At 41.7% G+C, this 570308-nt stretch overlaps 1 protein-coding gene and 3 long non-coding RNA genes across 5 annotated transcripts; 3 read left to right on the top strand and 1 right to left on the bottom strand.

The window, feature by feature from the left end:
• The first annotated feature begins 192094 nt into the window (after positions 1-192094).
• On the top strand, positions 192095-476585 carry GLI2 (GLI family zinc finger 2). Of its 2 annotated transcripts, XM_072985243.2 has the most exons (14): positions 192095-192796; positions 258829-259006; positions 385337-385442; positions 424658-424860; positions 429477-429668; positions 442191-442392; positions 443462-443675; positions 444586-444699; positions 450411-450542; positions 455054-455203; positions 458104-458268; positions 462120-462401; positions 467757-468093; positions 470286-476585. In XM_072985243.2, exons 2-14 carry the CDS (start codon positions 258859-258861, stop codon positions 472634-472636), a joined length of 4596 nt encoding a protein of 1531 aa, XP_072841344.2. In that variant the 5' UTR covers positions 192095-192796; positions 258829-258858; the 3' UTR covers positions 472637-476585. The 2 variants fall into 2 exon arrangements, with proteins under 2 accessions (XP_072841344.2, XP_078233934.1); XM_078377808.1 differs by lacking the exon at positions 192095-192796 and having other exon boundaries at positions 255948-259006.
• LOC144583635 (uncharacterized) lies at positions 221861-233152 on the bottom strand. Its single transcript, XR_013537547.1, has 2 exons — positions 228773-233152; positions 221861-223555 (listed from the first exon to the last, which is right to left on the bottom strand). It is a non-coding gene; the product is annotated as an uncharacterized LOC144583635 (long non-coding RNA).
• On the top strand, positions 317245-358265 carry LOC144583649 (uncharacterized). Its single transcript, XR_013537559.1, has 2 exons — positions 317245-317536; positions 357838-358265. It is a non-coding gene; the product is annotated as an uncharacterized LOC144583649 (long non-coding RNA).
• On the top strand, positions 393391-419772 carry LOC144583630 (uncharacterized). Its single transcript, XR_013537539.1, has 2 exons — positions 393391-399297; positions 404599-419772. It is a non-coding gene; the product is annotated as an uncharacterized LOC144583630 (long non-coding RNA).
• Positions 476586-570308: the final 93723 nt, after the last annotated feature.

Below are 570308 nucleotides of genomic sequence, written 5' to 3'. Positions count from 1 at the left end.
CTCCCTCTCTCCTCTCCTCTCTCATAACATCCTTTTTCAAGGTTGAACTTGACTCCTTCAGTCCTCCACTGAGAAATATCCCTTCCTGGTCAGAGTCATGGGTTTCTGAAGCAGGTTTCCCAACTGCACAAATGCCCTTTAAACCCTTTCCAAAAAGCCAAACACAAAAGTTCAGGCTGTACTGGTAGCAATATGGCTCAGAGAGTTTGATTTAGATATAGAACCCAAACACTTCCTAACCCTTTTATAAATTCTGTCATATGACACTGCCTCTTGTTTAGCTTCTTAAACTGATATGCAGAATCTGTCCATTTTTTCATCTATTTCTCCAACTTCACATCTATCAGTTTCCAGCTGTACATTTTTTTCTAACTACACATTTTTTGTCCAACTGCTTGTTTAAAAAAACCATCCTAAAAAGAATAGAATTTCAGGATTAAAGTAAAACAGCATTAAAATGGCCAAATAATCCCAGCCTAGATTGAATAAGACCATGCTAAACAGGGTTGCTTTGAGACATATCATTTGGAATGCTCTTTCCCTCCTGGAATGAAAATAAGGTCCCATAAATGGTTTGGGAGCAGGAAACCATACCACACTTCAAGTGACCCTTTTTGGCTCCCCCTCCTTTATGGGAAAAGAACAGAAAAAATAACTAAATAATCCTCCACTTTATCTCTCCTCTCTCCTCCTCCATGGAAGGTAGAGCAGGAGGAAGCTTTCCATTTTTAAAATTCTTCTTTTCTGAATGACATAATGCATGAGCACTGCCTTACAAGGACTTTACAAACGACAACAATCTTTGCTTTGTACCTATGTCCCTCCACAGAGGAGTGGGAGGAAGCTTTCAATTTCTCAAGATTGTGAAGTGGCCCAAGCAAGTGATCACACATGCTGGAACTGAACCAAAATAGTGAAATCCTACATGTGCCCAAAACAAATGAAGCAAAAACAGTAGCCCCTGACAGGGACCCAAAAACAGGTACAGATAGGAATGGATTAGAGATGGGCTGGTTCATGCGGTTGCTGGAAAAAAAAGGTGAACCAGCCTGTCACTAAATTGGACCAAACGATGAGACAAATCCCTGTCTGATCACACCCTAATTAAGGCAAGATATTGTTTATCATTCCATTTATTGGAATCCATTGTTTAAGTTTAGTTGTGTGTGTTATCATCTCTTGGCTCCACATCTAAAGATATGATCACCTGGGCATATAGCTCACATTTTGGAATTCTTGGGGTGTAATCTGGTGCAAATTATTTCCAAGCAATTACATTACATACTGGGAATAATGCTCCAGCTTGACCCCAATTTTTGCCTAAGCAGGGTTACTACTTTTTGGGGCCAGACTAAAGCTATTCCCCTGTGAACAGAAGGGTCACTTTAAGGAAGATTGATCCTGGCAAAGTGACCTGTTCTGGTGCAATCAGATGCGTACTTTTCTTACTGTATCATTACACCCTAACTCTGGTTGCATCTGCTGCATTTATCTCTTTCAGGATATTTTGACTTATTATGAGAGTTCAACAGACTGAAAGTAGGCTGAAAATGTAGGTTTCTTTCCATCCACTGTACTTGCATCTCCTAGTCCCAATTACCAGTCCATTTCCATTCAGATGCTGCTACTTTTGCTGGAAAACATGACCACTCAACTGCTTATCACATGGTTGTCATCCTTCATAAAAACAGCACTTGGAAGTAGGTCAAAAAACATATAGCCTGCTGGTCTCCATTTGATTTGACAAAAAGGGACAAACCACAGAACTCTGTCAATTGACTTCTGTAAGTGAAATTTCCTTGTTCAGAGAAAACTAAATAAATCACAACATCTTGTGCAGTATAATTATGGAGAAAATAGGCTTGGCCTCTTTCACCACTTGTAAAAAATAAGTGTTTTTTTTAAAAAAAAAATATGGAAAGGCATCTCTGCTGCCTGGGGATACTGGGGAAATGCAACAATGAGATGCCAGGGAGCAGTTTGCCTTGAACGTCTAATTAATCTTGCTGTTCTTGGGTATGTCCCTTAAACTGTGCTAAGTTATGATGATCAGTCAGGCTAATTTCTTGTATGGAATTTTTCACCTCAGGCAGCAAGATGTCTTGAGCCAACTCTGACATGTAACACTCTGTCTTGCTTAAACATCCCATGTAAGCCAAAATAATTCATTGCTCACTTGAATAAAAAGTGAACTGGTGAAGTCTGAAAATTCCTCAAAAATCACAACTCCTGCATATATTTGCAGACCTGTGCATGCATGCTGGTTTAATAGTTCATTTAACTCTGCAGATAAATGGAGGATGTTTCTGAAATGGAGGATGTAACTGAAATTCATACTATTTGGTTTTGTTTTGTCATATCTTTATATGGGCACATAAGGATTCAAATTCAAATAATGTCGAATTCACTTCAAATAATGTCGAATTCACTTGTGTATAAAGTAAAGGTAAAGGTTCCCCTTGACAATTGTCCAGTTGTGTCTGACTCTAGGGGGGAAGTACTCATCCCCGTTTCCAAACCGTAGAGCCAGTGTTTGTCTGTAGACAGTTTCCGTGGTCATGTGGCCAGTGCGACTATACATGGAATGCCATTACTTTCCCACTGTGGTGGTACCTATTTATCTACTTGCATTTACATGCTTTTGAACCGCTAGGTTGACAAGAGCTGGGACAAGCAATGGGAGCTGACTCTGTCATGTGGATTCGAACTGCTGCTCTTTCGATCTTCCAGCCCAGAGGCTTTGTGGTTTAAACCACAGCGCCACCACGCCTGTCCAAGGCTGCAGAATGATACTTTCAGTCACGAATGTGACATTTCTGAAGGACACAGTGTGGGCTTGTGTTAAGACTCATTGGCTAGGAATGAATTCAAGACACATGCAGGCATATTGTATCTTGCATGAAGTTTGCATGGCCTCTTGTCCTGGGTAGACCTTTAACAGCAAGCCTGATGGCCTCAGTGCTAGTGGACATGTTCAGTCTGCAGAAGAAGATGAGAGGAGTAGTCGGGACAATCATGGCCATATAAAGTTGCTATTTTATTTTTCTTAAATTAAATGTTACTATTGGAAAAAAATGCAGTCTTGCATGCTTCTCCTTTAACACTGTGTGTCCATGGGGTGCTGGAGGAGGCTCTTGAGAATCCCCTGTACTGCAAGGAGAACAAACCTATCAGTTCTAAAGGAAATCAACCCTGAGTGCTCACTGGAAGGGCAGATCCTGAAGCTGAGGCTCCAGTACTTTGGCCATCTCATGAGAAGAAAAGACTCCTTGGAAAATACCTTGATGTTAGGAAAGTGTGACGGCAAGAGGAGAAGGGGACAACCGAGGATGAGATGGCTGGACAGTGTCTGCGAAGCAACCAACATGAATTTGACCCAACTCCGGGAGGCAGTGGAAGATAGGAGGGCCTGGCGTGCTCTGGTCCATGGGGTCACGAAGAGTCGGACACAACTAAACGACTAAATGACGACGTCCATGGGGAGCATGCTTGGTTTCTGTCCCTAAACATAGAGGGTCCCCCCCCCATGCCTCAGAGTCTTTAAGTCTGCCTCTTCCTTCAAAGTGGCTTCTTTCATTAGCCGCCTTCCTCCCCCCTTCCATTTTTCTGCTCCCTGAGATGCCGCTATATACACACAAGAATAAAGTCATGAACTGTAAGCATGTAAAAACTGTTTGTTTTTACCAGCAAGCATCCAGACGGATCATTTTCCATTTTCTAAGAGAAGAGGTGAGCCTGAGCTGATCTCTCTGTGCTTTCTTCTGCACTTAAAAAGGAGAAAACAAAGTTCTCTATATTTTCCAGGAGATAATCATTAAAAAAAAAACCCCATACCTGCTCATATTGAGAAAGGGCCTCATTCCAGAAGGCTGCCTCTGTGGGGCAAGAAAGAGTATGCCAAAGACTGGAGTGAATGCATCAAATTGGACCATAGACACTTGTACTGATACCTTCTCCCTTGCCTCCTTTTCTGCTTGATGTCCAGGTTCCCCTCAGCACTGCTTTCTCCATGGCTGTTTAATTAACCAATTTCTTTAACTGTTGTATGATACCTATGATACCTTTAATTCCTTGATGTCAGATTATATGAAGAGAGGTGGGGAGATCTGTGAGGAAGAGAGGCTAGAGAGAGAGAGAGAGAGAGAGAGAGATGAGGGATCTATTCAGTTCCTGAGTTGTTCTGAAACCAAGAAATCCAATAAAATGTTAATAGAGAAAGCAGCAGGCCACAAAAAGCAACTCCACAGTTCCTACACATTACATACATCAGTCATCTAGCCTTTAAATCTTTTGACTGTTTGCTAAACTGGAGTACCTCCAAAGGAGCAGGATTATAAAAACTGTCTGTAGTTTTCTTTACAATGATGTTGGTCTAATTATGGCATAATTGAAGTTTACTTCTCTCTCTCTCTCTCTCTTTTGTGGCAGCTTATAATTAAGCTTTATATGGCATTGTGAGGAAAGATGATTTTGTAGCACTGTCTGGATGAAAGTTTATCACCAAAACAGCCAAGATAATTCACTTCGTGTCAGGATGTTTGGTCTTGGCTTGACTTCTTCTTTAAACTTACGAATCATTGTACTTGTTTTGTTTCTAAAAATACGATGGAAAAGATCTTGAATTATTTATTCAAGATTACATTTTGGATTTGCAGCTAAAACACAGAGGAGTATAGAAGTTCAAAGGTGGCACGTTTTCACGTCTCTCCTGGTTGAAGTAGGAAGTATTTTACAAGTTAGATTATTCATTTTTGATCACTCTTGTCTTGTATTCTTGACGGTTTGATTTTCAATTTGCATTTGAAATGGGAAGGGCAGAAATTATGGGATTTAAAAAAAAAAAACAAACTTTTTTTTCCCAGTCACAGAGTAGGTAGCAATGATTACCGCTGTTTAAAAGGAATATTGTTTCTTTTCAAAAGGATTTTTTTTTACCTTCAGCAAAGTTGTCTCAGAGGAGGATGAACTTAGTACTTAGTGCTGGGTCAGAGCCTGGTCAAGTTGTAACGCTTCATGATTCTCGACACAGCTCTGATATAAGAACTTAAGCTCTGGAGACTCCTAGAGAAGAGACAAGTGAGTTCTATTATTTATATTGCAGAGCAAAAAGTATATCTATTCTTTTTTTCATTTATTGGTCTGAACAGTAAAGCACCACTCAGTTTTCAGCACATTTTTGATTATGTGCATGAACCATGTATTTAAAGTTATACACTAGGTATGCATCCTTGTAACATAATTGTTAATAAGCCTGAAAAAGAGGAAGGGTTCTGTTTAGGTGTCTCTCCAGAGAATGAGAAATCCCGACGTTTGAGTTGGAATCAGAAAAGGAAGAGCCAGAAGATAGTATATTACAAATATACATTGGGTTATTATAGAGTGTAATCATCATGATTGTCGTCATCATTATCTAACATCAGAAAAAAAATAGCTTGGGTTTTTCAGTTTGTTGTAAGACTGTGTGGATGATGAAAAGCTATGGCTCCTTCTTCTAAAGGAAATGGGTATGTCATAACATTTTATTGTTCTGATGTGTAACCAGTAATTCAGACAAGAGGCTAATATTAGGGAACAATAGGGAGAAACAGAATGGTTTCCCATGGGCAAAGGTGTCAGGCAATGTGCATTTTGTGTCCCATTTGTTCACTTTATATGCAGAATAGTGTTGTATGGAAGCCTACTGAATTGTTATGCACTCAACAAAAGACGTACAGATGGGCCCAACACACCTGTACTCTGCAGGGTACATTGCATTCTGCTACATCCCCACATCTGTGACATTATCCGGATCTCCATCTAAAAAACAACAACAGTTAATGAGCCTGGGGAGATGGAAGATGGGGGAGAAATGCACTAATTGTCTGACCTATCAAAGCCTACGTGACAATCTTCTTTCCACATTCACACATACATTCAATCTTATCAGCACAATAATATTTCAGTAGTGTTGCTTCATTCCAGGGTGTCTCCTTGTTTTGCTCTGTACTTACTCCAGAATCACACAGATATCCTTGATTAGGCCCATTTCCCCTCTATACCTTAATTCCATCAATGAGTGGATCCTTGTTTAGCTCCTTAATCATTTAGACAGAGATGGCATAGAACAGTGGTTCTTAACCTTGGGTTATTCAAGTGTTTTTGAACTGCAATTCCCAGAAACCCCAGCCAGCACAGCTGGTGGTGAAGGCTTCTGGGAGTTGCAGTCCAAAGACACCTGAGTAACCCAAGGTTAAGAACCACTGGTATAGAAGACATAGTTGCATACCATGCCAAGCTTGTGAAACTTACCTTTTTTTGGACTATAACTCCCAGAAACATGAAGCCACCATGTTCGCTGGTCTTACTACCTGGATCATTTCTAGGATTTACAGTCCAAGAAAGTAACTTTTCGAAGCTCTAATGTTATAATAAAATGAACAGATAATCACAGCCATTCTGAAGTTTTTTCCTCATAGAAGTTTGCTGCCAGACCTGCAAACCCAGACATTTCAGTTTCCTCCATTTTCTTCATAGTTCCACCCTTCTGGCCAAGTTATTTCCAAACCTGTGGCGGTTATTCATGAGACTTCTCTTGAAATATATCTGAGATTTCTATCTGTCTCTGCTTCTGAGTCAGGCCTAAGCAGGTCACATCACTTTTGGGTCCTCAGTGCATCCTAGCTTGGCTTGCAAACAGGGGAAAAAGTCACTTCCTGGCAGCTGGAGAGAGCAGGGGAGGGGAAAGTACATGCTTAAGAAAGGGAGGAGTTTCCTAGCAGTTACTAACATATGCTAAAGGGGCTTTCCTTTGCTCCTACTCTCTGGGCTCATCACCACTTTCTCAGTGCTGTCCTTTTTCTTGTTTATCAAGCCCAATTGACTTAATGGTTCTGGGCAGAAATTGTGTTAGATAAGGTTACAATCAAAATGACAGCAGGTGCTTATTATAATTAAAGACCATCATCCTAGCAAAAGCATGACTTGAACTTCTTTTATTAAAATAATAAAATACCCCACCTTTCTCCTCTAAAAGGAACCAAGGCAGCTTACATCACTGAAACACAACATTTAAAAGCTGAAAACAAAAAGTGTACAATTTTTTTTAAAGAATCAAACAAATGCCACATGAAAAACGGTAAGCAAAACCAACACCAAAACCAAATTCCAACAACAAGGCACAACACTCCATTTTAAAACCCCTCTCAGACAGCCAATCACTACAGAGAAAGCCTGTCAAGAGAAAGGTCTTCACACAGCTTGACTCTGTAATCATGTTTAACTCAACACCCTTAAAGACTCCCCCATGAGCAGGAACCCTGATGTATCCTCTGTTCACAGGAACTCTGAAGTGTGTTCAGTTTAGGGATGGGATTTTCTTTTTTTCCCCTCCAACTACAACACCAACAGGTCTGCTGGAATTGCCACAGCTAGAATTATGGGGGGTGAGGGTGGGTTTGCCTTCTGAGGTCCATAAATAAGCAAAAAATAAAAAATAAAAAATAAAAATAATAAAATCCTCCATTTGTGAGTTCCAAGGCAGAGGAGCTGGGCTGGGCAGGCATAAGGTCTTTGACACTGCAAAGCATTAGGGGCACTGTAGTCTCCCTCCCCATTATGTTCCCTGTAGGGTGTCTTCCAGGAAATTACAATGCCCCTAAATGCTTCAGAGTCCTCTACATACTGTTACACTGCACCCAGAAAGGTCTCTAAAGCTGACAGGGATGCAGAGCATTTGAGGATGGGGCTTATGTGTTCTCACAGGTTCCTAACCTGAATTCAGCCTGAAAGTGAAGAAAATGAGAGAGAGAGAGAGAGAGAGAGAGAGAGAGAGAGAGAGAGAGAGAGAGAGAGAGAGGCTGTATGAGCAGCGGGGGTGAAGGCAGGGAAAGAGTGGTGAAAAGGAATTATCTGGTGGGGAGAGCAAGAGGAATAGCAGAATGGAAAAGAAAGAGAACTGGGATGTGAAGAAAGGGATTCAAGTACTGCTCTTCCTCACAATACTGGGTGCTTCTATGAATAAGGTGAGGAGAGCTGTGCTCCATCAGAGCAGGATCCTGTCCAACCAGCGGCCCATGAGAAGCCTGTCAGCAGGACCTAAATGCCACAGCTCTACTTCCTAGCCTTTCATCTCTTTCTGTGTCCAGCAATTCTTCTGGCAGGCTCATGATGACCTTTCTCAAAGGGGTGGTGTTCAGAAATAGGTTGACTTTGGATTCTATCTGCCAACATACAGTTAACATGGATGACTGAGATTTTCATAATAAATGTGATGACAATGTGGATTACGGGAAAGCTTTTGATATGGAATGTGTGGGGGTCATTGTTTAGTTGGGGAAGATCTACTTTGTGTCTGCAAGTCCCCAATTTCAAGTCTCAGAATCCCCACTTACAGTATCTCAGGTCACAGGAAATGGTAAGACCTGAGCCTGAGAAGGTATTAGAAATCTTTGGTCTATCAGAGCAAACAAATACTGAAACAACCTAAGGCAGCCTGTTTTATGAAGTTGGTCCTAATATCTGGCTCATCGTCATCGTCTAGTTGTTCAGTCGTGTCCGACTCTTCGTGAACCCATGGACCAGAGCACGCCAGGCCCTCCTATCTTCCACTGCCTCCCGGAGTTGGGTCAAATTCATGTTGGTTGCTGTGATGACACTGTCCAACCACCTCATCCTCTGTTGTCCCCTTCTCTTCTTGCCTTCACACTTTCCCAGCATCAAGGTCTTTTCCAGGGAGTCTTCTCTTCTCATGAGGTGGCCAAAGTATTGGAGCCTCAGCTTCAGGATCTGTCCTTCCAGTGAGCACTCAGGGTTGATTTCCTTTAGAATTGATAGGTTTGTTCTCCTTGCAGTCCACGGGACTCTCAAGAGCCTCCTCCAGCACCACAATTCAAAGGCATCAATTCTTCGGTGGTCAGCTCTCACTTCCATACATCAGTACGGGAAAAACCATAGCTTTGACTATTCGGACTTTTGCTGGCAAGGTGATGTCTCTGCTTTTTAAGATGCTGTCAAGGTTTGTCTGCGCTTTCCTCCCAAGAAGCAGGCATCTTTTAATTTCGTGGCTGCTGTCCCCATCTGCAGTGATCATGGAGCCCAAGGCTCATAAGGTGGTATTAATTAAACTATTGAGGAGACTAGCTCTCTTCTCCTTGTCTTCACATACATTAGAACTATCCCCATCACCTGCTGCTAATCCTGGTGTTGAACAATACAGTGAATGGATTCACATCACAAAGGAACATGGTGGCTGGTGCTGTAAGTTGAGCAATAGAGTTGTCTGGACAGCTTCAACCCATTCCTGGAAATTTCAGGACCAAGGCCAAAACCTGAGGCCAGGGGTTGGAGCCTTGTTATACTATTGGGTGTGATAGGGATGGTCCTGCAGTTCCTAATGGCATCATCTGCCCCATTTCCCTATCTTCTGCACTGGCCCCAGAAATACTGCTGGCAGGAGATGCAGGTGGGGAAGAGGAACACCTGGGTGGGAGACAGGCTCAGGATCATGTGGAGCAAAGGGAGTGCACAAGTGGGAAGAAATAGTGGAGCTGGTAACGAGAGAGGGAGAAGCAGTGGTGATAAGTGGAATCATGGGTGGAGGCTTAGGAAGGGCTGCCACCAGTGTTCTGCACATTGACAGAGGGATGCTGAAAAGACCTAGGGGACCTGTGGAACTGATGAGTGGGTGAGCCTGGTCTGCAGATGTGGGGGTGATGCACCCCTCTTTGCCTCTCTGGAACCACTCACCACTCAAAGACCCAAGGGGACTTGTCCACCTGGCCCCACTCCCTCCCAGTGAAGACACTGGTGATGCTGACACAAGAGACTGTGCATCTTGCATCTTGCTCAGACACTAGAGGAAGCCTCCTCTGCAGAAACATCAGGGATTACAAGCCCTCCCTGCTGGGCCAGAAAGAGGAACTCAGCCCTTGAGGAGACTGATGGGCAGACTGGGGCTAGTGAAAGGAATTCAGCACCTGCAAAGGGGAATGGTTGAGGACAGGTATAGGGATCTACTAACTGGGATGGGTAATGGTGCCAGGGCTGGGACAACACTGAGCTCTCAGTCTATTGACTCTGAATGACAGACTGAATTAATAGAAACTATTCAAGTCCCTCCTTGATCTGGTGTGTCTATGGGACTGATGCCTTCTACACTCCCTCATCCCCTTAGAAGTGGAGGCAGGTTGTACACCAGCACACGCCATTATGCAGCGGAAGGGCAGACAAGCATAGCAGGGTGATGTTTTCTCCAAGCTTTATGGCACTACTGCCAGGACTTGGGCCATAAGACAGTTGTTAAATCACAGTAGTGATGCTCTACTTTGTATTGCTCCAAGTGGCACAATGGATCCAATGATGACATGCAAAGATCCCCCCCCCAAAAAAAAAGAGTGGGGGAGGCAGAAGTGCAGGAGAGAACTAGGGAGAGATTCAGTGGGTCCTTATACTGTGCTGTTTGGAACAACAAACATTCAAACAAATTCACCCTGTGCCTGAGAACTTGGACAGCAGTTGGTGGAGTTGAATGTCTAGACTTTAAAGACAACTCATATACAAAAAAACAACCTATCTCTTCCTCCAGTGCGGCTCATCATGAAATCTGCCCCCCGTGCATGGATAACTGGAGAAGCACAGCCATTCCCAGCCAGTGCCCTGAGCACCAGAAATTGCAACTGAGCACAGCAGAACAATATATGGGAGGCATGACAAAGGAAGAGGCTTGATGAGCCAAGCAAAGGGAAGAAGTCTCACCTCCCTCCCTAAGACAAGACATGAGCTTGGAGATATACTGTCTTGGCATAAAGGCAGACAACAATTTCATGTTTAATTGCACAAGAATGCCTGGAAAAATATTTGTTTTGTTTTCATGTTTAAAATAAATACTGCCTGCCCCTCAAGCATTCCTTGTTTGCAGTTAAATCATATTGGCACTCGCAGTAGAATTGCACAAGAGAAATAAAGACAGCATTCTGTATGTTGGTCGGTTACACTTAAGGGAAAATATGCATGCCAAGCAATTAAGGAACTGCAGTTTATATACCACATTACCTCAACCTCTAGCACTTTTGCTGATGGCATCATCGACAAAATGCTGTCTGTGTAGATTAAGATGAACTTCTTGTGCCCTTCGTTTACAAGCCTCTGTAACTGTAGGTCCTGAGACAATGTTTCTTCATCATAGCAAGATGTACCCAATGACTGAAAGCCTGTTGCTTAGCATAGTAAGTTGTACTAGAGTAGGCTTACCGGAGGGATTTGGTAAATCAACTCTTCCATACATTCCATTGAGTCAAATGGATTCAAACAGTTGTGCCTTTCTTTAGCATAGTAAGTCATGACTAGAGTTGGGCCATTTGAATCAATGGAAATTACCGAAGAAGTTGACCCACCAAACCCCTACTGATTAATGGACCTGCTCTAGTGCAACTTGCTACACCAAGCAACAGGATTTCAGTCATTACCTAGAAGATAGCCTCTGTTGTTTTGATAGGCTTTGGGATGATACTGGACCTAGTGCTAGATCATATAGAGTGGGCAGTGTACCTAGAGTGACATGTGACACACAGCTCATTTGACAAGAGGACAAGACCTTTGAAAATCTCAAGAAATGGGAGAAGTTACTTTGTTTTTTAAAATCCCAAAATACCCAGCCAACATTGCCAGTGGCCACCCTGCTAGTATTGTAGGAACTAAAATAAATTAGTCTGTTTCTGAATCAAATAACCTGTGTAAATTCTCTTGAGTCATGAAGTTTACTCTTTGCAGTTTACTGATCTATTGTGCTTGTTTTGTTAACATAAGAACATCACCAGATACTGTATTTAACTACAGTGGGGAGGGGAGAACAATTCAGTAAATACCCCTTCTCCTTTTGGGAGGGAGCTTGGGAGGTGGGGGAAGGACACAGGAAAAAAAATCTTCTCTCTAGTCAACCTTGTTTTCCCCCATTTTTCCTCAAGGCTTCACACTGCCAGGTGTCACAGATTTATGATGTTTCACACATTGACACTAAGGAAAATGCCACTGAGGCTCAAGCTCAGTTCATAAGTTCTATTTAGTCATTCTTTGTACTTGTGGGTGGAAACTGAGATGATCCCACACCCTTAACCAATGCAACACAACATATGGCAAGTGGTTGGAAGATCTCTTAAATATCACATTTCCAGCAACTTGAAACATAACAGAAGCAGGAAGTCCAGCAATTTAGAGTCTCAAAACCAGCTCCCATTTGGTGTTACTCATGTGTACTGTTAAGACTCAAGAGAAACAACAGCAAGGCAAAGAAAACAACAAAATTTAGAAGCCCAAATATATATAATATGTGAAAAAAAATATTTAAAAAACTTTTGTTTCTCAAAATCGACTAAATAGTTGCTTTTGTTGAATTGAAAATCTCAGCAAAATGTCATACTCTGTTATCCTAAGGTGGAAAAGTCTTTATTTTAAAAATTATATCTTCATTAGATACGAGTATTAATCCCTAACAACTACTGATATGAGCTATTTGTTTTCAATTAGTCCCTTCGAGGCTGTGCACAGAAGGAATTCAGTACTATATTCTCATCCATTTATTGTCACAATAGAGAAATGACATGGAAACCCTCTCTGTTTACAGAACATATGGCTCTTGTCCCAAAGTAAATGTTATATTTGACCCCTGCACATTTTTCTGGTGACTTCCCCTTAAGATTCCTTCCTTCCTGCCTGCCTGGATTCACTAGCTGTGAATAATAGTGATGGAAGCTCAAGGCTGTTCACAACTTGAACTGGCCAGGGTATCTGCACAGATAAATCTTTCTGTGCTTTTTTGTATAAGAAATAGTGTTTTTTTTTTTTACCAGTGTGATGTTTAGGAAAACAAAGTATCTTTCATTGGCTAGATTTCATTTCACTTTCCTGCTGAGGGATGAGTTCTTTTAATCCTGAAACTTTACATGCATCTATCTCATTTTTCTTGAATGACATCAGTCTGATGCGCTGCCCATTGTCATCTCCTTATCGTGAGCTCCTAGAAATAATATGACATACCCGGGTTTAGGCTATTTATTTAGATTTCCTTCTTTCTTTCAGAGAGAATTGTCTTGGGAGGGTATATGAAGAATGTGGATTTTAGGGTGAGGATGGTGATTCTGAGGTCTGTACGTCTAATGCAAGGCAGAAAGGCACAGAGAGAATGGGGCTGTAACTGGAGTAGGAATCCTATATGTTGGGACATATATGCTATTATTCCAGGAATATTAGAGAACATCTGCATTAGATTCCTCACCTGACAGCCAAATGTATCTTATTTTATACTGGTTAGCATATTCTTCTTGTTGTGTGCTGTCAAATCGAAACTGACTTATAGCAGCCCTGACAGGGCTTTCACTCCAGTTCCACTCCTCCAGTGAGTTTCCATGGCCAAGCAGGGAATCGAACCCCCTGATCTCCAGAGTCCTAGTCTATCCACTCTATCCACTACTACACCATGAGGGATATGTCAGCATGGACACAATCATCTTTCTGCTCATATTTCCACAATAAGTCCTTGCTCTGTAGCAAACTGTCTGCCTCTCATTCCCTCACTACCTGTGTTGTTGTTCAGTCATTTAGTCGTGTCCAACTCTTCGTGACCCCATGGACCAGAGCACGCCGGGCCCTCCTGTCTTCCACTGCCTCCCGGAGTTGGGTCAAATTCATGCTGGTCGCTTCGGTGACACTGTCCGACCATCTCATCCTCTGTCGTCCCCTTCTCCTCCTGCCTTCACACTTTCCCAACATCAGCGTCTTTTCCAAGGAGTCTTCTCTTCTCATGAGAAGAGTCTTCTCTTCTCACTACCTGTGTATTTGTGTATATATGACTGTAGCCTGGGTTTTTACAAGTCCATCAGTACTGATTTATGCCTGTAGGGATTTGACTCAATTAAGGACTGCAAGCTGCTTTGGGGAGTCTATGGCTTTAAGTGAGGCAGTGTGCTGTTTCCCTTCAGAAAGGACTTGGAGTGCTCATTAGCATGTCAATACCCACAATGCTCTTCCAGCTCATTTCTGCTTCATTGTGCCACTGGTGTCAGTTCTCTGGAACAGCTGAAAACAACCCGATTTGCACGTGCATGTGTGTGTGTGTGTGTGTGTGTGTGTGTGGTTTAATTTTGGTTTTTGTTCTTTTTTGTTCTCTTCCCTCTTTTTTTTGGGGGGGGGAATGCCTGTGTAGTTCTTGTCCTCTACCTCCAACTGAAAAAGGTTTTCAGTGTTTTTCTTAGAAAGAAGGATTTGGGGCAAGTTACCCCCTATCTCCTTTAAATCACATGGCATAGAAAGGGTGGGGGAGAGAGATAGGCCTATGGCCACCCAAACAACTTGTGAAAAATGTTTCAAGGAACTGCACAGTTCCTGGAAAGTGGTTCCCTGCTTTCTCCCAAACAAAGGAGAAAGCCGTGTGAAATTCTGAACCTTCACCATTAGTCTATTTTCATATCAGAAACCACATGTCTACATGATAATGTGTCCAAGCTGTGGCGTGATGCTTGTTTGAAGCAAGAACTTGCAATGTCTGTAATTATTTTTAAGAGGCGTGTGTGTGTGTGTGTGTGTGTGTGTGTGTTTGTATTTGTATAGTGAATAGCTAGTTTAAATAGGTAATTACTTATATGGCCTTCTGTAAATTGAAAACATTAGTGTATGAAATACAAGAGAATGGATCCAGACAGAGTGTATATTTGCCATCTTGACAATATTCAATATAGTTCCTTCCCAATGCATATAATTGGAAGCATTTTTTAAGGAATTTGTGACTTTTAATTTTTTAAGTATAAAAAAATGTATACTTATTTCTTCTAAGACTGGCAAACCATGAGAGAGCTCAGAGTATAGTCTAGATCAGTGGTTCTTAACCTTTGTTACTCGGATGTTTTTGAACTACAACTCCCAGAAACCCTAGCCAGCACAGTTGGTGGTGAAGGCTTCTGGGAGTTGCAGTCCAAAACTCCTGAGTAACCCAAGGTTAAGAACCAGTGGTCTAGATCATTGGTTCTTAACCTTTCTTACTCAGATGCTTTTGGACTGCAACTCCCAGAAGCCTTCACCATCCGCTCTGCTGGCTGGGGTTTCTGGGAGCTGCAGTTCAAAAACATCTGAGCAACAAAGGTTAAGAACCACTGGTCTAGATCATGGATGGGCTGCTCTGTCTCTCTCTATCAGTGGTTCTCAACTTTGGGTGCCGAAATGTTCTTGGACTGCAGCTCCTAGAAGCCCTTGCCAGTAGAGCTAGTGATGAACGCTTCCTGGAGTTTCAGTCCAAGAACACCTGGGGACTCAAGGTTGGGAACAACTGCTCTAGAAGTTGCTGAACTGGCAGGTCTCATAATCCATCTTTATTGTCTATGCTGCAAAGACCTGATGGGTAGCTGTGGACCAAAACATCTGAAGAAACACAGTGGTTCACCCCTAGTCTAGACTCAAGACATGCACAGTGCAAAAACCTTGTTGAAGCCGGGCAGTTTTGCATGTAGTCAGCGGGTAAATAGGAGATCACCTGCATGGGGACTCCATAGATATCTGCCTAAAGAAAAATGAGATATAAATGTAATGAATCAAATGTTTTCCTACCTTTTCTTTAATTCCCTCCCACACCAGAGCTATTCATATTCTATAATGTGAAAGAAGACTGTAGAATGTTGCTGTATATTTCCCAAGGCACATTGTGAATGTTCGTATGAATATGTTTGTCGCGTCCACCCGGTGTCCTTTGTTTATTTTCCCTAAACACAAGTCCACCCTCTGGATGCGTTTCCTCACTTTATGCTGCCACCAAGTATTGTTCCCTCAATACCAAATAGATATATCTTAGACACGTGCTGCCAATACAACAGATTTATTGATATTATAGTTGTCATGCCAATCACAGATGTAAATAGCATTTGATTCCATGTTGGTTTGTATGTGTTTTTATTCACTTTAGCAATACTCTTTGACTATCTATTTATTCTCTATACTTTTTAAACCTTTCCTATTCTCTCAAGCAATCCAACTTTCCAATCTGTCTTAACTTTCTCAATTCAATCTCCTAACCCTCTCTCTTCAATCTTTATTTCAAACCTCTTTTCTCCAACTCTCTTTCTAACTGTCTCACTAACTCTCTAACTAACTATCTCTCTAACTGTCCAACTGTTCTTTTGGTTCTGCCCCTCCTGTCCTATCATAGGCTCCTGCCCTTGAGCTCCCCATGATGGACAGGCGTGATGTGGGCATTCCGCCACAACGTTAAAGATGGAATAATAATCTTCAGTATCTATGATTCAACACTACATATTTGAATTCAAGTGTAGTAAAAGTGTGGTCTTCCAGGTATTGTTAGACTACAATATCTGTCACTTTGACAATTGGCCATAGGCCTGATAGGAGCACAACAACATATTGAGCCCCTCCTTTAATGACCTCACAAAGGGGTTCCAGGGCAGTTGCGCACAGAGTTAATAGAAAATAAACATTGTAGGTCTAAGTCCAAGTAAGTGCAATATGGCTTACTCCAAAGTAAGCAGGTCAAGGGTTGTTGTTCTTGTTGTTCAGTCATTAAATCGTGTCCGACTCTTCATGACCCCATGGACCAGAGCAAGCCAGGCCCTCTTCTCTTCCACTGCCTTCCGGAGTTTGGTCAAATTCATGTTGGTTGCTTCGATGACACAAGGGTTCTTCTGAGTAATTGACTAAAGCTACAAGAGTTGTAGCTTTAGTCAAATACTCAGAAAAAATGTTGACTCAATTACCATAATTAATGAAGGCTATAATCCCCTGCCAATTTACCAAGGAGTAAACCACATTTACACCCTGGGCTTCCTTCTTTCAGTTTAGTCCAGGTACTTACCCTGGCTACTCCGTATACTTTTAAAATGATTAACCCATGTAAATAAATCTTGCCAGTTTTTTTGTCCCTCCTACTCTTCCTTTCTTAAATATTGCTCCCCATTTTCCACTGTTCTTGATCTGTACATTATGGCACTGCTGATGCTATGTAGCCACTCTCCACACAATAATGTTAGCCTCCCTCCCTCAAGATATATTAACCACTTTACTATTCTTGTCCGATTGTGCCTCAGGGAAAAGGCTGATGGATCCCACACAGTGTGAATCTATTATAAAGATACTGTGATACTATTTTGGTTGCTCACAGAGGTCCCCCCACCTCCGCCTTCCTTGCAAACACATCACTCCCACTAGTATTAAACATGCAAAGAGGCAGGGGAGGGCTTGCATCCCCAAGGTTTGGAAATGTGTTGCTATCCTTCTCAGTTGATTAAATCCTGGTAAGTATCGCTGTTTAGAAATCAAGCTGGCATTTAATTAAAATACAATAGGCCCTTTTCCTGAGATGCCAGTTGTGAATCTGGAGTCCTGGTCATACAGATGCTAATTGAATGAATATTCATATATCATGAATATTCAGCAAGTGTCACAGCAATGTTCTTTTGTGCCCTGCTGATTCACCAGGTCCTACTGGCACGGCAGATGGCAAATGCTGAAGGAGGGCAGCTCCTGAAAAAAGGGCATGGGGTGGAATCCTTGCTCTCAGACAGGCTGCATTTGTCTGGAAGACCCTTCAAACAGGCAAAAGAGAGGAGATTAACTGGCAAAAGGCCTTGGGGTATGGGGTATGTGTTTGTGTGTGTGTGCGTGCGAGAGAGAGAGAGAGAGAGAGAGAGAGAGAGAGAGAGAACCCTAGACCTACTGATGCCACAAGTAGGTTTCTTTTCTAAAAGCTCTTTTTTTAATTGTAAGTGATGCCACCCTCATTTATCTACAAGCTAAAAACCATGTTCTGTTGCACCACTGTCAGAATTTATGGCCATGTCAACATGGTTGACCTTTTGTTTTGATCTATCTGCTGTGATCTTTGACACAAAGTCCCAAATGAAACAAGAATTTTAACCTCACTGGTCACTGCAGTGAAAGGTACAATTCTGTGCACACCCTCATTATCGAGCTGTTCCCTATAGTTCCCAGCAAAGAGAATTCTAAGGAGGTAGGACATGTTTGCACCTGCATGAAACAAAAGAGTCTTTCCTGCCTTCCTTCAAGCTTCCTACCTACACCAGCAGGTAGATGGTGGAAAGATTTCTTATTTTCCGCTTGACCTCTGGGCACAGAAGACCCATGTGTGCCATTGCTAGATGAGCAAAGTATCCAGATTGCACTGTAGAAAATCCAGGGCTTTTTTTGTTTGTTTCTCAGGGTTTCCTGAATAACTGTAGATAAAATGCCCTGGAAGACAGTTTACTATGTACTATTGTGGACCCAGACACTTTGCATTCCTTACTCTCTACCATGTAGGTCATCATAGAGCCTGAAGTATATTTCATGGTCTTAATTTGCATGGGACATTGATGAAGTCCATTGTCCTCCTGAGGACCTCATGAATTAAATGCAAGCCTAGAACACCTGCCTCCTCAAAAGTCTTTGGAGTGTGCTGGGTTTCTGCGTTGGATGTGCAGATGCTTCCTCCCAAGACAATATATATGGATGAGTTCTCAGCAAACTTGGGAGCCTACGCCATCTAGGACAAAATAAAACTCAAGAGAAAACATGGACCATGTGTGCTGCCTACTTTTGTATTTAAGCCTTTGATACCAATGTTTGCATGTGCAGTCATCCATGTTCCATTGTTCACCAGATTTTAGCATGTGACATATTTGTGTTCTTTTGGACAAAGGGGAATATATCTGGGGATAAGATGTGAACTTCTGATAAGTACATAGTACAATTCAGCTGATGATGATAAACATTGATCCAGAAAGTTTCACAGCTAATAGTTTAGCCTTCCTTTGGTCGCTTTGCAAAGATTTGTTTGTGTTCACGCCATTATCATCACCATCTTAGAACTGGAGAGCTGGGAGGGACGCTATGGATCATCATGTCCAGCCCCTGTCAAGGAGACATAGTGGGGAATTATATTTCCAACCTTTGGCTTCACAGCCAGAGACCTAAACCATTGAGCTACCCACCATCATGCAATTAATCTGACACTTGGTTTGACTTCACCTTCAACCAAGGCTTGAGGCCATTTCAAACTAGCATTCTTATCACATCTTCCTTGAATCAGACACAAAATGCAGTAGTTGTAAAGCTGAAGTGTCCTAGAACAGTGGTCCCCAACCTTGGGCCTCCAGATGTTCTTGGACTTCTACTCCCAGAAATCCTGGCCAGCAAGGTGGTGGTGAAGGCTTCTGGGAGTTGTAGTCCAAGAACATCTGGAGGCCCAAGGTCGGAGACCACTGTTCTAGAAGACATAATTTCTAGCATTTACCGCAGCACCTTTAATTTTTTAAAAAATGCAGTGGAACTATGTCTAAAGTCATGAACACCCTTGCACTATTAATAGTGACATTTTTGAAAATTAAACACATTATGTCTAGAAAAAGCATTTTCCCATTCCTGCTCTATTATTGTTTCTGTAGGATATTTGACTATATAAAATACATCTTTCATTGGCCACCAGACAGTAATTGATGTTAGCTATCTTATAGCTGATCTGACAATTAATGGATCAAGTTTTTTTCCCCATCCTCTTGCTTTTTCTGTTTCTCATTTTTACCTGTTGCCTTATCCAGAACAAGGTGAAGAGAAAATCAAGGAGAACATGTGATTCCCCCCCTCTTGCTGGAGACAACACAGGAAGTCCATAGTGATGAACACACAACCACTAATTTGTCCAGTGTTGCTTTCTTATATCATGGTGGTGTGGGAACATCCTTTGGACATGCTACGAGTACTGTAAGAAGGGCAGAATGTGGGGGTAGAAGGTAGAAAAATGGGGGCTATTTTTTTGCTTCATCAGATATCTGATTTTGTCAGAAATCAGGGTCAGAAATCCAAATGCAACTTTTCAGTGGTATGCACAGAGGGATATTTAGCACATTTTAATGACCATTTCAAAGAAACAAAAGAGGTCACTAAAAAAAGGAGAAGAAAAATATCTGTTCCATGATGTTCTAGAAATCACGGGGGAATTTAAACCAAGATGAGAATGCTGAAAGATCAGCAGGGGAATGCATTATCTGATCAAGATAAAATAAAATGAAGATGCAAATAGTAGCCTAAGAATTATGCAGAAGAAATGCAAGAATGACACATACCTCCAGAGGAGAATATTGTGATGAAAAATCTGCAGTTTTAGGAATAAAAGTGAAAGCTGCTCGCAAAGCACTGGAGGAACTAAATTATCAGTAGTAGAGGGAACACCAATAGATCTATTTCAAGCTAGTGAATGTGAATCTATCAAGATTGTAACAAGAATAAGCCCACAAATGTGGAAAACAAAATTTATGATTTTTGATAATTCAATGGTCAATGTACATTCCAGTCCCAAAGAAAGGAGACACCAAAGAGTAGAATGACTGCTGGCATACTGCAGTCATTTCCCATGCAAACAAAATGATACTCCAGGTTTCACAACAAACACTTCTGTCAAATGTATATGGGATGAGGAATGCCAGATGTTCATGCTTGGCCCAGAAAAGAAATAGGTATTAGAGACCATCTTGCAGGTACAAGTTGAATAAAGTGCAAAATTAGTGTTAAAGGTGAATTAAAAAGATAAAACCAGAAGAGTGACATAACTTTAGTGTGGACAATGAAGACATACATTTTTTTAAAGCTTGGTCCAAAGAGAGATTCCAACCAAGAAATTGGGTCCTTTTAAGGAGAAAGGCAGGCGAAAAAATTTTAAATAAATAAAATAATAAATAAATTAAAAGTCTGAGACTTGGAACCACATTGGAAGCTATAAAGGAACAAGAAAAAAAAATCTTTCAGCATAAGGATGTGTTGCTGAAGACCAAGGTCAAGATAATGCATATAGTGATATTCCCAGTTATTATGTGTATTATTATTATCAAGTTACAACAGAGTCATAGTGACCTTAATAAAGCTTTTGGAGAAAGTGATACATTTAAGGAATATTTTTACGAGTTGCACACTTCAGTGAATTTCCATGGCTGAGCACGGATTTGAACCCATGTCCCCTCAGTCCATTACTCTATCCACTATACCACAATGAGAACAGGAGAAACTGGATATTAAAGAAACCTGGCAGAAAAAATTGAGACATTCAAATTGTGGTGGTAGATAAGTGTTTTATAGATAACATAGGCTGCCAGAAAAAAGCAATCAAGTGGGTGCTAGATCAAATCATTCTTGAGTTCTTTCTAGAAGCCATGATTAATTTCCACAGAAACCAAGACTCACTGGAAAAGACACTATTGCTAGGAAAAGTTGAAAATCTAATGTAAGATACATTCACTCAATAAAGAAAACCAAAATCTTTCAACTGCAAGGCCTGAGAAAATCTGTTAATTATAGGATTTGTTGGAAGGTCATTAATTCACAAGGTCACCTTAGGTCAGAAGGAACTTGAAAGCAGGTAACTGTTGTCTAAGGACTTTTAAGGGAACTCATTAAAGTCTTAGCATCTTCTGTCCTTTTGTTTTCTTGTGCTGTGCTGCCATTCTGATTTTTTTTTGGGGGGGTGCAAATGCTTATCCAGTTTGGTGACCCCCATGGTTATGTTTTGCTCATACACAACGTGACCAATTAGTTCTGGCTCTGCGTCCTTGGGGCAACTTCTGAATATACAAATGAATACACGAGCTGGAAGATATCTAATTGAAAATAATGGGGATTTTGGCTGTTAAGTGTTAGTGTGCCTTCCTCACACAAGCTATGCGGAAAGAGGAATGTGGAATGAACCATTCCCTGCATAGTTAATAAGCAACAGAATGCTGGCAACTGAGCTGGATCCAGACTCAGTCACACTTCACTTCTATTGCAATCAGCAGGACTTAATTTATTGTGTGTAACACTTCACATTGATTTCAATGGAGCACAGGTGTGTGATTGACTTTCTTTCAGTCAGCAATTCTCATTAGTTAAGTCTCAGAGATGAAGTAAAATGCAGATCTATGAAAAAGCAAATTAAGAAATGGCAACCCTGTCTGCTTATGTGATTTCACTGAACATGAGCAGTGGAATTTTTAAAAAAAACTGACGTAAGACTCTTTTATGAAGGATGCCATCATCTATTCCCTATTACTCTTTTCAGTAAACACCCATATTTCTTCATGCCTTTTCCATCTCGTAGGTTTATCTGGTTTCCTGACATTCAATGACAGCTAAGCTACTTTTCTAATGGCAAAGTTTTATTGTAATATAAGCAAACTATTCTTTTAAAAATCATGTCACTACATTTTGACAGGTAACATGATGCACAATAGCATAGGGACTGATACACTGTGCTCGCCTAAGGGCTGCTCAGGTCTACTTCCGCCATTTAATAATGTAGAAGGTGCTTCTAGCGATCCCTGGTAAGAGTTTTTATCTGCAGGGCCCAGGGGATTTGCGGTCACATCTGGAGGAAAAGGTCAGGAGCAAAGGTAGGGTCTTAGAATGTTCTTTCTTTGTCTCTTCACAGCTTTCCTCAGAGAATCTGAGTATGCCCTTTCTGGAAGCTTTTATGGTGATAAGATGAACGTCTATAAACAGAGAAGTATTCAAACACACAATCCTAAAAAGTCATATGTGTAGGTATTAGGCATGGATGAAGAAAGGGAAGGCCACAGATTTTGACACATGTGATTCTGTTGCTGAGAACAAGAATGAGAGGAATGAAGTCAACTTTGGGGCAGTCATAAAGCTTTCACCTCTAGTACCCTGAAAAAGTGTTAGACTATAACTCCTAGAGTACTCAACCAGTTTGATTATGCTGCGTGATATACTGACAAATTTTGAAGCAAGACAAGCCCATAGCGATATCCCCTGGAAACATCCAAAAATAAAGTTCATTGGTTTGAGTCATAGCAGCAAACCTGTTAAAACCAGTTCTCCCTTCCCAAAGGGGTCGGGCTTTTTGTAAAGCTGTTGTTCTTACATGCCATCAAAATGCCTCTGACTTATGGTGACCCTATGAATGAGTGACCTGCAAAATGTCCAGTCCTCAACAGCTCTGTTCAGCTCTTGAACACTCAAGGGTGTGGTTTAGGGAGAATCCATCACATATTTGGTTTTCCTCTTTTCCTGCTGCCTTCAACTTTTCCTAGCATTATTATCTTTTTCAGAGAATCTTACCTTCTCATGATGTGCCCAAGGTATAACAGCCTCAGGTTTATCATTTTTGCCTCAGACTTGATTTGTTGCTGTTTTGACTTACGGTATATACCCTTCCCCATAGTGCTTGGAGCATTCTCTGGGTGGTTTACAACATAATTATGTGAACAACAACTTGCAGCCCATTGAACTGAGTACTCATTTTACTGACCTCAGAAGGATGGAAGGCTGAGTCATCCTTGAGCCAGCTACCTGAACCTGTTGAGATGGAACTCAGGTCATGAGCTTGAGTACAAATAAAGATCTACTTCTTTATCTTTCTGGCAGCCCAGGATATCTGCAAAGCTCTCCTCCAGCACTATCTTTCAAATTAATAATTTTTTTCCCTGTCAGTTTTCTTCACTGTCCAGCTTTCACAGCCATACATAGCAAATAAAAATACAAGAGTGGATGATCTTCGTCTTGGTCTCCAGTGACATATCCTTACACTTGATTATCTTTTCTAATTCCTTTATAGAGTGGCCTTTATAGAGTTGGCATCCAGATGTGTGATATAAAAGTCAAACAAACAAACAAACAAACAAACAAATAAACTCATTCATTCATTCATTGTTGCAAAGCTGTGGCTGATTCCTTGGCTGCAGTCTCCATTTGGATTGATGTTATAATGACCTAAATCCTCCTGCCTAATTATGCTGACATAAAACGGTGTTAACTTATGCCTTGTTAAGAAATTACCATATACTGTATATAATCTTTATGTGCAACTAATAAGGTTTGCGGTAATTTCTTAACTTGGGGCAATTTGACTCTAAAAAGTTACATATTTGTGTAGCTATGCAAGAGGATTTAGGCCATTGTCTCAGAGAAAAAGCATTACAATTCTTTCATCCAATGTGTAATCTCAATAGAATTTAATGGAGCTAATCTCCAGTAGATGTTACAGGTGTGAGAAGCTAATCAGGGCTGAATTAAATATTTTGCTGCCTGAAGTGGATCAGCATATGGTGCTCCATGCTATCCAACCAAGTCAAGGTGCACCAGACCCAAAGGCTGTTGATACAGAAGCAGAAAACACCACAAGCACCTCTCCCTATCACTAATAGTAAAAATTATCTAAATACCTAACAATTTTCTGCCCTTTTATGACACCTAAAATCTGTTGCCTGAGGTACTGCTCATATATGGCTTTGTGGGCTTAAAGCACTCTCTGGGCATTTCACAATTTAATTATGCAGGCTATACGTACATAGATCCCTGCAGTGAGCTGGGTAACTCAGTTTCCAACCTGAGAAGGATGGAGGGTCGAGTCAGTCTTGAACCAGCTACCTGAATCTGTTGGGATCAAACTCAGGTTCTGAACAGAGTCTCGACTGCAGTACTGCAGTTTAACTACTGTATCAAAAAGTTCCTACACATTCTGACTAATCACTGAGGCAAATGTAAGAAAAAAAAATAGTCTCTTTCTTTCTCTCACTTATGAGGTGGTTGGCCACTTTGGGGGAGATTATGTAGCAGTGCAAACCCAGAGAGAAGTGGGACATTTTGGGGGCACGGAGTTGAGATTAGAGATTAACATTATTAAGGCAGCACCACAAAGTGAAGGGAAGTGCACTGGCCCCTGCCCTTCTACACATGAAGAGCCATGGGTTCTGAAGAGGAGAGCCTCTACTGCCTGCGTGAAGTAGGACCCTGGAAAATCAGCCTCCTGGCTCACATGATAGTCCCGATGGATAGTGGAAGTGCTCCTCTAAAGACTCGTCACTCTCCATGTTATAAGAGGGGGTGCAGCCAGCACGCCACCCTTTACCTATGGTAAGTAAACACAATTTCCGAACTATTGAATACAGTTATTGTTTAAGAGTCAGTTCACTTCACTTCAACCCTATGCCCTGTTTTACAAGGAAGTAATAAAAAAAAAGAGAAAGGCACTCGTGGTGGTTCCTTCATTTTTAGCCATCAGATTTTTAATTTCCAACATTCAGATGTTCTGTTTGTTTTATCTGCTGTTGGCTCTTTCTCTCTCTCTCTTTCCCTCTGTGTGCGTGTGTGTGTGCCGCTTAAAGGTAAAACACAAAGAGGCAGAGCTCAAAGGAATTCCTTTTAATAATTTCTACACAGCAAGGACACAAAAGCATGTGCATGCATAGAGCATTCTTCATTATTACATGCTAAATATAGCTGCACTTGCTTGAGTCAATATTTAAAATAAGAAGAGCCTCCGTAAAGAAACCTCCATATGCATTCACCGCATCTGTAGGATGTTGTTTTTAATGGAATCTTTTCCTTGCATAAAAGAACACCTGATAAAAGAATTAACCTCTCTCTTGAACAAAGTTCAATGCATCTGCTTACGTAAAAACAGCAATGCCACCAGTTGACAAGAGGCATTATTATAGGAAATGCCAGGCGGTTTTGCACGTTAGCAGTGATCACTAGAGCTGGTCAAACCTCCACCCGATCTCACAGAATGGTCTTTTCTTTTTTTTTCTTTTGATGTGAGTACTACAAATGAACAAGGCTAATTTCTGAGGCAAAGCATAGTGAATGTGGCAACCATTTTTGCGGTTAGTTCATTCTTGCATCATATTTATTACAGGCAAAAGATATAACAGCAGCTTTCGTAGTATTCAGTAATAGGTGCATTCCCAAAAGAAAAGTTGTTAAACAGACATTGTTGACACTCCTAGGATTTAGGGTTAATTCCATAGTCCTTCCAAAGAAAGAGAACCTTGATTTTTGAGCGTTAAAAGTTTTCCTCCCCTGTTCTACAGCTCCTAAAGGCTTCCCCAGAATGAAACGGATCCCTAGGGGTTTCCAGAGTCTAGTGGAGGAGACAGAAAGCTTTTAATTATCCAAATTAGAGGAGAATTAATTCTCCCTAATACAGCTAGTTCAGTGAATAGGGTACTTAGCTCCATACCCAGAGTTTGAAAGTATGACTCCCCACTGTGCCTCCATGGAGGTGAGCGCATCGGTGCAGACAAGCTACAGAGTCCCAGAGTGTGCCCAGAAGAAAAGGATGAACCACTTCTGAGTAATTACACCTAGGAAACCCTGGATAAGTCCCAGTATAAAGTGTAGTCAACTTGATGGCACATGATTACATGAAGACAAACTGGCTGAAATCCTGTTAGTTTAAAGTATACATTTTGGAACTGAATTGCTTTAAGTTAAGAAATCCTCACAACCATTATCTATTGCATACCAAGTTGCCACAGGCAATGCCTTTGGAGATTTCTTATCATGAGGCAATTTAGCACCAAAATGTGTGTCTGTTGCATAACTAATGAACAGGATTTTCTCCAATATGTTAACTTTTACTTGACTGCACTAAGGATAGTTTAGTTTAATAGCATAGGGAGATGGAGTACTCCTTGATGATGGCTGCATTCATGGTCTGCTGAGAACCTCAACCAATAAGAGTTCCCCTTGAAAGGGATTTCTCTCACCACTCCCACCTTCTCCCAGATTAACAGCTTCATCAGGCACTGTTGATATTGACACTCAGTTGCTAGGTTACATGTTTACCACTAAATGAATAGCAAGGAGAGGGAGGGAGAGAACGAATATTCAGCAGATTGGCAAATAGCAAAAACGTGCTGGGACTTGATTTGTTAATTATAGTCAGTATAAATGGCTCTATTGATGACTATGATTTTACACAGCATTAGCCCTCCAAAAAACAATAATTAAGAATGTTATGTCAACATATATCTGCTTCTTACGAGAAAGAAAAGGAGGCCCGAAAGCATTGGAACCAACGCTTGAAGGATCTTAGCCAAATCTTTTAAAATGCCTACATTAGCTAAAGTGTGGATATGTGCACATTCTTGTGCCTCTCTCTCTCTCTCTCTCTCTCTCTCTCTCACTCACACACACACACACACACACACACACACACACACACACACACACACACACACACACACACACACACACACACACACAAAGGATTTCACTGAAATCGTGTATGTAAACCTCAGGCCTTCAGTTCTGAAAAACCTTTCTGTTTCACTCAAGAACAGGGAGTGTAAAGGTAAGGTTTTTCCTCAAGAAGGTCCCAGTACTTGTTGTTTATTTGCTTGTTTCAAATATTTGTCTCCCAACTGCCAATCAAAGGATTGCCAAGCAGGCTGTAACAATACAACACCCTCTCCTATCTCCCACACAGCAGTCCCTGAAGTCCTCAGCTAATGGCAGTGGCCAGAGCCTATGTATCTCTCTCTAGCTCTGCAGCTCCAGGAAAACTAACAGTTGAAGCTCAGTGTCCTTTATGGCTGAGGATGGTGGGGTTGGGGAGGCAAGCTTCCCGGCCAGTTTCTCCTTCGTGAGTTGAAGGAAGGAACCAGAAGGATTTTTCCCTTTGCCTTATTATAACAGAAGTCAACTTAAACCCAACTGCACTAAAACTCAGATATATGCCTTTCATCAGAGAAACAGCATCTCATGAACTGCAGTTATCTAAAAGGGAATCCACCTAGATAATTGTTTTGCTCCCAGATACCTACATGTTACTTTGGACTGCACATTGACACTCAGGAATCAGTTGAGGCACACAACCACAACACTAGGATCTACAGCTTTGGCCTTGTGTTACTCTGCAAGTGACTATGCCAGCCCAGTATGGTGCCCATGCAAAACAGGTACACGTACTTCTCAATTAAAATTATAGCAGTCAGCTCCTGTTGAAAATACCAATTGTCTAACAGGCATTGCACCCAGTGACATACGGTTAATGCAAGACTCAAATCATTTACATCAAATGCACTTCCACTCTTTGCCTACCATCCTGCCACTCCCAGATTAAAAGCAAGTTTAAAATCTTGAAGGAACAGAAGAGAATACCAGGAGAACAATGTGGAAAGAAAGCACAATCAAAATAAAACAAAACAAACAACAACAACAACAAAACCAACAAAACAAAACAAAAGGGACCCTATGAGTATCCCCTGGTCACAAAGAGAACTAGGCTACTTGAAAGGCTCTTACTAGAGAAACTGGAGCTGGCAGAACCAAAATGAATCTATGAAAACAAGAGGTTTGTACCGACACAGCCCTTTGTGAGTGTGGACGACTTCACACCTATATTAGTACACTCTGTGATTCTCAACATGTGCCAAAGCAGATGTTAGCTGCCCCAAATGCTCCTGATGTTGTGCATTATTGGGTGGAGGGGGAATATCTGATGAAATTTATTAATTATGCTGTGGTGTATCTAACACAAACACAGAAAAATTAAATAGTTCCTGGGAGACAAGGCACAAATCACATGACCGTGGGCCAAGCACCCGCAGAAAGTGAGTTCTCCAAAGGAAGCAGCCTTTCCTGGATATGGCCCTCCGCTCTAGGTCCCACCCTCCATCTGTTAAATCAGAGAGAGATACAACTGCTCGCCAAACTCCGAGGAAAAGACTTCTGACTCTTCTATTGAGTGGAAAAGCTCCGAGAAGTGTTTCAGAACATAATTTCACTCCTCAAACAGCCAGGAAAAAGGACCAACCCAATGTCGACAAAGTCCAGGGACATGTTTTGCCCCTTACCACAACCTCCTGTAGATTACACTCTGTCTAGAAAAGTTCTTGGGTGAGGACTACAGTCTGAAAGGAGTTCTGGATCTGAAAAAGTGTTCTTGGGGGACGTGTGAAGGTGAAATGGGAGAATGAATTGATCCCTCAGAGGGTGGCACTTCTCAAGGTCAGGTTGAAAAACCTGCCAGTTACTGTAGCCACTGTTTGAAACAATAGGATTGCTAGCCATGGTCCTGAATGCAAGCTAAGAATCTCTGGAGCCCTACTTATACCACGGTCCAGGAGCCAGAACCTACACTATTTCTGATCTGTACCACTCTGCTACCTGACCTGACCTTTGCAAGGATCTTACTGGTAGTGATATAAGGGAATTGTCAGTAGATCAGAACAGCAGACTCCCTCCTGCTCATGGTCCTCTGCTTGGTGGCAAAGTCTGCTTGGTGGCAAAGTCTGCAGCATTGCAGTTCAAGGGAGCTAAGTGTCACTGGAACTAAGGATTCTTTCTGCCACTTGTGGTGGGGATGGGGGTGGGGGTAAGGCAAGCTCCCAGCAGCTGTTCTTCAGTCCATGGAGGAGCTGGGCTCTTCTCCCCTTTGCCTTATCGATCTCCTTGGGAAACAAGGAGGTGCAGGCTCTGAGTAGATCATAGTCTCCTAGCTGATAGTTTTCCGGTCCAAGGGCAAGCTCCCTTCTGAATCACCACACAATAAGCAATGCATCCTTTGAGATCACAGATGGGAAAAGTTACTTTTTAAGACAACATTTCTCAGAATACCTCAGTCAGCTTGGCCAGGGATGAATTAGAATCTTGAATATGTTCAACGTTCTATATATAAAACAAAAAGAACCGAATATATACATTCACAATTTTCTTGATAAAAAAAAAGAACCGAATATATAGAAATAGGGAGAATATATATATATTTGATTCTTTTTGTTTATGAAGAAAATTGTGAATGTATATATTCAGTTCTTTTTGTTATATATATAAATAGAACGTTGAACATATTCAAGATTCTAATTCATCCCTGGCCAAGCTGACTGAGGTATTCTGGGAAATGTTGTCTTAAAAAGTAACTTTTCTCATCTGTGATCTCAAAGGATCACAGGTTCCTTTGTTTATGAAGAAAATGGTGAATGTTAGTGAAACCAACAATACTTCCCCCACACACACTGGCCAGATCCTATAGTTACTCAAACTGCAATGGCTCCAAACCCTGCTATAGGAATGCATCAGAATAAGTTTGATTAAAACATTTCAAGCGTTATTGTATTTTTTTAATAAAAAAAAATCTAAATTCTTTCATTGCATTTATGAAGAACTATCATGAATTTTGGTAACGTCTTCTCAAAAAGAAACTGAACAAAGCACCCTTCCTAGTTCCTCCCCCACTGAGGATGGTATTGAAAGCCTGCAGAAGTTGGAGGTTATACACCTGCCTGTTGGAGCAGTGCTGCTATCATATCTAGTGGGGCAGATGGACAGGAATGACGGCAACAGCACACAAAGTGCACTCATTCAATAGACTTTCTTTCTTGAAGGTTGTTCACTGGCAAGACCTGGGGTTTGCCCCTACCTTCCTGATGATATTATCTAGAACACAATGGAATCCAAAGTAGAGTCAAAGTAATCAAAGTATTTTATGACTTTGGAGAGAGAAACTAGCTCTGTATAAGGTACCTAGTTCAAAGGCCTTTTGCACAGGGCAAGGTTCCCACTGGGTTAGGGAGGGGGCTTGGGGAAACCTGGAGAGATCAGAGGGAACCCACAATACTGTTCTCTCTCTCTTTCTCTCTCTCTCTCTTTTCCACTCGTTATCCAAGTTTTATCCGTATAAAACTGCATAGGGGCATTCTGAATGATTTAGACCAGAAGAGTATCTTTCCCAAGCTTTGGCCAAGACAGAGAAGACTAAGAGATAATATAATACCAGAATCCTACAGATTTATGTTATTACAGAATCTTATGGATTCTGGCATAATGTAAAGTTATCCTAGTGGAAGCATGCTTGGCATTATGCTGAGGCAACCAGTGGAGCACAATTAGATTTCACAGTCATGGCTCCCATTTCACCATTGTATGGCTTGCAAGTCCTTTGCCCATAACAATTACTCTGTGCCACACTTTCCCCTAATGGTGCTGTAGCTTTGTATTATGGACACGGAATTGCACAACAGGATTTCAGCCACTGGGTATCACGAGCACTAGAGTGTCTTCATTTGTCTGCCTCTCCATCTTTCTCTTTAAGTGTCTACTTTCACTGACTTCTGTATGTGATGTCAGTGAATGTATGTTCCACTGTATGTTAGTCCAGGCAAATTTGCATTGCAGATTTGTTAGAAGATTGTGCCTTTTTCATAATGCCTTGCAGTCATTTGGGAAACCATACATTTTAAGCTGAATTCCCCTTTCAGTTCAGTTGACTGTGGATTCAAAATAAACTTAAAGGGGGAAAAACCCTTCTTAGTCATTCTTTTTTTCTAGCTTTTCGAGAATCATGCAACGAATGCATCATGATGTTTGTGGTCTTTTAAAAATATAGTTTTTCATTTCCTGTATCACATATTTCACAATAGCCTGATCCAGTATTTGTATCTAAAAACTGTTAAAAAGGAGATTTGGCTCTGAGTAAATCTTTAACCTCAAAACCATGTGAATACCCAGGTAAGTAGAGACCCTACGAGTGTTTGTACATGACAGTGACACTAAAACATAGTTGAAGGAGGCTTTTATTTTTTGAGACAGGATTCGATCAGAGCAGAACTTTCATTGAATTGGAATGGAGAAACTGTAACCTTGTTGACCAGTCTAGTTGGTTTCACACAGTTCCTGATTTGTTTAAATCTCGCTCCTATAGTTCAGGTCACTCATCTTGTACCTTTGCCAGAGCTGGTCTGACTATGAGATAAAGTGAAGCAGTTACCCCAGTCAGCTGATGCTGGATAAAGCAGAAACCCTGGGGCAGAACCCACAGCAATACAAGCTGATAACTTCATTGATATGAGAGGCCTATTTTATATGCATGGTGAGAGATGGCAACAGTTTCAAGCTTATTCTGGAGGATGCAACAGCTGTTATAGAATCTGAAGTGTGGCCAGGAACTGAAACCAGATGTTTTGATGGAATATATCACCTCCAGTTTGGGAAAAACCCATCCAGAGAGGAACTAAATAGTTTTACTCCTATTTCTACATTGACTGAGTATTACTACTGTACTGGAATATATTATAGGGAATATAAAGTTTATCTTCTTCTGTGCTATCTGTGGGTGGCATATGTTGTCATCATGTGGAGACAAAAATATTTAGCACGTTCCTACAGTAAATGAGCAGCAGTGACTTATACTGAAACTTTGCAAAGAAATGTGGTTGGGGAGAATTTTCCATAATTCAGTGAACTGCTGTTTCAGGTCCAGTTCCTGTATTTATCCTGAGGTAGAAAAGTCCTCCTCTCACTTTCACGCAGGGAACTACTTCTAGCCAACCAGAAGCCAAACTGTCTCCAGTTATAACATCAGAGAAAAAGGTCTGTGCAAATCAGTGTGGTTTTCATGCTGGACCTAGTTCAGACAAATCACTTTCTGCATGAAAATCCAGTGACAAGCCACCGTGGGTGGACTTCACCATCTCAAAGACAAAGTGTTAATTGGCCCTCAATAGGGACTGCTTGACTGCAGCTATAAAGAGAGCTAGTGCAATAGCTGAGGGATGGAAACCCTAAAGGAAGCATGCTATTGAGGCGTTTGAACAGTTCCCACCTCAGCTTCTATTCAGCCGGTGGAGTTAACTGAGGATAACAAGAACAAAGTGTACATGCGCTGGAGAGAAAGAGCTTGCCTTGGCATAAGTGTAGCACAATATATTATGCCACTTTCCACTCAGCCTTTTCTCTTGCTGTTGTCGACCAAATCTGTTCAACAATTGCCATTTCAGTGGCACGTAGATGAAACCTCCATTTTCCTTCCAAGAAAATCAGCTTGTCGAATGAGTGTCAGAGCTTTCTAGGAAACCGCTTGGAATTTCACTCTCCTTTTTGTTTTGTTTTCAAAAGAGGGAGTTATTAAAGTCATAAAAAAGAGGGAAAATAAAAAATCCCTAAGATTTAACAAAGCTTGCAAGATGCAACAACGACCAGAAAAGTGTGTGCAAAGCATAATAGGACAGTCAATGCATACGTGTTGTTCTCATGGAGTGTTTGGCTCAACCCAGGCAACGTGAAAGCATGCATAGCTAACACTCTTGACTGTGTGAAACCCTTTGTACATTCCACAGCCTCTGTAAGAGACTTTGATTGCTGTGTTTGGCATGATACCCAATACATTTTTGGAAGGGTTTCATGTCCATCGTCAGCACATAATGACAAATTTATACGCTATCCAAAGCGGAAAAATTAATTTCAAACACCTCAGACACTGGGTCAATGATGCCTACTGGCAATGCCTATTCTTTGGCCTTTCTATTAAAAAAAGAGAAAGGCGGGAGAAGAGGGGCAAGGCAAAGGACCAGAGAGAAACACATTCCCCTTCTTCTTGGTGATGCCACCACAAGCAGTGGAACTGCTAAGATAGAGGCTTTGTAAATAAATGCATATAGCTAAACCAATGCAACTCTGTCTTACATTGCGGATTATTTGCTAGAAAGTACAGCATAGGGTAGGTGCCTAATAAATATGTGAAAATACATCAGCTTTATTGAACTGGGCCATCTACGCAACCTGTAGATGGTTGCAGACTCATTGTTTTGTTCTTAAATGCTGTAAGCCACCTTGGGTCCTTTTCTAAGAAGAAAGGCAGGGTAAAATATTTTAAATAAATAATATTCTTGGCAGGGATGGGATTTTAAATGGTAACATGTGGCTGCTTTGGATCTGCACGCTGAAATTCGGAAAGTCCAGGATCTAGTAATCCTGTCTATTATATCATAGGATTATATTTAACCTATAACTGATAATGCAGAACATGAGGTAACAGGAAAATCTGGTAGATGGTTCAAGAGACTGCATATTCCCTCCAATTATCTTGTTTTTCCTACAATGGGACTTCCTCAGCAATCTGACTTCCAAAGTTAGCCAATCTTTGTTTTCCAGTAACCAATCACAAAACAAAGTACAGCTAAATGTGAGGAAAAACATATGCTACAACAAACAGATGGGTTTCACTTTTTTAGGAAGCATCACTTCTAAATACGTGCTAAGCACATCCTTTAGTTTGATCTGCGGACTGGTCACATTGTTCTGGAAGATATAGTTTAGATTATATCTAAATTCACCAAATTCTTCAAAGATCCTTAGATGCCATACAGTTTTTCAACACAGATACAGCTTATTCTGCTGAGAAAAAGATGAAAATACTGTGGTGCATTTGACTAACCAGTTTATTGCAGCATAAATATTTGTAGATAAGTATCTGATGAAGGCAGCTTCCGCCTTCAAAGACAGAAGCCATCATAAATTACTAGAATGATATAATGTCAAATAGATCCTTTAAAAAATGAAAGACAACCAAGGGGCAAATACATCTTTGGTAGGAGAGGGCTTGGTGCCATTATTTTTAATGGACTCAAGCCAGGATTGAAACTGGTCCAAAGTCTCTGTTACAAATTGTCTCCTTGGCATAGACAAAAGAAATTTTATTATATTTTCAGGAGCAAACCTGCTTATACACTGTAAAGCTGCTGGCATTATTGGAATCTCCTGAGGGAACTTTATAGGGAGCTGCCAAAGGAGTGAGCTGAAGAAATAGAAGAAAATAAGAAGCAGCCTATATTTCTGTCACTGAAAAGAAAACCGGAACTCTGGCTTGTTATAATTACATAACAGATGATGTATTGTACAGCCTGTACCCTCTCTCTTAGAGAGGGAGAAGTGGACAAGCCAAAGAAGGCTTCAGCCTGGCTCGAGATGAGTGACTAACTCTGGCCTAACTCCACGACCATGAATAAAGACAAATTAAAGATGAGCCAAATTAGTTAGAATATACAGGCATAACCATGCCACTGCTTCATTGTGTACGCGGGGGAGGGGGGTCCCTTAAAATCATAGTCTAGCTGGCTGCATTTGCACTTGCTTAAGTATGGTGGTGGAACACTGGAGAAAGCTCGCAAGGCAAAGAGAGTGGGAATCTGTTCCGTTTTATTGTACTTTGTCCAGTCCTCTACTTTCCTGAAGAAACTTCATGGGCAACACACAGCAATGCATGCATAGCATTGCTTCATTTTCCATACAGGCGACCTTAGGTTGTGTCCACATGGATGTGCCTCCATTATGATCCTAAGGGCCTTGTCTAATATTGTTTGCGTGGTATGAGAAGCAAAACAATGTATGCAAAGGGAATGTTGGAAGCAACGTGCACTAGTCTACACGGCAGTTCTTTCCCATGGCAGAAAAGGAGAAGGAGCTACTGATGGGAATTTGTTCCATATGAGCGATGACTGGTTTCTGCATTACAGTGGCTCCTGCACATGCATTAAAATGTTTGACAGTGGATGAAAGAAATGGGGAAACCCATGCTACAATGCATTCTGGAATCCAAGGCAGCTCAATTTTCGAGAACTAAAAGTGGCATGAAACACTGGCTTTGCTGAGACAGGAAGTCCATGGCAGTGGCAGCCGTTCATAGCTGTAGACTTTGTGGCTCACAGCTTATCTCTTCAGATGTGAAGCTAAGTCAGCTCTCCTAAATCTGACACACTTGTTTGTGTTAGCCTGTTCTCTATGAGGAAAAAAATATCTTTCATTGTGAAGCCTTCTGTGCTGCAGAGAAGTTTAACAAAATGTATTTGTTAAGGAATAGTGTTGTGTACCAAAGCGAGTTGCTAATAAATACATGTCATTGGGATCCCAGACTCCAAAGTAATAAATGTTTCCCGAGCAGGCCAAATGCCACTGAGTCCAGAGACACACTGAGAGAGACTGGAGTGCTTAAACCTTATATAGACTTTATTACTGTTATAAGATATTTATTAACTGACATAGATTCAGGTCAATGGAAATTGCGGCTAGGGCTAACATTGCTTTGGGATTTGTCAGGAACTGATATGTGAAATGCTTGTGAAATTCTTGAGTTCAATGCAGCTTTGCTCCTACTTGGAGATCCAGCAGATGTCCCAAAATTTATTTAAGGATCCCAATCCCATCTTCTTACACAAGTGCCATTGTAAAGGTTTAGCCAAGATCTGGCACACTTCTGCTTTCACATTTTATGGTGGGGAATCTGGCCACCGTCAATCCTTGCACGTTCATTCTTATGGAGCAATACACTGCACATAGAAAAAGATACTCAAAGGCGATTTCTATGATTTCAGTGACCCTTCAGCAAGAACCAAAGCAGATACTGACTCCATGATTCCACAGCACGATGGAAACTCAAGTTAGGTTAACTCTTTGGGTGGCCCTAACTGCTCTTCATAGTTCTCCTTCTGACCCTCATTTTAAGGACGGTGGAGAATTTTGTTTTGCCTGAATTTTTGCACAAACCCAAACAATTTACATCTTCCAAACCTGTAGATGAACTCAAATACCTTTGTGTGCCAAAACCAGCACTTTTCAGAAATTTGTGATGCAATTCACAACTCCAAAAATTCACACACATACATTTAGAAAAATGGGCACACACAAAATGCATTCTGTTGGAGGGGTTGGAATCACTTATTAAAAAGGTGCATATACCAGGAAAAGTGTATATAAATGCACATATGATGAAAGGCACATGAAAATATGTATGAATTGTCTTGCAGACTCTTTTTCTGGCTGGATTTGTAAACTAATATGGAAATGGCTGAAATCCACATTTAGTGAGGAAACTGAAAAACAGAGGGAATCTGAAATGGATGTTTTTCATCATCACTTTTTATACCCAATCTATTCAAACTCCCAAGTACATCCTAGTTTGTGCCACATTTGGCTACCACAAAGAAAGGAAGCCAATATAGGTGCCAATAGTAAATTTGGGCAAGTATCTCTTCCCTCTGCCAGATTCTGCAATTGAAAAACAGATGTGGGGAGCAGGAGAACAGATGAAGACAGCCAACACTGGCAAGATGTGTGTCCCAGCTGGATTTTTAGGATCCCCCTGCCAAGAGAGGAATCTAGAGAAGAGGACAGCAAACTCCAGGAGGTGGTCAGCCTTTGCTGGATTTTGCTTCCTCTGGATTAGCAGATGGCAGAGAGGAAAGGTAGCAATATCCAGCAAGATGTCTCCCCCTGCAGGATTTTGTTATTTGCTAGTCTAGAACAGAGATAAAATTACAGGAAGATGTCTGTCTCTTCTAGATTTCGTTACCCATAGAATACTGGAGGAGCAGCACATTAGAGCTAATTGCATCCTGATCATCCAATTACACAACCCCTAGATCTTCAAAGTCAGGGACATGGTGGCGCTGTGGGCTAAACTGCAGAAGCCTGTGTTGCAGGGTCAGAAGACCAAGCAGTCGTAAGATCGAATCCACGCGACGGAGTGAGCGCCCGTTGCTTGTCCCAGCTCCCGCCAACCTAGCGGTTCGAAAGCATGCAAATGCGAGTAGATAAATAGGTACCATCTCGGTGGGAAGGTAAACAGCGTTCCGTGTCTAAATCACACTGGCCATGTGACCACGGAAAGATTGTCTTCGGACAAACGCTGGCTCTATGGCTTGAAGAGCGGGATGAGCGCCACCCCCTAGAGTCGGACATGACTGGACAAAAATTGTCAAGGGGAACCTTTACCTTTAGATCTTCAAGAAAGACCAGGATAAGTAGGCAAGGAAACAAAAGTTGTCTCATTGGCTGAGCTTTGACTTGAGCTTCCAACCTCAATATCCAGCTCCCCTTTCACTGCTGCTTTGTGGAGTTTTCAAGGATCAAGGTTTGGATGGTAAAATTTACTAAGTTCTATTCTTTACATGTTGCTTAAGTCAACTGACCCCATCCCTCATGAATATGTCTTAATTGACTGGCAGGATTAGCTTACCTTGGGATGCTAGAGTTACTAACCAATCATTTTCACAGTATGTTGATCTTTCATTTTGGTTCTATTATTTTGATGGTCAGGCTGGTTCTCAACATACTGTATGTGAGGCTACTTTGGAAGCTTCGATTATTCCAAAGTACTATGGGGTTACTAAATGGGATTGAGTGGCTGAATTGTGTTTCGGAGCACTGTTCTAAATGACTTTGGACCAGCTATCTCCTGCATGAAGTAGCTGAGAATCAAAATTAAAGGTGCACCATCACCACCATCTTCTTGAGAACCCTTGTTCCCTGCACAAGTGTAGTGGAAAAGTTCTGCTGCTTTGGGGTAGAGAGGGTGTTCTTAATTTCAGTGAAAGTTTCAGGGTGAAGAATGACTTGCCCTGGTTTATATGCATGAGGTGGCTGAATGTGGGTTCTTTAAGCTATTAATTTCTTGCTTCTATTTATTTCATTTTATTTGCACCAATTAATAAATGTATTGTACAGCGTCTTGTAAAATGAAGACAGCCAACAATGTCAAGATGTATGTCCCAGCTGAATTTTTTTTTTTACTAAACTAGGCAGATTTTTGCTTAAGGGGGGGGAAATTTCTACTTTTACAGTATAATAGTTTTATTCAGAAGTGTCCCACTAGATTCCATGAGGTTCATTCGGGTTAGATATCAGAGTGAATTATATTGTTACACATCCTAAATTCCTATACTATGGCAGAACACAGAATAACCCCACCCCATCCCCACAAGAAGAAGGAGGAGGAAGAGAAGGAAAAAAAGGAGAAGAAAATGTGGTTTTAGCTAATATATATATATCAGCTAAAACCACATTTTCTTCTCCTTCTTCTCCTCCTTCTTCTCCTTCTTTTCTTCTCCTTCTTCTCCTTCTTTTCTATATATGAATCTGGGGCAGTTTGAGAGGCACAGTATCCCCCTCCAACCTCCTCTCCCTAATTTACCTGTAGTTTCAAACCTTCTGTACTTGTTCCCGCCCATAATAATTATTGTTCTTTCCAGCACCGTGTTCTCCTGCCAGAAGACAGGAAAACAGCTGCCTGTACAATACAGAGAAACCTTATGTGTCTTTCTGCATTATGACCTACACTAATTCTTCTCAGTTGTTGGTATCTCTTGTCCCACCATCCCTCTGTCAGAACATTTGAGTCCCACCATGACAGGAAGAAAAGCCAACTTTGATAAATTTACAGGTATCCTATCCTATTCTATTTTCTATTTACAATAAATAAATAGGGTAAGTTAAGTAGGGAATTGGGAGGACCTGAGTGTCCCAAGACACTCCTGGCGTGCCAAAAAGTCACAGATGTTTGGTTGGATTGACGGAAGGCAGTACATCACATTTTCAGGACAACATGGAGACTGAGGCAGAGTAAATTCTTAGTAATTATTGTGAAATCCCACCTAGATTAGTGTCCCACTAGTGGTATGGGACAACTGGCTGAGAGTCACTGTCCTGTATTGGAAACAACATATGCAGATTCCTTGTGTGATCACCAAAAATGTGGCAGCAAAGAGGTTTTTCAGAGAGTTGCAAAATTTGCTTCCTTTCTGATGTTGGGCCAAAATGGGGAATGTCATGAAGTGAGATGTTTAGTTGGGACTTAGCTACATTTTGGAGTACGCTCTTTGTAAAGTGCCTTGGGTCGCAGTTCTGGGAGAAAGGTGGCATATACATGAATAAATAATATAGTTTTTGAGGAATCCAGAAGCTCTCTATTTGCTTCAGTGCTGTTGAAGGGAGTTGCTTTTTCTTTTTTTCCCCCTTTTCCTTGCCTTCATTGTTTAAAGCTGTCTTTTCCCTAGCAGTGAATGGGCAAGTCTGCTCATGCAGAAGGCCTTAAATTGCAGGAGGAGTATGATGATAGCTTTTCAGCCAGCCAATCTTCTTAGCTATTTCTGTCTAATATCGTTATCTAATACTGAAATTGCAGGAAGTGCTGTGACATTCCAGTGACAAGCTGCTGCCAGCAATGTTGGATGTGGTACAAGACCATGCATACCGTGACTTGAAAAACCATCTACATACTAGGAAATTAGGCAGAACAGGGTGGGTGGGGAGACAGCAAAATGGCTGCCTGCCTTCAGTCTCGAAATGCTCAATTGTGCAACAGGGCTCAGGAAGTTGCTTTTCTAAAAGTGATCAGTTTATTATTCCAAGGCTCAGAAAGTAGTAAGTTACCATAATAGTAATATTTTAAAACATCAGTTCTTTCTTATATCTTGAAAGTAACTCAATAGTTAATCCCAAATTGTGGAACTCCTTTCCCAGGGATCTAAGAAAGCCCCTTCCTTTGTGTTCTTCTACTAGTTTTCTCTCTCCCCCCCCCCCCCGCCCCCAACCTCCAGACTGGCATTTTGTGACTGAACAGGCTGTTGAGGAATTGATGTTTGATGAAGGAGAGAGCACTCTACTTTTTAAAAACTGTCATGCCTTTAACAATGCTTTAAACCTGTCTGTTTTAATCTGACAAACTGTTTTAGCAATATGGCTCATTGCTTGGCCACTAACTTTTACAATAATGATAGATGACCTTTGTCTTATAAAGCTTGCCTTAACCCTCAATTCTGATATAGTACTAACTTCAGCAGATGTACCTGATGTATGCGAACTCCAAGTATCCTCTCATTACCTTGGTGATCTATAAACTTGTTTGGTGGAAACAACAGCATCAGAAGATAATGAGCCACCATTTCATACTTCTCACCCTGTACATTTTTAAAGTGAGCAGAATTTTTCAAAAACCTATGTGCCTCCAGAATTAACAGTTGAACCACTGTGCTACATGGAATTCAGAATCCCTGAATCCTTCAAAATTCTGCTTCTGTCTGTTCCAGAGAACTAGGAAAACGCATAAAGTCAAACCGTTTCAGTGTAGCTGTGTTTTTCTCCTGGATTCTTTTTTTTCTCTTGGATGTCTTTATTCCTTTAAAAAAACATAAAACTTTCAGAGATGAACAATACATTCTGAGCCATAATTTGAACTGTTTCTTCAGATTATACCTTCAGACAACACATGTAAATAGTCTCTCAAATCCATTCAAAATGGAGTATCGTAATAGATAATTTGAATGACACACATAAAGCTTGCTTGCTTGCTTGCTTGCTTGCTTATTTATTTATTTATTTATTTATTTATTTATTTATTTATTTATTTATTTATTTATTTATTTATTTGGCTAGCTAGCTAGCTGGTTGATTGGTTGGTTGATTGGTTGGTTGGTTGGTTTTTATACCACCCAACTGGCTACCAAGGCCACTCTAGGTGGTGTACAAATAAAATAAAACAATGTCATGACAATGTACTCAACAACAACCAAACAAAATATAAAAGGTGCTAAATAAATTATGCTAAACCAGTGGTTCTTAACCTTTTTGAAAGAAACGCCTCCTTGGGCCATTGAGGAAGTTATGATTGCCCCCCTCCCCACGGTGATATTTATTTATTTATTCATTCATTCAAAAAAGACACTTAAATCCAATGACTCCTGAAAATATAATTCAATTGCAAGAAAATGAAAAGCCCGAAAAAAACAGTAACATTTAATGATTTAATTACAAGTGAATTTTAAGACGCAAAAAGAAATATAAAAAGGGCATAAAAACAAACCACAATGCAAGAAATAAAATTTCAAGATGAAAACTCTGAAATTAAATTAAGCTTTGGGGAAAATATGTATTCATGCACACTATAAAGAGGGTTAAAAAGACACAAAGAAATTTTTACAGAAAAATCAGAGTGACAAAATCTATATATCTAAACAAAAAGTTTACACAAAGAGCACAAAAAAAATTTGAAACCATAAAACCGAGAAACCAAAATATAATATCGAACTGGAGAGCACGTTAAAAAAGTACAATACTAAGAGACACACAAAATGTTTTACAGAGCACAAGAAGAATTCAAAACGAAGCAAAGATTGTCACACTGTATAAGAACAAAGGAGACAAGGGTGACTGCAATAACTACTGTGGCATCTCTCTGCTTAGCGTTGTAGAGAAGCTGCTTGCCCGTGAAGAGGCTCCAGGTCCTGGCAGACAGAGTCTGTCCAGAATCACAGTGTGGATTTTGAGCTAATAGATCCACCACTGACATGGTATTCTCCCTCAGACAGTTGCAGGAGAAATGTAGGGAACAACGACAGTCACTCTTTGTGGCCTCCATAGATCTCACAAAGGCCTTTGATTTGATTAGCAGAGATGGCCTTTTTAAAATACTTCCCAAGACTGGATGTCCACCTCAACTCCTTAACATCATCAGGTCCTTTCATGACAGAATGAAGGGCATCATAGTTTTTGATGGCTCAACATCAGATCCCTTTGATATCGGATTCCAAAAGATCTCCTGTATGGAGAATTACTGCAGCGAAATCGCCCCAGCTGCGATACAAGGATATCTGCAAGCGGGATCTGAAGGCCTTAGGAATGGACCTCAATAGATGGGAAACTCTGACCTCTGAGCATTCAGCCTGGAGGCAGGCAGTGCAGCACGGCCTCTCCCAATTTGAAGAGGCCCTTGTCCAGCAGGCCGAGGCAAAGAGGCAATCCTGAAACAAGCAAAACCAGGGAGCTGGACAGGGGACAGATTATATTTATCTGCAGTGTGGAAGGGATGGTCACTCTCGAATTGGCCTTCTCAGCCACACTAGATTCTGTTCCAAGTCCTCCATACAGAGCACGTTACCATAGTCTCTTGAGACTGAAGGATGCCTAATCAATGAATGACAAAACACAAAACAAGACATGAAAATGAAAAAAGGGTGCTGAGGTTTTTATCCAGTGGAAGTCACTCCACTGATAGAAGGCACTGTCCCTTTCAGAAGAGGGAAGGAGACAGTTTTCAGTGACGCTCCTCCCTCTTGCAGACCACTTCAGATCTGCTGTTAAGTGTGAGTTGGGTAACTGAGCTTGGTGTGGTGGCAATGGAGAATGAGGACAGCACAGGAGAAAGAAAATTGGGGTAGGGAAGCAGCCTAATTTCTCCTTCCACCAGCAAGATGATCCTTACTGGACACAAGCCTGTGTATTCCAAAGCTTGAAAAATGCAGCTTGATAAAACCTTCACTTTATCTTCCACAAACTACCTCTGACACTTAAATCTGCCTAAAGGGTGGCAATTAAAAACAATATGTCTCCATGGCTTCTGGCCACATCCTGATGAAAACATAGCCAGGACTATATATTAATGGCCCATTCTAGTTTCACCAAAAGTCTTAGTCTTCATTGTTGTTGTTTAGTTGTTTAGTCATGTCCGACTCTTTGTGACCCCATAGACCAGAGCATGCCAGGGCCTCCTGTATTCCATTGCCTCCTGGAGTTGTGTCAAATTCATGTTGGTAGCTTCAGTGACACTGTCTAACCATCTCATCCTCTGTCATCCCCTTCTCCTCTTGCCTTCACACTTTCCCAACATCAGGTCTTTTCCAGGGAGTCTTCTCTTCTCATGAGATGGCCAAATTATTGGAGCCTCAGCTTCAGGATCTGTCCTTCCAGTGAGCACTCTGAGCTGATTTCCTTCAAATGGATAGGTTTGTTCTCCTTGCAGTCCAGGGGACTCTCAAGAGCCTCCTCCAGCACCACAATTCAAAAGCATCAATTCTTCGACGGTCAGCTTTCTTTATGGTCCAGCTCTCGCTTCCATACATCACTACTGGTAAAACCATAGCTTTGACTATGCTTTGTCGGCAAGGTGATGTCTCTGCTTTTTAAGATGCTGCCTAGGTTTGTCATCGCTTTCCTCCCATGAAGCAGGCGTCTTTTAATTTTGTGGCTGCTGTCACCATCTGCAGTGATCATGGAGCCCAGGAAAGTAAAAGATGGCACTGCCTCCATTTATTTATTATTTATTATTTATTATATTTATTTTATTTATATCCCGCCTATCTGGTTGGTTACGACCACTCCATATCTTCCCCTTCTATTTTCCAGGAGGTGATGGGACCAGTGGCCATGATCTTAGTTTTTGTGATGTTAAGCTTCAGACCATTTTTTGCGCTCTCCTCTCACCCTCATTAAGAGGTTTTTTAATCCCTCCTCACTTTCTGCCATCAGAGTGGTATCATCTGCTTATCTGAGGTTGTTGATATTTCTTCCCGCAATCATGATTCCGGCTTGGGATTCCTCCAGTCCAGCCTTTCGCATGATGTATTCTGCATTTAAGTTCAATAAGCTTTATCTCTTGACTCCCTGCTTTAGCATTCCAGTCTCCTAGAATGAGAAGAACATCTTTCTTTGGTGTCAGGTCTAGAAGGTGTTGTAAGTCTTCACAGAATCGGTCAATTTCATCCTCTTCAGCATTGGTGGTTGGTGCATAAATTTGGATTACTGTGATGTTGAAAGGTCTGCCTTGGATTCATATAGAAATCATTCTATCATTCTTGAGATTATATCCCATTACAGCTTTTCTCACTCTTTTGCTGACTATGAGGGCGACACCATTCCTTCTACGGGATTCTTGCCCACAATAGTAGATATGGTAATCGTCTGAACTGCATTCGGCCATTCCCATCCACTTATTTCACTGACGCCGAGGATGTCAATGTTTATTCTTGCCATCTCCTGTTTGACCACATCCAGCTTACCAAGGTTCATAGATCATACATTCCAGGTTCCTATGCAGCATTTTTCTTTGCAGCATCGGACTTTCCTTTCACTTCCAGGCACATCCACAGCTGAGTGTCCTTTCGGCTTTGGCCCAATCACTTCATTAGCTCTGGAGCTACTTGTACTTGTCCTCCACTCTTCCTCAGTAACATGTTGGATGCCTTCCGACCTGAGGGGCCCATCTTCCAGCGTCATATCTTTTAGCCTTTTGTTTCTGTTCATGGGGTTTTCTTGACAAAGATACTGGAGTGGCTTGCCAATGCCTGCCCCAGGTGGATAGCATTTAGTCAGAACTCTCCACTATGTCCTGTCTGTCTTGGGTGTCCCTGCATGGCATAGCCCATAGCTTCTCTGAATTACTCAAGCCCCTTCGCCACAACAAAGCAGCACATTTTCACATTATCTTTTCATAAGATTTTGAGAAGAATTTTTAAGTTTTATGCCAATCACTTCACAGTCCTAATGGTTTTACAATAGTCAGAAAGTAATGATAACTAACACTCTTTGCAACATTTACTCACACAAATTACTTCGGGGGAGGAGGGTTACAACAACATCCATAACAAATTACCTTAAAAACAACTTTCCAAGTGTGCCACCCCAAACCAACCCGTTTCTTTCCACGCTTCCATTGCAATGGGTGGGAAGGTGGGTCAAGGGCAGGGTATTGTGGGAGTTGTACTCTAAACCTTGTGGAGCAGCCCCCGCCACCCCCTTATTGAAGCAAATTGTTATACTCAAGCCACTGACTAACTTGCTTCACTGAATGGATCCTCAGGGTTCAGGGAGAAAGAGGACCAGCTGACTTTCCGCAGTGTGTTTGCTTAAGTCTCTCTATGACAGCCCCGTGGATTTTGCCCTCAGCGCTCTCAGTTCAGTTTGAGAGCTTTCTCTCCCAGAGGATTTACACATAGAGGCACATCACACCCGTGTACACGGAAGACAGGGGAAGATCTCAAGTCGGATGTCCCTCAAAGCCATTTAAAGTCAGCCAGGTGAACCTTCTTCCACCCTGACAGCCAGCCAGCCACAACAGGACAACAGAAAAAGCCAAAAAAGCTGCTGAATTCCCACCCACCTAGGATGGACCTGAGCCAGCCCCGTCCCTAGAAATCCTGTCGCGCCACCCCAAACCCACCCATTTCTCTCCACGCTTCCCTTGCAACGGGTGGGAAGGTGGGCAGGAAGGCAGGACGGAGAAATGGGGCTCGTCTCTCCCTCCCCACCTGGGTGCGAGGCAGCACTTCACCAGGCGAGGATGGGGACCTGAGAGACCCTTTCCTTCCACCCAATCCACACTTGGTGCTCCCCTAAGGGAGAAAGATGAGATGTGGCAGGCAGAAAGAGCTGGATCTTCTGGCGGTGACAGCACCAGATCCACTGCCAGCACCACGGCTGCAGCCGCCTTCATAGGTTTGGCTTGCTCCAGCGCCCCCTACCGCTCCCTTTCTGTTCCGCCGCCCCCACACCACCCTTTTTCGTTCTACCGCCCCCCTGAAAAATGAAATCACCCCCTGGGGGGCATTATTGCCCACGTTAAGAACCACTGTGCTAAACGAACATGTAATAAGACATAGGAAAATAAAATGAAAGCAAAATAAAAGGAAAACATGACAGTGGGTTGGATGTTAATTATTAAAGGCACGATTGCATTAGGATGTATTCAAATTTGGGAAGGCCTGTCTGAAAAGCCATGTTTTTAGTTGTTTCTTTAAAGGTTCCCAGTGAAGGGGGCAGTGAATTTCGGGTGGGAGACTTTTCCACAATTGCGGGGCAAGCGCCGAGAAGGCCCAATTTCTGGTTGTCATTTTTTGGGCCTCTCTCAGTGTCAGGAGACACTGGCCTGTGAGGATTTTGCAGGATGGGAAGATCTGATAGGAAGGAGGCCTTCTATCAGATATTGAGGTCCTAAACGGTTTATGGCTTTGTAGGTTAACACCATCACCTTGGAGCTGGCATGGAAATGAACAGGTAACCAATGCAAGGTGTTCAGAGTGGGGAAAATATGTTGGTAATTCCTAACCCCTCTAAACAATCTGGCCACCTAGTTCTGGATTGTTGAAGTCTCAGTAATAGCCCCAAAGGTAGGCCCACATAAAGAGCATTGCAGCAGTCTAATCTTGAGACTATCAGTACATGAGCCAGCATGGTGAGGGACCCAGTGTTAAGGTAGGGGTGCAGGTGAGCAATCCATCTTAGATGGAAATAGGCAGAGTGGACCACGGATGCTATCTGGAATTCCACTGGCAACGCCGGGACCAGCAGTACGCCCAAGCTGCACACCTCATCTTTTATGGAAAGAGTACCCCCCCGAAAATGAGAGGGGGGCACCCAGACTGCAAACACTAGAGGCCCCCGCCCACAGGATTTACATTTTGTCCAGGTTCAGCCTCAGTCTAATATCCTTCATCCATCCCAGCACAGCGTTCAGTCAGCGCTCAAGGGATGGAATGGTATGCACTCCAGAGGGATGGAAGGAGAGCGAGCAAGCTGGGTGTCATCTGCGTATTGGTGACATGGATTTCAAGTACTCCTGATGACATCTCCCAGCAGCCTCATATTTATTTATTTATTTTATTTATTTATTTAATTTATATGCTGCCCACTTTACCCAAAAGTCTCTGGGCGGCTTACAACAATTAAAATTCAATACAATAAAATATAAAATGGTTAAAATACAATTAAAATACAATTAAAATTGCCACCATAAAGACCCACAGTTAATGTTATAGATGTTAAATAGCTTTGGGGAGATGATAGCTCCTGTGGGACTTCACAATTGAGAGTCTACTGAGCGGACATCATCTCCCCAAGCTGTACTCTCTGAGGGCAGTCCTCCAGGAAGGCCTGGAGCCAGGCCAAGACCTGACCTCTGATGCCCAACACAGAGAGCCTCCCCAGGAGGATACCATGGTCAACAGTATCAAAGGCCACTGATAGATCAAGGAGGACCAACAAGGATGTTTCACCCTTATCAGCATCCCTCAAAAGGTCATCTTGCAGGGTGACCAATGCCGTCTCCATGCCATCACACGGCCTGAACCCGGACTGGAATGGATCGAGAATGCTGTTTTCCTCCAGACGTGCCTGAAGCTGGTCAGCCATCACGCTCTCCACTAACTTGCTAATGAAAGAAACATTGATGATGGGTTGGTAGTTGTTGATGTTGGCTGCAACCAAATTGGGCTTTTTATGGATCATCTTAATGAGCATCTCCTTGAGGGCAAGAGGAACCCTGCCCTCAAGTAGAGACCCATTAATAATAGCTGCAGCCCATTCTGTTGTTAATGTCTGTCCGCTTTCAAGAGCCAGGCTGGGCAAGGGCACCAAGCCAGTATCCCCTGCATTGTATCTTGGAAATCAGCCGGAACCAATAGCCTGTGGGAGTGGACCATCTGAGAGGTTGCACTTTATCAGGTGATAATCTGACCATGAGAAGGGGACCAATGCCAGATGAGTCACCTTTGGACCACTCTCTCCCTGACCCATTGAGAACACCAGTGTGTGAACACTAACGTATGAACATTAATTACTGTAGAACACTAATGTGTGCCCCGTTACATGGGTGGGGCTGTTAACAAAGTAGGACATGTCCAAGGAAGCCATGGTTTCCAAGAACTCAGGAGCTGGACCTGTGGTCCCAACTTCAGCGTGGACATTGAAGTTGCCCAGGACAATAAGTCAGGGGGACCTCAGTGCTGCCACCAAGATGAAGTCCTCCAGCTCCAGAAAGGAGAGTGCTGGATTGTGGGGAGCACAATCAACCAGCATCATCCCAAATCCATCTCTGGTCCCCAACCAAAATGTGGAGGGCCTCAAGGCCCAGAATACTCAAGGCAGAGCCTGGCAACCTCTATGGTGTTTTTATAAATAATGGCAACTCCCCCACCCTGACCCTCCAGTCTACCTTGATGTTGAATAGAATATCCGGGTGGGCAAATTAGTGCGAAGGCTATGCCACCCTCTGCAACCCCCCCCCCCAGGTCTTGGTAATGCAAGCCAGATCTGCTGTATCATCCAAGATCAACTCTTGGATTAGTTGGACTTTATTTAAGGCAGATATAACATTTAACATCAAAGATAGAGCGGATAGTTGGCTGAGTAAGTTACCTTGATTCTGACCATTGGCAACACAGCTAGAACAAGGAACAGCCTTCAAACATCTGGCCCCCATTCTTTTAGATTTAATTGCTACTGTGCCAATGCCATACCTTCCTCTGCCCGTTATAACTTGTATGTTGTTCATTTCCCCTTCACTGGATGACAGGACTTAAATCTCCAATAATAATTAATATGTGAACAAAGGGCACAGTGGGAGTAAACAATAATGACAGATAGAGTGAAGTAAGAATACAGTATGTTAAGCAAAGTGACTTGTCCATCAGTAAGCTTGATTATAATTAATTACAGTACAATAATACGATTAATGAGTTAATAAAATTGTAAACTGATAAGGATGATTTCATAAATAAAAGTTAATCAATGTTGGGTTTAAGTGAATCAATACTAATTATTAAATTGGTTTCAAAAGCCAAATTCAGAACCCCCCCACACCCTCATATGTAATAGCTAAAGCAGAAAAGTAAACTGACAGAATTATACTAGGATGTCTGTAGGGATTAAATTTCATTAAGATGTTAATTCATTAGTTAAAGTAATTGTACAATTCATTAATGAGAGGCTAACTTATAGATTCTCAATTTGTAGCTTAATTTTCCATTTTGGTCATCTTACAGGCAGTTTTGGCCCCTCTTCAAATCATTACGCTCATCTTCCAGCACTTTCCATAACCTTATTTAACAAAACCTTCTCATGTTCCTGTATGAACATTAGTTGTTTTCAGTCATTAATAGTAGTTCCACCAGATATTATGCTTTTAAGATGGAGTTATTTCATGCAAGATTGAGAATTCAAGCACAAGATGAGGTACATCCTCTCTTCGGTGAATATATGGATCATTTCCACAAAGACTTAGAGTTAGGAAGGGAGGAACCAGGAAGCCCAAGGAAGATATGCCAGCAAACCCTCAAAGACCAGCCTTCAATGTACCAGAGTGGTGTATGTGTGTACAGTTGCTCTATTATGCACATATCTGGGACCCAATCTTGCTCTTATCCACAAAATTGCAACACTTTAGGCGCTATTAAGTTGTTTAGACCAAGGCACATGTATAAATATAACAGATTTGCCAGATTGCTTAAATGTCTCAACTGGGCAACCAAACCAAAAGAAAATAAATCAGTATCCCTTCAATACTTAGAATCCTATTAAGGCACAGAAACAAGGCTGGTAAGAAAAAAAGAAGAAGTTGGGAAAGCAGTGACACACAATATTGTCTTAAATGTTCCTGGTTTTTGAGCCTTTTCAAGAAGACCACTTTACTTTCTGATGACTTGACAGAGACTGGTGATTGAAGCCTTTATGAAAGCTGACCCTGTGAAAATGACTCAGTACAAAATTAGTTGGTGCACCACCACCACCACCCCGTTTCTGCTGTCTTCTCAAGAGCTGCCTCACTGTTTTTAATGAGTGAATTTTATAAGGTGGGATGTGTCAATTGCTGATAAAACAGGCCGTGGACCCATTGCGGTTTGGAATAACATCTTAGGGGAGGATGATTCTTCTGCTGCAAAACCAGTCTGCCTAAACTATACAGTGGCATCCTGGATTCCCCATTAATTGGAATATATTCTATCCAATATTTCAAACAATTAGCATAGACTAGAGGATTGCCTTTATCAATTTAGTGACTAATTAGGTAATAGTCATTGGCACTGCAATTACCTATTAGGAGCAGGCAATTTGTGGAAGAGGTTTTTGATGCGTCAAGCTGCAGGTGCAGATGGTGTACCAGCAGGGCTTCTGCAACATGTACCACAAAGTATTTTAATTAGCCATGTGACCTTGATCATGGTTAAAATGATGCATTCATCGTCTCACCAGTTGCTCTCTTCTCATCGTGCAGAGCGAATACTGGATTCCCCTACTCCATTTTTATAGTTAAGCAATAATCAAACTCTAACCCTCATTTTATCTCACTTCAGATATTTGTGTGAGCTGCCTAATTACATAATATTGTTGACTGGAGAACATTAAACAAGGCTGTGGCACGTTTTCACTTTGCAATTCAGGAAGAAGGGCATTTTCATACATCACACACAATAAAAGATATAAACCCAGGAGAGCTGGTAAAGAAGAGGAAGCTAAGGCTTCGTTCATGCTATTTTAAATGAACATATATACACCATATTTTCCCTCCAAGTGGTGCCTCTTTGGAATGTAAAAATAATGATATGAATTTCTAAGATCCAAATGACAGTTGTGCTAATGGTTGTGAAAGAAGTTCTTGATGCTGGCAGTGTTTTAAAAATAAAAGCCATGGAGGGGAAATTAGAATTGGACAAGTGATACATAGGGGAAAGGATTAATCTTTCCATAACTGCTTGTGGCCTGCCAAATCCTGCAAGGCCCAAAGCTGTGGAAGAAAAGTGGCCACAGCACGTCTCCTAGAAAGGTAAGTAGCACTTGGAGTGTGTGTGTGTGTGTGTGTGTGTGTGTGTGTGTGTGTGTGTGTGTGTGTGTGATATTTCACAGTTGTGATCATGGCATGAACTGGGCTGGCCTCACCAACAGACAGAAGGAGGCAACCACATAACAGATTATAGGTGTCATCAAAAGGGAGCAAGTCGTTAACATTCTTTCTATTATTTTAGAAAAGGTGGGAGAAAAGGTTCATGGGGCTTTCTGTCTCATGCGCCAGTTTCGTTTTGAAAACTCTCCATCTTGACTGGGGTGGATGGAGACAGCACCATTTGCTGCTTCATTCAGGCAGCCACATGTCATGGTCTCTCAGACTGGTAACAAAATGTACATTCATTTGGGAGAAGGTATGCAGATATTCATTTTCCTTCATGGGGGTGGGGGTAGTGAATGGCAACATTCCTTTTTCCATCAACAAAGGATAGTGAGAAGTGTGCGGGCACTCTTCATAGAGTTCTCCAGTTGACAAGAACAATATTTTGTATAAAGCTGTCAACTCTTTGTGAAAAATCCTAACTGCACAAATTGTCTTAAATTAGGGTGGCGGCTGCTTTGTTTAAGAACATGAAGCCTTGGATGGGTTCTTTGCATCCTTCTCAATCATTCAGTCCCTGAGCCTCCTTTGTATGTGTGTTGGTCTGCATGTACTTTGCTTCTTCAAAGAGGCAATAGAACATTTTCTGCAAATTGCAGAGATCTTGAAGTGGGGCGAAGAACTATTTGTCTTGCTTTTTCGTTGGAGACAAGGTATCCTATGGGGCTTTATATTTCCATGCTGAGGTGCCTCATTCTGTTGAGAGAGCCTCTACATGCATGAAAATGAGAAATTGGACAAATCCTCTCTCCGTCCTCATTCAGAAGTAACTCCGTCAAAATGACTGGCTTTGGGTACTCCCTATTTTGGGTTTGAGTGGGTTCATGGATAGATCAATGGGGATGCCATTGGCTGCACTGCCTCATGCAGGGCAAAATCTTTTGGTCTGACAATTACAATTTTTTCCTTGTTCTTTATCGCTTCCACAATTTAGAAAAAAGCCCTACATACTTTAAATGTGATCCCCTATTGGAGCTGATGTGCATTTGACTCCAGTTGGCCCACATAAGGATTTCCCTTCCCCAAACTATTTGTAGTGTTGCTGTTAACAACAATTTTAATTCAGCCACATTCTCTATGCAGAAAAAATAAATAAGCACAAAAAGATAAAAATAAAACAAAAGCATAAGATCTCAACAGCTAATATTGTTGCTTGTCCCAAATGTGAAAACAATTAGCAGCTTCATTATTAGCAGGAACTCAGCAAGTGTGGCTTTTCTTATCGTGGCATTCCCCATTCAAAGAGAAATTGTACCTGTTGAATTACTGCTTGACTTATAGTGTTAAAAATTGAAACTGTAGTTGTAATTTTTATGATTTTATATATTTTTATACTGTTTTGTTTTATTTTGTAAGCCGCCCCGAGTAGACATGGTCTAGAGGGGCGGGGTAAAAATCAAATAAATAAATAAATAAATAAAATAAATAAATATCGGGGGTGGGATTGTGGAAGTGTCACTCTTGAATGTTGCACTTGGGGGAGGTAAGTGGGAAGTGTTTTCCACACCAATCTCAATTTAAATAACTGTGGTCAAAATGATAATTTTCAATACCAGCTGATGTGCAATGAAATATGAGTCATCAAGACCCCTGCTTTGTTTGCATTTGCCAAAATATTACAGCACCATGCTATATTTTCTAGACCACCTGCTGAGGCAAATATGAGGTAACTTTTCTGCATCCAAAATACCAGTGCCCATAAAGTCAACCTGGACAGCCTCTAACTAGAAATAAACCAAAACTACAAACGCTGATTGCAGCCAGCCTTCAACAGCACACAGAATTGAGCCCCACTGAAATGAACAGTGGCAGCCCTTTGTGGGTTGTAAATTTAACCATTAGGAGATAATCCTCAATTGACATGACATCCATCTGTGTGGAAAAAATAACTAAATAAAACCTACTGCACATGCAGCATACATCATATCTTGCAAAGTGATTTGTGGTTTTAATTGCCTATCACAATCAGTGGATTTGTGCATTAATAACATTATATGAGGGGGTTATGTCTTCCTAAGCAGCTTTGTACTGAAAAGCAGCTACTTAAATGTTTCAATCCAGATTTTATCGGCGGGACACCCTTCTTGGCAGTATCGCCACATTACACAATGTTCTTCTCTTTACTTCCTTCCCATGTAATTAAGATATAGAAAGGAAGGATCAAGCCCCCAAGTGCAACTCTTCCCAAAACTGCACAAACAAGATTTTACCAGAAATGTGGGTCTACAGCATAGAGTGCAAGAGCCAGCCTTAAGTACCAGATAAAATAGTTCCTTTCCCAGAATATTTTCTCCTGAACTATTCACAGATTGAAGCCCTGGAAATACCCATCACAGGAAATACACTGATAGAATATACTTATAAAATGTGCATTAGTCATCCCATTTCCATGATCATTATCTTTTGGATAACCTACTACTGTAAATGCTCATTCCTTCAGGCTAAAAATCTACCATTTCAAACATTTGTCTTCTGATTATCTATTAGCACTAATGATGATCTTCCTTCCTGCCTTCCTTCCTTCCTTCTGAAGGTGTCCACAAAACAGGTTATCTAAGTTTTGCAGCAATATTTTAAAATGAAACAATAATGCAATGAAATGCAAACAAAAGTTTAAAAACAAAAGATGAACAAAATGTAAAGCCAACTTGATTAAAATATAATGCAAAGCCACCTTAAAGATCAATTTAAAAAAGTGCTAAAAGCAGCAAAGAAATACAACCAGAATTAAAACCCTAACTTTTAATAAGGATTAAAATAACATTTAAAAGTACGAGAGAACCAGAAAAGCTTAAATTGGGGGGAAAGGAGACTATGCTGGTGTCAGGTAAATCTCCTTAGTGACAGTATCCCCAAACCAAGGGGCCACCACTAGAAAGGTTTGCTTCCCGTCACTTAATTGCCAAGCTTTAGATGAGGGAATATGTAGGAGAAAGTTTCATAGATGACCTTGTGACGTGAGTAAGAAAATGGATGCCAAAGTTTTAGAGTCCATGCTACTGACCCCAGGCTTGCATATTGTTTGACCTGCCAAGTCAGTTTTTACTGGACTGTGCAAATGCTGTCTAATCCGATTTGTATCCAAATATTTGCTGCACAAATTGATACTATCCCATCCCAAGCTGATTTGGAGGTGACCTGCATCTATATCGTAAGCTGCCTAGAGTGGACGAGTCGCCCAGATAGGCAGGGTATCAATCAATCAATCAATCAATCAATCAATCAATCAATCAATCAATCAATCAATCAATCAATCAATCAATCAATCAATCAATCAAATAGTTGTTCTTGGGTTTCTGCAAATATTTTGGTCGTATATTTACGTTTCGAGTTCAAGAGGACAAGCTGAAAATATGGAAAAGAAAGTACTATGAACTGGGACAGCCCTATCATTACTGGGAACATGGTGAGCTTCCAGTTTGTAGGGAAAGCTAGCTTCCTTCCTTCCTTCCTTCCTTCCTTCCTTCCTTCCTTCCTTCCTTCCTTCCTTCCTTCCTTCCTTCCTTCTACCTGAGTCAACCTCAGGGAAAATGCATGTTGAGGGTATGGAAGAGGTCCCCTGGCTCACTCAATTGTGTCTACTTACTGCCTAGCCCAAACTGCAGTTCTGTACATTTGGTATTCACACTCCCTGGAACTTACACAGAGACACATAGGAAGGAAAAAAGTGTAGGAGAGACTAATGCTTTGTATTGGGGTGGGGGATGACAAGAACAGGCAGAGAAATACAAGCAGAATTTTTGCTATAGAGCTGTTTCCCACCATAAAAGGAAAGGGGGAAAAAAAGGAAACCCAAATCCAGCAAATAGAATCCCCTCAACGATCCCAAAGAATGGGGTAAAAAAACACATTTAATTTACAAATGAGGTTAAGAAGGGAACGAACCTTTGCTCTCAGCAGTTGAAATGGGAAGCTCAATGACAAGCTATCTCCTCCAACAGAAAATCCTCAGATTCCAAGGACAGCTGATTTCTAAAGCAAATGTATTTCATTTTTGTGGTAAACAGTGTGAGGCAGCCAAGAAGTTCCAAAACATTTCTCTCAGAACGGATTTGGGAGAATGGATAACTCAAAGAGAGAATAAGAAGTTAGCAGATTGACATCCTTATACACTTTCACACAGGCATGTAATGCTAAATGCAGTGAAGACCTCATGTGACCACCTTAAAACAAGAGCAAAATAAATTCCAGAACACAGTTTAATGAGTTGTAGTACCTTCCCTTGTCATGCTTGGGCACATAATGGCTGCTTAGTTGGGTGGAAGAGGTAGATCTGAGCTCTCCTCAAGGCTCAGCCACTGAAATTTCCAGGAGATTTTGGCTTTTATTGAGGATTCAAATGTCAATCTCCTTCTGCTTTGCATGTCCTCTTTTTGTTACAGAAACTGGCACTAAGGCTTTTTGTTCAAATATCAACAAACCCCTGAAACATAAGAAGAAGCTTCAGTGATTTGTAGGGATATGCTATACAATGAAAGGGTGATTGTGGACTTCTCAAATTGCACTGTATTTACTCTGGTAACATACAAATATCTCTGCCTCACCTTGTTTGGACACTTTTTTTCTGACAATGATCCTCATCCCTAATTCTCCAATTAATTGTTGCCCATTAGCTATGTGGGGCTGCCATTTTGAGAACTTCCTGTCTGGGTCAACAAAAATGGTTGTGTGGGCATGTGCGTTATGCACAGAGCACCTGGGAATGATGTGTTCTGGGATCTTTTTTTTTTTAACCTAAGCATTTTGCAGGCTTGCCACACCCTAAACACATACCTGCTTTTCTAAGTCTTCAGATTGGCTGGGTAAGAGACTAGCTAGTGCCCCTTTGCCATGGAAAACAGCAGCCAAGAGAATGTTTTCCCTTCGCCAGCTGCTCAGAAGGGTCTCCAAAACTCCGGAACAGATTTAAGAACAGGCATAGGGGCTTCAGGAAAGAGTAAAAATTGCCTTCCTCCCTGTTCCATTGACAGGTGGTGCATAATGGCAGTAGAACACCAGTAAGATAGGAACACATTAAGGTGGGTAAATTAAAACTTTGCTCTCTGGCCCAGGACACTGCATGCTATATCCTCCATTCTGCCAATGGGGGTGTGGACTATTGCCATCATGCCTTCCCTTATGGGCCTACTCTAAGCTGGTGGTGAGCTACTATGGAGAACAGGATGCTGGACATAGATTTGTTTTATGCATTGGAGCTTGGAGTATTCCCAGAAATGCCCTAGCCAGCACAACCACTAAACATGCTGGCTGTGAGGGTCCTAGGAGCAACAGGCCAGAGTTTTCCCAAGTTCTGACCCTGTGTCTTCATTGGATCAGGTACAGTGGCATTGTTTCTCCTCTGCTCATGTGCTGTTGTGGGGCAAGGAGAAGAAAGATTATTCAGGTTAGGCTCTAATTTGGAACTATTATATTGTCCCTCTAAGGAAAACTAATTCTGCTTTTATGTGGTATATCAAAGCATATATACATATATACACTTTGATTGTTATGAATCAAGATGTCATAAGGAAATACTGCAATTATTATGAAGATGTAAAATTTACTATCCATTTCCATTTAAGTGGAATTCCTTAGGGATTACTGTAAACTCTAAATATTAGCAGCAGTTCCGTGGGTTAAATCAGATAAAACGGGCTCTTATCAGATTATTAGTCACATTAGGCAATTACATTCTTATCTCTTACTCATAATTCTCGCAGGCTTGGTGCTTATTTTTCCTCATTAGCAGGAGCTAATTCCCTATTAAGATCTTTTGCCTTCCGTACAATAAACCTTGTATTGGATTTGCCATATAAATTGGAAAATACCTAGCACTGGGGACTCGCCAGCTGTAATCCAACATGGAAAATGTGACTTCCTTGGCAATATATTAAACGATTACCAACACTACCTTCTTGTGAATGAGAATATGTACTATAGAGCTATAGTCTGTGTGGGTATTAAAATAAACACAGTGATGCAAAATAAATAGCCATGAAAAATAAGATCAAGATGGAGGATAACTTATACATTAGTTCTGTTGAGCTGAACAAGATAAGTGCATAATAGGATGGCAGTCTTGGTGTATTCATAGTCCTGCAGAATATAGTACTGCATCTGATTGTATACTCTGCATGGCTTCTTATACTGTTTTCAGTATAATTTTTCAGATTGATTACTCAAAAATATATAGCTTTGATGCATGCATCGGGTTTTTCTGCATGTGATTTGCATAGGGTTGGAGATCATCATCATCAATGGGTGCCATCTCTGTGACTGGCTGAATATCTGAAAGGTCTATACCATGTATCTTCTCATACCAATGAAACAACACTTTCCAGCAGGGGTGGGTTCATCATATTCAGCAAATGGGTATGCCAGCAATGCTGCTTTGCTTGGAACACCAAATTAGGCCAGAGAGTTACTATGGACATTAAAAAGAGATGCCTGTTCATAAGGGCAGAGAAAAGTCTCATAGCAGAAAACAGCCAAGTTCATGCTAATCTCACCTATACAATTTTGCAGATTATAAATGGATGTACATACATGTATTAAATAGATTTCTGCTAGTAACAGCAAAATGTGTAGGACAGACCTTGTTGAAAAGCATGGTACCAGTCATCTCAAGGGGTGAGATCACTTAAGTATTGGCAAAAAAGAGGTAATTCACAGCCAGAAAGAAAATAAACACAGGCATAAATCTGTGTACCATTCACACATGCTAATATTTACATTGAGATGCAACTTGGAAGTAGTGATCTGGATTTTAATAGAAATACAATAATTATACTCTACACTACAGGACCTGTGTGCCCACTCTATTGCCCAAATGCTAACTGTTGAATGGCAACTCAAGCTATCATCGCTGCTGCTCTCCATTCTTTGGAGGCAGTGTCTTTAAACCAGATTTGAGCTAGACAGGTCTTCAAAGCACTGCTGTTAAAAGAGAGATCCAGTCTTCTAACATCTTTTGAAACAGAGGATTGTCCTGTGCAAAGCAGGTCAGTGAGCCATTCTATGTAACCACTGAGTGACAGACAAAGGTGGATTATGGAAGAACCTAGATCTAATCGGCCTAGTCTCCACGACAAGCTCATGGAGCCAAAGTTCTATCAAACCATAATAAACAACAGTTGCTTTATATAGGCAATACAGCTACAGTGGACCCTTGACTTACAGACGGCTTGACTTACAGACTTTTTGAGTTACAGACTTCTCTGGCCACAAAATTTAGGTTTGACTTGCAGCCTGAGAATTGACTTACAGACCAGAAAAAAACCAAAATGGAACAAAAACTGCCTGTTACGGGATTAATCGGTTTCCAATGCACTGTAGGTCAATGGAGACTTGATCTACAGACTTTTTGACTTGAGAACCGCCTTCCAATACGGATTAAGTTCTCAAGTCAAGACCCCACTGTACTACCAACACAAACCAACTAGGAAGCAAAATGATGTCCCTTCAAAATGCATTTAATAAAAACATGCCAACAAAAATGTATCAAAAGAATTATAGGGCATTCAATTTTGAAACCAAGGAATGCTGCATGTGTCTGCTTGGAACACGGTCCCACTACAACGATACCTACATTAATGTGTTTAGGGTTGCAGCCAGAGGGTTTCACCCATAGACATCTCTGCTCTTTTTTTTACAGAGATGTTATCCTGGCCACCAAAGATGTAAATCTTAATTTATTTCCCTCTCACAGGTGAGTACAAAACATTTCTTCTGAGTATGACATTATGAAAACTTCTATGCATGTTTCACTTTTCAGTATCCCTCCCTGCCAAAAACAACAACAAAACACATAAAAGTGTTTTTTATGCAAACAAGATGGCTTTTATTTTGCATAGAATACTAGGGGTTTTCCTGCGTAAAGCAATTTTTTTGTGCCTCCTTTACCCTCTTTTTGTGGATGCTGCTGCTAAGGGGGGACCCCCTTTTCTTTTAGTCTTGTGTAGGAGCAGAAAATTTTACAGAGATTGTCATTCATTTTAGTTGGGTGTCTCAGTGTGCTGAAGCACCCTTTTCAGTGAGGCTGAGATAATTCAGAGTGTTCGTAACAGCTTGACCTGCTACTACGAAGATCAGGACAGATGCAACCGCATGTCTGTCATTTATAAACTGGAAACAACAGACAGGCTGAACATGCACAATCCTGAGGAGCTTCATATTAAAGGACATATGTTCCTTCATGTTAATGGATATGTGCTAAGTCATGCTCACAAGCCCTTTAGTGGTGGCAAGATAGGGCCGGCCAGGCTAATTGGAAAGTACTGCTAAAGAACATCAGAATTCTTGGAAGCAAGAAAGGTGACATAAAGGACCACAGGACTAAATTTTCATAGTCTGTAAATATTTCTGAGTTCCAATGGGGCTCAAATGCTGTCAGTGATGCCATTCAAGTGATTTAGTCCCCTTCCTCCCCCACCATCACAAGTGTTTAGAAGGAAGTTCCTTTTATGGACTACAGCTCCCAGAATCCCCCAATGTACATGTCTAGTGGCTATAGCGGCATTGGGGTAACCTACTCTTTCAGAGCTAAATGTGTTGAATTCAATTTTATGTGCCAGTTTTTTCCAGCCAACAAACTAAGTAAAATTATATTCTGTCATTCCTGTCTGCTCAGGGACTGAACTACATGCTAAGAGGTGCGCTTGTACATTTTAGGTTTTTACAGAAGTTTTACAGAAGTGACTTTTTCCCTATAGTGGCAGTACTAGCTTCATTTGAGGTCATCTGCTCCTCTTCCTCGGTCCCCGCTTATATCTTCCATGCAAATCACCAAGTCCAAAGTCCAGTCTTGATAACCCTAGTTTACCTTCAAGATATAAGGGGCAACAGGATGGCAACAGTCCTCATACCCGAGGTTGCGTAAAGTTAATTATATGGCCCACTGGATTTCCACATACAGAAGGGAATAATTCATGTGTCAGTTTGGATGGCTTTAAACCTCTGTTGTGCCACCAAAGTGCTTGAAGGCAGTCTGCATGGAGCCAAGTTCCTGGTGTTTGTATTTATGGTCTTCTTTCTTCATAGCAGAAGCATACCTGTGCCAGTGCTCAGCAGAGCTGGCTTGAAACCATCAAACAGATACTCATCCCATAAACTGGATCTGTGTTTACACTGAAACACTCATTTTTGGCAAAGCTCCATTTTATGATGAAAGTCTGGCAGGACAAGGGGGAAAAGAAATCCCCAACAATATAATAAAGCAAGTAAACATGTCTCTGGTGAGGCATTGCACTCGGCTCAATTCTTGGCTCCTGGTCAAATGAAAGAAAAGGGATGGCATGCTGGACGGCTAAGCTTGTCTGGGCTCTTCCGCTATCAAGGTCCTCTACTCTTGCAAAAGAGACGCGGTTCTTTCCAAAGCGAAGGATTTTAGTTCACAACTTCTGCCATCATAGGATGCGCTGCTCGTGGCAGAAGGAGCATCACTTGTACCTCATTGATCTCAACAGGAAGAGGCACTTTGGAAAAGGAGAGAGGGAGCCCTAACGGTGCTTTGGAGATGCATTTCATTCAGGCCCTGAGAATTGCAAATAATTCATTAATTGTCAGTAAAGCTATTTTCAAGAATGACATCACATGTAGAATATTTGTTACCTTTAGCTGATTACCTATGTATGTATGTATGTATGTATGTATGTATGTATGTATGTATGTATGTATGTATGTATGTATGTATGTATGTATGTATGTATGTATGTATGTATGTATGTATGTATGTATGTATGTATGTATGCGTGCATGCGTGCATGCGTGCATGCGTGCATGCGTGCATGTACTGGATCACCCCAGTACATACATACAGTATGTACTGGGGAGACCAAGGTTCAAATCTGCACTCAACCACAAAGCTCACCGGCTATCCTAGCAACAGAGTAGTGATGACAAAAATGGTGGAAGGGACTTATGTACAGGTATACCACCTGATGAAAGAAGAGAATATCAATTAATTGATTGATTGTTTTCAGTCACTGCACTGTCAAATAATTCTGATAGGCACTTTTATATTTATGCTAATTCAAAGGGCAACCTCAGAGGCTATATCCCTCATCTTCCTATCTTGTCTCGTCTACATTTCTCTTTTCCTGATTTAGGTCTCCTGCTATCCCTTTTTCTTCTTTCAACTTATGTTCTATTTCTTTACCTTCACCCTGATTCATATTCTTCTTTTTAAGAATTCTGTGTTTATAGCACACAAGGACTTTGCCTGCCAGGGCAGGCTGGGGCTGAAATCCCCATTCAGCCAATGAATGAGCTTGCGCCCATCACACTTTCAACCTATCACAGGGGGGCTGCAAGGATAGAACAAGGGGAGACAAAAGCCATCTATATTGTCCCTTTGGTTAACAAAGGACTTAGAATACTTGGATTGAAACCCCCATTCAGCCTTTAAAGTTTACTGGCTGAACTTGGCTTAGCACAAGATAGTTGCCAAAAAAATAAAATAAAAATAAAAACCAGGAAAAAAGTGCCATGTGTACTGCCCTTTATTCACTACAGAAAGAGTGGGTTGTAAATGTAATCAGCCCAGTCATGAATCTCTGTTTCCATATAAGTATAGAAACTTTAATATGCACAATAAAGATATTCCATGTGGATTGTGTTGGTGCAGTTACTAAATGCAGTTGTTAGTTCATACTAGAGTAGACCCACTGAATAAATAAGATTTACATTAATACAGATTTAACAAGTTCCATTAGTTCAATTGCATGCTGTCAAGGCAATTTCAGCTTAACAGTATGGCAACCTTTTCCAGGGTTTTCTCGGCGTAGACTCTGGTTGGAACTAACAATCACATTTAGTTCATAAGTTCTCAATTTTCACACAACACACATCTCATCTTCTCCCCCCTGCCGAGAACCTCCCTGTGAGCATTCTGATCCTTTCCCCCCCAAACTGATTTTTCCTTTTTGTGGCAATGAAAATGTCCACAATTAATCTTATCTTTGTAAGAGAAAAACTAAAACCAAAACAAATCCGCTATTTTGACTGGAACAGGATCAAAATGTGCTAATTTCACCAGCGATAAAGGTAGTTCCACAAACATAAATGTGACGTAGCCTCCAGGGTCATCACCATTATTATGTCCTACTTATCTCAGTTTGGGGGGGGAGGGGAAGGGGAGTTATTTTATACAGATTCCCACAGTGTACGGCAAGCTCTTCCTACCTTCATCTCGCTGAGTGACCCCATGTTTTGAATCTCACCTGGAACTCACTCTTGGGTTTCTAGTTCATTCCTTCACCTGTTAAACTTGACAGCTATTATTTCAAGAATACAGCCATGGCCCCTCCAATTTCAATGACTTATTAAAAGATGAGATAGGATGGAATAAAGAATCAAAAGGTTTTGAGTCCATTACAGTTCTTGCGCTATTACCAGATGCAGTCTGAAAAGGAGTAAAACACTGTTGGACACCCCAGTGAAATTTACTCCAATTTGATTCTTCTAGTGAAGGAACATAAAGGTTTCAGCTTGGGATTCACCAAGGGCTGCTGTATTTCATCACAGTCAGGTAACAGAAAGAAATAAAGGAGTACCACTCCTTCCAGAAGCCAAAAATAAATATTTCTCCATCTCTGGCAGACCTATAAAATTGTACCTCCATGCTTCAAAATTTATTGACAAATAACATTTTCCCAGAATAACTAATACTGTTTCAGAAGAATGCATTTTGCAGTAGTCTCAGATTTTCTCTTTAGAAATATTTTTAGAGTGCTTCTCTACAGAATGAGTGCTGGAGGCAACATCTAAATGGAGACATTAAAATAAATAAACCGCAAGAGGCTGAGCAGCTATTTCTACATGAGTAAATGGCAATGATAATTAATAGTGATGATTGAGACAATAAAGCCTTTTTGTTTTCGCAAGCGTATACAAGGTGTGGTAGCTAAAATCAACAGAATCCAAAAGATAAAATGAAATAAAGATTTTTTAAAACTTCTCTATAACGAAATGAAGTTAAAATAACCAATTAAAAAAGAGCTGCAGACCCTGAAAAATCTTGTCCGGTGCTTATTGTTCAGGGACCATACTACAGCCCTCTAGCAGAGAGCTCCAGGTACCTCATCAAACTACAAATCCCAGATTCTGTAAAATGGAGGAGCTGCCAGTTATAATGGTATCAAAGGGTAAGTGTGTCGAAACACTCTGAATAACACTGGTTTCACTCATTGACAGCATGGGGGCCACAGCAACTCCTCTTAAAGGCCACGCCAGAAGATATTATGAATGCCACACACGGGGTGGGGAAGGGGAATGGATGGACAGACCCTCTTCTGGGGACCCACATCTTGTTTCAGCAAACCTCTGGGACGTCCTAATGCCAAACCACTTAATGATTTGATTCTTCCAGGAAACCTTTGGTTTTCCAGAAGTTTTCAATTACAGCTCCCTAAAGTCTTTGCCATTGGCCTTATCATCTGGTATTCCTTGGAGTCAATGTCTAAAATATATGGAGGTTGAGCTGTTCTCCATGACTACTTTAAAAGTTTTGGCCAACACCCTGAAATGAATTCAAAGTGGCAACTGGAAAAAGCAATCAAGCTGAGAGGGAGAATAGCAGGCGTTCAGCTCCAAAGCTTGTTTTGACTTCCCACAATCACTACCATTCACATTATACATACACAAAGTAAGGAGGAGAAGGAGAGAGAAAATGAGCAAAATTTTACTGAACATGTCTTATGGACACGGGGTTTTGGGTCATTTCCAGTTTGCCAGTTGGACAGCCTGCAGCAAGTTGTCCATGTTTACAATCGTGAATCCGTATAAAATGGTGTGTTGTCCCTGACATTGTGAAAGACTGAGTTGCTGGTGGGGACATGGGGCTCGATGTGAGCCCTGTCCCCACACCCTGGAAGTATAGCCGAACTTCTGCTTGCTCAGTGTGAGGGTCTATAGAGAAACTTGTAAGCATGCTCAGTTGAACTCATCTGGAGAGCTTCTATGATTGGGCGGTGTTTGCGCTGATCAGCCAACTGAACATACAAAGGTTCTGCAGTCTTCCGTGTGGGATGAGGAAGTGAGGGGCAGTGGATATGTGGTTGCATTTTTCTCCCACCACAATTAGAATCCTTCCTGATCTCTTTGAGGCCTGAAAAGGTGAAGGCTGAATACCTAACCCAAGTCTATCTACACCACCCGCAAATCCACCCTTCACAGTACCTTCATTTTCTCTAGATTATGTTTCAGGGTTTATCTAACCACATCCAGTAGACAATGATTTGTAATGTCCAGTGTCTCTCTAGGAGCAGAACCTGGAAATAAGAGACAGAGCATGTTGTAACTACAGATCTGTTCAAGTGTTATTGTTGTTTTGTTTTGGTTTTTTGGCCCAGACAGTGAGAAATTCTGGTTTCTGGTTCTGGTTTTTTTGGCCCAGTAATTTCAGTGAGAAATTAAAGTACATGTTTAACACTTTCTCTTTTTAATTAAAGAGAACTTGCGGTTGACATCCTATACCCATGTTTCCCTGGAAGCCAAGCCCTGAGCAGGGCAAGAGTCTCATCCCATAGTGGTTGGATAAGGCCTCCCTCTTCTCAGACAAGAGGCCACCAAAGCTGAGAGGAAGTCAAGGCATTTATACTTCTGCATAAATTGTGCAAAGTTGTTCTGTAAAGTACTTCACCCATGCCACTTTGTTGTGGACATAAAAGAACTGCTTATCATGACAGCCACAAAGACGTTAAAACTGGGAAGTACGGACAGGGCACAGAGAAATAAATGGAAAGCTGCAGCACAGGAACTGCTGGAATCCTGGAATGAACTTCTAGCCCACTTTGCTGTTTGCCTCCCTTCTCTTCTTCTGAGGTTGTGTTTTAGTGCCACCTTAACCTTTAGGCTTTGTATTGTTAACTGTACAACAGGTCCACTTCGCCAGTAAAGGGCTCTGCTCTGGTTGAATGCATAACCCCTGATTTATGGGAGTGATAACCCAGGAGAGCATTGTAAAGGTATGTGGACGTCAAACTTTGCAGCCTGAGCGATCTAAGGCTAATTGTTTTTATAGCCAATGTAACAAACACAAAGCTTAAGTAGCTTGAACTTTTTGTTTGCTTCAGTCCAACAAAGGCTTTGGTTATGGTCGTTGCTGTTTATTTTACAAGGCAGTTAATGGGCATTCTCTCTGACTCCACCACCACCCGGGCAGTACAGTTAGATACGTAACCATCCTTGTTTCCCAAAAAAGGAGGAGAACAGCTCACGTTTCTATTGCAAATTAAGAACTATTGTGTTCAAGAGAGAGAGAGAGAGAGAGAGAGAGTTACTCCTTGTTGGATTGTTCTTTCCATGGTACACTGGTATGTTTTGTTCCCATTCAGCACAGCCAAAGGGTTTCATGTTGATTCATGTTTTTAATGATAATGTTGAATGCCATTTTAAAAATTTCTGTACCATTTTCTATGCAAAGAGATTTCCTCTAGCATCCATTCATAGCACTGCTTAGGAGTCCCATCATGGGATTTAGGGTTGATCTTTCGTTGCTGTTGTTACTACTACTGCTGCTGCTGCTGCTATTGCTGCTACTGCTGTTGCTGGGTGGAACTGGGAAGGAAAGCAGAGAACATTTAGACCCATTGATGTTTGGTCCCAGTGTAAAACAGCAAGAACAAGAAGGAAAACACTAAACATGAAGCTGCTGCAATGTGTTTAATTCATCTTGTAAGTATTTTGATTCAGCATCCACTGTTCCAAGTGATTGTTCAAATATCATTTTCCTGGATGCAAAGTTGTAGTCTAGAAATTTCGAGTGCAGCTACACAGTAGAGAAATTGAGAGTTGATTTGCTGTGAAATTGTACCTGGGTAGTTGGGTTAACTTGAGAGAATTTGCTTTAACTGACCACTCAGTAGTCAGCAGACAGAGAAGAGGAAACCGGCAATCAACCCTTGTTTGCAGCTGGTAAAGGCAGCTTCTGCTATAGCCATCCATATTTGCAGGAGGCATGGCTACAGCAGTGCTTTTTTAAACTGCCAACAATGGCTGATCCCCAATTCTCTCTCTCTCTCTCTCACTCACTCACTCATTCTCTCACTCTCTCCCCTCCCTCCCTCCCTCTCTCTGTCTCCTAGCTGTTCTAATGCACCAGTACAGCACCAAGCCTTTCTTTAAAAAAAAGGCTTGGAAACAAGAGATGCTTGTTTGAGGGAAATTGACAGCATTGCAAGTGCTCCTTTGCTTCTTCTCTCCCCACCTTGAGCAAGGAAGCTGGGAGAGCTAGGTTCTACTTGCCCATTCAGCTGTGAAGCTCCATCAACTCAAGCGATCACAGTACCTGAACCAGTGTAAATACATTTTGTTGCAAAAAAGAGGCAGAAGAAACAAAAGATGCAGAAGCGGGGGGGGGGGAAAGGGGGGGAAACCTTTGGGCTGGTTTGCATTGACTTGTACGTCATGCAGTTAATGGAAAATAATACAGATCTGACTGTCCCAATCCTGGCTCAATTTTCATATTATTTGTTAGTACAGTATAGTTGCCCACTATTAAGCGTGCAATGAAATCTGTGATGCAAGAAGAAAAAAGTATGTGCAACGAAGAAGAAAAAAGAGCAACTTCTTGTAAAAGTTTCCATTTGCACAATGACCAGTTCACTGAGGAGAGAGTTTCACAACTGAAGAAGCAGAATTACAGTTGGTCTCTGCTGAGACACTGAAGTGGCTATGCTGTCTCCTCTGTACTGTATATTGTTATTATCATCCTTATAATCATTTTCATTAACTTGATTTTTATCGTTCACTTCTTCATAAGGGCAACTAACAGTCTAAGAGGTCTACAAAGAAATTCTAGAAATAGCCCATGGTTGGAAGAAGAAAATCCTTAACTAATGAAAACAAGTGTCACCTCAAAAGCTTCCCTCACTTTCAACAATAGACAGGTTAGCTCTCTTTGCAAGGGATTCCTCTGAAGTTTGATTTCAAAACTCTGGAAGAACTTCCTCCATCACCTCTCTGCAACATTAACTGGCCTTCAGCTCTAGTTACAGGCTATCTCTGATATCTCCTTCTGGCCTGCATCACACAAGGCATGGATCTAAAACCACAATCCAACAGGCTAAAATGAGAAGTTGCAAATGGTTGATAAACACAGCAAAAATAGAATAAATAACAAAAACAAACTGTAAATTATTTCATTATGTCTCCCACGTAATCCACTGTCACAGCCATGCTACAATTTGCCAGAGTGCAGCGACTCAAGACCATCTAGTCTTACCATTACAGTGTCAGGTGATGTAGTTTCTTCCCATCCTGTCAAACTATCTTCACACAAGGTCAGAACATTCTACATCAGAGGTCTCAAACATGTGGCCCGGGGGCCATTTACGGCCCGCCGGATGATAGTTTGTGGCCCCTGCCTTGCCGCCCCCCACAACACCCACACGTCCTCTGCGGTCAAGAGTTTAAAAAAGCCTTGCGTTGCTCACTGGGTCTCTCCCAAGACAGCGCCTCTTGCACCCTCCATCCAGAGCTGCAGCCTGTCTTGGGGAAGGGCCAGTGAGCGAGGCGCACTGCTGGCCCTTTTCCCCGAGCCCCTGAGCCACCACCGAGCGATGCCTTGAAAAGCACCTCCAAATCCCCAACAGCAGCTGCCGCCGCCACCTCTTCCAGGGAAGCAGCTCTCTGGCTTTCTTTCTCTCTCTGCACCCCCAGCACCAGCCCAGCCAGCGGCCGTCTCAGCACCCAGCGATGCTTCCTCCTCCTCCTCCTCTTTGTCCTGCTTCAGCTGCCTCGGCTCTGGAGGTTGCCTGGGCTCACCTTGCAAAGTTTGCTCCCCTGTCGTGGTGGGGGTAGCTGCTGCTACTGAGTGTGCCTTTGGGGGCGGGGCTCAGAGGAAGGTTGCCGGACCTCTGTGTGTGCGTGTGTGTGTGCATGTGTGCGCGCACGCGCATGCGTACACCTATGGGGGCCACCCCGTTCTGTTTAGTTTCGCAGGTACCAATGGGGGCTTTTCTCATTTGGCAAGGCGATTCTGTGAGGGTTTTTTTAAAAATCTGATGCGGCCCAGCCTCACCCAGACTCTGCCTCCAGCGGCCCCCAGGTAAATTGAGTTTGAGACCCCTGTTCTACATGAAGTGGTGAAGGAACTGATATGGGCTATACACCCCAGTATAACAGTATGTTATAGCAGGGATGGGCAACTTCTCCGGGCCTGGGGGCTATTTATGCCAAGGATTGGAGCTATTGTTGACAATAACCTTCCCTTTGGTCCCCACAATGGACGTTTTGGCCCCAAAGATGCCTCAGGGGAATGCAGTTTTAGATGCTTATTTGAGGAATCAAATTGCAGCTCTGGTTGGCAGAGTTCAGTGGGTTGGGGCTAGGAATTTAAAACCCCTTTGTGCCTCCCAGGGCAGATGTGGTCATGTCCCCTGTCACTTGCACGGCCTTCGGCAAGCTGCACAGTTCCAGAGCCTCCAAGAGGAGGGGCTGGTCCACCACCTCTCTCTGTGTGTTATATTTAGGAAACCTTTAGAGGTCCCTCTAACTTGTCACATAATGTCAACTTGTCACATAATGTCACATAATGATTAAACTACCAGGCCTAGGAAGTTTTAGGCCAGAAAGAGCCTCTTTAAGAAACAAGTTGTGTGACCAACCAGAAATGAGGCTTCTTCTGGGGGCACCATTTGCCATTTTGGAGGGAAATTATTTGTCAGAGATTGGGACACAATGGGCTGATGAGAGGTGACCAGGAGTTGGTTTTCAAACTTCAGGACACCAGCAGAAATCTTGGGAATAGCTGTGCTTCTCTGGATTTCAAGGATGGCTAAAAGAAGGAGAAAGTCTGTGGAATTTTTAATGTGTGATGTGTCTTTAAAGCTTTTTCACCCATTCCCACCTTGCATCAGGATTCACTGACTCAATTTGTGTCAGTGTTGGCCTTGAATCCTCCCCGACCTGTCCCCATCCATCTGCAACCCATGACATCACAAGATCTTCCCTTCTGACTCCTGAGTCCCTTTGACTCATGGTCTGACTCCAAAACATCAAGTAAGGAGATGCTGCTGACAGTCCTAAACAGGAGACCTAGGACCAATTTCCTCTTAGGGTGGCCAGATGAAAAAGAAGATAGAGTTCCCGTACCTTTAATTTTTGCATGGAAGAAATTTCAGCAGGTGTGGCTTGTATTAAAAGCTGCAGCTGATGACATTTCCTCTTCTAAACAACTATTAAAGGTGCAGGAAGTCTGCCCACCTTTTCATTGGGTCACCAGCCTGAACAGATAGATCATTCTAACCTCAGTACCCAAAACAGAGCACAAGGGAGCAGCACAAGGCACAGTGTGAGTGAATGCTTGAGCCATATGATATTCCATCTCCACCATTCAGTGAGTCCACACACCCTGTAATAGTAACTAAAAGTTACAGTTCCTGCATAGAAGCTGTGAAGCTATCGCTGGTGAAATTATAATAATTTGTTACAAGAAAAAGGAATTAATCACAAATTTGTACTTCCAAACTCTGCAGGATCTATACAAATTTGGTACAGAGCAGAGGTAGGTTCATCTGTCCATTTCTGTGTACAGTATCATCTTCCCAAGCTACTTGTTTACTCACAAGCAAATGCCACACAGGCAAGAACTCCGTTGTTCTCCCCTGCCACATCCCATATGTCAGCTGCCCCTAGCTTACAGCTTTCTTTTCCTGCCATGGATGGGCACGCTTCAAAGCAAAATACTCAGTTGCAGCCAGCCAGTCACTATTTATGTTTACTGTGAAGGTGAGTGTGTGTGTGTGTGTGTATGGGGGGGCTAGATCCAGGAGAAAAATGAAGATGGTACAGTGCTAAAAAGGCTTGTGTGTATTTCACATGGCAACATGCCAACCTCCTGCCTCAAAACAAACACCGTTGAGAGGGGTACCCCAGATGTAGGATCCCCCCAGTTTCCTTGAGCTGGTGATTCCAAAGCAGCCAACCTCCCTCTCCTGTTTCCCTTCCCAGGGTGTGAGGCCTCAAGGAGGGACCTCAGCCCAAAACTGAGAAGCTAAATGGGAAGCCCTGATGGGCTACATCTGGCATATGCGCTGGGGTTTTTCCTCTGCTGACGGTGCTACTGACTCGCATAAAATGAGCATGTCACATGGTGGGAGTGGCAGGTTTATGTGAGCAGAAATTTTTGTGGGAGCAGAAAGGATGAAGACATAGAAAAGTGACATGAAATTGTAAGAGTATTGATATCTATGCAGTCTTACTTAAATTTGGAAATGGTACAGACAATGCAGCTGCAATCTACATAATATGTCTCAGCATGCAGATGTCTTTGGTATCTATCCTCTTGGCAGTTATGCAAACATTTCCATTACTAAGTAACCCCCTCTAACCTCTGGCTTCCTGCAATAAAGGAATGGGTGTGTGTGTGTTATTTTCCCCTTCTCCCAAGGAACATAGAATGGTAGTTTAGCAAGCTATGCTGACAGCTAGTAACACCAAACCACCTCATCAGCTTTTCAGCAGAACAGAGCCTAGGTTTCCCACAGCCAAGCCCAGTACGATAGCCACCATGTCACTCTGGCTTCAACTGAGTGTCTGGAAGAAAGGCAATCACTTGCCCCACTGTATATGCCCAGCCCATGAGAATTCGTTTGTGAAACATGGTTTCACACATACATCAAAAGCCACTGAGGCGGACCTTCTGTTTTGATCCTGGGCTGATGTGACTGCTCCATAAGTTCAGCCTTTGAATTTACATGGATCTGTATTAGTTCAGGTACCAGAAGTTTCATTTTGCTGATCCCTTCAAGCGAACTCCCAGTAGCAGCAAAGAAAGAGCTGCCACATTCGATTTGATACCCTCCAGCTGCCCCTTACACCGTCGTTTTCTCTCCCTTTGCCATCCTACAAAACAGCCCTTTGCCAGTTTTTCCACTGGATTTAATTTCTTTTGTTGGAGTGGTTCAGATTGGAATTTTAAATACATCCAGAAAACAACCATTAGGCAGATGGCAAAGGAAAAAGAAAGTGCTGTTTTGTAAGGCAGCTTGCTTCCAAAACTGCCCACTCAAAAGCGAGGCGAGCAAACACAGATGAAATCCTAGGGACATGAATTGTCCCGATTTAGAACAAAAGCGGATAGGCATAATATGGGCATGATCTGAGTTTCTAAAGCTTGCGCCCATTTAAATCAGGGATAAACCACTTCTTTTTCTGTCCAGGAAAATTACACAGTCATTCACAATAGGGGACTTGCTTACCACTCTCCCCTACCCACATCATTGATGGGTGTGGGGTGGGAGCCAACCTCATTTGCCTGATTGACCAGCTGGATGGGCTCGGATACAAAATGTCGAGCATTCGTTTGCACCACGTTTGTTTGCATACTTCCAAATGCGGTGATAAAACAAGCAACGGTGACTCCTGGCCAGAATGAGGAGAAGCTAGATTTGGGGACTACAGTCCTAAGATTCTCACAGCCATGACTGGGGATACTGGAAGTTGGAGTCCATAAGATAACATTGGCCAACTCTATTCCTGGCTGTGTTTGAAAATTCCATTGGTTCGAAAAAAAAAGAAGATATTCTGTTTCTTTTCCCTAGCCCCATTCATCATTTTTCAAGCACATGGCGAGAAGACATGAGGAGGAGGAGGAGGAGGAGTGCTCCAGCTCCATTCCCTCTTCCTTGCAATCATCACAGCAATGGACTGCTTGAAGAAGCAGGGACTGCTGAGTCCGTGTCAGTTCTCCATGTTCTCCATGTTGGGGAAAAGCAGAGTTCTCACTGAAGCAGGGGACTTTCATGGGGGCAGCAGTCTATCCCTCTTCTAGCTGCTGCTTCTCCGAGGGAAATGATGCCAGAGAAGGTGGGGCTAAGCACAAGCCTCCTCATTGCATATATCCTCCACATGAATGATGGACAATTGAACAAGAGGTATGACTGTTCCAGATAGAGCAATGCTGAAGAAAGAGGTGTCCTCCCTCAACCTGACTCTTAGCACATATGTAAGGCCATGTTTTCTTGATGGGTGGCCACATTTCTCTTTATATATCTGAAGAAGTGGGTTGGAGTCCATGAAAGCTTATGCTAAGCAGCTTAGACCACAAGTCTCTTTCTTCTTTTACTGTTTCCAAAAAGCCTGTTCTGGTGGCTAAACAGCCCACAGACACATCATCAGTGATTCGCTCCAGTATTCCATCAACATACCACTGGGAATTCCCACTGCAAAGCATTCTGTGGAAAAGCAAGAATGCCAGTGATCTGAATCATGTCTTCACTTCTAAGATAAATACACGAGAGGGAAAAAAAAAAAAGAATTTCTGTGTCAACCAACAAGCAACCCTTGAAACTTGGGAATGTAAAACAAATGATTTTGTTAAAGGTGTCAATGAGTTCACAACTGCAAAAAATCTTCAATTTAACCTGACAAAGTTCTCTCTCTCTCTCTCTCTCTCTCTCTCTCTCTGTGTGTGTGTGTGTGTGCATGTGCGCATTAGTATAGGTATGTGTGCATGGATGTATACATGTGTTTCTCTCTCTGTGTGTGCATGCACATATAACTATCCACATACACCTCCCACATATTTCAGTGTCTTCACTACCTCGGTCCTCTATAGCCCTCTGGCCTGTCAATTAACAGGGGTACAAATTAATTCTTTCAGACATATGAAGCTTTGGTTTATACAAAGAACTCCCGCAAGGAGTTGACAAAGGATTTTTAGACCAAGGCCATCATTTTTTAATTCTTCAAAAGACAGAGAGGTAAAATGTATTCATTGCATAAGAGATTCATAATTTAACAGCTGCTGTGCAGCAGCCTCTGTGTTCTCATGCATTCTACTCCTATCAATGATTTTAAATATTTATGCTGTCATCCCGCAGTCATGGAAAAAATATTTAAATTAAACATGGTTAAGGAACAGCTGCCTCTCTGCTCTGACAAGAAACCCCAGCCCTTAAACTTCTGCTAGTGAAATATTACTTCATTTGACCCCGTCAGTGTTAGGAGTTGTGACAAGCAAGACAAAGCTGGCAAAGTTTGCCCTGCTTGTGACTTCTACAGAGATGCAGTACTTTGTTTCATAGAGAGGGAAGGGCAAGATGGGTGCAGCTTAGGAATGCTCAACTTTAAAAAAAAAAACTAAAATGAAGGCAGCTTTATAACCTAGTGAAGAGACACCATCATTAATCTTTGTTCTTATTATTTTTCCCATTGGTGTGAAGTTGCATTTCAGTTATCTGAAATTCTGATGCAACAGGAACACAGATGCCATATAGTGGTTGCAATCCAGTAGTAAGTTGCAACTAGAGCAGGTGGGGTATTGACTCAACCAAATCCCTACCGATTTAGGGGGTCTACTCTAGTTGTGACTCACTACACCAAACAACAGGATTTCAGCCACTCCATCTAAGGAGAAATTCATACCACTTCTGTGTGATTCCAAAGTCCATGTTTTTTTTTTTCATATTAGTACCACCAATGCCCAACAAGTGGATAACATGAGTCTGGTAGACCCCCACATGCCCACAAGGCTACAAGCAGTAGCAAGTTATATCATTGTCTGATATCTCTGTCTCTGAACTGACTGCATGGACTCTCGTGTAGTCTGCTTTCAGATCCGAAAGCAACACCACAGCCAGCTTTTCTCATGAGAGGAGATGGCTCCATGGAACAAATAGGGAGCCAGTGATTTTATTGCACTGTCAATAAACTAATAAGCTCAAGTGCCTCTGCCTTTTAGTGCCTTCTAGCCTCCCGCAAGTTGGTGTTCTTCCATCAAGCCCACTTAGCATGGTCAATGGTCATCACTGCTAGCCATTGCCATCTAAAACATATGGAAGGCACAGGGTTAGGAAACCTTTGTGGGTTCTGTGAATCATTCATGTCACAGCAAATAGATTAAGTATATCTTCATGACAGGGTTATAGCCATTTGATATTACTTTTTACTACCATGGCACCACCCTACAGAATGCTGGTAGTGTAGAGGGGTACTTTGTAATTTAGAGAGGTACGTGGACTTCTATGCTAGTGAGCATCAGTGCACTGGCCTGGCCCAAAGCAGAGGATCTCAAGTGCCTCGCCAAACTACAGCTCCCAATATTCATACATATGATGAACTGGATCTAACATAACAGAAGAAAACTCTTGTGAAATCTTATAGAGTCTTCTTTAGCCATGTTTAGTCATAGTATCTGAAGGGGTATTTCTGTACACAGTCACTAGTACAATAACGGGCAAGGATGATTTGCAGAATTCTAGCCCAAGCCACCAAACAAACAAACAAACAAACAAACAAACAAACAAACAAACAAACAAACAAACAAACAAACAAACAAACAAACAAACAAACAAACAAACAAACAAACAAACAAAACCCTTGGCTAGTGAAATTGTTCAAGATGATCAAGGTGGGGAATCCAGAGACCTCTACTTTTTAAGGTGAGACAGTTGCCATTTATTTTCTAATCCAGACATTTTGCTCTTCTAAAAGTAAGTTCTTTTTCCACATTCTGATAAAACAGAAAACCCCTATTCCTCCCCCCAGTGGGACAAATCAGTATTTTAGGTGAGATGGTCCTCCTTGCAACCTCAGTCTGGCTATAGACTCATTCAAAATGTCCTTGTAAGGCAAGGGTTCCCAACCTTGGGTCCTCAGATGTTCTTGGACTAAAACTCCCAGAAGCCTTCACCACTAGGTGTGCTGGCCAGGATTTCTGGGAGTTGTAGTCCAAGACCATCTCAGGACCCAAGATTGAGAGCCATGGCTATAAGGCAAAACCAACACCTCTAGATAAGCAAACTGTTGTGTGGTCCAAAAAGAAATCGAGTGGTGCTGGTCATCAAAGATGAGTACCAACATTTTGTAAAAATTGCTTCCCACGTCGAAGTGAGTTGGAACTGAATAACTAGAACCTCCCAGTCACATTGTTGTGCTTACTTGAGTATTCTGAGAATTGTTATTCAAATAAATAAGCCTTATCTCTCCCTTCAGAAGGACTGATGCAGTGTGCTTGATCAGTGCTGGCATACTATGTATGTTGGGTAAGGTGACACTAGTCTAGGCTGTGGAGATTAAATGGACTGTTCTTCTCTCTTCCCCTCCAGGGTTTCCTCAAAATAAGCTCAGTGGAGGATGTTCTGAATGACAAGCTCGATGCAGTTGGGATGTATCTTTCAAACCATGTAGTTCTGAACATACAAAACCTAGTTTCCCCAGTACAGACGAGACCTGTGAAAAAATAAGAGTGTTGAAGTTGGGTCACTTGACTTAAAAGGTCAGGCCAGCCTAGAGGGGACATAACCAGAGGTGATAGCCAGGATTTGGGCTGTGAGCAACTGGCATCACAGGGCAAATCTTATCCCGCCAACGAGCAGCATTTTCTTTAGGCAATTTGGCCATTAAGTGCTATTTTTGCTTCCATCCCAATATTCATGCTTTTTCTATACATCCTAAATAAAGCTTTTCTATTCCATCCTCTCTTGAGCTGTGCTATAGTTAGTTCTTTCTTTCAGCCAGCCTGTGATGAATGGATGTCGCTCTCCTCTCTCCAGCCCTCAATACGATCAACAGTTGACCACCGCTTTATTCAGTGATGTGGGCATGTTGAGCAAAAAAACAACTTGCCACAGGACTTTAAAAAAAAAAAAAGAACGCTTCCTACAGGTTGATCTGTTAGATGATACTGGAGATTTTCCAAAATAAAGATAACCGTGGTGGTGGTTTAGCAGCTGCAAAGGGATTGGCAACGGGTGCAAGTCCAGCTGGCCACGGCAGGTTAGCTGGATCTGTACTCACACATTAAGCAGCTTTGTTCGTGCCACTAATTCCACTTTATCAGCAGACTCTCAGGATCAGACGGGCCAGCTGTCAAGCTCTTTGGGGAGATTATTATTACAGGATTTTCATTTTATTGTTTCAGATTGGGATTATAATTTTAATTAGCGATTTTATCTATTTTGTGATTTGGTTCAAATTAGCAAAAGCTGAATGGTGGAGTGGGGGGATCACCATTCGCTACCCTAATCCCTCCCATTTCATGCAAGAGAGATAATGAATTCCTCTTTGTTGGGATGGTGGACTGGTGACATAATACTCTATGATCTGGCTCATATTTCACAGTAAGGTTTATGCAAAATCCCTTAATTATTTTAATGTCAGAGATTTTCAGAACAGCATGTTCGTAATGGTGAGTGGCACAGAGGAGGACCAAAAGGGATTTTATTTCAGATTTGCATACTCCATACATGATTTTTCCCTTCAGAATCAATATCCAAATGCATTTCTTTTTAAAACAAATTTGAAAATCTTTCTCTTAAACGTGCCTTTTATTTTAATTTGTATTACATAATTAAACAAAGCCTTAGGCATAATTTTGGAGCACAATGTTCTTGTTGTGTTAGACAAGCATCCATGTTCATTCAGTGCAGTGTGGGGCTGTGTCACTCAGGAGCTGCAGACTGGGGACTCTTCACCAAGGGAAGCTAGGCTGGCTCCCTCCCCTTCTTGTCCTTCCCTCAGTAAGTAAAGAGCTTCATACCCTGGAGGCTTCTTCCTCTGCCGAAGCTTTGTTTTCCTTATTTTTTTTTTTAAATATTTTTCATTGATGAATTCACAGTTGTATTTTTAATTCAGGTGTGTTTTAACATGCTAACATGTTTTATTTCTATCTGTTTTTATTGTTCTTCTGCTATACTACGAGCTGCCTGAAATCCCCTTTTGGGGCGAAAGGCAGGCAGAAATCACAAATAACCCCCCCCCTCTCTCTCTCACACACACACACACAGATGTTGAAAACTCATAAGTCCCACACTCACCCCAATGCCACCTTCTCTCCTTCCCCCAAATTCTTTCACATTGGGTCTCCCTCTGTCTCCACCCTGTACTCGTTCAGCTTGAATCAGAGTTAGAAACCCAGTCCCATCCCATGCTTTCATTCTCTCTCTCTTCCATTTCAATGTTTCTTTTTCATGCTTGCCTCTTCCTTCCTTCCTTCCTTCCTTCCTTCCTTCCTTCCTTCCTTCCTTCCTTCCTTCCTTCCTTCCTTCCTTCCTTCCTTCCTTCCTTCCTTCCTTCCTTCCTTCCTTTCACTCCACTATTCAACCCAGAGTCCGCAGGATGGAACTGTAACTTCTTTGGACTTTGTTCATACCTGCCATCAGTCTGTTTCTGACCTATGGCAAACCTATGAATTAGTGGCTGTATGATGCCTTGTCATTAACAGCTCTACTCAGGTTTTCCAGAGTAAGGCGCGTGGCTTCCCTTTTAAACTCAACCCATCTTTTTATCAGATTAGCTTTTTTTTCTAGCTGCCTTCCATGTTTCCTTCCATTAATGCCTTTTTCAGTGAGTCTTGTCTTCTCATGATACGGCCATAGTATGATTGCTTCAATTTAGTCATTTTAGCTCATAGTGAGAATTCTGGGTAGATTTGATTAGAACACTGTCTTTCTGGTGGTCCATGATATCTGTAAAACTGTCCTTCAACACAATGTTTTGACTTGGTTTTTCCCCTGTCACTTTTTTTCACTGTCCAACTTTTACATTTTGACACAGTCGTTGGTCTTCAGTGGCCCATCATGGAATTGAAGGATATCCTTCTAGTTCCTTCACAGTTGCTTTTACAAGTTGCAGATGTCTTCTAATTTCTTAGCTTCATTCTTTGTTTCAATAAAAAATTGAATTTAGACAAAAATTTTAATAATTTCGGCTCCTTCATGATGAATATTAAAGTTATGTAGTCTTCTGTGCTCATGATTGTTGTCTTCTTGATGTTCATCTGTAATCCTGCTTTTGCACTTTCTTTTTTAACTTTTCTCAGTAGTTATGTCAAATAATTGCTTCTTTCTACCAGTCATCATCATAGCCATCCTTCAGTCTCGAAAGACTATGGTATCGTGCTCTGTATGGAGGACTTGGAACAGCGTCTAGTGTGGTTGAGAAGGCCAATTCGAGAGTGACAATCCCTTCCACACTAAAGACAAGTACAATCTGTACCCCGTCTAGCTCCCTGATTTTGCTGCTTTCATGACTGCCTCTTTGCCTCAGCCTGCTGGGCGAGGGTCTCTTCAAATTGGGAGAGGCCGTGATGCACCGCATGCCTCCAGGCTGAACTCTCAGATGTCAGGGTTTCCCATCTGTTGAGATCCATTTCCAAGGCCTTCAAATCCCGCTTGCAGATATCCTTGTATCGCAGGTGTGGTCTCCCTCTGGGGCGATTTCCCTGCACTAGTTCTCCATACAGGAGATCCTTTGGAATCCAACCATCAGCCATTCTCACAACATGCCCGAGCCAACATAGGCGTCGCTGTTTCAGTAGTGTATACATGCTAAAAATTCCAGGTCGATCTAGGACTACTCTATTTGGAACTTTGTCCTGCCAGGTGATACCAAAGATACGTTGGAGGCAGCGCATATGGAATGTGTTCAGCGTTCTCTCCTGCCATGCATGAAGGGTCCAGGACTCACTGCAGTACAGGAGTGTGCTCAGGACACAGGCTCTATAGACCTGGATCTTGGTGTATGCTGTCAGCTTCTTATTGAGCCATGCTCTTTTTGTGAGTCTTGAGAACATGGTAGCTGGTTTGCCAATGCGTCTATCCAGCTCGACGTCTAGGGAAAGGGTGTCAGAGATGGTTGAGCCAAGGTACACAAATTCATGGACAACCTCCAATTCTTGCATGGAGATGGTAATAGAGGGAGGTGAGTCCACGCCCTGGCCCATGACTTGTGTTTTCTTCAGGCTGATAGTTAGTCCAAAGTCTTGGCAGGTCTTGCTGAAACAATTCAGGAGTTGTTGGAGGTCTTCGGCAGAGTGGGCAACAATGGCTGCATCATCGGCGAAGAGGAAGTCCCGCATGCATTTCAGCTGAACTTTGGTCTTTGCTCTCAGTCTAGAGAGATTAAAGAGCTTTCCATCTGATCTAGTCCGGAGATAGACACCTTCTGTTGCAGTTCCAAAGGCCTGCTTCAGCATGGCAGCAAAGAAGATCCCAAACAGGGTTGGCGTGAGGACACAGCCCTGTTTCACTCCACTTCGGATGTCAAAGGGATCTGATGTTGAGCCATCAAAAACTACAGTGCCCTTCATTCCCTCATGAAAGGACCTGATGATGCTAAGGAGTCGAGGACATCCAATCTTAGGAAGTATTTTAAAAAGGCCATCCCTGCTAACCAAGTCAAATGCTTTTGTAAGGTCTATGAAGGCCACTAAGAGTGGCTGTTGTTGTTCCCTGCATTTCTCCTGCAACTGTCTGAGGGAGAATACCATGTCAGTGGTGGATCTATTTGCTCGGAATCCGCACTGTGATTCTGGATAGACTCTGTCTGCAAGCACCTGGAGCCTCTTCAGCACAACACGGGCGAGCAGCTTTCCTACAGTGCTAAGAAGAGAGATGCCACGGTAGTTATTGCAGTCGCCCCTGTCTCCTTTGTTCTTATACAATGTGACAATGTTTGCATCCTTCATGTCCTGTGGTACTCTACCTTCGCTCCAGCAAAGATGAAAGATTTCATACAGTTCGGTGGTGATGGTCTCTTTGCAGCACTTATACCAGTGCTATAACGGCATTTGCACATGTTAAATTATGAATGTTTCTTCCACCAATTTTCACTCCTCCTTCATCTGAATCTAGTCCAGTTTTTCATGCGTTATGTTCTGAATATAGATATATGTGTTTGATACTTCTGTCAATCAGAAACCATCTGTCTCTCCATATTCTGTCCCGGCAGTAGCTTCTGTGTAGGTTATGCATCAAGGTGATTATGTGTTATAGCACACCCATTTCTTTTTAAATGACCCACATCTTTTTATGATCCATATAGTCAATGGCTTTATTGTACTCTATAAAGCACAAACTGATTTTATTTTGAAATCCTTGTGTACTCTCCAGTAGCCAGAATATATTTGCAATATGCTCTCTAGTGCTTCTTCTTTTTCCAAACCCAGCTTGAACATCTCAATTTCTCATTCCCTATATGGTAAAAATCTTTGTTGTAAAATCCTGAGCATCCTTTTGCTTCCATTGGAAATTAATGTGGTGGTCCCACAGTATTTCACTTGTCTTTTCTTTGGGATTGAAATGTATATTTAACATTTCCATTTATGGGCTCTTGTTGTTTTTTTAAAAATATGTGCTTCTGTAGCTTGAACTATGCCTATTGCTATCCCTTCTATTCTTATTGATTTATATAGTATCTTCTAATAGTTTTTAGAAAATCTTGCCCCTTATTAAAATTGTTGAGTCTACATCAAAAAAATTGTTCACTGAAAGAATCTGTCATCCTTGCTTCCTTACTTTATAGTTCATCAATATATTGTTTCAGTTTTTTTCCTTATTTCATACTGATCAGATGATTTTGTTGATCTTTCAGCATCCTTCTTCTTGGTTTAAACTTCCCTGTGATTTCTTGAGTCTTTCAGAAGAGCTTTCATGTTTTCCCTTTTATTCTGTTTTTTCGCAATGGTGATTATAACAGGTCTTTTATCTTTTGCTTCTGATCGTGTATTTGAGTTCTGTATTGGCCATTTGTTCATATTCTTGTTTAAGCCCACCTGTTAGGCTACATGAAGCTTGTATTTTTAAAATGCCAAATTCTCTGACTAACTTTGGTTCTTCTTCATTTGCTATTTTTGCATTCCATTCACCCATAATTATCAGTGCATCCTGTTATGGTGTGTGATCAATTTCCTCTCTGACAGTTGCTTAAAAACGTTGAATTTCTCTTCAGCATCTAAAGTTGAAACACAGAATCCTCCCTGCAGTATAGCCAGTCAATGTATAACCTGTCCAGTTTGGGGATCCAGCCTTATCTGTACAAAAGTTGTATTCCTAGCTCTGACCACTTTGCTTAAAGGGCTACAAATTCCAGCATCCGATACCCAACATGGGCAGTTCACCCATTTATTTAAGTTATGACCTGTTTAAAATTTTATATTTGTAACTCTTACAATCCTTGAGATCTCATCATTTCAATTAAAGGATTGAAGTTCCCAGAATCCTTTAGCCAGCCTGTTCAGGTATAACACACATGTTTCGGGCTTCTATCTTTTCTGAGATCTGTCTCTTCTCTCAACCTCTCAAATCCTTTCTTTCACATTGGTTTCTCATCCTCACCCCACCCTGCTACTCATTCAACTTGCACCAGGGCTAGAAAACCATTAGTCCCAGCTCCTACTCCAGCATCTTTGCTTTCTTATTCATCCAACCCAAATTTTCTTCATTTCCCCCAGCGCAATACTCATGGGACAGAGAGATATGAAATGGGCAGAGTTTGAAAAGTTATGGGGGTTGACTACAATTCCCAGAATTCCCCAGTCAGCATGGCCTATTGTGATAGAACCTATCCACTTACTTAAGCTGGAATATCCATAAGGTGGTGTCTGAACACCATGATGTGCTTCTAGGTTTCCATTACAATACTGTATAAACAATTTATCTGCTTACTCAAGTTGGGACATCATAATATCTTTGGGGGGGGGGAAATCCTGTTTCTAGGCTTTAGTGTTTCTTTGAGAGGAACATAACACCTAGAACCCTCAAGCTGCTTGCTCAGTGAAGAGATAACCTCTCCAGTTATTTCAAGTGGGACATCAGTAGCATCCATTCCAAATTTCACATCTTTAGTTCTTACTAGCTTGGAGATCTTTTGTGATAAAAAAAACCCAAACAACTACAGACGTGTACAATCCCCACAGATAAGTTCCTAGGGCTACAACATCTGGCATTTCCCAGATAGCATGTTCAGTCAAGATATATTTCCTATCCAGTTTGTTCAGGTAGAAAATCTGTAGTATCTGTGCTAATATTGTGTTTCTAGCTCTTGCTATTTGGGTTAGAACACTATATCTCCCACAATCCTTCAGTAGAAATGGGCATGAACTGAAAAAGGATGAATCAGGCTGGTTCATGGTACATGGCTAGCCACGAATGACCACGAACCCCCAGAAAAATGAACCAGGTCACATTTCATTTTTCCAGTTTATGCCCTTTTTGTGGGGGCGGGGAATCTACCTGCTCCTGCCTCTGCCTGCTCTCCACCTCCTCTGCCACCTGCCACCTGCCACCTGCCCCTTTCCCTCTGCCCCGTCACCTCCTTATCTGCCCCTTTGTTGCCACTGCTGCCACTATCAGCTGGGTGGGGTGTGCATGCAGAGAAGGGGGCTTTGAGAAGGGAGGAATGGTCTTTTGCCTCTGAGGAGTAGGGGGCAGTGGGAAGGGGGAAACGAAATGAAATGCTGAGGGGAAAAAAGGTTGGTGCTTCATTTCCTTTCGCCCAAACAGATCCCTGAATGGATTCACGAAACTAATCACAAACCAGCCTGATTTGTTGGTTTTTCTGGTTCATGGTTTGGTTCATACCCATCTCTCTTCCTCAGCCGACATGGCATGGTGGATATTTTTGTGCTCCATGTATCTATGGCCCACATTTAACAACTAGACTCACAGAATCACTCAGAGTTATACAGATTTTGCTTTACCAGTTCGAAATTGATTCAGTGGATATCTCTAGCTGAGATTAACAACACAATTTAGGGCCAACACATCATGTCCTTCCCACAGTGCTCTTGGTGTAATGGGTGCTCCAGCCTCATTTTCTTTCTTTCTTTTCTTTGTTGTTAACAAAGATCAAGAATGAAAAGTAAGTCCTATAAAATTTGTCTTGCCCAGTTATCCCACTGATCTGTCTGCTGTGACAAGTGAGTCAATGCTGCCTGCTTGCCAAATTCTGGCATGCCGCCCTTGGACCATATATCCTGGCTTTATTTTCCACCCTTCTGTCATCTCCCTGTGAGCTTCTACTAATGAAAGAGAAACTAATTTTTTATGGCACCGAGGCTGCATTGCATCATCACAAATGGATTAAAGTGCTGCTTTATAAATAGTTTGAGGCAATTTCCTGATGTGTCCTCTGTGAAATTTCTTTAAATATGGTCGGCCAAAAGGCTCGTATGGGAATACATTGCCACCACACATGAATCATTCCTCCCCTGAAATGACATCCTCTCTAGGAGAATGATGATTGTGATTCATGTGGTGCAATCCCACTGTGGTCAGATGCCACTTACGTGTATGTTTAAGCACTAAAACCTAAATCCCAAACAGAGTAGGCCCACTAAATCAACGGCTGAATCGTGAGTAGAAACATGAACCAAATGGGTCTATTCTTGTTGGAAATAACAAATGGATTCAGGTCATATTCTTTAATTTAGATTGATGTGCTTCTCAAGTGGACCACCAAAAGGAAGGGTTCAATTGGGCAGAACAATCCAGAGCAGTGCCAAAAGCCAGTCAAGGAGTTGTTAGAGATGCGGTGGGAGTTATCTGCTCTTAGAAGGGAGCTCCAGTGATGGAAGAACATGCCTTTTAGGAAGCACCCAAGAGCTCCATATGCCCACAATATTGAAGGGTCACTGGGAGTAGAGCTGAAACAATGGTGGGCTGAAGTAGCACCTCCTCTGACTGTCTGATTTATTTAGTCTGACCTTCCCCTTGGCATGACGTTCTCTATTTTATATTTCCCATATAATGTTCTCTATTTTTAGTAGCCGCCTTTTAGTTCTTGATTGGTTATTCTGTAAACATGACAAGAAAACACAAAAAATAGTGGCAATATTCTGCATTGAAAAATGTTTTGAAATGACTGCATGCATGTCACCCTTTTTCTAGAAGAATCACTGTACTTCAGTGTAGGCATCCTTCAGTCTCAAGAGACTATGGTATCATGCTCTGAATAGAGGTCTTGGAACAGTGTCTAGTGTGGCTGAGGAGGCCAATTCGAGAGTGACAATCCCTTCTACACTGAAGACAAATACAATCTGTCCCCTGTCCAGCTTCCTGATTTTTCTGGTTTTGGGACTGCCTCTTTGCCTCAGCTTGCTGAACAAGTATCTCTTCAAATTGGGAGAGGCCATGCTGTACCACCTGCCTCCAGGCTGAGCACTCAGATGTCAAGATTTCCCATCTGTTGAGGTCCATTCCTAAGGCCTTCAGATCCTGCTTGCAGATATCCTTGTATCGCAGGTGTGGTCTCCCTCTGGAGCGCTTTCCCTGCACTAATTCTCCATACAGGAGATCTCGTGGAATCTGACCATCAGCCATTCTCATGACATGCCCAAACCAATGTAGATGTTGGTGTTTCAGTAATGTATACATGCTATAAATTCCAGCTTGTTCAAGGACTAGTCTATTTGGAACTTTGTCCTGCTAGGTGATACCAAAAATGCATCGGAGACAATGCATATGGAAGGTGTTCAGCTTCCTCTCCTGACGTGCACAAAGGGTCCAGGACTCACTGCAGTACAGGAGTGTACTCAGGACACAGACTCTATAGACCTGGATCTTGGTATATGCTGTCAGCTTCATATTAAGCCATACTCTCTTTGTGAGTCTAGAGAACATGGTAGTTACTTTGCCAATGCGTTTATCCAGCTCATCATCTAGAGAGACAGTGTCAGAGATTGTTGAGCCAAGGTACACAAATTCATGAAGAGCCTCCAATTCTTGTGTGGAGATGGTAATAGAGGGAGGTGAGTCCACGCCCTGGCCCATGACTTTTGTTTTCTTCAGGCTGATTGTTAATCCAAAATCTTGGCAGGCCTTGCTAAAATGATTCATAAGTTGTTGGAGGTCTTCAGCAGAGTGGGCAACAACAGCTGCATCATCTGCGAAGAGGAAGTCCCGCATGCATTTCAGCTGGACTATGGTCTTCGCTTTCAATCTACAGAGATTGAAAGAGCTTTCCATCTGATCTAGTCCAGGGATAGACACCTCCTGTTGCAGTTCCAAATGTGTGCTTCAGCATGACAGCAAAAAAGTTCCCAAAGAGGGTCAGCGTGACGACACAGCCCTGTTTCACTCCACTTTGGATGTCAAAGGGACGTGATGTTGAGCCATCAAAAACTACATTGCCCTTCATTTCCTGAAAGGACCTGATGATGTTAAGGAGTCGAGGCGGACCTCTAATTTTGGGAAGTATTTAAAAAAGGCCATCCCTGCTAACCAAATCAAAGGCCTTTGTAACATCTATGAAGGCCACAAAGAGTGGCTGTCGTTGTTCCCTACATTTCTCCTGCAACTGTCTGAGGGAAAATATAATGTCACTGGTGGATCTATTAGCTCAAAATCCACACTGTGATTCTGGATAGACTCTGTCTGCAAGCACCTGGAGTCTCTTCAGCACAACATGGGCAAGCAACTTCCCTACAATGCTGAGAAGAGAGATGCCATGGTAGTTATTGCTGTTGCTCCTGTTGCCTTTGTTCTTATACAATGTGACAATGTTTGCATCCTTCATGTCCTGTAGTACTCTACCTTCCCTCCAGCAAAGACAGAAGATTTCAAACAGCTCAAAGGTGATGATCTCTTTACAGTACTTCAGCACTTGAACAGGTATGTTATCCTTCCCAGGTGCCTTGCCAGAGGCAAGGTAATCCAAGGCTGCTTTTATTTCTGATGTTGGTTCGCTGTCCAACTCTTCCAAGACAGGCAGGCACTCGATGTTATTTAATGCCTCTTTGATTAGTACATTCTCTCTAGCTCAGAGTAGTGCTACACCCTGCATTCCATCTGCTGTGCTCAGTCCAGGATGATCACGCCTGTAGCAGACTTCAAAGGAGCAGATTTCTTCTGTATTGGATGAGACTAAGGTTTTAATTAATTAAGAAACTAGTTTTAATTAATGGTTGTATAATTAGGTTAACAAGATATCTTAACAAGATATTTTAATTGATGGTTGTGCAATTAGGTTAACGAGGTATTAGGGTGGACAGCTACCAATGAAAGCAAGGGTGCTAAGGCTCAGGCAGTCACAGACATGGTGGTTTCTCTTTACAGCTCCCAGTTCCAGCATTAGTTCCTGCTCTTCCTTGTGATCACCTATTGATGCTGAAATGATAATGAGGTTGGTAGAACAAGCCTGTGATTCAGAGAATACAAATGTTGTGTTTAATGTAGTTAAGGTTTACTGCTAAGGATGCAACTACACTGGAACACTGAATCAAAAGGACTCAGATTTGCTTCCATTTGCTTTAAAGCTTGTGTCATGTTCAAAATCATAATCAGAGTTTGCACATGGGCTGCAAAATATTTCAGGAGTCCAGTGTTCGCACTGGACACTACGATTGGTACTCCAACCCACAGCCCCCTCTTCTTTCCTTCCTTTTTCATCAAAGGACCATCAGCAAGAAGAGAAAGGGTGGGCACGTTTCTGGATCATGCCTGCTTTTGTGTGTGTGTGTGTGTGTGTGTGTGTGTGTGTGTGTGTGTGTGTGTGTGTGTGTGTGTGTGTGTGTGTGTGTGTGTGTGTGTGTGCGTGCATGCGTGCGTGCGTGCGTGCGTGCGTGCAGAAGTGATCCAGCAACCCCCTCATTATGTCTTCTCACTGATTTCATCTGATTTTTAAATTTTACTTCTTTTGAGTTTCACACTCCCCTTCTTCCTCTTCCTCCTGCCAATCCACTCCTATGCTTAATGAACCCTGCTCCTCTCTCTTTCACACACACTCCATCAGACAGAAACACAAGTGTGCACGTTATCCACATATACACATGTGCATGCAGGCAAGCAAGAGGTCAGTTAGGTGCCTTCCTGCACCCCCCCAGGCAATAAAGGTGGCTTTTTTTCTTCCTGTACCCCAGTTTTACCCTCTTTTCCCTCTCTTTCTCAGATACAGCTCACTCCCTGTTCTCTTCCATTGGCTTCCCACTTCCACATTACCTTTTTCCCCCCACAGCTGGTGCTTCTCCTTCCACTCTTTACCCCTTCTACCTCCTCTACAGACATCCCCTGTCTTTACACATATCAGCCCAGAGAAAAGACCTTTTGGATCCTTCTGGCAATTAAAAAAAAGTAGAAGCCCCAAGGCAGAAGGGGGCAAAGCCACTTTGCGAGCAAAGAGCCCCTGATGGATTTGATTCTGCATCTGTGTCAGGCAGGCAGCAAAAAATAAAAATAAAAATAAAAAAAAAATCCAATCCACCCATTTTATAAGCAATCTTGATGCATTTAATGGTGAAGTTGGGCTCTCCATTCTGTCTGAAAAATGGATAACTGAATAGCTTCTCTCTCTCTCTCTCTCTCTCTCCTCATTCTCTCTCTTTGTGTGTTAATATATCAGTAATGGTAATTAACTACATTTTGGGATCCTTGAAACTGAAACTGAAACAAAACAATTTTTGCAAGTACATGTACACTACTTTTACAAGCTTTTGCAGTCTTATGTATCTCCTAAAAAGAGGAAGCATCCTGCTCAAAAAGGAAAAAAGGACAGCTATTTGAATATGCTAATCTCATCATATCAGAAAAAACTGTGAGCAGGTGACTTGGTGGCCATGTGCTTTTGTAAGTCAACTTTCAAGTCCCCAGAGCTCCCCTCTTGTGCTTCTCTAACATTCATCTTTGATCTGAATTTGATCTAGCCTGAACGTCCAATAGAGAACTGTGCTCTGTAAAGTAGGATGGATGGCCACCTTATGTCTATGTAAACATTATAATTAGAACCTGTTGCATTTGTGTCAACAGCTTCAAGCATTTAATAGCAATTTTAAAAATTATTTTTAAAATATTTTTATAACAAAATAAACAAGCCATACAAAAAAACATCTAATAGAAATGGGGATGCTCCTGGACCCGAGTCTAATTCTGGAAATCCAGGTGGACTCAGTGGCCAGGAGTGCCTTCCTTCAGCTGCGAAAATTATACCAGCTTTGGCCCTACCTGGACGAGCGGAGTCTCATGACAGTCACACAGGCACTCGTAGCATCCTGTATAGATTACTGCAATGTGCTCTACGTGGGGCTGCCTTTGAAGAGGGTCTAGTGACTGAAACTGGTTCAGAATCCAGCTGCACGGCACCACTAGGGAGCACATCAGGCCAATTCTGTTAAAATTGCATTGGCTATCAGTTGCTGTCCGGGCCCAATTCAAAGTGCTTGTTTTGACATATAAAGCCCTAAACTGCTTGGGCCCTGGATACCTGAAGGACCGCCTCCTTCCATTTGAACCTACCCGACAGTTAAGATCTAGCCAGGGGGCCCTTTTGAAAGAGCCGTCCCTCAAGGAGGCAGCTGCCTCCAGACTATGGAACACCATCCCGAGTGAGATTCGTCTGGCACTGCTGTTGATCATGTTTAGGCACCAGGTCAAAACCTTTCTGTTCCAGAAAGTTTTTAACTGAAATAATATCAACTGTGGGTCCTGATGGCAATTTTTAGAGCATTGTATTTTTAATTGTATTTTAATTGTTTTTATCTTTTTTATTGAATTCAAATTGTTGTAAGCCGCTCAGAGACCTTTGGGTAGTGTGGGCAGCATATAAGATTAATTAATTAATTAATTAATTAATTAATTAATTAATTAATTAATGTTAATATGGACATCTCAGGTTCGCATCTTCACACACTGATACAACACAGTGGGAAATATTTGGAACTTGCCCATTGCTTTTCTGTAAAACAATATTTACGGAAGAGACTGTAGCCAGGAAATCTTTAAAGGTATTATAATATGTATTGAGAATTATGTGCTCTGATTATTTAGGACTGGATAGAATAAACATCTAAAGAATTGAGTTTACTATATCTACATGCCACAATTCTCCCAAAGAGTTTAAGGTGGCATATGTGGTTCCAGATCTTAGAAAGAACTAGTTACAAATAATGGCATCATATGCAACATATATGTTACACAACTTGCATAGCAAAAAATGTAACTAGTTGTTATGATGTTAATTTTTAAGTATACTTTAAGTAATATCAAAATTAAAGGTAAAGATTCCCCTTGACATTTAATCCAGTCGTGTCCAACTCTAAGGGGCGGTGCTTATCCCCATCTCCAAGCCATAGAGCCAGAGTTTGTCCGAAGACAGTTTCCGTGGTCATGTGGCCAGTGTGACTAGACACAGAATACTGTTATCTTCCCACCATGGTGGTACCTATTTATCTATTTGCATTTTTACATGCTTTCAAACTGCTAGGTTGGCAGGAGCTGGGACGAGCGACGGGAGCTCACTCTGTTGCATGGATTCAATCTTACGACTGCTGGTCTTCTGACCTTGCAGCAGAGAGGCTTCTGCAGTTTAACCCGCAGCACCACCACGTCCCTGTAATATTTAAATTACAAGTGTAAAAAGTAACTTTCTTCTTATATACTGTCAAATCACCTCTGGCTTATTGTCATCCTATGAATGAATGACCTCCAATACATGCTGTCATTAACAGTTGTGCTCAGCTCTTGCAAACTCCAGGCTGTGGCTTCCTTCATTGAGTTAAGCCATGTTTTATTTAGTCTTCCTCTTTTCCTGTTGCCTCCAACTTTTCCTAGCATCACAGTCTTTTCCATCATGAATCTAGTCTTCTCATTATGTGTCTAAAGCAGTGGTCTCCAACCTTGGGCCTCCAGATGTTCTTGAACTACAACTCCCAGAAGCCTTCACCATCACCTCTGCTGGCCAGGATTTCTGGGAGTTGAAGTCCAAGAACATCTGGAGACCCAAGGTTGGGGACCACTGGTCTAAAGTACACAGCCTCAATTTCATCAAGTAACTTAAGTAACTTCTAATTACTTTCAAAAACATTTAGCTGCAATTTGATAAGACTTTTTTTTTAGTCTTGTCAGTCCTAACTAGCAATGGAAGTATTCTTTTATATTTGACAGGTATTTCCAAGTTAATGTTTCCCTGTAGTATTTTGACCTGTTGGTTATGGTAACACAAGATATTAATAACATGCCTTGTAACGAATTACTTTGGAAATTGAAACAACAATATGATATTGTCAACCTAGTTGCCAAGAAGTAATGAATAATACAGTAAATTCCTTCTAAAAGATAGCATTTTAAGCTTTACTTAGTTCTGCCCTTCTTCATATCATACTCATGACAATCCTTAGGTAGAACTGAGAGTGAATGAGTGGCCTAAAGTTATCTAGTAAGACTCATGACTGAATAGGAATTTTATTTGTGTACTAGTCTAACTGCCACACCACATTGGTTCTATGTATAAGCAGTTATTGAGTGTCAGATTGGAGACTCACAAAACATATGTTACATACAATGCTATTCCTCTGCCTTCCTGTTCACAATATTCATTTCAGATATCCTTCAGTTGCTACATGTCAGTTATGAGTCTCATCCTACCAGCTTTCTTAACGCCTGTGACATCATATTTCCTTCCCTGTGTTAAGAGTTCAAGCTCATCTTGCTTCCATGCTCTGGGCATTGATACAGAGATGTTTGAAAATGTGGTCCATTCTCTTCATCTATTTCCTTACTATATTTTCCTATGCCCTGACGGGTTCCTTTTCCACCATCCCAGTTCTTGGTGCATCACCTACACACTTGTTCCCAGTAATTGGTATGTCTCTGTCTTCTGAAATACCATTTCCTTTCCTGGAGGATTCAGTTTAAGGCCCTCTTGACTAGATTTCCAAGGCTCATAGAAAACACATTCTCCCCAAAATCTTTAGAGTTTAACCCATCACTTGCCATAACTCCTTCAATAAGGACTCATTAGTCCATGGCACAAGAAGCCAAATCTTTTCCAGTGACACCACCTATGTAACCAGTTGTTCATTTCCGGTATTCTTGTCTCTCTTCCTAAGCCATGATCTTCAACAGGAAGGATAGAAAAAAACAAGCACTTGTACCCAAGGGCCTTCACTATCTTACCTCAAGGAAATTCATAATCATTTGCAATACTCTGAAGGCCAAGTGTGGCAGCATCATTTGTACCCACATGGATCAGAAGGAATGGATGATGATCCCTTAAATTGATGAATCTTGGCAAGGTCCCTGGCACATTTTGGACCTTCCCACCAGGAAGACTGCATACTTCTAGTCTACAAACTGCTGCTTCTCTACTCAGGAGGAAGGCATATAACTGCACCACACATCATCCTGTCTTCTGAGAAGTGGCAGGAATCTTTCCTTCACAGCCATTTCCATGCTCTCTGTCGTCCATATTCCAACAGGTTAGAATCAGTTTCCATAGTCATGTTATTTAATGACACGTTCCTTCAAGAGTTGTCCTCTTGCACTTAGCCCCCCCTCCCCTGACATTCTTCCTCTGTGGCTCTTCCACAACCCTATGCATAATTTCTTCATTTTCTTTGATGAGCCAAACTGTGGATAACTAGGTATTGTGCTGCCATACCTTTTCTCCTAGGAGAGCATCAATTTGCACCTGCTGTAGAGGTATGTTTATTGTTTATTATTGTTTATTGTTTTGACTTATATGCCATCCCATAGCACTAAAGCAATCTTTGGGTGGTATATAACATAATTATGCAAGGAACACTTTGCTGTTGCTGCATAATTATGCAGACAGCAAACAGACCACAGCATCCATATTTCTTTTCCTATGCATGCACTGAAACAAAACTCCTGGTCTTCTCTTCAAACACACCCCCCCCCAGCTAAATCCTCATGCAAAATATCCCTGTTCATGAGCTGCTGCTCACAAGCTAAAGCTTATGCCCACAAGGAGCTTGAGTGCAGCTAAACAGTGGGCATCTACTGACTCGTCCCCAATGAAGTCAATGAGTCAATTCTCTCACCCTTCTCCTAGCACCATGTGCTTGTTCCAGAACATACAGCTGCAGTTCAACAAATAGCCACAAACACACACTTCCCTGTTTACTCCTATTGTTAATGATTCCTGCTGAAGAGTGTACAGAGATTCTGATTGGAGCTGCTCCCCCATCTCCTAATGTCACAAAATCATAGATTTCCCTGCTGTTCATTGACTGTTACCAGCAGAGGTAGATAATGCCCAGCACACTGATATCAAGATACAGGCTCCTTCTGCATTAAAAGAAAAGGGAGAACTCAGCAGGGGATGGATGCCCTTTAGGGTGGCCACTCCACATTATATATAGCAGGTGGTTCTTATAGTCTCACTGACATAATTTTCCTTGGCACTGTTTGAGAGATGATGATGTAGAATTTGGGTTGTTTCAAATCACTTGCGGCTATATGGCAGAAAGAAGTTATCAAACTGTATGGTAGTGAATGACAAGCCATCTGTGTATTGCTACTCATCCCTAGCCAGCTTGCCCACTACGCTCTTCTAATGAATATCTCCTTCAGGATTAGACACCTTCTGCAGCGCACAATGAAATACTTATCCATGCTTTTGTGATTAGCTCGTTGGATTATTGAGTAACTATCATCCGCTCACTTGGATTGCTGCTCTTCCGTACTGAGTTCACACCACACAGCAGCCAGCCTTCTTGGACAAATCTCAACTTTTAAGATCCTTATGTTGACTTAAGGCAAAGCCTGATGTATCCTTGGTTTGTTTCACAGATCTGATTTTACTTCATCCTGTTTTGATACAAAGAGCCTGGTGTTCCCTTAATGCTGTCCCTGGATTAAACTCCTTCTCTCTGGCATTTTGGTAGTGTTAAACAGGATTCTCTGTTGAAAGGACACTCACTGACTTCACAGCTCTGCTCTGATCTTCCTCCTATCAAACAGAAAATAGAACGCTGACAGAGTGTTATATCACCTGGCAGTGTGCAGCCTGCATTAGCCAATTAGGTTCGTTACTGAAAATTAAAGAGAATTTGCTTCTATTAAGGGATCACTATGTAGTCCACTCTTCCCACCTCCTTCTGTACCCAGAGAGTCACTCTCCACTATAAAATGCATGAATTCAGTGTTAACTAAGAAAGACAACATACAGAGAATTATGCGTTTCCCTTTAAATTTATGAAAGCTGACTGGAAAAAATATCAGAAGTTAAAGTATAGTCTTATATAATTGGTTTAGACAAGTCTTATCTATCAGTAGTCACTAAACTGGCTCAATGTCATCTTCCTCAGTGTGTCATCTTCCAAATATTGGATCACAACTCCTTTTGGTGTGAGTCTACATATCGAGTGATGTTGAGAGCTGAGGTCTAAAACATCTGGAGAGCTAAGGGTCATGGGGAGTCTGGATTAATGTAAAGAAGCTTAAAGGAAGATCTGTAAGACACAGGCCAGAATCCTATTGCTTTTTACCATATGTAGCAGTGAAATTATGGAAGCTGCTCCAGCTAACTGAGGTAGTGCTGGTCATGTGCCATTTGTGTGACATGACCAGGTATGTGACTAGTACATCACCAATTAGCTGCATCAAGTTCCATGATTTCCCTTTTGTGCATGGTCACAAAACCAACATCTTGCTGCACATTTATTCTAACACACATGTGCCTCAATCCACATTGGGCAAATTGGCTTGCTTTTGTTTTCCAATTGATCAGCTGGAGGATAACACATGTTTATATGAGTATCTGATGTCTCCAGAAGTTAGCAGTGAAAAATCTGCAAGCCTGAATGGATCATGTTGTAATGGGAAGAAATATAGATTTGTCTTGAGCTGTGGCCTGGCTCTCTGACGAGACTTTTCTTCCACACCAAACATACTGATGCCTCAGAGGCAGTCAGAGGCTGCTGTGCATCTTCATCTATCATTGCAGCACAGTAATAGTAGAAGGCCTATACTGTTAGCTGCTGCACCTCAAATGTCTGCAAGAAACCTGCAACTATGACTGACAAATCTATTTCTTTTCATTGAAGGCATGGAAGGTGTCTGTATGTTTGTGTTGCACTAAATTAAACAGTGGTATAACTTTCAAGAAGCTCTTGCCCCTCAGAGCTAAGTCTGCTCATATTTATGGCTGTTTGTGGTGTCTGAGATGCAGGGACAGCTCCATAGCTGAGGGCAAGCACGGTGTGTGTGTGTGGTGTGTGTGTGTGTAACAACTCACCACGAGTGCCAGGGTGTTGCTAGACATTTTGGCTCAGTCCTGTCCTACTTAGTGCCATGTAGCTGGACTCGTTCCCCCAAGAGCCAGACTCCACTCATTGCATTATTCCGTGCACGTGTCTTCAGAAATGAACCCAACCATGTTTTAATAGAACTTCTTGCCAAGTAAGCAGGTTAAGGAATGCATTCTGGGAGACTTATCTGAGCAACAAGGGAAAGCTAACTGTGCACAGTGGAGAAGCCATCACCGTTCTCTTCTACAAATTAATGAGGGAGGTGCATATTCAGCATAAAGGTGGCTCCACCTGTGTCAAACCTTGAGTCACATGATCCACCCCTCCCCTTTTAAAAAAAAAGGCAAGCCAGGCAACTGACTGCAATAAAGAGATATGGCCTAAATCTGCTCCTCCTCCACAGTAAAACTCAGGGAAGGGGACTCAAGTCCTGGGGCTCGCTGTCAAGTCAAACTTATGTCACACTGCTGTCTCGATTCAATTCGACTTGTTTTTCCCCCAATGACTTAGACTCGACTTAGGGCTTGAGACTTGGGACTTGGTACCAAAGACTTGGACTTGGAACTCAAACCCAAAGACCTGCTAACATCCCTGGTAAAACTGGCACTACCTAGGGAGGCATCTAAAGACCACCGGCTCAACATAGACCGGAGTCAAAGGACTTGTCCCTTCAGGAAGCCAATGACTGATTCCCCAACCATTGTCGAGTCCTTTGCTTTTCCATGTTGCCTGTCTAAAGTGGAACCTCAAGCTGCTATTGGTACAGTGTAAAGAGGGAGGGGGATTAGAGGAAGCTATAGAGTAGATATCTTCCCCTATGTGCTCACACCATGTAGCTACTTGCGAGTAATTTTGTCCAGGACACTGGCATGAGAGAACAATTAAATTCCTCCCTTTGTTTCTTGTGACACTTTCCTGGTCAAAGTAGTACCATAGCCCTTTTCTTTGCAAGTATGGAAAAAGCGTTTTGAGCGCCCCCCTCCCAAACTAATAGATATATTTCAGTGTGCATTTTTGTGGATTACAGTTGTTTCCTTAGACACAAGAGACTTAAACACATGTGTGTACTTATATGCATACAACACTTAAGAGCTCAGTTCATGCAGTAACATATTTGGCTTCACATCTATGGATTTTAAGGGCCTCACTGAAAGCTTACATGACTTTCCTTCTCCTCTAGCAATTTGCATGCTCTTGTGGTGCATTTGGTGGGGACGTGGGAGAGGGCCTTCTTTGTTGCTACATCCAGACTCTGGAACTATGGAACTCCCTTCCACAGGAGGCCAGGCAGGTCTCATTACAGCTGTCCTTCCACAAAAAGTCCCTTCCAGCAGGCTTTCTCTTAGCAACTGGCTGTCCGAGCAGGTTTTTTAAATAGAGCGTGGCTGCTTTAGCTGTGGTTTTGGTGTTGATTATGTATATCATTTTTGTGTCATATTTATTGGATTCTTTTAAATATTTGTATGCATGCTCTTTTTTAGCTTTTAAATATTGTCCTTTAATGATGTAAATTGCCTTAGGTCCTTTTTTAAGGAGAAAGGCAGGGATAAAAATATTTTAAATACATATAATAAATAAATAAATAAGGACAACAGCATCATGAACCTTCTCTTTTGCCTTTTTTATGGTTTCACACTTTTTAAAATGATTCTTTTGAAGCAGAATGTACCTTGTTATATCAATCAACTCACCCACACACACACTGCTTGTCATATTCCAGAAAGAAGTCATTACACTCCCCCGGGTCTGGCCAAGGTGGAAAAGTTGATATGTTCTCGGATTATCTTGGATGGACTGTTCCTACACACCATACAAAAAAGACTGCAGATCCCACCAATGTCACAAAGGCAGACAAATAATGATAGTATTTCTCCCCCTCTGCCAGCTAGACTACCTGGGATAGGATGTAGATTCATGAAGATTCTTGCTATTGGAAGGGCCAGGATACATTTTCTCAAAACAGCTTTGGTCTCTATCTAGGTGGCAAAAGAAAGGTTGTGAAAGAGAGAACATATGTTATTGCACTTCCTAGATAAACCAGAAGCTGTATGAATAATGGAGGCTGCAATCCTCTGTGTTGTTTTGGGATTATGTCCCACTGAATTTAATCAAGGGTCATTCTGGACATAAACACTGAGAGGGAGGGATCAGTGTAACTCTGCGCTATGCCAGGATGTGATCAGATGGCTGCTAAGGTGCACATCTGATTGCACCAGAAAGGGAGTAACCCTTCCATTTGCTAGGGAATCACTCCAGCCTACCCCTGAAAAGCAGGAGTCCTACAGCTGGACCATAAAAGGTCCAGCTTGGGCATGGATCAAGTCAGGCCAGAGAACATTTCCCTGTGTGTTGTGTGATTGCTGGGAAATAGATTGCACCAGACTGTTCCAAATTGCAATCTCTTTCTCCATTCGATCATACTCTCAGCCCTGAATCTGGTCCATCCATGTCTGTCTACAATTATGTAAGAGCACCAAAACATATTTTTGGTAGATAAGTTTCATCACTATGAACAACTGTGAATGCAATAACTTTTTCTAACTTACATATCTTTGGTGCAAATGTACCACCAAGGCAAGCAGGACAACATTTTGAGAAAGTGCATTTGCAAATAATAACTGTGTGCAGATCTACTGGATATTGATTTTGATTGGCTCTCTAGGTTTTTTTTTTTAATGTTCTCAGTTATTAAAGTTTTTGCTCTCATTATTTATGTCCTTGTGGGCAGGATGGGTAGTTGTATTTTTAGCTGCTGTTAGCTGCCCCAGGCACTAGATGGGTGCGGTACAAATGGAAAGAAGGAAGGAAGGACATTATTATGATCATATGACCCTGACACTGAAAGACATGCACTGGTTGCCATTTGCTTATTGTGGCCAATTCAGGGAATTGATTTTAACTTATAAAGCCCTAAATGGCTTGGAGTCTAGTTGTCGAAGAGGCATCCTATTAGGATGTTAAGATCTTCAGGACGGGACCTCTTTAAAATATTAACAGATTCAGAAGTCCATATAACATGCATGTGGGAAAGAGGCTAGGGGGCTTCCAGAGTGTGGAATGCATTCTCTTCAGAGCTGAGATCTGCTTCAAGAAGGTGAATTAAAAGACATTTTTTTAAGACAGGCATGTCATATTTAACCCACCTCGCTGTGTTGTTTCTAATCTGTGTCCTTGGCTTTAATGGTGTTAATGTATTTGCTTGATTTTAATGGTTTTATAATTGGGTTCATTTACATTATTTTATGATATTTTTAAAAATCTAAATTGGTTGTCTCTGTTTCTATTCTTTTCAGAAGTTTGTATGCTGCTTTGAGCACTATTTTGTTTTTGCTACAAATACAGGGTATAAACGCGCTAAATAAATAAAATTGTTGTTTACTTCTGGAAGTAAAGGTTACATGTGGGTTGCAGTTGATCTGCATGTGTGTTAAATAATACATATGCACTGATGTCCGTTGTGAACATGTTTGTACAAATGCACATACAGGGCAAATCGCTCAGGCTAGTACCTTATTTCCTAAATGCCGAGCAGAACAGCAAGTGAGTAAGTGTTCTTTCTGTTCCAGCAGGTTCCCCAGGAGGTTCCTGCCCTCACCATGGTTGGGAGGGTGGTCCTAGAAGGGGTTGTACCACGGGAAGCCTGCCAGCATCAGGATGGGGAGGCTTACACCCTTGCCCTTCATCTTTGTATTTAGACAATAGGATATTGTTCCCATTGTCTCCAGAAACAAGGATCAAGCAAATGAAATAAACCTGGAAGCTGGTTTAAAGTGAATGTTCATTTCCTAAGGGGATGCAGGCTGGCGAGGGTGATGAGCTAATGGATGAAAGACGGGTGGATTACAGTGCACCTTAAAAGAAGATGGTGCAATGCCACAGATTTGTGCGTACTCATTTCCTGTTTCTAATGAGTAAGAATGAACAAAATACCTTTCTGAGCTCAGGCTGCCTCATGTCAACCATCCTTTTGGAAAATCAACAATCCTTTTGATGTGAGAGGAGCAAAGAGAGGCAAAGTAGAGATATGGCTAAATGCAAAAAAAATTGCCATTCTCTTGGAAGTTAGCTGTTCATTTCTTCACACAAAACTCAATATGAACTTTGCTATGAACTTTGCTATGGTAATATTGCTTCATTGCTGGAAAATAAGGATGGGTACATAGATAGATAGATTATGTTTCTCAGTGGTTACTCATTTTTAGCTATTAAAACAACAAAAAAGTGTGGATGCAACAGACAGTGTAGCTGATATTTAAGACATGATGACAGTATTTAATTTTGAAATCATGTTAATATGACTAGGAATTTAAAAAAAAATCATGCCACATAATCTAGCTTTGGAATTTATAGCCATTGGCACTTATGGCTGTCGGAAATGCTGGAAGAATAAGCATTCAGAAGTAACTTGTACTAAGTCCTTTGAGGTTAGTTACTTATGGCATAACACAGTGGTGTCGAACTGTGGCCCTCCAGATGGTCTTGGCCTTCAACTCCCAGAAATCCTGGCCAGCAGAGGTGGTGGTGAAGGCTTCTGGGAGTTGAAGTCCAAGAACATCTGGAGGGCCACAGTTCGACACCACTGGCATAACATGTTTTGATTTTAATGTAGCAAGATACTCTTACTTCTTCTGTGGCATAACTTTAAAATGTTTTCATTTTAAAAGCTACCCACCCATGTAGCTATATATATATATAGCTACATGGGTGGGTGATCTCATTTCTTGGTAGCATCAATGATCAGCCACTAGCAGAATTTGGATTTTAAAAAAAAGTAACCAGAAAGTATTCATACTACTTACTTCAAATGTTGAGAAAATGAAAAATTCCTTTTCAAAAAGCTTTGTTGTAAATGGAACTAACTACTTCTCTGGACCTGGATTTGGAGCAATTGGAGTAATTGATTTTTTTAAAAAAATAAACTTCTAAGCTCTGGTTACCTTATGTCACACACATGGGTGACACTGCAATTATTTATTTTTCTTTATGTACTGACAGCATCTATAAGCTGCTCTGTAAGGGGATTCTCAGGAAGACCCATAACAAAGAGAAGAATAGTACTACCATCTGTTGAGCCAATAGTGGATCCTCATATTTTGCATTAGGTCAGGGTTGAATGAGTGGAAGATATTCTGTGGCCACAAGTATTCTCACCAGAGTTTGGGACTCTAACAGAAAGGGATTAACACATCCCAGAAGCTTAAGATGTTGCCACGTCAGCTATGTTAACACATTTTGACACCACATCTCTGTGCTCTGCTGGTACATTGCTCTGTTTTGGTGCAATCCTTGCTAATCTAGCAGGCAGGCAGTACTCAAGGAGAGAAGAATCCTCTGTATGCATGAATATCCACCACTGGCTTCAGTTTGAGTGATTTGGACAGTATTTTCCACCACAACTGAAGTCAGGAGGCACCTTTATGGAGTGCAAGCTAGCTGGTCACTTAGCACACAACTCTTTTGTCCCATGCCTTGCTCCTGTCTCCCAGCATCTGCTAGCTTGCCTCATTCCACCCAATGGTTGGATCAATCCTGAACTGAGATTCTTAGGCTATCTGGCTCAGAGTCTGGAAAAGTTACTTTTGTGGAGGGCAGCAATTGCCATCAACACCCAGCTAGTGAGTCATGGAGTTCTCACTTTAAAAAAAAGTAATTTCCAGATCTCTGACATGTTTTCTAATCTCTGAAGTTCCCAGCATCACCCAACTAGTGAGGCATGGAGTTATCCCCTTTTCTAAAAAGTAATTTTCCATCTCTGAAATATTCTCTGCAGTAATCAGCAATAATCAGAGCTTTAGCCTATCCCCAAATCCTCCTGGGAGCAAACCTGGAACTTTTTTGCATGCAAATCATGTACACTTTCATTGAGCAATGGCCTGTGATGCTGGTCGTGGTGGCTGTGGTGGTGGTGGTGATGATGACTAGGACAGTGATGTAGGAACAGAGGGCATGATTACACAAGGCAAATACTCCCTAGTTATGCCCCTGTTAGATCACTGTAGAAATTTCATGACACATGGCCATTATCAAATCATTTGCTGAGCCAGTGACCGGGGGGGGGGGGCTTCTGTTATTTTGTTCCAATGGTGTTTCAATATATTCCTTGGTGGTATGACGTTTGTGCACAACCCTATCAATTATTTTCCAAAGCCAAGTCAATGGGGAAGGTGCCTGTCATTACTGCCATGTGGCTGCCCTGCTATAATTTTTTTAATTATTGTTTTTACGGCCAGTATGTCGATACATAGATAAATTATGTCAATGTCCAGGTATACCAGGGCACTGGTAGGTGTTGCATCACTCCAGCAATCTGGCAAGCGACATAGCCATTGATGGGGGTGCCGGGACCATTGAGTGCAATGCAATGTTCTTCCATAGGTGCTAGTACAAAAGGGGAAATGTTACCAGAGAGGAACCCCTACCCAAAAGATCAACACATTAAAAAAATTTAAGTAAGGGGCTACTGTGGCCCAGAAAACAAGAGAGAAAATAAATTGGTACCACACTGTAGCCAGGCATAACAATTGAAACAGGAGAAAATGAATTGGTAACTTTAAAACACATTGGGGCATTCGTCTAGGTATATATACCATGTGACCATGATTCAGTAAAACAAAGGTATGGAAGTGGGCTAGAAGAGGGGAACAATTCCCTGGTGTGATCACTGCCTGACAGATGGATCATGAATCTGACAATAGGATCCAATGACTTAAGTACTCTGATACTTTGGAAAGATGGCAGTCATGATAAGTGCTTGCTGTTTAAAGAAGAAGTGTCCCCAGAGGTTTAAATTCCCATAAGGACCACATTCCAGTGAGGACCCATTATGATATGTGCCGCAAACGTGGGCAGAATGTGTTCCTGTAATTTTATGAAACTACTGATTTGTAGATTTCTATCCCTTTGTGTAAAGATCAAAGACACTTCTGTTCCACCAAAGTAACAGTAGGGTACTCCAGATTTATTGAACCAATTTGGAGAGTTAATAAGCCATGCCATAAATCTTGTCATGGTCACACAGTACGCGATTGTGCCTGTTCGCACACATGGAAATTTGGTATCTTTCCAACTTGGACATAAAGTTCAAGGGACAGGAGCCTAACCTTTCTGAATTAAGTTACAGCAAATAATTAAATGTGTTCCCCTTAAATAATGAATCTTGAAAGGTGTGTGCATTGTTGTGGAGAGATGTGGTCAAAAGGTTTAACTTATGAGGAGATCCACTAGTGTACACCAGCCATATCGAATAATGGGTTTGCAGCATTCACTCAAAATGCTCTTTTCTGTATGTGAGGATGCCTTCTCTTAAAACAGCTTGGAAACGTCAGCTGTTTCAAAATATAGCAGCTTGGCTTTTGTCCAGCATCAACTGCAGAGTGCAACTAGAACTGATTTTAGACTGTTCATTGGTGACTAGTTTGCTTCAGTGCCACATTCAGGGGGCTGGCTTAACCTTTGTAGCCCTGAACAGGACGAGGCATTATATAGAATGCTACCATCAATGTATTTCTCACTATAGGTGAGACGTTAGGTCAGATTCTTGGTAGTTAGTTACAATTATAGTTCCAATGCTCCCAAGTGGTTAGTTATTGTTCGTCTTCAGTTTTTAGGAAGAAGCTTTTTAGGAAGAAACTTTTAGGAAGAAGCTTAACTGTCCTCAAAAGTAACTGGAAATAACTGGAAGTTATTTTTTGATTGTTTTAAATAGTTTAAAAGTAATTTAACTAGAAGTTACATTCAATTACTTTAAATAATGTTAAAGTATTTTTTCAACAATGCAAGATATAGCACAATACAGCAGTTGTACCATATTCTGCTTCCATTGTTTAGTGAGGACAACTGCTGTAACTGGAAAAATAACTAAAAGTTACAGTTATACTGCAAAATAAATGGCAAAAAAGAAACTTTGGGTTGATGCTGGGAACTTCAGAGATTAGAAACTTTTTGTCTAATATTTAGAGTTCATGTTGAGATGGGGGGGGACACAATTAGCTCAGACACAACAATTTCCACAGGAAAATGACTTGTCCTGGATATAATAAATTGCAATAATTCAAAACTTCTGCCCTTTAATGCAAATTTTATAGAAAGCTTCTGACTGCAGATATCCGAAGCTGGTCCCAAGACATTTGGTCTGTCTCTAGTGACAGCTGTGGGCGTCATTTAGCCAAAGTGACGCATTTGGAGACAACATGGAATTTCTTCATAGAATGAAGCACACTTGGACACCCATCTCTGTTGGCAGCAACTAGTAGAATACCTGGGACTGTTTACTATATTGCCTCTCTGGGCGACGTATTTCTTTTTGAATATTTCTCTGGATTGCTGCCAGCATCCTTGCTAAAACTCAAATGCAGGCACACAGCCGCAGAGGTGGGACAGCGCAACTCACAAAGGAGAGTCTTAGAAGAGGTAGCCATGTTAGTCTGTGCTACCATCCCAGGCCAAAAACAAAGGAAGAAGACAACAGAAACACTATGACGCCTTAAAGATTAACTGCTATATTTTAATATACGGAACTAGACTTGTCCACAAAAGCTCCCATTAAAAAACAGCACTTCATCTTTAAGATGTCATCATAAAGTAAAGTTGCACAGGTATTTCAGTGCAAACGTTTCTTCAGGTTTAACAATGAACTTATATTTGAATCCTAGCTAAAGTAGAGGATTCTAATCAAGAGCACTATTCATATCAAACATGGTGTATAGTCTTACAGAGTTAAAAAAGTAAGACCTGGGCCTTCTGGTGAGTGCTTGCTGTGAACTGGTTCAGTATCATAACAGGTTGTGCATGTCTCAATGACTGACTGTCAGTAATGAATTTAATTACCAGTTATGAGAACGTTCTGCTAGTTTGTTCTGTCCAGTCGATGGAAAGGTAGAGGTCCTGGTAATTTTGTTGGCTGACTAAGCTCCATTCGTGTTTTTTTTCAAGAAGATGAAAGTAAATTAAAAACAACTTCTAAGTAGCAGACAAAACGTTGCAAAATAGATGTGAACAAAGGGTCAGATCCCAAAAGGATGGTGAGAAAATAAGCTGAATTGGTAAAATACCCATCATGGCAACTGCTAAAGGAACAAGAGGAACAATCCAGAACACAGACTGTAACACACAGTAGAAGAGGGGTGAACCCCTATACCCAACCGAGTCTGTGCCCAATCCACCTGGCATGACGGGGGTAGCCCCAACTCAAATTGTTGGCCTTGGATGGGACTCAAGATAAAATCAAGTTAGAGAGTCCTTGACTGTGCATTAATAGAGCTATATCCTGATGATTCACAAAAAGACGTATATCTCCAGTGTGACTTGTTTACACAAAGTATATTCAAGAAGTTGTTTGTCTAGGCTCAGGGCTGTTTTCTAAGAGCTGGTTTTATTCTAAGATGTGCAGTAACGCTCTGTGGAACCTCCTGGAGGGAATTCCAAGTTGGCATGTGTTTCCCTGGCTACAGCAAGAGAGTTGTTTAGAAAATCCTCCTGTCATTAGGAATTTGTCAAATTCCCAGGTGAACTGACACAGAGGTTTGAGTTACCTTCAGTTGTGCATGCTTATGTCCTCACAGTTGCTCTGGACAGTCTATGTATTTTGAGCCTAGCTATCCTCTACCTATATTTTAGAGTCTTTAGGCTTCACAACCAGCTTCTGTGCACGTGTGTTCACTTCATAGTTGCATTATGTCATGGATGTTGTATTCTTACATATACTGTGATCCCATCTTGGATGCACACTAACATGATGAGAGAGTCTAGACTCCTAGCACAACCACCCAAGTGGTTGGATGCTCAAACCTGAGGCACCAGACTAAAATGCATCTATCCCCATAAATTAATAGTTACATCAGCAGAAGACAATTTATAGTTCCAGTGGATTTACCTCCTTCCGAAGTTGGTAAAATGAGTACCCAGCTTGCTAGGAGGAAAAGTGTTGTTTGAATAGTTTTGTTGTAAACCACCCAGAGAGTGCTTTAGCACTATGGGGTGGTATATAAGTTGAAACAACAACAAGAATAAGAGACTGGAGGCAGAGAAATTCTAGGGCAGCCACAGTAGTTCAGGGTGACACTGGTGGAGGATGTGGCTTAAACAATGGCAGTGACACTCAAGATGCTCTTGTTAGTGTGCCGCAGAGAGAGGCAACGGTGAACTTCTGAATCCTTTATAGCTTGAAAACCCAATGGTGGGACAATTCAAAATAAAACAAAAGATCCTGCTAGAAGCGGAAATTGCCAGGTGAGAATCAGCAAACAGGCAAGTGCTAAGGATATGTATGCGTTTTCTTAATGAAGTAAATGGACAAAAACTGAAAAGATGTTTAGCTGCTAGTGCTCACAGATGCAAAAGGAAAGTCCAAAGCTACATGATGCATACAACTGGAAATTGGACTTTTAGACCTATGAATAAAGGTGAACTCAAAATTATAGTAGTTAATAAATAAATAAATAAATAAATAAATAAATAAATAAATAAATAAATAAATAAATAAATAAATAAATAAATAAATAAATAAATAAATAAATAAATAAATGTGAACTCAAAATTATAAAATGAGAAATGAAACGTTTGAGCATCAAAATACAGGGTGTGTCTGAATTACAGCCATTTTCACATGGATTGTTGTGCATTACTGCTTGGACTGGATTTTTAGTAATACTTATGTTTTCAATTTTTGTGTTTTCCATTTCTCAGAGTGGCATTTGGTGTGTTTTTTTAAATATTTGTATAGTCATTTTTCTTAGCTTTAATGATGTTAACCACCATTGTACATTCATTGTTTTCAACTTTGAATATTGTCTTTCAGTGTTGTACTCTGCCTTGGGTCCTTCTCAAGGAGAAAGGCAGGGTAAAAATATTTTCAATCATCAATCAATCAATCAATCAATCAATCAATCAATCAATCAATCAATCAATCAATCAATCAATCACGAAATAGTACTGGAGTGGGAGATATCAGATCAGTGCAAAGTATTTCACTCTGGAAATGGCCAACCTAAAAGAAATTGATGGTTCTAACAGAGAGGCATAATGTCACACAAGCAGTTACAGGCTACATTACAAAATCTGACTGATTGATAAAGGTCAGAGAAAGCCTATCAACAAAACAAATATTCAGATCTATGCTCCAGCTAGAGATGATGATGATGATGATGATGATGATGATGATGATGATGATGATGATGATGATGAAAATGCTTTTAAGTAAATGTCCAGGAGGAAATTGATCCCACATTATTTGTAATCATAGGTAACCAGGAGGCAGAACTGAGAAAAATACCAGAACCAAACTTCATTGCAGATTTGGCCTAGGAGTCCGAATAGGCCAAGAAATTCTTTTGGAATTGGAGGTCAATCCAAACACACCAAGGAGGGAAAGGTAAACGCTTTACTAAAAATGTAATAGAACACAAACCATAGACAGTAAAAGGAGCAAAATACAGAAAAGTACACTCTTCTGCTTACCAGGAGCTCCTGAACAGTGGGTGAATGGGCAACCTCTGGTATCAGTCATTGCAAAGCTTTAGGTCTATGCTGAGGCACTCTGAACCAAGGCACCCAGCCTTTCTATACCTTTTGATGGCGCAACAGTTAAGTGCACCTATGTTTAAATTTTACTAACTGGCAAAATTATGACAGAGCATCTCAGTGATGAGCAAACCAGTAACAGAACCAGGCATAAAAGTGTAAACGCATCCCAGACCTATCACGCCTAAGCACTTCTTATCAACAGATGGGCAGACCTGGACTTCTTACTCCAGAATATCTGGGGTAAAGCAATCATATTTTCTCAAATTATCTCCAGTCATACAGTCAGACAAGGCTGGCTTTTACTAGTTTCCAGCCATTGGTACTTTCCTAAGTAACTTCTAAGTAACCTCTAGTGTTTATCAGTTTCTAACAAGGCTGTATCCCTGCTTATTTAACTTATATGCAGAATACATCAGGTGAAAGGCAGGACTGGATGAATCACAAGACAGAATCAAGATTGCCGGAAGAAATATCAACAACCTCTGATATGCAGATGATACCACTCTGATGGCAGAAAGTGAGGAGGAATTACCGTATTTTTCGCACCATAAGACGCACTTTTTCCCCACAAAACAGGGGGTTGGAAAGTCTGTGCGTCTTATGGACCGAAGAAAACAGATTATATTTTCCTGTTTTCTTCTCCTAAAAAATTGGTGCGTCTTATAGAAAGGTGCGTCTTATGGAGCGAAAAAGTAAATAACCTCTTAATGAGGGTGAAAGAGGAGAGCGCAAAAAATTGTCTGAAGCTCAACATCAAAAAAACTAAGAAGAATTGATGCTTTTGAATTGTGGTGCTGGAGGAGGCTCTTGAGAGTCCCCTGGACTGCAAAGACAACAAACCTATCCATTCTAAAGGAAATCAACCCTGAGTGCTCACTGGAAGGACAGATCCTGAAGCTGAGGCTCCAATACTTGGGCCATCTCATGAGAAGAGAAATCTCCCTGGAAAAGCCCCTGATGTTGGGAAAGTGTGAAGGCAAAAGGAGAAGGGGACAACAGAGGATGAGATGGTTGGACAGTGTCATTGAAGCTACCAAAATGAATTTGACCCAACTCTGGGAGGCAGTGGAAGACAGGAGAGCCTGGTGTGCTCTGGTCCATGGGGTCACGAAGAGTCAGAAATGACTTAATGACTAAACAACAACAAACAACATTGAAAGCTGGATAATAAAGAAAGATTGTGGGGAAGGGGGAGCAGATTCACTGGAAATTTGATGCTAGTGGAGAATTTTACAGATACTGTGGAGTATTAGGCCAGTACCTGGCTCTAGATCACATGAAGCCTAAATTCTCACTATAAGCTTAAAGGCTAAACTGAGGCTATCACACTTTGGATATATCATGAGGAAATAGGAATCATTGTCTAGGAAACGTGGAAGGCAGCAGGAACTGAGGAAGACCAAACATGAAATAAATTGACTCAACAAAGAAAGCCATGGCCTTGACTTTTAAGATCTGGGCAGGACTGTTAATGACATGACCCAGTGAGGGGAAGGAATGTCATTAATTCATAGTTTGCCATAAACAATTTGACAGCAAAGAAGAACTCATAGAATATTTCCTAGATGTTATATAGTTTGCAACAGATTCTATAACAACAGGTTCTGTAGTAACACTATACCTTTTTGTGAATATCCACCACGTTAAGAAAACTTCAAATTTAGCCCTTGTTTCCATTTTCAGTTGAACTGAACAGCAAATTTAGCTGATACCTTGAGGTATTCTTACAGATTCTAGTCAATTCAAATGTTTTCCCCTGTTTTAAGGAAATGCATAAGAAAATATGCTTATCATCTAACTGAAGCCAATGGTCTCCAGCTAGTATATCTGGACTCACAAGTTTGTCATAGCCAGACACGAGGCTGCACCACTGGCACCACACATTTGCTTTTTTGAATCGAAATTATAAACAACAATTGACAAGGGCGTCTCTGTATTGCAGTCTACTGATTGCAAACCTTTGGAACCACATTGTGGCTTGGTGTGCTAAGAATCCCTGTTAGAATCCCTCTATGCTCCCACTCCTCTAATTATATCTGCCAGGTTCCTTGGGGAGAAAGAGTGACTCAGCCTGGTAAGTCCGCAACTGCATATTATAACTGCACTGAGAAGGGTTCACTCAGAAAGGGAACACATAGGTTAAAGTATTTAATCTGGATCCATGTTCCAGCATAGGGTTGAAGTAGGTTCCCAACATTGAAAAAACCTCGAGATCTTCTGCCCTTGGCCCAAACTGGATGACACAGTTAGCATATCATTAGAAAGGAGATGCTCTGAACTCCGGATGGTTCAATTCTGACCTATGGTGACCCTTTCCAGTGTTTTCTGGGTAGAGAATACACAGGAGTGGTTTACTTTCCCCTGCTTCTGTAGGTCTCTTGGTACTGTGTAGCTTGCCCAAGGCAACAGAACTTGTCTGTACTCCTAGGAGGCATAGTGGGGAATCAAACTCCCAACATCCTAAACCACTGAGCTATCCAGCCAAGGTAATAGTAAAATTTCGCTATGTGGGCACTCATCCAGCTATTCATCTGCACCTGTCCTTAACCTGGGGCCCTCCAGATGCTTTTGGGCTACAACTCCTAGCATCCGCTGCTAGAGTGACTGTGGAGGATGGGAACAGTATTTCAACATATCCAGTAGGCAGAGGAGCAAGGAGCACAGCTTCAGGCCCCTTTGCCACATTAGGCTTTCCATCTATGCTTCCTGGATGAATGGGTTTAGAGAATCAGGCCCTAGCAAAGAAAGATATTGCTTGGGGGAGCTGATATCTCTGGGCAGGAGGGGAACTGAGCTGATTCTACCCCACCTACCCCCCTGCCAGGACCATTCTGGACACCTGGCTTTTGTCTGCACTTCAGTTGCCTGCACGTCAAGGAAGTATGAGTCCATAGTTGGAAGCAGGAACGTTTGAGGAAATTGCTCAGAAGGATTCAGGGAGGAATTTGGACCTTTTTTTGATCGGAGGGAGGGGAAAAAAAAGAGCAACATGACTCAGAGGACCAGATGGAAGCGATTGTGGCCAAAAAGGCTCCATTTCCTAAAAGATTAAACTGAAGCAGATTTGCTTAGGCAACAGATTTGCACATTAGGGAAGACAAAGGACATGGCATTTTTCTCCTCCATTGAAAACAGCACATTGTGGCTTGTGCGTTATGCTCAACCCTTCCACACATTCTTTGATGGACAAAGTACATCTGATGAAGTGGGCTACAGGTCACAAAAGCTGGTACTGTAATATTTCATTCGTTAATCCTTAACGGGCCACAAGGCTCCTTTTGTACTTCCTTCAACAGGATCACATGGCTCATTCCTCTCCTTCTGGAATTTGTCTGCATGATGCGCATATCTGGCTCTCCATACACAAACACTCAGTGCATTGATGTTATCTTAGATCAGCACAATCACACTGGATGATCATTCACTCTTTATAGACCCTTTTCCTGTTGTTGAAGTGTGACAATTGTGTAGTTATTCTGAGCCAGCTGTCATGTAGGATCTACACTTCAAAAGGATAACAGAAAGACATTCTTCTATAACATTTGTAAATTCTTGATTTTACTTTTCATTGTTTATACTCCATGCATATAATCTGTTTAAGTAACACCATTGTTAAATGCATTTTCTATTATGTTGCTGACTTGTAATGCTGTATATGGATGAAGAAAGAGAAGGAAAATGGTATTCAGACTGGTTAACTTTATCACTGTGATTTTTCACCACTTTTGTAGACAATATTCTTACTCTGGTCATGAACACTGGTGAGTGGTATTTGTGCCCCCTAACACTATTACTAATGTGACTAGCAATGTAACTCATGCACTTTTGCATACTTTTAAAAAAATTGAATTGAATCCCTTTTCTCTTTTCAGAATCCGTAGGGGTCAGCAATCTCCTGCAATGTTACGTCAACAGGCATGATCCTCTAGCTTGTAAACACTATTAAAAGTGAAAAGCATACCCCTTTCCCCATGTTAATAAACTTTTTTTTACCTTACTCTGTTTTTCAAAGACTGTTTTTTGTGCTCAAACCATTGCAATAACACAAAAGAAGAAGAAGAAGAAGAAGAAGAAGAAGAAGAAGAAGAAGAAGAAGAAGAAGAAGAAGAAGAAGAAGAAGAAGAAGAAGAAGAAGAAGAAGAAGAAGAAGAAGAATTGGATTGAAAAACATGGAAACTAACGAACATGTATCACACACTACATCTAAAAAGCAATGTGGACAGATTATATTTATCACAAAAAATTGGAGGCCACGAATTACTGCAAATATAGCAGGTAGTAGAGGAGGAAAAAAGAAGCTTCAATATTTATATCAGTACCAGCAGAAAAAATGTCTTAAGGCAGTGAAAACTGAGACAATTTTGAAAATGACAGAAACAAAGGTTCAATATAAGAAACAACAATTTGAAAATAAATTAAACAGTTGGAAAAATAAACCACTACATGGACAACACCTGAGAAATAATGTGCCATCAAGTCAATTCTAATGCATGGCGAACATTCCCTGAGTTTTCTAGGTATACAGTATTCAGAAGTGGTTTACCAACCCTGGTCAGTGTCATTTCTTTGCTTTGATAGCACAAGTGAGATGGACAAGCTTTCTTTCTGGTAGCGTAAAGTTTCTTATCATGTGTCTTTTGCAAACATGAAAAACTAACAGCACACATGGTAGAAAAATGTGGATACATAAGCCTTTCTCCACTGAAGTGCAGTGAGGTTAGTTTCATGTGTGCGAGTGAGCTGGCTGTCTATCCCACATTGCCTCTATTCTTGCTACTGTGTGCTGAACCTACTGGGCACACAAAAACAGATCTCTGGTTCTATTCTGCTACTATACCTGTGCTTTATTTGTAATTAATGTGCAGCAGCGTTCTGTGGATGTGTGCCTTCTAGCCCAGGGCCAGGGTTTCTTTCGTCCTCCTGATGTTCTTGAACTCCACTTCTAATCAGTCCTAGTCAGCCTGGGCAAAGGAGAGAAGTACAGGAGTTGTAGATCACCAGCATTTGGAGTGCTGAAAGATTCTTCCTCTGACCCTGTTCTAAGCCATGAATGTGGCTTTGGAATTTGACTCCTGGCTTACAACAACATCTGTGTGGTTTTACTCCATGTTCTCTAGAGCAGAGAACTGTTTACAAGTAAGATGGCTTGTCTATGTTTTTTGTCTGATAATTTTTTAAGGAATAGCTGCTTTTAGGTGCTGAAGTACCGGCGAACTGGGTTCCTAAGAATCAATATGATGTTATTGATGGTACTAATTTGCTGCTGAGTTTGGACCTTCTGCACTTGTGTGAACACTGTTATAAGCCCAGAGGTGGGTAAATGTTACTTTATTGAACAGCAACACCTGGAACACTTCAGTCTACCTGCCCCATGATGGTGATGCTGAGGGACAAATTTCAACCATGATACTGGAATGTATAGGAGCTCACACCTTATTGCTCCAGAATAGAAGAAATCAATCCCTTTTATTTTTCTTCCCACACAGGAAGACTACTTCTAACAGACAATTTCCAGACTATCACTAGACTGTCCCTAAGTGAATAACATGTCACTAGTTTTTATCTACCTAAACATAGTTTACTCTCTTAACATCCATTGGCTGATTCCAGACAGAATATGCTCCTCCATGCAAATAACACATTCCAATCTTTTCCATGGTGGCTTGTACAACAATGCTGAAAGTGTGGGCCACACACCGCACCCCTTTCCTCTTCCTAGCCTGCAGTGCTAACACTATGTTTGCACATAGGAGCAAACAGGCCTAGCTTTTCTGTGGTGGACTCCACTGCTGCTGCGGGTCCCTTGGAGCCTCTTGAGTGTTGTGAGCTGTGTGGCTGCCCTCCATCAACAAGGCCTACCTGTATCCTGCCCTTGTGTGTTGCCCTATGCCTGATGCCTTCGCCTCCCACCAGTGTCCTGCCAGGGAGAGATAGGCAGGTTTTGCACCTCGGCTGCTCCAGATGTCACTTGTCAAAAGTATCACCTGTGCCTTGGACAATTGCTGCAGTGCCAGTTGTCTGGCACCCCAATATCAATCTGGCATTTTTATGTTTGCAGAAAGCATTTCCCTGCACCCATCCAAGCTGCAATAGGGTAGCCTGAAACTTATTCTTGAGATCTGGGTCTGGCATTTGTTCCCTCCCAGCTCTTGCTATTTGCCTGTTTACCTCCCTGCTTCCCTGGGCTCGTGGCTCAACCTCTGCTCTCTTACCTTTTACAATAAAGAAGTCACTTGCCCACCTTCTTTAAGCATTCTACTGGTGGAGAAGGTGCCCTAAGTTCTGCCCACACCTGAGCATCTTCTTGCAGTACATGCATTCGGCCATGTGAGCATCTGTTGGACACTCTTGAAAAGGCTTCCAGACGACTGACTTCTTGGAAGCGTGTTCCTAACAGGGATTGCTAACTTGTCATCACTACTAGGTCCGGCAGCTGGTGGGGCAAGTGCAGCTGGAGGGGGAGGGGTGATTTCAGTGCCCCCTGCTTCTAAAATAGTGCCCACCTGATTCCCCCCAATCTCTTCCTCCCTCATGTGAAATCTGTGTGTACTTGAAGGGGAGTTCCCACCAACCACAAGGCTGCTTTACACATGAAAGATTGGCTTGGGATGAGGGTAAAGCCTTCTTTAAATATAATGGAACGGCATGGTATGAATGTGGAAAGCAATTATCTTCATAAATCTCTTCCCAAACACTTCTGCTGCCCAAGCTGACTGCATCTGGGTTCTGATGCCATCTTTGTCCTTTTTTTTGGACCACAGAAAGGCAGCACTGGAATATATCTGAAGTTCACTCCTATTTGTCCCACCTTGAACTTCCAAGGCAGAACACACACACACACACACACACACACACACACACACACACACACACACACACACACACACACACACACACACACACACACACACACACACACACACACACACACACACACACACACACTATACTGCTGCATGCTGCTTTTTCATGGGGTCAGTGCTGAACTAGGCAACTGGGTGACAGATTTTGGGGGGGGGGGGTTGATGTGGGGCTTATAATAGCAATTGTAGGTTGTCTTTTTCTTCTCCTTCTCCCACTCCTCTCCATAGAAGTTGCTGCAGTGAGTGCAGGCAGCCTTATCCAAATGCCACTTCTGCTACAAACACAGTTCATACTTTGAATTGATCCAGTAAAGATATTAGTCAAACTCAGACATTGCCATTTTCCCCCTATTTCATCTTCTCTCTTCCCTCTCCCTTCCCTTCTTCCTCCCTCCTACTTCCTCTTGTCTACTGGGTTGCTCAGAGGAAGGACAGAGTCCTCTGGACAGAGGACTGGACTGACTGCCTGCAGAGGTCTTCTGAAAAGGAGCGGAGGGCCATAGGTTGTGCACCCTTGATCTAAAGCCCACCTCTTTGATCGAATCTGTTAAGAAACTCTGGTCTTTTTGCCTTTCGGGCACTAGTTTCTCTCTGAGATGCTCTCTCCCATTTTGCTCTTGATGTCATTTGCTGCATCTTCTTTTCCCTTAGAAAAAAGATGGGGACTGTGTGGAAGGTCCAAGGTCCTTGGACTCAAGCTCCCATCATACCTCATCACTGGTTGTGACGGTTGGGGCTGCTGACAAACTCTGCCCACTCCTTCCTTTGGAAAATGGCAAGCCTGGGGTCTTCTTAAGCCTCCCTATCCCATTTGGCTCTTGCCATCCTCAGCTCTTCTGTGTGGTGTCATAAACAAAGATTCACTTCTGGAGGCAAGAGAGAAACCTGGGCAATGGCAGGCTATGAGAGATAAACAGCCTAGAGCTTGCTCAGAAAGCCTGCTGTTTCTGGAGTCGCTGTGTTCTGGCTGCCATGGCTTCAGAGAAAGAAAGGATGGAAGAGAAGAAGAAGCATTAATTGCTGCGATCCATGTTACACGATGGCGCCTTGGCATCGCGCAAGCAGCAGGTGCGAAGGAGAGAAAGAAAGGGGGTGAGTGTGTGGGGGGGAGGGAGGGAAGACATAATGATTTCACAGAAAGGAGGGGATGGAGGGGCTTGGCAGAAAGCCAATATTTGCTAACCTGTTGAAGGGCTCGCTTGTAAAAGAGCTGCCAACACAAATACATGTGCTTACCAAAGCTGAGATGGAGCACAAAAGATTTAGCACTTGATTTCTGGGGAAAAAAAGCAAACAGTCCAATAAAATGTTGAAAGCTTTCACGTTAAGGATCACTTGACCTTACCGCTAAAGAATGTGACCTTAAAAAAAATCTATAGTCTCCCTTAAGCCTTTGAGGGGGGGGGAAGACAGCTAAGGAGAAAGCACCACAAAGTAAACACACAGGGATGTCCACAGCTCCTGTGCCCACTCAAATGGGGAAAAATGTTGCAAATGGAGAAAATGTGTTTACAGTAGTACAGTGTGTTATTACAGTCATGAAAACTGCTCCCGGAAGGCTGCTCCATATTGTGTCCAGACCACTACTCTCCCGCCCAGGCCACAAAGAGCTCATAATTAGTGATGGAAGCATGTTAAATGTTGCAGGCAGGTGATTGAGGATGTTTCTCCAGGATTTTGAAATAAGATTTCAAGGCAATCCCAGGGCTTTCTCTTGGTCCTACTACCCTCACAGGTTTGGTGGGGACACAAGAGAGGGTCTGTCACTGTTCCAGGACTCTGGAACTCCGTCCGGGAGAAGGGCAGACTGGCCCCATCTTTGCCATTCTTCTGCAAGCAGGCAAAGATCTTTCTCTTCAGTCAGGGTCTTTTGGGGTCCTTTTTAAAGGAGAAAGGCAGGGTAAAAATATTTTAGATGTCAATTAGTCAATCAATCAATCAATCAATCAATCAATCCAGGAGGCCAATCGCAAAACAAAGCAACTGAATTTATTCACTCCCTGAAATAAGAAAAAATCAAAGTAGATACTTCCATTAGTTAAGGACACTCTCTCTCTCCTTTCTCTCATATACCCATTAACTCAAATTTGCCAGGGTGGTTTACATTTTAAAAATTCACATAATTGTTTTAGGCAGGCATCTATCCACTGGAGTGGAAGGAAGAATTCATTTCTTCAGGCCCTGCTTTGTTCCGGACTTGAAGCTTGTGATCTGACAGCTGGAACCTGCTTGAATTCAGAGCATGGGAAATGGGAACGTTCTGACAATGTGAACCTATGGTGGCTACTCTGGGTATTCTAGAAGAATGCAAGAAGATCTATAAGAGCTTGAGGAAGTTATGTTTTTGAATCCTAATCCCGCATGCCAGCTGAGGGATCCAGGGTATTGAAGTAGAAAAAGGAAGTTCTCCCAATTTTGCTTTTGCCATTCAGCTAGTGGATTACGGTTCTCTACTGTAGCCTTACGCAACCTACAGTAGATATGACTCAGTGTTTTGCTCTCAAATTCCTCCTCCCCTTCCCCAAAATGGTTGTGAGGATTAGAAATTGGGGGGGACGTCATGGAGCCATGTGTGCTGCCTTGAGCTCATGAGGTGGGGAGATGGGATAAAAGTATAACTACTGTATAGTGCATAGTTTTCTGTCTCATCGATTTGGATGTGACAGAAAAGAGCTGCAATGGGCTCTTTCTTTCGTCATATCAGACCATTGCACAGTTTAAAATGATGGATGTTTATGAAACCTAGGTAAAATTTAAAACAAATTAAAATGTTAAGGTAATTAGACCATTTTTAACCCAAAGGAGGCTACTGCCATTTGCTAGATCTTTTTTTGTTTATGTGGTGGGGCATAAATTACATGCACATAAGTGCTGCATTGATTGAATTTCTCCAGAGTCACAGAAAATTATTCCCTGATCTTCTTTCCAGATGGTTCAGCCAGAGTCTTTTCCTGATGGGAGACACTCTTCAATATTCATCCACTGGGCAAGGTGTACTAGAGTGGTCCTAATCAGACCAGATAGGCGGGATATAAATAAAATAAATAAATAAATAAAATAAATACTGTTTTAGTTCTCCAAAGATTTAGCCTAGCCTTTTCTGGTTTAATATTTAGAGCTTGAGATGTGTGCAGAAATTTTTTCCTTGATTTTTACTGTCTTCTAGGAATTTGGTGTCCATGAAGGGGATGGGTTTGGTGCTATATTACCTTATTTCATTCATTTCACCAGCCCCGGTCAGACCTCTTGACATACTTCGGCATGGGCAATGCCAGCCAAATACAGTAATAGACTTTTTCAATGGAATAGGTTTCAGGCAGCTAGTAACAATCCTTCATGATTCATTAGGATTCATTGGAAGTTCGATTCCCCACTATGCCTCTTTGACAGGACCTGGACTCCACAGGGTCCCTTCCAACTCTGTAGTTCTGAAATGAACTGCATCCACTAGTTTGGCATGTGCTGATTTACACCACACAGCACTAGTATATTCTGCTGTGGAGTAGCACAGACATAAAGCTGTTGATCTGATTGTTCGTGTGCACCTCAGTCTGACCCAGCCAGACTATGCTATGGGTTGCCCTTTTCCTATCATATCCTGAAGCTCCATTACATCCTACTGATTCATAGCTGATATGTAGTGTATCAGGAATCACTTCTTAGGAATGTGTCAATAGGAGGACTCTGATGTTCTGCAAATGGGGTGTTTCTTCTCACACATCCCCACTCCCCCTTTGCCTTCTGTCTTCTCCTTTACTGTCTTAATGGCGAAAAGAGGCAGAAGGTCTTCTCTTAGTGAGAATTAGGAAATACAGATCTTGATGCCAGCCGCTCCGTAATTCTAATCCAAGAGAGGGGATCTTAATTGTATCAACTTTAACAGTAATTCAGGCAATTTTATGGCAGGCATGACACAACAATTAGAGACATTGGGTGGGGAAACAAAATCTGTTCATTAGCCTAATAAAGGCTGACTAAGCTTGCTTATTCAGCCTCTAAATCCTACTATTAGCATTATGCAGGGCCTCAAGATATTAAAATACATGTCTTATCACTATCACAGTTGGCATATGGGTCAGCTTTGGGCTTATCCAGCTGATCAGCTCAAAGCATGCCTCTACCACATTTTAATCCTTGTGACATGGTTGTGTAAGTCCTAGTTCAAAGATAATAGCAGGACATCCTTCAGAGCTTGGAGTAATTAGTTACAGATGATGAGCTAATTTTAAAGTGTAACTTTTATAACAAGTAGTTATAAAACTACAATAAAAGTTACATTGCGGCTGAAATCCTGTTGCACAGCTTCCTGTGCACAATGGTGATCACATCATCAGCAATGGTAACACACTAGTGATTAAAAGCATCTTTGGGGAATGTTGGTCTTCATGAGACTTTGTTGCTTTGTGTGCCTATCACAAGCACCCCAAAATCACCTTTAATCAGCAGTGGTTTGCTTTTAATCGGTGGCAAAGTGCTGCTGGTGATGACTTATTCACTGTTGCATGAACTGAGCTGAGCAGCAGGATTCCAGCCACCAGGTAGTTACAATCTTGCCTTTTTGGAACAACAAGGAATGTGTGCCAGTTACATTTAGAGACAATCTGTCAAGAAATTTTCAGGATCTATGCTCTTCTCTTATCAGTCCTAAGTGGCAAGCAAAGTATTCCATTTTGTCTTCTGTAATTTTGCAAATATTTCCAAGGTACCATATCGGAACTGGCCACTAGAAGGCACCAGAAAGTATTTCCATGTACAGTATTTTTTTAGTCCACTAGCAAAAACATGCAAAGCATTAGTTACTGAACAAATAGCTTGCATGGTTGAAGCAATAGTTGACAACTACAGTGTGGCTGGTCAGGAGCAAAAAGTAACACAGAATTTCCTTTTTTAAAAAATAATGTTCCAAACTCTGATAATTTCTCCTCATATATAATGAATGTGATAGCATCCTTGTTACACAGAGAAACAGGGGGTATACATGTTTCCATGACCCCTCCCCATCCTTTACATAGAAATGTTATATCTGCAAAACAGGCACTGGTGGTTTAGGCATCTGATTGCGGAGCCAGAGGTGCAGGACAGACTATTTTGTTGCACATAAAGGATGACATCACTGATACTGTCCAATAGATGCCCTTCTCACTTCCCTAATTACAGTCAGGATGGTAGTCCTCAAGAAACAAAGGAATGTTTGTGGGGGCAGGGGGAGAGGTGATGGTCTGGTAGTGTTAGGAAAGATGTGTATTTTTCAAATATCAATGAATTGCACATTAAATGCTGAGGAAACTGAACAGCCTAGAAACTGAATCTGTTGCCAGATGAAATTGGAAATATATTTTGCATTTGGGACATGGCACTCATAGAGGTTGAACATAATAATGGTGGCAGTGGTGGTGGTGATTTCCATCTTCCTCCCAAAACAGTAACTTAAGGCAGCTTACAGTTCAGTAGAATTAAATAGACCAAATAAAACAAAAGCATAGCTTCAATTTAAAATGTTTGAAACAGCCTGTATACAAGGAAATACAGTACCCCTTCAACCTCGACTGTCTGCAGAAAGTGAGGTCAGTTGCCCAAGGCTCTCATGAAGAGTAAAGTCTTTGCCTGCTGGGGAAAAGGTAAGAAAGGGAACTGGCTGAGCTTCCCTTTGTAGCGAACTCCAGCATGCTCTCTAAGAAAACAGGAGCAATGGCAGAGATATTTTTTCCCAGGGGAGTGGAGAGGGGCATAATTCATATAAAACATAACGCGTCTTTTGGTAACTAGATTTATGGTTTGTGGGGAAGCACATCCACTTTCCCACATGTGAAAGGAAGTCTTCTCATGTCCTTTGTTTCTGTCCCTGAAAAGGGGTTCAGAACCATTTGTACCAAACTAGCCCCATAGATACTGCAGAATCGATACTCTGCCATTTTTTTCAGCCCCATTTTTAAGGTGTGCAAACAGAAAAGCAAAGCAAGACAAGTTATGGGACAGCTTTAAACTAACAGGTTTCTTTCTCTGTGAGGCTTTGTGGGTTACAATCCACGTATGTCCAAACAGTTGGATTGTAATAAACGAAAACTCATCAAGACTTAAATCTATTAGCCTTAAAGGTGTCACAAAAAGTTCTTTCTTTTCTTTTCTTTTCTTTTCTTTTCTTTTCTTTTCTTTTCTGAAGCAGGCTAATGCAGCCACCCCTTAGAATTTAAAAAATCTTGTTGTTGTTATGTGCCACCAAGTCATCTCCAACTGATGGTGACTGAATGATATAAAAAAAAATTCCATCATTCACCGCCCTGTTTAGGTCTTGAGAACTCAAAGGCAGTGGCTTCCTGGGATTAGGGGAAAAAAAACCTTTTTCTAAAGGTAATGTGAGGACAAGAAAACTGGTTACTTACAATCTGAAAACAAGAGTGGGTGGTACCTTTATTAGACCACTAAAATCTCAGAAACAGGATCGCTTTGCAGTCCTGCAGGATTCTTTGTAAGGTTGGGCATTACAGAGCTGGAGGACGTGCAGCAAAAACAAAATGACTCCTCAAATCATGACCAAAATGCCTGGGTCGCAGTCTCTTGGTTAAAGCAGGTTCTCAAAGGGGGCCCACACTCTCTAGATATTTAGCCTACAGGTTATTTAGCCAGCAGAGCCATGGGTAAAGCTATTGAGACAGAGCTGAGCCTTGGTCCAGTCCAGAATTTGAACAAAAACAACCTGATCTGGGCCAGTTTGCATTCAAAGTGGAATGGAACGATTCAGTCCCCCAGCAAAGTGAAGGAAGTTTGCATCCATTTGCTGGCTTGATGATCTAAAATGCAGGCACAGGAATGGACGGCAAAGAGGCATTATGTGAGCCAGTAAGGAGGGAAAGAGAGGAGCTCTATTTGGTTCAGTGACCATTAAAAGAATCCATCTGAGGACAGCATTTCATTTCAATCACAGTGTCTACAAGGAGCAAACTTTCCAAGTGCCCAATAAACCCCTAAAGCTAGTTGTTTGAAACTTGGCCCATTTACACCTCTCTTTAAGATCTATCATATCTCCAAATTTCAAAAGGGGGAGGAGGGGGAAACATCATCAACATTTTTGTTTCCCTGTGCAAGCCAGTGGGATGACTGGTTTACTGAATTTACAAGCCATTGCAGATTCATAATCCGAATCGAATCAGGCAGGGCCCTAACTGCCAGAGAACAACTTTGGACCCCCCCCCCAAAGTGTTGCATCCAAACTAAATCAAGAAACCTGTGCACTGACCTAAAATCTGTGGAGCATTAAAATGTCCCTACCGCCGCCCTATGCTCTGTCTCTCCAGTGCTGCTGCAGACACCTGCCCCAATGTTGCTAAGGGGGCCCGAGCAAAGTTGGATTTGTCCTCTATTAACTAAAATTCAGAAAGCTAACCCTAGTTGCCAGTGATATTTACAGGTGGTCATTTGTTCCAATGAGTTGTCATCCTTCAGGCCTTAGAGAAGTGTTAAGGTGTTGCAGGGGCATGCAATTCACTTTAGAGAAGACTTCAGGCCCTAGATGTATCTGGAGGTACAGTTCTGTTGTTCTGACAAAAGGTTCTAGGAATTAGGGGTGGGAGTGGGGGTTGGAAAACATCTCCTCAGTGGCTGCCATTTCTGGTATTCAGGGACAATCCGTCCCCATTTGAGGTCAGGAAAAGAGATGGGGTTGTTTTCCTGCCAGGAAAGGACAGGGGGGAGGCCTTGCTTTAAGGAAACGACTGGACTGATAATATAGAATCATGAGAGCATTCAAACGGGTGATTAGAGGAGGAATTGGTGACATCAGAACAAAGTCACTGGCACTACTCAGTAGGCGTCTGTGTCAATATCCCATCAATATTCTCAGATCAAAGAAGGGCATGCCAAGTCAGATTTTTTTTAACTGTCTGGGGCAAAAGATAAGATTGTGCCCTTTCTCCCTCTGCCTATTGAACTGGTGGCTGAATCTTGAGCGCTGGTGATGAGTCAACATCCTCCACCACAGCAGGCTAGATAAGGAGTTCAAGGCAGCCTGTCTGGAACATAAAGCTGAGTCCTCTAAGATAAATCCACAGCACCCAGTATCTGCTGTGGGTTGCAGTGTGGCTGGGCCAGCCAGCACCAACGTAGCACATTGTAGTGAAGTTTCAGTTCTCAGGCCTCTGTGTTTCGCTGCCTGAAACTGAATAAGAACGGGACACTTGGACTGACTGGGTCAGCCCACCAAACCAGAGTGTCTGGAAAAGGCCGAAAGCAACATTAAGGGGGAGAGAGCAAGCGGGGGCTTCTCCTGCTGCTTGTGCTGTGTTCCCAACTGTTCCTTTTGATGTTTATTCCACCAAATACACGATGTGCGCACTCAGTGAGAAGAGGTCTTATCTTCTGGCATCAGTATATGGAGTATGTTTTGGTTGGTTGGTTGGCAGGGCTTGAATTTTTTGGTAGCAATTTTTACTTGGAATATGGAGTGAACCATGTTCCCTTTTCCTGTTGTCTACTTGGAATGAGAAGGACGTCAGTGATAGCTGTAGCACGAAACCGATACAGTACTGATCCAAATGATTGCTGTGTCATATCAATGCAGTACGATCTCGCTTGTTAAACATTAAACATTGCTATTAAACCTCCCAAGCAGTGCAATTGTACATTGCTACTCATTTCCCAGTGGCTATATTCAGATGCTTGTGAAATGTAGTTCTTGCACTAAGAAGTGCAACATTGATGCCAGGCCAGCCAACCTATGTGCCAGACTGAAGCTGGTACCTCAGACAACATGGTCATTTTAAACAAGAGGAGGAGGAATGCTGGTGAAAGATGCAGTTAAAAGGGTGTGGAGAGCACACTCATGGAAGTCTAAAATCTAAATTCCACATCAGTGTGACCAGGAATCAACCCCACATTCTAGTTCATTAACCATTCTTCCATCCACTGATCATCATCCAAAATAGCATGCTTATATATATAAAAAACTATATCATTCATATATTTTACACATTAATGCAAAATTGCTGATTATATCAACACTGGGATGGTTTTTTTTAGAAGTAAGAAACATCAGCCAGTTACAAACCATTTTTCCAGAAAAGTGTGTATTTTTGTATAGAATGTCCACACACTACATTTTGATATTAGAGTTTGGTTCCAAAATGCAAAAGCTAAAGTGTGTGTGTGTGTGTGTGTGTGTGTGTGTGTGAGAGAGAGAGAGAGAGAGAGGAGAGGGGGGGAGATAGAATATTGACATCAGCAACAGAATTCTTACATTTATAAAACATAGTGTTATGCAACCCATATCTCCTTTCCTTTATCTAATTGAGAGGTCTTATGTATTCATGGCTTTGATGGCTGTGGATGATTCTTTTTTACATACACAATGATCATGATGGGATCAACTGAAGTGTAAAAGTGTGCCTGATAACAGAGTAACCTTCCCAACGTAAACCCTAGATTGCACAAGAGGGTTTTTACCTCAATCCTGTTATGTTTGTGCCTGTTGTGTAACTCCCTGAATCTAGCACAGTGACCTGCATTGATATTTTAAAACTCTTGGGAGTGTTCATTCATTGTCCTGTGTAGCACATGGAAAGATCATTTGAGTCTAGACTAAAGGGTAGTTTTAATTGGATTCTGGTGGCTTTATATAATCATGGAGCTTGGTGCTTAATTCCAAGAAAACCCAGCGTGAGGAGGAGTAAAGACCACCTATTTGTATGCACCTGTTGGACAAAGCTGTTCTCCAGCTGCATAGTGAGCAACTTCTGTGTTTGATTTTTCATCCCACTACTGAGAAGGAACTCACTCTTTATTGCAGATCTCTCTTCTTGTGCTTCCCTGGGCAGGAGGAATGTTGCCTTGAATAGCTTGGCCACTTTCTAAGGAAATGGTTTCTGTTTTCAACATATATATATATATAGGCATACAGGCTTTTTCAAAGATGATTCCCCCCCACCACCAAGAACATATGGCAACAAGTTACTCCCTCTCCCCGCCCGAAACTTTCTTGGTGGATTTTGTTCTTGTGCAATCCAATCTCATGACTCTTTACTTGAAAACAAAGTCCCACTGTATCCAGGAGGGCTTGTTTTGAAAAAAGTGTATCTAGTATTTAGCCTGCCCTTTTCTGTTTCCATGCCTCAGGCAGCTAACAAATAAGAATGACTAGTTCTTATTTATTGTTGTTATTGGTGGTTGTTTAAGAACAACCAAATGACACATAAAAATGACAAGAAGAACATTTTAAAAGAGCGGAAGCGGGCCCATCTTTCTTGAGGCTTTGGGACACAATGCCCCACCCTCCAATTTCAGTGACAATATTGGGGGGGGAGGGAAGAGGAGTTCAGATACAGGGCCAGAGTAAATGTGGTTTTGCAGGGCTCCCTGATCTGGAGTGACGTTCCTCTCAACACCTACCTGCTAGCAACCTTAATTTTTGCCATCCCCCGCCTCACCCTGATCCCAAAAGTGGAGAATGACACGGGAGGAGGATGTAGCACCACTTGAACAGCTCCGCTTGAACAGCAGCTTCTGAGTATCACATTGTGTGGTAGTGATTCATCAGCCCACCTCACTTCATCACAGTGTTACTTAATTCTGGAAATAGCGGTCCCCTTTCTCATGTGATCTAAGGGCATGTGGTTCGAAGGCACACAATGCCCCCCCACACACACTTCCTGTACGTTTAGCTCTGGACAGAGCATGGATGGGAGACAGCCTTAGAGTGGACTTACTCCCTTGAGTGCCATAATGGAAGAAAGGTGAGGGATGGATAAATGAATGCATACTCTATGACAGAGTGACAAAGCTCTGTAAGTGCCACTGCTCCTTAGATATCGTCCAGGTCTCTGTCAGGGTGCAGCAACGTTTGAATACCCTCCCTAAAGGAATACAGACGGTGCCCACTCGGCAGCCTTTTTGGCAATGGAGGTCAGAAGCACCTTTTCAATTATGTGTTTCCCTTGATAGATCCTCTCATCCTGCCTTTTCTCTTTGAAGCAGCAAATAAACATTTCTGTTACAGTCTTTCCTCGGAGCTGCTGGGTGCAGTTTCGTGCGTTTCGAAATAACGTATGACTTATGTTGTACATTGCCTGGAATCTCATGTGAAGAAGGGCAGCATAAAGAGGTTTAAAATAAATACATAATAATAAGTAAAATGTTCACGCCTGAGTACCACAACCACATGGTTTGGGCTGACTGTGGGAGCTTTTCCCTTCTGCTCAGTTTCATCCATATGCTTGCGGAATTTGTCTGCGTGTACACAGAGCTAATGGGGACATCTCACAGTTTTGCTTTCTTCCACATTTGAATTTTTTTTTTAAGCCACAAATTCTTTCTATCCAGAATATGGGATTAGCAATTTTTTGGCAAATTTCTGAGAAAAATAACTGAAAGTAAATGGTCACTCCTCCGTGAAAGTCAACAGTTACAGCTATTCTGAGCCATCTTGTACTTGCCTGCCGTATGATGTGTTAAAGGCTTCAGGAAAAAGAGGTGGCAAACCCTAATTCAATTTAATACACAGTGACTCAAAACCACATTTAAGCACTCTGAATGCTGGGCCTGGACAGATGAAATCGGTCAATTTTTGTATCTCCCATGTTCAGTTTATTTTCAGGTTGTTTCTACTTTCAAATTACATCTTTCTCCAACCTATTTCTAGGGAAACCTATGCATATAGGACAGGGATCAGTAACTTTGGTGGATGCAGGGGCCAATTTTCTGCCCTTGGGATCATCCAGAGGCTGTAAACAATCCAAATTGCTCCCTATGTTAAAAAAAAAGCAAATAGATATAGCCAAAAATCCACTTCAGGTTTTGCATTTGTATCTTATGTTTCTGAACATTGTTTAGGGGTCTTTTGATCCTGTTTAAAAGCTGAAGCTGTGCTCCTAGAGAGGTGCGGGAACAGCAATTCACCTTTTTGGGGAGAGGGGACCAGGAATAAACCCTTTTTTGGGTACAGGGTTGGGGTGTCTCGTGGCTAGAGGAATAGTCTTAGGGACACATGCAATCCCAGTTTGCCATCCCTGAGACAGAAGAGCAGATCAGTCTAAAGCTATCCTGCAAAGCCTGCAGGTCAAATGAGGTCTCTGAACATGTTGTTTATTTCACAATAAATACCTGACATCACCCTAGGCTGGTGTATATAAGTTTTGTGTCCTGAGTCATCCTTATCTCAAATATTCTGCTTTCCTTGTGTTTTTAGGTTCCCCTTGACCAGGTTCTGGGGTCACCATAAATCAACAACATGTCTGGTTGGCATTTGACATCACCAAAATAGGTGAACTGAAAAAATCAGCCACGGCTTTTGGTAGAGTTGTGTAACCAATCACATGCCAGAAATATCTCACTTATGTTTCTTTAGTGGATAATCTACCCATATCCAGAACTAAGATAGTTTGCGAAGATAATGAATAGCCTAGTGAAAGAGGGGACCATGGACTGGAAATAGTTCTTCACATGTCACCTTATAGGCTTGTTTTGCAATTTACACAATCCTGTTTCAGCCTGTATGTCTTTCATATTGTGTTTATGGCCATAGCAAAAAAAGAAAAAAAAAGAAAAAAAAGGTTGAGAATCGTTCATCAAAAGCAGAGGTGGACAATGTTTGGGACTCCAGATTCACTGGACTCAACTCCCAGAAGCCACAGTCAGCATGAACAATGGTAAGAGGTTGTGTGAGTGGTTGTTGAAAACATCTGGAGGGCCAGCTGTTCCTCATTCCAGTTTTGAAGTATTGAAATAATATTAGTTAAAATATCTCGGGCATTTTTTAAAAAATATCCCCACAACATCCTTAATTAAATTTTTTTAAAAGACAAAAAGAGAAGGCATGGTGGTGGTGGATCTTCCCATATTTTGGGGTTGCTTTGATTGTATAGAATTAGTTAAAATGACATCTCACACATTTATTTTATTTTTAAAAATCTCACAATATTCTTATGTATGTATGTATGTATGTATGTATGTATGTATGTATGTATGTATGTATGTATGTATGTATGTATGTATGTATGTATTTATTTATTTATTTATTTATTTATTTATTTATTTATTTATTTATTTATTTATTAGATTTATACCCCACAACATCTGGCAACCAGGCCACTCTGGGTGGGTAGCAGCAAAATAAAGAACACAATATCAAAACACAATAAAAGTAAAATAATGCATACATTCAAACAAATATGATAACCAGTGGGATAAATTAAAACAGATGGCTATGAAGATGGTAAAAAGGATAATGAAAGGGTGGTAAAAAGGCTGGTAAAGGGGGAGGCTCAGATCTCAAAAAATTAATGCTCAGGGAAAGCCTGACAGAAGAGCCTTCAGTGCTCGTTTGAACCCATCCAGCGAGGGTGCCAGATGGATCTCCATGGGCAGGTTGTTCCACAGGTGGGGGACAACCGCCGAGAAGGCCCAGTTTCTTGTTCTTTCCCTCCGGGCCTCCTTCAGGGTCAAAGCCCTCAACCACCCTGCCTGTGAAGAATGGGTATCGCAGACAGATCTGGCTGGGAGCAAGCATTCTGATAGGTAGTGAGGTCCTAAACCATTTAGGGCTTTGAATGTTGTCATCCTAACCTTGAAGACGATGTGAAAATGAACCGGTAGCCAATGAAGGGTGGCCAGAATGGGGGAGATGTGCTGGAATTTCATCACCCCAGTTATTAATCTGGCTGCTGAATTTTGGACCAGTTGAAGTTTCCTCATTAACCTCAAGGGTAGCCCCATGTAGAGAGCACTGCAGTAGTCTATTCTTGGGATTACGAGTGTATGAATCAGTGTCGTGAGCGCCCTTGTGTCTAGATAGAGACACAATTGCATTTTTGAAGACAAAAATACCCAAGTGATAATTACTTCTTGACTGGATCTGTCTTGAAAACTAACTGAAGGAAATACCAAACGCTTTAAATTCAGCGTTATCACATAGTGGGGGTTACCAATAGATACCACTCTGTTACTACATCCAGCAAAATGAAGAACTTAGTGTCATGGGAAACAGTCAGAGAAGAGGAGCTGGACTTTGGTCATGGAGCTTTGGCCAAGCTCTAGCTTGCTATCTCAGCCAAGAATCTCACAAACACTTTTCAATCATAGTGCTCGCACAGAGGGATTGTGTTAAATATCCAGTTCTCATGGAGTTCTTCACTCTTCTATCGTCCATCATGTGTTAAAAGCAGATCACTGAAAAAGCTACGGGAGTGTTTTGGCAGTTGTTGATTATCTTTATCAGCCTGAATCTCAGCCGCTTCATTTCCAAACCTAAGCTGAATAGCCTCTGACTTGAATAAAGGGTGTACAGTTTTGGGGTGACTCACTAACTTTAGAAATAATTCCAACCTGTTCTGTTCCTGGGCCTATAACTTGATCTCTATATTTTCATATCTCTGTTTTTTTAATCCTGCAAATAAGAGAAAGGAGTATGGGGGAGAGGCTGTGCAGTGTCTTAATTGTATGAGCTACACACTCAAAGCCCACACAATGATAATCTTTTCACACCCTAACACATATGCTAAATCTTAATAATATAATGACATTTCAATAAAGTTTAGTAAATTAAGCTAACTGACTAAAAGGAAGGAGAGAAATCAGAAAGATTATTTCCAGAATGCAAAACACTTGTCAAACGAGTGACATAATTTTTTCTCTTTATCCTACAGCCACATGAAGTGGCTGATGGTGTGGCTTCACTGCAATGTATATACCACAACATGGTCTTCCTGGTGCCTCAGAGGTTGAAGCATCCTGAGGAGATACTGGGTTTATTCAGGGGGGAGAGGATTCAGCTGCCACTCACCGTCTCATTTGGCATCAGCAGCTCTGTCTACTGTATTCTTATTTTTTTTTTAATTCCCTTTCCTCAAGTCAAACCACTGCCTATCTTTTTTAACCCTACAAACACCAAATAAAATATGAAGGGCCCGTTTTAATGAGTCTTTCCCAGAAATGAATAGCAGCTTTTTGCTCTGCTGTACTTACCCAAAACTCAAACTTTGATCTGGTCCATTTAGGCACATTTCACTTGACCCATGTCAAGTGTGTTCACTCTCCTTTTAGAGAGTCTAAGTGCACATGCATGACACATAAATCAAAGACACAACCATAACACAGAAAAGCAATATGCATGGCAACAAACTTTAAACATATTTGAGCACATTTTGACTATGAAACGTGTTCATAGTCATCAATTCAGAAAGCACTGTAAGTGCCACCATTTTTCATGGACATACATGAAAAAATGAAACTGTTGTGATGGTTTTAAGGAATAACTCTCTGTAAAGTGGCTATCATGTGTCCAAAATTCATGTATATCCATGCAATGTTTAAAAAGCTATAGTCTTTTAAATTATCAAATGCAAATCAATGGGAAATTCAGACTACTGAAGTTTGATTTGGATTAAAGTCTGAATTGGATTGGATCTGAGCAAGTTTGAATTGAATTAAAGAAAATCCGAATTGCCAAATTGGATTGTGTTAGATAAATAGAGATATATACTTGTGTGGTGTGGCATCCAGTCACACCTTACTTATGGTGACCTTAACAGTTTTCAAAGTATATGGCTTTACCATTGTCACAAACACGCACAAGAGTAATGAGCGGTGAATGAAACCATCTTAAGACTTCACTGTCAGTGCAGTTAGCACGCAATTTACACTGCCAAAGACTTTAAAAAACTTGACTATCCAGCATTTTTGCAAATGAATGTGCAATGTTCCACTTTCCCAAGTCCCTTAGACTCCACCACAACTGTTCTAACTTTTCTGCTCTTAGGGAGGATAACTAGCCAAAAAACACACACCCACAAACAAAAAACAAACAAACAAACAAACAAACAAAGAACAACACAAACCCAAACATGGATCAATCTCGCCTTTTATTCCTTCAACACCCTTTCCACAAAGTACATGGTTTGGATTGGCCAGGTGAAACAAATTCCGTTTGATTAGAGCGTACACCTGTTCTTTCTCCACTGTATTGTTTTCTTTATTTAGGAGAATGGAATTGATTTTTGTTTTTTTGATAAATATTGTCCTTGGCTTGTATCCTGTTGCATCTAAACTGTGCATGGAACCGTTCATTCCACCATGTTTCCTCTGTTTCTGCTGCTTTCATGACGTGTGTGTGTGTGCACACTTGTTGCATATATGGAAAAGATGATCACTTTTGGTGGAGTGATCTGTGGCTTGCATAACTGCAAGTGAAAGATCACTGAAGCAAATACAGAGTGCTCCAGTTGTGAAATTTTATTTCTTTGTTTGTTCATCCATTTGTCTATTTCTTATTTGTTTGTTTATTTGTCGCCTTTTTCCTCATAGGGGGCCCATTCATATTTGTCGAGAAGATTCTCTTCCTGTGTCTCTCCACATCCAAACTGCAAATGAATCGTCAGTAGTGTTCAGACCTAGAATGTTCTGGACATTTCACAAATGGTCCAGATCAGCCCAATGCAATCCAGGATTCAGGATTTCTAATCTGTGAAAGGAAAGCAAGTGTTCCATTTTCAAACTGTGATACTGTCTTTCACCTTTGCCCGGTGGCATCTCAGTCCTGTAAAAAGTTCTCAGCCTCTCAACTTGTCAGATTACATTTATTTCTCTAAACAGATACATACAGTACTTGCAGGCTAAAGTTTTTCAGGTGGAAACTGCCCATAGTGTAGACCAGATGAAACAAGGTTGTACAGAAACAGGTTGTGAAGATGGTAAATTTGTTACATGTTCTGGTGGGCTCCAAAAATGCCCCACGGCTAGAATTAATGAGGTCAGAGGCATTCCATTCTCTGAGTTTAAAAACAAACCAACCAACCAGAGACCCAGAACTGGGCTCTTGTGAAGTAACAGACATTGGTCAATAGACCTTGATCTGCTTCTAGACCAATTGATTGTGGAAACAGTCATGAGGGTAAGCCAGGTAAACATGCCCAAAACCTTGATATCCCCCACCTAACCATGTAATAGACCAGGGAGAAATGCTGTTGTTATTGTGCTCCCGGATGGGAAAATATGCCTACAAACAGCAGTGGTTGCACCCATTTGCACTAGAAAGACACTTTCAGAGACATCTCTCACACACAGATAAAGGCTCGGTGTGCCTGTAGAATGCCTGTATCATCCCATTGTAAGAGAACTGGCAAACAAGCTTAGTTCTAGGTTCCTTTTTCTCATAACTTCTTGGAGCCCCTCAGGCAAGCCCTGAAGTTTTGGAATCAATCTCTCAGGGAAGCTTGCCAGGCCACCTCACTCTTCAGCTGGAACACAGGAAATATTTTTTAATTATCTTCTGCTTTTTGACTGGTTTCACATGCGTGCCATTAAGTTTGTCTTTATTTTTCTTATGTGACCTACTTAATCAACTTCAAAATAACTTGAGGCTGTTTTCTTTCTTTCTTTTAATAAATGGAAGGCAGTTCAAGTATCTTTCATTTTATTTTATTTTAAACTGTCCCTGCGGTATAATATTATAAATACAAAAAAGCATCCCTAGAAAAAGCAGCTTCCCTTTTGACTGCAGGGAAAGTAGCTGATGTGTTGACCAGTCAAGATAGTAACAGTCCCAAAACTGTCTCCAAAATCCCTGTGGCGCACAGATCCAGGAACCAGAATCTGGAAGTACGTACAGTAGCTAGTTAGAAATAACCAAGTACAGTACTTAAAATTCATTCCTTTTTTGCAACAACTGGACAACATGTATATGACATTATAACTGTAATTTTTCAAGGGACACTTTCAGTCCTCTTTTAATATAATGACAAAGTTGTAGATTTTACTTTCATAAGTAATTAATTGCAGGTGTGCCTTTTCCCTGATGGAGCAATATCATATGATTTAAGCGCTGCCACTTGCTGTTGTCATGTATTTTGTTGTGAGGGGTGGAGTGACAAGGAAGTGGATGGGAGAAGAGTAAGTTTTGTGCTACAGACAGTAGCTTCTCATATTCGTATTTTTAACAGTAACTAAACATACCCATTTAAGTTTTACTTGAGAGACTGGAAAGCAATGAGTTTTTAAAGTTGTGCCTATAATAGTAACTACAGTAATTGTAGGTACCTTAGGGTGGAATATTTCTGACTGTCAGTCTTTCTCATCTGTAAAACATAACTTTTATGTTTACGAACTTTTGCACAACTTTGTGTTTTATAAAATTGCAAATCTAAAACAATCCACAGACATCTTTCAGTCCCAGGATTACTCACACGTCAATATGGGCTGTCATTGGTCACCCTCAGAGATCTACTGGCTAGCTTGGTATCAAAATCAGGTGTATGGCTGCACAGATCATCCCAGGAGATGGTTCATTAAATACAGCCCAGGAGCCATTGTTTTGTGTCTGGATCTGACCCTTACCATTATCTGGTATTTGGCTCTGAATTTCCACATGAAAAGTGAAACAGATCCTGCAAATCTGAAATCTACTTGCCCATGCCTTCAGCCGTATGGGTTGTCTGTTATCTAGAACTCCCTGAAGCCTTCAAGAATGCTAGCTCCTCTTCAAATTTTCCATCAAGACCAACTTGTTCCACAAAGTGTTTAGCTTAATTCCTTCGTTCTTAGAAACAGTTTTATCTGAGCTGCAACTTTAGAGGCTACGGCCTGGAGCTGGCAAAACTAAGGTGAACCTAATAAAATGGGGGGTTTGCACCTACACAATCCTTTGTGAGTGTGAAGAACAGGCAATTTCACATCTACGGTATATCAAGCTACTCTGTGACCCTCAACTTGTACCATGGAAGATTTTATCCTAGCTACCCTCAAATGATCTTGATATTGGCCATTATTCAGTAAAAAAAATATTATCTGATATATTTATTAATTGTGCAGAAGTGCTTCTGACATGAACAAAGAAAGAAAGCTGTAAGGGAATTTTATAGTACTGGGTTTGATATTCTATGTCTTTTGAAATACATCTTTTTGGAAAGGGTGCACATCTTACATCCCTGTGCTTTACAAAGTGCCATGTGTTTTGGCAGTGCTGTTTGAACAATGGCAAACAATGCTACTGACATCACTGACATTTCACAAGTGGGCAACATGCCATGTTGAAGGAGGGAACTGCTGAATGCTTTCTGTTTAATCTGCACGGAATGACATATCTTTGTCCAGTGCCATCTAGTGGCTCTTAAACATGTAGAATTATGCTAGATTGCACAAGAAACTTGCCAAAGATACATCATAGTGCATTTCCATGCCTCAGCGACAGATAAATAGCTCCCTTGCAAATTACTTGATGCCACGTTTCTGACGGAAGGATTCCCGTGTGAACATTTTTTTTTAAATTGGCCCCTGGAAAACAAACAAATTATTTCCCCTGACCTGACACACACTGCAAGCTGAATAATGTCCATGAACTGTAGGAAATTCTGGATCCTGTTTCACTGCAGACATTGGAGCAAGACAGATCTTGAATATGCTGTTCTAGAAATCTTGCTGTCCAGAGATGGGAAATGAAGGTCCCTTCAGACACAGACTTCATCTCCCATCATCCCTCACTATTGGCCATGCAGCATACAGCTGACGGAAGTGGAGGTCCAACTACATCTGGAAATCATCACTTTCCCTTCCTTGGTATAGTCCTACAGAACAGAGATCTCTGTTGTGTTAGTTGAGTGATCCAATCAGTTCTGTGTTGTCCGTTCTGCCTGGTGTGACTTTCCAGGATGATGGGGAGACTTCCCCCAATGCTACCACCTCAAAAGATTTTCAGTTGAACTTAGCGTTTCTGCTTGCAAACAACAAGCTCTGCCACTGACCTGTAACCCTCCTCTCCTATCTCAAAGCAGGAACACAGGAAACTATTTCATAGACTATTGGTTTATCTGATCCAGAGTGATCAGTGGTACCCACCCTTTGGGTGCTCAGATGTTTCAGAATTATAATTCCCACCATCCCTGGTGTCACTGTCAGTTCAGGAATGATGGGGAGTTGTTGTCAAGCAACATTTGAGGGCCTCATGTTGGGAACCACCGCACTGACTGACAAGAAGTTTCACAGGAAGGTTGATGGGCATATTTAGCTGCTCTATATGGAGGTAATAAGGATTAGACCTAAGACTGTATGGATCTAAAGCAGGTATTGTGCTGCTGAGCCAAGGGTGGATCCTGGTCTTTTTGGAGTTATTTCAACCTCATATGCTCCCCCTAGTGCGTTTTGCTGAAAGGGACCTTTCTGGGCTGGGGTGACTGTCAATCAATCCAGCAATAACCAATTGTTTCTTCCTTGCCTCCAAGGTCAAAGAGAGCCATGCCTCTTTTCCCAAGTTTTTCCCCCTCTCTTTTCAGTCTGCTGGCAGTTATGCTGTTAGTGCAGTGAGAAAATAGTCTGCAGGAGTATGCTGGAAGCTGACTATGAGTCCACTGAGGCCTGTTGCTGTGAGCAGTCATTTTTTACCGTATGTTTTTTATTTGTTCATCTGCGAGTAAATGAAACCTTTTATTCTTTCTCTTACCAATGTCTCAGGGTAAGTTATTCCGACTACAAGTACCAGTTAATGAGAAGCAAAAGGTCATGTACTCTGGGAAGATCTGAAAGTAATTCTGCTCTGTAAGTCTGTTGCACGGCTAGAGTAATTTTAACTGGAAATTCAAAACTCTGCAACAGGTCCAAATTGGGGGGGAGCACTTCACCTGTAAATTTGAAGAAGAGGCCCCTTCCTCTCCCAGCCCACAGGGACTCTCTGTGTTGAACTATAGCTCCACCCCATTTACATCTGATTCTATGAGAAGAACCATTTTCTGTTATTCCATCTGCCCTGTGAAAAGAACTGCTTATTTTTAAAATGCTGTTTGCTAATCCATTTGCCCTGAGGAAAATACTTTGGGGGGAAAATATTCTAATAAATAGAAAAGTGAGCGAGGGTTTTTCATCTCACTGTAACCTGCTCAGGCCCACTTCTATGGCCATTCTTCACGAATAGGAAGGAGAACAGTGAAGAGGTTAAGCCGGTCAGCTACCTCAGGTTCCCATTGTCAATGGTGTGACAGAAAATCCCCGGTTCTGATTAGGTTACAACTCAGACCTATTTAGGCCTGTGCAGAGGCTTGGAGCTCCTTCATGTTCAGACAAAGGCAGGAATGCAGCATATTATATCTTTAATACAAAGGGGGAGTGAGACTGGTTCTGATGGTATGTGCCCTTCAGCGCTGGGCTGCTCAGGTACCACTCACAGACCTCACCATTCAGGCTGCGATGCTCACACGCAACTCGAAAGGAGAGCAATAAATGGAAAATACTCAGCAACAAAGGGGCTGCTCTGTTCTCCTCCACTCCACTTCTTTATCAGCAGGGACAATTTCCCCTTTCGTTTTGCTTGGGTTTGTGGGCCGTGATGCTGCTCCTTTTCCAAGGACTTATCCTTGTGTTATATTCTCCTCCTACACCTCTTTCCTGAGAATAACAGCTCACTGCATGAAAAAGGAATTGCTCTCTAATTGTCTGGAGGGGGATACCAGGGGAGGTATCTTTTTGTTTCTTACTTTTTTTGCAAAACTACACACTGGCTGTGTGCTCACATGGAGGCCCACCTGTTTTGAAAGCCTCCAGAAAGTCCTTTAAAACAAGGGCCTGTGTCTAATTCTTATTTCCAGTTAGAGTAAATTCAGAATCCAGTTACTTACAGCTGCTGGCATAACAACAATAGCACAACATTCAGCAGCAAATTGCCACCATTAAGCAGTTGGTGCTTGCTTCTCTTGTCACAGAGTAGTTGTGTGGCTCAGCACACAAGAAGAACAAGCAGTGACATCTTAAATGGAGGTAATTCATTATGGAAAGGTATGTCCTTGACAAGTTACATCAGTATTACTTCCAGCAATCAACCTGCAGGAGTTTGATTTTGGGGTTTGAACTGCTAGATAGCTCAGTGGTTTAGGCATATGGCTGGGGAGCCAGAGGTTGGGAGTTTGATTCCCCACTGTGCCTCCTTGGTAGGGGCTGGACTTGATGATCCAGAGGATCCTTTCCAGCTCTGCAGTCCTATGGTGATGATAAATCAATTGCTGAAGGATAATTCAGTAATTATATAAATTCCTTTTTGAGCCAGTGGGTCTATTTTAGTTGATAATGGAAGCTGAATTTGTTGCAGAGTTTTAAATTTCCATTAGAATTCTCTTTTTGCTATACAGTAGAAGTATAGAGATCCACAGAGGAGAATAAGTACAAGTTCCCCAGGATCCACTTCTTTGTTATTAACTGGCACTTAAAACTCAATAACTCACTCTGGGACATTTATAGGAGAAGAATAAAAATCATTTCATTACTTACAGTTACTTGAAATTAGAGACTTGTGTATACATATTTCTTAACTGCACACATACTAGCAACCTACCAAGCAGATCAACAGCAATCAACCAATGGAAGAGAGAGAAAGAGCACTCAGCAGAGAGCTGAGGTTCTCTTTGAATTTCAAAAGCTAGAAGGAATGATTAGTTAGTGCTGGATAGATAGACAATCACCCCAGCCCAGAAAACCCCCTCCCAGTCACTCACGCTACAGACCACATGAAATGCTGTAAATGAAACTCCAACAGAATTTAGCCCTGGGTTGGTGGGCAGGGAGAGATCTCTCTCTTTTCATATGTTCCCTCCTTCCCCTCTTTCTCTCTCTCCTGTGCATCTTTCTCTCGTTCTCACAATACAACACACACTTGTGCATACATGCACACATACACATGGACACCCTCACACACACAAAATTCACACATGCATGTCCATCATTAACTGAAGCAACCATCATGGGGTAAAACTTCACAGAGTCAGAAATTTTGCATCACCAGCAGTCACCTCAAAACCCATAATTTTCAATACAACCAATGAGAAGCTTCTGTCTCAAAGTTTTGAGTGATTAGACGTTGGTAGATACTACTTACACTAAATTCTTAACAAGATTTTTTAGAAGGCACCACAGAGAACCATTTTAAAAATCACACTTGATGATGAGGGGAGATGTATGGCATTACCAATAAGGTGAGATACTCTATGATCTCATACCAAGAGCAAGCACAGCAAAAAGTCTCAAAAAAACCTTAAATCACGGAATCAAAGAATAATGGAGTTGGAAGGGGCCTCTAAGGCCATCGAGTCCAACTGCCTGCTCAATGCAGGGATCCACATCAGTGCAGATTGTCCAATTTTCTCATGAATGTCACCAGTGTTGGAGCGTCCACCCCCTCCTGAGGTAACTGGTGTTACATACAGCACTGATGTTACCTGTCTGTCATGGGTTTGGAGGGAAAGTTCCATCCTATGGGGAGTGGAAGGCGGGACATCAGGAGGAGGGGCTGTACGGTATAAATATGTGGAGCGTGTGTGGAGAGTTTAAGGAATGCTGAGAGACACTGGGATGTGACGAAGCAGCAGCTGGGAAGAAGAAGCTGTTGTGGGAGTCTGTGTGTCAGACAGGGTACTTCTGTGTGTCAGAGTACCAACCTGATAGGTTCAGGTGTCTGTTGGTTAGCCAGAACTGATAGGTTCAGGGTCTGTGCTTTAAGTTAAGGGTTCTGTGTGAACCAAACTGTATGCTTGCATGAGTGAGAATAAGCCACGTTACTTTATCCTATTCACCTGATTGTTTTATTTTCCTGTGTGTGTATTTAAATAAACCTTATTCTTTTTATTGTTTAAAAATCCATCCCTGGTCTGTGTGACTTCTTATAGGTAATGGTTGGTGGCAGCTTAGTGTAACTGTGTGACATATCCCAGTAGGTCTGGGTTTGTCACATTGATTGGTGTCCAGCGTGTGGGATACGACTGGTCCAGTTGTCCAGTGGTCCAGCAAAGCCTTGGCAAGGGTGCCCAGAGCAAGGGGGGTCTAGTCAGGGACAGTCTGAGGCGCGTAGGTAATCTTCTAGGTGTACCTCACGGGGAGGTGCGCTAGTAGAAGAACGTGCCAACTGGGGAGACTTAGATTAAGGTGCTCTGAGGCAGCCTAGTTTTGGCGGGAAAAAGCTGAGGCAAAACTGCGTAGTAACAGCGAGCTAGCTGGCCAGCTGAGAGGCCCAGCAGAGGGGGGTAGGCTCTGACTCGATACTGTTGCAAGTTAGTGCTGAAGAACAGCAGCAATCTCTAGGGAAAGCTGGTTCTGAGGCAAGAGGAAAAAAGTGGTCGTTTTATTCTGAGGCTTGACTTTTTAAAGTAGCCTGTTCTGAGGGGGGATTATGCCCTTGACTCGAAGCCAAGTAGCAGACATGAGTGAAGTGAAAGACCCCCAGATTGACCAAGGTTCTGAGGATGAATTTGGCTCAGTGCAGGGTGACAGCACAGGAGAGCAGAACCCAGAACTCAGAAAATTGCTCATAGCCCAACAGCATGAACTGAGGATGAGGCAATTTGAAATGGAGGAAAGGGAAAGAGAAGAAAGGGAAAGAGAGAAACAGCGGCAATTTGAAATAGAGAGATTGGAAAGAGAAGAAAGATTAGAGAGAGAGAGAATGGAAATGGAGAGGGAGAGAGAGAAAATTGCTCTGGAAAAAGAAAGAATGGCCTTTGAATTAAGAAAACTGGAACTGATGAACCAGAACAATAATAACAATAGGGATTCTGAGGGAGGCCGATTGTCTAAGGCTGACCTGAAGAAATTCCCTGTGTACCACAAGGGAGATTGTCCTGAGGTGTTCTTTTCCTTAGTGGAAAGAGCGTTTGTGGACTTCTCAGTGAGGGAAACTGAGAAGATGACCATCATGCGATCTTTAATCAGTGGTAGCCTGGCTGAGGTCTATGCCGAGATGCCTGAGGAACTGATGAAAGATTTTGCAGAGTTTAAAAAACTGGTGTTTGCCAGACATGGGATAAATGCAGAGCAGCTGAGACAAAGGTTCAGGTCCCTCACCAAGAAACCAGAACAGACTTTTACCCAAGTGGGGGCCCAATTGGTGAGGCTGCTTGAGAAATGGCTATCTCAAGAGGGAACAGAGACCTATGAGCAGCTTAAAGACTTGATAGCACTGGAACAGTTCTATTCAGTCCTGCAAGGGGAATTGAAATTCCAGGTGAGGGAAAGGAAACCGAAATCTGTGGCAGCAGCCGCAGAGATCGCAGATTTTATTTCCCAAATAAGAAAGCCCTTGGGTGAGGGGAAATCTGTAGGTAAACCCAAAGAAACCTACAGCAAGTACTCTCAGGGACCAGGGAAAAGCCAGCAAGGGGGAGGGGCCCATGGTGAAGGGAAGCCCTCAGACATGAAACTAAGACCTCAGATTTTGGAGGGAAAACCAAAACAAGATGAGAGAGAATCAAAATACACCAGAAAATGCTATTTCTGTCAGGGAAAGGGTCATCTAATCTCAGAGTGTGAGAAATTAAAGCAGCTAAAAGGAATGGTGCCTCAGAATTCTAGTGGGACCAAGCCAAAAGCTGTGTTCTGTGTCCAGAAAGAGCAAGGCTCAGTGTCACTGAGGGAGCCTGTTGCCATGACTACTCAGTCTGGAACAGCTACCTCTGCTGATCAGGCTGAGGAAAATGGTCCTCTTGTGGAGGTAAAGCGCTGCTTGCTGATAAAAACAGATTCTCAGTTGTTTGAGACAGCCGGGGTGGACGTAGGAATACTTGACCGTCAGTATAGGGGGCTGCGGGACACTTGTTCCCAGGTAACCCTATGCCATCCAGATATTATTCCTAGGGAGTTTATAATCCCAAATGAGAGCATGAAGGTGGCAGGGATTGAGGGGCAGGTAATCTCTCTGCCAGTAGCAGAGGTACCTGTCAACTTTCAAGGCTGGAGGGGAGTTTGGAGGCTAGCGATTTCATCGACTCTGCCAGCAGCCGTGCTCGTGGGAAATGACCTGGCTGAACATGTGAAACGGGTGCTAGTGATTACACGCTCACAAGCCACCACAGGGACAGTTCAGGGGGGTAATGATGAGCCAGAGACGGAAGCAGAGGGGAGTTCAGAAGCTGTGGTGGAAACCTTAACCACAGACAGCAGATTTGGACAGGGGCAGAAGGCAGACGCCACTCTCAAAAAGTGTTTTGAACAGGTGACTGACGCCCAGCTAACACCTGAAACCCCAGTGAGATTTCTGGAGAAAAAGGGGATTTTATATAGAGAGACCCTGAGGGATATCTCAAAAGGGGGAGATGGGATCAGAAGTCAGCTGGTGGTACCTGAAAAGTATCGCCCCATGATCTTACAAAGGGGGCGCTCTGACATGTTTGCTGCACACTTAGGGGTGAAAGGGCCCCTTGATTTGATCAAACAAAATTGGGAGCAGATCACCCAGGTTGACCCACAAGACGTTGTGACATACGTAGACACCTTGATGAATGACCTAAGGAGAAATCTAGAGCTGGCAGCAGAAAACCTGCAAGCTCAGAAGGTCAGACAGAAAACATGGTATGACCACAAAGCTAGAGAGAGGCACTTTGACCCAGGGGAGGAAGTGCTTTGGCTTAGGCCCTGCAGAGAGAATAAACTGCAGCTCAAATGGGCAGGACCATATAGGGTCATTTCCAAGATGTCAGACCTGAACTACCTAATAGAGCAGGAGGAGAACCAAGCAAGGAGGGTGGTTCATGTGAATGCCCTAAAACCCTACTACAGAGGGGAACAGAGGGTTTTATTCGCGATAAAAGCAGCTGAGAGTGAGGAAGCTGAATTACCCTTCTGGGAGGGTAGAGGGGAAGTAAAATACAACCCAGAGGAGGTAAAGATCAGTCCTGCACTCACCCAAGACCAGCAGCAAGAACTAAAAATGCTGCTTAGCAAATATCAACAGGTGTTTTCCAACAAGCCGGGGATAGTGAAGGGAGTGATGCATCGGATCCACACAGGGGATGCACCCCCGCAGGCAGTATCCCCATACCGAGTAACGGGACCCTATAGGGACAAGGTGCGGAAGGAGCTGGACGAGATGCTGAGGGAGAACATAATCGTCCCATCTTCTAGTCCTTGGTCCTCTCCGATAGTCCTTGTGGACAAGCCTGATGGGAGCATTAGGTTTTGTGTCGATTACAGGAAATTAAACCGTGTAACCACTCCTGATGCCTACCCAATGCCCAGGCTAGACAACCTGATTGAAACCATAGGGGGTTGTCGGTTCATCTCATCATTGGACCTGGTAAAGGGATATTGGCAATTAAGAATTGATCCCAGGGATCAAGAAAAGACTGCCTTTTGCAGCCCTTTTGGTCTCTATGAGTTTCGAGTCCTGAGCTTTGGTCTCAGAAATGCACCAGCCACATTCCAAAGGCTGATGGACCAGACCTTGGCAGGGCTCAGTGACTTTACAGTGGCCTACATTGACGACATAGGGATCTTCAGTAATACCTGGGAAGATCACCTGATACACCTGGAATTAGTGCTGCAGAGGTTAAGTGCAGCAGGGCTAACAGTAAAGGCCAGCAAGTGTCAGCTGGGTAGCCCAGAAATAAAATACTTGGGTCACATGGTAGGGGGAGGAGTGATAAAACCCCTGGAGGCCAAAATAGAAGCTGTTCGTGATTGGCCTAGACCCAACACCAAGAAAAAAGTTAAATCATTTCTTGGGTTGGTGGGCTACTACAGAAAGTTCATCCCGAGGTTTAGCGAGATTGCGGCTCCGCTGACCGATCTGACGAGGAAGACGGCTGATGACCGCATCCCGTGGACCAGCGACTGTGAGGCGGCGTTCCAGAGGTTGAAGGAGGCGTTAATCAACTATCCTGTATTGCGTGCTCCAGACTTCGACCGGGAGTTCATCATCTACACCGATGCGTCTAACAGCGGGGTAGGAGCAGTTCTGTGCCAGGAGGATGAGAATGGTGACCAGCATCCAGTGTCCTACCTGAGTAGGAAACTTCAAAAAGGTGAGAGACATTTGGCAACTGTGGAGAAGGAGTGTTTGGCCATAGTCTACGCGATCCAGAAGGCCAAGCCTTACATCTGGGGAAGACATTTTATTCTGTGTACTGACCATTCACCATTGCAATGGTTAAAGACAATGAAAACCCACAATAGCAAACTTATGAGGTGGGCTTTAAACCTACAGGACTATGACTTTGAAGTGAAGGTGGTCAGAGGGTCAGTGAACTGTGTTGCTGACGCCTTATCAAGAAGACCTGAAGAATGAAGACGGCGAAAGAAACATGGACTATGTGTATATAATGATGACAAAAAGTAAAATGTACCTGTTTTTTGAATTTGGTTTGTATGAATAAAGGTAAATTGATGTAATGTTAATGGTAAATGTTTAAATGCATAATTGCTATGGTTAACTTAGAATGTAAGTATAAGTAAGTATTATATGGTATGTATAACTGTTGTTGTATGTTTTATTCAGGTTGTTTTTTTGGTGAAAAGCACCTTAGCTTTCCCCCTACAAAACAACTTATAAAGAGGGGAGGTGTTACATACAGCACTGATGTTACCTGTCTGTCATGGGTTTGGAGGGAAAGTTCCATCCTATGGGGAGTGGAAGGCGGGACATCAGGAGGAGGGGCTGTACGGTATAAATATGTGGAGCGTGTGTGGAGAGTTTAAGGAATGCTGAGAGACACTGGGATGTGACGAAGCAGCAGCTGGGAAGAAGAAGCTGTTGTGGGAGTCTGTGTGTCAGACAGGGTACTTCTGTGTGTCAGAGTACCAACCTGATAGGTTCAGGTGTCTGTTGGTTAGCCAGAACTGATAGGTTCAGGGTCTGTGCTTTAAGTTAAGGGTTCTGTGTGAACCAAACTGTATGCTTGCATGAGTGAGAATAAGCCACGTTACTTTATCCTATTCACCTGATTGTTTTATTTTCCTGTGTGTGTATTTAAATAAACCTTATTCTTTTTATTGTTTAAAAATCCATCCCTGGTCTGTGTGACTTCTTATAGGGAATGGTTGGTGGCAGCTTAGTGTAACTGTGTGACATATCCCAGTAGGTCTGGGTTTGTCACAACTGGGAGAACAAGTTTTATTTGCTTTATGCTTGGATGCAGTCTACAAACATGTATGTAAAATGAGGAGGAGGAGGAGGATTTTAAAAATTAAAAAATGAAAAAAAACTGGTTAAGGCAGCAGAAGAGCAGAAGATATTCTAGAACTGTAACTAGGTGAGGTGATTAAGATTCTGGCCAGGGCACTCCAATTTAGAGGGCCCAGAAACGGGCGCTGTTGGAAAGGCATGAAGCTGCTTGTTGGAATTTTCTTCTGGTCAAGCCCAAACATGCCCAGACCAAGCACATAGACTGCCTCCAGTCATTCTTCTCTGAATAGAAGCTGGAAGACATGGCACAGAATGAATGTGGCTATTGCATGCTCAGGCCCAGGTAGCTCCCCCACACCCAGTCCTCCATCCTATTTTTTATATCATCCTCACAAGACCCAAAAATAATGACTAGGTCAGGAAGCCCATATGTTAGAATTGCTAGTTGCGAATCTGAGATCATCCTTCCTCGGCCCTCCTCTCCCCCCCCCTGCCCCTGTAGAGGGAATATTATACAAAAGGTTCTTCCTACTGATGAAATAGAAGCTGGATCCAAACCTACTAAAATATACTGCTTTGTTCTTTGATTATTATGGCACTGCAAAAGAATAGGGGATATAACCAATCAACTTTTTTAAAAAATAAACTTTCTCTGCAAGAAACCAAATCAGTCAACTTATTTGTTGGTCCTTGGAAATTGTTAGGTTTAAAACAGAGCTTGGAAAATTAACTGATGTGGACTACAATTCCCAGAATCTTCCAGTCAGTATTGTCCAAAAAATTAACTTTCCCAAGTTTTGGGCTACAATACTAATTAAGCTCTCCAGCAGATAATTCCTTCTAAAATGTTTATGAGTACAAAATCAGACTCTCACCACAACACTTCTCCCATCCAAATTCTATATGGAATCCTTGCTCTAAATACCCTTGATGACTACCAGAGTTAAGTGAGGGAGGTTGTGGCAAAGAGAGATGAAATGATGGTAAGAATACCTTTAGACTGACAAAACACACTTATTGGACAGCAATGGTGGAAACATATATGTTTACTCAGAATTAGGTTCCATAAAAATCAATGGAATGTACTCTTGAGTTAAAACAATTAAGAGCCTTGTGATATCTTAGAAGCTAACAAATTTTATTTGGCAGAACTTTTTGTGGATTACTTTATCTGGTACATGTAGTATTTCCTCTGTTGCTCTGTTACACATACACATGGGTGCAAGATGTAATCAATGGAATAAGGGGGAACAAAAATTTCAAAGCTAACAGTGAGCAATATATTTACACTAGTCATTAACAAACCTTAGTTGAGTGGTAACATGCATACCTTTGGATTCATGAGCTTATTAGCACATGTACCTATGAAGTAAAATTCTTTAGCCAAGACCCTATTGAGCTTCACGGATTGCTGCCTTGTCATGCTGAAGGGTCTTGAGTAATTCAGAGAAGCTATGGGCTATGCCATGCAGGGACACCCAAGACGGACAGGTCATAGTGGAGAGTTCTGACTAAACGCAATCCACCTGGACTGGGTAGGTGGGGCTCGTCAGCCTTGGAAGGCAGCCCATCTAGGAGAAGGAAAACTCCAATTTCAAACCTCCACTGCCTTGTGGCCATATCCACTGATGGAAAAGGCTTCAGGAGTTAACCTCGAGGCAAAATCCGGAGCCGGAGTCCCGGAGGCAGTTCATGTCGTTCTGGCAACTCCTGCGACGTCGCCGGAACCAGTTGTATTAGCTCTTGCCTTTCCATTGGACTATTTCAGCGATGTGGAGAGGGGGTAACAGCCTACCCTCCATATTATCCTACCCAGGCTTCGTGTTTTGGAGAGGACACTCATACAGAGCGCGTCACCATGGTCTTTCAAGACTGAAGGATGCCTAAGATTGAGCTTCTACAGAATAGAAAACCCTGCTAGTGAAATAAAATGAGCTCAAATGGCTTCCATTTGTCTTGCAAGGTACTGGATATGGCTGTACAGTGAAAATGCCAAATGGTTCATAATCCTTTGCATGAGTAGGTTGGCTCAATAGGATCTTGGTCGTTGTCCCTGTTCCATCCCCACAGGAGATAAAGCTGACTATTTCTGAAGAACGTTTTCTTCTCATTCAAGGATAGGCATGTTCAAGTAAGCATCCATAGGAAGAGAACTGAAGCCATTAATTTTAGTGGGATTTAGGAAGAGCAAGGCAGCTTGAAGAAAGAGCTCTATTTTGGTTCAGTCACGGTGACCAGGCATGCTGTAACTGAACTAAAATGGCACAATCCTGCCTGCACCAAAAAACCAGTAGACCCTGACAGGGAGCCAAAAAAATGTGTGGGTAAGCATGGATCAGGGGCAGGCTGGTTTGGCCCATATATGATGTAGTTGCCAAGAAAAGCAGTGAACTACCCCATCCCCAGACTGGACTAAACCATGGGACAGATTCCTGTGTAGCTGCTTTTGGTTAAAGATGCTTACGATTGTTTAGTCAGGAATAAGAAACTGGTGAAATGTTGCTAACCCGAGACTGAAATGCAGAAAGGCCATTTTAATGCAAGAATAGATTTCTAACCAATATGGACTTCATATCCAAATCACAGATGCAGAAGATAAAAATAAATGTTATGTGTGGGTAAAAGCCTATTTAATATCATCGGGTTATTTCACAGATGAATAGTTTTCTCACGCCCAGCCTCTCTTTCCCATCTTAATAAAGCTCTGCTTCTGAATTGCCATCAAGTCCTTAAAATGTAGCAAAAAGCCAGCAGGTAACTCTTTGCTTGAGCACAATTCTCGCGTCCACATGACGATCTCTGGGAACACTAAAATAGATGCAGAGGAGTGCATTACCACAGCAAAATCACTGCTTAGGACATAATCCTGGAATTGTTCTACATAGTGGGAATTTCTTGTTTGTTTACTCTTTTCCCCCTTAATAAACACTGGATGACGAAGTTGGAATTTCTATGCTACCCTGCAAACAGCAGATATACTATGACCACCATCCCCTGAGGCCACTGCAAGATTTAAATTATCTTGTTCCCATTAACAGTCTTCTTTGGCTGCATCATCCAGATGAGGAATCTTTTATCATGCAATTACTCTGACTTACTCATTTTATGGGAGGTAAAGATCAGGGCTTGTAAAAATCAATTTTAGGACCATAGGCCTCAGTGTCCCCCAGGCAACATGGTTGCAGCTGTGATAACAGAGATTCTAACACTTGTGATCTGAAAAAGGGAACTTTTCCAAACTTTGATCCAGATGATGTCATCTTCTGCTTCCAAGCCACCTTCTCAATTTTTTTCCATTGATTCTTCCACTTTCTCTCTTCCTGGGAAGTATACATTAAGGATTGACCAAAAAGTCGCACAAAGTTTGTGCTAGAAGCCCTCTTCCATGGTTCTTCGATGGAATCCTTGGGTAACAATACTATGAACCCTTGACTTGGAAGTACTGTTGGTCTTGTGAAGTCAGGATGCAAGATCCAGAAATTGTCCAGATTCAAAGCATTGCCATTTCAGAAACAACCTTAAGGGTTTTTTTTAGGTCTCTGAAGATCTGCTGTTCTACACTCAGAAAGCTTTATCTCTCCCTTCCATTAGCTGATGATCAGGGACAAAGTTAGTATGGAGTAGAACTGAACTGTCAATGAAAAAGGAAGAAAGCTCAAGAACACCTCTGAGACAAATAGGACCTGCTCCAGAGTTTCCTATCTCTTCTTTGTGTTAACTTAGCTTTAGAGCCTGGCAGATTGCTTTGAAATAGAAGTTAATTATAGGCCCCCAATAGTTACCATTATAGTTAAAATGCATTCATCATAGGCATCCTTCAGTCTCAAGAGACTATGGTAACATGCTCTGTATCGAGAAGTATCCTCTCCAGAGCATGAAGCCTGGGTAAAGTAGTATGGAGGATAGGCTGTTACCCAAGCAGCAAATCCCCCCTCTCCACATTGCTGAAATGGTCCAATGGTAAGGCAAGAGCCAATACAACTGGTTCCAGCAACGTCACAGAAGTTGGCAGAATGACACGAACTGCCTTCGGGACTCCAGCTCCGGATTTTGCCTCTAGGTTAACTCCTGAAGCCTTTTCCATGAGTGGATATAGCCCCAAAGCAGTGGAGGTTTGAAACTGGAGTTTTCCTTCTCCTAGATGGGCTGCCTTCCAAGGCTGACAAGCTCCACCTACCCAGCCTGCTCTCTAAAAGTGCGGAAGTATGATCCGACCTTTAAAACTTTCCTGCCTCCCAGGTGTATGTAATGCTAATTGGCTTTCCCATTAACCATATTAGGGTCAGAGATAGAGTCAGAGAATTTGAGAATTTATGCATTAATGTTTTCTTAAAGTAACTAAAAAGCATACTTCTATGTTTAAAGAAAAAAAATGTAAGAATGTCACACATTGCTTTGAGTGTATAACAAATGATGACATATTCATGTAGCTAACTCCCCCACTATATAATAATTATTCTACACTTTAGTTATGCTCAGCAATTGTCTGTGGTTCAAACAAGGTGAGCAACTTATCCTCTTGCTGTGATAATGAAGTGTCATCTTGTCCAGATCACCACTGACCATTGCATCTTAGTTTTTGCTAATTATTGTGGTGGTGGTGGTTGCTGTTATGCAAAGCGACTCATTCCAGCAAGTGGTCTCTTCTATGCTTTGTTTACTCTTTCCTGTATCTGTCTATAGACTGACTTCTACCCATGCCTTCGGCCACCTGGCCGCGATCCTCTATCCTACCCTGACATTTTTAGTTTTTACTTTCATCTGTAGACAAATGCATGTCTCTTTCAGAGACATAATTTACCACTATAGCAACTTTTCACAACATACAAGCTGCAAACAGGTATATGTCTTGCCTTATGCTTTCCTAGCAGCTGACTGTCCGGACCACACAGCCCACACCAGCGACATGATGAATTTTTGCCAATGCCTTGTTTGTAATGAAACAGGTAGTTGAGGAGTCTGAAACCCCTGTAAGAAATTTTGTCCCTAGTGCCAGGTCAAAATGGGAGCTTTTCTTCTTCTTCTTTAGTTGTTTGTACAATTTGGGCAAAAGATCTCTAGCATCTTTTCCCTTTGTGAAGTTGAGCATACACATGAACAGCAAACCCAACAACACATCTGGCATTTCTACTTCAATTCTCATAGTTTTAAATTTGGGACATTTCTAGTGATGTGTAGAAATATGAAGAAATCAGTCTTGTAAATGTGCAAATTATTTCCAAGATCAGCACAGCAGCAGCAATATTTTACCATCTCCAAGTGGTAACAATTTTTGTACGCTATTGTTCAACATACAAGAATGAACCAGGTCAGAGTTTATATCTGTAGTCCATACAAATTCTGAACCTTCACTGCCACTGCTGCCACTGCCACCACCACCAATTATGATGTCTGCCGCATAAACAGGTATAGGAAGAAGCACAGGCCTACCTTTCTGTGCATTTGAAAGTCTGTGAATTCAGTGCTTTTCTGACTCCATTCCCAGATGCACACAAGTAAAATGTAACCATAACCACGGGGAGGTAAAGCTGAAAACAATATCTTTCTCAACCACTCAAACAGCTACATGAAGTCTAAATGTGCCAAATTTTGTATAGCTAAGTAGACGGGATTTTTTAACAGGTCCCCAAAGCCAGCTTAGTCTTCTCAGTGTGCTGAAAAGTCTATTTCCTTCCTTGTTGATAATGGCAGTGATGGGTTTTATACAGTCCCTTAAAGCTCTACTGAGACCCATATGCCTTATCTGCGTAGAACTTAGATAGTAATGGTAATCATAAATACTTCTTCCATTCACAGTTGGTTCCCTTTTCCAGGCCTCAGCAGCATGATTGGCCAGATGAGTTTTCTAAAGTTCCCCAAAGGGGAGAAATGACCTGCATACATGATCTTTAAAGACCATTCTGTGGAGGCCGGTGTTTAGCACACCACAAGGGGCTTTAATGGAATATGTAAGGCTGTACTTTTTCAAATAATCTAATGTGCTCTTGCACCATTTAAATACATTTTTTAAAGTTAATAGCTGTTTTAATAGAAATGTAATTGTTTTAAATTGTATTTTAAACTTGATTTCTGTTTTGCATATTTTTGAGTCTCTTTATTAGGAGGGAGGCAGAACATAATATAAATGAATGAACTGCTAGGCACATTATTTATATATTTATTTATTTATTGGACTTATATACCGCCCCATAGCGCTACAAGCACTCTCCGGGCGGTTTACAATTTTAATTATACAGGCTACACATTCCCCCCCCCCCCCAGCGAGCTGGGTACTCATTTTACCGACCTCGGAAGGATAGAAGGCTGAGTCAACCTTGAGCCGGCTACCTGGGATTTGAACCCCAGGTCGTGAGCACAGTTTTAGCTGCAGTACAGCGTTTTAACCACTGCGCCAGGAATTCTGCAGTAATTAAAAAATAATTGGGCTTCAGAGCAGAAGCAAATATTTGTAACCAAAGTTCCAAAGCTTGCCAGATTCTGTGTGCAAAATTAGTATGAAATCTCAGATGTTCCAGTGCTCAGTATAAAATACTAAAGTCCACAGCATGTCATATCTCAGATGCTCAATGGTGTTCTAGTACACTCAACACAATTTTTTCAGTCATGAAAAATTGTTAGGTATCAAATGGTGGAATTGTACCGCAAAGACAAAAAAAGACTGAGACAAAACAGCCTGCTAATCACCCATAAAAGGGATTTGCGTATCAGGAGAACGTTTCAGCCCAGCTTCTCATGGTATATGCAAGCTTTCTATGTTCAGTCCAGGAAGTTATCTTTTAGCATCTCATTCTCTTTTTAAATTTTCCTAGAAATTCTCATACCTCCTCACTTGTCCTTTGCCCCATCCCATCCCTTTTAACAACAAGAATGACAATCAACCAGTTCATAATTTAAAATTAAAAGTAAACAGAAAAAGTTAAATGAAAATCGTTGTACATAAAAACCTGCATGGATAATTTTTCTTGAGACATTCTGATACCAGATACGTACTAATATCTGTTGCAGAAACCATTGAAGCTGAGACAGCCAGAGAGAGTGAGAGATGCAACTATTTCTGCAACAGAGAATCTCAACAGTCCAGTTCTCTGACTCTTGGAACTTTTTTCATGTCCCCTACACCTACAGGGCATCCCAACTAGATCTGAAAATCATTGTTTAAATTGTTCCCAGTCATCCTTTATTCCTAGAACTCAGTGTCACATCAGCTAAGTAGCAGCGGCTCTTCAGAGTTTCAGACTAGAGATGGAGACAAATCAGAAAAGAGATGGTTAGTTTTAATTTCTGATTCATCAAGGTTGCTGAATCACAAATTCCAAATTTACGATTTTCCCCCAATGAATCAATTTGCCAATTTATTTTTACTTTAAAATCCCAAAAAAAACAGCTGCCAAGCACCTAGAGACATCAAAATCACAGAGAAGTTTCTACTGACTCTCCTCTACAATCCCTCCAAGTTTGGTGAAGATCAGGTTTCAGACATCCAAGGTATACACCAACAAAATAGGTTTGCCAGGAAAGTGCCCTTCAGCGGCTGGCTTGGGAAAACCAATCTTCAACAAACTTGGATAGATTGTAGAGAAGAATTGCTTCCCTGCAATTTTGGTGTGTCTGCGTGCCTTGGGAGTCATTTTAAAGTGAAACAAATTGGTGAATCAAAAATCACTAAAAATCATTGTTTCAAGATTTGCATGGGGAGAAATTGATTCATATGAATACAAATCAATGAACTAGCAATTCTGAACCATTTGTGCCCATCTCTATTTCAGACTGAACCCTTTCCTAGCACCGCCTGGGATTCCTAGGGATTCAGGCTGGGATCTTTTATATACAAGCATGGGTTCTATGAGTGAACAACATCCTGTCCAACCCTGCTTCTGACTTCAGGAAAAGTCTCCTTTTCTTTTAAAAAGAACAGGGCTTTTCACCCACTTTTCTGTTTGTTTGAATGGCTGGTTAAATTCTTGGTCTGCTCTGTCTTTTCTGGGATTTACAGAAATATGCAATCTGATCTGTCCTTCAAATGGCTTTAGATAAATAGATGCCCTTTTGCAATACCTGTATATTCTCTTTAAATATGTTTAGGGAATGGGACTTTGCTGCAGGTCCAAAGCATAAAGCATAAAAGCTACATACCTAGGAGTACATCCTCACAGGAGCAGAAATCTGGCTGTATACACTGGGACTTTCTTGAAGAGATCCATGCCTGAGGTTGCAGTGTGTAGTTTATTCATGGGGCCAGTTGGAAAAGTGGCACCAACAGAGATCTGTTTTTTACTTTAAAGAACATGACACCACACAGCCCAGTTTAGCCACGTGGCATTGCTTTTGTGGGAATCTAAAGCATCTATTTAGGGATCTGGCACATAAAATCAAAAGGATCTTCCTGAAGCTTTGATGCTGATGTTTGCAGGAAGGAGTTGCTTGTGGTCATGTAACAGTGCATGAATCACAGAGAATGGCTGGGTATTTGCTCTTTTCCAGACAGTGAAGAATGAATATGGGCACACACATGAGCACTCTTACATGAGCACATAAAATGGCTTAATTATAAGTTCCACTAGGAAGAGGGACAGCTTCATGGACAGCCATGAAGGACATTGAGGCAGTCGCCTCAGGTATCAAATGGTGGAAGATGGCAGCAAGGTATAAGTCCTGTGCTGCATGAGCTAGTCTGCTGCATTCAGGTACAATGAAAGATGCTCTCCTGTTGTCCATCTTAAGGATTGTTTCAATGTCCAGTCCACCCAGCTTTTATATGTAGAATGGGAGGACAATCTGTCCTGATTTCTGCATCTAGAACCAAAATGTCTTGTGCTGGCCATGCTTGGAAATATACCCCTAGAACGGTAGATACTAGAAGTGTCTAGGAGAGAATTTTCTTATTTCTTTTTCTTTCCCCCACCAAATGAAAGTTTTCAGAATTGAGCCGTCTCTTGAGGAGGTAAGAGGGACAGCTTACAGACAAAGGGCCTTTTCGGCAGCTGCCCCCAGACTATGGAATGCCCTCCCGACTGAGATTCATCTGGCGCCGACGCTGATGACATTTCGGCGCCAGGTCAAAACCTTCCTGTTCCAGAAGGCTTTTAATTGAAATAATATCAACTGCGGGTCCTGATGGCAATTTTTAGAATATCTATTTTAATTGTATTTTAATTGTTTTATCTTTTTATTGTATTTTAATTGTTGTAAGCTGCCCAGAGACCTTCGGGTAGAGTGGGCGGCATATGTTGAATAAACAAACAAACAAACAAACAAACAAACAAACAAACAAACAAACAAACAAACAAATAAATAAATAAATAAATAGTAGATATGAGAATCGTCTGAACTGAATTCGCACATTCCCATCCATTTTAGCTCACTGACGCCCAGGATGTCAATGTTTATTCTTGCCATCTCCTGTTTGACCACATCCAACTTCCCAAGGTTCATAGATTTTACATTCCAGATTCCTATGCAGTATTTTTCTTTGCAGCATTGGACTTTCCTTTCACTTCCAGGCATGTCCGCAGCTGAGCATTGGCTTTGGCCCAACCACTTCATTAGCTCTGGAGCTACTTGTACTTGTCCTCCGCTCTTCCTCAGTAGCATGTTGGACACCTTCCGACCTGAGGGGCTCATCTTCCAGCGTCATATCTTTTAGCCTTTTGTTTCTGTCCATGGAGTTTTCTTGGTAAAGATACTGGAGTGGCTTGCCAGTTCCTGCTCCAGGTGGATCGCGTTTAGTCAGAATTCTCCACTATGACCTGTCTGTCGGGTATCCCTGCACGGCATAGCCCATAGTTTTTCTGAATTACTCAAGCCCCTTCACTACAACAAGGCAGCAGTCCGTGAAGGGGGATTTTACAGCCATTTTATTGTTATTGCTTTTTAAATTGATGATTGTCTATTAGATACTTTTCCCATTTAGTTAGGCATATGTCTGTTGTATCATTGGTTTATTTGCTATGATTTCAGGCTGCAGTCCTAAGCACACTGAGACATCTGAATAGATGGGTATAATATTATATTCTTACTATTTACAGTAATCTGTTTCTAAATACTGCTTTTATCATTTTTAACTCTATTTTTTTTCAGTAGAAGGCAATTTAAACATATATAGTTTCAAATGCTCTCAGAGTACTACTTCGAATAGGGGGTGCCTAGCAACTACTTCTAGGACAGGGAAAAAAACCTCAGCTCCTTCCTGCCCCTGTGTGGTGAAACCTATCACATTCCCTCAAAGGGTAATTTAGTTTGCTGAGTAGAATATTTGCCTCTTTTGAAAGGATTTTTCACTATGTGCTTTCCAATCAGAGCTGCCTTCCTTGAGCCAAACCACACATGACGCTCAGCACATCACTTGGAATCATTTCAAGTGTTTTATTAAAATTATTTATTGAACAGAGAGCAAAAGGCTCTGGTTTCTATTGAGAATCGTGGTCCTTTCTTCCCCAGCCACTATCCTGATGAACCCACCCCCTGTTCCACTTTTTAATGTTGCAGTGAGTTTACAGTAAACAACTATAGCAGGGTGAAACCACTTTAACTGTCATGGTGCCATTATGTAGAAGAGTGGTTCCTAACCTTGGGTCCCAAGACATTCTTGGACTGCAACTCTCAGAAGTTTTTACCACTAGCTGTCCTGGCAAGGGCTTCTGGGAGTTGCAGTCCAAGAATGTCTGAGGACCCAAGGTTGGTAAGCTCTGCTGTAGAATCCTGGCATTCAGAGTCTTCAGATCCTTTCCTAAGCACTCTAGCGCTAGAACACTCCAGCAAATGATTGTCAACTGTCTCACAGTTCCTTAGAATGCAGCCAGGGCACAGGAAGCAATATCAAACTATTGCAAAGGCATGGTATAGATCAGCGGTGGGCAATTAATTTCTATAGGGGCCCACATGAAAAATCTGAACTGTGTTCGGAGGCTGAACCAACTTTACTTAAAAATAGGCTCCCATTAGGTGGGTAGTAATAGCCCCCCATTGGGTGAGGCCCTGCGGTGAACGAACTACAAGGCTGACATAGTTAACTCCTTAAACTTTCTAGGGAGTTAACTATGTGTTGTAATTCGTTCACCGTGGGGGAGGGGGGGGAGAAAACCCCCCCGACACTGAGCTAACTCACCTGTCCTCCGTTTCCCCGCGGCCTTCCTCTCCGACTGTCTTCTATCCCACGCAGACGATGTGATGCATTTGACACCTGTGAGCTCTGGCTCACTCAGTGGCAATTGGCGGGCTGGACAGGAGCAGTGACTGGTGGGCCGGACAGGAGCAGCTCGTGGGCCATATGTGGCCCACAGGCCGCACTTTGCCCAGGTCTGGTATAGATATATAATCCTACAAAGGAAAAAAGCTTCTTCTTCTACCAATGAACCCTTTCCCCTCTAAGGATAATAACAGTGTGGTGAGGTTGGCTTTCAACAATATGACAGCTGAGGATGGAAGAATTAAACCTCTGCCTGACAGTCAACATGCATGTTCTTAGTGGGGGAGTAAAACACACACCTTATGCCTGTTTTTGTTTTTCTTTTTAATATGACATGCTTTATTTATTTATTTATTTATTTATTTATTTATTTATTTATTTATTTATTTATTTATTTATTTATTTATTTATTTATTTATTTATTTATTTATTTATATGCCACCCATCTAGACATAGTCTACTGCTTTCTAATGACACCTTTTGCATCCTGTGTAGCTTGGGTCTGTACTGAAAGTCATTACCATATGCAAGCTGTTTTGCACGGGTACATGGCATGTCATATGTCAGTGCAGGATGAGCCCTTCATGTGCCGCCGCTCGAGAACAAGAGCTTTTCATCATGTTGTTTCAAGAGTAGTGATAAAATCGCCTGAACTGTGCAGCCCTCCAGTGAATCATTGTGTTGTAATTTCTAGGATAACTGGGGAAAACATAGTAAAGTGAAGGCCAGTAAAGAGGAGTTGAGAGGGGATAACTCAGAAACAGCAGAGCCTGGAAGTTATCTTTCTCCATTATAGGTCCCAAAATACCCCCAGCTGACATGGTTACTAGTCATGCTGGCTATGAAGACCCTCTGGAAGTCGTAGTCCAAAAGAGCAACTTTTCCAGCTTTTCTACTCTGACTGCTTCTTGAGAGATTTCTTTTCAATGGTTTTCAAAGCTCTGCCCTTTAAATGGGATGGTCAAGGGTTGGTTCTTGCAGACAGCAAGCTGGCGGTTTGCCAAGGCCCCCAAACCTTTCCTCAATACTTCGTGTCCAGTCTCCTAGAAGATTAAGCACTGGTTTGCTGGTTTCAGTGTCCTGCCTTTCCCAGTGAACGGGGGACGGGGGGATTCACAGAGGCTGGTGTGACCAAGAACACCAGTGCTTGAGCACCACTGGTCACAGGAATGTTTTCTCTTTCACTTGCAGAAAATCTTAATACATTGGGTTGCTTTATGAAAGTCTGCAGAAGTAAAGCCTTTTTCCCATCTTCTGATTATTCTCTCTTTAAATATTGAGCAATATTGCACCCAGTTGTGGTGTTGGACAAGTTAGGAGACCTGGACCTGAATCCTGCTTGGCCATGGAATTCATTGCAGGAGTGTGGGATTGGTAAAACCACTCCTTAACTATCTCACTTGCCTTGAAAGTCTTGCTAGGGTTGCTCTAAGTCAGATGTGACTTGACAGCACATAACACATCAATATTAATGTAAAAGCAGAGAAATTATATCTGATCATAAGTAATATGAGATTTATAGCAATGACATTTTCTGCTTCCCTTGGTTATAAACAACACATTTATTTTTCATTCACTTTTTGTCACATGTAGGCTCAGAAGGGGGGGGGGGAATCTCTTCCAAGAAATCTAAATAAATATGAGGTGTACGGACAGAGGTAGATAGGTAACAGGATGCCAGCTGTAGGCAGTGGCTGTTCAAAACACCTTAAATATGAACAAAAGATAAAAAGATGGGCTTTGACACAATGAATAATTTCCAGGAATTAGAGCTAACTGTACTTTATCTCAGAAATAAATCAGGTTTTGCAGTACAAGTGCTGACCTGAAAAGCTGTTAACTGAGAAGCAACAGCAGGATGTTTGACTAGAAGGGCACTGAATACATATTCCATTCCTATTGAGATTGCATTAACTCTGCCAACTTAATCCAGAGTTGCTCTATAGACTCTGCTGAAATTAATCCTGGGGAGAGCAGGTTGAGGATTTAAACTGATAACTAACCAAAATCAATTTGGACTCTGCATGCAATCCTACATCACATGTCCCCAACTCCCTGCCTCTAACGCCCAGTGGGACTGTCCCTCCCTCCCCTCTTTTTGCAGCTACCATCCCCCCCCCCCCAGATTTCCTCCAGAGGATCTCCTAATCCTCCAAGGCAGATTTTGGGCACACGAGGACCACATAGGTAGTGGCAAGCACACTCTCCCTATTCTGCCAGTTGAAACCCTTCCAGTGAAGAGGGGAACTCATAGGGACACCCTTCTTAAACTGATGGATTCCCCCCTCTCTCCCTCCCCCATTCCATAGATTAAATACAATAAATAAGAGAACAGCCAAAATGAGAAATCATTTTTTGTTCCAGAGAACAAGAGGTTTCAGTCGTATCTTTCAAGACTTTGTTCTTAGCTAGTGAAGCCAAAACAATCAAAACTCTTTCACAGTAAATATGGTGGGTCAAAAGTAAGCTCTGTTGTTTTTAATGAAGTCACTTCCAAGAAATAGGCTTAAGATTGGCATTGATGGGCAAAAAACCCAGGAGCGATTATGCCCCTTACTTTATTTTCCCCTTTTAAATACTCTGCAAATATGATTGATTGATTGATTGATTTAATATGATATACTTTTCATGTAAAAAGGCATCCTTTTCTTGTGTCCATAGCCAGGCTGGCTAAATCTATGGGAAATCATTGGGACCTGAACAGCTCAGTCATCTGAAGGATTGTAGTTTAATTGTTTCATTAATTGGTTTTCAGTCCATTCCTATGGGAAATTTTGCTTCAACTTAAGAACGTTTCAACTTAAGAACACCATTCCAAAACGGATTAAGTTCTTAAGTAGAGGTTCCACTGTAGTTTCTATGGACGGAAAAGAGCAGATACGGATTAAATGGTTTTCAATGCATTCCTATGGGAAATGCAGATTCAACATAAGAACTTTTCAACTTGAGGACCACCTTCCAATACGGATTAAGTTCTTAAGTAGAGACCCCACTGTAGAATAGTGAAATTGGAAGCCCCTAGAAGGCCATCAAGTCCAATCCCCTGCTCAATGCAAGAATAAAAATCAAATGATACCTGCCAGGTGGTTGTCTAAGTTTCTCTTGAATGCCTCCAGTGGTGGAGCACGCACCATCTCTCGAGGTAATTGGTTCCATTGCCATACTGCTCTAACGGTTAGGAAGTTTTTTCCTGAAATTCAACTGAAATCTGGCTTCCTGTAATTTGAGCCCATTGTTGCATGTCCTGCACTCTGGGATGAACAAATTCTGTCCCTCTTCTGTATGACAGTATTTCATGCCTGATTGTGTAAATGAGATGCATTCTACTGACTTCTCTTCAATTAGATGCAATTATCCCTGGCAGGTAAGGAAAACCTTATGCAAGCACCATTAGAATTCCAGCCAAAATCGACCACATTTGAAACTAAGGCTGCAGCACCTTAGCAATGATAGCTTCAGTGGCCATTTTATATGTCAGTGAAATTTACAACGAAATTCTCTCTCTCTCTCTCTCTCCCTCTCTCTAGTGATAGATAGATAGATAGATAGATAGATAGATAGATAGATAGATAGATAGATAGATAGATAGATAGATAGATAGATAGATAGATAGATAGATAGATAGATAGATAGATAGATAGATAGATAGATAGAGTTGTAGGTTTATTTCTTGGGTATTTTCACTATAATGATATGTGTTTAAAGCCATCATCTTCATCTAGGTTTTTAAACAATGCTTTCAGTGAAATGTAGTCATGTATAGATTTTTACAGATTTAGGCCACATTTACCTGAGAGTAAATCCCATTGACCAATGTGGGTTCTGAGTAAATAAACATGCTTAGGGTTCTGCTTTAATCAGTTGACTGATTAATGTTTAGAGGTAAAGTTGTAAATAATCAACTTCAACTATAAACAGTTGTGTGTAAATCAAATAAAACATGTTTCATATATTGACAACTGAAATCAAACTGTAGTCATGCTGTCACCTGATACACTGTTCCTTCCCAGCATCCTTTGCACTTTCATCCCATTAATATTTGTCACTCACATTTATATTCAGCACAGTATTGTTAAATAGACAACCCATGGACATACCAGAAGGTCGGTCTTTCCTACCACTGCTGTCATGCATGTTCTGTACAGAGTGAACTTTCTGTGCATCAATTTTATGGAGTTTAAAGAAAGTCCAAATACCTGAGAAGGGTACCTGTCTGGTGGAGGATTGACAGGGTTGCAAAATCTTTGTACTCAAGGAGTGGTTGAGAGTTAACTGTTTCCAGTAGGGAAATGTACATATGCTTACAAAACACTGGCTTCATTACTTAACAGGGAAATGATTCAGCGATCAGAATGTAAGAAGTAGGCTCAGAACCCATGCTCATAATTTGTTGGGTCTTTTTTTGCTCTGGGATAACAATTTTAAAAAATGCAACAAAAGATTGGACAAGGAACCAGTTTTGGAAAAATAAAAGCATGCACCAGCATGTACTGTATATTGCTAGAGAATCCTGCAAGACTGCAGCAGAGGAAGACATGAGAAGCAGAGGCACTCTGACATGGTGGCTCCTCAGCTGTCCCCTGGCAACAGCTATTCCACCAGGTTGCAACAGAGGGAGGGAAGAAGCCTTTCCATTAGCTCCACTAAGAGTTCAATGTTATGTTGCTCCTCCTTTTCCTCAATGGCTCCCCATCTGAAATTTTTAAAAATGTACATTAAAAAATAATTAAAAAATTAAACTTCAGGGTTGAAGTCAACTCTGGCTGACTTGCAGGTTAAAGGGTCTTAGAGGATCGGGAACTCTGTCTCTTTTATTGTTGGGTTTAATTGATTTTAGGGTTTTTATGTTTCAATTATAATTGATTTACTCTAAACATCATCATCAAATTTCAGAGCCAGAAGTGGATCATCAAGTCCAGCCCTTGTCAAGGAGGCACAGTGGGGAATCAAACTCCCAACCTCTGGTTCCACAGCCAGAGACCTAAACCATTGAGCTATCCAGCAGTTCTAGATTTTATTGCTGTCATCTCCCTTGAACTCCCTTTTTTAAAAAAATTGAAAAGCAGATAAATATAATCAATCAATCAATTGTGAATTTCGTTGTATGTATATATACTTACAATGACAATAAATTATTATTATTATTTATTATTATTATTATCAATCAATCAATCAATTAGAAGAGCAACAGAGGACACATGTATTGTTCTCTGATACAATGCAGGAAAATGGCTCAGTTTTAAAGTTTGTTCTTTCTTACCATAAAGACCCAGATTTTACTTCTGCATAGGCAGCTCATAGACCAAAGAAAAGGGGTCCCTGCATCCAACATTGCAGGAAGAAGCTTGGTCCAGGGGGCATCATTGATTTCAAGTATTTCATGAGCCTGTGAGAAGGTCGTAGCTTAGTGAAGGATGTGCTTTGCCAGCAACAGACATCAGGTTTAATCACCAAATAAAGATTTTTTTTGGGGGGGGGGTTGCTTGGAGTATCATCCGACAGTAAATGGACCAATAGATAACTGGAACGTCATAAAACGTTGGCTCTGGAGTTTCACAGAAGGCTTTGTCTAGCTCCTCATTGTGAAGTTTTATTGTTATAGTTGATGGAAGCATGAACTGGACATTTGGGTCTGAGTCGTAGCACAAATATCAAATTGTAAGAATGAGTGTGGAGTTGGTACCTGAGTTCCGACTTCTGGTCTAACAAGGCCCACACCTCTGGTAATGGGGGCATGGGAGATTAAAGATTTGTGGCATCGCAAGTTCCAGGAGCAGTCTTTCTCAGAACTGCCATTTGAGATATTTCGCTCTTCTCTATTTATCATCTAAATAATTTCAGATTCAATGTCAACATGTATCTGTTCCCAGCTTTTACAAACTTGGAACTGAACATGTCCATACAACCTTTTGCCCCCAAATACGAAGTGGTGTGAAACAAGTGTGCATTTTATTTTAAAACAACACAAGCTCTGCTTCTGCATTCCTGAAGGAATATATTCTTGGAGTCACACAAGCTATTTTTCAGTGGCTCCTGAATTACCAAGGACTTACATTTATGCATCTGTCAGCCTCTGCTTTCTTGAACCAAGGTTACTCAGTTATTCCTCAGTGTCTTAGGGAGCCACTGAATGCTATTCTGTCCATCTGTTGCCTGAAATTTCTCTTGGGAGTTCCTGCTTCACTTCTTGAGACCACTTCTAACAACTCTCTTGGGTTGTTACCACAGGGTGTCATAAACTCTGGGTTATCTGCCATGTAAGATGGAGAAGAGTTCTTTTGTTGTGGAGAAATAACTACTGGTTTTGGAAGAAAAGAGAGAAAGAGAGAGAATCTGCTGAGAGACAGCAGCTGTGGACCACACAGCTGAGAAACGGTGATTTGCTTTAGCAATTTGTGGAGCAGCTGCAAAAACATAAGAATCTTTCCAAAGGCACCTCTCAGAAATGTGCTGGAATTCAGGACCTAGGAGAGAGCTAGGATAGAAGGTTGAAAAGAAGGCATCATTGGCTCCAAGATTACTCCTCCCAGTTTTTAAAATGGCTGCATCCCTCCATCACCTCAAGCAACAAGGTTGGATTTTCCAGTTCACAACATTTGAAGCATGCAGAGAGCAGGGGACAACTTCTCCCAGGAATGTTATTTTGGGAGAAGCCTAGTGTTCACCCTCCTCTGCTCTTTCCATGTTGCCACTCTTTCATCCTAAAAGGGAACATGAATGTCAGCAAACAGAGGAGTTATCGCTGCACAAGTGTAGAAGAAGTATTGTTTGACTTGAATAACCCAATGCAAATCTCTAGTGAACCTGTAGAACACATGTTTGGCTAAGTACTTCTCTTTAACGTTACTAAATAAATTGTGCATCTTTTATATGGTAAATCAGAGAACAGGGACTAAATTTACTCATGTAAGCCACTAGACTATATTTCAACAATGTAAAAATTCCAGTGGTACACAACATCAACAACAACACCATTTATTTATTACACTTTTTGTTTGATAGATAACAAGAGTTCTCTGGATAGTGCAGAAAGTTTTACAGAGAAGGATGTGCACTATCTTAAGAAAAATGTGTGAAAACAGACCAAATCAAGAAATTGAGGTGACGATGAACAGAGCAAGTAGCTTCTGGTTGTCTGTGGTGCAGATCATTCCTCCACCACCCCACACACAGATCTTTTATCTTAAATGTGCCACTCATGGGGTTTACTTTTTTTAAGGGGAAAGTAAATGTAATATATACAACATCCTGGAAGGCTTGGCTGGCACCCAAGGAGAAGAAGAGCATCAACTTCACCCTCTAACAGTGCTCAGGATCACTCATGGATACTCCAAATTCTGAGGTGTGAGGGAGAACTCCAGCTGAACTCTATCACCGGGTGCCATATGCCTCTTTGCAGCAATTCACGTAGCTGTGAGACAGAGAAAATTGCAATTACTCATCATGCACAGAGGGGGCTGGGCCTTCAAATCTCTTGAAGGCAGGCACACAGTATGGTCTGAGGAAGGCAGGTTGTGTTTCCACCAGAGAGTTGTCAAGGAATCTGGAATCTGATAAACACATGGAGGTGGGGGTGAGCTGAGCACATATGTGTGAATCAGCCCTGCTTGACCAAGCACGTTTCTGGAGGTGTGACCAGGATGGGGTGAGCAGGTTTAGCAAGACAGCCCCACCTTGCCTGACCACTCCGACCTGAGCAGCTGATCTAAACATCACACATAACTGTCCCTACTTCCAGTACTTCATGTAGAAGACATTACAGGTGAAAGACCCTTACCCAATTGCACTATCTCACGACAGGTTTCACCAGTGAGGATCAGTAATGGTGCTGAGGCACTGCATTTGTTTGACTCAGACATGGGTGCCAAATAAATGCTAGACCTTGATGTTAGGAAAGCGTGACGGCAAGAGGAGAAGGGGACGACAGAGGATGAGATGGCTGGACAGTGTCTGCGAAGCGATCAAAATGAATTTGACACAATTACAGGAGGCAGTGGAAGACAGGAGGGTCTGGCGTGCTCTGGTCCATGGGGTCACAAAGAGTCGGAAACGACTAAACGACGACAATGACGACGTTGTTTAGAGCACCATCACATCCAAGTGCTTTTGGGTGGCCTCTGAAAGAGGGGCTATGAGATTTTAATCATCATAATGTATGATAAAATAGATTGGAGATAAGTTCCATTTAATTAACTAGAATATCCATAAAGGCAGGGTAGCATAGTGGTTAAGAGCATGGGTCTGGAACTTTGGAGAGGTGTTTTGATTTCCCATTGAGTCACAGAACCAGATTTATGCACAAGCGAAGAAAGCATCAGCACAGGGCCTCATGCTGGGAGAGAGCTCTAAATAGATTTGTAAAAATACATTTCAGGTGGGATATCCTTGTTAGAATAATACGCATTTTGTTATGCCTTGGGGTCTCTTGAACATGACACAGCTTGGAGCCCCAGCATGTCTTGATCTGTTCCTGGTGAGCCATAAAACCCACTGGGTGACTTTGTAGTGGTCACTGTCCCTCAGCCTGGCCCATCTCATAGGGTTCCTTTTTGGGTGAGGAAGGATGTACATCACATTGAACTTATGTTCACAAGGCATTCTTTTAAAGGGCAGCAGACTGTCCTTGCTGCTTCCAAAGATGTCCTTCTGGGCAGCATTTCTGGCACCAGAAGTGAAGAATGGGAGCTGCCCCTTCCCACCCAACCTTTAAGAGATTGAAGATGATGCTCTTTACTGAAGCGTTTCAGAGCATCTTCTCCTTAATGGCTGCTACATTGTGTTTGCCCACCCATCATCTGTTTTGATATTGATTGATTTGTTTGTTTTATGATGTCTTTGACTTGATTTACTTTATGATGTGTTTTTGTTTTTTGTTGTATTGTATTATTTATATTGATTTGATTGTTAACCGCCCTGGGTAGTGCTTGCACTAACTGGGCAGTATAAAAGTGCAAGATATATATATCTCTTTCCAGGACAATACAGAGAAAATGTGGATCACTGACCACCTTTGACTCTTTGCTTTACAAATCAGTTAAGTGGTAGCAAAACCTTGTCGGCATTGCTAGACTTCATGCTGTTTAGTTGGGCATATGACAAGTGTTCAGTTTATTGTGGCCATGTCTTAGTAGAGAAATGTAAAGCCACTTGTTTGTTTGTTTGTTTGTTCGTTCGTTTGTTCATTCGTTCATTCGTATACTACCTTTCTCCTCATAAGGAACCCAGGCAGTGCACAACTGATAAAACTACAAAACAAACAACAGTTTTAAAAACACTTTATAAATATCATGTTAAAAGACAGTTAAACACACATTAGCATTAAAAACAAGATTAAAAACAATTTTGAACCCTTTAAAAATCGGTAAGTTAAAAACAAGCATTCTTGTGATGACTTAAAAGCCTGCCTGAAGAGGAAGGTCTTTTTCCTAGATCCCATCCCTTCTCACTGCTCTCAGCTCACTCAATCGATGCAGTTGCCCGTCAAGCTTCGAAGCAGCCATGCAAAGCCAAGATTGCCCAAGGTGCCTGTAAATTCTTTTAAAAAACAAAACAAAACAAAACAATCACACATTCTTCTAGGCTTGCAGGGTTGCTGGGTAACTCCAAATTCTTCACACAGGTTTATTAACCTTCTTTAGCCTAGTAATTGCTGAAAGTACTCCGTGCAGGCTGTTCTGTTAGCACCTTGAAAGTGTGTGAGTTCCTTTTATGCCCCATTAAGTTGCAAAATTAAGGTCAGGAGTGTGTGTGTGTGTGTGTGTGTGTGTGTGTGTGTGTGTGTGTGTGTGTGTGTGTGTTTAAAAGTATAAGTGTAACAAAAGCACCAATTCTTCACTTCTGATGCCAGAGATTGAACTCAGAAGCACACCTGTCTAATCAGCAAGAACAGTCTACTGCCTTTTAAAAGGATGCCTTGTAAATATCATCAGTCGGACATTATCCTTTAAACTCCATCCATACTACCTGCCCTCCGGCACAACATCCCCCCTTGGGCAGGACTGAGGTTGTCGCTGAGCAATAGGCATTTTCTGACTAACCAAAATGAGTTAGTTTCCTACTAGCCAAAATGTCATTCACACTTGCTCCTTAATGGCATATCTGAACCAACAAAGATCTTAGTAAACCTTCCCTATATAATTCCACTTACTCCCTTCTATTGCGCTATACCAGTAAAGGAAAATGTGGATGCTGCTATTTTTCAAACAGAATTCTTTAAGAAGTGACCCACTCTTGACCCACATTCAAAGGGAAGTGCAACTGTGTTGTTGCCATCTTGCACACACCCTGCCCCGATTGTACCTTCACTTTTCTCAGTAAACTTTATGCTCAACCTTTATTATTTGTAGCCGGCCCATTATTTATTTATTAGTATTCATTATTTCAATTTGTATACTGCAACCATTAGTGCTGGAGCACTACTCTGGGTGGTTCGCATAGATACACAGTCATAATAAATAATATACTAAAACTATTTAACAAAAAACTCACATAAAAACGAAAGGCGCCAGAGCAAAGATAATAATAAATGAAATAAATCATAAAATAAGGATAACAATAACTGGACGGATATGTAAAATCAGCCTCGGCTGAACCAGGGTCAGAGTGGAAAGTCTCCTTGAAGAGCCATGTCTTCAGTTGCCTCTTGAATGTCAACAAGGAGGGTGCCAGGCGCAGCTCCTCTGGGAGCGAATTCCACAAAGATGGAGCCACCATGAAGAAGGCCCTACTGCTTGTAGAGGATCTATGGGCCTCCCTTGGGGTGGTTAACCGAAGGAGCCTTGTCTGCAGTGATCTGGTGGATTAGGCAGTTGACATTGCGGGAAGTTCCTCTGACAAGTAACATGGGCAGGAACCATGGAGCGCTTTATATGTAAGAATCAGAACCTTGAACCTGATCCAGGACTCAATGGGAGCTGAGTCAGAATTGAGAGGATGCAATCAAATCTGCATGTCCCAACCACCAGTCTGGCTGCTACATTTTGGACCTGCTGAAGTTTCTGGGTGGACCAAACATGCATCTCTAGATCCATTGCTCAGGCATGGCTTTCACGTGTCCCTAGAAAAATGAACAATCCAATCTTGCTTGAATGCATTTTGTCCAGTCGATTAGAAAGTCCACTTCCCTTTAGCTTCCAACAGAAGTGAAAACGAGCAATCTGAGGTGGCAACATAATTATGATGAATAATTCATCCAAGTTTTATGCAAAGGTGCTCGGGGTTATGAACAATAATGTTAGCCAAGTGACACATAAGATCATCACCTAGTCGTGTGCTTTAACTGCATGAACACATACACACATAAACACACACACACACACTGTGTAAGTGGTATGAAACTGTCTCAGATGGGGTGATGATTGAATAAAGGGTGTGGAAAAAACTTGAAATCTTTCGCACATTTTTCTGCACACATTTTCAGCTGTGGTTCTTCTGACCTGCTGTTGTGCTTCTGTCTCTTGTTTTCTAAGGTCAGAGGCCTTCTTTCTATTGAGAAATCTCAGTCCAGAAAGGATCGTAACACTATTAGGGTGCTGTTGAATCACCATCTGGTTTGGCTATATGATGATGCCACATGAAACTCTCCTCACTTTGAAAGAGGGAGAAGGAACACAGTTCACCTGGAGGGAGAGATTATCAATGGCTTTATAGCTTCCTTCAGCTATAGTGAAAGACCACCACCAATGTTCAGTAAGATTAGCTACTTGTCTCGTCTATTTCTGGACACTGAAGATGATGCAAATTTGTCCTTTGCTTCAGGAAGCAGTGTCTTGGACTAGCTTTCATTACAGGCCTGAATAAATACACTTGGATCGCATTAAGAACTAATGGTGAAAACTGTGAGAATAATACATTTTTGCTTTTAAGCTAGGCGCTCCAATTTCAGCTGCTGTTTTTGCCTCCGGGACTGTCAGCTTTATTGCTGCATGCTAGTGCCACCTCGTGACCATTCTGCAGATTACAGATAAATGCTTTTTATCCACAGGAGTCAATCAGTGCAAAGAATTCTGCAACCTTAAACTGTTTGTTACTTGTTTTTGATGGGCACTGTTAAAGTAATCCTCAATGGAGAGAATCATACTACTTACATATACTAGTGTATGGCAAACAATAGGAAACACAGCAGTGAATTGTCATTAGTTAAGGAATAGATATGAGTATTCCTCATTGCACACTAGTTGTGTGACTTGGTGTGCAACAAAGAATACAGCCTTGCTTCCTCAATTAACAGCAATTTGCCACTGCGATTTACACAATTTATCTTATGCCATCATACTCTAGTAATCAGATTCTAGCAAGTGTTCATACCTTTTATATTTCCATTTCCCTCGGCCTGTGGATTTTAATTTCCCATCCAAATCTTTTCTTCTTCATTCCAATTTCATCAAGAGTTTCAGCTCCCTCTCTTGTGGCTTAAACAGAGCTAAAACCCTTTGGTTCAGGTTGAGGTTGTGGTGTTCTGGAAATAGTAGGAAAAAAGCAGCTGCTAGTTCTGCAAAATCACAAGGGCTTTGCTCTGTGGAAGAGATCATTTTCATACAGAAATCTGGTTATACAGAGGGGGAAATGGTCCACCCTCTGAAATTCTCACTCTCCATAATTATTAGAGCTATAAGAGTGTGGGGTACCCATTTGCTTTGTGGAGCGGGGACAGAAGTCAGCACAAAGAGATCATCATCATCCCCATCTTAGAACTGCAGAGCTGGAAGGGATCTTGCGGATCATTGAGTCCAGCCCCTGTCAAGGAGGTGCCATTGGGAAACAAACTCCAAACCTCTGGCTCCGCAGCCAGATACATAAACCACTAAGCTATGATAGTCGGGGGGTGGGGGTTTGTCAAGGCAAATCTGAGCAAGGAGCAGGGGTGCAGCTTTGTCTGGTCCAAAGAGCCAGTAAGGTTTGAAAGGGAAACCAGGAGGCAGGACCAGAGATGGGCACGGACTGCTGATTTGGTGGTTTGTGCCAGTTCATCCTTTAGATGAGCAGGTGTTTTGTTGCTTCCCAGCCCCACCTCCTTTGGTGGGCACCCACTTGGGAACAGCACCCAGAGGAAGTAGAGCAGGGAAGCCAGGCTGCCGCCTCTGAGTCGGTGCCTGCGGGGAGGAGGTGGGGCTAGGGAGCATCTACACCTGTTTCGTCCAAAGGACAAACTGGCACAAACCAGCGGCTTGTGCCCATCTTTAGGCAGGAGTGATGAGCAGGCCCAGACAAAGAACCACCCGGGAAGCAGGGTGAAAGCCATCCAAGGCAGAGGGAGCCCACTTGCCCACTCACTTGCGGACTGCTCGTTTGAGCTGTCTCGGGTACTGCTCTGCTTTGTGTCTCAGTCTTTGCCTGCAGGCACACATGCTGTAAACTAAAACCCAGAGAAGGAGCCATCCTGCAATTCATTCAACAGGGTGTGTGTGTGTCTGTGTTTTGCAGTGTGCCCTGTTGCTGAGCCCAGGATAAGGAAGAGAGGTGGGTAGGTGTGTGTGGGAGGGGGGTGTGGTTGGAAAGCTGCAACAGCTACCACTGTGTCCACATTTGAAGAGCCATGCAGGCTGATCTCTGCATAGCAGCATTTTGCTTTCCTTCCCATGGATGAATGCCCTCCTCTTCCCTGCCTTCAATAGTTGCAGCTAGGTTATAATTTTGAGTGTGTGGACGTGTGCTCTCGTGAGTTCAGGAAGTAAAACTTGTGTATGGTACACAGGTGTGTGGACATGTGTGTGTTCATGTCTCATGGAAGGGCCCTTAGCATCTGAATTTGCAACTGCACTACTGCAGGTAGTACATCATCAGAAGCTGAGACGATACTAATTTTGCAGAGGGGTGATTCTGGCAGACCTTCATGGCTGTAAAATCAGACTTGTAAACAAAGCCTGGTTTATTTTCCAATGATCCGTCACAAAACAAAGCAAGCTAATTTGAAAGCTACAGGAGGTATGAAAAGTGCCCGCTGTGGCAATCACATCTTAATGACTATGTCTATTTTTGATTCTTTTCTGGAAAGAATAAATGGATACCCAGTGTGGTGTAATGGATAGAGTGTTGGGCTAGGACTCAGCAAGCCTGGGTTTGAATCCCCACTTGGCCAGGAAAGCTCACTGGGGGGAGCAGAACTGGTAAATTCAGTTCTTAAATATCCCACTTACCTCGAAAGCCATGTTAGGGTTCCTGCAAGTCAATTCCAACTTGATTGCACAAAACAACCTCTAACTCCAGAAAAATCAGTGTTCCTTCCTGCCACCTAACTGTGCATGGGGTAATTCAACCAGGGGAATTTTTGGCTGGTGCTTACCATCATGATTTTCCTCTCCACTGCTGTGTGACGTTTTGTCTCTGGAAGCTAATGCAATTAAGCTTTCAAAGCATGGTCTGGTTTATTTCGGGACAGTTGAGGCTAATCAGAAATGCAAAGTGGAAAGCTTTTGGTGCAGATAAAAAAAGGGGGGAAGCATACCTGAGCAACAGTGTCCCTGCTGAAATCTTTCTGAGTCCGCAAGGAGAAAAGAGAGAAATATGATGCTGAAGAAAAACAAGGCAGCCTTGCCTGAAAAAAAAAGGTATGTGTGAGCGTGTGTACGTAGCACAATCCTGATGCGAAGGCTATTCAACCCTCCCCTTCCTTCCCTGCTATAGCTCCCTGCTCCCACTCAACTTTAAAAGGAAGAATGAAATGTCTGTGCCAGTCTGAAACCCGTGCCTGCCTTTCCACATTCGAGGCACTGTTCAATCAGAGAAGCCCAGACAGTCCCAGGCTGGGAATCTCTGGGGGGCAGCACACATCATTAATCTGAAAAGACCTTAGAAGAAGCCACAACCAGCAGTGACATTTCTCAGACACTCAAGTCTTCGTTCGCTTCATCCTGATTCCACCCTACGGGAAACAGACCAAGTGGAGGCAGTCTCTTTGTTTGGGCAAAGAGCTTTCGAAATGCGAGATTCAAGCTTCTAGGTGAGACAGGGCTCTTACCTGGGCAGACTGTTCAATTACACTTTCTTTTTAAAATAAAACTATTTTCGCCCTCTGACAGCTTATTTTGTTGTTCACAATACAACCCACTGTCTGCAGATATATTTATTTATATCCATGAAAGTGGAGGGAGAAAGCAGCCCTCCCCAATCTGAAGCCCTCTACGCATGTAAAATGCCCTCTCCCATGACCCCAAGTCTGCCTGGCGATTTGCAACGGAGGACGAGAGGGGTTGCGGTCCAACATATCTGAAGTGACTTCGAATGGGAAACCTGCCTTCAGTGTAGGCTCCGCATTATTGACAAAGATCATGTATTCTCTCTTTGTCTTACCCTGCCTTCATCCAAGCCTACCTCTGCCTAGAGTGGTCTATTCGTCCAGATAGGCGGGATATAAATCAAATAAATAAATAAATAAATAAATAAATAAATAAATAAATAAATAAATAAATAAATAAATAAATAAATAAATAAATAAATAAATAAATAAAAATAAAAATAAAAATAAAAATAAAAATAAAAATAAAAATAAAAATAAAAATAAAAATTAATAATAATAATAATAATAATAATAATAATAAATAAATAAATAAATAAATAAATAAATAAATAAATAAATAAATAAATGAATAAATAAATAAATAAATAAATAAATAAATAAATAAATGAATAAATGAATAAATAAATAAATAAATAAATAAATAAATAAATAAATAAATAAATAAATAAATGAGCTATTCCCCCTCCCCGGAAGGACACTTGAGCAATTGGTAGCTGCATTGCAGAGGAGAACAGCAGGTGTATCCTTTACCTCATCACTGCCCTGGCAGGCTGATGGGTGGGTGGGTGGAGAGAGTAGAATCCCTCGCTGAATTTCCTATATATGTGGGGTTTCTGAAAGCAACAGGACCCTGATTTTAAAGTTGGCAGAAACAGACCTGTTTTCAGCTTAGGTCTAGAGTGTTGCCATCTTTATCACCAATCTCCTGCTTCTCAGAAGAAAGATTTAATGCAGTGTCTCCACCAAGAGCTGGATGCTGTCCTGGACCTTCAAGATGTCTTTACCTATAGGAATTGGGATAGAAATTAGGATGGCAGTGGTGGTGGTGATGACGATTAGGAGAACAAAAGAATCTTTCCTCCTTCCTGATGATATAAATTGGCCAGGCTTGCCTATCAATCTGATGTCTCAAGGAAAAGCAAGCCTGCTGCCTCTTTTTGCTGCTTCCACCCCTCTATCTTCAACCAGTGGTTGTCATCCAGACAACCTGCCAATCTTAAAGGGGCAGGAGAAATTGCTAAATTTGGGATCTGTTGGCTAGTAGGGCTATGTGCTCCCTGCCTCCCAACCTGGTGTGGGCCTGAAGAGCCACAAATCTGTGCCTGACCCATTTCATGCCCTTTGGAGGCGACTCTATCTTGATTCTTGTCTGGGTCCATGATGCTATTGGTGCCTTTCTGGTTATCCATTAAAAACCCATTTCCTGTGATTGAGGAAAAGCAAATGGCAAGGCCAGAGCATCAACGGAATAATGCAGGCAAACGACTTTGCAAGAGGAAACGCAAGGAAGGTGCCTTGCTAAAGCAGACTGCACCTTCTCCTTGCCTTCTGCCATGTAACTCAAGGCCTTCATTGGACAGATTGACAACTAGAGTGACCCTAAACTGATCAACATACTTCATGTGGCACTTACTTTTGTGCCCAGTATCCACTTTACCAGGTGTGTCCCTTAAGATGCTTATTGAAGTCTTAGTTTTTCGTCATCGTTTAGTCGTTTAGTCGTGTCCGACTCTTTGTGACCCCATGGACCAGAGCACGCCAGGCCCTCCTATCTTCCACTGCCTCCCGGAGTTGGGTCAAATTCATGTTGGTTGCTTCGATGACACTGTCCAACCATCTCATCCTCTGTCGTCCCCTTCTCCTCTCGCCTTCACTCTTTCCCAACATCAGGATCTTTTCCAGGGAGTCTTCTCTTCTCATGAGATGGCCCAAGTATTGGAGCCTCAGCTTCAGGATCTGTCCTTCCAGTGAGCACTCAGGGTTGATTTACTTTAGAATGGATAGGTTTCTTCTCCTTGCAGTGCAGGGGACTCTCAAGAGCCTCCTCCAGCACCACAATTCAAAAGCATCAATTCTTCGGTGGTCAGCTTTCTTTATGGTCCAGCTCTCTCTTCCATACATCACTTCCATCAGTTTTTAAGGTGCTGCTAATAGCTCTCCCCACCCCATTAACTTGGTCAGTCATCTTAAGCCTGGTCCGCTAGGGGGCAGGATGGAATCACTTTTTATGGCGATAGTTTCGCAATTACAAAACTAAAAGGGACCCAGGCATTAACTCCTGGCCTGTCAATGAGAAAGTTATCCCTGGAGCAGCAATGTGAGAAAATGAACAGTGTCCAGTGCAGTAAGTGGATCCGACATGCCAGCTGAAATAATTCCAAGCCTTTTTTCATATGCTGGGCTTAAAAATAAGATGCCTGTGAATCCGTGTATTGCCAATGCACAAAGATGGGAAGAGCGCTGTGAATAGCAATATTAGGTACCTGTAGAGTACAGGCTAGAGCACAGTAAAACCAGCAGGCTGGAGCATCTGGGCTTAGGATTTTGCATTCCTCCTATGTCTCCTGGGAGAGGGCCCAGCCAGGATCACCATCCTAGAGTATATGTGGTTGATGAAGTTACATCTTCTGCCATCTGCCTAGCCTTGGGCAGGATGCCCAGTCCCAGCACACCCTCTTAAGGAGGAAACGATAAAGCTAAACCGCGAAAACCCCGAGGGGGGCATCATAAGTTGGAATCAACTTCATGATACACAATTGTTATTAATTAGACCGCAGAGGAAGTGCATATAAATATGTTCCCCCAGCAGATAATATCCATTCAAGGAAATGGGCTGTGACTGAACTTTGTTGTTAACATCTGGTTGACCTGGGAATGACCTGCATGGATACCACTGGGATCCCAGTGTTCCAAAGGCACCTGTGTGTTGCAAACTAGAGGTACAGGAAGCCAACGGAAACATAACCAAACCATGTTATAGAACAAAACAAACCACTCTCGTGTAATTATACCAGGGTGTTCCCCTCCTTCCCCCAGTCTCAATCCTTGTTCTGGAATAAATTCCAAGACAAGGCTACATTCTGTCACAACCTTTCCTTTGCTCTGTAGAGGACATGCGTCCTGTTCATTGGACAGGTTGGACATTACACACACACACACACACACACACACACACACACACACACACACACACACACACCCTTTTTTGCCAAGTATCAAAGAGTTGCTGGGGCAAAGAACAGGGTGGGAGGAGGCAGAGGCAAACTAATGGGCCGAAAACCAAATGCAAAGACTCTGCAAGAGCCCTGGGGAAGGAGACTCTGTCTCTGGCTCTAAGCTGTCTGTTAAAGCTGCCATTGCAAGCAAAGTGCTTAGACGGGCGGTGAGCAATAGCTCGTAGCCCATAGGCTGCACATGGTGATCTCTGGATCTCGGAGAGCCACACTCAGGACTGCAATGCCTTCTTGTTTTTAACTTACTGAATGAGGATTACTTAAAAAAAAAACCTCTTGCATCCTCAGGTATCTAATTTTTTAAATATTCTGAGTAGGTGGCAGAAAGGATGCTGGGGATTCCTGAAAACATGGGGAAATTGCTCTCATGCCCCTTAGATGTCCCTTAGGCTTTATCAGGACTTTATTACAATTTCTTTATCAGAATTTCTTTGAAAAAAATAATTTGTTTGCGGTATTGAGGGGCTAGGGGCCCTATGCAGCCTGTGAGCCTTCATGTTGCTGACACCCCACCCCAGCTACAACCTGCAGCTTTTCTAAAAAACCTTTCCTGCCATCCCATGCATAAAAGCTAACTGGGCTACCAAGCAAATATTTTACCAACAGAGCTAATTGGGGGCAAAATCCTTCAGTGTCCCTGAAAGTTAGCAAGCCAGTTTTGGGGATGCAGGGCCTGTTGCTCAGTACTTAGCTCTTTCCTCCAACCCTGAGCTATGCTTACAAACATCTGCCATCCAAGGTGCCTGCCCCACTTTCTGTAATGGTAGGGCTGGCTGTGAAGCTTCTTAGAACAGGGGTGTGGGTTTGTGCGTCTTCTTAAATCAGTGTCTGTCTGCATTCCTGCACCAACAGAAATTTACCTAGAAAGTTTCCTGATCTTTTTCACATGTGAGGCAAAACCAGCAGCCTTGGGTCTCCTACCAATAGCTCCATCAGCTCCGGGTTGCTGATAAAGATGCTTTCAACAGCAGTTCCCTGCCACTGCCATCCCACACCTCAGGGGACTGAGTTTCATACACTAGTGCCCTGGAAACAGTCAGTTCCGTACTGGCCTCAGTTCCCATCACTGAGACCACTGAAGCCCCGGTGATAAACATGCTCAGTTCAGGACGGGGCATCGAGCCTTTTAAACTCAGGTTGCTAGAGGTGGCTGGTGGTGAGCATTGGCTGTTCTCTTACTCCTTGAGCAAACCTTCAGTTTGTGCTGAAGGTTCCTTAGTTTGTGTTTGTGTGGGGGCACCAGAGGATTCAGTTTGTGGTGGTGGGGTGCATCACAGGGCCCACCAAGGATCTCAGGCACCATGGTGTTGCTGGAGCTTTCTCTGGGGCAGGAGTGGTGGAAATCCCCCATCTCTGGCCTCAGGTCCAAGCCACCGGGAAGCTGCTTGCTGACTATTGCAAGTGGTCATAATCCTGCTCCCAGGTCACCTGTTGCACAGAAGATGGGTTCTATTTCTTCTGCCATTGCCCCCCCCCTCCCCGGGTCTTTTCCTCCTTGGCCAATCTCTTGCTGGGTGTGGCAGGCCCCCCAAAGACCCTGAACCTTCATCCCTGTCCGCCTTAAACCCTGAAGATGGGCTCTTCTCCCACTATGCCAATTGTTCCTCGTTCCTCTGTCGTTTTCCATGGCATTTGGCTCAGCTGCTGTCAAAGTGTGAGAAGAGCAGAAACATCTCATGCTGGTACTAATAAAGGTCACTGGGCCTTTGCTGCATTTCCAATTGTCTTTTCTCTTTTTTTTTAGCTTATTTATACTAATAAAATTGTGTGTGCATGCGTGTATGTGCACGCACGCAAATCCCTGAGTTCCTGTACAGGTTTTGAGTGGTTAGGTCAAAAGTTCACTTTAGGATGTTAGGGTTTCTCTTTCTCCCTCTTGTCCTTTGGCTTCTTTTTTAATTCTCCATGTGGCAGTTCAGTTATAAGATTGACATCATTCCTAAAAAGCTATTTCAGGATTCTCCTTATCTTGTGTTCTCTGGGCTAGAGATGGGCAAATAATCCCACCAGGCAGAAGTCATTTAGTTCTTGCCTCATCCAGCCTGGCCTGTGCAGAACACAAGAAAATGAAAAGCAAGAATTTGGAGGTGGCTGGTTCCCAGCCTTGAAAAAGTGCACACCTGTAATTTATCATGGGGAGCCCTCAGTTTAAAATTCACCACGTCCCAAAAAGTGTAGGTGCGTTGTCTGTTTGAGCTGTTTGCATTTCCCCATTTGAGGCAACAGGGGCTTTCCTCAGATATTTGGGAACACGCAGGTACCAGCACAGATCCAGGTTGGGTTGGAGTATCTCCAAAGGCGCATGTCAAACTGGATCCCAGTCAGTGCACCCCTAGCTATATATGGATTAGCTGGAGGGGCAAGGCGCAGCCCTGTTAGGTGCTATTACAGGTTCAAGCAAATTCATTTACCCAGGCCAGACTTCCCTGAACCCACCGAAGGCTGTCTCTTTTCCTCAATGGCTGACTCATTCTTCATCCCAGAGGCAGAATGAGCCCTGTTTGATGCTGCTTTCTGATTCACTAACCTGTCTGTGAATGCTTTTTTTCAAAGGACTTCCCTCCTTCCAAGTAATGAACACACACTGAAAGGCCTTCATTTAGAGATATTCAGCTCAATAAGTATCTGCACATATTCTCAGCCTGCTGCAGCCTGGTGGCCTCCAAACGTCCTGGAATTAAAGTCCAATAGCTATGAGGTACCCAGTGTGGCACTGTAGCTAGAGTGACAGACTAGGACTTCAGAACCAGCCCCACATATCTTGAAAACCTGACAACAAACATCACACACACACCTCTATAGAAAGCGCCAGGTTACAGAAAACTGTACCTGTGGCTACTTCCACTGCAACTGCTCTCTAGTGAGACACCATAACAATTTGTATTCGATGTCCACCAGACTACTTTTATACCTTTTTCAAACAATGCAGTTGAAATATCTTGGCTGCCCCACTAGATGGCAGGTGATCATAATGACTTGATTCTTAAGATTGGGAGGTTTCCCAGGCGGTATTCCATCACTATATGGATGAAAAGGTAAAAAATTATTAGACTGGATTAGAAAACCTAAGTAAATCCATATCAGTCAAATACCCACTCATTGATGAATTGGGGACTCTACATGTGTGTAGGGATCCATTAGTCCTCTCCATCGCAATTTACCTGAGAAGTACTAGGGAGTGATACCCTCAAGTCACCTGCTTGTTAAGGCTTGATAAAAAGAAGATCCTATTTCACATTCAAGACTTTGCAAAGTTGGAAAAAGTTACTTTTTGGACTACAACTGCCTGTATCCCTCAACCAGTGCTTGCATTCAGGGTAGAAGCCGCGCTTCCTGGGGGATTCTGGGAGCAGTAGTCTGAAAAAGTTACTGACCCAAGATCTTCTGCTTGGAATGTGAGGAACAGGAGGGTTCCGGCCATTGCAAGAAGTGGTGGATGGCAGCTGCTCCCTGCTGGGATACATTTGGTCCAGCAGAATGGGCAGATTGTTCATGGGCCGTGTCTTGGGTAGGTTTAAGTACAGTGGACCCTCTACTTACGGAATTAATCCGTATTGGAATGGTGGCTGCAAGTCGAAAAGTCTGTAGGTCGAATTTCCATTGACCTACAATGCATTGAAAACCAATTAATCCCATAACTGGCAGTTTTTATTCTATTTTTGTTCCATTTTGGTTTTTTTCTGGTCTGTAAGTCGATTCTCTGGCTGCAAGTCGAATCTAAATTTTGCAGCCAGAGAAGTCTGTAACTCGAAAAGTCTGTAAGTCGAGCTGTCTGTAAGTCGAGGGTCCACTGTACCTATAGGTCCTTGACAGGTGTGCAGAGAGGCCAGCTGTTGGCATCAAACCTGGATGGGACACTGAGCGATGAACATGTTCCCTGAAACATCCCATCAAGAAGCAGCTTGGCTGTGACATTTTGTTTTTATGGAATGCCATCCAATAACCAGGCAATAAAAATTTAAATGATATGTACATGAAGAACCAATGGGTTGGATCTTGACTTTGGAATCAATAGAATTTAGGTTGGTCACAATTAACCTAAACACCACTGATTTCAAAATCTAGGTCCAGACCAATTGCTTATATTTTTAAATGAAAAAAGGTAAACTCTTTAAAAAAATTATACCTCCATTTACTGTTGACAAGGTCATCAGGGAGCTGAAAAAAACTGCTGCCATGTTCAGCTTCCCATTCCTGTGCTAGAGTAGCCTATCCTATGTTGATTTGAAATAATAATGATAATAATAATCAGTTTTATTTCCATAATGGGAGCTGTAGTTCAACACACTTGGAAGGAACTAACTAGGGGAGGGAAGCTCCTCTTGGCCAGCCTTCTACAATGTGGTACAGGTCAAAAATGTTTACTACAAATCCCATTTTTTCTGACCATTAGGCATGACTGGGCCTGATGGGTAATGGAGTCCAACAAACTGGAAGATGCCCGGTAGAGGAAAGCTGCTCTAGAATGTCAATATTTATCCTTCCATTGACAGCTGAAAATCCACCCTTTCATGCAGGCTTATAACTTTTAACTTTAATGTTAACATATAACTGGATGCTGGTTTTTCTTTTTCAGCTTGTTAATTTGCTTTTGAATTTAATTATTAAGTTCAATTTGTTTTTTAATGTGTAATTTATTGTGTTTTAATTTTATTTGTTTTAACCTTGTGAGCTGCCTTGAGTCCTCTTTATGGGGAGAAGAGTGGCTTATAAATGAGACTAAATAAATATAACTAAATAAATTAAACATACTAATTCGCTGTTCAGTAAGGAATATTTTTAGATTCTTCCTCAATGCATTCCCTCCTTGGAGCGGATTCTTCATTTCCTCTGTTCAGAGGTGTCTTTGTCTTTTCAGTCTTGGATTAAAAGTATATGATTCAATGATGGAAATTTTAAAGATTAACAATTCGGCTCTTCACAGGAATCAAAGCAACTAAAGTTAGGGAGCTATTCAAAGAAAGCCTTCCATTTATGGAAATGTACGGCATCAGATGAATGTTGCAAGAAAGAGACAAAGAAATTGTTGCTGCAGAGAGGCAAGGTGAAGGAACTAGTATCTTTTCCTGAAATCTCTGTTGAGGGAACTAGCCAGTCAGACAACAACATTCTCTAAAATAGATCTCTGCGAATCATTTGGCAGTCCCAGCAAGTATGGCAAATACTCAAAGATGGTACAAGTCACAGGCTGAAGTTTCCAAAGAGATCGATGTTGGAGGAGTCTACTTTAGACCGACAAAGGCAGGAAAAAAATTGGATGACATAGGCTTCATCCCTTAAAGAGAAAAAAAAATCAAGTATCCCCATGCCTGCCTCACTCCTCACAAATCAAATGAACAAAATAAAAACACACATACAAAAGAGTCATAAACAACAAAGATTTCTAAGTCCTATATTGACTGTCATATTACCAGTGAATCTTTTAAAGTTTTGATCAGTGTTTCTCCAAGATGGCAATCCTATCCATCAGGGATGAGAAATCTCTGTTGTGCAAGCTGGATATGACCAGGAACACCCTCATATACATACAGGATAAAGGATTTTCCCTCTTCCCTCCTGTGCTGTACTGTACTGCTTAAAGATACACTCCATTCGGGTGACCAAGTCAACAAAAGCCCATTCCCTGAAATTTCAAGACCAGGGGTGTACTCACTTTTTTGCCAGTGGCTAGACATTAATGGCAGTGTGCTGTGTTATTTTGAGGGGACAGCACATTTACACAGTTATACAAGCTGTGTACTCCCTGCTTTACATTGTAGCCAAGTGTCATTTCTTCAGTGTTGTCACATGAAAAGATATACTAAAATATTTCTGAAATGTGAGGGGCTGTATTCACTTCTGCACTGTATATCCATAGTTCCACGTTGACTGAACCTTGGCAAGAGATAACCTCACTCCTCTTTCAATGTAACTGCAACTTTTTATTTTAGTTACTCTTATAGCTACATGGGTGTTGCCTCATCAAATGCTGAGAGAAGAGTATCACATGGTTCAAGCTGTGACTAGTGGGTTTTTTGTGAGTATTTAGATGATGACAAACGGGACAGAAAGACACGGTATTTTGTGCAGCAACCCAGCACTGTGAAGCATTCAGATTTTTCTTTTGAAAAGAAACTGAAAGTAACTCTTATAAATGTTGCTGAAAAAATATCTATAATGGTAACTAACTACATTTGGGCTCTTGGAGCTTTTCAAAGGCAACTTCCCAAGCTCTGTATCCAAACTCTGTCCCTAATGAAACAAAGTAAGGATCTACTATCTACTACAATAGTTTATTCTCACTCCTGGCCATCTGGCAGCCATTTGAAAGCACACAATTATGATGATAAGCAATAGCTCTTATCCTGTTTTTATGTCCTCCTTTGCTGAAGTGCTAGATGTAGGTGTTTATTCTAGATCTTGACCTTTTCTTAACGTTTCTGTCACACTGACTGTGATTGGCCCTGAGGAAAAAAAAATTCTTTTGAAAAATGGCATAAAAATCTTGAAAGAAGGAAACAAACAAATAAATGAAGTATTATTTGATACTCAGGTGTTGAACAGGACATTTTGGGGGCTATTTGGCAATCCTGGTAGAAGGGTGGTGTACACATTTAACAGATGCAATAAATTATGCCATATAACTGGCATTAAGAGGACTAATGTTGTCATATTTTGTTTTTATTCTTATTAAATTCTGCCAGACTATTAAAATTAGCTGTCTATAGGAAATGTCTAAATCAGCCATTCTCAAATTTTGCCCCACCCCCATTCATGGCTTGCTTTTATTTAAGCAGAGCTTTAGAACTATAGTTTTATGATATATTATGTCACAGTTTTAAAACACAGCTCATCCTAATTTCTGTTATAATACATTGTTAGTATGTTTCTGTATATAATTTGTAGTGCCGTTATGGTTTCTTGTTTATGCTTTTTGGGGAAGACATCTTGTACACCTTTTGGAACATAGAGCTCTCCACCCACCACTTTTTTTAAAACTTCAGCTCCCAGAAGTTCCGATCCAAGTATGGCCAATAACTTTTTCAAGCTGATATTTGTTGTAAAAGGTTGGGGTATAAATGAGTTGTTATTATGCCCCTCATAGAAAAGATAGTCATCTTCCATCAGACGTCACAGAATAGCACTGGTGGTGACAATGTACAGTACTGATAAGAATTCTTATAGTGTGCTATACGATCCTCTATGTGTTTATGCATCAGTTAATCTATTGATTCGTCTCCCTACTTGGAGACCTAGACCACAGTAGTTCCCAGAAATTTCAGCCAGCATCCTGAGACCCAACCATGCAATGCATATGTAACCTAAGTCGTTTTCTACTTTAAAGTGTGTACAACTCACACACATTGAGGGGAGTGTGCTAGCCCTGCTGAACCTCTGTTGACTCTCTCATCCTGGAAATAAGTCTGTGGGAAATGAGGAAGGCTGTCATATCTCTCTGTGTGGTTCACATGAAATGGCAACCTGGGAACAGCATTTCTCCTCTTCCAGAGAGTCACATTTCTGTCAATGAAATGGGGTGTGGCTAATGGGTTCCCCACAGCACATGAGGACCAGCCCAGGCAGTAGCTGTGGTAAGGCAGTTGCCTCAGGTAGCAGTGTGCTCTGGGCAGTACCACAACAGCCACCACCTGCTTCCTGCCACCTGGTCTCCCACTTCCATGTGGGAACACTTGTGGGAGAGAGAGGATGAGAAAGAAGAGGAGAAGGATGGAAGTGGCGGGCAGCAGGTTAGTTTGGATTACTGTTCCCTTCAGAGCCCAGTCATGATGTTTGCCTAAGGCTGTTTTAGTGGCTAAGGCACTGTGGGAAGTGCAATGGCCGTGAAGAGTTATGCCTTACATAAACAGGGTAGCTGGGTTCAGTAAGCCCCCAAACCTATTGGTGCTGCTGCCATTGCTGCCCTCTTTTTCTTCCCCTACCCTTCTTCAATGAGCATTCCACACAGTGTCAATGAGGGGGAAGGGTTGGCAGCATGGAAAGTGGAGGGGCTTCTTGCATCTCAGGTAGAGGAAGGGCTTGTGCTGGCACAGGTCTGTTGAGAGAGGTTTGCACTATGAAGTGGGGGGGGATTTCTAAAAGGAAAAGGGGCACTGTTTTTCTAAATCAAAGATAGAGGGCAAATAAATTTGGATCTACTGCTGAATTTCTACATGGTGGGCAATATTTATTTATTATTTGTTTTCCTGAAAATCCTTTTAACTGCCTTTCTTCTTTAAAAGGACCCAAGGCAACTTACCTCATTAAAAGACAATATTTAAAAGCTAAAAACAGGACGTATATGCATATTTTAAAAGAGTCAAACAAATACAACACTAAAAATGGCAAACAAAATCAACACCAAAAACAGATTCAAAGCAAGAAGGTATGTTGCTCCATTAAAAAAAAACCCCTGTCAGACAGCCAATCGCTAAGAGAAAACCTGTCTGAAGAGAAAAGTCTTCACCTGCTTGCAAAAGGACAGCAAGATGGGGTCAGCCTGGCCATCTGTGGATGAACCCTCAAATCAAGTCAAGATTGCCAGGTGGGATGATACCATTCTGTAACTTTTCATTCCCAAAGTCTGAGATCTGAAAATGAAATGTTTGTGAGCCACCCAGAGTAGACTATGTCTAAATGGGCAGCATATAAGCTCAATAAATAAGGCCCAAGCCTGAGACCTTGCAACCTTGCATGATGTCTGGGATAAGTAAATAGCAACTATGTTGTGTTTCTAAAACATTATGTGCTCATGTAGGTTAAGGGTAGCCCTCCTGGACAAAGGTGGTACACCAGATGTTTTTGAACTGCAACTTCAGCTGTGGTGAGGGATACTGGGAATTGTAGCCCAACAACTGGTGGGCCACTGTTGCTCACCTTGAGGTAGTTCAGAAGCAATGAAGCAAAACAAAGCAAACGGGAGGAATGTAGGTGATTCATAGAGGTGCATGGAAGAATCTGTTCGTGTGTACGTGCGGCAAGTGTGACAGCCACAGGCTTCCCGTCACCATCATCAGGCTCCTTGTAGCTTTGTGGGTTAATTGGCAGTGATTTATCATCACGGCTATGACAGGATAGAATCCCTCTCTCCTTTTGATGGCTGAGTAATGAATTAAACAGTTTGCAAGGATGCTAATTAGACTCTCTTTACAACTTAATTGATCTCCATTGCTATTAATATGCTATTGAGCCTGTAACAAACAAGTCGTTTCAAAACAGAAGGTGTAACATAACTGGCTGTGGCACCAAGCCCAAGAAAAACTCTCTCATGCAATCTGTGGAACTCAACATTTCACGTATGGTTATGAATGGCCCAGTTACAAACAACACAAGGAGTTCCTTGCTGTTAGTTCCTTTTCCATATAACCAACATACAGCCAAGTTACATGATGACTTCTCTTGTTGTGTGGTGGAACTTTAACTTTTAAAAGTAACTTTTTTAATTTCCACAAATGTCCTCTCTTTTCTAAATGGTGGAAGAGGGCTATCACAAGTGTGTGCTGGCTCACACTTCACTATATGTAGTTGAATTCGGATTTGGGTAGGGCGAGTAACTGAGGATTACCTGTTTTAATTACCATTGATAAAAACAAAACAATTACTTTTTAAAAGTTACTATAGTAGTAACTAATTTCTTTGTGGTTCAGAACTATAATGATAGCTAATTACTTTTTAAAGTCCTGAAACTGCCTAGAGTGGTTTTTTTTTCAATCGAAAGACAGGATGTAAATACAATTTTTAAATAATTATAATAATTAATGTGCATTATATATACATAACACTGCTGATTCATGGTGTTTAACAAGAATAGGAAAAGAAATATATTTTTAAACAAAACTTTACATGGGAGGCAAAAGGGAAGGTGAGGAAAATGTAAGTAGGAATAAGCAGGAAAACAATACGTGGTTATTCCAGCTACATGCATTTAAGCTTTGTAAGCAGAAGACATCAAGAAGAGGTGGTAAGAATATACAGAGGAACTATACCAGTCCTTCAAGAAATGGGAGTGCCTGATCACCTTGTCTATCTCCTGAGATAGACATATGTGGGACAGGAAGCAACAGTTAGAACTGGATATGGAAACACTGATTGGTTCAAAATTGGGAAAGGCGTACGACAAGGCTGTATATAGTCCCCCTGCTTATTTAACTTATATGCAGAATACATCATGTGAAAGGCCGGACTGGAGGAATCCCAAACCGGAATTAAGATTGCAGGAGGAAATATCAACAACCTCCGATATGCAGATGATACCACTCTGATGGCAGAAAGTGAGAAGGAATTAAGGAACCCTGTAATGAGGGTGAAAGAGCAGAGTGCAAAAAATGGTCTGAAGCTCAACATCAAAAAAACTAAGATCCTGGCTACTGGTCCCATCACCTCCTGGCAAATAGAAGGGGAAGATATGGAAGCAGGGACAGATTTCACTTTCTTGGGCTCCATGATCACTGCAGATGGAGACAGGAGCCCCGAAATTAAAAGACGCCTTCATCTTGGGAGGAAAGTGATGACAAACCTAGACAGCATCTTAAAAAGCAGAGACATCACCTTGCCAACAAAAGTCTGAATAGTCAAAGCTATGATTTTCCCTGTAGTGATGTATGGAAATGAGAGCTGGACCATGAAGAAAGCAGATCACTGAAGAACTAATGCTTTTGAATTGTGGTGTTGGAGGAGGCTCTTGAGAGTCCCCTGGACTGCAAGGAGAACAAACCTATCCATTCTAAAGGAAATCAAGCCTGAGTGTTCACTGGAATGACAGATCCTGAAGCTGAGGCTCCAACACTTTGGCCATCTCATGAGAAGAGAAGACTCCCTGGAAAAGACGCTGATGTTGGGAAAGTGTGAAGGCACGAGGAGAAGGGGACGATAGAGGATGAGATGGTTGGAGGGCCTGGTATGCTCTGGTCCATGGGGTCACGAAGAGTCGGACATGACTAAACAACTATACAACAACAGCAACAAAAATGAGGATATCAGAAGTCGCCATGTGGCATCACTTGAAGTAAGGAGGCAGTAACCAGAGACCAAAACTCAGAATATAAGAACAAAGAGGATAAGAACCCAAACCATGAGAAAAGAGGACCAGGGAATAAGCCAGAAGTCAAGAGCAAATAGAATTTGAGAACAAATCAGGACCAAAGAACAAGAGTGGAACAACACATGCCAGAAGGCTCAGGTAGACTCTGTTCCTCAAGCAAAGTTGTCCCTGGGCAAGGAATCCCTCTTAGATTTTTCCCTACAAAGGAGAAGCCATTGGTCAATCTAGCTGGGCAACCAGGTAATTTCTAGACTGAACAGGTGCAGTCACTTGTCTTCCAATATGGGGCAGTGGACATCAACTGCTGACACAAGACTAAGGCATGGATGGGGAGCCTGGGAGTGAAATTAGAGCATGAGTGGGACACTTACTGAGGTCTGAGGGCTGCAAATGCCCAGCTCATGGACCTTAGAGAGCTGCAATCATTCCTACATCTTGTCTATCTTTAAAAAACACCTCTTTTCTTTGTTTAAGAAAAGGCTGTTTTAAAAATTGGGGGGGAAACCCTCAATATTACTTAATGACCAATGTCTTTTCCTTTGAAATTACCAAGAAATGAAGGTAGATGTTAATGTTAATGCCCCTCTAGAGATTCCATTCTCTATGCCCTTGGAGGGGAAAATCTGAAAAGTCATAGGTTCCCTGGGAAATCTCCTAGGGACCACAGGACTTGTACAGCCTGGCTGTTCTAACTTCTTTTTCTCAGAGTGCTACTAAAAGGTACCCAACCAGATTTTTAAAGCTCTGACAGCAACCATTGCTGTGAAACACAACTAGGGCTACTACCAGAATAAGTTGAAGAAGATGGGGGAGAAGGAGGAGGGTTTCTGGGCTTTATCACATTTGCGTTACAGGCAATAACCCAACAAATGCTTTTCCCACCAAGGGGCTGCAACCCAGGAGCTTTTTTAGAAGTAACCCAGAGTTCTATCCATCCCTTCTCCATGGTTTCTAAAAGCATCCCACTGGCACAATAGGAGCCAGGTGCAAGGTCTCTTTCATGTACAAGACGATACAGACTTGTTAGTCACAGCATCCTCATGTCCTGATGAGGCTGTGACACATTTGCTTGGGGTAATGATGACCCTTCCCTCCACATGACATCCCCTCCCTGTGTTTCAAATGCAAAGCAAGACATGTCACAAGTGCAAAGGGATAAAGAGCAACAGGAGTGTGCCACTGGGTTTCTTATGTGGTTGTGAGACTGTTTACACCAAGGGTGGGGAACATGTGGCTGTCCAGATGTTATTGAAGGACAACTCCCATCATCCATCACCAGGATGGCAGTTTAATGACTAGCACATGACAAGGAATAAGAGCCACAACTCCTTAAGTAGTGACAATTCATAGCTGAAATTTATGCCATGGCGCTTATGCTGGCTGATAAGCACGCACTGCATGGTTCACATGCAACAGCTCAGAACACAGATGGGTAATATCGCTGTTGGACCACTAACACATAATAGGTAAGCTTTCAAGTGCTGCAAGAATCTTCATCAGGCTTGACATTTCAGAGTGCATCCAACTCTCCCCAGCTTGCAAACTCTCCAATGACCAGCCTGATGAATATTTCCACAGCACTCCAAAGTTTGTCTGCTTATGATATTCTAGCACTCCCATAAAGGTATTGCTCACTTCTGTTTTGGGATTTCATGATTCATTTGTGGCCTGTACTCCATGACCATTTTCACATTTGAAACTTAAAACAGCTTTCTCTTCAACCAGATCTATAAACCCTGCCTTGGCAAGAGGATTCACTCTCGTGACAAACATCCTGCCCTCGTTTTCTCTGCTACATTAATGTGGGCACACCTCCTCCTCCTCCTCATTTTAAAGCCCTACAGGAGAGTTGTGACGTGATTCAAGGCTCAAGTTTGGAAACACCCTGGAGCCAGGACAGGGCAGTTACACTGGGACCAAGTTTTCTGAAATGGAACACTAGCTTGTAACAAGCACACATCTGTAGCAATCTTCATCAAATATATACATATATATTTAGATACTCCCTGGATCATCTATTAAAACTCTCAAGACAAGAATAAGAATAAACATCAAGAGAGAAATATTTGACATGTGCTACCTGAGGAGTACAGTTTCCTTTTCCTGATAATAATAAAAGGAAAAAAAACCTTCATACGCTGATGGAAAAATGGGTTACCATAAAAGGAACTCTAGAAATGACCTGATACTAGAATCCCAGCTTCCTGTGTCACATGCTAGTGAGAAATGGCTGCTTTACAGTCTAACAATTCAAGGAATAATGGCCTAGGAGTATTCCACTGTGTATTGTGGCCAAGATATAGATAGATATATAATTTTTTTGCAGGGAAACAACAAATAAGAACAAGCGCCTGTGAAGAGCAAAGATGTGTAAATCCTCAAGCACACCAGAGAATTCCCATGTAGTGACAGAAACAATCTATAAACAATATAACCAATCTGAAATATATTAGGTACGATTGCAAACATTATTTGTCTCCTTACCGGGGACAAGCCCAAGTCTGACAGGGCGAGATGTGTTACGGGCTAGAATCTGGAGGTTATGGACCTTCTAATTTGTTATTGGGCGTTCATGTTGTTCCCCCAAGGAGAGCAGAGGGAAAGTAAGAGTACTGTTTGCCTTGAGGGGACTTACAAAATTAAAGAGTGTTCTCTAGGGGTTATCAACTTTTCTATCCTCTGGAACCACTTGAAAATTATCAAGGTTCAACAATATACTGTATTTTTTGCACCATAAGACTCACTTTTTTCCCACAAAACAGGGGTGTGGAAAGTCTGTGCGTCTTATGGAGCGAAGAAAACAGATTATATTTTCCTGTTTTCTTCACCTAAAAAATTGGTGCGTCTTATGGAAAGGTGCGTCTTATGGAGCGAAAAATACGGTATATTTGACTTTGATAACTGAATCTCTTACAGAATTTGCTCATCCTCCCCTGCCCCATGTGGCAGAGAGTTCCACAGTTTAATTTTCCTTCAGCTGGCTGGAATGTTGTGAGTCAGCCTTTCCACTTTAAGCAAATTCAAAGAGGAGCTACCGTTGCTTCCTTCTACCTTCTCTACATCACCACTCACACACACCATGCCACTGCCCAGGACCAGATTGTCCTGAGGTGGAGCAGTGCAGTCACCATGGAATCAGAAAGAACGTCCTGTCTCTGCAGAGGATGGGGCCTGGGGGAAGAAGGACTCTTGTCTGAGCATCCGAATGAAGCGACTGGAGCAGAAAACACAAGCAAAGCAATGGGTTCCTCTCTGGTTTTTCTCTCTCTCCCTTATTTTATCTCTGTGCCCTCCACCCTTTTCATTCTTTCTCCTCCTCCTCTCAGCCAGGTGCTCTGACCATCCATTCGCTTCTTCCTTCTTTCCTTCTCTTTCTGTCCTTTCCTGCCCTCAAGACTTGGTGGGAATGAGACCTGTAAAAATGTACAGCTCAGCAACATAGGACCAAGAGTCTAACCCAGTAGAAGGCAGTTTCTTATGCTCCTTTTGTTTATCCTAAGAGTAAAGTTGCAGCTTGATTCATATTTTCAGGGCCTTAACGGTCTTAATTTGTAGACTGACTAAGTAGATGATCTCTGCATTGCAAAACATGGCCAGGCCCGGCTCCAATATGCCCACAGAGCCCTGATCCTTTCTCTGTAGCAGCTTTCCTTTCCTTTTAGAGATGTCTGCTCTTTCATGTTGCCATCCACTTAACCAAGATTAAGCCCCATCCAACTCAATGGTACTTGCATCCGAGCAGAAATATATGGGTGACACTATCAATTGCCTTTTTGAAAAGAAAACATCATGATGTCAACAGCTGGAAGCCTTCACATGGTCAGAGACAATGGGTCCTCAAGCCCACTTCTGAAAACAGAAGTCATTTGCTTTGCTATTTCTGTTATTGCTATTGTATAGTACAGTACTGCTTAGCATACAAAAATACCTTTTCTATGTCCGCTAAATAATACTTAGTCTCCCTAATCCTGAGTTCTATTAGGACATCCTATTTTGTAGATGGGATGTGGGCCCAGGGTTGACCATAGGATTAATTAAGTAATTTTAGACTTTATGCTTAAAGAACCTATAATGTTTATATCACGGTTGATATATGCTTTGCTTCATTCTCTTCACAGTGTTTCTACACTTTGCACGATGCACACTGATCAGCTTGTATATTCTGTTTGTGCCTACGGCATGCTACAGTTCTTTGGGTCTTGATCCAAAACTCTGATGAATCCCCACTCCTGGGAAAGATGTTCTTATGAAATACCACCACCTCCCGCAGCTGTTAAAAGGCAGAGGAGCCTCCAAACAGAATCGATGATGAAAAGAGGATAAAGACAAGGGGTTGGGGTGCCCAAAAAACCTGGTGGGTGGACATGTAGCTCATGGGCATAAAGGAAGAGCCTCAGAAAATCCACACTTCTTTTTCCTGTCTTGTAAAGCAACTTTGAAACAAGTGGTTTAGAGTGATCGCCAATCATCTCCCAAAATCCCACATCACTACATGATTCACACAATGGTCAGATAAGATAATTAATATATATGATGATGGTGGTGATGATGATGGTGGTGGTGATGATGATGATTCATGGGTTTGTGGGACGAGAATTTAGAAGCCATTTTGCTGACATTGGTCCAACAGCTATTGGACAAGGCAGGCAAGGAGGGAAGGGGCAGGCTGTGTAGAGCAGTGGTTCCCAACCTTGGGTAACCCAGGTGTTCTTGGCTTGCAATTCCCAAAAGCCTGCACCACCAGCTGTGCTGGCTGGGGTTTCTGGGAGTCACAGTCCAAGAATACCTGGGTTACCCAAGGTTGGGAATCACTGGTGTAGAGCAGTATGACTAGAAGATGTTTAGACAATAACATGAAGATTATACTGGCGAGGGGACTAGATATGAGACAACGTGTTACAGGAATAAGGTTCCAAGGCAATCTTCTGAAGGCACATGGTATAGCCTTAGGTCCTTTTCCATTTGGTTTCAGGTCTTGTTCTTGGAATGAAACAAATGGATGGAACAGGATGTCCTCTCGGTGTCTGTTAGGACAGTGATCATGGTACTCTTCTGGGCATTTGATGAAAAGGGGCTTTTGGCAAAGGCTTCATGTCCTGGTGACTATAGTCCTATTTGGCTAGATGTCCCTCAGGGCTGATTGTAGGGGTGGTTGCTCAGCCTCTTGGCTTCCTTAGGGATTAATGTTGTCCCCATTATTATATATATGATGCATTATATATATATGCATTAAGTCATTCAGAATCTAGGGTTGTGTACAGTCCAAAATGTTCAGTCTTTCTCTCCTTCTCACTTATTTCCAGTGCTAATGTACACTGCAACATTGGATTGATCTCTAGATGACCTGGACACAAGGCTATTTATTGGTGGCAAATGAAACAGATGCAAAAAAGCTGTCACGTGCACAGATTTTCTGATCTGCCACCACTACTCTTATAGTTGTGTTTTGTCTCAGTAAGGGTTTTGGAGCCAATCTCAGACGCAACCCAGTGTTAAGCACATTACATTAATTTAAAGAACTTGGGAATGGATTTATTGTGATGAGGCCCAACAGGTTCAGAAATGGACACACCTGGAGGATCATCCATCACTGAGAAAAGGTATTTTTTTTCATCACCACCATATCAGCTTCATTGAGTGCCACTGAAGCTAAAGCCTTATGTGGGCATTCAGGCTGACACAGGATAGATAGGTTGAACATGCAATGCATTTGTCTCAGGGCCCCCCACCCTTTGCCCTTCCAAGTTCAGACTTTGCCCTGTTGAACAGGAAGATCTGAAAAGGAGTTCTACTCATGTTCAAGAGACTATGAGGAGACCTCCCCATGCCATCTTGTGAGACTCCCCTCAGTTTTGCAGCCCTCACCATTCCTGTCATCACTGAATTCAGCACCATATTACCAAAATTCAGAAGCACAATGGTAGCAGTGTTTTTTAATGGCAAGCAAAACACCAAACCTTTCCTTTCAGATGCCTCCCAAAAGCATTCTTGGAACAAGGCACTAAATCCAATTGCTAATCCCAAGAAGAGTGGACTCAGGGAATCAGCTACTGAATGGTAAGCCAGTGCTTGAAATTCCACTGATTTAATGGTTCTGTTCTATTTGGGACTAGCAACGGGACTCAGGTTGTTGCATGCACTCCCCACATACCTTGCTTCCACGGCAAAGCAGTTTTAAAGAAATCAGAAGTATGGATAGTTTTCTTCCACCACCAAATTTTTACGGCATGTGCCAACAGTGGGAAGCAGCCGAGGCAGGTCCAGGGGTGTGGAAATTGGCTCTACCAATGCATAAAAATCGCCAAGCTCTCTTCTACATGAGTCAATATTGTAGAAAACCATAAGCATCTAAAAATCTTTCCTCATATTGTACAATGATCCTATAAAAATTGTCCTGAACCTGCCATCATTTAGAAAAGTATAAGATGTTTTCCTGTTTCCTTCTTTGAAACATTGAAATTTTATTGATATGCTTTTACTGATATCTGATGTCTTGTAAATTATTATGGCTTCAGTGTAAGCCACCTTGGGATGGTTTATGCCAAGATATGGCAGGTTTTTTAAAATAAAAGGAAGCACATAAATGATTGAGTAAGCATTACATGAAATCAAGGGTCACTGTGGTGTAGTGGGTAGGGAGTTACACTGAGAATGGGGGCTGGGGGCTGGATTGAAATACTTGCTTGACCATGGAAAATCATTGGGAACTGGGGTGGCAATAGTAAAACACTCCTTGAATATTTCACATACTTGAAAAACCCGTTAGGGTTGCCATCAGTCAGAAGTGACTTGACAACATCTAACAACATATAAAATTCAGTCTAAAAAGCGAACTGCAGTTCCCTACTTAAGAAACAATAGTCAGCCCTCATGAGTTGAAAACTGATGTCAATGCTTTGAACCTCCACCTACCATTTGTCCCAGCTTCCTAACTCTCATTCCCATAGTGCTAAAATGGAGATGATCAACCTAATGCTCTCTAGGTACTGTGGGACTGGAATGAAGTTGTGGATCCATACACTAAGTGGTGGGTGGTTGTTGCATCCAGAGGAGGCCAGTATGTCCATCCCATTAAAAGGACTAAGAAAACGCCAACCTCCCTTACTGTGGGTGGGGCAGGAGTGTCCATTTCACACAACTTATTTTTAAAAAGCCACTGTACAGGGCACACATCATCTAAACATGTGCCAAAGCATTTGCAGGAACAGAAAATACATAATAGCCTAAGTTAGCTGCAGTGTTTAATTTCTGGAAGAAAAGGTTTTTCAGCCTTTCTGGAAGTAAGACTTTCTCATTATTTAGAATCCCAGATGTGGCGCAGTGGTTAAAACGCTGTACTGCAAGCTAAAACTGTGCTCACGACCTGGGGTTCAAATCCCAGGTAGTCAGCTCAAGGTTGACTCAGCCTTCCATCCTTCCGAGGTCGGTAAAATGAGTACCCAGCTTGCTGGGGGGGCAATGTGTAGCCTGTATAATTAAAAATTGTAAACTGCCCGGAGAGTGCTTGTAGCGCTATGGGGCGGTATATAAGTCCAATAAAAAAATAAATAATATATAAATTAACAATTTTATCCCTTTCCTCCTATCAAGATGGTATACAGCACTTTCTTCCCTACTTAATCCACACCCCATCTGTGAAAGGCAGGTCACATTGAAAGAAAGTGACTGGCCCAAGGTCACCTAGCAAGTTCACTTCTCACTGGGGACCGAACCTAAATCACCTACATTGTACTCAAGCATAATGATGATGATGTGCCATCATTTCTGACTCATAGTGGCCCCTTTCAGGGTTTTCTAGGGAGAAAATACACAGAAGTGGTTCATCCTTCCCTTCTTCTTGGGGGTGAGGGTGCCCTGGAACTGTGCAGCTTGCCCAAGGTCACACAGGCTGGCTCTTCCAGGAGGCACAGTGGGGAATTGAACTACCAACCTCTGACTCTGCAGCCAGATATCTAAGCCACTGAGCTATCCAGCCAGCTCATGCACTCTGACACCATATCCTCTAGTAACAAGTTTCTGAGATGTCTTGAGGACAGTAAGCCACTTATGATTCAAAATAATACATTTGGCAAAATTCAATTTTGTATGGCTTGATGCCGTAACAATAAAGTATGTATGTATATCTTTGGCAGTTGCACAAAAAGTGGCTTTTGAATAGAATGTACAGACATGACTGAGGCAAGTAAGTGTGGATGACTCCATGAGTAGGATGGGCAATTGTCAATAGCAGAGGTGAAGGCACAATTCTTCTGCCGCAGTAATACAAAATATATGCATATGTGCACAGGTACACACCTCTGCAGTTATGTGAGATGCCGGTAGGAGACCAATCAGCAATGGAAAGTAAAGCTGCCACCCAAGATCAAGGAGACACGTCACAGATAATATTTTTTTTACCAGCCTGACTTTATAAGACATAAGACATAAGACATAAGAAATTTATTTGTCATTGCGCTCACAAGTGGGTGCAACGAAATGAGGTGCTCTTCCCCAAGGTAAAACTGGACAACACTACAAAAAAAGTTAAAATATACACAACTTTCATCATAGCCTACTGTGGAAAAGTCCAGGCATGTCTGTTGCTCCAAATGGAAAGCATGCACATCAGAACCATGTTTCAATAGCCATCCCACTGTTCCAGCCACCTCATTCTGAAGCAGGTGTAGGAATGGATACATAGATTTTAAAACATGATGTTAAACAGAAAGTGAGGCAAAAAAGGGTAAACTGTGATTTTACCCCATGGTTGTGAGACTGTCAGTGCATTTGTCACCTAGCCATAGGGCTGTAACTAGGGCAGGGCAATTTAGAGGGCACTAAAATCTAAAAGCGAATCTACTGGTGACGGTTGGGGGGGGGGGGAATGGCAATGCCTCCCAGCCTGAGTCACTTCCTCCTCCTCAAACTTTGAAAGCGACACTTTCTTTTGGGAAGGGCCACCGTATTCTCCTCCTCTTATATTGATAGAAGCTCGTGCCTACAAGGCCAGCTAAGAAGGAGATCATGTCATCTTCTTGGGCTGCCAACATTTCTAATTACAGCTCTACCTGGATGTGTCATGGGATCATCCAAGGAACCTATATGGACAGATTTCTTCTACCACATTCTTCCTCCATGATTTAACTTGAACTGTGGTTCATTAGTGCTTCAGGATCTAATCAATCCAGTCCCTGAGTACCTGTATTTCAAAGACATTGTTGAAGTGAGAGAGGGTACAGGCAGGCAGGGATTTGCCCCACTGTTTGCTCCATTACAGGAATGACTGTTTTTCTCCTTTGACCAGTGAGCAAATGATATACTGTAGTAGCTGTACCACACCAGCTCATCCCCAGAGCATTCCTACCTGCATCTTTCTGGGTCTCTATCAGGGGCCTCTGTTTTATTGGTGCAGGTAGGATCACTCCATTTTGGTTCATTTCAAGTATTTGCAGTCACTGGAAACAAACCAAAGTTGATGGTTGTTGTGGGTTTTTCGGGCTGCAAACTCAACTTTGGTTTGTATGTGTTCTCAAAGGCTTTCACAGCCGGGATCTTATGGTGGTTGTGGGTTTTTTGGCTGTTTGGCTGTGTCCAGAACACAGCTGAACAGCCCAAAAAAACCTACAATAACCATCGGATCCTGACCGTGAAAGCCTTCGAAAACACATACAAACCAAAGTTGAGTTTGCAGCTTAAATTTTCCTTTCTCTTTCAATTCCCCATATTCTTAAGTGGCTTAAGAAGAAAGCCACTTCGTGATATTGGGAAATTAAGCATTTCATCTGCTTTATGGAGCAGAAGTAAATGTTTTTAAAAACTGTATTTGTGCAACACTGATCCGTGATATCACTTGGGGGGGGGGGGGGAAGAAAAATTCTTCCAGGAAATGGAAGGAGACAGGAAAAGGCAAGGAGATACTTTTATTTTATTTTATTTGACTTTTCTGAAAGTTCAGTTTGAGAACCTGCCCAAATGCTTCAGAGTATCATCTGTTCCAAAGATATTTTTAAAAAAACCAATTAGGGCAGCGCTGATGCACTAAGTGGGACAGCACTTAGAAGCCAGAGGTTGGGAGTTCGATTCCCCACTGTGCCTCCTGGGAGTAGAGCCAGCCTGTGTGGCCTTGGGCAAGCTGTACAGCCCCAGAAGGAGGGAAACCACTTCTGAGTATTCACTATCTGGAAAACCTTGAAAAGGGTCAAGGGACGTTGGAATTGACTTGATGGCATGTCAATACAAGAATGCATGAACTACTAGAATCCTAGAGCCAGCCTCACTATTAGGCAAAGAGAGGCACCCACCTCAAGTACTGTAATGGATCTGGAACATCACAAAAGAAGGCAAATTGTTACTTGTTATTACTGACAGGGATAGGAATATTTACTCATATGGCAAAACAACTCATTGACTTTGGGGACTATAATAATAATCTTAGGACTGCAGATCTGGAAGGGACCCCGTGGATCCTCGAGTCCAGGAGGCACGGTGCGGAGTGGAACTCCCAGCTTCTCCCTAAACCACTGAGCTATCCAGCAGTTCACTTTATCTTGAGCGGGAAAATAACCCTGCTGTTCTGTCACAAGAACCAAAGTGGCCTTGTGTTTTGGAAATGCCTTTTTGCAGCATCCCAAATAACTCCAGAACGTCTTCGGTCCTCCACCCCGCAAGAGAAGCCGTGTGGGGTGTTTAGGGGGGTCGTGTGAACAATGAGCACGCGTGGGGCTAGGTAGCTTAAATGCGGGCGGGCGTAACGCTGGCCTCTCCGATCCCTTTGGGGAGACCCGCCTGCCCACCTGGGATCATCAGGAGGACCATAATCGCCGGCGGCGGCTGCTCTATCGGCCGCGGCCTCCCCTCCCTCGCCGCACCGCCTTCCCGCCTCGGTATGTGAGAGGAAAGCCCGGCCTCTTTGGAAGCAGCAGCTAATGGTGCAATTGACTTCAGGGCGGGGAGGAGACGCGGAAAGAGGAGGAGGAGGAGGAGCAGGAGGAGGAGGAGGAGGAGGAGGCGCGGATTAGAATGAAAACAGATCAGTCAATGGATTTGGGCTCCGGAGATCATCTGACTTGAGTTAACAAACCCCCAACTGGATTTCAAAGTGTGGGAGAGAGGGGGAAAAAAGTTTCTTCTCCCCTCCCCCTCCGGCCTCTCTCCCTCCCCTCTCGATCCTTTTTTTTTTTTTTAACTTTCCTCTTACTCCGAGCGGTGGACGAAAACAAGAAATCGCCCCCCTCTCTTTTTCTTGCCTTCTCCTAATTTCTCCGAGTGTTTGCTGGTGTGTTGATGTCCTCCGTTGGGATGATGGATGGCAGAAGGGCAGAAACACGCCAAGAGCAGCCGGAGCAGGAGGAGCCGCAGCAGCAGCAGCCACGACACAAACGGCAGCAGTAGCTCCCCGGACTTTTTAAAAACTCTTTTTCCTCTCTTTCCCGGACGATCATTCCTGCACTTTCCAGGAAGGCATCGGAGCTAGAGCTGGGATCATCGGGGGTGGGTAGCCGCACCAGCACCGCCAGCCGCCTCGGCTATTAAAGAAAGGCTGGGAGACGAAGCACGGCAGGGAAAGAAGAGCAGCTCAAACCCAGTGCCCGCCCTCCGTCCCCCCCCCCCGAAGATGGGGAGTCGGGATCCCAGTCCCGCTGGAGAAGATCAACTCCTGGCCCTGTGAAAACTTCTCTTCTGGTAAAGTTGGATCTCCGTTCCTTGCCTCTCCTCGCCTCCCTCCCCTTTTATGTAATTACTTTCCCCCCTCCGGTGTCTGATTCGAGTGTTTTGAGAGATTCTTCAGGGCGAGTGGGAGGGTTAGCGATTGATCGAACCCCCCCCCCCCGCTTTAAAAAAAGGGGGGGAATTACTTTCCCGCCAGCGCTTGGCCAACCCGCTCCCCCCCCCGCCCGCCTGCCCGCCACGGGAAAGTGAGCGCGCCTGTGTGGGGCTGTGCCTTGATTGATCGCAGCGGGGGAGCCCGGGCTGTGGCGGGGGCGGGAGAGCGCGAGCGAGCTGCCTGCGTGCAGTTCGGGAACTTCGTGGCGGGTGTCGTCGGGCTTCCCCGTCGCCACTCAGGAGGAGGCAGGAAAGAGGCCGCCACGCCGGTCCGGACGGCTTGGGCTAGCAGTTTGGCAGAGTCACTTGCCGACTGGGCTGGCGGTGGGGGGGGAGAGAGGCTGGCGGGAGTTTTTGCCTTACGATGTGCGGCTGGACCTCTTGTGCTGAGGAGGGCTGTGTGTGGGAAGAACCACGCGGGTTTCTCTCCCCTCCGTGTCTGTGGGAATTCGGAGTCCCGCATCTGCCCCAGGGCGGGCCGTGGTGGCCTCAGACGAAGTACCAACAGGCTTCACCCCCCCCCGACACACACACTCTGCACGCACGCACGCACGCACGCACTCACACGGCGGTTGACGAGCGGGGCTGGTGGCCAAGAGTCGCTTTCCAGCTCTGAGGGGTCCCAGAGAGAGTTTATGGGCTCGCAACGTCTCTTTGGAAACGCGTGGGATTCGTGTTAGCCCCAAGTTAACAAACGTGAAATCCGAAGTGATTTCAAGCATCTCTTCATTCTAGGTCCGATTGATTGGGGGGGGGGGGCTGCTATTCCCAATCTGTACGTATCTAGAACCGACGGATGCCTCCCTGCGAGTGTCTCTAAAAACCTTTCTCGTTGGGAGTGACAATTCCCCTTTGGCCAAGGTAATGTTATTTTGTATTATCTTTTGGTCGCGAGATGTGACCGGGAAGAGTCGTGAGGAGGAAATGTCTGGATCTGACTGAACCCCTCGCCATCATCTCCCTCCAAAATCTTGGCCACCCCACCACCACCCCCCACCCCACCCGGCCAACTCCCGCTGAAGCAATCATTCAGCAAGTATATTTGCGAAGGAATTTCAAAAATCCACCGCTGCAACTTGATCCCTGTGTGATGGGGAGAGGCATGGAGTGAGCTGGGCGCCAATCCTATTAAGGATTTGGGGAAGTGAGGGGTTTCTCTCGCCTTCCCTCACCCCAGAAGAGAAAGCTGGGAAGACAGTTGTGGGAGGAGCGGGATTCTTTAATTTGGGATACTTTATTATTCCCTCGCCCCCCCCTAAGGCAACACACACTCACATTCCTATCTGTCATTTCGTAGCACTCCCCCCCCCCGCCCTGTTTCTTTGTAGAACAATCCTTAACAATAATAGTTACCTGAATTTCTAGCTACACAGTTGTTAATCAGTCAAGGACCTTAAACAGGATATTTTCCACACTTTCCACAGGTTTTCTCCAGATATGGCAAAAAACCAAAAAAAAGCTTGGAAAAGGGATTTCTCCCCTCCCCCTCATCCCCACCCTCCTTTCCACATAGTGGTTCCCAGGTGCGAATATAAAGACACTTTTGGATGTGGTGTCCTCATTCAGAAAAGTGCTAAGCATCTGCAGAATTCTGGGACACACTTGCTGCTTAGAATCTCTGGGTCCATATAGTTCTGTTAGAAGATGTTTGGAAGTGCTAGACAGCTTAAAATGGGCAATCCTGGACTTAAGATAGTCCTAAATTGTTCTTCCCTATCTGCACACACAACCAAACATTGTTGGCTATCCTTCATCACAGGTGCCTCAGGAGAAAAAATTAATGTTCCAAAGAATGGTGGGAGGAGGGGAAAGTTATAGTAAAAATTGGCAGGATTCTGTGGATACTGCCTTTCCATGTGTGTGTGCTTACACAGTGAGTATTCATGTGGGCATAATTCTAGCAAAGTGAGGTACTTTTCACTGAGTCAGGTGAGAGAAATGCCTTGGAAATGTTATGTATGTTTACTCAGAAGTAACTCACTGTGCTCAGTGGGTGCTACTTTCAGATAAGTGTGCAGAGGATTGTAGGTTAATGGTATCACCCTATGCATTTTGACTCAGCTGTATATTCATTCAAGTTTTCTGGGACCTTTACTGTGCCCATTATGTTTCACAGAATACATTTGCATAGACTGATAACTGTCCGTTGTTTCTGTTTTGTTTTTTTGTTTTTTTTTTAACCCATGTCTAATAATCTTAATTCATCTGTTTTAATTTCTTCTATTTTATACATTTTTCTCAAATCCTGAACATTTTTGCAGACTGTGTGTATCTCAAGGTTTTGAAATTCATGTATTATTGACTGTTACAGATAAAGAGAGCAGTTGTAAAACTTTCTCTCTGTTTTATGCAACCGGGTCTCTGGGGATGTCCAAGAATTTGAAAGTAAACGTTGCTCTCGCATGCTGCATAAAATAGCATTTAAACAAATATTGTATTGGCATGTTCCCGGGACCCAGGGCCAAAAGACTAGAGTAAATAAACGTTGAAATCCAAAATATACAGAAGTGGAAAAGACTGATTTCTTCCAAAGACTTACTGATTTGATCTGTTTGTTCTAGCTACCTTAGATTTAAGTGAAAACCTTTTTCTTTTTGGGACATAAAACAAATTTACTTACTTTTTGCTGCAAGGAAAACAGATTAGACTGCTTACTTTCACCTAGGAAAGGAAATTTTCTAGATTACACTGGATCTTTTTCAGCTTAAAAAATCCATGTTGAGTGTTGTGTACTGACTGTGCAGTAGACTTTAGTTTTTGTTGTTGTTGTTTTATTCATTTTTTAAAACAGCCCTGATGTGTGACTGGAATGATTTGCATTTTGCCCAGAGTGCCAGGAAACTTTGACACCTGTCAAACTTTGACTTACTGTCAATATAAATGGCACATTGAGTATAACTTCACATCTGGAAAGTTTTTTTTCCTTCTCTCTCTCTTGCTCTCTCTCCTTCCCTGAAACAAATTACCCTCAGTGGAACTTTTTTGTGCGGCAATTAAAAATAGGGAAAGTTTCCAAAAGTTATTAAAGAACTCTCCCGTAATTTTTAGGGGATGGAACTAGCAGCAAATATACAACTGCTTCTCTTTGGTGAACTATTCCGTCCTCTAATGTGTGTCTGTAAAAGAGATAACCTTTGAAACAAGGTGTGAAGGAAGATTCTCTTGATCCTGAATCTTGTTGTTGCCTTAAGCACAGAACTTCGAAGTGCCCAGGAATGCAGCCACTGCTTTGCAAAGGAAAATGTATCCCAGGACAGTTTCCAACTTCCTTTCAAGATCTTCCTTTCTTCATGTGTCAAAGAGGGAGATGGGTTGGGTGTGTCTATATAAAATAACGTTTGTTGAAATTAGGCGATCATGTATAGGATTAGGTTTTTGAAACTTAAACTCTTTCAAAGGTTCTGGTGCAACTCTGCTGTAACTTTGACTGCACTGATTACAATTTGTCCTGGTTTATATTAGGAATTAATAACTTATCACCACTTTGGAGTGTGAAAAACCTGTTGTGTATGCAGAACCTCTAAAGATAAATTCTTGATGCAAGAGGATCTTGAGATACAACATATTATCTTATTCCTTAAATGTAAGGAATTGTGTGGAGCATAGAAATATTTAAAAGAAATCATGAAGGCAAAGGATTGGATCTAGGCACAGGAGTAGACTTGTTAAAATCAGTGAGACTTTAGCAATTACTAATTTAAGTCCTATTAAATTACTTTAAGTGCGATAATGTCTAGATCCAACCCAATATCATTTTGGATCTTGTTATATTATAAACACAGCTATGTCTGAATGAAACCCCATATCATTATGGATCTTGCTGAAGAAACCAGATCACGATTTAATTCTGCCTTGAATATGATAAAGCTTGAAATACAATGAATTGCTGCAGAAACAGATAGCTGTCTGTCCATGGCAATTCAAGTTGAATGCAGCAACAAATAATACAGGATACAAATTTTAATCATTATAAAATCAAATTAAATATTTGGCTATTTGCCAGTATATTTTCCTCTTCTCCTTGATTCAGTTTTCTTAAATGTATGTATTGACTTATTTTATAAAGCACCGGACAATGAGCTACTCAAGTAGACACAAAAGGGGTGATGGTTAACAGTAGGTTTACAGGCTAAAATAACCTAGGGAAAGAGAGAGGAGAGAACAAAGTCATTGTCCTGAATGATACATTTTGTTACACAACTATTGGAAGAAAGGTTTTTTTAAAATACTGGAGGGAGAATTTCTATGGCTGCTCCTATCTTAAAGCCCTAGATACGCTGCTGAATCCTATATTTACTTATTTATATATTTGTTCCATTTATACCCCACCTATCTGGTCATTGTGACCACTCTAGGTGGCTATTACTTGGGGCAAATTCATTGAGTTCAGTGGGACATAGGCAGATCTACCAGGGAGTGAGTCACAATTAATTTAGTGGTTCTGATATCTGTGTAGATAGGAATAGGGCTATGCTGTTATCCTAAATTAGCATAGGTAGGCTGCAGCGTCAAAGCCTATTCCTATATTCGTTTTCTCCAGAATAAACTGTGTAGGCTATAACAGTAACTTCCAAGTAAGTGCGCATATTACAGTATCTATAGAAGATTACTGGCATCCATTGTTAAATACTGCTGTGCTTTTATAAAGCTTTTCATTTAAAATTTATGATTTCTTGTCTGTTTTGCTTCATTGGTGGCATTTTGAAGCATTTCAGGTAGGAGGTAGAAAAGCAGTGTTAACCAAGAGCTGGTCCCAGTCTTTCAAATGTTAGCATTTAGGGTTTTAGAGAGAGGTTTTGCAATGGCAGTTTAATTTAACTTTGCTTTTCTCTGGTCTCAGCTATTGAAGTCATTTCAGAATTGCTTTCTACTTCTACTATTTGTGAAGAAGCATCTTTTACAAGGAGAAACTCTCTTCCAAATGCTGGAGAAGACTTTAGTCGAAGCTCAATAGCTGGGGCTACCACCCCTTGCTCCCTCAACTCTTGGTGGCCTACTGTAAAGCCAGTTGTTTGCTCTGTGTCCTGAAAGATACACAAACCCTTCAAGCTTTTTGTACTCCCAGAAGTGCCTTGTTCACAGTGAAGTTTCCAGTACAGATTAGCAAAGAAAGCAAATTCAGCCCTGCGGTCACCCCAAACTCGATATTTATTTGTGTAGCAAACAACCATCCATTGCTTTCCTTACAATGAGTACACTTAACAATCTTAGCCAAGGATTTCTGAAGGAGAGGGTTAAAAAGAGAAAGGGGTTATTTTGAATAGTGTGTGTGTGTGTGTTTTAAAATACTGTTATTATCTAATTACAGCCTAAAGCCTTCTCTAATGCTCCTTGGGCTGTAGATGTTGGCTCTTGAGCTGCTTGTTCTGTTATCTGAATTTCTATGAATGAAGTAGGGCGCACTGTGTTACACTTACTTGAAAACTGTTTGACATAACGCTCCAAAGCCGGGTAAATATAGAAAAGAATTGGCAGTTTATTTTTGTTAGCATTTTGAAGGAAAAACATTGGCCAGAAATCGAATCTTGAGAGTTAATTACTTCCTTTACCCTTACTGCTGTCCTGAAAAAGTCCTCTTTAACAATCTACAGCTAAATACGTGAACATGTCTACACACTCATTGCACAACTTATGAATGCTATAGGGTAACCAAGTGAAGGTTCATAACACAGAACAGTATGGCACTCAATGATAAAGTACAGACGGAGGTATGTTTTCTTGGCGTATTGCAGAAAGAGTAAGAGGCAACTAAGAATTCAGATGGAATGTTCGTAAAGAAGTAACACCAGCTGCTTCTTCGCGAAATCTAATGAAAGCCTAATTGAGTTGAAATTGTTTATTTATATTCTGAGAAACGGCAGGGAAATATTTGCGAAATCCAGGTTCTCATTATCATTCTAGTCATTTGATAAAGTTACAGGAGCCGGATTTTTCCTGTGCCAGAATACCTGGAAAGGAAGAAAAAGGGGGGTGTCTTTCTGATCAGGAATGGTAGAGATGGCAAACTGTCAGAGCATGACACTTAGAACCTTTTTTCATTTATGTTTAATTCCTTGTTCTGTTTAATTTGTGAAATAGTTTTTATTGGCCAATTACTTCTAAAGAATGAGTAGAATAAAGTGATAAGATAAATTGGTAAATCCTAGTGTTGCATATTTCTTTTCCTTCTTTCTACATTTGATTTTATTTTCATCTGAAAGGCACTTAAAAAAAAGCCTTACCCTAATTCAAGACTTTTCTCCCTCTTCCTTGCTGAAAAGAGGGAGGGAGAAAACCCACATTAATTTTGTGCCTCAGCGAGGATAAGCTTCAAGCCAGCTCTGACATTTTGGGTTAACTTGAATAGGTTAATTTTTTTTTCCCTTTAAAGAGAAGGGGGTCAAAAACACATTGGTGGGAAGTGTGTTTTAACTCTGAGTACCCAATCCCCATCCATTAGCATAAGAAAACCAGTTTTAGTGCATTTACTATTGTATTGAGTGAAGAGTTCCAACAGTCCAGGGAGAAAGAAAGTGAAAAGCTGTAAAGAAATGATGGCCTATTCAGATTATTCAGCAATCCAAAGCTCTGGTCATCGGCCTCCCGAAATCTGCAATCAGGGATATCACTTTTATCTCCCCTTTGCCTTTCTTTGGCCTTTTTCACACGTTCACTTTTGTCAAGGTTTATTGATCATGTTTTCTTCTCTGCAAATCTGTGGAAAATTTAATGAACCAAAAACAACAGCGGAATAAAAGGAACTTTTAGCACTAGGTTGAATTCTGTCTTTCCTCCCGCTCCCATTCCTTGCCCCCACTGTTCTGGCACCCCACCACCCCCTCTGAGCTAGAAATCTTTTCTCCCTGTGTACTTACTGTAAGACATACTACAGAAAGTACAGAAAACAGCCTCAATGGTAACTTTTTATTGTGGGGAAAAGTTCAGAAAAATGTTCCTGACCTGACAGAAAGCTGAACTATAAATCCTTTTCTTCTTCCTTTGATACCCATGTTTGGGTCAGATTCTTGCTGCCTACAAGGTTGGGTATAATAATAGTATTTCCTTTTGAGTAGAATGAAGCCCATTAGTTGCTTGGCATTCAAAACCAAGTCTAAATGATTAGGGATTACTCATCATTATTTACAGCCCCAATTGTTTTAGTGTCCTGATCTTTGCTCCTTCCACATCTGCCTTGCCTCTGTGCTGTATTGGTGTGTTTTATGATGCAAATGCTTTTGTTTGCTCACAGATAGTTTCAGTATCTAGATGATCTCAGGTGGCATAGTTGAAAACTGACTTCTTTTCTCCCTGTTGAACCCAAACCCTGTAATTAAATGAGGCTTCCACAATGATAATAATTTTTTCTTTTCTTCCAGTGCCCACTTTGGAGCAATTCTCCTTTAGGAAACCAGTTGTTGGTTTCTTTATATTCCACTCACTGTTGTCTGACTGAAGACTGAGTTGAAATACAACTATCTCATTGAACTCAAATCTAAGTCAAGGATTCTTTGGCCATTACCAAATCTTGCATTTACTGTAATTCCTGCCTATATTTCCTCATGAACTACCCAGTGCCACCTCACATGGCCCATTGGAGATTATGAATCTCGTTACCATGTTGTTCCCCTTTGTCATCTATAATTTGGGATTAATTAAGGCACTTATCATTGTCATTGTTTGCTGAACAATGCTTCCTGGAAGGGGAACAGGGGTCTTCATGGTCCTTGCCAGTGTGAAATGCTCCATCACCAACTACTTGTGCCAAGGAAACAGTCTCTTTGTTTTGGGGCCATTTATAACTTTAGAAATATCTGCCATGCAGTCACACTCTCACGCCTGAAGAAGTGGACTTGTCCAGGAAAGCTCACATTAAAATATAGCAGTTAGTCTTCAAGGTGACACAATGTTTCTGTCTTCTTTATTTTTTATTTTTGTTTTGTTTTTGCCTGGCATGTTGTCTGAAAGACTTTGAACATTAGGAATTTTCTGAATACCTTGTTTCTTGTCATTGTCTTTGCTGATTGTACCTGTAGAGGAATAGTTGAAATATGAACTGAGCACAAACTGCAGTGCTGTTCCCCCAAAGGTTCATGTTTTCCATTTAGCCAGGATATATAGCACATCTCTTAGATGGTATTTGCAATCATTCTTTTATTTATTTCACAAGAACATACACGTTCCTAATTTGATACAATACTTTACAGAGTTTGTTGGTCACTTTTATGCCCATGTGAAAATAGATAACACACTGATATTCTTTACCTGCTCCTTCATGTAAAATTACCAACAGTGCTGGCAATTTAAAGACTGCCTGATAAGTTTGTTTTCCTTTGACCAAGGAGACTGTGTGCCCAGACAGGATGGGTGCAGCTTTGAGTTCACTGTGGGACTTGAATTATCTAAGATGAAGGATGAAAGTTTCTAGCATTCCAGTTTTCAGTATGTCTATGGGCTACTTTGAGTGAATCTTAGCACCATGTTATCACCTGATGAGGCAAATTTCATTGTTTGCAGCATTTCTCCTCCATTATATTATAGTACAATATGTGGGCAGTGAAAATGTAAGAGCCGGTATTTCCCCACTTACTCTTTCTCCCCCCCCCCCCATCGCCTTCCATCTCCTAGTTTACTTTTAATGTGCATATATCCATTTGTTGAGTTAAAACAGTGAGTGATGAAATACTGGCCATGCATCCATCAAGATAGAGTTTTCCCTGTTGTAAACATAAATCTGGCAAGAGGAGAGAGAGCTGTGTAACCATGTTGATCTCCTGGAAGGAGGTGAGACTTGCATGTCTACATGTAACTAATAAATAAAATAAAACAGTTAAATGTGTATTATTAGGTAACACTAATTCACTGTAGCTCATTTAAGGGCAAAATACTGCAAACACTTTGGTATTAATTTTTAGTGTATTTTATGTTAAATTGCCAGAAAAAGGACCCACCCTCTGAAAACACTGTGTAGTGACCCCTCTTTCAGGAGCCCAACATAAATGAACACAGTGTCCCACTGTAGCCTCTCAATAGGAACTGGTTAACCCACTACAGAGTGGGAGTGCCTAGGATCACTGGCAGATATGTAACCCAGCAAGGGTTGTATGGGGTCACTGACCAATCGTATAATTGTGCCTCTATGGAGAGCCTCTACATTCAATTCACAAAGGTTCTCTCTGAAGAGAAAGGTATTTCAAAAGTTGCCCTTGCCAGAGTTTGGAAAATCAACTTTTTTGTTCTCTGAACCCCAAAGCCAGCATGCTGGCTAGGTGATTTAGTGAGTTGTCATCCAAGAAAGTAACTTTCCAAGCACTTGCAGCTGGCCATAAAGCCCCTATGTGGGAGAGTTTGTTCATACAACTGGTGCTTCCCTGTCACCTTTTAGTAGAATGAAATGGACTAAAATGTAAAATGTGTTAGCAACAGAGTAAACTTACTGTAGTCTATCGGCTGCAACATCATCTCATCCTGATCAATTCACAGTTACCTCACCTCCTTAGCACCATGTAAATCATGCTAGAGAAAGAAAGAGGTGTATCACGATGGCATTCTTAATTATTTCATTCAAAAAAAATAGGTTTATTTCTCTTGAGGCCTCAGTAGTGATAGCAAAAAAGAGGCTGAATGTTCTATGGTTGGACCATACTAATTGTCTGGCTTGGAAAGCAGGAAGGTGAGACTTGCATGTCTACATGTGCAAGAAAGCTTGGTGATAGAGTCTATGCTTTTAGAAGGTTTGGGGTTCCATGGTCCCTGATACCTCCAGTGAAAACGTTGTGTTTTCCTACTTCCTGCATGTGGTGCATTATAACATTCCATTGATAAGAAATGTCTGAGTATGGGTGTTGGTACTATAGAGAAGGAATTGGGTGCAGGATGTAGCCCTACCATTCTGAAATTCTGTGAGTAACATCAGATGACCGTTATATTACTCTCCTACTTCTGCTCTGAAGGACTGTTCACATAGTTATCTGTGAAAGAAAGGCACAGAATTATGCCCAGTGCCTCTGATCAATACCTGCCAAAAGCACACCGAAACCTGGAGGAGAGCCTATGCATATACAAGGTTAATGTTCATGCTTTCACAGATTCAAATGAATGCCCAGAGGGTGGAGCCAGAAGGCTTGATCTCAAGTTCCCTTCACATCTTTGTCCTTTAAAGGTGAATATGTGAATGGACATGTGAATTCATTGTCAACACACACAGGTTTTGGTTATTTGAAATTTGTGTTCAGTCAGAAAAAACATCAGTTACCTGATGCAACTGTTTGATCCGTGACAAATACCGTATTTTTCGCTCCATAAGACACACCTTTCCATAAGACGCACCAATTTTTTAGGAGAAGAAAACAGGAAAATATTATCTGTTTTCTTCCCTCCATAAGACGCACAGACTTTCCACCCCCCTGTTTTGTGGGAAAAAAGTGCGTCTTATGGTGCGAAAAATACGGTACTTAAGTGATCTTCAAAGGCAGACATGAGACTCTAATACTGCTGAGCATCTGTAAAATGATATATTTGGTTGCCTTGGGCCTGTCATTCTCTCTGAGTCTGACCTACCATGCAGGGTTGTTTTGAGGATGAAGTGGAGAAGAATGAAACCATGTTCTCCACTTTGAGCTCATTGGAGAAAAGGTGACATATACAGTACATGCAACAAATAAATACACTTCTCTTTTCTACAATGCTGGGGTTAGGGGTGCCAGACCCCCATGTAGTTCAAAATCTGTGTAGAAGTGTTCAGTTCTCACATTTCCTTTCCATTTGTTCCTAAAGATTAGATGATTGTGTTACTTGTCAGGCATTCCTGTGTATTCTTATGGATATGTAGTGAGTTTTCGTCATAAGCAAAAACTGGTGGCGAAAAACAAGCCATCTCATGAAATTATCAAGAGAAGTCCCAATGTAAGGGAAAATGCCATTCTTTCTTTATGTGTGCCAACAGTGTAAATGGCTGTTTTGCATAGTTTCTGTCTCCCATTTTATCCTGTAAACAACCATGTAGTATACGTTTATCTTAGAGGTCTGGGGACACCAAGTAAGTTTTATGACTTAGCAAGGATTTGACTTTGGGTTTTCAAGTCCAGCACTCTAACCATTACACTATACTGACTCTCGGATCAGTGGCAACTGTATAAATGATGCCAAGGTTGAAATATATTATCAGGGGGAAAAAATTCTATAATAATCAAATTTGCATACTATGGAAATAATGGTTCCTGTATTGCATAATACGTTAATCATTGATTAGACTCCCCCTATCATCTGATCTAATTAAGTCTTTTTGCTGGAAAGTATTTTGATATATTTGATATATTTATTTGTCATAAATGAAACGTTTTCAAATATTCATTTTCCCGCTCTACCAACTGTGTAAAAGGATGCCTTCCTCCGCCTCAGCTATCGCAGGCTGTACATCATCATGCCTGCCTTGTCTTTGGATGCTACTGCATCACAGCAATGGTGTTGTGATAATATTGCCATGTTAACTAGCATCTTACATAACAATAGTATATATATTTTTTATTCACAGCTATTTATGCAAGACATTTTAGGAGAGTCCTGTTTCTTTTTCTGAGCAGCCACAACTGGAGGAGAAATCTGTTGGTTAAGGAAAGATCTGTTAAAAGAACATCAGTTCCGAAAGGCTAAGATTCCTTTTCAGAGGAACCCTTAGGAAGGGCTTTGTGTTTGTGGCGGACAATGCAATAAGTCAGACGGGACTTTTTGAGCTGCATCTGTGAGGAACTGTAAGGGCCCCTGAAGTACTCTTGTGTTAAGTTGAATTGATTGAGATTTAATGGCCGTTAGTGGCTATGAATGGTAATGATTTTCTTGAGTATCTTCACCGCGCTTGACATTAATAACTGGCAGACGGGAATGTGTGTACACACCAAGTGTGTGATTTACTTCTAAAGATGCTTTTGCCCACCCTTCTTTTTCATAATTTAGTTGTTCTGATGTTAGAGGAAGGAAATTAAAAAAAAAAGACCAACAAACTCTTTGGCTTCAAGAAGCATGTACATCTTGTCAATTAATTTTGTCCTCCAGATCTTCCCCACCACCACCACCTTTCAACATTAAATCAAGGCATTATATAGCTTGGTGTGATGAATTTGTTTTACATGCCATCATGAATTAATGTTATGCAAATGGAAGCGTTACAGGTACAATGATTTACTTAATAATAAGTTCTAATATTTAGGCCCATTTGTTATGTTTTGAAGTTTTATTGGTTGCAGTTTTTCATACACACACAGAGAGTCACATTATATATATATATATATATTTTCAAACACATGAGATTTGTGTGCATTTGTTGTAGGAACATATCTTGATGTGTGTGAATCATGAACTCTATTCAGACCTGGCTTGAAAGGAGGGAAGGCTGTAAATATCGTAGGCAGGCAGGCACAAACGTAAGCCCCACCCCAACGTGTTCCCCCCAAGATGTCAATCCAACTTTCTTAGGTTCAGAGTGGAGAACTGAAGAGACTCTTGTAAATGCCTTCGGCTGAAGGTGCTTAAAGGGCCCCCAGTCACAAGAGTGTTGTAAGTGAATTAGCTGAACATGCTCTTTAGACTTCACTAATAAATACAGAAAGATCTGATTGACATCTGGGTGCTCTCTCTCTCTTTCTCTCTCTCTCACACACACACATACACACACACGTGTACGCACACACACAAACAGTACCCAGACTCCTCAGAATGCTCTGGAAAACTTCCCATGAGGTGCAGGACCTCTCAGCTGTGGCAGCTTTCTAGAAGCACTTTCCCCGATACACTAAGCACACCAACCCCATTACAGCAATCAAATTATCTTGCCAGGAAGAGGAAAAATGAAGTTGAGTTTGGAGAATATCAGCTTGATCCCTCAGAGGATTTTAATCTGTCTGCACCCAAGTCAAAGTTGGATTTCTCTTGATACCTTGCTGGTAAGATCAGAGAGCAAAAATCATAAAAAAAAAATCCTAGAATTGTAGTGCTGGAAGGGACCCTAATGATCACTGAATCTGGTTTTCTGCCTGTGCGAGAGAAATTCACACAGCTAAGTATCTTTGGCTGGTGGGCAGCCAACCTCTGTTTAAAAGCAAAGCACAAAAGTGCTTAGGAACCTCCAGGGAAAGAGGTGTCCTTTTGAGGAGAAAGGTGGGGTAAAAATAAATAAATAAATAAATAAATTTGAGGCAGCCTGTTTTACTAAATGGGGACTGAAGGAGTGTTACTGATTTGGTTGAGGACATGAGGGGGTCAGTGAGTACAGCCTTGTGCTCCTTCCTATTCATGCATAGCCTGTTCTGCAAGGAGAGCCGTCCCTCCCTCCCCCTTTTGCCCTATATCGGATTGATAGGCTTGGGGATGGGGGTCCTAGCCGTACGGTTTCCAAACTCTTTCTGGTAGTTCAGTTTATTTCTCTTCCTCTCCCTAGCTAAAGCAGCTTCTTCTTTGCTCTGCCTTTTATTTCTCTCCCCATCATTGCCTTTTTCCCAAAGCTTGGAGATATATTTTTAAAAAGCAGATTATTGCATAATTCGCTGTGAAGCTCAGAAAAGAAATCTGTTACCATTACCACCAAAGGGTTAGTGATCCACTGTGTTGCCAATTACTTTCTGTTATTTTGTTTTCAACAGGGGGAGAAAACCCAGGATGAGAGAAGGCAGCAGTATAAAACTGGGGTTGACAAAGTACAGCCTGCAGGCTTAGTGCAGTCCCCCAGGAGCCCAAAAGTGGCCTCTAGAAAGCCCAGGTTCTGTCTTCCCATGCCCATAGGCACAGCCTATGATATTTGGAACTGAGGCCTATGGCCAAATTATTCTTGTTTTGTCCCATTTCTCTCCCTTGCAGTGATACCAAGAACACCCACCAGTGCAATACAGAGCACGACTTCCAAAATGTCATCAGATTAACAGCAGATCCAAAGCACAGGTTCAAAAACATCAAAAAAATCTTGTTTTTCCATGGTTTTACAGTTTGTCTACTTTGAATCACAGATGACACTAGTCTCTCTGGATTTAACTGTTAGAATCTAGGATTCTTAGACTGAAATGTTAAAACCTCAGATTTCTTAGCCTGAATGGTCAAAATTTAGTTTGACCTTCTTCCATTTCAGCTCCCTCACTGGCCTCTTTCTTTCTTTCTTTCTTTCTTTCTTTCTTTCTTTCTTTCTTTCTTTCTTTCTTTCTTTCTTTCTTTCTTTCTTTCTTTCTTTCTTTCTTCCTTCCTTCCTTCCTTCCTTCCTTCCTTCCTTCCTTCCTTCCTTCCTTCCTTCCTTCCTTCCTTCCTTCCTTCCTTCCTTCCTTCCTTCCTTCCTTCCTTCCTTCCCTCCCTCCCTCTCTCCCTCCCTCCCTTCTTTACTCTCCCCATCTAGTGGCCAGGCCACTACTCTGGGTGGCTTAATCTATCAAAATGAACACAGCATTTTCAACCCATTCTTCTCCTCATACAGTGGACTTGCCTGTTTTCACTCCATTTCCCTGTCCTCCCCCTTGCTGCTGCTTGCTGTCTCACCAGAAGGTACCTCCAGCTCACAAAATAAAGTCTGTGGCACATTCCAAGCATAGAAGAGCCGCTCATCTTCATCTCATTGTCAAGAGTTAAACAAAGGAATGCAGCAATTTATGTATTTATTTTATTTGAAATATTTTTACTCCACCCTCTCCTTGAAATTATTCAAGGGGACTCAGGAACGCAGCAATAAGCTCACTATTTCCCAAACATGGGGTCCCAGATGTTCTTGGACTACAGCTGTTCGAAGCCTGAGCTTGCACAGACAATAATCAGGGTTTCTCAGAGATGAAGTCCAAGAACAAGTTGGGCCTCAAGTTTCAGAACCATTGAGTTAGCCTATGCCAAAACTACACCTGTCTATCCATTTTAACAGCTAATTGATTGGTTAGTGTGAAGACCGCTACCACTCTTCTGAGTCCTGATTGGTCTGTGAATTTCATAGGCATTCATTGGTTAGGGCTAGAGATGGGGACAAATAAAAAAAATTACAATTCATTTTAATCCATTATTCGTCAAGGTTAACGGATCAATGAAAATGAATATACGAATATTCTTTGGCGAATCGATCCGTCGATTTTTCTCCACTTTAAATGGCTATAACACTGGCCTCCGATGACCTAAAGACACCAAATGTGCAGGGAGACTTTCTCAGATGCTTTTCTACAACTCCTGAAACTTTGTTGAACATTGGATCATGGACCCCCAAATTATATAGTCACACAGGAAAGTTACCCCCAGGTACTTAGGGGACTCCAGAATCACAGTGGAGCTTCCTTTGTCTTTCCCCAACACGCCTGCCAACTTTGGTGAAGGTTGGATATCGGACATCTGAGTTATTCACCCACAAATTGGATCCCCCCCCCCGAAGAATTTACCACACAGCACAGAAGCCCATTCTGCCTTCCGGCTGCTGATCAACTGATCAGAAGCTGATAGGCAGCCACCCCCCTCCACAGCCAGCCACCCCAACAGTCTACCCACACACCCCTTCCTTTCCCTACCTGAGCCCCCACCCAGCTCCTACCGACACACTCTTACCTTGGATTCGATTACCTAGGCAGGCTAATGGAATCCAGGCTGCTCTTTGCAAAGATGGCAGCTGCAGCTTCCCTACCCTAAATAAAGCTACTGCTGCCATCTTTGCAAAGGGAGCCAGTCTCCCTTTTTACATGCCGTGGTTGCAAAAGCCTGATGGAGACCTGGCAGCAACTATTAAGGTAAGAGGGTGTTGGTGGAGGTGGCTTGGGGTGGCATGGGTCCTAAGGCAGGGAAAGGATGGGGGGTTGGCTGTGTTTTTTTTTAAGTATGAAGGACGAATAAAAACAGGTAAATATTTACCGCTTTGTATTTGTGGGGGTCTCTGGAACCTACAAATACGGATTGATTAATATTTAATGAATTGGCTATATTTGTCAGAAAAATCGATCCATTTATAAATTCGTTCCTGTCTCTAGTTAGGGCTGTCAATCTTTTCTTTCCTCCCACTGTTACTGTTTGTATGAAGGCTGCTAGTTTGTCCCTGTTGAGTTTCACGGTGCCAAGAGAGCAACCGAATGTGGAAGAGGCCAACAGCTTGTGCTGTAGTGGGGGTAGAGGATGTGTGAGCACATTAGAAGCTTTTTCAGAGCAGGATCAGGGACATGATCTGCCAGAGGACCTGGGTAACCGAGGAACCCTCTGGTGTATATGAATGCCACTTTTACTGTATTCTTGCTGACTGCTGGAAATAATTTTCTGACTATGAAGTGGGTGCATAACTTGTGGACTTCAGCAATAGTCTGCGTTATTGCCAGGTTTTTCATACTTGACTTTTTATCCAAAGGCTAAGGACAGTGGAAAGGCACACCTGACACATAAATACACCTAAAATTGCTGAATATGAGAATAGGTTTTAGCTTTGCTTTTCAAAAAAAAATTGAGGTCCTGTGAATCAGATGATTGACGATCTTTCAATCTGTCATTTTTCTTTCCCATATAAATAGGCATGAGGCACCTTGGATTGATCCATTGGTTACCTTTGGCTCCCAATAATATATTTGGTTTCCGTGTTTCAGTGGCCTCTGGAGGTCAAGGTTTAAAGCTTGGCTTTCACTGCTGGAATAGCCTGCTGCCTGTGAAATATGCTCCAGCACTTTAAAAGTTGCTATCAGATTAAGAATGTAAAGAGAATGAAAAATTGACATTATTCGCAACAAAGACAACATGAGGTGGATGATGAAGATACTTGCAGGGCATGATCCTTGATAAGAGGGAGCAGAATGGAGGATCATTAACTATAGAATTAATGTAGATTTTTCATAAACCATGAAGCAAACAACAAAAAATGTACCAATTTGCCTTTAAAAAGAAGGAGAGAGCGCTGCATTTTCCGAAACTAATTGCATTGTGTGGGCATGTTTACAATTTATACAAAACCTGACAGTTCTTAAAGAGAGCAACATCTTGCTTATCTGAGCTGGTGTAATCCAAACACTTCCTTGTTCTTTACAAGGTTGGTCATGCGGGCTTATAAACCTTCCTGCTTTATGAGCCCTCTATTTTGGATATCCCGCTATAGTAAGCGAGCTCCACATTCTCCCCACCCTCTCCTTCCCCAAGGGATCGGGATGTTGGGGTTTTCAATAACGATTTGTTCTGCCCTTCACCTTAGAGGTGACTATCCTGGAGTAGATGTAGTGCCTTATTTTCTTCTGCTGCGTGTCATTACTTGCTAAATTAAAAGCTGTGTTTCCTATACCTTCTGGGCATACTAAAAATCACCCATCCTTAGGAACAGTTGTGTAACTCTTTGCTGTGCATGGTCTGGAGAGCATTCAGCTGCTGATGCCGAAGTTCAAACAGAGTGCAGAGCTGCCGGTGCTGCTTTTATTGGTCAGCCTCCTTTCAATGTCACACCTTTGCTTCTTTTAGCATCTGTACCAGGCAGCTGTCATCATGGGAGAAACTATTACAAGTGGGTACCCTGTGCAGGGCTTTGTACACCATCCAGAATCTTTCAATCAGCACAGCCACTGGCCATGATGGCTGAGGAATTCTAGGAGATGCAGTCCCAAAAAAGTAACTTTTTCTCCAGGCTTTAATTCTGTGTCACTTCCTCCCCCTCCCCCCATTTCGCCTATTATTTCCTTCTCAGAAACCCCGTGGCATTTTTAGTGGCAGGACTGCCATGTACAGCATCGCATCTTCCTTCTGGTCAACTGCACGATGTCTTCGGTGTGTGTTTCTTTTATGTCATTGTGATTGTCATCTTTTTGTCCTCCATTTAATTTTGCTCTTTAGCTACATTTTTCCTATGGACAGTAAAGAATTAGTGAAGGGATCCCAGTATTTTGTTTTGTTCTGTTTTTAAAAAGCTCTGTATGGTTTCCTGTCTTTACAGAATAATGTTGGTTCTCAGATGAATCTAAAGGAGCCAAATTCCTTATGAATTGATACTGTTTTCTAAGGTCGGTATACCCACACAATGCTCTTCTAGCTTTGTTGTTGTTGTTTTGACTTACATACTGCCTCATAGTGCTTGGAACATTCTCTGGGCATTTTACAACATAATTTTGCAAGCACTACTTTGCCCCCCCCCCCCCCGGTGAGCTGGGTACCCATTTTATCAACCTTGGAGGGATGGAAGGCTGAGTCAGCCATGAGCTGTCTGTCTGAACCTGTTGGGATCAAACTCAGATCATTAGCAGAGGCTTGACTGCAATACTGCAGTTTAACAACAGCACCGTGGGGCTAATTCATTTTTAAACACACGAGATGGCTCTATCTACAGTTAGGCACAATGGGACAGCCACATCAAGCAGCAAATGCTTGTGGGGGCAGGGCAGGTAGCAACAGTGATAAAGTGCAATATGCTGTGCAGCCTGTCCCAGGATTCCTCCCAAGTTGCCCTTGGTTGAAGTGGATGACATTCTTCTGCCATCAGTGCTGAATTCAGATTCAGCTATCACTTTAGTTGCCTTCTGTGCCTGGAATGGAGGGGGCGCCATTTTTGTCTTTCACCTCAATAAGCACAGTGTGTTTGGCCAGCGTTGGACATTACATTCCAGTATAATTCAGTGTGTTAAAGCCAGTCTTTTTTCAGTGGCTGGGAGTGAGGACTTTGATTCCCAGGAGAAGAGCCAGCCGTTATAGCCTTGGGCAAGCTACGTGGTCTCAGGCCAATACTTGAAGGAGGGAGCTGTAAACCACTTCTGAGTACTCTCTTTGTTAATGATAATAATAATAATAAAAAACCTGAAAAGCATCACCATAAGTTGGAATTGACTTGTAATTCAAAACAGTTCAAGAAGCTGCCAAGATGAATTACAAGAACATGTGAGACTAGTTTGGACTTGAACAGTTTGACAGCATTCACATAGAAGAGATAACTCTAAGATCCCTTGAAACAGAATAGATTCAGGTGAATGTATGCTGAAGAAATCCTTCATTCGAGCACTTTCATAAGACAGAACGACTCTCCGCATTCTGCATGTGCACTGCTCCAATCTGATTCCACTGTAAATGAAAATATTGGGCTGAATAAATGATACCAGTGCAGGTGTGGGCAGAAGCTAAACTGTAAATCTATAGGTGATTTGTAAAATACATTATAGTTTTCTGGAAGGACAGGTTGGTGAAACAGTGTTTTGCGAAAGCAACCAATACAAAGGCATGTTCCCCAAAAAAGGATCCTGTTATGTTTACTCTGGGGTCAATCCTTATACTTTGTTCAGCAGAGCTTACTACACAGTGTATATAAGTGTACTGTATAGAATTAAGAAGCCAGTTAGGCAGAGAGTGGAAAAATTACTTTTTTGGACTAACATTATAAGTCAGTAGAACCAGTGGATGTGCTGGCTGCAGTATGCTGGGAGTTGTAGTTTTGGGCGTGGGGTCGGTGAGAAGGTCATCTCCCCATCTCTACAATTTAGCATCTGAAGCTAAGGTGGTTTGTGGAGGGGGGGGGAATAGATTTGTGAATGAAGAAATTGTGACTTCGGTTGTAGTACTGCAGACAAATTCCCAAGCTGAACAATGGGTTCACAAGGTACTCTTTCCCTTAATCCATGTTTATGTCCATTGCCCCGGCTGAACCAGTGATATTTCTGGATTGTTGCTAGCTGGTGCCAAGCTACGGGCAAGGGAGGATTCTGTTGGAGAAAGTAGGCCTTTTTGCACCTCTTGAGACATACCTTGCCTTAAGAATTTGTGAAGCTTATGAGGTGACTTAAAGAAACAACATGCACATAAAAGAATGCTCACACTTTAAAATGTGAATGGTCAGAAACGTGCTTTATTCAACGGAGAAAAATGGGTGCTGGATTAAAAGCAAAAATAAATGCACCCCTTAGAAAAAAACCATGTTAACCATGTGCATGAATTTTCATGCCCCCCCAACTCTCCCCAGATCCTCTCAACTCAATACCAAACAAGGACAGGAAGAACATGTAGGTGGGAATTGAAACCACTTTGAAAGCAAGACTGCCACATCCTTACCAGGAGTTCCACACCCACATGAGAAACATATGTGGCAGCATGCATACTGACTGCCATTAGCAGGAATTTAGGAAATGGGTGGAAGCGGTTCCTGGCCCTTGTCATGTTTGTGTTTGTAAATCCATTCCATTCTATTTCCCTAGGAATCGGTGTGCCTTTTAAGCTGCATGAACATGTGTCTGTATTGAGATTTGTATGTTTTAAAATGAATTTTCTTACAAAAGGCACACTTCTAGACATTTTTCCTGAAAATAGTCATTTTAAAATGCATTTTACTGTAATGTTTATAGTATTTAAGTCACATGAGAGGTATCCCCACGCACCATAAATTGCCTGTTTTTCCTTCTTATTAACTATTAAACTTTTTGCAAATTTATTTCTTGACTGCCCACCGTGGTGGCCCTCTATAGTCTTCTATACCCTGAGCATGTCCTTGATCTAGACAAAATTATTTCTATACACATTTAAACAAACAAAAACTCCATTTTAAAATGTTTCAGAGTGGAAAGAACTCCTAAGTTCCTAATACAGAAAGGTTCCAGCTTTCATCGATTTATGTTGTTTCAACTTATATACTGTCCCATAGTGGTTGGAGCAGTTGGGCAGTTTACAACATAATTATGCAAGGAACACTTTGCTTCTTAGCAAGCTGGGTACTCAATTTATCAACCTCAGATGGATGGAAGGCTGAGCCAGCTACTTGAACTTGTTGGGATTGAACCCAGGTCATGAGCAGAGGCTTGACTGCAGTGCTGCAGATTAACTACTGCATCACAGGGCTCATTTATCACCTATTGTATGGTTTGGTCACTGATGGTTTCTCACAACACTAATAACTTCATAGTCCTCAGTTACTCTGTGAGACCTCCTTGTGCAGCTCTCTCTTTCCATAGAGGAAAATAGGCATGCTAGAACAGGCAAAAGGTCTATCTAATGTAGTACTCTATTTCCACAGTAGCCAGTTAGATGGTTACCCAGCACTCTCCAGCAGGACACGGGGGCAACACCACTCTTGATCCTTAGCAGTTGATACTTAAGCCATAGTACGTTTGTTCAGCTGCAGATCCTCAGTCCTACTTTATCCTGTCAGGAACTGACGTGGTGGAAGCAACACGTGTTGAATCTGCCTTGTTAATTAGTTGCTTACGTGTTTCTCAGAATGGATGGAGAACATTTTCTGAGAAAGACAAAGTGGCTTTGTTGCCTGTGGGACATCCAGAATGGTCCAGACTTCCAATTAGAACAAACTGCTCTGCTGTGACCAAAATCCAGTGGACTGTGAGAAGCATTTGTTACACAAAGGGACTTCAGATACTTTCTTTCCAACTGGAGCACAAGTTATACTCAAAACTGGGGCAGCTTCAGAAGTGGCCCTCCAATAGATCATGAGAATGTTAAACAGGGCTGGCCATACCATTAGGCAAAGGGAGGTGGCCATCTCAGGTAACGGTTGCTGGTATTAAGTTTTTAGAGGGAAGGACACTGTGCCACATGGCCTGTTCTGCACCATCTAAATGCTTGCTTCCTTTAGGTTCAGTAGAGGACACTATCTCATCACCCATGTTGAAGAAAGATTCATGTACTGGTCCAGTTGGCTTTTGTGCTTAGGAGTGGGTTCAACTTGCTCTTCGCCTCCAGCTTGGTCTTTGGACAAAGTGCAGAAGAGGAAAAACCTGATTTGTTTTGGGAAGTATACAGGCATGTGTAGAGTACTCTTTACTTTGTACTCTTTCGATCAGTACAAACATTCATGAAGAATATAATGAACTTGGGTGGTGGAAGAACTGGCTGCATGATAATTATTCCAGCTGTGTGATACCATGAAACTCTCCCAGTACACCTTTTCTAATTGAATAGGGCGTTTTAAAGCCATCTTGACTTGTTCTTTTCCTCTCCTTCCTCAGTGGCATCTGCTGGTGACAGATGTTTGATGATAAAGCCATTGGATCAACATGCCTTTTGAGATACCAGGCAGGTCTCTGTGTTGGTACTTGCAGATGACAGAGTTATCCAACACTCTCTTAATTGTCTTCTCAAACAGAGAATTAAGCTTGGAGATGCAGTGACTTTGGTGCCAAAAGAGTTCTTAATGCAAGATGTAACATAGTCCCAGTGTCGTTGTTCTCTTGTTTTAAGGAGCCGCTCATATTTCAATCATCCAAAAAAGGAACTGGAGCATAAACTGCAATGAGAACAATGACTAATATATATTCGGTACATAAACTAGGATTTTACAGCCCTTCCCTTCAAATGTTATTTGGAGCCTTTTGGCTCCAGTGTTTGTGATGATTTCTGAAATCAAAACCAGAAATCCAAACTTTTGCCAGACCACAGGCTCCTTAGCGCCAGACTTGGGAGACAAGTACCACATGTTTTGGTATGATTTGAAAGCATGACATGTGTTGTTTTTAAACCTCCCTCTTCTCTTCCCATTCCAGCTACATAATCTCTTTGTTTACTCATCCAACAGGTTAGCTTCACTGAAAACATGGCATTTTTTCAACCCATTCATGACCCACAATATCAAGGCAGCCTGAATATTAGGGTACAATTCTGGGAAGGGGGGTGCTTGTTTTTGCTTTATTGTCTGATATGGTATTAACTGATCAGGTAAAGATTAAAAGTCTCTGTAGAGCTTTGAATTTGTTTTGAGCAGAACTGAGCCACTTCTGCTTTTAATCAGGGTGGCGTCAGTTTCATGCGCAAGCCCATATTGTGATTAAGATTGGAGACTCTCGAGGCACTAAATACACACTATAATTTCTTTTCCTTTATATAGCATATTTTTTTCAGTTTAGCATCAGATTTGTTACACTATCATTTTCTAAGACCCAAACTTTGCAGTTGACATGAATGTATATCAATAAATCATGCAGTCTCTGAGGGGACAATCCTATATATACTTATCAAGGATTAAAGCCCATTGGACCTGGCAAATAATCATCTGTAGAATTGTACCCCATGTCTCACTGAATTCAGTGAAGCTTACTTGTAAACAGATGTGTATAGATTTGTATTGTCACTACCTGGAGAGTAGAAAGACAGGTGAAAGTTGTTACTTGATATATCCTTCTATTACAGTGGTTCCCAAACTTGAGGCCTACAATATTTTTTTGATACCATATTCCAGAGGTCCTAACTAGCATAGCAAATGGCCAAGGCTTCTGGGAGATGTAGTCCAGGAACACACAAGGCTCCAGTTTTGGGAACTTCTCTTCTACCTTATATCACTTGTTGTGAAATAATGAATGATTCTTAGAGAATTAAAAATCTTCAGCACCTCATGACCTCAGATTTATCCCTTAATGTCCAGTCTGCAAAATCTGTCTATGTAGCTCAGTGATGGCGAACCTATGGCACGCGTGCCACAGCTGGCACACAGAGCCCTCTCTCTGGGCCCACGAGCCATAAGTCGCCATAGAGAAATACTTGCCCGTCCTCTGATCCCAGATTTTGGCACTCCCCTCTGCTGGTGCAGTGGTCCAGCGGAAAGGTGCAATGGCGACCATTACTGGTCTAGCCCAATGGTGGATTGGAGGACCGATAAGTATTTATTTGTTAATACCGCCCACGGGGGGGGGGGGAGGGAATAAACTAAGCATTTAACCCTTGCAATGCAGGAGCAGTCATTTTTTCTAAACCAAAACCTCAGTATTCAGGTTTTAATTGCAGTATTGGCACTTTGAAATAAATAAGTTGATTTTGTGTTGAGCACTCAGGCTCAAAAAGGTTCACCATCACTGATCTAGCTTGTATAAACTGCAGCAACGGAAAAGTTTCATACATTGTGACAGTATTTAGACACTGTGTAAGTACTCTCTGGGCTTTCAGATATAAACTAGAAATTATTGTTGGATAGCTCTCTTTCCTTGGGGGGGGGGAATCTAAGTTCAGCTCCATGCCCCTTACACTCCTAGTCTCAAGTGACTGCTTCTTTCTCCTTTCTGAATTTATCACATCACTTATTCTATCCAATTAAGGGCCACACAGTGCATATAATGACATCACAATGATACAAAGCTGACCAGATTCCATTACATGCAGATGTCTCTGTTAGCAGCTACGAGTGATTCAAAATTAGGCCAAGTAAATGAATTTCAAAAACTATAATGAAGGGATTATTTTTTTTAAAAAAAAATTATTTTTCTGCATCCCGAAGAACATTCTGATAACTAGTTTTGGCTTGGCTCTAATCTAAATTACTGTACCATCACCACCACCATCACCATCGTGGGCTATCAAGTCAATTCTGACATAATGGTGACCTTTTCAAGGTTTTCCAGGTAGAGAATATTCAAAAGTGGTTTACCATTTCCTTCCTCTGGGGATGTGCTGGGACTGTGCAGCTTGACCAAGGCCACAAAGTGTGGCTCTGCTCACAGGAGGTGTAGTAGAAAATCAAGCTCCCAACCTCTGGCTCCATAGCCTGATATCTAAACCACTGAGCTGTCCAGCCAGCTGTACTGTAGTATAGGGAGTAGCGATTAAGACTTTTCTTCCCTGTCTCTTCTTTCTGACATTCGTCGTCGTTTAGTCGTGTCCGACTCTTCGTGACCCCATGGACCAGAGCACGCCAGGCCCTACTATCTTCCACTGCCTCCCAGAGTTGTGTCAAATTCATATTGGTTGCTTCAATGACACTGTCCAGCCATCTCGTCCTCTGTCGTCCCCTTCTCCTCTTGCCGTCACACTTTCCTAACATCAAGGTATTTTCCAAGGAGTCTTCTCTTCTCATGAGATGGCCAAAGTACTGGAGCCTCAGCTTCAGGATCTGCTTTCTGACATTATCAAGTATCATACTGAAATGCAGACACTAGATCACAGTTACGAGGTCAACAGCGGTGTCTGATTCCTTTAATGAAGAGAGATGGGCTTGTGGGAGCTAAGTATTCATCACAATGTGTAGTTTGGGCCTCAAGCCCCTTGGAAAAGGAAATGACACCAAAAGAATACAAGAGAATGTGGTAACTGGCGTGATGTGGAAGGGAAGGTGAAAATGTGGCAGCATCAGCAATATCCTGGGGTGAAAATGCAGGGTCTACAGAAGTTACTGATGTAGAATCAGAGCTTGAAAAAATGACTTTTTGAAAGACCATCTTTCTTAGAATCCCCAGCTAAGATAGGAGATGGAGACTCTGACTAGATTCTGACTGGAGATTCTGGACAATATGATTTTAAAAAGAGAGTAACTTTTTCAGGTGTTTTAATGGACCCTCTTTCTGTTCTGTCTCCAGGCTAAACCTGTTGTGAATCTCAAGTAGATGACCTCATTCTTTAGTGCATTCATATTTGCACAGTGAATAATTGTTTACATTCTGATTTTACAACTCAACAAGCTATTTTAAGGACCATTTTAAGGGCCACATTAAAATATAACGTCTTGGTAATATTTGTTCAGAACACTCAATTAAAGTTCACATATAGCAGAACGTCCATTCTTATTTTTACATGATGGAAGGAACAGCAAGAGATTTCTGAAAGGCCAGGTGTTGGACACATTCCAGAGCATGTTGTGGTCACATTAGGTCTGTTCTTTCTATTTTTCATATGGCCATTAAGCAGCTGCTTAATAAGCAGGTAAGTAACGTAATGAACCATGTGCTGTCAATCTAAACTTGCAGCTGAGGGTTTCATGGTGCTCTTAGGTCTACTTTACATGTTTATGATATTAATCATGGAAAAAAATTTCTTATAGGAGCATAGTATTCAGAAACATTGGGGTTCAAGCCCATAATCAAGGGAAAGTTGGTCATACTTAAGTTCCAACAAAATCAGAGACACATTATTTACGGCTAGAGGTGTGTGGATTTGTGTTTTTGGGCTGGAACTCTTTGCATTTGTGGGAGTTCTAGTCCCATACCATTTTTCTACACATCTCCAGTTGCAATTAATTGAAGCTCCAGTGATTTGGATAGATCAAACTGTCTTATGTTGAATCAGACCACTTGTCCATCACAGAGCTTGCAAAAGTTCCTTTTTTAAAAAAGACCATAACTCCCCAAATGCCTAATCCAGTGTATAAAACTTTAAAAAGTTCAATCCCATCAGTTGTAGTATGATCTACTTTGGCAGGTAGTAGCTTCCCAGAGCTTTAAACAGATATATATTCAGTTTATTATCTCCTGACTTTAAACAGATATATTTCCAGTTTATTATCTCCTGACTGCTTTAGTGGAGGTACCAGAACTGTACTTGGGTCCTTTCACATTCAAAGGATGTGCTTCCTATATTGAAAAATAGCCTTTATCCTAACTTCAGCCTATTTTCCTGATGTGTCATCTCAGGATCAAGACCAGCAGTGATGAAAATCTGTCACATTACAAAGCCGGTAGCATTAATTCTTAAAAGGTTTTAAATAGGCCTTGCTAGATTTAAAAAGCAAATATGATGTCAAAAATTCTGCTTGTGGATGAAGTTTTGAAGACGCTTTTATATTTGGAGCCCCTTTTTATTAACAACTTATAAAGACACCACCACTATAATTAGTAAGAGGAGACATCTAATAAGCCAACACCCACCTAGAATGTGAGACAAGTCCAAAAATCTGGATCTATTTGTAGTTAGAAACAGGATTTCTCTTTTCTTTGTGCTTGCTGAAAGCAAGATGGCACATGTATTATCAGGAATCCACTTAACAATATTATTTGACTTTAGGGACTTTGGTAAGAATCCAGGATATTTTTCCCCCTTCAGACAGAGACAGACCTAAGCATTCTTGCCTTTGACACTTCACGGGATTTTCTGACAAAAGTTCATGCATCACTATCAATGTTAGGGAAGGCTGTGACTTGTCATATAATGTTACTCTTAAAAATGGGTGTATCAGATACTAAACAATGCACATTTTCTTGTAGCACAGAAAGATAAGAACTGAACTGCTTCATCAGACTACTGCCTATCCAATTGGCCTTTCTCAAACCTCGGTCTCTCGATGTTGTCGGCTAACAACGTAACCCAAAGCCAGCAGGGCCAGTGGTCCAACATCTGGAAGAACATTGGAAAGCCATAAGTAGAGATGGGCACAAATCAGAGAAATGATTTGTTTTGATTCATGATTCATCAAGGTCAATGAATCATGAATTACAAATTTGCAATGTTTTTCTGACAAATCAATGAATCAATTCATCAATTCATTTTTTTGCTTTAAAAACCTATAAAATTGCCTCTCAAGCACCTGGAGACAACCGGATACACTGGGAAACTTCCCCTGACTTTTCTCTACAAGCCCTCCACCTTTGGTGAAGTTTGGGTTTCAGACATCTGAGTTGTACACTCACAGGGAGCCCCCCCTGGAAAGTTCCTCCCAGGCACCTAGGTAAAGGTAAAGGTTCCCCTTGACAATTTTTGTCCAGTCGTGTCCGACTCTAGGGGGCGGCGCTCATCCCGCTCTTCAAGCCATAGAGCCAGTGTTTTGTCCGAAGACAATCTTTCCGTGGTCAAATGGCCAGTGTGATTTAGACACGGAACGCTGTTACCTTCCCACCAAGGTGGTCCCTATTTATCTACTCGCATTTGCATGCTTTCGAACCGCTAGGTTGGCAGGAGCTGGGACAAGCGACGGGTGCTCATTCCGTTGCGTGGATTCGATCTTACGACTGCCGGATCTTCTGACCCTGCAGCACAAGCTTCTGCGGTTTAGCCCACAGCGCCACCACGTCCCTGGCACCTAGAGACACTGAAATCACAGGGAAGCTTCTACTGACTCTCCCCTACAGTCCTTCCACATTTGGTGAAGCCTGGGTTCCAGACATCCAAGTTATACACCCACAAAATGGGTCCCCCAGGAAAGTGCTCTTTAGCAGCTGACTTCAGGAAACCCAATCTTCACCACACTTGGAGGGGTTATAGAGGACAGCCAGAAGAAGCTTATCTGTGATTTTGATGTCTCTAGATGGCAGGGGGGAACTTTCTTGGTGGGGGCCTCTTTGTGAGTGAATAACGTGGACATCTGAAACCCAAAATCCACCAAACTTGGTGTGCTTATAGAGGAGAGTCAGAGAAAGCTTCCCTGAAATGTTGGTTTCTCTAGGTGCCTGTGGGCCATTTTATAGCCAAACAAATTGACAAATCAAAAATTGCTAAAATTTCATTGATCCATATTTGTCAGGGCATTGATTCATACAAATACAATATATATAGGGAATATATATATAATTTGTGCCCATCTCTAGTCATAAGTTATGAACAACGTCAGTACATTTTGGGCTAAGGGAATGTAACACCTTTACATTTTAAAAGTTACAAAATGTATTTAAAGATAATGCTTCCTTTGATGTGGGGGCATAAGGAATAAAATTTTCTAGTACTTTCTAGGATGCTTAGAAAGAACAGCGAGTGGGCTTTTGTTTCTGCTCCCAGTCATCTTCCACCTAAGGCAGTTGCCTCACTATGCCAGGTGATAGGACTAGCCCTGGTCCATGGGCCAAATCAGGCATGATCTCAATTGTTTCTTACCGTTAATGCCTCCCCCAACACAAGGCCCATTTATTTTTTGGGTTCTGACATGTTTTTTCAGAGTCAAACCGAGTGACACAATTAGCACAGTGTTAGAAAAGGACCTCTTCTAAGGCATCTGTCTGCCACATCACAGTGCTTTCACTCAGTCCTACATCTTGCATTCCTGCAAATTTTGTTTTGGCTACTGGCTAGTGAGATGCATTTTCCTTGGTGTCTAGTTTGGTGTTGGCATCTTCCTTCTCAAACACTGCCTCTCACTTTTCTTTTCACATTGTATATCACATCCATGCCTCCCAGTTCACGCTCAGTTTTGAATAACTTTCTTTGTTTACTCACTATCCTGTATTTGTCTCTATCATGGGCTCTTTACACTGGGATTTTCTTTCAAAAGTATATTCTGGCTCTGGAACCCACTCCAGTTTGGCTCTCATCTCAGAGCTTGTAAACTTCCTGCATGCTCTTGTGTCATGATGCTTCAGACAAAATGGTGTCCTGAATCAACAAGATGGTATGCAGAAGCAAGTAATGTGGATTTCTAGGTATAGCTGGGCAGCTTGTGTGGTAGAATAGACAAAGCTCTGAAGTATAGAACATATTTAAAACCGATTATGGGAGACAGTTTTAGCTGTGGATCTAATTTGTGATCTAAGCCAGCTGAGTCTTTCACGTTGTCTGCCTTCCCCCTTTTCATGGAAGGGCTGAATTACTGGTGTAGATGTTAAGAGCTACAGCTGGATTTGTTTCTCTAATTACATGAATCTCCACCATCCAGCCTGTGCAGAAGATAAACTACCGTTTTACCAGAGTTGCTATAGTGTGATTTAGAGGCCTATTTTGCCTAATTTTCCAACGGAGGGTTTCAAGATAAGGGAGAGCAAGGTGCTGTCTAGGAGACGTACTTCAGGGCTTGCACAAATCGAAGAAGCCGACTCGTTCCCTTGGCTAGCACACAGCATTTTTAAAGACGATAGGCAATGCGATATGGGCAGCCAGCAGGAAAGGGACCCTTTGACCTTCGTTTGCATTTCAAGTGGAGCGGGAAGCCACAGAAGCAATGGGAGATTCTAAAGCCATACTGTACGGTGCCTTAGGTTTTACAAAAAGACAAAGCTATATGGAATAAGTAGGGTTTGTTGATCTTCCCTTTTGGGGGAAAGGAAAGTGGAAATGCTTGCTCCGAACAAAAAGCACAAGTGCCCACTTTGATTTCTTTTTTGTTCTAAATATGTCAACTGAACTCAACCCAAAATGGCAATGTCTGAATACCTCAATAGCCAGAAGTGCAAGATGTGAAACCTTGAAAGGCCCAGATCATTACAGTCGATGAAAACTTTTTCAGAAAGGTAAAGAAGAAGAGTGAACACTGACATATTTTATTTCCAGTTCTGTTCTTCTTCACTTTTTCTTCAACAGTGCTGTGACACTGCTGTTTCCCGACTGTTGGTATTTTACTACTGCTGTTCACCCAGTGACAGAAGGGAAAGCGAGAGACTAGACTGAACTGAGAAATTGTATCTGTTTCTTTTTGTTTTAATGGCAGCTGTCTGGAAAAGAGGCCAGATAAACAAACAAACATATAAACAAACAAAATATTTGTCTGCCAGGACAATTCATCCCAAAACCATGTGATGTGCAAAGGACAATAAATTTTTTTTGGGGGGGGGGGAATATATTAATGAAAGGTTCTTATTCTGCCTCTTTCCATACTCAGCTTCCCCAGAGGATTGTTTAATTCTATTGTGACTCTGGATACAGTGTTCCAATCATATTGGCTCACAAATGTAACAGAATTAATCACTCATGTAAGAGATTTCTCTTCTGCTTCTCTGCATGGGTCTCTGCTCTGCTGGCGTCTGTTTCCAATATTGTCAGATATAAGAGTCAAGGTTTTAGAATGGGTGGAATGGTGTGCCTCAGTTGATGAAACACTGATGTAGAATAAAATTGTGGTGCTCTGGGAATTTCTAAGGTGGTAAGCATCTAGCAGGCAGGGTTGCTCAGGTAAAGAAGGGTAAGGAATCTTTGGCCTTCAAGATGTTTTAGCATATAATTCCTGCAATGCCAGCATGGTTAGTGGTAGAGGATGGGAAAAGTTTGATCCACCTTGGAAGCAGAGAATGGGGAATATATGTAACCCACAGGGATGCATCCAGTTTTCCATTTTGCTGTTTTGTTCATCCACCCAGTGTTAATCAAGATCTGAAAAAGATTGTTTACATTTTCATTAATAAGGGAAAGAAGAACGTTTCTTGTAAACTTATGAGAGATAATAGACTATTCTTTAACATCACATTTCTCTCTGTGCATGTTTTCCTGGGATGTGAGCTCATTCTGATAAATATTTGATCCCCTATATGTCCCTGACAAGACATTATTCTTCTCCAGAGGATGCAAAGCTGAAACTGATACCAGTAGCAATGAAGGGTGACAAACACACTGGCTTCTTAGGGTTTTTGAGAGCTATCTCCCCTAAATGATTTTCCTATTTGTTTGTTTCACTTTCTATCCAGATGGAGTTCAGGTGAAAATCTTTAGACTAAAAACTGAGGGTCATCTTATACACGGAAATAAGCTGAGGAGAGAACAAAACAAGTGGAGGGGGAAATGGATCAAAGTGGTTGTGCTGCACTTTGATCACTGCTTTCCCCCTCCACTTGCTAAGCCCCACGGAACTTAGCAAAAGGAGGGAGAAAGCAGCGAACAAAGGTCTGCAGGATGACTTTGCTTGCTGCTTTCCCCCTCCTTTTACTGAGCCCCGTGGGGCTTAGGAAGTGGCGGGGAAAGCAGTGATCAATTTTTCTAATTTGGGGATAGAAAAGTGGGGATTGTTTTATACATCGGGGCATCTTCTAAATGGAAAAATATAGTACTGCAGTTCCTTTAAAATATGCTGATTTTGTAAAGAGAAGGGAGACGGAGTTTTAGAAACAAGTGTGGACAGAAACCCCAGTAAGATCTGTGCTTATTTCACCCCAATCAGGACAATGGGTAGGAAGGATCAAGTCCTCTTGTGAAAGACCAGCACTATGTTTATATCTGCCTTTCTGGCAAATGGTGATGCTTTGATATATAGAAATTGGCAACCGTTGAATTTTTTTTTGCAGTGGGGGAGTTAGCATAAGTTTTGCTTTTAGGGACCAGCTAGGCCAAAGCAACATGACTGATCTGTGAAATTGTATATATCTGAGTAAGTGTAAAAACAGCCTCTTCTTGACATGTGAAGCTGTCATGAATCTATCGTGGAGCACATATTGCTCATGGAAGATATTTGCTTTGGTCCTTCATATCTCCAAAGGGAGGTAGGAGAGACTTCTGCCTGGAACCATAAAAAGCTGTTACTGGTGAGTGTAGAGATAAGAATGTCAATTCCTGAGGCAGAATCCAGCCCTCTCTGCTTCCCAGCCCTCTCTGCTGCCCTTGTCTTCGTGACACGATTTGTTGTTTCCAAGCTTCTGTATCAGATATTTTCCCATTCTAAAAGGTCAAAATGCCTTTCTTAAGACTTAGTTACTGCAGTTAAAACAGCTAAGCTAAAGTATGTTAGCATTTTTGATCCTATACTGTTGCCACTGTCCCAGGTCACCACTGAGATGAGGTCCCTGAGAAGGTACCTAATGTGAAATTTGACCCTCAAGCAGAAAGAGTTTCTTTGCCCTTCCTCTAGACAGTCCTGGATTCATGTATTCCCGAAGGAGTTGATGGCTGGGATCTGATAGTTCTTATAGGTTTTTCGGGCTGTTTGGCTGAACATGGCTAAACAACCTGAAAAACCTACAACAACAATCCTTGATTAGGAGGAACTGCCACAACGCTAGATGAAGTCTCGTGGAATTTCTATGTTTTTTTGGTTTCCAGATGGAGAAACAAATTTTAGAGTAAGCAGCACAGGAAGAGGAAGTTCTTCATGCCTGGGCACTCAACTCTACCCACTGCTATCTGCCCCCAGGGTTGACTGGCTCAGCATTGCACTTGTGTAATATAGATGCACTAAAACAAGGCAAGAGTATAAGGAGATAGACAGCTGCTGGATGGACTTGGGGGTCATGCTATCTGGAGCAAGACAAGGAGTGGAGCCACCAGCATTGTGACTCATGAGTTTTCTTCTTGTATTCTCTAGGACAGGTGGGATGCAGGGTATGGGGAAAGAAATTCCCTTCCCATATACTAGTTGTAAACCTTCTATATGATCCAGCAGCAACGAAGGGCCCATGGGGGGGGGGAAAGAACATGTGTGGAGGAAGTTAAGTCCATGTAGTCTGCAAGCCCAAAAGGAAATGATGGCTGCTGGTCTCATTTCACCACTTGCCCAATAGCCAAAAATGTTATTTCCCCAGTTGTAGTTGAGCAGCTAGCCTGGTTAGTAATGTTTTGCCCGTATCAGGACCCCTTTCCATAGATTCTCTTTGTACCGATTGCCTAGAAGCAGTTTTACTTCCAGTCTTTGCCTTCTCCACTGCTGTGACATCACAAGGGCCTGTCGCTGGGGTTGGAATCAGAGCATTCTTACATTTTGGACCACTTTGGGAATGAATTGGTTTGCTCCATTTTCTGGGGATCATATGACATGTAGCCAGTTGTGAACCAACCAGTCTTATCCATGCCTCCCTGCGACTTTTTAAACTCATGAAAGGGACTGTGTTTTTTAGTTTTGGTAGGATTGCTCCATTTTAGTTCAATTTCCAGTGTTTGTGATTGCTGGTACTGAACCAAAGTTGTACCAGTAGGGTTCCCCCCCCCACGTTCCTACAATTCAGTACTATGTATATTACTTGGGTTTCAGATTGATGCAGTGATATGTCACTTATGAATAAATAAATAATCCAGCTTTTCCCTGGGTCTCCACACAGGGGGAGCCAGGAGAGGACACAGAAGGTAATCATAATCATCATCATAATCTCCTCCTCCTCCCAATATAGAGCTGTTTCACTTTGGTAGCAAGCCAATGCAGTGAAGTTACTTATCAATATATATTTTTTTAAAAAATTGAATTTTCCTTACTCCCCACAAAGGGAGAGCCAGAAAAAGAGTTGTGGGGGAAGGCAAAAGAGGAAGCTGCCTCTTTTTTTTTCTTTTCTTTTTCTTTACAGTGCTGTTTCTGGTCAGTACTGTAGCAAGCCAATGCAGTGATATGTTACTTGCTGATAAATGGAGGGAGGGGAAAATCCAGCTTTCCCCCATTCTCTGAAGAGAGGGAGGCGGAAGAAGTTGTGTGGAGGCTGAGAGGGAGGAAAGGGCTCAGTAGGATCTCTTTGATGTACAGTGGGGTCTTGACTTGAGAACTTAATCCGTATTGGAAGGCGGTTCTCAAGTCAAAAAGTCTGTAAGTCAAGTCTCCATTGACCTACAGTGCATTGAAAACCGATTAATCCCATAACAGGCCGTTTTTGTTCCATTTTGGGGTTTTTTCTGGTCTGTAAGTCAAATCTCAGTCTGCAAGTCAAACCTAAATTTTGCAGCCTCAAAAAGTCTGTAAGTCAAGCCGTCTGTAAATCAAGGGTCCACTGTACGGTGTGGCTTCCTGTTCTCCAACCACACAATCTTGTCCTGTGAATGCCGGGATCATTCTAAATCTCAGACCACACTTTCAAGCAAAGTTTCAAGGTAACTTCGCTGGCTAGTCTCACCCTTGGTCTCTGGTTTCAGCCCTGAATTGGACGACCCTAACTTAGCAACCTTACTGTCAGATGGTCGGGTGGTCCAGCTCAGGGTAATGACGGCTCCTCTTCGCTTCCAGTGTATAGAGAGTTTGTCACTTCGCCTCGGTATCCACTTTACTCTTTTCTTTATTTGTTTGTTTCCATTTCTAATAATAGGATCATTTCAAACAAGCAGTATTTTTGGAAAGGCTTTTGAAAATTAAAATGCTATATTTTATATTTATAGGGGTTTAGAAGGTTAAGAATGTTGAACCCGGATGAAAAGTGTAGATTAAGGACTGCAGGGTCGTCCCCTCCCCTCCCCCCCACTGGGTCTGATTGGGTATAATTTACTTTTCTGTGGAACTACAGTTGGTTGGTATCTCATGAATCCATTAGTTTCACACCCTGTGAATCACTGGATAGTAAAAGAAGTTAATTAACCTAACCATTAACTGTCCTCTTCGCCTTCTTATAAGGTATGGCCTAAATCTGTACTTCTTGGATTGGTGGTTCTTGGCTGCATTGGTGACCAGAAGATTGGCAAAAGAACATTATTTGTGAAATTGTGATCTAGGGTTAAAAGTGAAGGTAAATACTCCACTTCACAGTGGATTCTAAATGCAGTGTCCGGTTGCCTTGGTGCAAAATTCAAGGAGTTTAAAGTGCTAGCCAAAATTACTTGTGACTAAAATGAATTGAAATCCATGTGCCACAATTTGGTCACAACCATCTTGTTCCCTTGATTTCACTTAGCCACAGCTAACCTTTCAGCCTGGGTCAACCCCCACCCCACTGACGATGGAAATGTGTAATGCGCAAATGCATGAGGGATTAGTTCTTGAAAATAAAATGGTCCAGAATTCAGGACTGATTCCAACTCTCGGCTCACATTGGGTTATTATCTACTTAGTGCTGATGTAATTCCTTATTTGGCAGTGTTAAGCATGTCACTTAAGTGCTGCCCGCCCCTGAGTAAGATATTCATGAAATTACTCAGATGTCCAAATATGATGTGTCCCTAGACCTCCCTTGTTCTGAATATCCTCCCCCCCCCCGCACGCTTCTTCCTGTGGTTTAGACATTACGAAGCCTGAAACCAGTTGAAGCCAAACTTTATGATGTGAAAATTAAGTTTTCTGTCGTAAGCTGCAGTTTGTCAAAACAACAGTGTGGGCTTTCCAGCCAAGGCTGCAATTTGGCAGGCTGTGCATCCTTCCCTCTTCTGTTGAGTATCTCGACAAAATGGAAACCTGGTCTCTTAGCTCTTTGTCAGTTTTGTCACATCCCCTTCAACAGCTGGATTCAGCTTCTCACCATTTCCCCTTTCAGAGTCATGACTCATTGCTGCTGGCTGGTTACCATACAGGATCCTTCCCTGCTTCAGAGCTCTTGGCTAAAGGCTGGTGGGGGTGGGTGGGAAGGTTCTGTTCAAGGACAATGTCGCCTTCCCAGAAACTAGAATGTGGTTACCTTTCACAGCATGGTGGGGAGCCCCAAATATGCCACAGACTTGTGATGTGGGCACTTAAGATGATCCTTTCGCTTATACAATATTGCAGCATTGAAAATTTCCCTGCATAGTTTAGGTTTCCATTCCAAAACAAAAAGAAAATGTTATGTATACAGGGCTGCTATGGTTTCAAGGGCTTATCTGCAGTCATGAAAATGGCGGTCTTACTTGATTTAATGAGGGGAGTTGTGTACTATGGGACAAATCCTTCCCTTAAATCCCCCCTGCCACTGCCAGATAAACACAAATTCTTCATAGGAAACTCACCTTCTGCAATTTTAAAGGCACAGTCCCATAAAGCAACTTTGCTTATTTTCATGGAATTTATCTGCATTGGGAATTAAAAAAAAAAACATTTGAGAAGGTTAGGGAAGAGGAAGGGTGAACGGAACAATGGGGAGGGTGGATTTCATGCTTCAGACTTGCACATTTCAGCGTGAACACTGACATTCAAAAGGGAGGGATCCACTACCTTGAAGAAGAGCAAAGAGGACTGACAACTATCTGAATTATTTTAAAATTAAATAAAAATGTTACTTGTGTGTGTTACAACTTAATCCTTTCCACCTTTTAAAGGCAATATTTGTTGTTATTGTGTACCATCAAGTTGAGTCTAACTTGAGGCAGCTTTGATGGAATTCACAAGTGAAATGTCCAGGGAGTGGTTTACCACTGGCATATCAGGTGTGTTTCCATGATCAAACAGGGGTGTGATTTATACCCCGCCTATCTGGCCCACCGGACCACTCTAGGCGGCTAACGTTGCTGCTTATTATTAATCTTAAATATGACTTTAGGAAATGTGATTATGCATTTTATACATGTTAATAATTTATTTAATTTAGAATATTTTATAATCCAGGCACGGAAAGCCTTTTCATTTGTTTAGTGTTTGCAGTTTATCTTGCACAATACTAGAACAGACATGCGAAATCGGGTTTGATACATTGTTTATATGTTGAATTTAATTTAAGTGATTTCTTCAGAGGGGTTTCCCCCTCATTTTTAAAAATAATATTTTACATTTATATTCTGTTTTTCCACCAGCAAAAGTCAGTTTACATAGATTCTATCCTCCCTACTTTCTTCTTCATAGCAACCCTGTGAGGTACCTTAGGCTAAGTAATAGTGACTGGTCCCAGGTTACACAGTGAATTTCATGGCTCTGTGGGGGCTGGCGAGCTCTTGGCTCTCCCAGGGTCCCGTCCAACTTTCCAACCACAACACCAAACACCTCTTTGGAGGGCCCTGCGTGTAACACCTTTGTAACATCTGTCTGCCTCTCTACCTATTTATGAACTGTTTGAATATCTTTTGGACATCTCTTTTTGTTTCTCATACTGGAGTGCCTGCTAAAAACAGTCATTTTGCTTCTGGCCCCTTTCACAATATTCCACGAATCAATTTTTGAAGGTCTGCAGATTTCCCACTCTCCTCTCCAGGACAGGCTTCGAATTATCTAAGGCTGTGCAGAATTTACCTTTAAGCCCTTGAAAATGCTATATTTTACACCAGACGGCAAACTATTGTATTGCGTAACATGATAAGAAACCACCACATTCTCTCTCGCACCTTTTGCCACATGTTTAAATAGTTTATGATGTGGTAGAAAATGGCCTATTGTGCAGTTAGAGAAAAGAACAAGCTTAGCCTGATGAGCTGTCAGTAAAGTCCTCTGTTATTAAATTTTTCACTGGGATCTGGGAGAAGCATGCTATGTCATGTATAGGAATGAATTAGAGACGGTGGGTATTAGCAACCTGCAAGTTACAGTAGTTCTGCGGTGCAGTTTTTACCTTCTCCATGTAGTGAGAGAGTTCAGAAGTTCATGGCTTGTGCAGTTGGCTGTTTGGGGCTATGTGGGGGGAGGACAAGTCTGGCCTGACTTATTCGTCCTGTTAATAATGATGTCTGGAGTAGAATAACCCCTGGTGAACTTGTATCCTCCAGCCCAGCTGCAGCTCCCCTCAACAAAGACCCATCACTAAATCCAGGAAATGGACTGGCGTGTGGGTGAGTTAATGACTCCACAATCACACCCTTCCTCCCGTCCCTGAGGGAATGGGGCTCCTCTGTTGTAGATCACCTGCAAACAAGTGTGCATGTGTGAGAAAGAGAGAGTGCAAGACTGCCAAAGTCTGGCCACACAGCTTTGTAAAAACCACATTCCCTTCCTGTTTGGCTATTGTGGGATTTTCGTAATCTTTGATATTTACTCTGTTTCTGAACTCAAAGGGACCTGCTTTATGTTTTCCTGAAGGCCATATTTACAGTCATCAAAGATGACTGCACAGATTTTAAAGGGCACAGATGTCCATCTCTATTAATATTTCACTTTAAAACATCAGCATTTACCTAGAACCTTGTTTGTGTGTTCCCTTCACTTTGATGACTTTAAAATATTGAAAGTGTCCATTTCTCTGTCTCTCTCTGAGTATACAGTACCTGATCTTTCTAAATGTGGGCGGCAGCTCTTAGTTTAAGTAGTGGTGGGAAAACTTTTGACTTAAGAATATTGGGGAATGGGAGTTATGAGAGGAGGTGCAACACTCAAAGATCTACAGATGGCAAGGGCAGCCATGACGTCTGGAAATTGTCTAGCCCCAAGGTTGGACTAGGACTTGAGATATCAGCATCAAGTCCACACTGAGCTATGAAGGCAACTGGATCACCCTGGGGTGGTCAGGCATTCACAGCCTGATCTCCTTCACAGGGTTTAGAATAAGATGTTGGGTCCTCTCCTCTCCAGCTTGGTCTGCATTCCGTGTCTTTATGCCTAAAATGAGGGTTCTACTCTTTTTGATCCTTGAGATGACTACCATGTTTTCTTGCAGCAGCTGAAATCTCATGTGATGCTTACCGTTTAGAGTGTCAAATTGTTCCAGACTGGGCCAGATAGGATTGTCCAAGACCAGAGCCCCCCACCCCCATATTTAAAAATTGCTTTTTTTTATTCTGCGAATGTGTCCAATTCATGCAGGAACTTCCTAAGTGCAAAAGGAGGTTAGTAGGGCAACTTTAATACTGTTTTGTTCCTTCACCTTGTATATATCTGTACGTGAATCCATGCATAGTTGTGAGTAATTTACACAATGAATTGCATTTTTTTTTAATCTCACTTTCTCTCCAGGGAGATCAGGGTCTCCCTGTTCCTCTACCCTGCAAAGGAGGTTAGGCTGGGAGATAACAACCGACTGAAGTTTACTTACTAATCTTCACAACCAGCTGACAGCAGAGTAGAAAAATGTCCAAAATGTCTGCCCATCCCCTGCAACATCAATGAATTGTCACTTAAAGAAACAATGTGGATTCAGTTTAAAACAGAGCGGTAAGGATTCAAGTGGAAAGGAGCTCTGTGTCAACATGAATTCTTGTGATCCACACCTGTAGTTGTATTAGATCTTATAAAATTCTTCACTGAGTGATGTTTCCTGCCATATTAGTTTCATCCTAGAGATTAATGAACTGCCTTAATAGATCGGCTTAGTGCAGCAATGAACTCACAGGAGACACCAGCTTTGCCTTGGTTGATACACGATCTACTCTGCATTTTTGCTATGCTATATCTCTCTTTCCTGCTTCTTTTCCAGATGTTTCATTGATATCAGTGTGTGAATTGTGCTGAATGGTGATATGTGTGTGTGCCTTAACGTGTGAGTCTCGGCTGTATGAGACGTACTTGGGCAGGAAATCTCAGCATGCTGCAATTAATCTGTAGACAAAAGGAAATGGTTTCATGACAGCTAAATGAAGACCAAGTAATGTGATTCAGTGAAAGATATGTTTGGACGGGCTGAGTCAAAGTCAAGAGTTAATGAAAAAAGGCAGTACTCTGAGGTGAGTTGCATGGTGCTTAAACAGATCTCTTCAGGAAATACAACTCTGCAATAGATTGATGTGGGAAGAAGAGGTGCAATCTGCAGACAGCAAGCTACTTATAACGTAGCTTTCTACCCAGAATAGCTCCTTTTTGGAACAGGCCCAAAGAAAATATTTAATGAGATCCTGAATGCCTGACCCTTGAATCTAGAAAGCCAGGGGACAGCCAGACTAATCTGGTCATGCTTCCAATGGGAGCAAGTGAAGGAATCACAGAACTTCTCTTAGTGGTCTGTTTAGCGTCTCACCCGAACATGGGCACACCTTCCTCTCTGCTATGTTTCTGCCCTGGCAAATTGGAGAAGGAATCCAGGGTTTGTTTCAGATTTCCTTCTCTGGCATCTGGAGCAAAAAGAAACTAGAGAGAGGAAGCTACTGTACCCATGGTTGAGTGATATGCCAATCAAACCACAGACAAAATTGCCTTGGTTCCACTTTAATAATGCTAACACTGATAACCTTTGGGGAGGGTATACAATCATTTTGCTCACAACCAGGAAGCCAGGGTTCCTTTTGATGTGTGGTTACAACTGCAATCAGTTGTTCTGAAACACAACCACTGAAACTAAATGATGCTGAAAGCACCCCCCTGTAGCCCATGCTCAAATTTATGAATAATATAGGGTTTAGTCTTTGATTTTGTACTGTTGGAGGGAATTTTGTTCCTAGTTGTTCAAGAAGCTGCTTTCTATCAGCTTAGGCCACTTGGTCTATCTAGTCCGATAATGCTGTGTTTCTCATGTGCCATTATGTTGCATCCATTTATGGTGACCCTAATATGGTTTTAAAGGTGTGTGAGATATTTAAGGAATGACTTACCATTTTCATATCCCTCAGTGAGTTTCCCTGTCTGAGCAGGGATTCAAACTCACGCCTCCTGAGTCCTACTCCTTCCACTCTGTCCATTACATCTCACTGGCAGCTCAGTCCACTATTACCTGCAATGAATGGGAGCAGTTCTGCATGATTAGAGCGTGGGTCTGAGTCAAACTGCATATTACAGACAGCACATTTATGTTCTTCAGTTGTCATTCTGGCAGGTTTTCCTGTCTGAGTGATCGTATTTGCAAATGAAACCTGTGTTTACCTTCCAGTGACCATTCACAAAAGAGAAGAAAGCTAATTGAAACTAAAGTTGGTCTGAAAAGCTCTTGCTGTGATCATCAGGCACCTTTCAGCACATGAGAAATTTCAGCCTATAAGACTATCTGTAATGTTCTTGAGTAGTCTGAGCCTCAGAACTCAGTGGCACAGCATGGCCTGTATGCTGTTCACAACTATGGAACATAATGCTCCATGTGCATAGTTTTCATGCTAGTGGTAGCCCTCCACTGTATGACAGTAACACACATGGGGGGGGGTGAGAGGAAGAAGAAGAGGAAGAAAAGAGCAATGGTGCAGCTTTTTTTATCCTTGAATCACATTCTGCTAACCTCTATAGTGCAGCTTGTTCTCAGAAGAATATTGGGGTAATGCCTGGTTTTATTCATAGGAGTTCAAGGCATTGTGGGACAAACAAAATGAAATATCTGTAACATTTGTCTTCTTCTGAGTGACATATACTTTGTATAATTTAGTGGGTGAAATTAGCCCTGTCAGGAATACGATCCTATCACTTTAAAACTGTTTTATAAAACAATAACAGTTTTAAAGTGATAGGATATATAATACTTTATTTTAATTATCCTTTCAAAGATTTCTTTTAGTCCTTGTTTTTCATACAAATACAAGCCTGTACGTAATGCAGCTCTGGCTTTTGGTTGTATGCTAACATGATGGGCTCACAATTAGAGATGGGCACGGATGTCGCTTTGGCAGTACAGCTGGTTTGGCATGGCGCCTGCACAGGTATTCCATAGGTACTGAGTACTTCCCTTCCTCACCTCCTCTGCACGCTCACGAACTGCAGCACGCATCCCTCCTCTGCCTTCTCTGCGCCACTGCCCACTTACCAGCAGTGCCACAGGCTTCTTTGCCTTGCCTCCTTTTCTGACTGGCATGAAGAAGGCAGAGGAGAGAAGCATGCTACAGCCATTGAGTGGGTCAGCGTGCAGGGGAGGGAAGTGTGTGGTGCCATGGAACACTGTGCACAATTTGTGCCCGTCTGTACTTTCAACATTTGCATTCAACAGTTGAATGAGAAGAAAAGGCCCAGATTGTTGTTCTTAAGATGCTAGGAAGTCTCGCGATTCTTATTTAAATCTCTATAAAACCCATAAGATTGCAGGGCACAGTAGGAAGTGTTGTCTTCCAACTTACCAGTTATGGAATAGCAAAAATCATGCACCGTGGCTTCCTTCTGTCTGGTAAAGTCTGGTTTTATTGTTAACAGGCAGCATTCATTGTGAGGTGAGATCCTACATAAACACTTCACTTGAGGTAAGCCTCTGTGAACTCCACGGGGCTTGTTTCTGAGTAGACATGCAAAGGATTGTACCTTGAGGTTTCAGAAGCTTCCCTCACCCCACTCCTGCCTCCACATTCAAGAGGAAGATGACTGTGGGTAAAGGAAACCTGAAAGGCTTCTGTTGCATTCTTAAGGGTACAAAAGAAAGTTTGGCCTGTACAGCTGAGATAAGGGTGGCTGGTGGGTTAATTAGTTCTGCACACCGCTTCATCTCATGAAACTGTAAACACAGTCTATCAGTCATATTTTGGGACAGCTGCTCGACAGTTGGGTTTGTTGGGCCCTATTCCTCCCTCCCCAGCACTATCTTGGTATACCCCCCCCCCCAGCAAGCTTATGGAAAGGTACGTAACAGCAGGGACAGATGTTTTGGGGGGTGAGCAATGGCAGGCAGCTGCAAGGTGGTGTCAGCAGCACATTTCCAGTGGCCCAGCACTCCCTCAGCTGAGCACTGAGAAGACGAGCATCAAGCATAAGGCAAGGGAACTACAGCAAGCAACATCCTCACCTTCATTTCTCCATAATGTGTCTGGATTGTGATGTGTTGAACATTAGAGCTGGGGCTCAGAGGCACTAGGGAGAATACAGTTGGTGGCGGTTGCAACCACTTTGCTCAGCATTTCTTTTCTTGGCGCTGGGACCTAAAATGTTTTTGTTTTTGTTTTAGCTACTGAATTGGGGCAGCTTATCAAAAAAGCAGGCAAAGTTGGGGGCTTCCAGATATTCCTGCACTCCGTGCTCCCATGCTGGTTATGCTGGCTAGGACTGATGCAAGATTCTGTCCTACAACATTTGGAGGGCCACATCCTGATTGTATCTGGTTTCAGCATCATCAGTTGTGAAGTTATGAGGCCTGGGTTACATCATCGCAACTGGAGGTGGAAACAGGGCTACTTTTTCTGCTTGTGTCTGATTAGCCCTCTTTTTTTGGGTGAACACAGAACTCACAAAGACCTGAATGAGTTCAGAAGCTGCTACCCAGATGAACTGAGTCGGTACATTTTTAGCACCTGCCTTTCTGTTTCCCCTTCTCTGTCTCTTGCTTTGTTCTTCTTTTCAGTTATCCATGGAAATCAAGCCAAGCAATGTCTTGAGTTCTTCGGCTTTAGCTTGCTCTGGCTGAATCTGTTTCAATTTAATTTTAATTGAAATGTACACAGCTTAAACAAATACAAGACAACTTCAACCCATGCTAATTAATTTTCTTCCAAAAATGACACTTTGACTTAATCATCCTATCCTGTGCCCCTTATATAAGGTAAACAACACTTAACTGGGATTAATTTGAAGAGGACCTCAGTTGTGAAAGAATAGCTTTGACTAGTTAAAAAGGAATTCAGATATTTGGTCATGGTTGACACAATCATATTCTGTAAGCATTAATGTCTTTCTGATTGCCAGTCCACTTGGCAATCAGACCTGGTTGAGTGAGCTTTCATCTGCAGAAATGTATGGCATAGTAAATATGATAAAAGACACTTAGACTTAACACGTTGGTTTTCCCAAATGTCACAATATTGTTAATTAATTACTTGTGCTTCAACAGACAGTTCAACTGTCCTGGTTAAAACTGCAGGCACACTTTGTACATCAGCAGTTGGAATGTAAACCTGTAGACTTCCAAATGTCCCAGACTACAATATTTTAAACCCTGCAACTGTTACCATTGGCCATTCAAAGGACCTGGTGAGGAATTGAAGCTCAGGGTGGACCTAGACAGCATCAAATGTAGATCTCACAGAACACATAGAATTTGTTGGGCTTCAGAACTAACTTGAAAATGTGCTCCTCCCCCTGCCCTTTCAGTCTGGAGGCTCAGACAGTAGCAGTGAAGTTGTAATAATAAAGAAGCATGATCCTTGAACAGAGATACGAATACCCCCGCACAGGAGGGCATAATGTGGGTCCAGTCCCCTGGAGCCAGACCGTCCACCCACCTTCTGCTGTTGCTAGGAGCTCCGTGCTCCCTTCCTATTGCCACATAGCTCACAATCTGCAAGCCACTCCTGGGAGTAGGCGGGAGGATGAGCCTCTTTGCAAGGTTGAAGAGTGGCTTGCAGACTGCAAGCTCCAGAGTGATAGGAACAGAGCATGGAGCTCGCGGCAACAGCGGACCCTCGTTATGTGGGGGTATTCGTATTTGTATACAAATATGAATATCCCCATCTCTGTCCTTGAACCACCAAGTTATCATTGCTAGCCCAAAACGTCAAGTTAGGGTGACATGATTAGGTTTAAGCCTTGAGGCTTGTCTCTTAGGAATTGACCACTGCAACCAGAATATTACATACTACTACTGCTATTATATTAAATATGAAATAGTGTAGTTAGGATTTGGCCTTTGAGTCATGGTTTGAGAGCCCCAAGTCTACTCAAGGGACTCAGACCACTGAATGGATGACAGATAGGGGAGGGGCAGTAGGAAACCAGCTCACCATCACCAAGATAGGCATGTTAAGGCTGTCAGGGCTGTTGCTGGTACCCTAGACATCTTCCTTTCTCTTTATTTTTGAAAAATCATTTCATAGGGTACAGCTGGCTAGGCATGGACCTGGTGAGAGATGCTTATTTTAGTATTTTTACTTTTCAAATATACTGTGCATTTGCATTCTACAGTGATGCTTATTCCCAAATAAGTAGGTCTAGCAGAATAAATTCCATTTTATACCTGTGGTCATGATGGTAGTATTATTTCAGTGAGTTTAAAATGTAAAACTCTGTGCACTCAGCAGTCGTCCTTTTCCCCACAGGTGGGAAACCAACCAACTAACCAACCTCCTCACTCACTCCCTATCTCCCTTTCTTTTAGAAATTATTTTCTGCAATAGGTGAGAAATGGAGAAGCAGTTGCAAGGGCAGAAGGGAGAAAAGAAATAGTACTGATTGTGCACTTCACAACTGACATGATGTACATGGCCATCTCAATCAGCACAACCACCCAAGAACAGTGTCTAAAATAAGCTGGTTTTACCTGAGTGGATATATGGCACTTACTGTCCCAGTAGTCTGGGCTACTCAGAGCCCAAGTGGCATGGGGTAGAAGTAGACCTGTACCTGCCCAGAGCTTAAGGTAAACACACAGACATAATGGCTGAAATCTTGTTGCATGGTATAGTGAGTAGCAGTGGGAAAGGCCCATTGGATCAATGGAAGTTATGGAGGAGTTGACTCACAATTCCTAACTGATTCAGTAGATTTGTTCTAGTTGCAACTTACTACACTAAGCAACACAACAGTCTTTCAACCGTTATTTGTTGCCATTGATTTTTTTTGACGTACCCCATTGTATTATTCATTAGTTTTGTTGCAAAAAAACCCCAAAACACCTTAAGCAAAACTCCAAAAACTTCCAATAAAAATGCCCATCACAAGTAATGAGGAAAAAAAAGTTACCCATGACACATATATACAAGCTGAAATACTATTATCTCACACAATGCCTCCCTTTTGAAATAAAACTTGGTGAATGTCTTAAATATTGCTTCCAATTTCCACCCCGGGTAACTGCAAAGGATTTGATATCTGTCTCCAGGTCTAATCATCACCTGTAGTGTGCAAAATGAAAAGTCTTATATGCCAAAGAGACTTCTTGGATATTTTACATTTGACTGGCATGAGCTAAAACAAGGCTTCAGTGAGAGAGAAAATGACTATTTTGCAATATGATTTTAATGAATTAGGATCAAATGCCAAATGGCTTCTAGTTAACTTTGCTTTAAGTTGGGAGGTGGGGGAATGCCCTCTAGGACTGTTATTCTGGATTTTAAAAAAAGCTACACTGCACTTATTTAAGAGTTAAGGACACAACTGGAAATTCTGATGGACCTCCTATCCTTGGAGGAGAACAGCAAGTAAGTGAACATATCTAGTTACATACTGGGATCAATATGAGACACACTGTGTAATATGGGAAAATATCTGGCCGAGATTGGCCTCAGGGTTTTTCTTTTATATGGAAGTATTATATGGGGGAGGGGCAGTCACCTTGGTTCTTGAACATTCAGCTGGAAAGTATGCATCCTGAGAAAAGAAATACGCTGCAGTTTCCCCCTCCTGTATCCAGTCTGACAGGCAATTCATGGAACATCTTGCTAATGGTACATCTTGCCCATTTGCTTCCTGTTAAAACTTTCATCCAAGTAAGAGTCATTGCTAGCTTTCCATCCTGTCAGCTTTCCTCTTCTTCAGTTACATTACCATGCAATGTTTCTGTTACACTACATTTTTCTTCTGCCATTATTACTGTAATAATCATTACTGTCAGACTTATAGGTAAACATAAAGGTTCCCCTTGACATTTAGCCCAGTTGTGTCTGACTCTAGGGGGCAGTGCTCATCCCCCATTTCCAAGCCATAGAGCCAGCGTTTTGTCCGAAGACAGTTTTTCGTGGTCACGTTGGCCATCGCGACCAGACACAGAATGCCATTACCTTATAGTTCTTATCGTCAGACTTAAAGTTCTGTAGATAACACACTAATTTAGCTGTCCCATATTGGATTATTTCCCCCTCCTCCTGGTCAACTTCTTTGTTCTCTACAGCAAGAACAGAGCATGCCTGAGCATCATGTGTTGCTTTCCAAAAAGCTGAGATGTTGGCTGCTCTTCAGTGGGAAGCAAATGGCCTGGTTTACAGTATATGAAAACCACTATGGACACACACAATCAGATCACATCTAAACAGTGTTCAGCCTGGTTGGTACTTAGAGGAGAGGCCACCAAGGAGTACCAAAGATCTTCAGGTGGGACTAGGAAAGAATTCTACCTGAAACTGTAGAGTATTGTTGCCAGTGAGAGCTGACAATACTAGACGGACCAAAGCTCAGTATAAGGCAGTTTCCTATACAGGCATATCTATGTTAAAATCCTATGGTAGCAGCAATTTTCTGTATCCTATATGGCAAAGAGAGCAGGTTTGAAGCAGAAATGCTTTTGAGATAAATGTCAGCATTCCCGTACAAAGAAAGCAAGTTTAAGAACCAACACATTAATAACTAATTAATAAAATCAGCCACATGTTCTCCTCTAGGAATGGTGGTTTTCCATTTGAAGAGCTATCCTTCATTTTGGTGGTGCATGTCCCCCATTTTGGTGATGTATAAGTGGTCCTACTCGCCAGTGAGTTTCCCTGGCTGAGCAGGGAAAGTAGAGGCTAATCAATACTCTCTCATTTGTTAAATAAACCAGTTTGGGATATTAGGTAAGACACAAATGACATACACTGATATAACTACTGATGAATGACATGAATGATAAGACATGCCATCCCAATTCTGTATGAACTTCAGATATGAGATCAGTCCCAGGACTGGACATCCTGAAAACATTGTTAGATTGCTCTCTAGCTAGGTATTTCAATAGAACTACAATGACCTCAGAAGCGGCAGAACTTTTGCTCTTCTTTTCTTCCTGTGTATATATGTTTTCAGTAAGGTGCAGAAAATACAAGGCACTGGGAACTTCAGAGTTATTAAACTCTGTGCCTCATTCATTCATTCATTCATTCATTCATTCATTCATTCATTCATTCATTCATTCATTCATTCATTCATTCATTCTCCATTTTTATCTCAAGGCTGTGTCTGAAAATGATTACCTAGTCACACAAGAGTGTAGTTACCGCAGTGGTTCCCAACCTTGGATCCCCAGATGTTCTTGGACTGAAATCCTCGCCAGCACACCTGGTAGTGAAGTCTTCCGGGAGTTTTAGTCCAAGAACATATGGGGACCCAAGATTGGGAACTGTTGATATAGTAGATAGAATGATGGACTAGGACTTTAGAAGATCTACATTTAAGTCCCCACTTGGGCAGGGGAAGGACTGGTAAAGCACTCCTTAAATCTCTCACTTACCTGGAAAGCCTGATTAGCATCACTGTAAATTCTGACTTGGTGACACATACACATGCAGAGAGAGATTATCTCAGAGTGGATGACACAAGACTTATGGTTTACATATGCCCTCCAGCCATTTTTGAAATTACTACTACTACTACTATTAATATCAGTATTTGTATTAGGGTGTTTTTTTTAGCCTCACTGATCCCATTTGTCACTGCCACTGATAGACGTATGCTACTGGGGGAAATTTGCTTTTTTCTTTCTGGAAGGAGAAAAAAAACAGCTTGAAGACTCTGCATCATACAAAAATGCCTTCATTGCAACTGAATGTCAGCAGAAACTGCAGCAAGAATGGGAAACTCTGTGTCAATCCCTGGTTTCCAGCGGTGCGGACTGCTAATTTTCTGTGAAGGGAACGGTGAGGGCCTCCAGTGGGTGATGGGGGAAAGATGGTCCCCCACTGTGGGAAGTTACCAAGGTCTGGTTACTATTAAACATAAGCTAATATTTCATTGCCGTGGTGGGCCATGAGCTTGTCCAAGCTTCCCTCCTGATGGTCCTTTCCCCATTCATCTGTTATGGCCTTTTTGCCATTTCTGATTGCTTCATCTCTCTTGAGGGGCATGTCAGCAAAGGAGTCCTGGGTGAGGTGGGAGGAGTACATCCATAAATGTAGTATCTTGGGACATTTCTTTCGCATCCTATAATATAGCCCTATGAGGAGATGGGACATTGAGCTAGATGACATCTGTTACTGTTTTTAAGAAAATAAGCAAGCTTTAAAAAAAGAAAAAGAAAGAAAGCACAGTTTGCTATTTGGTAGAAGAAGGAGTGCATCTCATTTTTTCATACTGGAAACCGAGCTTGATTTTCTGCATCCTGGAGTTAATGAGAAACAGGTGCATGGCAATCTGACAGCGTTTCTCAGTCTTAAATCTCAGGCCCGTTCAGAATGAAATGAATAGGATTGCTATTCTTTTCCCCCCTCTCTCACTTTGACAGACACACACGCACGCATGCACGCACGCACGCACCCACCCACCCACACACACACAGAATAACAGCAAAAATCACAGAGTAGTGACATTTTGGTTTAAGAAAACACGTTAGTTATGTTGGAAAACTAAAAGGTGTTGACTTAATTCTTTGCCCTTAGCAAATTTGCCCCTTACAACTTGCATCTTTCTATTCATGTCAACTGATCTTCTATAATGAAAATAGCTCAGGTTTCAAGATGAAAGCAAATCTTGCAGCACATTACTACGAATAAGGACAATACCTGAGACAGGAATTTCCACTATGCATTTCTTGGAAGTGCTCCTGGAAGTGTTCCAAGGAGAGCTTCCTGGCTATTCAGGTGGCAGTGGAGACTAGACGTTCCTTTTGCAAATTTTGACTAGCACACCTGCCATGAACTCTCACCATGGAGAGTTCATCAGTATCCTTGCCTAGAAATATCTGATCTAGCTTCAGTCATTAATGCCATGTAGCCTCAGGATTAGATTACTGTACTAGATTGTAGTCTGCATGGGGCTGCCTTCGAAAACAGTTCATAACCCTCCATTATTTAAAAAACACAGTTGCACGGGCATTCATTGGGGCGTAGTGCCATTAGTCTGACACTCAGTCACCTTTGCTGGCCACAGTTCGTTTCTCAGCTCAATTAAAAGTGATGGGTTTCACCTTTAGATCTCCAACCACAGAACAAGCATAACTTCAGAAATCAATTATTCCATACAACTCCAGCTGAGTAGTGGCACTGCTCAGTCCCTGCTCAGATGTAAGCATCAGAGTCTTTTCTGTTGTGCCACTGAAACGAAAGAACACAATTCCAAGCAAAGTCTACCTGGTTCCATCTCTACTTTCCTTTTAGTGCACCATACATTTCACAATAGGCTAGTTTTCTCACTGCTTCTGAACACAGCACTAGGCTGTGACTGTGGATTGTAAACTGCGCCTAGCTTGCAAGGACAAATCAGAAGAATACAAACTACATAGTGCAATCTGGCAGAAACAGTGGTTTAAGTATATGATTGGCTGCTAATCTGTTTTAATTAAAAGGGCGCAAGAGTGCTGTTCTGCTTAAGCCATATATGCACACAAAGGTTCTGCTGGCATAAGTCTCAACGTTTTGTTGTTCTCAAAAATGTCCCATGTTGAGCTAGTAATTTGAAATGTTGTGAGTGATCGATTTGATGAAACAACAAGTGTTAAACTAATCTGATAATAACTGCACAGATGAAGCGATTAAAAAAGGGCTGAAAATAGGAACGCTTCAATTTCAAAACAGGAATTTTATATGTTCTTTTGTATGTTGGTAGTGCACTTTATTCAGGCTTGTTGAGAAAACCATTTTTTTTTTTTTTGGTTTGGTGAAGGTCTAAGCAGTTGTTTAGAAGTAATTTAAGTTTTCATGACCTTTTGCAACTGCTTTTTAAATTAATTAGTTTATTATTTATCTATTTAAACTAGTTTTACCCCACCGTTCGCCTTTAAAAGGACCCAAGGTGGCTTACATCACTAAAAGACAATATTTAAAAGGTAAAAACAGTATATATGTACAAATATTTTAAAAGAATCAAATGAATGCCGCACTAAAATGGCAAACAAAATCAATATCAAAAACAAATTCAAAGCAACAAAGCATAAACTTTCCAAAGTTTTATCTTACACAACCTCAGTTTCACTGTGAGATTTGAATACTCTGTTTGTACAGATCAAAAATCTGTGTACAGAAGTACACAAAGAAGGTTGTTAACATGGAACTGAAAGCTGAACCAACTTGGTTTGGCCAGAGAGATATTTGCACATACAGATTTGGGGCTAAAAGGCCAATACAAACTCAGGGAGCATGAAGGGCAAGCAGAAAACAAGTGTAATTTGTCACACTGCTCGGCATCATTACTGATCACAGGCCATGTTTGTTAAGGTTTCTGTCTCTCTCCCCCCCCCCCCCCCCCCCAGTTTCCTGTCTTTGTGGAGCTTGAGCCAATCAGCACATGTTTTTTTTTAAAAAAATCATTGCATGTTTTTATTGAATATAATAAATTTTTCGGTCATTGTGATATTCTTATTTAACTTATTCTGCAGCTGGATAATTTTTGGTAGGAATGTCAGTAAGATACAGTTGTCCAAATAAATACTTGGATAAACAGATAGAATTCAACATGTGCATCCACTCGCAAGGATTTGAAGGCCATTCTCTTGCCTTCAAATATTTTGGGGGAGAGAAGATTCATATTAAATAACGAATGCTGCCAAGCCTCTAGACAGTTTTGCCAAAGAGGCTTCTGGAGACTTATGCCAAGCAATAAGATATGGATGTTAGTTGTTGCATCTTAATAACACGGAGCTTAATGGCATGTTTGGTAATAATGATACAGAGTTTTGGAGTTCAGCTTGTATAGCTTGATGGTAAAAGTTCACTTAAAAGCACAGATTATATTAACCAGATAAATATATGAATCAACACCCAAGACTTTGCTTCCCATTCATTCCAACCAGTCTGCTCCCTTAAATAGTAACACAGAGTGGCTCTTATTCACCCACTTTAACCCCTGAATCATGGAGAGCCTAAGAAGACTGTGGTTTCAAGAAAAAAAGAACCCTCAACCACTGTGGGCTACAGGCAGAGCATATTCACCACTTCGTGAATTGGTGACTTCCTGCCTCACTTTTGACACACAGGGCTGCCTTTTCCCACAGAAAGCTGAAAAGTTAAGGACGAACACGATGCAGTAAATAGAAAAAGGCATCTCTCTGGCTTCCTGATGCTCCAGTCAAGTCCCTTAGGTTTGAGAAACTGGAGCACGTGACCATCGTTGCGACACATTTTGCTATGTTTTGTAAATAAGTGCCAGGATTATCTTCTCTGTGTATGTAAGAGAGGGAGAGAGATGTGTGTCATTTACCTTGGGGAGCGGTAGCAGTTCTCTGAAGGTTGCTTCAATGTATTGAGAATCCTGTCACAACCAAGAACGAGAAATTTAGCAAGAAGTTGTCACCTTCCTAAGAAACAACAACAAAATCGATAGCCTCTGGAAAATGCCCCCCCCCCCCCCCCAGTTTGGCTTCCTATAGGCTTCAGAATGCTGGGAGTTCCATAACGCTGAAAGCGTTTTTCACATGTGGTGCTTCAGATGCCTTGGATATATTGTTTCTGACCTCAGCTGGTTCTTGAAGCAAGGCAGCCCTGTATCTTTCCATGGCATCTTGCCCCGAGTGCTGAAGAGCACACCAGCACCTTGACCATCTCTGCTCTGACAATTCTTCAGCATGAAAGAATTTTGCAGAGGAAGAATCTTTTACGATAAGGTCTGCTCTGGAAAGGACAAATAAGGCTTTGTTTTTCCTATTCCACTGCCGAGAAAGCACCTCCCCACTGAAGCCAACCTCTCATCTCCTCCAAAGAAAGAATCACATGAAGCTCCTAAAAGGAACAATATGCCCCATTCCTCCATCCCACCGGGCTAAAATCTTCCCCTTCAATTTCATATATGCTACTTGGTTGCTGGTTCTTTAGAAGTAACAAGTTATACTTGGCATAACCAAGGGTGAGGATCAGAAGAATTTAGCTACAGTCTATAAAAGCATATTCCAAATAAGACCAGTTAGTCTTAAAGTAATACAAGACTTTTTCTGGCTGGGGGATTCTGGGAGATACAGTTTTTAGAATACTCATCACAATTCTGGTTGGGCTGCGGTGCTACATCCAGTTGGGTCTCAGGAGCACAGTGCAGCCTGAAGATTGTGATGGTATATTTTTGAATTTACTGATGAAGGAGCTGTGGTTTCGCTGGCCTTTTCCAGGTCTCCGTCAATTGTTATGTACCTCCCTTGCCATATAGTGAGCAGCTATACTTCTTTGGGAGCCTATCAGAATTTGTCAGTTGGGCTGGTTCACACGTGGGGCAAAGAAATATAATGAAAATGGGAAAGGTACTTGCTGAATGTCTTAAATGGTTGATAAGTACAGGTAATGCCTAAACTAGATTACATATACTGACCACAATTGTTTAGAAGGTACTGATGATAAGCCAGAAACATGAGGATATTAAGTAATTCATGAACTATAGTTGGTTTATGCAATTAAGAGTGGCTTGAATATAAGATCAATACAGGATTAAGTTTATATATTGACAATTTATGTATGTTAATTATTGGAGGTTATGTAGTCAGAATTATATATCAAATGGATTTGGCCTAAAGATGTTAAGTAGGGGAATATGGTACATGCAGTCAGTATTGTATGTTAGATGGATACCTGTATATGGAAAATATTCTCCCCGATTATGTGTTTTGTGTTTTGTGTTTGTTTTGTATGTCTGTGTTATTAATTAATAAAAAATTGATTTAAATAAAAAAAAAGAATTTGTCAATTGGGCTGAAGAAGCAGGAGAGTGTTGATAATCATTTCAGTATACCTTATCCCCGGTATAATTGTATTGGAAGCAACAGCAGGATGGGGGAGAGTGGTGGCAGTGGACATATGGTCCACAAGAGTGTATGACACCTCAACAAAGCAGATATTTATGGGGTCCCACATGCACTTTGCTGGTAAGACAGTGATATTATTGAGGCACATGTTAAGAGGTTGCTAAGAGCAATAAGTGGGGAAGTCCCATTCTGTTTTTGGGTACTGGGTTAGTTTTGCTTTGATTTTGAGAAAGTAGTTGGCATAACACCGCAGGGAAAGATGAAGACACAGATTGAGCCTTAGAAGAGGAATTTTAAAGTTGCAAAATAGCGTGTCCACCGCTCTGAGTCAGTGTTAAAACATTTGGCACACATTGTGTCTTATTCCGGAGAAGCTGGAAGACTTCTGCTCGTATAAATAGTCCTCAGGAAGAGGACAAAAGAAACAGAGATGCCTCACTTTTAATTTTTGTCTTTTGAATGCTGTCCTGCCATCAAAGAAAGGTGTGCTTAAAAGTATTTCCCCCATATAATGTGCTTTTTCAAGAGAATGAAAATTGGATAAAGCAACACATGTAGTCTTCAAACTTCATAAAATGGGATAAACACAGATTCACATAAGTCTTGGAAAAGTTGAGCCAAGGTGACCTAGCATTTGGCTTGCCAGGGCTCAGTCAATGACTGAAATCTCAAGGCATTGCTGTACTTCTCCAGGCCTCCAGGTAGGGAGACAAATTTCAGGTTAAGTGGTATTGGGAGTGGAAAACCTTTACTATATTAATTGGTTGAAAACCATTATACCCATCTCCATCCTTGCCCAGCTGGTGTCAGGGCTTCCTGGGTCAATGTTTGTTTGTTTGTTTGTCTGTCTGTTTGTTTATAAAAAATCTTGTAAAAAACCCATATTTATTGGGTACTGAAAATATATATGAGTGTGTGTGTGTGTGTGTGTGTGTGTGTGTGTGTGTGTGTGTGTGTGTGTGTGTGTGTGTGTGTGTGTTTTACAAGATTTTTTTTAGTGGCACCATATTTTTTTAGCCGCGCCATTACCAGTTGTCTCTGAGCAGCGTACAACAATATTAAAACTTTAAAAACATTAAAACCATTTAAAATAGGCAATATTATAATAGTGGTTGTTGTGGGTTTTTCAAGCTCTTTGGCCATGTTCTGAAGGTTGTTCTGAAGGTTGAGGGACAGCACTCTGTGCTCTGGTGTAGTAGGCTTGGGAGTGCGGTATTTATGGCTGTGAGATAGGCTTTTGTCCTTTTTCTGTAGACGGGTGATTAGTGTGTCTTGTTGTGGGTGTACTTTTGTGCTAAGGAGAAGAGATTATCTCTCAAGATGCCGGCCACAGAGACTGGCGAAATGTTAGGAAGAACAACCTTCAGAACATGGCCAAAGAGCCCGAAAAACCCACAACAACCATTAGATCCCGGCCATGAAAGCGTTCGCGAATATTATAATAATATCCTATATTAAAAACAATAATTAAAACATTAATATTAATAAATCCTGCTGATCATACAGCCAGCTAAAGAATACTATTTAATTCAAATGCTGGCTAAACAGAAAAGTCTTTGCCTGGTGCCGAAAAGCCAAAAAGTGTTGGAGCCAGGCGGATCTCTATAGGGAAGGTGTTCCAAAGTTGGGGGGGCAACAGCCAAGGAGGCCCTATTTTGACATGCCACCCCCCTCTTTCAGGGATGGCACCTTTAGAAGGGCCTCCTGGCCTGATCTTAGAGGATGGGCAGGCTCATATGGAAGAAGGCAGTCCTTTAGGTAAGGGTGAAGTTGATATATTCTCTGCAGTTGTAAGAAGGCACCCCTGGACACCAAGTCCACCTGGGCTTCCAAAGTCAGACCCGGGTCAAGGAGCATCCCCGAACTGTGGACCCTTTCCTTTAGGTGGAGTGTAACCCCATCTAAGGCAGGGAAATGGCCCTTTAACCTATCTGGTGGAGCACCTACCAGCAGCACTTCTGATTTGTCTGGACTGAGCCTCAGTTTATTGACTCTCATCCAGCCCATTATTGAGTCCAGCCACGAGTACAGAACGGCAACTGCCACACCTGGATTGGAAGAGAATGAGAGGTAGAGCTGAGTGTCATCAGCATATTGCTGACTCCTCATCCTAGTCACGTCCCCCTAGTGGTTTCATGTAGATATTGAATAGCATGGGGGAAAACTATAGAGCCCTGAGGATCTATACGCAAGCACCATGGATCAGTGCTACTGTCCCCCAGCACCGCCTTCTGGACTTGATCAGCCAGGTAGGAGCAGAACCATCATAAAACGGTGCCTCCCATCCCAGCCAATCTGTCCAGAAGGACACCATGGTTGATGGTGTTGAAAGCCACTGAGACGTCCAGGAGAATCAACAGGGGTGCATTCCCCCATCTTTCTCTTGGCAAAGGTTGTCAAACAGGGCGACCAAGGCCCTCTAGAACCATCCCAGTCCACCCACTGGGCTTTGGGTGGCTGCCATCGGTAACATTGCACCAATTGCAGAAGTACCCTGGCCAGAGCTGCCCTGCCTCCCTGCGGTACTGACCACTTAGCAACTGAGTGGGGAGACTTGTCATCCTGCATCCTCACCAGAATGGTCAGCAGTGCAGTGAGGTGGGGAAGCGCCAGCAGGGCTGCTTCTGCAATTGGCGTGATGTTACTGACAATGGCCACGTGTGTCATGTGAAGCCCAGTGAGTTGACTGGGGTGGTTCTGAGGGGAAGGCAATGGGCCTCCATGGCACCTTGGTGCCACAGTTCATAATCATATCCCAAGGGATACAAATACAAAGCTCCCATGCCTTGAAAAGCAGCTGGTATAGCTTTACACAGAGCCAAGGAGTGTGGTGTCCTCAGAGGCAAGCATTTATGAGGTACTCAGTTCTGGAGAATGGGAGGGGCCCTTTCAGGGAGCAGGTAACAGCCTCACTCCATCCATGGGTAGGGTCAGCTTGGATGTTAATCTAGCTAAATTTATGCAACACCAGTCTCACTGGTATTCATAGAAGATTTCTGTAATGTTCTGTGACTCATTGCAACCAACTGATGAGGTGTTGGGAGTGTCTCTCAGTTGCACACTTGGATTTATAGCCAGCCATATGCACAAGAAGTGCCCCCAGCACCTAGTTTATTAGCCACAATTAGTTGCAGAAAGTTATGCAGATCCTATGCAAATGCCAGTAAGGATCCTGGCCTTTCATTTCAGTGGAGTTAAGCATGCACTTTCATCATTTAAACCAGTGGAAATCCTGGACATTAGTTGGCTTGTGCCTTAAAACATTTAAGTGAGTATCTATTTATAATTCTTCACAAGGAAAGCTATGTGTGTAGGAGGGAACTGACATGCTGCTCAGCAGAATGTTCCTCTCTTCTCCACCCTCGCTGGTGTTCTCTTTCTCTCTGCAAATGTAACCATTTGGGATGGACCGTATCCTCCTTTTGAACATAAACTGTGCTTGTTGCAGATTCCTGTTATCCAAATTAGAAATTTGTGGCCTGGCATTGTTAAAACTTTGCACAAAAATTACATTAAACGTGTTTGCTTTAACTGGCTATGCTTTAGCAATGATTGCTGTGACTCGGGAGGCAGTTTGTGTTTTTTTCAAACAAACGAACATAACCCTTCTTCTGTGATGTGTGTTTCTTTCCAAACATTCTGTTTTATTCTTTAGAAACTAGGTTTAACCATTAAATGCAGCCCAGGATGGACTGTGCTGAGGCAAGGGCCTCAGACTCCTTTGTTTCCCTCCTAATGTGCTTCTGTAAGTTGTTTTCTTCCAAAATCCCAAGGGGGCTGTCTCCGTTTCAGTGTATATAACACAGCTGTAAAAATACTGGGGTCATCCAGGGGCAAATCCTAGTGCAGTTTTCTTATTGAAATCTTGGGCAGTTCTGAATATTTTAGCATCATGGTAGAATTATATTTCAGTTCCAAAATGCGATCATCCCTCTTGGCGTCAGAATCAATTGCCTAGCTTTCTGCCTGCAGAGAAAGCTATACAGTTGAGCAGGCTCAGTAATGCAGCTGTGTTTTCTAATTTTGAGTAATGGCTGAGGAAAAGCTCACATCTAAATATTGCACATGGTCTTCTGTTGTATAACTACTACTGAATGGTCTTTACCAATAAATAAAAGGAAGTTTCCTTTGGATTTTTCCATGGCAAATGGTTCTCCCCTAGGATTAATCTGTCACTAATAAATTCTATGTGGCGCAAGGCCATGGAAAAACTTTCAGTACGTAAAAAGCAAAAACAAGCGAGGGCAGGAAGGGAAAATGTCTGTCTGTATGTGCATGCGCATGTGTGCATGCGTGTAAATTCATTCTTCATGAAAGGGACAGGTTTGGCATCTTTAGAGATACAGTCTTGTTTCTCAGGGTCTTGACTCAGTAAAAGGAAATTCCCTATGTCTACATGAGGGAGAGAGATTCTTCCATTGTGATGATTAGGAATAAAAATACCTTAGCATATTGTACCTCGATTTACGAACTTAATCCATATTGGAATGGCGTTCGTATGTCGAAAAGTCGAGGCAAGATTTCCTGTAGGAATGCATTGAAAACCATTTAATCCATTCAGGCTGTTTTTCGTTTGTATGTCAAGGCACTGTTCATAGGTAGAGGCATTAGTTCCCATAGGAACTAATGCAAAGCCAGTTAATCCATACTCTACCACTAGGGGAAGATTTTTTTATTTTTTTCTTCTTTTGACCTAAGATGAACTTAGGTCAAAAAAAGGGCAGGAAAGGGTTTCTTCTTCTTCTTCTTCTTCTTCTTCTTCTTCTTCTTCTTCTTCTTCTTCTTCTTCTTCTTCTTCTTCTTCTTCTTCTTCTTCTTCTTCTTCTTCTTCTTCTTCTTCTTCTTCTTCTTCTTCTTCTTCTTCTTGGTATCTCCATCTTTTTTCAGTACATACAAAGCACCCTCTGCCACACTTGAATGCAGCAAGTTAGCCAGGGAGCACACAGTTCTCACTTCCAGACTCTCACTGCTGTCTCTTAGAATCTGATGCTTGAGGTAATATTTTCACTGTATCTCTTGAGAAGGATGGGCTCTATCGCTGTGACGCCAGATAGACTTGGCTGTTTTGGAAGTTTCAAGCATACGGTGAGGTCTCAGTGCACATAATTATGTAGTTATAATGGATATCATTAACTATAGTATGCATAATGTTCCTAAGTTGCTAGATTTGTTCACATTGTGCTCTCCAGATGAAGTATTACCAAAAACCCATTTGTTCTGTCTTATTGTCTGAATAGTTAGAAGTATGTGCATTTCAGGATAACAATACTGAGAGAATAAAATGATAGCTAGTTTCACAAATTACAAAACTGGCTATGGATTGCCTCTGTAGCCAGTTCTATGGAACAGACATTATGATTTTACTAAGACTGCAAAACTGACTTGCAAGGAGGGGTTGGTATTCAGTCAGGCACCATCTTGGTAGAATAACCATCACAACTCGACTAATTCTTATATCATTTTTAGAATGCCCAGTTATATTTATAATATTGATACGTAGCATCAAATACATGATGAGCTATGTGGTATCTGCTTCCCTGAGATAATGCTTAGAGCTTGGAAATAACTAATTACTTGAGTACCAGTAGTGGAACTGAATTATATTATAAAATAATGAAACAAAGAGTTTCAATATTCTTTTTTGGTGTCACTAGTCACACGTTCTAGTTAATTTCAAAAACTACCTTTGAAGGGCATTTTTAGGTATTTTTAGAAGTGTTTTGGGGAAAAAAAATCCACATTGTGTGCCATCCTATATTCTTAGTGGGAATGCAATTATTTTATTCGCACTGGCTTTTGTAATTCTGTAAATATTTGCAAGGCGCAATATCAGAATTGGCTGGTAGATGTAACTGGAGTATATTTCCTATATTTTCCTGGCCTGCCCCTAATGCCAGTGCAGTACAATGAACATTACAATTGCGACAATAGCCCATTGTCAGTGGTTTTACTACCTTTTGCTGGCTGAGGAAACCTGACTGCTGAGTTTCATTCAAACTGATTTTTCCAGGCTTTTCTCCTAGACATTTTTCTTCTGGTGAGGTCTTAACTGTGGATAATTGTGCCAAAGGAATGGCAGACAAGCAAATATTGTGCTTGCAAACTTGAAGGTTGTTGTGGTGCTTTTTCTAGACCAACTTTCTTTGAAGTGTCTTCTCATTTGAAGGTTAAATTGACTTCTGGAAAGACTTGGTAATCCGATCTTTTGCCTGAAAACAGTGAGGGGCTGAAATGGATGCCCATAAGCTCCACCCAGAAGTCAACCATATCTCAGGACCTTGCTGTGCTTAACATGAAGATCCGACTGGGATGACCAGACATGCTGGATGAGTTTACAGGCTTTCCTACAACATGTCTTGTTGTATGGATACTGGCATTTGTTGCCAACTTTTAAGGGGGGGGGACAAGGGGACAGAGTTTAGATTTATGCATGCATGCCCACCACTAATTTAGTCCTCTGTGGTTTCAGGGATAACACTTGGATAGGTTTATTGGGAATTGAAGGAGAAACACAATTTCCATGGCTTGGCATCATTATGGAAGGATTTATTTAGCCCAGACGGTGTTTCCATTATTTGGTGGGCATTTCCTCTGAAAAGCAAATTCAAAAATACATGTCAGCACTTCCCATTCTTTTCCACTTATTCTCCAACAAAAGACCTGGGAAACAGAAAAAAATGAGTCCCTCACCCAAGATTTGCATCGCAGAGCGATGGCAAGCAAGCAAATACTCAGTTTGTAAACTTGAAGGGTGCTTTGCTCTTTCCAGATCCGAATCTAACAACTTGCTTAGAAGAGACATTGCCTTTTCATTTGAAGGTTAGACTGACCTCTGCAAAGATGTGCTAATTGTTTAGTAACTAATATTCAGGTGCTAACTCTCTAGATCTTTTAGGAGTTTGCTTGTTGTGGTTTCTATAACTACTAATCACCGAAGATTGCAAAACCATGTCCTTTCCTTTTTCCATTGCACACTTGGTTTTCTATCTGTGAAAGCGTCACCTGCCTGCTTTCCAAAAAGGGCAATGAGCACTAATCTCATGGATGTGAAATGCACCACAAATCTCTTAGAGATACAGATAGATAGTGCATGTCATGTAGAAGAAAATGTGTGGCCAATTTTTAATAAGGGAAATGAAACCTCTTCCACCTCTGTTCAGTATTAAGAGTGAAGTCCTTCTTCCACGGTTGATTTCCTTTAGAATTGATACGTTTGTTCTCCTTGCAGTCCAGGGGACTCTCAAGAGCCTCCTCCAGCACCACAATTCAAAGGCATCCATTCTTCGGCAGTCTGCTTTCTTTATGGTCCAGCTCTCACTTCTATACATCACGACAGGAAAAACCATAGCTTTGACTATTCGGACTTTTGTTGGCAAGGTGATGTCTCTGCTTTTTAAGATGCTGTCAATGTTTGTCATCGCTTTCCTCCAAAGAAGCAGACGTCTTTTAATTTTGTGGCTGCTGTCTCCATCTGCAGTGATTATGGAGCCCAAGAAAATAAAATCTGTCACTGCCTCCATATCTTCCCCTTCTATTTCCCAGGAGGTGATGGGACCAGTGGCCATGATCTTAGTTTTTTTGATGTTGAGTTTCAGACCGTTTTTTGCACTCTCCTTGTTCACCCTCATTACAAGGTTCTTTAATTCCTCCTCACTTTCTGCCATCAGAGTGGTATCATCTGCATATCGGAGGTTGTTGATATTTCTTCCGGCAATCTTAATTCCGGTTTGGGATTCCTCCAGTCCAGCCTTCCACATGATGTATTCTGCATATGTTAAATAAGCTGGGGGACAATACACAGCCTTGTCGTACTCCTTTCCCAATTTTGAACCAATCAGTTGTTCCATATCCAGTTCTAGCTGTTGCTTCCTGTCCCACGTATAGATTTCTCAGGAGATAGATGAGGTGGTGAGGCACTCCCATTTCTTTAAGGACTTGTCATAGTTTGCTGTGGTCCACACAGTCAAAGGCTTTTGCATAGTCAATGAAGCAGAAGTAGGTATTTTTCTGGAACTCTCTGGCTTTCTCCATAATCCAGCACATGTTAGCAATTTGGTCTCGAGTTCCTCTGCCTCTTCGGAATCCAGCTTGTACTTCTGGGAGTTCTCGGTCCACATACTGCTGAAGCCTTGGAGGATTTTGATCATAACCTTGCTAGCGTGCGAAATGAGTGCAATTGTACGGTATTTGGAGCATTCTTTGGCACTGCTTTTCTTTGGGATTGGGATGTAGACTGATCTTTTCCAATCCTCTGGCCACTGTTGAGTTTTCCAAACTTGCTGGCATATTGAATGTAGCACCTTAACAGCATCATCTTTTAAGATTTTAAATAGTTCAACTGGAATGCCATCACCTCCACTGGCCTTGTTGTTAGCCAGGCTTTCTAAGGCCCGTTTGACTTCACTCTCCATGATGTCTGGCTCAAGGTCAGCAACTACATTGTCTGGGTTGTCCGGGATATCGAAATCTTTCTGATATAATTCCTCTGTGTATTCTTACCACCTCTTCTTGATGTCTTCTGCTTCTGTTAGGTCCCTCCCACTTTTGTCCTTTATCATGTCCATCTTTGCACAAAATGTTCCTCTAATATCTCCAATTTTCCTGAACAGATCTCTGGTTTTTCCTTTTCTGTTATTTTCCTCTATTTCTTTGCACTGTTTATTTAAGAAGGCCCTCTTGTCTCTCCTTGCTATTCTTTGGAAGTCTGCATTCAATTTTCTGTAACTTTCCCTATCTCCCTTGCATTTTGTTTCCCTTCTTCTCTGTGCTATTTCTAAGGCCTCGTTGGACAGCCATTTTGCTTTTTTGCATTTCCTTTTCTTTGGGATGGTTTTTGTGCTGCCTCCTGTACAATGTTACGAGCCTCTATCCATAGTTCTTTAGGCACTCTGTTCACCAAATACAGTTCCTCAAATCTGTTCTTTACTTCCACTGTGTATTCATAAGGGATTTGGTTTAGATTATACCTGAGTAGCCCAGTGGTTTTTCCTAATCTCTTCAGTTTAAGCTTGAATTTTGCTATGAGAAGTTGATGATCAGAACCACAATCAGCTCCAGGTCTTGTTTTTGCTGACTGTATAGAGCTTCTCCATCTTTGGCTGCAGATAATATAATCAATCTGATTTCGATATTGCCCATCTGGTGATTTCCATGTATAGAGTTGCCTCTTGTGTTGTTGGAAAAGAGTGTTTGTGATGACCAGCTTGTTCTCTTGACAAAACTCTATTAGCCGTTGCCCTGCTTCATTTTGAACTCCCAGGCCAAACTTTCCTATTGTTCCTTTTATCTCTTGACTCCCGACTTTAGCATTCCAATCCCCTAGAATTAGAAGAACATCTTTCTTTGGTGTCAGTTCTAGAAGGTGTTGTAAAACTTCATTAAATTGTTCAGTTTCAGTCTCCTCAGCAATGGTGGTTGGTGCATAAACTTGGATTATTGTGATGTTGAAAGGTCTGCCTTGGATTCGTATTGACATCATTCTATCATTTTTGAGATTGTCCCTGCACGGCATAGCCCACAGCTTTTCTGAGTTACTCAAGCCCCTTCACCACGACAAGGCAGCAATCCATGAAGGGGCATCATCTGGCGTGCTCTGGTCCATGGGGTCACGAAGAGTCGGACACAAGTAAACGAATAAACAAACGAATTGACGACAATGATGATGATCTGCAGAGCTGGAAGGGATCCTGTGGATAATTGAGTCCCGCCTCTGCCAAGGACGCTCAGTGGGGAATCAAACTCCCAACCTCTGGCTCCACAGCCAAATGCTTAAACCACTGAACTGTCCAAAATTTGGCCTTGTCTCCGTCACTGAGCTAGATGGAATAATGGTCTGACTAGATTAAGGCAATATCTTTAGTGTTCCAGTGGTTTAGGTGCACTGCACAATCCTTTCAGTGTTTTCTTGAACTCAGTGAACTGGGTGAAGTCCCAGTCCTCAGTGAAGGACTGGAGATAAAACCAGACAGCATGGTCTCAATTAGTAGAACGAATTATTTCCAGACAGTTTGGCTACTAAGATGTTCATCTCTGACACTCTCTAGATGTCGAGCTGGATAAACACATTGGCAAAGCAAACTACAATGTTCTCTAGACTCACAAAGAGAGTATGGCTTAATAAGAAGCCGACGGCATATACCAAGATCCAGGTCTATACAGTGGTGCCTCACATTACAACGTTAATTCGTTCCAGCGAAATCGCTGTAGAACAAAAACGTCATAATGCAAAAATAAAAAGCCCATTGAAGCGCATTGAAACCCCTTCAATGCGTTTCAATGGGCTGGAAACTCACCGTCCAGCAAAGATCCTCCATAGGGCGGCCATTTTCGGTGCCTGTGCAGCGAGGAATCCATCCCAGAAAACAGCGGGGAGCCATTTTGTTTACCCGGTGGCCATTTTGAAACCGCTGATCAGCTGTTCTAAAATAATCGTTTTGCGAAGAATCGGTTCCCAAAGCAAGGAACTGAGCATCGCAAAGTGAAAAACCCCCATTCAGACCATCATTTTGCGATTGCAATTACGATAGCAAAAATATCATCTTAATGCAGTTTCGTCGTAATGCGGGGCAATCGTAAAGCGAGGCACCACTGTACAGACTGTATACTGTACAGTATACTCCTGTGCTGCAATGAGTCCTGGACCCTTTGTGCACGGCAGGAGAGGAAGCTGAACACTTTTCATATGCGTTGTCTCTGACGCATTTTTGGTATCACCTGGCAGGACAACGTTCCAAATAGAGTAGTCCTAGAACGAGCTGGAACTTTTAGTATGTATACATTACTGAAACAGCGACGTCTACATTGGCTTGGGCATGTTGTGAGATTGGCTGATGGTCGGATTTCAAAAGATCTCCTGTATGGAGAATTAGTGCAGGGAAATTGCCTCAGAGGGAGACCACAGCTGCGATACAAGGGTATCTGCAAGCAGGATTTGAAGGCCTTAGGAATGGACTTCAACAGATGGGAAACCCTGACATCTGAGCGTTCAGCCTGGAGGCAGGCGGCGCAGTATGGCTTCTCTCAATATGAAGAGACACTTGTCCAGCAGGCCGAGGCAAAGAGGCAGTCCTGAAACCAGCAAAATCAGGGAGCTGGACAGGAGACAGATTGCATCTGTCTTCAGCGTGGAAGGGATTGTCACTCTTGAATTGGCCTTCTCAGTCACACTAGACACTGTACCAAGACCTCTATTCAGAGCACGTTACCATAATCTCTCGAGACTGAAGGATGCCTACTGCCATTGCCTAAAACATAGGACCACACATTTCTAACTTTCTAGCTCTCTGTAGGTATACTGGTCACATTCATGAAATCTAACATTATTTTATGTTCTAGTGAGCCTCAGTTTGTTGTCTGCAGCTTGCCTCCAAGACAGACAGCAGGAGTTAGGATCAAGCATTTCCATTTTCCCTTCTGCTGCTTAATTTTATATCATCTTGCCTGATGAAGAAATAGCAATATCGAAAACGTGTGTGCTTTTTTTGTGCTCCCCCCCCCCTTTTTTTGGTTGGCCTGATAAATATTATCACCATACTATGGATACTGGCATTTGTTTTATGTCAACACAACTACCCTGCTTTTGTATAGGAAGGTGGCATACTAAGTAATTTTAGGTCATATGTTTCAACTCCCCATTTAATTCAAGGATGGGCAAAGTGTGGACAGGGAAAGAATGATTTGTTAGTGCTGAATATATTAACAATCACCCCAGCCCATAAAGGTCCCTCCCAACCAATCCTAGTAAAGGCAGTGTTTTAGGTTACAGTCAGTCCAACATATAATTGCCCTCAAATGTCCAGTTTTTTAAAATGAGAAGAAAACTTTTGGCCACTTCATGTTTGTGTCATTGCTCTTTCCTCTGAATTTTTATAGTCCATGTGGTCTCCAAAGGGTCTGAGGAGTAGCAAATGGTACCCTAGACCCGCCAAAGTTGTCCACCCCCATTTCATTTATATCAGATAAAAATGCCCTGTACGCTCACATTTTTTGTTGGCTTTTGTATTTTTTGTAGGACATGGTAGAGTTTTTCTACTGTTATATTTGTTCTGGGATTCTACCTGTTTTTATCTATTGGAAAGTATTAGAAAGAATCGTTCAGCCAAAGGTGAGGAAAAAATGTCCCATCCATTTAATGGGAAAGAGGAGTACAAACTGTAAAATTTAAAGTATGAAAAAGTGTAACTTTTTGAAAAGAAGAAGGGGGGGGAAACCCTAGTAAATTTGACTTAAAATTCTGAGATCTAGTTTCAAAGTTTGTTTTCTATCATCCTGCCATTAATTCCTACAGTTTTCTGCAGTTGGCATGATAGAGGAATGTTTAGAAAGTGGCTCACACTCAAGCATTTTCTAAGCAGTTCCCTTAAAAAAATGCAAAATGTCCTCTGCTTCGTAGTGTTGTTAACCTTGTCTATTAAGTTTTAATCAAGAGCCAGAACCAAAGCTTTCCTTATCTAGGCTTTTGACATGAGGGGTGACTTCAAAAAGGCAAACTTAGATCTAAATTTTGGCATGAAATCAACTCCAACGTAACAAAAGATGAAAGTCTGGCATTTTTATGGATTTAAATTCCTTCTGGTTATAAACAACCAATAGTTTAACAAAGACTTTGCAAACAATTAAACAGCTCTTTATTCTTATTGTTTTAAATTATCTCTTGGCACGAGTTGAAAGTCCTTTCCTGAAACCAGCTTTTGCATCTTTAATGGGGGAAATGGCTGAACTGTCTCTTTTTTTTTATTTAAAAAAATTGTTTTTGTTTTTAAGGATTGGGACGCTGGAATATGCACATCTAAGATGGAAACATCCACCTCAACAACTGCTGGGAAGAAAGAAGGGAAAAGCACCCTTCTGGAGGGGAATGCCTTTAATGAAATGGGGAAGAAACCCATTCCTTTAGGAGCGGCAGCAGCAGCGGCAGCAACAGCTGTAGTTACCCAAGGAGGTATGTTTTTTCCTGCTTCCCACACTTTGAAACCAATGGGGGCTTCCTTTCATTAGAGTTTAATAGGAACAGAGGCTTATGCCCATGTCTGCATATGGTGAGTTTATTGCGGTGCTTGGTCTTTGAGTTCTTAACATTACAGGAGATGGAAATAGATAGTTTGTAGATTCCATGTGATTACAGAACTGAGGCATTTAATTAGGCAATTTTTTGGACTATGGCTCCCCAGGCTTTCAACCAGCATTGGCTATTGGCCAAAAAAGTAACTTTACTCTAGAGATAGTACTGATGAGCAGTTGTTGCTATTCACTGGCTACCAGGCTAGGATGGACATTTTAATTCATCCGGGGTGGAGGGGAGAGAAAGTAACTTCCTGTATTTTAGCGAAATATCACCATTTATAGATAACTGACTTATTTTGTCTGGGGCCTTGAAAACAGGGAAAGCGCAGAGCTTTGGGATTAAAAGCATGTGTCAACCCTTGTTGTTTGCAGATAATCACAGACCTGCATGGTTCAGAAAAGTTTAGAGCTGTTCAACTAAAAATCATCTTTTGATCACAATGTTTTTCTTGATGGTTACTGAAAAAACCATGGGATGGATTCAGATTAGGATGGCCCCTTGGTGACTAATCTGAGGAAAAGTGAGTGAGAAATGATAGATGACACCTTCTTGAAAGAAAAATAGTCATTCGGGGGTGGGGTGGGGGTGCAAAATAGAACTTCATAAGCCTGAACTGTCTGGAAGGATGTAAGCAGTGTTGGTATCTTGTGCGTCTTGTGTGTGTGTGTGTCTGTGTGTGAATGAGTTTGATCTTTAAGTGAGCTTAGACTTTGGTTTCCTTATACACATTTCTGTTGGCCTAAATAGATATTATCTATTTATGCACATTCACCACATGGTGAGGGGAGTGCTCTAGCCCCTCTCCTTCTATCCTCACTTCCATTTCCCTCTTCCATGTGGAGGACAATGAGTCTGAAGGAGGATCCCAAGAAGACACTGGCACTTCATACTCATTTCTCTGGAAATACAAATACGAACCATGGTACCACAAATGTAGTGGTGGCCCAATCCCACGCCCCCGCACAAAGAAAAACCCAGCCGGGCCACTTACTCAGCTGTGTGTGGCACTTGGCTCTATTGTCATCATGCCAGAAAGAGTCCACCTGGCTCTTCCATGCCTCCATGTGTAGCCTGCCACTTCAGCGCAGAGGCGGTAAGGGGAGTCTCCTTGCTTGCCCAATGCGTGGTCAGCTGTGCAGGGAGGTAGGCAAGAGTCAGCCAGGCTCCTTCCATGATTGGTGTGATGACAACAGTGGAGCTGAGCACCATGTGGAGCCCAGTAAGCGGCCCAGTTCTGGTTTGGGCCACTGCAGCACCACCTCTGGTGCCACAGTTCTTATTAGTTTCTCCAGGGAAACATACAGGAAGTGTCCATGTCCAGTTGTGAGTCATGTGGATAAGCCCTATGGATAGTGGAGTCCTCCTTCATCAGATTCATCACCTTCCATATGTAAGAGGGCTTCAGAAGCGATGACAGAAGGAGTGGGGACAGAATACTTCCCCATTTCCTGTGAGATAAATATATATAGTTCCTGCACAGACCCTTGGTGTTTTGATTGCTTTTCTGGGAACTTCCCAACTTTTTCTTAAAGTCACAAACACTTGGTGCACTATTTGGTTTCTCAGGATTAAATTCTAACACCTGAAGTGTGTTAGGTATCTAAGGCTGCAATCCAATATATATGTTCTTGAGACAAGGCGTCATGGATCTCAGTGGAGTTTACTTTTGAGTAGGTGCCCATAGGATTGCACTGTTGGTCCTTATGAATGTAAGCGGGAATTGGCTCTGTCCATGTCTCAGAGATGTCCTTATCATTAAAGTGAGAGAGGCAGCTACTGATCATAGAAATGGCAAATTGTGCCACATCGTCTACCTAGAGCGTCCCCACCACAATTATGATGACTTTCTTTCTCCCTACCTTTCTCCCCATCTCCCTTTACCAGGCCCATCACCACGTCTCTCCCTCTCACCTCCACATCCTTACCCATTGCCTCCAGCATCAGCTCCTCTTTCAGCCTCCCTGCTTCATTATGCCATCTTTGCTGCCACCTCTTCTTACTCTCTTCTGCTTTGATCACTCTGGCCTTGGTACAAGGTACAAGAGACCGACAGGGACCGTATAGTCGCCAGCCCTGTCTGTATATGTGCCCGTTGTTTTAAGTGGCCAGCATGTTTGGGGGCAGGGCTGGTCTTCTGCTTCAGAACATGTTGTCCCTTTCAAAGAACAAGCAGTGCTGCAAAGAGGACTAGAGACTGGTGACAACATGGATGGCAACAAAGAGGAGGAGCTGGTGCAGAGGCAAGGGAGCTGCAATGCTTCTCCTGTCTCAGGTGGCTCAAGAACTTGGGATGCTACGGCCAAGACTGGTCCTATCAAGTTGAACCCACCAGCTAGAAATATTTTTTTTTACATCCTTGATTGAAATCGAATAAAAACACAGAAATGCGTATTGAATAGTTCCATCTGAAGAACGTAAAGCTTTAACTGTGTCCCTTCCCTCCATACTACGGAATCTTTGCAACTCCCAATTTTATCTCTAATCAGTATTCTCCAGTACTTTCTGCAGCAATCCTCATGCATACTTTTTTTGTTTCTGCTGCTGCAAGCAATAAGGAAAAAGCAATCAGTATCCGAATCCCTGGCATGTATGTGCACATGCTCACGTATGCATGCACACACGCACATTACATACACACGCAAACACACATTTGCTTACAACCCCTGAGTCCCAAACGTGGATCACATATGGCTTTCTGAGTGGAAAATGTTGCACACCAACTACTACATTATTCTCCTCAACCATTTCTGTTTACTTTCAAATGTGCTCTGTGTGACCTGTTGGATCCCACATCTGTGCAAAGCTGACCGAAAAAAGGGTTGATACTTGCTGTTGTAGCACAGCAGCAAAACAAAATAAAATGAAGTCATAGCACGGGTGCTTGTGTTGGTTAGACACTAGCCCCATTCCTTGTTTTAGTTGTGTGAGACAAAATGACCTCTCACAGCAGGAAATGAAGGAACAAATTAGCCAAGGGTTGACCACTGGAATGTGACAAGTGGCATCTTCAGCTGTCTAAACTTCTTCAGCTGCTAGTATGGTCAAAAATATTTCTTAGTGCTGGAAAGGTTCTTCTACAGGGTATATGTTTTCCATGTTCTTTTGAAAGAACGAGTTCATTTATCCAAGTAGAAGAATGTGGGAGGGATAAGAATGTTGGTGTGGTTTTTGTTTTGTTTTGTCTTGTCTTGTTTTGTTTGTAGATAACATGGTCTTCTTTTGGAGAAGGGGAAGGCTGCTCTATTCTCGCCCTGCCCCCTTTATTTTCTTCTTCTTTATGCCTGCTTACAATTTCAAAAGCGGTGCATCTATGTGTCATTCATTCAGAAGACGTTTAGCCATTTTGTTACTAGAGACTTCAAATGTCAGCTGTGGGGGACTGGGGACGAGGAGGAAAGATATGTGAGGATCAGTGTTCCGGGTTATTTTATTTTTTTAGATACATTTTATTGGCAAAGAATGAAAGTGAAGTGAAAAGCTCTGGAAAATTCTGGAAAGATGTTTGTTAAGAGGCATCTCTGGACTATAAATTCAGATCCCTAGGCACAAATCTTGGAAGTCGTTTACTAGTTTACCAGTTCAGTAGTTGGCTCGGGAACAAAAGGGAATGGTGGAAATACCACATAAAATCAGTTTCACTATGCTTTCTTGTATATTTGGAAGGTTCTGCTAAAGGAACAGATATGTGAAACATGATCCTAATGCCCTTTCTTCCTTTTGAAGCAAAAGGAGATGGAGATGGACGGGTGTTCATAAGGAGGAATGGGCAGAACCTGATGGCAGCTGCAGCTTTCAAATAGGGAAGAGGAACAAAGTGTCTCAGAATTGAACCTTTCCCTTCCTTCCACTGCCACTCCTGACCTGCTGAAACCGAGGATTCTGCTGTGCAAAATTCACAGCTCTGGTTGGTCCCACAATTCCCCTTATTAGCTAGCATCTCCCACCTCCATCTATTAGTGGAATCCTGATCAGAGCTTGAAAAGTTACTTTGTGGAGGCTGCAACTCCCAGAATCCTATGCTGGCTGCAGAATTCTGAAAGCGGTAATCCAGAAAATTAACTTTGTCCCATTTTTGACTGAATGCCCTGAAACAAAGCATCAGATCTCCTAAGCAAAGAGTGCTTAGACTGCAGTCAGTTTGCGTATCTGCTTGGAAATGAATAAAGACAAGTGAACTAACGTTTAGGTAAACAGGAGCCAGACTTGATTTCTTTTTTTTTTTAATATTTATTTTATTTTATTAACTATAACAAAAACAAATCATATACATAGAACATATAAACTCAAATACAATAACAGTGTTCCCCACCACCATATATGGGACCTCTTGCCATATTCTTCTTCTTCTTCCTTCTTCTTCTTCTTCTATTGTCCTCTTCTCCAGAACTGCATAGATTCTTGATTTGGAGCTTTCCCTTTCCCCCTTATTAACACATATTCCAAAAATTTGCCCCATATTACATAAAAATTGTTCTTTTTCAACTCTCCTTTCTTCATCTTTAAATTACAAGTTAATTTATCATTTAATGCTATATTCCATATTTCGTTATGCCATTCTTCAATTTGTAATTCAGTCTTTAATTTCCATTGCCTAGCGATAATCAATCTAGCTGCTGTTATTAGATTAGTTATCAATTCTTTAGTCATTTTGTCATAATCCACGTTCTCATATATTGATAACAAAGCAATCTCAGCCTTACATTCTATATCTTTATCACACATACAACTTATTTCTTTGAAAATTTGTTTCCAAAATCTTTGTACCTTTTCACATTCCCACCACATATGAAAGTATGTACCAACTTCTTTCTCACATTTCCAACAGACGTTCGGATGACTGGTGTTAATTTTGTTTAATTTTACCGGTATTAAATACCATCTTAAACTAAGTTTTAAAAAAATTTCCTTTATTCTTACTGACATAAATCTTAAAACCCTCATTTTCCATATCCTCCTCCATTCTTCTTCATTTATTCTTTTCCCAATATCTTGTTCCCACACCATTTTTAATCCCTCTTTCTCACTTTCTTCTTCCAGATTTGATTTCAAGAGCCATTTCCCACATATATCTGGCTACTTGTACTTGCTGGAATTTGTGATTACTTAGTTTAAAATGAATTTGTTGCCCATAATGCATTATTATTTGCTAGAATGGTTTTTAAAATTGTCATTTTGGGATGAATACTGTATATATATATATTTAAAGTGAAAGGGGGTAATGTTGGGCATTTGCACCTCTCTGTCATGGTTAGAATCTTTCTTATCGTTTTCAACCAATTACCAGCATAATATTAAAGAAAGGGTAATAACTGATACTGTATAAATGTTTGTACAATGGTGATTCAGTTGAGCCCTAGGCATGTCCTTTCCTAATCTGTATTAGTTTTAATAGATAAAGCCATTTCTTTTTATGACTAGCATTAGTCATAAAATGACTAATGGGTTATACCATTGGGTTATCCATTCTAGAAAGAGTTAATTACAAATTCAATATTGATATTTTTAAAAAAGTTAAAAAGTGAGAAGAAAATTCTTCAAGGTTATCAGGAAGACTATGATAAAAGCATTGAGAAATTAGATGTAAAGAATCATTCTATCACTTTTTAGGAAGGTAATGGTGGATAGGTTATGTAAAATCACTACTATTCTTGGTTCTAACTCTGCTTTTCTTGTCCTGCTGCCCTCCAGAGATTTTGAACTACATCTCCCATCACCCAAATGAGCATGGCCCGTAGCCAGGAACAATAGAGCATGTAGTTCATCCTGTTTGAACAGAACTACTGTGGCATAAAAGTTGCTTGTTCTAGAATGGTGTTTAGTAAAGCTGTGCTCCAGATTTGGATAAATCCCAAATTTGTAACCAGATCAGCCTGACTTAGACCAATTTGCCTGAGGTATCAATTAAGCCAGAATGACTAGATTTAGTTCTGGGGCAAAACAATGTGGAATTACAAATCAGACTTTAACTGTACCTAGTACACAAACCTCTGTCTAAAATTTGAGAGGCTTGCTCCCCTCTTTAGCGTCTGTCATATCTCCAAACAGCACCTACGTCAGGATAAAAACAACAAAAAATACAGTTGTCTTAGTTTTCCAGTGCATTGATTTCACAAATTTAAAAACCAGATTGGTTATGGGGCACAGATTGAATCACATGGGGCACAAAAGTTTTGGGGCTGAATTGAGATACAATCTGGAGCTTCGGATTGCCCTCAAAACTAAAAAGGCAGACTAGTCACAGTCCTAGTATTTAACATCTCATAGTTTTTAATAGTTCCCATGCAACATTTGGGTGTCTTATTTTTCAATCCCACAATATTTTGTAACTCATTTAACAGCTGACAGCTTGTGAGATTTCATATTTGAATTCTGGAAAGATCAAAGCAATCAAGTCATGTCAACTCTAAAGGGTGCAGATTTTGAAACAAACTTTTCCCCTTTCAAGAATCTGAATAAGAAATTTCTCTTTTTAAATGAAAAATATTTTTAGTATTTGTAATTATTTGTCTCAGTGTCATGTACTTTATCATGAACAAAACCCAGAAAACACCGTCCTGCACCCCATGATACTGCACACCCCTCATGACACAAGTACCAACCTGGCAAATTGATGGTTTTTATGCTGGCAAAGTTTTTTTTTCTTCTTGATGTCTGGCTCTGTCAAGACTAATTTTAGCATTTCTAAAGCTGGGCAAAAATATGGCCTCATTACTTTGATGTCAGAGCATGGTTTACTATTAGTATATTCTGGGCTTTATCATTTTAGTCATGTTTAACACGGCTACAGGAGGCATGCACTATTAAATCTGGCTTATTTTACATTCCTGTCCTGGATTATTTATTTGGAACAATTTCCTCTCTATCAAAAGACACGGCTAATGCTGAGTTTTAATGTGTTATTTACACACAAAATAACCTATTTACAACTTGGTATCTGCCGGAGGGAGAATGAATGGGCCGGTGCTCCTTCCATTCTGTTCTATCGGAGTTTAACAATCTGGATTGCTAATAGAACCATTTATCATGGGGTGGTAATTTATTTTATGTTAGTTGCATAGGTCTCACTGCCTCTGATCTATGGAAATACTTGGTGTATAATGAAGTCCAACAAGTCATTTGGTGTAAACATGAGAAAGCCAGACTTGGAACCAGTGAAAACTAAGACATACTCTTTCTACTAGGTAATATTTTTCAGAAATTAATGCCTCTGTTGATTAAACAAAGCCCACTGCTTTCCATATGTACTTTAAGTACAGAATAGCTAGAATGGATTGTTGTACCAGTATATTTATGCTACAGAACTAAGAAGATTTTTATTTCCTGTTACGTTCTGATAGGCTTCAGTTCATATGAAAGTCTACGTGGTTGTCATAAAGGAGATTGAGCATTATCTTGGTTTTTCTCCCCTCCCAAATCCATGAATGAGCCCATGGAGTTTTTATCTTGCTCCATAGCATCTTCAGAATTGATTATTAATACTGTACAGTGTTTATCCTTTTCCCCACATGTATGTCAAATGTCCATAGATAAGCCATGGAGATCACGATTATACCATAATTTTTTTCAAAGCAACTACACCGACAGTGTGATACCTCCTCCTCTGTAACAAAGATGATTAGGCTATTCCAGGAACCTTCCTCCAGGATAGTTGGTTGTCTGTAAAGGCACTTGGTCACAGTTGTAGGATTCTATTGATTTGGCTTGGCTTATCATACAGTATATCACAGAAGTGAGTACACCCCCTCACATTTAATAAATATTTTAGCATATCTTTTCATGTGACAACTCTGAAGAAATGATACTTGGCTACAATGTAAAGCAGGGAGTATACAGCTTGTTTAACGCTGTAAATGTGCTGTCCCCTCAAAATAATGCAACACATAGCCATTAATGTCTAAACTGCTGTCAACAAAAGTGAGTACACCCCTAAGTGACAATGTCCAAATTGGGCCCAAAGTGTCAATATTTTCTGTGGCCACCATTATTTTCCAGCACTGCCTTAACCCTCTTGGGCACAGAGCTCACTAGAGCTTCACAAGTTGCCAGTGGAGTCCTCTTCCACTCCTCCATGACGACATCACAGAGCTGGTGGATGTTAGAATCTTTGCACCCCTCCACCTTCTGTTTCAGCATGCCCCACATATGCTCAATAGGGTTTAGGTCTGGAGACAGTCCATCATGCAGTGGTTGTTTTGGAGGTGTGTTTGGGGTTGTTAGTCTCTAAAGGGGGAGGATCATGCTCTGCTTCAGTATGTCACAGTACATGTTGGCATACAAGGTTCCCTCAATGAACTGTAGCTCTCCAGTGCTGGCAGCACGCATGCAGCCCCAGACCATGATGCTCCCATCGCAATGCTTGACTGTAGACATGACACACTTGTCTTTGTACTCTTCACCTGGTTGCCACCACACACACTTGACACCATCTGAACCAAATACAGTGGTGCCTAGACTTATGAACATCCCAACTTATAACAATTTCGAGTTATGACCAGCTCCGGCCGCAACATTTTGTTTCGACTTGTGGCCAGAGCTTCCCGTTATGAACAGAAAAAGGCAGGGGAAAAAGGCAGGGAAGTCAAATTGCTAACCGTTGGTAGGTGAAGAGGTTACTTCTTTGTAGCTCTTTCGCCCCAACAGTTAGAGTGAGTGTGATTGGAGGAGGCTTTGGACTGCCTTGTAAAGTAAGGTGCTGCTTTATATTTTTAAAAAAACTGTTCTGGGTGGCTTTTGCAGTGTAGTTTTGGGCTGCAGGGGTTATGTTTCTGTGGTGTGATGAGTCTTGGGGGGTTGGTTTTTTGGTATTTTTTCCCCATTTCCAATGGGTCTTGGGGTATTTTTTTGCTTTTGGGGTTTTCTTTTTTTCCATTTCCGATAGGTCTTGGGGGGGGTTGTTTGCTCTTTGGGGTTTTCCCCCTATTTCCGATGGGTCTTGGGGGGGTTGCTTGCTTTCTGTTTTGCTTTTTTTGTATTTCAAATGGGTCTTGCACACTTCCCTTGCTTTCTGCTTTGCTGTTTTTGCATTTTTGATGGGTCTTGCATGCTTCGCTTGCTTTCTGCTTTGCTTTTTTTTGCATTTCTGATGGGCCTTCCATGCTTCGCTTGCTTTCCGCTTTGCTTTTTTTGCATTTCTGATGGGTCTTGCACGCTTTGCTTGCTTTCCTTCCCCCTTCAGCTGGAACAGATTGATTGCATTTCAGTGCATTTCAATGGGAAATGGTGCTTCGACATACAACCATTTTGAGTTATGACCGGAGTTCCGGAACCAATTAAGTTTGGAAGTTGAGGCACACTCTAAGTTTATCTTAGTCTCATTGGACCACAGGAGATGGTTCCAGAAATCCATGGATTGTCTGCAGCAAACCATATGCAGGCTTTCTTGTGCATCATCTGTAGAAGAGGCTTCCTTCTGGGATGACAGCCCTGGAGACCAATTTGATGCAGTGTGCAGCGTATGGTCTGAGTACTGACAGGATGACCCCCCCCCCCCATGCCTTCAACCTCTGCAGCAATGCCGGCAGCACTGATAGATCTGTTTCCCAAAGCCAGCCTCTGGAGATGACGCTGAGCACAGGCTCTCAAGTTCTTTGGTCGACCATGGCGAGGCCTGTTCTGAGTGGAACCTGGCCTGTTCAACCGCTGTATGATCTTGGCCACTGTGCTGAAGCTCAGTTTCAGGGTTTTGGCAATCTTTTTATAGCCTAGACCATCTTTATGTAGAGTAACAATTTGTTTTTTCAGATCCTCAGATAGTTCATTACCATGAGGTGCCATGTGGAACTTCCTGTGACCAGTCTGAGAGAGTGGGAATGATAAAACCTGCTTCCCTTTCACACCTGAGACTTGTGACACTAATGGGTCTCATGACACCAGGGAGGGAAAAGGGCTACTTGAGCCCAATTTGGACATTGTCACTTAGGCGTGTACTCACTTTTGTTGCCAGCACTTTAGATATTAATGAGTGTGTGTTGTGTTATTTTGAGGGGACAGAACATTTACACCATTATACAAGCTGTATACCCCCTGCTTTACATTGTAGCCAAGTGTCATTTCTTCAGTGTTGTCACGTGAAAAGATATACTAAAATATTTATGAAATGTGAGGGGTTGTACTCACTTCTGTGATATAGTGTAGATAAGCAAAAGTGCCATCATGCCTCCACTCTGCTTATAGGTAGAGCATCCTAGATCAGCCAGTGACTCTAAATTGCAAAGCAAGTAAGCCTCAGCTGCAAACCTGGGTCCCCAATCTCCAGCTAGCTCATTCCTTCCTGTCCTGGGAGGGCAGAGCCTGAGCTGACACTAAAATACATACACATTGGTTTTCAGTTTGCCACAACCCTTTTATTTTAATTACACCATATGAAAGCAGACTGAAACATCTCTGAAAATGTTAAGATTCCTATCACTATGCCTTTAAATTCCCTTTAACTGCTGGAAAGTTAGAAGGAAACACTATGCATTACATCAGTAAAGTAATATGACTTTTTTTTGGTTCTGTTTGGAATAGGTTTTTTGTTTCTTTTGTTAACTTTTAGTATGAATGGTCTGTAGTATGTGTGATTTATTTACTTTTGGCTTGTATTTCTTAGTAAGAGTGGTTTTTATTAGGCTATGTGCACTATATACATGACTGCATTTTCTTATCTCTTTTAATTGTTAGTGGACTATCTTGAAATATTATGTAATATTGTGCAAACGTTTCTGATGTTGTGAGCTGCTTTGGGTACATTTTATTGTGAATAAGTGGTATATAAATAAACTGATTGTGATGATTCTGTGGAAATTACTGTATATGGAAAATCAACTGACCCAAGTGCCCTATTCCACTTCTTAAAATCTGGGCACCCTACTTTGTATGTTAGGTGGCCTCGTTTGCATAATATGCAAACCTGCCCAGGATGCAAATAATGTGAATTTTTTTTCATGTTTTTAATATTAAGCACATTAACTGTGGCACTGTTTTTCTTCCAGTGGCCAGTAGAAAAATAATGTTTTGCACTGCATAAATAAAAAGGTATAAATCCTAGCAGCAAATTGCTGCTAATTAATGAGTCAGTGCTTGTATTCCTCACCAAGTGCCAAGTCTCAGGACTGGCACACAGTGAAGAAAATAAACAGTGATTCATTAACTACTGCCAGTTCACTGCTGTGATTCATGCTGTTGCACTAACAGAAGTGTAAATAGCCAGTAGGATTCTAGCCAATATCTTTCAGCCTTGGTGTCATTTATTTAGCAACCACTGGTCTGTGAGAACTAGGAAAGTATTATAATGGGAGTATTGGATCTGAGAAAAGGAGACCTAAGATCAAGCTCTTGTTAGTCACAAAACCTACAGGCTTCTTGATGTACCCAAGCACGCTCAGTCAAACTTGCCTGTTGTGTAGTGTGCCAGTGTAGTGTAGTGTAATGTTGGTCTTCTTCATGTTTAACTGTAGCCTTGTTTTGGTACAGTATGTGATCAATTTCTTCCCGGATGCTTGCATAAAAGCTTTCAGTTTCATCTTCTTCAGCATCTGTAGTTGAAGCATAGACAGGAATAATGGTTATGTTGATGGACTGATTGAGTGCTTTCCAACCTGGGAGTCTCATCTTCCATCACTATCTGTTGTTTTATTCTGGATTGTCTCATCATAGATTTTTCAGGGTGAGAAAGGTTCAGCAGTGATTTACCATTATCTTCTTCAGCACAGTATTAACAAAAATTAGTATCAATGTTGCTCAACTCCCAGAATCCTCCCACCAGCATGCTGCTAGGGGATTATGGGGACTTCAGTCAAAAATAAATTTTCTAAATGGTGAGTGGCATATCCAGAGTTGGCCTATGAAGGTAATATCCAATATCCATAGGCCTTGATTAAAGGGTTATTAATGTTGCCTTTTTACCTAGCTTGGCTGTGTTTTACCTGGATTTTATATATGCCACCAAGTGCTTGATTCGGCTTCAACTGGCCCAGTTCCAGTGGTGATGCAGCGGAGAAACTTCTGGAGGGCAGCTACTGGGCAGCAGTGGTAGCTGAAGGTGACACTGGTGGAGGATCTTTCATAGACACCAGCAGTGGCACTCAGTTTGTGTTCCAAGAAATAGCATTCCCAAGTTATGGATATGCAGGACTTGGTGTACTAATGGGAACAATGGTCTAGCTTTGCTGAATCCATTATTTCAACTGCATTTCTACTGCAGAATTTCTTATTCTAAAGAGGCTGGACTAGAATCAGAGCTTGGAAAAGCAACCCCCCCCCCCCCCCCGTCTATAGCTCTCAGAATGTCCAAGCGATGGCCATGGCTTTTGGCAAATGTTCAGAGTTGAATCTAAAAGGTAAATCTTCAGTCAGCTCTGCGCATGGGAAAGAGAAGGTGGAAGGCAAAGAGAATACCAGTGGACCTCACATAAACAAACCAATAAAAATGTCAACTGTGTGTGTTCCTTAGAATTAAAGGAATAAGAAAATAGAAACTGCCACTTAAGTCATCAAGCCTACCCTTCTTGGCAGGCCAGCAGCTCCTCTAGAGAACTGTTTGCTCAGTTTTGCCAGAGAGGGGAAGCATAAGAGATAGTTATACATTTTACAATAAGTCTTTTAAGTTCTTCTGTGCTAAACTAGATGTGAGTGTTCTATCCAGAGGGAACTGTGTGGGGGAAATAGGAACCATTTTACACTAGCCTGTGTCCACAGACCGCTCTGCTTTTTGTATTCAAAATATACATTCTTATTCCTAATATTTAAGTCTCTTCTTGGCCTTGTCTTCTGCTGCATTTTGACTCCTGACACCCCTGTTTACTTTATGGTGTTTATTTTATTTAAAAAAATATTTAAACCCCATCACCACCAAAAGTGGAGCATGTTTAATGCCACACTCCACTTTTGAGTCTCGCACGTGGAAGAGTCATGAAAGAGGGACTCTTAAACAAAGGAGAGTTGGGAAAAATGGATGCACTTCATCTTAGGCAGAAAAAAATTGTCTTATCCCCACATGCATTTCTGTTTCTAGTTGTTCCGGAGCTGCTCTTTTCACCCTTCGGATAGCCCAATGAATTCAGTGTTTGACTGTAGAGCCAGAGGTTGGGAGTTTGATTCCCCACTGTGCCTCCAGGGAGAAAAGCCAGCTTGTGTGGCCTTGGACAAGCTGCCAATTTGCAGGGTGCCCCCAGAAGGCGGAAATGAAATGGTAACCCACTTCTGAGTATTCTCTACTGTACCTAGAAAACCTGAAAAGGGTCACCATTAGTCATAATTGACTTGATGGCACACAATTACGTATTATTATTAGGGCAGATATAGTACAACAACCTCCAAGGTCAAGAATTAGTGCAAACCATTGGAATCACATACAGAGATGGGGAAAGTTCTTTTTTTGATTTGCAATCATGTGCTGCCTTCCCCTTTTTGAAGAAAACATTCTTCCTGCTACTTCAACCATAGTCAAGGGATATGTCCACAAAGTCATAAATCCATGATTAAGGGAACACAAGATTTGAAATAAGCTAGGAATCTTTGATAGAAAGGATATCTGGTTAGTTCTAACCACATTGTACACTGTAATTGTTGTATACCAATGCTGAGCAACCTCTGGCTTTCCAGATGTTCTTGGACATCACTTTCCATTATCCTACAACACTGGCTATATTAACTATGGAATTTTAAATCTCACAATATCCGTAGGGCCATAAGTTGTCTGTCCTGCCATATATTGTGCTATCCACAGCATATGAGAGTAACTCTTTGGCCGTGGAATCTAGGACCAACTGCTCTCTCTCTCTCTCTCTCTCTCTCTCTCTCTCTCTCTCTCTCTGTGTGTGTGTGTGTGTGTGTGTGTGTGGCTAAGTGCCGTACATGTTAAGTGGCTGTGACATTTTCCCTCCAATGTATGTACAATTTCTACCAAAAAAAGTATCCTAAAGCAAAGTCTGAATACAATCTTATAGCCTATATTTTTCAGTCAATGTTTTGAAAAATTACCTATCGGGACTTAGTGGGTTTTCCCCTCTCGTATTTAAAGTTAACAGGAGATTAAAATAACTCAAGCTGAAGGAAGATTGCTAACACCAAATAAATAATTACATTATGGAAAGAGCCTGGAGAGGTTGGTGGTGTAAATCACTTTAAAAAGTGAACAAGCTCCAGATAAAATCCATTCTTTTATCACAGAGATTAAGTCTTTCCCTTTGACGCTAAATAATTGATAGGGTTTGGCAGAGCCTTCCACAGCTGCCTTTGCTGAGCAGAGGGACTGCTCTCAGGGTCAAGCAAGTGGCAAAGAAAAATGCTCTTAAAAACACTGCGCACATCCACAACTGACACCTCAGAAAGGGGCTTGCATTCCCCTCCCTGCGGAAAGCATGTCTTCTCTGATGAGAAGATGTGAGGGTTCGAATTTAGGCTCCAAATTCAGTTCAAAGAAATCAGCAGAACCATGTTGTTTCAAAACAGGTGTGGGGTTTATTGGAGGATTAAACAATAAACAAGTATCAGGAACATGATTGTGGGTCTTTTTTCCTTCTGCCAACTGGTCTGGAAGGGGCTTCCATTCATTGAAGAAGAATGGGTTTTTATAACTATAGTCCCAGGGTCCCTGGAGAACTTCTGGCTCGTCGCGCCTTCCAACAAGGGCATGGTCTCCTTGTCCAGATCATCATCCCACAGGATCCTTTCATTGGGGTCTTGATCCTCCCAGGATCCTCTCTGTAGTCCCTTCTCTTCATTTCTCTCACTCTCCATTCTAACTTTTCTCTCCTTTCTCTCTCTACTCATTCCTCCTCCTCTCTTAATCTCCTTCTCCACTCCCTCGCTTCTGTTTCACCCCAATAAGAGGGTTTAGGGGGAAACTCTACTCTTCTCCTGAATTCTGCCTTCTCCTTTGGCACTCGCAATCTCTCCCATAATCCAGTCCACAGATCCTCCATCCACACCCATTCCCATCCCGGAGGTAACTACTCTTCCCTCCTTTCCACTTCCCCTGCTCCTGCCTCACACTCCACCCTCTTCCTTCTCTCCTTTCCTGCCTTACCACCTTGAACTTCCCCTATCGTCACTTTCTGTACATCTTTCATTAGCTCCTCTATCACTGTCTCCTGCGGCAGCTCCACCGAAGGTTTGGTTATGCGTTTGGGGTCCACCTCCCCATCTCCGCTGAGCAGAGTAGGGCGAATGATTGTTTTCCTTTCCCATACACTTGAGTTGCAGAGCCCAAGGTTTCAAAAGGTGTTTGTGAGGGCGGGGCGGAGTGTACCTTATATAGATTTTTCACTGTTCCGAGTTGTGCAGCCCCCTTTCGAATAGATGTTTAAACTTCAGGGCCTTGTCCCAGCAAACCCAGCCCATGCCTAGTTTCAAAAGTGGCGGGTGTTCAACAGCCTTGCTCCCTCCACCAATGTTGCTGCTTCTGCCAGCACCATCTTATTCACCACAGCACCGTGTGGAAAAAAAAATGCGAGCACGTACTAATTTATAGCTTGAAACTTGATTAATTAAAAATTAGGCAATGTCAGAGTTAGAATGTTGATTAGCCCTTCTGTAGAGAGTTCAATTAACTCAAGAGTCCCTCCTCCAAATAATAACTAAACTGACTGAATAGATTCTTTAGAATAAATGGCAGCGGGGAGATGTTCGGTACACCATGTGGGTGCGGTGGGGCTTGATGAAACTTTGGAAGGGCACTTTAAATCCAAAAGAAATAAGCAACTGTAGGCCAAGGGAAGATCCTCACTGGAGACTCTTCGATGTCTTGTGACTGTTTGATTGACAGGCTGGCTTTTGTGTAGACATCTTCCTACTTTTCACCATCTCCTAATTTTCCTGGTTTCTAAAGGAAATGAAGGCAAACATTCTCCAGTCTAAGCAGTGCCACGAGGATACCAGAATGCAGTTTTTAAAAGAGATCCATAACAAGGATGCCAGAATAGCACATGTGACTCTTGACTCTGAAAAGGATCCAAGAACTGCTGCTCGCAGCAGATGCATTTCTAAATAAACAGCTGAAGTCAAGGTTCTGATAACATTTATTGTATCAGTATGGAAGTCCAAATGGGTGGTGCAAAAAGAAAGCATGCCATACAGGGGGCCCAGTACAGGGTTTCTCTCCCTCCCTCCTTCCCCACCTCCTTTCTTTGTAGCTTTCACCATGTGTTTATTATGTTGTAGGTAGAATGGTTCAATATAGGTCATGCAAAGTTAGATCAGACATTTGCTATTTTTGCATGTATTTAAATGGACCTGGTCTAGAGTTTGTTTCGAAGACACAAACCTGTAAAGGCTCCATTGTTCCAGATCAGTTTTTAGACATAAAATTCAACTCATTGTAATGAAAGATGTAGAAGATCATTTATCCAAAACTCTCTCTCACACACATATTTTACCACTGAAAACAGATAATTGAATTGGGTTGTGACAAAAACACCCAGTATGGTTAATCAGTGGTGTAAATTCTGAAGTGCAGGGTCCCTCCATGAGACATACACAAGCACATTCACTCACTCCAAATTATGACTTTGCTGCAACTCTTTAGGGAAGAAGGCAGGAACCCATGGGTATGGAAGGGAGAAGCTGCCATTGAGAAACCTACCCACCCCCTTTTCTTCTTGGATGGCTTGTGAAATGGGGACTCAATGGCATGCTCCTACCCTGCCCTCTCTTTCTCCTTCTGGGCTCAGCAATAGGACACTGCAACACACACACCTGGAGGAGGGTTGTGGGAGAAAGAGAGAAGCAAAGTTTTCTAAGCAGCGCATTGAGTGATTTGCAGGATGCCCCCTTTTTGAGTTTTAGTTGACACCTTGTGTGCTTGTGCTGACAGAGATTGGGGCACAAAAAGCCAAACTGCGCTCAAGCCCTAATTGGGCAGGCAGAAAAGGAGAGGGTGAGCTGTGTCTGTTTGCCTTGGATGGAGCATAGGATTCCTCCACCACCCAAAGAAGAACACTATCTGAAGTGGGGGAGGGGCACACATGCACACGTGCGAAGAAGGAATGGTGGTTTTGAAGGAGGGTTCCAGCCTGAAGAGATATGAGCTGACAGGAGATGAAAGGAGTGATCTAACACAGCCAATAGGAAAGGTCCTGGCTTTAAGGATAAGTGCCAGTGCTTCAGTCCCCTGTGAAGCATCGTGACCACATCACTGGTTGTTACTTTACCAAAAGTTGGAATCAATGAGCTTCAATGTGCTTAACTCTATATTATATTTTTGCCATGATGTCTGCTAAACATGTTTGTTGCACGGTCAAGTGAAGCATGCATGCCTACAATAATTTACTGTACTTTATTAATTCTCTGTGTATTTTACATCCTTGGTGTGTGTGTGTGTGTGTGTGTTTGTATAATCTGAAAGTGTTGTGAAGGAGACAGGGCTGGGATCTCCTTTATTGTTCTTGCTAATCCTGAGGAGTATGTGAGCAAGCCTTCTCTAACTTGGTGCCCTCTTGATGGGTCAAACTATAGCTGTTCTGTATATTCTCAAAGGTTTTCACGGCCGGGATCTGATGGTTGTTGTGGGTTTTTCGGGCCCTTTGGCCATGTTCTGAAGGTTGTTCTTCCTGACGTTTTGCCAGTCTCTGTGGCCGGCATCTTCAGAGGACTGGAGTAGGAACTCTGTCCATGCTCTGAAGCTGATCACCATCATCACCCTATCTCTTGAAAAGGACAAAAGCTATAAATACAGTACTCAACTATTCAACAAACAGCAACAGCCAAAGAGCCCGAAAAACCCACCACAACCATATAGCTGTTCTCATCCTCCAGCCACCATTCACATGCTGGTTCCAGAGTAGTGGGAGTTGTAATCCAGCCATCCTGAGGGCAGCAAATTAGGAAAGGCTGTTCTAAGCATTCCATATCCTCAAAGTTCACTTATATTGTAAAATGCAAAAGATTAGATATAATGGCTTTTCTGGGCAATGAATTATTGGAAATGAGTTTGTCCTTATTTCTTCTGCATTAGCAGATGCATTAACAGATAATTGTGTGAAGTGAATTTTCTCACGCATCCCATTATGTTTATTCCTTTTTGTTGTTTTAATCAATGGGATCTACATAATGGAACTTGGTCAGTATTATGGTTTTTCTGAGGGGCTTGATTCTCTGTACCGCCCCTCCACTCCACCTTTATTTAGGTAGCATCTTGGCATTACAAGACTGTTGTTATTCCTCTTTCCTTCCTTTTGCATACAAGTAGAAATGGCTTGAGACAGCTTGCTTGCTTGCTAGCACCTCAGCTGGCACAGGAATATGCTTCCTTGATGCTGGCCTGTAATTAGAATCAGTGATGCTCCATCCAAAGTTTTGGCAGCTGGAGAAAGTATCGAAAACAAAACAACCCACAAAGGTGATGATTTTGCTAAACGTTCTCATGGACTTCAGTGGAAGTTTTTGTGATGCACTTTAATAAAGCTTTCCTTCCTTCTATAACTCCACTTCAGGAAGGAATCAAAATACATTTGGCTAAACTATTGGTGATACTTGTGTCACTTTTTACAGAATCAGGATATGAAGCCTGTGAGTTTTCCTGTGTCATTTCCATGCACATAAAAATGTATTTTATTGTAGAAAAATGTGCTGCTGGCTTCCTGACAGACTTGTGATTGTTCTGCCAGTCTTGCAATTCATGTGGCTGCCAAGGAGTCAGCTGTGTAAAAACAAAAACACTCAGCTGACTTCAGGGGGAAAAAAAATCTTATTTTAGTTCCCTTTCAATTTCCCGATCTGATTTCTTGAACAAATCACAGAAGGCATACATTTTTAGAAAGCAGCCAGGGATCAGGAGAGTGAAATTTGTCCATTCCTCTCTAAAATAAACCTTTTAACACTGGTTTGTTGGCATTCAAGCTAATAAAAGAACACTGCATCATTCATATTTTCAGTCCAATGGCACAGAATACCAAGAATATGAAAGAAAGATTGTCCTATGGTTTGAGGTTTCCCCATTTCCCATTTCATCAAATTGTCAAAGACAACCAGTTGTAAAGAGAGTGCCTTAGGCAAGGATGGGGGAACATTTTTGGTCCTCCCAATGTTGTTGGACTACAGATCCCATCATCTTTCATCAAGATGGATAAAAATAAATGATTTTTTAAAAATGATTTGAATAAAAAATAATTTTTCAAATTGAAATAATAAAAATCTGTTTTTTAAAAAATAAATAAATTGTGATTTAAATTGATTTGACTTAAATCAAATCCATTCTGTCCTTCAGTGTCTCAGTGTGGAAGGGATCGTCACTCTCAAATTGGCCTTCTCAGCCGTACTGGACGCTGTTCTAAGACCTGTATTCAAAGAACATTACCATAGTCTCTTGAGACAAGGATGGCTACCATGAATGTCCCTCAAAAATGGCTATGTTGGCTGGGACTGATGTGAGTTCAATGTCACTGGAGCTGAAATCTGAAATGTCTGAAGGGCCAGAGATTTCCCACCTCTGGTTTAATGGGATAGTATTCCACATCTAAGAACTTCAATGAAACTCAAACCCTGGGCTTCATTTTCATATTGAGAGTATCTTAAATAAAGGTTAAGGTGGTTTAATTATATATCTGAGATTAAAGTTAGGTTCACCAATGATTTGCTGAGGTTCCTTGCTGAAGGTGAACCTGGAGGAACATATGGTTTGGGGTGGAAACCACATATGACTCTATGAATTCATCTCTTAAACCAGGCAACATTTAGTGGCTGAACATGAGTTTTTAGTGGTTAGAAGACACCCTAACCAATTAAGGTGAGCATGTTACTTTGAGGAAGCAATTGTAAAAGGCCTGAAAAGTAGAAGGCAACAAAATAAATATTATCATCTGAGTTAGATTGGTGAATAAACTTGCATTATTTTTCTTGGGTAGACTTAGTCCATCTTTGCCACCTCTTATCAAAGCCAAATACCATAGGACTTATTCCTTTGCCTCTTTTTAAGCACTACGCATGGCAGACGTCTTCCCTCTGCATATGTTGCCAAAGCAAGTACATTAAATTCTGCCAGTGTTTAAGAAGTCCTCAATCACAACAGCCATGTGCCCTGCTTTATGGAAGGTCACCCTACATTTGTGGGACCAACAGAAAACTACCTTCTGTTTGAAAGTGTCCTCTGTTCGAAAGCCTACATCTAGTTTAAAGGCAAGGGTCTATAGCAGCGGAGAACAGGGACCTTGAAATTGCCCATCAACAGCTAGCATCTTTCTGGTCATTAGGTTGAGGCACACAGATCATAAAGAGAGATGTAAGGTACTTACATGTAAATCATTTTTTAAAAAAAATTCAGAATTTTCAACTAGTCATATAAACTGGCATGTGCACATGGGAGGCAACGTTGTCCCTTTTTTGGTCCTCTTTTTTATGTTAAGTTTTTCCTTTTTCATTGATGAGTAAGTGGCCACTCTAGCCATGATCCATTTGGAATCATATTGGTCTTGTAATCCACTTCAATCACCAGTGTTGCTACAGCTGCTGTTACTGTACTGTTAGAAATGATGACAGTTCCTGTTGTTAATAACTAAGATGGAAAAAGACACATCATTATCTTTTGAGAGAGTGACCCTAGCTGGATGTATCCTGCAAAGCAAGGCTGGGCATACAACATTCTGAGCTGAGTTTTTCTCAATGGCCAGAATTCAGAGAAGGAAGACTGCAATGGGTGACAGGCCCCTTTTGAACAGGAGAGAGCTTCAGTTAAAAGCCTCATGTTCAAATCTTCAAGCAATGCATTAATTGAGGCAACTAACTGATTGATATATATGTTTCCACCTGTAAATAATTTTTATAATGAACTGTTTGAATAGAGCCGTCCAACAAATAGGATTGACACTTTTTCTGGAGCTAGTTGAAATGGTGTCTTAGCAACATATGGAAGTGACCGAGTGTCATAGAGTCGCTAACATCTGAATCACACCAAATTTATTGCTGGCTGCTAAAAATATATAGAGCAAAGTAAAAGTTCTGAGCATTAACTATGTGCATTGTAAAGATAAGTAATGGCTACTATAAGATGCCTTAAAAAAATCCCTTTGGGACATGAAAGAGGCCTTCGAAGGGAACAAGTTTTTATACAGAAATGTTGGGTCATAAAACTACATTTGAGTGGAAGGGAAGGGGGAAAATATTTTTTCTTATTATAGTAAGAATCAGTTCCTTTTTATGACAATACTTTAACCTATTTATCCCTCAAACGAAACAGCCTGGGCACTAGAGTTTTCGAGAACACACATTGTCTATTGTTCCCCTAACTATGAAGTCACTTATTAAAATGGGTTTGTTACATACAGCACTGATGTTACCTGTCTGTCATGGGTTTGGAGGGAAAGTTCCATCCTATGGGGAGTGGAAGGCGGGACATCAGGAGGAGGGGCTGTACTGTATATATATGTGGAGCGTGTGTGGAGAAGTTTAGAAGAAGCTGGAGAAGAGCTGAGAGAAGAAGCTTGAGTGGGAGTCTGTGTGTCAGACAGGGTACTACTGTGTGTCAGTCAGTACCAACCTGATAGGTTCAGGTGTCTGTATGGGCAGCCAGAACTGATAGGTTCAGGGTCTGTGCTTTATTTAAAGTGTTCTGTGTGAACCTAAACTGGTGTATGTATGATTGAGACTAAGCCACGTTACTGTATCTTATTCACTTGATCATTTTATTTTCCCTGTGTGTTATTTAAATAAACCTTATTCCTTTATTTGTTAAAAATCCATTCCTGGTCTGTGTGACTCCTTACAGGGAATGGTTGGTGGCAGCTTAGTGAAACTGTGGCATATCCCAGTAGGTCTGGGTTTGTCACAGGGTTTTCTGTGTTTTGTGAGTCAAAAGTAAGTCTTTTGCTGTCTACTGGCTAACGTTTAAAGAACCTAAACATTCTATTTACTGGAAGATGGATGTGCATGCTTGCATGTAGTAACAAGAATAACAATCAGCATTTCTATTTCAAGCATCCAGAATATTTTATACGTATATTATAGAGTGGCCATTAATGCCCCCCCCCAAAAAGGGGACGCATTGGCCCAAAAGATGATATTGATTTGCATTAAACTGCCTATGTTAATTTAAGCATACAGATACCACATTAGAAGTTATGTTTGTAATTTAAACAAAATTACAGTAATTTCACCCAGATGGGCAAGACTGTGAACAAGTGATCTTGTAACTTTTCAGTCTGCTGCCCAAGTGTAAATGGGCAACTTCAAAATCTCATGTTTTTCCCTCAAGCATTCCTGTGAGGGTTCGTTATTAGGGGCTTCAGTCACACCAAATAAAGTAGGAGACGGTTTGAACTCAACAACATTGTCTTCATTTATTAATGCTTCAACATTAACTGTAACTTCCTTTTGAACAGGATTTAACGTCTTTTGCTGTCGAAACCGTGACTGCAAGGGTGTCTAAACATTATTAACAAAAAGGTTCAATTCGTCAAACTCCCACGGTCCTGATAAGACTTTCTCTATGACCGGTGGGTCTCCTTCATCTCCCTCCGCAGATAGTAATGGTAGGGTCTCTTCATCTCCGCTCCAACCCCAGAGTGGGGACCCCTCTCTCGGACTGGCCAGCCACGGTCCGGGAAGACTCCCATCTTCTGGAGCTTGGAAAGATGCCATGTCTTCTTGGCCTCAATCTCCCATGTTACCACCTCACGTTCCTCTCTGAGACGGCGTCTCCACTCCTTTGCCTCTCCCCAGTAAGAGGGACGAGGTTGTTGTCCCTGGCGCCTCCACCATTCAGCCGCCTCGTGGGAAACCTTTACTTGTTCTCATTTCCCTGTCCAGGGATCTTGTATCCAAACCTTTTCCCAACCGCCCGGGATGTCGTCTTGCTTCGCCCTTATATCTCCTGCTCCCGCCTCCACCAACTCTTCCCCCTTTCCCGCCAAATCCTCACCGGTTTGTACCGCCACACTTAACCCTTTTATCCCCAATATCAAATCTCGGGTATCCACCCCTTGATGTTTCTGGCCCTCTCTGTCTCTCAGTTCCTCCAACTCCTTAGTGTCCACCTTCTTGTTTTCTTTCTTAGGTGGAGAAGGCAGGGGGGAGGTCTGAGTCTCCTTAGAGTGGGATAGGAGCGACGGCACTCCTACATATGCTTCCCCGCCCTGGCCTGGGCCTTCACAATTCCTCATGAATGTTCTAAACAAAGTTGTACTCACAGCCTTATAGTGCCATCCCTCCCGTCCTCTGTTCTTTGAAGACCGATGTATTTCCTAACAGCGAGGCAGGGCAAGGTGACAATCCCTCTCTCCGATTGTTTCAGTATTGCTTCATCACTGGAAGGACCTATTCTAGAACTTGTGGGTCTCAGAAAGTTTGTATTTAGAAGAAACCATCATTCCTCTTACCATGTTTTTAAGAAAACAGCCTATTACCATTATTTGTTGCTTCTCTCCCCATTTCTTTATTCCTTTTTTGGGGGTGGGGGTGGGGGTTAGGGATACAATTTGAGAAGAACAAACAAACATCAGAATGCATTCTGAAAGCATTCTCACACCCCAATAAGGAAGGAAGATAATGGATAAATGTTACTTTATGGGCAATGCTACAGTTAATAATAATAATGTGCTGCCAAGCCAATTTCCAACTTATAGCAACCTCCCTGGGTTTTCTAGGTATAAAATATGCCAAAGTGGTTTCCCAGTTTCTCCTTCAGGGCCATACCGTTTGCCCAAGGCTCACATCATCTGAGAGATCTGGGCTGGCCCTTTCCCCAGGAGGTGTAGGGAGATGCAAACTCTTGTCCCACGGCTCTGCAGCCAAGGCTCTCCAACCCACTGGGCTGTATCAGCTCCGAAATATTACTGGTCATTACATTACTTCCAAATAATTGAACAGTTTGATGCCCTTTTAAATCTCCAAAATAATATATTATTGGTAACCGCATCGCCGCACCACGTTATTTCAACGCTTTCACGAAGTTCACTAAGTTCACTTGGCTGGAGATCATTAATTCCCAGAGATACAGGGATGTCAAAGGAAGCGCCTATACATTTAGGGCACACCGGGAAAGACTTCTGTGCCAAAGGCATCTCAAAGCCCTTTGATGCCTGCGGGAATGTCTTCTGTGGGCAGGAGCGCAGCAGGATCTCTTGTCACCACTTAGAGCTTGATCGTATGCAGTGTGAATGGTCAAATATGGCAATGGCTTGTCTTCAGAGCTAGCGTACACTCTTGTATTCACAGCTTGAAAGTGATTCCTTTATTCAATAACCAGGACACAGCTAAGTTACATTATGATTGTAAGTGAACAAAGGAAAACTACACTCCTTTTGCTGTGTAAAAAGGTTACAGTTACTTTTCTACGTTTAGAGTTAGAGGGGTGACCCACTGTGCGGCTATGATTTATACCCCAGGCTGTTGCCTTTATTCCATGCTGATGTTGTGAGTTTTTTTAAAAAAAACAGTATTTGAAAAATAATTGTGAATAATGAGACAACAGAATTACTTTTAAAATAGTAACTGCCAGTGATTCTACTTTGAGGCATTGGAGTTGTAATTATAATTAATTCTTCAAGTCACCAAAGTAAGGTCTGCTGATATCTTCTCAGTTTCCCTTCCAGCCCTTTCTATAAAATAAAACAGCCCATGTCATGGCCACATTATATAGTATAAAAACCTGTCTAGAAGAACTCAAGTAGATTCCATCCAATATTAATGTCCCTGTTGGTTTGAACAAGGAACATACAAAGCAAAATAGAAGACGGAATACAAAGAGAGGCAGAAGCCTCCACTGGCTCCTTGTTCACAGAAGGGACAGCAGAATAGTCCTGCGGAAAAGCCAATTTGCCAACGTGGTTTCTAAGTATATGTTTTCAAAATCTGTTTGTGACTAAAAGGATTTTTAAAGAGGATGTCATCTGCTTACTCAGTAACTTCTGTGTGGCCTACAAGTGGTTTCAGATGCTCAGCCAAAACCAAGTAATCTCTCTTCAAGGAAATTTTTTAAAGTTCCACTCCTGTTGCAGAAAGTCAAAATGACATTCTTTCTTTCTTTCTTCCTAGTCTCTTGTTTTGCACAATACCGATACCACTTTGTTCATGCATTGCAGACCTATGGTGTGCTTTGTGGAGAAGATTCTTAGAATTCTGATGGAATGATTTGCACTAAGTTCAGATAAAATATACACTTCATCAGGGTTTGTTGCTGCTGCTTATTGTTATGTTTTAAGGGAAGAGAATGTCCAGAAAAAAGTTGTGTTTCAAAATATAATTAAAGGGCTTGTAGAAATGGATGAGAGTCTGCCACAGACAAGTAATGGGAGAAAACAAACTTTCCAAGAGGATAGAACATGAAGAAAGTTGAAATTTATGTCAGAAGTGGAGAGGGCTTTCATGCAACCTTTCCAAACCTGTCACCTCCAGATATGTGTGACCACAACTCCCAGCATTCCCAGCCAGTAACCAACAGACAGGGTGGATGAGAGTATTGGGAGGTGTAATCCAGCCCACAACACCAAGAAGGTGCCAGCTCGAGGACAGTCATGTTAGTGTATAGTTCACTCCTACTAGAAGTTGGCAATGTGTGGCCTATGGATCACATGCACCCTCAGAGGAATTTTTGCACCTCCGACTAGCAGTGTGCCCCTCATTAAAAAGGGGAAGGGTTTGTTTTTGTTTTTGTTTTTGCATTTGAGGCAGAAAGCAGCTATACCTGGGTCCAGTGCTACCCATGAAGGTGTTTGAGGGCAAGATGTTAGCTTTGAGGTACACCTTTTTTGATATGCAAAATGGCTGCCCTTGGACATGATAGGGAATCTCCTCTGGCAGCTTCCCTATCAGTCACGCTTCAACTTGTGTTGCACTTGGAGGCTCAATAAAGAAGATGTGGGGCATGAGAGAAAAGCTAGAGGCCTTCCTGTTCAGAGACTAAAGACAGACAAATGAGCCCACTTCCAGCCCATGCAATTTTTTTTGTATTAAATCATAAGTTTGTTCTGTACCATTTCCACATCAATCTTGCACATTGTCTAAAGCCATGGGGAAATGTACCTTTTTTTAAAAAAAACTATTTTCTTCCTAACATACATACAATTTGCACAATGCACAATTTCCCCCCAATATATGTATTTTAATGCAATGTCCTGTAATGCAGCAGTCCCCAACCTTGGGCCTCCAGATGTTCTTGGACTACAACTCCCAGAAGCCTTCACCACCACCTCTGTTGGCCAGGACTTCTGGGAGTTGAGGTCCAAGCACATCTGGAGGCCCAAGGTTGGGGACCACTGCTGTAATGTATACATTTCCATATGCAATTTTTGAGTTCAAGAACTGTATTATAAAATTCATTAAATTGTGCAAGACAAAAAATAATTGTATTTTGACTTTCCATTAGTCCAAAAAGTGCAACTTAGTTCATTTTGCTTTTCAGTGGCCGAAATCCTGCTGTTTAGCACAGTAAATCACACTATGAATCAGTGGGCTTACTCTAACTACAATTTACTTTGGCATACTAAAATGAAACTAGAGTATGCTCATTTGAATCAGTGGCATTTAGAGAGTTGACTCAATACATACACATGGATTTTTAATGAGCCTGCCCTGGTGTGATTTGTTATACTAAATAACAGAATGTGGGCCAATGTGGACAAAAGAAAGCTCATGCTCTTCTCTCTGTTAAGAGATTTTCACACATATTTAGTAATAAATACAAAGTAGACGCCTCTAGAAAGTCATGAAGGTTCCCACGATCCAGCTCTGCTGTATGGTGGAGTAGAAGAGTCTGTGATCATAGTCGCAGAAGACAAATGTGAAAACTTTGTGTTTTCAGGCAGCAGCCTTTCATATATCCTCTCATATGAGAGTGAGCCAGCTGAGGCAATGGCTTGGTCCATAAAGAAGCAACCGGCCACCGTAGTCTATTCTGTATAACACCCTGTCTTCTTCCCACTTGATTCAATTTATTTATATTCCAGATGTGTCGCTTTTTCAAAAGCTGTAGCTTTTCCTGTGTTATCTTTTTGGTATGCTGTGTAATCCCCAGAGTTAATGAGTTCTGCAGGGATGCACCACAGTGGCTAAAGATCATTTACCTGAATTGCTTTTTAATTTCTAGAATGGGAAGTCACTTGTGCAGCAGTATAATTATAATATAATTTACTGCGATCCTGGATCTGTAAATTTTGTCATAACAGGGAAGAGGAGGAGGGCAAAAAAAAAAAACCCCTTTATTAAATTATCCCACATTCTGAGGTTGATGTTCCAAGAACCCGACAATAAAGTGAGGGCAGGAGGAGGGACGGGGAGGCATTGCATCTGAGAGCCTGGGCCATAAATCATTTGAGGTGGCCCAAGACATTTCCAGTGAGGCTGACTTATGCCAGAAGACAACTGCTTCAGAGAATTCAGCGTGGCTGTTGATCTGTTCACACATACTGAATTCTTTCACAGGTGTTTCTGTGGATCTTCTTGGTAGTGTCAACACAAACATGCAAGCACTTCCACGGAAGACACGGAGTTGAACTCAAGCGCTACCTTCTGTAGGCAGAAATGCTCCATTCTTAAAGGCGTCACCTTCTAATATTTGGGAAATCCAGCACCCGTTTCTTTGCATTGCAAATCACCTAAATCTGTGGGATCACCTGGGCCCCTTCCTAATATTTCCAGAGGGCTGGGGGGGGGTGTTTCTGTCCTAAGGAAGGGGAAAGGACAACAACTTCCATTCATTTAGGAGATTAGTCTTAAATCCAGCTCCTTATCTTCACTAATGCTTGCTCATTGCGGGCCCTTCTGTCTTATATAACTATCAACACTGAATTTAATTATGGGTCTTTTTTGGTTTTATGTATTTGTATGCCACTTGGCAACCACAACAGGCTTTCAAAGCAGTTTGCAGCATGAAGTAATGTCTATGGATGGATTAATTTTCCCTCACAGTGATGGATTCAAGCAGATTTTAAGTATACAGCAACTGATAATATTCATTAATTTATATATATATATATATTTATTTATTTATTTATTTATATGCCGCCTTTCTTCCCATTGGGGACAGAAGGTGGCTCAAAACAGATAAAATAAGGAATTTTAAAACTGTATATTAAAATCCCATTTTAAAAAACAATCAAACCTACATTAAGTTTTTAAATATCGAGTATAAATACAGTTTAAAGGCATTGTAAAACATGTAAGTTTAAAAAAAAATTAAAGAGGCAAGTAAATAAAATGTTAGGTATCAGTTGCAGTCGGTGGGAAATAGAAAACAGGATAGGAGGTGGGATACCCTGTTTGAAAGGAAGGCCTTCTTGCTTCCTTGAAATGTGGGATGCCTTTGAGGAGACGAGGGTGCACTTCTTACTTATGGCTAAAAGGAACATGTTAGATGGATTCAGTATGTTCTCTTTCATTCAGCATTTGGGTTTTGGCATTCTCAGATGTCAAAGGCTGCCACAAGCTCCAGAGTGACCAAGGCAAATCAAACCCACTCACCTTGTAGAACTGGAGATCACAGCAAAGATGTTCTTACACCAAAGCACAGCAGGCAGCTGCCTAGAGCATCAAAATATCTTTAATAACTGTGGTGAAAGAGGGCTGCGCCTTTTCCGGTAAGTCTAGAGGGGCAGAGCTTCCACAGCCAGCAGTTGGCTGCGGCTGCCGTCTCTGCTGCTGACTTTAGGCATCTGTTCCTTATTCAGCTCACTGCAACCAGAGATCAGAGGTCATTAATGCTGGGGATGCCACAGGCCTCAGTCCCTGTGGAGTTCTTCTTTGTTAAATAGTGGTGCTTTTGTTGAAGCTTTCTTTGCCGGATGGTAATACCTTTGTTCCTCACAGGGCTGGCCCAAAACATTTTGCTGCATGAGGTAGGACGGCAAAGTTTCACTCCTGAAAACTGACCTACTTTATGAGGTGACTGTAAGGATAAAGCGAGGAGGAAGAGAGCCATATAGAACAACTTCAGCTCACTGGAGGAAATATGGGATATAAATGTAACTGAGTTAGTCAGTCAGTCAGTAGCAGAATATCCAAGGCCAGTCAAATTACTTTTTAACTGGAGACAGAAAATCCCACAGACAGCTCTCCCTGTGAGTAAAAATGCAATAACCCAAAGAACTAAAATTTTGCTGTCTTTTCTTAACACAAAAAAATTAGTTGCTTGTGGTATCCACCTCACTTTGTAAGGACTGGTGCTGGTTCTTCTCTCTCTCCTGTTAACTGGCAGGATTATTAACCTCTGATGTGAGGTGGTATACTTGAACCAGGGAGAAGCTAAGCCAGTGCTATTTTCCTTTGATTTTTGAGTTCTATTATGGTCCCTCCCAATTAAACATATCCCCGTCAAACCTAAAAGAAAATTATTTTTTGTTGTTACATTCTTTGTATGTGGTGTCAATGCAGTCTGACAGAGCCAGAAGATTCCTAAAACTGAGCAAAATGGAGTGGCTTTTCTGAATTTTCAGAGGCAGCTGTTATATGTCTTGAAGATGCTTTCTGTGAGAGCCACAATGATGTAGAAATCAGAAAACCGGACTAGTATTGGGTGGGTTCAAATGTCCTTCAGTAATAAACTATACCTGCCTGAATTTCCCCTTTTGCTCAGCTGTTAAAGCTGTAGGAACCCCGTCCTCTCTTACACCTAGCCAACCAATTTGCAAAAAAGAATTCCGATGGCAATTTCAGGAAGCTTAAAGGTGGTTTTCATATCTTCCAGTATCAGATGAAGTTGCTATAATTTTCAGCAGATATTTAAAACATTACGACAGGCTTGATACTTTAGGAAAGGAAAGAAAAAGAAAACGAAGAGGATACAATCCAAAACTTAGGAAGTGGGCTCTCTTTCTAATAAAAACAAAGCACATCTAGGTAAAACTATCACACATAATTTTCAAGGGAAAGTGACAGGCCAAAAACAACTGTAATTGCATTTCTCTCCCCTTATTGGTTACATATTTTCCTTGTTTTCATTCCCTCCATTGATCTCACAGTAGAGAACTGTGCTTGAATATACCTTTTGGCTTTCTAAAAAGTCATGACCACCTTAAAACTGAATAGTCTGCTATCTTTTCTTTGTCTTTCCTTTCCTTTGAGCCACAGAGAATCTTTTTGGAAACTACACCCATAAAGGGATGTTGTTTTGAAAGGAAATCACTTTGTTGTATTTGAGAAGGATTATCCTCTGGTATGAGCTCAGGAGGCTATTTCTAGAAATAGCAACAAAACACTTTTTTCTTGTTTCAAATCCTTTAGTAGTACATCAATAAGGGCTGTCAATTTGGGAGGGAATGTCTATTTTTATTTTTCAGTATGAGAACCTGGCATTGCCCCCCACACACACACACACACTCAGGCTTTAGTACTTGAATGGATAAAAGGAGACTGATAAGGACCTGTGAGGCCTCAAATATGTAGCAGCAGGGTTCTTAAAAACAAAACAAACAAAACATAGATTGTGTTCTTGATATATTGCCCCTGGAGTATGATGCAGATTTCCTAACTATGCTTGTCAATGTCATAATTATATGGACAGTATCCTGTTGTTAGCCTCAACTAGACAGTAGACTGAATTAATCAATTTCTGAATGGCAAGTCAACAACTATGTAAATCCCATGGGTCTCTTCTAAGGTCTAGAAACAGGATACTATCACCAATGGCTGACAGTTTCTGAAGAAGGCCTTTTAAGGCCTATAACAAGGCCCAGGTTGTTAAATTAAGCAAGTTTGCAGAAATCTTGTTGGCCTGAGGGGGGGGGGTTGGTCTGTATGTTATCCACCCTTACTTTAAGGGTGGATAGAATAACCATATTCCATACTGAATTGGACTTGCTTTTAAGGGGTTTTGAAAACCATGGCAATATAGCTCAGTGAGCTAGAGGTTAAGAGTTTAGCCTTGGACAAGCTCTATGGCCTCCAAAGTGCTCCCAGAAGAAGGAAATAGTAAACCATTTGTGGGCGCTTTATACCTAGAAAACTCCGGAAAGGGTCGTCATAACTTGGAACTGGGCTCACATCATGTAATTATTATTGTCATTATTGCTAAACCAGTTAAGAGAGAACCTTACTTCACGTTAACCATGGCTAATGCTGCAGCTGGTTTAAGGCCAGTAAAAGAAGAGAGCATGGACTTGTGCCGAAAGGGAAGGGGGGGAAGCTCATGAGTTTGCAAGGCTTTCACATTTCTTCACCACAGTGATGAAACTGGCATGGCTGAATCCATCTCAAGCGGAAACGGGTGTGCTGCCAATTTGAGAAGAGGTGGGCAGAGTGTGGTACTCTCTAAGTAGTTGGGCTGCCACTCCCAGTAATCTTTACTTTTGGTTGTTCCATATCTCTTTATGAATCAGGGTGATGGGAGCAATATCGAGAGGGCTGTGCTTTGCCCACCTCTTTTATAAACAGAGGCACAAGCCTATTGTCGAGATTTACCAATGAATCATTTGTACTCTGTCTCTTTATTTGCCCTTTCTAAGTTGGACTCTGTTTTTTTGTAGCTTTCTGCTGGTAGGAAAGTTCAGTGAGTTAGGTACTTGACTGCAGAGACAGATGTTGGGAGTTCAATTCCTTATTGTGCCTCTTGTGAGCAGAGCCAGCCTGGGTGGTCTTGGGAAAGGTGGACAGTCCCAGGATCCCAGAAGAAGGGAAAAGTAAACCACTTCTATGTGTCCTCTGCCTGAAAACAGTCGCTGTAAGTAAGAATTTACTTGATGGCACATGGTTATTATTGGTTCCGGAGCTTTAATATACACGTCTGTCATCGGAGAGTGTCACAGGCAAGACAGGTAAGTTTCTTGAAATGTAACCAAGGTGAACTGGTGGAATGATGGCTAGCAGATCTTGGCTCCAAGGAATAATCTGCATGCTAGTAGTTGACAGAATTCAGCCTTCTTTAATTGTTCAAGCTTTCAGGCCTTGATATCCCTCTGAATTCACTGGGGTAGTTGCATGTTCAGATATGTAGCTCTCAAGCACCGGTGCAACTTTTCATACATCATTTTATTGTTTATAGAGAAAGAGTATCTTGGGTGATTTCCCCCCCCCCCCCCCAACCAGGCCTGTACAATGAAAACTGCTGTCTCTTGAGACCTTCAGGAGTGGAAACAGGGTTTTTTGTTGCCCCCAAATTGGGAGGTTCTATAAGATATTTTGGTGTGGAGGTGTAGAAATGGTAGCATTTGATCCACAGTTCTAATGGTGCCCACCTTGGCCTAGTGAATGGTTTTGTCTCTGTCTGAAAATGTTTTTCTTAGGCTGTTCCCAAAGCTTGGTAGTAACTTGTAACGAGCAATGGTGCTGTACTTGTAGTTATAACAAGTAATCTATAACCTATTCTTTTTGGACTAATGGGAGCAACTACAATATTTTTGTGAAGCAAAGTAACTGCCAATAGTAATGTTACACGGCCAATAGTTAAATACTTATTACTTCTTGTGGGTCTTTTAAAAAAAACACAAATCAGCTTTTTGATATATTTTTGGTGAAATCCTGGAATGAATAGATCAATTTAGACCATGCAAAAATCTTGTAAATAACACATTATATTTGCAAAACATTAATGGCAAAACTGTTACATGTTAAATGAGAGGAATACTGCTCATCTTTTAAAGATAACATTTTGAAAGTAATGTTTAAAGATTTAAAGGTTTGCCTTGGAAATGTTATTCAGTTGCCACATGCATAAATTGTAATTTTACAATTTACAGGTTAAATCTAATGTGTTATTCAAGCACTAGGATAGTTCCAACTGAAGCAGAAGCCCTCAGAACTCATACTATTGGCAATGTTTAAAGGCAATCCACACTTTATGATGTAAATATGACATTACTACAAGCTAAACTTCAACCAAGAGAACTGTTTAATTAGTAGTGGCTCACAGAATAACAATTCTCCCAGTCTTTATGAAAAAGCACTGAAAATAATCTAGGAACAAGAGGCCTGTTTACAGAGGACAGTCTTCTGCCTGAGGGGCTGTCAGTGGCCAGTTGAAACATTTGAAGGCATCCTGTACTTGAAGGACTGCTATCCAAATCTGTTTTGATTAGGAAGAACCATAAGCAGGTAGAGAAGAAAAGGGCCTTGAAGTTGCTCATTAACACCTGGTCAACATTTTCCCTGTTACAAACAGACACATCTCACGGAATTTCTGTATAAATGATAGACTTTGCAATATACAGCAGTGCATATAAATTAGCATGTCCCCTTGTTTGTTTGATCTGTAACTGGTTGCCTTAATTTACAATGGCTGAAATCCTGTTTGCACAGCTACGCTATGTAGGGCTGATGACATTGTCTACCACAGTGATATTTTGGGGAATAAAAAAGTCTCCTCTTTTAAGGGTCCGAAGGGGTCATGTGGAATCCCTTTCATTGTGAGGAATACACTGGGAGCTGTGGGATGGGAGGAGTCTTTAATTTCTAAAAATCACTGCCAGTGGATGGCTGTACCTGTGTGAACAGGATTTCAGTCATCATCTGAATGGTTTATTTAGAAGCAGTCATATGGATATTGCCAGTGAGACTGTAAGCCAGACAACAATGATTTAACCTTGAAGTACCATATTTGTTGACCTGCCAACCTTTGGGGAGAAAAGATATCAGTTTTCAGCCACTTCATATCTTGGGAAAAATGTCAGAGATTCTGAGTGCTGAAAATGGTGATAAAACTGAGGTGGGGTGTGTCAGGAGAGATTTAGTAAAAAAAACAAAACAAAACCCTCCAAAGTCATTCACTGATTAAAATAATAATCATAATGAAAGTCCTGCTCCACAAGATGTGTGTTTTGGGCTTTATAGTCTGTCTGTCTGTCTGTCATCTATCTATCTATCTATCTATCTATCTATCTATCTATCTATCTATCTATCTATCTATCTATCTATCTATCTATCTATCTATCTATCTATCTATCTATCTATCTATCTATCTATCTATCTATCTATCTATCTATCTATCTATCTGCACTGAAACTACACTGTTCCAGTGTTAAGGAAGGCAGAATAGAGACTAGATTTGGCCAGTTTACTTTTCATATTAAGGATGAAGGATGGCATCACATGTGGTATGGATTCTGTTTCTCCATCCCCCTGGTCTGGCAAAATGACTTACCAGGCTCCACATGTCTCTAAGGTCATTTTTTGATGGTGGCACACCAATCCAGGCAGGAATACGACCAGCCCGCCATCACCTCCTCAGGCAGCAGACCATCCTGCCCTCACCCAGAGTAGTTGGCTGCCTGAGGAGGCGAGGGTGGCTTCGCTGAGCTCCCGCCCAGATTGGTGTGCCACCACCAAAGAAGGACCCCAGCAATGCATGGAGCCTGGTAAGTGGCCTGGCCAGACTGTGGGGTTCAGGAAAGAGATTCCGTACCACCTGTGGTGCCATGCCTCATCCTTAATATGAAGTTTAATAGAAGCTTTAAAGCCACTTACAGGAACAGTTCTGGAGTTTTCGTGTACTTCACTGTTGGCCCAAGACATATCATTGCTATCCACCTGCCCACATCACACCAGCTGTTCAAAAGAAGGTGAATAATACCCCCAAACCAGTTAAGTTATTTGAGAACTTGGGGCAGAAGATCCCACAAGCACCTCTCCTCACCCCAGCAGTCAAAATAAAATAATAGCACCAAAAACACCCAACAATTTGCTGTCCTTTGATGACACCCCGAATATTGACTGAGGTGGCTTTTGAGGAATGATTCACTTCCTGAAATGGCACTCTCCTCCCTGATCTAGATTCATAGAAGCATCTGAAGACAGGCAGCACTCTAATATGTTCATACCTTCTTCTGTGTGCAAGGGCCCTTCCAAGAAATCAGTAGCCTGATGTTATAGGATTCCCAGTTATGCAGAGAGAGGGCTCCTTATGTGCATCTTTATGCACCAAGATGAAAGATTCTTTTGTCAATGATCAGAGATAAGAGCAGGATTTTCCAGTGTACTATTTAGCCTTCCAGTTGGGAAGGGAAGTGGCATATAGGGGAATCTTAGGGAAGGTTTCCTCAGATCCTCTGCAGGCTGGATAAAGACCCTCCATGGTCTGGATTAGGCCTGGGAACCAGAGAGTTCCCTCACTTTCTCTAGATTGTGCAAAATCAGGCCAGCAAGTCTATTGATGCCAAAGTGACATTTCCGTCACTGTGATGTTATGTGAAGCCATTCAGCAGTTGTTGAGGCCAGGAGTGTCAGCCATAACTGTGTGAACTACTGACCTGCTGCATTAAATAAACTATTGGGGACAGGAGACTGAAGAGCTAAGGGACTTTGGGTCTGCCACAACATTTCAGACTACCAGAACCCTAATTTTTCTCATCAGCTCACCTTTCCTTTGGCTAGCCACACAGTGGCCAAAATCACACTAGAGTAGGCCTATTAACTCAATGGGGATTTGGTGAGTTAATTCCTCTGTAAGTTCCATTGATTCAAATGGGCCCACTGTAACTGTGACTTACTATGCTATTGTGGCCATTGGGTTTTGTTTTTAACAAAAATGCAGTGCAGTTTGCCTCTGAAAATGTCTGTTTCCAAATGGGACAAATCATCAAATAGTTGTGTATAGGAGTGCAACTTCCGTCTGCTTTTGTCCGGTTTCAGGAGTTTGGGTCAAGGTTTAAATTAGCTACGTATAGGCCATGGTATAATATGGCGTCATTATGTAGAGCTGCCACATCCAAAGTCAGAATGGTCATGATGATGTCCAGCCTGCTAGTCAGAGAGAAAGGATTATATAGGAGAGAAAAAAGGAGAAGGAACAACTCTGGTGTTAGCAGTAGCGCTTTTTCCTTTCTTTATATGAGGTGGAGTACTTCTATGGTTTTTGCAACCCATTTTTATCAAAGTTGGTGGTCCAAACAGAATCTCTCTCTGACTGAATATAAGAAGCATTTTAAAAGCCATGGAGTCAAAGCAAGAGAAAGCAAGAGAGAACCTCCAGCAAGTAGTAAAGAAAAAAAGAAAAGAAAAAAGAAAAAAAAGAGCAAAGTGTGCTGCTTATATACCGCCCTATAGTGCTTAAAGCACTCTCAGGGGGGGGGGGGGTTTACAAGTTAATTATGCAGGCTACACATTGCCCCCCCCCACTCCTGAAAGTTGGGTACATTTTACCAACCCCTCAGAAAGACAGAAGGCTGAGTCAACCCAGGTCATGAGCACAGTTTTGGCTGCGATACAGCAGTTTAACCACTGCACCACGAGGCTCCTCCTCAGACTCATTAGTGATACATATACATATAGTCCTTACCCTTCTTATCTGTACTATTCCTAATAATTGCTATCACCTGTAGGCGGTAGGAATGTCTGCCAGTTTGCGTCCTGCAGTTTTGAAGTCTGCACTAGGCAAAGCTTTTGGAGCAACTGTATCATGCTGGCAATCTGATGCTTCACCCAGTCAAAGTGAATACTCAGATGTAAGTTGGTTATTCTTTCCAAGCCTTTGATGGGTGTAAACCAATTAAAAACATTCAAATTAACTGGATTATTCTGAATCATATTACAGAACACATAAACTCTGTGCATGGGTTGGCAGGAACAACCACAGCTGATGTTGTCTGTTTATCTTTTTCATCAAATTTTTGGAAATGATACGAGTAGTAAATATAGGTAAGATAAACACTGCAGCACTGCATTCCATTAGCAGAAATAAAACAAGAAAGGGAGGGAAACAAGACTACGTGTTCTTTCTAAGGCAGGCAGGGCAGGGATGCAACTTATGTGAGTGGTAATGGTCTAGCTGACTGGATAGCTCAGTGAACTAGGTAACTGGCTGAGGAGCCCCAAGTTGGGTGTTCACTTCCCCACGGTGAATCCCAGAAGAACCAGCCTGCTCAACCCACATAGTTCCAGGATGCCCCCAGAAGAAGGGAGTAATAAAACACTTCTAAGTACTCTCTACTTAGGAAAACCCTGAAAAGGCTCACCATAAATCAGGATTGACTAGATAGCACATTATTATTATTATTATTATTATTATTATTATTATTATTATTATTATTATTATTATTATTATTATTATTATTAGTAGTAGTAGTAGTAGTAGTAGTAGTAGTAGTAGTAGTAGTAGTAGTAGTAGTATCAGTATTATTAGTGTTATTAGTGTTATTAGTGTTATTAGTGTTATTATTAGTATTATTATTATTATTAGTAGTAGTAGTATCATTATTATCATTATTATTAGTATTAGTAGTAGTATTAGTAGTAGTAATAGTAGCAGCAGCAGCTGTTGTTGTTGTTGTTGTTGATGATGATGATGATAAACACTTCAGGGGTGCCTGTAGTCATTGGATGAAACACACTTCAGTGGTCCCTATAGTCATTGGGGCTTTGGGAACAATATGGAGAAATTTCACACAGTACTACAAGCAGTTCCAGGTCTCAGAAATCATACCATGAGAGCTACAAAAATGGCAATATTAAGAACAGCATACATACTGCACCAATATTTAATAGATACTTAGGTTTTTGGTTAAAACTTGCATCTGTTATATAATACCAGTCAACCTTTTTATAGTTTTGATTGACTGCGTCTGTCATTGTTTTCAAATGGAGGTGATTTTCAATACATATGCCTTTAAGTCAACTACGGTCGCTTGTATGGATGAGCCACCACTAGTCTTCTTATCCTCTTGGAGGGAAGCTGTAGGGGAAAAAAATCATTTTCAACTGTTTTTTAATCTATTCAGATTTCTCTGATTATCATTACCCAAGTATGTGCTGGATATAAATAATTTCTGAGGTACGGCTCAATTTAAAAACTATCCAGCGAAGAATATTATTATTCACAATTCAAACCATTCTGAATGGCTGCTTGATAGGATTGATGTGTTTCCTCTCAAACTCTCTTTTAAATTTCTCTCACACACATACTTAATAGGGGAAAAATTATGGCAGCCAGCACATGCCTCCTTTTTTTTTTTAGTCCTTCTGTTTCTAATTGCAAATTAAGTTCCTCATGTTTTTCCCCTTAATAGCAGAGACAGTTTGTCTGACTCCCCCAATCCTCACACAGTGGTTTGAGAGGCTGGAAAAATGACTATCATCTGTTAATTGTGCTGAAATATTACTGACAGATGAGATTTCAGAACCAGTTACATATCTTTGTATGCTTTAAACTTGAGTATGGTAACTAGTATCTGTTCTGTGTCATAGGCATTGCTTCAGGTAAAGCTATGTGTGATTGATCAGCCACCTCATCTAATTGAAAGATCGCTCCTGGCGTTGGCTGGGGTTTTCTGTTGCTAAAATGCAGGTGATTGCCAAGTTCTTAGCAAGATCTTGCATATTGGCTTCCCTTCCCCAAAACTGTTTCTTTTCTTCTTCTTCTTTTCATCATCATTAGTGGGATAAGAAAAGCAATTGAAATATTCCCTTGTCAGGGTTACTATAGTTGTGATCAAATCATCCTGAAGATTTCTGGAATGTCCATGCAATTTGCTGTTCCTCTTATCCAAAACAGAGTTGGAGAAACCAATTTTACTTTCTTCTGCCTTGGATTTTTCGTCTTCTTCTTTTAAGCCTGTTTTGAACATGTGATTTGAGAATGCTGGTAGCTACCTCAAAACAAACTGAAACATCATTCTCCTCCCTTTGTCCAGGCTAAATTGAATAGACACAGCTATTCCTAACATGGAGAGGTCCGTTTTGTACCAGCCCAATCAACGGTAACAATAGGAAGCCAGTTTCTCTCAAGAAAAGGAGAGAACCATAACTCAGCACTAACTTGGTGGACTGTGCATGAATTCAATCACATACTTGCAGGAATGAGACTCTAAATCCCCAGGCCCGTGTATTGGTTTCACTACATTCAAACTTTTTTTTAAAAAAAGGATATCTTGAATAATTCAAATAATTTTTTTAAAAAAATTCAAATGTTGGTCAATTGTGATTTTTAAAAAATGAACTAAAATGATTTTCACTCATCCCTAAGCCAGAAAACAACATTAAAGGGAGTCATAAATCCAGAGGAAGCAGCATATATACTAGAGCATGTGCAGAATCTACACACACACACTTCACAAAGTTATAGGTTAACATTCAGCGTAATGGAAAATGATTAACTGAAAGCATTATTAAAATAACAACTAATGATAAAGATTGAAGGGGAAATAACTGCACATCAAAATACCTCGTTAGGACCCCTGCATCATCTCTTGAGAACAATTTGTTCTGACAGTCAATTTCCACATGCTGCATCTTTAGCTAAAACCAACATTTATACTGTTTGTTCTAAGAATCCTGAATTACACTATTAGATAGAAATTATGTTCCTCAAAAAGAAAATCCTTGGTTTACCAACTCTGGATTTGTCACAGCAAAACCCCAAAAGGAGCCATTCGGTTAATTTTGATAAATGTGCCTTTTAAATAAACTGAGTGGGCCCTGAAAGCTTTGCCATGACTGTTCTGTCCATTGAGAGACTGAAGGTCTGTGTCCTTAATCACTGAAATATGCTAAAATCCTCAAGCAGGTCCCTTTGACACAAATCTCATGAATTTCATCCGGCCACGTGCCAGCACCCGGCTTTGAAATTGGAGTATCCTGCTGCTATGGAGCCTTCGGAAAATTCACTTAAATACTCAAATGTTTTCAGAAAATAAAATCAGCACCACTGCTTCCGCAAGCATTGTAATTGTCCACTTGTGAGCATGAGGGTTTGTTTTATCCTTATGTGTCATGGTTCTTTGAAGAGCATCTGTGCGCCACATTGTTTGCATTCTGAAATTTTTTTTATTATATCAAGAACTCGATTTCTGCAGGAAAGAGTGTCTAGTTACATTTAATATGCTTCCATAGAATTTGTTCTATCCACACAGTACATGGTTTTATAGATGCAGTTCTTTCATCTGGAGAGTCCACTTGGAAGGCCAGTGCTCAGTTTCACAGGGTTAAAGATGTCACAGGTCAGTATTCTGATCCTTACAGTTTGAGATTTGTTGAGACGGCAGCTATTTTTGGATCATCAGTTGTTTCAGGATAATTAAAAGAACATGCCAGTGAAGAATGCTATTAACCTCCCAATACAATGTTGCCTATATTTTAAAATTTGCTCTCTATTATGTATAACTCTTGTAAAATTCTTCTTTTCTCTTCTCCCTCCATCTCTCTGTTCTTCTCTTTTTGGGGAAGGATGGTGAAGAATTGGGGGGAAATTTTCATCCCAGGAGTCCAGTTCTTTAATCATAATTATGTGGCTTCAAATTGATTCCAACTTAGTGCAATCCTTTCTTGGGTTTTCTACTTCGAAGTGGTTTACCTTTCTCTTCTTCTAGGAGTGTTCTGGGACTGTGGAGTTTGCCCAAAGCTAAACAGGCTGGCACTTCTCCCAAGAGACACAGTGAGGAATGGAAGTCCCAACCTCTTGCTCTGTGCTCATGTACCAAACTCATTGAAAGGGGACATGGTGGTGCTGCGGGCTAAACCGCAGAAGCCTCTGTGCTGCAAGGTCAGAAGAACAGCAGTCGCAGTAAGATCGAATCCACGCGACGGAGTGAGCTCCCGTCGCTTGTCCCAGCTCCTGCCAACCTAGCAGTTCAAAAGCATGTAAATGCAAGTAGATAAACAGGTACCACCATGGTGGGAAAGGTAATGGCGTTCTGTGTCTAGTCACACTGGCCACGTGACCATGGAAACTATGGACACATGCTGGCTCAACGGCTTGGAGACGGGGATGAGCACCACGCCCTAGTGTCGGACACGACTGGACTAAATGTCAAAGGGAACCTTTACCTTACCAAACTCATTGAACTATCCATAGAGCCAATCAAATGGATTAATTTCTTATTGTCCATGAAAGGTTTCATCTGACCTTTTTTCTGATGCTCAGATGACAATAGATGATTAAACTCTGGTGCAGTTTCTACTGTTTGTGTTCTCAGATGGGGGAAACAATACAATCTTCTTCCTAGTGGGCTTTGCCAAGGTCATGTGATACCTACATGACTGTCTCACTTATCAAGCCCCATTTTCCATTTGGGGACTGAATTTGACTACAGACCTTCGTGGCTTAAAAATCCAGCCATTTTTTTCAGCTTTTAAACCATCTCTCTGATTGTTTGTTTGTTTTTTAAACTGATGAAGAGTTCTAGAGTTTGGAAGCTCGCATATTTTGTGGATATATAGTTGCTATCAGTAAAGGGATTGTCCACTTGTGAATGTGAGGGTTTGTTTTATCCCTATGTATTCAACATGACCTCTTCCTTAATTGGACTGCATAACGAAATTTAACAGTGAGACACAGTTTGCTTAAAAAAATGTTGGTGAATGTCACCTCTGAGTGCAAATGGCAAAAATGAACGTGTTGGACATAAAACATCCCAATGATGAGTGAGGAAAAATAAATTTCTTCTCCTATCTCATAATTATTAATGCCATGCTGGAATTACTGTTGCTCAAGGGTTCTCTGCTTTGTTCAGTGACCAGTCTTAAGGATTTAAGTGTGGGATTCCATCAAAGTCTTAAGTCACAAACCCAGAAATATTTCCTCAGTCACCACTCTGCAACATTCACATGCTTGCATTGCTAAGTACAGACTTTCTATGATTCCTTTGCGCTCAGAAGTTCAGATGTGAATCTGAAACAGTTCAGGCCTGTTCAGGTATAATCTGATTTAGATCCAAATAAACAATTAAAAATCCAAGGCTTGATTTGTATTTTAAATTAAAATATCTCTCTCTCTCTCTCTCTCTCTCTCTCTCTCTCTCTCTCTCTCTGTGTGTGTGTGTGTGTGTGTGTGTGTGTGTGAGAGAGAGAGAGAGAGAGAGAGAGAGGTGCATAAAATCAGGGACATAATGTCCTCAGAAACAATTGTTTCTCCCAATTGTCAGATAAGTCTAAAAGTACTTTTTAAATCTTTCCTTTAAATGGCCACATCATTTATGCTTTTTCACATAGTTACATGGAAATTGGGAGCATTGTAGTATCTTCTGTGTGGAAGATTTTTTTACAATTTTCATACAGATTGGTCAAAGCAGTTTTGTGATATCTAACTTTAACATTTGATTTACGGTAATATGCTTAAGGTTGGTAGCACTTGTGTTGTTTTTCATGGTTGGGCCTGCTATTTATTCGTGGTGTTCAAGCACTCAAGAGTTACTGTGTAAGACTGAGCAAACACACTAACGAACCCAGATTGCAATCGGAATCAAACATAACCTTAAAAACTGGGGTCACTATGTGGCAGGAGGATGTAGGAGGATAAAGGAAATGACCGCTAACTCCCCAAAGTGCTATTAAATGACTCTTAAGTGTCAGAGATGGACTGAGGCCAAAAAATCAACAGAAACTAAATTAGGAAACAATTAGGAAAGGATGATTGAAAGTTGGGTGCTGATAGGGTGAAGGAGAGAGAAACACAAGCTACAGTAAATAGAAAACTACAAACAAACCCCAGAAGAGTTCTTTCAAAAGTGCAGTTAGAAAGTACTGTAATGGTAATATCCTTGTCCAGCCCTGAGTCATAGCGATCCAGATCAACTTTGGGCCCATCCAATTTGCTTCTGACTTGATCTGAATCAACCCGATTTGGTTCAGGATTTGGCCAAATGGGTGGCACAGCAGTACTCTTCACTGATTTCACATCCTGCTCTTTGACTTTTTAAATGTTTGCAAAGGTGTTAATAATAAGAAATTCAGTAAATAAACAAAACTGCAGTAGAGCAGCCTTCCCGGAGGCAGTGCCCTTCTGATATGCTGGGCGGCCCTTCCCATAATCCCAGAGCAGCATTACATAATTCTGCATGCATAACAAATAGGAGTTCTCCCCATGTACCTGTCCCAGAGGCTTTAGAAAAAAAAACTTTTTTCCTGCTCCTCCTCCTCCACCCAGTAACTTTAAAAGAAGAATATCCTTTAAATCTAGATCAGAGCAGAAAAAATGGGTCTCCATTTCTTCCTCAGCTGACTCATCATTAAAGGAGCAAAGTTGGCCTGGTGGATCTGGAGCTGGAGAAGGACAGCAGCCCAAACAAAATAAAGAGCTCACGCTTGTAAGTGGGAAAAACCAGACTCTGTTCTGAATTGGCAAAGCATTCTGCAGAAAGCTTCTCTCCACTTTATCCCCAACCGTCACCACATGCCTTTTAAGCCACAAGGCCTCCCAGCCTCAAAACCAAAAGCAGTGTTACGAGAACTCCCAACTGTTTGGGCTTTTAAAACCGGCCAAGAAGCCTTTCAAAAATATGCACATCAGGGATAAAAACAGAAGTATCATGAACTGTTTGCTTTGTTGTCAGTATGTTCAGGATGGTGTTTTATGTACCATTTCTGGATCCCAGGGGTACGGTTTTGAGAAACATGCACATCTCTCTGAGTATGCTATCCAGTCTCAGGGTGTCTATTTCAAATGGATACTTTTCCTTCAGTAACATATATACTTTGTGTCTAGACATTTACCTTTTCTTGATTTATCTATTTCATTTCATGTCTATCCAACCTTTCTCCTAAACCAAGGAGACTTACAAAATGATTAAAAAGTGGATGCCATTAAGACCACAGTAAATTAACATACACTGATGCTAAAAGATAGCTAACTCAAAACACTTTGAAAACATTTCAAATAAATATGACCCTCAAAATATTTGGCTTGTGATTCTCATCTGTGTGTGTATGTGTGTTCTGTGCCGTCAAATCGGAACTAACTTATAGCGGCCCTAGTAGGGCTTCAAGGTAAGTGAAATATTTAAGGAATGGTTTTATCAGTTCCACTTAGGGCTAAGGAAAACATTGATCCTCCAGATAGTTAGTCCACAATGCTTATCAACCTGTCCACAGACAGTATGTCTAATAATAAATGATTCACATGATCCTTTTTTATTAGCCACGTTGGCTGTGGGCAAATTGATAGGCATTATGGGCTAAACATCTGGAGGATCCTTGCTTATATTTTCACTACAGAGCTGTAGTTCTCAATCTTGGGTAACCCAGGTGTTCCTGGACTAAAACTCCCAGAAGCCTTCACCATTAGCTATGCTGGTCAGAATTTCTGGGAGGTGTAGTCCAAGAATATCTGGGGACCCAAGGTTGAGAACCACTGCTTTAGAGCTTAAAGAAGCTAGACAGAAATAGTAGGCACCTTGGTAAGAAAAATATTATACAAAAACCAAAAGGCTTAAAGTACAGCTTATTATCCAATAATGCAGAGGTAAGGAAACATTGGTCAGCCAGTCAACACTACTAATTTATAATGGGATTAAGAGATCAGATGGCAGCATTTTAGGAGCTCAGAGACAGAGCTGCCACATCTTCTTAGGGTTCTAGTACCTTTCCTGTAGCCTTTCATCTTCCTGAACATTTCCTACATGATTTGCTTATTGGTTGGGTCATTCCAGAAGATCTCATAGCCTGGGATCTAATCTACTTTGAGCAGCAGTTAAGGTGTGTGCTGTCTGATGCTACTATCCATGTACATTCCACCTGGGGCAGTTCAGTGGTTAGAGCTGCCTCCTCAAACCTTGCACCCTCCAGTGATCATGGTGGTTAAGGGAGGGAAACAACAAATGCAACCCAACATATGTGGAGAGAGCAGACTTCACGGTGGCTGGATTAAACTGCTGGAGAACAAGCAAATATAGACACCAGAGAGTATAACCCTCGTAAAGGGGTTTTTAGCTTATTGTATGAAGCTCTATGGTGCAGTGGTTAAACTGCAGTATTGCAGTCAAGACTCTCCTCAAGACCTGAGTTTCATCCTGATGGGTTCAGGTAGCCAAGTCAAGGCTGACTTGGCCTTCTGTCCTTCCTAAGTCAATAAAATTAGTTTAAGGGGGGAGGAATTGTAGGCTACCGCAGTTATGCTGCTACCAGGCCGAAGCACCTCATGGTAGTGCTATTATAACAGACTGCAAACCCCATTACAGTCTGTGCTTTTATCAGTGACACTGCGTCTTCTAATGGCATGGTAAAAGTCAGCAGAATTTAATAGTTAATTTTTTGTCACCATTGCTGGCAGAATCTCAAGTAGGTTTGCTGTTTTAACCTAGTCAGCTTTTTCTTTTTATCTCATTTCTACAGTTGGCTTGAACAATTGGAATAAAAGGAGGTGTGATGAATCAATTTCAGATAAAGCATTGGGAGAAAATAAAAAACAATCACATTGGAGCCTGACAAACAATCTGTATATTTAGGGCAGTGGTTCTGTCCATAAGGTATGCAGACAAAGGGACAATGAATATATTTAGGACAAAATTTTAGCTCAGCCACTCTCAACCTTTGGTTCTCCAGAGATTTTGGATTTTAGCTTCCATAATCCTGAGCATGCTGGGGCTTCCGAGAGTTGTCCAAATTTCTGGAGAACCAAAGCCACTGAATTTGGGTGTGCTGTTTAAAAATACAGGCAAAATTATATGGATGGGCAAACCGTGGAAGACACTTTTTTCCCCAGCATCAGGAGAGAACCAAAAGTGGTTCACTTTTTCTTTTTAAATTTATTTTTATTTTTATTATTCAAAAGCAAAGCATGGCCCACACCTGGTTTTGGAGGGAAATCTTACTCCCAGAGGTGCAATTTCTTGGTGTTTTTTTTTTTTGGGGGGGGGAAGAATACCAAAACTTTTGCTTCCTTCTGTAAAATATTTTTTCCCTTCTGAGGGGCTCAGTTCCCCTCCCCCCCCCACCAAAAAACCCCCACAGATTCCTACTCCTACCTTTAGGTATCATGTTGAGATAACTATTAGTAAAAATCCACATTATGGTTTTAGTATTCATGGTGGTTATGTTATCCACTCAAGGGTTCTGGAACAAAATGGTCTTGCTGTTGCAAAATCCTTCCTCCCAAATGTAAAAGAAATTCTAGAGCCAAATGTTTCTCAGAAAAAAAGGATGTAAAACACAGTGAGGGACTGACTGAGCCTCCTGTTGCCCACAGGCATTGCTCACTGAGGGCTAACTTGCTGAGTGTTTGCAGAATATATGTGGCAAATATGAGGCTCTGTTATTGTCTGGCCAGAGTCGATTCTGCAATATAAAAGTAAGCACAAATTGTGTACTTAGATCTAGTTTGTTCAGGGAAGCAGAAGAAAATAAAAGTGTTTGGCTTTGTTTGTTTTAACACAAAGAGCACAGTTGTGATAGACAGTTGTAGGGATAACGGTGGTCCTAAAATCATGAAATCCCTGATGGCCATATAGTTATAATTAATTTTTTTTCTCATAATTAACAGTATTTGTACTTGGACATCTCTTTCAGTCTGTTCCCCATCTCTCTTTCTCCCTCCAGCTAATTTTATTTAATATTGCTATGCCCCAAAGAAAGCAGGATTTGTTCATCTTACAACCACATTGCCTTGTAAGCCCTCTTTTTCATGTGTTTGAAGTTACAGGGAGTCAGAGAAAAAGTAGACACCGCTGCACGATAACATCTTGTTGATCTCTTATTTATTGCAGATACTTATACAGGGCAGGTCCTGTGCATGGCTCATGAGTTCCCTAGAGTAGCAGGTTCTACTATCTGGGGAAGAGAATATGAATAATGCACAATTCATTGTATATTTATTGACAACGTCAAGTCAACTCCCCTGATCCATTTAAAGACCAAAAGAAGAAGCTTTGAATATCTCCCTGTTTGCAACTTGTTAAAATTCAGGACTTTGGGCAATTTGAAGATGACAGTCATAGACTAGAAGAGCCTTTGTAATTCACCTGCTTCTTGGCCACAACACCCGGGCTTTGGGATTTTCCAGTGCATTTTCTGGCAATACGCACCATCTTCCCATTGGAATTGTCATTCCCGATTTTTAATGCCTCCCCGTTGCAAATGCCAAAGGCAGCTGCAGTTGCAATACAGGTGACTTGACAGAATGGCCTCTAAACCCGCAGGGGGTGAGGAGTCAAGACTACTAGTGAGTGATACCTCTATTAAACCACTAAAATCTCACAAAGAGTCCTGCGTACAGAGTGCTGCAAGTAGTGGTCTAATAAAGATATCACCCACGCTTGGTTTAGGATTGTATGCATGGATTACATAGGTTTTTTTTTTGTTTTTTTCTTGGACTAAGGAGATGAGAAGCTGTTTGAAAGCCAAGCATGATTGTCTCTGCAGCTCGTGACAGCTCTTCATAAAAATATGAAAATATTGACAGCATAACAGGATAAGTTGGTTCCATGAAGACCAGCTTTATAGTCATAAAGACCAGAACTGTGTGGCACTTACTGTAAGAACTATCGTAGTGGTTCTGATCTGATAAAGACCAATGCCACCGTGCTGTTTTTGGATCAGGAGTTCAAGTATCTTAAATCTGCCTTTTGGACAGCGACAGCGAAGACCACCAACCTGAAAGGATAATTGAGTGAGGACAATTCCGGAGCTCCTCTAGAAGTGTCCAGCAAGATAGCTCTGAACACACTAGGCTTCCTGATTTTATTTACCAACTGTAGAGTTATGAGGACTTTTTGTTGTTGATGATGGTGCCTTGTTCATTGAATGTCTCCCTCAGAGAGGCTTCCCTGGCACCCACCCACATATTAAGGTCTTTCTGGCACTTGCTGAAGGCTGTTTGTAGCGGGCCACTCTCAAGCCTCTTCCAACCCAGGCCTATAAGAGTGCTCACTACCTTTCACCAAAAACTGCTGCCACCAACCTATCCTTTAAATCAAAAGGACAAGGGTTTCTTTCAAACAAATAAAAGGTTTATTGATTACAAGAAATAAAAAGGGTGAATCACTGTTATAAAATTAAGTTGACAATCACTGTTTCTCAGACACGAGCTCACACAGACTTTTCCCTCACTGACAGGCACTTTCTCACTCTATCAATCACTCTAATCACTCATCTCTTAAAACTGATCTGCCAAAACTCCTCACACACACCTTATATAACCCAGCTTCTCCCACTTCTGCACCACCCTCCGTCCTCTCATTGGCTGAGGTTCCCCTGCCCAGCTGTGACGGACAGGTGAGAGCAGAGCTGAATGCCACACTGTTGTATTCTTCCATGGATTTTCATTTTAAGGTATTTTGGATTTAGACCCAAATAAATAAATAAATAAATAAATAAATAAATAAATAAATAAATAAATAAATAAATAAATAAATAAATAAATAAATAAATAAATAAATAAACAAATAAATAAATAAATAAATAAATAAAAATAGAAGAATTGGAAGGACTATTTATGTAGCAGGTGGGCCTCAAAATTGTTCTGTTGAGTGATGAAAGTCATTTGATTTCCTGCCTGTTGTAAAGGAAGGTCCTGCAATTGTAACATACGCTGGTTGACTGGTGAAGACACAGTACCTTCTGTAATTTCAGATGGGTTGAAGGATCATTTTAATCTCTGCAAATTCTTGCTTCTGGTGCAGTAAATGTAGGGAATTCTTACTAGGTGCAATTTGGAAAAGTGAAACTACAGATTCTAGAGAACCTATAGTATCCACTACTTTATTTTTCCTAAATATGAGAGGCTTGAAGCCAGCCTGGAAACACTGGCCATGTTTATTTGAAAAATTTAGAAACCACACCTTAATAGAATAGTGGATTTCTTGATTGTGTATATGAAAAATTACAATAGTTGGTACGGTATTCGAAAAACAACAAAAAGGAATGATTGTGGAGGCAGAAATAAAACTATTCCACCAGCTAGAATTGTGGCCGGGGGGAGAGGAATTAATTGTTTTTCAAGTCACAGAAATAGATTTCCACTCTCAGAATTTGGTTTTCCTTCTGGCAGAATTCATTTACCCATGAAATAATTGGCTAATTCTAATGCAGGATGTGCAAAAATATTTTTTTTGGGGTTTCACCTGTTGGAGTCTGCCAGCCAGCATGACCACTGATCAAAATTGCCGAGAGATTTTGGGCAATGTTCTTCACAAAAGTAGCCCCTTCAGCTCCTTCAGCTCATCTTCTAAATCTTGTGGGCTTTCAGTTCTTATTTTCTGTTCTTGTCATTCCCACCTATCTCCATGCATTGTCATTTATTCTCTAACTGTGCGAAGCATTTTATTCTACCATTTGCACCGAGGATGCACTTGCCAAATAAAGTTTCTGTCGTATATGTGACATTGTGATCTGTAATTTGTATTTCCTTTGCTGTAAAACTCCCAAGATTTATTCAGATAAGCAAGGCATGTTGCCAAGCAGAATTATTAATATCAAGTAGACACTGCAATTTGTTTTTTATGAGTTCCCCCTTGCCAATCCCTCTTTATTACTTCCCCATCTCCCCTGGTGATACGGAATGCCTGAGTAATTGCAAGGAGAATGTTGTTAGATATCTGTCCAGTCTTAAGGATCAGATGCAGGTTAGTCAGATCAAACGTTTCTTACCATGACCAGCCAGCTGCTGGAGGTTTGCACCCTCCCCTCCCTACACCTCCCCAACCCCATTTGCCTTTCCTTTTATTTTATTTTTTAAAATATTCAAACATCCTGTACTTCTGAAATGCTGTTAGGTACCATGACGAGCTGGGAATGTGATGGCTTGTCTAGCTCATTGCTGTGGCGTGCTGAGGGGCTTTTGTTTCCTGGGACATTCTTATGACTTGGTGACCCCAACAGTAGCCCGGCTAAGGCCTCTGATCTCAGTGCTTTGTTAAAGCAGTTGGCAAAGTCATTAAAATTAAAGTCTGTATAACTGTAACGGAAAAGTTATTTCCTCCTCATCCACGTTAAGCTCCATTCTCTCTTCCTTTCTGCCCTCCCTATGTAGAAGCTTCATTATTTGCCTGAGTCCACAGAGGGACTGAGAAGAAAGGAGGGCGGGGGAGCGATGAAGAGAAGGAGGGAGGGATGGGTATGGGGTTTCCTTTGGATGCTTGTCCTCTTACATTATTGAAATAAAATTATCATCTTTTTTTAAAAAAATACTAACATACAATATACAGTTCAAAATCATTCTAAGGATGGATCTCAGAGAGTGAAAATAGAATCGTGATCTTCTGTCTTTTCTTCCAGTTTTAACAATGTGCCTTGGATATTCATTAGACCAGCATGACAATGCAATCTATGGATTCTAAGAAGACGATCTGAAGCAAGAAAATTGTGATTCAGTTTTCTAGCTGACAGTCTCATGTCTCCAAATACGTGGGGTCTTGAAGCTGCTCATTTCCATAGGAGCCCTAAAAGGAATTCAGGAGGACCTGGCACAGGAACAAAGATGCTTATATAGAATGAAATTCTAGCATAGAGGTATTAAAGGTAAAGGTTCCCCTTGACATTTTTAGTCCAGTCATGTCCGACTCTAGGGGGCGGCGCTCATACCATTTTTCAAGCCGTAGAGCCAGCGCTTGTCCGAAGACAGTTTCCGTTGTCACGTGGCCAGCGAGACTAAGGAGCGCCATTTTACCTTCCCACGGAGGTAGTACCTATTTATCTACTCACATTTACATGCTTTCGAACTGCTAGGTTGGCGGGAGCTGGGACAAGCAATGGGCGCTCACTCCGTCACGTGGATTTGATCTTACAACTGCTGGTCTTCTGACCCCGCAGCACCAGGCTTCTGCGGTTTAGCCCACAGCGCCATCACATCCCTGGCCACTACCACGTCCCTGGCCATAGAGGTATTAGGTCTTGTCATTAGGAAAGTCGTGAAATGAGCTGGAATGTTCAGTCCAGAGGAAACTTCAGTAAGACACAATAAAAGACCTGTTGGTTCTGACCAAAAGCTTGTCTTGTCTAGCTTTCTGTTATGGCAGTTATTGACTTAGGACAAAGTTTAAAACTATGGTAAAAGAATGTGGGATTGTAGATAGCCTTTGGTTCTTTCACTACAGATTTGTTCTGAGAACTGAGGAATATTTTCCACAGGTTTCTTGTGCAATTGCTGGCCTTGACTAAATGCTGTGACGACAAATGGAGAATTTTGCTGAAAGTACAAGAAAAGCTGCACCCTGTTATTTATGACCAATCTTCATTAGGCCCATCAGGCTACTCTTAATGCCTAAGTGTTGTTTTAAGTTCTTCTGTGCCAAGTGAAGGCACTGTGTCTTAATGACAAAAGACTGGCTTTGAAAGCATTAAGAGAGAAATCCTAAATCCTAAAGAAATCGTGTTTTCCTGAGCATAATATGCAGTCAGCACACAACACAATGTTAGAATTCCCAAAGTCAAGTTCTCTTTTACATTAGTGAGTGCTGTTCCTAAAGCTTTAGGTTGGCTAATAAATGATTCATAATAACCACGCCTTTGTATGCAGCCATCCACTTGATGTTCAGTCCATACCAAGACATCAAGAAGCTTTGTGCATGAGCTTTTACAGTTCCAGTTCAGTTGTGCCTTCCCAGTAACTGTGACAGAGTGAAAGGCATTGGGGTAACAAATTTGAAGCCAAGAGAAAAGGTTTCTCTTCTACCTCTTAAAGTGCAAATTAGCAACACTCCTTCGTACTTTTTGTGCAGCCCAAGCTAGATGCAAGCTCCTGAGAATCAGGATTTAGAAGCAGAGGCTGCAGCTTCTCTCATCTTATCCGAAGAGAATTTTCAAAGTTCTAGAAAATAGCCCTTTGCTTTTCTCCCACTACCTTGTACAAGAACATTACAGGAAATACAGCAACAGATTGGCCAGACCTGGTAGAAACCAAATGCTGACAGCCTTCCTCCTCGTCCTTGTCTTCCTCTTCTGCTAATACTGTTTTTCACTATGTATGTGGGTATGCAGAAGAGAGTGATGGGCACACGATAGGAAATGCAGAGGTCACATGGAGCAGTCTGTATACCGAAGACACTGAACAAAGTTATGGCCTGGGAAATGTCAGGGGATTGCAGAAATTCATGGTGGGTAAAATGAAATAAACCTGATTATAAACAAAATTCTTATTATCACTGGGAAGTGATTGATTGATTGATTGATTCTTATAGTCATAGTGTCATTATAGTTTTGTTATTGGAAAAATGAACTAATTACAGGTAATGAGTTACAGTATTTGTGAGTAGCTGCTTCCAAGCTCAGAACCTGACTGAACAGAAGGATTCTGCTTAAAAGTTGAGGCCAAAATCTTATTTTCAGTGTAAGCATAAATGATGCAACTTTCGATTGAACCTTTTGGTGCAGGTTATGAAATACATTTAATGTGTAGACATTTAAATGTATTCTCGAAGGCTTTATTTGTTGTGTAGACATTAGTTGTTGTGCACTGAATTATGCGACTCAGTGTACAGTACAGATACTATCTGTTCCATACTGTGTCTATACAGTGTACAATATAGATACTATCTATCACACAACTCAGTACTCAACAAATAGTATCTACAATGATATTGCAACTTGCAACAGTTCACTGCCAAAAGTTACACACATTGTGCTGTTCCACTAGTAGGATTTTGCTCTGAACATTGTAGAGATGCATAGAGGCACATTTCTTTGTGGCACTTTTGAAGGGCATGTGAGAGAACTTCTGCCACTACATTGAGGTTGGAGGGCTGAATTCTTTAATGCTCCTTAGTGCCTACTCCCCATCTAGCTATACATTCCTTCATGAATACTAAATGCAATATAGTTTCCCAAGGACAAGTATAGAATAATCATTAAAGACTGCCATACATAATAGACATTGCTCAGTCTTAGGTGCTTCTAGTTTGAAACTCAAAACAATTTTAAACTAGAGAGAGGTATGTATTTGTTTTTCTTCTTTGCAAGACCAATCACAAACTTTTGAAGCATGAAATGATTTTTACTGGCCCTTGGCAATAAGATTCTTTCCTCTGCTACTGTCTTTTTCCGAAATGGCTATAATATTTTGCAAATATTGCATGAAAGCTACATGCTGCAGTCCCACCTACCATTCTTCTTACTGACTGATGGTGTATTAAAAAGCAGACCAATCATGGTTGTGAAACAATGATAAATCATTTTGGGATAAATGTTTCTTAAAGAGAAAACATTCAGAAAGGGAAAAGTTTTAACCCAGCTTTGTGTATGACAACTAGAAAAAGGAAAATATCTAATTAAAAAAAAACAAAGAGGCCAATGCTTCTGTGGCATTCTTGTGAATTTTAATGGTTAAAAAACTGAATCACTTAATCCAATATTATCTATATCTAAATTTTCATCTAATAGTTTTGTAGCCCCTTTTCACTTTCATGTTTTCCTCCATTCCAAATATGTACTCTTTCTTTTTTTTCAAGTAATAGAAGTATATGTTCTTCCTCCTCCTTGTAGTTCAAAACCCAAGAAGTCACCTCTTCTCCCTCCAGTGAAAATGGCCTTGAGAAGGGGCAATGGGCAGAGAAGAAGCAGTGGGGGGAGTAGTGCCCTCTGAGCACTACTACTGCTGCTGCTGCTGCTGCTGCTGCTGTTGTTAGTTTGATTTATATGCCGCATTTCTCCCAACAGGGACCCAAAGTGGCTCACAATATCAAAATTCACACAATTAAAAAAAATCAATAAGTTAAATATTAAAAGACAAATTAAACAATATATTATGTCCTAGCTTCTCTGCCATTCCACAGTTACTTCACCCACAGCAGGCATTTCAGGCATTTAGTAACAAGTTACACAATCTCTCTCTTCCCTCCTTCCCTCACTTGGCTTTTTTCCCGCCTTTCAGCCTTGGGAGTTACTGTTGATGAATTTAATTCCATGCGTTTGTGGAGCAGAAATGCTTTAGTCTCTGCAATTGATCAAAAAGGGGGAGATGGTAAGAGGACCAAGATCTGTAATTTGATGCAATCCAGAGATCTAGTTAATACCGCAAAAGCAAGAGTGTACATTGTGATTAAGAGAGTACAAAACAAAATTATGGTTAAACTTTCCTTGGCCATAAATTTGTTTAAGAAACATGTGGCCCCGTACATGTTGGACTCCACTTCCCATCTGCCCCAGCCAGCACGCCAACATGAGCTGCTAGTGGAATGACGTGAACTGTCAGCATCTAGAAAGTCACAGGTTCATTGCCTACAGCAGAAACAGACACCTAATAAACTGAGAGGGAAAGTTAGGAATTGGTGGAGATGATTATCTTTCTAATGGGATGCTAGCACTTCCCATAAATGACAGATCAGATCTGACTTTTCATTTTCATAAAAGCTGCCCTTAACGAAATTAAGATCCTGCATCACCCTATAAGCCTGGCCCACAGGAGGACAGACTGGCCCTGTTCTCCTGCAAGCAGGTAAAGACCTTTCTCTTCCAACAACTTTCCTTTAATGAGTGGGATTTTAGGGTTTGAAATGGACGGTTATCTTTTTCTGCTTTAAATGTGGTTTTGGTGTTGTTTTGTTTAATGTCTTTTAGTGTGGTGTTTGTTTGATCCTTTTGAGCATCTGTAGACTTACTCTTTGAAATATTGTCTTTAAATGATGTAAGCTGCCGTGGGTTCTCTTTCAAGGAGAAAGTTGGGGTAAAAATATTTTAAATAAATGAAATAAAACATAAATAACAACCAAATGACTAGATGCCAACCATCAGAATCTATGCAAAGGTGGGAGAATAGAATGAAATTTTGTTGATTTTCCCATACAAGCTGCACCGTCCATTATGCCATCAGAACTGCAGGGTTTCCATTCTATTTGTTTCAGTAGCCCAGTGGGCCCATTGGCTTGAAACCTGTAAAAGAGTGCACAGCTAGTCCCCAGGTGCTGAGTGTTTCTTGGAGGTCCCCTAGTCATTCAGTCACCATGGTAATGTGATAGTCCTCTACTAGCAATTCAAAGTGAGATTCTTTGGGCAAACCCCTTTGTTGTCTTGTCTCATAATGAACCTTTCTCTTCCTGCTTGGGATTTGGTGCTAATCTTCACACCGTCAAGCCAGCCCTGATTGGTGTGAGTTTGCAAAGGGCCTCTTTTGTTCTCGTTGAGTATCTAACCTCTAAATCTATTTAATACTCTTTCCGTGGTTGTCCATCATTATGACACATGATTTTCCAAAGGATTTACTATTAGTTAGCGGCACGGGGCTTTCTCCCTGGGGTAGCAGCTCCATGCCGTGAAGAAAATGCATGTTCAATGTAGCAATTTGTCTTTTTTATATATTTATTATAAGAGTAAATGAGTTATCATGGGGGGACTTCAATATTATTGCAAATTAGGTGCTACAAACTGAGCTGTACACATTTGTTATGTCGCCAGACATACGCAGCTTGCACAGCCGCTCAAAAATCAGTTGTTGTGAGCACTGTGGGACTTTTCCTGAACAAATGATACAGGCATTTGTAGGGTTTGGGGGTATTTTTATATTGTGGTATGGCTCCAAATGAAGAAGCAGTAGGATTCCCTTTAACACAAATATTGTGTGAATACTGAGGTAAAAATTTGAATGTTTCGGGAAAAATAGCTTTCAAAAATGAAAGAGATCTGTAAGCCAATGAGAACACCTTGGTCCACATCAAGTATCTTGTTACTGTCTTGTTATCACACTGATTTATGGATTGAGTTCTGCCCCTTTCATTTTTTTTCTTTGACTAAGTCATCTCTAACATTGGCAAAGTTGTCTATCACTTCCCTTTTTGGACCAGTGGTCTGTCCCTCAGGAAATATTACGCTCTTCTGACATGTTTCAGTATAAGTAGACAACTGTTGATTCCAGAATAGCTGTTCTCCAACAATGACAAAGATTAAGCTTACTTCCCTCCCATCACATTGGATAAATGCATTTTTATGACCCTGTTTAGTGTTAGCAAGGTTTGTGCATGGGTTCATTACTTAATGATAGTTGCATCAAGTCATGACTTGTGTGAATGAACTGTCACAGATTATGCTGTGTAGATAGACAACTCTTTTCATTTCACTTGAACCACAATGATTTTCACAGTTAGTGGTGAAGGCTTCTGGGAATTGCACTGAAAGAACATCTGGATTACTCAAGGTCAGGAACCACCTGTGTTCCCAGACATTTCTGGACTAAAACTAGTGTTCAAGAACATCTAGCAACCCAAGGTTGGGAACCATTGGTTTATCACACTATGAGAAATCAAGTTATATACAAAGGATATGTAAAGAAGCTTAAAGTTAAGTATTGCAATGGGCCATATTTCTAATACACAGAGGCTAGAATTTTGTTGTGTGGTTATGCAAATGGTATAACTATTGGAAGCACAATGTTTCGTTCATTGAAATGAAATTCAACTTTTGGAAGCAAGTTGCCATATTTTAAGAACTCTCCATAGACATTGTCTGTTGCATACTGGGTGGTACAACTCGGGTAATGTCTGTGAAGATTTATTTACTTACATCAATTCATGTCTAAAAGTCATGCCAGTTGTGTAACTATGCAAGAGAAATTGAGCCTTACCTTGTTCTCTTTTAAGGAAAGCTCTGTTTTTTCCTGGATCCTCATGTAGCTTGGGTTGTCTGGCATTTGGCCCATAAAAATTACGTAGAAAATGAGAGAGATCAACAGGAAATAATCTGCCATATTCCATAGATCTTTCTACATATCAGAATGTTTTCCCCACAGCTTTTATCCTTAGGCACAGCAAGGAGCCAATGCTGAGCTATAGTGTGATGTTGATGGACAAAGTTGTGTGTTCATGGCTAGTACAAGCTATTCACAAAAGCATATACCAGCTAGGCTTCCCCAAAAGCACTTTATTGAGAATGCAAATGAAAGTTTTTGGGAAAATAAGGTTGGGAGCGGTTCCTTTGGAATTCATTCTCCCCCAGTTAAAGACCTCTTGTCCTTTACTTCAGTTTCATTCATCCTGATACAATGTCAACTGCTCTATACCATCTCAGCTGGAGTACTGCCTTCAGGTATGGTTGAGGATACTGTCATATCACAAATGTGTGGCTTCTATCCACGGAACCACCTTTGGAGACAACATCTTGTCTCCAACCCTGATCTCTTGTTTTCAGATAGTGAGGTGCAAACTGATAAAAATCTGAAGATATCAAGGTTTCCCTTCTCTTCTTGTTCCCTCTTTATATCATATTTTTAGAATTCTGATTTTAGGACCAAAGCTTATTTTATACCCCTGCATTTTATTTGTCTTCTTTGAAATGCCACTTCTTATTCATCCCATTCCTTGCTGTTAAATGTAAAACATGAGTAATATTTTTGCATAGGGGGAAGGCATTTAATCGATTTGAAGGCTGTTGTCTTTCAAGTTATTGACAAATGCACCATTCAAACCCCTTTCTTGCTATCTATTTCACCCTCTCTCTCTTTAAAAAAAAAACACACCAAACCCCTCTGTCTCATACTTCATATTTCAGGTAACGCTGCTTACATTTATCATAGATGACCTGTATCATTTGTATTTGTTTTTTATTGTCTCCTGACATGCATTGTTTTCACAGGGTTGAAATATAGCCCATGTAATGAGGAAGCTATCTCTTCAGATATAGTCAATCAGCTCATGAAAAATGTTTGTGTAAGGCTTGGGCTGGTTTGTTTTACAAATCAAGCATTTTGTCAGATCTTTTCCTACAAGGATCACATTAAACACACACACACACACACACACACACACACACACACACACACACACACACACACACACACACACACACACACACACACACACACACACACACACACACACACACACACAAAGAACCTACACATCTGTAGCCAAAGAACAAGTAACACAAAACTTTTATAAACTTAGAGCGTAGTATTAAAGGGGGAAAGGGGCTGAAAGAAGCAGCAAGGACTGGGCTCACTGCAATGGGAGAGGTTCTGGGGAGGAAGCTTCAGACAACTAAGGTTAGAAGTGCTCTGAAGTATCTTCCTCTTTACAGTGGTGACCCACTGCTATTTTTACCCACCCACCCCCAGACGAAGGTCACAGAAATGAGGATAGGGCCGCTGCTGAACTCCTACCCCCTCCATGGTTAGACAAGGCAATCCAATTTTAGAGCTCGCTCTCAAAGGACAGAGCCTCATCATTATTTTATTTAAATGATTTATTTATCCCTTCTGAAAATGTTACTTTAAACACAGATTAAAACTTTCTTTAAGTTCTAAATGTTCATTAAAACCCTATTTTAAAACCACTTTTAAGCACTAGCGGCCATGTGCCTATGGAGTACTTGGGTCACAGTTCTCCTGAACAGAGCGAGACTTCCTTCTGCATAAATATTTATCGAGCTTCTCTGTCATTGTATCTCCTGTCAGTGTCACACTACAATTCAAGTTACCACTAAAATTATCTTAATTTCTCATGTAGAGCATTAAAAAAAAAAAAGGTAAGAGGCCCTTTCTTATTATTATTGGACTAATTTCTTTTGGGAAGAGTATCAGATGATGGGACACCATCTAACCAAAGGTAATCAATTTGAATTGCATTGCTTTCAGCAGAAATATGAAGACTGGAATCTGTGCAAATGAAATTAGAAAGTGAATTTGCCCCCCCCCCCTTTTTTTTAAAAAAGTGTGTATTTTTAAACAGAATGCTCTGAGATTTGAATTGATGGACTTGGAAAAGTTAATCTTTGAAGTCAGAGTAACAAAAACCTTCTTCAAAGAAATGCTACAGATAAGAAGGGATATCCAATGTTAGTAGTGTATAGAGTAACGGAATAAGACTCAAAGAGATTTGGGTTTGATTTCCCAGCTCTGCCATGGAAACTCACAGGTTGGGGGTGGGGGATGATCTGATTAAAAAATAATAATAAATGTGCTGTCAAGTAAATTCTAATTTATGGCAACACATTTCAAGGTGTTCCAGGTAGACAGTACTCAGAAGTCATTTCCCATTCCCCTCTTCTAGGGGCCCGCTGGGACTGTGCAGCTTGCCCAAGGCCACATAGGCTGGCTCTACTCATAGGAGGTGCAATCAAACTCCAACCTCTGGCTCCTCAGCCAGATACGTAAACTGAGTTGTCCAACCAGTCCTTAATTATGACACTTACCTTTAAAACCCTATTACAACCACTATATGTTTAAGGATCTGGCTTGAGTAGAATGTGGAATTCAGGTCTAAGCATATAATTATAAAGGTCAGAATCCTGTTAGTTACGCCCACCCATGTTCATTCCATCAGTGCAACTTTTCGACAACCAGTTGCTACAAGTTAAGAACTCAACGTTTAAAAGGAAATGCCTGACTTCTTAATTTGGGGCAACTGGCAGCTGAAATTTACACTGACACCAGCATAAATATGAAACCGGACTCTAGCCAATTACTCTTAATTTTTACATTTTATTGATAAACCTAGGTAAAGCCTTTTATATTTTATTTATATGTTAGTGGTTTGTGCATTGTAAATTGTTTCTAACTGTTAAGTTGTTTTATATATTTTAGAATGTTTTAAATTGCTTCTTTTATTCTATCTTCTGCTGAAGGGCAGGATAAATAAATAAAAGAAATGAGCAACAGAACTGATACCAGACTGCATGTGTCCCTAAAACTCTTGTTTTGCCACTCAATTAAAAGCAAAGAAACCAGAGACAGCGGTTTTGAAGATGGGGGGAGAGAAAGGGAAGCTGTATTTGTCACACTCCTCTATTGACACAAGATGATGGATATGGCAGAGTTGAGTAAAGCCGTTGATGCCGAAGTGACAGGATTGATATGTTCAGTAAGAGGAGCTTCAAAGAGCAGCACTGAGGAAGAAAAATGAAAGGGCAGGCAACAGTCTTGAAAGACTGTTCTGTAGTATTGTTTCAGCTCTAGCTGAGATGTTTAAAGGCAGGCTGGTAGGCCAAGAGAAAAGGAATATGTTTGTACCAGTCTGCCAGGCTCCCCTTACTAGCATGTGGAACTGCTGTTTTTATTTCCCAGCGGGTGTGGAGGGACCAAACCACACAGTACACTGAACTCAGACTACAGTTGTGAGGAGTGTTATCTTGGTAGCTTTTTCCCCTGTCATAAAGCACACTCGAGCGGTGGTGTGTCATGAAAGAGGGGGGGAAGAGAGAGGTGTGCTCAGCTTTCCCAGCACCATCCTGTTTCCCTCCCAGCTGCTTTTAAATGTGCTACCTTTGTGTTGACCTCACTGAAGTAGCCCCATCTCTATGTGGACATTTTCATAAATGGGTTGTCTGTGAAATAGATGGTAGGTTGGACGGTGAATATCAGGTTTGCCAAAAGAGTCCATTAGTACAAAAAGTGCATTTTAGAGGAAAGAGTGCTGCATTTGGTGGCTGAAATCCTTTTCGTGCAGATGCACCAGGTTGGCTCTACCAGAAGCTGTGAATTTTGGAAATTTGAAATGTTCTCTTGTACCCCATGGACCCCATGGGATTTACCCTTGGTGAGAAAATCAGAAAATTCTATATTTCTGAAAAATGGCTGCAGCTCATGATGTTGTCAGCCTAGCTGCATGAACAGGATCGGAGCCAGTGTGTGCCACCATGCTAAACGCTTTGTTCCAATAAATGGCAGAGGGGCCTGTGGCACCACCAAGAGGGCCTCCCCAGGTGACCTCAAGAACCAAATGAGTTTATGACAGAGAAAGCAACCTTTCTAAGGGACTGGACTTACAGAGAGTGAGCCAGCGTGCTCATGGTTTATTCTTGGCTGATGACTCTGGCTTGTTGGGGGAGAAACAACAAACGAAAGATCCTATTTCACCATGCTAAGGAAACTATAAACAGATAGTTTGTGGTTGAATTAGCTGTTTTTGCTTGCAGAAGAAATGGTCGCACACAAGGATGGTGATCATGACTGATAAATCAAGATAAGGCCTTTGTAAGATTGGTCAGGCTTGCTTTAAACCACGTTGCGACTTTTATAGCTCTATGGAACTTTGACTCTGGGTTTATCATACAGCTAAATTCAGGCATCTGTTTGCTCTGCCATTTATTTATTTTATTTTATTTTATTTATACCCCGCCTATCTGGACTAGCAGACCACTCTAGGCGACCATCCTTTCCTAGTTCCTTCATTGGATAAATCTGCTACGTGTAACTTATTGCTAGGTATCATGAGATACCTAAACTTCCCTTAAAATAAAATTCTGTTTTTATTCCATCCTAACCTATTCAAATAACTCATTGTGGAGCGGAGATATGACAAGTATCCATTACTGCAGTTTCCCAGATCTCACTGTGCTGCATTTCCCTGTCAAGATTTCTTCCAGCGAAATGTTCCAACTCCCCACGAAAACAAAAAGCCAGTCCAGCCTCCTTCCTTCCCCCCCCCTCTGTTCTGCATAGGAAACTGCCAAATTCCCCACAACTCACCCCCTAATTTGCTGCAGGAAATATGCTATTCTGTGATTTGAAATGGCCTGAAGACTTCTTCAATGGAGTACCTACCTACCTACCTACCTACCTACCCACCCGACCCACCCACCCACCCACCCACCCACCTACCTACCTACCCACCCACCCACCCACCCACCTACCTACCTACCTACCTACCTACCTACCTACCTACCTACCTACCTACCTACCTACCTACCTACCTACCTACCTACCTACCTACCTACCTACCTACCTACCATTGTGTGCAGAAATTGTCATCCTTTTGTGAGGCTTGGCATTATCTGTGCTGAAATCCTTTTCGTGCAGATGCACCAGGTTGAATCCTGCACAGAAAAACTGCCGATCTGTGTAAGAATCATTATCATTCTGTGCAGCTTGGCATTTCTTTCACAAAAAAATGACTGTGAAACATCTAAGAAATCCAGTGGCCCAAAAGTTTTGCCAGAGAGAGAAAAAACATCCTGACAGAGAAATCTCACCATAAGAAGAGAAAGATTTCTCCTCCCTGCCTCGTTCGATTTCTCCCAAAGAGCAACAGGTTGTGAAATGCCTATTCTTACGTGAGCAGTATTATAGATCTTAATGGAAGTATTCTAAAACAAAGTCAGTCAACTATTTTTTTTAAAAAAAGGAATGCTACATTATTATAAACTCTTTTCCAATATAATGTATATATGCACAGCAACAATTTAAACTCAGTAATCATTCTGAATCAATGGCTGTTATTTCATCTTTGTAATGGATAAAACAAGAAGACTTGCCTTTTGGGGAAAGGGTGGCGGCAAATTCAGTCAGCCTAAAAGGTTACTGAAAAGCACCTGAAATAATAGATTAGCTATTCAGTCATAAATGGTGTTCCGTTCAGATTCCTGACTTTCCAACAGAATCTGATACTCAGCTTATAATTAGCAGTAAGGAATGTTGCTCTATAATCAGTTTGTCACTCTGAAGTCCACTTAGGTTTCTGGACAAAGGAAATAATCCATCTCTGTGGAAACACTTAGCAGTTCTGTATGAAGCCCTTGAAACCAAATGTTATTATACAGTAAAAATACTTCCACAACTATGAGAAAAGTTATCCCAGTGAACCATGATTGTCAAGAAGCATGCCATAGTTATATTGTTATGCTCAGCCTGACACAGAAATGCAGTTTATAGGATGATGTATGAACATTAACAGTACAAGCTTGTGTATGTCTGCTCAGATGTTAAGTCCCACTGTGCTCAGTAATGAGTGAATGAGTGTTTAATAGGAAACAACCTAATATTATCAATAAAAATCGATGTCATTACTTGTTGCAGTCTCTTAGAGCAAGATTACTGTCTTCAGCTGCTTCATAATTAGGCTTTTAAATTCTGCAACCCTGCTTTGTTTTGGTAATTACAGAATGGTTTGCTTTCCCATGAGTAACACTCTCATGTTTTCCCACTGAAGACTACTCTGTGAATACTTCATTCTCATAGATTTAGGCTGCTGTTCCATGTTGAGACAACTCAAAAGAGAATTTCCGAGTCTTGTGAGATTCTTTGCCTATAGCAAAAGAGTGAGGGACAAAGAGCACTTCCCCACCATCTTGATTTCTGTAGTCTTGGTATTTTTTCCTCTGTATTTCTGTCTCTGCATCGGTCTGCACAAAACTAATGTTCTTTCCCAGTGCAAAAGGATTGCTGAACTGTTTTTGTTTTTAAAAGATGTAAACAACTGATTCAGTGCTTCTGAGTTTTAAAATTTGGCCATTTGTAACACGCTATTGCACAGAGTGTGGTCAGGTGAGACAGGACTGGCACTGTGTAATAGCCAGAGCATAGCAGCCGCCAACGGTGGCGGACTGAAAGATTATTGCCACTCAGGAGAGCAGCTCTGTATGTCTCTCTGTAACATGGCCAAGAACAGCTACTGAAGAATCTCTGGTGCTGATAACCACCTTTCCAGATGTTCCTGCTCCCTCCTGTCTTTTGGCAATGAGAGGGCCTCTTCTGTTACCTCAGTAATGTGGGTAGAGGGTAGGGTGCTCCCGATCCTGCTTCCTACTCTTGTCAAGTCCATGATTCTGTCTCACCATCTTCATTCTCTCCCTCTGATGACTCCCACACCTCCTCCTGACACTTGTTCCGTCTCTAGCCAAGCACTTTGCAGACATCCCACCGGTGAGTGGGAGATGAAGAAGGGGAAACTGTCAGTCAACTCCTTGTGAACATCTAGTGACAACTCATTGCTTGCATGTGAATTCCTCCTCTTTCCTAAGCACAGTTGGCAGACATAGTTTTAGTTTTTTTCCCCCTGTCCAGAGTACTTCTTTCCCATCACCAAGAGGATCTAGTGATGCAGGATGGACCTGTCTTGATGGTAGAACATCATTTCATTGCCCAACTCGGAGGCAGAGAAAGCTTGCACCCTTCCTGAGGATAAAGATTATTTACATTCATCTTTACAACTTTAATAGCAATGAGGCCTGCCTTACGAAATGAAAAGGGCTATCCATCCATTCATTGATTGATTAATTCAGTCATTCAGTAAGAATGCAATTTGGTCTACATAGCATTTCACATTTTAAATCATCTCACTTTTCCTATGCTTCTTAGAAATGTTACAAATATAGCTGTTGTGCCTGAGAAACCATCAAGAAAGCTTCAAGATATATATTATAGGTTACCTTGTGTGGGTGGAATGGGGGGCTTTGCTTTGGATCTCATCCAGGCTGTCTAGTCTGCTTTCAGTGAGGTTATGCCCCTGAGCATAGATTGTACCAAATGCCTTGGAAAATCTACATTCTTTATTTTTAATCATGCCTTTTTCTCACTACTCTTCACTTTGTGCAATGTTACCCCGAGGCCTAGTAGTGTTTTTCGGAATATTTGTTAGCCAACTCTACTCATGATTCTCTTGTCTTGGCAAGTCTACTGGAATAGAAGAGAAATGAGGAATTCATTTATTGCTTGCTATGTGAATCTCAGCAAGCTTCTAGATTTCAGGGGTGCTAATTTGAATTGGTAGATTGCTATCTTTTGGAAAGTTTTCAAACTGGGTAAAAATCAATGTGTTTTTTTTTTTTTTAAAAAAGATTAAACATTAAATCAGATTTTTTTTTAAAAAAATCAGTTTTTAAAAATATGTTGTAAACAATATTTTTAGCAAAAAAATACAAAAGCCTAAAGAGACGATAGTTTAAAAAGGGTTATAGCTCAAAAAATTAATCAATTCTCACATGCGGTAACCATTTTCAGAATTTTTTTGGTAGAGGGTACTCGTAAGTGATTTACCATTCCCTCCTTCTGGGACTGTCCTGCTTGATACCATCAGAAAAAATGTGCAGTTCTCAAACTGTATTTTCATCTCTAAAGACACACATACTATATATGGGGTGAGAAGTAACAAACTTGATCTAAGCCCTGTGTTTCAATTTTGACTGAAGTTATTCCTGGATTGTCTTTCCCCACCCCCCACAAGACACAATGCTAAAAAGTCTTAGAGGCCCAGGACTGCTTTCAACAGTTTCTTTGTAAGTGATGATGATTCAAATTTGATTCACATCAGATCTACCCTAACAGTCTCCCTGTTTGTGGATTTCAAAGGCACCCCTGTGTAGTCTAACATAATGATTGCTGGTGTTGTCCATTACCACAAACACCAGTACAGCTTCAACAGAAAAGAAGAAATTCTAAAAATCAACAAAGTCTGGCTCCCAGCACTGAAAAACACAGCCTGCAAAAAGATCAATGAACTCTACCCAGCCAAAGGACCCAGTGATCACTGCACACAAAAGACTAGCTAACGACACCCATCAATCACAGTGACAGATCATCTCCCTCTGTATCACAACAATCCACCAAAAACAAAAAAACACGCTGATCACAATAATCACCCAATCTCCTGAAAAAACCAGAACCTGATCCCACAGCTACAAATACTCAATAATCTCACACTCTACATCAGACCATAGACAGAGTTCTAGCTCCTGTCCTCTGAAGATGCCGGCCACAGAGACTGGTGAAATGTTAGGAAGAAAAACCTCCAGAACATGGCCAAACAGCCCAAAAAACCTACAACAACAATCAAGAAAATTGGCATACATGACTAGTTAGCTGACTTGGCTAGGTTGATCATGTGCTTGATAGAGGAATTCTTCTTTTGACATGATTCAATGTTGCAAGTCTTTTAAGTACCTGCATACATAATATGAGGAACGAAAACCCAGTGTGGAATCCCTGGCATAAACAGATTCCGGTATTTAAAGATATGGCTATACCTACACTTCATGTGTTTCTTGCAAGAAACATGAATGGGACTGTAACACTGGTCTGCCAGTTTGTGATTTACCACTTGGACTAGAAGAGATTGGCACAGTCCTTGGGTGGTTTACAGGTGCCCGATGGGTGTCTGCATCACTGCAACCAGAAGAGCCCTTCTTCTGAACAAGTACTTTGCGGGAAGAACATTTGACTCAATGGAGAACGCCTGGTGATTCGTTTTCTGCAGAATTCCTCATTGCAGCATATGCAAACAAGATGAGATGCCTCTCCCAGATCCCTTTGGAGAATGAAAGAACTTAATTGCACTGAGTTTAAGGGGAGTGTGTGACTAATTGTACAATCTCCTTTGACTTTGAAAGCTCCCTCCATGTTGTTCAAATCTTCATGGCTTTCGTCCAGAGACGTAGTTCTCGTTCCAAAACCATCATTTTAATTAAGTTCCTTTTCCTGCATAAACAAAAACTCACTCATCCTCCACCACCACCCCTTTTTATTTTTTAGTTTGAAAGCCAAATTAAAACAAAGGCTAATTTCATGTCTCCATTTCATCTTCTTGCCTCCCCTTCCACTTCAGTTTATGACTTTGGTTTTCTGATTTACGTCTAGGAAACTTTTGTGGTAGTTCTCATATTCTTCGGGCACTCGTGCTGGAAGGCAGTGTAAAGCTAAACAGGGGCGGGGGCTGCCTTTTCCAGGAAAACAGCTGGGGGAGGATTGTCCTTAAAAATAGTCTGGAATGCACAGCTTCTCAGAAAGTGCACCATAGTTGTGTTGTGAATTTGAACAAGTTCTAAATGGAACCAAGGGCAAAAAAAAATGTGTGGTGATATGAAGAATCATAATAAAATACCTGACTGAAATCCTGTTGCGCCATTAGACTCCAGGTATGCAAAAGATAAAATAATGGGTTCTTATGAAGAACAGACAACATTTGATAAACTACTGTTAGAGACAAATGCAAAATAATTAAAGAATGTATGAATATCTCTCAAATGTGAAAATAGAAGATGAAACAGTGAAAGACTATTTGATAAAATGGGCACAAAACGTTGGTCATAACATGGATTTAGAACAGACGGCACAAATTTGGCAGAATAATATGAAACTTACAAAATCAGTAAATTTTAAAGAAAAATATATAAGATATTTTATAGATGGTATATGACTCCAACTAAATTGTCTAAAATGTATGAAAATACCTCCAATAAATGCTGGAAATGTAAAATGCAGGAAGGTACTTTTTACCATATCTGGTGGACATGCAGGAAAGCAAAAGATTATCGGAGATCAATACATGAAATGTTACCAAAAAATCTTATCTTATGTGATACCACTTAAACTGGTATTGTTTCTATTGAATACTATGACTGAAATTGTAAATAAAGAGATTAGATATTTGATAATACATGTAATTATAGCAATGAAGATATTACTACTTACGAATGTCCCGACTTAACAACCAATTCAAGTTACAACCAGCTCTGGCCGTAAAAGTTTGCTTCAACTTGCGACCGGAGCTTTGAGTTACGATCAGAAAAAAGGTGGGGGAAAAGGCAGGGAATTTTAATTACTAACGGTTGGTCAGCGAAGAGGCTGCTTCTTTATAGCTCTTTCACCCCAAAGGTTAGAGAGAGTGCATTGGAGGAGGCTTCAGACTGCCTGGTGCTGCTTTCTGCTTTTTAAAATGCCTGTGAGTACAGGGTTTTGCAGGGTGGGTTTGGGCGGGGGTGTGTGTTATTTTTCTGTGCTGTGATTTTTTGTTTTGTTTTTTGGGTTTTTTTCCCCACGGCCCCAGCGCATTCTGATAGGGCTTGCTGTGATGTTGTGTGCTTGTGATTTTTTTTCTCCAACCCTAGCGTGTTCCGATGGGGCTTGCTCTATTATTATTTTTTAGAGGGGGTTGATTTTTTTCCAGCCCCAGAGTGTTCCGATGGGGCTTGTTCTGTTTTTGTTGTTGGATTTTTTGTTTTTTGGCGATTTTTTTTCCGGCCCCAGCACATTCCCGATGGGGCTTGCTCTGGTGGTGTGGGTTTTTTTGTGATTTTTTTCCCCAGCCCCAGCGCTGAAGTTCCGATGGGGCTTGCAGTGTTTATTATTATTATTATTATTATTATTATTATTATTATTATTATTATTATTATTATTATTATTATTATTATTATTATTATTATTATTATTATTATTATTAGGTAATTTTTTTCCTGGCCAGAATGGATTAATGGGGTTTCAATGCATTCCTATGCAAAATGGTGCTTCGTTTTACAACCAATTCAAGTTACGACCATCTTCTGGAACGGATTAAGTTTGTAAGTTGAAGCACCACTGTATATAGAAAATATTGGAAGAAAGACGAGGTAGCGTCTCTTGAAGAATTGATAGAAAAGATACTGGAAGTGGCGGAGATGGATGTACTAACAGAAGCATTAAATGAAATATCATCTCAAAAAGTACTAAAAAGGGGGGGAAGGTTTTATAACTGTATCCAAAATAGGGATTGGAAGAAGTATGAGAAGGTCCAAAGGAATTGAGAGATTAGTAATGGTAGATATTAGATTGTTTACTTATCTGATTTCCATTTTTAGCATAACAAAGTACAGTGAGTGGAATTTTACCCTCTCCCCATCCTTACTCATCCCCTCCTTATTCCCCTGTAAACAATGTAACTTTTAAATGGAAATTGCTGTAAGTTAAAAACTTTTGATAGGCATTATGTTGCACTCTAAGCCATGTAACTCAGTATGCCACAGCTAATGTCCATTGAAATTTCTTAACTTATGGCAACTGACTTTGAAAAGTTATGCCATTTGGGTAATAGTGCAACAGGATCTCAACCCCTCTGTAGGTGCATATACTGCTATTTGTTGTATGTATGACAGATTTAACTTACAAAGCACACTGTAACTTTTTCAAGGACTACAGCTCAGTGGTAAAGTGGATGCTTTGCATTCAGAACATTCCAAGGCAAGCTCCAGTATCCCCAGAAAGAAAAGACCCAGACAGAACTGGAAAAGACTTGGGACCCTAGACTATCACTTTGAATCATTGTAGGTGGAGGAGCATGACATTTATCTTGTTCGGTTGTATCACTCATTAACCTGAGTGAGCATAGACAGTCATGGAACACTGGGAATGGCAACCAGATGTAGAGGATTCTGATTCTGATGGATCAGTGGTCCAACTCCAAATATAGCAGCTTCTTCTGTTCCTAAAAATCATGTAAAGTTGGCCACTCTTATCCATCCCTAGATGACACCAAGGATAAAGCTAGATGCTTCCAAGGGTTTTGTGGCTATTGCTAAAAATTGCAACTCTGTGTTCTATTTTCTCCTTTGTTCTTGTTTAATTGTTAAGTCATGTCTAACTCTTTGTGACTCCATGGACCAGAGCACGCCAGGCCCTCCTGTCTTCCACTGCTTCCTGGAGTTGGGCCAGAGTCATTTTGGTAGCTTGGATGACACTGTCCATCCATCTTATCCTCTGTCGTACTCTTCTCCTCTTGCCTCCACATTTTCCCAACATCAGCGTCTTTTCCAGGGAGTCTTCTCTTCTCATGAAATGGCCAAAGTATTGGAGCCTCAACTTCAGGATCTGTTCTTCCTGTGAGCACTCAGGGTTGATTTCCTTCAGAATGGATAGATTTGATCTCCTTGCAGTCCAGTGGACTCTCAAGAGTCTCTTCCAGCACCACAATTCAAAAGCATCAATTCTTTGGCGGTCAGCCCTCTTATGGTCCAGCTCTCACTTCCATACATCGCTACTGGGAAAACCATAGCTTTGACTATGTGGACCTTTGTTGGCAAGGTGATGTCTCTGCCTTTTAAGATCTTTTAGCCTTTTGTTTCTGTCCCTGGAGTTTTCTTGGCAAAGATACTGAAGTGGCCTGCCAGTTCCTGCTCCAGGTGGATTGCGTTTAGTCGGAACTCTCCACTATGACCTATCCATCTTGGGTGTCCCTGCACGGCATAGCCCATAGCTCCTCTGAATTACTCAAGCCCCTTTGCCATGACAAGGCAGCAATCCATGGAAGGGTTTCTCCTCTGTAGCTTCTAATAATTCAAAACGTGTGGTGGCTCCTCACTTCTTGCTCTATCCCCTTGGCTGCCATTTACACAGGCAGCGAACCTATAACATAGTGTGTCACAAGTCATGAACTTAACAAGTGGTAGTGGGGAAGACAGAAATGAGATGGAGGGGGTGGTGTGCTGATTTTGAATATGCAAATCTTGTATCTTTAGGTAAAGCTGGGAAGTATTCCTGTCTAAGTTCCATTCCACACTGAAATATGAACTTAATGAACCAGTCACGGAGGCCATTATAGTCCTGTTGTTTTCTGTGACCCAGACAAGGACTGTGGCTAACCAATGGCTGTTTTTCTTCTGATTCCATTTCAGTGTGTCTGTCCCCTAATTCTGTCTGGTTTCTTAATACTCCCTCCAATTCTGGATAGCCGAGTAGTTCATATATGACTGTAGAGCCAGAGGTTGGGAGTTTGATTCCCCACTGTGTCTGCTTGACAGGGCCTGGACTTGATGATCCATAGGGTCCTTTCCGGGTCTGCACTTCTATAATGATGGCGATGATCATGATGAACTCCCTAAGCCATGACTCAAGTCGTCCAACTGATAAAGCATTAGAGCTTCAACTGAAGTATGTTACAGAATACACCAAAATAGGTATGGAAAGAAAATAGAATCAAATATTTTAGAGAAAAAGAATTTAGCTCTGCATCCATTATTCTTTGATATTTCTGTTGTTGTTTTTTAATCCTACATTAATGAAATGTGCTGTAACGGTCAACATCATCTGGTAATCTAAGACCATTCACTGAACTCTCTTTGCTTAAAATGTTAATGAAATAAGAACATTTGTGTATTCTCTAAGGCTTTCATGGCTGGGATCCAATGGTTGTAGGTTTTTTTGGGCTGTTTGGTTGTGTTCTGGAGGTTTTTAGTCCTAATGTTTCACTAGTCTCTGTGGCCGGCATCGTCAGAGGACAGGAGTTAGAACTCTGTCTGTGTTCTGGAACATTTTTGTTTGGGTAGCTGTGGAGCGACACAACCAGAGCTACCATTCACTCATCTGGGCTGCTTTGGAAGGCCATATATTGCCAGCCCTCTCCTGTGTAAATGAAATGAGGACACAGATGAGGTATATCCTTTCATTCTTTCCAGACTTTATATATGTATACTTTTTATGCTAGCTGAAACCCCAGTTGTGCAGCTCCTTCTAATGTGTGAATTCTCTTCACATAATTCACACATGAAAGAGAATGAATTTATAAGTTAACTTTAGCAAGTTTCTTTACAAAACTAAGGATGCTTTTTGGTGTTTCGTTAAAAGGTCCAACAATATGTGCATGGTAAACCAGTTATGATTACTTTATACCTAGAAAAACTCTGGAACAGTTGCCTTGAACAGAATCTACTTCATTGTACATGATTTAATTGTTCAGCAATAGAAGCAGAGGTACAGTTTTCCTTAAGTGGAGCAAGAGGAATAACAGGTGAGGAATCATCACACTCTTCTCTGTAAGAGAGATTACAGAAATTAGTATTAGATGAAAATACACTGGGTCTGAAAAGGATCTTTTGTCTGAATACTCTGAGTGCTCTTTTTGCTTATTCCGTTGATACAAAGTTGTATTAAAGAACACATTCCTTCTGTTTTTACTTCTTCATTACAGAAGAACTTCAAAGCTCGCATAGGAGATAGCTTGATATCAGACATACTGAATTATCCATTTCATTCTGTCTTAAAATATACGACTGTACATGAACTTCTTTAACTTCTCTTCTTTTCAGACATTCTTCGAACAAGGAATCTGTCACAACAGCAAGATGGTGTTTAAATATTAAGGAGCATTATGATTTGTCAGCTGCTTGGCTTCTCAGCCTCCTTAGATAGATGAGAGATGGTAACAATTACAAGATGTAGTTTTTAATTGTTGTTATGATTAGTAAGGGGTGGCGTATATGAATAATTACACCTCGCTTCTGGTCAAAAATAGTCCAATTATTTTAACATTTTTATTTGTTTTTAATTTTTCCTATATTTCATATACATCCATAATTTTAAATTGTGCACCGCTCTGGTATGAATAAATAAATGAAGAACACATAAGCCTGCACGTTTCTACTTAAATCCCAATACATTCAGTCAAGTAGGTATTCTCATATGCAAGTATGGATACAGCTGTAGTCTAGTGCTCAAGTTGTAATTTGATCATTGGGATAAAAAGAAATTATGTATGGATTTGTTCACAATCAGTTAGTGGTAAAAATCCTATTCTGCAAGTTATACCATCACCCTTCATGTAGTGACATTTAGAGAACAGCATTTCAGCTATTGTTTGCCTTATCAAAACCTATACAATGTATTTTTGAAGGCTTTCACGGCCGGGTTGTTGTAGGTTTTTCGGGCTGTTTGTCCGTGTTCTGAGGGTTTCTCTTCCTAATGTGTCACCAGTCTCTGTGGTCGGCATCTTCAGAGGACTGGAGTCAGAACTCTGTCACTGCTCTGGCTCCTGTGCTCTGAAGATGCCAGCCACAGAGACTGGTGAAAAGCTAGGAAGAAAAACCCTCAGAACATGGCCAAACAGCCTGAAAAACCTACAACAACCAAAACCTATACTAAATCAAAGCTCTGTGTGGTAGGATTTTTTTTTTGAAAAAATGAACAGAAAGGAGTGTGCAGAACTAGACATTTTAAGTGGGATAAACCAACTGAAAAAAGCACGTTTTTTTTTTTGTTTTTTGTTTTTTGGCAATATAAGCATCTTTTGTCCATTTCGGGGACCAGACATGGTCTCAGATTGGCCTAAGCAGACAATGTGTGGAAAACTAATGATCACTGAGGAAAGTTTTCTTTCTGAATCTGCTCTACAAGCTTATGTAACATCTCTATCTGTTTTTCCAACTTTTTTTAAAAGGCATGTGACACTTTTTCCATCTTGGTATTGCTGCACATTAGGATAATCACAAAACCTGGTAGAAAATTCTTTCAGTTCTTTGAACAAGTTGCATTCAGATTTAATGGTACAATCTTTAAATACAGCCAGAGGTTGAAATAACACATTATATAATTTACTATGCTTCCACATATTGGGAATGGGAGGGACAGAACTGTATAAGTCACTGAAGTGAACTATGAAAGCCACTGAACTAGAAATGACGAAGTTACTAAGTAGTCAGTAGACCTTGGAAAAGTTAGTGTCCTGGACATACAACAAAAAGGCTGTGTTGGCTGGGAGATTGGGGGCCATGGACCAAGAAAGTAGCCTTTCCCTGTGGCTACCTCAGTGGTTTAGATCACTGGTTCTTAACCTTGGGTTACTCAGGAGTTTTGGACTGCAGCTCCCAGAAGCCTTCACCACCAGCTGTCCTGACTGGGGTTTCTGGGAGTTGCAGTTCAAAAGCATCCGAGTAACAAAGGTTAAGAACCACTGGTGTAGATCTCTGGCTGCGGAAGCTACGGTTGGGAGTTCAGTTCCCCAGTGGGCCTCCTTGATAGGATGATCCACAGGATCCCTTCCAGGTCTGCAGTTCTAAGATAAGATAAAATAGATCTTGGAGCATTTGCAACCTCACATGCTGCCTTTAGTAGGTTTGGCTGAGAGGGACCTTTCTGGATTTGAGGTGACTGTTAATCTAGCCAGAACTAGCCAATTTTTCCTTCCCTACCTCTGATTTCAAAGAGAGCCTCACCTCTCTGCTCAGTGCCTTTTCCCCTTTCTTAAGTCTGTTGGAAGCAGTTAGTCTGTTGAGGCCTATTGCTAAAAACAGTCACGTTTGTCAGTTTGCTGTTTGATCTGTTAAATTGTAAGTACAGAAACCTTTTTATTCTTTCTACTGCTAATTTCCCAGAGTGAATTGTTGCGATCATAAAGTGCCAGTTGATGAGAGAAAGGGCTGGGCTACTCTGGGGACTTGCAGCTGTGAATCCCTGCACAAGAGGAATTTAACCAGAACTTCAAAACTCTGTGACAATGGATAGGCTTTCAGATTTTGATAGACATCATTCTTTAATCTTTGTTTGCACTGTAACAGTACAGATTCATATCTACTAATCCAAACTGAGTTCAGTGTCCTAATAAAATGAGCTTGCACCTAACAGAGCTGAAACATTGGCTGAGATTTTAAGATGGTGACTTTTGCATCCAGTAACAACAACAGTGCCGTGTGATCCTCGAATCACAGAATATACACATACTTGTTTACTCTTTCTCCTCAGCATGAAATTCTCTCTCTCTCTCTCTCTCTCTCTCTCTCTCTCTCTCTCTCTTTCTTTCTTTCTTTCTTTCTTTCTTTCTTTCTTTTTCTCATTCGGTAAGTAGATCCATAGATAGGTAGATAGATGTCTCTTGTTTTTAATGTTGCTGTTTAACATTAGTTCTGAGTCAACTTTTAAAACATTTGCTCTGGAACATTTCTAAGTACATGGACAAATGCACAGCAGAACAAGACTTGAAAAGAAGGCTGGGTGTTTAATTTCAATGTGCACACAGCAATCATTAGTTGAGGAAGCCCTTCTCCTCTGAAGCACATTATTCCTAAGCAGATCACTGTTTGACTTGTTTTGTCTAGTCCGCAATTTGCATTCACTTGATGGATTGCCAAGGTCGGAGGTGCAGCGCTTGGAAGTGCTGAAGTGCCATCTCAGCAAACTCTCAAGAGGAAGCAAACACTAATACAAGTCTTTGCCCAAACTCCTTGAGTCTTTTTAGGGTGTGTTAGATCAATATGACAGTTTGCTAAGAAGCCCAGATTGACATCCATAAATGTTCTCGGCTGGATTACCCATGTAACTCAGAAAGCAGCTTCCATGAATAGAAACACGGCTTGTGGAGGGTTTATTCTTAAAGTTTGATTTATCTGCAGGCCTAGAATATGTACTGTTGCCTGCGAGTTCTAGAAAAGAGAGAGATTTACAATGGCTGGTAAGCTCAGTGTCTGAATTAAAGGCAGGAGATAAGATGGACAGTTTTAAAATATGGAAATAATTGCTTGAATTCTAAAAGGCAATTACTGAGTGAACATTTGAATGCACTTGGAAAATTGCAGCTACAATCTCATGATCACTGAACGTAAACATAACTCAAATATGTGATTGTAATACATTGCTGAAATATTGATATTCCACATAGATGTGTGTAATTGAAACATCTGATTACTTTTCTCAGAGTTTGAGCAATGATCATAGGTACAACTTTCTCGGTAGGGTTAAGTAGCCAATTCAGCTAAATCCTGAATTCCCAAATGGAATCTGTCTTTTTCAGGGTGAAGTAAATCAGATAATTTTGATATGGATCCAAAGTGGATCAAAACTAGACTGAATCACTCTGGATTGATTTAGACACTAAAACAAAGCTAGAGAGGATACAGTATCTTCAAACTGCTGGAAAGCAGAACAACATACTGTAAGGAAAACACCAGAGTGGTATGATGGAGAGAGAGGTGCTGGAGTTTGTTCTTTAATATCTTTAGCATGGAATCTGACACAGGAATCTCACTAGTACATGCCAGTTACCATACGTGCAGGGACTTTGTGAATTTTTTTAATGTTATTAGTTGCCAGAATTCTCCTAAACAGAACAGTGTTTGCCTATTGGCAGGGGAAGAACTAGAAGATGGTCATTATGGCTTTCCGAGAAAGGAAGTTCCACAGTTTCAGAGTGGCCACTAGGTCCTCACCAGATATGCCTGTGAACATGGCCAGGACTGAGAGAATGCCATCCCCACTAAATCTTGAAACCAAAGAAGGTTCACATGAGTAGATGCAGTTTGTCAGATAAGCTGGGCCCAAACTATATAGGGCATCCTAGGTTGCAACCAGCTCTTTGGAAACAGAGCAGAAGCCAGTTAAAGTCGCAATGACCAGATAGGTGGGGAATAAACAAACAAACAAACAAACAAACAAACAAACAAACAAACAAAGTGTTACAACAAGGAATATGTGTTCCCTCTGCAGTTGACTCTGATCAACAGTCTGGCAGGAGGGAGGGTTCAAAGCACCAGCATATCTTTGCAGTTAGGGCCCTCCTGGGTCACTCCCTACTGGATTTGTCAGTGAAATCCAGCTTGCCATTTGCTTGTCTTGGGTGCTGCTTTGATTTCTGTCTCAGTTTTTGTCATCATATACCGTACATGCACGTTGTCAACTAAAGCCCAGAAAAGGAGCCATCCTGTAATTCATTCATTGGGCTGTTTGGAAAACTTTGCCTCTCTCCCCACCACCACCCCATGTGTGTTGAGGTTGCAGTTGAGTCTTAATTTGGAGCTTGTGAATATGAATGCACACATGCTCAGGAAGAAATGTGTGTGTGTGTGTGTGCGTGCGTGCGCATGCGCACAAACACACACATGCGCATGTTGAAAAATATCACATTACCTTGTTCATTCAACTTATGCTCTACCATACTGTATGTGGTGTCTAAATGAATGAAAGAATGAATGGTGAAAATCCAAACACAATCAATTACCTCAAAATAAACATTGACAGTTCCTTAGACATCTTATGAAAGTTCAGTAGCCTGTCGCATTCAGAAATAACACCCTTAAAAAGAAATTATCAGTAAGACGCTGAATCTACTTGTTGCAGGAACAGTAAAAAATCTTCCAGATAACTGCATGTTAATCAAAAAACATAGGTTTTCCCTTGTAATTAACTCTTTTTTTTTCTCCTGTCTTGTGCTTGGAAACCTCTCTTCCCCTCCTCCTTCCAAACCTCCAGGCATGCATCTTGAAGGAGGCCCCTGAGCATGTGATTCTTTGGGAGGTGGAGATTTGTAAGAGATTTTCTTATGCTTGAATTCACCTATAGAAAACAGAATATGCTAGCCCAATTTGTTCAAGACAGAAATTATGAATTGCCAGGAGGCAAAGGAGAAGCCAGAAGTGCTTGCTTAAAAATGCAGGTGGAACAGGGTGGGGGTACAGGCCTTGATGATGAAAAAAGAAAAAGCTGAGATCAGACAATGACTTCTCTGCCATTCAAGAGACTGGGGGTGGGGGGAGAGAATAGGGTGGAGTTTCTTGGCTTCTCAATTCCCTCCCATTTTTTATCTCCTGACACTTCACCCTGCTTCCCTCTCTCTTGTCCCATTGCAAGTGGAATCTTTTCCCTCAAGCTGTTTGTTTTGCATACAAGTCATAGCCCAGATTTGAGCAAAATGAACCTCAAGGGTGGTGGAGAGTAGTTTGATTTAATGATTAGCCACCTGACCCAACGACACCTTTTTTTTGGAGCCTGCACTGAAGAATAAATTCCCTACTCTTCTGAACATGGACTGCATGTTAATCACCTAGAAAAAAGCAGAGGGGAACAGAGACTGTAATAGGAACATTGTTCGCAAGGCAGGGCAAAGTTTTTAAAAGAAAACTGCCTATTCCTGCTGCTTTGTGCCGGCTTCATGCTGAGTTTTGGACACTCAAGTTTCTTTTGCTGAGCCTCTGTGCCCTATTGATACACTAGTTTCCAGTAGGCAAAAGCCTCTTCAGCACTTTCATGTCCCCTTTAATTATTATTACACAGATTTCAGTGGGCATGCCTCTGAAAGCATTTCTTCATGTCAAAGGTGTGCATGCACTTCTGAGTGTGTAGGTACATGTGAGCAATATGTGCATGCATGCCTCTTTCTTGAAGTCATGCAAACCAATCTTGCTAACTGGTATTCAGTTTTGATAAAATGTTGCTGCATCAGCTTGGGAATTTTGAAGGGAATTATACCAATTAGGAGACCCCCCTGCTGTTTTGGCCCCCTGAAGTGTGGCATTGTGTCAGGCTGTAATGTTAAAGCCGCTGTTACTCAGTCTCTGAATATTCACTTGTGATCTTAGCTCTTGAAGAGCTAGTTGGGATCTATGGAGGAAGAGTTTTAAAATGTTGCAAACTAGTCCAATGTGTAGTTGCAAAAACAGTTAATCCTACACCAGACCAGTGGGAACATCTAACCAGCGCCAGCCTCCATGTAGTTTCAAGGTGTTGTACGAAGTGTGGTTTTCTAAACACAATGTGAATTTGCTAAGAAACACTCCTGACCTCAATCTTACATTTGGTGATAGCAACAGCTAAAGTTGTTCAGTCACAAGAGCAACAGACTCCGATCATTCTCAAGAAGATTTCATTATGCCTGCATATTCAGCTGTGTAAATACCTTAAAGGCTCACCCATAATTTCTCGGTTTCTCTCCTCATGGCAAAGCTGTTTGGAACTCAAGAGGCTCCTGAAAATTTGTCACAAACCCACCATAATATCCATGTAATTTGGATTACGACATAAGAGAGTAGTCTCCTGAAGCCCAAAAAACAAGTGTTCAAACATGGTTCCAGAAGGAGATGAATTAGAATCTCTTCCCATCCAGACCTTCATCCAAAAACTGTAGGCAAATAAGTACAGTAGTCACTGATAATTTCAATATGTCACAGAACCTGTCTGTGAATCAGTTGTTCCTTTGTGCTTTGAAGACACTGGCTCCATATGGTGGTGAGTTTCCAATTTAAAATGTATTTCATAAAGATGAACTGATGGGAAGTCTTCACTGGCTAAATTTCTGTGTGTCATGTAGCTCTTAAAGGCGCACTGTAGCACTAGTAGAACTATATGTATTAGCATGAAGTACATTTCTGTCCCAACCTGAATTTACAGAACTCTTCATCACAACCACCTTGTGAAGTATGATAAGATAAAGGACGATACCTGGCCTAGTTTTAACTTTGCAGCTGAATGGGGGTTTGAACCTGAACTTCCATGGTCCTTATTAACAATGTAAAATCGCCACAGCACATTGCCTTTGTAACAAACTTCTTTTAAAACAGAGGAAAACAGTAATATATGAAACAAGGAAATATTTCCTGGCCTAAATAGCCATTCTGTTTCTTTCTAAATATTCCAGGTTTGCACTGCATTTAATGTTGAAGGTATAAACCAAGATCAGATTACCAGGCAGCAGATTCTTCAAACCAATGACAAAGTCAGTCTCTCTCTCTCTCTCTCTCTCTCTCTCTCTCTCTCTCTCTCTCTCTCTCTCTCTCTCTCTCTCTCTCTCTCTCTCTCTCTCTCTCTCTCTCTCTCTCTCTCTCTCTCTCTCAGCATGTTGAGTACAAGGGGCAATGAGCTTTATACCCTTATACAAGATGGGCACAATCTCACTGTGAAAGGGGGACTATATTAGATTGGGGGGGAGAAAGGGAAAGGGAGAATGAACCCTCGAGGTTTGGATTCTTTATAAATCTTCTGGAGCAAGATTTGTGATGGGCATAGGCCGTGAGCTGCAACACAACCAGTTCTTGATGTTGCTGTCATCCTAATGGTGCGGAGCAAAGCATCAGATACTTGTTTGATCAAACTGTTGAAGTTTATTACTGTTGCCATTGCTCTCCAGTAGTTGGGTGGAAGTGTTTAATCAGTGGGGACAGCCGAAGACCAGGCACATCTGACACAGCAGCCCTAACACAGACTTACTAGCCATACAAGACAGACCAGTATTAAAACACAATAAGAATAAAATAATACAAACATTCAACAGATACAATAACTAGGAGGATAAATTAAAACAGATGGCTGTAAAGATGGTCGAAAAGATGGTGAAAGGATGGCAAAAAGGATGATAAAAGGGAAGCAGAGATATCAGTAACTTAATGCTCAGGGAAAGCCTGATGGAAGAGCCAAGTTTTCAATGCTTGTTTAGACCCGTCTAACGAGGGTGCCAGGCGTATCTCCATGGGCAGATTGTTCCACAGGCGAGGGGCAACCACTGAGAAGGCCCAACTTCTTGTTCTTTTCCTCTGGGCCTCCGGCTGTAAAGAACAGGTATTATGGACAGATCTGGCTGGGAGCAGGTGTTCTGTTAGGTACTGAGGTCCTAAACCCTTTAGGTCTTTGAATATTATCATCATAACCTTGAAATTTTCTCCAAGAGTGCCTGGAGCTGATCAGCCACCACCTTCTCGACCACTTTACTTAAGAAAGAAACATTGGCGACAGGCCTATAATTACCAATTTCCTCCGCTGCCAATTTAGGTTTCTTTTGAATGGGCCTAATGAATGTCTCCTTGAGGGCAGAGGGAACCATGCCCTCCTGGAGAGACCTACTGTATTAATCATCACAGTGGTCCATTCTGTTGTTACCAGTTTGGCTGCTTTGATGAGCCAAGCCGGGCAAGACTCTAAGGATGAGGTGGTGGCACAACAGCATGCAAGCACCCTGTCCACCTCATTGGATGTCACGGGTTGAAAGCAAGTTAACCTCTCCAGAGAAGATGATGAACTGGACATCTCAACTCGATCTACTGTCTGTAAAAAGGGATCAAGGTCCCGGCAGATGGCCTCCACTTTAAATTTTAAAAATGTCACAAATTGGTCACAGGAAATACTAGTGGGAAGCCTATTACTGTGGCCAGTTCCAGATTATGCACTACAGTGGTGCCTCGCTTAACAATTTTAATTGGTGCCCCCAAAAAATCGCTATAGGAAAACATCGCTAAGCGAAACGCGTTTTCCCATAGAGATGCATTGAAAACTGGATAATCCGTTCCAATGGGAACGGATTGCCATCCTTAAGTGAAAATCGCCATAGGAAACATCGCTAAGCGAAACGCGGTTCCCCAATTGAAATGCATTGAAACCTATTCAATGCATTTCAATGGGGGGAAAAATACAACAAATTCAAAATGAGTCAGAACAAAGTCAAATTAGTTTAACAAAGGGTTTATTAAGTGCACTTATGATTTCAAGCATTCTAAACCTTTCTTAAACATTTTTAAACATTTAAAAGACAGCCAACACGAGGCTGTCAAAACCATCGTTAAGCGAAACAGGGGGACCCAAATTGTCATCACTATGCGAAGCAAGGTCCCAAACATTGCTATGCGAAAATCGCCCATAGGAAACATCGTTAAACAGAGCGCAAGATCGCTCCGGAAAACTAATTGTTAAGCGATTACATCATTAAATGAAGCAATCGCTGGTCACCTAGGTTCAAACAGCTGGCAGCAGAGCTAGAAGAGGGGACAGCCTTCAAACATTTGTCTGCTGTTGTTCTAAGTTTGATCGCTACTGTGCGAACACCATATCTCCCGCTGCTCGTAATTACCCGTATATTAGAAGCACCCTTGCTGGAATAGCAGGCTTCCCACTCCGTTGTAGAAAGAGGAGGGAGGGAGGAAAAACCGTGCATCTGTCCAGGAAAGGAAACGTCAGAGCCTGAGATCAGGACCAATTGCCGAACTCAGGGTTTCCAAGTTCTTCTATGTTGATGTGAGGGATAGATTGTGAGACATTCTACCTCTTTTGCCAAAACAGCTCATCTGGCATCGGGCACAGTTCAAAAGTAACAAATTACTAGTAAGGAGGCTATGTGTAACGAGTTATTTTTCTTGATAATGAGGACAAAACAAAATTACATTTCAGAAGCAGCATAATAAGTGGGAGTACCATTATTTTATTAGTGCAACAAGTAAGGTTTTCTAGGAGCTTTCAATAACTTCTAAAAGGGCATTTTAAGGTTATTTTAAAGGCTTTAGACAAACATTTTCTGAGATCCATGGCATCTCATCAATCCTAAGTGCTTTTTAAAGAGACCTTTTTTTCCTTAACAGAAGATATCTGAAGAAAGTAAACCTTCTCAATTAAAGGAAGAGGGTTTTCTTTAAAACCAACATTAGTAAAGGTAAAGGTAAAGATTCCCCTTGACAATTTTTGTCCAGTCGTGTTCGACTCTAGGGGGCGGTGCTCATCCCCGTTTCCAAGCCATAGAGCCAGCGTTTTGTCTGAAGACAATCTTCCGTGGTCACATAGCCAGTGCGACTTAGACATGGAACACTGTTACCTTCCCACCAACGTGGTCCCTATTTATCTACTCGCATTTTGCATGCTTTCGAACTGCTAGGTTGGGACAAGCGATGGGCGCTCACTCTGTCATGTGGATTCGATCTTCTGCGGTTTAGCCCGCAGCGCCACCACGTCCCTTTAAAACCAACATTAGATTGCATTAAATGATTTGGGGAAGGATTCTATGTCAAGATAATTATTGAAAAATTGTATTCCAAGGTCTCTTTACAGGGACGTAAATCAGAATCCATTCAATGCAGATTACTTTCATGTAAGCAGATGTGGCTAATAAAGGGGACAAGGCGACGTAAACACCCCTGAAATTTGGCGGTGAGGGCCTCCCCCTAAAGGGCCCATGAGACACCCTTGCAAATAAGAGTGCTCCAAACATAACAACTTAACAGACACTTTTCCAATGGACAGCTCTGATTTCTTACTTCTCTGTCCTGTGCCAGAAGTTTCTACAGTAGAAAAATCTCACCTTGGGATGATGATGTAATAGAGGTTTACCAAAGCTCTGTGTTTTGTTTTGTTTCGCTCTGCTTTCATGAAAGTTCCCTCTGATGGATGATGACATAATTGATGGACTCTCCACTTGTTCTGGCTATTAATTAAGGTCATAATGAATCTTTCAGGTTTTACTGTTGTTTGTGACAGATTAGCATAGAGGAAATGGGGAGGTGACAATCAAGTAGAAGCTAGATGACAATCAGGCAGAGGCTTTTCTGTTCTTTGATGGGTTTTCCCCTGCACAATAGCTGTTTAAATAGTGAACTGTTTTGCAAGATTGTTTACATTTTTAACTGAAAGCTAATGGTGACCTTTTATCTGGCTGTGATATTTTGTTAAAGCTTAGTTTTACAAGTTGAATATATAAATAAACCAAGTAAATAAGTGCTACTAAGTTCAATGGCCCTTACTCCCAGGTAACTGGTGAGTTCAGTCCCATGAATGTAATTGTGAGCATTTATTAGCTATTTTGTTCATTTTGGACATCTGTGTTTTATGGATAAAGGTTTTAGCCAGAGTGTTACATTTTGAGTATAAATCCTATAAAGACAGGCTGTGGATGAAAGATCTCCGACACGACTTTTGAGGACTAGGATCTTACTGGGGCACACTGCTTGCACAGTAACTCTCAACTGTGCAAGCCATTATTCTCTCACTTGTGCAACAAGCATTGAACACCTCCTTGTGCAAGGGGTTTTGTGGCCACCCTACTAATGTGGCAGGCAAGAATCTGGAAATACAAGGAGGCAAAGCATTAGAAAAAATGAGCAAAACAGTGCCATCTGCTATAGGGACTGAGCACTGTTCATGGAGCACCCAGGTTGAAACCATCACTTCTACCTTCTCCATGTTGTCTGCTGTTCAGACATTGTGGTATGCCTTCTCGTGTCCAGCCCTCAGTTGTTTTGCTTGCTTTCAAACATCTGAACTGCTGCCAGCTGCTTCTCCTCATCTCTGCCCAGCCACAAGTAGCTGCACTATCAGGGCTATTTGTCCTGAGCTAAAACTCCTAGGATTTTCCGGATCAACATGTGAAGGATCAATCCTTCAACTCTGTGTTGAAGGATTCTGGGAGCTGTAGTCCAAAAATGCTACTTCTCAAAGCTCTGAGAGATAGATAGATAGATAGATAGATAGACAGACAGACAGACAGACAGACAGACAGACAGATAGACAGATAGATAGATAGATAGATAGATAGATAGATAGATAGATAGATAGATAGATAGATAGATAGATAGATAGATAGATAGATAGATAGATAGATAGATAGATAGATAGATAGATAGATAGATAGATAGATAGATAGATAGATAGATAGATAGATAGATAGATAGATAGATAGATAGATAGATGGCAGGGCTGTGCACCATATTTGGGCCAAATGCCAACATGTCAACTGAATCAGGGATGATTGTTCATCTCTGTGGTGACCACAGAGGACAGCAAAGAATCCAGGGGCACTCATGGGCTGGACTGGTATATCAGATCCCACCCAATGTCTTGTGTTTACGGGGTTAGAAATGCTGAAATTAAAAATAAAGACACAGTGTGGTTGAAAGTGGAGAAAATAAACTGGAAATATCAATAAGAAGGAGGACACTGAATCGGCACAAAAGGGGAAAGAGACTGATAGCTTCACTTCCAGCCCCCAATGAAGCTCACTACCTCTCCTGTACAGTCCAGTTACTGATGCTTGGAGAGTCTTTATGTGAGGTCAACAAACTATAGCAAACACTCTGAATGATTTTTAAGCCTTCGGTGCAAAATGTGGGACTTTTGGCAATGTAACATATTGACTGTACTTTATCTTTTTCCCTTCTTCTTTTTAAAATATACATGATTCCCTGTTAGGACTAAGTGTGTGTGTGAGTGTGCCTGCATTCTTATGCGACTAGTTTGAAATTATTGTAGGACATTGGAGTCTGTATCTCCCCTCTAGCCCCTGGTTCCTCTTTTCTTGTCAATCTGGCAGTGATTTTTCCAGTATCTGAGCTGATAATTAGCTGTCATTTGCGTGTGTGTGTGTGTGTGTGTGTGTGTGTGTTAATGCAGATCGTGCTGTGTAACCCCCAAATCATTCTGTTTGCCCTTTTTCGTTCACAAGAAATATGTTGTTGTCTGTAGAAACAGACAAATACTGGCGTGGATAAAAGCGAGGACCAGGTTAGAGCACAGGATGGCGTAGCTCATTATCTCTGTCCTGGTTTGCATAGTGACTGGTTTGGGAGAGCAATTTGTTAATTACAGAGTAGAGGGGACAGAGAAAGAAAAAGATTGGGAGGCAACACTTTGGAGAATGAAACTGATTTTTCAGGAAGTTGATATCAGACCATCAAGATGAGTGGCTCTATCTCAAAAGTTATCATTCCATCATTGCTTCTGGCCAAGTGGTCTGCCATGTCCTTAATTGACCAACAATTTATTTAAATGGTTAAAATTCCACAAAATAATATAAACTGTATGTCGTTCATTTCACTAGACACTACAAGTGGTGCCTCGCTAGACGATGATAATCCATTCCACTGAAATCGCTGTCTAGCGAAAAGCATTTCCCCATTGGAATGAATTGAAACCTGTTGAATGCCTTCCAATGGGGAAGAATCATCGTTGTCTAGCGAAGATCGGCCATAGGAAAGCTGCTTTGCGAACCGCCGATCAGCTGTTTAAATTGCTGTCTTGCGAAGCTTAGGTCCTGAAAACACCTGTTTTGCGAGCGCGGAGGGAGCTGTCAAAATCATAGTCTAGTGAAAATCAGTTTGCAAAGCAGGGACCAAACATTGTCCGGCGAAATTCCCCCATAGGAATCACTGTTTTGCGAATCGCTATAGCGATCACAAAAAGCCAGTGTCTAGCAAAAAAAACTGTCATGCGGGGTAACTGTCTAGCGAGGCACCACTGTATATTTATTCTTGACTCAGACCAGATAGAAATTCTAGGAATGACTTGGACCTGTAGAGTTGCTATTATTTGTTATCTCACCTTTGTATTGGATCAGCTGGTTTAGATTGTCATTTGGTATTTTGGAGACTACAACTCACTGAATTCTTGGGAATTAAAATGGGGGAAAGGCACTTTTCCAAACTCAGTGGACATTACTATATATAGGGATGAAGATGGAGTTAGAACATGCCCCCTTCGTGTGAAAGCTAAAAATACCTGGTAGTTGCACCAAAAGGTGAATGCCTTAGAAATTGTAAGCATGTTTGTTGTCCCTTCATTATGCTATGTGTCAAATTCAAAATAGCACGACATCAGTGGAGTACGAAATTTTATGCTTGCATCAAAGAAAGAGGTTTCACACACTCTGAACAAACAAACTGTTGTTTGTTTTGAAATTTATTATTTCAGTAGCATTGTGTATAAATTTTAACCTCAGTGGTCTGATAGCAGATCTGGTTTGTTTAGCCAGCTTGCTCATAGACTACGCACTGTGCTGAAGCCACAGGCCTGCCCAGTACCTATGATCCAACAACAATAACACATTTTGCCACTGTTGTTGTGTGGGTTTTTTAACAGCCAAACCTAGCTTCCTTCTGAAACTGATTTTTTTTCTCCAATGAGATCCTTTCTTGTTGCAGGAAGGGTAGTGGGTCTGTCACAGTTTACTGTGACAGTAGTCGATTTTTTTCCCCTTGTGAAGTGCATTACATTTGCATGGGATTTCCTTAATCTGCCTTTACAGGAAAATGCCTACCCTTTTTTCCCAAGGGAAGAGACCTTTTGGAACTTCTATTGTTGAAGGGGACATTCTTTAAACTTGGAGATATCATTTATTATAACTCAGTGTGGGGTGGGTCAAAGGCACCATAACCCTTATCAAGGGCAAGGTCTGTTGGGATCATCAGGAGCCCTTCCTGATTACTTGCAATAGAGAGCCAATTATATGGAACACCGTTAATGTTTAATTCAAGCAGCAGTCACAGCTGTATAAATGTTTGAATAGAGACTGTGAAGGATATAATTAGTAGGCTTTTTGTTGTTCTAAAATATTGTAAGACCACTTTTTAGTTGATTTTAAATACTGACGTTTACTTTTTGCAAATTCGAGCAGCACAGAACAAAACAAATAAAATAATAAATTAAATAACAGGAAAATGATAAAGTGAATAACAAAAAGAACAATGCATGTCAAAAGGACACTGGTCTTTGGGATTTTTGCAGACTGGGATGGCGCTTTGGCTATTATTGGGTGGTACACAAATGTCATAAATAAATAAAATTTCAAGCATGTCCAACCAGTGTTCTGAAAGCCAGGCAACAAAGGCATATCTTGCGGCACCTTTTATAAAGCAAGAACCTTACAGAAATGGATTTCTGAACTTTAACTAGGAAGTTTTGCCACAGACCTGAGGCAACTGGTGGCTGTATTTCTCACTAGGAATGATTTTTTTCCCCCTTTCCCACTTAAACCTGAAAGCACTTTGGGCTTTCGGTGTCTTTTACCTCAACTGTTGTAACGCCCAAAAAGTCTTCTGTAGGAGGACTGTCTCCTAGATGAGGCAGATGATGAGCTCCTCAGAGAGGCCTCAGAGCAGCTGCATTTCCCACCTGTTCCTCTTGAGTATGTCAGGTGAGCCCAGCAGCCACCACAATTTTAAAAAAAATGAAGAGCTGTTAGACCAGCAAATATAACTTAGGTCACCCAGAAGGTCTCCGTTCTTGGCGTTGCCAGGTGGTCTTAGTAGGCCAGCTGAATTCATAAGCAATTGCTGTGTTTCTCCGATTGTCCAAATCTCAGTGCAAGCTGCACTGGACAAAGGGAAAGTTTGCTTTTATTTATGTGATGGCTTTAATGCCTAGATGCCCTTCTCCTCCTCAGCAGTGCCAGGGCTAACTATCTCGATGTGAAATCATTTGTACAGTATCTGTATTGCATACATAATCTTTGTTTAGGAGGCAATGCAAAAAAAAAATCAGAGTGTATAACAACATGTGTGTAAGGAAGGAAAAGCTGGAAATCTCTCTCAGTCTCAGACACATTGTTTTGTAATAATAAGTTAACACACTACCTTCAAATGCAGTGGAGAAAAGAGTAAGACTTATTTTCAGTATGTTAAAACAAAAAAAATCATTTTAAAAATTTGTCAGTTTTGATACATTGCAAAAAAAAAAGTAATTGTGCCTCTGCTACACTTTCCAACATAAATAACATGTTACAGTATTGCCTGTAATACTTCTTCAAAGGGGAGAATGCTGTTCCATCATCACCTATGTGGAGATATGTCCAATGCTAGTCTAGGAAGTTGTTGTTGTTGTGAAATACCTTGGGGAACAAAGAAGGTTGAAGTAGCAACAAACATCCATGGGGCCACAAGGATCCATGTGTGCAAAATCAGGATAGGGGCCTTGATCCCAGAAGACTTGCATTAGTAAGGGTGATTAATTAACTTTTTCTGATTCTGCCCTCAGAAATTAAAAAAGGAAGTGCTTGTACCATACTTAGCTCTCATTGCCTGTTAGAGTATGAAGCAGGCCTGCTAAGATTAACACAATAACCATGTAGGGTTATTGAGACTGAGGCAGTTTTCAAGGTATCTATGTCCCAGACCATGAAGGCAGTAAGGTCAGAACAAGTGCCTTGATTGGGTCCCAAAAACTTAGGCTACAGTCACACTGTCAATACGAACTATATTTAAGTATCATTTAAATCAATTTAGTGTCTGTCGTTCACTCAACACAAAGATGAAATCGATATGGGATGCAAAGTGAGATTTTTTTCAATTGGCTGGCAGGGGCTTTTTAAAATACTTCGCTTCCAAAATCAATTCAGCTCAATGTGGTTCTGTGGAAATGAGTCAAATTCCACAGTGCAGATGCTAAAGCTGGTATAAATCAGAAATAAACCAATTTGCATTCAGTGTATATGAACATAGCCACTGGTTTAAATACTATGTGACCGGAACCTGGCTTTTTTAAAATTGAACAGAAATCAATTAAAATTGCCAATGTGACTACAACCTTATTTGTAACTGACACAATGGAACAAGTATTCTTCTTCGTGGTCTCTGTGAATCACACCCTGGGTGATTCATGCCTGCACGGAGCGTGATCAGAAGATTCTAGAGCTTCTGCAGTAGCAATAAACACATTAGAATATGCCCCCCAACACCTATATAAGTACCTTGGCGCCAAGCGTCCCCTTTCAGTTGCTTTCAACCACCATGTTAAGAGCCTCATATTTCTGCTTCTGTGAGTAAAAGAGAAAGAGAGTCTGTTCTTGACTCCTTCCTGTTATCAATCTTTTGCTTTTAAATTATTAGATCAAACTCTTTATCATCAGAGATTTTTCTTTTCCCCTCGCTCAGCCTCCGGCTGCAACACCCCCCCCATCTTCATTTTTTTCTCCTCACTTATTTTCTCCTATTCATGGGCCCTTTGGGCCTGTTTAAGCACTGCGTTGTCTGTGACAATAAGACACACTAAGTGCCTTTTCTGCTTGGGAGAACAACATCAGATTTCCTCCTGTACCCATTGCAAAAATTTTAAGCGTGGAGTTCTTCGATCTCGCCTCTTGAGGCTAAAACTCTGACTTTGGGAACAATCTTTACAACCAGTTCAAATGGCCCAACCTCCACGTAAGGCCACTTCCCAAACCAAAGCAGCGGAAAAAGCTGTTGCTGAATCATTGAAACAACGTCCATCGGCTACACTAGCTCATTACGATTCTCCATCTGCATCGTCTAAGACCTCAAAGACACACAAATCGAAACCCTCCATACCGAAGTTCTCGACTTTGAAAACAACCTCTAAATGTCAGATACCAACCGAAGCTGCTCCAGCTCAGGAGCCCGTTCATTCTAAACGAGCTAAACAGTTGTCTGTCTACAACAAGACAAAACCAATGCCATTGTTATAGCCCCTTGGTGGCCAAGATGGACTTGGTTCCCAGTTCTCTGCAGTCTCTCATCAGACATCCACCATCTCCCCTGCCTACCACACCTTCTCACACAGAACAACTCCCAAGTCCTACACCCAGACTTACCTGTTCTGCACCTGGCAGTGCGGAGGATTCTCCCTTGTTAATGAATGTTCTTCATCATGCCAAAAAAACATCCACAAGGAAAGCCTACCAGTAAAAATGGAAGAAATTTCAATACTTTACCAAATCTTCCTCATCATCCTCCATCAATCCATCACTTTCCACCTTTCTCCCCTTCCTCCTGTATCTCAAATCCAAGGGCCTCTCCATCTCATCCTTGAGAGTCTACCTTTCCGCAATAATATCATACCAATCTCCAGATTATCCAGCAGCAAACTTCTTCAAACATCCAACAATGAAATGCTTTCTGAAAGGTCTCTCTCATATCTACCCTGATACAGTGGTACCTCTCAAGATGAATGCCTCGGGCAACAAAAAACTCGCAAGACCAAAGCATCTTGCGAGTTTTTTTGTGCCCCGCAAGACGAAGATATTTTCATCTTGCAAGGTACGTTTTCCCATAGGAATGCATTGAATTTTAATTAAAGCGTTCCTATGGGAATTTTTTAAAAAAAGAAGTCACTTACCAGGTAGGGAGCTGGAGAAGCACCATCGGAAGACTGGCTGGAGTCCCCTGCAATCGTGATCACCACTCTCAGAGTTCCCCTGCCAGTCCTCCGATGGTGTTTCCCCAGCTCCCTACCTGGTAAGTGACTTTTTTTTTAAAAAAAAAATCCCCATAGGAACACATTAATTAAATTTCAATGCATTCTTATGGGAAAACTCGCCTCACAAGATGAAAATTTCGCAAGATGGAAGGTCTCATGGAACGAATTGTTTTCATCTTGCAAGGCACCACTGTACTCGTCCTCCCTCTCCACAATGGTCACTAACTCTTGTTTTGAAACAAGTTACCAAAGCTCCTTTTGAGCCATTAGCTACAGCTGACTTAAGACTCCTCACCTTTAGAACAGTTTTTCTCATAGCCATCACCTCAGCTCAATGAGCTAGTGAATTGGCAGCTTTACACTATGACTACCCTTATCTACAATTTTTTCCTGATAAGGTGAAGTGATTCATGGTCATTTCCTTCCTCCTCAAAATTGTCTCTCAATTTCATCTTTCCCAGCCAATTGTATTTCCTTCATTTTTTTCCTGTTGCCTTCTTCCAACCAAGAAAAAATACTCCATACATTGGATGTCAGAAGAGCTCTTGCTTTTTATCTCCAACGTACCCTACCTTTTAGACAGTCATCTTGTCTCTCCATATGCCACCAGCTACCTACAAAAGGCCGTCAGATGACTTCCCAATTTATCTCCAGATGAGTTGCCTCTACCATTCATTTGGCTTATCAACTTGCTCAACAACCAGCCCCTAGAGTGGTTTTCCCTCACTCCACCAGGGCAGTGGCAGCCTCTACAGCCTTTCTCCGCGGCATACCTCTTCTGGACATCTGCACCTCTGCTACTTGGGCACACCTGTCCACGTTTATCCGTCATTATAGACTCAACCTCTGGCAAAAGTCTGATGCAAGATTTGGATGTGCTGTTCTAGCCTCTACTTTGGCATGACACACTGCCTCCGGGTAAGACAGCTTATTAGTCACCCAGGGTGTGATTCCCAGAGGCCATGAAGAAGAACAGGTTACCCACCTGTAATTGTAATTCTTTGAGTGGACCTCTGTGATTCACACATCCCACCCGTCCTCCCCTCTGTCATGCCATTGTTTGCTTACTATTAAGCTGTGGTTGACACAACTGAAAGGGGACACTTGGCACCAAGGTACTTATATGGGTGGGGAGGGGCATATTCTAATGTGTTTATTGCTACCGCAGAAGCTCTAAAATCTTCCAATGAGACTCCGCGCAGGCGCGAATCACCCAGGGTGTAAATCACAGAGGTGCACTTGAAGACCTACAATTGCAGGTGGGTAACCTGTCGTTCTTATGTGTCTCCAAATCCTTAAGTGGTAAAATTGTTTTATATGTCAATTGTTTTTACTTTGATTGTTGTAAGCTGCCCAGAGTAGACTAAGTCTAGATGGGCGGCATATAAGTCTAATAAATAAAATAAAAATAAATAATAAATTAAGGGAAAAGGCAGCCATTTTCTGCATTAGCCAAAGCTTTTGACTGGGATTTTCCTTGAAAATTTGAAATTAAGTTCCATCATGAAAGAAACTGGGGGAGAGGAACCTGTCTGTTTGGGAAACATATAGATGTTAATGAGGAATAGATAAACCTCTTCAGGCTGGCAGCATTTGAGTACAAGCAAGGTAGAGCATTAGTCTAACTCCCCTTTGGCATAGTTTTTTTTTTTAAGGAAGGACATGTTATATATCTGTTTTGCTCTGTGGGTACAACACATCCCAGTCATTTTCTCTGAATCTGATCAAATATACTTTTACAGATGTAACATCATGAATGTGGTTTAAACAGCAAATGTATGCTCAGACCACATCCACCACATATAACCGAAGGAACCAAGGCTTTGGGGAAGCCCCAGATGGATGTTAAAGAATTTGGGTGAATCATTAGTGGTCTATGGCTGGCCTTGGTGCCAGGCTGTGCGAGGAGAGCAAGCCTTATCAATCACAGCTCAAGATAGTGGTCCAGGGAGAGACTTTTTGTGAGGCTGAGCAAGAAGTTAGTCACAGACTGGGTACACTCAGCTCTTAAAAACTGCCTCAGTGTCTGGTTTCTGGTGAAAAGAGTGGAGTGGAGTGGCTTGCAGCAGCCTCTCAGTCCAAGAGAACAGGGAGGTTATTTTTAAAAGTCTGCCGTTGGTTGGTTTTAGTTCACAAAGAGCTGCAAGATGAAGAACTCTAAGATGCTGGGGAAACAAGCAACCACACACTCTTCAAAAGCCTAACCACTTAATTGCTTAATAGACTTCTTGCAGTCAGGCAGAGCAAACTCATTCCTCACCACAGCTTTGTCTTTCAGTGTTTGAACACAACAATGCCACAAGAGTCTGCTGGGGGGGGGGGCTAGCCGCATATTACTGTTGCTTGGCCTCTTTAGCTAGTTCAGCCGTACCTCCAAGTGCAGAATAATCTTGCTCCGTGGTTGCTCAGACATAGTCATAGCATGTGGAAGGGGAAGTCTTCCCTTGCTCACTCAGAGCTCTTAAGACCTCTTTCTACTAGGAAAGGCTTCCCATCTCCTTCAGAAACTTTCTCCTCATCATCCCTGCTGTCATGGAAAGAGTTTATGCTATGTGGAGCTTACAGTGAACATTCCTCAGAAGTATCAGCTGCTTCTAAACACTGCAGACATGCTGCTGACCACAGCAGGTTAGAGGGAGCATATTCCTGTTGTGGCAATCTCAGAAGTTATTGATCCACTTCCAGGTACAGCTCAAGTGCTGGTGATGAACTATTATAGAACCTTATATGATTTGTTTCCAAAGCATATCTTCCTCTGTGATATAGTTTCAGAAGAGGTGGCTGTGAGAAAATGGCTTAAGCCATCTTCTGTTAAGTCTATGAGCTTCTCTGGGTTTTATAATTTCCAAGGAAGACATGAGAAAGGATTTTTTTCAGTACTTGGCCTCAAACAGTGGAACTCCCTGTATAGGAGGCTACACTAGCCACATTGCTTCTCCTCTTCACATAGGTAACTGGATAGCATTAGATTATATTTTACACCTCCCCACAGCCATTAAAATGGGCAAAAATGGATAAATGCTTTCTTTTCTTTTCTTTAAAAGAAATCTCAAATTTCTAAGTCCTTGATGTTTTTAATTACAGTACTAAGAAGGGAAATTAAGGATTCCAAATACTTAGCCTTGTTAACTTGATTTCTTGCAGAGGATGCTAAGATTTTACATATGGATTTTGCCGCTCTTCTACATACAGCAGTGTGTCATGATACAGCAAAGCATTCAATGCTACAGATCTTTCTTTGAATGCATGGTATAAATGAGTGTGAGATTTTGCTTACTGGAAACATTAACAGAAGTAAGAAATGCAAATAACAATACAGATTTTTAATAATTTTATCTCAGCTTGACTTCCATTCATTACTAATGTCTAGTCCTATGAGAATAAGGTAATGAACCCTCCAAGTACATATGGGAATATCTGGAATAATATTCTGGGGCTCTGTGTAACCCATGTGACATATTTATTTATTCATTCATTCATTCTATTTGTACCCCGTCTATCTGGTCAAAACGACCACGCTTACTTTTGAGTGCATTGCTTTATTGAGGTATATTTAAAATGTTAATAATGTTTTTTTTTAATTTAGAAAACTTTCTGACACTAGCATTAATTCTCTTCCACCACTCCTGCCCAAGTAACTTACTACAGTACAAATAACTACATTACAGAAAACACTGGCAGTGACCTCATACCGTGATACTTTATGGTAGGCAACAGAGGCAGCTAAGGTATGCACCTTAAATCTTAACCTTACTTATACTCTCAACCCTGATGCAGAATAATGGTCATGATTCTGGTTACCCTAGATCTTGGCATACCAGTGAGAAAACATATGAGAGAACTTTTGTCATGCTGATTACACTGAAGTGATAGGGGGGAAAATGCATCTTTTCAAGATCCAACTTGCCTTCTTCCTTAAGAAGGTGCTCTTAAGTACCTAGGCTCATATGGCACCAACAAAAGATTAGAAACCATCTGAAAAAGGATAACACTCCTGAATCACATACTGTAGAAGATGACTTAAGCAATTTTCTCACGGGAACAGAAATAGCCTTTTAAGTCTCATAATAACAATGAACTACAAACAAGAACTTACCTGTGATTAGTTTCTTTTTTACAATGGTGAAGATGTAACAAAGTTACATTGTGATGATAAGTTACTTATGGGTAATATTCTTTTTGTGCTGTATCTAGCTGGTAGTTTTAGTTTCCTTCTCTAAGCATGGAGGTGGGACAGGGATACGGGCCGGCAAAGGCTTTTGTTGTTGTTGTTGTTGTTGTTGTTGTTGTTGTTGTTGTTGTTGTGGATCATCATTAACACAGAATCATAGACTTCAAGACTTGGAAAGAACCCCAGGATTCATACAGGCCAACCCTCTTTTCAGATAGCACGACGACAGCAGCCTTAACAGATGGCCATTTAAAAAGTCTCCAGTCAACAAGAACCTGCCATGTTCCAAGGCATCCCATTCCACGGTTAAATAGTTCTTCCTAGCCATGGGCTATTTGTGTGTGTGTTTCTTTTTTTAAACTCCAATTCCCAGACCCACACCTAAACTGTCTTCATCTGAAGAAAGCCTGGGCTGGAAGGCTTCCTGGCACAAAACAGGCTGAATCCTTCCCTAGGTGCTCATTAGAAAAAGAAATATTAGGCAACTTCCTTTCCTCCAGGTGGCCACAATTTAGGTGTGAGTCTGGCAGGTAGAACTCCCCTAGAATGGAGAATTCTGGGTTTTGCAGTTAAAAAAAAAATATTTTTTAAAGAAATGGCATTTGTTTTGGGAACACTTTGTTGATCTTGCCAATAGGCTTGTAGCATTGAGATTTCTTTTAAAGTAATTGAAAGTTATTTTTGAACTGCAAGTAAAGAATGAAAAAAGTTAATTTCAATAAGTTACGATTATAACAATGTAAGTAAAGAAAGTTAAGAAATAAGTTTTCCTCTTGATTGCTGGAACAATTAGGGCTTTTATGACTGGAGTGTAGTGGGGCAGCAAGGATGGCTATTTTTAAAATTTTAAATTCTATCTTTTAAAATAGGTTTCAATTTGTATAGCAGAGGGCAGTGAGACTCTTTGCAGACTTAACGGGTTATTTGGATTATCAGCTGCAGGCCTGTAGACTGCTCATAGAAGTGTCTAGCTGTGAGCCCTGGTAACGGCTGTTACATACAGCACTGATGTTACCTGTCTGTCATGGGTTTGGAGGGAAAGTTCCATCCTATGGGGAGTGGAAGGCGGGACATCAGGAGGAGGGGCTGTACTGTATATATGTGTGGAGCGTGTGTGGAGAAGTTGAGAAGACGAAGCAGCAGCTGGGAAGAAGAAGCTGGTGTGGGAGTCTGTGTGTCAGACAGGGTACTACTGTGTGTCAGTCAGTACCAACCTGATAGGTTCAGGTGTCTGTATGGTTAGCCAGAACTGATAGGTTCAGGGTCTGTGCTTCAAGTTAAGTGTTCTGTGTGAACCAAACTGTGTGCATGTATGAATGAGACTAAGCCACGTTACTATATCTTATTCACCTGATCATTTTATTTTCCCTGTGTGTTGTTCTAAATAAACCTTATTCTTTTATTTTGTTGAAAATCCATCCCTGGTCTGTGTGACTTCTTATAGGGAATGGTTGGTGGCAGCTTAGTTAACGTGTGGCAGATCCCAGTAGGTCTGGGTTTGTCACATTGATTGGTGTCCAGCGTGTGGGATACGACTGGTCCAGTTGTCCAGCGGTCCAGCAAAGCCTTGGCAAGTGTGCCCAGAGCAAGGGGGGTCTAGTCAGGGACAATCTGAGAGCGCGTAGGTAATCTTCTAGGCTTACCTCACGGGGGGGTAAGCTAGTAGAAGAACGTGTAACCTCAGATTGGGGGCTAGATTAGGGAGCTCTGAGGCAGCCTGTTTTGGCGGGAAAACGCTGAGGCAAAACTGTAAAGTAGAAGTGATTTAGCCTGCCTGCTGCGAGGCCCAGCAGAGGGGGGTAGACTCTGACTCGCAACTGTTGCAAGTTAGTGCTGAAGGACAGCAGCAATCTATAGAGAAAGCTGGTTCTGAGGCAAAAGAAAAAAAAAGTGGTCGCTTTATTTTGAGGCTTGACTTTTGAAAGCAGCCTGTTCTGGGGGGGGGGATTATGCCCTTGACTCGAAGCCAAATGGCAGAAATGGGTGAAGTGAAAGACCCCCAGGTTGACCAAGGTTCTGAGGATGAATTTGGCTCAGTGCAGGGTGACAGCACAGGAGAGCAGAACCCAGAACTCAGAAAAATGCTCCTAGCCCAACAGCATGAACTGAGGATGAGGGAATTAGACTTAAGAGAAAGATCTGAAATCAGTCAGGCAGAGGCAGATGCCAAGAAAAGGGGAATGGCCATGAGGATGAAAGAGATGGAACTGGAACACAGAATGAGAATGGCACAATTAAAATTAACATTCCTAAATAAGAAAAATAACAATTTATCAGCTGAAGAAATTTCGGAAAGAGAAAAGTATGAGGCTCAGGTCAGACAAAGTGAGCAAGATTTTGAAAAATATAATCAGCAAAAAGACATTAAGTTAAAAGAAATCAGAGATAAGACTGAAGAAAAAGTAAAAGAGATAAAAGCTAGGGCTGAGGAAGAAAGTTTACAGATCAGGGCTGAGTTTGAGGCTAAGCAAAAGGAGCTAGAAAAGAAACCAAAAGAAGGCACACAGGTTAAGGCACAACGTCAAAACCTGAATTATTCTGAAGAAAACATGAGGGAAACATGGGACCCTAAGTACTCCAAAGGGTTAGTTCAGGGCCCGCCAAAAATGGGCGGCCATTCTGGTGATAAAACTTCTGGGCAGAGCCAGTCCAGGAACCAGATTTTGGAGGGAAAACCAAAATCAGAGGAGAAAGACTCCAAGTACAGCAGAAAATGTTATTTCTGTCAGGGAAAGGGCCATCTAATCTCAGAGTGTGAGAAATTAAAGCAACTAAAAGGAATTGTGCCTCAGGATTCGAGTGGAACCAAGCCAAAAGCTGTGTTCTGTGTCCAGAAAGAGCAAGGCTCATTGTCACTGAGGGAGCCTGTTGCCATGGCTACTCAATCTGGAACAGTTACATCTGCTGATCAGGCTGAGGAAAATGGTCCTCTTGTGGAGGTCAAGCGATGCTTGCTCGTGAGAACAGATTCTCAGTTGTTTGAAACAGCAGGGGTGGACGTAGGAATACTTGGCCATCAGTATCGGGGGCTGCGGGACACTTGTTCTCAGGTGACCCTGTGCCATCCAGATATTATTCCTAGGGAATATGTAATCCCAAATGAGAGCATGAAGGTGGCAGGGATTGAGGGGCAGGTGATCTCACTGCCAGTAGCAGAGGTACCTGTGAACTTTCAAGGCTGGAGGGGAGTTTGGCGGCTAGCGATTTCATCGACTCTGCCAGCAGCCGTGCTCGTGGGAAATGACCTGGCTGAACATGTGAAACGGGTGCTAGTGATTACACGTTCACAAGCCACCACGGGGACAGTTCAGGGGGGTAATGATGAGCCAGAGACGGAAGCAGAGGGGAGTTCCGAAGCTGTGGTGGAAACCTTAACCACAGACAGCCGATTTGGCCAAGAGCAAAAGGCAGACGCCACTCTCCAAAAGTGTTTTGAACAGGTGACTGACGCCCAGCTAACACCTGAAACCCCAGTGAGATTTCTAGAGAAAAAGGGGATTTTGTATAGAGAGACCCTGAGGAATATCTCAAAAGGGGGAGATGGGATCCGAAGTCAGCTAGTGGTACCTGAAAAGTATCGCCCCATGATCTTACAAAGGGGGCACTCTGACATGTTTGCTGCGCACTTAGGGGTGAACAAAACACAGCAGAGAATCACACAGAATTTTTACTGGCCTGACATAGGGAAGCAGATCAGGGAGTTCTGTAAAAAATGTGATGTGTGTCAGCGGCAGGGGAATAATCGTGACAGGACCAAAGCAAAGTTGTGCCCTTTGCCTGTGATTGACACTCCGTTCAAATGCATAGGGGTGGATATTGTGGGACCTTTGCCCAAGGCCACAAAGAGGGGGAACAGGTTCATTCTCACCATTGTGGACCATGCCACGAGGTACCCTGAAGCCATTCCCTTGACTAACATTGAAACTAACACGGTGGCAGATGCCTTGGTGGGGTATATGTCCAGGATGGGATTTGCCTCAGAAATAATCACAGATTTGGGCGCATCGTTCACATCGAAGCTCATGAAACGGTTATGGCAAATCTGTGGAATTAAGCACAAGGAAACCACTGCCTATCACCCTGAAAGTAATGGGTTAACTGAGAAGTTCAATGGGACTCTAATGCGCATGATTAGGGCTTACTTGGCAGAGAATCCAGACAATTGGGACCAGAAGCTGCAATCCCTTTTGTTTGCTTATCGATCAGTGCCACAAGCCAGTACCGGGTTCAGTCCGTTTGAACTTTTATTTGGGAGAAGGGTGAAAGGGCCCCTTGATTTGATCAAACAAAATTGGGAGCAGATCACCCAGGATGACCCACAAGATGTTGTGACATACATAGACACCTTGATGAATGACCTAAAGAGAAACCTAGAACTGGCAGCAGAGACCCTGCAAGCTCAAAAGGTCAGAAAGAAAGCTTGGGATGACCAGGAAGGCAGGGAGAGGCGCTTTAATCCAGGGGAGGAAGTGCTTTGGCCTAGGCTCTGCAAAGAGGGCAAACTGCAGCTGGGTAGCCCAGAAATGGAATGCTTGGGTCACATAGTAGGGGGAGGAGTGATAAAACCCCTAGAGGCCAAGATAGAAGCAGTTCGTGATTGGCCCAGACCCAACACCAAGAAAAAAGTCAAATCATTTATTGGGTTGGTGGGCTACTACAGAAAGTTCATCCCGAGGTTTAGCGAGATTGCGGCTCCGCTGACCGATCTGACGAGGAAGAAGGCTGATGACCGCATCCCGTGGACCAGCGACTGTGAGGAGGCGTTCCAGAGGTTGAAGCAGGCGCTCATCAACTATCCAGTGCTGCGTGCTCCAGACTTCGACCGGGAGTTCATCATCTACACCGATGCGTCTAACAGCGGGGTAGGAGCAGTTCTTTGCCAGGAGGATGAGAATGGTGACCAGCATCCAGTGTCCTACCTGAGTAGGAAACTCCAGAAAGGTGAGAGACATTTGGCAACCGTGGAGAAGGAGTGTCTGGCCATAGTCTACGCGATCCAGAAGGCCAAGCCTTACATCTGGGGAAGACATTTTACTCTGTGCACTGACCATTCACCACTGCAATGGTTAAAGACAATGAAAACCCACAATAGCAAACTTATGAGGTGGGCTTTAAACCTGCAAGACTATGACTTTGAAGTGAAGGTGGTCAGAGGGTCAGTGAACTGTGTTGCTGACGCCTTGTCAAGAAGACCTGAAGAATGAAGACGGCGAAAGAAACATGGACTATGTATATATGTTGGTGACCAAAGGTTAAATGTACCTGGTTTTTTTGAATTTGGTTTGTATGAATAAAGGTAACTTGATGTAATGTATATGGTAAATGTTTAAATGCCTAATTGATATGGTTAACTTAGAATGTAAGTATAAGTAAGTATGATATTGTATGTATAACTGTTGTTGTGTGTTTTATCCAGGTTGTTTTTTGGGAAAAAGCACCTTAGCTTTCCCCCTACAAAACAACTTATAAAGAGGGGAGGTGTTACATACAGCACTGATGTTACCTGTCTGTCATGGGTTTGGAGGGAAAGTTCCATCCTATGGGGAGTGGAAGGCGGGACATCAGGAGGAGGGGCTGTACTGTATATATGTGTGGAGCGTGTGTGGAGAAGTTGAGAAGACGAAGCAGCAGCTGGGAAGAAGAAGCTGGTGTGGGAGTCTGTGTGTCAGACAGGGTACTACTGTGTGTCAGTCAGTACCAACCTGATAGGTTCAGGTGTCTGTATGGTTAGCCAGAACTGATAGGTTCAGGGTCTGTGCTTCAAGTTAAGTGTTCTGTGTGAACCAAACTGTGTGCATGTATGAATGAGACTAAGCCACGTTACTATATCTTATTCACCTGATCATTTTATTTTCCCTGTGTGTTGTTCTAAATAAACCTTATTCTTTTATTTTGTTGAAAATCCATCCCTGGTCTGTGTGACTTCTTATAGGGAATGGTTGGTGGCAGCTTAGTTAACGTGTGGCAGATCCCAGTAGGTCTGGGTTTGTCACAGGCTTCAGTTGGATTAGCATTTTTCCATCTTTGAATCTACAGAGGTAAGAGGCAATTAATAGAGTGTTTGTATGTCTATTGCACTTGCCAAATTTTGGTGCACTAAAAAGCCAGAAGTAAGAGGAGGGGCTTATCCTGCCATCTGGGACAAGGCAGGGAGAGGAGCATCATCAGCATTGTGATTCTTGAAACTTTCTTGTTGCACAAGCTCTGGCAACAATGGCATGGAATGTGAACCCTAGGAGAATAGTGGCAACTATAGCAGTAGCAGCTGCAGGGGGAAAAATGTGTTCCCTCTCCCCAGTTCTTGGCTGCTGTGTTAGATGGCTGATGGTTCAATTTTCTCTGTATTTTGGGTCCATTTACCCGGATTCCCCTCATGCCTATTTCTACAACCGATTGGCCCAGAAGCAGTTCTGGAAGCTCCCTACTTTTGCCTGCTGTGCATCTGTGACATCACATGGACCCACTCCTTGGTCTTAGCTTTTGGTCCCAAATCTCAGGGAATGAGTTACCACTGACTGCCAACTACTGTATACCTATACCATTTGAGGGTAACAAACCTGTAAGGATTTTAAAATTCTTAACTTTTGCTCATGACTTTTTTTTTTTGACAAAAAAAGGCTTTCTTGGAGCATTGTGTAGGGTTTTTTTTTTACAAATAGTATAATTTCAGTCTTTTAGCTGTCCCCTCCCCCCAAAAAATAAGAAAAGAGCAATACGCAAGGAAACAAGTAGTGTAAAAACTCAGTTTTAATAATTATAGTGTTAGTAGTAACATGTTACTCACAAAACGTTATGTAGCCAAACAATTTTTTAAATAAATTTTCCAAGCTCTATCCTATGTCTCCTTTCACTTAATAGTTTAGCATGCAGATTCTTCTTCCACATTGCACATACATGCTTAACCAAAAGGAAATGTATGAGCATGTGTTATGGAGTCTGGTGATTCAGAACACAATAAACTGAATTTGCATTACCGTATTAGAATCAAAGTTTGGCGTAAATCAGCATGGAGTACCCTGCTTGCCTTGAGATTGCATTGAGGAAGCTATAACGGTTGCTTGTAGTCCAGTTTTAGTGTGTAGGGTTCCCAGATTCTCCTGCTGGTTTCTCCTGTTTATTTAGAAGTAAAGTCATTGTCATGAAATACAATTGCTATTCTTATAAAAATGTAAAGTGCCCATACCTAGCAGGAATATTACTGCATATCCAAGCAAACAGACATATTCCCGCTTCTATTAGGCCAGCTTCGGAACATTTTAGGATCTAAGCTGTTTTAGGGACAGTTGCAGAGCTGATAGGCAGAAGTCTCCATGCAGTGTAAGCATTATTTGTCCCTTCAAAGAAGATCCTAAGCCTGTGTCTGATGCATATGAATGTAGGACTTGGCAAAATAAATAAACCAGCACCAAGTTACAAGTATCCACAGTGACCTAAGTAATGATTTGCAGCTGTTGTGTTAGATAATTAGTTGGGTTTTACCTGGATTTATCGGATATTCAATGAGTTTTATGTGGATTCCAACATCCTGCCTAGTCCTCTGTTTTTAGAAGTGTTGTTCAAGTTTCCCATTTCGGAGGAAGCAAGTGGAATCCTGTGAAAACTTCCAGATGAGTTTCTCTACCTGTCTGTCTTTGTAGAGGAAGAATCAGCAAAGGACAGTCAAGACAGGCAGAGGTGTCTCTTGCAGAAAGAGGTGGCTGTTTGAGCTGTGGGCTCAGTTGTAAAAAAGACTAAGAATGAATCACACACTCAACATCATTACAAAGTGGTGACTAGAATAGGTAATTCTTCTAACACCGTTCAGACCTCATAGATAAAATAGCACCCTACATCATCTCAAACACAATTCCTTTCAACCAAAACATTTTATTCACTCAAGCCTGTCCTACCAACTTGGCTAAATCACACAGCTGAGTCTTTCCTGGATGAGATTATGGTTCTGTCTTCTTAGTAAACTTCACTAGAAACTTCTTGCATCAAGAAAACTCACACATCATGAGGACTGGTTTTAGGCTACTTTGATGTGCTACTTCTCTACAAGCTTTTCTCTCTGTAGGTATCAATGTTAATGTATGGAAATGTTCAAAATATTTTCTTAACTGTAATTTGATAATAATATTGATAGGAAAGGATTTTAGAAAATTGATTTTGCCGAATATGCCACTTGCCTATCAACAATGAATCATTAAAAGATCCCCTCAAGTGGTGATAATATTTTTGCCAAGTGTATGGCATTTTAGTAAACACCACAATGTTTTCTTCTACTATTTAGTGTTCAGTAGTCATACATCTCTCTTCATAATTAACCTTGATAATGAATGTAAACCACAGTGTTAAAAAAACAGTAATATTGCAATCATTTTTGTTTTCAAACGTGAGCCTGCATGATGGGAGGGAGATCTCAGATGATCTATGACAAGATTTCTCAGGCACCCATTCATTCATCAGTAAAAGACTTAAAGATAATAAACTTTTTTTGGGTTGTTCTTTAAGGCAATTACTTAATCTCAGCAAACTCCTGTGTTAAGCACGGCTATTAGCCAAGCAGGCCATTAATCAACGCCCAACCAGGTGGGTGATTATTCTGAACTGCAATCACTCTTCGGGACCTTCTGAGGACCCCTCACAGTCTTAAGCACCCTAATTGCACAGGCAGCATGCTAACAACCCGCACTTTGCATGAGCAGCAAGGAGGATGTGCTGTAAAATGCACCAGGCCCATTTTTAATACCAGTCAGAACATTTACGTACCAAGGCAGGATGATACATGGAGGTTATTAGCTAGCACCAGAACCACAGCTGGGTACAGCTGATAACTCCCTTTGCTCTGCTATTCCAAGACCATGCCGAACTGTCTTGGAATTGTTATAAAATGGCCACCTCTCCCATTCTTATTGCATGCTTATGCCTTCTGGGTATCATGGTGGTGAGGGACAATATGGTCTTTATGATGTAGTTTCAATAACATGAAATGATTTCTCTTTGTGGCATTCTGCCAGACAATTTCATGAGCACTATTGTACAGCAATACATACAGGAAGACGGTGTGGTAAATTGGGGAAATTAGTTATCAACCTAAATTATATCTACCCATAAGTTAGTGATGAGCAACCTTGATGGGCCCCGGGCCAGTTTTCTGGTCACAGGATCATCCATGAAAGCCACCAGAAATGCCCAGAAGTCTACTTTTGGTTCTGAAAAACAGGAATTTCCTCCAAGAAGCGCAAGCAGGTATACAGGATCCTCCTCGTCCATTTTTATCCATGCAAAAACCCTGTGAGGTACGTGAAGCTGAAAAAGAATGACAGGCTCAGGATTACACAGTGAGCTTCATATCAGATCAGAAGATATGAAGATAGTTTTCTCCCGACCTAGTCCACCACTCTAACCAGTATACTACTCTGGAAGGCACATTTTCTATGATATATTCAGCTTGAAAAGTATTCCCCCAGGCTAAAGCACAGCAAATAAGTTTGTTTTGTTTTTCTTTATGTCTATAATATATAGCCCAGGTCTAGTAAAGATACCAAAACAAACTGAAATCAAAGTTTCTGCTATAGACATTGGCCTTCATACTTCGTTTTACAGAAGAAACCTTTCATGTTTTCTTTAGTTGCGAGGGGGGGAATGAGAGAGAGAGAAAAAGAGAAAACAGACTTGAAATTTTACCTTGCTTGAAGTTGTACCATTGACCTAAAGTGTGTGAATGCCTTCATAGATTCACTTGTGGTAATGAGTGAGAAGCCTTCATAAATCTGAAGAACAAGGAACTCAACAGAGTGACTTTTAATTCAAGAAGCCAAAACACCATATTTATAATCAATTAATAAAGTAGTAGTATAAGAACAGCAAAGTTTGTCAAATACAGTATAGTGAAGCTGAGTTTGTAGTTGCAATGCTTAAAGAGAAAAAAAGAAAAATGATATATAAATCCTTGTAAAGATATACAGATTTATATGCATATATCAGTCAATAAGCATATGAAATGTGTGTTTGTATATGTGTACACACACACACACAGACACAAACACACAAATGTGTATATATGTACACATGTTTATGTACACACATATTCAAGACGGTGCCTTGTAAGCTTCCAGAAAAGTTATTGATCAAAGAATACTTTATAGTAATCCATTCCAAGGGATCTCTATATTTTATTTCACTTCAGATTGTTTTCAGTTCTCATCAAACACTGGAGTGACGTCTTAGCTTAAAAGAGCTATAACACCTTAGCTTTGACAGTACCCAATGCGGAGCTTTAAAAAGTTACTTTTTGACTGTGACTCCCAGAATTGGAGAATTGACATGCTGACTGGTTATTTTCATTCAAAATGACAACTATTTGAAGTGCTGGATAATTATTGTACAGAAATTACCACAAATGACTTTGACACTGAGCATTTTATATCCAGGACTTATGCCCAAGAAAAACCAAGGAGCATGAGGAGGAATGTGTCACATATGTTCATAATTCTGTCAAGGACCTTATAGAGTCAATATGAGGTCCCCTGAAATTCATTGTTGCATTGTTTTTCTTAAAACACACACACACACACAAAATCCCCACAAAAAACTGCCTAGGAAACAACATTTCAAAATGTTTAAATGTTTGGTGAAATTTCAAAAGCTGTCAAGAGTCTGAAATGGTTTTCTGAAATCAGAAGTAAGTTCTGGATCTCTCACAGCATCTCCAGACAAAAACACAGACTTGAAAGACACTGCGGTTCATATGGTCTGTTGTTGTTGTTGTTTAGTGGTTAAGTCGTGTCTGATTCTTTATGACCCCATGGACCGGAGCACGCCAGGCCCTCCTGTCTTCCACTGCCTCCCGGAGTTGGGCCAAAGTCATGTTGGTAGCTTCAATGACACAGTCCATCCATCTCATCCTCGGTCGTCCCCTTCTCCTCTTGCCTTCACACCTTCCCAACATCAGGGTCTTTTCCAAGAAGTCTTCTCTTCTCATCAGAAGTATTTGATCCTCAGCTTCAGGATCTGTCCTTCGAGTGAGCATTCAGGGTTGATTTCCTTCAGAACAGATAGGTTTGATCTCCTTGCAGTCCAGGGGACTCTCAAGAGTCTCCTCTAGCACCACAATTCAAAAGCATCAATTCTTTGGCAGTCAGCCTTCTTTATGGCCCAGCTCTCACTTCCATACGTTGCTACTGGAAAAACCATAGCTTTGACTATGTGGACCTTTGTCAGCAAGGTAATGTTTCTGCTATTTAAGATGCTGTCTAGGTCAGGAATCCTCAAACTTTTTTCACCCCATGGACTGGCTGGGGAAGGCGGGGCACCCCCACATCCTGTATTTGCTCATCTGCTTTTTCCTGGCTAAATACAGAATTTTACATTTATCTGTGTTGAAACTCATTTTGTTTGTTTTGGCTCCATTCTCCAATCTGTTAGGGTCATCTTGAATCATGATTCTGTGTTCTGGAGGATTAAATATCCCTCCCAGTTTTATGTCTTCTGCAAATCTGATGATCCTACTCTTTTGTCCAAATCATGAAATGCTGAACAACACCTAGTCCAAGACAGAACCTTGTGGCACCCCACTTGTCATTTCTCTCCAGGATGATGAGAAAGCATTGGAGAGTACTCTTTGACTATAGGCCCTCAACCAGCCATAAAATTGTGTAGCAATAGCTTCATCTAGCCCACATTTTACCATATTGTCTACAAGAATATCACGGGGGAACAAGAAGCCCTTTTGTATTTGCTGCACTATTTAGTCCCCGTAAAACTTGAAATGCACAATAATATCACAAACCTGGACAAGGATTGGGCTGTAATGTCTTCAAAGAGGCACAGGGCAAGGTGAGCACTAATCTGTGAGCTCTTATTCAGGCATGGACCAGGTTGGGGTGGGGGGGAAGGATATCTCTAACATATATAATGGCAGAGGATAAAAGTTGCTTGACTGCTAGAACACAAGTTTCAGTCTGATTGTGGATCACATCTAGAGTACTGGATCCCATTGAACCCACTGAATAAATCACTCTATGGTGAATCAATACTTTAGTAAATCCTGTTTATTCATGGCTCTGCTGTAGTTGGGAGTAGAAAGTGGTTTCACAGACTTTTAAACAAGCTCTTACTCAGTTATTTAATCCAAACTTTTCTCCATCTATGTTCCAGCCATTTCTCTTAGAACTTCATATTATAGATGCCTGGATCCACAGTGTAGTAAGAGGATGCTTAGCTGCAAAAGTTTGTATATGAATCTTTCATGTCCAGCCTCATATCTATGCAGAAGGCAGCATCCACTTGAGTCACCAGATGCTGAGAATGGCAGGCCAGCAGCCAAGCCCTGGGGTACATTTCTTTGGGTGCTGTGCAACCTATTTTTCACCCCCTAAACTAGATTGCTATCCTCACATGTTGTGGAGAACACTTATTTCATCAGAAGTGTTGAAGCAAGATCCAGTTATCACTCTCATCCACTTATCTGCGTAGAATTAGCAGGGTCGAGGAGGGGGAGGGACATTTTGTCCTTCACATCAGGCAGCAAAATACCATGAGCCATCCCTGACTCTTACTTTTCCATGGGAAATAGCTCCAGTGACAAGCTGTAGAACCTAATTGATGAGGCTCCACTCCATCTGTTGGGATTCCACTCCATTACAGTTTCTTATCTAGCAACCTATGTACATTTTGTCTGTGTTACCGATGGCCCTGCAAAGCCATTCGGATTCTTTTCTCTGCCAAAGACACACTGACAAATGTCTTCTACTGGCCAAAACTAGATTTTGCAAAGAAGGTTTGAAATCTTGCCCTCAAAGTGGGTGAGCCAGTCATGGTAATGAGTGAAATTTCTACACACCTTTATTCCCAAAGTTGTACTTGGCTCTAGGACATCTTTGCGAGAATGTGTTCTTTGGCGACTGATGTTTCTCCACTGTAAAAGTCATGCTAGATCCTTTAATAAGCAGATCATTGATTTCAATGCTAGTCACACCAGAGGAAGAATAAGAGGGGGATTGTGGCACAGCCTGTCAGAAGAGGCTCCTCGTAAGATGCAGACAAGGGTGAGCCTCTGCTTTGAATCGTTCATGCAGCTCATATTGCAAATGGATTCCAGGAATGCATCTTTCTACCATGAAGAGCACTTGGGCATGAAATCCCAGGACCCTTTCCCAGAGTTAAATTCTGGTGAGATTCCCCCCCCCCCACTGGCACCACTAACAAAAAAAAAATCTGTCACAGTTGCCTCATACAAGAAATGTGTACTCCTGATGTGGAACCTGTTAACACAAGCTAATTTCTACCATGAAACTGTGACTTCAAAAATAATCTTGGTTGAAAGCCTGTTGCACCTCACCACATACACACAGGGGACTACGTCCTTAGCACTGCTTAAAGGCACTTCCACGATTCATGTGACTCCTAAACAATGCAATAAAGTTGCATGTACCCCGAAACTGCCAAAGGAAGCCTTTAATCGGTAGTGGTTTAACACTGCCACTGCTGCCACAGTTTGTGGATCTGGTGGCTTCATAGTAACTTAAATCAGCCTTGTGACTTCTGAGGGTTTAGATGTTTGACTAATGCTTTAGGAAAAATATTCATAGAAGTACCTCATTATGTATGTGTCTTGAACACATAAAGCTGACTTTAAAAGAGTTAGAGAACTGGTCTATCGAGCTCAGAACTGTCTCCTTTGCAGGGTTTAGAAAGTTACATTTTTGAACTAGAGTCCAACACAGTACTTGGGGTTCTCCAACACTGGAGGCATTCAAGAGAAAACTGGACAACCGTCTATGAAGTCTGCTTTGATTTGTATTGCTGCCCTGACCAAGGGGGTTGGACTCGGTGGCCTTGTAGCCCCTTCCAACTCCATTATTCTATGATTCTGGTGTTGTTGTTTAGTCGTTTAGTCATGTCCGACTCTTCATGACCCCATGGACCAGAGCACGCCAGGCCCTCCTGTCTTCCACTGCCTCTTGGAGTTTGGTCAAATTCATGTTGGTAGCTTCGATGACACTGTCCAACCATCTCATCTTCTGTCATCCTCTTCTCCTCTTGCCTTCACACTTTCCCAACTTCAGGGTCTTTTCCAGGGAGTCTTCTCTTCTCATGAGATGGCCAAAGTATTGGAGCCTCAGTTTCAGGATCTGTCCTTACATTTCTAGTGTACTGTATTCCGAAAGTGGAAATTCTCCAGGGTTTGGTGAGTCTAAAGTCTAGAAGTGGTGCATGGGCATATTTGTGCAAATCATCAAACGGAACCCTTCCCATCCACAACAATTGGACAAAGTAACTGAAAACCAGCAAGGACTTCTTTAAAGGAAAAAAACATTAAGATGCCGGTGTTTCCCATCCATAACAGTAATACGGTATATTGGCCGTAGTAAGTCTTTATTACATGATTCTACAAATCCAGCTAGAAAAAGAAGGTATAGATTTTTCCCTTTGAGATCAGCCTCTTTCTTTTAGTATTTTTGTTGTAAGCTATTTAAGCGGTGTGACCCACTCCCATCATTATCCGGTCTGCTCTTAAACCTCCCTCAAATGTTTTGGGCAGCCACCTGCTTTCCCTTTTGATCTCCTCTTCTACCTTATTTCACTCCAGGAGCTTTGCTAGCCAGTTGGAACTTCTTTCTTATTATTTCAAAGCAGCTGCTGGAAGAATAGAGCCCGAGATTCCATCTGCCTCTTTAAGTTCAATAGCCTTGTACACCAGCTTTCTCCACAAAACGGCAGCAACTTCTCTTCATACAATGGTGACATTATATAACAGTGACTTCCCAGTAAAAGCAAACTTCCTTTTATTTGATTGTGCTGCCTCTCTTCCTTTAGAATTACCACAGCAGTCAAGCCCACAATATGTTTCCAGACCTGAGTTAGTCTAGAGGGCCTCCCTCACTCTCCAAACCCCCCCCCCAACTACTTCTTCCTGCCAATTCCTCTTTCTGGAGGAATTGGCAGAGCCCTGTATTATTAGGACACAAGCCAACTGTTCTAGTGGAATTTCCTGTCTGATTTTAATCCTGTCCCCCCCCCCCTCAATTTTCCCCTCTCCTCTCCTTCAAAGTGTGAGGGAGGAGGAAAAAGCTTTTTTAATTACACTGCCCTGGGTTACTCTTTCAGGATATTATTATTCCTATTAAGTACTTCCTGTTGGGAAGCAGCAGAGGAGTAGAGCCTAACAGGGATGACGGTGGTGCAGTCAAGACTTGTGGCCTTATTGTTCTTTAATAACTTTCAGATTGCAGGAGTGGTTAGATATATATCTTGGCATGACAAGCAAGCCATGAAGTGGCTTCCAAGGCTCTTAGCACTTTGCAGCTCAGGACCTGCAAAATTAATGAGCTGCTGATTTAAAAACCCTCCAGGTTCAGTTTTTCTGCTTCTCTGGATTTGCCGTTCCAGTATTACAAGCAGTAGTGAATTTAGGGTGTTCCTGCACAGGGATGTAACCCAGAAGGCATGCTATCTCTTTAACAATTTGACAGCCTCCTTTGTAGCTTTCAAAAGACACAAGAAGGACACCGGCCTTACTTTACTTGAAAACATATTTTGGGATCGTACAACTGCTCACAAGCTCGTAAACCACAAAGACTGCAGACACAGCCTTTCCTTAACCAATCCTCAAGTTCTGGCTAAGCCGTTTCTGCTGTCTTTCCCTGTTTAGAGACCATGGGTTGCCTTTGCCTCAACACATACTGTATTGAAATTTTCATGAGATATTACAGACTATGTGAGGTGGTTGTGAGGGCAAAATAGATCTTAGACATTAGGATATTGGACTACAAGTCCCAGACCCCCCATCCTGGTGTGGCTGGGAGATTATGAGAGCTGTAATCCAAAAAGTTGTATTTTTGAAGTTAAGGGATAAAACGCAAAGGTAGAAGAGAACCATGATGTACAGTATATCACCTTGAGTTCCTGGAGTGAGGAGGGGTGGGGTGGGGTGGCAGGATATAAAGGCAATAAATAAATGATAAAATGTAAGACAGAAGCTTACCCAAGAGAAACAGACTGCAGTTGTGGATAAAGTACTGTACTTCATGAAAGAATTCAAAAAGAAGAGAGATCAGAACACATATTTCAAACTTGACTACCTGGGACAGAAGCACATCTGCAGTCACCTTTATATTCTTTTATATTGCCTTCTCCCATAACTAGTCAGATTCTCTGGGAGAACAATATTATGCTGTATTTCCACACAACCTTCTACCAGGAGATGTTTGAGCAGCTTATAGGCTTTAGCTAATTTTCAAAGCACCTCTAGTGAAGTTTTTATCAGCCCTGTTTTGCTGCTGGCCCCACAGTGAGTCAATGACACAGCTGGGGAATAAAACCCAAGGGTTTGAAAGGGGGGAAAAAACCAAGTTTTAGGAGAGTAATAACAGTTCAGTTTACAATAAATGGTCCTGAATTAGGGTGTATCGCTGACTTCCAGCCACAGGGGTTGTTAGAAAACTGTTTAATGAGCACATTATTCCATTATTATTCACACTTGTTTTTCCTGTTTCTTCATCAGAAGCAGCTGGCATTGGCGGCCAGTGCAGAATCATAGCTACTCAGCAGTCTTTTGCTGTTCTCTTACATAATAAAAATACTTTGCCTACTATTTCAGTAATATCTGTACACCTTGTTCGTATGCTCTAGCTTGATGGCTCTGCCATTCTGCTTAGATGCAAACTCTAACTAACATAACAGCAGCTAGTGGTGAGCATGGGTTGGTTAAGTTTGAGGAGCTTATGCATTCAGACTACATTTATTGTCTGGTGCAAGTTAATACCTTAGGGCTGACTGAATGATAACATTATCACTGTTGGCGTTCTTATATCCTTGTTACTTTTCATTAAATACATGAAATGTGGATATTTCTCATTCACTGACACACAGACATGCACATACTATATATGCATCATTAGAGTAAATGTTAAGGTCTTTATGTCTTTAACTCTTGTGCCCTTCCAGATGTTTTGAACTTTAACTCCCAGTCTCTTTGACCTTTGACCATTCTTACTAGGACTTCTAGCATTCTAGGTGTTAAAGCAGAGGCAGCTGAAGTCCAGACAAATAGAAGGCCAAAGTTTCAAGTCTTTCGAAGGTGCTGCATTGGTGTTACTCCAAATGGGAGTATAGGTTTTGGTTCGAGCTGAAAGGAAGATTTTAGAAGATGATGCTGGCTACTCCTCAGCAACAGAATTATCCTGTGACATTCTCATAGATTGAAATTCTCTCCCATGGTGGTTAATATCTAGGTAGCATTGCTGTATGAAATTGTCTAGCAGTAAGGAATGTGCTGTTATTAATACATGGATGATACCATATATTCATCTCCCTGGGTTAATGCTTAGAAGCAGTCATGAATAGGATTAGAATAAAGTAACTGAAACAAAACAAAGATGGTTGTGGTAGGTGGTTCTTTTGCTCAGTTGAATGGGGACATGTCTGTTCTAGGCTGAGCCATATCAATCCCTTCACAGCTTAGGGAATCAGATTTGCAGGCTGGGAACAGTCCTGGAGACAGCATTGCTCCCAGATGCAAGATAGGTGCTATGACACAGAGTGATTTCCCCCCACCTGAAGTGAGCACATTAATTATACCTACTCCTGGAAGATTTAATGAGAATTCAAAGGCAGTTCCTGCTTGCTTTACGCCCACTCTTTCTTGCTGTCTCAGTGAGTGAACACAGATAACCATTGATCAAGTGGTATCTTAGTACACTGTGCATGTATTTGCTTGGTTAGCTGTTCTGTGTAACTTTCTGCCCAGGTGGCAAGGGAGTATTTATCAATATTCTGCTTGACCAGATCAGGCAGGCAAATGTGATAACATTTTGCTCTCTGCTTGGCAGAACAATACACATAATGAGTTCGCCAACTGATCAGATGCATACCAAAATAAATTACCAGTTGTACTTGCCTGCTTTTGGCTAGCAATTCTGAGGAAGTAGAGAAGTCATATATATTACCTTTTGGGAGGATAGTATAATTGACCATATATTTACAGTTACTATTATTACAGCTTTTATCTGCTGAGTTTATTATCCAGATCCATCCTGGTTCTTCGCAAATGCACACGAATGGTCTCTGTGGTCTCTGTGAATGCACACAAATGGGTTAACCTGCACCTGTGCAGGAACGTCCGGAAGATTCTACCGTGACAGACCCGCAGTCCAAGAGGTTGAGAATCCCTCCTCAGGTTGCGCGGTGCCTCGCCTGGTGGTCCAGCTCCAGCAACCTCTCACGGGGAAGACCGTTCCACTCTCCTCACCTGTCCCTACAGGTCGTTACTGACGCCAGCCCCTCAGGTTGGGGCGTGCATTGCCAGAACCTCCGTGCTCACAGTCTTTGGACCCATCCCAAAGGACCTTGCACCTCAACCAGCTAGAACTGCTAGCCGTCATGAAGGCTTTTCAATCCTTCCTCCCTTGCATCCAAGGCCATGCCGTGCAACTGGTAACGGACAATACCACAGTGATGCACTACATCAACAGGCAAGGTGGAACGCGATCACCGCGTCTCCTCCAGCTGACCATCAAGTTTTGGAAATGGTGTCACTCCCACAACGTTTTCCCACAGGCAATTCACATCGCTTCCAAGGACAATTTTCTGGCGGACCACCTGAGCAGGCTCCCTACCAGGATGCACAAGTGGGCATTGAACCACACGATCTTTCGCGATATCTGTGCATGATGGGGACAGCCCACCCTGGACCTTTTTGCGTCCCACCACAACACCAAGAGTATCCGATACTGCTCCAGGGTGGGCATGGACGCAGCCTCCCTGGGAGACGCCTTCCTCATACCATGGTCGGGGGAACTAACATACCTGTTTCCTCCAGTACCACTGCTTCTCAGGACTGTGACCAGGATAATGCGGTACGGTACAGATGCAATCCTCATCGCCCCTTGGTGGCCGAGGCAACCGTGGTTCGCTCACCTATCAGACATAGCACAAGAAGTTTACCACCTTCTTCAGATACCGTCCCTCCTGTCACAGAACAACGTGGCTCTCCTCCATCCCGATGTTCGGTCCCTTCGCCTGACGGTGTGGAGGATAATCCCCGCTTCCGCGAGGTGCTAGACCATGCACGAAAGCCCTCTACCTCACGCTTATATGAAGGTAAATGGAAAGCATTTACCAAGTTTGCCCAATCTAAGGGCATGACCACGGTACCAGCTTCTCTACACACGGTACTTATCTTTCTGCTGCATCTCTTCAATTTGGGACTTGCTCATTCCACGCTTAAAGTTTACATTTCAGCGATTGTAGCACACCAGCCTCCTCGTTCATATTCTGCAAGGCTTTTTTCCGACCCTACACTCAAAAGATTTTTAAAAGGTCTCCAAAACATACAACCACCCTCCCAAACCATTGCACCCCAGTGGTCCCTTCCGCTGGTCTTAGAGGCCCTTACTAAACCTCCATTTGGCTACGTGCTCTGTAAAACTTCTTTCCTTGAAGACAGCTTTCCTAGTAGCCATTACTTCAGCCAGATGAGCAAGCGAGATTGCTGCCCTAAGGTCGGACCCTCCATACCTGCAGTGTACCCAGATAACGTTACCTTATACATGGACATTTCCTTCCTACCAAAGGTGGTGTCAGAATTCTATGTCAATCAGCCTATTGTGCTCCCGACCTTTTTCCCGTCTCCAACTACACCGCTGGAGCCTAAACTTTATTCTCTTGATGTTAGACGGGCCCTTGCCTTCTACCTACACTGCACCAAGTCCATCTGACGCTCTCCGCGTCTCTTCTTATGTTACCACGGACCACGCAAAGGTGCTCCTGCTTCTTCTCAATCAATATCACGGTGGATTGTTCAGCTCATTTACCTGGCTTACCAGCTGGCCAAGTAACCCCTTCCAGAGGGCTTAAAGGCACATTCCACCAGAGTGGTTTCCACCTCAACAGCCTTATTTAAAGGTGTCAAACTGCAGAACATTTGCAAAGCAGCTGTCTGGGCTACCCCTCTGACATTTGCCAGACACTATCGACTGGACGTCAGAGCCAAAAATGATGCGGCGTTTGGACGGGCGATACTGTCATCTATGATACTGTGATGGCCCTCCTGCCATTGAGTATAGCTTGCTATTCACCCATTTGTGTGCTTTCACAGAGACCACTACGAAGAAAGTTAGGTTACTTACCTGTAACTTTGGTTCTTCTAGTGGTACTCTGTGAATTCACACATCCCTCCCTTCCTCCCCTCTATCCGTCACGGTACCATTCTATGATACCACGCTTATCTAGTTTACGGTAACGGTGGATTAGGGAACTGAAAGGAAGATGGAGGAGGCGGGGCTTATATACCTCGCGGGGGATCTAAATGACTTTTTTTCTTAAGCTCTAGAATCTTCCGACATTCCTGCACAGGTGCAGGATAACCCATTTGTGTGAATTCACAGAGTACCACTAGAAGAACCAAAGTTACAGGTAAGTAACCTAACTATTTCCCTGTTTCTTCAAACCTATATCCTTCTGCTGCTTCCTCCTCCTTCTTCACACAGGGTACCATAAGCTCTCCTGACCTCCATATTTTGCCATTCATGGTAGTACCATCAGTTGTTGTTGTTTAGTCATTAAGTTATGTCCAACTCTTCATGACCCCATGGACCAGAGCATGGCAGGCCTTCCTGTCTTCCACTCCCTCCCGAAGTTTGGTCAAAAGTACCATCAGTACAAAGGCCCAAAGGGGAAGACTCATTCCAAACCCTCCCCTTCAAGCTGTGAAAGGAAAGGGAGATTCAAGCTGAAATCCTATACAGTGGTGCCCCACATGACGACGATAATCCATTCCAAGAAAATCGCTGTTAAGCAAAATTGTCGTCATGCAAAAAGCCTTTCCACATTGGAATGCATTGAAACCCATTTAGTGTGTTCCAATGGGGAAATTACCTTGTCGCCCAGCGAAGATTGCCCATAGGAAAGCCATTTTCCGAGCGCCGATCAGCTGTTAAAATGGCTTCCCCATGAAGCATGGGACCGGAAAACACAGGGCAGCCATTTTAGGAACCCGACGATCAGCTGTAAAGATCGTCGTCGTGCGAATAACCAGTCTGCGAAGCATGGACTTAATCGGCATCCAGCGAAATTCCCCCATAGGAATGACTATTTTGCGAATTGTTATAACGATCGCAAAAAATCATTGTCCTGTGGTTTCATCGTACAGCGGGGTCATCATCTAATGAGGTACCACTGTAGTCACTTTACAGTGTCCATTGGACAGGTAACAATTACAATACTCGGTTTCTCAGAGTACTACCCACATGAATCTTTGGGTCAATAAAGAAGACTGTTTACCAGACCTAGCTTACCACAGTTATACCTGCAATCACTTAGTAAGTTATTGGTCTGTTCTGTCACACAGTATGTTCTGTGAACCATCCTAAGAAATTGTTGGAACAAAAGGGTGGATCAAAATTTCTATAATAAATAAAGAAATAGAGTGGTTCATCCTTGAACTCAAGATCAAGAACAAGACCCATAGTCACCCCTTAGAAAGACAATACAGATTTCTACCTTATCAAGTGGCTATATGCACAGCATAAGTCACCTGTGGATCAAGTGTCAGGTTGTTTGGAGTGCTGAAGCAGAGAACTCAGCAAGACTCGCTTAAATATTTTCAGTATAGTAGACACCATAGCTCATGTAGTTTTTGTCTTTACTGCTAATTGGCATCAGCCTTTCGGAAAATATGGGACCTAAAAATAATACTACCAATGGCAATTGATACCACGTAACATCATCCCCAAGGATGTTTGTTTGTTGTTTGTTTGTTCAGTCGTATAGTCGTGTCCGACTCTTCGTGACCCCATGGACCAGAGCATGCCAGGCCCTCCTATCTTCCACCGCCTCCCGGAGTTGTGTCAAATTCATGTTGGTTGCTTCGATGACACTGTCCAACCATCTCATCCTCGGTCGTCCCCTTCTCCTCTTGCCTTCACACTTTCCCAACATCAAAGTCTTTTCCAAGGAGTCTTCTCTTCTCATGAGATGGCCAAAGTACTGGAGCCTCAGCTTCAGGATCTGTCCTTCCAATGAGCACTCGGGGTTGATTTCCTTTAGAATTGATAGGTTTGTTCTCTTTGCAGTCCAGGGAACTCTCAAGAGTCTCCTCCAGCACCACAATTCAAAGGCATCAATTCTTCGGCGGTCAGCTTTCTTTATGGTCCAGCTCTCACTTCCATGCAACACTATAGGAAAAACCATAGCTTTGACTATTCGGACTTTTGTTGGCAAGGTGATGTCTCTGCTTTTTAAGATGCTGTCAAGGTTTGTCATTGCTTTCCTCCCAAGAAACAGGCGTCTTTTAATTTCGGGGCTGCTGTCTCCATCTGCAGTGATCATGGAGCCCAAGAAAGTAAAATCTGTCACTGCCTCCATATCTTCCCCTTCTATTTCCCAGGAGGTGATGGGACCAGTGGCCATGATCTTAGTTTTTTTTTGATGTTGAGTTTCAGACCGTTTTTTGCACTCTCCTCTTTCACCCTCATTACAAGGTTCTTTAGTTCCTCCTCACTTTCCGCCATCATAGTGGTATCATCTGCATATCGGAGGTTGTTGATATTTCTTCCTGCAATCTTAATTCCAGCTTGGGATTCCTCCAGTCCAGCCTTCCGCATGATGTATTCTGCATATAAGTTAAATAAGCTGGGGGACAATATACAGCCTTGTCGTACTCCTTTCCCAATTTTGAACCAATCCGTTGTTCCATATCCAGTTCTAACTGTTGCTTCCTGTCCCACATATAGATTTCTCAGGAGATGGATAAGGTGGTCAGGCACGCCCATTTCTTTTAGGACTTGCCATAGTTTGCTGTGGTCCACACAGTCAAAGGCTTTTGCATAGTCAATGAAGCAGAAGTAGATGCTTTTCTGGAACTCTCTGGCTTTCTCCATAATCCAGCGCATGTTGGCAATTTGGTCTCGAGTTCCCCTGCCCCTTCGGAATCCCACTTGTACTTCTGGGAGTTCTCGGTCCACATACTGCTGAAGCCTACCTTGTATGATTTTGAGCATAACCTTGCTGGCGTGTGAGATGAGTGCAATTGTCCGGTAGTTGGAGCATTCTTTGGCACTGCCCTTCTTTGGAATTGGGATGTAGACTGATCTTTTCCAGTCCTCTGGCCACTGTTGAGTTTTCCAAACTTGTTGGCATATTGAATGTAGCACCTTAACAGCATCATCCTTTAAGATTTTAAATAGTTCAACTGGAATGCCATCACCTCCACTGGCCTTGTTGTTAGCCAGGCTTTCTAAGGCCCACTTGACCTCACTCTCCAGGATGTCTGGCTCTAGGTCAGCAACTATATTGTCTGGGTTGTCCGGGATATCCAAAACTTTCTGATATAATCCCTCTGTGTATTCTTGCCACCTCTTCTTGATGTCTTCTGCTTCTGTGAGGTCCCTTCCATTTTTGTCTTTTATCATGTCCATCTTTGCACAAAATTTTCCTCTAATATCTCCAATTTTTCTGAACAGATCTCTGGTTTTTCCTTTTCTGTTATTTTCCTCTATTTCTTTGCATTGTTCATTTAAGAAGGCCCTCTTGTCTCTACTTGCTATTCTTTGGAAGTCTGCATTCAATTTTCTGTAACTTTCCCTATCTCCCCTGCATTTTGTTTCCCTTCTCTTTTCTGCTATTTGTAAGGCCTCGTTGGACAGCCACTTTGCTTTCTTGCATTTCCTTTTCTTTGGGATAGTTTTTGTTGCTGCCTCCTGTACAATGTTACGAGCCTCTATCCAAAGTTCTTCAGGCACTCTGTCCACCAAATCTAGTTCCTTAAATCTGTTCTTCACTTCTACTGTGTATTCGTAAGGGATTTGGTTTAGATTATACCTGAGTGGCCCAGTGGTTTTTCCTACTCTCTTCAGTTTAAGCTTGAATTTTGCTACGAGAAGCTGATGATCAGAGCTACAATCAGCTCCAGGTCTTGTTTTTGCTGACTGTATAGAGCTTCTCCATCTTTGGCTGCAGAGAATATAGTCAATCTGATTTCGATGTTGCCCATCTGGTGATTTCCATGTGTAGAGTCGCCTCTTGTGTTGTTGGAAAAGGGTGTTTGTGATGACCAGCTTGTTCTCTTGACAAAACTCTATTAGCCTTTGCCCTGCTTCGTTTTGAACTCCAAGGCCAAACTTCCCTGTTGTTCCTTTTATCTCTTGACTCCCTACCTTAGCATTCCAGTCCCCCAGAATGAGAAGAACATCCTTCTTCGGTGTCAGTTCTAGAAGGTGTTGTTTATCTTCATAAAATTGTTCAATTTCAGTCTCCTCAGCAATGGAGGTTGGTGCATAAACTTGGATTATTATGATGTTGAAAGGTCTGCCTTGGATACGTATTGACATCATTCTATCATTTTTGAGATTATATCCCATTACGGCTTTTCCCACTCTTTTGTTGGCTATGAGGGCTACTCCATTCCTTCTACGGGATTCTTGCCCACAATAGTAGACATGATAATCATCTGAGTTGAAATCACCCATTCCCATCCATTTTAGTTCACTGATGCCCAGAATGTCGATGTTTATTCTTGCCATCTCCTGTTTGACCACCTCCAGCTTCCCAAGGTTCATAGATCTTACATTCCAGGTTCCTATGCAGTATTTTTCTTTCCAGCATCGGACTTTCCTTTCACTTCCAGGCACGTCCACAGCTGAGCGTCCTTTCGGCTTTGGCCCATCCACTTCATCAGCTCTGGAGCTACTTGTACTTGTCCTCCGCTCTTCCTCAGTCGCATGTTGGACGCCTTTTGACCTGAGGGCCCCATCTTCCAGCGTCATATCTTTTAGCCTTTTGTTTCTGATCATGGGGCATTCTTGGCAAAGATACTGGAGTGGAATTGCCGGTTCCTACCCCAGGTGGATTGCGTTTAGTCAGAACTCTCCACTCTGACCTGTCCGTCTTGGGTGGCCCTGCACGGCATAGCCCATAGCTTCTCTGAGTTACTCAAGCCCCCTCGCCATGACAGGGCAGCAATCCATGAAGGGATCCCCAAGATAAAACAGTAATTTTTCCAGTTCCATTTGTTATCTGTGACTGAGGCAAGAATGCTCTATAAACAGCAGCATTGGAAATATGGAATACACTTCCATGGTTTGGGGCATCCTGTGGGCTCATATGTTTTGCCCGAATTTTGGATGGGAGGACCATGTCTGCCTCAGATGCAGCCCAAAAGGGGGGAAGAGGAATCTTTTTGACAAAGCTTCACAATACCATTCGAATGAGACTTTTTAAACAGGTTGAATTATGCCTTCACCTCTGGCTTTAAAATGTGCAGACAAAGTGTAATTAGCAACCACATAATTGCCTGCTTCAGAATAAAATGCTTGCATTTTGTGCTGGGTGTATTTTGTAAACAACTTCAAGTAGATCGTGTTATTGTAAAATGCTATTAAACGTTAAGCCCCAAATGGAGTTTTGATCACAGGTTAAGTCAGCGCTACTGTAAGTTTGGCTCCCCCCCCCCCCGGTGCTTTCCCACCCGTTTTCTTCCTTCGTTCTTGTTCTTTCTTGGTCGTGTGTGTGTGTGTGTGTGTGTGTGTGTGTGTGTGTGTGTGTGTGTGTGTGTGTGTGTGTGTGTCCATGCGCTGCAGATGGCTTTCCCAGCACGTAAATATTCAGCATGCTAAGTGTGATTTCATCGGCAGAGAATCCCACAGGCGGACCAAAGGGGTGCTCTCTGTCATGCTGCTATGACCTAGTTTCCCCCTTCCTCTTTTGTCTCAGACCTTCTCTGACCCTTTGCCTATTCTCTCCTCTGATGATTCACCCAGTCCATTATTAACGGTGCATTAAGTTAGGTTGCGCTTTCAAGCACACTATTTTTCTCCTGCTCATTCAGCTTGCTTCAAACAGCAAGGCCATTATTTGGATGACATCATAAAACTACACAGAGAAATCTTCCTTCTCCCTCCTGGGGAGAACTGGGGCAGCGTACTATCTAAGGGTGTGATTAACCTGTGTTGATTTCCTGGACTTCATGAAAAGTCCAAAGAAAGCCGTAGCGCTGCTCAGATTTCAGGGAAGCCAGTGTAATTCTCTGACTGAAATAGCCCTGATTTCTCATGTTAATTTCATTCAATTTTGGAACCCAGTTGTGTTGAGATGGGCCTGGGCTGGAAAAGAGAGTACACACCCTTTGCTGTGCAAATAAATAAAGATGCTTTTCTGGATTGAAGAGATAGAAGCAGGAGAGGCCAGTTCACTAAGTCAGACACTGAAGTGTTCAATTTTTACTGAAGCAAGTCTATGCAAACAAAGGCCACACACTCTCAACAGCTACGCTAGTGCAATCTTGCATGGCATGGCACAATTTACACCAGGACCAGTAATGGTAAACAGAAGCACATGCATTAGAAATATTCTGTCCTATCTCATAGCCCCTTTCATACTCGTGTGAATGGGCTCCAGGTGAATAAAAGGACTTCACCCCTGGCCCTGTTCCATGTGGCTTCCCTGCCCCAAAGCAAGGATCAGCCCTACCATTATGGAGAGTGACGCAGCCCACTCAAGACAGCAGCTCCTGGATGGAGCACACAAACCTTCTTTATATTCCATAAGATAATCTGTTGCCCTCAGGTGCATTGGAGGGCAGTGCCCTGTCACTGATGCCAAGATTAAACTCTACACTGACTTCAACTCTCTTCTGTATGCATTAGAAGTAGGCACTGTATGCCATCTGCTCTGGATTTGGCAGCCACTAGAAACCTCACTGCTACTTTATTCTCTTTTTTTAAATGTTATTTCATTAAAAGAAGGACAATCAGAAGCTTCCAGAAATAATAGTTTTATATTAAGACACACATACACTGCTGGTCCCTTGTTTTGATAAAAAGGTTTTTTTTTAAAGGAAACCATGGCTGAAATTCTGTTGCTTAGAGTAGGCTTATTGAATCAGTGGGAATTTGGTCAATCAGCTGCGATGTAGGTTCCATTGATTCAAATGGGTATATTCTGACTTACGACATTATGCTAAGCAACAGGACTTGAGTATTCTGGCCACTTTGTTTCTATCCCATTTGCCTCTAAAGGTAAACACTGTTGTGCTAAAATTCAGATTTTTAATTCAAAGTCTGTTGACTTTTTGTCTTTTTTAAAAAGAGGATACTTCTTTCACTTTGAAACAGTGAAACTACAGAAACACATTTAAGGGGGAGTGACAATGGTAAGCCACTCCTTTAGTGTTTCACACACCTCAATAAAAACCCTACTATGGTGTCACAATAAGCGGGATGATAGCACATAACAACTAGGTGCCTATCTGTGCCAGACTGAGTTAACAGAGACTTTCAAGGTAAATGTCCGTCAAATTGCACAGACACCCACAGTGACTCAATTTTCATAATAAACATGATATATAATTTTTCTAGAAGTGAAAGTGTCACTGTTTGAATTTGTTTTGTCTTTCACTGTTATTATCTTTAAATAAATTTCAGCATTTGAACAGCCTGAGGGAAACAAAAGACACACTACCTAGGGCAGTTTCACAAATGCTTTTCCTGTTCTGTCTATTCAAAGGGGAAATTGTCTTGAAATGTATGCCTGCCTTGCTAGAAATCCAGTAGCTGCTTCAGCTTCCTCAGAAATGCCCAATTCTGACACTTATTCACATTCCGTGATGGCTAGTACACGCATATCCTCTTCAGACTTGGCTTACTGTTCATTCCTTCTTTGCTTCAGGCTAATGTTTACATGGTCTTGGAAAGTTACAGGTAGTAAAACTGGCATCTTTTGAATTCAGAAAATATTAATAATCTTGCCAAACAACTAAGGCCAAGTAGAAGAGACTTTTCAGCAGTCAGATACAATAGTCACATTGCTGCTTTAAAGAGCAATATTTCGCAAGCCAGCTTCAACCTCTTACCTTCTTTGCAGAAATAAGAAAAATGTTAGATTCCAACTTCCATTGCCCCGGGTCTTGGAAATTATTTGTTAAAAATTAATTCATGATCCCAGTTCATTAGACTCATCAATTGCAGTTTTATTTTATAAAAAATATGATTTATAAAACAAAATGTGTTTTATTAAAGTCCAATGTTATATAATAAATGATACACAATTTTTATTTGTGAACAGTGTTCTGTGTTAATTGTGTTAATTCATGCTGTGTTACTTCACGTATGGTAATTTTAGCTGACAGGGACCTGTTTTAGCCATTTATAACATTTTAAATTGATTTTTAAAAAAATACTAAAAAAATGAATGAATTAATAACAAATTAACAGTGATTAACCAAACAAGTTGATTTTGTAATTTTCAGGCAGCATTTAATTGTTAAAAAACTTTCTTTCTTTTTTTATTGATCTGATGTTTATACATTAATATTAGCACTAATGTTTCTAAACTCTGCATCAGCTCCAGCCAGCATGGCCAATGGTTAGTGGGGATCAGAGTTGGAATTCCACAGCAGCTCATGGACAACAGGTTCCTCATGTGTATTTATGAATAGATACGTGGGATTTAAGTCTATAATAGTTTCAAGGGAGCCTGCTTCCAGATAAAACGTGTATAATAACTGTATGCCATCAAATTCCCTTTTTCTAAGGGTGCTCTGCAAACAAGTGGGTTGCCCAAGACTACGTACCCAGATTGGCTTTTTTTCCTATAAGGCATGCTGTGGAATCAAACTGCTAACACTCACTGCACTATAAACTTTTAACATGGAGTAATTACCATATTTTTTCATGTATAAGATGCCCCCATGTATAAGACGCCCCCACTTTTCTAATCCAAAATTAAGAACTCTAAGTGGGGCTTAGCAAGTATAGGGGGAAAGGGATCAAATTGCTGCAGGATCACTTTGATCCCTGCTTTCCCCTCCACTTGTTTTTGTTCTCTCCTCAGCTTACTTCCATGTATAAGATGACCCTCAATTTTTAGTCTAAAGATTTTAGACAAAAGTATAGTCTTATACATGGAAAAACATGGTAAACCTCCATTTATAGTTTGGACCCTACTGGAAGTCACCTTTTGGTTTGTCCATCTAATACAGCATTCTTTACTTTGTTACTTCCCGGGTCTCGGGCAGAGGTCTTTCCCATGATGTCCCTGAATCTTTTTGATGGGAGATGCCAGAGATCAAATCACTGCCTGTGAAATAGGTACTAATGACCTCTTCACAGGTGTTTAGGCATACACTTTAAACATTTTTAAAGTATATTCATCTGTTCTGTATATCTGTCTATAGACCATGAAGCTAGTGAATACCAGAAGTGCCCCCAATGGCATAGCTACAGATATTCAGGCAGACCAGGAGGTGGGAGGCATCCAGCCAGCACAGCAGGGAATGATGACATTTGGTGGCAGTCCATGGCAGGCAGAACTGTACTTGGATACTCAATTTCTGCCTGACTGGTATGTCAGCTGGTGCTGTTGCACTCCCAAGCCATTTTGCAGTAACCAGGGATCACTTTATGCTATGAGGTCTGGGTGAATGGGTACAATGTAGAACTGCTTATGCAACCAGATGTTGGAGGTGTGCTTTGCCCCAATAACATCCTGACCGTAGTGTGTGTGAATCAACAGACCTGTGTTTTGAAATAAGTTTGTCCTGATGTTCTCATTTTTTATGGTCTCATATAGGGACACCCCTGGTATGGATTTTGTAAGAGGTGACGCCTTGCTGAATAAGGCCAGACCAAGTTCTCTTCTGTCTTCCATACCTGACCCAACCTAAGGTCCACAATGCAGTATCCAAAGTCAGCCAGATTATTTGGACACACGGAGCAGGAAAAGCCACCTCTCCCCTTCCATTCCCTGGCAGTGAAAAAATAAAATAGCAACAAAATATATCACAAACAATTTCACAGCCCAAAAATGCTGCTTAAAGCATTGGTGATACACTGTCTACTAGCAGGGATAGTCCTCTTGCAGGATACAGCTTGGCTTCCAACTCTCACACATTGTTGTGTGACTAGTAAGCAAGCTCCTAACCTCACTTCTACATTAAACATCTAAGCTTACCTTGAAAGACACAGCAGATGGGTTAGGTAATACCAGGCACCACCATTTTCCTAGAGAGTAGTGCACCCTTAGGTATGCTCATGGTACAGTTTTCACTTCCCTAATCGCAGGGCCTCTGAAGGATGTTTTCAAATTACGCAAAGTATGGAAAAGCTATTTTTGAACTACTGGGATTTTGAGGGTTGCCGTCCAAAAAAATGTAACTTTCCAAAGTTTGGAAAATTATGACTACTCACTCAAATGGCCATCCAATGGGAGCTAAAGCTTGGTCTCCATATATTCTCTGTTTTTTGTTTGTTTTGTTTTTTATTATTATTATTCTTTCATAGATAAGTTCCCTGCTGAAAACTGCTAAGCACTCATTTGCTTGGCATTAAAGAGGGCAGAGCTTGGCACAGAAAAGTTTAGCGGCTGTAAAACTGGAGTGTGAATGAGAGTTTGTTTTTCTTTGAGACCAAATAGGGTCATGCTGTATTTTCATCTTGGGTAGTCGCTGGCTGCATCTTTATTTAAGAGGTGCCCACTACACAGGCCCTTTGAGCAGGGTCAGATTAATGAATAGTCAGGAACGAGAGAGCTGGTGTGTGTGGCTGTTGATCCAATTCGTAATACACGCATATTGACTTCCATTTTCTGCCTCTTTTCTTGGGGGTTTCACAGTTACTCTACTGTATATCAACACTGGCCGGGCAGCAGAAAAGCTGTCATTCTATTAGGATCAGCAATACAAACAAGGTTTCTTAGCATAAGCCTGCTAAGGAACTTTAAATCCTTTCGCCCCCAAGGTTTCTGGCTTTTATTTTTCTCTCTCAGAAGCATTGGCAACCAGCTGATTTTGAAAAGGAAGTTTTTGTGTCTGTATTCTATAGCTTGTGTAGACAGTGTCTAGGATAGTCATCTTGGACTAAGAAGCAGAGCTTGGAAAAAAATATATTTTTGGTCTAGAACTCCCAGAATTTCTCAGCCAGCATGATTGGTACTTTTACTTACTTTTATGAAAGCCATCTGTATGTTACAAGATGCTAACGTGCAGCACAAAACACACTCCTGTCCACAACAAAGCACAAGGTAACAGCATGAGCCAGCACTTCTACCCAGTGCTATCCTTCCTCTACGAGTTAGTGAGGATACACCTCCATAACTAAAGCAGTTCTAAAAATTACAGTTACATCTCAAAATGAATAGTTGTTCCTCGCTTATTTGCTATACTTGTTACTAGAAAAGAGTTTTAATTATAAGTAACTTGATTATTTATAACTTGTTCCTTCCAAGCACTGTTCCATTGCTATAATCAAAGCCAACTGAAGCAGAAAATATTTTATTCCTTGTGGAATAGGCCATGCAAGGCCAGATGCTCATCTGACATGAATAGGAAGGGTTTTTAAGAAAATCAAGGCTGTAAATTATTCCTGCGTAAATCTTTCAGATGAAACGCTATTGAAATCATCCTAGAGACTCTGCTGTCTTATATTAGCTGGAGTGTGGGCCTTTCAAGCTTTTATTTTGGAGACTTACTTAAGGGTGTGTATTTGAAATGAGTGAAAGAACTTTGAATTTTTATTTAAAGGTACTACCAGATATATCAATAGAATTAATCTCAACTAATTTTCTGTAAACTCAAGAAAAAGATGTTTTAAAAATTTAATGATATAACGACAGTTAGTACACACAGGTTGTTATGCTTACCTTGGAGTAAGCCCTATTGAACAAGATGGAAATTGCCTTTGAGGAAATATGGCTAGGAGTATGCTGTTAAAATATCTTATAGTTCTCCGTTGTATGCCTTAGTTTTTGCAGTTGATGCAATCGCAATGGTAGTACAGTACACATCACACACATATTTTTTTCTATATACTCAAGTTTCTGTCATCCCTCCATTCTTTTTGAGAAAGACTTATGTGTGAGCAAAATACTTATATGTTCAAAAACCTAAACCGACCCAATATCTACCCAGCACTGGATCTCCTAAATCAGAAATGATGGGCCTGTTGCCCTCCAGAAATTGAGCAACATATGGAAGGCCATAGACTTTCCATCCTTGCTCCAAACCACACCTCATTAGGTAGTCTGCAGGGAACTGTTCTTAAGCACCAATTGCTGTTGTTTAGTCATTTAGTCATGTCCGACTCTTCTTCGTGACCCCATGGACCAGAGCATGCTAGGCCCTCCTATCTTCCACTGCCTCCCGGAGTTTGGTCAAATTCATGTTGCTAAGCACCAGTAGTAAAAAGTAATTGTGGCTTTAATTTATCCATTTTGTATAGTTGCAGGAAAGTCCAGTTTAGTGAATTCTCTCACTGTTAACTTTGGGGATTGGTACTACATGTTAAAGATTGTTATTCCCATAAATTATGGTGTTTTGTGTCTTCTGAGGGCACTTTATGGAAGATGAAGCAAATGAATAAAATCAGGGCCACAGATGATGACAAGTGAGGGCAATTTAGTCTCCTTCTTCATAACCGCAGCCGCAGGCCTTTGCCAGCCAGTCCTTTCTCCATACAGAGTTCAAATTTATTCCTTGCTTGCTTTTCCACCCTTAGATAAATATTTCCAAGCGCCATGTTCTCTGTCTCTCTTTCTCTCTCCGTCTACCTCTCCCCATGTGTATGTGTGCGCATACACCTTAGGGAAAGGTGCTTTTGCTGCCATTCCTGGTGGTGGAAATGATACCAAGCGCAGATTCCACCAAGCTCTGTCGAGTCTGATTTGCGTCAGGAGCCCAGCATTCCTTGGTGCTTCCTATAATCTCTCCGAGTTCAAAGAGTCCTCGGTTGCTTGTCTTTGTCAAAAACCCGGTTGGAGATCTTTTATGTCGAAGATGTAGGATTTCTCCAAATGACTTTGATTATTTATTCATTCCACTTCTCTGGTGTACTCCAGCTCTGCTCTATCACGAAAGACCCCCTTGTCTGGCTCTGCGCTTGCTCTGAAAGGCAGGGAGCTTTAGTGCCTTTGAAAACTCTGTGTGTGTTTGTAATAAAATGAAGAAGAGTGTGGATTTAAATTTTTTTAAAAAAATCCCCACACACTTTTTTGTCATCCACAGTTCCGCAGCATATTTTTCCAGCCTTCCATTCTCCTCTGCCAATTGACATGCGTCATCAAGAAGGAAGATACCATTATGAACCTCACTCCATCCATGCTATTCATGGGTAAGTTTTTTGCAAATTTGTCTCCTCCTTCCTGTGCTTTATTTTAATGATAGGGGAATGGACAAAATCTGCTCCAGTGTATATATGTTACAGGCACAGCCTTTCCATAAGCATAACCAACTCCTTCTATTTCTGGCTTCACTAGAAACCATTAATCTTTTCTTTATGCAAGTCTCCTCAGGGACATGTGGCGGAAGTATGGTCACTCTCAAATTACAGAAATCACAGCAGTCTATATTTTTGTACATGGCTTGTCATTTGGCTGTGTAAACAGGTCTGTCACTCTGTGGAGAATCCTTAGTTGAGAAAGCACACCATACATGTGAAGAAATTATTTCTAGGTATTTGACACAGCATACCAAGAATATCATTTTTGTTTTACTTCCTTTAAGAAAGAAAGGTGCCTAGCCCATAGTACTGCAAGAGAATGAATATTTGTAGGTAGTAAGACCTCATGGGCTGGGCCTCACTGAATTTAGAGGCACCAGGAAGGCCAGGCCTTCATTGTTCTGTGTATCTCCTTGTTCCTTCCACAGTTTAATGGAAGCAAAGGAATGTATAAATATGCACCTATATGCAGCTGAACTACAGTCCTGTTGTTCAGAAAGTGGTGGATTTGGCTGAGAGAAAGAGAATGACCTTCAATGCAATAGGACACAAAAGAAAGTTGTCCCACAAGGTATTCCCATTTGAAGATGGACTTTATGGTTCACCACTGTGGCTAAACTGCATGTATTCTGTACTTTGAAAAAAAAAACTTCCACAATTTTTCATAAAGGCAATCAGCATTCTGCTCCAAGAGATGCAGAATTCTATAACCTGCATTATTCAGCCTGACCATATGTGCCTAATTAATATATTTTATGCACAATATATTCTGTTGTTGTGTTTTTGCTTTGTTTTGTTTTTGTTCCTGCTTTTTAATAAAAGTTTTCCAAATTTTACTCTGGATTTGGTGAGATGAAGAACAATTATGTTGGATGGATGTAGGCAGTCTTGAGGGCTTAAGGCTGAATACATGAAGGATATTGAATTTCACTGTTAGTCGTTAGTCTTTTCTCAGATATAAGCCCTACTGAATTCAATAGTATTATGTTCCTTGATAAATGTACATACAATTGTAGTCTTGGTCAGCTATCTCTCTAGGTTTTGCAAGCCTACTTTTTCAACTATGAAAGCCATACATTTGCTTCCCTTAAGAAAGAGAGAGAAAGAAAAAATCGTATTGATGAAAGCTAAGGGCTAAGTTATGTGTTACACTGAATACACAGTGAACAAATCTGCCTCACATTGTACACAGCTGGTGGAGATTTAAACCTCCCCGCCACCACCCGCAGCCATTTTTCCACTTAATTCATCAATCTAGTGTGCTCACATGCAGTCTTTTAGTGAGGACAATCCTCCATTTAAAGGACTGCCTGTTTTCCTTTTGAAGATGTCCTCTGTTTGCACCTCTATATGCTGTTTGATCTTTAAATAAAATATATTGAGGAGAGACATCAGATGACTTTAAGTGGCCCTTCCACACATAGCAGAACCCAGATAAGAACTTCAACAGGCACACAAGTTTTTTATTCATTATCTCTCCCATGTTGTTGAGATTTATTGTAATTCTATTTACATAATAAAAATCATCTCTAATTTTTCACCCGGAGTCTCATGGCACAGTGGTTAAACTGCAGTCCTGCAACCAAAACTCTGCTCACGGCTCAGGTTCAATCCCAGGTAGCTGGCTCAAGGTTCACTCAGCTTTCCATCCTCCCAAGGTTGGTAAATTGAATACCCAGATTGCTGGGGGGAGACAATGTATAGCCTGAATAATTAAATTGTAAACCACCCAGAAAGTGCTTTAAGCACTATGGGATGGTATATAAGCAGCATGCTCTTTTTTAGCTGTACCTGTAAATTAGTATATGCAACTTTATGCAGATCAAGACCCACTTTTGCCCTCCTTTTTGAGGATGTGCAAACAACCATCATGTTCACCACTCATCATGTTGTTGTTTAGTCGTTAAGTCATGTCCGACTCTTTATGACCCCATGGACCAGAGCCCACCAGGCCCTCCTATCTTTCACTGCCTCCCGGAGTTTGGTCAAATCCCTTCATGGATTGCTGCCTTGTCATGGTGAAGGGGCTTGAGCAATTCAGAGAAGCTATGGGCCATGCCGTGCAGGGACACCCAAGATGGATAGGTCAGAGTGGAGAGTTCTAACTAAATGCAATCCACCTGGAGCAGGAACTGGCAAGCCACTCCAGTATCTGCCAATAAAACCCCATGAACAGAAACTCATCATGTACAGGCCTGGTTTTTTTTTAAGGAAGCAGCCCCATTGATATCAGCTCCCACCCCCTTTTTTTTATTTATTTATTTATTTATTTATTTATTTATTTATTTATTATTATTATTATTATTATTATTATTATTATTAGTAGTAGTAGTAGTAGTAGTAGTAGTAGTAGTAGTAGTAGTAGTAGTAGTAGTAGTAGTAGTAGTAGTATTGGTATTAATCCATCATGAGGGAAATTTGGGGGAATAGCTGATGGGTGATTTAAGTCTTTCCAGCATGAAGTCTAACTTGACTCTCCTTATGCTTACTAAGAAACAGACAAAGAAGGTGAGACTTCGCTGCTACTGTCAGAATCTCTGAGCATGGAAGTACAGTTGTGCAAATGATATGTGCTGTCTTGTGGCCTGCCTGTTGTATGCTCTGATGCCCTGATGGTGCAATTGGTCATGCAACCAGTTGCACAATTGGCTGCAAAAAGAAGAGCCCACAAGCATGTAAAAACTACCTGCGCAATTGTCCTTCTGCACAGAGTGCAGTGTGGGGTTGGACCCTGAGAGATTCCCCAGAAACTGAGGCCTGTCATGGGTGCCTTCTTCAGCCTATGTCTCTATACTTCTGCAGAACCTTGGCATGCATGTAGGAGTGCTTGTTCTATCTACTCCAGTCAAATCCAGGTTAGACTGTCTTTCATCTCTATTGCAAGCCCTCTCTGTTGTGTCACATTTATAGCTGTGGCTCATATTTTTGGTGATTGATCAGCAAGCCATTCTAGATAGAGACTGACTCATTAGAGAGGAAGATGAAACTTTGGAGAAGAAGGAAATGTCTTCTGAAAGAAGTGTCAGGGAACTGTTCTGGCTCTTTCCAAATCCATTTGCAATCAGAGAGGAGAAAAATATGTTCACTCTCCTGCTGTAATGAAGAGTTGTGCAGTTCAGGGTTTACCTCCTCCTTCGTCCTCCTCCGGAATGCTCTGTTTCCGGATATCCCCCTTTTTGAGGAGAGGAACTGCTGTGAGGGATGAAAGCAAGTCTACAGTTCTGACAGCTGGGCAATTTCATGCCATGAGGAGCTGTGGAAGTCTTTGAAAAGGGTATTAACTGTTTCATTGTTGCCAAAAATACCAGGCTCTGCACCTGGGACAAAATGTGAGTCCTTGGCTATCCTGCATAGCCCTTGTTAAATTTATCACTGCATGGCTAACATGTTGATTGTTGCAGCAGAATACCCAGTCAAGGAGGATTCATTAATAAAATGTGACTATAGTTATATATAAAACTCCTGCCAACCTAGCAGTTCGAAAGCATTCAAATGCGAGTAGATAAATGGGGACCACCTCAGTGGGAAGGTAACAGCATTCCATGTCTAAGTCGCACTGGCCATATGACCACGGAAAATGTCTACAGACAAACGCTGGCTCTACGGCTTGGAGATGGGGATGAGCACCGCCCCCTAGAGTCGGACATGAGTGGACTAAATATCAAGGGGAACATTTACCTTTATAGTTATAAATCTCTCTCTCTCTCTCTCTCTCTCTCTCTCTCTCTCTCTCTCTCTCTCTCTCTCTCTCTCTCTCTCTCTCTCTGTCTTGGCTATAACGTCTCTATGTCTATTGCTGACTACACAATGTTCTTAAGAACTATTGCCTTTTCTAGACAGAGCATTTGTTCTCCTCATTGTACTTGGTTCTGCACTGATGCTGTAGTGTTTCTCTCCATCCATACAAGGTACTTATCATCTCACTTAATACAGTGCCTTTCTTCAAGGCTTTTTGTATCTTTTCATCCCTCCTGAAAGTATGGTTTATTTTTATTATCACTTTGTTCTAGGAATGAAGTAGTGGTGGAATGTAGCCCTATGGCACTCATCATTTGAAATCATGAGCACCTCCCATCAGAAGCTTTCAGTTAACACTCAAAACAATCAAACAAAATATACAGAACAGAAGCTCTAGTAGAGAAGTGGATTTCTTATTTTTTTTAAAAAAAAAGAAGATTGTTTAAAGATTTCTTAAACAGAAATGCTTTTCTTAAAAAGAAGAGATGTGCCCTTTAAAAGTTAAACTACCCACTCATTTTGTGACTCCAAGGCTGGAAAAGAGGGGTGGAACGTTTACTCCAATTGGAAGACCCCTATAATAATAAATGTGATGAGCTTTTGCTTCTAATTAAAGAACTTCTGGGGCTCACAGGTCTACCCAACTTCAGCAAAAGACTACTATACTCTTTCTTAGCATTTAGGCTGGTTGAAGGCTAAAGGCATTAACATGGGGTGAGATGACCCCTAGACCCTTCCAGATCAAAACACACATTTTATTTAACCAGGTCTAGTATTTAATAAAGATAAAATCACACCCCCAAAAGGTTAAGAAGCCAAATTTTGCTTTTAACTTAAAATACTTCCCTCCATGACATAAAAGTTTATAGTTTATTTTGCTACTGGAAAGCCCACAGCAAGAAGCCGTTAGAACTCAAGAGGCCTCCTCTGTCTTCCTTGGCAAAAGGTGCGGAGGGACGGGAAGAGTCAGAGAGCATGGCTTTCACTCATTCCAGACTGAAAACAACATAAGAACAGGCTCCTCTGTGTACTTACAGGAAAACCTGGTTGAGAACTAGCTTGCAAACTTGCTATAGATCCAAAATGTAGGACAACAGGTCAGGAGAACTGTTCTTTCCCATGGAGACCCTGAATAATCAAGAGGGAGACCTCGGCAGCTCTAGAGACAAGTCCTTATTCCCAGTGCAAACCACAGAGGTAAATAGGGTCAAAGTCCATACTACCCAAAGCAAAAACAAAAACAAAAACAAAACACCAAAATGTGCCCCTCTCCCTTTCAAGGGAAAGAGAAACATAATGTTAAATCCAATGGTCAGCCACTTGCTTCTTTTTTGTGACACCCCAGGTCAGCCACCTGAAGTAGCCACCTCTCTTTGCTTGCTGGTAGGGGCTGTATTTTTATTCAGGCACGTCCTAGGCAGACAGTGAGAATTTGGGTTTATTAGAGTAATATTATTTATTGACTAAAAATATTAGAAAGCACTAGCTATGTGCACCTGCCTAGCCTTCTGGAAATCTGTTGTCAAAGGCACAACATCAACGGAGTTTATCAAAAAATGTACTGAACTTAACTCAAGACAAAGTTAGATGTGACATAAAGAATGCGACCATTGTCCTGTGTTTTGCTTTTGCTTACCAAATAACCCTTAGTAGGGTGGGATGGATGTGATCTGAATTAAGACCACAGTTCAGAGAGACTGGGTATTTTGTCTTTTCCTGTAAACCCATTCCCATTCTGGATGGTCTTCACACTCATCCTCGCACAGTTCCTTTTTGCCTTGAATGGAAACTGCCCTTAGCAACAACCTCTGCTTTCTTTGAAGAGTGAGCTGGAACCATGAAAGGATGCAGAACAGAGCCACATTCTCAGTCCAGATTTTTCTCTCTGTTTCACAGCTTCCTAAGCCAAATATATGAGGCCCAAAGGACTAGTTACATTCCCTATGGTCACATGGATTCCCACTAAAGCCTCTTTTTTTAATGGTTCTGGCGACACATAAGTATTGCAGCTAACTGTTGCCCAACCTTGGCACTGCTGTTGCTTGCTGCCAAGTGGACAACTGACTTTGCTTCAGAAATTGGGGGGGGGGGGGAACAACTCTGCTTCAGATACTAGAGGCATAGTATTGCTATTATACCCACCAGTATGCTAGTTGGCAAGGCATTTAGCACCTGAAAGAAAACAAGAATTAGGCTTTCCGTTTAATAGCAGCCACACAGTTGATGTTTTATAAGATGTTGATGAGCCCCAATAGTTCATCAGAATCAGAATGATTCTAGAATGTATGACACTTCATTCCTTCTTGATTGTTCTTATTTCTTAATTCATTCATCATATCTTGAAGGGGGGGGCTAATCTTAGAACTGCAGAGCTGGAAGGGACCCTCTGGATCATCGTGCCCAGTCCCTGTCAAAGTGGTAGAATGGGGAATTGAACTTCCAACCTCTGGCTCCACAGCCAGATGCCTGAACCACTGACCTATCCAAAAGTCTCTGGATAGATGCACAAAAAGAATGCTAGAATCTGGTTACATTCATGTCCTAGAAAAGATAGTATTTTGGGGCCATGCCGGAGAGAAAATGACCAAGCCAGATGGGGCGGTCTGGGAGTTAACAGTAACCATAAGTAATATTTCCAAACCTTGCCTATGATCTAAATCACGAAGAGAGATAAAACATATTACTTTTTTTTTTTTACTACAATACCCCAGCCATCATGGCCAGTGGCCAATATATGATTACTGTAGTCCAAAAAAGTGGTGGGTCCTATCATTTATCATGAATTGCCTTTCAACAGCACATTTGGGTACTATTGGAACAATCGTGCAATATGCTACTAGAAAATGCTGCTGTGTCCTAGAAGACTCCTCATGTAGATGATTTGCATATCTCTTATGATCATTCTATAATCGTTAATCATGATTTATGATTATGGCTATAATAATCACATTTTATTTTAAAAATAAAATCTGTTTCAAAACTGTAGTGTATTTCCTCCGTGAATGAAAGAGAAAGAGTGTATACATTGCAAAGAGAAATTGAGTCACCAAGCTTTGGCTTTATGATTAATATGATCAGAGCCTGATAGAGGGTCCCCCAATTCATCATGGCCATATTCTAGCTGTCTACTTTCTTGCCTGCACCAAATGTATCTAATTACATGAACACTGCACAGCAAATTAAGTGTAGTCTCATTTGTTGTCAACCACGGAGTCTTATTATCTGCCTGCTGCTTTGTGTCAAAGGTTTGTTTCTTGACTGCTCAACGTGACACGGCTCTGCGTTCCCTTTCATCATTGTTTGCATATAACCTAATGAGAGTGGGAGATAGCTCATCACAGCTGTTGGGGAAGGCACTAGCGGGGTTCCCAGCAAGAGACAGCGGTGATCAGGGAAGAAGTGCAAGCACAGAAAGTGGCTCTCTGTTGTTTCGTGGATTGGCAAAATGACCTTCAACCAGAGCAGTCGATGTAGGGCACGTTATATTGTGTCCAGTAAACTTATAATCCTCCTTTCAGATGTGAGAGGCTGTGGTTTCCACTATTTCAGAAAGCATTCCTAAGGTCCGGTGGAACAGTGAAGCTAGGGCAGAGAAGTGTTGGCTCAGCAGATGTTGTAGTCTATAATTTCCATTAGCCCCATCCATCATGGCCATTGGTAAGAGACTGTGGATGTTTCTGTCTAAACCATCCAGAGAGGGAGGGAAAGGATCCTCATCTCTGTGTAAAATGATCTTTCCCTTGCACAATGCATTACACAAGCGAAGTAGTTAATGGCATAAAATGTGGTGTAGCAAAACAAGGGCTCATGGAGTCAAAGTTCCAGGACTTCCTGATTACCAGCGACTATGATATGATCTGCCATCCCTATTAGACTTCACTGTTCCCTGTGAGTTTAGTTTTAGTCCTCACAGTACCTAGGAAAGCAGTGAATTTCACCAGGAACAGTATATTGTTGCAAACTATCTTTGCTACTCTGTAAAGATGTTGACAATTGTTTGGTCTCAAATGGACAATTAAGAGCCATTAGCTTTACAAAGTATGCACTCCATGATTGTTGATATAGACCAATCCAGCTGCCAACATTTTTTAAAAAATTGTTCTGGGAAGCTTTCTACAAAAACGGTCATACGGAGCACCCGCCCTTCCAAATTTACCACTACATCACAGAAAGAAGAGAGGAAGGCTAGGTGTCCAGTATGCCCAGTTCTATTATTACTGACTAGTGGCATCCATTCAGGGTTTTAGTTGGGATCCTTTCCTAGCATTGTCTCGAGATGTCAGGAATCAATCTAGTCTGGAAACTTGGAATCTGTAACCTAGAAAGTTCTGCATGAAAGCATGTGTTCTACTACTGAGCTGTGGCTCCTTTTCAGACAAGGACTTGTGCAAAGGCATCTGAACAGGTGGGTAGAGTAAGAATAAGCTGGTGCGTCCCTGCTCTTCATACAGAGGATCTAGTCCTCCATCCACCGCCTTTAAATGCTGTGAGAGAGACACATTTCTCTGTCTATAATGGAGGTAAGGTGGAGGGTGGGTATAACTGACACCTAGCTAAACATGCAGAGGGTTGGAGTTCAGAGACGTTTGGTGCTAATAGCGGTGGGGAACATGAGACCTTTCAGATGTCCTATCATCCCGGACCATTGGCCCTGTTGACTGAGGTTGAAGGGCATTGGAATCTCAACAAGTTCTCAAACTAAGCAAGTCTTCAGCTAGGGTATTGACGGGGAGTGAATCTGCTGAGAATTCTCTGCTGGGGAGCTCTGATTAATATACATGTGAGTGTGTGCATGTACATGCACATGCACACAGACACACCGCAACAGAGAGCTCTTACCAAACCAGAAATCTAGCATTCCATAAGGTGGAGACTTGTAGTGGCACCTTGTGCAATAGGAAAAAGTAGGTCCATCTCCCCAGTTTGAATTGTCTTTTCCTCCTTAAATGTTGTTGGGTTTCCCTTCCCGCTTCAAAAAAAATGACAGAAACCTTTGAAGAAAAACCCCTAACTCAGCTTTCCTAAAGAGTGCTGACAGTCTTAACGCCCTGAGGGCTAAACCTGTATAAGCTGTGTGCTGGATCTTGACTGAGCAAGAGACTTCTTCAAAGAAGCTTCTTTCCTGTGGTTAAAAGTTGTCAGACACTGTGAAATGTAACAAGAAAGGTAGCATTGTTTTTAGGTTGATGCCCTGGCACGTTTAAGGATGCCGTCTCAGCACTCTTGCTGTTATTATTCAGGCAGAACTACAAAGGGCTGCGTAAGGTAGAACGCAGTATGGGAGGATTTTTCTTCCCCACTCCCATCAGTAAAACAGCTGTTCCGGAATACTCCTATTAAAGAAAACAGACAGAGGTCAATTTTGAACATGTGCTCTTGCCCTGGCCTAGAAGGGGGAAAGAAAAATCTTTCTAATAAAGGCTTCAGCGATCAATATCTCCTGCTTGGCTTTGTTAGATCCAATATTTTTCATCCTACACTCTGTACAACATGTTTGCTCAAGCTGTTTTCCTTTAGATGGCTTGGACTGCAACTAACAGCATATCGCAGGCTGGCTGAAGATGGTAAGGACTGACATCCCACCATATCTGGAAAGTATCCTGTTGATCTTTCTAGCTCTACCTCTGTGACCCAAGGGGCCCATAGGATATAAATACCACAAAACACTGTCAGTCAGATGACTAAATGTAGCTCAGGTAATGAATTGTTGCATCAGTGATAGGGAAGCTAGCCTCAGATACAAGGAGTCTGTTGTTATTGCTGTTATTAAGCATTAATTACCTCTGACCCACTGTGCTGAGATTCAGTCATGATTCAGTGTCATGCCTCACTGCTAAGGGATAAGCCACAAGTGAGAGCAAGTCCCAAATTTCAGCTGCTCAGAAGCAGAAAAATGTATGGCCTGTTCTTGACATGTTCTTTTCCTGAGAGTAGCTTTGCGTGTTTACACCTCTACACTTCATTACCTGTAAGGAGGTAAGGTAAGTGAGGTGGGGGAGTTTGTGTGGCATTTCTGAACAGTTGTATCTAATGTGTCAGACATGCATTTGACCAGATCTAATCGCTATGGGAATGCAGAAGGATATTATTCCCAAGTACTTACTGATGTCTGTGAGAGAATTAAGGTCTAATTCTAAGCATATTGTAGTGGATGACAGTGGAACCTGTATCTGAGAAAACATGCATAGGATTTCACTGTCCGTGAAGGCTTTCACGGCCGGCATCTAATGGTTGTTGCGGGTTTTTCAGGCTCTTTGGCCGTGTTCTGAAGGTTGTTCTTCCTAACATTTCGCCAGTCTCTGTGGCCGGCTTTTCTATGGCCGGCTTCTTCAGAGGACAGCACTCCTCTGAAGATGCCGGCCACAGAGATTGGCGAAACGTTAGGAAGAACAACCTTCAGAACACAGCCAGGGAGCCCAAAAAACCCACAACAACCATTTCACTGTCCGTTATGCTTTACCACCTGACACAAATTGAAACAGGGAGATATGCATCTGCAAACAGGAAGTGCATATGGTTCATGTTTACATGCACCTGCATACATGAACCATATGTCTCCAAGTTGACACCAGCCAACTTGGAGACATATGTTTCCCTTTCATTAATTTACCTGAAGGCTGGATCCATTTATCTAGCTATCTATCTGTCTACCTATCTATCTAACTTCAAGACTGCTTATCTAACTAAATGGTCACTCTGAAGTGTACAGCAATTGAAACAGCAACTCCCCCCAAAAAACAAATAAAAACAATACAACATACATTCATACAAATATGATCATACAAACTGTGCCATATAAAGTGCAATGGCAGGTAAAAACTTATGTATCACCAAGTACCATTAAATGCCAAAGACAAGATGGCCATTATGACTTGATTCAGACAAAAAAAACCCCAAACCTAAAGCAAAACTTCTCCAGTGTTGTTACAAGGACGATATCAGCAGTATCCATTTCTTTCTCCAGTCAACCTTACTTTGTTGCTTGCTCCAAACCATAACAGACAGTGGTTAGTTTATTTGAGCAGGATGATAAACCTTTGGAAAATAATTCTGGGAGCTGTATTCCAAAGCTGCCTCCATTTCATTGCAATCATATCCCTTCCATGAATAGGCTGTTTAACACTTCTTCCATTCCCACTTTCAACTTCTTGGATGGCATCAAGATGGATACCATCCTCTACACAGGATGATTTTCCCAAGCTTGACTTATGAGGATGAAGGGAACCTTATATAGCAGTGGTCCCCAACCTTGGGCCTCCAGATGTTCTTGGTCTAAAACATCCTAGAAGCCTTCACCACCACCTCTGCTGGCCAGGATTTCTGTGAGTTGAAGTCCAAGAACATCTGGAGGCCCAAGGTTGGGGACCACTGTTATATAGGATAAATCAGGCTCCAGTTAGCACATAGCCTTCTGTGCTTTGAATCTTTCTTCTTAAACATTTTCTGTGGGGAATTTTTTGTGAATAGTCCATTCAATCTAAAAGGGGCATTCTGTCTAAAAGATAGCTGTTTCTAGTCTCAGTTGATAGATTTAAAAAGTGACAGACCTGCCTTTAAGGTTACTTTCAAAGAAAGAAGCTCGTAAGTCAGTTTAGATTTGTAACACATATTCCAACAACGCTTCACTGCTTGCTCTTGTGTACTTTTCTACAAGAATTGTTTTTTAACTGGTTGACTTCTTTTGATTAATGGTTCTTTGCTTCTTCAGAAGTAGAACTTCTTCCAGATTTAAAATTAGCAGCTGAGAGAGGCAAGAGTTGTTTTCTTTTTACCTGTCCAGTCAAATTCACAATGTTTTGTAAAATATACATCACACAAAAGATTTCTGGGAAGTTGACATTAGATTCTATAGAGCTAAGTTAATTTAACCACAGTTTCCCTCTCCATAGCGAATCCTAGTTTGATATCCCTTTGTAGTAAATTAGAGGTCTCTAACAGAGACTACTTAGCACCCTCATCAATCTCAGTTCCAAGATTTCATAGGGGAAAAAAATCTACAGCCTTTACATTGATATGCAGTTGTATACATCTCCATTATAAGTAAGCTCGTTGCCACTGTCCACGTAATCCTTGCCCTCTTTATTTATTTAATGAGAATAGCAATAATGGAGAATTGAAAAGAGGTAATGTACAAGTCTGGGGTTTAACCTTGTCATCTGCAATGACAAAGATCCTTATGACCATAATACTTATCAAGAAACAGGGTAAAGGGAAAGAAATCATGTGTATATTTCATTGTTGGATAATTCCCTTGAGCTCCTTTCCAAGTCTGCTGTTGTTCTAGAAGCTCTTTCAGAGCCAAAGGAAGGAGAGTTTTTGGTTTTTTATGTTTATAACTCTTTCAGTTCTGTGGGTTCAGAGCAGGTTACAATATTTTCAAACTAATAAAACGTTAAAAGACACCAGGAGTGTGAAGATAAAAATATAGCTGACGTGATCCTAAACATATCCTAGGAAGCTAGAAGGCAATCTAAATCAATTTCACTTGTTCTGTTGTTCAAGTTCGTTTAGTGGGCTGCGTGGTCAACATAAAAGAATCATAGCCAGATTTTAAAGTGATGATAATCCCGTTGCTTACTTCATTTACTAAGTAGACAAAACAATGAAATCATTAAATCAACTTTTATCAAGGTTCTCTTTTATTGAGCTGGCTGATTAGCTCAGAGTGCTAATATCAGGCTACAGAGCCAGAGATTGGGAGTTTGATTTGCCCACTCTGCATCCCAGAAAAGCTAGCCTGTGGTGCCCCGGATGAAGGGACTGTTAAACCATCTTTGAGAATAAGAAAACTCTAGAGAGGATTGCCATAAGTATGAATTGACTTGATGGCACAAAATTAATTATTCCCTTATATTCTTTAGTTTGTGATTGGGCTGCCATCTACATGACACATTCAAATCAGTGAATGTTTGGAGAGTCCACTTCTTGCCCAGGTTTGAAATATTCTGCTGTAACAAACTCCCAAGAAAGTCAGGATCATACATGTAGGTAGGTAGGCTGTTTGGGAAGCTGAAGAAAATCAAAGGGAACTGACAGATTCTAAGTGTGAACTATGTAAACCCAGAACATTCATCTTTTGTGGAGAAGACTTCTTCAGCAAAAAATTTTTTGCAATAGCAAGAGTCTGCCTATCAGTCACTGAGAAGTTCTGCAAGAAATTATGTCATGTGATTTTTTTAAAGAAAAATGCAAGGTCCCCTCTCCCACTGTTATTGACATAGCTTAATTTCAGTTATACAGTATGCTACTTTTCTTCAATAATCTGTGTCCAATAAATAACACTAAATAAGACTCATGTATTAATAACTTGGAATATTTATATATATAATAATTGCAGATAATTTGAACAACTTCAAAGAAGACTAAATGAATGTTCCATTAATCAGAGGATCAAGTCAATATTATAATGAAATTAGCCAGGACAGGCAGTGTAATTCTATTTTATGCTGTGGGGAGCTGCAATACTCACAGCCTCCAAGAAAGCAATACTGTGAATCTGGCAGAGCAGAAGAGAGGGCGGAAAAACATGTTTGCTTCCCTGTCCCAAAATGTTTTTAAAATGCCCTACACACATTTCATTATATTGGGAAGTATCCACTCCAAGGCTGGAGTAAAAGGACAGTTGCCATCCTGACTGACAGATTCTGGGTATACTAGTTTTTTAAAAGTAACTTTTTTTCAGAAGTCTTTTTAGGCCAGATAGATGAGACAAGAGAAAATCCCACAAATCCACAGTCTCTCTTGGCATGCTTAGTAGACAGTTCGCCAATATGTCTTCTTTTGTCTCTCTCTCTCTGCAAATTCAGGCAACGAAGGGTTGCACAGGTTTCTCTGGTGAGGTGAGGGCTACAGAAAGAGGAGTGTGTGAACTGCTGGATAGATTGCTGGTTTAGGGAGTTTGATTCCCCACTGTGCCTCCTTGACAGGGACTGGTCCCTTCCAGCTCTGTAATTCTAAGATGATGATGGTGGTGATGATATCTAAGGTCTTGTTTCCTCTTGCAAGGAAGGTGTGACAAACCCAGACCTACTGGGATCTGCCACACGTTAACTAAGCTGCCACCAACCATTCCCTATAAGAAGTCACACAGACCAGGGATGGATTTTCAACAAATAAAAGAACAAGGTTTATTTAAATCACACACAGGGAAAATAAAATAATCAGGTGAATAAGATATAGTAACGTGGCTTAGTTTCACTCATACATACACACAGTTTGGTTCACACAGAACCCTTAACTTGAAGCACAGACCCTGAACCTATCAGTTCTGGCTAACCAACAGACACCTGAACCTATCAGGTTGGTACTCTGACACACAGTAGTACCCTGTCTGACACACAGACTCCCACACCAGCTTCTTCTTCCCAGCTGCTGCTTCTTCACATCCCAGCGTCTCCTAAACTCTCCACACACGCTCCACATATATATACAGTACAGCCCCTCCTCCTGATGTCCCGCCTTCCACTCCCCATAGGATGGAACTTTCCCTCCAAACCCATGACAGACAGGTAACATCAGTGCTGTATGTAACACCTCCCCTCTTTATAAGTTGTTTTGTAGGGGGAAAGCTAAGGTGCTTTTTCCCAAAAAACAACCTGGATAAAACACACAAAACAGTTATACATACCATATCATACTTACTTATACTTACATTCTAAGTTAACCATAGCAATTAGGCATTTAAACATTTACCATATACATTACATCAATTTACCTTTATTCATACAAACCAAATCCAAAAAAACCAGGTACATTTAACTTTTTGTCATCAATATATATACATAGTCCATGTTCTTTCGCCGTCTTCATTCTTCAGGTCTTCTTGACAAGGCGTCAGCAACACAGTTCACTGACCCTCTGACCACCTTCACTTCAAAGTCATAGTCCTGTAGGTTTAAAGCCCACCTCATAAGTTTGCTATTGTGGGTTTTCATTGTCTTTAACCATTGCAGTGGTGAATGGTCAGTGCACAGAACAAAATGTCTTCCCCAGATGTAAGGCTTGGCCTTCTGGATCGCGTAGACTATGGCCAAACACTCCTTCTCCACGGTTGCCAAATGTCTCTCACCTTTTTGGAGTTTCCTACTCAGGTAGGACACTGGATGCTGGTCACCATTCTCATCCTCCTGGCACAGAACTGCTCCTACCCCGCTGTTAGACGCATCGGTGTAGATGATGAACTCCCGGTCGAAGTCTGGAGCACGCAGCACTGGATAGTTGATTAACGCCTCCTTCAACCTCTGGAACGCCGCCTCACAGTCGCTGGTCCACGGGATGCGGTCATCAGTCTTCTTCCTCGTCAGATCGGTCAGCGGAGCCGCAATCTCGCTAAACCTCGGGATGAACTTTCTGTAGTAGCCCACCAACCCAAGAAATGATTTGACTTTTTTCTTGGTGTTGGGCCTGGGCCAATCACGAACAGCTTCTATTTTGGCCTCTAGGGGTTTTATCACTCCTCCCCCTACCTTGTGACCCAAGTATTTTCTTTCTGGGCTACCCAGCTGCAGTTTGTTTTCTTTGCAGAGCCTAGGCCAAAGCACTCCCTCCCCTGGATTAAAGTGCCTCTCCCCGGCTTTCTGGTCATCCCAAACTTTCTTTCTGACCTTTTGAGCTTGCAGGGTCTCTGCTGCTAGCTCTAGGTTTCTCTTTAGGTCCTTCCTTAAAGAGTCTATATATGTCACAACGTCTTGTGGGTCATCCTGGGTGGTCTGCTCCCAATTTTGTTTGATCAAATCAAGGGGCCCTTTCACCCTTCTCCCAAATAAAAGTTCAAATGGACTGAACCCGGTACTGGCTTGTGGCACTGATCGATAAGCAAACAAAAGGGATTGCAGCTTCTGGTCCCAGTTGTTTGGATTCTCTGCCAAGTAAGCCCTAATCATGCACATTAGAGTCCCATTGAACTTCTCAGTTAACCCATTACTTTCAGGATGATAGGCAGTGGTTTCCTTGTGCTTAATTCCACAGATTTGCCATAAGCGTTTCATGAGCTTCGATGTGAACGATGCTCCCAAATCTGTGATTATTTCTGAGGCAAATCCCATCCTGGACATATACCCCACCAAGGCATCTGCCACTGTGTTAGTTTCAATGTTAGTCAAGGGAATGGCTTCAGGGTACCTCGTGGCATGGTCCACAATGGTGAGAATGAACCTGTTCCCCCTCTTTGTGGCCTTGGGCAAAGGTCCCACTATATCCACCCCTATGCATTTGAACGGAGTGTCAATCACAGGCAAAGGGCACAACTTTGCTTTGGTCCTATCGCGGCTATTCCCCTGCCTTTGACACACATCACATTGTTTACAGAACTCCCTGATCTGCTTCCCTATGTCAGGCCAGTAAAAATTCTGTGTGATTCTCTGCTGTGTTTTGTTCACCCCTAAGTGTGCAGCAAACATGTCAGAGTGCCCCCTTTGTAAGATCATGGGGCGATACTTTTCAGGTACCACCAGCTGACTTCTGATCCCATCTCCCCCTTTTGAGATATTCCTCAGGGTCTCTCTATACAAAATCCCCTTTTTCTCCAGAAATCTCACTGGGGTTTCAGGTGTTAGCTGGGCGTCAGTCACCTGTTCAAAACACTTTTGGAGAGTGGCGTCTGCCTTTTGCTCCTGTCCAAATCTGCTGTCTGTGGTTAAGGTTTCCACCACAGCTTCTGAACTCCCCCCACCTGCTTCCGTCTCTGGCTCATCATTACCCCCCTGAACTGTCCCCGTGGTGGCTTGTGAACGTGTAATCACTAGCACCCGTTTCACATGTTCAGCCAGGTCATTTCCCACGAGCACGGCTGCTGGCAGAGTCGATGAAATCGCTAGCCGCCAAACTCCCCTCCAGCCTTGAAAGTTGACAGGTACCTCCGCGACTGGCAGTGAGATTACCTGCCCCTCAATCCCTGCCACCTTCATGCTCTCATTTGGGATTACATATTCCCTAGGAATAATATCTGGATGGCACAGGGTCACCTGAGAACAAGTGTCCCGCAGCCCCCGATACTGACGGTCAAGTATTCCTACGTCCACCCCTGCTGTCTCAAACAACTGAGAATCTGTTCCCACCAGCAGGCAGCGCCTGACCTCTACAAGAGGACCATTTTCCTCAGCCTGATCAGCAGATGTAGCTGTTCCAGATTGAGTAGCCATGGCAACAGGCTCCCTCAGTGACAATGAGCCTTGCTCTTTCTGGACACAGAACACAGCTTTTGGCTTGGTTCCACTCGAATCCTGAGGCACAATTCCTTTTAGCTGCTTTAATTTCTCACACTCTGAGATTAGATGGCCCTTTCCCTGACAGAAATAACATTTTCTGGTGTATTTTGAATCTCTCTCATCTTGTTTTGGTTTTCCCTCCAAAATCTGAGGTCTTGGTTTCATGTCTGAGGGCTTCCCTTCACCATGGGCCCCTCCCCCTTGCTGGCTTTTCTCTGGTCCCTGAGAGTACTTGCTGTAGGTTTCTTTAGGTTTTCCCATCGCTTTCCCCTCACCCAAGGGCTTTCTTATTTGGGAAATAAAATCTGCGATCTCGGCTGCTTCTGCCACAGATTTTGGTTTCCTTTCCCTCACCTGGAATTTCAGTTCCCCATGCAGGACTGAATAGAACTGTTCCAGCGCTATCAAGTCTTTGAGCTGCTGAAAGGTCTCTGTCCCCTCCTGAGATAGCCATTTCTCTAGCAGCCTCACCAATTGGGCCCCCACTTGGGTAAAAGTCTGCTCTGGTTTCTTTGTGAGGGACCTGAATCTTTGCCTCAGCTGCTCCGCATTTATCCCATGTCTTGCAAACACCAGTTTTTTACACTCTGCAAAATCTTTCATCAGTCCCTCTGGCATCTCTGAATAGACTTCGGCCAGGCTACCACTGATTAAAGATCGCATGATGGTCATCTTCTCAGTTTCCCTCACACAAACGCTCTTTCCACTAAGGAAAAGAACACCTCAGGACAATCTCCCTTGTGACAGGGAATTTCTTCAGGTCAGCCTTAGACAATTGGCCTCCCTCAGAATCCCTATTGTTATTATTGTTCTGATTCATCAGTTCCAATTTTCTTAATTCAAACGCCATTTTCTCTCTCTGCAATTCCAATTCAATTCTCTGTCTCTCTAATCTTTCTTCTTTTTCCATTCTCTCTCTCTCTCTCTCTAATTCAAATTGCCGTTGTTTCTCTCTTTCCCTCTCCTCCATTTCCCTCACCCTCAGTTCATGCTGTTGGGCCAGGAGTATTTTTCTGAGTTCTGGGTTTTGTTCTCCCGTGCTGTCACCTTGCACTGAGCCAAATTCATCCTCAGAACCTTGGTCAACCTGGGGGTCTTTCACTTCACCCATTTCTGCCATTTGGCTTCGAGTCAAGGGCATAATCCCCCCCCCAGAACAGGCTACTTTAAAAAGTCAAGCCTCAAAATAAAACGACCACTTTTTTTTTCTTTTGCCTCAGAACCAGCTTTCTATAGATTGCTGCTGTCCTTCAGCACTACTTGCAACAGTTGCGAGCTAGAGTCTACCCCCCTCTGCTGGGCCTCTCAGCAGACAAGCTAGCTCACTGCTATTTCACAGTTTTGCCTCAGCTTTTTTCCCGCCAAAACCAGGCTGCCTCAGAGCACCCTAATCTAGTCTCCCCAGTTGGCACGTTCTTCTACTAGCGCACCTCCCCGTGAGGTACACCTAGAAGATTACCTACGTGCTCTCAGATTGTCCCTGACTAGACCCCCCCTTGCTCTGGGCACACTTGCCAAGGCTTTGCTGGACCGCTGGACAACTGGACCAGTCGTATCCCACACGCTGGACACCAATCAATGTGACAAACCCAGACCTACTGGGATCTGCCACACGTTAACTAAGCTGCCACCAACCATTCCCTATAAGAAGTCACACAGACCAGGGATGGATTTTCAACAAATAAAAGAACAAGGTTTATTTAAATCACACACAGGGAAAATAAAATAATCAGGTGAATAAGATATAGTAACGTGGCTTAGTTTCACTCATACATACACACAGTTTGGTTCACACAGAACCCTTAACTTGAAGCACAGACCCTGAACCTATCAGTTCTGGCTAACCAACAGACACCTGAACCTATCAGGTTGGTACTCTGACACACAGTAGTACCCTGTCTGACACACAGACTCCCACACCAGCTTCTTCTTCCCAGCTGCTGCTTCTTCACATCCCAGCATCTCCTAAACTCTCCACACACGCTCCACATATATATACAGTACAGCCCCTCCTCCTGATGTCCCGCCTTCCACTCCCCATAGGATGGAACTTTCCCTCCAAACCCATGACAGACAGGTAACATCAGTGCTGTATGTAACAGAAGGGTATTTCTTTCTACCCTTAAAAGAGAAGATCCAAAAAAATATAATGTGACCACAAACGTGGTGTGTATAATATCCTCGATATAGCTTGAATACTGGAAAAGACTTAAAGGGGGGGGGAATAAAATTTAACATGCCAAATAGAATAAACAAAAACTAAACTGTAGTACTTGCTTTTCTCAGTTACAAAAATACCCACAGCTACTTGTTTACAGTTCAGAGGAAGTAGGATCTTCTCATATGGCTCGATAGTTTGCATCTGGCAACACCAGATTGGAAGTACACTTGGCCTCAGGCTGGCAAATGTTCTAAGCAGTGCTGGCTGGTCCACTACAACCAAAGGAGCACCATCCCACCATAGGCTCAAGCTATATACAGCCAGTCCTTACCAAGCATGAGAAGTCAGACCAGGACCCTGCCTATGAAACATCCAGCCTCACCAACTACAGTGGGCACCAGTTGCCACTGGTTTCTAAAGAGTGATGAAAACAATCTGAATACGTGAGAGAGGAGGAGCCTTCGGGCTATAGGGTGAATGCAGCCCATGGAAGAGAAGAGTGTCCACCTGCTGTGATCAAGATAAGAATTGGGCTGTGCTTTGACAGCAGATTGCTCCCAGGGAAGGGTAGCTAGAACTGAGCCGTAATTAATGGGGAAATGCCTGGTAAGAATCATAATTGGCCCTGCTGACTCTGTTTTGGCCTTACACCTGCTTTGTGTTTAAGAGCTGCACACTGCTTTTAAACCCGCTTCGAATACACCTAGACTGGTGTTCACTCTACATTTTGACTTTGCCAACAAAGTTAGCCAGTTTGGTTTTCCTTCCTTTCCATTTATTTTTGAGTCATGGTAGGGAAAAAAATGCTGTTTGTGCTAGAAGTCACACTATGTATGATCAGTCGTCAAAATGATGTCTCCTTACAACAAATCCCTCATAACCTCATGTTTCAGCAGTATCTGCTGTTCTAAGATGATGATGATACTTGGTCTAAAATTGCAAGACCTCACACTATGATGTACAAATGGAAAACAAGTCAGCATGTCCATAAGTCAGGCGATCCCTATTTGTGGCAAATATAGGATCTTCGCAACCTTTGCAAAACTGGACTGACAGAATTAGATCCAAATCTGAAATATTCTGAAATCAAGGGGAATTTGTCTTTTTGTTGTTGTTGTTTCTTCTTTGGCCTGTATTTCTTCTTCTTTAAAATCATTCAGAGGTTTCTTGTGATGCAGCGTCACAATATTGCTGTCACTTATAAACTGTTCTACTGCTGTTGTTTATAGTTAAGGGTTTTCGTGGATTTTTGTTAAGTCACTTTTCATATAACTAAATGAGGAAAAGGCAACATAGGAAGAGGAACTGAAGGACTTTAGGACACTTTTGATCTCCCTTTCTGTGGAAGGCTCATGAGCAGAGAACTCCCAAGCATAAAGACAGAAAGCTCTACCGCCTAGAATTTGGATAAGTTACTGTTCAGGGTACAATTCTTAGACTCTCCCAGCAGCCATGCTAAGTGGTAGCTCTTGGGGGCAGTAGTTCTCCAAAAAGTAACTTTTCCAGGCTGTGTGCTGAATATCCCACATGCTGGACATAAAAATGTCATGGGCTGAGGCAGGCTATCAATCCACAGAATGAGAAGATCTCCTTGTTCCCACACAAGACCCTGAAATGACGTGAGTCTTTGAAAGCAATGGTTCTTAATTTTTATTTTTTATTTTTTATTGCCAGTGCAGACACTAGGTCTTCTTACAAAGAACTGGTGAACTGGCAAGAGTCTTGATGAAGTGATTGCTTGCCATGTGATTTCTTTTGCTGAAAATTAGCTTACTTTCAAACCAATTAAAAGTAGTTTCCTTTCAAACAAAAATCAGGGTCCTTTCACAAAGAGTTTGGTGTGATATCAAGATCTGAATGCTAACTTGCCAAAGGATTTGGGTCACAGGATTTCATTTTGTATCGTGGTACAAATTTGAACTACAGAGATTATAAAACATGAAACAATTGCCTACATTTAGGTAATTTATGAATGGTAGATCAGATGCAACTTCCATCGTCTTACGGTTTATGCACCCTTGTATAAAAACACAGAGCGCTGAAATTTGATGAATGATATTATTCAGACCAGACCATAACTAGTGCTATATATATACTGCAGTTCCATGGTTGAAATTTTAACAATCATAGAATTTAGTAATACATGCAGAATTTATGCAGGTGGCAAATGGATGCTTTTGGAGGTACCCAGTATATATTATCTAGATGCAGAATTTTACCTGGTTCTCACAACTCAGAGGTAAAATTACAGTGCATTTACCACTCATAATAATAGCATTATGAGAAGTAACAAAAGTAGTTCAGTTCTACTGACAGCCTACTTACTCTGTCTCACGCTAAACCAAAATCTACGAGGAGGAATATCAGTTTGTACGACATCAATCTAAACTCATGTACAATTCTGTGGCATTAATATTTTTACCACCTTCAATTATACTTATTCAAAAGGTACAGAGTCTCCTTTCTAACGCGTGTGTATATAGTTTGCTAATGTGTCTCAAACTGGTGCCTAAAACCATAGTATCTTACTTAGAACATGGAAAGAATGAATGACAAATAACATAGTTACATGTAATCAATTCATTATTCACATTTCAAGCGTTATGTAATAAGTAGACACAGTGTTATTTTGAGAGCAAAACAAGTTATATTTTCTAGCTGTTTTTCAATGTCACTTTTAAAGAGTTTTTAAAGACATTTTGGAGAAATTTTGATTGGAATTGCTTTAGTTTAATGTCATTTTCAATCCTATTTGTTAAAAAATCAAATCAGTGTAAATACAAAGACAGGAACCAAGAAAAAGAATACAGTATATTACGTTTAGAAAGCAATTTTCAAAGCTCTTCCTTTATTTTGCTTCTCATATAAAACAATATTGTTTGAGAGTGAGGTGTTACAGCCATGAACACTGAAATTCTGAAACTGAATATTTTGGAATGAGCTGTTGTGTGACACTAATAAAGTGCAACAACAAATGCAAATCAACATAGAATATGAAGCAGGAAAAGGAGCATTAAGATGTGGAACAGATGTATTTTGGAATTGCCACTTTGGTGAGTTTTGAGAACAGAATTAACAGAACTCTTGCAGCCACTAGGAACCATTGTTCATTCAATAAAGAAGTGTGCCATCAGTCAAGCACTGAAGGACATAGTCTTCTCCAGAAGATCCTAATACAACTCCATGCTGCAACATTTTTGACAGGAGGAGATGAGTCAACACAATTAGAATTAGGCCATGGAGTTTGAAAGATTCTGCATACTTTAGTCTAGTACTAGACCACCCAAGTGGTTGAGGTTGAATCAGGCCTGATTTGGCAGAGCTCTGGATCAGGCTGCCTTGCCAGGATTTCACTCAACAAAACACAGTCTTGAGGGAGGGGGGAAAAAATCAAAAGGCAGAGTTGGGTGCCCATCAGACTAATCTTCTTCACATCTGCAGTATGTTTTGGCTGTTCTAAATTCTTTCGAGCGGATGTCTGGAGGCCTTTAATTTGATGCTAAGCCAGACATGCATGATTGGATGTTCCATGTGCCAGAGACTCTAATATTGTATAACACTGTGCCGTGCATTCAGTTGCTCTTTTAACAATTGATATCAAAATGGATTAATAACAGAACATTAATGTCTGGCCCACTGAGCCTGCATTCTAATCTGGTGGCAAATCTCATTATAGATAGCAGGAACTTGTGTCTAACTAAACACAGAGGAGGCTGGGCTCTTAATCTGCCTCTTGTGATATGGTGCTCCTGTAGCACCAGTTTACATTTATTTAAAGGGTTTTCTTTGATATGGTTTCTGAAGATTCTTTAGACGCTTATTCTGTCTAAAACCACATGAGCATTTGGGAGCGCAGACCAGGTCCCTCGCCTGAAAACCTCTAATTAGATCCCACGTTGTGACCACATGGTCAAAATTATTGCCGCTTGAGCAAGGGATGCAAACTTGTGGTTCATAAATAAATAACATTAAAAAGGCCACTTTTCAAGTATGTTTTCCCTTTATGGGCAACCTTTTAAATCTGCTTAATCAACATTGTGCTTCCAACTCCTTTCAGCTTCATGTTAATCTTGTGACATTTCATGTTTGAGATTTCTCAGTTCTCGGTTTCTACTCAGTAACTCAAGAAACGACTATAATAGCTGTACAATGCAGGCTGTGAGAACAACCACACACAATTCTGTTCAGTTCTGGTTTTTTGCTCTGTGAGGCTAGCAAGAATGGCATGTGTTCAGAGACACTTCACAAGATCTACCTGAATTACTTTTGACTCTTGGAAACCGGCCCACGATTCATCTCCTCCACATGTGGTAGACAGTGTGCAGCAGACACTCATGTATAAAGGGTGGGAAATCAGCAACAGACTGAGTGGATGACGAGTGAGACAGGAGGGAATGGCGGGGAGGATACTGATGGGCCAGCCTGACTTGCTCAACTTCCTCCTCACACCTTTTCCTCTCTTGGTTCAGCAATGTCAATACCAAATGTTGAATGGCCATAGAGGGAGATACCCCGAGTCAGATCACCTCTTCATCACTGTCACCGCTGCCCATTTGTTGCCCTCCCACTCTGTGCCCAGTCTGTATGTCTGCCCAGAATAAGAAAGCTTCTCCTCCTCTTCATTGTCCTTGCCACTGCCCACACCCTTGGAGGAGAGTGAACAGGCAGCAGCAACAGAAGGAGAAAGAAGCCAAAGAACTGGACCATGGAGCTCTGTGAAGCAGCAGGAGGGTCAGGACCCACAAAGTGCCACACAACGACAACTCACCAGTTTGAGCATGACTTGCATTAGTGTGCACTTCCCCCAGTCAGGACCCCCCCCCGCCAATTTTGCAAGTTCCTCACACCAGGGCTCTGATGCCAAAGACAGAACATACCCAGTAAGTATCGTGGGTGAAGAGCGAGAGGAAGGGAAACACGAGGTCAGGCTAGGCAATCCCATTCTTTGTCACCATTCTGTCTGTTTCCTGTACCTCTGAACACAGAGACTCCATACTTCAGTCACAGGACAGATGGAACTTCTTTTATTATAATATTCTTTCACTGGACACAAGTCAATCATGGTTTAGTATTTTAAGCTCCGTTGGTTTAAAGGAAGAGCAAAGTGTTCAGTTAATGAGAGATGCAGCCCCAAGAATCTGAACAACTGAATGATCAGAAATAATTATATGTGTATATGTTTTAACAAAACATCACCCATTTACATGTAATAAGCACAAAAAGCATGTTATAGGTTCTATATAAGTCACTGTTTTTAAATAGTCCATGTAGCCTATTACACTGATTAATCAATAAGGATATCATTTCCCTCTCCCTCCCTTTCTTTCCTTTCTTTCCCCTTTCTTTCTTTTTTGGCCCAATCTCTGTGAAATATTCAATACTGTACTAGACAAGTCTATTGCCACTGTTTTCATATCATTGGTTAATACTAAAGGGTTGAATGCTCTCTTTCAAGATGGCCAGAAATTCTGTTGCATGGAAGTTTAGCATCTTTAAAGTGAACACAAACTGATGCACCCATTGCTCTGCAATGGTAGGAAGGAGTTGAATGGAAACACCCTAATACAGTACTCAGATTCTGGCTGATGTCCAAATTATCTTTTTGAATCATTGGCTTTTCTCCTAGGTAATGGAATTTTGTAATCCTCATCTAAACCACAGACTGCTGATTGATCCTATCCCTATGGTTCAGTATGGTTTTGTATATACCTATAAAAGGTCTTTCTTCCCTTAAGAGGATGTGGACCCTACCCTGCCTGGGATTTCTGCTTATTGCTAGGTAAAACAACACTGAAAAGGCATCTTTCTACCAGGTTTTCATCAACACCTATGCCTGCTTCAATTGAATTATCAGTTAGTTCAGGGTAATGCTAAGCTGAATGGAGGAATTGCCTTTATCTGCAAATGGTGTTACCTCTTTAGAGTTCATTTTTGTATCTGCCTGCAAAAACAGGTGCAAAAGACATGGCAGTCCAGTAGGAAAAAACATGTTTCTCTGTTGCCAAAATTGTACTTTGCCTACAAATCTGGGCAAACATATTGGATTAGTTGCAGCACAGTGTGTGTATATATGTGTTTGCACACAAATGTGTAAGGTAAAGGCAAAGGTTCCCCTTGACATTCAGTCCAGTTGTGTCTGACTCTAGGGCGCAGTGCTCATTCCCATCTCCAAGCCATAGCGCTGGTGTTTGTCCATAGACAGTTTCCATGGTCACGTGGCCAGCACGACTAGACACAGAACGCCGTTACCTTCCCACCGAGGTGGTACCTATTTGTCTACTTGCACGTGCATGTTTCTGAACTGCTAAGTTGGTAGGAGCTGGGACAAGTGATGGGAGTTCACTCCATCGCGTGGATTCGATCTTACAACCGCTGGTCTTCCGACCTTGCAGCATAGAGGCTTCTGCGGTTTAACCTGCAGTGCCACCACGTCCAAATACAAGTGGCCAGATCCTCAAATTGCTGTGAATGGCATGTATAGTTTGGTTCATACAGTCCAACCGCGTTATAGGGCAAGGAGATGTTCTATTCTCTGCTAGAGCTGAATTGAGGTAAAAGGAAGGCGGCTAAAGGGGAAATGAAAATTCCAGTGAGCATCAGCCGAGAAGGTGAGGATTGGCCTAGTTATTTCAGCAACTTGAATAGGTTCCTTTTTCCTGGAAAAATATATATGCACAAATGCATTCCCCACAAGTACACACAGTCCCCAGCTCAGACAAAAGACAAACCCTCTTCAACTCAGCACAACTTCATGATGAAAGGGTTGCAGAGGTTTTTTTTCCCACTTTCTGATTAAATTCCTCTAAATGCATAGCAGAAGTGCAGGGATTCATGGAGCAGAATAGCTTCAGGTTTCCCAGTGAGGTCCACCACTTTTCTCTCATCAGCTGACACTTCCTATCTCTATAACTCACTCTGAGGCATTAATAGAAGAAAGAATAAAAACTCCTTCCTTACAGCTGTGAACAAATCAAACAGCAAATTGACAAACATGACTGCTTTTAGCAACAGACTCTAGAGAGGGGGAAAGACACTGAGCAGAGAGGCAGGGCTCTCTTTGAAATCAGAGACAAGAGGGACTTATTGGTTAATAGTGGGTAGAATGACAGTCCCCCCCAGCCCAGAAAATGTTGGAGTTCACATGCTACCTGTAGTAGGTTTGGCTGGGAGGGACCTTTCTGGACTAGCGTGACTGTCAATCTAACCATCACTAACTAATAATTCCTTTTCTTGCCTCTGAATTAAAATAAAGCACACCTCTCTTTTGAGTCTTTTCTCTCTCTCTAGAGTCAGTTGAAGTCTGTTGTCAAAAGCAGTCCTGTTTGTCAGTTTGCTGCTGGATCTGTTCAATTGTAAGTAGTGAAACCTTTTTATTTTTTCTACTACTAACATCGACGAGTGAGTTATTGATACTGTAAGTGCCAATGAATGAGAGAAAAGGCTGGAGTACTCTGGAGAAGCAGTTCTGCTCTGTGAATCCCTGCACTTCTGCTGTGTGGCTAGAGGAATTTAACTCACAAATTCAAAACTCTGCAATAAGGTCCCTTCCTTTCAGCCAAAACTACTAAAGGCAGCAGGTGAGGTTGCAAAAACTCCAATAAAAACACCAGCTCACATCTGTTTCTTCATTGGGAGTGATATGTAGCTTATTCTTTAGTGCCTGAAGAAATGCACTTTTGCATACTGTATGATCAGAAGCTCTGTTCTTCCATGCTGATTCACATATCCAAGAAATAAGCCTGAGCTATAAGGCTGGGTTGCCAGATTCCAAAATGTACTCCAGTTCATACTTATACACTCAGGATACTACCGCCCATTCCCTCTTAGCTAACTGAAAGAAAGCCTGGCTGGCTCATACATTCTAAAAACTATTAGTATATTTAGTGTGTAATTCTACACACACTTACTCAAGAATAAGTTCCATTGAGTTCAAGGGGGTCACTTCTTAGCAGACATGTATAGGATTGCACCATTAAGGTCTTTTATTTGCATTAGTGCTCTTTATATAGAACTTAATTAGGGTCACTTTCAGTGCCTGGCAAAACGCTACGGTGCTAGGATAGCAGCCAAACATTTCTTTTAAAATGAATCATATTCTTTTTTAAATTAGCAAAAAAAAAAAAGAAGAAGAATATAGGGGGATGTGTGTTTTTTCCACTCTGGACTAAGCACGCCTTTAAGAAAACCTGCTGAATGCTTTATGTAAAGAACATGCTTTATAATAGCTTTTTGGCTAGCATAGTGGCTTACATCATGCTATATGCTGACAGCCTACCATAAACATTATACCGTGCAAAAATAAGCCTTCTGTCCACTGCTAAATGGTAGAAGTCATATGGCATATGGCATACGTCACAGAAATTTCAGATCGTAAAGAGAGCCCCAGATAAAGCTTATTTTCTGCTGTTCTTTGACATAATCTTACATATGTGGATTCAGTAACAGGCACGCATAGAGGCTGGATTCCCCCTATTCTGATTATGTGCTGTTTCTCCCCCGTTCTCTTCCAGCCCAGCAGTCACAAGGATGGCAGATGTAATTGCTTAATAATCTGGCTTTTGATTAATTAACTCATTGAATCCCATACAAACTCATGCATTGCCAAACCCTTAAGATGCACTCCTTTTTTGAGGATATTAAAATGCAGATTAACTGACAGCCATACAAAATGAGAGGGAAAATAGAGTTGAATAAGGCAAAGATACCAGTCAGGGCCAGTTCTACTATTCGGCATTCTGAGGCAGTCATTTCAGGCCACAGGATGTATCTGTCATGAAAGGATAGCAAATGTTTCTCACTGCCAGCTCTGGCATGCCATCTGAATCCAGAATTTAATCCCCCCTTTCTAATCATATTGCTTGCAGAGATCTTTGCTTGAAATCTGGCAGGGTTTTCCCACATACACCACACACCTGACAGCTACTATGTCTCCACATTTCGTATACATCAGTACTAAAGCAAATTTTGTGATCTAGCCATTCTACCCATAATCTTCCCAGTCAGTGGGAGGGCTGGTGACCCAAATTTCAGAACTGATTTGGATTCAGGTTCAAGCAGAATCAAATGGAGTCTGATTCAACCAGGGGTACATCGGTATCCGTCCCAAGACACCAAAGTGCCATTCAAACCAAATGAGAGGATCAGTGCACAGCCCTAGTAAGAATGAGTCCTTTGCGTAACAGTAGCAAAAGTGCTGACTATTTGATAAACGATGCTTCTCATGGCAGTAGAAACAACAGCCCTTAGGAGGATACAAACAAGCCTCTCTTCCCTTTCCAACTAAAGAAGAAAGAAAGAGAGAATTTGGAATTTAAAAAGCAATACCAGCAGTGAGCCCAGCTATGCAGCCGACAATTGAATTAGCCAGAGCAGATGGTATTGAAGTGCCTTAACAAGGTCCACCTGCATTACGTGGTATCTCTTTCTAGAAACAGTTTTGTAACTCAATTTCCCTCCCAAAACATCAGTGTTTACTCAGTAGGAAATCTGCTTTTTGTCAGTTTAAAACAGTGATTTCTTTATTACCGCTCTGCAAAAGGAATGACAGTCGAGGGCTGGCACTGAAGCAAGTCTGGTTAAGCCTACAAGAGTGTTGTAATGGAAACAGGGTGAGCTTCGGGTCAAGCAGAATGGGATTTGCACACAGAGATGTGTCTGCCTAAAGAACTGAGCTGTGTGTTAAGAGGGTGAGAGCGGCGTCCTGCTGGAGGCCCAAAGTGGTTGGACGTTGAGCTGGTGCCATTTTAAGACATGCTACTGGTATGATGGGAGATATCCATTTGTGCTACATTCATTGATAAATCAATTAAGCGCTTGTACTTCCGTGTCAGCAAGAGAATTCAGCACATGCTTGGAAACAAAATCTTGGAAAAATGTCCTTTTCTTGACTGCATTTCCTAGCATTCCATGCCAGCACAGCCACTGGTAATGTTTGCTAGGAGATTCTGAGATACAGACCAAACAAATACTTTTTCCAAGCTTTCCTTGGAAAAAAAAATCCATTGGAGGTAATGAATTTCGTGCTGGGTCATTGTGTGAAATTGTCTTAGTGCTCACAATAGAACTGCAACAATATATAATGATAGTGCAACAGATTCTTAAGTAATTTTATTTTAGCCCATTTCAACTGTCAGAGACGATCATCTTGCTTACTCAAAAAGTGAAGGAATGTGTCTTGTCAAGACTAGTGCTGTTGCCAGCAGGTGGAAGAACGATCACATATTGCTGCTAATTGTGCCCTCTCGATTTGCCTGCCTACCTTCCTTCTGTACCTTTCACAACACATGCTGCTTTGTTGAAACCACTCCCCATCACTTCACCCACCTATATTTTACAAGCAGTGTTGGTGTTTTGCATGTGCATGGCCCTCTTGGTGGGTGTCACCTGTTCCCTGGGCATAGAGAAGAAAAAACACTGCCTTGTAATATCTTACAGGCTTTTATGGATTGTGCCATTTCTGATGGCATGAACTTTTTATGGACTAGGCTCTGTATCTTCAGAGACCAGAATGTTATCTTCCATTGGCCAATAAATGCAGAGGCCCTTTTCATTCCATCCACAGGGACTCCTGTGAGTCGGGCTTGGGCCAAGGGTTCTGAGATCTGGAAGGCAGGTATTATTACACTATAGCAAGCGCCCCTAATGAAGCACTGCTCCCCCCCCAACTAGAATGAACCTATTATTTTGCAATTGTTACTCAATGACCCACCTCTGTGAGATCACAAGAGTGCATCTCTGTGCCATCTCGAGGGGCCTGCTCATTGGTCTCGTGTTTTGTCCCTGAAATCAGTGAAAATGGCAAGTCACTCCCCCAGTGACCGTGGTCTGGTTTTACCCATCTTGGCAGGAAGCCAAAGCTGTATTATTGTGTATGACCACCGGCTTTAAAAACTAACATTAGTCTATCCTTTGAAAGAAGTTTATGTTTTGCTTGATTTTATATTGTGTTATATAATTGTCTTATACTAGATTTATACTGTGATTTTTCTGCTATAGAATGGCATAGAGGAAGGTGATCTAGGGGCCTCCCTATTGAACAATGTTATAGATCCAGGACTACCTCGGCATCCCCTGTGGAATATCCCATTTCAGGGCCTAATGGCAAAATATTGGTATCTCTCTGTGCATGTCTAGCAAGAGCTTCCTCGGTAGAGTTCCATGCCACGGACGAGAAGGACAGCTCTACGCCAGCCCCTCCATTCCTTGTTTTGTTGTCCCACTACATGTAGCAGCCAACCAGTCTGACATGGGGGGGAGGAGCTCCACTGTCTGTGGAGCCTCTCCAGAGGAGTCCAAATCCTGATTTTCCAAGGTCCAGCTCACGTGGATATTTATCTCCATCCCATAATAGCAGAACTTTAATTTTCAGTCTCTATACTCCCCATGTGTGATAGGGCAACAGAAGACATGACATGAGGAGCAGGGCCAGCTTTTACATGTAAATATTCACCACATTTTAAAGCACTTGTAACTCACTGCAGAGAGTGAAGAATATTGAGAACTGGCTATTACATGATTACAGAGGCAATAGTTCGGACAGAAAAAAAAAACCCCAGCATGATTTAAAGTGGAAAGATCATTTAAGTTAGATAATTAGATTTTTTTAAAAAAGATATTAGGACCTGAAGCCGAATGTTTGCTGCCTTTGATGTAGCATGGAAACATATGCCTGTAAATTGGCCTGCCAAGCATGTTAAAGAGCAACAAAAATCACCATTATTAAGTTTGAATCAAAGTTCTGTCCTTGCCACATTAATCTAATTTGGTTTCAAAGGTCCCCCATCTCAATTCTAATTCCTGTCTTTGATGTCTGCCTCCTTCCTGGCCCACTCCTGTATTAAAACCAAAACCAAAACACAACTGCGTAGCTGAGGTTCCCCTTCCTCCACCAAAAGAATTGGCCATCTATTATTTGTTCTTTTAGGCAGGCTCACTTTAAAATGCACGGGGATTGGCAAATACATTGTGAGAAAAGTGGATGCCCCCAAAGAGTTTTACGAGGGTAACCAAAAAACTGGAGTTGCACAAACTGGGACCGACAAATTTAAACACAGCCAACAAATGAATCTCTCTTTGCCACTGAGCAGGGACTGCACAAAGAAAAAGTTATATTTAGTTTGTCCAACCTCAGTATCCAGGGCAATACCACATAATGTATTGATCACACCTTAATTTTGTGTGATGTCTGAATAGATCTGGAATAAAGAAGGGGTGAGATAGGAGGGATATAAAGTGGAAGAGTGGATGGTAGCATTTTGGATAGGGATGGCTTGTCATATTTGTAAGAGCTCCTGCTCTGCGTAAAGATGCAAAGCCACTTTTTTTCCTGCTGTTTTGTTCTTGTTTGTTGTGTTTTTCTTGCAGGAATTGTTTTCATATGGCAGGCCATTGAAACTGGCATGGAAATAACTGGGGTGGAACAACTGAGGCTTTGCTCCAGGGCATCAAAAAGTAGTGGGTACTGAAATCTAGAAACGAATCTACTGGTAAATGTTAGGAAAATAAACCTCCTGACCATAATCCTACCTCTTTAAAAAAAGCATAAGCTTCCTCTTTCTTTTTAGAAGGCACCACATTTTCCTCTTCCTCTCATACCCATGAGCCAAGGGGACGTAGGCAAGAGACAACACTGTCAAAATTGCCCCAGTTGTCCTAATTTCTGGTTACAACTCTGGAAACTGGACTCTGACCTGGAATCTGAAACCATATCATCTGCTCAGCCTCCTCTGAATTCATAGCTTCTTCTACTGCTGCTTGTGTAGAGAGCAAGCCTAAATTCACATTGTGTGATCAGTAAAGGATCTACAGGACGTATACACACACACACACACATACACACATGCATGCAGGCATACATGTTAAAGACTTGTGGCCATCCAAAATGTGGCAAAACAATAAAGTCTTACAATGTTTCAAAAGAACATTGCTTCTAGTCTCATACTGCAGACTCTAAAACACGAATGGGGAATCTTTGGCCATCCAGATGCTTTGGGATTTTAGCTCCAAGAACACCTAGTGAGTATGGCCGATGGTATAGGATGGTATGGGAATTTCTGAAAGGCCAAAGGGTTCTCTGCTAGTGCCATGAAAACATATTTTGTGCCTCAGAAGGTTTGTAAATCACATGGTCTGGGCTGTAAAGAAAAGTAGCCAAATAGAAATGAGGAGGAGCACCAGATCTATGTCTCCCATGATCCGTACTGGCACATCTTTCATAATTTTTTTAGGAATGGTTAGTGCCCTGGATGTTATTGGCTTTTATTTCTTTAGTTTTTTTCCAGGAAGATGGCAGTTTTGATCGTCTGCTATATTTCAATATATTTGACATGGCCCTAAAACATCATCCCTTTTGCTCTGCTTTCGTTCTGCTGCATCAAGAGAACCACAGATGTTAAGAAAATTAAAGAGTTTTCCCTAGCCCATAAAGTTGAGAATACTCCCAGAAACAACGGACATTCCTGACGTCCTACTGATTATACAAGTCAGGTGTTTGTTCCTAATATATCTTTCTTGCCGAGCGCACCATTCCTGCATCCCCTCACATACCAACTGCTGTGCTGCCACGCTTTTTTTGGGTCTGTGGAGGAATGCATATCAGACTCTTAAGTCAGCAGGGTGGCTTTCAACATTGACAGGTAGGTGAGAACATGGCACCAGCAGGGAAAACTCTTCACAGCTGGTGAAATAATCTGAGACCTTCTTCTTATGCCTACACATTATGTTCCTAAGCAAGATGTATCCCTTTTCCTGTGATCTTGCTCCCTCTTTCGCTTCTTTAGTTCTTCAGACTCCACCTCACTTCAGGAAAATCATAGATGCTCTGAAGTTATTAGTCCTATGTTGGGGTTTTCTGCATCTGTAAACATTTCCAGACCTTTAAAAGCTCCAGGAAAGCATCCACGAGCAGAAAAGGGTGTCCTTTGTAGACATTCATCTTCCATGTGTAAAGGATGATGACAGAAATGGTGAAGGAGGGAGTAGTGCCAGCATGCACATCCCCATTCCCTTCCGTGCACGTAGGGCATGTGCATGAGGAGAACTCTTTAATGGTATTAATTCTAATATTGTTGCAAAACTATTGTCTGTAATGCTAGATGAAGGGAGGAAAAAGTACTGTACAGCCCTCTAGAGGTTTGGGGACTGCAATTCCCAGCATTCCTTCTCCTTGCCAATGCTAGGTGGGGCTAGTAGGAGTTGTGGTCTGGGGAAGAAAACTATCAGGAAAAGCTTGCCTCTATATCTGGGATGAAGGATGTCAAGGTGGAGATGTAAAGCTTAACTAATAGGTTCACCAGTGTGATTTGGCACTAGGAGAAAGTACTGTGATACAGTGTTTGTAACAGTGAGTGTTATGGGAGGAAGATTCCAGTTACTGCAGAAGGAGTGGACCCAGGTTCAGAATTAAAATGGCAGCCACCTGCATACCTCAACCAGCTCAGAGTTTGAAAGTAACTCATTCTGTCTCTTTTCCTCTCAATAATTAAAATGTAACTATATCACAAAATAACAGTTCAAATATGACCTCATGAGGAATATATCCCTTTTGCTATTCAACTCTTAGCACTGAAGTTCGTTTTATAATTGTGGGGGAAGGTGGCCTCACTTAATAGCAATAGGGAATTATTGCATAGTTCAGGCTCACACTGGCTTTTTCTTTGGGGTAAATACCAAGTGATAATAAGGGGGATTAGAAGAGAGTGTGCTTTGGACCAGTATGGATCATGATCTTGGCAGTACTTGTTGGGAGACTAAGGCATGAGAGAAGGGAATGTTCTATGCAGCCTCCACTTTATGCCTTAAACTAAGCTACTGACTTCTGATATAGTGGGGGATGCTGTCTCTTCCTCAGTGTTAAAGAAGGATTCACTTCCCGGCAGAAACAGTTGGCAGGACTATCCTGGTTTTTCAAATGTTGGTGGATTCTCCCTCTGTGCTATAATTCCAGGCATTTGTGCCAGGTGTTCCCCCATTCTTCTGTAAACCAATTGTTTGTGAATACCATATCCAATTCATTCTGGTCCAGTTTATTTGCCTCGCACAATTTGTTTTCAGCCAATTTGCAGCCCAGCCGATTCTTATTTGTATGTATTTGCATTTGACCAACTAGTAAAAAAACAAACACCCAAAAAACAATTAAAAGGGAGAAAATACAGGGCTCAGACATGAGATGGAGGAGAGTGAAGTTCACTGCCATCAACTTCTGCCCAGCCTTCTGCTTTCTTCTCTCCTTCCCCCACCCCACCCCCATCCGGAGCTGAGCAATTTTGACTTCACCCAGATCCTACCTTTCTATGAATCCATATTGCTTACTGCGGGGCATCGATGCCCAGCTGTCAGTAACTCCTGGATCTTTCAAAAATGAAAGCAGCCTCTCTGGATTTAAGGTAAAGGTAAAGGTTCCCCTTGACAGTTTTTGTCCAGTCGTGTTCGACTCTAGGGGGCGGTGCTCATCCCCGTTTCCAAGCCATAGAGCCAGCGTTTGTCCGAAGACAATCTTCCATGGTCACATGGCCAGTGCGACTCAGACACGGAACGCTGTTACCTTCCCACCGAAGTGGTCCCTATTAATCTACTTGCATTTGCATGCTTTCGAACCGCTAGGTTGGCGGGAGCTGGGACAAGCGACGGGAGCTCACTCCGTTGCGTGGATTCGATCTTACGACTGCTTGGTCTTCTGACCCTGCAGTACAGGCGTCTGCGGTTTAGCCCGCAGCGCCACCACGTCCCTGGTCTCTGGATTTAGAACCTCCAAAATTCAGCACTTTGGGGGGGGGGACACACACCCCATTTAAGGCCCTGTGTAGGCTTCCTCACTTCGTTCTGGATGGGACTGGAAATGGACAACTACTCCCACTTCGCTATATTTCCTGAATAAATTACAAATCCAAAGGACATCCCTACTGTAGGAAATCCCTCTTTTTAAAAAATCAACATTCTGCAAAATAGGACAATAATCCCTCTTTACCCACGCCATTACAGTGTGGGTAGCTGAAACCTTGATCCCACCGCCTTACACTCTAATTTTTGGGCGATGTAGAGATTGTCTGTTTCGTGAGACTTAACTTCTCCAACATAATGAAAATAAAAAGCAAGCACTGGGTATTGTTAATGGGCTTTAGATGTTGGCCTCCTGGTTTGATCAGAACAGACTCAAAAGGGCCATAAACCAAGCAATACACGGTTTCAAGCCTGCATCAAAGGCATTCACAATCCTGTTGGGAGAGAACTGAGTATTGATGAAAGAGGGAGCTTATTGTGTATGTAAGAGAATTTCTTTCGAGACTTATGCATTAAGGCAGGCTCCATGGGTCAGGGTAGTCTGGGACTGCTTTCAATTTGCATCCCACTCTCCACCTTCCTCTATGCAGTCACATACTTGAATTTGGCCTTCATCAGCATTAAAATGTCAGATGTTTTCTTAATGACATCACGTTTTTAAAAATCCTGCTTCATTTTTTCCAGATGGGGCCAAAGATTATTTGGAGTGTTCTCAAGCCGAATCTGGAACAGAGGTTTTGATTCCTTTCTTTCTCTCGCCTCAGCCCCCCCCCCTTTCTAACAATACAAAATAAATTGGTAGATTTTTGCACCCATGCCTTATTATCTGCACCCTGTCCCAAAACAGGAAGATTGTGCTTTCTCACTGAGCCCTGCCTGGGGACGTGAATGATATCATAGTTGAAATGGTGGAGATACTAAGAACTGTGTGCCCTACTGGCATGTATGCAAGTTCCATGCTATTAAACAGAGCAGTCGGAATGCTGGCTATGTGGTAGGTGGCTTGGGTGACTCTCTCACGTTTGGGGGGGTCACCTTGGCCGCGAAGAGTGGGGTCCGCAGCCTGGGCATACATTTGGACCCGATGCTCACCATGGAAACGCAGGTGGCATCAGTAGTCCACACCGCCTTTTTCCATTTTTGGCGGATTGCCCGGCTGCGACCCTACCTCGACACGGGGGCGCTCACTACCTTGGTGCATGTGCTCGTAATCTCAAGATTAGACCACTGTAATGTGCTCTACGTGGGGCTGCCTTTGAGACTGATGCGGAAACTTCAGGTGGTGCAGAATGCAGCGGCCAGACTCCTCACCGGAGCGAGGAAATACCAACACATTTCTCCTACGCTGGCCGCATTGCATTGCCTGCCCATCTGTTTCCGCGTCAACTTCAAAGTTTTAATACTTACTTACAAGGCCCTAAACGGTTTAGGACCTCGATATTTGGCAGAACGCCTGCTTCCACCAAGGTCTACCCGGATCACCTGCGCGAGTCAGGAGGTGAGGCTGAGGAGTCTGACGCCGAGAGAGGCCCGGAAGGAGAAGACACGAAAACAGGTCTTCTCGGTGGTGGCTCCTCGCGTCTAGAACAACCTCCCTCCGGAGATTCACGCGGCCCCTACGCTGGGCATCTTTAAAACCCAATTAAAAATATGGTTGTTCATTCAGGCCTTCCCTCCAGCCAATTCTTGATTTTTTTCCTTACTTTTCCTTATTCTTTATTTTGTTGTAGTTGTTGTTTCATTATTATGTATTTGTTTGTGTTTTTATTGTCTGATTTTATATTGGAAGCTGCCTAGAGTGGTCCGGTGGTCCAGATAGGCGGGGTATAAATCAAATAAATAAAAATAAATAATAAAATAAATATGTTTTCTGTGTAATCTTAATTGCAAAAATGATGTAGCTGTGTAAGTGGAGGTTGGAAAGGTCTAGGAAATTATATGCCTGCTTTCCACAAGTGTTGTTTTTGAATTACCTGCTTGCTTCCCATTACATCTGGTGCAAGAATGAGGGATGTTTGGCCCTCCGGACTTGAACTTAGAGAACTAGCTGGGGGATTCTGGGTGTGGTAGTCCAAAAAGTACCTTATCCGATTACTGTTCCAGATACTATATTGCTCCCAGCATCTCTCAACATTCCCCAAGCAGGCTAAGGCTAACTGGAGAGAGAGTCTAGTTACAAAGTCATCTTCCATGATGGACAGAGTTCCTACTCCGATCCTCTGAAGATGCCGGCCACAGAGACTGGTGAAATGTCAGGAAGAACAACCTTCAGAATACGGCCAAAGAGCCCAAAAAACCCACAACAACCATCAGATCCCGGCCGTGAAAGCCTTCACAAATACATTTTCTTGCCATATCTTGTGCAGTCAGTTCCATAACTGACTGAGGGCATGTTGTTGTTGGAAAGAAAGGACAAGGTTGCCTCTCACTATTGCATATATAGATGCAATCAGAAGAGGCAGTTTTAATTTGCTTCAGCCTTGGTGAAGGAACAGGACCCTTCATTGCACCTAAGAGCAGCAGGGTAGTTGCAAGAGAATAGGTATCGTTCAGAATGGTAATATGCCAACTGTGGCATTCTTCCCACACAGAAGAATGGCAAGGCAGCTTTTCCTGCTCCCAGACTCTGTTGCTTGGGACTAGTGCCTTACTCTGCCTCAGGCAGATTAAAAACATTTTTAAATTGATTTTTTAAAATTCAAATCATGGATTAGATCACGATTAAAATCCATTTGTTTGTTTTTTAGATTATTGATTTTTATCCACCCTGCTCTGTCTAAAGGAAGGGCAGGTCCTTGTAAATTCTGTGCTAATTATGTGTTGAGAAGAATAAATACTGCCCAAAATATATAACATGTGGCTGTCCCAATGGCAGAATCTTATATTGTTGGACTGGTTTTGGAAGTCATACAACGGAGTGCTTCGGCTTTCACTTTTCATATGGTTTCTACTGCATATAGAGCATTTGGAGGGAGTATAGAGAATTTCAAGAGACAGGCCACAAACCTGCATCTAGTTTAATTGCTAGTTTAATCAGCCAAAAGTTTATTTGATTAATCATTGAGTAGCAACGGTAATTGATGAGAGTTGAACTTTAGTCGGTGGGTCTGGTAAAAGATATGTGTAATTATTTTGAGACCGTTATCAGTTAACTGATTCATTCCTTCTTACGGGGTATGAATACTAAAAATAACATTTCCTGTAAAAAAAAATACATAACAGTATACTGCCTTTAAAAGGCCAAAAGGGTAGAACATTGTTTGAATGTTTTTATCTCTTTATCAAGCAAGATTTTATTAAAAGGAGGAGTGGGTGTTGGAGGGAGGAAGTCTTGACTTGATGCTAAAGTCACAGTTTCTGCATAATGTCCTGAGATGGAATGAGGGGGGAAGGCCCTGTAGACATTCAGATTAGGCTGCAGCAGATGATGTGATGACTTTAACTTTTAACTAGACTAACCTCTGGGGACATTGCAAGAAGAACTTGATCCTCCATTGTTGAAACTATGAAATCAAGTTATCAACTCAAAACGTTTTGGCTAAAAAAATATAAAGCTGTGGTAAATCTCATGCTTTTTTCTGTGCTAGCTCATGCAGATTTATTGTATCTAAGATGCAATCCTACACACAGTTACCTAAGGTAAAGCTCTACTCAACTCAGTTGAGGATGTATTTCTGAGTAGGCATGTCTTGAATTGCTACTTCCATAACTACTCCAAACAGTTTAGAACATTCTCATTTCAGGAGCTAAGCGTGGTAAGACCTGAGGCCATGCCTCAGTGGGAGAGACCATGAGGAAATACCACGGATCTCCAAGGCTGGACTAGGAGCAAATCCTATCTGAAACCCTAGAGAGGCACTGCCAACCGGAGTGCTAACTCAGGGATTATTTTAGATAAAGAAGTACTGGGCCAGATGGACTAGTCATCTGACAGTGTGACAGTTAATGAAATTTCTAATTAATCAATTAAAAGATAGACTGTTAATCAGCTTCAGCTCTCTAATTTGATAGCTATGGGCCTCCATTTTCCTCCACCACAGAAACTGCTCCTGCCACCAAAAGAAGATTCCAACGATTGCTAGATTTCAGAATTGTTGACCTAGTATTATGTTCAGACTGAAGTTAAAAAAAAATGTCTTTCACAGCGTATTAGTACACCACAAAATACATTAAAGAGGCTGTGCAAATTTCACATTGATGGAAAAATCTCTCTGACTCCTTTGCAGATCTTCTACTCTGAGCGGTAGCCCTGTTATCTCTGATATCTCTCTCATCCGTCTTTCCCCACATCCTGCGGGGCCTGCAGAGTCGCCTTTCAGCCACCCTCACCCATACATGAACTCCCACATGGAACACTACCTCCGGTCCATGCACAGCAGCCCCACCCTCTCTATGATCTCGGCTGCAAGAGGCCTCAGCCCAGCTGATGGTAAGTGGGGGACATGACTAAGCAGTTAACTTTGTTGATACGCCATATTTGAGGCTGGAAGAGTTACTTCTTTAGAATGCCAATTCCCAGCATGGTCATTGGCTATGCTGACTGAGATATTCCGGTAGATGTCATCCAAAGAGGTAATTCTTCTCTCTGTACTGTATATGAGTATAATAATAGTTCTCAGATAATCTTAGTAAAAGTAGGAAGGGCAATATCTGTTGGGCAAATTCTTCTCAATTATATTGGTACTAGTAGCCATTTTAAAGGAAGAGCTTACATTATTGGGTTGTTTCTGTTGATGAAGAAATAGGATTCTAATGAGTTTATCAGCAGTTTCCTGTAATTGATTCCAGATGCTCTTGTTTATTGTTCAGTGTAAGTGGCCCACTAATTCACACAAATATATTTACAGGTGGAAATGTGTATAGCTTGTATCTCTAAAACGGATCTTCTGAGTGGTTCAAATATATATTTATTATTTACATATTTAATATATTATATCCCAGCTTTCTCCTTAAAAAGGACCTGAGGTGCTGTGCATCATTAAAAGACAATATTTAAAAGCTAGAAACAGTATGTATGACAATATTTTTAAAAAGAATCAAACAAATGCCACACTAAAAATGTTAAACAAAATCAATAACAAAAACACATTAAACGCAAATGGAGTACATTGCCCCATTTAAAAAAAAACACTTTAGACAGCAAAAACCTGTTTGAAGAGAAAGGTCTTCATCAGCTTGTGGAAGGACAACAAAGATGGGGTCAGCCTAGCCACCTGTGGGAGGGAGTTCCAGAGTCTGGGTACAACAACAGAGAAAGCCCTCTCAGGTTTCTGCACCAAACACAACTGTGAAAGTGAAGATGATGTGACCACGAGAAAGGCATCTCCTGATTTTCTTAGCACTTGGGCAGGCTCATAAATGGAGCCATGGTCCTTGAGATTACTTGGACCCGTGTTGTTAGGGCTTTATAGGTTAAAACCCACAGCCAGTGGAGGTGCTGTAACAGAGGGGTTATGTGATCTCTGTAAGTTGTAACCGGTCCCAATTAACAATCAGACTGCAGCATTTTGGACCCGCTGAAGTTTCTTAGCAATTTCCAAAGGCAGCCCCATGCAGAGTGTGTTACAGTAAGTCAGCTGAGGTACAATGAAGACATGTGTCATTGTAGCCAGATCAGAACTTCCCGAAGAATGGGCACAGCTGGAACAATAGTTTTAATTGTGCAAATGCACTCAGGGCCACCACTGAAACCTAAGCATCACTATTGAACTCTTCCGTGTTCACTCATCTTTCTGAAAGTATTTCAGGTGTAGTGATAGCAACATATGAACAGTCCTGCTGGATTCAGTGAAAGCTCTATTAGTCCGGTTTTCCTGACTAAATAGCCCAGAATCTGGTCCAGCCATGTGCCTATGAAAAGCTCACAAGCAAGGCAAGAGCAAAACAGCACACTTCTCATATTTTCCAGGAACTAGTGTTCAGGTTCATATTGTGTCTGACACGGGGAGAAATACATTGTGCTCATGACTATGTTATTGTTATTTTCCCCACTTTGCCCAAAAGGCTTGTATTGTTTCCAACAGTGGCAAAGACATAGACTTTCTCTGCTTCTTCTACCCCACTTCAGTTCATTCTGGGGGACAGAGTGAAGTACTGTGTCGCTTCTCCAGCTGTAAGCTTTCAGTTCGGCTGCCAATTACATTGCAAGCTAGCTTTCAGTGTGCACACACAAACACAGAGAAGGAAAAACTCTACTGGGGGAGTGAATTACTACATTAACCCTGTGCCATGAGTTCAGTGGTTAAACTGCAGTACTGCAGCGAAGACTCTGCTCACAACCTGAGTTCACTCCTGAGCTTAGGTGGTAAGTTGACACAACCCTCCATCCTTCCAAGGTCAGTAAATTGAGTACCCAGCTTGCTGGGGGGGCAATGTATAGCCTACATAATTAAATTGTAAACCACCCAGAGAGAACCTTTAGCACAATGGGGCACTATATAAGCAGCATACTGTGCTTTGCTTTGCTCTCCTTGAAAGGTTTCCTTAAGATTTCCTAGAAAGTGGCAGATTTTTGAAAAAAATGGCTTTTGAAAATGGTTTAGACATAAATCCTGGCAACTCCTCAGCTAACTGGGAAAAAATGAGTGTAGAGGTTTGTTACATCTGGAAGTTGATGGTAGAGATGGGCATGAACCTCCAGCTCAGTGATTCATGCCACTTCAGCCTTCATCCTTGCTTCCTCCAATGGGCACCCATTCAGAGGCAGCACCCTGGCTTCCCTGTCCTGCCTCCTCCAGGTGCTGCCTCTGTTTGTCCAAAGAACAAACTGGCACGATCCTCTGAACCAGTGGTTCATGCCCATCTCTAGTTGATGGCCATCACCATGCACAATGTTATGCACGTTTCTCATGACTCCCTTTCATCTTCTGCCCACCCCACAAGTTTCAGAGCCCCAAATGTTGTAACTTTCTTTCATTGGCAGCTGCTTCTGCCCCTTGATTATTTTGGTTGCCTTTTTCCGCATGTTCTGCTTTTAAAAACATTCTCCAGCTCCACAACGTAACATCTGAAGTGTGGTGACCAGAATTACACACAATATTCCAAGTGCCATTTCACCTGAGATTTGTATGAGGCATTATGATATCAGCAGTTTTGAATCCTTTTCTAATAGTTCCTTCCTGGGATTTGCTTATTCGGATTTTTCTTTTTTATATATCCATCCCAACTCTTGAGCTATAACAACTTTTCACAAAGTCTTTATATTTAGCTAGCTACCTATTTTTTAATTATTTTGAAAACATAGTGATCGACAGCTATTCCCATCCTGTCAGATTAATTAAGATGAAGAAGAAGACAAAGAACATAAGATGGAACAGGGGTTAGAAAATTAAAAATAATAGTGGGGTCTAATGCTGGTCATTGTCAGCATCGCTGGTGTTGGGCTAGATGGGCCAGTGGCTGATTCAGTATAAGGCAGCCTCTCATGTCCCTAAGCGTAGGCTGAGGGGAGGAAATGAATGGAGTGGGCCTTCTCTGTTGCTGCTTCCATGGAAATCCCCCCCCCCCCAGGAAGCCAAGCTGAGCCCCATCTTTGCCATCCTTCCACAAACAAGTCAGCGTCTTCCTTTTCTGCCAGGCTTTTGGTCAACTATTAAATGCCGAAGAGAGTTTTCTCCCCCTCCCCTAATGCAAAAACATGAAGCTGTTCTGTCTTCGTTGTTTTTCAATAAGTTTTGGAACTTTTTTTAATCTGCTAGTTTTAATATTATATCGGTTAAATTGTTTTTTAATACTGTAGTAATTTATAGTTTTTAAGCTTTTAATACAGATTGTTTTAGTATTGTAACTTGTAAGCTGCCTGGGGTCCTCTTGAGGAGAAAGGTGGAGTATAAATCATTTAAATAAATAAATGTCTTCATGTTAATGATAAATACGAATGCACTTTGCGAAAAATTTGTCAGTAGCAAAATGGAACTGAGTAAGTAACAAGCTCCCTTTCCACCGGTGACTTTGTACAATTATTCAGTTATATGACCCAAAGGAAAGAGACAATATAGTTTCTGATCCTAAGCACTGTGCCTGGGATGTAGCCAAAAAGTTTAATTTTGTCAAATGGGAATGGGATGGGAACTCCATTCAGCCAGGCGGACTTAACACATCTCATAAATCCTAGTTTTTTCTGTTGATGCTGGTTTTGGTTTTGCTGATCCTGGAGGCTTCTCCTCCTAGCAAGTATTAAGATTCCAAAAAATTCTACTCTAAGCAAAGTACAGATGCGTGCTATTGCTCTTGTAGACTTTCTCCCTCCCTACTCCTGAGCCCTCTTTCCTGCCTGTGAAAATATATATATATTATTATTGGACATTAGAAAGGAACCTTTGTGTTGCCTTTCAGTTTCCTTTCTTTTCCTCCCCACCCCACCCCCCCGCAAGCCACAGTAAATAAGTTAATGGGGAGCAGGCAAAGAGGCAAGTTGCAAAATTCACAAATGGGCAGAAGTGAGGCTAATTGGTTCTGGCATAGCAAATGGTTTTCTACTGCCAGGCACTAAACATATTCTCTCACAGATTCTCTCTCTCTCCCTCCCTCCCTCCCTCCCTCTCTCCATATTAGACCTCTTCTTTAATTTCTGCTGCTGCATGTTAACTGGGATATATTTGTTTTTTTCTTTCTTTCATTATAGACTGGGATGTTCATTCTGACAGCATTATTGCACCTAAGTTCCTCACCTCCTCCACTTCTCTCCCTTCTACATGCTCTCTCTCTCTCTCTCTCTCTCTCTCTCACTCTCTCTCTCTCATATTTTTTTCTCTGGTGAGCCCTGTCTTCGTGGAGAGGGATTATTAGAAGGGGGTGGAAATGAGAGATTGTTTATATATTGCGGAAATGGAGGAATGTGGAGGGCCCCAGCCTGGTGTCTTTTGTCCACAGACAGCACACGTCTCAAACACACGTCAGAGATGTAATGTACAAGATCTGGGCAGGGGGAAAAGGTTGATTCCAGCATCCCTGCTGAAGTCTGGCTCTTTGAGGGAATGTTTTATCTTTGTTGTTTCTTCTCCTCTGCTCCCCTCCCCACTCCACTTGCATGTGTCGCCTGTGCAGTCGCTCACGAGCATCTGAAAGAGAGAGGTCTCTTTGGCCTGCCCCCTCCTCCTCCAGGAGCCAACCCTGCGGATTACTATCACCAGATGACACTCATGGCCAGCCACCCCAATCCGTACGGGGACCTCCTCATGCAGAGTGGGGGAGCAGCCAGTGCAACACACCTTCACGATTACCTCAGCCCTGTAGATGGTAAGTAAGGCAGGTGGTGTCTTCCTTCACGGTGCATAGAGTTTGAAGACATTCTAGCTTTATTGACTGTTTCGTGGTTGGGTGGCCGGCATGGTGTTCCTTGTGTCTACAGCAATCACACCAGTATCTGACATTAGCAGCAGAATTCACAATAATCTTCTGTGTGTGTCTGTTTGTCTGTGTCTGCGCATATGTTTCTCAAAATGCAGCATAATACAAGGCATCAACTTATCGGACCAGACTTTCGCAGTCATTGAGTACAAGCTTAAGTCTTCCTTTTTTTGACAAGATGCAAGCAGTAAGACCAGAAAGCCATGGGACAAACCCTTTTCCGCCCTCTGTGAAAGCATAGAATTTGTATTAGAAAAACTGAACTACAGTACTATTGGTTGCAGACACCCTTCACTAGACTGGAAGAAGAAGAAGCTGCTTTACAGTATGAAACAAACATGGGACAAGGATTCTCAAGATGTGGAAGAACAAACAGTTTTATTCCAATGTTTTGTTTGCTCTGCCTGTTTAGGTGGTACACAGTAGGGCTTGAAGTAGCAGCCAACTCCTTCACCTCAAAAAGGGTTAAGCAGATGAAGATTTAATTCAGCAGATGTAGCCTAGTTTTTGTGGCAAGTATTTCTTCCAGTCATTGAGAGCACTGGATTTTTGCTCATTTCTTGACATGTGAGCAGAGTTCTGCCTACTTCTCATCTGAGCCCAGCTAATTTCAGTGAGAGAGATGTAAGCATGGGGCTTAACTTTTCCATTGAAACAAATGGGACTTGAAATGTTTCACTTTAGCTTGATCGTGTGTACTTTGCATGGCCGTTCATGGAAGCTGTAAAGGTGGCTACCACTGGGAGATGAGAGAGCAGAAAGAACTAATTGTCAAGGGCTGAAATAGTACAGAAACCTGAGCAGCCTGAGGTGTTAACTTATGACCGTATTTGGGCTAAGTAGAGGAGAGTTTACCAGCCAGTCAGAGGGGGGGGAGGGAATACCACAGCACTCTTTAGATGTATGTGTCAGGTCATTTGCGGTACCATGGCCATGTGGTAAATTTAATAAGTCCCTTTGGAAAATTGCCTTGGTTGCATGAGGCTTTCTGAAGAATCACCAGTTTACAGGGACAGATTTTAGCAGAGCCGTATTACTCTGTTGTAGCAAGAAACGAAGAATCTGGTGTAACTTAAAGTCTACTTGATTTGTGCTGACTTGGGCTTGGGTATTCACTGACTTAATTCCATGAAATGGAAGGGAAAAGTAGTGATACAGCCTGGTGTGTGCAAGTGGTTTTGTTGTTGTTTGCTGCCGACAGGTCTCCTCCGACTTATGGCAACCCTATGACGGAGGGATTTCCAAAATCCTCTGTCCTCAACAGCCCTGCCCAGCTCTGCAAACTCAAGCTGTAGTTCTTTGTGGGGTCAATCCATCTCATGTTTGATATTCCTCTTTTCCTGTTGCTTCCAACTTTTCCTAGCATTAATGTCTTTTCCAGAGAGTCTTACCTTCTCATGATGTGCCCAATATAGAACAGCCTCAGTTTCAATATTTTTGCCTCCAGAGATAGTTCAGGCTTGATAAGTGGTTTCATGGAGGAGAAAAGCACATAAACTTGTTTTCAGTTTGTCAGATATTGAACAATCAATTATGTTTTTGTCTATCTTTCCTCTACCCATGACAAACTCTTCTTGACTGCTGCCATTCAGACCATGATAAAACTAGTTAGTCTTCAACATGTCATAGAGCTCTTCTCAGCAGGCAGCTCTGGAGTAATATTTCTACTCCTGCACAGCTGCACTGATGTTAATTTCACCCAGGAGGACAGAAATTTGGCAACCTCCAAAGAATGAGATCAGCGTTTAAATTTGGTCCTCTGAGAAAACCATTCTGTAGCCTTTCATAGATTCTTAGTAGCTGTGCAACTGCTAAGACTGAAGGATTTAAAAACTTACTTTTATACTAAAACTTGCTTTTATGCTCTTATGTTACTCTGGATTTTCACTTTCTGTAACTGTTACGTTCCTCTAGCTTTCAATGTACCACACAAACACACAAAAGCTCAGTAACTGCTTGCGATTACATGGTACATTCACATTATATGACAGACTGGGTCATTTTCCAATACAACCACTGATACAGAAGGCTGCCTAGCCAACCTCTGGACAAAGGAAATTATAATTGGTCACTGCAAGCAGTGAAACATCTGGCCTAGTCAGCTGAACTCCAGAAGTCAGGGCCAGCTCTATTGCTAAGTAGAATGGGTTGGTCATGGCTTGGCGGACCAGTGCACTCTCTAAGTGAGCCTGCTTCTTTCGAGTGTGGTGGAGGATGCTGTCCTATTGCCTATGTTGAAGAAAGCTTCAACAGCCAACACAGATGAAGTGAGATCTACCTAGAATGTCTGCCTTTGTTCTTTCTTTGAGGAAACACCTCTCTGCTTACCATGGTGATGTGTATTCTTGAAGATGGGGGGCCATGCTTTTCTAACTTTTCAGATCCCAGCAAGCCTATAGCCTACACGAGGGGAAACTTAATACATGACCTGAGGAATTCATTTTATTGTCTGCATAATCCTCTCCTCCGTTACGTCTCAAGACCCCCATGCAAACTAAAAGGAATCAAGATGAAGCTTCTTCTCTCCTCCCCAGCCCCATTTACATGCCTTTGTGCCATTTTGATTGATCTAATGAAGATATCATTCCAGTATGGATTTTGGCATTTCTTTTCCTGAGGAAGCAAAATGTCCCAGGAGTTATAGTTCAACATATTTGGAGAGCACAAGGTAGGGGATGGGTGTTCTTATTGGATGCATGTAAAAACAGATAAAATAAGCCCAGCTAGCTTCCATTTGAGAGATCCAGGAGGACTGCTGTTGGACCTGACACACTGTGCCATATTTTAAGGGAGGAACACTGAAGCAACAAAGAATCAAAATGTTGATGGTGTGCATACATGTTTCCCAATGAACTGGGATAAATTTGCATATGTATACATATGCGTGCGCACACGCACGCACGCGCGCGCACACACACACACACACACACACACACACACACACACACACACACACACACACATGCTGTATGCCAACCTCTTGCCATACATGCCAGACCCAATGTCATTTTGGTCTTGGAAGTGTCTTATCTCTGCAATGAAAACATGTGAAGTCTCTAACCAGAATAAATTAGCTGAACTGGAATAATTCAGGATTGCAGGAGTAAAGCTGGAGTAATAGACTTTAAAGGAACAACAAAGTGGTATTTCTAAAACGGTGTTTCCTGACCTTGTTCCAAAAAGGTTTGGGTGATATACAGTATATGGTTCTTTTCTGCTTCTTTTGTACTCACAACAGTCCTATGAGGTAGGTATAGTAGAGTGAATGACCCAATGTTTGGGTGGCCTCAAGTTATTTAGTGAGTTTTATGGCTTACTTAAATTTCATGGAGACTTAAACCTTCATAGTCCTAATTCAATGCTAACTACCACACCATGTTGGCTGTCATAATGGAGTACAAATGGCCTTTCTGTTGTGAGCTGATTGGGTGGAGAAATACATTGGGAAAGATACAAAGAGCATATGTAGCCTTTTGCCAGGTCCCATTCCAACATATGGCACACAAAGGATGGCCCAGTTTTACTTGAATGATCGCAGGTTCCTATTACTCTGTGCCATTCTCCTTTCTTTAAAAAAAGATGGAGACCAATCTCTTATTCTCTTGAGGAACACTCTTTGGGCAAGAAATATCTTTAAAAGGTATATGCAGACGTCCCATGAGAAATGTTACTATTCTTACCAAAATTCCATTGGCTTCTTTGAAATATCCAAAATGTTTCATCTGGGAAAAAACTATTACATATGCTTTAAATGTATCAGTTAGTCCTCCAAGTTCCATAGTTGAAGTTCAGTGTAAATAAAGATGGAACTACGTATCTGTGTCAATGTTATTAGTGCCTGTATTAGCCACATAATTATGAGGATACCTGCTTGGACTAGATTAACCTAGGAAAATTAGAATCCCTAGAATATAGACTCAGTATTACTATTTTGCCACCATAAATGGGCTTGTGAGTCCTAAGGCTGGGCTTATTTATAAAAAAAAACAAGTATAATTCAGCTTTGATGACATTCAGTGATTTTTCTGGTGCTTAACCGAAGGTAATGTTTACGAGACTGAAGAGGTAGCCCAGCACGTACTCCATCGCCAAGGTCTTTTGATGAACGTTTTGCTAAATCCTGGGTTCCAAAAGAATCTTATTTATTTCTGCCGGCTTAAGGGCTCCTAGACAACCACTCTGGGCCCAGCAAGAATCTCCAAACACTTTGAACTTCAAAACTAAAGAGGCCCTGTGTACCTGAAGACACAAGGCTCTTGGGACATCACCTGGTGCTAGAATGAATGCTTGGCATCTGTCGCACTGTAAACAAGAAGTGGGATGAAGATGATGCCACAGTACAAAAAACTGCTAAACAAGAAAACCGTTCAGAGATGGCAATTACAGCTTTTTGGTGCTTAGCCATAATGGGGCTGCCCTGTTCCAAATACAATACTCGCGTTTTAATCATATATGTCTCGTGAGGAAAATAGGGGGGAAATCTGTGGATATAGAATATATAAGTGGTTATATTTAGAATAAAAATGCATTTCTAAATCACAGGCTGTCAGTACCTATCTGGGCAAAGTTCAAAGTCCTACAGGGTTTGGATCTAGCCTGTTGGAAGGTCCTACTCATTTCACAGGCCACTTCAGTGAGGATATGAAGGAGGGCCTTCTCAGTGGCCGCTCCCTAGCAAGTGTGGTTTGGGCTCTTCCTTGCTCTCCTTCCACCGGCAAGCAAAGCCCTCTTTATTTACGAAGGCCTTTGGACCTCAGCTGGCTATGAGTAAAAGGTCTTTCGATGGTGTGCGCTGTGCCCATTTTTCTTTTTGTTGTTGTTGTTGTTGTTGTTGTTGTTGTTGTGATTTGAAATGTTTTTGAATTATTTTAATCCAGTGCTTTTAAATATGATAATTATTTAATAACATTTTAATATTATGATAATACAATAACTTGCCCCTTGTCATATCTGTTCTAATTAATTTTGTGGGCTGTCTTGAGACTTGCATTGGGATGAAGAAAAAAGAGGAACCTATAGAAAGATTAAACCACTCTTCAACCTGTGAGGTTTTAGTCACTTTTGAGCCCTTCTGAAATTTTAATATTTAGTTGGTAGGGCAGAAGAGAAAACATTTGACATTTGTAGTGTCAATGAACATTTTGGTCAATCAGACGTTAACCTTTTTTGGCAAGAACTGTACCTGCCAAAACACATATACGCACATGCACTTGTACCACCCCTAGCTTTCATAAACATGTTCGTGCAACCTTTCAAGGCAGGACTACAGACTTTCCCATCCCCCGCCTTCTTTCCATCAGAGAAACTGCTGCTGGAAAAGTAATGACTTTGTCGACTCATTTGAGGGCAGCCTTATAACTTCAGCATATGTGCAAACACATCACAAAAGAGTGACAGTTTCCTCTGGAAACACCAGGGTCACAGATGCTGCCTCTAAAACAAGCACACCCTGTCCCACATCGCTGTGCTACCTGGTGGACTTAAATTACCCGATTTGTGCTAGCCGAGTCCCAGGCCAGCCTACAGAATCTGACAGCTTCCAACAGAGTTTTATGCCATGGGAAAAAAATGTTACTTGCATGGTTGTGAGATAGCTGCACCAATAAAACCCAGGCTGCTGTTGGACATCAAGACTTGTTCCCTCGTCAAATTAATGGGAACCAATGGCAGAGCTGACACCGTGGGCATAAATCACAGGAAGGAGCAGCGAGGAATGAGTACAAGGCTTTTCTTTCTATTTAGTAATTTATCAAGAGAAGTGGCACATTAATAAACAGATCTCCCTTGAGGTGTGGGAGTAACAGAGACAAATATGACTGTCAAACACAGTCTGTTTCCTCCTCTTTGCAACACAGGAGATTGGATACAGAGAAAACACTTGGTGTACATGTGAGTGTGTTGGTGTGAGTAACTTCTATCCCAGTAGCATCTTGGAGTTATAGTGGAAACCAGGTCTCTTTTATGCTAGGTCCTGTCGTCGTCTAGTCGTTTAGTCATGTCCGACTTTTCGTGACCCCATGGACCAGAGCACACCAGGCCCTCCTATCTTCCACTGCCTCCCATAGTTGTATCAAATTCATCTTGGTTAGTCAATGAAGCAGAAGTAGATATTTTTCTGGAACTCTCTGGCTTTCTCCATAATCCAGTGCATATTAGCAATTTGGTCTCTAGTTCCTCTGCCCCTTCGGAATCCAGCTTGTACTTCTGGGAGTTCTCGGTCCACATACTGCTGAAGCCTACCTTGGAGGATTTTGAGCATAACCTTGCCAGCGTGTGAAATGAGTGCAGTTTGTACGGTAGTTCGAGCATTCTTTGGCATTGCCCTTCTTTAGGATTGGGATGTAGACTGATCTTTTCCAATCCTCTGGCCACTGTTGAGTTTTCCAAACTTGCTGGCATATTGAATGTAGCACCTTAACAGCATCATCTTTTAAGATTTTAAATAGTTCAACTGGAATGCCATCACCTCCACTGGCCTTGTTGTTAGCCAGGCTTTCTAAGGCCCACTTGACTTCACTCTCTAGGATGTCTGGCTCAAGGTCAGCAAATACATTATCTGGGTTGTCCGGGATAGCCAAATCTTTCTGATATAATTCCTCTGTGTATTGTTGCTACCTCTTCTTGATGTCTTCTGCTTCTGTTAGGTCCCTCCCATTTTTGTTCTTTATCATGTCCATCTTTACATAAAATGTTCCTCTAATATCTTCAATTTTCTGTTATTTTCCTCTATTTCTTTGCATTGTTTATTTAAGAAGGCCCTCTTGTCTCTCCTTGCTATTCTTTGGAAGTCTGCATTCAATTTTCTGTAACTTTCCCTATCTCCCTTGCATTTTGTTTCCCTTCTCTTCTCTGCTATTTGTAGAGCCTCGTTGGACAGCCACTTTGCTTTCTTGTGTTTCCTTTTCTTTGGGATGGTTTTTGTTGCTGCCTCCTGTACAATGTTACGAACCCTGTCCAAAGTTCTTCAGGCACTCTGTCCACCAAATCGAGTTCCTTAAATCTGTTCTTTACTTCCACTGTGTATTCATAAGGGATTTGGTTTAGATTATACCTGAGGAGCCCAGTGGTTTTTCCTACTCTCTTCAGTTTAAGCTTGAATTTTGCTATAAGAAGCTGATGATCAGAGCCACAATCAGCTCCAGGTCTTGTTTTTGCTGACTGTATAGAGCTTCTCCATCTTTGGCTGCAGAGAATATAGTCAATCTGATTTCGATATTGCCCATCTGGTGATTTCCATGTATAGAGTCGCCTCTTGTGTTGTTGGAAAAGAGTGTTTGTGATGACCATCTTGTTCTCTTGACAAAACTCTATTAGCCTTTGCCCTGCTTCATTCTGAACTCCAAGGCCAAACTTCCCTGTTGTACCTTTTACTTCTTGGCTCCCGACTTTAGCATTCCAGTCCCCTAGAATGAGAAGAACATCTTTCTTTGGTGTCAGTTCTAGAAGGTGTTGTAAATCTTCATAAAATTGTTCAATTTCAGTCTCCTCAGCACTGGTGGTTGGTGCATAAACTTGGATTATTGTGATGTTGAAAGGTCTGCCTTGGATTCGTATTGACATCATTCTATCAATTTTTGAGATTATATCCCATTACAGCTTTTCTCACTCTTTTGTTGACTATGAGGGCTACTCCATTCCTTCTACGGGATTCTTGCAATAGTAGATATGATAATCATCTGAGTTGAATTCGCCCATTCCGGTCCATTTTAGCTCACTGACGCCCAGGATGTCGATGTTTATTCTTGCCATCTCCTGCTTGACTTCTTCCAGCTTACCAAGGTTCATAGATCTTACATGCAGTATTTTTCTTTGCAGCATCGGACTTTCCTTTCACTTCCAGGCACGTCCACAGCTGAGCGTCCTTTCGGCTTTGGCCTAACCACTTCATTAGCTCTGGAGCTACTTGTACTTATCCTCCGCTCTTCCTCAGTAGTATGTTGGACACCTTTCGACCTGAGGGGCCCATCTTCCAGCATCATATCTTTTAGCCTTTTGTTTCTGTCCATGGAGTTTTCTTGGCAAAGATACTGGAGTGGCATTGCCATTTCCTACTCCAGGTGGATTGCGTTTAGTTGGAACTCTCCACTATGACCTGTGCGTCTTGGGTGGCTCTGCACAGCATAGCCCATAGCCCATAGCTACTTTGAGTTACTCAAGCCCCTTCGCCATGACAAGGCAGCAATCCATGAAGGAGCAGCAATCCATGAAGGCCCTGTACAATACCTCATTAACCAAAACACTTTTACTTAGGGAGGTGCACACACAGTTTGCGCCCGCTTGATGTCTTAAAAGAGGGTCAGATACACATTGGATGCTCTCTGACCTCTGCAACACATGCTTATTGATGTCCATAGAGCTGTCCCCTCAGGCTATGTCACAGATGGAAGTGATTGCTGGATTAACTCAGTGGCATTGACAATCTGCTGTGTAGCCTGCATGACTGGCAACACTGGAAATCACATCCAAAGGCAGAGGTTGCTTCCAGAAAAGAGGCTTTGTGGGCCCCTTACATACTTTGATATGTGGCAAGCCTCAATCATCTGCTGCATATCCCCCCCATAGCATCTCCCTTAATACAAGTTTTGTGTAATCCCGGTTTCTAACGTCTTGCAGGGCATCCAGACAAACCATGGTATTTTAACTCTCTTACATAGGTAGGTTAAGTGCCCATTCCTTTTTTATTTTGTTTTTTACAAGCAAGTATACCACACAAGATAACACTCGTGTTCTAGGGTTAAAAATGTAAACCAAAATCCTATTCAGTGATCATATAGCATAAACGTCCACTTCCCAAATTGCCTTGGATCACACCATTGCACAATCGTTTGTTCAAAGGAGATTGCAAGCCCCCAATCTGTGTTACATTAGTCTCACTGCAGAATGTTAAGGATCACACTCGTGCACACTCAAAGAAGGTGCCGCTGTTTACACAGCCATCTGCAGGTGGAAGAACCTCTTGTCCTGGGGGGATATGTGTTTCACATAACAAAAATCACATGAACATAATGACAATCATAGATCATGATCGTCAAGTGCAGAATGTTGTTCCGGCAGACCTTCCAGATAGAGTTGTCCTCGCATGAACGGTTAAAAGACATACTGTAGCTGCCCCAATATTTCCCTCCTGAGCATGCTGTTGTTGTTGTTAAGACAAAAAAGAGGAGCAGTGGTTGGAAAACCTGGGAACACTACTGATGGAAGTTAATATCTGAACCCCCTGTGAATGATGCAGGGCAACTGTGTGCGGAAAGCCTTGTTCGGAAGCATCCTTCGACACAAAATGCAGTGTACTGAGGGCTCGTACTGATAGCTACTCTTTTTAAAAATGCAAGTCTTTAGGCCTTATGGCTGTAAACTTGGGGTTGAAAGTGGACAGGCAATACCGTGTAAATCCTGCAAAGCTCTTCGGGAATTCAGTAGGATTTGCAAGGTTTCCAAGATGCTGCCTCAGCACCCTGCATCATTCCTTACTCTGATTAGAAAGAGCTGCTATAAATTGTGCAATGAAGCATTCATTGATAATATGGACAATTTACACATTTTTTAAAAAATAGTGGATCCTGAAAGAATTTTTGGTTTTTAAAACAGAAGTCTTTATATACAACTTGTTATATAAATATATCAGTCAGCGATCTCAAGAGACAGAGGCAGGCAACTGCCATCAGAAGAATATATATCTCCAAATAACCTTGCTGTGCTTAGCTTTAGAGATGAGCAGCGTAAGGAGAGAATGTGTCTGTCACCTACAGCAAAGAACTAAAAGTCCTATATAAACTCTTTTTCTGTAAATTCAGAGCTCTTCTCAAATGGCTTTACTGCATTTCCAGTCACACTTCTACCAAATTAAGATAGAATTCCTGATCAGAATTGTTATGTATGCTGGACAAATCCTGGGAGGGAGTGTTATTTTATACATGTGAAGAAATGGGCTCCAGTCCTCAAATATTTATGGCCCAGAAAATGTATTAGATGCCTTTAAGGTACTTTTATCCAGTTACTGATACAACAGAATAATATGGCAAACCCTCTGGACACAGCAAACTCTGTGCTATCCTATGACTGGCCATAAAAATGTCTTCCATGACACTGTTTGACTACCCAGACCCCATTCATAGATAGAGAGATAGAGAGATAGAGAGATAGAGAGATAGATAGATAGACAGACAGACAGACAGATAGACAGACTGTGTGTAATAAGTATGAATGTAAATTCTTTCCTCTAGTTTTAGACTATGCTCATTTAAATCATGAAGAGAAAATCGGAGACAATCCTTTCGTGTCCAAGACAGTCTCTGTCTGATAGAGATCTATGTACCAACATCAATGCACCGGCAGGCAAAGTTAGGCAAACAATATATCACTTTTTGACATTTGCTCATTCAACGCATACATGGTCAAACAACAGGCCACCTCCGCAAGCCTCCATTGTGGATTGATTTCTGAAAGGTGACTGACAGCTCTGCCAATTGGTAAAAGCAGTATCATCTTTCTCCACTATAATATACTTTGTCTCTTCCCCACAACATGAATTTAAGCCAACCCAAAGGAAATCTTATTCTAAAGATCAAAATATAGATCGGCTTCCCTTCTGTGGAGGAAAAAAAAGAGAAGGCAAACAGATGACCAGTTTAGCTACACGCAATATTTTCTTTAACAAGGAAAGCAAACAAACCAACTATTAATTAAATACCAAACTCTTACGAAGTCAACTGAGAGGATCAGACCCCAAATGAAGGGCTTGTACTACCTACCACCTATTACTTTGCTTATTCTCAAAACAGGAAAGTTCTTTGAGGAATGCTAAACAGCCCCTTCAAGAACGAAAGGTCTGCCGTCGCACGTACCTGCCAAACAGCAGTAAGCAACTGCAAACCGTTCATGCCGGCTTCATGCAGAAATTCAGCCCGTGGTGTTGTGAAACTTACTTTTTCTTTGCACACAGTTGGATAAAACACAGTCCTGTCAAATTGTTGAACTACAACCGCCATCAGCCCCAGCCAACATAGCCAATAGAAAGGAATGCTGGTAGTTGCAATTCAATAACAACGTGAAGGCAGCACTTTGGTCACTTCTGTTTCAGCATGTTGGGTGGGTGCTGTTAATGGAGCTGGATGAATACCTTCTTTAATCGTAATCATACAGAGGCTACTATGCTACCCATGTTGTTTGAGCACTACATATTTGGACTCATAACAACAACGAATGTAGTGCTTTTGTCGGGATTTTCAAGGTATTGGAAATGCTTAAGGAGTAGTTCTACCAGAGCCACTCCCCAGCAAAGTTCCATAGCTGAGCAGGGGTTTGACCACAGATCTTCTGAGTCCTAGACCATCGCTCTGTCCACTACTCCACATTAGCTCTCATAAGCTGTTTGCCATGTGGAATCTCCAGTGTTTCACGACTTCTTAGATGGGATGTTAAGGTGAAGATCAAACATGGTGGTACAGTTCTGTATTTATTTATCCAGGGTATTTATATGCCACTGTACAACCAAGTTCCCAGGACAATTTACAGCAAGAATAAAAGCAGATTGAAAATATATTTGGGAAAGACCAGCAATGAAATGTTGGAGAGCAGCATAAAAGAAATGATCATAGATAAAGCAAGAGCAGATTAAAAGGCCTGGTTGAGTAACAAGGTCCTTGGCCTGGCACTCAACGACATCAAGATGGGCACCAGGTGGGCCCCTCCAGGAAGGACACTCCAGCATCAGGGTGCCATAAGAATGTACTTTCCCTAGTAGCTATTTATTGTGCCTCATCTAACAGGGGCACACAGAGAAGGGCCAGAGAAGAAAAACAAAACCTTCTGTTCCAGATAAACACAAATATCCAATTCTCCACATAATTTGATATAACACAGGTGCTGACCTGCGTGGATAGGCCTACTTAGCATTAGTATTTATATAAAAGTCTGGTGCTAAATGTCCCAAGTACTTCATGCTTGTGAGATTGCTTATCTTTAAAATAACCCAATGAGCCAGGCCTTCTGTATAGATAGATAGAGATCTAGAGATGTTAGCTTGCCTAAGGCCTTCTGATCACTTAATAAACAAGGTGAGATGTGAGCTAGGAACATCCTTGCTGGAATTGCCTGTATAAATCTGTATAAATCTTTTAGAGATCTGCCTTGAATATAGCCATTGTGGCAATTTGAGACCAGTTCATCTGCACACAGCTGTTTTTTTTTTTTAAAAAAAAACTCATCCCATATCAACAGCCCACGTGACCAGTGCCATAGAATAACAAATTAAAAAATAGGCATATTTTTAAAAATTAAAATTAAAAAGACCCTACAATCCAAAAATATACACAAAGGGAAGATGACTCCTTTACTGTTATATATTATATATAAGATCAAGGACTTCACTTTGGTACCATGGCATTTGTCTTTATTTTCTTTTTAATACAGTATCCAGATTCTCCAGCCCGAGAGTGACACCAAGATTAAGCCGGAAGCGAGCGCTTTCTATATCTCCATTGTCTGATGCCAGCATTGATCTCCAGACAATGATCCGCACTTCACCAAATTCCTTGGTGGCTTATATAAATAACTCCAGGAGTAGTTCTGCAGCAAGTGGTTCTTATGGGCATTTGTCAGCAGGAGCAATAAGGTAAACCTTCAGCCAACGTTTCCTACCATAGGCCTTCTGAAATGAGTGGAACAGCTCAGTGTAGGGCTATCCCTACCATTAGATTGGTTGAGGCAATCACTTCAGATGGCAGATCCAGTGGCAGCCTCCAGAACACCCAGTACTCTTGAGCTCTATGCGGTTCCCCTCTGTTAGAGAACATAGAGGGTTTTTTTTTTACCATGTAGATTCTTCTGCCCAACTCTCCCAAACTAGCTGACTGCCTTGAGACACAATGGAAGACATTACCATTGCCAGTGTTGATGTACATTTCAAATATCACTCTATATCGAATAGAGGGAGGGGGCATTTTTACCTCAGGCAGCAAAACACCTTGGATTGGTCCTATCCAGATCGGATTATGGAAGCTTTCATTCTGAGGTGTCCTGAGTCTCATGTGCCCTGTCGTCAAAGCCAGTGTTATAGAAAGAGAAGAAGCATGTGCAAATCTGATTTCATTTCTATGGTGTAAGTCTCCCACACAGAAATGAAGCTACTCTTTGATCTCAGTCACAAAGTACAATACATTATGACTGACCAACTCTAAAGATGTGAGGAGATTATCCTATGTGGTGCCTGATATCTCGGTATGGATATTCACCTTAAGTGATCCATGACTTTAAAAAGTACCAACAATGCATGAACTTTGGCTCTTTCAGGACTTCAGCCCCCCCCCCCGAATAATTTTGTACTCTTCAAATGTAGTGCAGGCAATAGGCAAAGGCCAGGTCTGGTGAGGTAGATGGGCCTTGTAAGATAATAAAAGGAATAGCAAAAAGAGGGAGAAACAGCTCTAAAATTACTTCTTTGGAAAATGCCATTATGTTTGTCAAGTTTCAAATTCTTACAGACGAGAGTTTGGAAAGAATTGCTGTTTCAGATAACAATTACCAAAGTCCCTAGTCAGCATAAGAGTGAAAAGATACTCATAAATTTTGACCTTCTCCTGACTCCCTTAACAAGCAGACTGCCCTGCTCTGAATTAGTCATTATTCTCAACAATGTATTATAATATTTTCTCTTATTATATTTTCCCCTGCCTTTCCTCCAGTCCTGCCTTCACCTTCCCTCACCCAATCAATCCAGTGACATACCAGCAGATTCTGAATCAGCAACGAGGCCTGAGCTCAGCATTTGGACACACACCTCCCTTCATACAGCCGTCGCCAACGTTCCCTGCACGGCAGCATGTGGCTGTCATCTCTGTGAACTCTACACCTGCTCAGATGAGCAACAGCAGCAATTGCATAGCTGATTCTAACCAGGTAAGCATCTGGAAAGATTTTAACTGGCTCCCGACAAAGCCCTTTAGAAAGATGCAGAGTCTCTCTTTAATCTTTTCCATTGCCTCTGTGTTTCACTGCAAAATTCAAGTTTATTTTAAACAAACAGCAAATCACTTATGTGACATTGTGGCCTTTGCAACAAAGCCTGAAACTGTGACAAAATGCTCAGCTCACACTTCGAAGCTGATACCCTTTCCCCTTTTTCCCACAATGTGAGGTGGGGTTTTTTTGGGTTTTTGTTTGTTTGTTTGTTTGTTTGTTTTGAGATAACAGCCTGGGCAATCAGACTTACAAATTACAAGTTAAACCTTCTAACGACCAATCACAAAAGAAAGCTTCCTGGAATGCAAGATACAGGGTAGAGTGAGACCATATGCTATGACAAACACAGAGCTCAAAAGTAAATAGAAGACCTACAGCATGGCTGAATTAATTCTTGTCACGAATTAATTTGCAGCTCCTGTTCATAAACTGTGACAGGGTCAACCCCACCATTAAGCAAACTGTGGCCTATCTACCTCAGGCAGGAAAATGTGGGCACCAAAATAGGATAGCAAACTGTTCATTTCATTTTTTTTTTCTTACTGTGTTTTTACTTAGATCATACATGTCTTGACACATGTGAATGAGGGACACGATTTGCAATGAAATGGGCAGTTCTGTTTGGTGAATTTGTTATATAATGTCAGGGATAGCCAATTAGGATGATGTTGGCCTGCAGCTCCCATCATCCTTCCACAGTGACTGCTGCTGCTAGGGCCAATGAGAGTTGCATTCCAATAACCTGTGTAGGGCCTCCATCTCCAGTCATAAATGATGATATTACTATATTCCTCTGAAAATATTAATAAGATGTCTTCATGCCCCACCCCTATTTTTCTTTCCTTAGAGCAAGCACAGCAGTGAGTCAGCAGTCAGCAGCACTGTCAATCCAGTAATCAATAAGCGCAGTAAAGTCAAGACTGAAATGGAGACTCTACCACCAGCTTCCCCACCTGCTCAGGTAACCCCTTGATGCACCTTGTCTTCAATGCCTGAGCTGATGAACCCCAAGATGTAACTCCCAACAGCTATTTAAGACACATTAGTTAATTCTTACGTGCATTCATTAACGGGGCAGTAGATTCCAAAGCAATAGATTTGTTGCTTGGAAAACATGGAAGGCCACGATTATGACATCAGCAGGATTCACATCTCTGTCTTTCGGAATGCATTTATTCAGAGCTTTCTATCCAGTGATGGTGTTCATCTCCCTTTTATGAGGTCCTCAAAATCATGGGGTGTCTCTCCTCATCTAGGCTATCAAGGAAGTTATCTTAATATCCCAAAGCTATGTATCTCATTTGGGGAAAATTCAGCAGATTGGATTTGAGTTATTCACAGATAGAAATTTACGGTATATGCTATCTTTGTGACATGGTTACTGGTCTCCTATGATGAACTCTTGTTATATTGATGAAATCTGCAATCCCACATCATATAGAATGCCCATAATATATGAAAGTACCACACATTCATTAATGTGGAACCACACTTCCATTAATTTTACAAGTGTGAGAAATAAGAACTTTAGACATTTGGACAGACCGATGTGATGAAAGAGTTCACCATAGAAGAACAGCAGCACTATAAAGACAATAAAGTTCAAGTGATGCCTTAAAGCAATAAAGTATACATGAAGTTTTAGGATGGCCGTATTCTAATTCTCCAATCCTAGTGATCTAACTCGCTTGTTATGCAAATTTGTAAAATACGCAAATTCACAACAACTGTGGTATTGTCCTTTGCCAAAGTATTCCAGTGTTTAAATCATTTTTTTTTTGTAACCATTGACCTCAGAGAGCTACTAGTGTAATAGTTCAAATCCTGGCTAGATCTACCTTATAGAGTTATTTTGGGACAAAATGGGAATAGGAGAACCATGTAAAAGCAGTCATGTACATTGCTGGTACATGTGCATATCTAAATAAATAATGACATTTTCCCATTCTTCTGGTTCTGCCATGTCTCTGGTGACACTATCGTCACATGGTTATTCCTTTTAGCTGAAAGTTTCTACTGCTTGTTAAAGAGGAAAAAAAAAGACTACAGATGATTTGGAACACCATAGGAATCCACCATACAGTGATTTTTTAGGGAAAAAATGCAGGGGAAAATGAGGGTAAAGTGTAGAAAATACAAATTAAAACAAGGAATGATTTCTTCCAAACATACAGATTAAATATTATATTGCAACTAGAAAACATATTTACTTCCTTTGGCATATTCAGCTTTTTATTATTATACAAGCATTAATCAGCTCATTTATGCTAAAATCTCAGTTCTGCTGCCAGATTTCAGATTTTTAAATAACTACAAGTAATGATCAGAGTTTGCACCTTTTGCTTTTCAGTTTCCTCATCCCAATAATTGGACTCTCCCAGCAAACATCTGTATAAAAATCTGCAGATTAAAGCTGCAACCTGCACATCTGATTTAGGAGGCCACAATGTATAGCACGTTACACCAAATAAGACTTGCTAGTCTTTAAGCTGCCACAAAAGGGCAGCTTAAAGACTTACATTCTTTTCATTGCAATGGCCTAAAACACCTCCCCTCTTGAAAACTTCGAAAGATGTTCCTTGGTGAAAGCTGGGTTGGTTTCTCAAAGTGCTAATCTTTTAATGCTACCCTTCCACATTTTCTTTCCAGTTCTCTGTAATATATATTTTTTTCTTAACCCCAGCCAGTAACCTCCTGTTTTGTTTCATTGCCATGGGGTACATTGCACTAAGGCAATATATAACTTGGGTGCCACATGCAGCCCCCCTACCCCAGCTTGGCCTATGCGCTTCCAAAAAATATTTAAAATGAAAAATTGTGCTCTGTAATCTCATTGTGTCCACTAGAGGACATGGGGGCAATTTTGCCATGTTTTGAGAATCCCCTGAGCACCCCTGAGGCCTCCATACTCTCAAAAGTATTATTTTATTTTAATGGCCACAAAGGAAGCTTTTCCAGTTTTTTCTTAGAAAGCATTTTTAGATCAATTCATGTTTCATTTAACAAAAACCCATTGCAGCAATCTTCACAGCACAGAACCAAAACAATACTTTTTCCAAAATTAATTTAAAATCAAATATGCAAATTAGCCCCTTTCCCTTTTGGAATGTGGCCTTGAGGCTCCTGGGAAATCTGGAAAGCAGTCCTCAGACCCACTGAGCGCTCCCACCTCTGCATTAGGGAATGAAATTCATAGCCAAGCCTGTGAAAATTACTTCTTGTATTAAAACACCCAGAACTCCTCAACCAGAGCCGTCAATGACCATGTTGCCGGTGGGATGCTGTTAATTGTAGTCCAAGAAAGCTCTCCTTCCTAACTAATACAAATCTCCTACATGTATTTACTGCGGTGTCGTGGCCTTTTAAATTACTGCTTGAAATCCAGTAGTAAGTTGCAACTACAGTAGGCCCATTGAATCAATAGAACCTACAGAGGAGTTGACTCAAACCCCACCTATCCCCCAGTTCAATGAGTACAGTACACCCAAATCCAGGATTGAATTATTATTATACTAGAGATGAATTTTCCCCTATCTTAGATTTGCTAGGGATTTACATACGTCATGTTTTATTTTCTTCTGTAGCCTAGAGTTAGTGGCAGATACTTCACAACGAATGATTTTGCCGTTATTGGAGTAGATTCCATCATGGGATGGCACTTTCCAGCCCAGAGAACAGCAACAGTACTGGAAACCTTTCTTTCTCCTGCCAGATCGCAGTCCTATGGCAGCATTTAAACATATAATAATTCCAGAGCATGAGCAAGCCAAAAAAAAAAAAAATCTAGGCGGCAGCACTTTGTTGGCTCTGAAGGTGGGTGGGTTGTATGAACACAATTGATGAGCAGGGTGTGTTTCAAAGTAAGAGATGTCCTGCCCTCCATCCCAGCATAATGGGCAGGTGCGGGTTTTCATGAATGATTGGAAAGAGGTTTTCTGTGAGTTCTTGGGTCGCAGAACTCTGAAGCAGAAGTGCCATATTTCTGCCCAGTTCCTTAAAAAAAAAAAAAAAGAGGTTTGACACATGCAGAGTGCAAAGCAAGCAGGAACAATGTCTCTGAGCAAACATAGATTACAAAGAGATCCTGTCTGTCAGCAGGAAACACTCCAGAAAGGAGCGATCCCTGTTCAGGAAGGAATTGCTCACCGTCAGCAGGCATTCTTTACCTGGGTGACACCGTATTTGACACCCAGAACAGCCCACCAGCTTTTGCATTCTTGTTGGGAGCTGTGCACTTCCAAACTGTTTAATGGCTGACAGTATCTATTCGGCCGTTCTTTATCACAACTGTAAACTATAGGGAGTGCTCTGGGCACTTCATTTTCATGAAATATGAGGTGATGCTATTGTCAAGCCAACAGAAGAGTTGATGACAAATTCCTCTTTCGGCTCCAGTTCAGAAGCGGGTTTTGGCATGATGCATGGGGACAGCAACATGTGCCATCATCAGGGGGCTGGTAAAATTGATGAAGATAGCATATCTGGGAAAGATAAACATGCTGTAGTCAGCACGATTAGGGCAAAGAGGCATCTCTCCAGAGCTTTGGACTTAGGAACACACAATGGCAGGCAGCAGCACGTGGCAGGAAATAACCAACCCGCTTTACTCTCATCTTAATCAGGTCACAGAGTGGCATCTCTTAGATAGAGAGCATTGGGAAGAAGAAATATTCTTGTTTTCTTGAGTTTCTGTTGAGGAATGAAGCAATATGAATTGACTTGCTGCTTAGTTAATTCTGCTTGCAGCTCTGAATGTTGCCTTCTAAAACCCCATTCCTAATATTTGTGATTTATTTAAAATCAAGGGTTTCTTCGCACTTTATATTTTCTAGTTACACATCGAAGATGTTTTTTAAATGCACATTCAAAAATATGAAAGTTAAACATTACCTACAAGTGTTTGGAAATACAGGTTTCATGCAGCTGCATCATGTTAGGAAGTTCCCTTGTAAACACTGCTTATTGGAAGCCTGGGTTTGTTGCTGTGTAATCTGCCAAAGAGTCCTAAATCACCTTTGGTTTCACTGGGATATGACTCTCCAGTGAGTGTGCTTAGAATTTGCACCCTATGGGCTGCTGTGCATCTTATGCAAAGTCAGTGCCCAAGAACAGAACATCTGCCTGGTCCCTTTCAGGCTGTCTTGCCTCTGGAGGAGCAAGGTGTGCATAAAATGGAGCAAAGTCCTGTCATCCTTCTGTTTTATCTGGAAAATGTCCGAGTACATCATGTGCTTTCACAGACAAAGAGGCATTTTGTGTCTCTGTCTGTACTAATGGGTAATGTTGAATCAGCTGGAGCCCAAAGGAAGTTCTCTTCTTTTGATTTCTGAAGAAGACCTTCTAAGGCACCTTCCCACTGGTGTCTTAGAAGGTTTACTGCATACATAGATGGTTGACATGAACGCAGCATGTTATCAATACAGCAAAAGGAAACATGCAGGTCTTTTCACCTGCTTGGGGGCCCCACCGTGTCCAGCTGGGCATGGTCTCGTTTAAGACATGGCACCCCCATGGATGACCAGTCCTGCTTTCCATAGTGGAGGGGCAACCATGACTTGGGCAACCCAAAGGGTTTTTATACTCAGGCCTGTTGACATTGAAACTGGCAGGGAGGAATGGAAAAGACTGGACACACTCACCCTCCCAGAGGTGGGAGGCTCATACATGCATGAATGGGGCTGACTTTTTCTCCGACCAGGTGAGCATATTATCATCTTAATAAAATAAGCTAACCTGAGAACAATAGGTTTCTAAGTACAAGGTGCAAGGATGCTGTTTCTTTCTTGGACTGTGGCTCCCCCTGGGCTGAGCTAGTGACATGAGAGTCATGCAACCGTGTATCAATGTATTTTCTGCAGCACATTTCCGAGGGTGGACCAAGAAGCCTTCTGTGGATGTGCTGGGAGAGGCTGTGGGCTCACAGAATGCATGTCCACCCGTGCCCCAAACATGCCCCCTTGGAGGGGTGTGTGGAACTGTGCCAGATCTAGAGCTGATGACATCATGAGGAGGAAAATAGATAGAAAGAGAGAGAAGGAAAGGAAAAGAAAAGAAAAGGAAGGGGGGGGGAATGCTGCTTCCCCCTTTACTTCCGCCTTGCCAGCAGGGCTTTGGGTTCTTCAAAAGCTCCAGGGCAGGGGAGCTGGTCGCAGCTGGCAGGATTGCTGTGTAAGTGGTTGAAGCTCCCTGACTTTGAAGTGCAGTTTTTCTTGAGGGTGTTTGTTTGCTTGCTTAATTTTTATTTTTATACACGGATGGCTCCTTAGCCTGTCTTCATTGTTATGAGCTGTCCTGAGCCCTTGGACAGAAGGCCGACTAGGTGCATGGGAAATCAATCAGAAAGTAAGAGAATGAACAAACAGACGAAGCAGCTGTAGAGCCACAAGACTGCAGATGTGCCCTGTTAATGCACATAAAGAACCAAATCTCTGAGCATGCGTTTGGTTGGCAGGTCTACAAGTAGTGCTTGTCTTCTCCTTCTCCTGCTGCAGATGCCCCTCTGACTGTGCAGTCCTTCTCCATCTCATCAGGCATGCTGTGCTGCTGTTGCCGGGCAGTGGCTCTTTTCTTTCTTTCTTATCCTGACTTCTGCTGTGTAATCTATGGGTGACAAGGGAGTTTGGGCAAAGTCCATCTATCTTATAGAGAAGACGCTGTGTTTCTTTCTTACAGGAGCACCTGACAGACTTGAAAGAGGAACTGGATAAAGACGAGTGCAAACAGGAGCCTGAAGTCATCTACGAAACCAACTGTCACTGGGAAGGGTGTGCAAAAGAATATGACACTCAGGAGCAACTTGTCCATGTGAGTGATATCAGGAAAGAGACCCAGGTCATACGTTGTGGCTCTTCTGCTCCTTTCCTATCGTGATATCTTGTAACCAATAGCACAGTGGTAAATTTGGAAGGGCAAGTGCTCATCATGATAGTCCCTGCAGAAGAGCTGTATGAATACTGTCTGATCCTGTTTATATCCCAATATTTGAAATCCAAATTGGGACTGACTGGGACTGAGCTGATTTGGAGGTGGCCTGAAATGATTTGTTCTTGGGTTTCTCCACTATACCACAGAGCCAGAATTCAAATGATGAGCCACATACATATGGAAACCCAGCCAGATCATGGCAACCTTCCAGATACACTTGATGGTACAAAATAATTCTATCGATTATGTTGTGTTTTTCTTCAGCATCTGTGAGTTAAGAATGCTGGGAAACTATATATATCCTGCTGGGATAATTAAGTTTCCTGGGGAGGTGGGGTCTCTTCTTATACATAAATTGAGGAGGTCACAAAATTTATAGCAACTTGGAAAGGCTTAATCTCTCCTAGACTTTTAAATAAATTCCTGAGTGATGCAATCTGGTGCTGTGTAGGCATGTGTGAGCATGCACATCCCAAAGGAGGGCTTGCTCCAGAATTATTTTCTTCCCTGGTGCTCAAATGGATGGTGGGAAAAGCAGGACGGAGCTCTACGTTTAGGTGTTGCGTAGAAGAAAGAAATTTGCCTTCATGTGTTCACCTGAAGGTGGCTGTCCTCCCTACACTCTGCCCCAGACGACATGATAGTGTTTGCCCCAGTGAGACAGGATAGGTTCGTATCAGAGCAGGACTTCAAACCAGCTGGATCTCTGTAATGCATTAGATGGGTCACCACAAACTCCAGTTCAACTGTCTGTTGAATATCCTACTGCGGAAAGACAGCTCCTAGAGTGAGAAATGGAAAGCAAGTCACCATGTAAATGGTGTTTAGGTATGTTGATTCCAAAAGAAGCACAAATGAAAGAGAGGAACAGGAGACCCCAGCAAGTGGTTTTCTCCTGGCTGCTACAGAATTTTGCTCTGTACTGTGCTTAGAGTGTTGCACTTGGACATGGTGACATGGATCCCAGTCCATCCTCAGATGTTCGGCTTGGTGGGTAGGTAAAGTTACTACCAGGGAAAATGGTTTTAGTATCCTGGCTTAGCACTGCAGAAGCAAGCCTCTTCTCTTGCACTCAGTCTCTTCTACCTTTCTTTCCCCTCTTGTACAAGTTGATTGCTCATCTGCCAACCAGTTGCTGGTTTTTACATTTTTTATTAAAAATTTTATTATGCCCCAAAAGACCAAAAGAACTCTTGCCATTTTGTGCAAACTGAGCAAATAACAGTTTGCATAATCTGCAGATTTCCCTCTTTGTGATATACTACTTTGCCAAAAGCCAGGAAATAATGTAAGCAGCTGCAGTGGTCACGTTGCAGGAAGGTGGTAGTGGGGGAGGATGGAGGAAAGAATTGTAAGCAGAAGACTCATTTACTTCATGCCAGATCATGATTTGGCATTTATGTCTAAATGGACCCATGATCTGACATGTCTATGACATCTAAACAGATCCATATTATTACAGTGGTGCCTCAACTTACGAACTTAATTGGTTCTGGAACTCCAGTCATAACTCAAAATGGTTGTAAGTCAAAGCACCATTTCCCATTGAAATGCAATTAATCCATTCAAGCAGAAGAAAAAAATTGCACCCAAAAAATCACTGCAAGACCCATTGGAAATGCGATTAATCCGTTCTGGCTGAAAAGGGGGCGGGGAGAGAAAAGCAAGCAAAGAGTGCAATACCCATCGGAAAAGCAAAAAAAGCAAAGCAAAAAAGCAAGCAAAGAGTGCAATACCCATCGGAAAAGCAAAAAAAGCAAAGCAAAAAAGCAAGCAAAGCGTACAAGACCCATCGGAAATGCAAAAAAGCAAAGCAAAAAGCAAGTGAAGCATGCAAGATCCATTGGAAATGCAAAAAAGGAAAGCAAAAAGCAAGCGAAGCGAGCAAGGCCTATTGGAAATGCAAAACAGCAAAGTGAAAAGCAAGCAAAGCATGTAAGATCCATTGGAAATGCAAAAAAAAGCAAAGAAGAAAGCAAGCAAACCCCTCGAGACCCATCAGAAATGGGGGGAACCCAAAAAGCAAGCAAACCCTCCGACTCATCGGAAACGGGGGGAAAGCCCAAAAAGCAAGCAAACCCTCAAGACCCATAGGAAATGGGGGGAACCCAAAAAGCAAGCAAACCTCACAAGACCCATAGGAAATGGGGGGGAACCAAAAAAGCAAGCAACCCCCCAGGACCCATCAGAAATGGGGGGAAACACACAAAAAAACACAAACCCCCCAAGACCCATCACAGCACAGAAACATACCCTCCAGCTCAAAACCACAGTGCAGAACCCACCCAGAACAAAAAGCAGAAAGCAGCACCTTAACTTACCAGGCAGTCCGAAGCCTCCTCCAGTCGCACTCACTTTAACCTTTGGGGCAAAAGAGCTACAAAGAAGCAGCCTCTTCGCCTACCAATAGTTAGCAATTTGAATTTCCCGCCTTTTCCCCCTGCCTTTTTCTGTTCATAACTGGAAGCTCCGGCCGGAAGTCGAAGCAGAATTTTGCGACCGGAGCTGGTCGTAACTCGAAATGGTCGTAAGCCGAGAAGTTCATAAGTCGAGGCACCACTGTATAGGGAAAGAACGGGATGGGTTTTTAAAAAAAAAAATTAAAAGCAATGGGGGTGGGGATGTAGTGTTGCTCATTGCAGCCCTAGAGCAAGTAGAATGGATAAGGGGATTGGTCTCAAGATCTCCAGTAGGTAACACAAAAAGGTACTTGGGTAGCACACCAGTATAGGCAATAATCAATGGAGGTGTAAGCAGGACACTCTAGAATGAGCGGTTAGGCAGCAGTGTGTTAAGAGCTGTTGACAAAGATGTACACAAAATAGAATGCCTTCCTTCATTTTTTTAATCCAGCTTTTTAATGAGGGTTTGCCTTCTCCAGAACCTTGCTTCTCAACAGTGATAAAATCCTTCATCTCAGTGGCATACACAGTTGCAACCTGCATGCTAGACCTGAATGTTGAATGGAAAAATGCTCAGAATACAAGAAACCATCCAAGTATTAAATTTTTAAAGGTTTCCATTGGATCTGTAGGGGAGGAAGCCTTTATTTTTAGTAATTAAAGAAAGAATAAACCCCAGAAGCATTATACAGCAAGAGCAATAGTGTCACCAGACGTCTTAAAATTCAAGTGTGTGGTTGTCCCTCAGCCAGCAAAACGGGAATTGAAATAGAAATAATCAGTAATATATAGAGCTAGGTGATGCCACTTCGCTTCTGACTCTAAAGTGTTGTTTTTTGCATCAGCTCCAGAGGCAGAGTTTCCGCAGTGAGCATCCAGGTCATTTCAAATACATATATTTATTCTTTCTTTGACTCGACTATAGAAAGTATAGTTTGCTAGTGTTAAAACAGACTTGCAGAATTGTTGGATCTGTCAGATTTTATCAGGAGTTAGAAATTCAATATAAAATTTGGTCAAAGGTATTTTACTTGCTAGTTTGCAGACTTGCTAAATTTCCACCCGGATCTGGCCTTCTACAGTTACAAGTGGAGGTATGGAGAAGGAGCCTTAACAGCTATATGCTCTACTAATTACTTTCTTCTGAACTTTGTTGGCTTTCTCAAAGATTCACTTAACTCATTGAATCAATAGTTCCACACCATCCAGATGGATGGAAAACTGTTATTTCATATCCACTATTACTTGGTGGACTAGATACAGATTCAGGCAAGTCTAAGTGGCAGAGGAACTGTGCCCTTCCATCCCCACATTTCAACTGCAGCCCCAACAATTTTTTTAAAATGCTATACTGAGAGTTGGGGTTTATGCAACAAGGTAAGCCCAGTTCCCACTCTTACTCTGACACAAAAGTCAACCCCCTTCAGGAGGGTTCCCTGGCCATTTAGCGGTTTTGGGTGGCTTTAGAGATCCTTGGTCAGGTGAGGGTGGAGAAATTTGTGTGTACCAGTATCTGAATCAAAGCAATTCAGCAGTAAATTGCTAATAGAATAGACCAATGGAATCAGTGGAACCTATGGAGGAGTTGACTCGCCAAATCCCCACTGATTCAATGGTCCTACTCTATTTGTGAGTTACTACTGGATTTCAACCAATAATTAATTAAAATCTTTTTTATACTACCACTCAAGGTAAACTCTCCTAAAAACACCTTGCAAGAAAACAGTTTGGAACAGTAAAGTCTAAAAATACAACTAACTAGAACAGCAGCATATAAAGCTCTAACATAGCAAGAGTAAAAACATTTCACAAAATAAATACAGACATCTATTCCTTTAAAAGCAGGATAGAATATCCGTATCTTTCAAGTCTACTTAAACCAGAGGGGAAGCCACGTGTAACAAGACTGTGAGTCTCCTTGATGAAAGTGCCTCAGTTTTGCTGAATTCCTTGTGTAACAATCCCGTTTCTTCTTTTCTCATCTTCTAGCACATTAATAATGATCACATTCATGGGGAAAAGAAGGAGTTTGTCTGTCGTTGGCAGGAGTGTACACGGGAGCAGAAACCCTTCAAGGCACAGTACATGCTGGTAGTACATATGCGAAGGCACACTGGAGAAAAGCCCCACAAGTGCACGGTAAGACAACAGTGCCATCAACCTGCATGGTATATTGAAATGGATTAGGCAAGTGCCATCATCTTCACATAAGCACAGAACAAAACTCTCTGTGAGCATATTAAGAATTGCATGCTTAGTAAACTGGATAATATCCATGAATAAGTCAAGCAGCAGTGAAAAAAAAGTCTTACCCCTGTTTTTTGCCATTAGGTCTAATTGGCATGTAAGGTGCCAAATAACTAGGGATGTGGTCCAGACAGTCTGTCTTGGCATGGTGAGACAGCCTGTCAAACATTCTCCACCCTGTCCCAAGAGGTTTCACTCCAGAATATGACCAAGATGCCAAGCACTTCCTTTGCCATGTTTTCGGCATTTTGTGCAGTGTGCCTCAGAAGAGGATAGTACTTTTACCATTCTGAATCTACAAGACACAGAAAGAGCAGGCTCAAAAAGATCCACTTATTGACACAAACAACCCATCCACTGCTACTACTTTTACTTTGAGATAATAATTATTGCATTTTCAATTACTGTGCCTTTTATAGAAATGCACAAAATCCAGTTCTGAAAAGTCACTCCATCTCTCTTGAGGCTACCAGCAACAAAATCTCTCTCTCTCTCTCTCTCTTTCTCTGTTTGTGTGTGTGTGTCTGTGTGTACACACATACGTACATGGAAGTTACATGTGTCTGCATGTACAAATACTGGGCTTACTGGATTTATATACAAAAAAAATTACACATGTGTTCTAGCAAATGTGTGAAGACTGGAACATGTAACTATGTATGATACAACTGTCCAATCATCCTTATCCACTATCCCATGCATCCTTGATGTGTACAGTTCAGGATACAGCTTCTACAAGCAGAGAACAGCTGAACAGCAAAAGAAGCTTGCACTAAAAGCACAGCACTTGAAATGTTCTTCTCCAGTTCTGTTGGTGGAGCAAATGAGTTCTATTTCTGATTTACTTTAGCCACTAAGTGTAGTATTTTCATGAAAGCCCTTTGGAGTAATTGGAGTATCCTAGGAACTGAGACAATCTCCTGTATTTTGGACAGTTACAATCTAGCCAGCTTATCGCCTATTATCCCTTGGCTACGACTTGCAACTCCAGAGCAAAGAATTCATTCCACAGAGAGCTGTAATATCAGTTAAAACCTCATCTGTTGGAGAGTGCGCTGTCCAGGTTCATTGTCCAAGTAATTTTTCAACATGTGCTGGGGCTTTAAAAGCAAATGGAGGCAAGGGACATGATTTGAACTAGACCAGAGACTAGCCCTTGTTTAGAATTAGGTGTGGGTGGAGGAGACACCTCACTTTACTTTTCAGACATCATACTTTGATGCTTACATCAGGTTAAGGAAATAGCAAAGTGTCTTATTCAGACACCCTTTGTTGGGGAAGTGAATTGTGGCTTATTTCATTTTCCCATATAAGAACAAACAAGTAAAACATTTTCTCCTTAGCAGGCAACTTGACCAGAGCTCATGGACATTTTTGTTATTTCTGCCCTTTTTTGTGTGTGAAAAAAAAAATCATGGAAGCATTTTCTGCAGAAAAATAGAACACTGGGGGAGGAGAACTCTGGCATTTTGCACAAAATCCAAAGGTTTCTATGAAAAGTGCAAGGGTTTTTGCAGTAAATGTAAACTCTGGTATTTTGCACAAAATTCAAAGGTTTTTATCAAAAGTGCAAGGGTTTTGCAGCCACTGTTCTTTTGCTAACACTACTGCTGTTTAAAGTTTGGCATTTCACTCCAAGGCAGGGGCAAGAAATCTCACAGTGGTAGGCCATTTATTATCTTCACATAGTGAGACATCCCCAGCCTTCTTTTCTTTTGTTTGTTAAAGGGGGGGGGATTTTTAAATTATCCATTACATCCTTAGCCCTTTTTTCACACTTTTCTTCCAAAACTGTTGTATGCTAATTTAAAGAAGCGATGTTACCATGTATTTCTAATAGAAGACATTTTCCAAATATATCTAAGTTGCAACGGACTGCATATAAACAAGAGTGAGCAGTTCATGGTCTTCCAGATGCTGCTGTGTTGCATTTCCTGTCAGCCCTAAGCCACCTAGTCAAGAGCAAGAAATGAGGGGAGCTGTAGGCCAACAGAAATCTAAAGGGCCACCTTTTCCTTCAGCTCAGCATATTATGTGGCAGACCCTGCTCCCACTGGTACATTACTGGCACAGAGATTTTCCCCACAGCAAATTCCTATTGTTCAGAGCAGCTTTTGGGCTCTCAAAATGCTTGAGTGATGTTGCTTAGGGAGTCCCAGCTCAAGCAAGGTATTTGGGCACCATGTGACATCCACTAATGGTTAGAGGCATTTTGTTGTATCATTTATTGAAGAATGTACCTATAGTGCATTTTTGTTAAAGAACAACATCTTAAAGCAGTTGGCAATAAAAACAACTTGATTAACAGATGCTGTATATGTTGTCCACACTTTACATCCTTATTGTGGGATCCGTTGGTGTAATAATGCTCTTGTCTGTCTCCACAATAGTCCTGCTTCCCATGTGAATCATGTATCAAAGTCATTGTATAATAAGGCTAGGAGAACTTTGGCCTTGTAGTTGGTTCTCAACTACAATTCCCACGGTCCATTACTGAGTAGTTCTAATGGCAGATATAGGCAAGGCCAAAAAACGTACAGTATGGAAAGCCACAAGGTTCCCCCACTTTATAGACTGGGGTGGGTTTTTAAATACAGACACCTGCTTTAAATCAGCTGCCCAGGTTATGAATTGCATTTTTTTTTTTTTAAAAAAAAGAGCGCTTTCCCCTAATGCTCATGAAAACCAAGATCTGCCTAGGATTTATGTTCTTCGAAGAGGTGGTGATTAAAACCAGATGACATGGAAAAATGCCTCCAGCTGATTAACACTACAGTTTTGTTTTGTTTTAGTTTGAAGGTTGTTCGAAAGCCTATTCACGTCTAGAGAACTTAAAGACACACCTGAGGTCTCACACTGGAGAAAAACCTTATGTCTGTGAGCATGAAGGCTGCAATAAAGCTTTCTCTAATGCTTCTGACCGAGCAAAACACCAGAACAGGACGCATTCCAACGAGGTAAGTGTAACCCTTTGCTACACACTGGATGGGATTTGCAAACAAAATAAAGCTGCTGATAATACACACTTTGCACACAGGGCTTGTTTTTTAAAAAATAGATATAAAAAATCACTGCCATAATAACAAGCTGCTTTTTAGCAGTTGCTTTGCTGGAGAGGGACACCAGGTTTGCCTTACAGTTATGAACACAAAGCTAGAAACATTGAACAAGTAAGCAAACTTTTTCCCAAACCTTGAATCTGAACCCCCTGGGGCTTTCCGTATCCAACATCTCAGTGGCCCAAAATAACTCTGTTTGTGCTGTTGCAAAATGAAATCCACAACATTGGCAGTCGGACACCTGGCCCTAAAGGACACGTGAGACAGAAGCACAAGGCAAATGCTTTCTTATGCCTTGCTAATGAAGATATTTTATTAGGAGCTGGGGGTAGGGCAGGAAATTGGCTTCACTGTTAAGCATGTGATGGTCTGCTGCAAATGGTTAGGGCCAGGGTTGAAATTTCTATTACCACTAATTAAGCAAACAGCAGGAATGGGGGAGGGATTCCTAAAAAAAAAAAAAAAAAAAGGCAGCTGTGACCAGGGAGAATTTAGCCCCTACCCTTATTTGTAATGATTAATATGAATCATTGTGGGTAAGTAGAATGTAGGACTTTTAAAGTGACAGCTTTTGACCCACCATCTCTGGGTGGCATCACACCAGTTGTATCTCTCTGATATGCCTTCTTGTCAGTTTTGCATCTCCTCTGCCACCCTCACAATTTCTTTTTGGACAAACCAGATCTTGGATACGAGGTAATGCTTAGAAAACAGTGCACGTGGAAAATATGTTACAGGGACAAATTGTCTGTGACCAATGAGAGGGATGGGTCAGGGCCAGCCGTGCCATTAGACAAAGTGAGGCAGCCACCAAAGGCAGTAGATGCAGAGGCCAGAAAATGATGTCAAGGTGCTAGATGCCAGAGATCTCTGTGCAACACCACCTCTTTTCGACACGACCTGCAGTTAACCCATTGCACTTTAATTCAGAGCAAGATGTACCATTGCCAAACTATTCGATTTCCAGATGTGGAATGGGGTGGGGCAGGGCCATCTTCAGGCAGCAAAAGGACTTTGCTTGAGCCCTGGTTGGTTTGGTGGCAGGAGGAAAGAAAGGGTGGCAAAGGTCCTGGCAACAACGGGGGCACCCTATCCTCTTTACCAGTAGGAAGGTAAAGGTAAAGGTTCTCCTTGACATTTTTAGTCCAGTCGTGTCTGATCCTAGGAGGCGGTGCTCATCCCGTTTTCATGCCGTAGAGCCAGCGCTTGTCCAAAGACAGTTTTCCCATTTAAACATCATTTTGCGATCGCAATAGCAATCGCAAAAACCTCATCGTGAAGCAATTTCATTGTCTACCGGGGTAATCGTCAAGCGGGGCACCACTGTATTGTGGTTGGAACTCAAAAGAAGACATGTTGGGGGTCCAAAGGCTCCTAACAGCACAAGAAGCTAGAGACCAGAATTATAGACACAGACGCCCTAAGAGAAGACATGAAGCGTTCCTCCTGCTCAGGCCACAGCCATCATTATATAACAGTGGGGAGTGCTCTCTTGCGTCCTGCCCCCCCCACCCATGAAAGAAAGAGAGCAAGAGCAAGCAGTGCCTTAACCTTGCTCTTGGTCAACAACTACTTTTTGCACAATGACCACACTGCGGAGGTAACAGAGAGAGACTGGCCTGAGTTCCATCTCTCCTTTGGAGTAGAAGGTCAGTTGAAACCTGTCTCTACATACCAGTCTTACCTCCAGCTAGGCCATGTGGACAGAGTAGCCCACACTCTCTATGGTGGTATATTTGGCCCTCATACTTCTGTTTGTTTACCCCACTCAGATATTTGGTCCCAGTATCATGACCAAAACTGCCCCACCTCCTAACACGGGGAAGAGGATAGACACTTTAGATGGACATTTTATGTGGCTGTATCCCAGTTATGAAAACCCCTCCCCAAGACAATTGGGGTTGCCTCCTAATTGCCTAGGGACAAGTGTGTTCTGGTGAACCTTCCTGCAGTTGGTGCTCATCTCTGATTGTTTTTTTCAAAATTGTCTCTGGTTTTATTCAATTTCGGCTTTACAGATTTTACTTGTTTTGTTGTTATTGTTTGCGCATCACATCAAGCACTCCAACTGATGGGACAATCCAAGCAAATCAATAAGTAAAAGTTTTGGAATTTCCTGGAAATGTCAGAGGTAGAATGTTTATGGCAGGATCCTCGTGACTGGCCCCAGTGAGGTGGAAAGACAGGTGGTGAAGGAAATCCTTTATTTCTTGCTTTCCGGAATAAAAAGTCCAGACAATCCTTCAGACAGTGGACATAAACATCTGTTACCCAACTCCAGGGATTCATTCAAAACATTATTTTCCCATTTTATATTTTAACCTTATTTACCCAAATCCTGTGGAGTCAAAAGTGACAGAAATGTCCATTCTGGGGTGAATTTGAAGCAGTTTTGCTGTAGAGAGGTAGGGTCCTTTCATCATCTCCATCTCCTGTTCCGGTCAGACTGTGCCATGGCCCTTACAAAAATGAGCCAATGAATGGAAATTGTTCTGAATGGTGTAAAGCCCCATGTCCCTCAGAGCCAGGCAAAGAAACACACTCACTTCTTGCGAAAGCCGGCAAAATACTTATTCTTTGGATGGTTCTTTTCCAAGGTCTCCATGGAAAAGTACTTCTTTAAGCAGCTGCTAGCCTGAAATGTCACTTTTAATGAATCCAGCCCTTCAGAAACAGCACCATGGCTGTCTTGCTTTTAACCACATTTGTGCAAATGCACTTTGAATTTGGGCAAGGATAAATTGTGTGGGGTGGGAGAGTGGGGGAAATACCTTCCTGTTTTCCTACTTCTCTCACCAGCTGTGCAGTCCTGACTTAGCTTATTTGTTCTGCGGTTATCAATGACTCATGCTTTCAAGAGTTACAGTATTATCATCTTCAAAAGCAGGGCATGCCTGTGGATTTCACTCTGCAGCATAACTGCCACCCAGCTGACAGGTGATGGAGATGCAAGGGAAAGATGATGGATTGTAAATCCGGGCTGGGCTGGCTTTCTGTAAAACAGGACGTCTTTTTCCCTCCAGGCCTCACATATTTCACAGAAAAGTTGTCTGGAAGACATGTCCTGCACATCTCGGCCACATCCTATGCTAATCCTCTTAACATTCCTGTGGCAACTGGAACAAATGCAAATCATGCCAAAAAAATACTTTTAAGGCGAGGTGTTGGAGTATTTTTGGTAGGGACCCCATGACAATTTGCAGTGGTTGAGTTTTAATTCAGACTTTGCACATTTTTGGTGTAAAATATGGGCACGTCCATCCTTAGAGGTACTACAGGGAATATCAGTTCTGAGCAACTCAAAGGAAGGGGCAAAATCTGGGAGAAGAGGAAAGGGCCCCAGAATTATTGTATTTTAATGACCAGTACGAGCAGATTCAGAGTAAGGAAGCAGTTCTATCAGTCCATCTTTGAAGCTATGAAGCTGCTTGATACAAGCTTCATAAATTATGGCGCTCCCCAAAAAGTCTTCCCTTTCTCCATCATTCTGAGGGAAATGGTGAGAGGAATCAGTGAAATTAGGCTGCCAGAAGCAGCTTCACACCCAGTGGCCACCATGGATGCATTCAGACAATCAGTGCCAGTTCAAAAACAAAAGCGTCATGGTTGGACTATCCAGCATTAGCATGGAACGCGTCTGCCCCCAATACCACAAAAAGGCTGTCGTTCACACAAAATTGTCAACAAGAAATATGAGATAAATATTTGCTTCAGGGATATAACTTCAAAATTTTGGCTCTCATTGGCAGAAACCCTATGTCTGTAAAATTCCGGGCTGCACAAAGAGATACACAGACCCCAGTTCCCTCAGGAAACATGTGAAGACTGTGCACGGGCCTGAGGCCCATGTCACCAAGAAGCAACGCAATGACGTTCACGTGAGACCACCAGCGCTTAAGGAGAACAGTGACAACGAAGCAAGTGCAAAGCAGAGTGGCAAGGCAGCCGAAGAGCACGCTGAGGCAAACAGCACCACCAGGGGCACAGAAGACTGTTTACAAGTCAAAACAATCAAGACAGAGAATTCTGTGGTAAGAGGCACCCTTGCTGTGAAATGTTCATGATGCCCGTTCATTTGTAAAGTAGCCGGTGAATCATAATTAACCTTCCATTCCCACATTTACACACATCTTCCCAAATTTCACCCTTCAGGATTCACTAAGCTCCCTTACACTCCTATGCAATTTTTTTTTTGCATGTTCAGCATAGCACTTTGGACACAGCTAAGGTCTTGCATACAGTATCCAAAAATTAAAAAGGAGGCACTGTTAAAGTTGGGAGATATCTCTTTGTTACATCTGGGAAACTGTTTTTCTTTGTGAATGACACTGCTGGTGACTTGTAAAATCCTGCTTCACTTAAAAATTGGGTGAGAGTTCCAGGGGCAAATCTGTTCTGTGGACTGGTGCCCGATTGTCCTGAAATAGGTAAGAATATGAAAATTAACAACCTATGAAGCTGCCTTATCTGGAGTCAAATCAGAAGTCCAGCTGAGTATTACCCAGTCCATTCATATCTCTCTGAGGCCTTTGGTAGGTGGCTTTCTTAGAGCTAGTACTCTAGATGTAAGGTGTGAGAAGCCTTTGGACTACAATCCAAATGTGAATTATGATACTGTTTTAGTCAGACCTCCTTACTCTTCCCATCCCACACCCCTTCTGCTTCAACCTCATCTCCTCTGATAATCTCAGCAGCAAACCAATGGGAGACTATTCTGACAATGAAGCTATGCTGTCAGCTTAGCAGCTTCTCCTTTCAACTGGGCTTCTTGACTGTTTCCTCTTTGGCTGTATTGCCAACACCTGTTTCTTAAGGGTGTTCAGCCCTTGCACTCTGCAGTCGGGAATCCAAATAGGGATTCCTGCGTGTCCTTTTTATTCCTCTTTGTAAAAGAAAATAAGATGGGATGGGGGAAAGTATGCTGGCTGATACTCGGGGGAGAGAAGGGAAGAGAAGAAGGTATCGCAAAATACAGTGTGCCCGAATGTGACGTCAATATTGCTTTGTAAATGGATGTTTGTACCTGTGCCCGTGTGTATTCCCCCCTCTGCCACTCCTATTTCAGTCCGAAGCATGCATGCACGGGCGCACACACAGACACACACCAATCCTTTTAGCTGGACCTTCTGAAAACAGAGTATGTGTCCTGTTTCTCTAACTTGTGATCCCTCCATAGTTATCATACTTTCTGGCAACTATGTAGTCCAGATATACAGAGACCTTCAGATACATTACCTCAGTCCTCCATACCTCTGTAAAATAGGTCAGTATTTGCATACTCATGTTACAGATGACAGATTAAGGCCAAAAGGCATAGTTTTGGACACATAGTTCTTCATGGCAAAGAGGAGCTGAGAACCCGAGCCTTCTCAGTTCACCATTGGGTCTCTTAGCCAGTAGTGTCCAGAACATCCCTCTGATGTTGCCTCTTTCACTTTCCAAAGCGCCATGCAGTTGAATGCCTGACAGTGTTAGTAATTAATCATCTGATTTCAAGTACCCGTATTTTTCGCTCCATAAGACGCACCTTTCCATAAGACGCACCAATTTTTTAGGAGAAGAAAACAGGAAAATATAATCTGTTTTCTTCGCTCCATAAGACGCACAGACTTTCCACCCCCCTGTTTTGTGAGGAGAAGGTGTGTCTTATGGTGCGAAAAATACGGTATCACATTTTAAGAAGTAGATATTCTTTTACCTCTGTTGTGGATGTTACAGTTCTACCCTTAGTTCTGCATCTCTTCATAGCTCCATCAATAGCCTCGGGTCTTTCCTTTTGTGTTGTCTGTGTTCTAACAACCTTTTCTTTCTCCTCTTTTAACCTTCTCTACTCTACTTCACAAGGACAGTCGGTACTAAGGTGAGCAAATAAACAGTCTTTGTCAAATCTCTCTGTACAAAAGACATCAGGTGCTTTGTCCTGTCGAGGTGGCTAAATAAATCCATAAATCCATACACATGTGCATTTTCTATAATTGTCAGGATAGAACATGTGTGGTAAAATAGCCACGTGTGGACTAAATTCCTATTATTCCATCTTTTTCATCAGGGCCATAACTAGGGTAAGACAAACAGGGCTTTGCCCCAAGGGGCCAACTTTAGACAGCATGCCCTTCTCCCAGATTTGCCAAGACTGGCCCGACAGCTTGGTCTACAGCCATAGGAAAAGACAGCAGCAGACCAAACATTGTGCAGCCTTTAAACCTGGTAGCCAGGAGTGAACAGAGGAAAAATGAGTCCCAGTAAAGGTACGGCTATCAGGGCCTCAGTGGACCGTGACTCTGATCTAGAAGAAGAGGCAGCATCCCTGTGGGCTGTGATGTAATAGGTAATAACTGTCATTATTCTTCACCATTGGCTATACTTATCTGCTAGGAATTGTTTTCCAACAATATCTAGAGGGCCAAACATTATTTCCACTTGACGCACAGAACTTGCGGGTGAGTGGCATCACCTCTACCCAGCCCCAATCTACAGGATGAAACTGACCTATTCAACTACATTTGGAAATAGGACCCCTGTCCCAGTTTGCACCAGTTTTCCGAGTGTCAAAAAAGTGAAAAGTGTGTTCTTGTAGTTTAGGACGTGGAAAGGACAAATTGTAGGACAAATTGGTGGCCACAGTCAAGCAGTGCTGTCTTAGGGGTGGAAAGGATACTCTCTAAATTCTTCATGCTCATTTCTATAAGATATAACAAGACACCTTGATGAGAAATTTTCAAGGCCCACAATATTCTTACCTCTAACCATGAGCAAGACAAAGAGCTTTTTTCCTCTCAAGATCTTTGGCATTTCTGTGTAAATGCCTCTAGGGCCCTTTTGCTTTAAGAAGCAAAGCATATCAGACACACGGCAGGCACAAAAGGACTAGCTGATTGTTCAGAAAGATGCAAAAAACCCATCTGGTGATTTCAGTTCTAAAACATAGCTCTAGTTATCCTAGTTTTCAGCAATGTGCAAATTGCATAGTTGGATGTAAGCAACATACCTTTTTCTTCAAAACACCGTTCTTACTCAGTCAAGAATGCTGTGGAGACTGCAAAGAAACCTCTCCCCATCCATAGTTGCAGTTCCTCCCCCTTCATTGTGAGGGTGACCCACGCAGGGAATCACGTTCTTGTGGCATTTATATATCATACGGCAAGAGTGGCAACCCACAAGTGTTGTAAAGGCTGGTCATGACTTTGTTACATTTTTGCAAATATAGCCCTGCTGCAATGTAACTGTGCTATTACTGATCGCAAGATTTTTCATGTGCGATTTCACCCCAGTATTGCTGTGGTGATTTCAGTATCGCTTTGGTACAGGATGCTCTTGTTAGCATTTCTTCACTGTCCAGTAAAGGTAAGAAAAAGAGCAGATTTTCCCATTCCATCCACAATTAGCCCTGCGACCTTATGAGGAATTCTGTTTCAGATTACGACCAACTGACATACCTTTAATTGTGTTCACCCCTAATTGTATTCTTTGGAATTGTTAACATTCTGGTTTGAAAAGCAGAGGAGGGCTTTAAACTAAAAGTTATCTGGCATTCCAATTCTATAGCCATCTATGATCAGCAATCATAAATCGTCATTCCCAGGCCCGGGAAGGGGGGAGCCCTTCCTTTGAGCCAGAACAAAACATTTAGCCTTTATTGCAAATAAATTTACTTAATGTGAAATGTAATTCCTAATAAAAAAAACCTTTACCAATCCTGACCCTGCAAATCATGCCCTTATCTGCCTATAAAGGCTGTCAGACAAGCATGTTAGGATCCTTTGAACCACAAGAAGTACACAGTGCCTGCAGCATTTTGGGCTTGATTCTGCTTCAGATAAACAGGCTCACTCTGTAGAATTTGGAGTGGGAGAAAAAAAAATCTACCAAATGTTCCAGGTTTATCTCAAAGAAGCATCAAGAGCTTAAGTTTCTTGAGTGAATGCATACAGAGCTTTGTTGCTAAAAGGAGGGGGGGAAATCCACCCTCAAGGCTTTTAGCTCCCTGATGTTTACATACCAGGGCTTGAAAAAGTCATAAAAATTAACTTAATCTCTTAAATCACTTATCTCATGAAAATCCTGTGTCCACATTACTGTGCCATCACACTTGCGGACAATAATGGACACATTGGCTTTATCACTTAATGAGGATTTGTTTACACATAGGATAGCTCTGGTTTAAATTATATTTCATTGAAGCTTAGAGCTGTAGTATCTGTGTGGTATGGATTTTAATTCTTTTAATGCTTTGAGTTTCAATACATTAAGTAAAGTTCAGTAAAGTAAGGTAGACGTAAAGTTTTCTACTCTTCTCCCTGTCATTTTAATTCAAATCCGAAGACTGTTAACTCTGGGTATCTTATTTTACAGGATTAGTTAGGTAGATATGGATAATACAGCTGGAGCTTTGGGTAACTAAATACAGCTGGAGCTTTTGGTAACTAATGCACCAGTTGGAATAACTGGTGCATATATCAACTAATATACTGCCATCTCTATAATCCAATATCCATGCCAATGAGTGAAGAGAATGTCCTGAACAAAAAGAACTGCCTTTTTCACTTCAGTGAAATTACAATCATCCCTGATAAACTATCGTTTCTTTTAGTTTACTTTGAACTTTTAAAATATCAATTTGGGGGGGGGGGGGGATATTTAAAACCACTGCTGCATTACATTCTGAATTTGCCTTCTGGGGACCAAAGGACAGTACTTTCTCGCTCTTTGAGGCATCCCTCTCCTGCTGAGTCTCGTTGCTCAAGCTGTTCAAGAAGGGTCCTAGCCTCCCATGTAACGTTTTCTGAGGGGGGGAAGGGCCTGCCGAGTGGAAAAGGCAACAGGGAATGCCTTTTTTGTGAACCCCGTGGTACACATCCAATCTGTTTTCATGTATGTGTTTTTCATAATTTGAAGTATGCATGCTGTTTTAATAATGGCCTTCACAATTAAAAGTTTTGTTTGCCCTTTCTTTTGCCTCCAATAAAATGTAACAGGATAGGGAATTTAATTTTTTTTTTAAACCAGCATGCTTTTTGTCTGCAAAATCAGAACCCTAGATCTGATGTGAAGACTCTTCAGGACTACCTGAAAACTTGTGCGTGGGAGCCACCACGTCTAATCAGATTAAATGACAATATTTAGAAACACGGGAGAGCACACAGAGAGGCAGTAACTGTAAAGGAAAAAATGGGGCCAAGAAGGAGCATCCGCAGAAACAAAAAGGGGTCACAACTATCCAAATGTTTGGCAGGGTGATCTTTTTTTAAAAAAAAAAAGTTATAAATCCTTTGGCTGCCCTCATTGTCCAAACGTTAAAAGGGAATCATAACATAAGAATATTTTGAGCAGATGGAGAGAAATCTCAGACTTGTTGAGATTTTCTCCTTTCTCTTTGTCTTCCTAAGATGTATCAGTCCAGTCCTGGTGGCCAGTCATCATGTAGCAGTGAACCGTCACCTCTTGGAAGCACCAACAACAATGACAGTGGAGTAGAGATGAACATGCACAGTGGGGGAAGCTTGGGGGACCTGACTGCGTTGGAGGACGGCACTCCTGTTGTGGACTCGACTGTCTCATCTGGCAACTCAACCATCAGCCTTCAGCTAAGGAAACATACGACCACAATGCAACGCCTAGAGCAGCTCAAGAAAGAGAAACTCAGGACAGTGAAGGATTCTTGCTCGTGGACCAATCCAGCACCGCAAGTCAGAAACACCAAGCTGCCTCCCATCCCCGGCAGTGGTAAGGCTGTCTACTTTTTGATCATTAACCACTGTTGTCTGAGATCCTTTGAGCATTGCCCCTATTGTCTAGTGCAGTGGTCCCCAACATCGGGGAAATCCTGGCCAACAGAGGTGGTGGTGAAGGCTTCTGGGAGTTGTAGTCCAATAACATCTGGAGACCCAAGGTTGGGGACCACTGGTCTAGTACATATATTTCTTCCCCACCTGAACTCAGATACGGGGTTTGAAACCAGAAATGCAGCCATGTCCCAAGCATGGCATATGAAATTCCATTTCCCCATCTTGGCCTTCAAGTTTAATAGCACATTGCAGTACTGTCCTAGCTTCCCTGGCCATACACATTTCAGATGAGAAGCTTGGAATCTCGCTTAAAACAGAAGGGTGTCCTAAGGGTGCACAACAACTTTTGTTTATTTCACTCTTAAAAGCAAATTGCATTGCATTGCATTGTACTTAAAGACTGGTGCATGTATCAAATCTCTACGGATGTTTGGGTTGCAGGGAGTGACTGGATTTTAGATCTCTCTTGGCCTGTGGAAATCAATGTGGAGATTGAACTGGCAGTCGAACATGTGACACAGAATTGTCTTGTGAATATGTGTTTCAAATTTTATTCCGATTGAATATGAGCATAAATTAAGGAAGCTGGCTATTTAGATCTAGCTCTGTAGACAGAATGCCCTTTCCATTTCTAAATAAATCTCCTACCTCTGTCGGTTTTTCAACCTATTCTTTTAACCCTCAGGCTCAGAGGGCAATCTGAATGATCAGTCGGGACATTTGTTTCAGTGTAGGAATAGTATAGTAATCCTTTTGTGGCCCAAATCCTGTTGCACAGTTACACAAAAGGTGTTACTTTCTAAAGCAAATTGCCATAAATTAAGAAATCTCCTTAGGCATTATCTGTTGCTCACCAAGTTGTGGAATCCCTGATGAGTCAAGACTGGATGTGGGAGGTCCAAAAGAATAGCAGCCTATTGGAATGAGCTGTGAATTATATATGATGGGCAACATACAGTGGAGTAACTAACCATAATAACCAACTGTATTGTAATCATCTCTGCAAAGAAAAAGTAACAGTGATTGCGGTGACTGAAAGAAAATGTTCAGCTCTCTGTTAAGGTAATTCCCTTCATTTACGACAACTGGAAAGTCACCAAATACGGTGCAACCTCCTGAGTTCTCCAGAAATGCTCCTCACAGCAAGAGGTACAAATGCAAAGGAGAAATGTGTGTGACGATCAAAAGATGGAGTTTACATCCAGCAAAAGTCTTGAGATGGGCTATAGACAGAGGCTGCAGATATTCAAATTAAACTCTTCCAAATACTGAGATGAAGTCCAGTTGTACCTAAGCTTTGTGAAGAAATTGGCTCATCTCTCTATATCTTCAATATCGTTTTTCACAACTGATGAATTGTACTTATTTCAGCAAATCACTGTGGCCAACATAGTTTTCACTGTGATCTAATCCAGACCTAAGAAATTATTCCTCAACTGGTTCCTTGTGCTCATTAAATGGGGAATTCCATAGCAGTCGTTTTTCATTGACCTCTTCCTTGGCTGAAAACAGATGAAGAACTGAGAACAGAATGATAGAGCCATCTTTATCCATGGTGCATTCGTTTGTCCTATTCACTGTCTCTCATCAAACAGCTTTGGTGCATGTCTTTAAGACCCAACAAACCTGCAAAACGTACTTGATGTAATTGAACAATGGAACAAAAGATACGAATTTACACAACCATAGGAAACAATGGCTCTGTCATAGCAGCTTCACTTTTTCCCAACTTTTGTTGGCCACAGCCTCTATAAAGCCCTCGTCTTAATAACCTGAAAATACTGTACCTCCGAATGAGTGATCTCAGTGGGGCCAACAGACGGTTTTCGGAATTTCCTGAAGGCCTTGGGCAACACTCCCAAGGCTGTGAGGCTAAAAGGTGAGAGATGTAGTCAAAAAGGTCAATTTGTACATTTAATACTTTTTTTAATGCAATGGTATGTACTGTAAAAACTGCAGCCCAAGGTCCACATGTTGCTTGTTTCATTGTACGTGAAAGATGTACAGTATACATACCACACACATATTTGGGATGCTAGGAGAGTGCATTCAACTAATAAGCAAAGTACAAGCAATGGTGCTTCTTCTGCTATCACTGACCAAGTCTTTTCTTTTTCTTTTCTAATTCAGGCTGTCTGCTGGACAACATGGGAGGTGCCTCCACGGCACTACCTAACCCAAGGATAGCAGAGCTGTCCATCAATGAGGTGACAACCCTGAACCAGCTAGCTGAGCGCCGTGACAGCTCAACCAGCACCATCAGCTCTGCCTATACGGTTAGCCGCAGGTCATCAGGGATATCCCCGTACTTCTCTAGCCGTCGTTCTAGTGAAGCTTCACCATTTGGAAACCGCCCAAACAACACAAGCTCTGCTGACTCCTATGACCCTATTTCCACAGATGCCTCTCGCAGATCAAGTGATGCCAGCCAATGTAGTGGGATCCCAGGGCTTCTGAACCTGACGCCAGCTCAACAGTACAGGCTGAAAGCCAAGTATGCTGCTGCCACTGGTGGCCCTCCACCGACACCACTGCCAAACCTGGACAGAATGACTCTAAAGAATAAGATCTCTCTCCTTGATGGAACAGAGCCTGTTTTGCCTTCATTCCGCCTCCCTCCTGGGCCAAGACGCTGTAGTGATAGTAATGCATATGGCTATGGGACACCACCCACATTTGCTCATGAAGTGCAAGGAAATAGCACAAGGCGTGCAAGTGATCCAGTGAGGAGACCTGGTGGAGACCCAGCTTCCCTCCCTAGAGTCCATCGTTTCAACAGCACCAACACCATGAACCCCCTTCACCCTTCTGCAGACAGGAGGAACTTCAGCCTTCCAAACTTTTCACGTGCCGATGGAAGCCTCCCCAGGCATGCATATTCTCCACGACCTCCAAGTATTACTGAAAATATTGTTATGGAAGCCATGTCTGGTGAGACAGATGGTTGTGTTGGAGATGATGATATTGTGCTACCTGATGATGTTGTGCAGTATATCAGATCACAGAACAGTGGGATGGCTGCAGATAACTCGTCTGCAGGGTATGGCAATGAGATGCCGAGCTTCCAAGTGAATGGAAAAGTGCAACATAACAACACTCTAAGCCAACGCAGAATGGCAGTTCCAGATGTGAGTGTGAATCACCAAGCTCCCAGCATAGGCGGATACCAAATGAACTTTGAAGCTAACTCTGAATTGAGCAAAAACAACATGCCAGTCCAGTGGAATGAAGTTAGCTCGGGCACAGTTGATGTGTCCTTGGATCAAGCAAAGCAACAATTCCCTCAACGAAATTTAGCTGTAGTCCATCAGAAACAGAACTTTGGCCAGTATCAGAATTTCAGCCTTCCACAGATGCAAATGGGTCAAAACAACATGAATGTGGCTCAACAGCAGTTTGTGCAGAAGAATATAAGTATGGATGGGCAGAGGTTAAATTGCATGCACTTAAGGCAGCAGCAGGGGAATCCAGGTCCTAGTAACAATCTGGATTTGAACTCACACGAGGTATACAATCAGGTTCACCAGATGCTGAGCCCAGATACAATGGGCAGTGAGCTCAACCAGCTTTCTCCTTCATGTAATAACGTGATGGTGAAGCCTGCGTCTCATGTCCATGTACAGGCATTAGATACAATGGCTGATCCAGTTGCAATAGTCAACAATAACAGAGAATGCATCATGCACAATCAGGGGATGCAAGAACCAGGGCATCAGCAGGACTTCTCTTCACAGTCAAGACACGTGAACTTCTCTATGACACAAGAGATCTTCCCTCAGCTGTCAAACCCACCGAACTTTGGGCCACAACAGGAAATGATAAGTACAGTTGAGCAGAGTTTCACTTCTGGTGCAGTACAACCCCATCCTCCACCTAATCCCAGTCCAGCAAACAGATACCGAGGAATACGTGCTACACAACAGCTGGGTTACATGAGAACAACTCAAGCAACTAACGTTGTGAACCCAGGGCAGGAAACAGCAGGATCCACCTCCATGAAAACAGGTGGCATAGCATTATCACAGCCACAACAATGTCACAGTAGTATGAGGGGAAACCATTTGATGCACTATTATGGTCAAATACACATGTATGAACAAAATGGGAATGTTAATAACCATGCAGACTGTGCAGTAAGGCAGCAGCAGCAGCAGTGTGCGCTGAACATCAAGCCAGTTGGTGTGCCCTCTCCTGGAGCTAATCAAGTGTCTAGCACTGTGGACTCTCACATCCTGGAGCCTCCTCAGATAGATTTCGATGCCATCATGGATGATGGTGACCATTCAAGTCTCATGTCAGGGACCCTGAGCCCGAGCATCCTACAGAATCTCTCCCAGACCTCCTCTCGCCTTACCACTCCCCGAAACTCTCTGACCCTGCCATCTATACCCGCTGGAATTAGTAATATGGCAATAGGAGACATGAGATCCATGTTGACCACCCTGGCAGAAGAGAGTAAATTTCTTAACATGATGTCTTAATGCTTAAAGCACAACTGACTAGATGTATCCAAGAGATTACATGCTAAGCAATTTTATGAATGTGCTTTTTAAAAAAATCCATAGGGTAGACTCTCTCTCTCTCTCTCTCTCTCTCTCTCTCTCTCTCTCTCTCTCTCTTTGCAAGTATTAAATACATTAAAGGGATTCCAAATAAGGAAAAATGTTTCTGTACAAACTTGTATAAACTGTAAAAAGAACAAGAAGAAGAAGAAGAAGCACTGAAAGAATGCACCGCTAGTGTTATTTTGTGCTTGTTCTTCAGAGCTCTCCATCCTCATTCTGGAACATACCTCTCGTAAGTGTCTCTGTAAAAGATAAGCCGCATTTGGCATTATTATGTTTTTTTAAAGATGCCCACCACCACTGCTTCCCTTATTCGTTATCCTTGTTTGTATCTCATTGTTTCAGAACCATGCAACCTCTGAAGTAAATGAGACTTTGCCAAATCTGGAGTACAAGACATACAAGTGTTATAATATTGAAACCCACTGTTTCAAATGAAGCTCTGCCTTGTAAACAGCATGCTTTGCTATGACCTTTTGGTTTTTCCTTGGTTGTTGCAGAAAAAATGCAATTTCTTGCCTCACCCCAAACGCAAAAGCCATACTGTGGGTGCTTAACACTTAATGCCTCATTTTATGACCAGATGTGCACCACACGCACACACTCTCATGCACGCATACACACAGCATTGTTTATACAGCCAGTGTTGCTCTGTGTACCTTGCAGCTTAGCTGAGAAGCATCAACTTTAGAACAGTTTTGCAGTGAAGTGCCTTACTGTGTGTTAGTCGTTGAATCGTCAAGGCATCTCTTGTCCATTAATGTCAAATAAAGTGTATCGCCAGGAGCATGTATAAAATAAAGGGGCATTTATATCAGGCATTGCAGAATTGCTAAAAAAGATATTTGAGAGGGACACGTTGATGTGAAAGATTAATGCCCTGGTTGTTTTATCAGAGGGTATTTTTACAAGGTGGTTTATATCATGGAGAATGTAGTGGAGGTTAGAAAATGCCACTAATTTAGAAATATGTCTCGTAGGAGAAAGGTTGCTGCTCTGCATGGCATTGAATCATGCTTTAAAGAATGCAGAATACTCTTAGTTTCAATTAACGTCATGCTGGAGCTGAAAGTAGAGAGAGGCAACGTCAGAGCTTGTTAAACTAAGAGCTTTCAGAAGTAATGGCACAGAAATTTTGTGCACCTTTTCATTATCAAATTCACAAAATTTGTTGTAAGCTCCATGAGACTGCTTAGCCCTGAGTGATGCTCATGTTGTGCATGTCCAGGTTTCTTTGTGATCTTGGGAGGTCACTATATTTCCGGGCCTCATCCTTCATTGAAAGGTTGTTGTAAGACTGAAACAGTACTTCGAGTATCTTGGAGAAGAGGCAGCAGAGAAGTAAACAGCTTTTTTTTTAAAGAACAATAAAGATTAGTGCAATGGGCACATCCATCCTGCCTCACAAGAGCAAATGGCTTTGTTCTTCTTTGCAAGCTTTATTGCCATTGTGCAATTAAATGGTTGTGAGTATTCTTGCCCACTAAGAAGCGTCCTCTTCCCAAGTATTATCAAAGAGCTGTCTCCACAATGCCAACCGCAAGATGCAGAGTCATCTCCCTGTTGTAGCAATTGAGGGCCTCAAGCATAAAGCAGAGTCCACTTCATTCAGTGAAAAGTATTTCCATGACACAATTATATTAAGCAATCCATGCAAAACAATATTTGCTTAGTTTTTTACGCCTTTCAGTAACTAAGGTTTATTTTCCAGTCCTTTTTCAAACATGCAGTGCTGCTGAAAATTAGGAAAACAGGCAAATGTTATTTAACGTCCAAGATCCCAATCCAGGAAACGATTGTTGAAAGCGTTGCTCCTGAAATTTGCAGCAGGGGTCTGATATGAGGGAAACTTCAGAAGTCCAGCACAGAAACTGGTGTGGGTACTTAAAGGAGCTGACGACATTGGATGAATTAATCTGCTCAAACCCAAATCATTGCCATCCCACAGCAAGTACTTCTGCACCCATCTACCAGATTCTAAGAGTTATGCCTAATGGACTCTGCCAATGTTCTACTACCATCACCACAACAACAGATTTGCCCCCTCGTCTCTGCAGCCCTTCATGCCCTAAATCAGTTGCAGAAGGATGAGGAGCCCCTCAAAGAAAATGGAGGGCACGAGAAGAGAAGAGAATGTCCCATTAGACAAGTGTCCTTGCCCTTCAGTGATGCTGGAGGTACCTCTGCCTCTTATTACATACATTTTTCCTGTAGCACAGTTGTAAAAGGTAAAGCACAGATGTGAAAGCATAACATGCAGTAATATCTCTGTTTTATGTACGTGCATACTGTGATCATGGTAACATAGTCCCACTGTTTGAGGAAAAAGCATTAAAAATTTAAGAAATGTTAAAATGTTTATATGTTAAGAAAATGTGGATCCATGTTCTCTTTACTCATTGTTTTGATCAGCATGCAAAATAGGAGTCAATATATTAAACCATCCCATGCAGTCCTTGTCAGTATCACACAGGTGTCCTCACACCTTCACAGCACAGACAAGATCATCTATAGGTGACACTTATATAAACCAGGGCTATCATGTAAGACTTGACATGCAACCAAGATGATTATGATGGTCCAGTTGAGGACTATATTGGTCACACAACTCATACCCATGTGTTTAGCCTCCACATTGAGCAAGGGAATCCTATGAATGATGCCTCTATGTGACTTGTTTGCTTACTCAATGAAGCTTGTGTGAAGCTATGCATATCGTCCCAGAGGGAGCACAGGACACCAAAAGTGACTTCCAAGAGAGAAGAATAGCTAAGGAGCTCACTAGTCTTACATCACGAGAGGAATAGAAAAACAAACAAAAATGTATTAGGCAATACAACTTCGTCAATACATGGAACAGCTGATTATAGGTAAATGGTATCCAATCTCCAAGTAATGCTTGTCCTAGTTTTGGTATCTGTTGCCACAGGGAAGGATTTGATCTTCATGTCAAACAGCTTTCAGGGGGCCAATTTCTGCATCTGTTTTATATCTGTTACCAGTTCCTATGAACTTACATGCCTGCATCCTGTAAGAAGGATTCACACTATTTAAAAATGGCAAGACAAATTCGGTAATGACTTCAATTAGGTCTAAAATTGACATGAAAATCGGACACGATTAGAAATTCCTTTGAAATCAGTGTAGAAATTTAATACATGGTATGATTTTCTCACTTGCAAAGGAGGATGTGAGACCCATAATTTGGGGGATAAGGTGAGTCTAAAGTAAGTAGGGTCTTCTGTGCACTGCAATACATCCTGGCCTTACTCAGCTTCAGGCAGGGCAAGAATATGAAAAAGCCATGACTTGTGAATAAAAGTTGCTGAAGTGAACTGGGTTCCCATCCTCTATTGGCACAATTGTCCTTCTTAGGAATTTTTACGGTCCTTTCAGGGCTACGATTCCTCAAGCAGTAACTGTGAACTCTTAGAGTGGCTTGGTTGTGTGAGTCGTGATCTATGAACTTCAGTCCTCGTGGCACAGAGTTAGAATAGTAGGGTGCCAAGCCGATGTTTTGGACATCCCATGAGTTAAATTGATCAGAACATTGCTTGATGGCGAGGATATAGTCTGTCAATTGCAAAAGGGAGAAGTGAATCTACTTGACCATGATTTTCTTCAGCTTTACAATGGTGGTCTTCCTTTATTTGCTGTACTGGTATCATAACGGCAATACTGGCTCTGTATATATTCTGTATAGAAAAAAAGCATTCATTATTAATAAGAGTACTGTAGCTGAATTGTTCTGACTTTATATCTTCAGGACCTTTTTAGCTGTTTTCTATTATCATATGGATGGCAGTCACATGTTGAACTGTATATAAATGTTTTGTACATTAAAAAAGTAATTTCTTTTTCATAATTGCTATTTCCTATTGTTTGTTCTTATTCAGTCACAGCAGAAATCATTGCTGTTTACTCTTGTTTGTTCTTATTCAATCTCTGTCTTCCTCCTTGCTTTTTCCTTTTTCTTTCCCTCCCTTTTTTTTTATTTCTATAAGGCAGGGCTGGTACCACACAGTCCTGCATACTGGGAACAGCTGTCTTTATTGAATTTGGCCAGTGCAAATGGGTGAAGAATCTTACTCCAATTCATTTTGAATAGCTTATAAAAAGGCACATAGTCAGAAGAATGGGAAGATCCTGAAGTTCTGAGGAAATCAAATACGAGAGAAAACAAAACTTAACAGACATTCCCCCAGCCCTAAATACAACACATTAGTGGCAAAACCTTCTAAGCTAATGGGAAGGGTGCTGTTTATAAAAACCATTGCTGGAAACAATCTGGTATTCATTCCATATTCTGTCTGGCAGTGGCTTGCTAAACTCAAGCAGAAAGCTCTGCCAAAATTGGCATCTCTTAACTATACCGAGGTCTTTCTGCATATGATTCAGGGGTCAACAACTGAGCTATGGCTGCTTACCAAAGGGGACATACTTCATATTTTAGACTTGGTTAGTAACACATTTGGTCATAACAGAGTTCAGAACCTGTGTCCTTCCCGTGATCAATGCGCTGTAGTTCCCACTAGCACGAGCCAATACAGCCACTGGTGAATAATCATGGAAAATACAGTGCAGCAACTGCAGAAGGCCACACTATCTCGATCCATGGGGTAAAGTAAGATGCTTGGCAAATAGGAGTTGTGGGATGACCCCGGGAATTAGTCAACTTCATGGCTAAAAGCTGCTTCTTAACTGAAATTAATGAATGTCTCTCATTCATCCGTGGTTTCCTATTTAAACCTAAACTATGACAGCATATGTGTCAAAACGAAAGGCCCTAAACTTTGGGGCCTCCTTGTACTCCAGCCATGAGTAGTCCTGCTGGTACCCCCTTGTCCTGTCCTACCTCAACAGCACCTGTTCTTGCAGAGCCGTTTGTTCCATTTGGAAGACAGGCTGTGTTGTAAATCAGCCAAACCTTCTGTATTGTAGGGATGGCAATTTATGACCAACCGAGGCCTCTTGCTGACAGCTATTTAACGTGTAAGTAAAAATGGCCTACCAAAACAAACCTGTCCCTTGTAAGTGTAATTTCTCCTACCAAGATTTATGCTTCATGTAAATGTGCAAACTGCCAGTTTAAATATCTTGCCATAAAAGTAGCATAAAACAAACAAGACCAGGCAAAAGTCCTCAAGAAATGAAGCTGAGCCTGACTGCTTGGGCTCTAGCTGTATATGTACCACTTCTCTCTCTTTATCTGGGATGTCCCTTTTCTTTCTGTCCTCCGTCTTGCCTTCTAGGCAGATGCTGGCAAGACTTTCAGAAGTTGTTTTTGAACTTTTCCTTGCCACCTCTCAGATGGGGAGAATGAGGCCAGTCAATGGATACTTGTCATGAAGGCGACTTCTTGTCTCCAGTATCAGAGGCACTATTTTTCTGCATACTGGTTGCCATGAGAGGAGTGATGCCCTGACGGACTCCTCAGGCGCATCTCATTCTGCAAAGAGATTGGATAGGCCTTTGATCTGAACCAACAATAGTTGTCTCATGTTCTTATGCCCTTAATTGATGCACACTGATTCTAGTGCACACACACGGGATGCATAAATGGGGCTGCCATATAGGCTAACTTTTAGTGACAGAAATCCTGTTGGGCAGGTTCCACCTGCGCAACCAGAATGACATCATTGTCAGAGGCCAACTGCCACTGATCAAATATGTCCTTTTTTCAATTTTGGAATGTATACGACTTCTTCGCATTGCATGCCAACTTTGTGCAACCCAAAATTGAAAAAAAAAGTCTTTTATCAGTAGCAATGTGTCACTGACAATGACCTCATTCCCATTGTGCAACTGGAGCTGTGCAATAGGATTTCAGTCACTGAGTCAGACCACTGCTTCATCCAGCTTAGTATTAAACTAAGAGACAAATACTAGGCATTCTTCAGTCTTGAGAGACTATGGTAGCGTGCTCTGTATGGAGGTCTTGGAACAGCATCTAGTGTGGCTGAGAAGACCAATTTGAGAGTGACCATCTCTTCCACATTGAAGACAAATACAATCTGTCCCATGTCCAGCTCCCTGGTTTTGCTTGTTTCGGGACTGCCTCTTTGCCTCGGCCTGCTGTACAAGTGCCTCTTCAAATTGGGAGAGGCCATGATGCACCGCCTGCCTCCAGGCTGAACGCTCAGACGTCAAGATTTCCCATCTGTTGAGGTCCATTTCTAAGGCTTTCAGATCCCGCTTGCAGATGTCCTTGTATCGCAGCTGTGGACTCCCTCTGGGGCGATTTCCCTGCACTAATTCTCCATACTTTTGGAATCCGACCATCAGCCAATCTCACGACATGCCCAAGCCAACGTAGACGGTGCTGTTTCAGTAATATATACATGCTAAAAATTCCAGCTCGTTCTAGGGCTACTCTATTTGGAACTTTGTCCTGCCAGGTGATACCAAAAATGCGTCGGAGACAACGCATATGGAAGGTGTTCAGCTTCCTCTGCTGCCATGCACAGAGGGTCCAGGACTCGCTACAGTAAAGAAGTGTGCACTAAGAGACAGTAGTAGCACTTAAACAAGTCTTTCCTCAGACTACTCAGAGATATCAGGAAATGAACTGGGGTCCTGCAGTCCAAGTACAGGTGTGTAGTTTTGTGTTTTAGGGTTATAACTCCCATTCCAAGAATGTCATCCACCACACTGTTGTGGTTCCTTTGTCTCAGGTACACTTCTTCCCCTTTCACCATTACTGCCAATCCATAAACACCAAACCAAACAATAAACGTGCTGTGCAAATTTGTGCTCTAGCTGAATTGTAGCTATTACGTACTTTTAAGACTGCACCCATGTCTCCTGCAAGAATGAGCATTCTATTAAACTATTCCCATTTGTTTGTGTGTGTGTGTGTGTGTGTGTGCGTTTGTCTGTTCGTTCGTTCGTTTGTTCGTTCGTTCATTTGTTCGTTCAATTTCTATACCACCTATCTGGCTACCAAGGCCAATCTTATGCCCACAAGATTCTCCAAGGGCTATAAGGGTGAACCAAAATGACAAAATGATGGGAGAAAGTGAAACCAGTACTTTCCAGCAGTCCCCTTCCAGTTTGGGAAAACTGATTGGGTCCGGAACAGTATCAGTAACTGGAGCCAAGACTTCTGTGCTCAATCAAAGGACAGATTCACAACACCATTTAATAACACCATTTAATTCACAACACCATATAAATACTTGGCACCAGAACTACTGAACTACAAATAAACATTGAAAGTGTGGCTTCAACCAGCCAGATGGGAGATAGTTTTGAAGACAATGATGAAAGTGAGAGGCTGAAAATGAGGCATACATACGTATTGCTTCAAATGAGGAATGATGAATCCTCAATCAGTTCTAGCAGGGTTTTTAAATTCACTGTGGCAAGAGTGTTGTTATGTGCCTTCAAGTCGCATATGACATACAGGGACCTTAAGAGAGTTTTCTAGGTATGTGAGCTCTTTAAGGAGTGGTTTTACCAGTGCCAGCTCCCAGTGAGTTTTCATGGCTGAGTGGGGGATTTGAACCCTAGTCTTCATACTCTCAGTACAACACTCTATTCACCATCACGCCTACTCCTGTCAAACTCCCATCTCCTAAGTCTGCCATACTTTATTCCCAGGTGTGAAGAGGAAAAACAGGCAGGTATAACATGATCCTCTCCATGGTACAACAGTTGTACCAGTTTGGTTTGACAGTGAGGTTTTTTCATTTTTGAAAAATCTGTGAAATTCGTGTCATATAGATAGAAGATAAAATATTCCAAGACATACAATAACACAACAACCTTCAAAATTGTAAGAATAGAAAATCATTTCTTACTGCTCTGCATCTGTTTTTTAGTGAAAGCTAGAGAGAATTGCTAAGTTCTGGTAAATCTAATAAATACGAACATTTTTGAGTTTTCCAAAGAAAGCAAGCAGGAGCAATCGAGTTGTGTAGGTCAAACACATTTAGTTGGCACAAGCTTCTATAGACTGCATCCCACTTAATCAGACTGAAGGGGGGGGGGAAGGATACCTAGATCTACACATCCATCTGGGAGGCTAGAGTCCTAGGAAAGAGCTCCTGGAAATGAAAAGTTCAGTTCCTCACTGCAAGTGTGAGCACTTCCCTTTCCTCACTGACTCTGTCAAGTATCTCTCACAACAAAGAGAAAATCCCCCTGAGGAACACATTCTCACACTAAAGACCTTCAGCAGCACAAGAGCAAGGAAGGAGAGCTCTGTTGGAGCCAACTAAAAGCCTATCTAGTCATAGAATCATAGAATCATGAAGCTGGAAGGGGTCTATAAGGCCATCAAGTCCAACCCCCTGCTCAGTGCAGGAATACAAATCAAAGGATATCTGCCAGGTGGTTGTCTAAATTTCTATTTCATGCCTCCAGTGTTGGAGCACTCACCATCTCTCGAGATAATTGGTTCCACTGTCATACTGCTCTAACAGTTAGGAGATTTTTCCTGATATCTGGCTTCCTTTAACTTGAGCCCATTGTTCCATGTCCTGCACTCAGGGATGATCGAGAACAGATCTTGCCCCTCCTCTGTTTGACAGCCTTTCAAGTACAGTATTTAAAAAGTGCTATCATATCTCCCCTCAGTCTTCTCTTCTCAAGGCCAAACATGCCCAATTCTTTCAGCCTTTCCTCATAAGGCTTGGTTTCCAACCCCCTGGTCATCCTTGTCAGCCTCCTCTGAACTCGTTCCAATTTGTCAGCATCTTTTTTGAAGTGTTGTGTCCACAACTGGGCACAGAACTCAAGATGAGGCCTAACCAGTGCCAAAAAGAGGGGAACAAGTGCCTCACAGGATTTGGAGACTATACTTCTGATAATGCAGCCTGAAATATTATTTGCCTTTTTTTGTAGTTACATCACACTGTTGGCTCATATTTAGTTTGTGATCTAAAATGATTAGAAGATCCTTCTCACTCGTAGTATTGCTGAGCCAGTTATTCCCTATCTTGTAACTGTGCATTTGGTTTCTTTTTGCTAAGTGCAATACTTCGCGCTTATCCCTGTTGAATTTCATTCTGTTGTTTTCAGCCTAATGCTGAACCCTATCTAGAATTTTGTTTCCATCTTCCAGGGTATTAGCTATTCCACCCAGTTTTGTGTCACCTGCAGATTTGATTAGCACTCCCTGCATCCCCTGATCCAGGTCATTAATAAAAATGTTGAAGAGTACTGGGCCCAGGACTGAGCCCTGGGGTACCTCCTCCCAGTATGAGAAGGAGCCATTAATCATCACCTTCTCAGTACGATTCTGTAGCCAAATGTGTATCCACCAGGCAGACCATATCTAGTTAGTTTGTTAATCAGAATATCATGGGGCGCTTTGTCAACAGCTTTGCTGTCTACAGCATTCTGTCTATCTATCAGGGAAGTTACCACATGAAAAAATGATATATTAATCTGGGAGGATTTGTTCTTGACCTATTCATGTTGGCTTCTAGTTATTACTGCATTGTTTTCTAGGTGTTGCATAGTGACCGCTTTATAATCTGTTCCAGAATTTTCCCTGGGATTGATGTCAGTCTGACTGGTTTGTAGTTCCCACGTTCCTCCTTTTTGTCTGTTTTGAAGATAAGGACAATATTGACCCTCCTCCAAGAACCTCCTCTGAGGTACTTGTTCCCATGATTTCAAGAAAATAATGGACAGTGGTTCAGCCAATTCCTTCAATACTCTTGGATGGAGTTCATCTGGCCACATCTCTCCACAAGTACAATTCTTAAGTCATGCAAAGCGATCTCCCTTGTGCCCACAAGGCTTCTGTGCCAGAGTACAAACCATATGCTCAAGCAGGTAAGTGGTAGCAGGGATAACATTTGAAACATGTGCTTACTAAAGCAAAAAGGCAGAATCAGGTCTTGGGGGGGAGGGGGAATCGTATTTTTTCCCAGGGTCTCTTGTGTGATCTCGCTGCTTCCTAGTGGCTACAAGTGTATCCACACTGTGCAAATGCATTGACTTTCTAGCCATTTAACTGCTTTATGACCCTCCCACGAAAATGCTGGGCAATGTAGGTTAGTAAAACTGCTAAGAACTCCCTACTAAACTCCCATCTATGCAGACCGACAGATCCCACACTTTCCTGAGTAGAGGAGAAAACTTTTAAAGCAGTTTAAATACATTAGATAGATAAATCCCGTTGGGGGTCTTTTCAGGGCAGCTGTTTCATAGAGTCATCAACAAACAAATGGTTTAATTCTTTCTTTCCTCTGAGACTCAATACCAGAAAAACCTTTTCCCCTTTTGATGACCGAAAATGTGGATATCCCAGTCATGGATAGAAGCAGGATAGTCACCACCTCTCTACCTTCCATATTTTGGAAGGGAATGATATCTCCTCTCTAGCTTTAGACATAATTTACACTCTTACGCAAAAAATAAGTACAGTAGGACATCGCCCATCTATGGTATCAGTATCCACTGATTCACATATCCACTGCCTGAAATTACTAAATAAAAAACTCAATAAATACGAGTGTATTTACCAGAACAGACCACTAGAGGAAGCCAGAGACTATTAAATGTATAGGTAAAGGTAAAGGTTCCCCTTGACAATTTTTGTCCAGTCGTGTTCGACTCTAGGGGGCGGTGCTCATCCCCGTTTCCAAGCCATAGAGCCAGCGTTTTGTCTGAAGACAATCTTCCGTGGTCACATGGCCAGTGCGACTTAGACACGGAATGCTGTTACCTTCCCACCGAGGTGGTCCCTATTTATCTACTTGCATTTGCATGCTTTCGAACCACTAGGTCCAATGTATAGCATTCAATATTCTCACATTTTCACAGGGGGCGGGGGTGGAGCTGGAACTGATCCCCTGCAGATACTACAGTATATGCTTAACATCTGAGCTAATGGATGGCCATCATGGCCATCACTCGCAGAGTGAAAGAGTGACTGAATTGTTGTTGTTGGGTTTTTCGGGCTGTTTGGACATGTTCTGAAGGTTTTTCTTCTTAACGTTTCACCAGTCTCTGTGGCCGGCATCTTCAGAGGGCAGAAGTGGGGGTTTTTTTAATAACCCACCCCAAAAAAGACAAATAACTTCATTTTGCTTCAACAATGTGACAGCATCCTATGTTTGGGGGGTCTTGCCAGGTTCACAATATCATAAAAGCACCTAGAGTTAAAAGCAGAGCATCTTGTATAGACACTTTTAAATTCTGTGTTCAGTTTGCATAGCAGAGAATGTGGCCAGAAATTATAGGGAATCAATCTTGAGAAATGTGTCATACTTAAAAGAGAAGAGGGCCATTCCCACCAAATACACAATAAAACCAACTTCTGCAGAGGCAATTTATTAACCTTTTATTTATAAATTAAGCCCTGATTTGAAAATTAAGGCATTGTAATTTAATATTAACCCATATGTCATAAAGTAATGAGACAAACTGCGGGGGAAATTGCATTCCGTATTGCAAAAAGCCCTTGTTATTTATAATGACCAGGATTACAAGTTATGCCAGCATTGATGGATCATACTTTAAAAATCTTGATAGCTCATTCATTTCTCTAATTGGGTTTATTACAAATTAAATAACTTGAGCACACCCTCGATATACAAAGAGACAAAATTAATCTGCAAATCAGTATGACTATGCCATCAAATGAAGCAAACAGTTGGGCTCCTTGAGTATAATACAGAGTGCAAATAGTTTGATATTATGGTATGCAATATAATATTTGGATCAGGGTGCATGATGTGTGACTCTCCAGTGGTTGGGCCGCAATTCTTATCAGCCCTAGCCAACACAGCCAGTTTTGAAGGATGGCAGGAGATGAAACCCAACAATATCTAGAGGGATTCAAATTGCCCATCTTGGCCACATAGTGTGTTAAGGCATCGGATATAGCAAACCCTATTGATACTGGCAGACTAATTATTACAGCAGTTTTCTAAGAATTTGCTGTGTTAATCTATCTAAGGATGTAAATTCAAAATAAAAACAGAAGAGTAGTATAGCATCTTAAAGAGTAATGGATTCCTTTCAGTGTGAGCTTTCGTGGACTATAACCCCTTTCCTCTTTACTGTTCTATTGAACAGAAATAAGCATCCTTCAGGCAGTTTCATATTTATTTCTCACATGTGCTGTATCCAAAGGGCAGAAGGGTGGATTTCCTTTCTGATGCTCCTGGCAGAAACCAAAGCTTTCTAATGGCAAACATGCTGTCCCTTTGGTTGGCTATAAAATACCTACCCATCTGCTGCACTCATTTCTGCCCATTTCATTCAGAGCAATATACAGACCTTGGAGGGGGGGGGGAGTGATCATTATCTGGGAACACTCTGGAAGTAAGCCATTTCAGCTGTCATTTATCAACACAAGATAATTGATATATGTTCCTTCTTTCACCATTGCATTTCTTGCTGTGCATACTATCATTTTCCTTTCTTGTGGACTAGGTCATCCGGAGAAAAAACAAAATAAAGCAGGCCATTGTTTTTTGTTCCCACATCTCATTATTTTGTCATTCTGGTGCTTTTTTTGGGGGGGGGAGGCGGATGCTTTTTAACCACCACCTCCACATTTGGGAGTCTACAAATAAGACTACAGCACAGCTAAACCTATTTAACTCCCCTTGATTTCAGTGGGAAGGTTAAGTATGCAATTAATTATTCACACTGAAGTCAGCAGGTCATGCCTTAAATCTCTATAGCCACACTATTCAAGAAATTAACGTCAAATGAAAATATTCTCAGTGGTGCAGGGGTCATGCATTTTTATTATGAGCTAGGCCAAATCAGCCCCACCAGATTGTAAAGCTGTAAGTCCCAATCATACTAACAAGAAAGCAAGACTTGCTGAATATAGTGGGACTTACCTCTACGTAAACATGCTTAAGAGTGCACTGTATGACAGGATTAGGGTAAGGACTAACTGCTACAAACACCACTTCTGATATGTGATGGTATTTTACACCTTAATCAATCAGATGCTTTCCTTTCTATGTAGAACTAATTCAAAACACACGGACAGTGGTGGAAGCAAAAGCGTAGAATTCCCTTGTATTAAAACTTCTTTGTATCCTAATATTTTCTATCAAGTATCATCTTCATCTCATTTCTCACTTGTTAAGACACTGTTCTACTGGTGCAGAGTAGATATGACATGTACTCTAGTTCAGTTCATCCAGCTAAGTAAACTCTAGAAAAAGAATTCATACATCTGTCACCCAATTTTATATCAAGTGGATAGATATATACCTTGAAACTAAGGTTGACTCTTCCTTTAGGCATGGTGAGATATATACCTCAGATAGTGGAGCCTCATATACAGCAAATCTGAGTCCCTTCCTTGAGAGCCCTTGTTCTGAAGAGCTTTGCCACCCAAAATGGCTAGTATCTCCAGATACTAGTATGTTTGGATCGGAGGGGTCCTCCAACGAAGGCTTTGAGGGCAACATGCCCTGGGGCATTAGCTGTGCTGTGGCAACACAGGCAGCTGTCTGTCCCTGACAGCATCCCACACATGATGCCTAGATCTGAAGAAGAGCCAAGCTGGCTTTGTGGAAATCATTGCACCACAGAGGTTGTAGAAAGGATGGGTATGAGTAGTCCATGTCCTCCTTTCCATTCAAGCAGAAGGAAGGCTGCAGCCATTTACTGTTTTAACTCACCCACTACTGTCTAACCACCTTATACCAAGGATTGTCAGGTCTTGAAGCACTGTCTAAAGTCTTAGAGAATTGCTCTTCTTTCCCAAGTCAACAGCTGGGGAGGGGGGGATTAGAATGAGCAGCCTGCAGGAGTTTGATTTTGGGGTGTGAATCTCTGCTAGATAGCTCAGGGGGTTGGGTCTCTGGTTGCCGAACCAGAGGTCAGGAGTTTGATTCCCCACTGGGCCTCCTTGACAGGGGCAGGACTAGATGGTTCATAGGGTCCCTTCCAGCTCTACAGTTCTGTTCTATTATTATTATTATTATTATTATTATTATTATTATTATTATTATTATTATTATTATTATTATTATTATTACGTGGCTTAAAAGCCTTGGCATACATCTCCATCCATAGTGGGCACCAGGGCTCACCGGCTAACTATGAAAATGTTTATATGTGAGCTGTGTTTCTTAATCACATCCCAAAATGCCAGGAGTGGGATTAGGACTCTAGGAGTGCATGCGCTTGGGCCCACCAGACCATCTGAAGCAAGGCAGTAAATAGACCTCCAGTAGCATACACCACGGTCACCGTAAAAGAACCACTGGAAAAAAGCTTCCCTTGGACCAGCTGTGAGCTTTTCACAGCAGCTTGCAGAACGAAAGAAAAAAAAAGTCCCTTTGGATTGTGCAGGCAGGGCTAGGTCAGTTATGAGTCAGGGTGAGGTTGTTGTCCTACTAGAAAGCCTCCCTATCACTTATCCCCACTGCTACCTGAGCCAGCTGTAGCCTCAGAAACACCTGGGCTGGACTTCTCTTCGCTCTTGCCAAATATGTCCACATGTTGGCCTTCATTAATGCCTTAACTGCTGCCACTTTGACCCAGACAGGGCACCTATCCATTCTTTCTCTCCTTTTATAACAGGGCACAAATTCAAGCACTCTAGGTTCTGGCTTGTTGGTTCATTTTCTTATTCCCAGTTTGAGGACCTTCAACTACTTCATGACATTCTGAGACTTGAAGTCAAATGTCTTAACCCGTGTCTCATGTTGTCCACATCCAAACAAAGCAGATACTTGTTAATATGCCCCTCACAATTTTTATTTTTAAAAATCAAGTCACCCTCTGACAGACACAAATAGAACTGCCCACTTTTATCTGATTCTGTCTAAGATAATATACAACTCCATGACTCTGTATTTTATCTCTAGAGCACTGAACTTTGCTGCCACTTCCATTACTGGAGATTTCCATTAGATTAGGTCAACAGCTTCCAGAGTGGGGGTCTTTTTTCTGATTGTACTCTGCCTGTACACATATTGTATTCTGGCTGTAGATCTTGAAGCTCAAAATTACCTCAGACTTGCAAAGCAAGGTTAAGAATAAGAAACAAGGGGTGGGGGGGTTCGGGTATATTCAAAGCAAGAGGAGAAGCAAGGAAATGGTGAATCTGTTGTGTGAAGAGGATGGAGAAATACCACTGGGTGAGAGAGAGAACTACTCTTCACCTACCCTACCTCTGTCTTCTCACAGAAGGAAATTATTGTCCAAGCTGTGATAAGTAGAATAAAGAATGAAGCGAGGGAGCTGCTCCCTGCAAACGTACAGAGGTAGTGCACAAACATCTAACTGCTTTAACAGGGTTCAAATTTCCAGGGCTTCTGAACCCAAGGGTGCTAAAGGAACTTGTGCACCCTTGGAAAACAAGTAAGATTCCTGAAGATGAGAAGAGAACAAATCCCATTCCCATCTTCTAAAAGGGAAAGGAAGAGGATCAATTGGTTAACTTGAAATTAATAGTTGAAGAAAGATCATAGAATAGATGATTAAACAGTCAGTCTATGAGCACTTAGAAAAGAACGGTGCAATTTCTGAGACCTAGTATGGATTTCTGAAAAACAAGTAATGCTAAACTTATCTGACCTCTTCTTTTGATAGTCAAAAGCTTAGCTGATGAAGGCAAAGCTGCAGATGTAGTGTATCTTGATTTCAGCAGCCCTTTTGACAATGTCCCTCATGACAATCTTGTGGTCAGACTGGTAAAATGTAGGCAAGCTGATCCTTCAGTGAAGTGAGTTTGCAGCTGGCTAATGGGCCACACCCAAACACGTCTTACCAATGATTCTTTGTCCTCCTGATGCTCTTCAACATTTTCTTAAATGACTTTTAGGAAGGTCTTGGGAAGATGTGCATTAAATTTGCAAGTGACACTGAACTGGGAAGGATGACTAACACTTCAGAAAATAAAATCTGGATTCAGGTAAACCTTAACACACTGGGAAACTAGGTCAAAACAAACAAAATGAGTTCCAATGGAAAAAATGTAAAGTTCTAAACTTAGGCAGGAAAAATCAGTTACAGAGAGGAGGGAGCTGGCTTTACAGTGATACATGTGAAAAAGAAATCAGGATCTTACTAAACACCAGCTAAATGTGAGTCACAGAGTTTTAGGATAAGGCCACACATAACCAAGACTGTGTGGAAATGCTTTTTTTTTGAAAGTGTGGTTTTTATTGAATTATTTGCAATTTTTACGACATCATCAGAGCCTGGGGCAGAGCTCACTCAATAAGATAACACTGAAACTAAAACAATTCAAGTACTTTAAAACAATTTAAAACATTTTAAAAAAGCAATTTGAACCAGAAAACTGAAAGATTGGAAACCATGACAGTTTCCATGGGTGCCAAATACTTGGGTAAACAATGAAGATTTAAGCTGTCAATGAAACAGAAGCAATCTTAGCGCCAATTGGGCCTCCAGTACTGCAGAGATTTGCTTCAGCCCCTGTTGCCACCTGTATCAGGCCTACATTCAAGCACACAAGAACAGATTCCCACGTAAATGTTTAGATATACTTGGAGAACCCATTCACGCAGGAAGGATCCTGACTGGTCCATGATTTCTGTCCTACATAAGGTCCCCATGCACACACAGTGTTGATACATAGGGTCCCTTGTTCTATTCATCAGACATGTAGCCAGGGAGACACAAAATGGTACATATGGTGGTGGCACCATGCAGCTCACTGTGTAAACCTATTTTCCCACTCTGCTTGGGATGGCTGTTCCCTCTTCCCCCCAGGTAACAGACCTCTTCCCCCCCCCCAGTAGAAAACATTTCCTGGATTCAACCTACAGCATATAGCCATAGGACAGATTTCACTGTAACCATGTGGACATAAGATGTTTCCATGAGCGTGGGAACAACTGTGGAGGTGGAGCCAATCAGACCACTGCTGATAATCTGTAAAAAGGACCTTAGAGCCTCCCCGAGCAACACTCTTCTTTGTGGTAATACTAAAAACATTTCAAATTCCAGTCACAGCCTGTCTCAATAAACACTATTTTCCCTCCTTCACAGATGAAGTAAGTCTTTAGAGCATCAGCCGAAAGTGGCCTGTCATTGATTACAAAGTTATTTAGTTACCGATATGTAACTCTAAACTACACAGCTACGTATTGCACTTTATTAACGAGTGCTGTCTGGTAGAGTATATGCAGAGAATCAATAGCATGTGACAGGATGGCTGGAGTGATCTTGCTTTGGTTCAACATGTTGCCAAATTATGGATTTAAGAATGTTTCCCAGATGTTATTAAGATCTGCATCTGCTGTGGGAGAGAGCCTTTGCACCAAAAGTAAAGGGTGGGGATGAAAGGCACATGGGGCAAAAAAAAAAAAAAAGGTTTTTCCTCATGATGAAAGAGAAGAAAGAAAATACAAGCACTGCCTGTTTTCTGAAATTTAAAAGTCTGCACAATACCAATCACCAACAAGGGAAGGAGAGAAAATAATTTATCATTACTGAAGTTTGAACTATCTCCCTTGAAAGGCACTGTTAGAAGTGACTGAAGGCGAAAACAAAATGGCTGTTTCTCCTGCATAGCTCCATGAGAGAATGTCTTCCAACTGCACAGGAAGAACTGCACATGGCTTCTCCCTCCCTCTCCCTCCCTCTCTCTCTCTGGCCTCCAGCATTGAAAAGACCTGAGGCTCAGGGGGAAGGCATTGACCACTGGCTCTTTGGAGGCATGTCACATATAACTCTAGTATGCTTGTCTTGTTCTAAATATATTTTAAGAAGTTAGTATATGAGAATTAAGTAGCAAGTAAAGGTATAGCCAGACAGCCTACATGGAAAGTGTAGGCTGTGAGGAACTGTTCCTCAAGGGTGCAAAAGAAGGTGAAAGGTTTTTTCAAAAATCCACAAATTTTGACAGAGTTTTCAGAACCATATTTGAGCCAGACAACAGGTCTCCCTACAACAAGAGATCTTTCTCCCACTGTGTTATAACTAGGGGGGAGGATTTTTATGACATGTCATATTCTTTTCTGCAACGTATGTTTGAGCTTATGAGTGGGCTTGAGCACATTTATGAGTAATCTTGTGAGAAAGGCCAAATTACTCATAAACATGTTTGAACATGTTTGGCATGCTCCGGTCCATGGGGTCATGAAGAATCGGACACGACTTAAAGACTAAACAACAACAAAAATGGGTTCAAATGTAGATTGCAGAGAAAATGTAAAATGTCATAGAAATCCTCCCCCTGAGTTATAACTAATTGATTGGAACTGTATACAAACCAGAAAAAAGAGGGAGGGGGAAAGATATCTAATACAGATTTTAAAAATCAACAATATGTCTAAAACAGAATGGTTATACTTGTCAATTAAATGTAATAATAGGAAGCCCTTCTGAAGGTGCCATCCCTGAAAGAGGTGAGGGGGATGGCATGTCGAAATAGGGCCTTCTCGGCTGTTGCCCCCCAACTTTGGAATGCCCTCCCTATAGAGATCCGCCTGGCTCCAACACTCTTGGCTTTTCGGCGCCAGGCAAAGACCTTTCTGTTTAGCCAGCTTTTTAATTAAACAGTATTCCCTAGCTGGCCACATGAGCAGCAGGACTTATTAATTTTAATGTTTTAAGAATTATTTCAATATATGTTATTTTATATTGTCTTTTAAAATGTTTAATTTTTAATGTTGTACGCCGCCCAGAAGCCACTGGTAATGGTGCGGCTAAAAATAAATAAATAAATGAATGAATGAATGAATGAATGAATGAATGAATGAATAAATAAATAAATAAATAAATAAATAAATAAATAAATAAATAAATAAATAAATAAATAAATAAATAAATAAATAAATAAATAAATAAATAAATAAATAAAAGGCTGGATGAACATTCTTACTGTGAAAAATGTATTTTAAAGTTTCAGATGGTTATATGCAATGCAATGTAAAAATATAAAAATGACAATGTGTTGTCCCTCTTTTGTTTTACTCCATACAGCCCCTAAAAGATACCATAAATTCAGGCCAAATCACATTGGGCATTTTAGGACTGAAATAAAGTGATGTATTTTCTTACATCCTGAGATTTTTGTCTGTCCTTTCCTGAAGCTAAGCCTATGGGAGGTCCATCATCACATGGATTGGCGACCACCGAGGAACCCTGGGAATACCCCTTCAGGTTTTGTGATATAAGAAAGGCAGATTAACAGTGAAGTGAGACTGTAACTCTAAACCGATGCATCAGGGTGTGAACTACATTCAGCACAGTGGGATATGCTTCTAATTTCCAACTTCATAGGACTGGGCTGCATCTAAATAAATGGACATACATTCAGGAAGATGTAGGAAGTAGAGATGGGCACAAATTAAAGAAATGAATCACCAAGTTCATTCAAAAATCGCTAATTTGTCCTTTTGTACCTATACAAATAAGTGCCACAACGGGTAAGAATCAATGAATTTTTTGTTATTTTTCATTCATTGGTTTGGCTATAAAATGCCCAGGCACCTAGAGATATCAAAACTGCAGGGAAGCTCCCTTCAACAATCCTCCAAGTTCAGTGAAGATTGGGTTTCATACTTCCAGGTTATACACCCATAAAGATGGCCACTCAGGAAAGCTCCCCCTGAGGCATGTAGAGACACCAAAATCACAGAGAGGTTTCTACTGACTCTCCTCTACAATCCTCCCAAGTTTGGTGAAAATTGGGTTTCCCCAAGCCAGCTGCTAAAGAGCACTTTCCGTAAAAGACTTTGTGGGAGTATAACTTGGATGTCTGAAACCCAATTTAGGTGCTTGGGGGGTTGTTTCATAAGGTTTTTAAGTCAAAAATGAATTGACAAATTGATTCATAGATTCATCAGAAAAAAATTAATATATTCGTAATTCATGATTCATTGATGTTGATGAACCACGAATCAAAATGAACCATCATTTTACTGATTCATGCCCATCTCTAGTAGGAAGCTCTCAAACTAAGACTGTTGAAAGAAGGCCTCCATTTGCAGGCTGAGACCAATTATTGGTCATTTCTGCCTCATGTAGAATTAAACGTCCATTTTGCTTTCCTGACAGGCTGACTGCATAAGCCAAGAGCATGACACTTGGCCCAATTTTTTGACAATGTTTGAAGCTGAAATATTATACCATGTTTGCCTGATGAAGAGTTTGGAGTAACTCTTTAGTGGTCCAATAAAAGTATTGCCTGATCCAGAACTTGTACTTCTATGAATGGATCGCCTGGCTATTTACATACATTGCTAAGAAGTGTGTGTGTGTTTTTTAAACTATCTTAACTACAGACAAATTTATTGATTCCCCCCCTCCCCAAAGTCAATAAAGAAAAAGAAAAAAATCATGGTTCAACATCTCTGCACTTCACAGATAGCTTAGGCTGAGCTGATAGTTAACTGATCCAGCTATGTCAGGATATCTAAATAAAGTACAGGCTCAAAAGTGCATTATTTGTGTTCATAATGCTACTATCTCTTTCAAATGGCCATTTTTGTCTCTCTTCACTGGTTCTCCATCCCCAGAATCTACAGTTTATGCAAACCTGTGACTAAATACTCCCAGTGTCTTAAAAAAAAACTAGACTGCAATTGGCAAAAACTCATACCAAAATAAATCTGCCATTTGTTAAGGCATCACAATAATTTATATAATAATTTATATAATAATAATCTTAGAACTGTAGAGCTGAAAGGATCATAAAGTCACAATAGGAAATTAAACTCCAATCCTCTGGCTTTGCAGCCAATTGACTAAACCACTGAGCTATCCAACAGTTCATGTTTACATTTTTGTTTTCTCTGTGTAACATCTACTAATTTCACAGCAACTTTAACCCCTCTAGCTTTTCTTCCACTACTCCCTGTCTGAGCTGGATATCATGATATCTTAGAGATCATGAAAAAGAAATTACTCAAATTTTATTTGAACATCTATAAACCTAATTTTATTTACTGAGACATCAGGGACTTTTAATTGGAACCTGCTCCAAACCTTTGGGATTATTGTCTAAATAATAAACCTGTCTACATATCTATATCTATGTTAGAAGAGAGCTTTGAAAATATAGCTGTTAAGGAAATGTCAGCAAAAAGTATGGAAGACACAAAGTGAAAATAGGGAAATGAGAGAGGGAATTACTTAGAAAGATGAAAAAGGGAAAAACGAGAAGGGGCCCCTTAATGTTGGAAAACATGTATATATTTAACATCGAGAATTTTAAAAGGGTATACTATATTCTTTATATTAAAAAGTAGAATTAAATTGAAATAAGGGAGCCCTAATCAGGATAAAGATGTATTTTATTTATTTATTTATTTATTGGACTTATATACCGCCCCATAGCACTACAAGCACTCTCCAGGCGGTTCACAATTTTTAATTATACAGGCTACACATTGTCCCCCCAGCAAGCTGGGTACTCATTTTACCGACCTCGGAAGGATGGAAGGCTGAGTCAACCTTGAGCCAGCTACCTGGGATTTGAACCCCAGGTCGTGAGCACAGTTTTAGCTGCAGTACAGCGTTTTAACCACTGCGCCACGAGGCTTTTCATTTTAGGTAAACTATATTAGATATAAAGCTGGAGTTTGGATCTGGAACTACCTTTAATAAGAATGCTATTAGAAGACTTGAGAATATTGTATATTATGAAAGTAGTGTCATGATAATAGCCATATTATATATCAAAATATGTATATGGTTTGAATGTTTGAAAGATGTTTGGAATTTGGGGGATAACTGGGAAGACACTGAGATGTAAAAAACAAACATGTAACACGATGTTTGACAAGCACAAACTAATGTAGATAGAAAAACTAATAAAATGTTTATAAAAAAAAGAAGTATGGAAGAGAAAAAGAACAACATGTTGAAACCAGCAGAGATAGTTAAGGCAAACTCTCAAGAAACAGATATCCAAATATCCAGAGATATTTAAATAGCTGATCACTTTCAAAAAGATCTCCTTTGCAAAAAGGAGATGTTACATGGGGCGCCCCATGACAGTTTGCTATGAAATCCAAAAGTATATCCAGAAAGATTTTTCCCCTGAGGAGATGAGTTGTGAGACCAAGTGAACCCAAGGCTCATTCTTCATGGCTTTTGGTCTCTTCTTAAGCTATTTCTACATTTGGAGGCAACAGCAAAACTGATAAGATCTCCGTCCTTCAGAAAGGAAAAGTATACAACAAAAACATCGACTCTTCTGTTTTAGGAAGCCATGAAAAACACCAAAAGGGAAGGAGCAATTTCAGAATGAACTGTACCTACGTTAGTGGGAAGTTGTTTTCTGTTGACCTTTTCTGGAGCATTTCCTTCAAAAGAAGCCGAACACATGTATTACCATTTAAGCAGACTAATTCAGCCCAGACAATAATACCCTATAAATATTCATGATTTTGTTTTAACATTAAGATAACATCTGTTTGAAAACATCTGCAATCTGTTTTCAATGCTTCAGTAACATTTAAATTAACTGTAACTAATACAATAAAGCACTATTAAGGATAATGATAATGAAAGATGCCCATTAGGAGACATGAATAACATGGACTGTGGGGCACTGGAGGTGATGAAGCAGCCTCCAGCAAAATTACAGTCAATTGTTATTCATGCCTCTTTTTTTCCCTATGTGTGTGGAGTAGTATTGAGTAGTATGGTTGACTCCTGCTTCTTAGTTCTCTGGGGATAACTGAAACTGGTTCTGAACCTGTGTGCAAATATTAACCAGATCAACATTATCTTGCTGACAAGTTTTACTTAGAAACTTGATGTATCTCAATGGGTCTGTTCCAAATAAGGAGACTCAGGGCAGGCTTCGACTGCTCATGACCTGCCAAGCTGGCCCCAGTCCACTCATGGCAGGTAACCACTGAAGGATTCAATCATCCAACTACATTTTGTTTCTTGGCTGGGACTGTGTCAGAAATGGGTCGGAGGGGGGGAACCACAGTGGGTTTGTTAGTGGCTAGTTTGGTACATCACCAATCGTGCCAGTGTGAGTTATGCTGTGTTTACCTTCTTGTATTAAGTTCGGAACCAAGCCTTATCTTTAAACACCTTCTTAAAGAATGGGGTGGGGACTGTAACACTCTATAAATCCTACAGTCACAAGAGGTACGCTCATCTATCACACTGTTTCACATGGGGTTGAAGAATACCTGAGCACATTGTTGCTGCTCCCTCTTGTGGCCAAACGTAATACAGTACTATCTGTCCCTTGGGAATGGTCTCCTCTACCAACCTTCATTGCTGAGGAGATGGCTGTTCTGCCTGGTTCTAGGTATTTCAGTAAACCAGGATTACTTCAATAAACTTCTCCTCAAAAGGGAGCGATACCCACTGTGGGACAGAAAAGGGAACTGTAGCTCTGATCAATGCAATGAATCACTAAGGGACTGCTGAAAGGCAGGGTTTGGTTATTCCAATGGTACTTGTTTTGCAAGACATCATAATCTTTTGCCTGTTTCTAAATGTTTTCTTTTGAATTTCCCTCTTGAGTCACTAAATTGCTATTTAAGATCTCCAAACAAACAAACAAACAGGCAACTTGGAGATACAAACAGTCGAGAGGGGGAGCATCAGGTTAGATTTCTTGCTTGATTTCTACCGAAGGGAATTTTGTTTAAACTTGGGGAGTCATGACTGGCTCCTTCTGAAAAGACAGAGCTGGGGAAAGTTGCTAGTTTTGAAGTCCAGTTCCTAGAATCTCCTCCCTGTCTAGCTATGCATGATGAAGATTTCTGTAAAAATAATTTTTTTCCACTTCCATGGAAATATGTGTAAGGCCAGCTACAGAGTACAGAAATCTTTTTCAGATTAGCATAGATTGAATAAGATGCTGCTGCTACTGCTATGAGAAATGTACCATTGCTTCCACCTAGATATTTTTTATTTCCTTTCAAAGACCACGTGTAAAGTTATTTAAAAATTCCTTTCAAAGACCACTTTTAAAGCCCAATTGGGCTAGTGTAAACATTAAAGCCCTATTTGGTTGTTAGGAGTCCAAACGAGTCATTTTGTGAGCAGGATGATGATCAAGCCCCACCTCCCACTGTCACAGCTTCTGATCCCTCACCATGCATGGAGGGCAACCTCTGAGACTGAGAGGTTTTGTCATCTGCAAACATTGTCTATGTAATTAGAAATGCTGGAAAATAAGAAGGTTGCCCATCACACATGGAAGACAACCAGAAAATGAGAAATTGGAAGGTTTCAGTACATCTTGTCATCTTCTCATGCTGACAGGTTATCATACTGAGTTCCATGAGTTGGGACCCCAGTGATAATGGTATGTGGTGTTGCTTTCCCAAACATATGATGATGCCAGAACCTAGCATCAGAGTCTGTGCTCAGGATAACAGGTTTTATATGATTTTACCAACATGTTATAGTGACAGGATGTGAGCCAATTCCAAGGACAGGGAATGAGAATACACACATTCTGCACATGTATTTAGCTTAGAGAAGTTTTAGTAAGACTGTGACAAGTAATCATCTGGACATGTGAAGGGGAAAAGTATCTTGGCATGCACTTTGTTGCACTAGATACTACACTCCTTGAGAAGTACATTGCAGTACGTCATCAGCAGAAAGCCATAATGGATCCCATGCTCACCATCGGAGAAAGCCCTTTTATTGTTGTTTAGTCGTTAAGTTGTGTCCAACTTTTCGTGACCCCCATGGACCAGAGTATGTGAGGCCCTCTTGTCTTCCACTGCCTCCTGGAGAAAGCCTAGGGGCAGTCAAAAAATCAATATGGTGCAATGAAGGCAAGGACACCATGATGGGAATAGAGGACATTTCCAGAAGTAGGAATGATTGGGACCTGATCAGAAATAGTGTCTATTTTTCCCCCATAAAGCAAAGCAAAGCAAAAGCAAAGAAAAGCATGCTGCTTATATACCGCCCCATAGCGCTTCAAGCACTCTCTGGGCAGTTTACAAGTTAATTATGCAGGCTACATATTGCCTCCCCAGCAAGCTGTGTACTCATTTTACCAACCTCAGAAGGATAGAAGGCTGAGTCAACCTTGAGCTGGCTACCTGGGACTGAACCCCAGGTCATGAGCACAATTTTGGCTGCAGTACAGCGGTTTAACCACTGCGCCAACGAGCTCTTTAAAAGGACAGTCATTAGGGACACATATGCAGCACATTATCACAGAGAAGAACACACACACACACACACACACAAATACTGCTACATTGCATGATGGGCAAACCAACACCTTAAAAGTAGCCATACACCACAATGCATTTGTTTACCATGCTGTTTGTTGATTTACAAGTGGCATGAAAAAAGTGCAGTTCACCAGCAGTTCATTGTGAAACATCAATCAGGACAAGGTGCATTTGTGTGATTGCCAAAAATGAAACTGGAATACTTCACAACCACACATAAGGCCAAAAAGTAATATGCTGATCTGTTTTCCCTCCATATAAAAGAACAATCAAATTGTTTCTGAAACTTGGAATAATACTTACAAAGTCCTAAGAAAAATCAAAGTGCATCTTTATTCTGACGTCAGTTGTATACCCTATTGCAACATTGCGTATATGAAATATGTCACTGGATTAGTGTGGAATTCTTATATTTGTGCACCCTTTGGCAGTTTTTCTAAAACATGTTCTGCAACTATTTTGCTCTAGATCAGCAGTTCCTGACCTTGGATCCTCAGATGTTCTTGGGCTACAACTCCCTGAAATCCAGGCCAGCACAGCTGGTGGTGAAGGATTCTGGGAGTTGTGGTCCAAGAACATTTGGTGAGATCTAGATGAAGCTGTTCATCCTCTACACGTATGATCTCTGGCATAAAAACAGATGTTACATGTAGTCATTTGCTGAGATAAAGTCTGCAGAAGTTAATCCAAATGGCATGGTTTTAGACTTAAATCATCCTTAACCAAAGAAGTCTGGTAATACAATAAAGATGAACTCAACATTATAAGGACAGAGATTTCTTCTAAAATATGATTTCAGTGGCAAGAATGCTATCGATGTCCACATAAGGTTTACATAACTTGCCATGGGTAGTTGTGACTAATTGGTGAGGTGCTACGGTGTGCCTTGATCCTATATCTGGTCATGTGCCCAGTTGTGCAGTCCTGATGTTTCCTGGTGCTTTATCCATTAGCTACAATTAACTACAGTAAGTTACACAAACCTTACAAGAACAACAGTAGGATTCTGACTATTGATGTAAAGGAGGACAGTGTGCTGCTATTTTGTAGTGTACATCTCCCAAATCAATATAAATGCAAAGAGATTCATTTTATTTGTATATCAAGACAATGGAAGAAATCTATTCAGATGAATCAAGAAATATAGAAGTATTTCTTGAAGGAATACTGCCATATTTCTTCCTTCAATGGTTGCTGCAATGCTGTAGAAACCTCTCTCATTTTGTGTTGCACAGGTACCAAGTTAACTTCCATCTGAATTTTCTGAGTGTTCTGTTTGAAATACTTAGCAAAAAGGCAGAGTGTCTATAAAAAAAATTCCCCCCAAACTGAGTTATCATGACAGTATATGGTTCATCTATTTCTTGTAATGTCAGATCCCCGCTATTAGAGTCTATCATGTGAAAATCTCATTGATAATTCCACCCTGGGATGGAAACTCTCTTCTTAGCTCCGTAAAATTCTCCTTCTGCAGCACAGCCCTTGAAATCTAGAGAGGCTTTGAATTATCAGTTGAAAAGACAATGGAGGACCCCATTGGGGGTTTCTAATATGGAGCTTCCAAATTAAAACCTGGCATAGAAAATAACATGTGGTCCAGCTGGGTGATCGTGGGGTAAGGAAGCCCCAAATCAGCTTGCAGTCCATGAGTATTTACTTTCATCTGACAGAATGGAAGAGATGTGACGGGTTGTGGTCGGACTTGAAGTACTGTTCTGTGCCAGATCCTCCTCCTCTCCATCAGAATACACCCCAGCAAGTGCACATACAGCTGACTTGCACAGTTTGGGGGGTGGGGAAGTCAGTCTTCCCCCCTGGTATCAGTTACAAGTTACTTTTTGAGGAGGATACCCTGAAAAATCCGCTTTATGTATTCAATTTCCTCAGTATAACTGCAGCAGTTTTAGTCTGCCCTGTAAAAATTTCTCTATGAGACAAAATGGAAAAGGAAGGAAAATTTCTTGGAGGTATTGCCCTGAATGTCCTGCCTCTCCGTGGCTCATAACACCAGTGAAAAGAAGGATTGAGCACAGCGAATCCCTTCTGTGGTCAAAAGTAAGCTTGCTTTCTATTAAAAATTCCCCTTGCTCTTTCAGATAAGAGGCTTTCCGAACAATTGGGCTCCTAATCATTTCCTCAGTGATGTTACCAAAATCATAAATAGCAGTGAGAGCATCACATGGAATAAAAATACTGATCAGCTCTCTGGGGCAAAATTTGTAATGTTCAGCAAACACTTTTACAAGAAGCAGTGATCATCTGAAGCGTGGGGAGCCACTTCATAACAAGTGCATCCAAGTCTACGGCAGCAGGACACAGTAAACGAGTGAGAGTAGATCTTCTGGCCTTCTAGATCCCAGCAATGAAGCAGTAATAATAATGCCTCTGCAGAGAAATGCATTCCAAGTAGGTGAGGGAGAGGAAACAGCTGAAAATAGCAGCAATGGCAAAAGCATGGTTGAGACTATGCTCCATGGTGGTCCCAGCGCAACGGGAAAGACTGGAAGGCCAGAAGCTGCAACATTGAGTATACCAACAGAAGCTTGCTTGTTGTGGGTTTTTTTAAAAGGCCGTTGCCTTTTTAAAAAATTCACTGCTGTTTTGTCCACAAGAAAGCAATTTCCACATTTTTCTAAGACTATTATTGAGAGCCTCATATACACAGCCATCTTAATTCTGCCTTTGATCCCACTTTTCCATACCCAGTGCCTACAGGGTCTCATTTCAGACAAACACATCACAAGTCAATTTGCAATTGACAGGATACAACCAGCAACTTCACACTGTACCCAGATGACTGTAACAAGACGGTTACGTGAGAAAAAGAAAGATGTTGTTGGAACCTAAGATGAAAGCAGATTATTGTAGCATTACTTTTATTTGTAACACACTAAACAATGCTAATAGTACAGAACCTGAATGCTACCAAATGCTGCTCTTCCCCTGTGTCTAATGCTACTTAAATCTGAATAAAGACAAGTCACAGGCATTAAATTGCTTCTTTGTTCGCGTGTGTATGTATGTGTGCGCGTGTGGGTGCGTGTTATATGTGGTGATGTTTCACAGTTTGATTATCAGTCATGAAAAGACATTACTTAAAGCAGCAGTGACACTGTCTAATCATTCTTGTGAAATATAGACTTCTCTCTCCCCTTCAGACAGAGCCAGCATTAATACACATTTATGCAAAGCAGAGACAGATCTGTCACAGGCTAATCTTTGCAAGTATGATAGATGATGTTTATTTTCGGTGATGGAACGAAACACCCCGGCTGACAATAATTGTAATAAAAAGGACAGATCAACTTCTATAAAATGATTGAATTACCAGTCTATTGCATTAATGCCTGCATTAATGCCAGCTCTCAGCTGTGTCATAAACCTGCGTTAGGTTCGTTCCAAGTTACGGTGCACTGGGAAGCATCCACCTTCAGTGAGACATCCTGCCCTTGACCTGGACTAATGAAAGGGCAGCGGCATTTGGAGGCAGTTTCTGGTCACTGTGATTTGTATTCATTTGAAGCATAAAGCAATGTTTCCAAGCCTATGACAGATGGAAGAAAGAAGAGGAAGAGAAGCAGGAGGAGAAGAAGGATCTCGATTCAGAAAGAAGGTTTTGTGTGTAGTGATGTTGTTGGTTAAGTAAATATACTTTAGGATTGCTACCTGGATGGATTAACTTAAAACAACAACAACACAACACTGGACTGAGTAGCAGAGATGGGCACGAATCACTGAACCAGGTGTTTGGAGTTCCCCAGCCCTGCCTGAGTGGGCAGTTGCTGGAGGAGGTGGGGCTGGGAAGCACCAAACACCTGTTTGGCTAAGAAATGAACCAGCAGGAACAGCTGGTTCGGTGGTTCATGCCCATCTCTACTGAGTGGTCAAGCATTTGGCCCAGTACCAATGCTGAAATATAATCTATAATCTTAATCTCTGATCATCAAACTGCAGAGCTGGAAGGGACTCTATGGATCATCAAGCCCAGCCCCTTCTCAAGAAGCCACAGTGGGGAATCGAACTCCCAGCCTCTGGCTCCACAGCCGGAGACCTATGGAGGTGAATCTCATCTTGCTCTGTCCCACCAGATGGCTCTGTGTTACCTGTATACCTTGCTTCTGCTGCTACTTTTACAGGACAGGTGAACAAATGCAGTCGGTAGTGGAGGGAAAAAAGAGGCATTTTACTGCCTGAGGCAAAAAAGAGACATGAATGTTAAGGGGTGGGAGCTGACATAGTTCTTGTGGAAATTTGTAATTTTTCAGGAGGCACACCCTACAGGGCCTAATGGGCAGTGAGACTGCAAGTCCCAGGAAGCACTGCAGTGGCTCCCTTTCCATCCTCTTTTTTAAAACATCAAAACAGACAACAAAGACGCAGGAAGCCCATGCAGCCTGGGAGGTAAGGTTTTCTCAAAGTGAACAAAATGTAGGCATACGTAGATGTGTGGGCTGGAACTCCCAGAATTCTGCCTGTAGAACTCTTGGAGAATTTTGCAAGTTACAGACCAAGAAGTAAAAGACCACACTTCCTAGTGAAGATGTTTAATCTTAAGTATAATATGATTATGGCTCTAAAAGTAAGCACCCACTGGCCAAAATCTTGCTGCAGAGGTACACCTGTGGAAGGGAAACATAACTTGTAGTAGCCTCTTGCTGGCAATTAACAAGTCCCTGCTTGGATTTCCAGGTGTACAAAAACCCACCAGAGTGGCACATACCTGAAAATCCAAACAGAGAGTTGTTAATTGCCAGTGCTAACCAATTGGAGTTCTGCTATAGCCTTTTTCAGGTTTAATTAAACAACAGGATTTGGACCATAGAATTTAACAGGACTTACACCCAGGAAACTATTCCTAAGATCACAGTTATGCCTGCATAAACCTCATTGCAATATATTATTAGTGGTAGCTTTCTTGAAATGTCTGTCTATGTTTTATGATGAAATTACTTAACAAGATGTTAACCCCTCTGAGCAGAATATGGTAGATGTAACACTTAATACACTAAAACAGTAATTTTTTGCATTTAATAGGAGAAACACATCTGACCTTTTTAGAATATTGTTTTGAAAGCAATATTAAAATGTTACTTTCATAATGTTATTTTCTTTTAGATGTCTAAGGGTGGAGCTAGACAGCTCAGTTATCACACTGAGGTGCAGTATGTCATTTGGGGTGATCCTTGCAAAGAAAAACACACCATGCCTCAAGTGATCCTATTCAGCATGATCTAGACTGAACTTCATTCCTTTTAAAGAGAAAGAAAACAAAAAGAAAATCCTCTTCATGTCTCCTCCTCTGTGCTTTGTAAAGCTGCTTAATGATTCTGAGAATGAAAAATGTCCTTCCAGAGGGGAAGGGAGATGAAGCTTTCCAAGTCTTTTTAATTGTTGCAAACTGAAATAGAGCATTAGTGATGCACAGAAAGGAGAAGAGATGCTTTCAAAATTTTAAAAATATCACTGATAAATTTTGAAATGGAAAACTTCCTCTCTCTCCACAGGGGAGCAGGAAGGAAACTTTCCATTTCTCAATAGTGTTAAGTTTTTTAACAGAAGTGATAGCTTAAATCATTCACTTTGGTTAGATCCCAGCAATCACACATGCTGGAACAAAACCAAATATGGAGCTATCCAAAAATCAGTAGTCCCTGACAAGGGCCCAAAAAGGTGTGGTAGGCATCAATCAGGAACAGGCTCATTCACAGCACTTACATCATGTCGTCACTAGGAAAAGGAATGAACCACCCCATCCTCAAGCTGGACCAAACTGCAGGGCAAACGGCTGTCTAGCTGCTGCCTCCATTGGTTTCTACTCCTATTCGCACAACAGTGATTTTAATGTTATTTCCAACCTCTGCCTTTGAGTATAAACATGAAAAGCAATATATTCTGGGTGGGGGTGAGGGGTTTTATTTCTCAACATGGTTATTGGAATTGTCATAATAAGGTTCCACACTTTGAATTTTAATACAATATTGCCTCTGTATTAAATACGTGTAGTCCTTTTAAAAAAATTGGTAAACTTTAAGCCAAAGGTATTTTACTTCAGACATATCCTTGGATGTTTTTCCTTCACATAACTTTTCTAATATATGCCTTCAAACTTTCATAAATATTGCAAAAGTAAGGGTCGGGTGGGGTGAGGTGACAGTGAAGGAAGGAATGCCTACGGTGAGCTGGTCCTCTCCAATGCCATTTGGTTGCCATTGAGTCCCAGACAGTGCTGTTTAAACCCACACGTCTTTGCTTTTGAAGACACAAAAACTACCAAGTCCCTTGAAGTGCGATGACAGACTCTGAGCACTTACAGACACAAGCATCTGGGAGACATTTTTTGATGCCTCCCCCAAGCACTGTGGTGCTTTTTGTTTCTTTGTTTGCTTGCCCATTGCCAGCACTTTCATTAAATTTGTATTAGACTGGAATATGCAGTGGACTCCACCAGATTTTTTTTAAAGAACTGTGTTATCATACTTTCCTTGAGTTCTTCATGAAGGACCTTGGTGGTGTTGCATCTTTCCCAGTCCCTGAGGAAGAGGCCACCAACACCTGAGTTCCACACTACTCTGATTCTTTTTTAAAGGCATGTTTTATATTTATGAAGGTTGTGTGCCATGAGCATTAAATGGAATATAATCAGGCACAAGTATGGGAGGAAAGCAGCTGGGTCCAAAACCTCTCCGACATTTGAAAACAGACAGTAAATTTGGTGAAAGGGTACTTCTGGAAGCCTAGTATCAGCAGAACAGCTATCTGTGGAGCAGAAAGTGCAAGGGGGGGTGGAATGGGGGAAAGAGAATATTCAGGCAGAAGGCAGGCAGAGTATCGTTTGCTTCTCTCCTGTGCTGAGGGATTTGCACCTGCCCAAGGAAACCAGGTGTTTTTTTTCCCATGTTGTGTTTCTTATTCTTTAATCTGAAAGTAGTCTATGAAAAGCTCCATTCTCTTTTCTCACCACTTTGATGGCAAGTGTGTTTTGGTGGGTCCCAGCAGCATAAGAAAGAAAACACATCTTAAAGTGTCAAGAAAAATGTGTGGTATTTACAGTTTTTGTGTGTGTGTGTGTTGTTTTTTTAAATGTTTAACATGTTTTCTTTGGGTGCTGGAACAGACAGAAAGCTTCCTTGTCCTGTTCCAGGAAATTCGGGCAGGGCTGTTTTCATTGCCGTTCACTTGCTCATATATATATATATATATACACTCTGAATAAAGAAAGAAAAGGTGTTGCTCAGGCTTAGAGAGCAACACGTGTTTCCTTCAGAGCTCTCTTGGTGCAGTTGTTTTAGACAGTTAAGTCCCATCAGGGCCAATTGTTGGGAATTATGGAGTCTGTAGTTTGAGACACCTAGAAGGCACTAGGGTGCCTACTTCTGCCTTAAAGAAGTTCTGCCAAAACAGTGTAGATGGCAGGCCTCCCCAAGGAAGCATGGCAGGGAGTTACTAAAGAGGGGGAGGCACCTCTCAGATACCATCTTCAACCCATTGTGCAATGTTTCTTTCCTTGCTCTTCCTTGTCTGGGTAAACATTTTGTGTTGCATGACATGATGGACTTTATTAGGATAGATTTTGGTCTTTGTGTGTTTTCTATTAGCACTTTGTGTTGTGTTCATTATCGCATGCAGCCTTAAATGTGATGTTACCTCATTGCCACTCAAACCTCCCTAACCTCTCAAATTTTCACATTAAAACAAAACTAAATCTTTGAAATAGAGGCTGTCTTACTTTGGACACAATGGGAAGGTAGAATTGCACACTGAGGCAAACACTAATAACAGCCACCTAGCTTGTTATTTGTTGAGTAAAGTGAATTTTTGATATTATCGCAGTGAATTCCATAACAATATATTTTGACTGAGCTTCAGAATGGATCGCTGGCTGAATCTGAAATGTAAAAGAACTGATGGGGTTGATGAGGGTGCATCCTCTTCAAAGCAAAATGAAGCTTCTTCCAGTTATCTTAAAAAGTGTCACCATTATAACAAGGAATATCTGTTGATAAGACCCTTCATGAGAATCTTTAGTAAATATTTGGTGCACTTGAAGATTTTAAATCTTGAGTTAAGTCTTGGTGGTTTGCAGCAACAAAAGATATTTAAAGGAGGTCTCTGGTAAAGAAAACATTAAGAACCACAGCCATATGCCAAGCCTCTTAGGGAGCCACCTGTCCTCAGATCTGGTGAAGGATTATATTCTGTTGCCCCTACTGAAGTAAAATGTAGTTGAGATTTGCCACCTTGGCCTTCATTTCAGGCAGCAAGATATCTTTGGCCAGCCCTGCTAATGACACATATTTATAATGTTACAAACATATGACTGAACAAAGGGTTAGGGAAACTTAGCCCCCTATTTACACCACTGGGTATGAATTGCATGCAACTCTGATAGATACTGACAGACCTTGGAAGTAATTAATTGCAAGTGATGCCATTACTTGTGAATAGTTATTTTTTTGCACAGCAAGGTGCATCTAAGTGACATTTCAAAAGTAGGTACAGTGTTACTTTGTAATGTAATGAGGAACATTTTCTAGTTACTGTCAAAAGGTACTTTAAAAACATTTTAAGAATTTTTAGAGACAATTTTTTTTTGCATGTAATATGATTGAGTCCCAGTTCTAAGTGCAAAGGGAAGTACTGGCTGAGATCCAGTAGTAAGTTGCAACTAAAGTAGACCTATTGAATCAGTGGGGATTTGTTGCATCAACAGCTATGCAAGTTCCAATGATTTAGTGCGCCTACTCTACTTGGTACTGGATTTCAGTCATTGTTTTGTCTTGATTTCTCTTTTTCATGTTTATGTAATCATGGCATAATACTGGTATGCTTCCGGTCAAGGTGTCAATGTTGACATACAAAGCCATACAAAGAGTAGGCCTGTTTGGATCAATGGGACTTATGGATGTGACAAACCCAGACCTACTGGGATCTGCCACACAGTTACACTAAGCTGCCACCAACCATTCCCTTTAAGAAGTCACACAGACCAGGGATGGATTTTTAAACAATAAAAAGAATAAGGTTTATTTTAAATACAAACAGGGTAAATAAAACAATCAGGTGAATAGATAAAGTAACGTGGCTTAGATTCACTCAGACATACATACAGTTTGGTTCACCCAGAACCTTAACTTAAAGCACAGACCCTGAACCTATCAGTTCTGGCTAACCAACAGACACCTGAACCTATCAGGTTGGTACTCTGACACACAGTAGTACCCTGTCTGACACACAGACTCCCACACCAACTCCTTCTTCCCAGCTGCTGCTTCGTCTGCTTAGCTTCTCATCAGTGTGTTACTTCACCACACACGCTCCACATATTTATACAGTACAGCCCCTCCTCCTGATGTCCCGCCTTCCACTCCCCATAGGATGGAACTTTCCCTCCAAACCCATGACAGACAGGTAACATCAGTGCTGTATGTAACACCTCCCCTCTTTAAAAGTTGTTTTGTAGGGGGAAAGCTAAGGTGCTTTTCACCAAAAAACAACCTGTATAAAATACACAAAAACAGTTATACATACCATATTATACTTACTCATACTTACACTCCAAGTTAACCATAGCAAATATGCATTTAAACATTTTACCATATACAGTACATCAATTTACCTTTATTAATACAAACCAAATTCAAAACCAGGTACATTTTACTTTTTATCAGCATTATATACACATAGTCCATGTTCTTTCGCCGTCTTCATTCTTCAGGTCTTCTTGATAAGGCGTCAGCAACACAGTTCACTGACCCTCTGACCACCTTCACTTCAAAGTCATAGTCCTTTTTGAAGTTTCCTACTCAGGTAGGACACTGGAGGTTGGTCACCATTCTCATCCTCCTGGCACAGAACTGCTCCTACCCCGCTGTTAGACGCATCGGTGTAGATGATGAACTCCCGGTCGAAGTCTGGAGCACGCAGGACAGGATAGTTGATTAACGCCTCCTTCAACCTCTGGAACGCCGCCTCACAGTCGCTGGTCCACGGGATGCGGTCATCAGCCGTCTTCCTCGTCAGATCGGTCAGCGGAGCCGCCATCTCGCTAAACCTCGGGATGAACTTTCTGTAGTAGCCCACCAACCCAAGAAATGATTTTACTTTTTTCTTGGTGTTAGGTCTAGGCCAATCACGAACAGCTTCTATTTTGGCCTCCAGGGGTTTTATCACTCCTCCCCCTACCATGTGACCCAAGTATTTTATTTCTGGGCTACCCAGCTGACACTTGCTGGCCTTTACTGTTAGCCCTGCTGCACTTAACCTCTGCAGCACTAACTCCAGGTGTATCAGGTGATCTTCCCAGGTATTACTGAAGATCCCTATGTCGTCAATGTAGGCCACTGTAAAGTCACTGAGCCCTGCCAAGGTCTGGTCCATCAGCCTTTGGAATGTGGCTGGTGCATTTCTGAGACCAAAGCTCAGGACTCGAAACTCATAGAGACCAAAAGGGCTGCAAAAGGCAGTTTTTTCTTGATCCCTGGGATCAATTCTTAATTGCCAATATCCCTTTACCAGGTCCAATGATGAGATGAACCGACAACCCCCTATGGTTTCAATCAGGTTGTCTAGCCTGGGCATTGGGTAGGCATCAGGAGTGGTTACACGGTTTAATTTCCTGTAATCGACACAAAACCTAATGCTCCCATCAGGCTTGTCCACAAGGACTATCGGAGAGGACCAAGGACTAGAAGAGGGGACGATTATGTTCTCCCTCAGCATTTCGTCCAGCTCCTTCCGCACCTTGTCCCTATAGGGTCCCGTTACTCGGTATGGGGATACTGCCTGCGGGGGTGCATCCCCTGTGTGGATCCGATGCATCACTCCCTTCACTATCCCCGGCTTGTTGGAAAACACCTGTTGATATTTATTAAGCAGCATTCTTAGTTCTTGCTGCTGGTCTTGGGTGAGTGCAGGACTGATCTTTACCTCCTCTGGGTTGTATTTTACTTCCCCTCTACCCTCCCAGAAGGGTAATTCCGCTTCCTCACTCTCAGCTGCTTTTATCGCGAATAAAACCCTCTGTTCCCCTCTGTAGTAGGGTTTTAGGGCATTCACATGAACCACCCTCCTTGCTTGGTTCTCCTCCTGCTCTATTAGGTAGTTCAGGTCTGACATCTTGGAAATGACCCTATATGGTCCTGCCCATTTGAGCTGCAGTTTATTCTCTCTGCAGGGCCTAAGCCAAAGCACTTCCTCCCCTGGGTCAAAGTGCCTCTCTCTAGCTTTGCGGTCATACCATGTTTTCTGTCTGACCTTCTGAGCTTGCAGGTTTTCTGCTGCCAGCTCTAGATTTCTCTTTAGGTCATTCATCAAGGTGTCTATGTATGTCACAACGTCTTGTGGGTCATCCTGGGTGATCTGCTCCCAATTTTGTTTGATCAAATCAAGGGGCCCTTTCACCCTTCTCCCAAATAAAAGTTCAAATGGACTGAACCCGGTACTGGCTTGTGGCACTGATCGATAAGCAAACAAAAGGGATTGCAGCTTCTGGTCCCAATTGTTTGGATTCTCTGCCAAGTAAGCCCTAATCATGCGCATTAGAGTCCCATTGAACTTCTCAGTTAACCCATTACTTTCCGGATGATAAGCAGTGGTTTCCTTGTGCTTAATTCCACAGATTTGCCATAAGCGTTTCATGAGCTTTGATGTGAACGATGCGCCCAAATCTGTGATTATCTCTGAGGCAAATCCCATCCTGGACATGTACCCCACCAAAGCATCGGCCACTGTGTTAGTTTCAATGTTAGTCAAGGGTATGGCTTCAGGATACCTTGTGGCATGGTCCACAATTGTTAGTATGAACCTGTTCCCCCTCTTTGTGGCCTTGGGCAAAGGTCCCACAATATCCACCCCTATGCATTTGAACGGAGTGTCAATCACAGGCAAAGGGCACAACTTTGCTTTGGTCCTATCGCGGTTATTCCCCTGCCTTTGACACACATCACATTGTTTACAGAACTCCCTGATCTGCTTCCCTATGTCAGGCCAGTAGAAATTCTGTGTGATTCTCTGCTGTGTTTTGTTCACCCCTAAGTGTGCAGCAAACATGTCAGAGTGCCCCCTTTGTAAGATCATGGGGCAATACTTTTCAGGTACCACCAGCTGACTTCTGATCCCATCTCCCCCTTTTGAGATATTCCTCAGGGTTTCTCTATATAAAATCCCCTTTTTCTCCAGAAATCTCACTGGGGTTTCAGGTGTTAGCTGGGCGTCAGTCACCTGTTCAAAACACTTTTGGAGAGTGGCGTCTGCCTTTTGCTCCTGTCCAAATCTGCTGTCTGTGGTTAAGGTTTCCACCACAGCTTCTGAACTCCCCTCTGCTTCCGTCTCTGGCTCATCATTACCCCCCTGAACTGTCCCTGTGGTGGCTTGTGAGCGTGTAATCACTAGCACCCGTTTCACATGTTCAGCCAGGTCATTTCCCACGAGCACGGCTGCTGGCAGAGTCGATGAAATCGCTAGCCGCCAATCTCCCCTCCAGCCTTGAAAGTTGACAGGTACCTCTGCTACTGGCAGAGAGATTACCTGCCCCTCAATCCCTGCCACCTTCATGCTCTCATTAGGGATTATAAACTCCCTAGGAATGATATCTGGATGGCACAGGGTTACCTGGGAACAAGTGTCCCGCAGCCCCCTATACTGACGGTCAAGTATTCCTACGTCCACCCCGGCCGTCTCAACCAACTGAGAATCTGTTTTTACCAGCAAGCAGCGCTTTACCTCTATAAGAGGACCATTTTCCTCAGCCTGATCAGCAGAGGTAGCTGTTCCAGACTGAGTAGCCATGGCAACCGGCTCCCTCTGTGACACTGAGCCTTGCTCTTTCTGGACACAGAACACAGCTTTTGGCTTGGTCCCACTAGAATTCTGAGGCACCATTCCTTTTAGCTGCTTTAATTTCTCACACTCTGAGATTAGATGACCCTTTCCCTGACAGAAATAACATTTTCTGGTGTATTTTGATTCTCTCTCCTCTTGTTTTGGTTTTCCCTCCAAAATCTGAGGTCTTGGTTTCATGTCTGAGGGCTTCCCTTCACCATGGGCCCCTCCCCCTTGCTGGCTTTTCCCTGGTCCCTGAGAGTACTTGCTGTAGGTTTCTTTGGGTTTACCCACAGATTTCCCCTCACCCAAGGGCTTTCTTATTTGGGAAATAAAATCCGCGATCTCTGCGGCTGCTGCCACAGATTTTGGTTTCCTTTCCCTCACCTGGAATTTCAATTCCCCATGCAGGACTGAATAGAACTGTTCCAGTGCTATCAAGTCTTTCAGCTGCTCATAGGTCCCTATCCCCTCCTGCGATAGCCATTTCTCAAGCAGCCTCACCAATTGGGCCCCCACTTGGGTAAAAGTCTGTTCTGGCTTCTTGGTTAGGGACCTGAATCTTTGTCTCAGCTGCTCTGCATTTATCCCATGTCTGGCAAACACCAGTTTCTTAAACTCTGCAAAATCTTTCATCAGTTCCTCAGGCCTCTCGGCATAGACCTCAGCCAGGCTACCACTGATTAAAGATCGCATGATGGTCATCTTCTCAGTTTCCCTCACTGAGAAGTCCACAAACGCTCTTTCCACTAAGGAAAAGAACACCTCAGGACAATCTCCCTTGTGGTACACAGGGAATTTCTTCAGGTCAGCTTTAGACAATTGGCCTCCCTCAGAATCCCTATTGTTATTATTGTTCTGGTTCATCATTTCCAATTTTTTTAATTCAAACGCCATTTTCTCTCTCTGCAATTCCAATTCAATTCTCTGTCTCTCTAATCTTTCTTCCTTTTCCATTCTCTCTATTTCAAATTGCCGCTGTTTCTCTCTTTCCCTTTCCTCCATTTCCCTCACCCTCAGTTCATGCTGTTGGGCTATGAGTATTTTTCTGAGTTCTGGGTCTTGCTCTCCTGTGCTGTCACCTTGCACTGAGCCAAATTCCTCCTCAGAACCTTGGTCAATCTGGGGGTCTTTCACTTCACTCATGTCTGCTACTTTGCTTCGAGTCAAGGGCATAATCCCCCCTCAGAACAAGCTGCTTTAAAAGTCAAGCCTCAAAATAAAACGACCACTTTTTTCCTTCTTGCCTCAGAACCAGCTCTCCCTAGAGATTGCTGCTGTTCTTCAGCACTACTTGCAACAGTATCGAGTCAGAGCCTGCCCCCCTCTGCTGGGCCTCTCAGCTGGCAAGCTAGCTCGCTGTTGCTACGCAGTTTTGCCTCAGCTCTTTCCCGCCAAAACTAGGCTGCCTCAGAGCACCTTAATCTAAGTCTCCCCAGTTGGCACGTTCTTCTACTAGTGCACCTCCCCGTGAGGTACACCTAGAAGATTACCTACGCGCCTCAAACTGTCCCTGACTAGACCCCCCTTGCTCTGGGCACACTTGCCAAGGCTTTGCTGGACCGCTGGACAACTGGACCAGTCGTATCCCACACGCTGGACACCAATCAATGTGACAAACCCAGACCTACTGGGATCTGCCACACAGTTACACTAAGCTGCCACCAACCATTCCCTTTAAGAAGTCACACAGACCAGGGATGGATTTTTAAACAATAAAAAGAATAAGGTTTATTTTAAATACAAACAGGGTAAATAAAACAATCAGGTGAATAGATAAAGTAACGTGGCTTAGATTCACTCAGACATACATACAGTTTGGTTCACCCAGAACCTTAACTTAAAGCACAGACCCTGAACCTATCAGTTCTGGCTAACCAACAGACACCTGAACCTATCAGGTTGGTACTCTGACACACAGTAGTACCCTGTCTGACACACAGACTCCCACACCAACTCCTTCTTCCCAGCTGCTGCTTCGTCTGCTTAGCTTCTCATCAGTGTGTTACTTCACCACACCCGCTCCACATATTTATACAGTACAGCCCCTCCTCCTGATGTCCCGCCTTCCACTCCCCATAGGATGGAACTTTCCCTCCAAACCCATGACAGACAGGTAACATCAGTGCTGTATGTAACAATGGAGGAGTTGACTCAAGAAATCCTCAGCAGGAATTTGGCCGCTGAATATTTCTAGCTGTCCTGAAACCTGGAGACTTGCTGCCAATCCATGGAGACAATTCTGAGTTAGCTGGGCCCATGGAGATGGCCCAGACTCCTAGCCTAAAGTTGCGGGGAAAGTTCAGAGCTGACATGATTTTTAATTTCCCCAACTCAACTCCCACATTAGCCTTCATCGAGGTAATAGCAAGCTCAAACTGAAAATCGGTTTGATTTTCTGTTTTGGTATTAACAAATACAGACCCTTCAGTATGAATATCGAAAGCACGAAGACATGAGGGGGGGAAAATGTCACAGACTTTGAAACAAACCAGAATGGGTCAAAGTCAAGGCTGTTTGCCTCCTAAAGTTGCTCCACTAACATCCCACCCACCACCCCCATTTTTTTTAAATTTTTCCAACATAAAGAGAAATTAAGTCCTCGGTTTCCAGCTTACCCACAAAGTCCTTGAACTTGCAAGAAACGTTAGCAGATGTTCATTAACGCAGAGGCCGCCGGAGAATTGGAGGCGTTTGCTGGTGATCCATGCGATGAATAAATGTTTTAAAGTCTCTATAGGGGAATTATGCTTCTGGTTCAGAGCCATTTGGCTACATGGTACTGCAAGGGGGTGGGGTGGGAAATGGGTTTGGGTTTGTAATTGTTATTATTATGTATGGTGGGTGTGTGGCTTTTTTTAATTGGAAAAATAAGCTGCCCCAAAACATATGGAAATTTACACACGTTAACCCCCAGCCAACCTGAACATAATGAAAGAGAAATATTTTGGTGAAAGAATAATGATTTCAAGTAACAGGGTGGATTTATGCAGGTAACAAATTTCCGATTCCACTCTGTGTTTCATGCAGGGTTGTCTGTGGCCTGTTTATTCTAAAGGGCGGGGGTTTGCTTGTTTGCTTGTTTATACATACATACATACATACATACATACGTACGTACGTACATACGTACGTACATACGTACGTACGCACGCACGCACGCACGCACGCACGCACGCACGCACGCACACACATACACTGCCCCACAGTGCAATGCACTTATTTAAGACTGGCAGAGCTGTAGGACCCATCTGAGGGTTCTACCATCAGCAACCTAAGCTTGGGCCTAGGGCAGAACCTTATAGATTCACCTGTATGGGGAAATCAAGACCCAAAGAATGGTTGAACCAACATTATGGCTCCTCCAATGTTGTTTGCATAAACCAAGAGAAGCCATTCTGCAAAACCAAGGAGGAAAACTTCGATAGGTCCAAAGGATGTTTTTCTGCCTCCAAAATCCTCTGAGGACAGTCTGGGCTATTAAAAATACTTTCCCCCCAAATGGGGATTGGTTGATGTTATGCACTTTGTGGGGGTGCAATGTTATTTAAAGATGAATCACTGTTCCTAGAGGCTTCTGGATGTGATCACCTTTAAATGGGGAATAGTTTTCTTGAGGGGGGGGAACAATGGAGTGGATAGGGCTTTGTGGATAACACTTTCTCCACCCCTGCTTTTTGGCCCTCACCAACCGCAGTCACTGCCTCCTTTGGCTCGAGTCATACAATGTGCTTCGCCGGATTCACATACAGTTGTATAGACAAGGAGATGTTCGTGAGGACCAAGATGTGGCTGAAGCATATAAGTAAATGGCAGGAGTTTTACAACAGACTGTACAAGCTAAACCGTCAGAACAAGAGGCTGCTAGAGAATCTGATGGAACTCTTGTATTCCAGAAAAAAAAATGGTTCATGTGATCTCCCTTAGACTAGGATCCCAGCACATTCCTGTTACAACTCCTACACATACCCATTTGACATTAAACCTGGTGGAGGTCATTGCAACTGGTTTTCTACTAGTAGGAGTGGCTTGTTGCTGTGGCTAACAATACATTGCTGTCTAGTAACCAAAATTCCAAATGAATATTAATCATTAAATAGAAATGGATACCTCAGTTAGCTGATTTGGGGTGTCGTGAAAGTGGAGCAAATGGTTAGTCATTCAAATGGTGGTGGTGGTGACGGTGATGGTGATATTTCTGCTACCTATGGTGGGAGGAGACTTATTGTAAGATTTCCTATCTCAAGTGCCAAAATAGCCCTGGCCGGAATCCTATAGCAGTGCAAGTACGATGGTGTGAATCGCAGCAGCAAACTGCCACTAGTGAGCAAGACACTATCAACTGACACACAATGAGGGTGACTTATGAATGAACACCAATGTGTCATTGAGCTTATGCCAGCATAACTAACCAGTGAGCTCTGGCTGATATGAATTGGTTCTTCAACCTGGCAGAATGCAATTTTATTATTGGCCTCAGGCAGCAAAAAAAAATTCTTGGAACAACCAAGTTCTGAGTTACACCAGAAGAGCCTCAAGGAAACCCCTCCCCACCCCATTGTCACCTTCTTGGCATCAGACGGTGGAAGAAGTACTTTCAGTGGCTGCCCGCAGCATTACTGCAATGTTCTCGAGAGACCTCCTTCATTTCCCTTTCTTCCTCTTGGCCTATGTATGGAAAGAAGCCCCAGCCGGGAATAATGCCATGCAAGTATCTGAAGTCCTTTGGATTGAAATGAAAGTATTCCAGGAAGGCATGCTGGAAAACCGATTGCCAGAGATCCCAAGGCAAAGACAGACAGAGAGAGAGAGAGAGAGAGAGAGAATGCCCCTTGAAAGCTGACCTACAGATCTTTTCTGGTGTGTTGTTGAATGTTTCCCACAGAGGTGTGGGAGCAAGCCAAGGCTCCAGCAAGCTGCAAAAGCACTACAGAAGCTGGCAGAAAGACACACAGCCCAACTGAAGCTTGGTGAAGGAAGCCATCCAAACCTTGTGGCCTAGAGCTGCCGAGACAAGGGAGTCCATGCAAGAAGGGCAGCCTGCTTGACTGTGTAAGGCCGCTACAAGAGGCACATGAATGGACCAGGGGAGACATGTAGGAAGAACCTTGTGTCAGGAGACAGCAGCCCTTGCCTGCCCCTCTCTTAGACCTTTATGCTAAATTTAGCAATATGAGGGAGATTTGCTTCTAATCAGAGAAGATGGACTTAAAATATTTCTCTCCTTTCCCAGTTCTTACCTTACAAAGAAGCCCATCTTTCCTGGGCAGGCGGCTTCTCAAATCCTTTAGTCTGGGTATAGGGGGCCAACAGCAACCTCTCCCTCCCTTCTCTTTCTCACGAACATGCACAGAAGGCACCTTTATTTTACTTTACTTTTATTAGATTTTCACCCTGCCCCCTAGACAAAGTCTACTCGGGGTGGCCTACATACATAATAAATCATCACAGAGACATATTCTCTAAGGCCAACCCATCTAAGGCCAACCCATCTTTGTGAGGGAGGAAATCACAAAGCACCTCCCTGAGTAAAAACATAATAATAAATTAAAGGACAAATAATCAGCCTCCTGTTCATGACATCTCACATCATCTCCTCTTCCCAATAGCAGTACTGGCCTTGATGGATGTCACACACACACACAAACACACACACTGCAGGCAAATGTGGAGCACTGCTGTCCGTGGGAAAGTGGGCTTAATTTTAGGAATGCGTTCCCTCTCCAGCTATCATCTGCTTGTCTGGAGGGTTAGATCCCTGATGGAAATGGACGTGCTGATGGTCTGACTCAGCACGCGGCAGCTTGTTGTTTCTCCGTATGACTGCCCTGGGTAGGTTTCGAGGTCAAGGGGAAGAAAAATGCAATCTCAACCAGGATGACTTTTGGCTGACCCAGACAAACCCAAACCAACCTTGGCAATATTGGAATTCCGCTGTTGCTGCAGTCTGAAGGCATTCTTTCCCACCACACACTATGCTGGACAGCAGTGTGCATATTGCGACATCAACCTTTTTTCAAAAAAATACTTTTCCAGCAAACAAATTGGGGTGTGCGTCCATCTTCTTTAGAAACTCTGCTTGGCCATTCTTATGGCCCTCAGAGGCTCATCATGATTATTGAAAGGAATGGGAAAACACACACACACAAAAATAGAGCTACAAGGAAGGAAAATAAAGACCAAAAAGCCCCTCCACACTCAGGTTCTTAAACCTTCCTGTTTCAATTATCATGGATGATTGTTATTTGCAAGAAAGGTGCACCATGTGAGAGTTCAAGGAGTCCATTCCTAAGTTGTAGCTTAAGGATGTAACTTAGTCATACCCACAGCCAGGAATAAATTGGGAGAGCTTGCATGAATGATATGTAGTTGCACAGTTGAGCCTCAATTGAAAGATTCTGTCATCGCGTGAGAGGCTGTGTACAGTGGACCCTCTACTTACGGAATTAATCTGTATTGGAATGGTGGCTGCAGGTTGAAAAGTCTGTAGGTTGAGTCTCCATTGACCTACAATGCATTGAAAACCAATTAATCCGTAACCGACCGTTTTTGTTCCGTTTTTGTTCCATTTTGGTTTTTTTCTGGTCTGTAGGTCGATTCTCCGGCTGCCAGTCCATGGAGAATCTAAATTTTGCAGCCAGAGAAGGCTGTAACTTGAAAAGTCTGTAAGTCGAGCCATCTGTAAGTTGAGGTATATACAGTCACTGTATATGACTATGCAGGAGAAGATGCTGGAGTTCTGAAGGAGAGGACCAAGATTTGGACCCTCCTGGCCTAGTAATTGGATGATTACTGCTTTCATATATAGGGGTGGGATCCTGATCAAGGAAGAACGCCACAGATTTACCGTACAAATTAAAGAACAAAAATTTGGTTGGCAGATCACCACATCTAGGCTGACCACCTCCCTCTGCCTAATAGCAACGCTAGCCTTGCTGGATATTTGTGTGTGTGCGCGCGTGCATGCACACACACACACACACACACACACACACACACACACACACACACACACACACACACACACACACACACACACACACACACACACACACACCATGGGCAAGCCTGAAGCAATACTGTCCATGTGAAATAAGATGCTAACAACAATAAAATCCAGTGTCTATGGCAGACAGCACTTTCTCTACGTTAAGGCTACTATGCCAGGTATGACCCAAGCTGGATAGAGATGCAGCTTGGCTTCAGTGATCCACACCCTGCTATCCTACTGTTTGTATTACTGCTACATATTACTTATGGGGCTGCCCTTGAAGGCAGTTCAAAAACTTTAGTTAATACAAAATATGGCAGTCTAAGTACTGGTGAGAACTGAGTACAGTACTGTGGCCACGATGTACAAACTTGTAACACTCTAATTGGCTGTTGTTGTGTTCTTAATAAGTTACAAAGCACTTCAAACCTTGGAGCCACAGTATCCAAAAGAATTCATCTGCTTACTTATTCCTGTTTGACCCCCTCTGATTGCCATTGGATATCCAGATATAGTTGGGCACAGGCACTAAAGTATGACGGAAGGGCACAGGACCTTTCAGCGATAGCCCCCCCCCCCCGTGCCCCACAAATCAGTTATAGAAAATCCTCCTCAGCTCAGTCTGCCTGGTCTCTACTACCTTTTAGGCACAGGACAAAACCCTTTTCATGCCCTCAGTCTTTTTAATCCTCCATATCTCTGCTGCTATAGTATGTTTTGAGTAGCTTTATCATTCTCCTTTATATTTGTTTTCTGTCTTTGTGTGTTTAATTGACTTCTTATTATGCTCTTTCTGTCTGATTTCAGATTTTATCTTTGGAGTTCAGATTTTATCTTTTTCATTATGGTACCCTGAAAGTCTTTAGCTATAGGACAAATAATAGACATTAGGGGGAAAAACAACTGAGTAAAAAAATCCAAATAAATGTTAAAAGTGAGATCATCTTTCACGCACAAAAACACCAGTCAACCAATAACTAAGAAATCAGCAATAAACAACAGATCAGCAGAAGAAACAAAACACAGCAGGCTGCAAATGAGGTCATGCATACATTGACAATCTTTAAGTTTTTGACACACTTTTTTTTAAAAAAAAAAAGTCTGCAGACACATCTGCCTGTCAAGAGGTTCCAAAATTTTGGCCCCACTGCTGAGATTGTCCCACTCCATGTCGTTCCACCCCAGGTTCCCCCATGACTGCCTCTAACAGCAGCACAATATGAGGGCTTTCCAGAGACAACAAAGCAGTGCCTCTCTAGGAAAACTCTTGAAGTTTAGGTTGGTCCAGAAAGGAGAGGCCCCATACTTCTCCATTATTTATACTCAGAACATCTCGTAATCAGATTTTAAACTCCACCATGAAACACAGAACACATAAAAGAAGTCCCAAATAACATCTCCTGTTACACATGGCGGCAATCCTGCACAGAATTCCTGCGGAGGAAACTCCTTGGAACATTGTGGTGTATATTTCTGGCTGCCCACGTTCAGCTTGGAAAAACACACCAAGCTTTAACAAAAGATCCTCCACCAGGTGAAATGCAATTTTTAGCTTTTAAAATAGAAATGCAAGCAATGTTGAAAGGAAGTGTGACCTTTTAAATAGTTAATGTGAAACAGGGATCTCATAAAAAAAGAGTCTAAGCATCCAACCCTTATCCTCTGACTTCTTATATACTAATTTTTTACAAATAATAGTAAAACCAAAATGCCTTGTCATCAGGAGGACTTAGAACGTTACATTTTAAAATAACCTAATTACATTACTCATTACTTTTCATCATCCACGACTCCATGCAAGTTAATCCATTACACAGCATATTATTAGCACTGAATTGTCCATATCAACAGACTGGGAAACGCCCTATAGATCTCTCTGGTGGCTATGTCTGATTTTGTACTTTTTATATTTTAAATATTATATTTTTACAATATTTATAAAAAATACAAAAATACAGAAAAATATTTCCCTTGCCACTTAGGATTGATAGAGGAATGGCACAGGACCTAAAAAAACTCCTATGAAAATGTTTCTATCAATGCCTTTTACAAGTGACTTTTGAAAGTAAATATTTGTTACTCCAATATTACACCTAAGTAACATAGATGTACAGTGTCCTTAAAAGAATTTTGTAACTATTAGTTGTACTATTTTTAATATAATACTAATTTGTTACTTATAACTAATTAGTTATAAGCTCTGATCATCCCTCATTTGTTTGGTGCCAGCCATCCTGTGTTCTAGGGATGTGTTGGCGCTGTGGGTTAAACCACAGTAGCGCTGTGGGTTAAACCAGCAGTCGTAAGATCGAATCCACACAACGGAGTGAGCTCCCGTCGCTTGTCCCAGCTCCTGCCAACCTAGTGGTTTGAAAGCATATAAATGCGAGTAGATAAATAGGTACCATCACGGTGGGAAGGTAACAGTGTTCCATGTCTAGTCATGCTGGCCACGTGACCATGGAAACAAATGCTCGCTCTATGGCTTGGAAACGGGGATGAGCACCACGTGCTAGAGTCAGACACGACTGACTAAATATCAAGGGCAACCTTTACCTTTACCTATCCTGTGTTCTGCCAGATTATGTGATCATTTCTGCTTAGGAAAAAGGCCCAGAGCGCACTGACTTACTCTCAGTATATCAGTTCTTTCTAACAAAGTATGCTTCTCCCATTACTTTCTAAGCCAGAGCTGTACAAGCAACCACATCAACACTTGCATGGAAACTCGATCCCAGAGCCCTGCCATATTTTGGAATCCTCAAAATGAATTAAGCCCAAACCCAGGCACAGCTATCTAAGTAAGAACCGTGTTTCCAAGTATTTTCCAGATAACTGTATAATGCCATCTGATGGAAAGAGGGTGTGTGTAACAAAGGGAACTATACACCCAGCAACATTTAGTAGACGTGGGGCTAAATTGACTTGTTTGTCCCAACTGGAGTCGATCTCTTGAATGAATGTGACTTACTAAGTTAAGATTTGTATAAATTCCATTTGTAGATTTGGCTCTAACAGCTGGCTTTAGTGCACTGGATTGGCAGGTATGTGTTCATGGTTTTCTGGAAGGCAGCCAATGTGTGAGAAATAAGGATTAGAAGGATCTGATAGTCTTCCGATTCAGATTAACACGCAAAATCCACACCAACGTCCAGTTGTTATTACTCTTCAGCAGTTGAATGATCTCTTGGATGCTCTTCCTAACTGTACAGCAGAAAATGTCAATTAGAGAATCAAATATTCACAGGGACCAATTTTCTCATTCTCCAATTCTGCATTTCCTTTTCTCATCTGGAATTATCTCCCTGGCTATATTGTTTTTGTGATACTTCTGGCTGGAGTGGGGAAATAGCATGGATTTTTCTTCCAGGTTTATTTTCCAGCAGAAGATTCCAAAGATGCAGGATAGTTCAGAGATGAATCAAAATGTTTGTGAGCCTGCCCCAAACCATGCTGTAATTGGCTTGAAATTTTGAAGGCCAAAAGTGATCACTGACTTTGGAAAAACATGGTCAGAGTGATTCCAAAATTGCCCCCAGATTCTCTGACTCAAGGATAGGAAGCTAAGCAGTTGGGTGTGAAAACATACATAACTTTACTGGAGCAGATGCGCTGGATTACAATTTATGTTGTGCTAAACCCATATGGCTACATTGTCCAGGTATAATGATAGCTGCAATCAGATTTATCCAGATGGCATCAGGTTTGTGAAGACGGACATATACATTTCTCTGGTATCATCAGAGTGCTAGAAATGAGTTGCAGACAAAGAAAGCTGGATTCAGCAGTGCTATGACTAAAGACAAAGGTGACAACAAATGTAGAATAAGGGTGGGAAGGGCTAGAGAAGTGTTTGTTGACAATAATTATATTGTTGCTGTGAACCATCAAGCCAGAACCCACTTATAGTGACTATAGTTGGGCTTTTAAAGTCAGTGAAAAGGAGTGGTTTTACCAGTTCCTCACCCCACCGAGTTTCTGTGACATAGCAAGAATTTTAACTCAGGCCTCCTGAGTTCCTGTGCCATCATTCTATCTGCTACACCAAACTGGGTATCTACAACAGTATTATAGTAAAGGCCAATTTACACAACCACGTAAGCATGTGAGTATGTGGTCTGAATATATCTGGGCTAACCTGGAACTTATGTTTTGTTGACTGCAATTGATTTTCCACACCAAGATTCTTTTGGAAAATGCATAGGACATTCTCAGAGGACTGAGTTGGGATTTGGATTTATGAGTAGATAAATACTCATAAATAAATAATATAGGAAACCATCATATTAGCACAGCCTCATGAGCCCATTTGCTGAGATATGTTCAACATCTCTGAATGGCAATATGACTGGTCAGTTCATTTTTGTCCACTGGATGCACAGTAGTAAGAGTTTTGCCTTGCTGAGGAAATAAGGAACTGCAAAATATGTATCACCTGAGTGAAGACACAAATTGGATTCACCTCCTGATTATTTCTCACCCATCCCATTCTGACAGGTCTGTAAACAAAAACAATCAAAACCCATTGTTGTTGTTTGGTCATTAAGTCATGTCTGACTCTTCGTGACCCCATGGACCAGAGCACGCCAGGCCCTCCTGTCTCTCCACTGCCTCCCGGAGTTGGGTTAAATTCATGTTGGTTGCTTCAATGACACTATCCAACCATCTCGTCCTCTGTTGTCTCCTTCTCCTCCTGCCTTCACACTTTCCTAACATCAGGGTCTTTTCCAGGGAGTCTTCTCATCAGATGGCCAAAGTATTGGAGCCTCCTTCCAGTGAGCACTCAGGGTTGATTTCCTGCAAGATGGATAGGTTTGTTCTCCTTGCAGTCCAGGGGACTCTCAAGATCTCCTCCAGGACCACAATTCAAAAGCATCAATTCTTCAGCGGTCAGCCTTCTTTATGGTCCAGCTCTCACTTCCATATATCACTACTGGAAAACCATAGCTTTGACTATACAGACCTTTGTTGGCAAGGTGATGTCTCTGCTTTTTAAGATGCTCTCGAGGTTTGTTATCACTTTCCTCCCAAAAAGCAGGCGTCTATTAATTTCATGGCTGCTGTCATCATCTGCAGCACTCATGGAGCCCAAGAAATTAAAATCTGTCACTGCCTCCATATCTTCCCCTTCTATTTGCCAGGAGGTGATGGGGCCAGTGGCCATGATCTTAGGTTTTTTTGATGTTGAGCTTCAGACCATTTTTGCGCTCTCCTCTTTCACCCTCATTAAGAGGTTCTTTAACTCCTCCTCACTTTCTGCCATCAGAGTGGTATCATCTGCATATCGGAGGTTGTTGGTATTTCTTCTGGCAATCTTAATTCTGGCTTGGGACTCCTCCAGTCTGGCCTTTTGCATGATGTATTCTACATATAAGTTAAATAAGCAAGGGGACAATATACAGCCTTGTCATACTCCTTTCCCAATTTTGAACCAATCAGTTGTTCCATGTCCAGTTCTAACTGTTGCTTCTTGCCCTCATATAGATTTCTTAGGAGATAGATAAGGTGGTCAGGCACTCTCATTTCTTTAAGGACTTGCCATAGTTTGCTGTGGTCCACACAGTCAAAGGCTTTTGCATAGTCAATGAAGCAGAAGTAGATGTTTTTCTGGAGCTCTTTGGCTTTCTCCATAATCCAGCGCATGTTAGCAATTTGGTCTCTAGTTCCTTTGCCCCTTCGAAATCCTGCTTGTACTTCTGGGAGTTCTCGGTCCACATACTGCTGAAGCCTACCTTGTAGGATTTTGATCATAACCTTGCTAGCATGTGAAATGAGTCAAAATCTGAAAATGGAAGTTAGGCAGCTGAAGGAAAAGAGTTAATTTAAGGGAAGATTATAAATGCAATGAAGCATGCTAAACGAACCAATTGAATGCAATGCCGTTATAGTTGTCAAGCAAAAACATAGGTGTTATGGCTTCAGGAGTCTGGAAACAGTTTGTGTTTAAGTTGCTCTCTGCAAAGTGTGTGTGTGCAAGCATTGCATATAATGAATGTGTAATTAAAAGGCAAAGCCTATTTCGACAACATTTGCTGAGACCAATCAGAAAAGGTCGTAAAGCACTCACAGGTGACAAGACAAATGAGCAATCTGCCTGTTTTAATGGCTGCATAAGGAGCTGACATTTCAGAGGCCCTGTCCCTGCAATTTTGTTTTTCTGCTGTATGTGGTAGGCACACTGCATGTGCAGAACAACTGTCTGCTCCCTAATATGCTTCATATTACATTCTGCTGACACCCACACAGGTTTCCAGGGAACTCTGCTTCCACTTCCAGGCAGGATCTGACACTTTGTTTCTCCATGGACAAAGATGTCATGGATCTAAGAACTGCTAAAATCATGTTTCAGTGTGTTTAGACAGTGTGCCTTCACATCACTGAACATGAGCAGTGGGCAATGCGGACTGCGGTCCACAAAGCCTTATGCGAATTAAAAGGTATTAGCCTTTGGGATGCCAGGAGAATGCTGGCCAAAATCCTGTTGCTTACTTACACCCACAGAAGGCAACTGGCATAACTTGCAGCGCTTTCTGCTAGCAACCAGCTTGGATTTTCAGACATGCACCAAGCAGGTTACAATTTGTTTTTCACACGTGTATAAACTACTTCTTTTCCACAAGGGATGGTAGGATAGTACATGTAACATTACAGAAGAGAAACACAACTCTGAGAAAAACAAATAGCTCTTTATCTTTGAAATTGATAAAGTGACTGAGATGAAGCTGGGGAAACCTTTAAATACAGGAGAGTCCTCTGTAGAAATGAACAAGTCTGGATGCTGGGTTCCCCCACCCACCCACACACACACACACACACAACACTCCCATTATATTTAAGCACAACTTCATTCTGCCTCACTCTTGGGGGGGGGGAATCTACATGAAATGACATTGTGAAAACTGATACACATTTTCATGCCCATTTAAAAATATGTGAACTTTTATTCTTCATTTGTGTACAATTTACCATTTCATAGGCATTTGCAACCAGTGTGTGCTAAGTCATAGGCTGTTTTCTTTAAGGTGTGTGGGTTTTGTACACAGTGTTGCTCCTTTTCATATCGGGCAGAAATAAAACAAAAATAAAGAAGACAAAAAACATTGTGGCACCTTAAAGACTGGCTGCTATATTTTAATGTAAGTTTTTGTGGGCAAGTCCACTTTTTTGGACCTGTTCTGTTTATTTATTTATTTATTTATTTATTTATTTATTTATTTATTCATTCATTCATTCATTCATTCATTCATTCATTCATTCATTCATTCATTCATTCATTCATTCATTTATTCATTCAAAGAACTGCACTGCAAAATTCAGAGAAGTCCTTCTTTCTTCATTCGTATTAGAGCATTGCACAATTTAAAATGATGGTCACATACGAAATGGTGAAAAATGAAATCAAATTAAAATGGAGAATGAGTTAGCTGGTTTGCATCTGATATGCAAATAAAACAACTTTCTCCACCTCGTGTCCCCTGTCCTCGACAGGGCAAGACACATGGGTCTTGCTTTGAAGAAAACAGATAAGCTAACCTCAGTTCTGTTACAGTGAACATTTCCTGAGGAGAAGAATTTACTGTTAAAGCTGTTTGAATCCAGGCATGATTCCTGATTACTATTTGGGGGTAGGGGGGAAGCACTGAAACCTTAATTTGCATCAGGACTCAGTTTTACAGCTGTAAGAGAGAGAACCCTGAATCATTTACTTCCAAAGACTCTTAGTCTGCAAGCTGCTTGTTTGCTTAGCATCATACAACTAGCTCCGCTGGTATGACTGGCTTGAAGGGACAGACTGTGATGGATGCTCTTGCCTGGTGTTGCCTTACTGTTACGCTCCTGTTGGAGTATTTCGAGAAGAATGGTCTTCTTCAGCCAAGCTTCTTGGTGCCACCTTGTGGGGACACATCATTTTTAATGTTACAAGAATGCTGTCACTTCTTAAGACTTTTTAGATAAAAACAGGTTGACATTCCAAACCACAAAACACATGATGGACTGGTTTTTACACCAAATCAATAGAGTATCTAAAAAATCAGATCACAAAATAATGATCTGGTTTAACTCTTGTAAAGACTGGCTCAGTGCAAAAGTGTTCCCCTCATAAAGGTTGTTCAGCTAAATTTGCTTGTGCAAATGAGGGCCAGGAAGGATTTAGCTGATTCTCCAGTAGGGAAAGTGAAGAGGAAGACAGATCTTTCAGTGCAGGCAGGTCCGCAAAGGGAAGGGCTCAGACAGGCTCTTCAGTTGTACATCAGTCAGTGGGAGAACACACAGAGGAGGATCTCCAGTGAAACATGTAAGAACGATAAAAATATAAAGGGTCCTTCTTCCTGAGGTTCCCGAAACATTCATGGCTTTATCAAATAGGGTAATCAACACCTGGAACTGGTCAGCAGCCAAATTGGCTCAAGAGGAGGGCAGAACGTTCCCTAAAATTTGCATTGGTCAAATCCCTCACAATGGCCTTCTGGACCTGCAGAGGTTTCCGTAAGTCACCGTGCTTTATCGTTCTATGGCTCTCTTCTTTAGCTCTTCCACACTGACACGAACAAATTTATCAAGAGGTTTTTTTTAAAGCCACACTAAATCTCTATACTCTACCAATAAATACAACATTATTTATGTAACTTTTGCTGCATTGCTGCTCAGTTTCTATAAAGAAATGGCAGGGAGTACAGCCGGCAGAAGTTCCTGGGAAGATGAAGTTTCTCTCCCTGGCACATTAAATTGCCCACCCTAATGCAGAGGTCCCCAAACCCTCAAGTTTATATCCTCTGCAGGTCAGTAATGGTGCTTTAAAGCAGACTTGACATCTGAGCTGAAGTTCCTGGTCAACCATTGCCTTGTGTTTTAGAGTGAAGAAGGGGCAAAGGAACTAGAGACCAAATTGCTAACATGCGCTGGATTATGGAGAAAGCCAAAGAATTCCAAAAAAACCCACCTACTTCTGTTTCATTGACTACACAAAAGCCTTTGACAGTGTGGACCACAGCAAACCATAGCAAGTCCTTAAAGAAATGGGAGTGCCTGACCACCTTGTCTATCTCCTGAGAAACCTATATGTGGGACAGGAAGCAACAGTTAGAACTGGATATGGAACAACTGATTGATTCAAAATTGGGAAAGGAGTACAACAAGGCTGTATATTGTCCCCCTCCGTATTTAACTTATATGCAGAATACATCATGAAAAGGCCGGATTGGAGGAATCCCAAGCTGGAATTAAGACTGCCAGAAGAAATATCAGCAACCTCCGATATAAGGATGATACCACTCTGATGGCAGAAAGTGAGGAGGACTTAAAGAACCTCTTAATGAGGGTGAAAGAAAGAATGCAAAAAACGGTCTGAAGCACATCATAAAAAAACCTAAGATCATGGCCACTGGTCCCATCACCTCCTGGCAAATAGAAGGGGAAGATATGGAGGTAGTGATAGATTTTACTTTCTTGGGCTCCATGATCACTGCAGATGGTGACAGCAGCCACGAAATTAATAGACCCCTGCTTTTTGGGAGGAAAGTGATAACAAACCTCGAGAGCATCTTAAAAAGCAGAGACATCACCTTGCCAACAAAAGTCTGCATAGTCAGCTATGGTTTTTCCAGTAGTGATATATGGAAGTGAGAGCTGAACCAAAAAGAAGGCTGACCACCGAAGAATTGATGACTTTGAATTGTGGTGCTGGAGGAGACTCTTGAGAGTCCCCTGGACTGCAAGGAGAACAAACCTATACATTCTAAAGGAAATCAACCCTGAGTGCTCACTGGAAGGACAGATCCTGAAGCTGAAGCTCCAATACTTTGGCCATCTCATGAGAAGAGAAGACTCCGTGGAAAAGACCCTGATGTTAGGAAAGTGTGACGGCAAGAGGAGAAGGGGACGACAGAGGACGAGATGGTTGGACAGTGTCACCAAAGCTACCAACAGAAATTTGACCCAACTCCGGGAGGCAGTTGAAGACAGGAGGGCCTGGTATGCTCTGGTCCATGGGGTCACGAAGAGTCGGACACGACTAAACGACATGGTGAAGAAAATTCTCAAGATAAATCTTGAGGTATAGCTACATGACCTCTAGGAGTCTATCCCAAATCCTCTCTAGATAATTAAATTTTGCCTGCTTTCTTGTCTTCCTTTCCTTTCCTTTTTAATCACCCCTGAATGATACAGCAAACTTAATTTCCTGTTCTTCCTTCTGATGCAGAATTGCCAGCCATTCCCTACTAAACAACTCATGCTGGCCACCCCTGAGAGGGCTCCATTTCAGAGGCAGGTCAATGCAAGGTCTGTGTTCACTCTGTACAGCACTTATGAGTAAGCATGGAATATAGATTATTTTGTCTGCTTCACTTTGCAGAGTTGTTTAAGGGTTCTTGGTAAGCTGCCAGCACACCTCTTACATGAGCAGTTGTATTCTATTGCTAACAATAAACCAGCCTTTCCCAGATTGAAAAACTCAGAAGACGAAGAGGATGAGGAGATCATCAGTCATGACAGGGGTGTAAGGTATTCTCTCTGCAGGCTGGGAATGTCTGTAAACTGGCGGTTGTTAGTTTTATATGGAGTGGAAATCAGATTTTCTTTATGGCTTTGACAGGAACTCCCATCATGGCACAATTATAAAATGAGAAGGCTGAGTGTAATGAATACCATATGGCTCAGAAAAAAAGCATACATTGATATAAGCCCTGTGTGAGGCCTAGGGGAAAAAGAGAGAATACATGTGTGTTTGTTGGGGGTGCTTTCATGTATATGCATGCATTCATGTGTGTGTGTGTGTGTGTGTATGTGTGTGTTTCCATGGTACGGAAATGCAATGAAAATATAACATTTGCAATTCTAAATTGTCAAAATGCAAGACTAGAAATGAAGTCATTGGTACCAAGCTGTAGTTTAAAAAGTAACTTTTCCAAACTCTGCTTGGTAGTCATCTCATGTGAACTTAAACAGCAATTTATTACTAAAATTATTTGCCCCCTTCTGCTTAAACATAAATTAGTAAGATGTTTGAGTTCACTAACAGTTACCTAACCTGTAAATACTTTTCTTCTAACTTTCTTCTTTCCACTTTGCCACAGAAGATTCTTCTCTGCCCCATGCAACTCTCTACGCCACCTCAAAAATGGCTGCAGTCAGTGTCCCAGTCTCCGGAGCTAGTTTTTTTTTTGGGGGGGGGGAGCTGCAGTGAGGAGAAAAGATGGCCTCCCCATCTGATTCTCCTCTCCATTGGGGAACATGGGAAAGGAACTACTGTACTGTAGCAGGAAGTGGGGGGTTGAAGAGTGTGTTCAGGAAAAACCCACTTTGAGTTTTCTCCAGCTGGAGAGCCATTCATTACTATGGGAATAATAACAGCTGTCAAACCGACAGTTCAATGCATTTCAATGGGGGGGAAAATTCACCAAAAATTAACGAAGAGTCAGAACAAAGCCAAACTAAGTTTGCAAAGGTTTTACAAGGTGCACTAACAATCCCAAGCATTTAAAACAGTTTTTGAATATTTTAAGACACTTTAAAAATAGCGAAAATTGACATCGCAAAACCATTGGAATGCATTGAATAGGCTTCAATGCATTCCAATGGGGGAAACATTGTTTCGCTTAGAGATGTTTTCTATGGCAATTTTCACTTAAGGACAGTAATCCGTTCCCATTGGAACGGATTAACCAGTTTTCAATGCATTCCTATGGGAAATGGTGTTTCGGTTAGCAATGTTTTCCCGTAGCGATGTTTTTTTGGGAACCAATTAACATTGTTAAGCGAGGCACCACTGTACTGTATGTTCTGGGCATCAGGACATGATGAAAATTCTGTCAAGTACTTATTAACATCTCAAGGAACTCTATAAAAATGTCCTGTTGACTCCCTCCCCAAGAATATTGGAGACCGTACAACTGGGTATTGATTCAAGCAATTTGTCATATCTTCGCCACACTAATTTTTATAGTGGTAAAAACACCACTTGTGCAGAGAGTTCAAAACAGTGAATATACATGAAGAGCTTTTTTTAAAAAAACAGCTAAATTGCAATACTTTACAATGAAAATTTGAGCTGTGACCCGAACATATTATAACTCAATGAATAAGCTTTCAGGTTGGTAACGGTGCTCACCTGTAAGGAGCATCCCCCCCTTATATGTACATCATTGTAAACTGATAGTATTGGTGTTTCTTCAACTGTCCAGACAGTGCAAGGCTTAAATCTATACCGCCAATAACAAAAATTCTGGCTTTCATGCACTTAAAACACACACACACACACATACACATTTTGTACTGAGATGGAGTTCAGGCAGTAAGTTTCTTCAGTCAGAGTTAGTATCAATCCACCAAAAACCAAAAATGACCATCCAGAACAGAGGCTCTTTCCTTAGAGGATTTATAGGATCTTGTCACTGTTTTTGATAGAGTCAATGTGAAAGACTGCAGATTTCCAAAGTAAATTAACTGTGTGGGGAGAGCCTGCTGAAAATGGGTCAGACTGGAAAATTTCAGTAGTAAGCGTCAATCCACTTTAGCTGACTAGATCGCTGAGTGGTTTTGGTATCTGGCTATGGAGGTAACGGTTGAGAGTTTGATTCCCCACTGTGCCTCCTGAGAGAAGGACCAGTCAGTCTGACCTTGTGCACACTGCACAGTTCTAGGATGCCTCCAGAAGAAGGGAATGGTAAACCACTTCTGAAAAGGGTTGCCATAAATCAGAATTGACTTGATAGCACATTATTGCCTTTCGTTCAGTGGGGGCTGGAAGAACTTAAGCCCTTGGAAAACTATCATGCTTGGTGGGCCTGGCCCTGGGAGTCTCAGGAGACGGGGCCCAGCGTGGAAGGGTCCAGAAGAGCTTGCCGGTTCGAGAGCTAGAACCCCCAGAAGCTGCGGACGCTGTTCGAAGGAGTCGGGTGAGCCTGTGCCTAGGAAACTGAGAGACTGAGAGTGAAATCTGATACCGGCTGGCTGTGTTTTCTCTCAGAACTTCTTGGAGGGCCAGATTGGAACTGTATCTCTTTGCTATTATTTATGGCTAGAGAAGCCCAGCTTCCAGCAGTGGACCCTGAAAGGTTGAATGGGGAATTCCCCTTTCAACTCTCTAACGCCGAGAGAACCAGCATAGGTATCATGTCCTCAGTGGCTCTCCTCCTTTCAATGCTTTATCGGGCTTTGCCTCTGACTGTCTGGGTGGGGGCTCTTGCCCCCATGAACTTGAACTCATATCCAGCGACCACTCTGAGGAAAATAAGACCTTCTTCTAGGGTGCTGCAGGACAGGACTAATTATATGGAGGGAGAAGCTTGGGTTTATTTTCTCTGCTTATTCAATATATTACTTTTTGTTGTTCTCTGTTTTATCCTTGTTGTCATTAGCTTGCCCCATTCTATTTATTGTTTAATCCATTTAAAACAAATGCATATTTTAAATTTCAATATTATAATTATTTAAATTGTATAATTTGAATTTTATTGAATCTTTTAATTTACTGAATCTTCTAATTTGGATATAATTTGGAGAAGTAATATGGGGTGGTTTAATCTATGTCTAATTTAACATTATATTTTTATTTCATGTGTTAAGGTTACTATTAGATATTTTATGTTAGTTATTATTGTTTATTGATATATTTTTTTAACTTGTTTTAACTGATGTAAGCCGCCCCGAGTAGACGTTGTCTAGAGGGGCGGGGTAAAAATCAAATAAATAAATAAATAAATAAATTATTTTGATTATTAATCCACTTTAAAAAATAGAAAACAAACAAACAATATTTTAAAAAGCCAGTACAGAATATCATTTTAAAGGGCATAAAGGGATTCCTCAGGATGGAGTTTTTTGTTGTTTGTTTGTTTGTTTTGGCATGAATTTTGAAAGACAGCTGATTTCCAGAACAGATTAACAGAAATGTGATCTTCTGCTGAAAAACATCTCAGGTTCAATGCTGCTCTATTTTTCTGAAGCAACATCTCCCAAAACCTTGCAGAGAAGATCACTTTTAAAACATTTCATCAACCTTTCTGAAAATTTTTTGAAGCATTCGCTTGAAATATGTTGATTTTTTAAGGAGTTGAGAAGAAAGGTTTTAAGTCTAAATGGAAACCTTAGTTAAGATCCATGCTTATTCAGCACCAAGTAACATCAAGCAGCACAAAGAAGGAACAAATACTTCATCTAGAGATGAGCCCTCAGGCAAGTGAAGAATGCTAAAAATATATACCACAATTTGGCTAAGTTCTGCTTTGATATCAGAAACTAAAGAGAGATTATTGGCAGGTCCAGCAGGTGGGGGTGGGATATGGTATGACTCATTGAGTTGGAGCATCTAGCTGTGAAACCAAGGGCCAGGAGTTTGAATCACTACTGTGCCTCCCAGGAAGAGGCCAGCCAAAGTCACTTGGAGTATATGTGGCTCAAGGTGGCCTGCAACAATTGCAGCCTTGGGCAATCTGCATAATTCCAGAGCACCAGCAGAAAGTGAGACTGGCAAATCACTTCTCATGATTTCATATCTAGGAAGTTCAACCATAAGTGGGAATCAATTTGGTGGCACAGTATTATTGTAACTCCTATGTTATTGTGCAGCAGAACAAATTAACATTCTATAAGACAATTCTAAAAATGGGGCAGGCCTGAACAAAAATTATTACTTTGGAGTTCAGGTCAGCATTGAATTTTGCAAGATATAGCTGAAAGCCTGATCTTGCTCTGTACCAAATTTTTGACTTCTCTTTTTTTAAAAAAAGTACATGCAGAAACAACAATCCAAAACATCCCCAGATTTAAAATAGCTCATATAATCTGCTCCAGGTCCATGGCAATTTGAACTTTTTGACTCTGTCAGTCAAGACCCAATAAGCTGTCTCTCAGGAGGACTACATTCAACTGGCCATTCACAGTGACAACAAGCAAGGGAAAATCTCAAAAGCTGACTCCTTTTTTCATCAGTTAACCACATTTCACCCAAACACAAAGGAATTGTCAGGGCTGTTTTTCAACATGTGTGAATGGTAGTGAACACAAGAGCGTATTCTGTCAACCATCTTAACTGCTGTCATTGGTTCTGTCAAAATTTAAGCTGCCCTTTGCTATGTAAAGTTTGGCATCCTATTTTCTTGCTGGCATCATGTGTACAATATTGTACAGCAATGTTGGCCATTTCCTGGCATTTTGCATTGTGGATACAGAAGCACGTTCATAAACCAGAGGTTTTGTTTTTTTTTAAGAATTGAATTGCTTTTGTGTTGTACTGTCAATGAAAAATCCCTCCTCCCCTCCTTGCTCCCCTCCTGAACTGTACAGTATGAGTAGCCTATTTTAACCGACTGCACATAGTCAGGATCAGTGCAGTTCTTTGCAATCTGATGCTTCACTTGCAGACAGGTTGGTGGCATGCGTGGCATGATTGGAAACAGAACCTAGAGACACAGGGCCGGATGGAATGAGAGGAATTTTTCTGGGCTCCCACTGACTTTCAAAAACTCAGCTTCATGGCAGGGAGCTGTCAGGAGCTGAGGTGAAACACAGGTGCGAAATGCAGGCACTGCTCCACAGGACACGGCGAGAGTGCAGAAGTGACCTCTTCCCTTGCTGGGGTCTGCGAAAAATCCATGATTCCCATCATGCACATGGTGTGTCATTTCCCACGAGTGCCTGCCTGTTTCTGCCATCTGCCATGATTTATTGAAAATGGGCAATGATTAATAGCTTAGTCAATGCCCGAATGAAGCCGTTTTCTTTCATTTACCTGCTCCCTGACCTCCCTCTGCAGACCCAGACAGGAGCTAGGGAAGTGTATTAATCATGCACTTAAAAATATTTAGAAAACGAGATTGGCTGGAAGCCCAGTCTTTTTTTTTTAATGGGCTCATTTTCAATAGAGGGTACATATGCTAATTGCCAGGTACAGCAAACAGACTCTTTGAAATGGCAACAAGCCACTGGGATCCTTCTTTGATAGACTGAATACAAGCTCACTCTAGGGCTTTTTGTAATATATACTGTATATTTACACATTTTAACAACAAGAAGAAACAGTGGGAAGCAGTCAATTAAAAGAAATGCAGATTTGTTGAGAGTATATTGAGAGCATAAAATGCAGAGACCCATGGCAATGACTAGGCATGACATACAACTGGGTTTAAGCTGAAGTTTATCAAAACAACAATAAAAGGGGATTGCTGGATGTTGCACGGTAGGCTTCCCTAGATATGCTGGATTACAACTCCAGCAAGCATTTGGATTTTGAGCATTGGTTCTTAACCTGCAGTGTCCTCACAGGGTGTCTGTGAAGGCTTAAGGAAATGTTATGATCTTTTGCAGTTAAAACAGGAAGGAAGGGAGGGTGGGCGGGAGGAAGGAAACAAAAGAAAAGAGGAAACGTAGCACAAAATCTTAATTTCCCTTGCTGGTTTGTCTAAAATGTGGCTATTCTAACCTACCACCTCCATTAAAAACAAACAAAAGTCAAAAATGGTTATGAAAATAATTGTTTCTGCACATGGTGAGAACATGCAAGTGAATGATGCTGAGCGGCTAAGAGGCAGCAGCTGACATTCTTGCTGCTGGGCAGAGAGTCAGAAGCTGCAGGAAGAGAGAGTTAGAGTCAGTAAGTGTCGGTGTATAGAAAGTATAGAATCCATTTGAAAAATATAGAGTCAGAACTCAGATACAGGCTTCAGCTATTAAGCAAGGGTTGTAAGTGTAATGCAGCACGAGCCTTCTCATTAATTATAATTATATGAATATAATATGTTCCCTTTTGTCCACCCAGCTTGTGTTTAATGAGGTACAATTTTGTACAAATTATATTCATGTCATTTTCTAGCTTTCATTTTCATGTAACGTTTTGTATAGATGTCTCATATTAATGATTTTATGTCCTTGTAATTTCAGTTTCTCCAGCAACAACAACAACAACAACACTAATACTAATACTAATACTAATACTAATACTACTACTACTGCTGCTGCTGCTGCTGCTGCTGCTGCTGCTGCTGCTGCTGCTGCTGCTACTACTACTACTACTACTACTACTACTACTACTACTACTACTACTAATAATAATAATAATAATAATAATAATAATAATAATAATAATAATAATAATAATAATAATAATAATAATAATAATAATAATAATAATAATAATAATAATAATAATAATAATAATAATAATAATAATAATAATACAGGTTACAAAATTAGTGCTCATTATGCAAAAAATATAACTCGCCGGCCTCCAAAAACCCATGGGAACATCAGGTAGAGAAAGTATCAGAAAATGAGAAAGTCAAGATCTTGTGTGATTTCCAGATCCAAACTGATAGACACTTTGAACATAGCACACCAGACACAATAGAAAAAAAGAAATGTCTGGATTATTTACATTGCAATTCCAGGGGATGACAGAGTTGAAAATAAAGAACTGGGAAAACTAACAAAGTACAGAGATCTGACAATTGAAACATCTCACTTATAGATGAAACACACTTCATAGTCATTGGGGCTTTGGGAACAATATCAAGAAATTTCACACAGCGCTATAAGCAGCTACAGAACTACAAAAACAGACAATATTAAAACTTGTATCTGTTATATCAGACCTGGGCAAAGTGCGGCCCGAGGGCTACATACAGCTCGCAAGCTTCTCTTATCCAGCCCGCTGGACATCGAAACCATTTATAGCTTTTTGTGTAAAGTTGATCAGTTGCATATCTTTAACATACCGCAAAAAACCTCTTTAGTATTTGTGAAGATTAACAAGTTTAAAATAAAAGCAATCATAACATCACTGTTTCATTTTATTTTTAAGTAAAGTTGGTTCAGCCCCTGAACGCAGTTCAAATTTTTCATGTGGCCCCCTATAGAAATTAATCGCCCACCCCTGTGTTATATGATACCAGTCAATGTTTTTATAATTTTAATTGTCTGTGCCTGGTGTTTTTGAATTATTCTTGTTGTTTTAAATCTGTATGGAATCATTCCAATAAAAATATCGTAATAGGAGTGTGTTCATTAACAGATTAACTTATTTCTCCCTTCTTTCCAATTTGAAGACCTTTCATGAGAAACTTAAAATAAATATTTGATGCACTTTAGGGGTTTCAGTCCCGAGCTAAGACTTGGTGGTCCACCGCAACAAAAGATATTTAAAGGGGGTCCGTGGTAAAGAAAAGGTTAACAACTGCTGATTTTCAGTATTCATGGATATTTGGAGACAGACATTTCCCTATTAATGCAACCAAACCTGAGACCATGATGCTTCCAGGCAGAGATCCTATTGTGCTAATGGTCAAAGGACACCCTGCAACTACACCATCTTTTCCAAATGGGTGCATATGTGTGCGCCTGTGCATGCATGCCTATATGTGTTTAAATAGCAAGATGAAGAAGAAGTAGATGCTGTGCACTGTACAAGTAACAATGTAATTTCGGGGGTAATTGAAATATAACATTGGCCCTTTCGCAAGTGGCATAATCACCAGTAACATCACTCTCTTTTTTTCTTGCAATGATGAATATTATAGTCACAACTTTTTCTTATCAGTACATGGAAGTCTAAAATGTTTTCATCTGAAAGGCTGCAGGCTGTTTTGTAGACCAAATTGTAGGTTATTTTCTCATCTTTTGAACTGTTTTTTTTTAAAGGGACTGAAAAGTAAGCTGAAGTAACAGATACTGGAACTATTTAATTTATTTACCCCACCTTTCTCCTTAAAAGGACCCAAGGCAGCTTGCGTCAATAAAAGACAATACTGTATTTAAAGCTAAGCATAGTAATGTACACATATTTTAAAAGGATCAAGCAAATGCCACACTCAAAAAGATAAGCAAAGCAACACACACACACACACACACACACACACACACACACACACTCAAAGCAGCAAGGCACAACAATCCATTTAAAAACCTCACTCAGGCAGCCAGTCACTTAGGGAAAGCTTGTCTGAAGAGAAAGGTCTTCGCTGCACTGAGGGAGGACAGTAAAGATGGGGCCAGCCTCCTGTGGGAGGGAGTTTTAGAGTCTGGAGGCAACAACAGAGAAAACCTCCCATGTCCCCACCAACCACACATATGAGGGTGGTAGGACTGACAGAAAGACTTCCCTGATGACATTTGAGCAGACTCATAAAGTGAGATGCAGTCCTTGTGATAGCTTGGATCCAAGTTGTTTAGGGCTTCATAGGTTAGAAACAGCACTTTGAACTGTGCCCAGAAATGAATTGCAGCCGGGGGGGGGGAGGTATAATCTGGCTGCCACATTTTGGACCTGCTGAAGTCTCTGGATGCTTTCCAGAGGCAGCCCCATGTAGAGCATGTGATGGTAATTCAGCCAGGATGAAACTAAAGCATATTTCATCATGGCCAGATCTCCTCACTTCACTCATCACAAATAAGGCAATGCAGTTTCATGACAAAAGCCCCATCTGATAGTCACTGATCAGAAAGTAAATGATTCTGTGTCTTAAATTATCTCTCTCATCTTCTCTCCATTGTCTCATAAGGTCTTTCTCGAGTTATAGAGAGTTCATTGCATGCTGCAATGTGTTTCAATATATTTTTTTAGTGCCTTTATGGGCCTGTGTACAAGCATTTCTTACTTGTACCCAAAAAGCTCTAAACAGAAGTTTCTAATTGGCCAAGGGAAAAAATAATGGAGTATTCTATGCTCACCAAAGACCAAAGCTTTGTTGACAGATTAATTAATAGTGTTTGTAATGAATTTCTAGCCACTTGTGACTGAGTAATTATCAAAGCAAGCCTTAATATCTTTCCCAACACATCAAAGTAGTTGGAACTTTAAAAAACTATTTAGACCTACCTTAGATAACATTCTTTGCACTCTAATTCTAATATAATTAAAAATATGTCAGGACTAAGGTAATTATACAAGGTGCTTATGCGGCATAGCAATGCAATATGAGCCTGTGTTTTTCATAATTAAGGCATTAAGATCTTAGTTAATCAAGAATGTTTCCAAACATGTTAGAAAGTGTTTAAAATGAGAGGAAAACCTCAGAATGGACATTTGAAAAAATGCTTGGCGCTCATCTATTTCACAAAATGTCCCGAAAAGAAAAGAGAGCTCAGACAAGCCTTCTGCAGCTTTATAATATTGAAGTTGTGATTAACTCTTTTTAGAGACTTGATTGGTTTAATACTTTGCTCTCTTCAGTGAAACCAAACAGGAAGAAACCAAACATCACAATGTCAGCACAAAAGAAGATAAAACATCCAACAAAGGTCTCAAAATACATTGTAGTAATTATTCTGAAATCAAGTAAGCCACTATCCCCATTTTCCAAAATGCACCTAAGGCCATTTCTCAACTGTAGTTGTTGTCGTTTTTAAAGTGGATATGATACCGTTTCATGATGCCCACTGATGTGTTCAGAGCTTGTGCTTGTGAACCCCGGTGGTTTCAAGACGACAGACTTAAGCATGCACTCAGCTTCCTCCTCCTGATATCAAAGCGGTTCTTAACAGTCTTGGTGTTTAGCACTATAAATCACAACTAGACTAGGCCCGTTTGAATCAATGGGCTCATGTTGACTCCGCAAATCGCTACTGGTTCAGTGGGCCTCCTCTACTGCAACCTACCATGCTAAAAAATAGGATTTCAACCACGGATCATTGAGGCAATTTATCTCAACCTATATTACATATGTTATATGCGTCCACACAAACATATGAGACTGAAATCCAGTTCCTAATCCTAACCTGGTAGGATCACTGTTGGTATAACTAAACCTGTGGAAGGCTGATGATTTGAACAACAGGCACCTTTTAAAAAACCCAATGTATTTATATTCCTTTGATTGTTGTGTGTTTGTTATATAATAATAATTAAAAAAACAAATGCTTACTACATCTGTGCCATAGCTTCCACAGCAGCCTTGTAGTTACTTTCATTTTGTGGAATCCATGAGAGGCACAAGATGGGAAGAAGTCTTTAATTACTGAAAATTTCCACCACTGGGATGAAATTACCAGCAATGGTGATAGTTGGTAAGTAAACACTCCCTCCTCCCCCCCCCCCGTGGCTCCCTTGGCTTTCCAACAATGGAAGGGCTTCCCCTGAAGCCATGGGGCAGATGTAGGAAGTGTTTAATTTCCAAAAATCCACCCCCGCTTATGACAGCTGCTTGCAGGTGTAGTTATGCCAACATGATTTCAATCACTGAATGCAATCACATGCTACCAATTCAACAATTATGTAAGTTCCATTGATTCAATGGATCTACTCTAGCTGGGACTATCAATTACACTGAGCTTACAGTTCTAAAAAGTGGCAACATGCTGGGCCTGAAAAAAAAAAGAATTAACAAAAAGTCATTTTACCAGAACACAGTTGATTAGAAGCCCTGCAGATATTACTGTAAAATTTATTTTGTTAATGCAGCAGATGACCTAGTTTTCCAATAAGCAAGATATCCAAACACATGTTAGATGAACAGCAATGACAACAGCAAAAAATATTTTAAGAACACTAGAGAGGGGGGAAAAACACTGCTGTGGCAAGCAGCAATAAACACACCTGCACCAACAGCAACAGGTTACTAAGCAAGACCAAAGATGACCCAAAATGCATAACACATTCTCTTTACAAAACACACACACACACACACACACACACACACAAACAACTCTGTGACATTTCTCCAGGCTTTCAGGCAAGAGATACTAAGGATTGAACCTGGGACCTACCATGTATAAAGCACACGTTGTATCACTGAGCTATTGCCACTTATCTTTGTAGGCAGAGGTCTTGAGATAAAATCTCCACTCAACCATGATGTTCCTGCTCTCCCTTTCTGCCTCCTACTGAAATGTAGGAGAATGTAACAAGAATACATAACCCTAATGACAGCAATTTTTTTAAAAAAAGGACATTTGTTGACATCTGAATCCACTCTCCTTAAAATAACTAGTTTGCTTACACTAATGTATGCACCTAATTTACAATATTTTGGCTGAAATCTGGTCACTTTGTTATGCAAAAGGCATAATATTCATAGTTCTTAGCCAACAATTAATGAGTCTCGGCTCATCAATTTTGTGTGTGAGAGAGAGCCCACTGGCTTGGTATGTGCTTGAGGATCTCAGTGGAAACGCATTAACTGCTGGCTAGGAAAAACTGGATGCTATCCCTTTCGTAAGAAAAACATGATTTCAGCCTTTGTGTATTGCATTTCAGCTAGGGATGCACAAATATGATCTGCTTCATAGAAGTCCAAATTGTTTGTCTCACAAATAACAAGTGATTCACTAAATCAAACGTCGAACCCCCTGCTCAATGCAGGAATACAAATCAAAGCAGATCTGACAGATGGTCATCTAACTTTCTGTTCAGTGCCTCCAGTGTTGGAGCACTCACCATCTCCCAAGGTAATTGGTTCCATTGTCATACTGCTCTAACAGTTAATAAGTTTTTCCTGATATTCAGCCTAAGTCCTGCTTCCTGAAGCTTGAGCCCATTATTACAAGTCCTGCTTTGTGATATGATCAAAAACAGATCCTGCCCCTCCTCTGTATGATTACCTTTCAAGTATTTGAAAAATGCTATCATATTTCCCCTCAGTTGTCCTTTCTCAAGGCTAAACATCCCCAATTCTTTCAGTCTTTCCTCACAGGGCTTGGTTTCCAGTCCCCTGATCATCCTCCTTGCCTTCCTCTGAACTACAGTAGCTCCAGTTTGTTGGCATCCTTCTTGAAATGGGGTGTGTAGAAGTGGATACACTATTCAACCAGGGCTGAATAAAGAGGAACTAATACCTCATGGGATTTGGAGCTTATACTTCTGTTAATGAATCGTAAAATAGCATTTGTCTTTTTTGCAGCCACATCACATTGTTGACTCATACTCAGTTTTTGTTCTACATCAACTCCAGAATCCTCTTCATAATATTACTGAGCCAAGTATCCTGCATTTTGTAATTGTGCATTTGGTCCCATCCCCCATAAGTGTAGAACTTTGTACTTATCCCTCTTAAATTTCATTCTGTTGTTTTCAGCCTAGTTGAAACAGAATCTTTCTCTCTCTCTTCAAGACCAGTATACTCAGATGCCTGAAATACAATACATATACTAAGAAGATCTTACTAACTCCGGGAGGCAGTGGAAGACAGGAAGGCCTGGCGTGTTCTGGTCCATGGGGTCACGAAGAGTCAGACAGGACTAAACGACCAAACAACAACAACAACAATGAGATCTTGGGGCCGTTGCCTCAGAGTTACCTGGAAGTTGAGTCATGGCAACTGGACATCCAGACGTCCAGTTGCCATGACTCAACTTCCAGATAACCTCATCTGGATGACTGAGAATCTTCACAGATATATTGCCTCAGAGTTGGTTTGATTCTAAAACTGATTAGTCAATTTTACTTAATTATAAACTTGTTGGTGTAAATTAGCAAAGTTTTGTCCCAGTCCAGGCAGTCCAGTTGAATGATGCAGACAAAGACAGCTTCTTTCAAGTATATTTACAATATATACAAAAGTTCTAGCAGTACAAACTAGCAGCACGACAGCATGATATTCATCAGAAGAGATCCTCCATCTTCTCCACACGTCCACACAGTTATACACATGCACATTTACATATAGCCAGTCAGTAAGGACATTGCATCACCCTAGACAGTACTTCATTTAATACACATACTGCGTGACTCAGCATTTTGCACACCTGTCAAATATGGCTGCTGATTATCATAGGCCTTGTTCTGCCTCAGTGTGGAAATTATCCTTGACAAAACTGCACCATTCAGTACCATCTTCAATCACCAGAGAGCAGAAATCCCTCATCCTCTGTAGAGACAGAGCAGTAGTGATGTCTGCAAGAGTGATTTATCCAGAATGTTTCTATGAAGTTGAGTGTGATGCTTCTTCATGCAGAGCTCTCAAATTTGTCAAATAGTTAAAACAGAGCAAGGGGAGGAAGGGAGGGAGACACACAGAGAGAAGATCCTATTGCTGGGTTAGCAGTGATGAGTGAGCAGAGGGCAAAACTGAATACATAATAGAATGAAGGAAAAATACCAGTGAGAAGAAACGCAAATGGGTGGAGAGAGAAGAAAAAGAACAGAGGGAAAGAGAAAGTACCAAATCAGGATGGGAAAATGAATGCAAAAGTACAGTACTTGCTTCTACTAGTTAAGAACTAGTACAGTTTTTCAGACACTTTGTGCTTGTGTCTTATGATATTTAAGAGAGGGTTAATAATCTGAATCTTGATCAAGTTTGGTCAGGGGAAGTAAGGGTTTTTTGCCCCCATGCTCCAGAATCCTGCATTTCTTTATAGTTTTAATGTGCACAGTGATACACTGTGTTGTAATAATGTGTAACACAGGTGCCAATTATGCCAACATATTACAGCGCAGCTTTGTCCCACCCTGGGAGAATTGTTCTGAACCCTCTCGGAGGTGGTCAAACCAGATTGTGTTGTATCTCTTCATGGCACTCCTCATTTGCCACCTCACTCTGCCGAACGTGAGAACCATCCCTGACAACAGATTTTGATGACAGAAGGAGGCATTAAAATCACCTCTATCTTTCACTTTGTTGATGAGATTCTCAGGTTCCTCAACTACTCTCAGAAAAAGAGCAATATTAGTGCAATATATTAGTATATATTGAGTGTGAAACAGAACATCTCTCAGTAAACTCCAGTTTAACTTATCTTCTGTCAAGCTATAGGACTTGTTTTCTTTACAGGATTAATGCCAATTTTTCAGTGAAAATTACTTAGGATTAGTAATTTTAATAATATTAGTAATATTAGTAATACAAGGACAATTTTGCTCTGCACTGCTTTCCTAAACTACTAGGATTTGTTTTTCTTTTCCTTTGCTACCTGAAAGAGGCATAAAACGTTGAATGTCCTGCCAAAACCTCTACAAAAGCATGGGTTAACCTGCATCAGAAAAAGGCCCTCAGGTCTCTTATCCTGACATCCACAGATGCCAGGACATATGTTCTCTTTTTCCCCAGCTGTTGGAACTCAACTCTTTCCGATGGCCTTTGGAGCGATTTGCCGATGGAGAAGCATCAGAACAGATTTCTGCTTTGACTTGGCGTCATTAATCAAATCATTCTGTGACATTAAAGCATTCAGGAGTTGGTAAAGGTGTGAGGTCGGTGGACATGAGACATGCTGAATGGCTCCATGGGATGTGTCAAAAGTGACACAAACATACAGCTTCTGTGATAGATGGATGATGAGATGCAAGAGCAACTTCTGCTGTTCATACCCTTAGCCTTAGTTGACTTGGCTACTTTGGATGAACTCAGATAGCCATTTACTTAACACACCACCTACTATGCTATGTGTATAATTATTTCATGGTCTGAATTATTTAGGTCCTCAACTTTAGGGCCAGGACATTTGAAAGTCCATCTTTTTCTGTGTGAGCCTGCCTGCCTCATGAGATCATTTTTGGAAGCTTGTTAGTATGTCTCAAAAATCCTTGAACTACTTCTAGTTACAACTAGGGAAAGGGTGCTTTCTGATTATTGTACCTAGGTTCCAGATCTTCCTTCCAATCCTACTTGGTCTCATTTCATTAGCAGTATTCAGAAAACTGGCTTTTAGGAAGACTTTGGGTGGGTGCATCTGTACAACACAACAAGCATGAATGTTGGCTCGTAATGAACCAGTATCAATGGGAGCAGTTAAGCAAACCACAGAGCTTCACATCACAATTGGCTAACTGGCAGAAGCCAGCATCCCTCATCTGCTTAGTTCGTGTCTAACAGGCCTGTGAAAGCAGCATAGAACAAATCCTACATTCTGTCTCAGGGGGAACAAATCAAAGAAGGGAAACTGCCCACTGCCAACCAACTGCCCACCTGGACAAGACTCTAGCTGGACCATCTAGACACCACTTAATAGACTTTGAAGTGAAGTAGGAAGATGAAAGAATAACCAAGTAACATTGGGCTATTTGGATACTGGCCAAATTTTCTGTGACTGTGGAAAATTTCAATCAGTGCAGCACTTATCTGCATGCAATTTATGCCCTACTATATGTGCAAAAAAAAAAAAAATCTAGCAAATGGCTGAGATGACACCATTGAAGTGACCTGCTTATTCAAAAGTAGTCTAATTATCCCAACATTTTAATTTGTTTTTTATTTTGCCTAGGTAGGTAGGTAGGTAGGTAGGTAGGTAGGTAGGTAGGTAGGTAGGTAGGTAGGTAGGTAGGTAGGTAGGTAGGAAGGAAGGAAGGAAGGAAGGAAGGAAGGAAGGAAGGAAGGAAGGAAGGAAGGAAGGAAGGAAGGAAGGAAGGAAGGAAGGAAGGAAGGAAGGAAGGACTGCCAAATGACTCCATACCCAGCCATAGAGCAAAGAGGTGTAATTGGGCATCTAGCTGTGATATGGGACTCGGATTGCTTTCAGCTCTTTGATAGATTACCTATGCCGGGGACTGGATGTGCAAAGGGCAGCTCTATTAGCTCTTTTAGCAGCTCTTGATGCCATCAACCATGCTGTCAGGAAGTATTTAATTACAGTGATGTGTATTTCTGTGAGTCATAAAAATAATGAAAGACCCAAGTCGAGAAAAATAGTTACCTACCCATGCCGCCACAAAGTTGCTATTTAGAAGTCTGAATGGCATAACGTATCCATTTCTAAAGTTGCATTCCTGCTTTCCACTCTGGGTACAAATTCACTTCCCCCACACAGGATAACATTTGGGAATTATCTCGTCAGATTAAAGGTTTCTACTTTTAGAAATGTACTTGACAGAAGTGCGCAATGATAGCTTACCTGTGTGCATCTTTTTTCCTCACAGTTTTTCCTCAGCTGCCGGATATGTCAGGACTACAGAATGCTCCTATGGATGGCCAGGCTGGATCGGGCATTGGAGGCATTGTATTGCAGTGGTCCCCAGCTTTCCTGTTGGCTTAGGCCCAGAAGGTGGTGCTAGGGAATCACTGTTTGATGCCACAGCCTTTGCCGTATAGTATCCCACAGGTGCTTCAGTATCTATGTCAGAATCAGTCAAACATGGCCTGCAGACTGAACGCAGCCCAGAATGCTGTTTTTATGGCCCTGCAGAGCCAAAATTGGTTAGAAAATACCATCTTCTGCTCCTAGAAGTCTCTAGGAGCAGCGCTTTTGCTATAAAATGGGGCTTAGGGATGTCAAACCTCCTAAAATGCCATCAGCATTTAAAACAAAACAGGATATTGTTCCAGAACAGAAGTGGCATATTTTTCCACATCTTTCTGTACTTTTCACAGTCTGGCATGGTTCCCACTGGATTCTAGAGGCAGAAAATTGGCCTCAGGGCCCTTCAAAGCTGCCCATCTCTGACCTGTCTGAAGCCACCAGTGGAAGTCATTCAGTGCTTTAGAACAAGGTGCCCCCAGTATATTGATGGCATTCAGCACACCACCCTCTTTCTTCTTCTCATCTAACACCAAAGAAGCCATCGATACTCTTAAAGGTTGCTAAGATTTAATAATGGGTTGGATCAGTGGTTCTTAACCTTTGTTACTCGGATGTTTTTGAACTGCAACTCCCAGAAACCCCAGCCAGCACAGTTGGTGGTGAAGACTTCCGGGAGTTACAGTCCAAAACACCTGAGTAACCCAAGGTTAAGAACCAGTGGGTTGGATGATGGTAAACATGCTGAAATGAAACACAAACAAGATGAACATTGCTCCCTATTAGAAAACCAAGCTCTAGGATGGGGAGTTTAAATTGGGGAGGACACATGTTCTCATTTTCCCCCACCCCAAAAGATCAGATTTGTCATCTGGGAATGCTCCTTAACCTAGTACTGAGTCTGAATTCCTGGCAGGGGGAGGTATGCTGTGGCAAGGAGTTTCTTTCCATCACTTGGTCCAATGAGGCATCTACAGCCTTTTGTGAGTCATCTTCCCTCAGCAACAGTCTTCTAATGCCCCCTACTCGACTGCAATATTGCCAACTTGAAGAGCATCTGAAAGCTTCTAATGGTTGGTGCAAAACGGTACTGAGAGAAAGCCATTTCAACATAGAAACACCTGCACTATTTGTAAATTACTTTTTAGGTCCGATTGAAGGTGTCTGTTTTATCCAGAAATAATCCTTGGAAAGCCTGAGGCACTTCTATGCCACAATCTGCTGTGGTTCCTCCCACAGTCACTGCAGCACGGGGTGTCCCCCTTCCTGACCATCCTTCATGTTTCTATATCAAGTTGGGGGAATCTCCAGCCCATTCAATCCATAGAGTTTCCCCATCTGGTCCATGGAGGATAGTTCATATTACCCCATCCCCTGTTGTGGGGAGATATTCTTCCACATCATAGGCTGATACTGTAGAAATCTCCCTTGAATGATCTCTGAAGGATGCCTCTGAAGATCATGGCAGGGGCATCAGTCACTAGAGAGACTGCAGAGGCAGCAGAGGGAAGGGGGCAGCAGAGCGTGTAGGGGGGCTCCAGGCACAAAATGGAAAATGAACCAGTTCATTTTTCCAGGGTTTGAGGCGGTTTGTGGTTTGTGGGTATCCATCAAAAATGATTTTAAAAAACACTCCAATTCATTCCCCCCCCCCCCCCGTTTCTGCCCGTCTCTATCAGCCACGCATCTCATGTCCGAAGAACTAGATACCACACAAAAGAAAAATGTCAGCATGGCCTCTCCACATATTTACTAATTGTAAAAATTATTTTATTTAAAATATAAACCTAAAAGTAGTGATTAAGTCTACAAATATTTTAAAAAGAATTAAACACATTTTATATTTAAATGGTTACTAAAACCAATACTAAAAAGACATTTAAAAGCAATAAGGCACAACAATCTGTTAAAAAAAAAAAACCCTCTCAGACAGCCAGTCACTCAGGGAAAGGCTGTCTGAAGAGAAAGGTCTTCATCTGCTTGACGAAGGATAGCAAAGTTGGGGCCAGACTGGCCTCCTGTGGGAGGGAGTCAAAGAAAGCCCGTCTCCCATATGCCCACCAAGTGCACCAATGAAGGAGATGGGACTGATTATCTTAACACCCAGGGAGGCTCATAAATGGGGATGTGGTCCTTGAGATACCTTGGACCCAAGCTGTTCTGAGCTGTATAGGTTAAAAACAGCACTGGGAATGGACTGGCAGCCAGTGGAGCTGCTATACTACAGGAGTTATGTGATCCTTGGAACCAAACATATTACAATCTAGCTGCGGCATTTTAGACCTGCTGGTGTTTCTGAACACTCTCTAACAGCAGCCCCAAGTAAAACATGTTACAGTAATCCAGCTGGGATGTAACTAGGGCTTGTGCCACCGTGGCCAGATCAGAGCTCTCAAGGAACAGGCACAGCTGGTGCTGTGGTTTTAAGTGTGCAAAGGCACTCCTGGCTACTACCACAACCTGAACACCCAGGCTCAGAGATTAATCCAGGAGCACATCCGAGCTGCACACCAGTGTTTTCAGGGGAGGGTAATCACATCCAGGGTGGGCTGCATCCCTATCGACTGACCAGGAACACGTCTGTTTTGTCTGGATTAAGTTTCAGTTTATTCATCCTGATCCAGTCCATTACTGACACCAGACACTGGTCTAGAGCCAAAATTGCTTCCTCAGATTTAGATGGCTATGAGAGATAGAGGTGGGCATCATCCACATCCTGGTGACACTGAACCCCAAAACTCCAGACAACCTCTCCCAGCAGTTTCATGTAGATGTTCAATAGCATAGGGGACAAAACAGAACCCTGAGGGACTCCACAGGCCAGGGTGTTGAGGAGGAGTCCCTCAGCACCACCTTTTGGGTTTTCCCCTCCAGGAAGGACCACAGCCACCATAAAACGGTGCCTCCAAGTCCCATCCCAGAGAGACGGCCCAGAAGGATAAAATGGGTGCTGGTATTAAAAGTCACCGAGAGGTCCGGCAGAATCAACATGGACACATTCCTGCTGCCCAGTTGGTGGCATAAGTCATCCAAGGCGGCCAAAGCAATCTTTGTCCCATAATGAGGTCTGAAGCCAGATTGAAATAGATCTAGACAATCCATCTCACCCAGGAATCCCTGGAGCTGAGAAGGCATGACCTGCTCCAGTGAATCCATTTCTAACGAAGGTGAATATAAAAGAAGAAAGAAAAGTATTGGCCAATTAAGAAAAACAGAAAGAGCCATGAAGATATTTGACACACACTGCACGGTGATTATCCGTGCAGTAATCACACTGTGATTATCCTTTGGGACTATTGTGTATCCACTAAATAGATACTCCTATTTGCATAATTTGTTGTTGTTGTGTGCTGTCAAATTGGACCCGATGTATAGCAACACTAATAGGGCTTTCAAGGTGAGATATTTCAGAAGTGGCTTTACTATTTCAGTGAGTTTCCATGGCTGAGTGGAGATTTGAACCCAAGCCTCCTCCTAGTCTCTAGCTCTACACCACCCTGCGTAGCCCTGCATAATTCATTAGAAGATACAAACCTTGATACCTTCCCTCCCTCCCTCCCTCCCTCCCTCCCTCTTTCTCTTTCTCTTTCTCTCTCTCTCTCTCTCTCTCTCTCTCTCTCTCTCTCTCTCTCTCTCTCTTTAAGTTTGCATTTCCACCAGATACTTTGAAGGCATGTTGTTCATTGATAGGACTGGGCAGTGTTGAGAACAATTTGCCAGTTCCTCTATATTAAATATACTGTCTAAAAATGATACATAGATAAGAGAACAGCAGGTGGTGCTGCAGACTAAAGAATAGAGAAGAGGACCCAGAACAGAGAAACTCTTTGGGTTGCTAAGTCACATCTATTCTCAAAGAAGAGAAAAGGTGAATGTTTGTTCATGTAGATTTAATAAGAATTTTCTGCCACATTGTCTACTTGATAGTAAGCTTTTTTTTAAAAAAAAAGTTTCACTAGAGATCAAGGCTAAATTCATCCATATTATACTTTCCCCAATTAGTATGGAACAATAAAGGAAGTTTATAAGAAAAAAACTTGACTCATTCAGAATTGAAATGTGGTGTTGGAAGTGAGATTTACAGATCCTATGGACTGCCAGAAAGGTAAATAACTGGGCTCTATATCAAATCAACTCTGAACTCTAGTTAGAAGCTAAGAAGACTTACCTGCAGGTATGGTACTTTGAACATCTCATCAGAAGACTCAACCCACTGGAAAAGACAATAATGCTAGGAAGAGTGGGAAACATGAGACGGAAAATGAGGTGGATCCATTGAATAAAGAAAGCCATGACCTTTATTTTACAGGATTGCAACAACACCTGAACAGCTCATAAAAAAGAATTGCCATTTCCAGACACACCCCAAGAGTCGTCACTCAAGAAGGGTGTCCCAAAAGCAAGTGTTACAAAAAGCTGCAAGGACTACTCACAGGATACGTATTAGCCCATGCAGCCCAGATTTCAGTCATCAAAATTGTTTTCATAGGGTACTCCAGCCCAAAGAGTTAATAATACTAATAATGACCTTTGAACTGCAGAACTGGAAGGGACCCTATGGATCATCAAGTCCAGCCCCTGTCAAGGGGGCACAGTGGAGAATTGAACTCCTAAGCCACTGAGCTATCCAGCAGTTCTTAGAAGGCCAGGACTTTTTGGTTACTAGGGGCACATGGTTACATCATCTATTAGCTAGTGGTTTTTCCAAGCAAAATGTTCTCAGCTATCCCTTATGTAATGTACAGTGTGTTGAGGTGGTCTGATCTTGAACGGACAAATGTTTCAGGCTGTTTGGCTGTGTTCTGGAGGCCAAACAGCCTGAAAAACCTACAACAATAATCAGATCCTGGCCATGAAAGCCTTTGAGAATACAACTCCTTTGCTTTACCAAAAGGCCTGCTCTTTTTGAAGGTGATGTGACTGATACGCCGGGGCTGTTGATATGGATGAATGGAGCATTCTGCATTTTTCAACTATCCTCTGAGGATTCTTGCAGGTAAGCTCCCAGAGCACAGAGTGCTGTCCTCTGAAGATCCCGGCCACGGAGACTGGTGAAACGTTAGGAAGAACAACCTTCAGAACACGGCCAAAGAGCCCGAAAAACCCACAACAACCATAAGCTCCCATACTTTACAATTTGCCCTATGCCACTGCAGGACACTGCACAGATGAATTTGACCAAGGTGAGCATGCTAGTCTCGAAGCTATGTGCCCCACCCCAGTTCTCCTCGTTCTCTGCTGCCACTTGCTTCTTCCACCCTACCTCCTTTCCCTCTAGCCTTCTTTCTGAAGCTGAATCATCACTGCAATGCTGTGATGATTCAAGGAACAGAAGCCGGCCACACTTATTGATTATCTGAGCACACTGCTCAGCTACTGCTTTGATTATTCGTAATATGAGAAGTTCAATCATCCTGATTCTAGTATACTAAGTGTGACTATTAAACTGAGAACAGCAACCATACTTTCTCCTTCTCACAATTAATGGCATGTTTTGTTTATTAATTGATACTCTCACACACACCTCTTTCAAGTTTGTTTAAAGTTGTTACTGAGGGTTGGTTCCTATGCTCAATCCAGGTATTTTCGTATCCCTGTCTTAAATGAACAAAACGGTTGACTAAGAGTCATGATAAAACAAATTAAATAAAATCCTAGTGGTTCCTGGCGATGTGTCTGCCTTGGACCTCTGTCCTGGTACTCAAAAAAGATTATGAGCATACCTGTAGTGTAAACATAGAGCAAAGATAGATGAGCTTTGTAATTAGGAGTACAACTTCCCTAACATTGTTCTTTTTACTACCATGATGTTTTCAAAAGGAATAAATTAGCTTGCTTTTGTTTTGTGATGAGGTGATATGCACAGAATTCACTTGCAGGCTGGTTGAATAAATTTCAGAAGCCTTGAAACTGTGCATATTTGGAGGCATAAGATTTTATCATCTTCTAACTGCAAAGCACACGTTTCCGCTTTTAAATTCAGTTTTGTACTGGTGTGTGAAGACATGCCCTGGAAAATCATAGGAACTGTAATTAGGTGAGGATGCTGGGGAAAAATTGTTTATAACAAGGCTGGGAAACATGTGGAGCTTTAAGTTTGCTCCTCTACAATCGCCATCATGACTGAACATTGCCCATTCTGGTTGCATCTGGTAGAAGCAGGAGCCCAGAAAGATCAAGGATAGCCTAAATTTTATATCATTGGTTTGTTGTTGTTGTTTAGTCATTAAGTTGTGTCTGATTCTCCGTGACCCCATGGACCAGAGCACGCCAGGCCCTCCTGTCTTCCACTGCCTCCCAGAGTTGGGTCAAATTCCTGTTGGTAGCTTCAATGACATTGTCCAACCAACTTGTCCTCTGTCATCCCCTTCTCCTCTTGCCTTCACACTTTCCCATCATCAGGGTCTTTTCCAGGGAGTTTTCTATTCTCATGAGATGGCCAAAGTATTGGAGCCTCAGCTTCAGGATCTGTCCTTCCAGTGAGCACTCAGGGTTGATTTCCTTCAGAATGGATAGGTATTCCATTCAAAAGCATCAATTTTTCAGCAGTCAGACTTATTTATGGTCCAGCTCTCACTTCCATACATCGCTACCAGAAAAACCATAGCTTTGACTATGTGGACCTTTGTTGGCAAGGTGATGTCTCTGCTTTTTAAGATGCTGTCGAGGTTTGTCATTACTTCCCTCCCAAGAAGCAGGCGTCTTTTAATTTCATGGCTGCTGTTACCATCTGCAGTGATCATGGAGCCCAACAAAGTAAAATCTGTCACTGCCTCCATATCTTCCCCTTCTGTTTGCCAGGAGGTGATGGGACCAGTGGCCATGATCTTAGTTTTTTTTGATGTTGAGCTTCAGACCATTTTTGGTGCTCTCCTCTTTCACCCTCATTAAGAGGTTCTTTAGTTCCTCCTCACTTTCTGCCATCAGAGTGGTATCATCCTTGTATCGGAGGTTGTTGATATTTCTTCCGACAATCTTAATTCCGAGGAATTGGGATTCCTCCAATCCAGCCTTTCACATGATGTATTCTGCATGTAAGTTAAATAAGCAGGAGGACAATATACAATCTTGTCGTATTCCTTTCCCCATTTTGAACCAATCAGTTGTTCCATATTCAGTTCTAACTGTTGCCAGTATAGATTTCTTAGGAGATAGATAAGGTGGTCAGGCACTCCCATTTCTTTAAGGAATTGCCATAGTTTGTTGTGGTCCACACAGTCAAAGGCTTTTTCGTAGTCAATGAAGCAGAAGTAGATGTTTTTCTGGAGCTCTCTGGCTTTCTCCATAATCCAGCGCATGTTAGCAATTTGGTCTCTAGTTCCTCTGCCCCTTCGAAATCCAGCTTGTACTTCTGGGAGTTCTGTGTCCTCATACTGCTCATTATTTGTTGATGTGGACTGTTACAGCTGTCTACAGTTTTTTACTCTTGTTTTTGAAAGGATAGCTCTTCAAACTGTCATGAGGAGCACTCATACTTACAAATTCACCACTGATCCATTTCTTTCAGCTGACTCTCTCTTCTTAAGCCATTACTGCAATTTCCTATAAATATTGATTTGCACTGAAGTAAACCATCTCAAAAGTAATTCATCTGAGCTGATGAATCAGAGTGTCAGTGAACTGCATTGACTTGATCAGCCAGTTCTAGTTCCATTCTGTTTCCAGCACAGTCCTGAAACTTTTGACGTATGCAGTCCAGTTTGAATGCCAGCTCTCATCCGAACCCAGTCATATCAGGACACAAGTATCATGACTCATGATGAAGGCTACTGTTTGTGCAACCTAGACATGACTTTGAGCCTATTGATACACTTTGAAATTGAGAAACAGAGAGGGAGAGGGAAAAAACACCACTATGTTTTAAATCCTTTAGAAAAGAAGCTTTACAAGTTGAAAGCATTTAGAGCAGTCCGTCCACATCGTTTAATGAATAAAGTTTAAATATGTCAGTTCTAGCCTTGTACATGAAGAGGAATGCAGCAGGAATACTGGTTTTATAGCCTCTCTTTGCCAGCATAAAACTAATATTTGGCTGGCTTCACAAAAAAGGCAATTATGTATCTGCCAGATTCTCAGCTAACGCAAAGCTATATAACATTACTGCAGTCTAATACACCAATGTGAGTTTACACCAGGAGGAAGGATTTGGTCCATTCTGTTTAATATTCATGTTCGTGCATAAGGAACATTCCATTCCTGCTCAAGGCTCACTTGAGGCGTCTGTGTCTGCCTTTTAATCTGTTGGGTTGTGGTTTTTTTTTTAAAAAAAGGAAGGTTTTCAACTGCAACAAATTTTATTTAACTGTGGATGCAATCCTTAGCATATTTGCCAGAAAATAAACCTTACTGAACATGACCAAGATGCTATTAGGGTTTTAATCTGGAGCAAATAAAATAGCAGAAGTCATGGCAGCAAATTGCAGCTAATTAACAAGGTGCCTGCCATGACCTGTGTGATTTCACTTTCTCTGGAGTTAATATCCTACCAGGATTTCTGCCAATGACTTTACCTTCAAGTAAATATGCATTGGACTGCACAATGGCTTTTCTGTCAGCTTTGAAACAACTGTTTCTGGGCAAAATGCTTGATCAGCTATGCATACAGTATATGCAGCAGTCAGTTTATTGGAATACTCAGTGATTATTGACTAATCAGTAGAAAAAGATTTAGTCCAGAAATCTTCACCACCCGCTGTGCTGGCAGGAGTTTCTGGGAAATGCAGTTCAAGAACACCCGTGCTACCCAAATTGGGATCCACTGGTTTAATCAATAAAGGACTTGATCACACCTGCAACAGAATCCCAGTTATACCAATTTGACCATTTTTTAGATTGCTTCATAATTTTCCATTCACATGACACGCAGCCAACACTGATTCATTTGCCCCGGTAAGCATTTTATTTCCCCCTCACTGGAAAGGTTGTTTTAAATTGTACCAATGATGAATTGCTTCAGTCCTTATCATTTCAGGATGTGTGAACATTGCTATCAATTTATTTCCATTGCAAAGGGGTTAGATTTCTGAGTACTTTATTATTATTGTTGTTGTTGTTATTATTATTATTATTATTATTATTATTATTGTTGTTGTTGTTGTTGTTGTTGTTGTTGTTGTTGTTGTTGTTAGGGTTATTAGGGTTATTAGGGTTATTAGGGTTATTAGGGTTATTATTATTATTATTATTATTATTATTATTATTATTATTATTATTATTATTATTATTATTATTATTATTATTATTATTATTGGAATATCAGTAAAGCAGCTTGTTTTTGCTGCTACTAGTTAAAACAGCATAAATACATTGCTCAGAAGGAGACAACTCAAAGAAGACAGCCTCCCCCCATACACACACTTGTGGGTGAAAAGGGGCTTGAAAGAGAGACATTTCTTGCTCTCTTTTTTTAAACCCTGCTTTTCACAATACACTTCCTCATCCCAATGCTATCCAAAAGGGAAACAAAGCCAGGGAAAGATGTGCTGGAAAATAAAGGAAAAGGGAACAAGTGAGTAAAGGAGGGAAGGGAAAAGGGGAGGAGGAGAGAAGGCACGTCCTGCTCTAGTGCTCTACAAATATACCACTTTTGCTTTTTTTAAAAAAAAGGTGGGGGTTTGATTACCCCAAGAAACAGCAGAGAAAATGAATCAATACAAAATTAAAGAGCAGTGTGGCCTACTGTACCAGCTCAAATAGAAAGATTAATTGATGTCGCTAAAAATAATATGAACACTCCTGCTGATATATATACCACATGACTGCTGGGAAAAATGTGTTGGTACAACAGAGGTATGAAAAGGGTCAGTATAACTGGGGTTCTTTTCTTATGTGTGATTGAGTCCTGAATGGCATTGTCCTTTACATGCCTATTTTAATAGGATTGTTGCCTAAGTCAAATATTGCCTGCCTCTTGTGTGTTAGAAGAGACAGCAGCCAAGCTAATATGTGGATGCAGACCTGAACATCTGAACAGTTAGTACAGCACACTCACCTTTTTTGGAAGGAAACCAAAATCATATCCGTGCTTCTTGTTCTAAAATAAAAAGTCGGTGTTTATGAAAGAAATATTTTTGAGATATGTTCTAGCTAAAATGGGATATGTAGGGAGTCATGGCTGCCCCCTCACCATTTTAGGAACAAAAGCAAGGTGCCCTCAGTCCAAAGGCTTCATTATTGCTGAAAAAGAGTGGACTTCTGTCTGGCCTTTTTCATGATAAACAGCAGGGGGAGGCCAAACATTCCCCCTTCATCTGAAGCAACAGCAGCAGGAACTCTTTCCTCATGGAAAGCTATATGCAAGATACCAACCATGTTTTTGTTTCACACTTTGTTTTCCAGTTGGAGTAACAAAAAGGTCTCGGCTCAGGTCTCTGTGCAAATCACTTTAAGCAAAAGCTATTTTCAACACAAAGGTCTTTTTAAATTACCTTTATTAAGTTTCATGATTTGATTTATGTTGCTATGACGATATTGGTACTTGATATCCCATTAGATTTGGTAGGCCCAGCATCAGGGGCTAGCAGTCCTGGTCAGTTGCTGGCAGTGGAAATCCTCAGTAGCTTCCCCCATCAACCCAAAATGACAGCTAGTCCTGCTTGGATTTCCTCTACAATCTCTCTTTCAGAGCAGAAATGAAAGGGACTAGGATTAGTGCCTGCCATTTTATTTCCCCTGTTTTCATATTACCCGCTGCTTCAATCTTCAGAGGTGGCATAAGGGAATTACACTGATGGATTCGATTCTCAGTATTTGCCAGTAAAGCCGTTTTTAAGGCTGCTCCCCTTGTACCACTTCCCATTAACACCAAGCTAAGGGGACTGATATGTGCAGGTGCCACCACTTCACCTGGAGGAGGACACTGCTGCCCCAGGACCCAGCAGAGGAGCATTACTGCTTTTGAAGACTAAGGACACTGGCTCTACCCAGGTGCTGTCCTGGTGATGCTGCTGTCAAGGGATCTATCTGGGAGAGACAGGGCCCCATCAAATAGGCGCCTACCTTAGGTGTTTGTGCTGCAAATGGGTGATTCAACATTTGTAGGAGGCAAGAAACATCACAGCCTCAAGGAAAGTTTGAAGCAGAAAGCAGAAGATGGTCAAGCTGCAACGTCACTCAGCAACCCAAAGCATGCTATCTCTCTGTGCTTGCAGTACTAAGCTTCTCCAGAGACAGACTGGCTCAGTGTTCAAAAGCACTTCAACTCCTGCTTTAAACTAAGGAAAATCTAAAGAGAGCCTCAGGCCCCAGTTATACTAAGCACCACACACAATTTGAGTTACAATTTAACTCCTGCCTGAAAGTAGAGGCCAACAGGTGAAGCATGCAGGATGGAGACCAACAATGCCCAGAGAGGAAAGGCCATTAGTTGGCATGCTACATAAACTGGCTTTATTCTCCTTCAGTGAAAGCTTACATCTTGTGACGCACAAAACCGGCAGGTGGTCAACGACATCACTTGGGCAAGACAATGCAAACCATGTCCTCTAATAACTCCAGATGGGTGTACATTTACCTTCTTGCTTCCTTTGAGACCCTGTTCTGGGAAAGATCTAGGCCAGAAGGGAGTAAAAGAGTAATTGAGCTGTCAATTTGAGTCAGCAATCATCTTGGCCCACAAGTTAGTTAAGCCAGCATTTTTATGACAGTTTAGAGCAGGCTTGTCCAACCTGTGGCCCGAGGGCCGCATGCGGCCCAGGTCAGCCCATAATGTGGCCCAGTGCAATTTTTTTTTAATTTTTAAACAAATTTCAAAGTTTCAAGTTACACTGCCAGCGCTTGCGGCCGGAATGTGGCTGGAGGATGTCAAAACAGTAGAGGGGGAGAGAGGGAACGAAGGAGCGGGAGTGGGAGTGGAGGGGAGAGGGGGGCTGCGTGACTGCATTGCACCATCCCCATAAATAGGTGGACCCCCTCCCGGCCCCATACAGCCACCGGAGTCGAAGCTGGCAGCCTTTGCTGTCTCAGATCGCAGCTGTCAGTAAGCGCACTTGGAGCGGGGCTGCAGAGGGCGGCTAGGGCTGCCCCCCCCCCCGCAGCCCAAACCAAATTTATGTGCGGCCCAAAGCAAATTTTCATCTTCTAATGTGGCCCAGGGAAGGTGAAAGGTTGGACATCCCTGGTTTAGAGCCACTCATTATCAAATTACAATTCTATGATGGAAATCCAACAGTAAGTCACAGCAACAGTAGGCCTATGGAATCAATAGAACTCCAATAGATATTGACTCACCAAATCCCCATAGGTTGAATGGGACAACTCTAGTTGTTAGTATTTGATTTCAGACAATGAATGCTTTCCTGGAAGCAAGTTCCACTGAACTCAGTGGAAATGACTAGCAAAAACATGATCAAACTGCATATCAATTTAGTGCAGGCCAGAGCCTGTGTAATGAATTGCAAGTGCTATAACTAAGTACAATACGTTACATGTTTTTGTAACAAGGGTATAAGGGTTTCCACCTTCCTTCCTTCCTTCCTTCCTTCCTTCCTTCCTTCCTTCCTTCCTTCCTTCCTTCCTTCCTTCCTTCCTTCCTTCCTTCCTTTGTTATTCTAGTTTTGACCAGAATTTTTCAAGTTTTATGCCAGTTTTTCATCAACTCTAAGATCTGTTTTTCTTCGAAAATAAAGTAATCAAAAAGTAATGGAAAAACAAGGAATAAAGTAATAAGCTACTTGTTGGAATCATAACAGTGAACAATGGCCAATGAACAATTTACATCAGACTACTTTTTAAACAGTAATGGGTAAGAGGAATAAATTGTTTTTAAAGGTAACTTTTCAAGTATGCTATGCATCACTAAGGATAACTGGTAATATACTGTGGGGACTTGACTTGAGAACTTAATCCGTATTGGAAGGCGGTTCTCAAGTCAAAAAGTTCTCAGGTCAAATCTGCATTTCCCATAGGAATGCATTGAAAACCATTTGATCCGTATCTGCTCTTTTCCGTCCATAGAAACTAATGGGAAACTGCTATTCCGCCTTCGACCACTAGAGGGGGATATTTTGTTTCTTTTTTTTCTTAGGTCAAGAAAGGTTCAGGGAAGGCAGGGAAAATACAGTCCAGGCAGTCCAGTACCAGGCAGTCCGAAGACTGTCTCCCAATCCACTCTCTAAACGCTGGGAGGAGTGAGGAAGCAGACAGGCACCCTTTTCACTGGCCAACAGTTAACTGAAAGTTCAAATTTTGCACTTTCCCTGCCTCCCACGTGGGTTTTTTTAAGTTCTTAACTCAAATCTAAGTATGTAAGTCAAGTCAATATTTTCCTATGAGAGTGGTTCTTAAGTCAAAATGTTCTTAACTCGAGCCGTTCTTAAGTCAAGACCCCACTGTAATGTAATCCCCACTATAGGCACTGATGTTAATCTAATCGTATTACATGGCCTGGTATCAAAATGTTTGGGTCAGTATTCCACTGGGGAATCATGGAGTGTGAGGTTCAAGCAGTTTTCCCCTTCTGTTGGGCTGTCCTTCACATAATACGGTTACATAATGCCTGTAAACTTAGTCACATGACCAATCTCTCAAAGAATAGTCCCCAGGGTGGAGGAGATTGCTGCACAGCAGCCTTGCAGACATAGTTTCTCATAACCAGAGCTACAATTTTGTATTTTATAATGCTTCGCAACAGTTTGCATGTTGTAATGTTTCCTTCAGATTGTTAAGAAGATAAATGAATGGTGAAAAGCCAAGGGCTGGCACCCACAGGCCAAAATCAGACGTTAGAGATAACCCGTACCTAGGAGAGGGACATTTCAATTTATGTAAGCTGCTAAGTATGGCAGCACAAGATTGTCTCTGGGCTCTGAAGCTATGCAAATCAGTTTGCTTTGTGTGTTATTGTTTTTAGAGTTTAAGCACAGGATTCTTTTGAAATCTGATTTCACAGAACTAGAAAGACGGCCCCACTCACCTCTCTGCAACATTAGCATGCCTTCAGCTCTATTTACAGGCTATCTCTAACATCTGTTTCTGGCCCCGGAAGCATAATGAGAGTCAGTGCCCCCATAGATGAAGCCAAACACAGTCAAGCAGTCTTTGACTATTGCCAGCAGAGGAGAAGAAAACCAGAGGCATGTAGGGCTGAATAGCAGAAGCTACTACAGTGCATTCTGTTTGGTTTGGGGTTTAGGCAACACCAAGTAGACAGCTAAGTAAAATGATAGTGAAAATGTGCCAGTTCAGCATCAGTTTTCACCTCTTTTTTTGTTTTGTTTTGTTCATTTTCAATGGGAATAGGAATTGGGATGGGGGTACAGGGGGTGGGGGAGAATAGTTAAGGATTGGGAAGGGGTAAAATTCCAGAGAGTGAAACACAATTATGCTAAAAAGGAAGATCACTTAAAGAAACAATTTAGCAATTTTCATCAGAGTATCTATAGTACTAATCTCTGTATTCCCTTGGACCTTCACATTTTTCTTTTGTCTATACTTTCCAATCCATATTTCTAACCCAATTATAAAATTGTTCCCAGTTTTTGAGTCCTTTTTGAGATAATCTTTCATTTAATGCTCCTGTTTGTACATCCATCTCTGCTACTTCCAGTATCTTTTCTATCAACTCCTCTAGGGACAGTACATCTTTCTTCCAATGTTTCCCATATACCCTGTTTCCCTGAAAATAAGACCTAACCTGAAAATAAGCCCTAGTATGATTTTTCAGGATGCTCATAAAATAAGCCCTACCCCAAAAATAAGCCCTAGTTAAGTGAAACCCTGCCCTCCATCATAGAGCAGCAACCAGAAGATGACATGACTGTTTCTGAATAAATGTAGATTGTTGTACACACACCAAAAAAATTCCCTGAAAATAAGCACTACTGCATTTTTGGAGCAAAAAATAATATAAGACCCTGTCTTATTTTCGGGGAAACACAGTAGTATCCTCGCTGAAGTAATTACATGTATTATCAAATATCTCATTTCTTTATCTACTCATAATATTCAATAAAAACATATTCTGGTTTAAATGGTATCACATGAGATACAAATTTTTGTAACATTTCATGTGCTGCTCTCCAATAATTTTTTGCTTACCTGCATGTCTACCAGATATGATAAAAAGTACCCTCCTGTATTTTTCATTTCCAACATTTGTTGGAGATATTTTCATCCATTTTAGACAGTTTAGGTCATATGCCATCTATAAAACTTCTTATATTTTTTTTCCTTTAAAAAATACTGGTTTTGTAAGGTAAACTTATTCTGCCAAATTTGTGCCCACTGTCCTAACTCCATATTATGACCAACATTTTGTGCCCATTTTATCATATAGTCTTTCACCACTTCATCTTCCATTTTCCCATTTAAAATATATTCATACACTCTTTAAATATTTTATAATTTGGCTTTAACAGTAATTTATCAAATGTTTTGTATTCTTCATAAAAGCCCACTATTTTATCTTTTACATACCTGGACTCTAATTGTAATCTTGTATACCAATCTAAAAAGACTTTCTGCTCCTATAGCTCCTCTCTAGTCTTTAACACCCCATTTTTCTAAAGCAAATCTCTATACCTCAAAAGTTTTGTTAAGTCCATTAAGGTTGGTTGTATAAATGCTTCTAATGGCAATACCCACCCTGGAATTTTATGATACATTTGATTTTGTATCTTATTCCAAATCCATAAGAAAAATTTTCTTATCATATGATTATTGAAAACTTTATGATCTTTAAATTTTCATACCATACAAAAGCATGTCACCCCAGGCTAAGACCATGTCCCTCCAGTTTAAGCAACCTCTCACTATCCAGAGTAATCCATTCCTTAATCCAGGCCAGTACACAGGCCTTATAGTAGATATCCCAATCCGGAACACCAAAACCCGTGCTTTGTTTAGAACCTTGAAATGCCTTCACTTTAATCCTCATTTATTTTTTATCTTGCCAAACAAATTTCATTATTTTTCTATTAAAGACCTGAAGAAGTGTTTGCGTTAACATCACTGGTATTATCTGAAAGAGAAAGATCAATTTAGGTAGCACATTCATTTTAATTACTGCTATTTTCCCCATCAATGAAAGTTGTAAATTGTCCCACTTTTCCAAATCTTTCTGTATCTCCTTAAAAATTTTCAAATAATTGTATTTTATTAATGCACTTGTCTTGTTTTTATTTGGATTCCCAAGTATTTGATTCTTTATATTCTCGAAGCCTTTCACGGCCAGGATCCGATGGTTGTTGTAGGTTTTTCAGGCTGTTTGGCCGTGTTCTGAATCCCTTTCTGTATCTGAATGTCTTTTGTAAAGTCTCCATTAATTTTGATTTTGGTTTTTCATTTAGTATAGATAGTCTTTATTAACATAATAAATCTTTTCCCCATGTCCATCAATTCTAGTTGCTCTATCATAACATTCCAGTTCAGGTTGTCGTATGCCTTTTCTGCACCAGTTTTCTCAAAGGCACACAACAACCAATCTGTATTAGTTGTTACAACGGTTCTGAGAGAGACAAAGCACAAAGCAAGGGGCTACTGAAGTGGCACTGAATGTGACACAAAAGTAGCAGTGGCACTGAGGCTGCTGGATTTGAGACTCAGGGTGCCCTGGTTACTTACATGACATAGGTTTGTTTTAAGTCAGTGAAAGATAGCCAGAAGAATGTTGTGTAATCATTGCTGAAAGGGTGAGTGGAGAAGGAATGATGGGTCACAGTTGGGCATTTGAATTTGAAGTACCTTCCAAAGTATGTCAATGGCCTATAGAATGCAGATATCGGATCCTATACGTGTCTCCTGAGAAGGGTGCCTCACTGTTTTCAGTGGAGCTTATTCTCAGTTAAGTGTGTATAGGACTGCAGCCTAAGGCAAGTTATTTTCATATTTCTAATGGTATGTATTTCTACTTTCCTACTTTGCCTGCAGCTGCTAAAAAGTTTGCTGATTGTTGAGATCTGAAAGGGACAGCAAATCTTCCTGCAGGGATTCTTTTCTTAAAATAGCCAAGCTTTTCAGGAAGTCATTTATTCTCTTTGTCCCTTTCAGTTACAGTGATGGCCTTTGGCCATATCTGCTCTCATCTAACATAATGACCTTTTCCCCCCCAAAAAAGATATTTCACTCGGTGAAAACTCCTCTTGTGTTCATCCCCAACAATTCTCTCTGATGTTTATAATAAATACCTCACATGCAGCATCAGAAGTACTTGAGTATTTATTTACCGATATATAGAATAGTTCCACAAGACTCTGAAAAACAATATACTTGGATCTATTCTAAACCAATGGTCTTCAACTATTGGGTTGGGACTCGTGTGTGAGTTAACGCTAACTTAAGATGTGACACCTGAAAATAATAGTAGCTTGCAGATCTAAAAAGACTGGGGGCTGTTGAGCTAACCAGGAGCACAGTACAGACTCTCATGGATCTGTTTTATCTATCACACAATGCCACCATATCAATCAACCAATTGATTAAATGAATGTATTTATGAACGCATTGCCAACACATTTCCATAAACTAGCTTTGTGAGAAAAGGTGTAACACATGTAAATGGCATGTATTGAAAGACCAAATGGCTAAAAGAGTCAGACTAAGATGCTTTTGAAAGACAGTATGGTGCAGTGGATAGAGTGTTGGATGAGGAGTTGGGGCACCCGGTTCAAACCCCTGTTAGCCATGGAAACTCCCTGGGGGTTGGCAGTGTTAAAATCACTCTTTAATGATTTCATATGCCTTGAAAACCCTATGAGGGTTGCCATACATCAGATATGACTTGGTGGCATATAACAAGCAGAATCCTTTCACTCAGGAAGTTGACCTTTGCCACAGGCTGGCCCAACAGGATTTTCACAGAATACTACTTCATTAGAAAAACTGCAGTCTCATGTTTGGGGGTAGTTGTGACACAATATCCCACCTTTTCATCCCCACTCTCTAGCTGTTCCAGTTCATTTGAGGGTATATGCCACAAAATCTTTCCTGGGTCCCCAAAGTAGAGTAGACGCCATTATCTCATCCCCAGCTATGAGGTAAGATTCAACTGCTACTTCAGATGGCTTTTGTACATGAAATGGAGAAGAACCACCCTTCCCTGTTAGTGAAACATCAGGACTTGCCACTTATTGCTTTCCATTTTATTCCAAAATTGCTCACTCTCTCACTTCCTATATATGAAATGCCTTCAACAGCCCCACATGTATTTACTTCCCTTCACACTTTGATTCCTTGACAAAATTCCTAGAATCTCCTTAAATACTATAATCAGCATTGTATATTTATATCACTCTATATTAGATAATTATAGACCATATTCAGATTCTTCAGAAAGACAGTGAAACATGTGATGGCTTCTCAACTTCAGCGTTCCTGGATGAAACTGATTGTCTACATTTGTTTTAGCCTGATTCAGGCTTAGTTATGAGATGGAAATAGATTTCATTGCCTTGGTGGGTGATCTGTAGTGGAAGGACAAGGGAGTGTTTCCCTGCTTAGTTCTGCACCACCAACCATCGAACCCTGCTGGGTTGCCTCTCCGGCATGAGACTTGAGGGCAGTGTTTACAGCAGTTCTGATCCTTCAGCGAGGGGCTATCCCAGAAGGTGGTGCTCAGGAACTCTCTACAATGGTAGCTTGATTTTTGGGTTTAGTCCTATTTCCCATGCTATTTAATATGTACATGAAAGGTGCTGTGGGAGATTGTCCCAGGTTTTAGGGTTCAGTGCCATCAATATGCTGATGACTAGACATGGGATATTTGTATTAGTCTCCCAAGGGATGAATACAAACTATGCAAGCTATGAACCAGACTTTTCAAGGTTCCTAGGCGATTTGGACTCTTCTCCCAGAACTGGCCAGTCCACTTACCACTCACTGTGCAGAGCACACAGCTGTCATGTTCGTGATGCAATAATAGTGGAAGTATCCTGGCCGGGGCTTCCCTGCCTCCCTGCATAGCCAACCACTCAGCAGCTGAGCAACATTGGTCATTGTGACTCCTCACCAGAGTGGTCAGCAGTACAGGGAGGCAGGGAAGCACCAGCCGGGTGACTTCCACAATTGGCATGTCATGAACAATGACAGCTGAGCATACCACACAGCAAGCAGTAAGTGGACTGGCCAGTTCTCGGGGAAGGGTCCAAATGGCCCAGGCACCTCTGGTGCCAATATTCTTATTTGTCTCCCCTGAGAGATTAATACAAACACTCCATGTCTACTGATGACACCTAACTCTTCCTCTTTCTTCCATCTAACCCCAATGAGACTACTTTGGTTCTAAACTAATCTCTGGTGTCAGCAATTGACTGGATGAAGGTGAACAAACTGAAACTTAATCCAAACAAGACAGAGGTGTTCCTGAACTGTCAAAAGGCAAACAAGGGAATGTGGATTCAGTCTGTAGTGGAGGGAGTCACACACTGTCCTTGAAAACTGAGAATCATAGCTTCCTTGTTCCCCTGGATGTCAGTGATAGCCATCACCCCCCCCCCCCCCCGGGCATGAATAGTCTTTATCACAGTTGGAACACTGCATAATGACTGGACTTTTTGTTAACAACTTATCTTTCACTGCATGATTGGCACTCGGGGTATATACAGCAAGCACATCCATTGTGTTTATTTTCAGGGTTCTGTACCTGCAGTCAAAGACTTCTTCATCACCAAAAAGGAGTGCAATTTTCATGCACAAGATTATCATCTAGAAAAATCTCACAAAGAAAAGCTCTTCATGTCTACTTAAAGATTCCAATTGATGTAGAAATTCTCCAGTGCAGAGGCTGTAACCCTGCTAAAATTCTCAGTCAGTAACATGTGCTAGAGTCTTTTCAGATCTGGAATGCAAAAGAACCAGTTACAGGGAGGCACTGGTGGGACATTTCATTTCCTTGAACCAAGAAATGTCACACCCAAGGAGTGCCAGCCAATGCATACATGTCTCTGTATAGGTCAGCTTTTGCAGGTAGATTCACTGAAAGAATGAATTTCCTAATTTTAGGAAGCATTGTACTGGAATTACTCTAGGAGATGTTGCTCAAAACCTTTAAGATTTTGGAGTAAACTCATAGTGGGCAAGGGGCCATGCTAGCTAGCAGTTGCAATATTAAAAACCAAACTTTTCTAACCTCTGGACCTGCATGGGGACCTCTGTTGTTTATCCTTTCATGTTGCTATCCTGATGCTGGTCTTTATCTCTGCATGTATTAGAGGGGGTGGACTAGATGGTCCTTGGTGTTCCTTCTGACTCTTAATCTCTATGATTCAATGAGAGTCCTTGGAAATACAGCCATCGTTGCTGATTCTAATCCATACTATGTCTCTTTGTGGAGGAATATCAGACAACAGTCATTTAATAAGGAAAAGCTGTTTTGCATGCAAATTGTAGCTCACCCAACCACAGTTGCTACAGAAACTAGTTGGAAGGTGTTCATAAGGGCAGCTGATGCTGAAATGCTGACACTACATGTTAATAAAGCTGAGCACACAGGAGAGGAGTCCAACACAACCTAACCATGCAATGAAAGGAAGTTATTAAACTTGCTTTTTCAGTCACTCCCTGAATCTTACATCTCCTGCGGTGGGGGGCAGGTCTGGGAATTATGGTTCAAAAACTAACTTCTCTGATTTCAGTGCATGGATGGCAGTGGAAGGGGCTAAGTGAGCACAAAAGCCATGCAGTAAGGGAATTCCGTGATTTGTAGGTAAAAAAGTAACTTTCCCAGTCTCTGGTCAGCACTTGACACCCATGGGTGGATCTTGGGACCCCATTTCCTCTTGGAAGAGCCAACACTACCCTTATACTCCCCATGGCACTTTTTCTAGGACTCTGGATCCCTAGTGGGCAACTAGTATGAGCTACCAATTTGATTTTCCACGTTGCCCCAGATAATTTTACATCATGGGGCACCATGGACACTTCAAAATGGCAACTAAACTCAGAAGTTCAAAGCTACTGAGAGCACTGCTGCTGACTACCAAGATGCACCATGGAAACAGGGCATGCCAGATGGTGCTTTGCCAAAGGCCTTCTGGAAGCTGGGAAGAATGGATTGGGTCCTCTGTGTGGAAACTAAAGGGCAGTGTGTGTGTGTGTGTGTGTGTGTGTGTGTGTGTGTGTGTGTGTGTGTGTGTGTGTGTGTGTGTGTGTGTGTGTGTGTGTGTGTGTGTGTTTATTTCCCCACCATTTGCTCTACACCTGATTACTGAACTTTTGACAAAGGAGGTTGTTGCTTTTACACTAGAAATACCTCCCCACCATTCCCCCCCCCCACTTAAAATGCTTCCAGGGTGATTTTTAACACATAAAAGTACTAGTCAGTGTGCAAAGGTTTGTTAAGGTTCATAATATTACAGAAATGTGAATAGAGTGACTTTGCTATTATGCACTATGCCACCATTCCCAGTACAGGTTTATTGACCCCGGGGCATCCTTTTGTTTTAACCGTTTTTATGTAAGTCTGCCTTTGTAAAGGCCTACGGCCAGAAACAATAAAGGTACAATGTGTGTGTATGTACAAAGGTATGGGCTGAGGACTTAAGCTTCCTCTGTGCAGCTGTTGTCTGTACCTGATACTCTGCTAACTATAACAGGAATTAACCAAGTTCTCCAAAATGATCTAAGCAGTGTAGCCCAGGACTCGCCCTGTGGCTTGCTTGATCAAGCCTGTGTCCCCTCAGAACAAACTAGAGATCTTCCACTCGTGCCCTTCCTCTGCCACAGGGCACTTAATAACTTCCATTCTCCACAGAGCTTGTGACATACCGTGGCCCTTATTTGTGCTCGCAAGGCAGGGCCTCAGTTGACATAGGCAAGACAAGGTGTTGCATAGAAACCGCAGCTGTGATTATTCATCTCCCCTGTGTAGCCGTAGGCAGCTAAGCACCATGACAGATGATACAATAGGGCATAATTTACTTTTTTATAGGAGAATGTGTTCAACTGTAGCCGTAGATCAGCCAAGTGCAAATATAAATCACCTGTCTGAATGTACTTGTATAAAAATGTTTAAAGATGCATTAAACTCCCATAAAAGGTTGTACTGTACTTCTTAGGTAAACTTTTGCATGTTCCTCGAGCAGTTTGATTAAGAATGAGTGACGGGTCATTTATCTTTTTATGATCTTTGGCTTGGAAGACAATGTTCAGGAACCTTTTTCACAAGGCAACAGCACCACACAGACCTTAGCAATCACTATCCAATGCAAATACATTTATCAAGCATCTCTGATCTTTGATCATTTTAATGATATTTGTTCTGAGTCTGGAATACATTGATCTATAAAGATTCCTGGAAGCATGAGCTTCCTAGAGTTGAGCTTGCCTAATCTCTCTGCATGCTCTGTTTTTCCAACTAGAAAAATATTCTAACATATTCATTCATTCATTCATTCATTCATCCATTCATTCATTCACTGGTTACATTGCTGTCCAGCCGTTTCTTCAAGATCTCTGCCTTCATGTTTTGACAGTAGGTGTGAAAGGAAGAAATTGTGTTGTGAGAGAAAGAATGGGCTGATCACAACAACCACTCTGTTCAATAGGTTAGCCTGACAAAGTGTGACTGGTCCAAAGTTACCCACTGACGGGAAATTCACATCAGGGAAGATGTGAATTTCTGGCTCTCAAGTCCCAGTTGAAAGCGCTACCATTATGACATCATAATGGTGTCAAAGTTAAGCTGCTGCCCTCTACTCTGCTATCAAATTATAAAATCTATTATAGACTCTCAAGGGCCTGTCCTGCTATGACTTTATAGTACATGAGTCACTTTATGAGGACAGGGCCTGAGGAATTAAGTGCTCTCTTTACTATACTGAACACATTCATTACCTGGAAAAGCTGACGTTCAATGCTGACAAATCCAGATCATTGCTCTCAAGAAAGGCCTTTAACAGCTACCAAACTTGTAACCCAATGATAACACAAACAGAACAAGAGAGAACACTTTGATTGCTCCAGATGTCAACATACTTTGGTAGCTGCTACTGCCCATCTTTCCATGTGAGGGTTCTTATTGTGCAAGTCCCAGTGGAGATGGTTTCCCTTTATAGCCATTCTTTGCTTCCCTGCTGCTTTTCTCTTTGTTCAGAAAATCTTTTAAGGAGAAGATCCAGGGGACAGCTGCACACACTTATGGATTTATGATGAAGTCTATCTCTTGTTTTTGAGCCTATGTTTTAGATTAATTATTCTAGAGAGTGGGATTGGCCGGATGAGGAAAATATTTTCAGATGGAGGAAAATTATCTTAGGCACAGGAAAATGCATGTAGAAGAGGCGGAAGAGGTGGGTTTTTTTCCTTTTAAAAGGGGAACGTATCAACAAATGACAAGCAGGTGGCACTCTCGTCTGATTGATTCAGATAACTCTATATTGTAAGCATCCTTCAGTCTTGAGAGACTATGGTAACGTGCTCTGAACAGAAGTCTTGGAACAATGTCCAGTGTGGCTGAGAAGGCCAATTCAAGAGTGACATTCCCTACACACTGAAGACAAATACAATCTGTCCCCTGACCAGCTCCCTGATTTTGCTGGTTTTGGGACTGCCTCTTTGCCTCGGTCTGCTGAACAAGGGTCTCTGCAAATTGGGAGAGGCCATGCTGCACTGCCTGCGTCCAGGCTGAACGCTCAGATGTCAAGATTTCCCATCTGTTGAGGTCCCTTCCTAAGGCCTTCAGATCCTGCTTGCAGATATCTTTGTATCGCAGATGTGGTCTCCCTCTGGGGCACTTTCCCAACACTAATTCTCCATACAGGAGATCTTTTGGAATCTGACCATCAGCCATTCTCACAACATGCCCAAGCCAATATAGACATCGCTGTTTCAGTAATGTATACATGCTAAAAAAAATCCAGCTCGTTCTAGGACTACTCAGATAACTCTGTTGCCTCTTTTTGTGTACATAATGGCTCTAGACTGTATTCAGAGTGAAGGAGGGGAGTGAAAATAATTTGTGTCTAGTTAAAATGTGCTTTATGTTTCCCTACCCACATCTCTCTCTCTCTCTCTCTCTCACACACACACACACACTCACTCACTCACTCACTCACTCACACACACACACACACACACACACACACACACACACACACACACACATCTCTTTCTCTCTCTCTCGCCTGGAAGCTGGAATATTCAGTTCCCGCTCCCCACTGAGCCATGAAACTCACAACTGATAGATTGATCTTGGGTCCACCTTTCTCTTTGAACCTTAGGTACCTCACAGCTTTCTTGAGAGTATAAACTGGAGAAAGGGAGGGTGATGTACACCACCTTGAACTCAGTGGGAAGGAAGGAAGGAAGGAAGGAAGGAAGGAAGGAAGGAAGGAAGGAAGGAAGGAAGGAAGGAAGGAAGGAAGGAAGGAAGGAAGGAAGGAAGGAAGGATGGAAATTTAGATTAACTGTTTATTCTGTTGGCAATCCCTAGCTCCCTCACAAAATGCTAATTCTGTGAGAAGAACTATTGATCAATTCATTCCTGTGGTGTAGTAGGCATGCACTGAATGGGTTAAATAAGCAGTGACATAGCAACCTTGAGTTTTCTGGTTATAAAAAAAAGAAAACAAAACACTAGGACATTTGTGGCCAGAAAAAAAATCCTGATTCAATAGCCTGCAATCAACTGTAAAGTGTTAAGGGTGGCAAGGCATGTCTATTGTCCACCAAATTCCTTCCTGCCAAGAGGCCACCGACCTGTTGCCTCAGTCCCACTACTATTTTGCTTTGGCCTTTCCTCCCTGCTTCTGAGGCGATGGCCTGCTTTGTCCCACTTTCTTGAACCACTTTGATTGAAACTGGACAATAAAGGGAATTTGTATTTCCTGTGTTCACCCCATTCTTCTTCCCACAATACAGTTTCCTTAGAACTCAGTACTTTGACAATCAGATTTGCAAATTGGATCTATGTTTTCTTTCCAGTAACCAATCTCAAAATAAATCAAGTTGGAATTCACGGTACAGAGATGAGAAATGCTTGTGCTTAGGGGCCATAGTCTTGGAAAATTTAATTATACAACACTGTTTGTATGTGTACAGTATATGTATGTGTATATGTGCATATATGAGAAGGATGTGATGTGATATTTGCATAGTGAAGCATTCTGACCAATCAGAATCTGTCTGGAATTAATCAATAGATGTTAAGAGGGTTAACAGCCAGACAGATATATAAAACAAATGTCAGATAGTGTCAAATGTATGATAGGTATATAATAGATTATAGTAAGGTAAAGGTAAAGGTTCCCCTTGACATTTAGTCAGTCGTGTCCGACTCTAGGGGGCGGTGCTCATCCCCGTTTCCAAGCCGTAGAGCCAGCGTTTGTCCGTAGACAGTTTCCGTGGTCACATGGCCAGTGCAACTTAGACACGGAACGCTGTTTACTTCCCACCGAGGTGGTCCCTATTTATCTACTTGCATTTACATGCTTTCGAACTGCTAGGTTGGCGAGGAGCTGGGACAAAGCAACAGGAGCTCACTCCATTGCGTGGATTCAATCTTAGGACTGCTGGTCTTCTGACCCTGCAGTACACAAAGGCTTCTGCAGTTTAGCCCGCAGCGCCACCACGTCCCTATAATAGATTATAGTAGATAGGGCCAAATAGGTGAGAGTGTTAGGATGTGATATCAGATAGGGCTGATAGATTTAGCTGTTAAATGAGTTAGTTATCTGTTAGAGTAAGTAGGTCTGTCAAGTTTAAGGATGATATAACTAAGTCAAGTACAAATTTGTATATAAAGTACAAATTTGTCAAAGTACAGTGAGTTTATTATATTTATTCTGTGTTTTAAACAGTAAACATTCATTAATGTTTTTAACGAAGACCAAACTATCATTTTATTTACTTTTAACTTCTGGCACACACATATACA

This window comes from Pogona vitticeps, chromosome 1, assembly GCF_051106095.1.
Source record: "Pogona vitticeps strain Pit_001003342236 chromosome 1, PviZW2.1, whole genome shotgun sequence".
In the NCBI taxonomy this organism is placed as follows: Eukaryota; Metazoa; Chordata; class Lepidosauria; order Squamata; family Agamidae; genus Pogona; species Pogona vitticeps.
This window is presented reverse-complemented; position numbering and strand designations above follow the sequence as displayed.

Excerpts from the sequence above, each read along its gene's own strand:
- GLI2 (XM_072985243.2), top strand. The coding sequence starts at position 258,859 with ATGGAAACATCCACCTCAACAACTGCTGGGAAGAAAGAAGGGAAAAGC. Across the intron at positions 259,007-385,336 it reads AGCTGTAGTTACCCAAGGAG|TTCCGCAGCATATTTTTCCA; the intron begins GTATGTTTTTTC and ends TGTCATCCACAG. Across the intron at positions 443,676-444,585 it reads GCATAGCTGATTCTAACCAG|AGCAAGCACAGCAGTGAGTC; the intron begins GTAAGCATCTGG and ends TTCTTTCCTTAG.